Source organism: Brienomyrus brachyistius, chromosome 13 (assembly GCF_023856365.1).
Source record: "Brienomyrus brachyistius isolate T26 chromosome 13, BBRACH_0.4, whole genome shotgun sequence".
Taxonomy (NCBI): domain Eukaryota; kingdom Metazoa; phylum Chordata; class Actinopteri; order Osteoglossiformes; family Mormyridae; genus Brienomyrus; species Brienomyrus brachyistius.
Genome location: NC_064545.1, coordinates 13,324,642 through 13,868,024, shown reverse-complemented (window position 1 = coordinate 13,868,024; position 543,383 = coordinate 13,324,642). Strand labels below are relative to the sequence as shown.

Genomic DNA, 543,383 nt, shown 5'->3' with positions numbered 1-543,383 from the left:
GATTTTTACATTTAATTTGTCTAAAAAGAGAGAAACTGAGATACAAAACAAGAACTCTTCTTCAATCTCATTCACCCCCAGCCTCGGCACAGCAGTATTAATGCGCGCAGGAAGAGGGAGAGAGAAGGGGCCAGGAAAACTAAGCAGTAAACGGCTCGAAATGCTTCGGTACACATAGTAAACGGTTTACCAGCTTCATTGAAAAGAATGCAAGAAAGGACGTTTTGAATAATGATGTAGGACGTGCGAAAAGAATGTTGTGAGACAGAACTACTTTCTGTGACAGTGCGGCGAATTTATTTCACTTTGCCTAAGGAACGGCGGTATTACGACTCCCATTGCCTAGGGAAAAAACCCGGATGTAAACTCGGTGAAACTCATCTGGAGTGAAGTAACTCGGTGCAACTCAGTGTAGTGCGGAAAAGTACGCGGGTCCGGTTGCCGGCCACCGGGGGCTCTCGGGCGTCGGCATTTTGGGCAGTCGGTGCATTACCAATGGACCTCGGTAGTGCAAAACACCCGGGCTGTATTTAAACTAACTTAAAAATAATTCTACATTTTAATTAATCAATGCATAATTTTATACTTGAATGAAAAATTATCAATCGAATGAATTAATTGAAATATTTCAAAATGTATAGATAGATGTAATCGGGGCTTCAAAGGTCATGGATACCCTTGCTGATTCTGCTTACATAAAATCATATATTAAATTAGGCAGAGGGTCCAAGGTGACTTTTTGTAAGGGGTCTTAGAATTTCTAGGTAAGTCTCTGGATGTAAAGCCAGTATCACTGGGTTAATTCAAATGTGAAAATACAATGGGATCTGTCACATGTCCTTCAGAAGACAATTCTTTAAAAGTCTGCCTAAAAAGCTGTTATTAATTCCAATATGTGAATTGTGTGCACCAGCTCCGGATGTTGATGCTTAATTTGTTTATTTTTTTTCTCACTAGAACATTGATGTAGTACTATATATATAGGTTGCGGATGTCTGTCTATCTTGGTTCAAGCTGGCTGACTGACACTGAAACTAGCAGCACAGTTATTTATCCTGCAGGTGCCGTAATGTCAAGAAGAAGCAGAGCTGCTTGGTGGCTAACAAAATTCTGAAATGCATTTAACAGGGAAAATGTCACATACACTATATTGCCAAAAGTATTGGGACACCCCTCCACATAATTGAATTCAGGTGTTCCAATTGCCTCCATAGCCATAGATGTATACAGTACTGTATACAGTACTGCAGGCAAAGAAAATAATGTTTAGATTATCCTCGTGTTGGTGTAAAACTATGATATTATGCCTGTCAAAGTGTGTCAGCTTCGCCATTTCAGAACCTCTGCTAAAATCATCCAGGCATTTGCAGCGACCGTCCAGTGCAGCCATGTATTTTTTGACTTGCCCACTAGCACACCTCATACAGCTGGTCAATCTGTCACTGACTTTTTAAACCAATATATTTAATTATTTAATTGAGATGTTGGTGAAATTGAACAAAATTATGAAACGGCTGAGGTGCCCCTCTGGAGAAGTTTGGGAACTGAAGCAGTGGTCATCTAGCCATCCAACTAGATATCAGTAACTTTTTAGAAAACAGAAAAAATTATTACTAGTTTTTATTGTGTTACTCTTAATTTGCACATGTTCTAATGTTAAATTCTGTTTTTTGTTCTAAGCCAAAGTACACTTAAACATTTCTTTGGAATGCCTAAGACTTTTGCACAGTACTGTAAAATCAAGCACCTAAGCATGCAGACTGCTTCTACAAACATTTGTGAAAGAATGGGTCTCTCTCAAGAGCTCAGTGCATTCAAGCGTGATACCGTGATAGGATGCCATCTATGCAATAAATCCATTTGTGAAATTTCCTCTCTACTAAATATTCCATGGTCATCTGTTAGTGGTATTATTACAAAATGGAAGCAATTGGGAACAACAGCAACTCAGCCACGAAGTGATAGGCCATGTAAAATCACAGAGCGGGGACAACGCATGCTGAGGCACACAGTGTGCAGAAGTTGCCTACTGTCTGCAGAGTCAATAGCTACTGATCTCCAAACTTTATGTGGCCTTCAGATTAGCTCAAGAACAGTGCATAGAGGAGTTCATGGAATGGGTTTCCATGGCTGAGCAGCAGCATCCAAACCTTTCATCACCAAGTGCAATGCAAAGCGTTAGATGCAGTGGTGTAAAGCACGTGCCAACGGAACTCTAGAGCAGTGGCGACGTGTTCTCTGGAGTGACAAATCATGCTTCTCTGTTCGGCAATCTGATGGAAGAGTCTGGGTTTTGTGGTTGCCAGGAGAATGGTACTTGCCTGGCTACATTGTGCCAAGTGTAAAGTTTGGTGAAGGAGGGATTATGGTGTGGGGTTGTTTTTCAGGGGTTGGGTTAGTTCCAGTGAAAGGAACTCTTAATGCTGCAGCATTCTAAGCCATTTTGGCCAGTTCCATGGGCCCAACTTTGTGGGAATGGTTTGGGAATGGCCTCTTCCTGTTCCAACATGACTGCGCACCAGTGCACAAAGCAAGATCAATAAGGACATGGACGAGCAAGTCTGGTGGAGGAACTTGACTGACCTGCACAGAGCCCTGACCTCAACCCGACAGAACACCTTTGGGATGAATCAGTGCGGAGACCCCGAGCCAGGCCTTCTCGTCCAACATCAGTGCCTGACCTCACAAATGCTCTCCTGGAAGAATGGTCAAAAATTCCCATAAACACACTCCTAACCCTTGTGGACAACCTTCCCAGAAGAGTTGAAGCTGTTATAGCTGCAATGGGTGGGCCAACTCTATATTAAAGCCTATGTATTAAGAATGGGATGTCATTAAAGTTCATGTGTGTGTAAAGACAGGTGTCCCAGTACTTTTGGCAATATAGTGTAGGTTTTTCAGTGAATGCCATATTAAAAGAACAATATATAATTATATTATACATATTGGATATAAAGTCCCATTAAAATGTTAAAAGACACTTGTGAATGGGATGGGGAGTGGCAGGCATATGGGGGGTCGCTCCCCTTGGTGCCCCCCTCGAAATGTGCCCAAATGCCCATATGGTTAATCCGGGCCAGCACTGACCCCATCCAACGTTTACCGACTACTAACGTTTACTAACATTTAGTTAGACCCAACGTACAGCTTCTTATAGGATTTTATTAATTTTCAAAATATTAATGTGATAAAAGAGCAACTCATTGTTTCGTTTTGTGAGACATTGTTAGCACATGGTTACCAAGTCTGTTAAAAATCTAAAATTTACAAATATACCATTCATAAAAGTGGTACGCTAATACAGTACTGGGAAAAAAGTCCCATAAGCAAAAATATGTCTTGTTTGTAATATCAGGTCTAGACAAAGGTGCCAAATGATATTGAGTTGATAAAGGCAACAGTCCTGTCCATTTTAAAAGGCCGTCTTTGAACAAACATCAGGTGAAGAAAATAATTTTAATTAAAATAAATAGGCATGGGGGCAGCATGGTGGTGCAGTGGTTAGCACTGTTGCCTCACACCTCTGGGACCCGGGTTCGAGTCTCCGCCTGGGTCACATGTGTGTGGAGTTTGCATGTTCTCCCCATGTCGTCGTGGGGTTTCCTCCGGGTACTCCGGTTTCTCCCCACAGTCCAAAAACATGCTGAGGCTAATTTGAGTTGTAAATTACCCATAGGTGTGCATGTGTGAGTGGATGGTGTGTGAGTGTGCCCTGCGATGGGCTGGCCCCCCATCCTGGGTTGTTCCCTGCCTCATGCACATTGCTTCCGGGATAGGCTCCAGACCCCCCGCAACCCAGTAGGATAAGTGGTTTGGAAAATGGATGGATGGATGGATGGATAAATAGCCATTGTCTATGCAAATATACCATTAATTTGCTGTATATTTAATACCTGCAGCAAACTAAAAATATGTTTTCATTCTTCAAGGTTAATGGGACAGTCACACCATAGTTCTTTGAAACCATGGTAACCTAAGACAAAGAACTTGGTTTTTATGAGTCTGTAAATCACACAGGCTTCAGAAAATCACCTTGGAACATGCCACAGTGGGTGATGCTGTGGAGGCCGTCGAACGCAGGAGGATCTCAAGGAGCTGCAGAAGATGTCACTCCATGTTTTGTCAGTATTGATTAGGGTGGATTGCTGTCCCAGTGCAAATTGCTTTGTGGAACATTCCCTCAGGATTAACTAAGCAAGTCATGACCTTTCACTACTGTTGATACGTTGTGCATCACAAAATGTCTCAATTTTACAAAAGGAATTTAGTTTTATGTTATTATTTCAAAAGTGAAAAAATTATGTGTTTGTATATGTGTGCGCATGTGTCTTTGTGTGTGCGCGCACGTGTGCATGTATACACACTGTACGTATGTGTGTATATATATATATATATATATATATATATATATATATATATATATATATATATATATATATATATATATATAATATGAGTCAAATGGATTTGAAAAGAAAAATATTACATCAGCATTCTCTGGTTTTTTTAGTAAATTCCAGATTAATATTAAGTGGTAAAGTCCTCTTAGAGGACTGTGGGTTTTAGAATACTTAACTTAGCCTATTTCTGTGGTGCTTTAACATTTGTGTACAACAGCTAGGTTTCTAATTAATGATTGTATACGACCCCGGATTAAGCGGAAGATGATGGATGGATGGATGGATTGTATACTATGCAAGGTTTGTAGGAGGCTTTGCGTTCCGTTTTGGGGCATGAACAATATAGTATGCTTTGTCTTTTCCAGTGTGAATGCCTGTGATTTCCTAAAACCTTATACCTTTGGGTATACCTCACATATGCTTCAGGGAATGAACAGCCATATTCCAGAGGAAAAGGAAAAAACAATTGTCATTGCATAGTGTAGGTTTGGCCTTAATTTGAGATGTTTACATCCCCCCTCAATAATCAGTGGTTAAAAGTTTCGACACACTCATGAGCTTGTGGTGTATCTGTTAGCTTCCATGGTGATCCCATTCTTTCTTAAAGCCATTTCAAAGTCTTCCTAATTACTGTAAATATCCCAAGGACCAGATATTATTGTAAATATGACTAAATCTTTTAGTTAATTCATTCTCTCCTAATGCAGCTATTTGAGCTCAAACAGCATTTGATAATTGTTTATAGCATATTGAGGAAAACATTTTTTATAGTTACATGATCTGAAAACATTTTTCCAACTAAGCTCATTTAAATAAATGAGGTAGCATATGTGGAAAATCTTTCCCAGTTCATTAAACCAACACCCAAAGAAAGATGTTCCACAACCAAAGACAAAATTGGGTTTTGAAAGAGCTTAGCACATGTGCATTTATTGGATAATGACGCTCTTCAATGTTCTGTTGAGGAGAAGTAATGTGTACATTATTGTTTATTACCTCATGTGCAAAAAATGCAGCAGAAAATATTAACTTTAATCATTGGCAAGTTACTGTATGCTCACCATTGTCTTTTTAATCTTTTATGGCTGCTTCTGTGCTCAGTGATACTTAATATTCATGCATATATCATTATGTCGAATACTAAAATGCAGATAAAGATAGTTTGTATGCACATATATAGAAGATTCCCTCCTTGGTATCCAGGATGGACATTTGTACAGAACATGTTGAAGTCTGCCAGCTTGTCCTGAGACTCCATGTAAAGTTAAAAAAAAAAAACACTGACCCTTTTATAGTATGAAAGTATTTTGGATTTATGAGTAGCAGGCTGCTGTAACAAAGCTAATGTGTGAGACTCCAGACCATCTCATGCAGCTTATGGATCTTAGATGAAGGCACTGTGACCAGTTTAACTACAGATGGATCGGTAATGTTGCTTTGCTGGCCTGCTTCCTCCCAGATGAACCACCCACTCTCCTGTAAGGATTTCCATCACCTTAACTGAGACTCCTGGAGCTGCAGTTTTGAACTATAATGGACACTGACCTGAGACGACCTCTACATGTAGCCATTAGAAACCTTAGCGTCAATGGTGCAGAACACCAATCAGTCCAATTCATCCTGGATATACAATATCAAAATGCATATGAGCAACAACAAAAAAGCACCATTACATTTGCTTCAGGTATCGTACATAGACCTTGAGACTAGTGTTAACACTTCATTTCTGAATGAACAGTGGAACCACTGCCATCCCCTGACATTTTTTGCATTTTAATTTGCTTTTCGGTGAGCTCTTGATGGAAAAGAAACAAAGAATGCTTGTGCAAAGTGTGCAATTTTGGTTTGTATTTTTATGCATGCAGGCAAGTAGTATAAAGCAGTGTTTCTCTACCTGGTCCTCAGGGACCTACCAGGCAGTCCACATTTTTGCTCCCTCCCAGGTCCTTGCCAGACAATACATGTTTATGCTCCCTCCCACCTATCTGGGGGTCCCCAAGGACCGGGTAGAGAAACAGTAGTTAAATAGGATTACTGTCATCTGACTAGTTCCCCTTGAAATAGTTAAAACTTTTCTTAAACCTCCGTTTTTGTCCCGGTTCCTTTTATCAGATTGCTGTAAGACTTTATTACATCTTGCAGAGTAAACATCCAAACACGTAAATTTAATGATGTGCTGTGCTTTTTAATATGTTTTTAAGTTTGTGAAGTTTGGTGTTGACCAAAGATAGATTGACAAAGACTGAAAAAGGCTGACAGACAGACAGACAGATACTGTACACACACACGCATACACAGACTTAGACACCTCTCCACAGGAACCACAAAAACACACTTTTCAGACAAAACATTGCATCTTTTGTTCATGAGAACAGTGATTTACTCACAAAAGTATATAAACCCTGATCGATTGCTATGTAGCTCTTTCATTGCAGTTTAAGATATAAACATTGCATCTTGGGGGGATTCATGATATTTTATTCCCAAAAGACACGATAACCAAGCAGTGTACTATTCGTAAGGCTCTTAACTATATATTTTATCATGACTTTTATAAACAAGAAAGAGGCCTGGACCACATTTAGTTAAAAGAAGTGAAAGAATGTCTAATATAAAAGGTAACGCTAATTGTGATCCAGATAGCGAAGCAATTGATGAGGATGAATCAGCTGATGAGGTGAATAAGAACCTTCATGAAATTAAACTCTGGTCAAAGAATTGAAAATTACTGAGGTCTTCATCTCCCCCTGAGAAACATACAGTAGTAAACTGTCAGCCATAAAAAATGATCAAAATGACCACAGGATCAACAAAATATTCAGTATATGTTGATGATGTGAAGTCCAGTTTTGAACAATTTTTTTCCGTAGACAATTCAGAGGAAACTGATGGAAATTACCAACATGAAGGGAAGACAGCGATATATGGAGAGAGGTAGACTCGACAGAATTACAGGCATACATAGGTCTGCTAATTCTGAATGGGGTGTACAGATCAGGAAATGAAGGCTCCAAGAGTTTACTTTGATTATATGGAAACATGTTTGATGTCAACAAGACAATCTTTGCTGCCATTAGATGTAGTAAAAGGGCTGACCACTTTCTGCACATGTATAGCCCAGAAATGTTTGATTGATAAGCGCCTGGTCCCTTTCAGAGGTCTCAGTCCTTTCAAAACAGTGTATGCAAAGTAAATCAGGCAAATATGGTGTAAAAACCTGGCCAGCATCTGACCTGGAACATGTGTCCTCTTTATGGAGTACCAAAACACAGTCACTGCATGCTTGTGGTGTTTGACAGGACAGTCGGTCTCCAAGGATGCAACATCACTTGTGACCATTTTTTACTACGTGTTCTTGGCAAGGAACTTTATTTTTTCCTCATTTTTGTTCTTGTTGAAGTAACTTTGTAATTCAATGTTCCACTAGAAAACATTTATACTCTGAGCCGTCTTAGCAGATAGCAGTCAGTTTTGACTAGGAACACAACACATGTAATTATTCAATGATCATGTGGCACCACAGCAAAAACTGAAATGGTTTGAGACAAGTATTTCAGTTGCATTTTGACATGTGCTATTCTTTAATTAGCACAAATAGTATTTTTTCTGTTCTTTCTATAGGCAAAATAACAAATGGACTGTGCTTCTTTTATTTAAAAAAAGATAAGGTATAATGATGCACCCGTTCTCATAATTTTAATAAGTTAAAAATTCTGTGAAATCCTGTGAAAATAAACCAAAGAACAGTGGTTGATAATCTTTGTTCCTTATTTGCCTTAGAAACATTTAAAACAGGCTACCTAGTTTTGACTGGGAGCACAAATGAAAAGCTGTTCTGAACACAGCCCAACACCATGGACTTCAAATACATTCTGTCACGATCGGGGTGTAGCAGACGGGCGATCGTGCGGGTAAGGAGCAGGCAGGCAAGCAAGCGGGATACGGGGTTTTATTTGGGGAAACCGGAGCAGGACGGGAAACAGGCATTGACAACATCAATGACGGACACTGGACTCGGGTAAGACACTGACTGAAATACACAGGACTGATTGAAAATAAACGGAACCAGCTGGGTACGATTCGGGAAACACACGTGGGTAAGCAGGGGGCGTGGCACACAGGAGGAGCGGACGAGCTGGGCGTGACACATACTTTCTGTGTAAATCATTCTGATAGTAATGATTACTATGAGCATATTAACTATAAATTGAAACCAATATAATCTGAAATTAAATGTAAGATTTATCTGTCCTGTGATATGACAACTGATAGTCCAGCATATGGTTGCAGAGTGAAATTCAATTTATTTTTATATAGCGCCTTTCACAACAGAATCATCCCAAGGCGCTTTACATGGATGTGCTGTGATACATTAAGCATCATTAGAGAGAGCAATACAGAACGGGGAAAAGGAAGGAAAGAAACGAAATAAAGAAAGCCAGAAAACAATGGGGAGAGGAACCAAAAACTCTTAAGAAATTGTTTAATTCACCTGACCAAGGACGAAAACGAGACTATTAGTAATATATAGCTGTAATTCACAGGCAAGTCTTGTGGAAATCTACAAACACACACAGTACTTACCTAAAACTGGCAAATGTAGTGCTTTTGCTTGATCAAACCCGATCCTGTTTTACAGTAGTAACTGATTTTTTATTGGTTCACTTTCAAATGTTCGTTTCCAGATAGAAAATATATCTTAAATTAAGGCAAAATTGTTTTCCACCATTACATAATATTTGCGCTAACAGGTTTGTTTGAATGTAACCAAAAACATGTAAATGTGTAGAACACATTTAATAACACCACCTGGCTTTCGCCCTGGCATTTCATTTATATTCTAACTGTTCGTCACGGTTTATGTTTCATCGTTTTTCTATCACATTTCTTCTCCCTAGTTTCCTGGCTAACTTGGGCCACGTGCACTGCATCTCCGTCATACCGTTGTAAAGGGATCATTATTATAAAAACCTGTTAAAGTGGCTCACTTCTGAAGGGTTTCATTTATGGGCTGATTTTGTTGAAGTGCTTCAGGTCTGCAATTTGATAATACGGCATTTCTGGATCCAGACCCAGGGCAGAGGCATTACGTCATACATTTATATAACTGTTGCACTTTTTTGGTTGTACCTACAAGATTTAACCTGTAGGTGGAGCCATTCGCCTTAAAAGGCTTTACAAGACCGTTGCATGATGGTTTACATGATAGATACTGCTATTTCATTTACATTCCTTCCCTTGTTCAGTTTCATTCTGGAGGAAGTTGATGATGATTTGCTCTTACGTTGCATGGATCGTGATGACCCGTTGCGAAGATGCACGTTAAATGTCACTCCATCTCCTCTGATGTAGGCAGCACGACGTCATGTACACTTACTTATGTAGCTGTTTACTTTCTAGGTCTTGAGTGCGATACAGGCACAGAACTTAGAGCTGGGCTTTCCTCTCTAATAACGACATCCGATTAAAGAAGTTTGCGGTTTATGTTACATTGCACGAATATATTTCAGTTTTTAGTACTTGGAAGATTGTGGCATGAAGTACAAAACTAAAAAAAAACTCAATTTTGCGTAGTATTTGGGATTCTGTTCATTTTGAAAATTAATGTTTGTTTTTGGTACATGCTTGGAGACACTGAATTATTTTTTTCTATGCATCTGTGACTGAACACATTAAAATCATTTAAATCTTGCTGCTGACATTTTGTGGGGCATTTACAATAAACTTAATTTGAGCCACATTAAATATAGTAAGGCATGCATGGAATATATGACTTTTCATTGTGCAATCCATCCATCCATCCATCCATCCTCCATATCCTACTGGGTCATGGAGCCTATCCCAGAAGCAATGGGCACAAGGCAGGGAACAACCCAGGATGGGGGACCAGCCCATCACAGGGCACACTCACACACCAGTCACTCACACATGCATTCCTATGGGCAATTTAGCAACTCCAGTTAGCCTCAGCATGTTTTTGGACTGTGGAGGGAACCCGGAGGAAACTCCACAATGACATGGGGAGAACATGCAAACTCCGCACACATGTGACCCAGGCGGAGACTCAAACCTGGGTCCCAGAAGTGTGAGGCAACAGTGCTAACCACTGCACCACCATGTGCAATATAATTGCTAATTTAACCAGAAATGGAATGATTTATTTTACCAAAAGAGCAGGAGAGCATTGTCACAAACCTTATAACTTTTACACAGAGTGGAAAAAATTCACCAAGAAAACAATTTAACCAATCTAACAAATACTTAGATATAACCCAGTTCTCAAAAAAGTTTGGACCTTTTGTAAAATGTAAATAAAAACAGAATGCAATGATTTGCAAATCATATAAACCCACATGTAACTGAAAATAGAACAAAGGCAACATATCAAATGTTTAAATGTAGAAATCATATTGTTTTATGACAAAAATATACTGAATTTGAATTTGATACCAGCGACACGTTTCAAAAACGTAGTTTCAGAGGCAACAAAAGCCTGGAAAAGTTACGTAATAATAAAACAAAACACCTGGCTGAATATCTCACAGCTAATTAGGTTAATTGGCAACAGATCAGTAAGATGATTGGCTATAAATAGAGTCGCACTGAGAGGCAGAGTTTCTGTGTAGTGATGATGGGGAGAGGTTCACCACTGTGTGTAAGACTGTGTGGGCAAATAGTCCAACAATTTATAGTGATGTGTCAATGAAGCTTCATGAATAATGCTTTGGACAAATTCAAATTCAGGGTGAAAATCCCGAGGTGCATTTTTGGACTTGGTGCTCAAATACTGGTGGTGCGGCGAAGGAGATCGATCACATACTGGTGGGCAGACACTGGAGGCTCCCGCAGAACTGCAGGTCTACAGAAGTGCTCAGTTTTGTGAATTCTGACCACAGACTTGTTGTTGCTACTCTGAAGATTCAGCTTAGATCCAGTAGGCTACCACCTACTAGGAGAACGAGGCTGGGCTTAGTCAGACTCCAAGATCAGGCTATTTATGTTGAGTCTGCATGCAGTTTGTGTGAAGAACTTGTAGCCTTGGGTGTGACTGCCGACTCCAATGTGATGTGGGAGACCTTCTGTGATCAGACCCTAAAGGTTACCGAGGGCTGTGTTGGTGTTGCCGGTGTTCCAAGAAGGAGGTGAATCGTCTCGCACGGCACCCTGGATATTATCAAGAGGAGTCGCAGGGCACGACTTGGTGGCAACTGCAGTCTGTACCGGGAACTGAGAAAGACGGCTATGAGGGCAGATAAGGAGGCATTTGTTAGAGAATTCTTGAGCTGGTGACACACTATCTGTAGTCTTGTGACCCATGTCCTGCTTACAGAAGAATCAAAGCATTACGCACATCTGAATGTGTTCCTTGAAGATTTGCAGTCAGGGCGGGTGATGGGATGGTCTTTATGGATGACACTGCAGTTGTGACCTGCTAGGTCGGCTACTTTGACCAGATGTTTAAAGCTGACCCTCCGGCTAGGATGTCAGACATCTTTGGGTCCACGGTTCTCGAGGCTGATCCTCCAATCAGCTGTGAACCACCCAATCTCACTGAAATTGCACGGGTGGTGAATCAGCTGGGGGTAGGGAAGGCTGCAGGGATCTGTGATATCTGGGGTGAACTTCTCCAGGTTGGTGGTAAGGCTGTCCTCCTGGCATTGCAGGCTATCTGTGCTTCCATTTGGGAGTCAGGCGACATCCCAACTGACTGAAAAATGGGACTTGTAGTCCCTATCTGGAAAAGGAAGGGTGATTGCCTGGATTACGGCAACTACAGAAGGATAACACTGCTTTCAGAGCCAGGTAAGGTTCTTGCTAGGGTCATCCTTATAACAGGATCCGTGATCAATTGCTTGCCTGTCAGCGACTGGAGTAGTCTGGTTTTGCACCTAAGAAATCGATCATCGAACGTATCCCTGCACTGAGGCTTCTCATCGAGCACGAATATCTGCAGAGGTTCTTTGCAGCCTTTGTAGATTTTCATAAAGTGTTTGACTTAGTTCATTGAGTTGCCCTATGGGACATTGTGAGACTGTGCAGGTTCCCCCCGAAGTTTCTGGACATCATGGCTGGCCTGTACACTGGTACTGTGAGTGCTGTGCAAAGTGGAGGGAGAACCCCTACATTCTTCCCAGTTGATTCTAGGGTTCACCAGGGGTGTGTTCTTGCTCCTACTCTGTTCAAAGCTTATATGGACTGGGTGTTGGGCAGGGTCGTGGGGTCCAGCAGCTGTGGGGCATCCATTGGTGAAGAAAGGTTTAGTGATCTTGACTTTGTCGATGATGCTGTAATCTTAGCAGAGTCAACAGAGGCTCTGATTGGGGCTCTGGAGAGACTGAGTGAGGAGTCTATATGTCTAGGATTGTGGGTGTCCTGGATAAAAACCAAGATCCAGGCATTTAATGACTTCTTGGGCACAGCCATCAGTAGTGTGTCTGTCTGCGGGGAGAATGTTTACCTACCTCGGCAGCGACATTCATGTCTCTGGTGACTCTTCCTATGAAGTCAACAGACGGATTGAAAGAGCATGGAGGGTCATGAGGTCGCTGGAATGGGGTGTGTGGCGCTCCCGATATCTTTGCAAGAGGACAAAGGTCCAAATCCTGGTGCTCCCTGTCTTGCTGTAGCGCTCTGAGACATGGATGCCATCCAGTGAGCTGAGACGAAGACTGGATTCCTTTGGTACTGTGTCTCTTTGGAGAATCCTTGGGTACTGCTGGTTTGACTTTGTGTCGAATGAGCGGTTGCTAGAGGAGTCCTGAATGAGGCACATGTGAGGCAGTGTCAGTTATGGCACTACGGCCATGTGGTGAATTTCCCTGAGGGTGATCCAGCTTGCAGGCTCCTCAGGACCCAAGCAGCTGGACCAAGCCAAGGGTCGCCCATGTAATACCTGGCTGTGACAGATGGATGGCCACTTCCGGAAGGTGGGACTGGACCGTGTATCTGCCTGGGGGATTGCTAGTCAGGATCCCGAGGAGTTTCGCTGTGTGATGGGTGTGGCAACGCGCTGCATCAGCACATGCTCCCCAACCGGACCTGTGTGCCTTTTTTATGCTTGCCTGCCACCTGGCCATGTGTTATCATTCCTTCATTTTAAGGTAGTTTGAAGAGATTCATATATGAATATTAATGGATTTTCTCAATGAGTATGAGAGGAGATAAAGCATACAATGTGAGTATGGAGCACTCAGAGCTGATGAGATGAAACAGGTTTGGGTTAGATAGGAGGTCAATAATGTTGTCATTTTCATGCAAGGGTGTTCTGCCAGGGGGCGGCATGGTGGTGCAGTGGTTAGCACTGTTACCTCACACCTCTGGGACCCAGGTTTGAGTGTCCGCCTGGGTCACAGGTGTGCGGAGTTTGCATGTTCTCCCCATGTCGTCGTGGGGTTTCCTCTGGGTACTCCGGTTTTCCCCCCACAGTCCAAAAACATGCTGAGGCTAACTGGAGTTGCTAAATTGCCCATAGGAGTGCATGTGTGTGTGAATGGTGTGTGAGTGTGCTCTGCGATGGGCTGGCCCCCATCCTGGGTTGTTCCCTGCCTCGTGCCTATTGCTTCCGGGATAGGCTCCGGACCCCCCGCAACCCAGTAGGATAAGCAGTTTGGAAAATGGATGAATGGGTCTCCTGCCAGGCTTGCACAAGACTATCCATTTTTATTATGTTCTGAAACATGCCACTGCTTCCAAATGCCTGCAGTCACACTGTCATTAATTGGACTGTGCCATTTCAGTCATTTGACGTGCTGCATAAGCAGATTTCACCCTTGGTCTCTCTCTTGTCCTTTGTCATGTTACTCACTTTGCTGTGCTTTTGTATTTATTTATGTACGCATTTAATGGAGGGGTTACAGTTTTATAAGTATCTCTGACACACACATCATAAAAAACAGAGAACTGAAGGGGAAGCCTTAGCATGAGGTTTAGCCACAGAGAAAATGAGTTAATTGTGTTCTATTCTAAGATGCAAGTGAGATCCCTTGACTGTGTAGTATTTTCCATTTTTGGAATCTTATACAACCCAAGAGCTAAATATGCATAGTAATGCCATATCCCCAGCTACACGTAACATGCTGTTTGAAGAATAAAATCCCATCTGCATTTCATTATGCATTCTAAAATAGGGACACTTTTTAAATAAATGATGCTAGGAATGGACTGGCTCCTTATGAGGCAAATTAAAATGTCACCCTTTATACTGGGAACAGGCTTGTAAAAATGTTTAATGAAAATATACTTTAACAAGCCTTGCTTTTAAGCCTCAGATGTGCGGTTCTAATGCAGTGCTGAGTTATGGAAAACCCTCTGTAACTCATTCATGACAGCGGCTTCTCATAACTAAAACCCAGAGGAAGAATCTGTGGAAGGTGCTCTTTGGAGTGGCCTTATTTCCACATTTTCCACCAAACTCTAGAAGTCTGATGCAACAATGTGTAAGCATTTCTCTGTTTGGTTTAGTAGTGTCTCTTTCTCCCTCCCTCTTTTTCTCTCCTTCTCTCTGTGTCTCTCTCCTGCTCTCTATCTCTCTCCCTCTCCTTCTCCCTCCCCTTCTCTTGCTCGCTCTCTCTCTCTCTCTCTCCCTATCTTTCTCTCTTACACACACACACACTCTCTCTCTCCCTGTCTGTCTCTCCCTCTTTCCTTCACTCTCTCTGTTTCTATCTCCCACTCCCTCACTCTCCCACCACCCTCCACGCTGCTGTCGATCCCACAGATGTGACCTGAGGCTGACTCCTCTGGGTTCACACTGGGGCTACAGTGATCTGCCTGCTCTCCATGCTGCGGGATACGTGCCGGCACTATGATGGGACAAACTCTCTGGACACTCTAAGATTGAATAACTGTGGAATGAAATTGTAGACATACTATAAGACAAATTAAATGAAGGAGGACTGAAGTTCTCCTTGAAGTGTTGGTTCATGGATACAGCACTTGGCACAACCGGCAGCCAGTTTGGGCTCCATGGGGCAATGGCAAGCCAGTACCATTCTCAAGCATGCTGGGAGCAAGGGGGGGGTAGTGAAGACATGGCAGTACACACTGTCCTGAATCTGGATTTCGGGGTGGGGGGGTGGGGGGGTCAGACCAAATTACTTCTGTACGTACTGTGGTGAGTCAGGGCCTTCTGGCAAATGCTTACAGGAATGTTCTCCAGTCCCCCAAAGAGTCATTATCTGCAGGCCTCTTCTCTCTGTGTCATGTGTAAATCAGACTTTCCCTCAACACTGTGGCTTTATTCATTGGCTAGTTTGGCCTCTTCAGTCTCTGCAGATGATCATAGCGTTGTGGTACTACAGTCGTTTCATGGCAACAGCGTGTGATAGTGTTATAAAGCCATGTTGCGTTTTTAACGCATTAGAAGAGAAGGACTTGGCAGAGGATGTAGCCTGGGAATGCTCATCGTTCTGGGGCTGGAAGTGTGTGAGCACAGCCTGCATTCAGTCCTGTTTCAGTGCATCAGATATTGACTTTGAGGAAGGACAGCAGGTTTTGGGTCAATAGGTCTAGTCAACTATTGGATTCTCATAAAACCAGTGACACGGTCATGCCAAGAAGCATTTTGCAGTTGGACACCTGCAGGGTGAACCCGGCTCTTCACTTTCAAGCTGACAGTGCCCAGTTTTTTTTAATACCCCTGGGAAGAGACGCACGAAGTGCTTGATATATGACTCAACATATCTTTAAAAATGTTGAATGACTTGAAGGTGAAAGGGAATTTTATTGGGAGAGCACTACACAGAAATCTGTAAGGTGGCCGTCTCAGGCATAATGGTGAACACAGGAATCATGAAGTTGCAGATTGGGTTGGGTAAGGGCAAACCAAGAGGGCAAACCAAGACTCTGAGTTGATTTCTTGGGAAAAGTGTTTAAAGGATTGATGCTCGGAATGATTGATGCTGACTTCACTCCACTCAGGGAGTCCATACCATATTTTGCAATGTGTTAATAAAGAAAAACTCGATAATCTATTTGAAGGGCATAGCAATGAAGCTCAGCTTGCCACATGCATGTACGGAGTGTGCAGGGCTTTTTAAATACCATCACAAATGTGGCACATATTTCAAAAGAGTCTTTTAAGCAAATGTGTGGTTTTCATTCAGGAGAGCATAACAATGAGCATGGCCCTGTTTTTAATTTCGCTTTTGTTTGAAGACTTGTTGCGAATTACAAAGAAGGAATAAGCTCAAAGTATTTTTGGGCATTTGTTTCCAGACCATCTGTCTGTTACATGGTTGATTTCAGTCAAGGCAGAGGGATAATGAAAAAGTCCCCTTTATGCAGTAATTCATTATTTGTTTTTCATATTTGCAAAAGTTCAGATCCAGTGGCAGCAGTGTTAAAATTTAGATCAGGTACTGGGGAAAGTTCCTCGTGAAGGAGGTGTGTCATTGCATGGGGCTGTATTTACTTGACTCCCATACCTTATACATCATGAGCTACTGTCAAAATCCTGACTTTTTTCATTCACTTTGCATGAAATGTTTCTTTGTATTGTCATGGTACCAGACATTTCATACTGTCTTTACTGTGATATACTGTGCATACTGTTGTTATTTAATTGTTATTTAACTGCTGTTTTTCAATACTGAATTGGTTCTGGTGTTGCTTTTTTTATTTACTACTGGCTCCTGTTGAGGGCAAACCACGCCTTGTCCCTGTAGGATCCTGGGCCTGCCATGACCCTGACCTGGTAAGTGACTGCGAGATGGTTGGATGGATGGTTCCTACGCTGACAGTATTATTTTCCAAGTAAACTGCACTGCGGATTTGTGAACTGCGCCCAGCCTGGCATTTCCAGATTCAGCCGCACCTTTATCTAATTTAGGCTGTTCATTCAAAGAGATCAAGACTTATTGCAAATGTTAATTTGCATATCTATGGTGTGGCGTGATCGTTTAAAAAAAATATAAAAATTTAGCTGAACATGCAAAGCATATATTAAAATTTAAATTATTTACAAATATTCATAGCTTATAAAGGTTCTGTGCTGTGAGGTATGAATGCTGAAGGCTGAATTTTCCCCAGAAGTCAACTGAAACTTTTTTAGTTAAGGAGCTTAATTTGTCTAACTCACCAAAGAGAAGGTAAGCACCATCTTTACATCATGACCGAAATGCAGCAGTTGGCAGAGTAATGGACACCATCTTTGGAGAATGTGCATATGCCTCTAAGGCAGGTGTGGGCGATATTATCCGCAAAGGCCTGGTCTATCTGTACATTTTTGGGATAACCTTTAGGTCAGCTGTTCAAACCCAGGTGTGAGGACTCTTCAGTCAATCAGTCCTCTAATTACTAATCTAACTAGGGAATTGCAGCGAAAAGCTGAATACACACCGGCCCTTTGTGGATAAGGTTGCTGACCCCTGCTCTAAGGTGAGACTTTATGATGCGTTGACCTGATACACAGACAGGAGATGTGGGGCTGTGGAGCCAGGGCACTATGGGGGACCGCAGTGCCACAGAGATGTTCCTGTCACAAGTTCCTCGGTTCCTTCTTCCGTTGACGTGCTGCATTCGCCAATAGGAATGCAGGCCTCACCCTCACATGTGAGGCCGGGACAAACCGCGGGGACACGCCCTGGCCTCAGCACCCATATAATTCAACCGTGTAAATGATATAATTACTGATATGCCGAAGCGGGTCATACGGCACCGCCCTACTGTTACTGTCCCCCAAACAAGCAGACGACTGACCCTGTGGCTAGCTATAAATACCCCCCCTCCTTATTACAAGCTGCTGATCTGGATGCCAGTGCGCCTCTGTGCTTTGTGTCCCCGCCAGCGGCAAAATCAAAGGATGAGTAACTGCCCCCTCCCCCCCGGGCTGCTGCCATTAGGGTCATTGGAGAAAAAATTCTTTCTGGCTGGAATCACAGTGTGTGAGACAATGAGGACGTACCTGCACAGACTCTACAAAGCAGACACATGTTTACTGCTGCTGAGAATGTGACAGAAATGTCACTGGCAGAATGGCGCTCCCCTCAGGCCTCTGCCTCATGCACCCAATATCTACCAGCCGCTGTCAGTGTGGCTTCCAGTCCCCTTACGCCAAACCAGCAGTCAGGGCGAACTGGGATCAGAATTCAGATGTTTGATCCGTTTTCCCAGCAGATGGACAGTATGATGCAGTAGCCCTTGACCTTGCGTCACACCGATGCTGATGAGTCACTGCATTTAGCTCAGGCCTTGCAGTACAAACAAGGCTGTTCCAGCAGATTCTCTGGAGGGTGGAATCACCCCCCCAGCATCATGTCTGCTCTCCCTGGGTGCATCTGATGTGCAGCTTTATTCCCCACATTATGGGTTTTCACATTATTTGGTTGCTTAGGAGATGGTGTTATTTCTACATATCAATCAGGACCTGATATATGTCAATCTTTGTTTTAGCACAAGCAGAACAGGGGGCATCATGGATGCCGATGGTTATACCTGCAGCCTGATGTAGCAATGAGTCTCTCTGGGGGAAGCTTGTGTCTCTCCAGGTCTCAAAATGTTGCACGCTTCCTTTGGTCCAGCAAATGAAGGATTTCCCAGTTGAGATCAATAAAGCACATCTATGTAGTGATGTACCTGGACAAAAAGCTCAAACTATTCCTGTGTTTGTGCTGCTGTCATTTGTAACCTGTAATTTGTACCCTTCAGGGGGGTTTTTTGTCGCTTGAATGCATGGTATGATGGAAAAGCCAATAAAATAATTTTTTTCAAAGATAAAAGGCAGAGGGGCATCCAGGACGTTTACAGAATCCCATGGAAACAGTTACTGAGTGGGAGAGCATTAAAATGAGCAATGGTCTAAGACAGCATCTGCTGCCACTTCAGCCGCACCATCGGACTCAAAGCTGGTAGGATAGTGGAGTCATACTCTTAGTCACGGTCTATGGGGCTCAGTCCCACACTGAGGGGGGCAGGAGGGAGGGAATGCCGGTGCCTCCCAGGTGCCGAGCCACCATTAGATAAACTCTCCATGTTGCAGCCATTTTCTGCTATTTCCCTTGTGTTTTGTTCAGTTCTCCCCCTACACCTGGGGCCTATACTACAAAGCATTTTGCCCAGACTACCTTAAATCCGACAAGTTACCCTGATAAGCCAGTAACCCCGCTTCGTAGTACAGGCCACTGAGCTCTTTGAAGATTTTAATTAAATTCTTGTTAAACCAAATGCATTAGCTGAAGATTCTTTTACTTTTACTGTACATCCCCCGATGCGTATAAATAAATTGTCATTTGGGTCATGGGAAAAGGTCCCTAAATATTTTTACCTTAAAAATATATTAAGTGCAGTGCATTAAGTGCATTAAAAGTGCAGTGTTTATTATCAACTAATTTTATTTGGTTACTGATTAGTTGTCAGAGGGAAAAAATTAAGCAAATCAGTGAGATGCCAACCCATTGCACGGCACATGCACACCTACTGGCAATTTGGTAATTCCAATTAGCCTCAGCATGTTTTTGGACTGTGGGGGAGAAGCAGAGTACCTGGAGGAAACCCCACAATCACACATGGAGAACATGCAAACTCCACACGGATGGTACCCTGGCAGAAAAAAAGGTTTCAGAGGTGTGAGGTGACAGTGCTAACCACTTGACTACCGTACCAGCCCCCATTGTCATTGTAATTAATTAATTAATTAGCAATGGAGGGATTGGAATATTTATTAAAGACTCCTATTACAGCAGATCACCCCACAGTTTTTGAGATAAAAATCACAACCTGGAGAATTAAACACTCAGAGCAGTAGATCAAACTGACATTGGAGCAGATAAAATTCACAATACAGCAGTGCCAGCCCCCTCTGCATTATAACCCCCTCACTCTGGAAGGGTTGCTCAAACTCAGTCGATGTTGGAGTTTAGAATATCTGCTGTTCAGGCTTCTGCCATCTTAGCTGAAGTTAGGTGCCAGTATTCCTTTGTGTTGTGGGGACCCATCTATTGTCTTTACATTGTCTTTATATTAGCTGAGCAGGTTGATGCTGTTGACTGTGAGGACAGTTGTGTGTTCAGCACACAGAAACACAGCATTTAAGCTTCCATGAGGGCAGTAGGGCAAGCGGCCAGTGTAGCACAGCTATGTCCTTTGGGGACTGGAATCGGCAATGAAGGCTTGGAGCCAAGATATAAATGATTGTATTTACACTGCAGAAAGGTCATTTAATTCAGGTTCAGTCATTTACGAATGTCAGCGGGAATACTGAATATTCTGTTGAAGAATGGTCTTCATTTACATTTACATGTTTAACAGACGTAGATGCAAGTCAAACAGCACATTGCAAACATATGTGCTGTAAATGAGTCAGCCAGGCAGAAGTGCAGCTATGCTGAGCAGTGAATGAATGCCCAGGTACATGTGTAAGCAATTTTGGAGCAGGAGCGACCCAACAGCTACACGACTACACATCTAACTGTTAAAAAAGTAGGAACCTAATAAGACTATTCAAGGGCTAGTACAGTAAGTGCAACATAAGAGCATTCAGTGAAGAATCAGGTTAGTAGAGAAATTCATGGAGGTGTTTTTTGAAGGCAGAGGGAGAGTACAATGTTGGGACACGGTTCGGCAGCTCATTACACCATGTTGGAAACTGTTTGGAAACTTTGACGTATTATAGGATTTGCTTAATATCAAAGGAGAAGGTGATTTTTCCTATAGGCATCCTGCCTGCAGCCTAAATTTCAAGCTTTAGGGCTGGTGAATGTAAAGGGAAGCTGGGGGTCATCACAGTGAAGGGCAGTCACTTGTAGCAGCACCCAGGGAGCTTTGGGTTAAGGGCCATGGGACTATTCTACTGAGACCAGGTTCAAATCGGCAACCTTCTGATATTAGTCACAGAGGCTTAGCCCACTGAGCCACAGACCAGCCTATTTGTACATAAAAAGGCAAAGATTTGCTTTGAATGTTTTATTTTCTAATGACCATGGAATATGTAAGAAAAATGTTTAGCCAGCTGAGAAATGCTTCTGGTGACTGTCCTCCCTGCCATCTGTTTGTATGCAGCATCACGGTGATAATGAAGGCTATCTTTATGGAGGTTACTGTGATCAGGCAGGCCTCACCAGTACTGCTCCTTGTTGGACAAAAGATGTGTCTGTTCTGCCGATTGACCTGCTTTGCTCTGGTAAGGCTTGGAGCCTGGGGCGTGAATGACGGTTTCCTGACACACACTGGACCACAAGAGAATCTGACACAATCCGGCCCATTGAAATATTGAACTACATCGATTGCTATCAAGATGCCTAGATTACATCTCTTAGCGCATATTACAGAAACAGGCTTTGTGCTGTGTCTCTACACAGCATCCAGGAGTAGGGGCTTACTGTTACCTGCAGCATAGATGTCTTTTGTGACCCTACCAACCTACCAACTTTCTGCCTGCAGTTGATATTATGTTATTGCACCTACAGTTGCAAGAAAAAATACATGAAGCTTTTGGAATTATATGGATTTCTGCACAAATTGGTCATAAAATGTGATCTGATCTTCTTCTAAGTCACCACAATAGACAAACACAGTCTGCTTAAACTAATACAACACAAATAATTATGCTATCATGTTTTTATTGAACACACCATAGTTTTTCTTGCAACTGCATATACCAGAAACATTGAAAATATCACTGTGTGACTAGTATTATATGTCCGCGTATTGTCATTTCCCTTTTCACAATTAAAATGTGAAACTTAAACTTAAAAATCGTTTCATCTTCTCCATGCTGTGTATGCAAAGAATTCAGGGATTAAATAAGCAATTTCACATTTTTCTAATGAGTCATTTTGTCTGTTCTTTATTTGGCTTTGTGTTGCTGATGGAATTTGGACCACTGGGAAAAAATAATTAAGTTCCCCTGTTCTAGATGGTGAAGGAGAGCGGCTCTTTCTAAGATACTGGAATACTATGCACGGCACCAACAATCCTACCATGTTCAGAGTCACTCAGGTCAAGCATCTTAGCCATTCTAATTCTGAGTGGAGCAGCAAGTGAACCTCTTGGTTCTCGGCTTTAACCTTCATCACTCTCCATGTCTCTTCTACTCATTATCTTTTCACCTTTAATTACATAACATGTCATTATAGCCCAATATTAGCAGTCTGGGAGAGGATCCAAATCTTACAATGATTAGAGTACATGGTGTGAAATGCTCAGTGAGCTTTTACAACTCCCAATGGAATGACCTTGTTGATTAACAGCAAGTAAGTCGGGAAATGAAAAGGACAAAGCACTGATTTTGCAACAGTAAACAAGTGTAGATGCCACTCATTGCTGTCAGAGTGCATTGGTAAAGTATTTCACAGTCACTATTCATGTAAAGTTATTACATACCTTGCTTGCATGCCAGTCATTGATAAACTTGGTTTTGAATTGTATAATTTGAAGAGTTTTGCAGTTTATCCATCCATCCATTTTCCAAACCGCTTATCCTACTGGGTTGCGGGGGGTCTGGAGCCTATCCCGGAAGCAATGGGCACGAGGCAGGGAACAACCCAGGATGGGGGGCCAGCCCATCGCAGAGCACACTCACACACCATTCATACACGCATACCTACGGGCAATTTAGCAACTCCAATTAGCCTCAGCATGTTTTTGGACTGTGGGGGGAAACCGGAGTACCCGGAGGAAACTCCACGACGACATGGGGAGAACATGCAAACTCCACACACATGTGACCCAGGCGGAGACTGGAACCCAGGTCCCTGGGGTGTGAGGCAACAGTGCTAACCACTGCACCACCATGCTGCCCCGTTTTGCCGTTTATTCCAAAGAAATATATAAATTAGCCTTACATCTAATAAGTAAATATTTCATAAGGTTTCTGATGGTTTGACCAATCATTGCAGCAACCTGACAGCTCATAGAATGCCATGTGGTATTTCCAAGACAGAAACATCGAGGTGTGCGCAGGCAAGAACATTAAGGAGATATGCAGGACTGTGCTGGGATGCGTGACTCGCCTGAGTACCATACTAGATTTCATGACATCTCTTTCTGGAGCTTGAACCATGCGTTGACTGAATCTTAATTTGACAGTGGTGCAGTACTGTTTATAAAACACGAAACAGACACCAGTAAATGTGTTTTGTAAGGGAAACATGAACGAGATACAGAGGCAACTGGTCATTTCTACACCCTAGTGACCATAAAAGCTTGATGCGGTTCTTCAAAGATATGTTTTTGGGGAGCATTGTGATAAAGTTACCTCTACAATCCAACTTCCCAAAAAGCGTTTGTCATATGGTCTACACAATCACAACACCCCTGCCAGCTGTGGTCTTTATTTTGGGAAAAGCTTAATCCCATTAAGCGATGACTCAGACAGAAGTGTGGGAAATACTTTTTTCATTTTAGAGGTAGATCACACACTTTTGTTGCCATAGTAATTTACTGCCCATTGAAATATTGTGACTGGATGCTCTACAACCCTCAGGACATATGAATGTTTATTTTTTATCAGCATAAGCATAAACAAATACCAAAAAAAAAACAATATCAGGAGGCTATTTGTAAAATATTCTCTCCAAAGAAGTCTAACAGGTAGAACCCACAAAACAAGAAGTGATGCAGAGTTCATCAAACAGAAACACATTCCTGAATTGCATTTAGTCTCCATGTACCGTATAAAGCATAAAAGAAGGCGATCTTGAATTCAAGCTAGTAGCCATGAATCATCCCTGAACTACACTTTTCATGCAGAGAAATAAGAGATTCATGCTTGCAAAAAAACTTCACAGATTGGGGCAGTAAAGCCAGTTTCGGCATACAGTCTCTGCAAGGTAACACCACACTGGGACTTCATTTACAAGCATTGTCGCTGAAAAGGCAGTGTGGCTAGATTATTTCCAGGGACTGGAATGGATGCCATTGAAAATAGCTCTGCTACCACTAACCCAAACCTGCATAATCCAGCATGTGACCACATGTTTGACTCCATATATGAACCCATCAAGATAAAAAATATGCCAGAGAAGGATGATGATTTTCAAACAGTATGGGATCTTGGGATCCCTAAAACAGATCCCTAAAATCAGGGGGTTCAGGTCTTTGCTGGATATGAAAATCACACAAAACAAAACTAGTAGACGTTACAACAGCCAAAAAACCATATCTTTGGGTATGATGACATAAAACTTTTTTCCATCAAGGATTTTTTTCTTTTTAAAAAAGCACCTTGCTAAGGCAACATTAGCAGCTGACAGTCATGAAATAGACAAACTGTAACGCATTTAAAAGACAAACTGTAACGCATTTAAAAGACAACTATCAAATGTGCTGCACACAGCTTCTGAGGTTCTTGCACTCAGCCAAAAAGAGGGAGTTCTAGTACTAAACACTTCTATTTGTAGGTGAATTTTAGGTCATCATTATTTTAGGTAAATTGATGCACAAATTAGTGAGAAAGCTAATGCTGGCTATGACAGAAAGCTGCATCACTTGCTGTGTATAGGACTGTATAGTTTGGGGCTATGTAGCTGCAGACTGGTCAGGGCAGTTAAATCAGAGAGGAGGGGGAGCCCCTGTCTGGTACACAGTGTGTGTGTGTGTGAGGGGAGGAGGGGGTCCTAAATAACACATTCTGATTATTAGTTAGTTAGGGTTGGCGCTTGTCTGCCCTGTCCTGTGTGCCTTTTCCCCTTTTGGCCAGCAGTTCTCACTGGCCATCCCATTTGGTGTGTGTTTTCCCCTGCTCCTGGTGTTTCCCAAAATTCCTGGTGTTTCCCAAAATGTAGTTTGTTTCCTAGTGTTGGTATTCCTTAAACTTTTCTGTGCTTGTTCATTGTTAGTTACGTTTCTCCACTTGTGGCCTGTTTACCTGTACTGTGCTCATTGGTTAATTGTCTTGATGACGCACCCCTGCCTTTTGTTAGTTCTTGTTATTTGAGTATTCAAGCGCCTGACTTTGTCCTGGTACTCAGTCTGCCATTTTAAATGTTATGGTGTGTTTGTTCCTCTGTTCCCCTGCCGACTTCTAGTCCCTGTGGTTTTGCTTAGTTTCTTAGTTGTGCTTTTTTCATGATTTTCCTTAATTTAGTATTTTTCCCTGTTTGTTTCCTGACTCCTCGTGGTCCTTTTTTTTGTAGTTTTACACTGTGTCCAGATTCTTTAATTAAGAATTAATTCTTTAATTCTTTGACAGAGTTACCCTGTTTCTTGGAACTTCAAGTGAATTGTCACCTTCCTTTCTCTGCCTGCACCATGCCCCATGTCTGTAATAGTGTGGCTGTTGCCCACTGTTGTCCTGCTCTTTCCTACTTAGCAGAATTCCCTGTTACGTATTGTAGTTTTCCTATGTTCCTTCCTGCCTGTAGTATAGTGTTGTTAGTATAGTATAGTTTTGACCCCTCATGGTGCCTTATTTTTAGTATCTTCCTTTCTGTTTGTTTTTAAGAAGACCCTGATTTATGCGCTGCTATGTGGACCATCCATCCTTTCAACATGCACCAGCATAATGGTTATCATATCGTATTTATATTCACAATCTTAAACATGCAATATGTTAATTCATTAGCATGTTGTTTTGCCACTTTAGAGCAATACAAATTACACTGAAAAATGTGATCAAAAACTTATTTTGTTTGATATGAGTTTTGTACATGTTGGCACGTTGCTGCAGAGGTTAGCACTGTTGCCTCACATCTCTGGGGCTAGGTCCAATAGGTTAGCTAAGTCTGGGTTAGGTATAGGTTAATCGGTCTGGGGCTAGTTCCAATAGGTTAGCTAAGTCTGGGTTAGGTATAGGTTAATCGGTCTGGGGCTAGGTCCAATAGGTTAGCTAGGTCTGGGTTAGGTATAGGTTAATCGGTCTGGGGCTAGGTCCAATAGGTTAGCTAGGTCTGGGTTAGGTATAGGTTAATAGGTCTGGGCCTAGGTCCGAGTATCCCCCTAGTTTCAATATGAGTGACGTTTGCACGTTCTCCCTGTGTTCATCATGGGATTTCCTCCGGGTACTGTGGTGTCCTCCCATAGTCCAAAAACATGCTGAGGCTTATTGGAATTACCAAACTGTCTGTAGGTGTGCTTGTACAGTATGTGTGTGCACTGCGATGGGTTGGTGCTCCATCCTGGTTTTTTCCTGCCTTGTGTCCACAGGCTCTGGACCCCCCTGTGGCCCTGAATAGGACAAGTGGTTGTAGAAAATGGATGGATGAGTAATCATGCAATATGTGCAATAAATAGTAGGCTACTTGAATTATTTAAACTTGCCCATGCTGACCCCAGTCCACCACTGATAGCAGCTACATTGGGCATGTGAGCTTGGCTGCCCTTCATGGCAGCAGTATTCCCCAATGACAGTGGCCTCTTTCAGCAGGATAATGTGCACTGCCACAATGCAAAAAAAATTCAGGAATAGTTTGGGGAACATAAAAAACAGTTCAAGGTGTTGACTTGGCCTCCAAATTCCCAAGATTTAAATCTGATCGAGCACCTGTGGGATGCGCTGGACAAACAAGTCCAATCTATGAAGGCCCCACCTTGAAACTTACAGGACTTCAGGGATCTGCTGCTAAAATCTTGATTCCAGATACCACAGGACACCTTCAGAGGTTTTGTGGAGTCCATTTTTCGATGCGTCTGAGCTGTTCTGGCTGTACGAGGGGGACATACACAGTATTAGGCAGATGGTTTCAATGTTATGGCTTATCAGTTAATATGTGCATGTCTCAAAGGTGGGCAAGATGGGGATATTCAAAAAGGAGTACTCCAATGTACTTGTTCTTAAGATAAGATAAGATAAGATAAGATAAGATAAGATAAGATAAGATAAGATAAGATAAGATAAGAAAAAACTTTATTTATCCCGAGGGAAATTCTTTTGTCCTTTACATGCTCAGTGCAACAATAGGAATAAAGGTAAGGTAAAGAGTATAAAGGGAACAGAAGTAATAGTCATAGAAATAATAGTGCAAATAACTATGAGTAATACTTTGTATTATAACTATATAAACACTCATAAATACTCATACTCTGTACAAAGTAAAAAAAAACTATAACTAAGCTATACAAATATAATAAAATAACAGATTATTAGTGCACGTGGTAATGAAAAGTGTCTTAGTGTTGTGCCTTGAATAATTCTTGTGCAAATTGTAAATAAAGCATTGTTTCATTTCAACATTATGCCCATGCTCTCATCTAAGTTAGACACTCCTAAGCTGAATAATAATGATGCTGAGTTTATTACAACAGAATTGAACAGAATTCTGTTAAAAACAAAAGGCGAATAAACATGTGTTTTTATACAGCAGGGCAGGTCAAACCCACATCTGCAATAAAATGTACTGAGGAAATTACTCCAGTGTCTTATCTGTTAAATAAGCCTGTCTGTATCGATTATTATGGTGATCATATCACATTATAGTATTCATTTGTGTAGAAATCCAGATAATTACAGAGCTTGATTTTTTTTCCTTAGTATTGTATTTTTAGTGATTTGATACATTCACAGCAGTTCCAGCAACATTTTAAATACAGGGTAGTGATTCATCACAACATATTAGAGGTTCTCTTGAGTTTGCTATTACCTTTTTGTAATTAAAGTAAATAAAATGTATAATGTTCAAGGTATTAAACTCAGCAGTAACTCCACTGAAAGTACACTTAAGAGCAAAGATATTTCATTCATGATCAAACTACAAACTGTTTGTAGTAACAGTTTATTGGTGACCCATTGCCATCAAACGCTGTTGCTTTAACTGATTCGCTAGGCGGGGACTGACAAGAACCGAAAATGAGAATAGGGAGGTACTTATATGAATATTAATCACGTCATTTCTTCCTAACAGACAGTCTGTAGTTAAAAGTGACAGATTTGATAGAACTTTAGAAGGACATCTCTGAGAAGTGTACGCAGAGACGGGCTTCTAAAAGCCTGGCAATAAGCCTGGCAACGCCACTATCATTTATATTTGCACAAAATTTGATGCTATTCTACCAGAACTATACCGGCAGAAAACCCGTCATAAAATACGCAGATCAACGTTTGAAGGAAGTTATTTTCCAGTATCTGATATCAATACAGAGCTACAATGGAGACGATTATGGACAGTTTCACGTCGGAAAAACTTTTTCCTAATCCCAACTTGTTGGATTTCGAGGATTTGAATGAAACCGATTTACTCAGCAATGTGGTAAGTCTTGGTTTATTGCCTAGATCAGCGTGTATCCTTTAAAGTTAACGCACATTAAGTTAATACACGTTTACTGTTAGTCCAATAACATTAACATGTGATAAAAAAAAAAATATGTTAATAACCGACTGTTTTGAAGTTTTCTTAGTCCTGCCTTATATCTATATCTATATTTAGTTTTTACCTTAACGTAAAATCGAAGAATAATTTGATTCATGTGTAGTTTGCCTGCTTTTAGGTATTCGGTAGCAACACTCTCACCCATCGCTTCCCCCCACACCAGGGGAACCGCTGGCTGCGCTGTTAGGGCTCACATCCCCTTTCTCACCCACAGCCTTACCCGTGGCGCCCATTAATCGATTATCAATATCAATATGAGAGTGCATGCCTCTCTCTCATTATAATGGAACGTATGTCAAGTCCACTTTGCAGTCTTTCATCACTTTTCACCGTGAATGGACACGCTCAGGTCTATATTCAGTGGATCTGCTGTGGGTGCAGTGTGCCTTGCACAGAACTGTAATGGCTTTCGTATTTGCCCTTATTTAGCTGGCCTTCCTCGTTGCTTTAGTGGTGTAAAGCTGAATGCAGTGTGCGTCTGCGTGTGTGTCTGCTTCGAGGTTCCCTTTTCTCACCCTGTGTGCTGATTCAGGAGGCCACGGAGCATCTCTGAAAGGACTCTTTTGTGCATTTATAGGGAATTACAGACCCTTGAAATCTGTCTCGCAGAAAGCAAACATGTTCTTCAGTACAGTTTCCCCCTTTCTCTTGGTGAATCACATCTTGGGACATTTCAGTGTTATTATTTTAACTTATTTTAACTATAGTAAATTTATTTTAGTTGTTCACAATCCAAGTTAAATGGTAAGTCAAATTAGAAGGTAACTAGTAGTCTGGATAAAAAAATGAACTAAGAGGATAAAAGAGCTTTCATATTACAAGGAATGAGGATTTAAAGCTGGGCACTTTTGCATGCTTGCCTCCTTCCAAGATGTAATGCCAAATATTTAGGAATGAAATCTAATGCCAAATGAAAAGAGTGAAATACCAGATGACATCACGCTCGTCAGTCATGGCACTCCTTGCTTTGCTTTTTTTCAGCACATCTCACCTGCCTTGATGGACACCTTTTCGGGTGGCTTGGAGTTTATGTTGAAGGAGTGTGAAATACCATCCAGTATAATACTGTATTTGTTTCTTTGAGAATCACTTGTACTAAGAGAGTTTAAGAGATGATTTAATTATGTCAGAAGTGAAACAATGAACAGAAACCAGTCTTATTGTATGTACATCCATCCATCCATCCATCCATTCATTCATCCATCCACCCATCCATCTTCTATAACCATCCATCTAGTAAAGCATTATGGTAAGCCTGGGGCCTATTCCAGGAATCTTACTGTATATGCCTATTGAAGCTGCGCTGTAATCTGGTCAATTAAATGTATTGACTGTGTGTTAAGTGTCTTTGGGCTGTGGTACCACTGATGATTGTCCAGTTTGTAGTTAAACCTTATTGATTGTGTAGCACCCACTCTGGAGGCCATAGTTCATTGAGCGTATAGCCTTTGAATTTCCAGTCATATGTACTGGATGGGAGCAGCCGCTTTTACTGTACGTCAGCAGATACCCTGGGCGGCTGCTGTCTGTCAGGGCTGCCGTTGTGGTCAGCCAGCTGTTGAGGCTGGTTCATCTAAAACTATCACCTTGGACCAGAATGTGAAGAAGTCCAGTTTCTCAGCCAGAAGAACCTGTCCATCAGCTTAAATTCCTACTTGTCTGCATGTTTTTAGCCTGGAGGTCAGCATTACGGTAAAGAGATATTGGATCATCACCCTTAGCATGGCACATAATTTTATGAAAGTACTAGCAGTTCTTAAGAAACACCTGTCTGCCAGCAGGAAGCATTTTGTTTAAAATATTTGCAAATTAATCTTGGACAAGCTACACAAAAACTGTTTGTCACCCTGCCAGTGATAATGACAGTTTAAATGGACTCACAAACATGACCATAAGCAGGATTATACACATAATTGGGAGTGTTGCTTGCAGAGAATTCCTAAATACTCTGAAGTCTTGCTTATAAGCAGAGGCACTCTGCCACTCCCACTCCCCACAAGTGGGCAGCACGTCGCTGGGTCCTAGTGCTCAAGATGTTCTGCCCATATAGGGTCCGTTATGGTGAGGATGTCCTGGATCAGGCTTTCCCTCTGCCTTGGTGGGATTTCATTCATCTAAGGAAGTGGTTCTCAAACTCGGTCCTTGGGACCCACTACCCTGCTTGGTTTCCAGCTATCCCTGCCCCACACACAAGTCCCAGCTGTCTGTCAGCTTCTGATTGACTGAGCACACCTGATCCAGGTAATCAGCAGTGTGCAAAGCAGGGATAGCTGGAAAACAAGCAGGGCAGTGGGTCCCGAGGACCAAGTTTGAGAACCACTGATCTAAGGCTTTCTAAGGGTGATTTAGTGTCTGTGTAGCTGGGGGTTGGGGGCTGAGGGGTGGGGGTGCTGTGCTGATGTAATTCTTCCCACTGGAACCTTTCCCCCAGCAATGGCTATTGTTGGGCAGAAGCCAGGAGAAAGGGGCTAAGAAATTATGTATTTTTTTTTTAGATCAGTATGGGGAAAAGGTTTAGCTGTGACTTCTGAGCGTCTGCACAGGTCCAAGAATCTGCCAATAGTTAGCTGAGCACCATGCATTATCCCTGCTGTGTATCAGCTCAGTGTAGTCCTTACTCTCTCCTGCTAGCGCCGGCCAGAATCAAAGGATTCGTGCCAAGTAACTGAACTGAGGTCGGGGGAATTATTCAGATTCCTGTAAGGCTCCTGCTTAGGAGGCTCTGTAAGTGTAAGGCAGGGGTCAAAGGCTATCATGCATTAAGCCCGTGGCCACATGTGTGCTATTTCTGAGGACGATTTTATAGGCAGGAAACCATCCAATATTCCCAAACCAATCACACAAGGACCATGAAACAACAGTATTATTATATCTCTTGTTAATTCAGGTGTGTTGTCATTGCTCCCAGCTTGCATTCACTACATTAATGTAGGTAATGCAGAGGCATTTAGGCAAAGCCATGGAACAAACTGACAGTAATGAAATGATACAGTATTTGGTGGTGAAGTGACCATCTTGTTTCTGTGCAGTCTTTTCTGTCCTTTTTTGCCTGTTTGTTTAGGTGAAGCCGTTGTGTATCCGGCTCACTCACAGTGCATGGCATTTAAACAGTTACCAGTGATTAGATGTCAAACTGTTTCAGCTGGGTCTCACCACAGACGGCAGACACCTAACACAGTTCTTGTGGATTTTTACACAGAAAGTGATGTTTGAATTCTTCTCAATTATAAAAGACCCATGTAAGATTATTAAGAGGCAGGTGGAGGTTTGTGAGTGTCTCACAGGAGGATACATTCATGAATGATGTCCATGGTGGTCCTGCTGTTGTGTCAACATGTTGATTAAATGAGCTACCAGTAGCAGAAAATAACAGCATCCTACTGCATAATAGTCCTAGGAATATTACCTAACTTTGATAACTGATGAGTTATAATGATATACCCCCCTTGTGTCAGCTTGTCTCATAAATATAAATTCCCGCTTAGGACAGCAGTGCCAATTTTTGGGACATGCGCATAAAAAATGTAAGACCTCCCATGGCACTACTCATGTATCTCTTGAAATTCCTGCAACCTGGTCATTAAATTATTGTCCACATAAAGTTCTTACCTCTTTACAGTAGGAGTGTAACAGTACATGTTTTTGGTATGGGTCTTTTGGTTTGGTAACACTGATAAACCAGTACTTGAAGACCCTTCACTATCACTTGTACAGTACAGGTATTTTTTGTTGCTGCATCATAATAGATATTTTTTCTGTTGCACGTTGCGTTTTCAGAGACAATATTTGTGTCGCACAATTTAAATATGAAGCTGAAAGCTGCTAATTTGAATACAATACAGGTCAGGTACAGTTAATTTTCTAAATGTGCACCTTAATGGGTATTTATTTAATTTTTGTTAACCTGAGAAAATATTAATGTTGAAATTACTTTTAAGTAAATTTAACTTTTTATTAGTGGGTTGCAGCAGTATTGACAGAGTTTTTTGTTTAAGAACGACAGTCATACTTTGTTCAGTAAACCACTATTTAATAAAGAAAAAAATAAACAATTTTTGTTTTGTTATTTTTACCCCTTTACGTTTGTGATTTCAAACCCGAGGTACTGTTTTGTGTACTGTTACACCCCTACTTTACAGCTGAGTGTCTTCTCTTTTAGGACTGGTCTACAGGCTGATGGCAATATCTGTTGCTTACATAAGTGTATAGGAAGTTGATTGAGCAGAAACAGTTGAGGTGCACAAGACTGGCAGCCTCTGGAAATGTAGAGGAGAGATAGGCTACACCGGCAGACCATGTCAAAAATGTACATGTAGTTTTAGTGTCCCACACAGTGGGTTTAGAAGTTGCAAAAGAAGAAGATTCAATGTTAAGACAAATTTCTTCTAAAAAGAAAGATTCTAGCCTGAGAAAAAGCAGGTTTGTTCACTAGGATTTCCTATTTTTTGTTGTAAGACCCAATAAGCTAGTAGAGATGAGGATGTGCATGAGAAGAGTGGGCGGACTGTTGGGTGTCTGAAGGACCCAGACTGCAGATGGAAGCACACAACAGCCTAATGGCATAACAAAGTCCAATGTCGTTACTGATGTGCTGTGTCATTATGGACTGGCAAACTGGTATATATCTCATTTTATGAATACACTTTCTGTGCATGCTGGTTTCTCTCTAGTTTTGCAGCAGTTCAATAACTTTCAGATGGGTTTCAGCTTGGCCAGGTCTCCTGAAACTCAGCAGGAGTCCAAGAGTCAAACATAACAATAATACTGGAGTTTTTCCCTCCACAAAATCAGCTGGTAGTGAGAAAATGTTATGGCATCTTTCCTGAAGTTATTTGCATGGGAACAAGGCAATACTCTTACTTGGCATTAAGAGTTGAGCTGCTACATTTTCTTAAGTGATTTGAGTTTGCTAAACATTGTTAAAGTCAGAAATCAGAGTGTCCCCTGTGACCCTAAGCTCAAACCCCAGCTTTATGGTGACTCTGCATGCAATAGTCCCTAAGCACTGTGGGTAAATTACAGACCGTAGCGTGTCCTACAAATTGGAGAGGAGTGCTTTTTCGACTGGCCCCATTCACATCTGCTGCTGGCCAGAGGAAGGGATGCAAATGGTGGTCAGAGCTGTCACAGCGGATGCAGGCGCTGTCTGCACACACAGGGCGTGAAATTACAGCCCTACAAACCATGGCTGGTCATCAGCAGTAGACGGGTCAGCATGGACCAGGCCACTTCCATTCACTCCTCCCAGTCAGTTGGGTTTGCGAGAGACTTACAGCAAGCCACCATTCCGAGCCAGGTGGCTGGAATGCGGCACATGCGAAGGGCCTGACGTTCCATTCTTCTGGGGCTTCCTGTAGTATCAGTGTCAGTCCCCCAGGGCGACGCTGTTCAAAAAGCCACAAGCTTGGCATATTCCAAAATAAGGAACTTTGGGAGTTAAGGAATGCAGGGCAGTCTTCTGGCAAGGCAGTCCAGTGAATGAGAGGCATCAGAGAGCATCTGACAGTAGGAGGTGCAGGGTGCATTCACAGCAGGAGGGGGTCCCACCACAAAAATTACCAAGGAGGATGCCCCCCCCCCCCCAAAGTTAGAAAATTCTACTGAGTGTCCCTTTTGATAACAGACAATTACGTAAAATTCCCAGTACTTTACTGACCACCCCCACCCCCTTGCTTCCCAGTCAGAAATTTATACTGAGGTGCCCCCAACGCCCCCCCCCCCCCGCCTTGAGAGCCCTCCTCGGCCTTCTGTCATCTGACTTCCAAGCCCATATGTAGCAGCATGCATGGACGTGACTTGGGTTGTAAATTGTAGGTGGGAGGGTGCTGAGTTGGTGACAAAATTATACTTTGATAAAAGCCACATCGTATGCGTGTGCACGCTAAGACCATCACAGGTCAGGCGGCCTCAAAGTTGTTTATATATTAAATGCCCTCTGCCTCTGTTTTACTTAGTTAATATGTTTTTCACCAAATCAGTGTTAAAGGGTGTTAAATTGGTAAGGCACACTTCTCTTCACTTATTAGTACACTTACTTCAAGTGACCCAGAATTGCCTACTCTTTCTTGCTTTTTCCCTGTCTGTTTCAGAGAAATTACAGACAGTCACACAGGCTAAGTGTAGGTTGTTAAACTTTACTGGCATTCCTACTCCCTCATATTTTTTCAGTTGCACCATCCTGCATGTTTTTTTCCCTCCATAAATAAAGTGTTTTCCTTCCTGCAGCCCAGACCGCTGCCGCTCCTCCATGCAAACCTTGCACTCCAGTTTTCTCATATGCGACTGCTCAAGGGGCTGGCCGATCTGCTTGCTGCTCTCCCATTGGTCTGGACGCCTCTGGGCTGATTGGAGGAATGTGGGTTTTTGCTCTCTGTCAGACACAGCAGCCACTCACGCTGGCTGTGTGTGCAGCAGAAATATGGCTTCAGTTTATTTGTCTTTGTCTTTAAAATCCCAAACATTTTTGCCATGTGACCACCACGTGTGGTTACCAAAGATTTCCATGCATGATGAAATAGCATAAGGCTAAGTAACCGCTGTATTTTGTTTGAACACATAGTATCAGGATGCAAAATTAAAGGACAGAATATAATTATGCCTTAAATGCAAACAGGCAAACTGCTGCTATTTGATTTTAAGAGCACCCAGATGGTTTCTCCCACATGTATAAACCTATTATCGCCTGTGCCTTTCTTATGTTTGCCCAAGAGTTTGTAAAAGACAACACTGATATCACTGTGTAAACATTTGAGACAAATACTCGACTCTGCTGCAATAAAACATGCAAGGATCACTCTTTTTGCCAGCTGAAGGTGATGGGGGTGGAAATGTCCCAGCTGTGTGATAAATCTCACACCAATCGGCAAGTGAAGGCAGTGAGCCTGAGACTGACCTCCTTTGCATTTAGCCTCATGGAAAGTATACAGCCTTTTATAGCGTGTTAGCTGCACTTGGGTTCGGGTTGCTGCTGGGCTATACATTGAGCTGTCCATGACTTTCAGTATAAGGATGAATGCTTTCTTTCCCATCATGCCTCAGTTACTCACATGTGCCTTTGGTAAAGTCTTGGATGCCTTTAATGGAAAACTCTTGATATGGTGATTTCAGTGAAAACAAGCTGTAATTTTATATCCCAGACTTTCTGGCGGGGGAAGTCTTTGTTTAACAATGAGTTTCTGCAGTCGAGGCTCAAGGCATCTAAACTGGGTTTCCAAGAGCCCAGACAGGCAACTTCTCCCACTCCTCCTAGCCCCTTGATGGCTACCACTAGATGTCCTGCTGTGGGGGTAACAGCTAGGATTCCTGTGGGGGTAACAGCTAGGGATCCTGTGGGGGTAACAGCTAGGGTTCCTGTGGGGGTAACAGCTAGGGATCCTGTGGGGGTAACAGCTAGGGTTCCTGTGGGGGTAACAGCTAGGGTTCCTGTGGGGGTAACAGCTAGGGTTCCTGTGGGGGTAACAGCTAGGGTTCCTGCAGTCCTCCTCCACCCACTGACCTCAAGGTAATGTTTTCTCACCTAGGTCTTCGGTGACCTAGCACAGGGCTTCCCTTTGCTTCAGACACCAGAAAGATCATTTTCAGGGTATGTTTATTAAAATTTAAAAATAGCAATACATTTTTCATGGGGTGCCCTCCGATTGGCTAAATGAACTGATTGGGTGACAGCCCCCCCCCCCCCCCGCACTGTTATTTTGGGGGTCGTGGGCTGAGCAGTTCTGTCTGCACAGAATATGGGCTTTAATGTGTTTACTTCCTTCCTGTTTAATTGCTAGCAGGGTACCATGGACATGGAGCTAGTACAATTACAAGGGGAGGCCCTAATTTTTGTTAGTACATTCTGCTGAAATATAACACAGCAGCAGCATCCGGGGTTTGGGTAAAGGGTTTCCTACATGACATATAGAACACTTCATACAATTTAAGCCATAACATTATGATTAGATTTTCTCATCATTTGACTTGTATAAAATGCAGACTCGCCTGTTGCCATGAAAGAGCAGATCCACTGAGAGTCCTTTATAAAGGCCGGCCACTGAATTGAAACCTGTGCTCCCCTTGTTTTTTTGGTTATTTTCAACAAGCTGATTAATGTTTCTTCTATTCTCCCATTTCATACTAATGCGTTCAGATTTCGTGAATTGCCCTAAAGAGCGACAGAGGTCCTTCTTTTTGGGAACACAGTCTTTGGGTGTAGCCATAAAAACCTACTATTTACCAGTTAAACATACCCATTGGTACAGTGTTGTACTGTTCCAGCAGCTTGCAAGGTGATCCTGTGCTAGGAGGCGCTTCCTAATGTATTTAGTGAATGGACACATTTCCTCCTTCTTAGCTGGCATGATAGTTTTTTTAAATAAAATTCCATATGGGCGAAATCATAATTTTTATGGTTCTGTCAGCAATGCAGATTCAGGAAGAGTTGTAAACATTCTACTCTAACAATTAAAGGCTCATTGCTGCACTGCAGAGTAAATGGTACATGATGGGTATGAAATGCTGTATGTAAATTGGTTTCTGTGTGCTGTACTGGGTGAAACGGTCAAGCCAAAGGCAAAAGCCATCCTGATTGGGCAGGTAGACACCTGCAGGGCAGCACCCGCAGGCCTCACACTGGTGTGCATCCTCAGCAGGATGTGAACACCTGTAGCACCTCCTTCTGCAAAGAAGCCCCACTGTCGGACAGCAGCTCGCTCGCTACTGATGCACACACTCAGTAAATATTAGGAGAACAATGAGTTAAGCTCCTATTTCCTGAATTGGCCTCGCTCTCTCCACTTTTGGCTGTACTGGTTCGCCTCTCTGTGACCACGCTCCCTGTTACATCTTGGCTTGCCTCCCTTGAGAGTGCCATGGAGTGACGCTTGCTGGAGAAATGCATCGATGTGTCTCACTCTGAACGTAACGCCAAACCCCTGAATGTGGAAAAAGACGCCGCAGCAGGCACACAAGGTGGACACCCGCGGACGCTTTTCCACATGGTCACTCCTGGCTTAGCCTTTATTCCATTTTCAAAGGGAAAGCTGTTTAAATATATTAAATTAGCTTTAGTGAGAATGGATAAAAATATCAAGACATTGGTTACTGAGCTCCTTCTCTGCTGCTCCGTTAGGGGTGTGGGCTTCTCATGGCTACGTTAGCCATAGCAGGAACTGTGTTTAGTTTATGATGCCATGGTATTTTTTTTTGTAGAGCCAGAGAGTCACTTATCAACAAGCTCAGTATATGTGGTGTCACTGCTGCGTTTCAGAAATGGACTCATTGATTCTGACATTTAAATGGCTAAGAGGGCCCTCGCTGGAATCATCTGTGCTTGTTTTAAATGCTATTTGCAAAGAAGCGGCTGATTGTTCCCTTGGTCCAGTTCTTTAATTGCTTTAATTTAATCGCTGCCCCATCAGCAGCTGTCCTCATAAATGACAGCAATTCATTATCCTACCTGTCAAAGGAAAATTAAATATATGTTTTTTTTTCTTTTAATGGGGAAACCCAGCAGCACTCAGCTCCACCTCCTTATGTCCAAATCTTACCTTACCAAAGCACAGCTCCACCTTTTTTAACCTTATTTCTTAATTTGTAGATTTTAAGTGGATGGCTTAATTAAAGGTTAGGCTATAATGTTAATTTTAATTAGTAGCTCTGCTCAGACATTCATTTCCTGAGTCGGTGATATATTCCTACATGGCGTCTTGATTTTTGTCTTGGCCTTTTGTATTTTGACATATCTCGCTTAATGTAATGCTACAAAAACTTCACTTACTGGCAAAACTCTGCTAGAAGTAATGCTTTTTGATCACATTTTTTTAGTTTATTTTATTTTGTGATAACACAACATGACGTGATCCAGATAATTCTGCATTGTAATCATAAATTCATATAATAACTAACACACTAATGGACAGAGCAGCTTATTCAGGAACCCACATTGGTGTGCATTTACTCTACCCTGGCCAGTGCTCCAGGCGACTCGGTGGCATTGCTCCTCCCTGATGGTGCCTGTTTAGGTGCATTGCCCTGTACTGCCTCCCCGTCCAGCACGGTTCTCCCTAAGCCCTCGGCTTCCTGTTTGAGGCTCAGCATGTGGTGGTTTTGTGAGTGTGGTAAAAAGGTACATGATTGAAACTAGAATCCAACCCTGTGCACCTCCCAGCACTCCATTATTAACATGAGTAATTAATGAAACGTGGACAGTGGCTAAATTAGATTAGTCATGAAAATGATGGCTTACAATAGATGGCCAAGTATGACACTTCAACTAAAACCATATGCATTGCAGGTTTCCAAGGACATTTTATTTTGCAAAATCAAATGTTCGCATTAATATTCCATTTCTGTGAGTATTGCTTCCCAGTATTTCCACAATCCTCAGAATTGCTCAAAGCATGAAGTTCATTTTTCTTGAATGTAGAGAGAGGTCATAGTATGTCATAGTTTTTTTGGTTACTGCTCCATGTAGAATTATTGAAAACTTCCGTTTGAAAAGTCAGCGACTGAGCTGCGCATTCTGCAGTTGATTTCTGTGGCGTATCATCCTGCTGATGTGTGAGGGGTCCTTTTGGTTCACAGGGACTGTCTTACCATAAGAATGTGCCTTTTGGGTCTTGCAGCACTTCTCGGAGCACATGGAGGATTTCTCCAACGAGCTCTTCAGCAGTTTCTTCGATGATCACCTGCTGGCAGAGAGGAATCCCCTGCTGGACATGGAGCTGGATCCCCCCAATCCTGACATCCAGGCTGAGCACAGCTACTCCTTGAGTGGAGACTCTGCCCCACAGAGCCCTTCTATGCCAATCAAGATGGACGAGGAAGCAGGTTATTGGCCACTGTATTCCCTTTGTCTGTGTTCGCAGTTTACTGATACATCCTTCAGCAATTCCAGCTATCACTGCACACTCGTTATCTGAACGTGTGAGTGAGTGGAGTAAAGTGAATGTGAGGTCATTCTCAAACCTTCCCCACATGTACCCCACTCTTGCGATGTCGTGGCTTGTTGCTTTCCCTGAGTACTCTGCCCAGTCCCGCCGGAGTTTCCTACTGCTCCCTCTCATGTCCCGTCTCAGTTTCCGAATGAGCTTGCTGCTCCAACAGCAGCAAGAAGGAAGCGGTCAGGGAACAAAGCCAACACACATGCATTACTCACATAGACACACACGGCACATGCTGGGACACATACATATCATTTACACAACACTAACACACCACACACACCACTTATACACCACACACACATCATTCACACACTACTCACACACCACACATGGCACTCACGCAGCACAGACACGGCACTCACACGGCACTCACGCAGCACAGACATGGCACTCACACGACACACACACGACACACACACGACACAATCATGGTGCTCATTCAGCACACACAAGGCACTCACATGATACTCAGCACACGCATGGCACACACAAGACACTCACACGGCACTCACACAGTACTCACATGGACACACACGGCACTTCAGCGGCCATGCCCCCCTGTAGCTCCATGCCCCCCTGTAGCTCCATGCCCCCCTGTAGCTCCATGCCCGCCTGGCAAAAAGTGTGTCTATTTCCTTACCTGGCTCCAGAGCCAGGCAGGAAAAAAGGCATCAATAAAAGGGATTTGGGATCTCCTTTCAGCCTCAGATGCTCTCGGGCATCCATTCAGATGGAAAGCACGCTGGGTTAAGCGGAGGCTGGAGCTATTGGAAGGGTTATGTCACACCAAGCTAGAGCCGAGAGGGGGAGTGAGAGATCAAGTGCGAGTGCCTGATTCATTTTCAGAACTTGATTTAACACATATTATTACAAGGAGCCCTTTGTTAGACAACAGTGAGATCTTATGAAATAAATTTCCCTGAGCACTAAGAATCACTGAGCAATGATCGCAAGCTGTCCAAAGCTGAGTCAAATTCTGAGAAGTGGTTTTCGGTGTTTGCCATAGTGTAAGCCTGTGGGGTGTGTGATTTCCATAAGTTTTTGAGGCTCAGGTATGACTGTGGGATTCGTCTCAGTGTTTCTCTGCCTTAGAGCCTATGGCTGAATGTGTTGGCACAAATAAGACGGGGTCGGCACACACAGAACCCTGCTGCTTTATGGCCTCACAAAGATCAAACCCAGGGTCCCTCCCTGCCGTTTCCCCACCTAATAGTGTTCAGAGAAGCTGCTAATGATCACTCTCTTCAGACGAGGCCATTACATTTATAGTGAAATGGCCATGAAATCTATAAAAGAAACTTCAAAGCCCATGTGAGGATGCTCAAGTGAAGTGTGATCACTAACATGGCATCTTTTTGCTTGTTTGTTGTTCCCATTCTGGAAAAAAATCTTCTGGATTCCAACATACATGGCTCCATCTTTCCATTCATCCATCCTTCCATCAATCCATACATCCATCCATATATACATGCATACATTTTCCATTAGCTGTTGTTCAGTGCAATGCTGTAGAAAGCCTGGAGTCTTTTTTTGGAAGCACTGGGGATGGCAGTCTATCACTGGGTACACGCTCATCCCCAGTCACGCACCTTGGTATATTTGAGGCAGCTTATTCACCAAACTCTCTGTGTTTGAACTAGGGCGCAAAGTACTGCAGGTATGATGCTCTGTTCTTAATTGCTGTCCTGGAAAGTGAAAACCACTAGGGCAGTGCACTGTCCCCAGTGTAGAGCTATATAAAAGCCCAACAAGTTGGTTCCTTATTCTTAATTGTGCATATGTATGGATGCTTTCTATGGTGTCATTTAGCATGGCCACCTTCACAGCACTGGGTTACTCAGAGTGTCTGTTTACGTTATTCTGTGATACATAACTATAAAACTAGATCTATTCTTTTGCACATTTCACTTATTTGCCAATTTGCACAATATTTCACAACCAATTAGTTGGTTACCTGTATTTCTTTGTGTATGCCTTAATGTCCATGTCTTACAGTGTCATTTATATCATTAGTATTTTTCATATGTCTAAATATTTAGATTCAGTGTATTCCCCATTTACACCATGACCAACAGTTTCCATGACATAACAGTAAGCACTGTAACAGATACACTAATGGTAAACATGAAACCCTGGAAGAGCCGCGGACAAAAAGCCAAAACCTGGAGTGAAGTGGACGAATTCTATGAGCTTTACGGTAGTACAATTTATTCGCTTAGATCTTTGTAATAATGCATAATATGTTTCCCAATAAAACTGATTTTATTCTGCTCGACCTGACACTTGCACTAACAAACTTTTACTAATTCTATGGCATTACAGTTTTACTGTACATCGTATCACAACAAAAACACACAACAGAAAATTGTCATAGCAGGAAAGCATATCTATAGTTTCTTTTGCTGTCAGATTTTTCAGCCTCATCGTGTACCCTAAATGCCAGCTCCTGATGAGTTAAGAATTAAATTCCATTAATCGACCTTTTCTGAATCTTATGGTTTATTCATCACCATGCCATTGTTTCATCCATTCATTTTCTGTAACTGTCCAATTCTGGGTCACTGTCACAAGGCAAGGTACAATCTAGGATGGGCCACCAACCCATTGCAAGGTACATGTACACATGCAGACATACAGACAATTTGGTAACTCCAGGTAACTTCAGCATATTTCTGGACTGTGGGAGGGGAAACTCGAGTACCCAGAGGAAAGCCCATGTTAATGAAGTTATAATGTATCACAACAGTATACGTTTTCATCCATATAATGTTTTTGTGAAGTGGTAATAAGGTCCATCAAAGATCAAATAGCGTATACAAAATGATACAAATAAATAGATGAGGCTTACCCTTGTGAATGGGATTTATTCTCAGTGTCCTTCTCTTTGTTGTCACTATTTGTCATTGCTTCAGTTTTGGTGTAATTTGTCCCAAAATCTGAACAGGCCCAGATCTTCATGCATACAAAATGCCTGCAAGGGTTGAAAATTATTGGTTGAATATTTTTTGAGTTACCATGATGACCAGATCAAGTGTTTGAGCTGGCCTTCTCTTTGTTATCGTTATGTAGTGCTACTTCAGTGTTCGTCTGTCTCAAAATCGAATCAGTTCCAGTTCCTCACACATAAAATGCCTGTGCAAAGCCTGGAATTCCACGGAATACAGTTACCTCGGGCAGTCTGTGAGCTTGCAGAATATGGAGCTGTCAACTGGTTGCAAACAATATGTTGTGGAAAAAGATTGTCCTATGCAGTTTCTCCCCCCATCGCCACTAATATACCCACATCAAAATTGGCTTTGTTTAGGTTCTGCGTGTAAAATCCAGCCATTTTTTTTTATTTACAAACCCCCTTAACATTTTATTGATTGAGTTGCAGCGGCACAGACAGATGGAAACCAAAGTCCAACACTAATGAGGATGGCTGGCTGCAGGCCATTTTTGCTGATTTGGCGGAACCAGATGGAGCCCAAGCTCATAGTGGGAAACAGGCTCGCTGGCAATTTGGGGTTTATGGCAATGGTGGGGAAAGCCCCTGCCTCATTAGCTTCTGGCTGTAAAGCAGTGCTCCTTCTGGGGTGGTTGTATGAATCACCTGCTGATTAACTACACCCCCCCACCAAACATCTTCAGAGGTTTCGTTAGTGCTTCATGCTGAGTCATCAAACTGTCCTGAGAAAAACAGTACTGGTGATCATCAGTGCTTTATACTGGTTACTATGCTTGTTTCCTCACAGAAAAGCAAAAAATCTATTTACAGTGTTACCATCTAAACATCTCAAGATCGTTGGTCCTAAGCAATTACAAATTCCAACGTGCATTCTTTCTGTTAAATATGGTATGGTCAAGTTTTACATCTCTGACTGTGGATTTCCATATTGGATCAGGCTCATGTTGGTTCATTTTCATGTTCCTTCAGAATCAGAAAGTATGTGGTCCTTCAGCCAAGATCTAACAGCCATCCTGGTGAAACAGGAGCCCAGGCTGCCATGCCCCTCTCCCACCCCAACCCACCCTGCAGAGCCGCTTATGCTGGCCCTTCCATCCCGGAGGTCACACACTGAGGACACGGTAAGATTTTCAGCCAGTCATTAAGTGACTCGACATTTCTCTTTCTCACCCAAGCAGGAGTCCTCAGGTCTCATTTGGAGAGGTTCAAGTAGGTCACAGAAATTCAAGCTGCTGACTGTTACATGGATTACAATTGAATATGACTAAAGACCAAAGTGTCCATGTTATTTATCATGATTGTGAGAAAATGTGTAGGATTCTGACTCGCAACTAATATGGTTACAGATGTCCAGCAGGAAGTTTGGTGCGTCTGTTCTTGGAAGGTTAAAGTCTAGATTTTCCACCAGCTTGTATTTGGAACCAGTATAGATGAAAATAACAGCTCTGAGAAAATGGAATAAAAGACCACTATCTCCAGCCTTTACAGGCCATGGTAGCTCAGATAGAACAGCCAATTCAAGGTTCCATATATTCCCCTCCCCATGTCTCCCACATATCAATACATTACATGTCTTAAATTGTACTACCGTAAAATTCATAGAATTCATCCAGGTTTTGGCTTTTTGTCCGCGGCTCTTCCAGGGCTTGGTGTTTACCATTAGTGTATCTGTTACAGTGCTTACTGTTATGTCATGGAAACTGTTGGTCATAGTACAAATGGGGATGGTCTTATGACCTCTTCAAGTCTCAGTAGGGTATTACTTTTGTTGAAACCCAGGTAAACATTATTTCATTGTGATTTTCTTCACAGAATAGTTTGCTGAAGAAATCCAATAAATCCACTGAGGCTATGTACTACCAAGTCTGTCTCTTCATGTAGTCTTATATAAAAAGCTTTAGAACCAAATGATTTTATTTATTTGTTTTTGCTAAGAAAATCATGTTCTATCTTCAGATACGTTCATGGTAACTACTGGTGTATTTTGTAGAGAATGAAGTGTATACCCATCTATTTTTTTTGTATTTCCCAGACTTGGCGTATGTTTGTTTGTGGGACTGGTCTTTTGCCATCTCAGAAACTTTCTCATTAGCGTTCTCCTTAATTCAGAAAGTACAGGCGCTCCTCTACTTACGAACATTCAACTTACGAACTGTCAAACATACGAACGAAGATGACTGTATGTCTAAATTGTGTTCATTGGGCTCCTGTTTCCTGTCCGTAATATCATTTTTTTTTATCTGTGCGCTTGTTCCGCCTAGTACGACTTCTGGCCGTGACTCCCGCCGAGCAGCAGTGTCGGTTGCGTACTACCAGCATCCTACTTCTTAGTACTTGCATATAACCTTAAAATGATATTGAATAAGGACTTACGAACATTTCAAGTTGTGAACAGCCGTCTGTATTTAACAGATTTGCAAACTTGAAACGACAGGTGCATATCTGGAACTGATCAAATTTTGAGACAAATTGCACCAAAACTGAAATAGCGCCGCTCAGTGGTACCAAAGACAAGGGCAGCCTGAGACATTTAATGTCATTAACACAATAACACAAAAACCGCTTGATGGATGTTTTTGTAAAGATGGCCGACACAAGTTTCGAAATGTGGGGAGAATGTGTAGGGTCTTCATATATCGCATGTTCCTTTTTTATCTGCTGTGCTGATGGGATACAGTCAGGGAGAGTTCTGAAAACCAGTTCTGATGACAAACTGGCCTCGGTCCAAACTCCATGTGATGAGATGGATCACACCCTGCATGTGCTGTGTAAATAGTTTACTGCAATCCTCAGCTGTGTTTACTCTTTAAGTCATTTGCCATAGCCTGGGATTTAAACAGCCACCCCCGTTTCTGCTGACGGTTGGCAGATGGCGATCTGTAAGAAGACTCCTTCCTTATACATCAACTCCAGGTCCGCTCGTTAGCGATCATGAGGCGGCAGGAAAGATGATGTCTGATGTTTTTATTTACTTTTATGTTTGCTAGACTATAAGCCACCGTTTTTTTGGATGGAGTGAGATCTTGTTGTTCTTCTTAAGGCCTTCAAAGATGTCCATAACATGCCTGTGATAAAGACGGAGCCGCGAGACGGCCATCAGCTCATCAGCGCCAATTCAGGTGAGTGCACTGCTGGATCATACCAGATCCTGGTGGCTGTCAGGCTTCCCACTCCTTATCCTTGAGCTCAGATGCTGGATTAACGTTTGAATCCAAAATTTCTTTGCGTAAATTCTCCAAATCGGTACCACAGAGTTTGAAGTGAGTTCTTTCATGATGCGCCAGATTCCCAGCAAACGTGGGAGCCCGGAGAACCAGGCACTTTTCTAGACAGCCGGCCCAAAAGCGGCTTGATTTTTTCCCCAGGTGTTTTTCGTGCTCCACTGATCCAAAACGACCCAGTGAAAGTAAACAGATCTGAGTGCAGTGGGGACTCACCAGCTCTCTCTGCCGTTATTCTGCGCCTGCGCTCACTCCTTCTGTGCCAGGGCCTGGCTCCTTAATTGCATTTCACACCCAGAGGAGGCTCCCTCGTCAGTGTGCCTTCTTAAGCCTGTTCGCTGCAGTTTAGAGATGAAAAGGCAGAATTACAGAGAAATCCCAGCATGCCTCATCCCGGCTTGCCTCATGTCCTTACAGGTCTCTCCTTTGAGCCTGCAGGAGCCTCCTTAGATGAGAGTGCGTCTCGTTCCTTTGGGTTACCGAGCACACAGCAGAAGTGTAATTTTTAACTCCGTGTAATTCTTAGCTCTTTTCGCTCTTTCTGTTTTAATTCTCAGCATAATTATAAATGGTTATCATTTTTTTAAGCTGCTGTGCACCTTGCAATCACAAGACTCTGCAGGCTTCTAGCCCCCTGTCTCTGCACTGGGAGCACTCATTCACATCAGATGGTGTTTGGCTTGCCTCCTTTGGGTCCGCATGCTTGAACCCAGCCAAGCTACACTATATACATGAAAGAATTGAGACACCTGGCCCATCCACAGTAACCTATATGACCTTCCATTCTAAATCCATAGGCATCAATACTGAGTGGGTCCCCCTTTTGCAGCTATAGCAGCTGCCACTTTTCTGGTAAAGTTTTCCACAAGATTTTGGAGTTTGTCTGTGCTGATTTATCTGGAAGAACATTTATGAGGTCAGGCACTAATGTTGAACGTGAAGGTTTGGCTTGCAATCTCCGTTGTAGTTCATCCAAAAGATGTGTCCGATGGGGCTGAGGTCATTGCTCTGTGCGTGCCAGAGAAGTTCTTCCACACCAGACTAATTCAGCCATGTGCATACCAACCAATGCATAACGAGACATTTTGAACAATGCTATGCTTCAACCTTTGTGGGATCAGTTTGAGGTTCGCCTTTTTCTGCTTCGATATGGCTGTTCTGTAACTGCAAATGGAGGTCCAACTCATGTTGATGCCTATGGATTTAGAATGGGATGTCATAAGTGTTCCTGTAGATTTAATAACCAGGTGTCAAAATACATTTGTTCAGATAGTGTACCTGCCCAACCAGGTGTCCAGAATAGGGTGACAGTATTGCAGAGTTTTTATTATGAACATTGAACTGTCCAGTACTGATTACCTCTAACCTTTGCCCTTTTCTGCAGATGAGCGACTGCAGCTGCCCCCCACCCCTCCCAGCAGCCACAGCAGCGACAGCGACGGCTCGCAGAGTCCCCGTTCCCTGCCCCCGCCCAGTCCGGCTCGCCTACAGCCTCGCACCTCTGCTGCCATTTCGACATCCCCCCTCCTTACGGCCCCCCATGTATGTGTGTCGTCCCTGCAGTGTCACCCACCACTAGAACCGTAATTATGATCTTTACAGTGTTTTCTTGAGTGTTGGTTGCTTATAATCAAACAGTGTCCTACAGCCTTCAAAAGTAGGTCTTTATGCGTGGGTTTGGCACATGGATGTAATGAGTGTCTTTCACTATGAGAGCTATGCCATGGAGTCCCTTGGGGTGAATGAAATATTATCTAATCTAACGTAATGATTTGCAACCAGGCATTTAGCTCTGTATAAGAAGTGGGCAGCCATGTGATTATAGGCTGTCCTGTCCCTGTATGCTGAGCAGTCATAGTACAGGCCAAGGGACCCCCATTGCCACTTGAAGGCAAACCCTAGAAACACTGCTAGCGGCTGAGCTCACTGGGCCCCGCCTGGGTCTCCATCTGTCTGCTGCCCTGGTGGTCCTAATGAAGTATGCTCACCCGGTAGCCATCCTGAGCCAGAATGGGACCCGTGGCTCCCGCCATACTGGCAGTCGGGGGGGGGGGGGGGGGGTTAGGATGATTCCAAGGCCCCTTGTTTGATAGGTTTTTATAAAAGAAACGCCAGAAAAAAGTAGAAGATATGAGGAATCAAACTTCTTTTTCCGGTAATAGTATTTTTGCAAGTTTATTTATGTGTGTGTCAGGACAGGCTGCTGGGGAGCAGTGTTTGTTGGACCGGTATAAGTTAGAGGATGCACTTCATAGACTGGGATTACTGTGCAGTACTGGCCCTCTCTCTCGAACGCTACTAGTTAGTGTACTACTAATCCCTCTCTTCCATGCAGCTTCACAGCCTTTAGTCCCATGAACTTAAACAAAAATACTTCACAAGTTCCTCCTTCATTTCAAACTTCATCCTTCAGTGGTGTAAATTGTTCAGCCTCATTACTGTCTTCTGTGAACATTTGCAAAAGTTTCCAAGAAGATCCTAGGTACTGGTCATATTTGTAACGGTGATATAGAAGGATGGCAATGGTTTTACACTATTGTGCAAAGAATCATGTTTTTTGAGTATTAGTATCCAGTTAGTAAACTTGTTCTTGATTATTTCCTTCCAAGATTGTTTTTTTCCCCACACAATACCTTCTTTATTTTGCATTTTTTTCCCCTGGAACACTGACTGAGTAGAGCAGGCTTGTCTAATAAAATTTGGCTGGGTTATTGACGCAGGTCTGCTTCTTGCTCACGGAAGTGCCGGCTAATGAGCCACAATCTTCTGGCTTACAGAAATTACAGGGTACCTCAGGACCCCTGGCGTTGACAGAGGAGGAGAAGAGAACCCTGATAGCAGAAGGCTACCCTGTCCCAAACAAGCTGCCCCTCACCAAGACCGAGGAAAAGGCGCTCAAGAGAGTCCGCCGGAAGATCAAAAACAAGGTGTCACCTTAAACCCCAGCAAGGCCTGTTTTCAATTAACTAATGACCAAAGGTCTCCAGGTTCACAAGAGAGCTCCTCAAGTCTCCGTGAACTGCTGAGTCCCTGGTCCTATAAGAAGAGACAAAATTAATTTAATCTTGACCCGTCTTGATTTGTCCATGGAGGGCCGCACTGGCTCTCCTGCCAGTGACAATATTGTGTCTTCTTCTGTCATCACTTGTTCCGTGAAATGATCATGTTGACGCATTTAACAAATTTCCCGTAGATATCAGCCCAGGAAAGCCGCAGAAAGAAGAAGGAGTACGTGGAATGCCTGGAAAAAAAGTACGTTTGACAAAATTATATTCCACGGGGGATCTCCGCAAGCTTGTGCATATGATGCATGTGAATTAACTTGTGCATGCTCTCATCTCCTGCAGGGTTGAGACGTACACGTCAGAAAACAGTGAGCTCTGGAAGAAGGTGGAGACATTGGAGAGCGCAAACAGGTAAGACGCTGGCCTCTTTGGGGACGTGTGCTTAGAAAAAACAGCGGGGTACATTCATTCATATTAAAAACACAAAAATAACATTTAAATTATTACATTACCTCAAGTGCTGGAGTTTTGATACAGAAATAAATTTGCTGTGGTAAATTTGTTGTTATAGTAATAATATTCTATATTAATTACATTACTACTCTGTAAAGATTAAAGCAGTAAAGATCATGGCAGTAAGGTTAGTGAGTGTGCTGTGTAGATTTACACATTTGAGTTCTTCTTGTCTAGTCTGGTGTATCTTCTTGGTGTTTAAAATGCCAGAATATTTTTATAGCCACAAGTCACTCACATTGTCTTTAAAGGTAAGATAAAATACTGTATTTATTGGCCATTTTACCAGGTACACTGGATTTCCTTGGCTTTTTGCATCCCTTAACTTGCTCTATGAACCTATGCCCAAGGCCGCCCCTGGCCAAATTGGTGCCCTAAGCAGAATTTAATTTGAGCCCCCCCCCCCATTACAAAATTACTGTATCACAAAATTCCATTTAGGTTTACAACCTTTATTAGTAGGAACAATTCAAATGAACAGCCTCTTTCGGCGCATTTGACCTCTGATTGGTCAGATGCTGCATGCTGTCAATCACTGCGGCAGCGCTTTCGGTGTCAGATTAGCCATCCCCTTTTTTTTTCTCTCCTGCCTTGGGTTGACTTGGTGCTCTACGCGCCTCATTCCAGCGATACACATCCTTTGCGCATTTGCAGAGAATGCGTCCCCTTGGGGACCCCAATGGATCGTGGGGCCCTACGCACAGTGCGTGTTCTGCGGTTAGGGAGAAGCAACTCTGCCTATGCCCTTCCAGACATGGACAGAGATCCCTGACACACACAGCTCTAGCCAATGCAAATAGGTAGATGTATAACACTTTACTTAAAGCAGTCATGTATAACACATTATAGATAACTTCATAATGCATTTTGATGCATTCATAAAATATTATAAATGTGGCTTTAACTGTTTATAAAAAGGTATAACACATTATAGCCATGTTTATTATACATTATGAAAAAACCTTTGTTGGTACAACAAGCTGAGCTTGCTGACTGGAAGTGCTGTCAGAAAAAAAATGTTCTGCTGGCCAGGTGTTTGGTCAAAACAGGTATTTGGTCAAAATTTTGGGGATCTGCCTAACTTTGACAGGACTTTCAAAAGACGTGAAAAAAGCAACAAACACATATGTTTACATGCATGGTTTAGTTGTCTTGGCACATGCAATTAATGATATTGTTCATAATCAGGTGGCAAAACACAATGAAACAGTAAAAAAAAACCTGCCTAACTGATGGTACTTCACTGCTTGGCTGTCAAGAGCTGGCATTCAGAGGGCATGATTCAGAGGGTAGTGCTCTGCTAAAAGGGGGAATTACAGAGCATTCACTGAAAAATTAGCCAGATATGATTCTTTTCTGGCCACACACTTCCAGTCATCTTCTGTGTTTTCTGGCATGTCCCATTCCATTCAAAATGATTTTATTTCTGCTTTTTCAGCCACTGTGGTTGATGAAATCAAAGGTCAAGTTCAAACTGCTTCCTTTTTTCCATGTCAAGTAGATGAGGCAACTGATATTTCATGTAACGCACAGCTGTCTCCCATAGTTCGATATGTCAATACTGCAGGTCAAATTCAGGAGCGATTTGTTGGATTTTTTTATGTTTCTTGGGGCGGGGGGGGAGACAAGATGCCCAGGCTATCTTTGATGTTTTAAATGAAGACATGCAGGGGTACAATTACAAAGAAGAACTTGTGGATCAAACCATGATGGGGCTGCAGTCAGGGCTTCCTCTCTGAATGGTTTTCAGGCTAAAGTTAAAGCAATAGCCTCCAATGCAATGCTTTTGCACTGCTATGCACACAGACTGAACCTGGTGTTGTCTCAGGGGACAAAATGCTTGTCTGAATTCAGAATATTTTTTGCATCTCTCTTTGAGTTTGTTTGAAAGTTAAACACATATGAACAAATGTCAGAAACTGATGTGGTCTTTGACATTGTGCAGCAGGGATCTATGGGTGTTCTTTACTACAAACAAAGAATTGAGAGTCTCCCTGCTTTTGCAAAGGAGAACCTGGAGGAAGCTTTCAGAGCTGTGTGTGAAAAAGTGGCAAGTCTTACATCAGACCCTCAAAATGAGCCTAGTCAAAAGGCCTAAAATGTGATTCCCCTGTTTGAAGGACCACCAGCACTGCTCTGTACCTCCTGCACTAGCTTAGGCTCCCTAAAGCTACTGTAGTTTTATTTACCTCGGTTCAGTCCACCAAGGTCCCTGCCTTCGACTGTGGCCCAATGCACAATGAACCCATATGGGTTTTCCTGTAGGTGGTGGGCTGCTGTAGGAAAACGATTCCATGTAGCTCATTTGGGTTGTGCCTGACTTGGCTGTATTGGTGAAGGCCTGACCACCAGGCACTCGCCGATGAGCTGCCCCCAGGCCTGGCTCCGGTATTCCTGCTCCTGGAGAGGTATTAAAAGAGTCGTTGGAATCGCACTTAGTCTGGCCACTCACCTAAGACCATTTTGCCTCGCGAGACCTTCCCCGTGGATTGTTTGAATTTAAACAATTAAAAAATTCTGTTACATATTCAGGCTTCATGGTTACACAAATTTTCTCAGTAATTTTCTAACTGTATGAACAGGCTACCTGACAAATCACCACCGTTAGCTTTTTAACATACAGCCACATAAGCTTCTCAATCACTTTGATTTTGCTACGTGTTCACCGGTCACTATTCTGATCCCCACTTTTCCATATTCACGGCTTCCTTGGGTGTGAAAAGCATTCACGTTAAACTCGTACATGTTAAGCAGTAACCTGTCAAAGCCAGCCAAAGTTCAGCAACTGGTACGATTCCCACAGATTACGTGGAGTTACCTTGATACACTGCCTGGCTCGGTCATGTCTGGACGGATTTTTTTTAAGCGTCTCCGTAAAAATACAGACTGGAGAAGACCAGCAGGGGAGGGGTTGCAAGTTATGTGGAAATGGGTAGTCATTAATGTTGGCAACTTAAAATTGTTTGGAGAAACACAACAGGATATTATGGCTTATGGATTATAGGGTGACTGAAAACTATAAGTAAAGGTGTTTTCTTGAAACAGACGTATAATAATAGGTAAGTGAAAACCACCAACAAAGAAAAACTCACATAACGGAGTAACAGAAGCCAGAGATGCTTAAAAAAGCTCCCTCAGGGTTAACTCTCCCGCAGAATTATACATGCTTCAAAACAAAAGCCCTGTTATTGCTAGCCATCTTTGGATCCATGAGGCAGCAGTTTTTATTTTCTAACAAGGCACTTTTCCTGTCAAGCTTTTATTTTGCCACCCGGTGGGCAGTTCCAGTGGGATATCTAGGAGAGGGAAAGCCTCAGTGCCATTAAGCAATTACTAGTCCCCAGCTCCCGCTGTACCAGCAAAAGCCTGTGCTGGCCCTTTAATTAATGCCATAGGACTTAAAGTCCCGTAGAGAGGCTGAAAAGTATTAGATTAAAGTACACAGGGGAATGTAGAACTAGTCCACTGTGAGTCAATTAAAATATGATGGTACATTGTCAGGACAGTTTTTCTGCTGGCAACACATTTGTCTTTGGTAGGAATAATACCTCTTAGTTTCGATTAAATGTATATTCTTAGCTAATTAGATCTGGTATTAGCAGAAGTGTACTCAATATTTTTTATCTCTATCCATTTCACTGTTAATCATTAATGTTTATCCATAACATATGAGGAACAGTGTTCTGTAGCTGTTACCTTAAGGAGCATATTTGTATAAATTATATTCTGGATTCATTCAGCTAGCATGACTAGGTTTAATTTTCATTTAATTTAATTTTCTCTCGTTTGTCATTTGTAGAACTGAATGCATGCTTGATAGATCATTTCAAATGAAACTGTAGTTCAAGGAATTTTCTGAAATGCTCTATATTTATATTTTAAAACAACCCTAGAGGTAATCTTTGCCTCTTGCCTTTGTTCCTGTAGTATGGAAGTACCTGTCAGACAGTATTAGTGTAGCATTGACTTGGCAGCTTATGGGCGCCCTCTTGTGGTAAAAAACTGCATGTCACACTGCCTTGTACAAGAGCAGGGTCTAAAGCTGTGGTCTCCAAATGCCAAATTCCATCAGCAACTCAAATCCAAGGTCAGCTGTGTACATATAAGGTTTCTGGCCAGGGGGGATCGATCATGCAGTCCATATTCAATTGTAGTTTGGTCTGGATGCAGACTGCCAGTTGGTGACCACCTGTCTGAATGGACTGTGTCTCTATTTTCAAAAAATATGTGGAATGTCGGGTGGCTGACTAACTTCTCCGACTACGTGTTTATTTTATATATACTATATTGCCAAAAGTATTGGGACACCTGCCTTTAAACACACATGAACTTTAACAACATCCCATTCTTAATACATAGGCTTTAACATGGAGTTGGCCCATTCATCCAGTAGATCATGTGTGAGGTCAGGCACTGATGTTGGACGAGAAGGCCTGGCACTCAGTCTCTGCTCTAATTCATCCCAAAAGTGTTCTATCGGGTTGACGTCAGGGCTCTGTGCAGGCCAGTCAAGTTCCTCCACACCAGACTCGCTGATCCATGTCCTTATGGACCTTGCTTTGTGCACTGGTGCTCAGTCATGTTGGAACAGGAAGGGGCCATCCCTAAACTGTTCCCACAAAGTTGGGAGCATGAAATTGTCCAAATTTGAATGCTGCAACATTAAGAATTCTTTTTACTGGAACTAAGGGGCCAAGCCCAACCCCTGAAAAACAACCCCACACCATAATCCCCCCTCCACCAAACTTTACACTTGGCACAAGGTAGTCAGGCAAGTACCGTTCTCCTGGCAACCACAAAACCCAGACTGGTCCATCGGATTGCCGGACAGATGGATTCAGAGAACACATCTCCACTGCTCTTGAGTCCAGTGGCGCTGTGCTTTACACCACTGCATCCAGCGCTTTCCATTGCAATTGGTGATGTTAGGCTTGGATGCAGCTGCTCAGCCATGGAATCCCATTCCGTGAACTTCTCTATGCACTGTTTTTGTGCTAATCTAAAGGTCACACGAAGTATGGAGGTCTGTAGCTATTGACTCTGCAGACAGTTCGCGACTTCGCGTTGTCCCCACTCCTTCATTTTACGTGCCTACCACTTCGAGGTTGAGTTGCTGTTGTTCCCAATTGCTTTGTTATAATACCAACAGTTGACCATGGAATATTTAGTATCAAGGAAATTTCACAAATGGACTTATTGCACAGGTGGCATCTTATCACGGTACCATGCCTGCATTCACTGAGCTCCTGAGAGTGGCCCATTCTTTCGCAAATGTTTGTAGAAGCAGTTTGCATGCCTAGATGCTTGATTTTATACCCCTGTGGCTATGGAAGTGATTGGAACACCTGAGTTCAATGACTGGGAGGGGTATTCCAATACTTTTGGCAATACAGTGTGTCAGGGTTTGCGGGTAGCGACAGGCAGGTAAGTGGGCAGGAGGCAGGGAAAGACGAGGCAGGCAAATGCAATAGGGGGAAAACTGGGGATTTAATAAGGGAAGAAGACTACGGGCAGGACAGATCAACGAGATCTAACATCAATGACGGACAAACGACAGGGCAAGACGTGGACTGAAATAGAACAAAGACAAAACAAGAAGACACAGCTGGGAACGACTGGGGAAGCACACGTGGATAATGAGGGGGGCGTGGCACACACGTGGATAATCAGGGGGGCGTGGCACACACGTGGATAATCAGGGGGGCGTGGCACACACGTGGATAATCAGGGGGCGTGGCACACACGTGGATAATGAGGGGGGTGTGGCACACACGTGGATAATGAGGGGGGTGTGGCACACATGTGGATAATCAGGGGGGCGTGGCACACACGTGGATAATGAGGGGGGTGTGGCACACACGTGGATAATGAGGGGGGTGTGGCACACATGTGGATAATCAGGGGGCGTGGCACACACGTGGATAATCAGGGGGCGTGGCACACACGTGGATAATCAGGGGGGTGTGGCACACACGTGGATAATCAGGGGGGCGTGGCACACACGTGGATAATCAGGGGGGCGCGGCACACACGTGGATAATCAGGGGGGCGTGGCACACACGAGGATAATCAGGGGGGCGTGGCACACACGTGGATAATCGTGGGGGCGTGGCACACACGAGGATCGGACGAGCTGGGCTTGACACAGTGAAGAATATAAAATATTTCTTAAAAACTATGCAGATCTTCAGAATATCCATCCATCCATTTTCCAAACCGCTTATCCTATTGGGTCACGGGGGGTTCGGAACCTAACCCAGAAGCAATGGGCACAAGGCAGGGAACAACCCAGGATGGGGGGGCAACCCATTGCAGGGCACACTCACACATGCATTCCATCCATCCATCCATCCATCCATCCATTTTCCAAACCGCTTATCCTACTGGGTCACGGGGGGTCCAGAGCCTATTCCGGAAGCAATGGGCACGAGGCAGGAAACAACCCAGGATGGGGGGCCAGCCCATCGCAGGGCACACCTACCCAGGTGTTGCCGTGACTGTGTCCATGTGACTGTGTGTCCATTGTATTCCTTGCTGCCACTGGCCTCTGTGTGGGACTGAATGAGGTCACTGTAGCTCTGAGATTTGGCATTGCCTGTTGCTCAGCCCTTTGTCATGGCTGCATTTGAATACAAACCAGTGGGTTCTGGGCGTCTGGATTATATTCACATAGCAATCCAGATTTACCAAGGGAGTTCACGTCATATAAACTAGGCTAGGATTCAGAATTCAGCATCCAACTTCATTTCTTCTGCTAACATAAATTGTACAAAATAATCCTCAAAACCCCCCAAATGCACAAATCTTACGAAAGTAGATGCTAGCCATTTTATCAAGCATGAACTTTTCTCTGATTAATTATAGAATGTAAGAAGTAGTCTGTGCAAGCCACACACGCCTGTCATCTTCCTCCACAGATCTCTGCTCCAGCAGCTCCATAAACTTCAGTTCCTGGTAGCTGGGAAGGTTCCTCGCTCATGCAAGGTGGCCTCCACACAGACCGGGACCTGCCTTATGGTAAATACTGCAAAGTACACAGAAAAGTGTGCCGAGGCTGAATGATTCAACGTGTATCACAATTCTCATCATGACCACAAACAACCTGTCATATTACATTCAACTGTCAGAGTTATCCAAACAAATGACACACTAGGATTACTTTAAACTTAATGCATAAGTATATATTCACAAAACACATTATCCCTGGTTTTTATTTTATGCTCATGTTAATGGCTAATGATTAAATCCCATTTATTTACAGCCAACAGGGCATTATGGAGATTATGTGTTGTTCATTACGCTGAACAACTAGTGGTTGGTTCTGCCAGTGTTAAAACATAAATGCCACTTTATCAGGATTCTGTTCTGAATACAAATCTGCTAGCAAACTGCAGAGTTGCTCCGCTATCTTTATTAAATGGTAGCAATCGACATTTTGGCCCTCTGTCACGCTGGCATTATGTGTGACTGCTGCATGTGAGTATGCGTGAGTATGTATGAATTTTGCACTGCTAGTTCAACCTCAATTCCACTGGCTACTTTATCTATCCATCCATCCATCCTTTCATCCATCCATCTTCTAATTCTTTATTGTGGTCAGGGTCATAAGGGCCAGGAGCCTGTCTCTGGCAGCACAGGGTACAAGGCTGGGGGACTGTATACTCTGGACAGGGTGCCGATCCATTACCCTGATTGTACTTCTTTTTGCTAAAATATATTTTGCTAGAGTTTTTTTTAGTTCAGTGCCTGCCGATCACCCTCAGTTTGATTGCCACAGCTCAGTTGTGTCCTTTTGCCAGGTGGTGGCACTGTGCTTTGTCCTGGTTCTGGGCTCCTTCATGCCGTGCCTACCTGAGTTTGCTTCAACGCCTCACACCGTGCAGCCCGCCACTTTATCCTCAGCTGAGGCCTTTACAGCCAGTCCGGGTAAGACTTCTCTGACTTTCCTCCAGTTTCTGTAAAACTAACAGTGCTTTAAGCTTAAAATAAAATGAGTCACCCTGTCCAGACTGTTAGCAGGATTATCACCTCTTTTAGTCGCAATTGCATTATGAAACAGAGGCACTAAGACACGATTCTGGGCACACCCTGGATGAGTGGTTCTTTTAAATTACCCAGAAAGCAGGCATGCTAGGTATTATTTATCTATATTAAACCCTTCCCCTTCGAAGAGGAAGCCACGTGACAAGGCAGAAAAACTCAGCATTGTACACGCATTGCTGAGTGTATCCTTCCACTGGACGATTTAGCTCCCTGAGAGCTCCAAAGCACAGGCCAGTGTTTCAGATATGTCTTATAATAAAGCCAATGAATACATCTTTTACATGGCTCCCCTAGGTATCTCCGTCAGGCTCAGATATTAAATTGGCAACGCAGCAGCATTGTTACTAGCTCATTATGCTGGGCTCCTTGCATTGCCCCCCCCACCGCCGGCAGCTGTTTCAATCCCTCTTATACTTGCGCTCATCTGCTGCGGTGCACGCTGCCTCACCTCTTAGTCAGACCTGCCTCTCGATTAGTGGCAGCAATGTCCTCAGTTTTTCTCCAGCGAAGCTGGGTCCCAGAGCCACTCGAAGACAGTCCCATTAAACAAAATGTGGCCTCACTGACAGCTCCAACTGGTGGAGAGCCCTCCGTCACCATGGAAACCCCAGCTCATAAAATAACACCATAACACAATGCATAAGCAGGAGCTTTTAGAGATGAGAATAACACTTGGGCAAAGTGTTTCATCGGCACATCGGAGATTTGTAACATTTTCTGTTTCAGGTTGTACTGAGAAACAAAGAGAAATGTCCTCCTGTAGATCATTAGCAGCTACTTAAGAAGTATGAATACTCTGAGGAAGTGTGCTTACATGCAGACAATGCCGATGTCAAGAATGGGGGTCTGCATTTTAAAAAAGTATAGTGATATTAAGCAATTACGCATTACAATAAGACGTGCGAGTTAAATTCATTCATATGGCACCCAAGTACAAGAGAATGTGTTGAAATGCACCCCCTGTTGGTGTGTATGTCCCTGCAGTCCGTTCCCGTAGCCTCCTATTTTACAAGGAGGGCTCCCTGCAAGATGAAGGCTATGGGCATTTCCTAAAGATGGGGAACACAGATGACTGGGAAGGGGTGCCTGCTGAATTTGCTGAAGATGGACCACCCCAGGCTTCCCAGGGGAAGCATGAGACCTCCAAGTACCTGAAGCAGGCCCAGACAGACTACAACAAGACAGCTTCTGAGTTTCCCAGTGATGAACAGCGCTTCTATGAAAGGTATGGCGCATGGGGTAATGGTCTATGATATTGACTGATGTGAGCTGAGCATGTTTTTGGAAGGCAGGGGATGTTTGGCATCAGGGTTTGCAAAATTCAGAATTTATTAATTACTCACATTCCATGAAATGGAATTTAAATTGAACTGGCCACACCACTGAATTGGAAATAATAATAATTTAATTAATTTCAATTCAAAGAATCAAACGACAGTGCAATCAAACAACACATATTTACTAGAACCATCCACCCATTTTGTGTACTTGCTTATCCTACTCAGGGTCATGGGAGGGGGGCAGGGGTGTCTTGAACCTATGGGCACAAGACAGAGAACATTGCAGGGTGGGGTGCCCACCCATCACAGGGCCCACTCACACACCATTTACACCTGTGGTAACTCCAATTAACCTCAGCATGTTTTTGGACTGTGGGGGGAAACCAACATGGGGAGAAGATGCAAATTCCACATACAGGGAGCCATGGCAGGAACTCAAAGGCTGGTGTGAGGCAGTAGTACCACTGTGCCGCTCCAATTGACTAGATTTACTTCCATTTTAATTTTGCTTCCTTAAATTCAACTTTAAATTGCAATTCTGCATCCTTTTTTCAAGCACAGATCAAATTCAATTCAAATTCACAAAATGAATTGGAATTTCAGAGCCATTCTCAATTCATTTATGAATGGTGCACATGAATTGGCATGTTGAAATATGGTGATATATAAAAGATTAAGATTAAGATTAACTTTATTAATCCAAGATGGAAATTCTGGAAAGCATGTAAAGTTTTGGAGCTGAAAATATTATGAATCTTTTCAAAAGTTTGAAGCTTAATTGTTCCTACAATTTCAAAGGCAGTCAACATGTATCTCTGCTTTTGAATCCCCTGTTTCCCTCAGAGAAGCACCCCCTGATGGCAGTACAGAGTACTTCTAGCCCCTCTGCAGGCACCTGGTGGACACCCACCTCATGTGGACTGTAAACTAGACCATTTTCCATCCCATGCAACACAGTGCCCCCTTCAGCCCAGGAAAGTTTTTGTCATGCTGCTAAGAAAAGGCACCCAAATACAATGATGAAGAAGCACGATACCTGGCTCTTTACAAAAATTTCGCAGACAATCATATCCGAATATTTATTTCCATGCTTTCTGACTTTCTGCTATGTACAATACAGTGACATGTTTCTGTTTGATTTTTTTTTTTTTTTTTGGGGGGGGGGGGGATGTAATTAGGCATTTCTCAAAAAAATCTGAACCAGATATTTTTTGTTCAGTTCTGTATGAGTCAATGCAACATCTGCCTTAAGATGAGAGAGGCACTCTGGACAGATGTGTGTGTTATAGTGACATACAGGTTATGTGCTCTAGGTGGCCGAAACTGCTTAACACGAATTCGTTAGCAGGTGTTTCGTATGACACCACAGCCATGTTAGATTGCATGCTTACATTCCCAGTTCCGGGCTCCATTCAAACAGCCTCATTTTTCATGTTGTTTCTATTTCTGATAATTGATTACATCTAGTGTTAATGTCCTGCTTCTGTATGTTCACATCTCCAGGTTTTGAATGTAGTTCATCCCAAGGCTCTTCTTCAGTACATTTTTAAAGAAATATTATTTTGTTATCTTTTTTGGAAATTCTTTAATGTTTTATTATGTGAAAGCCAAGAGATGTATTTTTATGGATTTTGAAATGTCATATACCTGTAATATATTGTATTAGGCAGCAAATAGAAAAACAAAAAATTTTCTCATGTAAATAATAGTGATGTCATGATTACATGATCCTTTTGTTCTAACTGTCAAACAGTTTGACTGCTTTTTTTCTTTATTTCTGTGTCAAGAAAAATTTGTATATTGAGAGCTATATGAATATTGTGGCATATTCATTCCAAACGGCATCAAACTAGAAAAATGCACACTGTATTTTAGAAACAGAACTGGATAGATTTTGAATTGTGTGTACAAGTTAAGGACCTGTTCATTATTTTAGACTGTTATATTGGCTGTGTTATTTGTTTTCCCTTGTATTGTAGTTTTATTTAATTTCCTGAAAACAGTCCTGTATCCCAGGTCTTAAATCTCTGTCAATGAAAATCCTTTGAGGAAAAAAAAATGTCTTTCTTTGGAAACTTTGGTGTCAGGAAAGTGTCCTCATTCAACATGATGAATGATCCTTTGTGGAATATATCAGGCACGGCACAGCTCCTGGTTAACTGAATAGGTGGTATGCAGATGTGAGAGTTTGTGCAGAATGATGTGAACGTGTGAGTGGACGTCCGGCCGGGGACAGGAACAAGAGTCTCTGCCAGTTATGCTTTCTACATATGATGGTTTTGATCCTCTTGTAATGTGACTGGAGATGCGTGTATTTCAGGTAATCTCACTGTCGGTTCACACAACATTGATTAATGTGAAATGTCAATTTTGCGGGTTCCTTGTGGATTTTTCCTTTTATTGGTACATAAATTATCTGTGCTGCGACTTTTTTTATTTGAGTGAAATGCCAACAATGACTCTTATCCATGACACCCACCCCCTCAGCAGCCCCCCATTGCACCCATTTTATTTGGACGTCACCCTCCGTCATGTCCCCAGGGCTTAAGTTTATGGTAATATATTCTACTACTGCTTTCCTATGCAAGGAACTGATTCGCCATTCCTGACTCCTTCATGTATACGATAAGTAAAATGGAAACTGTAAATAGGGGATGTATTTTTATATTTCAAAAGGTTTTTAGTATTTGACGTTGCTCATTTTGGAAATGATGACCAGACTCGCTGTACATGAACCTGCATGTGTTTGAATGTTATTTTTGCCTTTCTTAATTTTCCATCTTTTGTATTCTTTTGTATAGAAGTAGCATGAAGCAAAATATAAAACTGCATCAGCAATGAGTTGTCTGTTTTTATTATGGTGCCATGTTCTATTAGAGTCAAATTTTATTCATGTGTTTGTGACGCATGTGCCCTGGCAATGGACAGACCCCCTGGAAGCCCAGTGTGTCAATACACCAAGTCAGTGATTGGGAGATACAGGTTTTACTTACTATATTCAGTTTTAAGGTAAATTATGGCACAATTCGATTTTGAGTGACATCTTGTATTCTGACCTGATCAGATATTTACTCTCACAAGTAAAAGATAACCCATCCATCCAACCGTCCTCCAAACTGCTTATCCTACTGGGTCGTGGGGAGTCCAGAGCCTATCCCAGAAGCAATGGGCACAAGGCAGGGAACAACCCAGGATGGGGGGCCAGCCCATCGCAGGGCACACTCACACACCATCCACTCACACATGCACACCTATGGGCAATTTAGCAACTCCAATTAGCCTCAGCATGTTTTTGGACTGGGGGGAACCCGGAGGAAACCCCACGACGACACGGGGAGAACATGCAAACTCCGCACACATGCAACTCAGGCAGAGACTCGATCCTGGGTCCCAGAGGTGTGAGGCAACAGTGCTAACCACTGCACCACCATGCCGCCCCTGTAAAAGATAACTTTAATTTTAATTTAATTTACGATAAAAGAAATAAGTAAAAGTCAAATCTACCACTGTCCATCCATCCACTCATTCATCTTCCACCCTGCTATCCTGGACAGGGCAGTGGAAATCTTCTGCTCTGTCACTGTGTAAAACACTTGGCAATCTCTTTGCTTTGGAAAATTTATGAAAAGGGAGCCACAAGGGGTCGCTCTTTTTCAGCAGTTATTGCATTGGGTTAAATATACGTTTCTCTAACTATTAAAATGTCAATGTATTTTTAACTTAAAGAATTCCTGTTAAAGCATGTATAGCTAAAGGCAAAGTTAAAAACTCACTTGTCATTTATAAATGGTGTTTCTGAGATGTGAGCTTGTCTTTTGGAGACCTTGTCGCTTTTAGCAGTCTGTCTGCTACATCTTCTGAGTCATTTCCTTTTGTACTTTGTCGTTTTCTTACAGCTTTGGGCTAAGACTGCAAAAGATATTAACTGTTTGTTCCTGTCACTATTATCAGCCATTTTGAAGCAAGGGAAATTCTGATTTTCCTTTTTCCTAACCTGTATACAGATCCTGCTTATGCAGCTACAAAAACCAGCATGGATTACGAGCCAGTTAGCTTGAATGAACACAGAAACAACAAGCTACAGTAGACAGTAGACAGCACAACATAAAGTGCAAGATATGAGGGCAAACACAACATTTGTGCAAACATGAAGCAATCGAACAATATACAGTACAATATATCAGTGTTCCCCAATTCAGAATCCAGCAGTACCCCAATTCAGAATAGTTTGCAGATTTCCCAGTTCAAACACGCCTATTAAACCTGGTAATTAGCTGATTAAGATGCATAAGTTGACAATATTTATTGGACTCCCTTTGTCTTCAGAACTGCCATCATTCCAGGTGGCATAGATTAAACATGGTACTTGAAACATTCCTCTGAGACTTCATGTTGACATATGAAATGTAAGTGAAAAAATACTGTATGAAGTCCATTTACACAGTGGCACAGTTTAAATGGACTTCACATTTGTTCACTTACATTTTGCATCTTAAATCCGACAAGTTATCCTGATAAGCCAGTAACTCTGCTTTGTAGTACAGGCCCTTGATGTGATCTTCTGTTGCTGTAGTCCATCTGCTTCAAGGTTCGATGTGTTGTGCATTTGGATATGCTTTTCCGCATGCCTTGCTTGTAATGAGTGGTTATTTGAGTTACTGTTACATTTCTATTAGCTTGAACCAGTCTGGCCATTCTTCTTTGACCACTACATCAAAAGATATTTTTGCACAGAGAACTGCTGCTGGCTGGATGCTTTTTTTTCTTTTTCAGTCCATTCTGTATAAACCCTAGAGATGGTTGTGTGTGAAAATAACCAATCGATCAGCAGGGTCTGAAATACTCATACCAGCCTGTCTGGCACCAACAACCATGCCATGTTCCAAGTCACTTAAATCACCTTACTTGATTTAAACTCCATTCTGGTGTTTGATGTGAATATCAGCTGAAACTCATGTGCTGCTGGCATATGACTGACTGATTGGATATTTAATATAACCATATGCAGAAGTATAAACAGTGAGGATGAACATGTGAGTTGCAAACGGAGGTTGTATGTATTAACTGTAAGGTAGTAGGCTTTTTTTTTTTTTTTAAAGAGCAGAGTCTGACAATTAATTAAACAATAACTATCCCTATCATTTCCACCAGGGGGTGCTGGCAATTAAATCAGACACATCTCTTCAAATGTAAAGTCGGTAGTTACGCAGATAGTGACAAGAAGCAGAGAGCATAAGAGATCTCGCAGCAACAAAGCCACACTTACTGACAGCAGACAAGATCAGAATAGTGCATAAAACAGATTATGGGTGGCAAGGAGCCGGAGCCGCACAGCACAGCTCAAGTGATGAGACAAATGTTGTACATCTTGTACCATGGAGGAGAGGTGAGGACAAGCACAGCGAGTCTGTGAGAACCACACTAAAACTGGATGTTCTTATTATTGTCAGCACAAACATAACAGAAATACACGATGCAAACACATCTGCAGGAGTGTTAAAGACGCGGTGTTGGTATGGTCAACAGGTTAGCCCATCCTGTGGTCTATGTGAATCCCAATGCTCCAATGCAGTCAGAGGTACACTGTGCTGTAAAAATGGTGCCGTCCTTATCACTCTCTGTGGTCATAAAAGAACCCTGGGCATCCTTCAAAAGAATAGAGGTGGTTTTCCAAAGCTCTAAATTTACCATTGTGGCCCTTTCAAATCTGGCCCCTAATCATCCCCTGTATCAAATTGGGGAATTCTGTCCTGCCTCTTCACCACCTTAGCCACTGTGTGGTGAGCATAGTGGTGCAGAACAGCTGCCGTTGCATCATTCAGGTGGCTGCTGCAGTGGTAGTCATTGAAGTGGCTCCCCATTGATTCTGTGAAGCACTTTGGGTGTCTTGAAAAGCACTATATAAATGCAACTTTCATTAATTTCATTCATTCATTCAACCTCTCCTCTTTGTTTTCAGTCAATGCTGAGAATGTCATTCCTTATCTGAAGTGAACATAATGTTGGGTTAGGGTTAGAAATGGCACAATTCCACTTTTCTGATTCAATCCCAATAGCCAGGGGAGTCAGAGGGGCAGGGATACCCTGCCAGACTAAAGGGGCCCAGCACTTGATAGAGGCCCCTGAATTCATAAAATTCTCAATAAAATTTAACAGTTGGGCCCCAAGGTGACATTTTGTCAGAAGCCCCAGAATTTATAGGTACCTCTCTGCCAGTACCAGTATTAAAATTGTGAGTATCTGCTGCTGCTGATACCAATCTGATATTTTCCCCCTTTATCAACTATTAAGAATTAAATGAGACACTTGTATCAAGATATTTCAATTATCCCGACAAGCTTTCTGAATTTAGTGTTGAAACAGCGTTGTTTGAGCAAATAGGAAAATGTTATGGTTATGTTGCTCATACAAAAGCTATGCCACTATGAAGAATTCCACAGCCAACATGTTACACAAATCTGTTCCTTTGTTTTATTCAGTAACTACCTTCACAAAAATTAACAGAAATATTTCTCAAAGTGCAAATTGTTGCCAAATTAAAAATGAAGAAAGTAATGAAAAATAAAACTTAAGACTAAGCAGGATTAACCTGAAATACATTGCACTCTGACCCCCATATGTTGCTGAACACCTAGCCATCATGTGACCCTCACTTCTGCTTACAGTATGTTGTACTAAGGTTACAAGCATTTTCACGATTTTTCTCTGATGAAAAATTGGATCGGTTTCTTACTCCATTGCCCCTTTGATATACGATCCAGCATTTGTTGCTGGTATCAGTCTGATAATGATAGTTGTCATCAGATCAGTGTCATCTCTACTACAGAGTGATCAAAGTTATAAAACACTCACCTGTTTTACTATGCACACATACACTGTAATAATCGTTGCAGCTAATTGATTTTAGATGTTATTTTAGACATCGCATGGGTGGTGCAGTGGTTAGCACTGTTGCGTCACACCTCTTGGACCCAGGTTCGAGTCTCCATCTGGGTCACACGTGTGTGGAGTTTGCATGTTCTCCCCATGTCGTCGTGGGGTTTCCTCCGGGTACTCTGGTTTCCCCCCACAGTCCAAAGACATGCTGAGGCTAATTCGACTTGCTAAATCGCCCATAGGAGTGCATGCGTGTGTGAATGGTGTGTGAGTGTGCCCTGTGATGGGCTGGCCTCCCATCCTGGGTTGTTCCCTGCCTCGTGCCCATTGCTTCCGGGATAGGCTCCGGACCCCCCGCGACCCAGTAGGATAAGCGGTTTGAAAATGGATGGATGGATGGATTTTAGACATCATTTGTTAAACAGAGATCACACGTGAGCAGTCATACGGCTATAAACACACCTGTTCCTGGAAATGCTGGTTTGGAAAAAATACACCATAAAATCAGAAAAACTCATTGTCGTGTCATAACAAGGGTACTGGAAAGTACCAGTCAGGAATGGATACAAGAAAATTTTTAGATCATGGAATTCCCGTCAGAGTAAGTTACAGTGCCGATAGAAAGACATCATACCCTTTTGAAACAGCGTGAAATCAAAACCCATTTTCAAAAAAAACTTTTACCTTTATTAATTTTGCCTTACAACATCAAACTATTGAAAAAAAGTCAACAGCTCAGAAAAACCAGAATGACATTGTTGGAAAAGTCATCATAATACTTCATAGAGCCACTTTTTGCTGTAATTCCAGCCATTAATGTCTTTGGATATATCTCTGCCAGCTTTGCACACTTAAACTGGGGAATGTTTGCCTATTCTTCCTTGCAGAAGTGTTCGTGTTCAGTCAAATTCTGTAGTGAACAGCAATGGACTGCTCTCCACAGATTTTCTATTAGATTTACGTCAGGGCTCACACTTGACCACTCAAGGACATTCACCTTTAAGCCACTATATTGCTGTTTTGGCGGTATGTTTAGGATTGTTGTCATGTTAGAAGGTGAATGATCTACCCATCTTTAGCTGTCTTGCAGAGGGACACAGATTTTCCTCAAGAAACTGTGTACTTTGTAGTATCAATTTTTCCTTCAATTTTGACTAATCGTCCAGTCCCTGCTGAAGAGAACCACCCCCACCACATAGTGCTTCACAATGAGTATAGTGTTTTTTGCATGGTGTGCTGTGTTTGCCTTTCACCAAATATAGCACTTGGGGTTCAATCCAGAAAGGTCAATTTTTGTCTCATCTGACCGTAGCACCTTTTCCCCCATGGCAGCAGAATCTCCCAAGTGGGTTTTTATATAGAGCAAACGAGACTGAATGAGGCACTTTTTGATAAATGTTTCTTTTTGCCACCCTGCCATACAGGCCTGCTTTGTGTGAAGCTTGAGAGATTGTTGTCACATGCACAGATCAACCAGTTCCAACCATGAAGCCTTGTAAGTCCTTCAAAGTTGCTTTTGCTTCTCGGTAGCCTCTCTGATCAATAGCCTTCTAGCCAGAAAGAATGTGGCACAGCTGTAAATCTGACAAAAGCATCCTGTCCTGCAAAGAGACAGACTAGTGAAGTCAGCCACTAAAATGATGATGGCTCGGAAGGAGCCAGCAGCTTCGGTGGATAGTGGGAGAGGCTGTGCCGATGACAGCCAGGTATCACCATTTGCAGCCTTATATGGGAGCGGTAAAGAGAAGGCCAGGAAGAGCTTGCCAGGAGGCATGCGGGAGATTGAAATCAAGTGGAAGAAGCTTCTAAGGTCCGATGAGACCAAACTGGACTGTTTTTTTAGCTTTCATCCGAAAAGTTTAGTGTGAGTCAATGCAAAACACAGGACACTGTCCTCACAGTGAAGCATGGTGATTCACAGGACTGTGAAGGTAGAAGGTAAAATATAAGGAGATGAAACCTGCTGTAGTCTGTAAGAGAACTTTGACTATTCTACAGCAGGACAGCAGCTCCAATTATAAAGCCAAAGCTACCGTGAGCATATGAATATTGGAATGATGTGGGTAGAATGAGCACGTCAGTGGAGATGCCATGGGAACACCAAGTGCCACAGCGGTGTCAGTCAGAATGCCATGGGTATGCCAAGCCTGTTGGCAGTGTCAGTCAGAATGCCATGGGTATGCCGAGCGCGTCGGCGGTGTCAGTCAGAATGCCATGGGTATGCCAAGCCTGTTGGCAGTGTCAGTCAGAATGCCATGGGTATGCCGAGCGCGTCGGCGGTGTCAGTCAGAATGCCATGGGTATGCCATGTGCATCGACAGTGTCAGTCAGAATGCCATGGGTATGCCAAGCCTGTCGGCAGTGTCAGTCAGAATGCTACGGGTATGCCATGTGCATCGGCGGTGTCAGTCAGAATGCCATGGGTATGCCAAGCCTGTTGGCAGTGTCAGTCAGAATGCCATGGGTATGCCGAGCGCGTCGGCGGTGTCACTCAGAATGCCATGGGTATGCCATGTGCATCGGCAGTGTCAGTCAGAATGCCATGGGTATGCCAAGCCTGTCGGCAGTGTCAGTCACAGCGCCGCGGGCACACCGAGGGCATCAGCGATGACATTCAGAACGCTGCGGGTACGCAGAACACGTCGGTGTTGCCAGTGAAGAGGCTGCGGGTATGCCAAGTACGTCAGTGCTGTGTGGTGGTCATATTTTCACTCTACTGTCCAACTGGAACCCTTGGGTCTACTCTGTATAAATGCCTTATCACTCCCTACTAGCCTTAATGATACCCTCAATTTGAAAGGGACTGCCACAGAACAATTTGTTTCACAACCACTCCTTCCTGTTCTAGGAGTAATGTTTTTATTATTCCTCCCTGTAGATCAAAATCTCAGGCTTTGCTCTGTCCTTTTCCTCCATTTCTGAGTCTGTGTCCAGTCTCTATTCCCTCCTCCACAAATCCTCTCATAAACCTCTCCCCATAATTTCTCTCTGGCAGGGGGAGCTCTCTCCCACCCCCGTCTTATCTTGGAGTGTTATTTTTCATAATATTTAAAACTGTTCTAAAAATCCCAATCACCAGAAAACAAAATTTAAGTTAGTTCACAAATTATACTCCACTCCCAGGAAACACCATCTCATAGAGCCTGACCCCTTATGTCATCTCTGTCCCCTTCACGTTCCTGGTACCTTTCTTCATATGTTCTGGGACTTCCAGTGGCTGCTCTTTGCGATTATGTGGCCAGATCTCTCTCTTCAGTTCTTTCCTTTCCCATCCCCCTGTCTCCCGTGGTCCTTCTTCTCCTGGACTTCTCTTCATTGGGATTGCACATGTGGTTAATGAGGGGGTGTGGCACACACAAGAGGATTGTACGATCAGGTCATGACAGAACCATCCCCCCCCCAAAGGTGCGCACTCCGGACGTGCTTCAAGGGGAGCGGCGGACGAGACAGGACTGGGAAAACAGGACCTGGAAAACATCAACGGGGCACCAGAAGCAGGACAGACACACAGAACAGGCACAAGAGGGACGAGAAGCAGACACAGGAGGCCGGAAGGGGGTGAGGGGTTGCAGCCGGAGGGGCCGCAGGGGACCGGGAGGCCGGAGCCGAAAGGGACCTCGCAGAGAGCGAGGAAGTAGGTGGAGAGACAGGTGGAGAAGGTGAGGAGGAAGTCGGAGGGGGCACCAGGGGAGGCAAGGAGGAAGATGGAGGGGACTCTGATGAAGGGAAGGAGGGAGGGGAAGCAGGCGACGGCATAGCCACAGCAGGCGAAGGGGCCGTCCACCAAAGAGCTGGAGTGGAGGCACCCGCAGGCGACCGATGAGGTGTCGGAAGCGGGACCAAAGGCGGCCGACGAGCCCTCAGGGGGGGATCCGCAGGTGATCAAACAGGAGCCGGAGGACCCAAAGGCGCCCCGAGCACCAACCTAGGCGAGCGAGGGCGTGCCAGGGGGCAAGGCGGGTGGGACACAGCCCCTGCGCATGTGTCCTCTCTCCTTTCGGGACACCAAAAGGTGGGGACCTAGACAGGTTCCACTGCGTTGGGGCGGTGGTGGAGGAGTCACTCCCCCAGAGGGGTCCACTGGGGTCATCAGGGAGATCCCTGAGGGGTCCCATTCGAGCTCTTCCTCTCCTTCCATCAAGGGAGGAGGAGCGACAGTCAAGCAGTCTGGGACCTCATCAGGGACAGGAACTTGGGTTCGTGGAATTAGGGGTTGCAGGAGCTGGAACCTCTGTGGACTCAGCGATGGGTGGAGCAGGGACCACGGGTGGAGCAGAAGGCACAGGCGGCGACTGTAGGGGTGCCCCAAGAGGGCAATGGTGCAGCAGCCGGGACATCAGGTGTGGGCGGAGCCAGTACTGGAGCCTCCGTGGGCGGCACGTCAACGGCTGGGACTAGCGTTTCAGGATCATCAAACATTAGCAGGTGAGGAACATCAAGCATGGGCAGGTCAGGAACATCAAGGGGGACGGGGCGTCAGCCGTCGATGCAGAAACCGCGGAGAGCAGAGCATCGACCACCGTTGTAGGGGAAGGTACCTCGGGTACGGATGCAGTCTCACCTGTCGAGGGAGCCTGCTCTGTCCTTAACTGGAGCAGCCTCCGTAGGTTCTCTGCTATTTTGTCTAGCTCGCGTGGTGGTGAAGTTGGGGTGAATGCTGCAAACTCCCCTTGAAGCTGTGTGCACAACTGGGTAGCCTCTGGGGAGTCATGCACTGTTAAATCCTTCATGACCTTCCAGAAAGGCCTTGGAGGGTGAAGAATGTCCCAGCCATGGACTTAGCGGCAGGCAGGCGAGCCTCCGGCTTCTTCTCGGGGGGCAGCAAAGCGCACTTCGGGGATACTCATGGAGGTGGCGGCAGCAAAACAGGCTTCGGGCAATTGATCCGATGAGGCTATGTTGATGACGTCATTCGTGAACACCGGCGGATTCAGAATCAGGAAGGGTGCCTCCCAACATGTAGCAGGGCAGGCAGCAGAGACAGAGATGGCCCCAAGGAAGATCTCCGGTATCTTTTCCTGTCCTTTGTGCCTTTGTGCTTCTTTTTTCCCTTTTCTGGAAAAGCCTGGGAAGTCACTGGCAAATCCGGCCGAGGATCACATGCCAAGCCATAGTCTGAGGCGACTTGCCTCAGGTTCGCTTCGGCCTCCCCACCTCGCAGCCGCCAGAGGTTGTCACTTCACCTGCCAATGTTTGGTGATCCTGAAATGCTAGTGCTTCCATGAGGTGAGAGTCTTTAGATGGGGACATCTCCTCCAACATGTCCCTCGTCGGGAAAGCGAGAGCTCACAGCACGAGATCGTTCTTAATCTTGGGCTGATCAAGCCAGTATAGAGCTTCATCAATCAGATCAAGGTATCGCTCCTTGATCTGAGCAGTCGTCTTTTTGGAGAGGTCTGTCATTCTGTTATGTCCAGGTGCATGAGCAGGGAGCAGGGAATCATGTTAGAGAAACCGGAATCCAAAAACGGGGTTTTATTGTAGGAACGAGGAACAAAACGGGACACACTCCAGTACACTTCAATGACAGACCTGGGAAACGAACTCAGACATGGACTAATATACACAGGACTCAATGGAAATGACATAAAACAGCTGGTGACAATCGGGATTGCACACGTGGTTAATGAGGGGTCGTGGCACACAGGAGGATTGTACGATCAGGTCATGACATTCCACTTCCTCTGGGATTGAAAATCAGTCCTTACTAGTTATTGAGCTTCTGCTCCCATCTAGGAAAATCAGCAGAGGTCGCATCATTCTGCCCCGTGCTCAGCAGGATGTTCTGGGGAGCTATGCGGCCCTGAGATTATACAGAGTCTCACAGGTGAAGAAAACACACAGCTGTTGGTGCCACAACAGAAAAGCTGTATTTTCTTTTCTTCCTGGCAGTGCCTCCCTTGGCAGAGACAAGCTTCACTCGGTCATCCTGGCATTCAGATATACGTTTGCAGGTTCCTGTGAATGCCAACTAGCTTCCCGCCCCACAGTGGCCATTTTGCCTCTCACAGCTAATGGAGCACCCTGTCAATAGAGCTCTGACGGACCTCATCAGGCCATCAGCCCACAGTGCATGAGAGGCCTGACTCATGTTAGCCTTTCCCGACACACAGCACAAGATCAAGAGACATTGCCTTTGCAATATTTCAGTTAAAATGGTTACCTCACCAAAAATTGATTCAGGTTGTAGCAGATACAGCCCTAAGGGCCATTTACTAATATCAAATGGCACGTCCCTGTTATTTTTCTCAAAGATGGATGCCTCGGACAGGCTGGGCGTCATATTTGTTCCAGACTACAGGAAAGGAGGTGAGTCCCAGTGCTGTACATTGCTGTCACGTCTATGCAGAACAGAAACTAGGAGTGGGCACAATCAGTGATGACTCTCTCTTCAGGGTATGAGTGGAGATGGTCCATCCTCCCATCTGCACCTGTTGCTGGGTGTCAGGATATGGGTGCAGGCCATCTATAACGGTAGGACAGGGTGTTAACCATTCTTAGAAGCCTCTGAAGCAGCAAAATTCTCACCTGCCCCCATATCCTGTGCATTGTCTTACAGGAGTGATTTCCGATTTGGGAATATTTGGATATTTTTGGTTTTTGTAATTAACACATTAGAAATGTTTTGCTTTGGTTCCTATGTCCCCTTAACCTTATTTCTCCTTCAAATTATCGCCCATAGTACCATAAGTATAATTGTATTCCCTGAAAGGGAATCACTCCAACTTATACAAGTATTCCTGGATCTTTATCAAACTTTGCAGGAACACCGTCCAGGTGAGTGGTTCCAAAACTGTGGGGCACCAAATAATTGGGATTTATTGCAAAATGATTTTCTTAATATAATAAAAAAAAAAGTTCTTTTTTTCCATCTCATCCCGGTGGTATTTATTAGTAGCAATTTGTTAGCTGGTCAGCGATCATTTCCCCCTCCCCCATTTGGTAAGTCTCCAAAAAAGTTGGGACCTTGTGTAAAATGTAAATAAATATAAACCCATATTTAACTGAAAATAGAATAAAGACAACATATCATCACAGAATGACAACTCTCCCAAGGAAGGTACCCCCCCTGACCGAGGACGTTTAACCTCAGTATGGTTGATGAGGTCCTTTACTGGCTTGCCAAGCCGGAGGTCCAAGAAGACCCAGTAGCCTGGGCAGTAGCCAGCCAGAGCGGGACATCCTTGAAGGGATGCCTCTGGAAGAAGATGCGCACCTCGCCGATTGAGTGCGCAAAAATCTCCGACAGCTGCGGGGGAGGCTGCCGGAGCTGAGGACCGGGCTGATCCTGCTCGGCGGCGAACAGTTGCTAGATCCGCCGCTGGACCTTCCCGGAAGCTCCCAATCTCTGCCAACAACTGCAAACCGGAGGAAGAAGAAGAGGAAAGAGAAAAGACCAGAAGATGCGCCGACAATCTTTTTGGGGGCAGTCTCCCACTCCTCTTCTCCCCCCATCAGCTGTCAGGAGGAGTGCCTCTTGATCCTTGACCCAGGGGTGTTAATACCGGCGACAGACGCTCCTGCACGGCTCCAGAAGAACATCATCCGTCCCTTGCCAAACAGCACTTCACCCTCCAAGGTATATACTAGAGGGTGCTGGAATATCCGACCGTGCAGGACCTCCTAGAAGCAGCCCAGCTCACCAAACAGCTTCAGGGAGAGTTTGCTGCCTTCACCCCAACCTCTACCCGGGGCGATTTGGAGAGGTTGGCCGGTGACATGAAGAGGCTGCTGCAATTGCGGAGGGAACAGATTCCCGTCTGCAGCCGACAGCACCGCCACCTCTTCCCAGCAGCCGCTTGCCACATTGCTGCCAGCAGCAAGCCACTTTCTGGGAACTTGCCTAGCTTTTAAAGGGGCCAGGTCAATAGGGGATGCCATTCCCTTGATCCCCAAAATATTTGAAGGGGCAACGCCTGCTCCTAAGGTGCCACCTCTGGTTGCTGCACCTTATGTTCCTGACTCGCCTGGTGTTCCTGACCTGCCCGTCATTCCTGGCCTGTCCATGTTTGACGTTCTTGTCCCGCTGGCGCCTGATGCTGCTCTGCCCGGGGCCCCTGTGCCACCTCCTGCTCCGCCTAGGGCCCCGACGCCGCGTCCTGCTCTGTCTGGGTCCCCAGAGCCACCTCCTGTTCTGCCTGGGGCCCCGCCTCCGACTGTGGTGCCTACTGCTGTGCCCGCGGAGCTTACTCTGCCTGCTGCACCGCCGGTTGCAGTCCCACCTCCGACGCCTCGTTAGTCGACTGCGGGGTCCCCTGTCATCGACCCGTCAGTCGCCTGCCGCGCGGTTACCTGCTGCCCCTGCAGCTCCCCCCCCTTGCCTGCCGGGGTTCCCTCCGGCTCCCCGTTTCCCCCTCCGCCCTTTGCCTCCTTGCCTTCTGGTCCCTTTGTGCCCCCATTGTTTGCCCCCTGCCCGTCTCTCTGCGCCTTTGTTCCCTGCCGGTCCCTTTGGTGGTGGGTGGCCCCCTGGTGTGATCCCTCCCTTTTGTGTTCCCGGGTCCTGTGCTTCCGTCGTTGGTGCCCCTGTGTCTGTCCGCATTCCCTGTCCTGTGTCGGTTGTTCTTCAAGTTGTCCTCCTTGTGCCGGTTTTGTGTGTTGGTCTTGTTCCCCATCCCTCGTTAATGGTCTTACCTTTTGTTATCCCAGGTTTTGTCGTGTCCCTGTTCTCGTTCCTCGCTCCCCTTGGGGGGGGGGGGGGGGGGGGGTCTGTCATGCCCTGCTCATCCGATCCTTCCATGTGCCATACCCCCTCATCTACCCCGTGTGGATTCCCCGTGTTTACCAGCTGTTTCTTGTTGTAGTATTAGTCCTATGTATTTCAGTTTGCTTTCATGTGTGTTTCCTGAGTGTTGTTATTAACGTTGCATTGTTGTTTCATGTGCCGTGTTGCTATCTTCCAATTAAACCCTGTATTTCCCGATTCTCCGTCTCCCTGCTCTTGCTTCGCTGGTTCGCCGTGACAGTTAACATGTTGGAGAAATTTATAATGGGGGGATTTAATCGAGTCACTTAACACTAGTCCTAGTCAGTGGTGGTGCATGAAAGAACAAGCAAAGATCTGGTGAACTTTTCAGCAGAAAGACAGCCCCTGCTCTCTGCCCTGTGTTTCTGCTGTGCGGTTCTGTTTGCTGTCCTGCCTGGAACAGGTCTTATGAACTATAATTTAATTATAGTGCCATAGGCTTGATATAAATAGAAAGAGTGTAATTTCAGAGAAACATACATTAGTCAAGGTCTGTGATGTTGTGGCATAATACCATTTCAACGGAGCTCATAAATGTTGCCTGTTAAAAACAGAGTGTACTTAACACAAGTTCAAAGCATAATTACATAGACGAAACATACCTGTTATCTTGCAGCAGACTCGAGTTCAGCCAGCACCATTAGCACTCAATCAGCTAAAAATAGATAGGCCTGTATATGTCACAGCTGATAGATCAAAAAGGCATAATCTACCTTCTCATGTGCTGGTCCTATCATGCTGAGTGAGGCAAACACCACGGAGGCTTGTCTTCTGAATGGGCCTCTTCTGCCCACACTATCTGTCAATCTGTTGAGGAGTGGAACAGGGCAGCAACTTGAGGCTGACACTTACATTTTCTCCACCAAGACCTCCATGTCCTAAAGACACAATGTTCAGGTGAAAGTGAGTGCAAGACAATGTGTGAGTACGTGAGTTCAGCCAGCACCATTAGCAATCAACCAGCTAAAAACAGATAGGTGTGTAAGACAGTTTGTGTGAATGTTTGTAATTATTTCATTGTGGGGACCAGATTTCCCCACAATGTGATATAAACCTGTAACTTTTTACCTTGTGGGGATATTTTCTGGTCTCCATAAAGGGAAATTCAATTTCATAAAAATCTGTGACTGCAATTAAAAAAAACTAAAAATGGCAAATGTCTTGCATCTTGTTTGGTTACTTATGTTTAAGGTTAGGGTTGGGTAAGTTTGGCGTGGGGTGCATGGTGGTGCAGTGGTTAGCACTGTTGCCTCACACCTCTGGGACCCGGGTTCGAGTCTCCGCCTCTGTCACATGTGTGCGGAGTTTGCATGTTCTCCCCATGTCGTCGTGGGGTTTCCTCCGGGTACTCCGGTTTCCCCCCACAGTCCAAAAACATGCTGAGGCTAATTGGAGTTGCTAAATTGCCCGTAGGTGTGCATGTGTGAGTGAATGGTGTGTGAGTGTGCCCTGCGATGGGCTGGCCCCCCATCCAGGGTTGTCCCCTGCCTCGTGCCCATTGCTTGGATAGGCTCCGGACCCCCCGCGACCCAGTAGGATAAGCAGTTTGGAAAATGGATGGATGGATGGATGGAAGTTTCCTGTATAGAGATTAGGGTTGCCCATAGAAATGAATGGACAGTCCCCACAAATGATATAAATACAAACCTGTGTGTTTGTGTGTGAGTATCTATGTAAACAGCGTGTATATGTGTGTATCAGGGTGTGTAAGACTGTGAGTATGTGAATGTAAAGACTGTGTGTGTAAGTGTGAATGTCATTGTGTGTACAGTAAGGCAATGTATATGTGTGTGTGTGTGTGAATATCACGTGTATGTATAAGAAGGGAATGTGTGAGTGTGTGTAAGGAAGTGTGTGAGTGTGCATAATACAAGGAGTAAGTGAGAGTGTGACTGTCTGTAAGACAGGGTGTAAGTTAGTATGTGTAAATGAGTGTGTGCGGGGTGTATGTGAGTGTGTGTAATGCAGTGTCTGAGTGTGGGTAAGACAGGGTGTAAAGGAGTGTATGTAAGGGTGTGTGTGCATAAGACAAGTTGTAAGTAAGTATGTGTAAGGCACTGTGTAAGGGAATGAGAATTGATACAAGTGACATAAAATCTGTTGATGGGAATATGCAGACTTATTTTCAGTGAGGGTATGTATTTCATACCTCTGTTATTATCATTGTTCAGATTTAAACCATTATCCAGATAGTCAGGTTCTATAACCTCTTTACACTCATGCTTCAAATATTTCTTATTTTCTAAAAATTTGTAATGATAAAGAAGGAAAATACGGAATTTCTAAGTGAGGTTTAAGGAATAAGAGCTTTACGGATAATTATGGATTAACTGTTTGACGATGCTCACCCACACGTTTAAAATCATCCTCCGCATCTCAGCAGCCTATCCAGCTTAGTTGCTTTGGTTTGAGTGACATTAATATTTGCCTCGATGGAAAGTGACCGATCGGACAGATCAGGCATGCGTCCCTGTGAGTTTAAATTGAAGTCACCTGATACGTGACAAAAAAACCCGATCTGCTCCGGTTAAACCAGGTTCATCGACGCGGCTCACAGCCCCGTGACAGAGTCCATGCTGCTGCAGCTCTAGTATCTTCACTTCTGCGCGCAACTAACTGAGTCCAGTTCGGCACCAGTCAACAGGGATCGCCTGGCGATATCCACGGAAGAAAAGCACCGCACGGCTCACGAGCGAATTGCACTGCAAGCTGACAGACAACTTAGGCGATATACAATAAGTTGTTACATAAATCACTCGGCTTTGCGCTCCCACCGATTCGTCCTACTTTTTATTACTGATGGCCGAGGCAGCCGATTATACCGAGTACAGCTCGGCTCAATCTGCCCACTGTTCCAGGGACACGTCCGAAGCGCCGGTGGCACCCCTTGGCCTGGAAGATGTGACCGAGGAAGAGGACGTTTTCCTGCTGGAGAGTCAGCCACCTAGAATCCGCGGCGGGACACCGAGCAGTCCGGGTAGTGGATCCGTGGATGTTGAGAGGGACAGGCAGCTGGAAAGCGACTTTCTGCACCTGACCATAAGGAAGCAGGTGTCGTACAGGTAAGGTGTGACGCCAGTGCAAAGACGCTGCAATCTCGTCCGAACCACTTTTCGGTATTAATAGGTAATAGCTGATGGGGACCGATCCAGTTCGAAAATTCGTGCCGGTTTGCGGAAAAATCCCGCATGCGTAAGATCCCTTAAAAACTAACCAAAGGCTGATCCCCATTTACACTGGGTTTTGTCTCTGCCATGTGTTTCCACGAGCCTTATTTCAACTATCCCAGTGCGATATAGCAGGGTTTCCTTTCCTTCTCTTACCCCTGGAAATATATCGTAGGAATTACAATGCTATTTTAACGTGCATATAGAAGTTATCGTGGCATATTAATCAAGAATGTATTTTAAAAATGCACTGTTGAACCATACAGACTGAGCCACACCGGAATATTGTATGGAATTGTATTCGTATGCATGAACAAAAATCTCATCTAATTACATGGCATTTTCAGTTGATGAAGTCATTCGTCTCTCGAGCAGTATGAAAGTAGTAACTTTGTAAAATTGGTAACACAAAACAACCTATGAAGGAGCTATTTATATCCCCCCAAAAAAACTGGTTTTCCAGATCAGCCCAGTTAATAGTGAGTGTTAACTGAGGTTAAATGACTAGGTGCCCCCAGCCCTCACCACGGGACCTTTTCTCATCTTCCTCTGTGTATAAAGTGTGCAACAATGAGATGAGGTTATCACTCAGTGTTCCTGGCAAATGTTCCTTTTTATGACGCTGTGTAGAAATGGCTCTGAAAACACGCACTGCCCTCGTGGGGTGCCTGGTGCCCTGTGCTTCCTTTGGTTTTATTTGCACCCCTGCAGTAAGAACATGAATCTCTTCTCGGTATCCCAGGACCTACGTAAAAACTAACAATGTCTGGTGTTCATAGCTGTGAAGTTCGCTTCATGCTCTGTTAAGCCCACATTTTCTAAAATTTACACTGTTTTCTGGGGTAATACAGACATTATAAGACCTATGAATATACAGTATGTGTACAGGTGTAAGTGTGAGCCTGTTTGGTTTTCAGATGAAAGGTGCTGTGAAAGGGCGTGATGCTGGAGCATGTCTGAGGCGCACTGGGCATGCTCAGACGGGCTGTCTGAGGCGCACTGGGCATGCTCAGACGGGCTGTCTGAGGCGCACTGGGCATGCTCAGACGGGCTGTCTGAGGCGCACTGGGCATGCTGAGATGGGCTCTGCCATGGCTGCATGACTCCTTCACCACCAAGTCTCCCACAGTATTGTCTCTCTGTCCGGCTTTTGTTTTTAAAACGTGCAGTTTCAGACTAAGCAGTACTCTTCCTTTCATTTGCCCGTTTGCCCAATATGGGGGGAACATGTTATATCTTCAGTGAAAGCTTTGAAATTTTACCCTTCAATAGATGCTTTTGCCTTCTGTTCTATTTCGGAAACATTTAAGTTGGAATATATGCATGAAATGAAGGCTTCTACAAAAGTGTATGAATCCGAACAGATATCTGAGTGATAACGGGGGCAATTATACATCAAAGGCGTCTTCTTACATATAAAACAGACCTGTCCTGATCAAAAGTGCTTTAAAACAGAAATAAATCCATTTAGGTGGATCACCTCTGCCAGTCAAAATGTAAATTGCACATCTGGGGAGATTTAAGAGCTCTCTTTTGTGATTCCCACAGATAGAGAAAAAAGCAATTTTTGACAAAGATGTTCCTGGATTTGTAAAGATTCTTTTGTATTTGCATAGTAACAGGTGAATGATGGGGTGTGAGGGCTGAATCCCCCCCCCCCACTCAAACACCACTGAGGGACAGACCAGTTAGCACTTAGCAGTTAGCCACATGAAGTTCCATGACTCATGGTGCAGGCACTAGGAGGCTGGAAATGGAGGGCTTATGTAACCGGAGGAGAAGAGGCATCTGCCTCGGCCATCCATGCACCAGGAGAATTTGTGTCTGTCAGAAGTTTTCTATCAGGGGATTAAATTGAAATTCAGAGCAGGCAGTGTGAGAATAAAAGACACTCATCAATGAAACGTTCTGTCTTAAGCCTGGCACTTGGATAAATTGCATTAATTTTCGGTTTCTGCCAACTTTCTGAGATGTTTGTATGAACTAAAGTGCTTTATTATTCAGACACAATAATAAATTGGTGCTTTGGGTAATAAGATCAGTCTGAAATGCTGATTTGTCACTGGGTTGGGAGATTATTCAATTCTGTGATGCTGATTGGTCGGTTGTTTAGGCGATCTGACCCCTCAGAGATTCCGATTGGCTCTCATGTCAATGTCTGTCTCGTTATCAGCCTCATTGCTGAATCCACCTGGTCGGTCATTGTGGCTTCTTCCTCGCCAACACTCATTTTGTTCCTGCATCTCTTCTATCTAATCTTATTTCAAAGAGGCCCATGTTTTATGCTGTTCAGGTTATTGATTTTGCTGTGTGGGCTGCATCCTTCAAAAGGCTAAACTGCAGCTACAACATGGTGCTGACCAGGCCTGCAGACCCATAAAGCAGGATCATAACCCTGTAATGTGGTGTGTGGCTGCTATGTACTGGAAAAAGACAGGAGTTGGTGGTGGGGGTTATGTTGCTGGCTGTCCCTGTTTGAGGTGGAGGTGGAGGGGGAGGGAAAGTTGAACAGCCTATTACTAATGATTTCAAAATAAAGCAGGAGTATCTAAGTCTACAGGTTGAGTTAAAAAATAACATTAGACTCACTAAGAGGAATGTGGAAAGGAAGATTGCTCTAAAAGCTGAAATTGCTCATTTGTAGGATAGTAAGGGACTTACAATTAAAAATGAAACTGATATAGTAAATGGGTTTAATGATTATTTTACATGGGTGTTCACAGTAGAGATATGTATAACTGAGGCTGAGGTGGTACAAAGTCTAGCTAAGCTCAAAATAAATAAATCGCTGGGCCCTGATGGCATCTTACCTATGGTTTTAAAAGAGATGAGGGATATTATTAGCCAGCCTTTAACTTTACTATTCCAGAAATCGTTATCTGCTGGTGTGGTACCTTCTGAAATGGAAGTGTGCTAATATAATGCCCATATTCAAAAATGGGGATAGAAGTAATCCAATAACTATAGGCCAATTGGTTTAACTAGTGTTACTGGAAAAATAATGGAAGCAATAATCCAAGTGAAAATTGTAGATTACCTGGATTCAAATAACATTCTGAGGGATAATCAACATGGATTTAGGAGAGGTAGATCCTATTGAACTAATTTACTTAAGTTCTTTGAGGAAGCTACAAGAGAAATTGATCACAAAAAGGCCTACGATGTGATCTACTTAGATTTCCAGAAGGCCTTTGATGTCCCCCACAAACGACTCTTGCTTAAGCTCAAAACTGCAGGGATTTTAGGAACTGTAGCAGCTTGGATCGAAAACTGGTTAACAGACAGGAAGCAGCAAGTAGTTATTAGAGGCACAATGTCACAGTGGGCCTGCGTTCATAGTGGGGTACTGCAGGGTTCAATTTTAGGACCACTATTGTTCCTAATTTACGTTAATGATATTGACAGCAATACATACAGTAAACTGGTTAAATTTGCAGACGACACTAAGGTGGGTGGTGTAGCAGATACTGATCTAGCAGCAGAGAGGCTACAACGGGATCTGGATTTAATTAGCGTCTGGGCTGATACCTGGTAAATGAAATTTAACATAGATAAATGTAAGGTAATCCATGCAGGGAGCAGAAATATAAAGTACAGATATTTTATGGGTTCCACTGAAATAAAGGTAGCTGACTACGAGAAAGATCTCGGTGTGTATGTTGATGCTTTCATGTCCCACTCTCCCCAGTGTGGGGAAGCAATAAAAAAGGCCAATAGGATGTTGGGTTACATCTCTAGGTGTGTGGAGTTTAAGTCAAGGGAGGTGATGCTACGATTATATAATTCCTTGGTAAGACCCCACCTAGAATATTGTGTACAGGTTTGGTCACCATACCTTAAGAAGGACGTTGCTGCCTTGGAAAGGGTGCAACACAGGGCGACGAGAATGATTCCTGGTCTTAGAGGAATGTCTTATGAGGAGAGGTTATCTGATCTGAATCTATTTAGCCTTGAGCAAAGGAGACTAAGGGGGGACATGATCCAGGTGTATAAGATTCTAACAGGTCAGGATGCTGTTCAGCCAAATAGTTACTTCAATATTAGTTCAAATAACTCATGGCCATAGGTGGAAATCAGAGGGAGAACATTTTAAAATGAATTTGAGGAAGCACTTCTTTACACATTGTGTATTTGGAGCATGGAATAGTCTTCCTGCTAGTGTAGCGCAAGCTAAAACCCTGGCTTCCTTTAAATCAGAGCTAGATAAGGTTTTAACAACTCTGAGCTATTAGTTAAGTTCTCCCCAAACAAGCTTGATGGTTTGGTTCATAAATTTCTTATATTCTTATGTACAAGGTGTTCTAACTAAAGCACACATTATGCATATTGTTAATCTCCACCCAAATACCTACACTGACATTTATGTGGCAAGCAAAAATATGCTTTTCCATATTTTACGTAAATATTACAGTCATTAAACACATGGCACACTCATATTATATAATTGTTTTTAAATGAGTACATCAGTTTAATGGCAGTACAATTTAATTGTGCATATTAATGCTACAAGTCATGTACAAAACACATATATGACGAAACAGAGCAAAATGTCCTAAAGTATGAGAAATAAATGATACATACACCGTTTATGTAACTTGTATATAAATGTTAACATGCACTGCATGTCATATATCAAAGCATACATACATACATACATACAGCACTGTGGCATCACACCTCCAAGGGTGCTGGTTCACTTCCTACCCCCTGCTCTTTGTGTTTCTCTGTGTCTGGCATTGTGTATAACTACATGTGTTACCGTGTGTATATCTGTGTGGGTCTCTGTGCGCAACTCTGTGCGTATCTGTGTCTGTATGTATCTCCAAGTCTGTCTCTGTGTATAACTGTATGTATCTGTGTGTGTCTGTGTGTGTGTGTTTCTATAAGCGTATGTTCCTGAGTGTATCTCTGTCTGCCTCTTAGTGTGTGTAACTGTGTTTATCTCTATGTGTATCTCCATGTGTATCTGTGTGCAACTCTTTGAGTATGTTGTAGTGTTTATGTGAGTGTCTACCTCTGTGTGTAACTGTGCATTTTTGTGTATCTTAGTATGTGTTTCTGTGTTTGTCTTTGTGTGAATCTTGTTATGTCCCTGTGTGTGTCTGTGTTCATCTCTGTGCCCATAATGTGTGTGTTTTACAGCTGCATTCCTCCCAGGATGTTCTTTCACCTCATAGGAGAGGCTCTAGACTCACTGTCACCCTATGCTGGATAAGTGGATATGTGGATATAGATGGATGGATGGATATACACACTCTTTCCATCATGCTGTGAACTATAATTTAGTGTATCATTTTATTTCTTCTGATTATTCCCAGGACATATTCACATCAATACTGAAATGTAAAATAAAAAAAAAATGTAAACGGTTCCACCATGCAAAATAGCACTTTAAACCTATAGTCTAACTGTCCGATGAAATTCGCAAATTTAAATGGACTGCTTTTATTTTGAAGATCCCATCTCGTCATACTGGGATTACGCTGAGCAGTACCGGTTACTGCCCTTTGTCCCCTTCGCTTCTCAGCGCTAAGGAGATAGTTAGCAGCTAATCATTATAACTGGGCTAAAATGCAGTTTTTGCTTTTATTATTTACTCGGCACCTGACAGTGAACATGTGGATTATGTGCGTAGTGGACCATGCCCCTTAAAGACAGCAGGAAACTTCCTGCTCAGTTAGATAAATGTACCTCTGTAGCTGTCCACTTTTGAAAATGTTAATGTGAAACCCCCACAAACAAGTGCTATCACAAAAACAGGGGGCAATCCTACAAAGTCATACTCATTGGACTTTAAGTGTTGGTTTATAGTTCTTCTCTCCTTTGTTTATTAATATTATTCAAATTACCTTTTAAACAGTTTGCAATAACTGCTCCAAAATGTGTTCTTTACAAAAGACAAAAAGGCTGTGTTTTTGGTTTTTAAAATTTTGTGGAATTTATTTGCGTTTACTTAGGAAATTAAGAATAAAGTCAGGAGGAAAAGGGATCTGTTCCACAAATGGAACATAACCACCTTGTGTGGTTATAGTTGTAGTTTCCTAGATTTAGTTTTGCTGGAAACAGGTACGGTATGAAGTCCTTTTGCACTTGCAACAATGTGCTTTTAAAAAAATCCCATTCCTCTTCAACCATTTTGCTATTTAACTCCACCCAGTTTACAATTTCTAGTTTCAGTCTCATACCATTAACGTTAGCCTTGTATACTTTTGTTTTGGACTTTGCTCTTCGGACACTAAAATGAAACTCAAATTTAGCCATGTTATGATCACTACCGTTCAGTGGTTCTACAACCTCTAATTTTCCAATCCTATCCTGGTTATTGGAGAAAACAAGATGAAGAAGGGCTTCTCTCCTGCTAGGGGCATTAACAAACTGAGTAAAAAAACAATCCTGTACTAATTCCACCATCTCAAGTTCATTTACAGAAGAGCCAGAGCCAGTGTCCCACTGTATCCCAGGTAAATTAAAATCACCCATAACCACCACATCATTTTTATTATTCATAATCCTGATATCGTCATATAACATTCTGCTTTCCTCTGTAGCTACATTAGTTGCTCTATAACAAACACCAACATTTAGGCCATTTGAGTTTTTAGCATCTAGTTTTATCCATACAGCTTCTTTACTTTTATTTTTACCTGCAAGTTTTCTTTTCTGTATACTTCCCACCACCTCCCTTCTTTACTATCCGGTCTCTATGGAACAACGTATAACCATCCATATTATATTCTTCACATCATTGTCACTCATCCATGTTTCAGTTATTCCTATAATGTCGTAAGTGTCTGATGAAATTAAAGCCTATAAATTATGAATTCTGTTTCTAATACTCCTAGCATTTAGATACAGACCACAAAGGGTAGGCTTTTTACAGTGCCCACTTTTAATATTAATTGGGGCTTTCCGTCTCTCCCCACATACTTATATTCTTAACTAACCTCCCTGCCTCCCCAGTCCCTAGTTTAAACATTCCTCAACTACTCTACACAAACACCTCCCCAATACACTGGTTCCCCTCTGGTTCAGATGCAACCCGTTCGGCTTGAATAGGTCCCACCTGTTCAAGAAGGCCTTCCAGTGCCCCATAAACCTAAACCCCTATTTCTTATACCACCATTTTAGCCACACATTTAATCTCCTTATCTCAGCTAACTTAGTCTGCCTTGCACGTGGCATGCGAAGTATTCCAGAGAATACCACCGTGGATGATCGGCATCTAAGCTTATCTAAGCTTCTATAAATTTATCCTGCAGAACAGCTTTCCTGCCCTTGCCCTTCTTTGGTGCCAACATGCACCACGACCACTGGATCCACCCCGGCTGGGGCCAAAAGCCTGTCCATACGATTCGGAAGGTCCCCTACCTGGGCACCAGGCAGGAAAGACACTGTACGAGACCCGCCATTACGGTCGCACACATAACTATCTACACCTCTAATAATTGAATCTCCTACTACCACAACCTCCCTCTTCCTGGGGGGAGGGGGCTCCTCGGTGACCAGTCTCTTCCGGCTCTAAAGCTGGAAGCACCTGAAAGCAGTTAGACACCATCACTTCAGGTGATGCCACCTCTGTGAACTGTGTACGCCCTTTTCTAGGTCTACAACCGACATTCACCCAGCTCTCTCGACCTACCCATTCTTCATTCTACCCCCTCCTTGCTTGTGATGTACACGCCGTCTCCCTAGAAGGTGTATTAACTTTCTCCTTTAACTCATTGCTGTGCTGGATGAGAGCCAGTTGTCTAAATCAACAGCACGTGTAGGACCATTAATTGAGGTAGGTGGCACAGGAGCAGAAGCATAGCGTGTTCTGGGTGAAAACTGCCTCATCCCTCACTTTCTCAACTGACTAAGGCTGCTGCTGCCTTTTGCCCCTGACAAGCGTGACTTTCCCTGCAGCGTTACCATCCTGTTTCAAGTCCTCCTGTTAGCTGAGTAGCGCCTGCCTGGCCAGTCTAGTTCTTCTTCTGTGCATTTGGGAGGCAGCTTCATGTCACAAAGCTGTTGGTTTTTCTCTCACCTTTTTACTTAGTGTGGAAAAACAAACTTGACCAACAGTTCGTTTACAAAATGAAAAAAAGGAACAAAGACAAGACAGATATTGATTTTTGGATTCAGTCATTCAATCATCTTCCATATCACTTGTCCTGTTCAGGGTTGCTGGGGGTCCAGACCCCGGGGTGCAAGGCAGGGAACAACCCAGGACAGGGCACCAGCCCATCACAGAGCACACTCACCATTCGCACACACATTTGATTTTTGGCTTGACAGACTGAGTTGCGAACACCTGTTTATAACTGTAAATGGCCTTTCCAAGTTTAACTTTTATGACGCACTGACACTATTTTGAGGAACTTCCAATACATCCAGGTGTATTTTGATTATACAAATATTATTGGAGTCACAGGACTGTGATTTCACGGCTTGGTGGACTTCATCTGTCTGTTTTGCTATGAAGCACACCCAGCCTAAATCCTTTCTTACAACAGGAGAAGCCTAGACTGTGAAAGTTAATTCAAACAGTATATACACATGTATCAACATTTCCCATTTGATAAACCTATTTATAGCTTTATATAAACATAAACATTTTTTTTGTTCATTTTTGCTTGATGTTTCAGTGTGTCTTCACACCGTGTTTATGTATGTGTTCCAAATCTGCTTACTGTATATGTTGTAAAAAAAAAGACTAAACCCTGGTTGGTAGACAGAAACTGCAGTTTTGCACAAATATCTGAAATATAAACGCTCTCATGCTCTCTGAATTTGTACACTCTATTAGGTCCTGTATCATATTTCATTCCCGCGTGACCTCCATTTTTGTCAAACTGAAGAAAATTAATTCATATCCAGAGAGTAAATGACGTAATTTACTCGAGTAATTACTAATTGAAGTGAAATTAAACTTTGACACTGTCGGGCCTCATAGGATGGCCCCTGTCACGATCAGGAACACGATATCTGCCATTCCTGTGTGTCTGATGCTCCGCCTCCAGATCTGCTCGCGGTGCCGCACTTCACCTAGTGCTGGCTTCTCTGTTCGTACTTCTGTACCTATTGTCCACAGTGTTTCCATGGAAACCCAGGGAGAGGTGACATGTTGCTTGCTAATGCGCTGTGAACACGGGGAACAACATCCCATTTGCTCAAAAAGGAAAATGAATCAATTAAAGCTTGCTTTTGTTTTATTAATAATGGGGTTTGTGTATGTAACACACAATTTCAATCATCCTACTGAACCCTAATTAATTTAGGCTTTTGTTTACTTTATTTCAGCTACCTTTACACAGAATTCTTCCCTGTTTGATCTCTTAAAACTATTTGCTCCATACCTCATGGCACATCATTTCAGGTAGCATTCTTCTGTGATGACATCTCTCAGATTAGCTTTCCATAGAACTGCAAAGCTGATACTTGCATGAATGTTTGGAAGTCTATAAAACCCCTGTATCTGCAGCTAAATTTTTATTTTTGTCTTTGGGTGTATTTGTACACATCATTCCATCATGGCTGATAAAGATTGATTATGATATCATAATCCCATAATTCCGTAATACCCTCCATGACCCCTGAGTGAACCTAAAATGTTCTTATTGAAATGATGTCTTCCCGATATTCAGTTCCTCGGCAACAGCTGCAAGAAGTATCACTGTAGTGGAGGTTGTTCTATCCCCCTCCCACTGACACACACACACACACACACACACACACACACACAAACACATAGGGTATACCTATCCTTATGAGGCCCGCTCATTCACTTCTATGGGAAAAATGCTAATGCTAACTATGACAACCTTAACCCCCAACCTGCCCTAACCATAACCATAAGTAACCAAGCAAAATATAACAGTTTTTGCATTTTTAGTTTTTTCATAGCAGTCACTGATTTTTATAAAATAGAGTTTTCCCTTATGGGGACCAGGAAACCGGTCCCAATAAGGGAAAAAAATTGATATTTATCACGTTGTGGGGACATTATGTCCACATAAGGATAGGTATTCCCCCTCACACACAGACACTATGAATAACAGACTCCCCTCCCCCATAACCACTGCACCATCTCACATTAGGAACCACTGCCCATTTTCACCACACTGCCTCACATCAGGAACCATAGCCTGATTTCACCGTACCACCTCACATCAGGAACTATGTCCCACTATCACCATGCTGCCTCACATCAGGAACCATAGCCTGATTTCACCGTGCCACCTCACATCAGGAACTACGTCCCACTATCACCATGCTGCCTCACATCAGGAACCATAGCCTGATTTCACCGTGCCACCTCACATCAGGAACTACGTCCCACTATCACCATGCCGCCTCATATCAGGAAACATGGCCCGCTATCACCATGCTGCCTCACATCAGGAACCATAGCCTGATTTCACCGTGCCACCTCACATCAGGAACTACGTCCCACTATCACCATGCTGCCTCACATCAGGAACCATAGCCTGATTTCACCGTGCCACCTCACATCAGGAACTACGTCCCACTATCACCATGCCGCCTCATATCAGGAAACATGGCCCGCTATCACCATGCTGCCTCACATCAGGAACCATAGCCTGATTTCACCGTGCCACCTCACATCAGGAACTATGTCCCACTATCACCATGCTGCCTCACATCAGGAACCATAGCCTGATTTCACTGTGCCACCTCACATCAGGAACTACGTCCCACTATCACCATGCTGCCTCACATCAGGAACCATAGCCTGATTTCACCGTGCCACCTCACATCAGGAACTACGTCCCACTATCACCATGCCGCCTCATATCAGGAAACATGGCCCGCTATCACCACTCCAGCTCACATCAGCAGCGTTCCAGTAATACTGGAGCAACCAATATATCATGGATAAGATGGCAACCCAAGGTACTAATTCATCTGAGAACATTCTAATTCGGTTCCTCCGTTTCGTAAAAATCAAGGTACTATAACTGCTTTGGATTTCGGCTTGGAACTTGGATGTTTTCAGCTTAAGGTTAAAACGGAAGGTTTTCTTATGTTTTCAAGTCGTCTATTTTTCACTTTGACATTTTTCTTGGGAAAAAAAGCGACGTGGTGCAGTACCTTCCTGCAAAACCGCTCAAGATGGGAGTCATTATTTTAAACTCTCTAGGTACATGACCAGTTCACATAGCTATTTAAGTATTTATCCAGACTCAGGGGAAGCAAAAATATATGCTTGGTTCCCCTCTGTGAATTTGTTAGGCTCACCTTGCGTTTTCGTGACTGGGCAAGATGGATGGTAATATCGCGGAGACAGTTAGACAAAGCACATGGGATTGGCTCTAATGTGATTGCTGTCATTTGATGCAGATTATGAAATTAGGACATCTGTGTTTTATCTTGGTGATCTGGACCAGTGTGTAGGGCAACCTGAAGCCCATTTCAGAAGAATGACAGCGACATATAATAGTCACATGGCAGTCCCATGATAATTATGTGCCTGGCCCCCACATTAATCAATGAGATCCAAATTAGTACGTTTCCCTCCAAGACGGAAAAGCCGTAGCACTTTTTTGTTGAGCCTCTGTGTGATGGAGAGGAAGCGGATGTCGACATTAATGATGTTTAGGCTGAGATTTGGAGCCCTGTGTGTGAGTGGGATGAAAACAAACGGCAGTGACTCATGTGCTGGTGAGTAATTACAGTTAGAAAGGTCGCCTATAGCTTCTCACAGTTTGTTAAAGGAGCTGAACTAACTCTGGGCTAAAATATTTGTGCGTCTTCAAAAACTAAAACATCTCGGTATCAACAGGATGAATAAAAACGACATAAAGCTGAGCTCATCTTAGTGACTTCCTCGTTAGTGCCATTCACACATTTCGCAAGTTGCTTACCCTGGTCAGGGGTTCGGTGAGGTCCCGGGGGGGAAGCCACTCCTTTTCTGGGCAGTCACTCACACAATTTGGGGATACCTCTAAACACAGCTTTATGTTTTTGCACCAGAGAACAAGCAGGAAACCAGAGAAATGGGGAGAACATGCAAACTGCTCGTATTCAGGGCTGGGATGGACATTTGGACCCTGTTCTCCAGTGGTGTGAGCAGCCATGAGATAAACCATGCAGAGTTTTCATGGATTCATATTCAAACTGCTGTTCAGTGAAGGTGAAGGAGATCCACCCCAGCATCACAATCACTGCAAAAGGAAAAATAGTTGGTCTTTGTAGAGCTTTGTCATTATGCTGATTACATAATAATTCACCATCACAGCTACTGGGGGACAGCAAGTCATAGGGTCTGAGTCAGACGGAAATCGCCCTCGTCACCTTCGCTAGGCGTAAAACGTGCCACCAACATTGCACCGCTCATCTGGAGTGCTGTGAACACGGGCTTAGAACATGCCTGCTGGCTTAACAATTGCGTCTCTCCACAGCAGTAAGCTTCTCAGAAGCAGCAAATCAGTGTAAGTCGGCATACACAAATGTATGAAAGTGTGACAGGCCTGAAGTCATTTTAACTGCTCTATGTGATGTGTCATTAATTCAATCCCCTCCCTTTCTCATAGCCAAAATATCCAATCAAAATTAGCAGAAATATAGAACAGCTGTTATGAACCTGTCTTTCTGGTACATTTCCCAACGGGGGGGATTTTCTGTTATACCATGAGCTCAGGCCATAATCCAGTTTGCCATGATATGGCTCTTGCTGAGTGAGTATTGTGGGTGGCTGTTTTATAGACATATATTTATCATTTTTGATGTTAGACCCTGAAACTTATGTCTGTATTTTTGCGTATTGTTACTGTATTTGGCTAACTTAAAACAGCTCTTTAAGTGTATCGCTCCGTTATTATTTACTATAAAAATGACCTTATTTATGAATAATTTATTCATAAAATAAATCAAAGCAATAAATAGTCCTCTTATGTATGTATTTCTCAAGGGTGAGGTGTTAATTATTTATGGATTTGGATTGCATTATCAATTTGCTGACTTTGTGCAGGCTAAGTTCTCACTCTATTTTCATGTCTTTTGTGGTGGTACTGATGAGCTCTGCTGGAAATCGAATGCCATTTGCAGCACCGCATGTGTGACCGCATGTCACACAACGCAGGGCGGGGCAGCCGCAGACCTGGGAAGACACGCCTCAGTTCATCAACAAAACCTGAGCTCAATAAAACAGAGCGTCCTCACAGACGCCTGATGACATCACACATTAAAGCACATCACAAGCTGCACATGACAGACATCGCATAATGCCAGTCGTCTGTTTGATCTAGAGAAATTAGGTGGAAGAAAATTATCCGGATAATCAGATTCACCCTTATATTCTTATCATAAAAGGAAGTTGTTTTTATAATGGAGCAAATTTGTACTGAAATATCAGTGTACAGTGGACAGTCCATCATAAAGTCCTTGCTTTTGTATTTCATTAGTTACACTCGTTTGGTAACCTCTTCACCACCACTGACCCTCATGCACTCGCTTGGAATCGTACTGTATGATGGATTCGTGCTGGGGCTGGTTCTGCAAGGGTGCTACACTTCTCTAAGTGAAGAATCTGCCCCGAATGTTCCCAAGCATCAGGCTGTTGATGCTGAAGTGATACCAACAGGATAGCGCAGGAGTGAGGCATCGTGCTGATACTCTGTCACCCATGGACGAGGTGGGCATGAGAGCAGACCTTGTGCGGTTTGAGGGAAAGTGGCCACCCCTTCTCAGGAGGTTATTGCTGTGGAGGGACCCTATCATTGGGCTATTAGACTTGTTCCGAACCTGCATCAGCCATGACATAAGGGCTTACAGAATGGATGAGCGCCCTCATGTTGGTTATAATATAGTATATCTTGTGTATATGATGGCGTTTCATTGACCGAGGCTTAAACAGAAGGTCATTCATCCGAAAGGTGCAAGATGGCTAATGGCTAAGGTTTGATAGCAGCTCAGCCATAATTAAAAAGCTAACGTTAAATTATTTTAAGGTCCATGTAACAGCACCAGCAGAAAACCTGTGGCTCACGATACCGTCATCTGACAAATCACACATATATTCAGATAGTCTTTTACATTTGTCCTTATATATTTATAAATACAAAGGTTTTTGAAAGAGACTTTTATTATGACATGTGTAACACCCCCCGCAACACATACAGCGTTTCTTATAGCCTTGGCTTCAATCTGGCATATTTACACAGACAACCGGTGAAAACACACACAGTAATAAATAAAAGACGCTGGCCTTCAGATGGGGAAATGAAATGGATCGACCAGCATAACAAAACAAGAGACCTTCCACTCTGTAACCATGGCCCCTACTCCTTGTGGTCCTTCCGGGCTTCTTAAACAGCATACAGCGATTGGGCAGAGTGCACAATATACAGTGGTCCTCTAAACACAAGATCATGGCCCTCATGAGCACTAGCACATCAGGAACTCATTTGGCCTTAATTGTTGTTCCCTCTCTGGCCCGAGGCTATGGAGGGGCAAGCAGAGGCTAGATAATGACCCATGTGAGCCAGCAACACAGGCCCCAGCGCCTCAGAAATCCGATCTCAACTCTGTGAGGAGCTGCTCTCAGGATATCGTTTTCATCATTGTGCACGATGTACAGGTGCCTCTTACAGGCAAACACAATGAGTGCTTTTCTCATGTTTGTTTTCAGATTCCAGGTTGAACAAAAGGCTTCTCTGAAAAACACAACCAGTCTGACTAATCCACTATGATGTATGATGGGAAAAAATATTCTAAAATTGTCTGGGATGTAGACAGTTCATTCTTTTACTGCAGATCGTTTCTCCGATTTGTGGCCTGTCTAAAGTAGACTAGGTGAGCACAAGGGTAATTGAGGCCAGTAGATTTTTGCCATGTATGACATTTCTTTTTGATATACTGACATCTGTATGAGCTGTTGATTTACTATCAAGCTGCAAATGCCACATAATTGCAAAATTGTAAAGTTAGTATATTGTTGTAGCTATAGTTATGTAAATGGTTTTGATTATGATACTGTCAAAGAGCAGGCTTCACTCTGTACAGGTGCAGGGTAACACAGAACTTCTAGTTTTAATATCCTTTCAGCTGCATTTCCGTCACTTGGCATTGTTAGTTTTCGGGGTATCAGGCAGTGCAGACAACATCTGTTATTTTGGAAAGCGTTTTGTGAGGTCAGGGAGACCCACACTCATGGACAGGTTTCCCTCCCACTGCTCGCCACCAGAGTGTCTTCCTCTTCTGCAAGACTGCTGATGTTAATGGCAGCTGTGTGAGGTCCATGGTGCTGGGATCCTGAATCAATATTCACATCAACCAGAATAACCAAATAATTAAAATGCAGCACAATAAGACTGGTTTCCTGGGACACCCAATCACAGACAGCAGATAAGACACACAAAACAATCACATACCCATTCTGAGTAAATATTGGTTCGTTTGTAGAAGGTTGGTAGGTGTCTTTATTTTCCTGGGCCTTTCAGTTCCGCATAGAGCCATTCAGGGCCAGCCTTGACTCTGTTTCGAAGATGTGTTATGGAAAGGAGACGCCTTGAGTTCTTCAGGACCTTCCATCCATGCTGTCTTCACTGTAGTCATTTCTGCTCTTGTTGTCAGTCCGTCGTTAAACGAGAACAGCGACGTATACTCGGGGTTCCCTGACAGTCTAGGGTTTCCTAATGAATGCTCACTCTTTGGAGAAAGCAAATAAGCCCCATCTGTTCCTCACCGATCCGCTAAGCGCACCGCCATCGACTGGCACCTGCAGTGGGCTGGTGATTCATGCACGTTTCCTTCAGGGGCTCTATGTCAGTGGTTCTCAAACTCGGTCCTCGGGACCCGCTGCCCTGCTTGTTTCCCAGCTCTCCCTGCCCCACACACTGCTGATTTACCTGGATCAGGTGTGTTCAGTCAATCAGAAGCTGACAGACAGCTGGGACTTGTGTGTGGGGCAGGGATAACAGGGAAACAAGCAGGGCAGTGGGGCCCGAGGACCGAGTTTGAGAACCACTGCTCTAAGTGGTGCCGGGGACAGCTTCAGCTCGATAGGTGACATGCCCTGGAGCTCTGCATTTCAGGACCTGTTTTCATAACTATTTATATATAGATGTGGTTATACTTTCTGTGCTTGCATCCCTTGTCTGTACAGATTGCAACAATTCCATCCTCACAATGCTGTTTCTCAGTATGTCATTTTAAATGATTTCTTCCACTAGAAATGTGGCAAATGCATCACAGAGCCACAGGTGCTTCAGTGGACAGCGGCTGTTTACATTTTCCCCATCTACATGGACTTCTGTTCATTCCGTAGACGTATAATTACCAGTACTTCTGATGTTTTATACACCTGTTTAGCAAAGATTCTGGTTTTATTGTATGATCAAGTACTTTTAATAAATTTTGAAAAACAATTGAATTTGAACCTAAAAAAGGATACTGTTAAAACAGTACTATAAAAATGTATACTTAAAATAGTAAGGGTGTAAATACGCATAATTTGTCCTAGACAAGTAACCAGGCAACCAGACAGTAAAAAAAAAAAATCTCACGAACTGAAATTTATGCTACATGAAAATGTGTATTTGAATTGATCAGTTTCCCCAAGACAAAGACAGTAAAAGATCGGCTTTCCTGGACCCAGTGCTTACCTTCTGCTTGCAGATAAATTAATTACAAGTGTAACTGCTAAGCCAATTTGAGCTCTTTATATTCAACTTAATTATTCAACTGCTTAGTGACATGTTTCCTAGTGTAGCGGTATTTCAGTGAGAAAATAGGCTAGTCCCCAGCCCTCCTCAGTTCGTCCTGCAATCATGAAGGCTGACCAACAGATAAGAAGGTAAACACACATACACACACACACACACACACACACACACACACACACACACACACACACACACACAGGTTTGTAATTATATCTTTGTGGGGATTCTCCATTCATTTCTATGGGGAAGACTCTAATCCCAACATAACAACCTTAACCCCTACCCAGCCCTAACCTTTACCATACAGTAAGTAGTCAAACAAAATACGAGACTCGTGGCATCTTTAGTTTTTTGATTGCATTCACAGATCTTTGTGGGGACCTGAAAAAAATGGTCCCCACAACATCAGAATAACAGGTTTTTATTACATTGCGGGGACATTTAGTCGCCTCCTGCGTTGTACCCTTTGCTTCTGGGTCATCGTGTCCTCTTTGGTGAATAAATAGCCATGGATGCTGGATGAGCATCTCAAAGTACTAAGTCGCACCTCTGATCACTGAGAGCTGGGTACGTTTCCTAGACAGACTCCCTTTTCTGTGAACAATCATGATGCATTAATAACGCAAAGCATCCCTGCTTCTCTTTCATCAGCTGATTCATTGCATTAGGCGTGTGTTATTTTTCTTTCCTTCTCATTTCAAATCAGCTTGATCTGTGACAGATGGCTCTTTGGCTTGCAGACCAGATCCACCCCTTCTGGCCCAGCCATGTATGGGACAGACTCTCTGTAACCTGATTAAGACATGCGTCACGACTCACTGGACAGCGTTTAGGCGGTGACCGGCTAGGCAGCGTAGCCGTCTGGGGATGAAGGCACTATTCATTCAGGCCTGACAGGAATCCTGGCTGATAACTGCATGTAAGTGTTCAGAAATAACAGAGCTCACTTATCTCTATAGTGGCCTGCTTGATTAACGCCTAAAAACTAACTAACCAAGGCAACATCCTGAGCTTTCTGCCGCTCTAGCATTTTTATTTAGTGATAAAACTCCTGGACCATGGACACCACGTACTGTTAGAAACGCATCAGCCTGACATGTCAATCTTAGCCGATATCACTGACCAATATTTAAACTTTATCAATATACGAAGTGAATGGCATCAGTGCTAAAGCCATAACCGGTATAATAATGGAGATGATTGCACTGGGAAATCATCCATTTTCTTTAGTGGAGGATGAGGGACTAAGTGGCTCATTCACCACTTATACTGTAAGAGGTTTCAAAGTACTGCAGCAGCCCACAGCATGTTTTTAACTCATTAATAAATCTGGCCTGTATATTGATCTTTTGGTTTTCCACAGAATATAAAATTATGTAAAGTCATTCCACACTCTGTGCTGGTATGCTCAGCAAAATATATATCAGTTCACCACTATGTGCTGTGCAGCCTTTTTCAGTTGTCTTTGGTAAAAGGAACTATTTGATATTACTAATCACATAGTGAACTCAGACTGTTCAAACGTCCTGAACTCAGCCATTTGAGTCAAAGCTGAATAGGAGGAGATGTAATGTTCTCAGTTTTAGCTGAAAACCTGAGAGAGTTACTAACACATACTGCCCTTAAGCGCCTGAACACTCCCTGCAAGAAAAACCTGGAATAAATAGAGACCGGTTTTGTGTAAGGCTGAGGCCGGTGGGTGTGGATCAAATACAGAACAGCTTTTTGGTAACATGGGTTTCATTGCATATGAATAAGAGCAGCAGTTTTGTCACCTGAAAGTTGGAACACCTTGACTGCTAGAACTCATGGCTATCTGATGAAGCCCCTAACCCTTGGTGATTATGTGCAGGATATATTTCTTTGCACTGCTGACTAAACTGTAACTCAGCATTTGCTGTGTTTTGGTAAAACCTGTCCCAGACAGACCTGCAACTTCATTTAAGTCAAGAAATTTGAAGAAGATTTTGAAAATACATCAGATCTCAATGGGAAAAAAATCATGCAGGATATCTACTGATATGGAATGGGTAAATGAATGGGTTAGGAATGAATGGATGCCACATCGTCTGATGGAAATGAAAATTATCAACCCACAGAGGGTTGAATTCAAATACACCCCAAAAATCAAAATGAAAAAATGATGGGGTGAGCTAGTCCATTTTGCCGAAATTTCATTGCAGCAACTCAAAATTATACTTAGTAGTTTATACTGTATGGCCCCCATGTGCTTGTATGCATGCCTGACAACGTTGGGGCATTCTCCCAATGAGACGACGGATGGTGTCCTGGGGGATCTCCTCCCAGATCTGGTCCAGGGCATCACTGAGCTCCTGGACAGTCTGAGGTGCAACTTGGCAGCGTCAGATAGACCAAAACTTAATATCCCAGAGGTGTTCTCTTGTATTTAAGTCAGGCGAACATGGCGAGTCAGTGGTATTAATTCCTTTATCCTCCAGGAACTACATTGTTGTGTACCAGGAGGAACCCAGGACCCACTGAACCAGCGTAGGGTCTGACAATGGGTCAAAGGATTTCATTCCAATACCTAATGGCAGTTAAGGTACCATAGTCTAGCCTGTAGAGGTCTGTGCATCCCTCCACGGATATGCCTCCCCAGACCATCACTGACCCACCACGAAATCGGTTATGCTGAACAATGTTACAGGCAACACAACATTCTCCACGGCTTCTCCAGACCCTTTCACATCTGTCACATGTGCTCAGGGTGAACCTGCTCTCATCTCTGAAAAGCACAGGGCATCAGTGGCGGACCTGCTAATTCTGGTATTCTATGGCAAATGCCAATCGCGCTCCACGTTGCCGCGCAGTGAGCACAGGGCCCACTAGAGGACGTCGGGCCCTCAGATCACACTCATGACGTCTGCATCTGATTGTTTGGTCAGAGACATTCACACCAGTGGCCTGCTGGCGGTAATTTTACAGGGCTTTGGCAGTGCTCATCCTGTTCCTCCTTGCACAAAGGAGCAGACACTGGTCCTGTTGATGGGTTAAAGACTTTCTGTGGCCCTATCCAGCTCTCCTAGAGTAACTGCCTGGAATCTCCTCCATGACCTTGAGACTGTGCTGGGAGACACAGCAAACCTTCTGGCAATGGCACGTATTGATGCGCCATCCTGGGGGAGTTGGACTACTGTACCTGCGCAACCTCTATAGGGTCCAGGGATCGCTTCATGCTACCAGTAGTGACACTGACCATAGATAAATGCAAAACTAGCGAATAAACAGTTAGAAAAGATGAGAAGGGAAAAATATCAGTGGCCTCCATCAGCTAAACCAATCCTTTCTTGGGGGTGGTCTCATTGCCCCTCTAGTGTGTCTGCTGTTAATTTCATGAACATAATAGCAGCTGAAATGGATTAACAACTCCCTCTGCTAACTGACCAGAGCAATATCCCAGAAGTTTAATTGATGTGATACTATACTCTGATTAAAAAGTATTCCTTTAATTTTTTTTCAGCTGGGTATAATCGACAGATGCAGATGAATTTTACCAGTTAGATCAAAGCCTTTTCATTTCACATGCACAGCTAAGGCTGAGTAAAGGTCAAACATTGCCACATGCCCCTCAAACTCCACAAGTTGTTCATGTCTTTGACTTGTTTCTAATACGCCTGAAAAATAGTAGATATTAACAACTAGTTTAAAAGCAGCTTGCTGTGTGCTGGGCTTCTCATTATAATCTGGGTGGGCGCCAGGTTGGCTGGGCTGTCAGTAATTCAGTGTTTCTCAGTCTGGACCAGTTCACGTTTTTGCTCCCTCCCTGTTCCCAGAGGGAATGAAAAAGTGGACTGTCTGGATGGGAGCAAAAACATGAACTGTTCGGGGATCAGGTTGAGAAAACTGCAGTAACCTGACAGCTAATCTGAGATTGCTCATCTCTATCAGCAGTAATAGTCAGTTGTTTCAAAGGTACTGCCAAATATAGATCTGACCAAAATAGTCTTTCTATAAAACTGAGAATAGATGTGCAGTATCTAGCATAGGGTTAGGTGTTATCTGTCTTTGTGAGTGGCTTGCTGATGGTGAATATTTATTGCACCTCTGGAAATGTTTTCGTCCAATTATTAGCCTAGTAATGTGAACAGCCAGTAATACATAACAGTTCAGCTTGTGGAGGCCCTTAAAGATTGATTTCAGATATCCTGCAGAATTATTGACATCAATCTGAGTATGATCATGGACTGAAGTCCCACGTGAAAACATGCCATGATGAAGGGTGAGTATTTGGGCCCTTGTCAGCTGAGCAAATCCCATCGTTTGGTGTGACATAGGGGAGGGTTCCTACCAGTTTAACCTTAGGCATTCATTTTTCAAAAAAAACTCTGTCTCTGGGCCAAAAAAACGCTGACAACATGCATGTACAGGACGTAATATGAGAAGGGTCAGAAGAACACAAGAGCCTTATCTCCCCCCACAGTTGCAGATCTTTTTTATATGGCTGAGATTAACACATTTACAGCGTTCTTAATGTAGGGCATATTTGGTGTTCTGCTATGGCTATGGTAGATGGCACGTTGGTCGACAAAGCCCACATGCTTTGGGAAAAGCAGCATTTTGAGGCATGAAAATAACAAGATTATGCCTGCATTTATTGAATGATTATGAATAAGGCAGCTCAACAAGCGCATTGGCCAGTTTATTAGGAACAACATTCTCCTTCAAAGAGCCAATCATGAGTCTGCAACTGCATACATACAGCATGCAGATAGAGTCTAGAGGTTCAGGCACTGTATTACTAAGCATTGGAATGCCCAATATGCTGGGTCTGTATAAGAGTTTTCCCCATAGACTGTATAAGTAAATATTAATTTCTGTCTTTTTTAAATGCCCAATAACCTCTCCCCTCTTTGGAGGACAACTTTATTTTTAATTAGTTGAACAACAGATCGATACATTAAGTGAAGCCACTCCAAACCAGCCCATCCATGCCCACCCCTGCCCACCCCCTGCCCATCCGGAATTAGGACAATACCGTACACAGATGGATAAGTAAGACATGGGAGATACATGACATGACGTTTTAAGACCAAACAAATTGACACAGACACACAAGACAGTACAGTACAGGAGTGTGAGTGCAATTATTTGTGACATTCCATGTTTTTTATTTAATTTCATTTTTAGATGGTCACTGGTTTACAGCTGTATTTTGTTGTTTGTCCTTAAATATTTTCCCCTGAGCTTTCTAATGCTCCCAGCATTAATATCAAACCAAGTAAGACTTTTTTGTGTTTATTCCTGTCCGTAATGTTAATGTTTTATGTTTCTAATATTCCTTGAAGAGAAACAACTTACACCAATCTAGCCTTTTACTGTAGAATATCAATGCTATTCACAAGCATGCAAAATGGTATTATAAAAAGCTGACAGAATATAAATGATTAATCATGTCATAAAAGCAGATCATTCATTCAAAGCTGGTTATTAATATTTAATTATACTATCTTTATTCAGACAAGGGAATGTGGATCAGCAGGGGATTTATACTTGTACTGTAGTTTATGACTGAGATATGCTGGCAATAACAAATAAGGGTCATTTCATGTTTAATACAAAATGTAGTTGCCATTCATGAACTGTGCTTGCCCTTGTAAGTGAACATTTCATGACTGTCGTTCAAGAACTATACAGTATAGTGTGGAGTTCAGTAGCACTGGATTAATGTTCAAGCTAAGCTCTGTGCTGAGAAGTAGCCAAGCTGTATTGATCACTAGATAAAGTTAGACACTACATTTCAAAAGGGATCTGTGGTTGTGCTTTTGACAGCTGCAATACAGAAATTGAACAGCAGAGGGGGCATGCTGCCTCCCTGCTGGGTCTGGTCACTTACCGTACTAAAGATATAACCTAATCATTTATTGCATGACATAAATTAGGTAATTGTACAGATACAGTCTGATCCCTTTATTTGTTATACTTAACTAGCATAGTCCTAGCTAATATGGAACATTCCCAGAATTTGCAAATGTTATTTGATGGGTTCCAGAGAACACGCTAACAATCACAATTAACAAATCAGAGTACATTTACAAAGGTCAGCACAATAAAAAATAAAATACTAACTTTATCCATTTAACGTAGGCAATGCTGAAAATTTATTTGACAAAAAAATGTTTTTTTTTTTGTAAAAATGCTATACTGTATGTAGTATACTATGAACTTGCTGTCCAGCCTTGGACCCATGCTCTTCGATGTGTAAGCCAACAGTGATACCCGCTGTCATAGCCTGCCCTTCATTTGTTTTAGTATGATTAGGCTGAACTGTAGTAGTAGCAGTGGGATAACCTTCTGGGAAGATCAGGACAACCGAACAGTTTGAACGTTTCCATACCTGAATCATACTGTTCGGTAAAATTATGCTCCTGGAATGAAAAATTGTTAGCAGGGGTGCAGGATATATTTTTACCCGTAGAACCGCTGGAAGTTTTAAAAAAGTCAATGAAATATTGATTAGCTATATGAAGTGTGCTAGTGGTCAAGTAAAAAAATACATGGGTGTAGTCGATGGGTGTTGCAAGTACTGGCGTGATTTTAGCAGAGATTTTAAAATGGCTAAGTTGACACACTTTGGCAAGCATAATAGCATAGTTTTATACCAACATGCAGAGTACAGTAAATTCAGATGTAGCCACATGACTGGCTGTTTGAAAGACAAAGTTGCTATTAGTGAGCAGACTTTACCTAATAAACTGTATTATATAAATATGTATTCTTAGACACTGAGTATTTCACACCACTAGCTGTCCAGGTCATTTTGTAATGAATTTGTTACATGCAGCACTGTGTAAAAGTCTTTTTACACTTACTGTATCGCGACAGGAAGTACATACTTCCTCATGAAAAAAAATGAATTTAACATTTGAATAAATACAAATAAATAGTAACAATTAAAAATAAAAAGAATGTCTTCTGTTCTCCAAAAGGTTACTGATATCTAATTGGATGGCTAGATGAACACCACTTCAGTTCCCAAACCTCTCCTCAGGGGCACCCCGGCCATCACATGTATTTCTTAAATTTTACCACCAGCTTCATTAATTAACTTAGTTAAATAATTTGATATGGTATAGATTAGATAAACATTTTGTACTAGTTGTCAAGTGCAGTAGGGGTGGGCAGTACATGGTGCCATAGTCATTACTGGTGTGATCCACAACCATTAACACAGCAAGAAGTTGACAGCCTAATTATATAACAACGTATTTATAAAAAAAATAAAGCATTTTATTTTCTTCAAAGCTTTAGTTGCTTCTGAATACTTGTCTTTATATAGTATATGTAACCGGTTTACCTGCGTGTGAATTTTATTTTATTAAATACACTGTGTCCTGATAGCAAATTAAATGCAATTTTTTTAAAACTTATTTGTTTTGCATAATTATACCCATTAAACACAAATAACCTGGGTAAATTATTTGAAAATGAAAACACATTTACGAAATCAGCATATGTGTGCACCGCTGTCTTCTTGCAAGGTGCGTGATAAAAGGCACAACTGCCCAATTAACGCATGGTGACGCCAAGCCGAAAGTAGTCACTTACGCCATGTATAGGCTGATAAGGTTAAGACAGGTTGGGAAAGATGAATGAAAAAAGATAAGTGGAATGTCAGAACTGGCTAAGTCGTTGACAGGAGAGGAGACTCTTGTTACACTCTTGTCATAGTGCAGCCTGGCACAGGCAAGAAAAAGGTGACAATCCACTTGAGGTTCAGAAACAAGGGTTTGTTGAATTAAAAAAGAACACACTGGTGAAATGCACAAATTAAAGGGACCACAAAGGGTCAAAAACAAACCCCTTGGGGGGTCCTGTAGGGGGTGCCTCATGTGTATGGGCTACGAGGTCCATTGTTGCGGGCCATCAGGTCCCTTTTCAAATGGAGCGAGAGATTGGTTCACATTACCAGCAATAAGTCAGACTCATTCCCAGTTGGTGTTTCCCTTTGGAATGTCTTGGTATTCCCTGGTGGAGCTGGAGGAGTTGGCTGGTAAGAGGTAAGTCTAGGCATCCCTGCTTAGACTGCTGACCCAGCAACCCAACCCTGGATAAGTAGCAGAAAATGGTTGGATGGATGGACTGTATGTTTTAGTGGTGTGACGTGACGCTTTCATTTGTGTGTTTTTGTATTCCATGATACAATTTGGCTCACAGTTATCATGTGACCACAAACATGTTCTTCATTTGGTACAGCAGAACTGGTAACTTTTAATAATTTAATATATTTTTTTAGTTTTGTTGTAGAACATAAAAGTTAATATGAAGATCTTAAGGCTTTTTCCAAAATAAATGCTGTTGATACTCTCCCCTGTCTCCCAACTGAAAATGATGCATTCCATATATTATCAAAATATTTTTATTTACACAAAGGGACAGGACAGGCTACTCCTTCCAAGACTTGTAAAAAGCAATACCGTGATATAAAAGTCACTATCCAAAAAGTGAAAAGTACCTTGATAATAATTTTAGGTCATATCGCCCACCCCTATAGTTAGGTTAACAAACACATTTTTAGTGCAAATCATGGGCTGATATGATGAGAGGTTTTGAAATAGCTAAGTTGACACACTGTGACAGACTTTTACACATGAAGATCATTTAAAAATCATTTTCTCTGCCTGCCTATGACTTCTTCCCAGTGCTGTATATATATATAGTATACATTTAAAGCTAAATGCCAGTGGCAGTCTCCCTACAACACAGTGGTGTTTCTGGTCAATTAGCCATGCTGTTAGGCTTTCATGCCTGCCTGCAGGCTGTCACAGATGTGGGATCATATCCACAGCAAGCACCAGCGTGACTTTCGGAGCTCCTGTAGGGGGGAGGACAGGATGACCCCCGCTGGTGGAGGAACACGTGGGAAATGTGTCCGCTAACAGTGATAACCTCCAGCTGCTGCACTAACTGGCAGTGCTTTCAGTAGCGAGCCATAAGACTCTCCATTTCAGCTTGAGTACTGTAAGAGCGTCACACCACAGGAGTGTGTTTCCTGCTAAGACGTGTCACTTTGGGAAGATATGAGCCTTTCACATGGGATGTACCGGAACTAAAGCAATGTTTAGCAGTGGCTTTCCAGCCAAGGACACTGAAGCTGGTAAAGTGCCAGATTGACAAGTTAGTTTGTTTATATGCATTCCTGGCACTGCCTGTGGAGCCAAGCAACCTGACAGAGATATTGAGGATGTGGTTTCACCAAGACAGGCTGTTGGGTCGCACCCCATGCTGTGGTGATTTGGAGGGATTAGCTGACGTGTGCCAATTGCCTCTGAGAGCCGAGCTTTGTACCCACGTGCACTGCCGAGAATAAATTTGCATTAATGTGACGCAGGACAGGACTGGCCACCATCCCTGCCAGGACTTCCCCCCTGCAGGACTGGCCCAGTGCAAGACAAATACAGAGGGATCTTTTCCAAAAAGCCCAAAAATAGTCCCTGGTGAAGATCAGATTGCATGTATTTTGTTTCTCTTTTTTTTGTACAAAGTTCACTTTGAGACCGACATTGCAGGCTGTGAGGAAGTCATAAAACAGGAACTTAGAGAAGGTGGGGGTGTTGGGGGGGGGCATCAAAATAGTGCAACTACAGCCAATAAATACCCAAAAGGATGTGGCAGCCCAGAAGGCATTTACGGACTGCTTGACAAGCTGGAAGTTTGTATTCCATCCCAGAGAAAAAGGACATGTTGGATTGTCAGGCTGGGGAGTCACTGTGCTGCAGACGGGAGTAGAACAGATGTGGAAGCACAAGGGAACATGGCATGTGCCACCGACGCCACCCTGCTACACTCCCAGGTAATGCCAGCAATGCTCTCACCCTATAGCATTCACGGGTAATGGACGAGGGAAGGGTGGCCAACTGGAGCAGCTGCAGCAGATATCTAATCCCGTTGTTCTGATCCTTAAAATTTCAGTACCGTGGTACAAAAAAGTGCATCCTGAAAGGAGGAGTGAAAGTGAGTGTCTCTTGCTGAGCATTTAAGCGAGGACACAACTGTGACTCTGGTGTCATTAGCAGTAAAAGGACAGCTGTACTGAACATTCTCCAGTATAACCCACAGTCAAGCCTTTGACAGCCGCGTGAGTGGAAACGCTTAGGCTCAGGCTGTTATTACCGTAACACTGATGTAAGTATCTATTAAGATGTTAATGATGAACTTGCAGTTAATCTGCCATTTAAAACAGAAAGCAGAAGAAGAAAAAAAAGAAGTTTGTAGCTGCAAACAGAATGCAGTAAGGCTACAGTGTCGTAATATTACAATAATTCTGATAATGACTGAAAGAAAGGCTGGTAAGTAACAAAAGAGTGCAGGAAATGTTCAGCTTCACAGAGCACAGGCCTCACTTCAGCAAAAGTGGACAGGAATACAGGGCCGGTGTCAACCCAGAGGAGGGGGGTCGAAGATGAATGAATCAGATTTAGGCGTACTCATGGCACATCATTTCAGAAAGGAAACAGTGATCAGCATCAGAAGTCAAGGATTCCCTCTGGATGAGTGAAATTGTGATGCAAATGTGAGTAGTAAGCGTGAGTCTGCATCCCTTGTGGAATGTATTGCTTCTTCAAGCTACTTATACAAGAATAAACTAGACATGGCAGACTGAAAGTAAATCTTAGTCGTTTTTTTGCTGCAGCTATACTGTGTAAGTTGCAATATTTGACATTGGCATGATTGTTTATTGAATTTTTATGATTATCACAGTCCTATAGTGCCTTGTATTTAATCCTATAATGCCAGCATGTAATACAATATTTTTAGATTTAGCTTCAGTCTCCCAGTCTAATCTGTATAATGCGACCAGAACTGTTACGACGTATAGCGAGTGAGGGTCCAAATAAAAAGCGAAATTGTGGAAGCACTTCACATTAAAAGTGAATGCAATTACAATCGGCTGGCAGCTGATATTGCAAAGCAGAACATAAATATCATCACAGTACGCCTGCAATGCAAATTCATCCGAAAAGAGGACCTTCGCGTTTGACAGACTCACCAAATAATGCGAAGTTATCCATATATATGTGCCAAGAGGTCATCACTTTATCATCACTGACTTAATTATTTCGCTTATTATGATTCCTCTATGTCAAAATAATCGCTGCTAATACGGTTAGCACCATCGCTTAGCCGTATTATTTTACATAATATGGTACATAACTAATGTTAATTATTTCTTTAAACATGAATAGGACCGAACGATACTTGAACATTGCAATATTTAGGAGTTGAAAGTTGGATATATAGCCAAATAGAACTTATACCAAAAGAGCCTGTGAAATAAGTTGGTGGTGTTTCTGTGGGTTGTTCTAGGAGACAAGAAGAGGTGCCGAGAAATCACTTGCTTTTACTGAATATTGTCCCTATGGAATATATAATATTTCCATACGGCTTATACAAATGTATTTTGTGAACAGTTTTTGTTTGCTTTCCTCCTTTAGTTCTTTATTTCTCACAAACGCGCCATAGTCTATGAATCAGTCCAATATCACGGACGAAAATGACGGAGATCGCATGCAGTAGTAAATTTTTCTAGGTAATGCTGAAAAGCAACCATCATTAAAATTGTGAAACTTGCTAAGTTTTGTTTCCAGCGCAACTTATTGATAAGTTTAACCCGATGTGACAATTGGATGTGGATGAAAGGCCATGTCGGTACATCGGATGTCGTTTAAGCCTGGTGCGGTGGGTCACGGTGTCGCCACACACCATTGCTTTGAGTGTAGTTACGTACTACCATGTGTGCTCGTGCCTTTTCGGTGTATCCGCCGGTTTCCGTTATACTGACTAAAAATATTAAACTTAAGTGAATCGGAGTGACTCCGGTTTCCTCCCACAGTCCAAAAACATGCTGAGGCTAATTGGAGTTGCTAAATTGCCCATAGGTGTGCATGTGTGAGTGAATGGTGTGTGAGTGTGCCCTGCGATGGGCTGGCCCCCCATCCTGGGTTGTTCCCTGCCTCGTGCCCATTGCTTCCGGGTTAGGCTCCGGACCCCCTGCAACCCAGTAGGATAAGCGGTTTGGAAAATGGATGGATGGATGGATGAATCGGAGTGCCTAAATTTACTATATGTGTGGCACCCTGCAATGCGTGGTTGATTACTGCCTTGCGCCTATTGGGATGTATATATTATATTGCATATAACGAAATACTCGTCGTATTAATTGGTAGACTACTTGATTATCAATGCAATAAATAGTCACAGCCCTGAATGTAATATGCCCAGACTAGACTTTGCTGTCCCTCAGGATATTCACTTACACCCTCTCTCCACTAGGTGGAGCCCATTCTCTCCTTTGTGTCCTTTCCGGGCGCTTTGTTTGCGCAACAAATGGCCGAATTCCAAATAGTAGTCAAGTCAAGTCAATTACGTTTTATTGTCATTTCAACCATACACACAGTATATAGAGAAATGAGATAACGTTCCTCCAGGACTATGGGGCAACACAGAGCAGGACGAAGACAGCAACATCATAAGTGCAGACAGGACAGCATAACAGTGCAGATTGACAAGACAAGACAACATACAGTGCAAATTAACAGTGGAGTTACGGTATGGTAGCAACGAGGGTAGACACATATATATGCGGACACATATATATATCAAATATATGCACTCGAGCATAAAGTTACAGTACAAATTTCAAAGGTCCTCTTGAGAGGCAACTGGAGCACACACAAGGTACATGAGTATGCTGGAATCCCAATCTGTAATATTTCTGTAACATATTACGGATCTGATATGCAAATGGCCTTACTATGAAATTAATATATTGCAGGTCATGACATGGTAGAGAGAATGAACCTGTGATAGGCTTGTGTGAGATTATAAATGTGTCTCACACCTCTCCACGCCAGCACACAGCACAGTCCTTGTTAGTGTGTCTATATGTGAGTGTCTTAGTGTTATGATCAACGATAGATAAGAGTCAGTGAATGCCATGCAACCTGACCCAAATAAGAGAGAATTGAATGATATGAAAGCAACATAATGCTTGTGTAACATGATGGAAACGTTAACGCTACGGGAGGCGGAAGGATCTGCGTCATGCTCATGATTGCCTGTCCCCTTCTGCTCAGGTTACGACTGGCCTGCTAAGCAAGAATTAATGATGCATGGCCATTGAAGAGCTTCCCTTAAAGGAGCTTAATGAGTTGATTGAAGCAGAGCTTTTGGTCATCAATACCCAGCCGAGCTTCACTTTGCTAGCTCCAAGTCAGTGGGGAAATGATAAAGCAGTGAATGAAAAAATAGCTGAACACTGAGGGAGAACTAGTTCATTTTTACTTTGTTGTTTTAAACTGCAAGGAGTTCAGTGCTCAAAAAGGTGGTTTTATATTTGGAAATGCTCACTGTATGTTAGCTGGTATTTACTGTGCTATCAGCATTGGCACAAGCAGAAGTGTGCATCCACAGGACTGTTAGACTTGCCATGCTTTCCAGTAATTCCAGTTTACCTGGGGTTTAATTAATGTAGCCAGATTAAGCTCATTTAATAAATTACTCAAAGCCATATGTGACATTAGGAGAGAGACTAGCATTGTGGCTCATTTTTGTTTTTGGAAAACTTGTTCTGTGTATCCTTTCACTGAAGTTTTGTTCTGTACATAACTCCGAAAACACAGAAGGAGTGGAAATTCAGCTAACAGAAGAATGGCAGGAAGCAGCTCGCGGTTTGTGGCCAAGCTGTTATTGTTTGCACTCCGGTGACATCACTTCCTTCCCAACTGGGCAAGACAGTGTAAAGAGGTATTCAGTAAGGGACCCTCCTTCCCTGTTTACCTGTTCCCTGGCCTGGATGTTAGTCAAGGTAAAAGATCGTCGCTGGCCTGTGCGATAAAAAAAAGTAACTGTACATTAGGAAATCGGAAATTCTAATGCAGAGCAAAATGCAGTTTTGCAGAGAAGCAAGGTTATTTTATGTATTTGTTAACAATATTTCTCTAGTGGACATTTGTATGCAAAGTGAGTAATGAATTCTATCTGTGACCTGACTACAGAGGCAGATGAGGCACAATGAGGCACATAAAAGCCCCTACAAGGTGTCCTGGCTGTGTCTTAAACAGGCTCCACATAACCGTTACAGTACCCTTAAATTCGCTGTCATATCTTACACCAGCGGGGCTCCCCTCATCACTTGTGGGGGAATCTGGGTCCTGTTTTCTCAGAATGAGTGTCTTTCTGCTTCCCTTCCCAGTCTCATACATGCATAACCTTTATTTTCTCTAACACAAATGAATTTATATTGGTAAATAATTAGTTCCTTTATGTACAGTACCAGTCAGAGGTTTGAATACATTTGCTGGAAACTTGGTTTATTTTTTGACATTTTATATATATTTCCTGGAAATGCCAGAAATTAAAAAACACATACAGTGGTACCTCAGTATACGTCCTTAATCCATTCCAAATCCTTGGACTTATACCAAACAGGACGTATACTAAACTAATTTTTCCTATAATAAATAAAGGGAAAATGATTAATCCGTTCCCATGGAAAAAAAATCTGATTGTTATTGGAATATTATGCATTGATGTGGTTGTATAAATAATTTAAACACTACTTGATGCTAAAATGCGTAAATACAAAAGTAATTAGATGAAATAAATGAAAAGAGAGTTATAAGCGCGGGTTGTTCACTGAATGATAGCAACTGCTGTACTGACGTTCGTGGGCAGTCGTGGCTTTGTCTCGAGAGAGGTAAACAAGGGTAGTGCGCGGTGTCGAGACTCTTTTTGACCCATACAAGTTCTAGCACGCGAGTCATATTCCAAACAAAGGTCATATACCAAGCAAATTTTTTTGCGTCCACACAGGACGTATACCAATTTGGACTTATTCCAAAGCGGACGTATACCGAGGTACCACTGTATACAGAACTGAACACAAGTCATTTTCCTCCAACCTATCTCATTGCCAAGGAGTTCTTAACTACAGAAATACCATTTTTTTGTTCATTGTAAACTGTAAAATCCCAGGATTGTGGCTGTTTCTGAGATGTTGAAGCCACCATGTATGGCACCAATAATCACACCCCGTTTAAAATCACTGAGATCAAGTATCTCAGCCATTATAATGCTTAGATGAATAACAACTGAACCTGTGTCTATTGTCTGGATTCAGTTGCAACTACATGATTGGCTTTTTAAAAGAATAAAATGGCCACCAAGTATATAATGTTTTTGTTGGAAGGACAAGTGAGAGTAGGATTGTAAGTGAAAAGGTTTGAAAAACATGAAAGCAATTGTAAATTTACTAGGCATTTAATGTTAGGTGGATGTTTGTAACAGGGTAAAGTTGTAAGTTGTAGTAAAGCCTACTAAAGACTGGTTTCATCGATTGTTTAGACCGTGGGCTTTAAGTTGTTCATTTGACCATCTCTTCTGATCAGTCCCCTCATTTCACTTATCACCATAAATCACTATCCCAGTCAACAACGTTAATACTCACCAGCTAACCCTTCTCCATTCATCCATCCAGTCATCTTGAAACCACTTATTCTAGAAAAGGCCATGGGCATATTCTCAGTCAACTGATGAAATGACATTTGAGATAACAGGTGTGTGATCTGATGTCACTCAGCAAACTGCTTGTCCAAATGGACAGAGCAGCACCAGGTGAAAGCTATGGGTTCGTCAGCTCAGACTGCTCCCCGCTGACTCATGCCTCCTTCAGGCAGATGGGATCAGAGATGGGGCCTGGATCCCTTTCACCCTTTGCACATGATCTGGCGGTGCACTGCATTATTAAGATGCCTCAGGCGTCTCCCTGTTTCACACCAGACTCATGCTTTGGGGATGCTGTAAACACATGTCAAGAAACACAGACATTTTCTTCCTCCAACTGAAGACACTGTACATTAATTGCAGCACTAGTTATTGAAGTAAAGAGCTGCTTTTGGTGCCTCAAAAACACATCACTGGCCAATGACCTGGGCTTTACGGATCAGCCCATGTGCAGCGGCCCACGGATGATCCGTCTGTACGGATGATCCGTACGTCCGGCTGCCATGGCAACGTGGAATCCCTGAGATGTATATGGAAATTGAAGCTTCTTGGCACCTGACCAGTCATTAAAGGGCCAGCATGCTGCTTTGAGTTCGGTACAGAATATCTAGCAACTGTAAAATTAAGCATTGTTATGTAGGAGGAGGATGTGTAACATCGCAGTAACTTGCGCAAAGCTACAACTGGAAATGTTCTCTGCAGATTTTTTGCTTTTTTTAAATTGCATTTGTTCCATATTGTCCTTCTGTAATGTTCTGTATCTATTGATGGAAGTAGATTATGCATCTGATGATATGTTCTACTTCCATTATAGTGAATACCTCTTCATGCTGTGTGGAAATATTCTGGTTCAGCCAGCAACTGAAACTGCATTTTTGTAGGCAATTTATTATAACCTTGCTTTGGGCATCACATAATTTGTTTTGATGCAATTTGTGTTATTCTGCTTTTGTACATTCGTTCAATGCCTGTTGGTTGATTCAATGTAATATTTCCCCAGTTGCCAAAAGGAGATTACTGATACAGGCAGGTTCTCTGAATTGTGTCAGTAAAATAAATCAGCGGTAGATAAAAATACTGATGTGCTATAAAGATGTACAAGTCTAAAAGCATGACATGGCCTTTTATTAGTGAAGCGTTAGGCTTAACATCATTATCAGCATTATCGTTTGAGCGTCATAGCTAACCTGCTTTATCCTCCTCTGCAGATTTGCAGCAGCAAGGATTAGATAAATTTTGATGCTTGTTTCTGTTCCTGGCTGCAAAGATCAAAATGAACAAGCCGAGCATACGGTTTGTGTGCGCCTTTTGTTGTGCCTCCCACAAAGGCCGCACTGAGCTTTCCACTTTGCAGGAGAACGATGCCTTCACCAGGCACGGGGATGCACTTGGAAGGAACAGAACCGCTCATTTATTAGCTGTGTCACAGCGTGCCATATTACAGAAAATAAAGAAGCAGAGAAGGACTAAATACTATGACAGGTGGAATTTAAATTTGGCTTCAATAAAGTTTGTGCTCCATGACAGATGTTTTAGTGTTTAATTGGGAAACGTAAGTCTTTTACAGTAAATGATTCGGCGAAAAGGCCTGTTTTGGCTCCCTGAGATGAGGGTTACTGTATGTTCAGCTTTCCCCGGACATGTTCTCTTTATGGGCCCCTGTCCGGATACAAAAATTAGCGGTTTGTCCAGGTTTAGAGCTGCAACCCATAAGACCCAGTGTCGCAAGTTAGAGCAGAGTGCCAAGTGAAGGAAAAGGCGCAAATTTTCAATATACGGCAGCCACACAGTATCATAACAGCGTTTGCCAGATTCGTTCTCACATTTACTTTAAAAATGAAACAATATGCACATCGCTACATGTCATGATGCCCGGGAGTGACGTCAGTTTCTGGAAACCATTGGCATTTTCTCACTATATTTTTGTTTTTGTGTGATCAGAAAATCATGTCATTTGACTTTTGTCGAAAAAGACTTGTATACAAGTATCTTGTGTCTATTGTGTGTAGATTCTAAAATGAGAGATAACTAAGATTATCATATGTCCAGGTTTCCCCCGACACAAATTACTCTTGTTGCGCAAAGTGCTAATTGGCTGATGAATGCAAAAACTTATTAGTATTCATGAGAGAAGCGCTACCTGAATGTTCCTGATTGATGAATACATTCCGGAATGGCCCAAACACTGGTTTATGCTGCATAGAGATCAGCATATACAGGGCGCAGTTGTGGTCTAACAGATCAGGGTATACAGGACATAATTGTGGTATAACAGCGGCCCAGTGGCTGACGTGCCTCGCTGACAACCATCCCAGAATCTTTCTTTCTCTCATGTGAGTGAAGACAGTGGGTGGAGCTGTGAGGACTTTTAAACCTTCTTTATGTAAGGCGTATGTGGGAGGAAAACCCAAATGCGTTAGCATGGGTGAAATTGTGCAGCACTTGAAAGTGACTTGGGAGGACTAAGTGTGATTCAGAATTGATCAGCAAGAAGTGCAGCTCCACAGATGAATGCCTGTGGCCTCCCTCTACTGCCAGAGTGGGTGTAGCTTCCATGAAGGTCCATGTTATTGAGGGCATTTCCCCGGTCAGGCCTGCTTGCACTCGCGATACAAACCCTCCAACACAGTCCAAGCTCCCGAACAAAAAGGAAATGCACATCCTGGCTGATTTAATGGAGATGGTTATGTATTTGGACCAGTAATTTGACCTCTTGTTAAAGAAATCAAAGTCTAGATAGTTAAGCATTGTCATTTGAGACATGCGGAGTTGCTGGTTGTGTTCTTATAGTGTAACTTATTGAGGACTCCTACACTCCATGATGTGCTTCATACTCTGCAGAGCTCCAGCACTTCTAATGCACCACCAGCAGGTGGCAGTGTGTCTGCTACCTACTGCAGACCAATGTGCTTTGTGGAAGAGAGAGAGAGAGTGAGAGTGCAGATAGAAGGACGAGAGTGTAAAGAGAAAAAGCCAGTGTGCTTGAAGGGGAGGAGAGAGAGAGAGAGAGAAAGAGAAAGAGAGTATACTTGTGAGCAGGAGAAGCTATGAGATCAAGCCATATGCTGTGAAAGGCAAATTGAGAGGCACCTATGTTTGGGTCCTGTTTGTGCCTCATCTGAGTCTGACACTTCCTGGATCACTACAATCCCATAGGAAGGAAGCCAAGGAGCAGGCAGGGACCGGGAGTAGACAGGATCCGGGAGCTGTGAGCGCTGGGGGAAAGACAGGCTTGGGCAGATGTGCCCAGAGGGGGAAGTGAGCAGGAAAAGGGTGCCCTGCCTGGCTGCTGCTTCCACACAGCTCATGATGTAAGTTTGGTTTGAATGCTGCAGTGAGGCACCGCTTCCTGTATGGAGTAGCGGGGACAGGGGGCTGGGAATGCAGGGGCTGTATCATAACACCTCTCCCCCCAGCTGCAGGCTGCACGCTAACCGGCACAAAAAGAGGGAGAGCCTTTGATTTCCTCTTTTTGTTTTTCTTTTTTTTTCGGAGGAAGGAGAGAAAATAGCATGGCTCGCTGATAGTGGTTTTTATGGCTATGTGCTCCCAAGTATGAGGACTCTATAACTTCAGAAAGTGCCTTGGGACTGAGCAGTGCACCTACGGGACTGGGTGGCATCGAGGCGTCTAGAACCTGCCATGGAGCGGCAGCAACAGGAGGCGGGGGCTTGCTTCAGCCAGGTGCCCCCACCAGGCACTGAGGAGCTCATCTCCTCCACCACCTCCTCCTCCTCCTCCACCTCAGACCTGCCGTCCTCCCTCACCGTGGAGGGAGAACTGCCGGTCGTGGCTCATCACCACAGCACTAAAACCTTCACGGGACTGCGTCTGTTTGGCCGGAGGTGAGTGACAGCTCCGGCTGATGTTTCATCCATCGCCCTGGGTCCTGCGTGGCAGAGGGAGATGTGATCACCTGCCTTTGCCTAGGTTGACACACTCCCCTGAAAGGCTGCATGCTCCTGCAAACCCCAGTGAGTTTTCCTTGGTCTAGCCATATGGAGGTCTGTTGTGCCACACAGGTGTGCTGACCTCACAAGAGCTCCATGTCAACCGCAGTTTTCTGCTCGTTCTTCTGGCAGCCTCCAGAAGCATGTATATACTTCCATCTGCCACTATTAAACTTACCCTAATTGTGTAGGAATTGATGATTAAATCAATAAGTGAATTCTACTTGCATCTTCGCAAATTGATGATTAATCGTCTCAATTTGCCAATCGTAACGTCTGGTTATCTTTTTTAAATAGCATTGTCGTCTTCCTTTGAGGTGAGAAAAAATGGATCAGTGATAAAAATGCATGAACAAAGGTACTCGTGGCACAAAGTCAGGGATGGTGTTGTAAGAATATTGCCATGAGCTGTAGAAATTGTGAGGCTGGCAGCAGGTTCAGAGAGTTTCTGTATAAAAAGAGGAAACTTGCTAAGTGAGTGACATACTCACTGCCTCAACGCTACATGCGACTTTCACTGGGAACACAAGGCACTAGGGGAAAATCGAAAACTGCACAGATTAAAGCTGTGTTTACCTTTAAATGGCAGCAATTTCTGAAGAAAACACAGTTGTAGCTGATTGTCTTAAATTAGGTTTATTCTCTTAACCAGTCAGTGCCGTCGCCTGATTTCTGAATATGAACCCTCTGGCCCGACTATGGGGATTATGTGAGGCTTCAGCCTTCCAGCATGTATCTTAACTGAGGCAAACCACTTTTATGCAATGTGAACGCAGTCAAGTTATGAATATTATCAATCTGTTTCCTTATTATTGATAATAATTTTACTCTGTTTGAAGAATAGCAGTGCAACATTCAAAAGGCTTGCAAGTTTAAACTGATTAAAATACTATACTTAAAAAATTTTGAAAAATATTATAATCTATCCGTCCATCAATTTTTTATACCAGCTTGTCCTATGTAAACCTGCGGGGGTCTGAGGCCTGTTCCGGAAGCTACTGGCACAAGGCTGGGAATAAACCAGGACAGGGTGCCAAGCCAGCACAAACAAAAATGCTACAAACAATTTAAATATAAAAAGACTTAAAGTTAAAGGTAACACTGTTAAAAGTAATAGTTTACAAAAGTGTATTTATACAGGATAAACAGCATATTATCCTTCAGTAATTTAAATTGTACATGATAAAATGTTTTTGCATCAATTAACACATAGATATCACATAGATAATGCAAGTAACAATAGATGGCTTGTGCATGTTGTACTGCTATCTGAGGACCGACAATGCTGAGAGAGCAGCTACTGCGGGCCGAGGGCCATCAGCGTCCATTCTGAAGGTGACCATGTACGTGTGACAGCTTGTCCCACTGATGCCAGACTGACTAAACATACAGATGGCCAGCGGGCTGAGGCCAGGTGCATCTAGCAAGGGGTGATGCCCATTCCCTTTTGCACCTAAGCCTCTCACCTGTCCCTCTACGAGTGCTTTGTGTGCATGATAGGGCAAGGGTTTGCTGTGTAATCTCAGGCATAGGCACGTATGTGTCTTATAGCATTAAAGTGTAGTAGAAAATGTGATTCACTTCTATGCAGATACTGTATGCTGCAAATGCAGAATGCTGTATACTTGGATTCAAATTCATTTCTCTTAAGATGGCATCTTTATCCCTGTTTGCTGTTTGGTACTTCATCCTTAGAACTCACTTATTTCGCAAAAATATCCGTATAACTGCAAGCAGTATTACCATGTGTCACTGGCACGGTTAAAGCCGAATAGCTGATGGCATGTGAGTGACTGGTTTTCCTGAAACTAGCAGACTGGTTAACTGCCAGTTAAACCCAGCTGCATAGTGGATTGTTTTGATGGTGCAAAGTCATTTAAAGTTATAATTAATTAATTGTGTGACTCAAAATCACATGTGGCCTGCTCTCCCACCGGGTGGTGAGAAAAGGGACTTTGTATGAGATTGGTTATACTAGATTTGTTCAAGTTTTGAGGTGGCTCCGTTTAGTCTTTAAATCTACACTTAAAACTCACCTGCTTTCATTAGCATTTGAGGACAGTCAAATGTACTGCAGAGCTGATTGTGTGTCTGGGTTTTATGATGGTCTTGTGCCTTGATATCATGTTGTGATTTTATGATTTACTGTATGTAAAGCACTTTGGTCAGCAAGTGCTGTTGTTTAAGTGCTATATAAATAAAGCTGACTTTTGAGTAGATATTGGCAATTATGATTTTAATGAACGGGGCGGCATGGTGGTGTAGTGGTTAGCACTGTTCCCTCACACCTCTGGGACCCGGGTTCGAGTCTCCGCCTGGGTTACATGTGTGTGGAGTTTGCATGTTCTCCCCTTGTCATTGTGGGGTGTCCTCCGGGTACTCCGGTTTCCCCCCACAGTCCAAAAACATGCTGAGGCTAATTGGAGTTGCTAAATTGCCTGTAGGTGTGCCTGTGTGAGTGAATGGTATGTGCATGTGCCCTGTGATGGGCTGGCCCCCTATCCTGGGTTGTTCCCTGCCTCGTGCCCATTGCTTCCGGGATAGGCTCCGGACCCCTCGACCCAGTAGGATAAGCTGTTTGGAAAATGGATGGTTGGATGGATGGATTATAAAGTGTTCATATACTCTAAGTGTTTGTCATGTCATGTCATGCCAGTGTTTGTCATGTCATTAAGCCCCATTTTGACTGGCATTTGTCTGTTCTATGTACCCAAAGTGAGTGAGTGAGCACCAAAATAGATGAGTGTATACACTCCTTAAAACTCACACTTTACTCATTCTGCTGTTTTCATGACCCCGTTGTCCCCTCGCTTTTGACAATGGAGCATCTCATTCACAATGTAAATAAGGGATATTGTTCTATTCTTCTGTGGTACGCATGCACACTTGCTCATTACATCGCCAAGAAAGAATGACCACTAACAAAGCCTGGAGCAGGGTGCTGAAGCATGATCTTTGGGCTCTGGACCTGCCTATAAGGGTGCCCCCACATGCAAATATCAACATATACATCAGGGAGAAGGTGCGTCATAAAGCAGCGTGCCTCATTCTGTAGAATTTCTCACATATGCAAATAAGAGGCAGATCTGAATACAGACCAGGAGTTGCTGTACTCATGCCTCAATCTTTATGTGATCTTAAAAGCTGAAAGTAGAACGTTTTGAAATGCTAGATGTTTTGTCATTTATTAAGATTATTTAAACCTGCCCGCACTGTACTGACATGAGTTTTTTTTTGTTATGCTGGTCTCACAAAGTTATTAGATTTAAAACAGAAAACGAATGGTAGAATAGCACAGCCCACTCGTTAACAAAAGCCACTGTAAGAAACCCTGAAACTTTCCTTCTTCACCTTTTATTGCACAGGGTGCAGATTGTGCACATCTCCTCGTGCAGTACAGTACTCCTGTACAGTGTCTGTTCAAACTGAGCCTCATTCCCTTTGAAAAGAGACACAGAGAGGATGCATCACTGCTACCTGCGCTCAGGAAACCAGATTCCAGGGTGCAAATGCAGGTGCAATGCCTCGGTCGCATTCTCCACTTCCGTTACTCTGTACTTAGATCACGTGGACTCAGCTCCCATGATGCATCTGCACCAGATAAAGTGACTCCTAGAAAGCATATGGCCGTAAACTTAGCCTTCTTATATGGGCCCCATGAGGTGTTTCTCCTGCAGATAAAATTACTTTAAGATGGCTTTACATACAGTAAGGATGTTGTGACTTGGTTGGTGATTAATTCAGACTCTTTCACATAGCTATTTATGTGTTCAGGCTGCATGCAAGGTTACTGCAAGTATCAAAAAATGAAAACTTAGATGAGCTTTTCAAAAAATAGTCCTTTTGACTTGTTGCTTTGATCTGCTCTGAAAAAATAAGGTTGATGTGGTCTGGTGTGTAGAAGGATGATCCTGAGGCTATGAAAAATTGAGGGAGGGAACTCACAAATGCAGTCTGACTGGCAGTGACAGTATTATGTCCAAACATTATTATTACTTTGTTATGTAGTGTGATTTGAGGAAGCTGTGTCAAGAAGAATGTGCTCCAAGTCTGGAGACCGAGTTGAAATGGCTAATGACTGCCTGTTCTTTTAGCTGATAGAAGTACGGTAACTGCACCCTGCTTTAGCTTTCTTGCTTTTGGGATCTGGGTGAAGTATAAGATCACATTCAGCAGCTCTTTGGCTTTTGGGTGGGATTTCTGAAGAAAACAGACAAACTCGTTTCTTCTGTCCTCAGGCTAAAAAGTCAGCCCCAAAGGCATCCTCCCTGTTGTTATGTTCTAAGCCCAGGTTATCAGAAAGACACAAAGAAATGGTTTCTCATCTCTGTTTTTTTTTAAATGTCATTTCCATCCACTTACATCTGTAGCTCACTCAGGGCCTGCACTGTTGACAATGCGCTCCTCTTGCAATCTCTCCTGCAGTGCTGCAGAACTCACAGCAATTTCTCATTGCTGGCACTCAGTAACCTGTAGGTGGCCCACTGGGCTGGGGAGGTACTTAAGCCACAGCACAACTGAAGTTCTAAGTGGGCCAAGTTCATAATCTTGGTCTGCTCCCTCAACAGCAACAGTCTGGGTCACAAAATCAGGGAAAGTGTCTGTAACCATCGCAGTGTAATTGGCCTTAATTCTCTTCATGGTTAAAATCCTTGTTATTTCTTGCCAGTGAACCTTTGTCTCTGTCTTAAGGCTCTATTACAAAACTAACCAGTGACAACATCATCTATGTGAAGAAACTAGCCATTAGGTCACATGGCAGTCCAGGAGTCCTTTAGGTCTGGGTCAATGTTTGGGGTGTTTGCATGTCTTTTGCAATGTGGTCTACATGCTTTTGCGATGTGGTCTACATGCTTTTACCTACGATTATGCACATTAGGTAATTATGCTGTATCCATATTCAGATTTGAATTAAAACAGTTTTGGATAAATTTTCCTGGTACTTGGTGGGACAACCTTTTGAAAATTTTTAAATTCACTGTTTTCTAGGAAACCAATAAAGGGTTTTACATTGTGTTTTGTGACAAATTGTGCGGTCCCCTCATTGCACATTTCAGATGACTCTTAATTTGCTAAGCATTTAAGTTACATCCAGATCACATCTGTCTTGTTTAGTTAGCATCTCGGTCTCTTGGAGGTAACAGAGCAGTGTGTTTTTTTTCTCTCAGGCGCTAAAATGTGAGACAGACTGTGGAATGTCAGATATTAACACAGATGATTGTGTTTTGTTCTCCAGTCTTACAAGCTGCTTCCCTCAAGCAACGAGAGATCAATTCATGGTATGACAAGCACTCAACGCACCGGCACTGTAGCCTACAGTAAATATCACTAGAAATATACAAGCCTGTAAAACATGGAGGGTGTAAATATGACTGAAACTCTAATCCTTGATTTTAATTTAAATACTCATTGACCACGGATACTGATAGAGATAGAATTAAAGTATCTTGCATTTGTATTTAATTTGCATAGATTTGAAGTATAGTGGGTGTGAAATAATGTAGCATTAGTAATGTCACCCAGCTGTATACCCACAAGGAGAAACCAGCTGTGTGGGCTTTGCACAGCTAGAACTGAGTAGAATCATAGGAGAAACCAGCTGTGTGGGCTTTGCACGGCTAGAACTGTGTAGAATCATAGGAGAAACCAGCTGTGTGGGCTTTGCACAGCTAGAACTGTGTAGAATCATAGGAGAAACCAGCTGTGTGGGCTTTGCACAGCTAGAACTGTGTAGAATCATAGGAGAAACCAGCTGTGTGGGCTTTGCACAGCTAGAACTGTGTAGAATCATAGGAGAAACCAGCTGTGTGGGCTTTGCACAGCTAGAACTGTGTAGAATCATAGGAGAAACCAGCTGTGTGGGCTTTGCACAGCTAGAACTGTGTAGAATCATAGGAGAAACCAGCTGTGTGGGCTTTGCACAGCTAGAACTGTGTAGAATCATAGGAGAAACCAGCTGTGTGGGCTTTGCACAGCTAGAACTGTGTAGAATCATAGGAGAAACCAGCTGTGTGGGCTTTGCACAGCTAGAACTGTGTAGAATCATAGGAGAAACCAGCTGTGTGGGCTTTGCACAGCTAGAACTGTGTAGAATCATAGGAGAAACCAGCTGTGTGGGCTTTGCACAGCTAGAACTGTGCAGAATCATAGGAGAAACCAGCTGTGTGGGCTTTGCTCAGTTGGATTCTTGCTTCTCTCTCCTCTCAATATCTCCCTATGATGACGTTACCCTGAGTCCCTGTTATTTGCAACTGATGATTTGTTTTATGTCAGTTTCTGTGAATATAACTATAACTCAGAGGGGACTGGTTTCCTTTGAAACCAGTCCCCTCTGGTTTCCCCACCAGGGTAAAACTAAGGAGACATCACTTGTAAAACAATAACATTGAAACTCCCTAAAGATGTAATACTAAATAGATTCAGAATATCATCTGTCTCAATTCTTATTTATTTTGTCAGACAGTTTCAGCTTGTTGTTGCTTGATGGTTAATTGGTTACAGATGGGTGGTTTCTGATTAGTTGTAGATTTATGATCCAAATGTCTGAGATTATACCTTCTTCTGACACTTCCAGCCACTCAGTTATTTGTTTAGCAGGTTGTCTTGTCCAAAGCACATTTTATTAGATTGACATGCTATTTATTGAAGCATTTTGAGGGTAAGAAGGCCTCTACCTGAACTGCAGCAGTAGCTTTCTGATGTCCCGAGTCCTTCGTTTTTCTGCCTGGTCCCTGTGTCTTGTGTTAATCTGCAAAATGTGGGGGGTACATGAATGGACCATGTAGAACAGAGAGAAAATAGAAAGATTAGTCAGAGCAGATTTTTTTTCCTCTCTGCAGAGCAAGTTAAATATTCACACCTACTTCTTACGTAATTGAATTGAGACCGAACAACTAGGACTTTACATTCCTTCCCCGCAGCTGATCAAAGCAAAGGGCAAATGCGCTGCTCCATCTTTCAGAGGCTTTGGCTGGAGTCTGAGCCTCACTCCGCTTCCTTCAATACTCCTGATGCAAACACAGTCATCACAGTCAAGAAGTAGCTTGTTTGTCATTTTGGTTGTTTTACGCTTGGTTAATGATTGTTATTTGAGGGGCCACACAGCCAGTGGCCTGCTTTCTGTAGAGCAGAAGTATATCAATCTTCTGTATCCCAGTACCTTATGCCTCTGTAATATGGGCTTAAGCTCATTGGATCCAAGGGACTAGTTACTAGATCTTGTTTATAATCAAATGAGATTCTGGCCACAGTAAGTGACATTCATCTACTGTAAAATATTGTCAGCTGCACACTACCTGGGTAGAATCCATTAGAGTAGTATTGTAAAATCATAAGTCTTCCTTAATAATTACCCCATTTTTTCCCCACAAATCATTCTGCCTGAAATATTACTCGGCACATAGTTTACTAAAACATTCTGTTTGATCCTACTGTATTGTCCTTTTGCATTTGAGGATATGCATGTTGTTTTGTTGAAAACTGATGGTAAACAATTTTACTTGCAAGTGGTTGTAAGTATCACAGTTACCCCTTTCACATTCAGAAGAGTTCGGGGCAGAAGACTCTCACAAATATGAAAATTTCACAAATAATACTAGGGCCCATTATTAAAAATATAACACTAAGGGCACTGAAAAATGTACAAAATGTACAAGGTACAGCGAGAAGTATGGGATTCTGTGGTCACAAAGAGTGAGGCTTCTGCGATCTTTCAACAAGCTCCAGAAATATTCCCATTTAATTGTTCAAGGCCAAAACAGGAGTAACTGAACCACAAATGTGAAATTTGTGAATCTGGAGAGGTGGTTGTATTTTGATATGTTGAACTGTGAAGGCAGGTAACATGAAAGCACAAGATGGATACTTCAGATATCCAAGGACTAGGCCAAGCAGGAGACTCTAACATCACTCTGCTCTTATTTTTACTCCCATTAATACCACTAGGTTATTTCGGCAGAATAAGCACACACCCCAGAGTACAGTGGCAAAGACCCTCATCTTGGGAAAACTTGGGAAATGTGAAATACGTGATAAAGCTCTTTATATCCCTGCTTAAGTGCTAGCATCCCCATGCAGGTCAGATGAGGCCATGTGATACGTGGGTGCAAGTGTTGATTCTAAAAGCAAGTGAAAATGCCTCCGTTTTTTCAGAGCAGTCCTACGCTGTGGACAGATCAGAGGTTCAGGGGCTCCTCCCACTCTAGGAAAGACTTTGGCTCTGATTTCTATGGTAGAAATGTAGGGGTCTCTTTCCACAGATCACTTACAAGCCCCTCATCAACAACTGGCAGTGCTGCTAATTAACTGCCAATCCTGTACCAAGTACCTCGCTGTAGAGTGAAAACACAAATGGTGAGTGAAGGGTACTTCACAGTCTTCATAGGACTCACTGAATCTCTCAGTAAATCATCCAGTAAAACAAAAAATACGAAAACCACAGCCTTGGATGTGGCAAAATATTCTGCATTTGGTGGACATTGAGCCAACCTAACCCTGAAACGAACTAGCCACAATTAAAATATATGAAATATTAAGTCACAATAAAAGGTAATTATAATTTTCATTAGTAAAAATGTATTATTAGCTAAGTGGTAAATGAATTTTTCAGTCTTTTGGGTTTCCTTGCAGCGTAGGATTCAGGCAACATTGACCTGAGCCAGTCCAGGAAGATCTGCAGTTCAGTTGTTACTTTCGCATTAAATCATTTGCTTTTTCTTCTGTCTGTGACACAGCTTAATATTTAGTGTGATGATTTAAGGCTCAGGCCTGGCCTGGACAGTCGTAATGTTGTGCCTTTCAGAGTTTGCACTCAAAACTTTTTGGTTTTGAATGAAGACACAAGATTGGAAGGAAAGTGTCCACACAGCTGGATTTAACTGTACTCTGAAAATTGCCTGCCCGCCTTCTGCACAACTACTGGGTAGGCTTGAAGTTTACTGCAGTAAATTCTTCTAATAAAGTTAAATAAATATGTCCATGTCCCACAGACATATTTCAGAGCAGCATAAACTATGACCTTCCCCAGCTGGTTTTGCATTATTATACAATGGGTTAGTGAAATTAAGGCTCATATTAAATCTGATTATAATGTATAAAGAGAGCTATTATTATAATAAGTACAAATCAGTGAAAGCCTCGAGTGCATAACGTGGTGCAAACCATTGTGGCCCAAAATCACATTGTCAGTGCTTGTTGCTATGACTGCTAACTTTGTACAGTGAGAACAGTTTTTTCTATCATGCACTAAAACCATGAACGTTTCCACAAAACAATTAGGCAATGCGTTTTTTTCTTCTTCATTAAGGACTTGGGCAATGGGGTTTTGCACTAAGAACTTGACAGCAGATTTTCCCATTGATAATTTAGTCAGGCACTATATTATGTTCAGGTATGAATATCTATTTCCCTCTGTGCTCAAAAAATGCCCAATTTTAAGGTGGGGATTTCCAGAATAACCTAATAATCTGTGTGATTTAGTTACATTTTTGGATTTCCCTTGAATGGAAACAAAATAAGAGAATGACCCTGCGTGTCATTTGTTTATTATTTTTCAAGGCTATCAATAGCTGTAACAACAATTTAAATAATTTTATTTCTAGCCTTCGGTTTTAATGGCAGTGATGGGTGGAAACTTAGGGAAAATTAATTGTGTGCATTTGAACTGAAAAGTAGTTGCTGGTCACAACCTATAATTGTTTTGTGGTGAACCATGGTACACTTGTAGGCATTATTAAAGCAGGCTACTCTTTGACATGAGAATCAGAATGTCCATCCATCCATTTTCCAAACCGCTTATCCTATTGGGTCGCGGGGGGTCCGGAGCCTATCCCGGAAGCAAAGGGCACGAGGCAGGGAACAACCCAGAATGGGGGACCAGCCCATCGCAGGGCACATTCACACACCATTCACTCACACATGCACACCTATGGGCAATTTAGCGACACCATTCAGCCTCAGCCTCAGTGGGGGGAAACCGGAGTACCCGGAGGAAACCCCACGACAACATGGGGAGAACTCCACACACATGTGACCCAGGCGGAGACTCGAACCCGGGTCCCAGAGGTGTGAGGCAACAGTGCTAACCACTGCACCACCATGCCGCCCCCAGAATCAGAATGTCAAGATGAATATTTAGTCCTGTGTGCCTCGATGTTCACTGTGGCTAAGCTGCTGTCAGGTGAGACTAGCTCTGATTCCGTGTCAGAGTTCTGCATGTCTTTTAGATGGCCTCTGACAGACACAGAATAGAACCATGTGAATGTCAGATGTACTCAGTCCAGTCATGCACTGGCCATTGTCCCAGGGCCCGATTCGTGAGTTCCGGTCTTTTTTCCCCAACCCCAGCATTATATATAGTAGTTCAGGGGTGTCAAACTCCAGTCCTGGAGGGCCGGAGTTCAGTGTAGCTTAGTTTTTTCCCTGTTCAACCACAAATGATTCATCTCAAAAGCTGTGTGGTAATTAGCACTTGGAGGTGCAAGGAGAATCAGGTGTGTGAAATGAGGGGAAACCAAAAATATGCAGGGCTCAGGCCCCCCAGGACTGGAGTTTGACACCCCTGGTATAGTCTATATACCAAGGGTGCCCAAGCCATCGCTTGATCACAGGAGATGATTAATGGGAAATGCGTTAGTTCATTTATGACTAACTGCTTGATCTTGATCAGCAAACCTTACCAAGATATTTGAGAGGAATTCCTTTTTAAAGAGGTTGCCTTGGGTAAAATTGTGGTTTATTATTGAGAAACCCATATGCTATCCTGGATGTTCCTCTATTTTTGGCGAATGTTTTGTAGTTAAATTTGATCTGACAACAGACAGTACTTTTCAGAAATATAGATGAACAAGAAGACTTTGCCAAGCTCCACTCTCATTAAAACATGGCCCAATTAATCTCTCATCCGGAGACCCTTGGGCCGTATTCACGGCTAAAAACAGTCCTGGGTCCAACAGCAGAAACTTCTCCTACCCCGAGGCCTTACTGCTGTGGTGTCACTCGAGTGACTCTGAAATGGGAGAATGGTGGCCTCCATGGGCCCGCTCTGGTGCACAGCGCCCAGTCCTCCTGGGCCTTGGATCTAATCCTGGCCAAGCTGGTGATCGTGCCGCATGTCCGGGGAGCCTTGGTTGTAGATTGAGGTGTGACAGAAATAGAGCAGCCAATTACAGCCAGGCAAGAATAGCAACATGTCAGGGGTCAGCCAACCCAGGCCCTGCTTTATGTCATCAGGAGGGCAGAGATTGGATACGCCGGCTTTCTGTGCTGTGGTTCTCATTCTTAGAACATCATCTACACGTGAAGAGGCCTGAGTCATTTTAAAGTTGACGTGTTTGTGTCACTAACTTTGCTGCTCTTTGCCGTTTGGGTTTTCCACCATGGTGCCCTTTTTTTTGTTTCAAATGCATGTTTTTCTTTTTTTTAATCAACTCAAGACTCGTAACCTTAGACTACTGTGGCTACAGGGAACTTGAGTTTCATTATCTGTCTGAGAGTCGGAGTGTAGACCTTGTTCTATTTTGAGATGAATTTCTGTAACGCGATTAGCTCTGAAATAGCGATAAAGTGATTTTGTTTCCAATTGTCATGACAGACATTTGATGGGAAAAAAAAATCACAACATTCCTCATAATTAGCCTCCAAAATTGTCCTCACCTACTCTGAATGATGGTTAACTGTCAGGAGAAGATCCGTGTCCTGCTTAAGCTCGGGCACGGAGCGGGGAAGCAGTACATGAGCCAGAAAGTCGGGTGAACGAGGACGTTAATTAGGAGAACAACAAGGAATACGATATATCAAAAGATGAATGTTAGACTTCAATACATTGGACTAATGACAGCAACAAGAAACAGCTGGTAAACACGGGGATTCCACACGGGGTAGATAAGGGGGCGTGGCACACGGAGGGTCACACGAGCGGAGCATGACAATCCGAATGCATCTGGATTAATGTCCTGTTTCTATTAAGGTTGATTTGCTACTTTTTATTACTGGTAGTCTACGCCTGTAAAACTACACTGACTGTTCACAATATACAGCAGACAGCAGAAACCTAAGACTTCTTAAAATATTTCAAAAAGCTTTGAAAACTGCACTGAGGTATATTTGCTTTGACTTCAGGCTGTTTGTCTGTGTGCTTTTTCAACAGTCCAAATAGTTTGATTAGAAAGTTGGTGGACATAAAATTAAAATGAGTAGATATCTTGGTCCATCTGTCCCCTGTAGCTGGGAAGGGGGGATGCTTATTTGTTCTTCATGCCTTTGTTAGTGTGGATTGTGTGATGTATGATTGGAGGTAAGGAGGTGTTGGAGATAACTTACACCTAAATTTGCATTGTACATCATACAAGGTGCAGGGTAGCTACACAGTGGTTCTGTATTATCGGTGAAGGTATCTGGTGTTTGTTAAGGTATCACCTTGTACTGTTCCACGTGTAAATGGATTATGTGGTTCTAGTGTTTCATGAGCCACAATGAGTGTGTCACTCTGCCATCACACACCCGTAAGTGCATAATGAAACTAATTTTTACATTTCATGCTGCGGCTGCATTCACTGACCTCCAAACCACCTTCAACACGGCGCGTCTCTCTGGTGACTCATTTGCCAAATAAAGACATGCAAATGTAGATGTAAATCAACAGTAAAAAAAAAAACCCATAGAATTAGTATGGCCAAGGCTGGGAGAACCCAGGAAATACCATGTTGAGTGGACATGTGCTTAATAATCACTGAGTGAAAGATGAATGTCAGTAGAGGTGCTGAAGCTCGTGGCGTTATGGAGGAATGGTGGATTGTGTGCGATTCACACGCACAGACACACATGCACGGACACACACACAGACAAACGTACAGACACATGCACAGATTAATGGCATCCCAGCAAGCCGCAAACCACAAGGTTTTCCCAATAAAATAATATTTACTTCGGGGTTATAAGGAAATAATTATTTCTGTCATGATTTAGTTATGTCTACAGCCATGGCCAAAAGTCTGGAGAATGACACAAATATTAATTAAATATTAATTAACTAAATATTAATGACCGCTGCCTGAGTTTTTATTATGGGAATTTGCATATACTCCAGAATGTTACGAAGAGTAATAAGATGGATTGCAATTAATTACAAAGTCCATCTTTGACAAGAAAATCACTTAATCAGAAAAAAACTATTTCTACTGCATTTCAGCCCTGCTACAAAACGATCTGCTGACATAATTTCAGTGATTCTTTCATTAATACAGGTAAGAGTGTTGACTAGGACAAAGCTAGAGGTCACTCTGTCATGCTGACTGAGTTAGAATAGCAGACTGAATACTTTAAAAGGAGGGTGGTCCTTGAAATCATTGTTCTTTCTCTGTTAACCATGGTTGCCTGAAAGGAAACGCGTGCAGTGATCATTTGCACAAAAAGGGCTTCACAGGCAAGGATATTACCGCATGGAAGATTGCACCTAAATAAACCATTTATCAGAACATCAAGAACAGAGGTTCATTTGTTGTGGAGAAGGCTTCAGGGCGCCCAAGAAAGTCCAGCAAGTGCCAGGACCATCTCCTAAAGTGGATTCACCTGCAGGACTGGGGCACCACCAGTACAGAGCTTGCTCAGGAATGGCAGCAGGCTGCTTTGAGTGCATCTCCACACACTGTGAGGCAAAGACTTTTGGAGGATCCCAAGACATTCCCATGGAGGATAGGAAATTTTTCCAAATATTTCCAAACATTTGTGAAAGAATGGGTTGGTCCCCATGCACTCAGTGAATAAGAGTCTGGTACTGTCAGCAAGTTCCACTTTTGCAATAAGTCAGTTCGTGAAATTTCTGCCCTGATAGATATTCCATATTTAAATGTAAGTGTTATTGCAAAGTGGATCATATTTAGGAACAGAAACTCAGACACGAAGTGGGAGACCACGTAAAGTAACAGAGCAGGGTTCCTGAGGCGCATAGTGCATAAAAGTCAGCAACACTCAATTGCCTCAGTAGCTGCAGAGTTCCAAACATCCTCTGGCATTAACTCTGGCACAAAAACTGTGCGCTGAGAGCTCCATGGAATGGGCTTTGATGGCTGAGCAGTTGCATGCAAGCTTCACATCACCGAGCGGGGTGCCAAGCATCAGATGGAGCGGCGTAAAGCATGTCGCCACTGGACTCTGCAACATGGAGTGACGAATCACACTTCTCTGTCTGGCAGTCTAATGGACAGTTGTGGATTTGCTGGATACCAATGTTACTTGCCTGCACAACTGCACTGTGCTAACTGTAAAGTTTGGTGGAGGATGGATAATGGTATAGGGTTGTCTTTCAGGGGTTGGGTTAAGCCCCGTAGTTCTAATGAAGGGAACTCTTAATGCTTCAGCATACCAAGACATTTTGCAGAATTTTATGCTTCCAACTTTGTGGAAGCAGGATGCAGGAACAGTGCACAAAGCAAGGTCCATAAATAAATGGCTAGTTCAGTTTAATGTGGAAGAATTTGGCTGGCACACACAGAGCCTTGACCTCATCCCCGACATACACCTTTGGGATGAGCTAGAACGGAGATTATGAGCCAAACATCCAACATCAGTGCCTGATCTTATACAGTATATAGTATTCTGGATGAATGGGCAGAAATTCCCACAGACACACTCTAAAATCATGTGGAAAGCCCACCCAGAAGTGTGGCAGCTGTTATAGCTGCAAAAGGAGGACTAACTCCATATTGATGCCTATGGATTTAGCATGGGATATCTTCAAAGTTCCTGTAGTTGTAATGGCCAGGTGTCCCAGTATCTTTGTTCATACAGTATAGTGTACAATGTGAAACATTGTGACAAATGCAAGACTCTATCCAGTGTGCTTGTCTCTGGTGCAGTGTCACCTGCTGTGCTTCTAATGTTGATCCCTGTATCCCATTACTGGTTTGGTTAGGGCCATTTGACTGTGGATATCGCAATATCAATGTAGCTAATGCTACAGTTTATCCCGCGGACAGCATGAAGCCCTACGTTTGCAATTCAGGCAGGTGGGGGGGGGGGGGGGGGCATGTAGCAGCAGTAGGTGTCCTCACACTGAGTCAGAAGCTGAAGTGAAGCTGTCAGATGTTTGGGTGGGGGGGGGGGGGGGAGAGAGAGGTAGCTCAGCAGCTGCTATGATTTGCTAAAGTGATTTTTTTTTCCTTCAGGTACCGAGTAGGAGAGAGCATGCTGGCCTATCTCTGTCCATTCTAGTCAGGGTAATGGGGAGGCTTGGAGCCTATCGCAGGCAGCACAAGACACAGGGTGGCAGGGCACCTTGGATGGATGCCTTCCTATCAGTATATCAATATTTACTCACAGCGTAAATACTGCAGGTGGTATTCTTTGTACTAGTGGCTTTTGACTGAAGCCCATGGCAATCATATACTAACAAGACCAGTGTTGCAATGTGTGGTAATGGTGCAGGTTTGAGAAGTAACAACAACAGACTGAATAATAGAGGAATAAAATAAAAGAGGGCTTTTTATAGTAGAATTGCAAAGGGAGGATCAATGTTGATGTTGTTGACGAAAACTATGGCATTGCAATGAAGATTTTTAATTGGCGAAAATGAGAATAATAAAATACAATTTTAGATGCCAAAAACTATGACGAAATGTACTGACACTTTTTTCAATGAATAAAAAGTGAGACAAAAATATCAGGAAGAGATGAATTTAAAATGGATCCAATCAGAAGTAGGATCTTTAGTTAAGATCCTCTAAGAATTTAGAGTCGACAGAGGCAGACCAATCTGCTTGTGAGTACACAGAAAATTAAGCAAAATTTTCAAGAAAATGTAAATGTACACTATGACTAAACCAGTTGGTTTCATAAGGTTGATTCTGTGATTTTCGCCGATAAAAATTAGACTAAAACTAAAAACAAATCACATGACTAAAGCTAAATTTAATTTTTGACTAAAACTAAATCAAAATATGGTGTCAAAATCAACACTGGGGTAACTTCTTTTTAATTATCTAGACCTGTTTCAGTGTGTCTGAACTGACATACCGGCATCCCCGTCCTGTGCTCGCCTTGTACAGCCTGTTATAGCCCCTGCCCCCTAAGCCCCTACAATGTATTGGTTAAGCCAAGATTTTATCTGCAAACACACCAGCCCTTTCGGATAAGATTGCCTACCCCTGTTACAACATGGTTGAATATATGACATTTAAATGTATTTGTTTTACATCCATTGTGAACACTGCCTATTTTTATTTAGTTACAGGTAGCCTAACTTAGTGTAATGTCTTTTTTTCCTGTTTGAGAGATGCATCCCTGTTCCGGGACCAGATCCTCGGCCATTCCTCTGTCCTGCTTTAGCTTCAGTGCTCCAGCACCTCCTTGCTTGCCGCTGTGCCATACTGGGTGCTTCACACGATGCTGTTGATGATACCCATTATCATTAGGGCAGGAGGAGCGCCAGCTCAAGGCACCTTCTCATAGACCACAAGAGCCACCTAGTGATCAAAAATTGATATGACATTAAACAGCCACACGTGATTTTACATCTTTTATTTTTTAAGCCCATAGAAATTGATTATCTATTTTAATCTATTTGTAATAATTCTAAGAATATTATAGAAAATAATTATCTATTGTGATATTATAATGTTACTGTATGCAATTTTTGGCATTTTTAATTCGCCCTGAATGCTATCTCACTGCATTCAGAATCAGTGTCTCTCTTGCCAGCACTCATAACTCCCCAATTCCCCTAGATCCCAGACTCTCATGTATGGCCTCTCTGTTGCATATATCTCTGTTCATGTGGTTTGGAGCCTCTTGGCCGTGGGACCCTACTGTTGCTCCTTTGAAGTGTCATTATCTTCCTGTAAGCTTTGCTTCTGATACTGATTCCTTAGATTATCAGGGCTGTGTTTTTTAATCCTGGCCACTCTGTGTGTGTTTGCATGTTCTCTCCATGAATTATTACATTTAAGTAAATTACTGTTTATAAACTGTGCATAATGTGTGACCCCACTCATGACTAGCCTGTACTGAACCAAACTTTATAGTTAGCACAGTGCAGTTGTGCAGGCAAGTAACATTCTCTTGTTAACCACCAAACCCACACCCGTCCATTAGACTGCCAGACAGAGAAGTGTGATTTGTCACTCCATGGGACACATATCCACTGCTGCAGAGTCCAGTGGCGGCATGCTTTACGCCGCTCCATCCGATGCTTGGCACCCCGCTCGGTGATGTGAAGATTGCATGCAACTGCTTGGCCATCAAACTGTGCCTTCATGCCTCAGTGTGTGTGCAGTTTGCATGTTCACCCGGCGTTGGTGTGAGAATAGTCCAAGTGCATCAGTTTCCACCTGCAGTGGTTAAAACTGTGATTAAAACAAAGAGGTTATGAAATGTTAATGTGACAAGTACATAGACATTGGCCTGAGCAGCCTGCAATGGTAGCAAGCTTATTAAATTGACTGTTAGGTACTGACTAGTGCCATGTGCCATACAACATATGGTCTGTTCTGATTGTTCCTCAGATTAAAAATGCTATAAATGTGATCTGCAACTAAACGTATTTATTTTCGTCTGCATTTTTCCTTATCAATGTTTAGAGAGAGTCAGGTTTTCATCTCAGATTGCATGGCAAAAGTGACATTGAACTGGAAGCACCATGAATCCAGCAGACAAGCTGCTGTACTAAGTTAAAATTAGGTCTGCGTCACCAAACCAGAGGACGTCCATCCTGTGGTATAGGACAGGGAAATGGCCAGCATGGAAAATGGGTCAGTGCCCGGAAGTCTTTATCTTCCTGTGTTTCAGTTGTCCAGCAGGTGCACTTTGCTCAGCTGACCTCGGCTGGGCTCGTTCTCCTGATGCTGTTGCCAAGTCAGGCACCTCATCTTCCCCCCCGAATCCCCACCACGCATCCCTGTCCCATGGGAGCAGCATGAGAGGGCCACCCCTTACCCCCCGCCCCCCACACCCACATGGGCCATTATTAACAGTCATGAGAAGCGAAGTTTTAAGATTTAAGGCGGTAAAACATCGTTTTGTTTTTTTCCTGTAAAGTTTCCAACAATGTCCGACCTGCTAAACATGCTAAGCTTTAAACATACTGAGTGTGTGCAGATGGACTTTAATAAACCAGACTGATAAGAATTCGATGCTTCGAATCAGGTCAGTTTATGTCTCCAGAACATCCTGCCTGGTCTCATCTGTGCTACTCCTGTCTACAGCGGGCTGTAACAACCACTGCCATGAGAACGGCAGCAGTGCACATTAATTAAAATCAGTACTCAGCCGTGAAACACCCTACAGAGATTTGGGATGGACAAATCACTTCCGGAGCCCACTTCCTCTGCCATCTGCCTGCTAGGCATGATTTTTTTTTTTTTTACTTGGTCATGTGACTCAGCAGCACCCTCCTGTGATGGTTAACACTGCCCACAAATTGATGTCTCATTAGCAAGGGCAGCAGTCATCCAAGGGAGCCCTCTCCTAACAGCACAGTTGTGCTGCCCGAATCAGTATCAGCGCTCGCATATGTGGGTAGCTTACAGACAAATTTATTATTAATAGCTTTACATTATCAGGTCTGGCTATACTTACAGTATTTACATTTCTCAGGAGGCAATGCACGGTAACACAGTGATAGCCACTGCTATAGCTGCACACCCCTGGGGTTGGGGTTTCAAGATTGTGCCTGGCTACATGCAGTTCTATGTGCGTTTGTGTGGACTCTCACCACCAATCCAAGAACTTGGACATAGTCATGGGGTTCAGTTTAGACACACCAGATATCATAACTACATGTCTTTGGACTGTGGAAGGAAATGCGTTTAACATGGGGAAAGCATGAAAAAAATCATGTGAGAGCATGAAAAAAAACAGAATAGATGCAGGAGTGGAACTCCTAAACACGAAGGTGTGCTGTATACTGCTATCCTTAGTTGGATGAACTGTCAACTCTAAATTGCCTGTATTATGTGAGATGAGTCCTGGATATAGACATGTTTTTGGATAAATGGATGGTTACACTTTTATGGAAAACTGTGCTCTACCCACTTCGATGTTACCAATTCAATAAAATCCCAACTGAAGATGAGTTATTTTCTCTGTAATGATTATTTTGCTAGTGACAAGGACAATAGGAAGAGCCAGAACCTGCAGTTACCCCTGATGTCCAGTAGATGTCTCAGTTGCTGTATCCTTATTTCTTCTGTATTGGTGGGTGGTTAAAACATAATCATAACGACAAGTGGGTGGAAAAGCCCGGGTTGCATGAGGAACACAGCTGTGTGGAACGAGGAGATCCAAATACACCTGTTCAGTAGGGGAATCCCTACGGGAGTCGGGAGAAAATTGGAAAGAGTCTTTGTAATATGCAAACATCTGTGGAATTAAAAATAGACATACAAAATATCCAGACCAGTAAAGTGGGATTGCAATTTAAGTTTACAATGAAAACCTTGGCCTCCTGGTAAAGAGGGCAGGGCCCCCAAGGTGTAATCTGGTAATGAGTATATGTATAAAACTTTTGATGGAAAAACACTGTCATACAAATAAGTATGCAGTCATTTGAAAATATTAAATGAAAAAGTTGCAGCTGTAAATGGAGCACTTCAAATAAGACAGTATGCTGCTTGTGCTGGGGATAAAGAGATGAAAGCCTGGGGCCACCCTGGGGCCACCCTGGGGCCACCACTCACTCTACCAACATTGTTACACACTTGGACAAGATGAGTAAATTCCAGGCATGCATAGGGTTCTTTTACCATAACGTGATGATTTTTACTTCACCGAAAACACTGAAGTACAAGCACAAAAAAAAAACAGTTGTTACCCGGGACTGTATGCGGCGATCCTTGTGGAGTTCTCTGCATGACGCATGCGCTCTTTGCACTCCACTCAGTGGACCCCCCCGCGAGCTGCTCAAAGTGCCTGTGTGCTCTCCACTCCTGTTACCCTGCCTGCCCGAATCGCACCACAGTTGTCCCTGCCCTAAACCCATCAGCCACGCAATACATTACAACCCTAACTGAAACATATCACTATTACAAAGAGATAAACAGTGCAAATAACAGTGCAAAAAATAACATCGAACACCATATTGGCATATGGGAAACTAACAAGTGTTCCACAACATGTTATGCTTCATACCTCTCTGCATCCTGAAACTATCACTTATCTCACTAATACCTGGTTCACAGACAACTTCGGCACATTCGACCTGAATTGAACATGTGTTTCACATTTACAGCACTATACCCACCTCCATATGAAACTGCTAAATCTACTTCCTTTCATTTGATTGCTTCAGAGAATGCGTGGGAATGATGCTCACTGCTTGCATTTGTGTGAAAAAAGGTGCCTCCATTATTCCTGGCAGCACATCATGCAGCTTAGATGTAGGTTAACCAGAGCTGACCTTAGACATTGCAAATCTACTATTCAGCGCAGCGTTCTCATTCGACCTGCATATTAGGCAGGGTGTATTCACAGTCCAAAATCATACGTGCTGCGGAAAATTAAACATGACTGTTTGCCAACATCCCATGGTCTCTTGTGAGGACATGTGCTGGTTCAAGTTTGGTCTATAATAATAAATCAGAGGTTATGGGTGGCAGGTTTCTTGGCAATGTGGGCGGAGGCCTGACAGGATGCTAGTGTGTGGCCCTAGCGTGGGCTCATGACTCACATATTGACCCGGATGTATTGCTACCCTTACGCACGAAAAACACATTGCCCTTTTTGATGTCCTCTCATCACTGTTTTCCCCTTCGGTTCTCTCCTGGCTGTAAATGCACCTCTCAAAAACATGCATGGCTTTCCCTCCATGAGGTTCACTTCTTTGGGTGACCAGTGTTGTTTTCTGTAGGACAAGCGGGTTCAAAATCAAACAACAGTGTTCAGTTATAATCCTTAAAAAAACATGCTCTTTTTGAGGCCGTCCAAAACCTTAGTCTCCAAAGGGTTAAAACCCGAAAAGAGGGAAGGAAACAATTGCACATTTGTGCTTTTGCATTTGCATCCTCCTTTAGATTTGTATTATCCATCCATCCATTTTCCAAACCGCTTATCCTATTGGGTCACGGGGGGTCCGGAGCCTATCCCGGAAGCAATGGGCACGAGGTAGGGAACAACCCAGGATGGGGGGCCAGCCCATCGCAGGGCACACTCACACACCAGTCACTCACACATGCACACCTATGGGCAATTTAGCGACTCCAAGTAGCCTCAGCATGTTTTTGGACTGTGGGGGGAAACCGGAGTACCCGGAGGAAACCCCACAACGACATGGGGAGAACATGCAAACTCCACACACATGTGACCCAGGCGGAGACTCGAACCCGGGTCCCAGAGGTGTGAGGCAACAGTGCTAACCACTGCACCACCATGCCGCCCCTGATTTGTATTATCTTAGATAGTAATTAAGATCATGATTATCTTTATTGTGCGAACTTGCATTTCCTTTTCATAGCTAAGAAGTCCTTCATGTATGTGTGAAAATGCCCTAGTGAACTGAATAACTAGCCTCTTCTTTCCTTTGTTTCGCCATAATGCCTGCTCTCGAGTCCTTTGGCCCTGATGATGACAAAGTGCATTTATCCAAATTTAAGCCTTGGGTCATTGGGTGCTGTAAGACATGTTCCTGGATGGCGAAGCTAGTGAAGATTGTTACATTTTTCAGCCTTGTATCCACTGAGCAATTTCATCATGAAGGGACATGACCTGGCTGTGCCATGTTACGGATGTCTATAGTTTGTTCCTCTACAGAGTACTTAAGTTAGCATCCCTCAGAGAGTGGCAAATTGTTGGTTGAGAGAATAATTAAGGGCTGGTGAACATTAATTAGAGCGCTGTCATGTGTCAGAGTGTCTTGTATGCATTGAGCCTCACTCCATGGTAACTAAAGAATGGCTAAATGAACATGTGAACTAGCCATTACTACATGCTTATGTATTTTTAAAGATAGGAACTGGATTGTATTTGAAGAAGACCTTTGTTTTCATTGGAGGAGGAACTGAACCATGGTCTGGACAATTATGTGACACTGTTAAGAAAGACATCACAGTCACAATTATGTGTTTCTCTGAATAAAAAACAGGCATTCTATTTGTATGTATACTAACTGATCCATAATGCAACAGCGTAAGGGTCTTGAATTGGTAATTGAGGGCTGGGATGCAGGAGCTGAGTGTAGTTTATATTCTATATGGAATTAAATTAATGCAATGAATGCAGTCTATGAATAATAAATAATATGTCTTTGATATCTGTTACGATTCGCTCGCGATCGCTGGGTGAGCGTGCAGGCAGGCGAGCGAGCGAGCAGGAACAGGCCAGCAGGCAAAGTACGGGGAAACGGGGTTTATTCTCAGGACTCGGGGCAGGAAACATCAGACGACAACTAACATCGATGATAGACAATGAACTCAGGAAAGACATAGACTCATATAGACAGGACTGGGCGAAAATAAGTGGACACCGCTGAGTACGATCGGGGAAGCACACGTGGATAATCAGGGGGGCGTGTCACACACGAGGATCGTACAAGCCGGGCGTGACAATATCAATGTCACCACCCTTTGTGTTCCTCAACTGTGCTTGATGTTTTCAAAATAACCTTCCTCTACAGTACAGGTACAGATTTTACGGATCCATAATTTACAATGAATCTTTGCGTGCAAAGGTGTTGTGCAAAGGTGCTGAATTGTCCAGATAATACTGAAATGCGCACTGGGAATTGTATGAAGCAGGGCAAGTGGTAATATTGGTATTATAATAATTAAATATCAAATCAGATATCCTTTATTGACATTTTTTAGTGTAGAGACGGTCCTCTACATACAAACTTTCAACTTCAAACTTTCAAAGAGGACTGTAAGTGAAAATTGTGTTCGTTGGGCTCCCGTTTCCTGTTTGCAACATCACATTTTTTTCTGCACTCCAATTCCGCCTCGTACGACCCACCGCGCAGCAGCTTAGCGTGCGTACTTCCAGCATCCTAGTTCTTAGTACTTAAGTATACCATTAAAATTATGTTGAATAATGACTTACGAACATTTCAAGTTATGGACGGCCGTTCAGAACGTATCTCATTTGTAAGTAGAGGAGCGTCTGTACTCGCATGCATAAAAAAATAGATATCACAAGAAATCGACAATTTCACAATAACTATAAGGGTGTAAAAATATATAAATAGCTGAATAAATATATTAAAACAGCAGTCGGCAAAGTGTCCAGTGTTAAAGTGACCAGTGTTGAGAGGTGAGGTTGAGAGGGGAATGTGTGTACTTGTGAGGTGGCACTGGGAGTTCAGGAGTTTAACAGCCAGGGTAAGAAGCTGTTAACAACCTGGTGGTCCTGGTTTGAATGCACCTGTATATTTTTCCAGATGGCAAGAGAGAACATAACCTGTGCAAGGGGTGGGAGGGATCTCTGATAATGCTGGAGGCTCTGCGAACACAGCATTGTGGTGTAAGTCTCCAGCAGAGAGGGGAGAGGAGGACCAACGATCTTTTCAGCTGTCTTCACTAACCTGTTCAGTTGGTGCTGTTCAGTCACTTTAGTTACTGAACCAGAGAATGATGTAGTAGGTCAGTTCACTTTTGATGGTGGTGGTGAGGGCTGGAGAGAGAAGACTTGCCTTCTTTAGTTTCTAAAAGGGGTGGAGTTGCCATTGGGCCTTCTTGATGTTAATGGTTAAGGTCAAGTCTTGTGCCAGGGACACCCCCAAGAACTTAATGTTGCTGACCTTCTCCAATGCAGCACCATCAATGATTGGCAGAGGATGGTGTTGCAAATGGGCCCCCTCCTGAAGTTGATTAGCATCTCCTTGATCTTCTTGATACTGGGGACAAGATTGAGATTCCTGCACCCTGCCATCAACTGTTCCATTTCCATCCTGTATGCCGACTCACCTCCGTTACTGATGAGACCCCCCATTTCGGTGTTGTCAGTAGACAGTGGAATGGTTAGCTCTGTATGCAGATAAAGACCTTTTGGTATACTAGTGGGGGTGACCTGTTGTTGTTTGAAAACCTTGCCACAAGTACTGTGTGTCCCTGTTATTAGCAAACTGTTCAGCCTCTGTCCATATACAGCAGCCACCTCACCTCCGTGATGATAAACAAGTTGTTCCTTGCTAGTTAATATGCTGTTGTGTCTCCAGCTCTGAACACAGTGAGCAGCCAGCAGACGGCCACAGTCAGTCAGGGTTTCTGGTTCTTGTACTACTTTAAGGTTTTTACATCGACTGTGCGACTTGTGGATATATCCAGTAACTGCCACTGTATATTCTTACAAATCTGTGGTCTGACTTCCCTAAGGACTGGCTGTTCTTGTTTCCTCTGGGGTCTTTATGAAACCAATAGCATAACAGTTAGGTGGTCAGAGGGAGGGGAAATGATTTGTACGTGATCTGTATGGTTGTGTCGAAATGAGAAGTATTTGTGGTTTTATTTTAAGGTTTTATTTTTCTGTTTTATATTTTGCATTCATTCAATACAGTATACGTCACAAATTAGGTTTGCAGATGTTTTTAAATGTATTTTTAGGGGTTCGACCCACCTAAAGCATGTAGTAAATATCTCTGCTCAGATGGTATGGTGTGTTACATATAATAAAGAAATTATATTTCATTATAGGCAATTTTTTATGCCTTTTCTTTGTAAAACACCAAATCACCTCCTGATGACTGGCTTGTGAAGGCAAGCTGAGAACTTCAGTAAGCTTAGTTCTTGTAGTGGTTCCGTTAAACATTTAAACTATGTGGTCTCAGTTACCACCTTAACCATTATTAGCTGCAATGGAAACATATCAGAAGTGACTGAAAGAAAATGAATTCCATTTGTCCTCCATTTGATATTCTCACTTCCAGCTGTGTTCAAACTGAACAGGCATTACCTCGCACATTCGCCAGCATGTTAATATTACCAATTAAACTCACTTGCCTGTGCTGATCATTTACATTTATTTGAAAGATATCCTACTGTAAGTTGTGTACAAGTAAGGTAGATACTACATTAGAAACATACTGCTGTCAAGGATCCAACTCAGGGCTCTAGGAGAACCTCTAGTAAGAGATTAAGTCTAAGTGTGATGTACAAAGACGGAGCATCCAGTAATGCCATGCAAATCACTTCAACGGCACAAGCTAATGGTAGACAGTGAACTGGTAAGGGTCACTGGTAGCAGATCAGGTTAGTTCAGGAGAAAAATGCTGAGTTATTCCTAGAAAGCATCTCTTGAAGGTGTTGATTAAAATAAATCTGTAAATAAATAAAATAAAACCTGTTTGAACCATTTATCTTCATGCCGCAAAGGTAAAGGGTAACATTTAATTTTGCTGTTTATGGTTTATGGCTTCTCCTGGAGCCGACACCTTATCGTGGTGGAGGGGTTTGCGTGTTCCGATGATCCCAGAAGCTAAGTTGCCCTGGGCTTTATGCCCCTGGTAGGGTCACCCTAGGCAAACAGGTCCTGGGTGAGGAACCAGACAAAGTGCGGCTCAAAAGACCCCTTATGATAAATAAAAACATGGACTCACATTTTCCCTCGCCCAGTCATGGGGCACCGGAGACCCCCCCCGGAGCCAGGCCTGGGGGTGGGGCTCAATGGCGAGCGCCTGGTGGCCAGGCCTGCACCCATGGGGCCTGGTCGGGCACAGCCCAAACAAGGCACGTGGGTCCCCCCCTCCAATGGGCTCACCACCCATGGGAGGGGCCATAGGGGTCGGGTGCAATGTGAGTTGGGCAGCGGCCAAAGGCGGGGACCTTGGCGGTCTGATCCTCGGCTGCAGAAGCTAAGCTCTAGGGACATGGAATATCACCTCTCTGGTGGGGAAGGTAATGAAGCAGCCGAAATGAGTTTCCTTCGCAGGGTGGCTGGGCTCGGTCATTCGGGGGAGACTCAGAGTAGAGCCGCTGCTCCTCCGCTTTGAGAGGAGCCAGATGAGGTGACTCGGGCATCTGATTAGGATGCCTCCTGGACGTCTCTCTGGTGAAGTGTTCCAGGCATGTCCCACTGGGAGGAGGCCCCGGGGAAGACCCAGATCATGCTGGAGGGACTATATTTCTCGGCTGGCCTGGGAACGCCTCGGGATTCCCCTGGAGGAGCTGGACGAAGTGGCCGGGGAGAGGGAAGTCTGGGTTTCCCTACTGAGACTGCTGCCCCCGCAACCCGACCTCGGATAAGCAGAAGATGATGGATGGGTGGATGGTTTATGGCAGTGACAATGAAAAACTCCCTAGAAGGGAGAAACTTTGGGAGGAACTAGTCTCAAGGGGGGTGAGGACTATCCTTCAGGAGCCAGCAGAGGAAGTCAAAGTAACAAGATGACAAAATTTTAATTTATACTGTCCTTATTTTAAGATTTGACTCTCAAAGTGGGGTCAGGCAGATGATGGCAGGCAGTTGCTGGTGCTGCTTCTGAAGGCAGGACACTGGTACAGCAACAGGGCATGTAGGAGAGGCATCACAGGCAGAAGGGTGAGCAGACCGGAAAGACATCACAGGTTGTAAGGGTGTCGCAGGCAGCAGGGTAGGCACAATATCTTGATATTTTTGGGTCTCTAGGCAGAACACCCCAGGAGAGGTACAGGTAGGGGAAATAAAATGAGCAGTTAGCTGAAATAGGGGAGACTAGAGGCAGTGCAAACAGTTAGGTGAGCACAATATGTAAGCTCTGGCAGATAAGGCTATGGCAGCATAAGTAGGAAGGAGAGGCAAGTGGGAACGTAGACACAGGGAGTCCTTGACCAAAAACAAAACTTGTGTCAAAGTCGGATTGAAAGTCTGTGAAATGTGCAATTATCTTCACATTAAATATTAACCATGCCGTCATTCCAGTTAATAGTCTGGCCATGTGAAACAGCGCTGATTTGATGATGGATTGCCTATTGAAAAACAAGCATCAGTTAATCACAATTTCTTTCAACATAAATGTATTTTGTTCCGCTATGGTCACTTTTTGTTATTTTTAAGTTGTGAGTATTACTTTAATGTTACTCTAAACTGGGATCAAACCAACAAAATGTAGCTAAAATTTACTGGAACTGGGTTGTAAATCAAGTACATGTACTGTAAGCGGAATATGCAAAAAAAAAAACTGTTATCTTTTCGATGTCCATTCTAAGACCATGAGAGACTGGATTTGCTGTGAACTGGGTTATAACAAGATAAGTTGCGTAACCATATGGTAAGTGGCAGACTTAATAAAAAATAGCGAGAGGTTTTTTTGCACAAGCATGGGAGTGTTTCCCTCGGCTTTTATCTACCCTGAGCTTGTGGGCGTGCCTGTGGTCTCTGCGGTTTGCTCGCAAAGGCTGCCTCAGCTGGCTGTCGGGAAAAGGGCCTGTGTGCTTCTCACCACAGAGTGGCGTGTTACTGGTAGTCTCGGAGCCACAGTCTCTCAGCTCCATTCTGGCAGCTTTACTCCCGAAAAACCGTCACATGAATGCGTTACTCAATGTGGCCATGCTGGAACTCCCCTTACATCTACCCGTCCACCCTCTACAAAATGGGTTAGAACATTAACATCTCTAGCTGTGTGTTTCCCGTCTGCTATCTGTCAGTGTAGGCAGGTGGAGAGAAGTTGGTGAAGGCTGTGGCTTTGCTGCGTTCACGCACTGCACATGTGCTGCGGGCCGCATCTTGTGTGACTGCAGCTGTGTTTCAACTCGGCTCCTGGCATTAAGAGGCTTAAAGTTTCACTTTGTTCATAACGACGGCTAAAATGTAGCACGATTCAAACATGAAATGTGCTTCGGAAGATGCTAGATAGACCTACTACACCAACGGCAGGCAATTTGGATTAATGCGGTTGTTTATTTGCAATATAACTGTTCCCCAAATTACTCTTTCATAGTTCTTATATACATGAGTCGGGTGGATATTGATCCATTTATTCAGGTATTGAACAGCAGGAGAAAAATAAGCAAATGTCTGTGTGGCTCTGCCAGACCTATGTTAGAAAGCAGCCCGCCTGGGAGCAGAGACACCAGGGGCCCCCGGGCTGTGAGTGTGCAGTGTGGCCAACCAGCCCAGGAGCTCAGGGATGTGTGGAGTCAGCAGTTCATGAAGCGCAAACAGCGCGCATTCAACATGCACAGGGTGGTCCTCCGGGTATGGAAGGTGTCTTCCCCCTGCTGTTCGCGTTTTCTTATTGAAAATTGTTAGTGTAAGGGCTGTAAACTACAGGATCTGGTTAATCGTTTTAGTCTTCTGTGGCTTTGTGCTACTGTACAGTGACTGGTGTCCTCTGGCCATCATCATGAAGGTGAAGGTTACAGCCACTGCATTTTTATAATTAACTTGTGATTCTGTAACCGAGGAATACAATGGCTAAAAAACTGCACAGGGAGTTTAATCACCCATGAATTATAATTTGCAATTGAGGGCACTCAGTACAGTCACTATATCTTCTATATCTGTGCGCACCTTTTTGCATGCACTGAAGAATGATTGTGCTCCCTTGTGCTGCACCTCTGTGTTACAGCCATGGTGGGCATGTGTGTACAGGTGCAAATCCATACATCTGGACAAATTTGGTTAAGTTTTGGGATGAAGTATAATTTGACTTCTTTGTCTGTGGTTAGGGATTAATCACAATAGAATGGGGGTCAGTGGAAAGTCTGTATAACTATAACCCTTACGTGTGTGTGTGTGTGTGCATGCGCCTGTGTGCGTCTGTGTCTGAGTGCACGTGCCCTGTGGTAGCTAATGGAGGAAATGTGCTCTGCCTCTAGCTGAAGAGTTGTTTTCACTCAACCTCTCGTATCTGTCACACCCCCCTCTCCAACGGGTCTGTTACACACTGGATTGCGTCAAAATCTCCACCTCAAGGCTCTCTCTCTATCTCTCTGCCTGTTTCACTCGTCTTGCTTAGAGTCTTTCAGGGTTGATTGCTGTACCAGTTTTTTCAGGGTGGACAAAAAAAGAAGAAGACTTGGATGATAAACTCCCATCCCATCTCAGGTCGTATTATAGCAATGAGTTTCGTTTCTGTTGCTGCTCTTTTTGTGCTTTTCTGTGGAATGCAGTACTGTGCCGTTTGACTTCGGTTTGATGGTTCAGCTTGTGAGAAGGATGGTGCCTAATTTAACGTTATGCACCGGAGCAGCTGGTTTTATTGAGTAAATTATACTGATTACTGATCCCGTTGTTCTTGTGTTTGTTTTTGTGGAACACAGTACTGTAGCTTTCGCAAGTTTCAGGTTGAAGGTTTAGCCTGTGAGAAAAATGTTGAACGATTTAGTGTGTATCTTCAGGGCACTTATCTTCAGAAGTGCAGGGGAGTACCTGGAGATAAAAGTTTTTTGACTCAGACTCAGGTTTGTTGTCATGAGACAGACATTTTAAAGGAAAACCAAGCCATGTTTACAATTTGGTTTTGGGAGGGTTTGAGAGATTTTCCAGCTTTTTAAAAAAATTTGGAGTCCCCTAGATGCACAGTTTCTCACTTTGTACTACTTACCATGAATGCTGTATCCTTGTTTCTCTTTTCAGTGAATAATTAACCCGATGATTGATTATTTTGGCTCAATTTGGCTTACTTACATTTACTATTCTGTTTCAGTCAGCTGAAGAATTTACTCAGAAGGCACAGCATGTGGTTATACTGTTAATAATAATGTTACCATTACATTTCAAAATGTCTGCTGCTGATAAAAATAATTTTGTTACATCCCGTTATTGGTCTTGTGTGACAGAAATCAGTGTTTTGTTATACCTCACATAAGTGATTATTGCAAACACACATGCCTACAGGTTTATAATTATATGTTTGTGGGAACTCTCAATTAATTTTTATGGGCAAAACTCTAATTCCAACATGATGACCCTAACCCCCCACAACATCAAAGTAACAGGTTTTTATTACGTTGTGGGGGATATTTGGTGCCCACAATGTAATATAAACCTAATCCACACATAGACACACACACATACAGTACACACGCACACAAACACACACACACAAAATTACAGAATGCGGTTGCTGGGAAAGGTCGTGTATCCCATAATGACATTTGTTTTCAGGGACTTGTAAAAGCCTGACCGTCTCGTGAGCTTACGCAAAGGAATTTTGAGCTGCCAGGCCTCAGCCCCAGGGAAAGCGTCTCTCTCTGTTTACTTTGGGCTGTGTTGATGAAATGGGTGACGGACAGAGTCTCTAACACTGCTTCTCTAGAATAAACAGCCATATTCTCCAGGGGCAGCAAGCAAGATTATTTCAGTGGCTCAATGTGGAGCTTTTACTTCATAGGTGTTGTAAGTGAAGCTTGTTATCGGTTGGGTATTATTTGCTTAATAAAACAATGGATAATAGGCTCAGTTTGAATTATGAAAAGTCTTTGTAGTGTGGAAAAATCACTATTGCTAAGTTCAGAGTAACCATGAAAGATTCATTTTTTTGTTGTAAGAAATCGATTCCCTGTTTGTGTCAAAATTGTTAGCGAACCGGAGATTGAAATTGCCCATAACTATTCTGTTGCATATTATATTGATTACTAATGCTTCCATATATTGCTGGCAGAATTAAGAAAAAATGAAGTGTATAGGCCTTATATAGATATGTATATATACATGTCACTGTCATTAATTAGCACAGTCAAGTATATTCGCTAACGCCCGTACTTCCTTCTGCACACTCAACCTCCTTCCCACTCAGTACTTTGTTAACAATTAAGGAGACAGTCTTATTCAGAACTGATTCATGTCCAATTGATTTCACATTCTGGGAAAAATGGCGAGTGGGAGACAAGGCAGCGCCCCAAACTGCTGAGACCTGAACCACAGCACCCCTGTCCCCAGAGACAAGACAGCGCTCCGAACCACAACACCCCTGTCGAAAAGACAGCGCTCCGAACCACAACACCCCTGTCGAAAAGACAGCGCTCCGAACCACAACACCCCTGTCGAAAAGACAGCGCTCCGAACCACAACACCCCTGTCGAAAAGACAGCGCTCCGAACCACAACACCCCTGTCGAAAAGACAGCGCTCCGAACCACAACACCCCTGTCGAAAAGACAGCGCTCCGAACCACAACACCCCTGTCGAAAAGACTCTCAGTGGGTTCATCCATGTTTTTATTCATAATCATGACAACAGAAAATAGCATTTGGAAACTGGGGCAGTGACTTGTGGATAGGCTTGCCCAAAATTTAACCAGAATTTAAAATAAGTACACATCAGGATATTCTGAATAAATTCTGAAGGTATTATTCCTTTCAGGTAAATAGGTTAAGCTCGATGAGTGGCACACTCTCCCTCAATGAGAGCCTGCACAGCCTAAACGAAAATGTGTGGTTAATCAGATGCCCCTTAACAATGTCCAAATTATTCCTGCTTTACATCATATCAACTCAAAGCTATGCTGTGAAAAAATACCCTCTCAAGCGATACCTGGCCAGTAGTTCATTCTCAGTAGGCAGTTTTATAGAGGGCAAAGGTTCACAGACTTGTTTTCGGTCGTTTTTGTCAGGACCTTATTTGGTTAGAGTTCCTTATCCTCTGCTTTTGATCAGGCCCACATAATGCCACTGATGCCGAAAATCTTCATATGCACCTGATGGAAATCTCTGCCTGCGAACCCTTTATACGACATGCCACTAATTTGAGGCCTGAGTTCTCCACTTGTCACCATGGTAATATCGCTTATTCTGGTGACAGGTAATAGCTCCAAGTCCAGAATGACTAACAAGAAAGAAAGTGTGGTGAGGATACAGTAATCGCCAGGAAAACGTGGGAAGCGACTAGTCATTTGTTATGTGTGTTGACAGTAGGTTGCTCACCTGATGTTCACAAGCACAGAGTCTTAATCACATGTGCCTGTATATAGTTAACTGATTGCTGTGGGGTGCAAGCTGTTCGTATTGGAAGATTTGCTTGGGTTAGTATTAGAGGTCTGTTTGGAGTGCAGGGTTAGCTTGCTTTATCACTGGTATACCCACCCCCCCAGATCTCATTTGGTATCAAAGGCCCTGTGATCTCTGGTGTTAATGTAATTTATGTTCCTGTCATCTACCCAGTATAGTGGCATAAATATAAGTAGGAAAGGACAACCCATGAACACTATTGGGCTTGTTTTTCCTCATCCCAGTCAAATTCTATGTAAATAACATGCTTGTTTTTGCATTTATGCTGAACAATATAAGGCTGTGAGGCCTATTTAAATATCAAATCAGCACAAGAGCCGTACTCATACCGCCTGCTAGTTAAAGTGCGATAGTATCCCAGCACCGTAGACATCCATTGATCCATCCATTTTATGAAATCGCTATTCAGGGTCGTGGGGGGGTCCAGAGTCTATCCCAGAGGCTATGGGCGCAAGGCGGGGAACAACCCAGGATTAATTAAATCCAGGAAATAAAGGTCTATATACAAAGTACATCCTTGGTTCTATATGCATAGCACTAGTGTGCTACTGATGTCCAAACCTGTAGCACCTTTCCATCCACACATAGTATGTCATGTTAGCATTTCAGCTTTCCCCAGCTGGTTCTGCTCAGTGGTTGTTGGTACAGATGGGCCAGTTTCAGTTCTGTGGCCCTGCCAGTCTTTGCCGTGATCTTCAGGTTTAAGAAGCCATCGGCTGTCCATGTGGCTGCTGCCACAGATGCATAGATTGATAGCTGTCTTCATACAGCTGAATGTGGGAAGGTGGACAGTCATAGTCTCATTTTTAGTACTTCACTGGATGCATAGTCTTTTTGTATGCAGCTGAAATAGTGGCTTTTTATGGCTACAGCTGTAGTGCTATGTGCGCATTTCCAGACGATGGCAAATTAGCAGACTGCTATGTGGTGAGTCTGACACAGACCTACAGTCTGTGAGTATAGAGTACAGTTATGCCAATAGCTACAGTCATAAAAAAATACCAAGTCTGTCAGGAGGTAACGAAATGCAGTAATTATTTCTCACCATTCCTGTGTGATCGGCATTAGTGTTATGAAGAAACGGGTCTATTCACATTCTGATTGTGCCGTAATAGTTTTCGACACACTGCTCTGAATGGATATTTTAAATTTGTGTTTGTCTAAAGTCCATCATTTGCTGTAGTGGGTGGTCATACAGCAGGAGCACAAGCTCATAAATGCAAAAACGGTGGGTGCAGGTGTTAGCAATGTACTAATATAGGCTGCCAATGTAAATGTTGTGTTGCCTAGGCTTTGGGATGCTGTGTCCCAGTGGATCTGCACCGGTGCATGGGCCTGCATTGTTCCAACTGCTTAGTCATTCCCCCCCCCACCCCATAATGGCACGTGGTGCTGTTTCCTAGCCTGATCTGAATGAGCTCATTGCATTACAAATTGAGGCTGGTTACTCCATGATGGCTCCGAGCTCGTTTTCTTTTGTGATTTTGCTTCCACCTGGTTTGGTCTGTCCTCCCACGTGGTTCTGGTGGTTTTCTGAGCATGAAGGTCACTGTGACAGCCGTACGAAGACTTTTTGGAGCTGTTCAGTGTTTTTTACAAATTATTTACCTGGCAGGTAGTTAGTGCTGCTGAATTTCATTTGGGATAAAGATTTCACACAGTTATTCAGTGTGCTGTGTGTGCGTAGGCCGTATGTACAAACACATTAAAGCAAATGTTGCCATTCATTTTTTTTTCCCCCATTGTCATTCGGTTCTCTTGGCAGTGCTTCAGATCACACGTGAGACACGCATGCAAACATCCATGACAGTATTGTGCTTTTCTGTAACTCGGGAGATTCTTCATCACAAGCAGAGGCAGAAAAGGCACATAACTGTAGCAAAATAGCAGGACTGAGCCCCCTGTACCTCAGCCCTCCAGCATAAGCCTGCGCACGCACAGCAGTAAAGCACAGTCAGTATTAAAGTAATTTCCAACGAGGGTGAATTGGTGGCATTCAGAACAAGGACCGAAACTGTAACTATTAATGTGTCACCCTGCAAGTCAGAGGTATTTAACGGCTGAAAGTAACAAGTAGTAACAATGGCTTAGTATTGTAAGGCAGTAAGTTTCATGTGCATTAGTTAAGTTGTCTTCTTTTAAAGGCCACTGTTATATGTGCAGTATTGTGCAAAACTCTCAGACAGTCAAAAATGTGTAACTGATCTTCATGTTGATGTAAAACTATGATATTTCGTTTGTCAGTGTGTGCATCGTAGCCATTTCAAAGCCTCTCGTAAAATCACTGCAGTAGTCGCAGTAACCCTAAAATACACATGATTAGTTGGTATTGTGTTCATTTCTATGATGTGATTATAAAGGTTTTTCATTTTCTTCTTGTTTACATGCCACCATTCCAGCCTAAATACTACAACACTGTACAGGAAAATACAATTTCAGCAGTGGGAGAACAACTCCTGGGGTAAAATGGGTCATACCCATTTTATACAGTACTACTTAAAATTGTTTTAAGTATTGTACGAAATATTTTTTCTTATAACTTCCACCATAATGAGATTGTATACTGTACATACAAATGAGAGATATAAAAGTAGCATATCACAAGCTCATATAATAGGCATCCTCACAAATGTTTTGTACACATGTAAGATCTGCAATCGGAGGGGGGCTGTCAATGTTGTTAGGGAGGCTCGGGCCCTGGGGCAACTGCTCTGGCTACCCCATCTACTGTACTAGTCCAATCCTGCTTTTCAGCCAAATCACGGTAACACTGCAGAGGTCATTTCCATTTCAGCCTAAATACTGTGACACTGCACCGGACAATACCATTTCTAAATAGTGGAACACTGTGCAAGAAAAATACCATTTCAGGCTAAGTACTGTGACACTGTCCAGGAAAACAGTATCTCAGCCAAAAATACTTTAACACCATGCAGGAAGACACTAGTTCAGCCTAAATACTACAGTACGATAATACTTGGAAAAATCTGAAAAATGTTTGATCTGGTCAGTTTAGCTGACACTGGCCATATGTACATTGCTCTGTTTTGCTATGACCTTTTTTATTATGGAAAGGCTTGTATTTATGCAGCATGGGTGGTGCAGTGGTTTGGCACTGTTGCCTCACACCTATGGGACCAGGGATGGAGTCTCTGCTATGGCGTTGTTGGTGTGGGGTTTCCTTGGGGTACTCTGGTATCTACCCATAGTCCAACACATGCTGAGGAGAACTGGAGTTATCAAACTGTGAATGGTTTGTGTGCCCTGTGATGAGTTGCTCCCTACCTTATGCCTGTAGCTTCCAGGATAGACTACAGACCTTGAATAGGACAAGCAGGTACAGGTGATGGATGATTTTAATTTATTTTCTTTTTTTCAATAACTCAAGCTGAAAGGTGCTCTGCATCTAGAGGTTTGTATTTTATAGTACTATTATGAGTTTCTTGTCATGTTGGAAAAAATAGAGACCATGATACATGGCCCCGCAACCCAGTAGGATAAGCGGTTTGGAAAATATATGGATGGATGGATGATACATGGCATATCAATAACCAGAAAGTAATACGTCTATTAGGTTTTTACATTAGTGATACACTCATAAGTTAAAATGAGCAACTATACTTTGATGTTTTCTGATCCAACTAAATAGGTTTTACTGTAGCATTTGCCAAAATTTGCAGTTTTGTAGTGAGGAATAACATTTTGTGGTAGGGTCAGAAGATTATACATCCAACCATTGACATGAGAAAGCTATAATTATTACTTCTCCAACAGCTCCAACTCAATTTTCAAAATATTTCAACACCACATGCTTTATTTAGTTTGTGACACTGGAACATTGATGACTTGCTTCCCTGTACACATCACTCAGTAACCCTTCACACAGGGATACTGAGCCTGTGGCCCTGAGCCTTTTCTCTCTGCATCACTCAGTAACCCTCCAGATGCTGGATGCTGAATGCAGACGGAGATGCTGAATCTGTGGCCCTAACTCTGCGTATCACTCAGTAAAGCTGTGTCCACACGACGCAAGTGACAAAACGTTTGTGGCATTCTGTCAATGAAGAGAACAGTGCCTCTCTCTACTGGCGCAGTGCCGCCTGGTTTTTGCTGCTTCACCGCAATTGAACTTTGACCTAGTTCACTGACCTATAGAAAATCGGCATCCAGTCAGATATCATATTCAGTTTGCAGCGGCTAGGTTCGGCAACTTGTAAAGTTTTGCTAACCTATTGTGGGCTTTTTTTAACTTTTGCCTCTTTTTGACCCAACAGCAGGAGAGCAACCCGCAAACCAACAGTGTAATTCATTTTGTTCCAAGCCAAAAAAACACTTTACAATCGCATTTATTTTCAGAGCAGGCACTTTCATGACGTACAGTAATGTTCACCTGTCCAGTGCCTTTCACAAGCATTAGGAAGTTTGCCGCTGACCAATTGAACAGGAAAGCAAATTTTTGCCACTTGCTGTGTGAACAGTGCCTAACCCTTCAGACAGGGATGCTAAGGCTGTGGCCCAGAGCCTTGACTCTCCTCTGTTTCTTTGCATCTGTATTAGCTGGTTTTGATTTATTGGGGGGGCTACTAACTGGAGGATTACCCCCCCCCCTCCCCCCAAGATCTTGGGGAGGCGACATCATGTTTTCATCATTCGCGTGCTTTAAAAATGGAAAGTATAAACTATATAGATGGGAAACCAAGGAAATTTCTTTTGAATCCCAGTTAAAAAATATCCTGAACATGTTTTCCAGTATTTTTTGGTATTTTTATTGACTCACAATTTTTCACATAAATATTTTTGATTTTCTGATCTGATCTGTTTTCAAGTTAACCTTTTGCAGCAGTCTGACAGCGAAGATGTCTGAGAGAATATGTGTGTGTGCGTGAGTGTGAGATGCGATGTGAGCGCACACAGGTTTCCTGCTGAGATGAGTGTGTAAGCGAGAGCGAGGCATTTGGTGGTATGACCTTTTTGATAAAGAGTGACAGAAAGACATCTGCCATTTCGGGTTTCACCATCCGGTGCAAGTGCAGAGACTCCAGCTGTCTGAGAAAAGGCCAGCCTCTTTTATTGATGTTTTGGCTGAGGCTTGTTTGTTCCGAGGTACATTGTGTCTCGTTGTGTTTCACAGCACATAGGGAAATGTGGGGAACGTTAGTGCTGACGTTAGTGCAAAACCCACAACTGGTAGTGTACCATGAACATTCAGAGGTTCATTACTGCAGGTCCTGCCATCTCCTCCTATGACACATGAGCATGTCTTCAACAAATCGGCTTTAGTGACATGCCTCTGAGTCCGTCTCTGAAGCCCTTTACCACACTGATAGCTTATTTTACCTCCTCTATACCACACCGGTATCTTATTTTACCTCCCCTATACCATGCCAATAACTTATTTAGCCTCCAGTATACCACACTGGTAGATTATTTTACCTCCTCTATACCATACCAGTAACTAATTTTACCTCCTCTATACCTCGCTGATAGCTTATGCTGTGTTCCATTTTCCTCGGAGGTTGCACTCTGAACTGGGAATGACATCATACATGAGTTAACAGTGTACAACAAGTCAGAATGCCATTCAGCAATTAACCAGAGATCCTTTTCAAAAAGCAAGATTTCTTCCTTACCCGGCTAACTTGTCAGATTTCATTTTTCCCAGTTTAAAGGCCTTCATCTTTGTTCATTGACAGTTAACCCAGACTACCTTAAATCCGACAAATCTATCCGCTTAAGCTGGAAATCCTGCTTACTGAAACTGGCCCGAGTTCTAGCCCGGATTAATTGTGTGCCATTGTTAGCAATAATAGTGGATAACAACACATTATACAGTATATTGAGTATAAAAACACCGTAGCAACACGTCCACAAATAGTGGTTGGACAGTACTGTGTGTACGCCACAAATAATATGTAAATGCTAATAAACCATATAAAACTACTGCTTTAACTTCTGTTGATAAAGGGCGCAGCCATCTTGAATTTTGAGCTCAGGGTTGTATCGATTCTTCCAAGGTCACGAGTCGTGTTCCGTGTTCCTAGTAGTTTCCTACTAGGAACTTGGAATTTACTGAGAGTTAGAAGTTCAGTTGGAATGCAGCATTATTTTAATTCCAGTGTACCACACCATTAGCTTATTTAACCTCCTCTATACCCCGCTGATAGCTTATTTTGCGTCCAGTATACCACACCAATAGCTTAATTCCTCTGTACCCTGCTGATAGCTTATTACACCTACCTCACAGGTATTTTACCTCCTCTATACCCTGCTGATAGATTATTTTGCCTCTTCTATACCACATCAATAGCTTATTTTACCTCCTCTATATCACATCAATAGCTGAATTTGGGATGTTATGTAAAGAACACATCTAATATCCCTTCATCCAAGGTCCATCGAGCCCTTTCATGTGACCTCTCAACCACATGACTCTCCCATCAGTAGGTAGTGATTGTTGTCTCTCCCTTGGATACAGTCCCATCTCTGTGGCACCTTATTAATTACCCCCCATCCCAAGTGCCTATTTTCTTTGCTGGTGAATTTTTTTTCCCCGTTTCCATTATAGAATGAATAATGTGCCAGATCGGGGAGGGTCCTGTAGACATGCGACACCAAAAGGAATAAGGGGAGGGCATGATCCTGGAATAAGGGGGCCTAACCCTGCAGCTCACTATTTCAATTTGCTCTCTTTCCCACACCCACACAAGCATACCGTTGACTGGAGCCAGGGTAAAGCTGACCCAAGCTTGTCGCATGCCCTCACATAGTGCTGCCAGTGTGTAGACTGGAAAAGCTGCTAAGGTTTCTCCAAAAATGGCAGCGTTCTCTCACGCGCAACACACAGGCTGCCATTACATAAGTGACCTTTTACTCAGAAGGCAGGCTGGTAGCTGTCCTCTCAATGCTCTGGTTAGCAAGCAATGTTGTCCCCTTCACATTGCGGCTAGCCAGCGCCGCTGTCCCCTCGGTGCTGTGTTTAGCGAGTGGCACTGTCCCCTCTGCACTGTGTTTAGCGAGTGGCACTGTCCCCTCTGCACTGTGTTTAGCGAGTGGCACTGTCCCCTCTGCACTGTGTTTAGCGAGTGGCACTGTCCCCTCTGCACTGTGTTTAGCGAGTGGCACTGTCCCCTCTGCACTGTGTTTAGCGAGTGGCACTGTCCCCTCTGCACTGTGTTTAGCGAGTGGCACTGTGCCCTCTGCACTGTGTTTAGCGAGTGGCACTGTCCCCTCTGCACTGTGTTTAGTGAGTGGCACTGTCCCCTCTGCACTGTGTTTAGCGAGTGGCACTGTGCCCTCTGCACTGTGTTTAGCGAGTGGCACTGTGCCCTCTGCACTGTGTTTAGCGAGTGGCACTGTCCCCTCTGCACTGTGTTTAGCGAGTGGCACTGTCCCCTCTGCACTGTGTTTAGCGAGTGGCACTGTCCCTTCTGCACTGTGTTTAGCGAGTGGCACTGTCCCCTCTGCACTGTGTTTAGCGAGTGGCACTGTCCCCTCTGCACTGTGTTTAGCGAGTGGCACTGTCCCTTCTGCACTGTGTTTAGCGAGTGGCACTGTCCCCTCTGCACTGTGTTTAGTGAGTGGCACTGTTCCCTCTGCACTGTGTCTAGTGAGCACCGCTATTCCTTCAGTGTTATGGTTAGTGAGCAGTACTGTCCTCACCAAGCGCCACTGTCGCCTATGCACTGTCCCCAGTGAGCGTCACTGTCCCCTCAGGACTGTGGACAGGGAGTAGTGCTGTCACCGATGAGTGCCACTGTCCCCCCAGTGCTGTGGTTAGTGAGCGACGCTGCCCCCTCAGTGCCATGGTTAGCTTGTGGCACTGTCCCCTCGGTGCGGTGTTTAGGGACCAACACTGTGCCCTCAAACTTGTGCTTAGCGAGCAGTGCTGTCCCCAGCAAGCGCCACTGTCTGCTCTGCATTGTCCCCAGGGAGAGCCACTGTCCCCTCAGCACTGTGGTTGCTAGGCTGCCAGGAAAAAAATGCCTTCCTGTTTATTTACATGTTTAGCAAAGCATCCACATCTCAAAATATGCTGACATTGGCATTTGTAACTCCATAAGGTCCAGTGATCAAAATACAGTATTGTTCTTTATCCAAAAGACAAGCTACATGGTGCAAACTTTGCAAAAATACCAGTTTTTAATGTCCCATTTCCACCCTTTCAGGACAACAAGTGAGAGTATTTGCATTTGTATTTGTACTTACTGTATTTCTGTGATATTCTAAGTAACTCTGACTCAGAGAGTTGAAATAATGGGATAAAACTATTTTCTTAAACTAAAAAAGCTCATATAAAAATACAGACACTTTACCATGTTTAGATAACTAGCAACCCTGTTCTTTCATTGGAAAATGAACGTCCGTGGTAATGCGAATCACCGTGGTGTGAATGTAAGGTCAGGCATCTGCTGACATCAAAGCAAGCGTAAAATTAACTGGCCTTAGTATATGAGATGCAGTGATGCATCTGAGCACCAGAGGGCAAGTTTTTTCATTCAGCAGCTAAGACTCCAATAAGGTCCTGCATTGATGTTTGACCATTCCGGAAATTAACCTAGAAAAACAAAAAATGCATATTAACCTAAAAGATTGATCCATAAATTTTACAGATCGATATGAAATCAAAACAAATCTTGAAACATTTCTTTCAACTGTTAATCACAAAAAGATATTTTGCACACCCCTAATGATTTGCATGAAAAGTAGATTGTGGATGTCTTCTAGACTGAACAGGATGTCAAATCGCCAGATCACCCACCCCTAATATAGCGTAACTAGTGATTTTGAATGACACAGTATAGTCAATTAAAAAGGCCAAGAGGATGTTGAGTCACATGTCTAGGTGTCAAGGGAGATGATGCTAAGATTATACAATTCGTTGGTAAGACCCCACCTAGAATATTGTGGGCAGGTTTGGTCATCTTACCTGTATTGTTGCCTTAGAAAGGGTTCAACATAAAGCTACAAGAATGATTCCTGGTCTTAGAGGAATGTATTATGGGAAGAGTTTAGCTGAGCTGAATCTGTTCAGCTTCAAGGAAAGGAGACTAAGGGGGGACATGATCCACGTATACAAGATTCTAACAGGTATGGATGCGGTTAAACCAAATAGCTACTTTAATATTAGTTCAAATACAAGAACTCATGACATTAGTGGGAGAACATTTAAACTGGATTTGAGAAGCACTTCTTTACACAGCATGTAGTTAGAGCATAGAATAGTCTTCTTGTTAGTGTAGTTGAAGCTAAAACCAAATCAAATCAAAGTTAGACAAGATTTGAACAACTCTGTGCTATTAGTTGAACTCTCCCCAAATGAGCAGGATGGGCCGAATGGCCTCCTCTTCTTTGTAAATTTGTTATGTTCATATGTTCCGCTTGTGACCGCAAATGGAAGGCATTAGTTTTGGAGAAGGAAGGAGTGCATGTGAGAGGGTGAGCACCAAGCATGTTCCAGTACACAGCAGTGCTGTACTTCGCTCATGCTACAGAGACATTCCTTACCCACTTTCACACCAGTTTACTGAGGGTGTCTGACTGCATTTGTCCTCTTGACACTTTGTCAATAAAGGCTGTATGACTGCAGGTCGTAATGGGAAGAAAAGTCTTGTGTTTTCCTGGAAACACACCACAATTGGAGAGCAGTGGTTTCTGTTGTCTCTTGTATTGGCTGAGTGCAGCTTGAGGAACTTGCAGAGTGAATCTGTGTTTCTAGAGGTTCGTTTATTTGTGTTACGTTCTGACTATCCAGCAGTTGAAGGAGCAGTACTGCATTACCCCAAATTATGGCCGAAATCCAGTGCTGACCGACTCCTTCTCACACCAACAGCTTCTTCAGAGCATACGCTAAAGCTTTGCTCCTTCACCTGCTTTACCTCATTGCCATGGATACCTTTTTCCGCCGGCACTTTAAGAGGAAGGAGGTGGGTGGGCCGGACTGCTGCAGGCCTCGCCGGGCCAGTGTGGCAGTGCCCACTAGCAAGGTGCGTCGCCGTTCCAGTGCGGGGCTTCCATCTGCCGGGCTGATGCAGCGCCGTCGCTCGAGTCTGCAGATACAGGCCATGACTGCCATCTCTGATACCCATAACTCCAGGGCCAAGACTCGCTATGCGCGAAGGCGCTCAAGCACGACCACACCCAGACTGAACCCTCGCTTTGCTGTGCGGCGCAGGCAGGGCGCAGGCAGGCCACGCACCATCGATGCCCACCTCCTCGGACCTTCTATGCTGCTGGCCAGCCTCATCCAGATGACCGAAGAGGAAGATGCCACAGTGGACAGGGCTCAGCGGCCACGGGAGGACCACGAGACCCTTAAATGTAGCCCCCCGCCATCCAGTTCGGAGGTGGAAGATGACAGCTGCGACAGCGCCGACAGCCTGTCTGGGGAGAGCATGAGTGAGCACTCTGAGCTTGAGGGCACCACCCAGTGCAGGGAGCAGGAGGTGTCCCAGGCGGTGGCAGTGGAAAGCCTGCAGCCGCGGCCTCTGCTCCGCGCCCCTCGCTGCCTGCGTCGGAATTCATCACACCTCCTGCCAGCTGATGCCCTCTGTTATCAGAAGAGCTACGACGGGCTGTACGGTCGCTACTACTGTTCCAGTCAACGCCGCTTGTCCACCTTCTCCCAGTCTGGAGGCTCCTGGCCTAGCAAGGCTGTGGCTCTGAGCAGCAGGAGGAGCTCTCGTGTGGGCAGGCGTCCCTCGTTCTACCGGAACTGCTCAACGTGCTGGAAGTTGCCTGCCCGCCGCAGATCACTCAGCCCCCTGCAGGGGGCGTACTATGACCCCCAGCTGGAGACATGGAGTGTGTTCCTCGCGTATGTAGACTGTTACTTGCATAAAGCTCACCGAACCTAGGGATCTGTGTTGCATGTCTATGGGGCCTGATCACACTGTTTATTGGATCTCAGATACCACAGTAGTGTTTAATTGCCTACATTTTATACAGAGAGTGCTCAGTTTACACACAAGTGGGTGTCCTGTACACATACCTAAAACATGCCAAAACAATCCTCCAAGATTATTATAAGTTACGTAACTGCCATTTATGTTGTTCTGACCTGCTACATATAATATAAAGAAAAACATAATTGAGGATGCATGGCATTACATAAAAATTGCATACTTTAAACTTAAAACAGAGAACCTACCGTACAAGTGTATTCCTGGAAACTTACTTCATGTACATCTGTTCAAAATGTTTGTATTACAGTGAAGGGGACACCAAAATGTAAATTTTGTTCTTTGGATTCCAAGCGTAGCTTTCCAGGGAATTTTTCTGTGACAATGCACGAGAATAAATGTGCATTTTCATAGTGTGCAAACATTGCACCCTGGAATAAGTTATTTCGATGGTAGAGTGGTGCCTGCGGTTCACGAACGTTGTGGTCTACAAACAATTTGGTACAGGACCAAAAATTTTGTGAAAAAAATGCATTGGTTCATGTACAAAATTTGGTCGATAAACGAATTCCTTATACTAGTGTAGCACTGGCGGGGCACATATCCCAGCATGCCCCGCGTGCAATTGTAAATTGACGGATTATAATAGGCACCCAACGAACCCAAATACACAGACGGGAAACACAAGGTTGTCAGACACCGAGCTGCAAGAAGCACAAATGGGTTAAGGACTGTAAATAAAGAGCATGATTTCCTTGGTAAGCAAGTCCCCATGTCTCTCTCTGCTCCCGCGATGCCTCAGTCCGCCTGTTGCCTCACTATATTCTGTTTTTCTTTAAAGCTTTTTCTATGAAAACCAGAACATTAATTTACAAAAATTTATATTTGGTAGATTTGTGAATGAATTAATCGAATTGCAGTGTTTTCTTATGGGGAAAATTGCCTTGGTTCGTGTACAAATTAGTTCACAACCACTTTCCTGGAACGGATTGTGTTTCTGAACCGCAGGCACCACTGTATTTAAAAAAAACAGCGTAATTTCGGTATTTTGAAAAAACCCAAGATACAGTTTAGCGGAAAGGAGATTCCGTGGTGTGCAGTGTAACCGTCAATGGCAGAATAACATGTTCAGAAGCCCCTAGGCTACACTCTCCTCGCATCTGCCCCTACTCCTCAAAATGATGCACGAATTAGCTATAAAATTATGAAGTATAGCAACTATAAAATAATTTCTACAAATCAAAGAGAATGTAACGCAGTGTCAAAGGAGAACAATCACATCAGAAGAGTAACAAACTAGCAAGCTTACACATTCACATCAGTCCTATGGGGCAACCAGAAAGAGCAACTGCATGGTGTATTCAAGGTACATTTATCATAGATAGCATAGATCATGGATAACTTTACAGAGATATATTCTAAAAGAATATAAAACAAGTTATTTACATTAGAATGTTTTCCTTTGTGCTTTTTTTTTGATAAAGACAGACTTCATGTATAGAAACAGCATACATGTACCAGAAATACACGAAAGAGAAGTTTAGAATTAGTCTCTATTTAGTTTTAACCAATCACAAACTCACAAACAAATAAATGACCAATAAAGGATCACTTCTAAAAAATTATAATTAAAAGAAAACTAGATGGCCTAGGCAAGCCTGTCCATGAATTCGCGCCATTATACTGACCAAGCCTAAACAGCAGTTCTACTAATAAATTCGTTTTACATTTATAAACGTGAAAATAATGTATTCAAGTACAGACATATAAGCCAATGTGTGATAACTGTAGTATGAGTGGGATAATACACCCCACACTATGCATTATACGTTATACGTTGCAGTAATTCTTAAGTAAAGGGTATATATTGACGTTGCTCTGGGATTTATTTGTGCCCAATCGAAACACAATGACTAATATTTTCTGCCACATATACTGAAATGTGGCAAAGTAGTCAAATACCTGCAGGAACTGCATGTATTCAGTATGACAAGACCCAGTGCGGATTTTGGGTGACTCAGATGTGCCTGGTACTTGTGGTGTACGCCCACCCCCCCCCCCCCCCAAAAAAAAAAAAAAACATAAAAGAATTAGGTGCATCATATCATTTTTTTCTCTTCCGGAAACCAGTAGTCTGCTATCAGACAACCGCCTTCTGCGTACATAAGCTATATTAGCCCAATTAGTGAATGAAAATAATGAGACTTTAAATCGGATCATTTAATTTCACTATAATTTAACACACAATGTTTTGTGAAAGGCAAGGGCATTTTGATAGCCTTTCTGAGGAAAAAATGGCAGTTTTTTTTATTTGGATAAATTATTTATTCACAGCCAGTCCCTCTGTAGAAATCTTTCAAGCTGAAAACTGAAAATGCTGATATAAATGACTAAGTTGTAAAGCTCAGGTTTCAGGTAAGGTAAATTTTATGTATATGTTAACACTGGTATCAGATCGGTACCCGGTATCAGCCCATACCCCAAGTCCATGTATCATTGTCAGGACTGTAAAAGTCAGATTGGTGCATTCCCAATGAATTTTTCCAGCTAGGTGAGTGAACAAATGGTCATAGTCCCAATGGAGGCAACATGACATTTCCTGCAGTTATAAGTGCTGGCATCACATCGGATTGCATTTAGGTTAGACTCGAATAACTAAAGTCTAATAGCTCTAATATCGAGCCAGGGTCTGTTCAGTGTCAGTTTAGTGTCTGTAGGGGTCAGTACTGAGACCAGTCCGTAGGGTGGTGAAATAAGAGGCAGTGGCATGTTATGTGAAATGTCAGTGTACCACATAAAGGTCACCTACTGATGACTTGTTGCATTTATTAGGCCCGTCTTTTGGTATCAGTGTCACAAATCTTGCCACACTGGGCTGTGAGATTCAGCAGCTGCATTTATCAGTAGATGAGACCTCGTCAGATCTGGCTACTGTCTGTTTTCCAGTGTGGCGTGTGTTACAGAGGTGTTTCAGCTTCAAGTCTCTAATATTAATAATAATAACAGTTACACCGTTTAAAAGTTTGGGATCACTTAGAAATCTCTTTGTTTTCCATGAAAACATACATGAAAAAAGTTTCAATAGAAAATATAGCTAAATAAATTGGAAATAGTCATTGACAAAGTTAGAAATAATCATTTTTGAAATTAAAATAATAATTGTGTTCTTCAAACTTTTCTTTCATCAGGAGGTCCTCCATTTGCAGCAATTACAGCCTTGTAGACCTTAGATGTTCTAGATGTCAGTTTGTTGAGGTAATATAATGAGATTTCACCCTGTGCTTCCTGAAGCATCTCCCACAAGTTGGATTGGCTTAATGAGCACTTCTTATGTACCATTCAGTTAAGCTGCTTGATAGAATCTCAGCTCAACAGAGTTGAGTTGAGTTGAGTTGAGTTGAGTTGAGTTGAGATGAGAGTTGACTGTGCTGGCCGCTCGATTATACACAGCTGATTGCTTTCTCCATAAATAGTTATCGCATAGTTTGGAGCTGTGTTTGGGTCACTGTCCTATTGTAGGGTTAAATTGGCTCCTATTAAGCGCTGTCCATAGGGTATGGTATGGCATTGCAAAATGGAGCGATAGCCTTCCTTCTTCAAGATCCCTTTTACCCTGTACAAATCTCCCACTTTACCATCACCTTGCCCCAGATCATCACATTTCCTCCACCATGCTTGACGTTGTCGTCAAGCACAACTCCAACATCTTTTCATTTGATCTGCACCTCCCAAACATTGTTCTTTGTGATCTGAACACGTCAAACTTATATTTGTCTATCCATAGCACTTTTCTTCCAGTCTTCCTCTGTCCAGTGTCTGTGTTCATTTGCCCATCTCAGTCTTTTCTTTTTATTGGCCATATGGCTTTTTCCTAGCAATTTTGCCTATAAGGCCAGCATTCTGGGGTTGCCTCTTCACTGTTGATATTGAGGTTTTTAGCAGGTACTATTTAATGAAGCTGCCAGTTGAAGACCTATGAGGCATATGTTTCCCATATATTTATCCTCTCACTCAGTTGTGCACTGTAGCCTCCCTCTCCTCTTTCTATTGTGCTGTGCTACTCTGTGAAGGGAGTACTACTACACAGCATTGTACTAGATCTTCAGTTTCCTGGCAGTTTCGTGTATGGAGTAGCCTTCATTTATATACTAATGAGTTTCAGAAGACAGTTATGTGTTTCTGACCATTTTGAGCTTGTAATCAAACCCACAGTTGCTGATGCTCCAGATTCCCAGTTACTTCAAAGTTTTGTTACTTCTTTAATCAGCACAACAATTCTCATTTGTGCTAACATAATTGCAAAAGCCTTTTCTAATGATCGATTAACTGTCATGCCCGGCTCGTCCGATCCTCGCGTGTGCCACACCCCCTGATAATCCATGTGTGCTCACCCGATTGTACCCAGCTTGTTTTCTATCAGACTGATGTGTTCTGTGTATTTAGTCCGCGTCTGAGTCTGTATTCCCCAAATCCGTCATTGATGTTAGTTTGTCGACGTCTGCCCTGTGTTGCCCCCAACAAAACCCCATATTCTGCATCCTCGCCTGCCAGCCTTGTCCTTCCCCGCGTCCTGCCTGTTCGCTGACCAGCGATCACAACATTAACCTTTTAAAATGATAAACTTGCATTAGCGAACACAACATTCCACTGGAAAATAGGACTAATTGTTGCTGATAATGGGCCTCTGTACACCTATGTAGATATTCCATAAAAAAACAGCCGTTTCCAGGTATTATAGTCATTTACAATATTAACAATGGCTAGACACAGTATTTCTGATGAATCTGATGCTATCTTATTGGGCAAAAAATTAAGGAAAATTACTGGACAATTAAAATGGAAATTTCTAAGTGACTCCCCAAACTTTTGAATGGTAGTTTGTTTTTTACAAAGAAGTAAAGTAATGTAGACTACAACCTTTTGAGTAATTGTAATTAAACATTATCGTAGGCATCAGTGAGTCCTAGTCAGTCTTGAGATTCACACAGGCAATAAACTAAGTAAAGGGCTGATAATGTAGCTCCACTATGAGAGAATTAGAACTACAACAGGGTTTGGGGAGCAGGAGTCCAGTGTGATGCGGGTGTGTGACTACAGTGCCTGAGCCCAAGGCACTGTAAAGTGCAGTGTGCTTCTGTGTCCTTACAGAAAAGCCATCGCCAAGGCAGGCCTTCAACATCTGAGTGCCCAGCCCTGCGTATCTGCTGTGCTGAGAGGCGACCATGAGCGCGAGATACGCAGCACCGTGGATTGGAGTGTGAGTGTGGGTGTGGGGTGGTGTGGGGCGGGGGGTATGTGGTTATTTGACTTTTAATTGTTCAGAATATTGCATGCACATGAAAGGGAAGGTTTTAAGGTTAAACGTGAGTCATGAGACTGAAACAGCGCCTGTAAACGATGACATTTAGAAAAACATGCTCTTTGGGTTACTTTAGTTCCTCTAAGAAAAGCTTCCTATTAAGTCCTTATCCTATAACATTGGGTTTAAAATGATTGCCGATGAAAGTGACCCCTTTTAAATTGGAGGGCTAGCATTGGATTGTGATGGTTTTGCATCCATCTGGATGGAAGGGTGTTCAGTTTTTCATAAAGTGATTAAAAAGAAGTACTTTCCTAAATTGTTGCATTTCAAGTCATTTTGCTCACCTGCTTTTAATTTGTCCTCAGATTATTTGCTTATATTTCTTATATGATGCCCATGTGAACATTTTTCGGTGGAATGTGTTTCTTAAAGTTGGAGTGGTTTATTTATTAGAGTGTAGTAATGGTAACAGTCCCTGTTTGGAGACTGCTCACTCTCACCAGCTGAAGGCCCTTTTCTCTCCTCTGACAAAGCCAGCGAGGCCAGTGAGTTTGTGAGGCGATAACCACAGAGGGATTGCTCTTCATACATTCCCCTCTTTCTCTTTATATGATCCACGGATGACCCTCCCATTCCCCTGTCTGCCATGCCAATCTTCCTCTTCTGTCCCTGCCTCCCTTGTTAGGAGAATGCTGTTTACGGAGAGCACATCTGGTTTGAGACCAATGTCTCTGGGGACTTCTGCTATGTTGGAGAGCAGCACTGCATCGCTCGAACGATGGTGAGCTCCAACTTCCTTGTCTCTCTGATCTGACAGAGAAATCCCTGATTGGGGCGGCAAAGCTCGGGAGCTAGCTGTGCATGTGTGCCGAGTGAGATCTGTGTGCAATGAAGGCTGCAGTGTGTCCATGCCCTGTGTGCAGTGAGGCTGCAGTGTGTCCATGCCCTGTGTGCAGTGAGGCTGCAGTGTGTCCATGCCCTGTGTGCAGTGAGGATGAAGTGTGTACATGCCCTGTGTGCGCTTTGTAATTTTTGGGAAACACTCAGACATTTTTGCTTTTTTTTTTCAAAATAATGACTTTTTTGTTTTAATAATAATCTGAATACAAACACTGTAATGAAATAAATGGCTTTTTGTCTTGGTACTGTTTGGCCTCAGATCCATTTACTGTACTGAGTAAAATGTACATGAACTGGACAAAATTTTATGTCACACTGTTAGTTGTACAGCACCCTCTAGTGTTTACTTCTTGAAAATAGCCCATCTGTTCATGATTAAGTAAAAGCAATGTTAATTCACCCAACTTTAGAGCTGAAAACTGCCAAGATGAATCCGTTGTACAAGGCAGGGTTTTGTCTTTAATTTTGATGGTTTCAAGAGATCCCTCAGGTTAAGGAAATCCTACCTGTATTCCCAGCAAACTTATTTTGTCTCACCACACCACAGCAAAAATCAGTACCTCGGAAGAAATGCGCTGCTTGCAAGATAGTGGTACACACGATTTGCATCGAGCAGCTGGAGAAGGTGGGTGCTGTGGGGGGTGGGGCTCTCACTCTGCACAGCTGCTAGAGAAGGTGTGTGCGGCAGTTTTCATTAATGACAGTAATTGCTTTTGTTTTTTCCCCATTGCAGATAAATTTCAGGTGTAAACCATCGTTTAGAGAATCAGGATCAAGAAACATACGGGAGGTAAAAACTCATTTTATACATTTTCAAGGAATCCATCCTTCCATCCACGTCTATTAACAGTTTGAACAAAATTAATTCTATTGACAGTTTTTGTGCAGTTTATCTGCTAATAACATACTTTTCTGGAAATGAAGAGTGAGTCTCTGCAGTTTCCATTTCAGCACAAACTCCTTGCATTTTGTTCTTCCAGCTCTATCAGTTGTATTGTCTCTCTCTGACTTTTTGTTTCACCATTCCTCTCTCTTTTTATTTGCGTTTTTATTGGTGACCTCACGCATGGTCCAGAACAGGTACCACAATCCCACCTCCAGAGCAAACTCTGGAGACAATTTTGGCATCTGGACAAACTGGAAATAAATTGTGTTTTAGGCTTCTGATCAATTAATTTTCTGTCTATAAATCTGTCCTGCTTTTTCTCTCGCTTCCTATTTCAGGAAAGTCAGGTCTTTTCAGGATCTGAAAGTTACCGATTATAATGCTTACCTATGTAAGGAATTACATTACCTATGTAAGGAATTAGGCTGTGAAAGGAATGGGTAAAAATCTTCCCTGCACCGATACGCAGGAAATATGACAGTTGTAGATTACCATACTGCACATATCTCCACATGGGAACAGAAATCGTTCAGCTTAAAGGTCAACCTGCAGAGCGTCATGTCTGAGTGACCCAGTGTGACTTACTGATGTTACTGTGTGCATTTCAGCCTACTGTTGTCCGGCACCACTGGGTCCACAGGAGGCGTCAGGAGGGCAAGTGTAAACAATGTGGAAAGGTAAACTGCTTTAATGGGCAGCGGCTCAGCTGTGCCTGACCTCAGGGCTGGTAAACTGTGTTTAACGGCCAGTGGCACAGCCATGCTTGAGCCCAGGGCAGGTAAACTGCTTTAATGGGCAGCGGCTCAGCTGTGCCTGACCTCAGGGCAGATAAACTGCATTTAACGGCCAGTGGCACAGCCGTGATTGATCCCAGGGCAGGTAAACTGCTTAAAATGGCCAGCGGTGCAGCCATGCCTGTTGCCACGGCTACGCTGCCAATGCAGCACACGTGTATCACCCAGCTTACTGAAGGTGATGTGATATTCCTCTTTTTCCAGGGCTTCCAGCAGAAATTTGCTTTCCACAGTAAAGAAATTGTGGCCATCAGCTGTTCGTGGTGCAAACAGGCAGTAAGTGAGCTGGGAGAACTCGCGAGGGCAGCAGGTGGAGCCATGGTTAGGGGGATGGACCACTAGCAGAAAGAGGCTGATAAATGGGGGGTTTGCGGCTAAAATATCCAGAAAAATAATATATAAAAAAATTGTAAATTTCTATGGATACAGTAATTAGCAATGACATAACAGTACTAATACTAATGAGAATATGGTGAATTTTATGTTCTATAGTATTCTGGTGGCATGTCTGGCTGAATGTAATGACAGTTTGGGGACCGGAAGATCTTGCTTACACATCTCATTTGGGTCTCCTCCGTCCACTCAGTATCACAACAAGGTGACATGCTTCATGCTGCAGCAGATAGAGGAGACATGCTCTCTGGGGGCTCATGCTGCCGTCATCGTGCCCCCCACCTGGATAATTCATGTCCGCAGGCCCCAGGTACCTACAGGCCTTCCAGACCTTTTTGTGACACTGACCACAGACCCTGATTGCAGTAATGTGCTCAACTAACCAACAGAGGGCAGTAGACACATACATACACATTCTGAGCATGCCTGAATCGTACACAAGAACATCAAAATAATGTTTGTAAGAGAAAAGTAGCATTTGGTACAATATCTCATTTAAAGCAAGCAAACATCGTTGAAAAGATCCATTAACTTGATGCCTGTTCTCAGCTGATACAGATACTGATACTTTATCATTCACAGAGGTCTGTCTAAGTCATTACAGATCCAACTAATCTTGATTCCTTTTTTAGAGCTCACTAAAGTCAAGCAAGAAAAAGAAACGGACCTCATTCAAGCGCAAGTCCAGCAAGAAGGGTGCAGAGGTGTGTTTCGGGGGTTTATTTATAAATGTACCCTAACAGTTTCTCTGTAAAAAAATCCTTCATGCAAAGCATTAGGACATGGTGGCTGGTTTTTAAATCTTCACATTCGCATGGCAGAGTGCCTCACTGACATTACAGGAAAGTTGCAGCTGTTGTGTTATCTTCTGCCTTCTGGGCCCTTTAATTAACGACTGAGACCAGGTCATTGGCACCAGGTGTGGTGTACATGTAAGTCATAGCAGGCTCACACACAGGTTTTTACTTGGGAGTGAGGAATCCCCCCCAAGTGCCCCACATGTCACAGCCCATTGTTACATTTTTTGTATTACCTAAGACATCTATGGACTTTTTTACTAAAACCAATGTAAAGCACCTCATTTAGTGTTTTGTCATCCCTAGGTAATCTTATTACCGTTTCAGTTCAATTTTATTTGTGTAGCACATTTTCACAGCATTACATTATCTCTGTCCATTACTGTTTGTGTTTTTTAAGTATTACCTTCTCAGGGTTTTATTTGTTTGTTTGTTTGTTTGTTGGTTGATGATTATATACTTTTATTTGTATGGGTATTTTGTTCCTCATGCAGTAGTCAGGGCATTTCACTGTACATCCAGTATCAGTAAAAGACAAGGAAGGCATTATTATCACACAGATAACTGCACATTTATTGCTATATCAATAGTAATAATTGTTATTAAATATATATGTTGTGTAAATAAATAAGAACATTGTGTGTGTTAGCCTGAAAGATAATGAGAGCTTAATTTGATAATTACACAACACAGGTGTTTCAAACACAGAGACAGAAAGACACTGAACCGGCTCCTGTTTATGGGGGTATTTATGTGCAGTGTAAAGCACAAACAAATGTTGTCTCCTCAGTGTAACACTGTGCCCAGGTGCCCCAGGGTTCAGCTTCTGTCCGAGGCAGGGACTGCCTCAAAAGCATAAACAGCTATTTGACGAGACATGCTGATTGGCCCCATGCATGACCAGAAACAAAGAGTTCTGACCAAAGACACTAACTGAAGTGGGATCAGACAGCACTGCAAGGCCTGCTAGTGGCTTTCTTTGCTAGACGAGGTGACTAGTGAAAAGTGTGAACTGCCAAGAGACAGAAAACTGCAGTCACAACAAGAAACGCCACAGTTCACTCAGACACACTGCTTCATAAGAACTTCTGTTTGTTATGATTCATATAGTTAATTACCTCTATAGGAATACCTATGACTTACCGTGTTTCCCCGAAAATAAGCCCTAGCGTGATTTTTCAGGGTGCTCGCAATATAAGCCCTACTCCAAAAATTAGCCTTATGACTTAACATCAGTGTGTCCTCGCTATAGAAATACATTCAGCTTAGTATCAGTATGCCCTCGGTATAGGAATACCTTCAATTTAGCATTAGGGTGCCCTCACTACAGGAATAACTTTGAGTTAGCAACACTAAGCACTTACTATGGGATTTGAAATAGGGTCAGTGTTCACTCAATATGAGCCGCCTGTGTTGTGATACTGACACTTCCCCTCTGCACCCCTACAGGAGACGCGGTGGAAGCCTTTCATCGTGAGGCCTATTCCTTCGCAGCTTATGAAACCTTTGCTTGTGTTTGTCAACCCAAAGAGTGGAGGAAATCAGGTAAGCCCACAATGACTCAGTGTGTCAGAGGGCTGGGGTAATGCCACAAGCTGAATGATTTTGCTTGATTTGGTCAGAGATTTAGCCTTAGCGAGAGATTTGCAGAAATATACCCTGCCAGTCTGGCATCTGTGATTGCATTAGGTCTCTAGCATAATCCTGTAAAGTAGAAGGTCAATCTGGCCTCCAGTGCTGCAAAATACTTGGATTTCTCAAGCAGATTCAGAAGTAGGCAGGGGACTGTGGATTAACTATTGATTAGAGCAGAAGGAAAAATCTCAACTCCTCGTCCAATGCTAATTTAATGAATATTTCAAAACTGACTGCTCTGTGTCCCCACAGTGGTAAGACGTGTATGATTAGAATTTATTTGGTTTTGCAGTGTGTTCACTGAACAATGCAGCTGTTCATGATTTTCTTTATACGTATTAAAAATGATCTGAATATAAATATTGCATGTGTTGGAGCTGTGTGAACTTGGAATGCTATCGGTACATGCCATGAATGAAAATCGCTATATTGTTGAACAGTTTCCTTGAGTTTGAAACCTGACAGGAACATGATGTTTCCCAAATTCTGAGTTTCCATTTTGTTTAAGGTCATCATTTACACAAAATTCAAATGTAATTTAAACTACTGAATTGCCAGGGGCTGCTTCTGTGGTCATACAGGAGCTCTATTGATTTCTGAACTCACTTTCTCATTGCAGGGAGCTAAAATAATTCAGTCCTTCATGTGGTACCTCAACCCCCGGCAAGTTTTTGACCTGAGTCAGGGAGGACCCAAAGATGGGTAAATCCATGATGCTTTTACCTCGTTTCTGACCAGTTACCCCCGATGTAACTATTCTGTAGCAAATTTATATAAAAATTTATATTTAAACCAGTCATGGCTTAATTTTAATGCTGACATTCCAAGATTTTCTTGAAGGTAAGGTTATGATTTCCATTGGATGTCTTGGTTAGGCCTGGCTTGGCGTCCAGGGGGTCATCAGTGTGGCTCTCCTGTCATGCCGCCTTCTGTATCTTCTCTTTGTATGTGGCTTATCTGTAGGCTGCCTTACACAGTGTGAAATATATGAAGCTGGGTTTCAGTATGAGTGCCCTGTGATGGACTGGGGCCCACCTGGGGTTTGGTGCTGCCTGCAGTGCTCTCTGCAATATTACCTAATGGGAAACAGTCAGTTGGCTATCACGATGTGATAACGTTGACATTGTAGAAACAATCAAAAACTGAAGTGTGTTGTTTAATCAACGTAGACTTGTTTTAAGAGAATAATGTCTGCACTGTTGTTTCCATCTGTCCCATTGCTTGTTGTTTAGAGGTGGATAACCCACCTTATTTGTCCGAAACAAAGCTGGAACAAGCAGCGAGTGCCTCATTATTTTGCACATGGTTACTATGCCTGTGCAAACTCTTGTGGCAGAGCCCCAGAGTCCCAGACCCTGACTCTGGAAGGCAGAGTAACATTTTGTTAACATTGAGTTTCTGGTGATGCAGCATGATATCAAGCCGTTGTTAGAGGCTCTCTCCCCATTTGCAGCCTGGAGTTGTATCGTCGGGTGCACAACCTGCGCATCCTGGCCTGCGGGGGTGACGGAACGGTAAGCATGGCCACAGTGCTTTTGAAAGTTTCTCAAATTCATTTTTTTTTTCCCAAATACAGGTGGTAAGCTGACTCCTGGGAGCTCATTCAGGCGGTGGGAGCAGTGTAGATGTGGGCATTCTGTCAGGCGCTCGCTACCAAAATTGCTAACCTTGCGCGCCTGCCTGCCTCTTCCTAATCTTGACTGCTTGTGCTGTTTGTATAGCCGGAGAGTTATTTGGTTTCATAACTTAATATATTGTACAAATAATACTGCCATGCCTGATTCACCCCTAACAAAAACTCTTTTCTTGCTCTGAGTTTTTTGTTAATACACCCTGGGAACCTCCTGGAAAGCCTGCTTGTGCTGAAATGGAGTCTCTCCTTTAGAGTGAATGATGCTGATGGATAAGCTGTGTGAAATGTTACATGGCAGCCCGTTTGCCTGCAGGTTGGGTGGATCTTATCCACGCTGGATCAGCTTCAGTTGAATCCCCAGCCAGCTGTTGCAGTGCTGCCCTTAGGGACCGGTAATGACCTGGCCAGGACGCTCAACTGGGGTGGTGTGAGTAGTGCGGCCTCCTTACTGGGCAAAGGTCACTCCACAAGGGCTCCCCTTTAGACATAAACAAGACCTGATCACACAGTAGCTGTATTTCTGAAAACTGATGCTGGGGAGAATTTCTCTTGTCATCCACATCGCAACATGAGCTGGCCTTTTGACAGAATGTCTCTGTATGGACTCTGAGGGGCTCTTCACTGGAAACCTTTATCACAGGGGTACACTGATGAGCCTCTGTCCAAAATCCTGTCACATGTGGAGGATGGGAACATAGTCCAGCTGGATCGATGGAACCTCATCGTGGAGTCCAACCTGGAAGCCAGCCAGGAGGAGAAGGATGAGCAGCAGACAGACAAGGTGGGTTGGTCTCCCGCTCTGAGGGGGGTGGATTTCTGCCTTCAACTTAGCAACTTAGTACCAGTAGCGTCAAATCTCTCTCGAAAAGCAGTCTGTCTCCCTGATTATGTCATCATGCACGTAATTACTGTCATATACTGCAGCAGTCTTGCATCTGTGACGATTCAAACATTCTGAATTATTGTCTCTGAAAAGAAACTCCATAAATTTCCGACAATGACTGTCAGGGGAAGAAAGAGCCTTGATATCTGGGCTTGCTGATAAGCCTTATCAGGGGGCTGCAAGCGGATTTCAGGATGGCAGTGCACTCAGCAGTCATGCAGCATGCTTTCTCCGTTGTGTGACAGCACGGAAGTATAGCACTGTCACACAGGCGGGCCTTGATGCAGTGTACTTTGAGCTTCCCATGAACCCAACAGACATGGCCCTGTGTATTGGGAAGAGTGGCAGAGAGCCAGCAGCAGGGAATGGCACCATCTGACACAGACAGCCAACCACAGGCACGAGGCTCCCTGACAGGCTTTGACCTGCAGCGACTCCCATCCAAACTACCACTAATCACTCACTGTCACTGTCCTGGTGGAGAGACGTGGGGTCATTTTATGAGAACAAGGGGCTTTTAGTTTTCATGACGAAATGCAGCCAGGCCACACCATTCAGTCTATGAGCAGCTGTCATTTGAACATAAGCTGGCATGAATTACTCTGCATTTAATGATAAAATTACTGTCCGTTAGGAGTTTCAGACAAAACCTGGTTAGGTGCTCTTCCATGTGAAGAGGCTGTGAAAAGATTTGTGCTGCCTAGTGATTCACCCCTTATTTAACCTTTCTGTCTCTGTCCTCATGCACTAGCTTCCGCTTGATGTCTTCAATAACTACTTCAGCCTTGGTTTTGATGCACACGTCACCCTGGAGTTCCATGAGTCGAGAGGTTTGTGCAGTACAGTGTCCTCTGGAATACTGAAGTCTACTAAAATGGTAGCTTTTGGGTATTATGATATATTGTTGTTGATATGCTGAAATCTGCATAATATACTTGATCTGCATCCTTGTTGTCTCAGGCCCCTGTCACCTCCTCACCCCAGGCCTTCATCTGCCTTTGCTGCACACTTTGGTCATATTGAAATAAAATCAAAGCTTGCGACATGATCTTGACAAATTATCTCTACCTGTATACACAGAGGCCAACCCAGAGAAATTCAACAGCAGATTTCGGAATAAGATGTTCTATGCAGGGGTGAGCCTAGCTGCTAATTGAGTAACAAACATGAATGCGTTTCCTCTCTCAGGGAACGGGACATTTACGGTTAACCTCGCATTCTGCCTTTGATCTATAGACGGCCTTCTCGGATTTCCTAATGGGCAGCTCTAAAGACCTGGCGAAACACATCAAAGTTGTGGTGAGTTGAAGATCCTGGCTTAGGAATGTAGGCTGTGCGTTAATGTAAGTGCACAGCAACAGTAAAGATAAAGGGCTCCATGAAAGGTTACTGTGAGCAGACTTTATCACAGAAGAAGCACCAATACTTCCCAATCAGGGGTTTGTGACAATGAATACAGGGTGATTTGGTTTTGCTGTGGAGGCGGTGATCTTCCTAACTGGAAGAGGCCCCACACAGCCAAGTGCCTCTCTGGGGCCTAAAGCATCTGTCCTTTTTTTCTACCGCATTAGTGCGACGGCACGGATCTGACCTCCAAGGTCCAAGAGCTGAAACTGCAGTGCCTCGTGTTTCTCAACATTCCCAGGTATGACCTTCCTGGGTTTCGCCAAACAGGGAAAAATCCCAAGTCTGTGAAAGCCAGAGCAGGCATTCGTAACTCCATCTATTTAAATGAAGGCCGGTTATTAGAGGCAGTGGAAAAAATTGAAGGTCATATATGATATGATAGCGCTTCCTGGCTTCATTTCTCTTGAATCTCCTCACTAACTAAAGGTGGCTTAATGTGTTTTCAGTCCCTAGCTTCTACCTAAACAAGCTAAGTCCCCCTAAATCAATATATTTCCTTGTATTATGCATGTACAGTGATTTGGTTTCCTGCCATTATGCTCGGGTTGATTTAATCTGGTACTGTCTGAATGTGCTGGGCAGGCTGGTGAGCAGAAACAGGCTCCAGTGTTGTGAAGTCGCCGACTCAGGCTGATCACCAGTGGATGTTGCCTCCCCCCCCCCCCCCTCGCCCCACGTTAGGTACTGCGCAGGCACCATGCCTTGGGGGAACCCCAGTGAACACCACGACTTTGAGCCTCAGAGGCACGACGACGGCTGCATTGAAGTCATTGGCTTCACCATGACCTCTCTGGTATGCAAAGGCCTTGTACTTCTCAAGTGTCGTACACTTCTCGGTTTAATGAACATTTCTCTCCCAGTACTACTTGATGTGAACGTTTTAATGTTTTTGGCTTTTCTTCTGTTTTTCCTGTGAAACACTCAGTCAGTCCAAGCTGAGCCCTCCGCTTGTTTTGCTGTAGGCGACTCTTCAGGTGGGGGGGCATGGTGAGCGCCTGAACCAGTGCCGGGAGGTGACCCTCACCACCTACAAGCCTATCCCGATGCAGGTCGATGGGGAGCCCTGCAAACTGGCCCCCTCCATCATTCACATCTCACTGAGGAACCAGGCTAACATGGTGCAGAAAACCAAAAGGAGGACCTCCATTCCCCTACTCAATGAGTGCGTGTCAATGCCTCCTACTGGTGAAGTACTGTGACTATGAGGTCACTATCAGGTTCCGTCCTTGGCGATATTCTACTTAAATCTGCTTGTAATTCTCACCCAGCACTTACACTTCTCCTTTTTAATTAATTAAGTTAATTAAAGTTAAAGCTAATTACCCAAACAGAGACTTTTTTGCTTCAGAATCACCGTGATAATCATAGTAATTATGATGCCCCAATTATTTTTTATATAGAACACTACATTTTAATTCTAGACAATTATAGGTTCTGAAGGAACATGGTGTTATCAGCTCAGAAAGCTGTTACTCCGTGTGTGGGGGGGTGTAGACATCTACTCCATCGTCTTTAGGCTGCGCATCTTTGGTGGGCTGAACTGGTGGTAGTTATCAGAGCGCAAGTCAAGCGGAGAAAATAATGCGAAATGAATGAGCTGGGAGAGACACTAATTTTACATAAACACAGTGTAAATGACTGATACCGGTGTGAAGGTTCCTGTATAAATCAAAGAGAGCAGCGATCCAGCCCTGCCTGTGGGGAGACAGGCAGAAAACAGGCTGCAGGTGACACATACATTGGCAGTCTATTGTCATCTTTACGATAACGTCCCCTGCATTGTGTTTTTGTGTACAAAATTATGCAAAGATCACTATATGTATGTACAGACCAAAACTTGAAAATAAATTTAAGTGTAAGTTTTGGCTTTTCTCTTCAGATTTGTATCTGTATCCACCACGCTCAGGAAATAGATCACTATTAGAGCTCGCCATCTGTGTTTCATTATATTTCCAGCACATCGATTTGGCTGTCGACTCCTGTGTTCCTTGTTACAGAGAGACATTTTGTTCACTGGCTGTTGATTTAGCTTTAAGGCTTCAGATAACCCATCAGGCAATTTTTATGTGTTGTGAATCTACTGAAGTCCTGCTAAAGTAATGGAAGCTGATGTACAACACAGAACATCGCAAAATGTATTTTTATGCACCTCATTTGCAACAATATACAGTGACCATCATGACAACTAAATGAAAAATTTCCAGATAATCCTTTACCAAGATACAGTGAATTGGCTGAAGGTTTTAAATGCTAGCTGAGGTTAATCTGATCCAGAACCCCTCTACTCTGATTTAGTCAAACAGATAACTAAACAATGGACATGATGATGTCTGGTACTGGCTGGTATCAGAATTTACTCTATGCAGTGTTATTATCTGTAAGAGTTGGGAGGTCAGACCAGTTAGAAATGTTGTTGTAAGGCCTCTATTTTGGGACCCATCAGCCTGCAGAATCACACCAGCTGCTTCTCCTGTGTCCACAGCCAGCAGCCCATTCCGGAGAGGCTCCGCATCCGTGTGAATCGCATCAGCATGCACGACTATGAGGCCCTGCATTACGACAAGGAGAAGCTGAAAGAAGCCTGTGAGCACTCCCACCCAACCCTGCCCTTCAGCCTTGTCCCGAGTCCCACCCCCTACCCCCCCTCCTCCCCAATCCACCCTCCGAGCCCTTTGCATTGTAGCACCTGAATATGAAGTTCATCAGTAGACAGGCTGATATTTCTGTTTGGGTCCTAATCTCCTGACATACTGTGCTGGTCTCTTCATGTCTATTGTCCAGCTGTCAGTTGGTTTTCCTGGAGTGGCACTTGTTTGGTTTTATAAAAGGCTAGGCAGTGAAAAATACCATTAAAGCTGCTGCTTATCTGTGTTGGGATCGTGGGAGCAGCGGTCTCAGCAGGGATGTTCAGACAACCCTCTCACCAACTCCTCCACCTCCACCAGAGGAATACCAAGGCGTTCCGAGGCCAGCTGAAAGATACAATCTCTTTAGCATGTCCTGGGTCTGCCCCAGGGCCTCCTCCCAGTTGGACATGCCTGAAGCACCTTCCCTGGGAGCCATCCAGGAGGCATGCTAATTAGATGCCTGAAAAACCTCAACTGGCCCCTTTCAATGCAGAAGAGCAGCCGCTCTACTTTGAGCCCTTCCTGAATGTCTGAGCTCCTCACCCTATCTCTAAGGTTGAGCCCAGACACCCTGTGGAGGAAACTAATTTATGCCTCTTGTATATGCAATCTCATTCTTTCGGTCATTACTCAGAGCTCATGACCATAGGTGAGGGTAAGAACATAGATCGACTGGTGAATCAAGAACTTTGCCTCACCTCCATTTTTCCATTGTAAACAGAACAGTAGAGCCTCTGCATTACTGCCAACACCGATCAATCTGTCAATCTCCCGTTTCCTTCTTCCCTCGTTCATGAACGCGACCCCGAAATACTTCAACTCTTTCACTTGAGGCAGCAACTCATCCTCCACAAAGAGCCTTCAATCCACTCTTTTCCGGTCGAGAACCATGGCGTCAGACTCAGGAGGTGCTGATCTGCATCCCAACCACGGTCACCCTCAGCTGCAAACCGCCCCAGTGCATGCTGCAGGTCCCTACAGTAGCTGATGACGCCAACAGGACCATGTCATCCGCAAAAAGCAAAGACAAGAGCCTGAAGCATCGAACCGGACTCCTCCATCCCTTTGCTATGGTTTGAAATTACGTCCATAAAAGTTATGAACAGAATTGGTGATAAAAGGGAATCCATGATGGAATCCAACACCCACCGGCCAGTCAGATCAAAAAAAACAAAAATGTATATAGCAGGTAAAAGATTAAGGATTCAAGGTGTTTGCTCTCACCGCATATCAGAAGCAGCTTAGGCGTTTGAGGGTCATTAGGATGTGTGATGCTTAATAAATTTAGCATGAGATATTGTAGATGTTGGGACCCCATCCTGGGTTTTTCCCTGCCTTGCACCCATAGCCACCGAGATAGGCTCCAGACACCCCGTGACCCTGAACAGGATAAGAGGTTTTGGAAAATGGATGGATATTGTAGGATGAAGATGCGGTGTTGGGGTCTGACAGGCTGTGGTGTCTTGCTTTGAAGTTCTGGAGACACCAGGGCAATTAAATCCCTTGTTTAAACACAGATATCACAAATGGTAACATAGCCACCATGTGGTGGAGCTGAACCGATAAAATAAGAAGTTTACAAACAAGAGGAGGCCATTCAGCCCATCAAGCTTGTTTGGGGAGAACTTAAATAATAGCTCAGAGTTGTAAAAACGTATCAGCCCAGTCACTAATTAAATGAATGAATGAATGAATGATTGAAACCTTTATTGCCCCAAAGGGAAATTTGTCTTGCAATTAGGAGCCATAATAACATAAAACAAAACAGCACTTAGACATACAAACACCTAATGATACATAAAAATAACAAATAATAAAAGACATGCAATGTAAAAAATATCCATCTATCCATTTTCCAAACCGCTTATCCTACTGGGTTGCGGGGGGTCCAGAGCCTATCTGAGAAGCAATGGGCACGAGGCAGGGACCAACCCAGGATAGGGGGCCAGCCCATCGCAGGACACACTCACACACCAGTCACACACACATGCACTCCTACGGGCAATTTAGCAACTCCAATTAACCTCAGCACGTTTTTGGACTGTGGAGGGAAACCAGAGTCCCCGGAGGAAACCCCACAACGACATGGGGAGAACATGCAAACTCCACACACATGTGGCCCAGGCGGAGACTCAAACCCGGGTCCCAGAGGTGTGAGGCAACAGTGCTAACCACTGCACCACCATGCCACCCCAATATAAAAAATACATAAAACATAATTTAGAATGGTGGGTGCCTGTCTGAATTCCACTTGTGACTGAATGCTCCTTGGCACAAAAGATGTAATAGTTCTATTGGTTTTTGCATATGGCATTTTGTAATGGAATCTTGAAGGAAGAGGGGAGTACTCCGGGAAGAGGGGGTGTGATGGATAATCTAATATCTTCAAGGCCAAATTAAAGTTTTATTCATCAGAAATCTACATAATACTTTTTACTTCCAAACCAGTTATCTTCATACCAAGTTTTGTACTCTAGAAAAAAATCAAGATCCCGGACCTACCAATCCATGTTGATTATCCCTCAGAATATTATTTGAATCCAGGCAATCTACCATATTTTCTTGGATTATAGCTTCCATTACTTTTCCAGTTATACAAGTTGAACTGATTGGTCTGCTGAATTACTTCGATCATTTTTTTTTTGAATATGGGTGTTATATTAGCATGCTTCCAATCAGAAGGTACCACACCAGTTCATAGGGATTTCTGAAATAGTAAAGTTAAAGGTTGGCTAATAATATCCCTCATCTCTTTTAAAACTGTAAGATGCCATCAGGGCCCTTCGATTTCTTTATTTTGAGCTTAGCTGGGCTTTGTACTACATCAGCCTCAGTTATACATGTATTGGTCATAGACGACGCTGCATTTGTACTAAATGGTGGCAAGTTACTTGTGTTCTGTACTCTGAACACCCGTGTAAAATAATCATTTATTATATCAATTTTATTTTCAATTATCCTTTACTATCCTGCAGATTAGTGATTTCAGCTTTTGGAGCTCTTGAAGTTGAAATATTGGAAGAAACTTTTAATGTCATCCTTAGCCTCCAATGCAATCATCCTTTCTACATTCCTCTTAGTGAGTCTAATGTTATTTTTTAACTCAACCTGTAGACTTGAATAGTCCTGCTTTATTTTGAAATCGATAGTTAATTTTCATTTGTGGAAGAGAGCCCTTTTCCTTCTGACTTAATTCTTAATTTCCATAGTAACCCACCTTTGCTGCAATTTCCTAGATTTAGTTTTGCTGGAAACAGGTATGAAGTCCTCTTGCACTTGGAACAATGTGCTTTTAAAAAACAGTTTTGCTGTTTAACTCCATCCAGTTTACAGTTTCTAGTTTCAGTCTCACACCATTAAAGTTAGCCTTCCTAATATTGTATGCTTTTGTTTTAGACTTTGTTCTTTGGACACTAACATTAACCTCAAATTTAATTATGGTGTGATCACTACCGTGACTAACTACTATGTGATGAAACTGAATTGGGTCATTAATGTTTTGATGCCTCTGAATCTCTATCCCGACCCAAGAAGTGAGCTCAGGCTGCTATTTTAGTGTTTTTTTTTCTTGTAGGCTCATCACACAGCCTAAGGCCATGATGTGATAGAGCACCTGTTCACTGTTATTTGATCACATGTCCGCTTGATGTCCGTTCTTCAGGAAAGCAGTATGCTAAAGTTGGATTGTGACATATAAATATGCAAATGTTAGACTGTGATACATATAGCAATATGCGTACATTTGGACTGTGAATTACATAGCAATACGTCAGAGTTGGACTGTGAATCATATACTGTAGCTATATGCTAAATTTTGATTGTATGTCACAGCGATATGCAAAATGCTAAAGTTGGACTGTGAATCATATAGCAACAACCTAAATCTGGATTGTGATTATTTCAGAATTTTGTGTTGTTTGTCTTCTACCATTTTTAACACATTAGCATTTCGGCTAGGAATTGGAAGCTTATTGCCCTCGGAATTCACTGATAAATAACTACCATCCCTTAAACAGACCCAAATGTTGTCCTAGGACATGTTGTAAAATAAAATTTTCTGGAACATATCAAAGGCCACTTACTTATTTGCAGGCACAACGTATCACACGTTTTTGAGTGTCTAACAGTTTTCTGAAAGCTGTAGGGGGATTAAAATTCCTCTAACCTTAGGACTGGTAACATCTTTCAGGGTATTTGTAATCCTCTCTTCAAGCCTTAGTTCACCTTTTTTATTGGAAGAACTGCAGGACAATATGCAGACTAATTACGTGCAAAGATTTTGCTCAATCCACCCATCCAGGGTGTACCTTGACCCTGTGTCCTGTGCTGCCCAGGATGGGCACCGGGTACCTGTCACCCTGCGACCCATACCAAGATAAGTGATGGATTTTGCTTAATCGTTGCGTAACCATGTAACTGGAATGCAAATTCAGCCTTAAGGTGTCAGCACAAGCAAGTGTGCATGTGCAGGTTCTTGTGAAGTCGTAGTCCGATAGGTGAGCAGGGGGATTCCTTTTGGCTCTTCTCAAAAAAATGAGAGACCTTGTTTCCTGCCATCTCACTTCTTGCTTTCTTGGTGGGTCTCAGTTTTTAAGACCCTAACATCAGAGTGTAACGTTTGTAGATAGAGCAGCAAAGGAGAGATTTGAATTAATTTTGGTGCTGCTTGTTTTTGGCATTGCTTGGCAACGGTGCATGTTTTGATGACTACATCTGCCTTGGAAGATAAACATATCTGTAGCTCGTCACCCACATCTCAGCTATTTTAGCAATAATAAAATGACCGTAGTATTGAGTATAGAAATCTCAAGCTCAGGTGACTAACGTGAGGTTCATCACTGGCTGTGAGTCCTTTTCAAAGTGAGTGAATCTTTTCTAACCGTTACCTTTTTATTTGGATAACACAGATGCTGATTCAAATGGGCGCTTTGAGCCGAGAAATATAATCTTCTGTCTGTGCCTCAATCCTCTATTTATCCTGAAAGGTTAACTCTTTCCATATGTGCATTAGAAGGTGTCCCATCTGCATGGAACTGCTAGGTTAGATACTGTCCAGCCCTGCTCAGTTGTTCAATGTTAACTGACCAGAAATATGAGCTATATAAATCTAAAGATGTTTATGGGAATCCCTTTTCCAGTCTTTATTTTACTCTCTCTGGATCCGAATTTACTTCTGATTCTTCTCTCTGTCTGACAGCAATCCCCCTGGGCCTGATTGTCATCCCTGGGGACAGTGACCTGGAAACGTGCCGCTTGCACATCGAGAGGCTGCAGGAGGTGAGTCTGGCTGAGGAGTGTTGCATCATTCTGACTGTGTTGTCGCTCGCCTGACACATTTCCATGTTTAGCGGACAGCCACAGAAAGGGGGTGGTGACTCCAGTTGTGCATGGGGAGCTGTAAGATGTTCACTGAGCTCTCGTATTTCGTGACCCTCTACTCTTCTTATGAGACTGTAAAAAATTGCATTAAATGGTACAAGAAATTTGTATGTGATTAAAGGCTCAGATGTGCCCTCAACTAATGATTTTATCCATGTTATTTTCAATGAAAGCCTCCACTGCTCCTAATAATGATAGATATTATAATGATCACTTGTATGTCTGAATATTATTGTTCCTTCTGCCACTGCACAATGATTTTGAGTTTCCAAGCATCCCTGCCCACTCACTCAATGCATCATTGCCGCCAATCTCAGCCATCGCCCCCGCCAGCAAACAGCCATCTGAGTTTAACTCCACCACTCGCTCAAATGACCTCACAATGTGGTGTTTCCCCCAGGACTTTGTATCGGTTCACCCGTCTTTCCAGCGGCTGGTGTTGCAGGTTTGTGAAGGCCTTGGTGGAGCTTGTGTCACTGTCTGGAAGAAAACACACCTCATGCCCACACCAGGCTGATTCTATGGAAAGCGAAGGGCAGCAGGTCATTACAGGCAGATGCTGAAAGCATAGCGCAGCACCGGCAGTTATCAGTTGTGAAGAAAGAGCATAATGTCTAGCAACCTGATGTGACACAAGCTTAGTGAGAGACATCCCGTGCAGTCTAACATCTACACTGTAAGTTGAAGCTGTAAAATATTTTGAACGTACCAGCACTGACAGCAGATTGCTTACGTTAGGAAAATCAGATGCACGCTGAGATGTTCTCCTTTTCCTGATAATCTCACCATGTTCCCGTCACATAATTTATGAAGCAGCCGCACACATAAAGGGCACTTTTTCACCGCACCAAGTGTCATACTTTTGATACAGTACTTTTGGTTCTTTCCCTTTTCCATTGACTTTCTGGTAGGGCTACCAGTACCAAAAGTTCCAAACCAGCTTGGGAACTACTTTGGTACTTTGGGGATGGGATTGAAACGCTTTCTTTGTAGATTGGCGATGTATAACTATCCTGTCTTTAACCAAAAATTACAAACTAAGAAAACAATAAACAGAGTACAAAGGAATTAATTGAGATCTGGTCAGAAGAACAGGATGGCATGACAAGAAATTGAAAAAGTATCTTTAAATTTTGTGGCATGTATGTTTGCCCATGTCTTATGTGCCCCCTGACTGATCCTTGCGTGTTCTTTGCTTGTATAAATCTCCCACTGTGTGTGTACCTTACAGTTTGACTGTATCTGACCACTTTGTGTTTCCGCTGTTATATTTGGGTTCGGTGCTCATTGGGTGCCTGTTACAGTTCTGTTCAGTACTATAATGAAGAGCATGTTCTATCCCTACAAGCAAGGCTCATCATCCGTCATTGCTCCCGTGTTGCCTCGGTTTACCCGGCGCTATATTGGTGTCAGAAGTGGGATCCTGGAAGCGATCCCACTGGCGCGGCTGGAGCGGGTGCTGATCAACATCATCCAGCAAGCCTGTTCCTGCGGACTTCGAGGCAGTGAAGCAATGAAGCAGGAGAGGTTTCCGGGGAGAATGCAGCCAGCACGAGAAAGCTTGTCTGCTCGAGCTGCGGCATGAAGGGCTATTAGGTTCGCTGTTACCCGAAGAGAGAGCTGCCAGCAGACGACCAAGGGACAACAAAGCGAGGAAAATGCCACTCCGTCCTTCTGGGGTGCCCTAGATCCATGCGGTGCACCCTGAAGCTGGCCCGCCGGAGCCCCATTTGGCTGTAGCACACCTGGAAGCCACTCCTGCTAGCCCACCAGACCCCAGTCCTTCTGTAGTGTACCCCGAAGCTGTTCCTGCCATCCTGTCGACTCCCTGTCCAAGATGTCATTGGCTGGCTCAGAAGCAGCGTGAGCTGGGCGAGCGGCAACGGCAGAGCCAGCAGGAGCGGCCAGAGTTGGAGCAGCTGCGTGGCAACCTGGCCAGCTGGAAGCAGGAGTGTCTTATGTGCTACCACCAGGCGTGTTTGCCCAAGGCAGCAGAGGCGGCGTCATGGGGCCGCAAGACGACACTGCTTGGGCAGGAGGAGGTGTGTTGCAGCTTGGAGGCCCAGCTGGTACAGAAGACCCGCGAGCTGCAGGAGGTGGAGGCCAGGATGCGGGACCGTGAGCAGGCATGTTTCATTCTGGAGGTCCAACACATAAAGGAGCTCCATGAGCAAGGCAAGGAGGAGGCCCAATTGGCACGCCCGTGAGAGGCTACCTGTGAGAGGCCAGGAGGAAGCTACTCTACGGGCAATCTCCAGCAGCCCCGTGTGCTGGCTGTCCCCGGAGAAGGAAGCCTGGCTGTGGGAGTCCTTGGGAGTGATGTTCCCTGGCCAGTAGGACCCCCTGGATGGGTTACCTGATGCCCCTACGGTGCACAAAAGCAGGGGTTGGTGGCCAGTTGGGGTCCATCACACCAGCGGCGGGCAGTAGCTAAGCCCTGCTAGTGCTCGCGAGCGTCGGGAGCAGACAGCCCTCTGCTGTTAGAGGGACGCACCCGCCACTGCCAGTGGACCCCTGGAACTTGCTTCTGAACTGAGGTGGGAACTGCGGGTGGTGGTCGCTGCGACAGTCAACCTTTGAGAGGGGGCAGTGTAGTGCTGGTGAGATCTGCGCATCCCAACATGCCTTGTGAACATGTGTATATAACCCTGTGTCTGTATATTGTACATAGCCCTTGTGTTGCTGTTGTTGAATTTATGATTAATATTTGTGTTCCCGGTTGTGGTGTGTATGTTTGCCCTTGTCTTATGTGCACCCTGTCCGATCCTTGTGTGTTTAGGTTGTATAAATCTCCCACTGTGTGTGTACCTTACAGTTTTCTGCTGTTTGGGATTGGTGCTTGTTAGGTGCCTGTTATAGTCCTGTTCAAGACTATAATGAACGGAGTGTTCTATACCGACAAGCAGGTCTCCTCGCCCTTCGCTGCTCTCGCGATGCCTCGATCCATCCGGCACTACAATATCTTAATCTATAAAAGGAATAATAATTAAAATTGCAGGTTTCTTTTCTATGACAGAGTAAAAATGTTCTAGCGAACTTAAACCCTCCACGCTATAATATCCTATATATAATGTCCTGTATAATGTTTCTTGAAGTATCAAAAGTATGGTACCTGGTGCTAGTGGAAAAATGCCCAAAGAGTTCCAGTTCCTTGCCAAGTGCCAAGTCTCCCGATCACATGGTGCTCCTCGGCACACGTCAGCATGCCATACATGTGTATGTGTGTTTGGATCGTGTTCTGTCCGAACCTGTCAGGCATGGCTGTCCCTTGTGGTGTCACACTGCATGTGTGGTGACAGCTACTTTGACTTTGCTGTGTATAGCTGCCGTGTTCAGTGTCAGACTGTGGAGTCCTGCCCTGCCAGGTGTGGTGCTTCTTGTGGGAGCCTTTATTTCATTGCCCTTTCACTGCTGGTGGAAAATATTGAATGAGAAAGGAGAGTGAAGCAGCACTACCTTCTACCACATGTATCTGTCCTTGTTCAGATATGTCTGGTAGTACAGAGGTGCTAAGACTAAGATTATTGTGCTCAGAAGGTTCTGTTTTTTGTTGATAGCTTTACATTAACTTGCTAAATTATCACCATAAAAGATTTTCATCAATGGATGCAGCATTGCTGTATAAAGCAATAGAGGTCATGACAAAGGAGTGAGAAAATAAGATTTAAATTCAGCCAGTGGAACACAGCAAACTGAAGATCTACCTTGGGTGTCCTTCAACAAAAACTTTGGATTTTCCAATGAAATCCAAAGCAGAGTTCATTTTCATGCATTTCCAGGGTCTTGTTTTGGCTTTGGCCTTAAATGACCAGCAGAGTATTTAATCCCTTTGGTTTTCTTTTATCCCCAGGAAGGAGATGGTACAAAACTGAAGACCCTGTCCTCGCAGAAACTCTCACCAAAGTGGTGTTTCTTAGACTGTAAGCATTGTTTATAAACGGCCTGAGTGAATTACAATAGTTATTTATGCCTCAGTCTCTCTTGTGCATGAACTGAACCACTGATGTCATATTTTGTTTATCCCAAAGTTACTTCATTGTTCATTAGTTCTTTGGCTTCTTAGTTCATTAGTTCATTGCCCTATGAAATCCATGAATTCTGTTTGTCAACATAACAGTATTTGTATGGCACATAAGTGAAGGTCAGCTCAAAGTAGAAAATTGCCGAATCACTATTGGGGCCTATTTCAAAAAGCCTGGGTCAGAACAGAGGATACCTCAGACAGGATGCAGGTGCAAAGGGAAATTAGACACCAGTTTGCGTAATGCACATGTGTTTGGGACTTGGAGGACACCAGTACAGACTGTGAGAGAGCATGCAAACTGCACACACACCACAGACTGTGAGAGCATGCAAACTGCACACACACCACAGACTGTGAGAGCATGCAAACTGCACACACACCACAGACTGTGAGAGAGCATGCAAACTGCACACACACCACAGACTGTGAGAGAGCATGCAAACTGCACACACACCACAGACTGTGAGAGCATGCAAACTGCACACACCACAGACTATGAGACAGCATGGAAACTCTACACATATGAAAGACTTTGAGAGAGCATGCAAACTGTATATACACCAAGCCAGAGGCTGAGATCAAACCTGTGGTCTTGAAGCTGGAGTGCTGCCCACTGAGACATGATGAACCTGAATCTTCCTTTGCAAAGTGAAATCCATCTCTCAGCAGAACCTACACACTCTTGAGTGTATTAAACTCCAGGCTCACAGACTTCTTTAGCCTCTAGCTTTTTCACTGCATTTCCATTGCTTTACGTCACAGCAGCAGGTGCCTCATGGGACCCTGTGGCCACGTAATCACAGAAAGACTGCGAACTATCCAATGACACGGCCATGAGATAAAAATAGAAAGGCTACTTTTTTATAAGGAGTGCAGTAAAAATGGGAACACATACAACATGCAGTCCCTAATGTAAGACTAAGCATGTAAGGGAAGCTTTCACTATTGTGACCTCAATTCAATGGCTTGTTTTCATCCATCTGTGACACCCCCCCCCCCTTATTTTTAATGGTCAGGTGGGCATGATGTTGCTGTTAGGGTTAGGGTTAGCCCCAGTCCCTATTGCAGTGCAGAGTGTGGTCTGCTATGTTAAGGTTAACTGGTGTAGCCTTTCCCCAGTCCCTAGCGCAGTGTAGTAAAACTGTGTTCCTCAGTGCTGGGGAATGTTTATAGGTCTAATAAACCGTTGTAAAACATTTAAGAGAGAAGAATCACAGAAGAAAATAATTCTAGAGCCTGATTTGATTTTAATTAGTTCATTTATCTTTAAATCTATATCTAATCATGTTATGTGCCCCAAGGGCAGGATAACCCATTGGATGGCATCATAAAGGACATGACTTGAGCACAGATTGATCATTTAAGGTTGTATTTCCGATAGTGGGGTTTCCGATAGCTCTGCTTAATGCCACATTCTGATACAAGACTATGAGACTATAAGACTGTAATTCAGAGACTATCCCTCTAGTGGCTGGAAGCTGATGTCATTACTCAGTAAAATACAGTAGGCTCTCTCTGCCAGATCCCAGCTCTGAAATATTAGCAGTTCCTCCTGTCAGCTCTTGTCCAGTGCATGGTGCGGCCTGCAGGTCATTAGAAGACTGATCAGTGTGCTGGGCCAGGACTGTCCGAGTGGCCCAACCCTGAAGTTTTAAAGTTGCATCTAAGACAGAAAATATATGTATTTATTCAGCTGAGCTCAGTGGGCAGAAATTAAATGAAATTAAATGAAGAAATGAAATGTACATTGACACACGTGATTTCAGACTTTTGGGTTGTGTTCTCACACTATGCTCTCTCTAAGCATGTCCTGTTTCTGTATGGGCTCAGTAGCTGTGGGATGAGCTTGAACATTTATTCTTATTGTTTTATATCCATAGGAATGTGTTTATGCTGCTCAAGCTATTAGCTGTTCACTGTTTCAATGACTCACGTCGGATATTGTGCTGTCTTTCTTTCTGCTTTTAGCTACGACTGCTGACCGATTTTATAGAATAGATCGTGCTCAGGTAAGCACATAACGCCTGCGTCTTCTGAGCCCCTAACCCTGCGCAGGGTCCCAGGGTCTTGTGTTTGCAATCTGCAAATATGCAGCCCAAGAGGTTAAAATATCCACAGTTTAATGGTAAGTGTGTTCCGTTTGTGACCTCTGAACTGGTAATTTCCAGGAACACTTGAACTACGTGACAGAGATCTCACAGGATGAACTCTTCATCCTTGACCCGGAGCTGGTCATCACTGAGACGGTGGGCACGTCCCCAGGCATGCCCGATCTCGTCGATTCCTCAGCAGAGTACCCAGGCCCAACACGCCAGTTTGCCTTCCCATCATCCTCTTCTCCGCCTGCCTCCCCTCTCCCCTCGTAAGTGCTATTAAATAAATCTTCATATTTTCTCAGCAGAAGCCTAATCACATGAATTTGATTACATGAATGAATTTGAGGACACCTTTAATGACGTGATTATGTGCGCACAAGCACATGTATGTGAACCCATTCTTTATCTTTGGGTTGTATTGTATTAAAGCAGGAGATGTTTAACCAGGGGCGGCATGGTGGTGCAGTGGTTAGCACTGTCGCCTCACACCTCTGGGACCCGGGTTCGAGTCTCCGCCTGGGTCACATGTGTGCGGAGTTTGCATGTTCTCCCCGTGTCGTCGTGGGGTTTCCTCCGGGTACTCCGGTTTCCCCCCACAGTCCAAAAACATGCTGAGGCTACTTGGAGTTGCTGAATTGCCCGTAGGTGTGCATGTGTGAGTGAATGGTGTGTGAGTGTGCCCTGTGATGGGCTGGCCCCCCATCCTGGGTTGTTCCCTGCCTCGTGCCCATTGATTCCAGGATAGGCTCCGGACCCCCCGCGACCCAATAGGATAAGCGGTTTGGAAAATGGATGGATGGATGGATGTTTAACCACATCTTTAAATAAGGCAATAAGCCAGATGTTGCCTTATTGAATGATAAGTGCATCTAAAATCTGCAAAAATGAACGCTGTTTGGTATATTATCTGTTAAGAACCTAATTGGATTTTTCTTTGTTTTACTTTGAATAAACAAAACAAAAGGAAAGCCTCTCATGCTAGCATTCTGCTCTCTAACCGTACTCTGGACAGATGGGCATGTGCGTGTCTGGGGTGGCTGAGACCTCTCACACCGGTGCCTGGCCAGACTTGAAATGGAATTTGTAATAAAAGATCCAAACTGGGGGGGGGGGGTTCTCCTGCTGCTGAGTCACATAGCCCCAAGCTGCACAGCCCACAACTGCGCAGCCCCCAGCCACACAACCCCCAGCCTGACAGCCCCCAGCCTGACAGCCCCCAGCCGCACCGCCCCGAGCTTCCACAGACCACATGCCTGAAACCTGGTGTCTTCAGGAACATTGATGGATCCCAGCATCTCCCACTTGACTGAAATGCTGCTGTCCCCCCTCGCTCTCCTGTCCCCCTTGTTCTCCTGCCCCCCCACTCTCCTAACCTCCCACTCGCTCTTCTGCCCCCCATTCGCTCTTCTACCCCGCTCGTTATGCTGCCCCCCCTTTGTTCTCCTGCCCCTGGCTTTCCTGCCCCCCTCACTCTCCTGCCTCCCCCTCCTGCCCCCCCCGCGTGCTCTTGTCCAATTCCACTCCTCTCACCACGCCCCCCTCAAGCCCGACCAATCCACATTCACACAGCGAGGTGCTTGTTCAGCGACACAGGAAGTCACTGTTCTCCTCCCACCCTGGCTTCCACTTTCCTGTCAGAAAGAAGTATCTGTTGCTTCTTCTGTAGCTGCTGGATGCCTGTCCGTCTTGGTGCTTTTCTGCCTTTCTGCTGATGGCACTTTGGGGTCCAGCCTGTCTGACCCTGAGTATGTTTCTCCGTGTGACCCTTGGTGTGGCCCTGGGTAAAGCCCTCAGCGTGGCCCTCGACGTGGCCTTGGGTAAAGCCCTCAGCGTGGCCCTCGACATGGCCCTGGGTAAAGCCCTCAGCGTGGCCCTCGACGTGGCCCTGGGTAAAGCCCTCAGCGTGGCCCTCGACGTGGCCCTGGGTAAAGCCCTCAGCGTGGCCCTCGACGTGGCCCTGGGTAAAGCCCTCAGTGTGGCCCTCGACGTGGCCCTGGGTAAAGCCCTCAGCGTGGCCCTCGACGTGGCCCTGGGTAAAGCCCTCAGTGTGGCCCTGGGTAAAGCCCTCAGCGTGGCCCTCGACGTGGCCCTGGGTAAAGCCCTCAGTGTGGCCCTGGGTAAAGCCCTCAGCGTGGCCCTCGACGTGGCCCTGGGTAAAGCCCTCAGCGTGGCCCTCGACGTGGCCCTGGGTAAAGCCCTCAGTGTGGCCCTCGACGTGGCCCTGGGTAAAGCCCTCAGCGTGGCCCTCGACGTGGCCCTGGGTAAAGCCCTCAGTGTGGCCCTGGGTAAAGCCCTCAGCGTGGCCCTCGACGTGGCCCTGGGTAAAGCCCTCAGTGTGGCCCTGGGTAAAGCCCTCAGCGTGGCCCTCGACGTGGCCCTGGGTAAAGCCCTCAGCGTGGCCCTCGACGTGGCCCTGGGTAAAGCCCTCAGTGTGGCCCTCGACGTGGCCCTGGGTAAAGCCCTCAGCGTGGCCCTCAGTGTGGCCCTGGGTAAAGCCCTCAGCGTGGCCCTCGACGTGGCCCTGGGTATAGCCCTCAGTATGGCCCTGGGTAAAGCCCTCAGTGTGGCCCTGGGTAAAGCCCTCAGTGTGGCCCTGGGTAAAGCCCTCAGCGTGGCCCTCGACGTGGCCCTGGGTAAAGCCCTCAGTGTGGCCCTCGACGTGGCCCTGGGTAAAGCCCTCAGTGTGGCCCTCGACGTGGCCCTGGGTATAGCCCTCAGTGTGGCCCTCGACGTGGCCCTGGGTAAAGCCCTCAGTGTGGCCCTCGACGTGGCCCTGGGTATAGCCCTCAGTGTGGCCCTCGGTGTGGCCCTGGGTAAAGCCCTCAGTGTGGCCCTCGACATGGCCCTGGGTAAAGCCCTCAGTGTGGCCCTCGGTGTGGCCCTGGGTAAAGCCCTCAGTGTGGCCCTCGACGTGGCCCTGGGTAAAGCCTCACTGATACATCCCCATCAGCGCCATAAAAGGGAGGGGGGATGTGGCCAGGTGTGAATGGCTCATGCATACACATGAAAGTTGCTACATATTCAATGGAAGGAGACCAGAAATAATGACATGAGTTAAGTTTTTCTTATTTATTTATCCAGCTGCATGTTGCCACTACACCATTTAATCATGTTCATGTAGCCAAGACTTTGGTGATCAGATATCTGGGATCAAAACAAACTTACCATTGCTTACTATGTGCTTTTATAATGTTTCTGCAAGTGTTCCAAACTGCATTTTGCAATATCTATACTTTGATGTCAAATTAAAAATGACTTCACATAAATCTGACATATTTACAAAGTATATTAAAATAAAGATTAGTGTAATGCCAAAACAATTATATAAAAAATAATTTATTTGCCAGGAATTAAGTTTATGATATTGAATGAAATGTGTGACCATCCCCAGTCAGTGAAAGTGTGTCCCCTACCCTTAGACCTCAGGGGGTTAATTGCAGATAAAGAGCCATCACCATAGCAGGAACGGACACTGGAAAAGAAGCCTGTCGACTATGGCTAGGGTGGAGACGGGGGAGGAAGTGGCAAACTGTGTCCCACTTGTCACTACCAAAGCAAATGATCCTGAACCTGCCATCATTTCGCAATGAATGAACCTTCATTTTCCCTGGATTTGTTCACAGATGCACATTGTTGACAGGAGCCTGCCCTTTTCTACTCTTATAGTCGTAATGAAATACGACCTTCACATATTTTTACAGGTGATCATTGCTGTGATATGTGCTAGTTGTGATTTTCCTCACAATTCTAGTGAAAAAGAGTTAAATGCCAGTTGAAGCAGTTAGGGCTTGGGAGCAATTAGCTAAATGGTGCAAATGGCTCCAGACAGTAATTCCAGATGAGCTCACCATTGTAGGCTGCTGAGATGGCATTGTCAAGGAGGGGGAGGTGTTCAGGGGGCGGGGAACGTGCTTTTCTGTTGTCTTTTTTTCATGTCAAACTTCATGGGCCAAGCTGTCCAGAGCGAAAAAAGGTACTGAGGTACTGAGGACCTCCAAAGCAGCCCTTCCAGGCTCACAGACTGAATCTCGAAAGGCTACTGCACTTTTTTGAGCATGTTCTTGTGGCCACGCCCCTCTTCTGTGTGTTGTGGCCACGCCCCTCTCCTGTGTGTTGTGGCCACGCCCCTCTCCTGTGTGTTGTGGCCACGCCCCTCTCCTGTGTGTTCCTGTAGTTACACCCCACAGTCTCTGAGTTCAGCCTGATCTCTTTCAGGATCCTTGAACTGCAGAAGGCCACACAGCGGAAGCGCATCTCCAGCGACAGCGCTGTGGCAGAGGCTCTAGCACATGGCGACTCGCCTCGATCGCCCGTGCCATCACCCTGCAGGTGAGCCGGGCCCTGGGCCACATGCTGGCGGTGATGCTCAGTACTGCCTCTCACTGGATGGATGAACAACATGCAAATGCATACATATAAACTGTGGGCACCCTGGTTACCTTCTGCAGTCCAAAGGTACACATGCAGTTAATGCCATCTCTAAACTGCCATGGTGTATGCTTCTGTCAGTACATTTACATGCACAGATAAGTCGGGCTACACTTATAGTTCGACTACGCCCATTTAATGGGACTATTGTCTTTGTCCCAGTATACATGCATGGGAGGGGAATCAATTTAATGACTGAAATATGTCCGACTCCACTACAGTATGTGGGGATATGGCTCCTTTTAGCTTGTTAGTACTGGACTTTTTCCAGTTGAACTATTACGTCACAGACGTAAAAAAAATAATAATAATAAAATTCATAATAATGGATGTATGGACAAATGAAGTCACACAAGCTTTAATTGCAATCTGCTCTGCAGAACAGATACAACAAGATCAGGGTAGCATAAAAAGAAATAAAGTATTTTGTATAATATACTAGGATGGCACAGTATTGGACATTTTTCAATTATTGCAATGTGATTTTGTTATGATAAATATTGGGGTATTTATGAAACAAAAATTATACATTTCTCACGAACCTGTCTAGGAGTGATTTAAACCCAAGAATGAAAATAATTATGATTGTCTTAGAAAACGCATGCAGCGCTCATGCAAAAGCAGAGGTAAACTTTAAACTGATTTTCAAACATTGCCCTAAAATTGCCAAAACTTGCGATTTTTTTTTTAAGTATAAATGTCTTACCGAGACTTGAACTCACTGCACTATTGTATTCATAACAAATTGAACGTAAAGCCTGATGTTAATGTAGCTGGCTAGCGATATAAGAATTGGATGTGCATAACATGCGATGTTGGTATTAATCATCATCAAGTCCTACAACAGCCATTTTTCGAATTCAGTACAAAATATCCCACCTCGTGTTGTAATGTCATTCAATGCTGGTACCAGTTTTTGCGGCAGTGGAAAATCAACACCGTGAAGTGCTTTACTTTTGGTACCTTCTTGAAGTTACAAAATACAGTATCTGGTGTGGTGGAAAAGTGCACCTTATTTAAGCGGCGAAGGGGGCAGCTTTACAGCACTGTACAGTACATTTCGTACATTACGTACATGCAGCATGTATGTCCTCTGCTATGCTCCATGCTTCTTCTGTGTACCGGCGTTTTATGTCACTTCTGGGTCAAAGCCTAGGGGGAGGGACTGTGGATCATGCACAGAGTGCCTAGGCCAGTTTGAGGGTTTGAGTCCGATTGAACGTACACATGCAGGTGTAAATCGATTCCCAATCACATTATCTGAGTGTCTTAGGCCGATTTCGAGAAATTCGATTTAATACAATTTTAGTCGGACTAACGTTTACATGTACTTTAAAAGTACGATTTTAGCTGGACTAACACAATTATTTGATTTCTTTAGTATGCAGGTAAACATACTGTTTGTGAGTGTGTGCACCTCAACCCAGGCTGCACCCTAAGCCCTCCACACAGTGCTGCCCGATGACTAGGTGCTCTTTCTGATCAGGCCCCATATCATGGGGGGGTCACAGCAGCCTGCATCGCTCCTCCGCCCCTTCTCTGGTTAGGCCTCCTTCTGCCCTCTTCCCTGCATCCGTTTGGCCACAACAGTACAGTATCAGCCGGCCCTTCTGGTTCCTCCAGAACCAGAACTGCCTGCACTGAATCTCTTACTGCTTGCGGACAGGGACCAGTACACGGCATGGCACTGTGTTTAATGGTTATGGCAGCCTCCGAGTTGCCTCTCAGAATTGAATGTACCGTGAAATATGAAGCTGCTTGCTGGCCCTTGATATCGAGTCCGACTCTAATACGGCTGCTAATGGGGACCATGTGACTTTCTGCAAATCCCCATTGGCGACTCAGCATCGCTTCCTTTCACTTCACCATCTGGCACCACACTCAGTTCTCATGATCCTTTGTTTTCGTGGCCACATTGAAGGCTTGGCCTAAAATCACACACAGCCGCTGTTACAGTAGATTCAGCGTGTCACTGAGGCAAGAGACCAGCTATCCCATCCATCACTTGTTGACCCTCTCCTTCTCATGGTGACCTGTGAACAAACAAACCTTCTTCTACAATTCCTCAAGCTTTCCACTGGCAGTAGGGACAGGAATAGTATGTCCTGAAATGAGAGAGAAGCTTCATTTTGTTGCTGCACTTATACCTGTTGGAGCTTTAAGCCTTTGGTTGGAATATCTGCATTGCTGTTTGGCTGATTCAGCAATTAAGCGAATGGTTTCCTTTTCTAGCTGAATGAACCAGGACAGTGTAGCACTAACAGCTTGTAAAACTGGCCACATATAAGACCTGTTCCTGCTCAAAATCTGCCCATTTAGGTTCCTTCTTTTCGGTTTTTCGATTACATTATGAAGAGACCTGCACATGGGGTGGCATGGTGGTGCAGTGGTTAGCACCTCTGGGACCCGGGTTCGAGTCTCCGCCTGGGTCACATGTGTGCGGAGTTTGCATGTTCTCCCCATGTCGTCGTGGGGTTTCCTCCGGGTACGTGAGTTTCCCCCCACAGTACAAAAACAAATTGGAGTTGCTAAATTGCCCGTAGGTGTGAATGGTGTGTGAGTGTGCCCTGCGATGGGCTGGCCCCCCATCCTGGGTTGTTCCCTGCCTCATGTTTATTGATTTCGGGATAGGCTCCGGATAAGCGGTTTGGAAAATGGATGGATTGATGGAGACCTGCACATCCTTTGTAAGATCTCAGTGGAGCTTACCAAATCCCTCCGGCCACTCTCTCCAGTTCAGTCCAGTTTATTCGTACTCTTTCTGTGCTTTACTTTGACTTCTGTGATCCTTGAGCTTGTCCGCCCCCCCTCCCTCATGCACTCTTCCCGTATCTTGGCCATCAAATCGATCTGTTTCCTAACCTTGCCCTGACGCCAGTACCGTGTTGTGCAGCTGGAAAACATGTGTCACGGACGCTGTTCCTATGTAGCCTGTGTGATCCTCTGCACGTGTCTGCATCACACTGAATCACCACGGCAACCGTTAATTAAATGTGCTGCTTGGAGGACCCCCCCAGTCACATTTTGACCTGCTCCCTCATGCTTCAGACACAGAAAGCAGTGAGGTTCTGCTGCCTGCCACTCAGCTGCCTTTACCCACAGTGTGTCTGCACGCAGGCATATGTGTTGCCAGGAGAAGCCTCACGCTATTCTTCCCTGACAACTGATGAACTGGCTTGTGCATTCATTTGAGGTTTTATGTTTTCCCACAGATAAAGGCTTAGCACAGTGACACTGGCTGTTACTTTGTGTTTAACGAGATGAATATCCCTTAATCACCTCGTGTCAGAGTGATCTACATAGAAGGTCCGTTATAATTGGGACTGAAATACAGGATTGATCGGCGTATGTTTTGTTTTCTCTTTTGGGAGTGAAATTAAGATTATTCAAATAATCCAAAAATGAGCAGGGGGCTTTGTCCCCCTCCTGACCGCCGCCATAGGGGAAGAATGGGACAGCACTTTGGAATTGCTTGGAATTGTTGACATGCGTAACAGCCTGGTTAAAGGGTTTTTTTTTTAAGGCAAACGCACACTTCAGATACGTTGTTTGGAGGTGTAACAGGAAATAGGTTGTGAGAAATGTTTTTGGAAATCCTGTGTAAGTAATAATCTAACAAAGAGAGGAAGAAATTTTATTGCCATTAATCATAAAAAATACTGCAAAATGAGTTAAAATGTAATGTTATAGAAACACTATAAGATATGCTGTGTCATGCTTAACCTTTTTCGAACTGACTCTAAACTCTAGTGCAACCGGCTAAGGGTATGAATACCATACTCAAATCAAAATCAATTCCTTGTTAAAATCATGATGTATTTTCTCTGTCCCTCATCCGGTTACTGCACTGCTACTCAGCATCAGGATAGAGCCTATGTGTCGTTGGCTCCACATCATTCAGGGATGTTAATTAGCTGTATAGCCTCTGTGGAGGGTTTATTAGGTTGACAGATTTTTCCCAAATATGTGGAAGCGCAAACATCAGCGGAAGGTTTGTGTTCATTACATCCCTCTAAATCACACCAAGGTAGTCAACTGGAATGATTTAACTAAGTCTGTCAGGTGATGATTTCTGTGGGCTTCAGGGTTTCTGACAGGTAAACGCCTCTGCGGGATTTCCCACGTTTTGCTTGCCCAATCATCTAGCACCTTGTGAGTTTGTCTATGTGTATACCTCTGTAAACACTGTATGTACTTTATTTACTGACATTCATTTTCCATCTTCCATCTACTTATTGAGTACAGCCTTGCAGGAGGCCTGGACACTGTCAAATAGCAATCAGAAAGACAAAATCAAAAAGATGATTCACTATTACTTTGAAAAATGGCCTTGATTGGCTATATACTGTACCATACACGATTTGAGTAGTTTTTATGTTGCCATAAATTACTCCCCCTTTCCATAGGCAGGAAACACTGGGAACTGGGTGACAGCACATCGCAGGGCAGAGTCTCACTGTAGAGTATGCTCCTGGATGGCAGTACATCGCAAAGCACAGTCTCACTGTACAACACACTTCTAGGTGGCAGCACATCACAGACCAGAATCTCACTGTGGAGCACCCTTCTGGGTGGCAACACATTGCAGTGCAGAGTCTCACTGTAGAAAACACTTCTGGGCGGCAGCACATTACAGTGCAGAGTCTCACTGTACAACACACTTCTAGGCGGCAGCACATCGCAGACCAGAATCTCATTGTGGAGCACCCTTCTGGGTGGCAACACATTGCAGTGCAGAGTCTCACTGTAGAAAACACTTCTGGGCGGCAGCACATTACAGTGCAGAGTCTCACTGTACAACACACTTCTAGGTGGCAGCACATCGCAGGGCAGAGTGCTGCCGTAGAACACACTTCTGGCTTGCAGCAGTTTGCCGAGCAGATTTCTCTAGAGCACACTTCTGAGCGGCAGCACATCGGAGTACAGTCTCACTGTAGAGCATGCTTCTGGGCAGCAGCACATCGCAGGGCAGAGTCTCACTGTTGAGCATGCTTCTGGATTGCAGCACATGGCCGGGCAGAGTCTTACTTTAGAGTTTTCCTCTGGGTGCCCCGAGAAACAAAATGCAGCAGGACACAGCATTCTAAGCCCTAAGTGAGTGTAGCCGTAGTGTTGCACGTAGTCCAGTTCCTGCCTGTACAACTGTTTCTTTTATTCCTAAAAATGGTTACAGGGACAGATGGAATCTTATCCTTGGCAATGTATGTATAATGATGATATGAAGCTTAATTAATGTGCCCAAAAAGGCAGAAAATGGTTGAGGAAGAAGCAGGAAGGGTTAAACCTGAAAAAATGTCTCCATCTCTTAGTGTCCATTGTCCAAGCCACATTACACTCCTCTGTCAATATTTATTTCTTCAGAATCAGTGACCCACAGTTTTAACTAGGATTGTGAAAAGAAAAATGGGACTTTATTTAAATTTTCATCAGATATTTGTCTGGGAATTTCACTTAAACCAAAATGAGAAATAGGATATTTGTGTATAAAAGAGGCAGAAGGAGCTTAGTTTTACCTCAGCCCTGTTAATGATCCTAACAGGATAAAGCTGTCTAATAAGGGACTCACAGGCACAGTCACATGGAAAGAGAATACTGCATTATTGTGAGGATGAATTCCCTGGATCGGAGCATGCTGCTGGTATTTTAGCTGCTCTAACTCGGGGGGCCCTATTTTCCACCAGTGCAAAGCACAACGCAAAGTGGTTTTGGTAGTTCCATACCAGCATATTGCTCATTTTCACGCCATGCTTGCATGCTTGCATGCAGCGTCTACAGTCAGTGGCATATTATTAAATGGTATTTAAGCGGTGTGTGTTAGAAACTTGCAGGTGCACAATGGCTGTTATTGACACAGGTATGCGCTTGAGGTGCAATTATGTTTTTTTGTTATATAATTACATTTTATTTCATTTATATACATTTTATTATATAGTACGTTTGATGCTTTCACATAATCATACTGATTAATGAAACACACACAAAAAGAAAAACATTATATATTAGGTAAAGAACAAACCGTATCATTAAAAAAATCTTTCAAGTTCTTTATCAGAATTAAGCACGTACTGTAACTGAAAGGACATTTGGAATGTGAAGAAAGATTTATTGATTTTGAATTGGCCCACGATGCTGTGGCCATTTTTGTGGCCTAATCCTAGATTTTTGTGGAGTCAATGGAGGCTCTGATCGGGGCTCTCAAGAGACTGAGGAAGGAGTCTGAGTGTTTGAGGTTGTATGTGTCCTAGATAAAAACCAAGATCCAGGCCTTTAATGACTTCTTAGGCACAGTCTGTCTGCAGGGAGAATGTCAACCTCATCAAGAGACTCACTTACCTCGACAATGACATTCATGTATCTGGTGACTCTTCCTATAAAGTCAGTAGATGGATTGGGAGAGCAGGGGGGGTCATAATGTCACTGGAATGGGGTGTGTGGACGAAGGTCCAAGTCTTTGAAGTCCTGGTGCTCCCTGTCTTTCCGTATGGCTGTGAAACATGGACGCTAGCCAGTCCATGGATTCCTTTGGTAATATGTCTCTTTTGGAGAATCCTTGGGTACTGCTGGTTTGACTTTGTCTAGCGGTTGCTAGAGGAGTCCCAAATAAGGCACATTACCTGCATTGTGAGGCAGTGTCACTTACGGCACTACGGCCATTTGGGGTGTTTCCCTGAGGATGATCCGGCTTGCAGGATCCTTGTTGCTGAGGACCCGAGCGGTTAGACCAGGCCAAGGGGACTCCCCGTAACACCTGGCTGTGGCAGATGGATGGTCATTTCCGGAGGGTGGGACTGGACTGTGTGGGGGGTTGCCAGCTGGGATTCCGAGGTGTTTCGTCATGTGGTGGGTGCAACAACGCGCTGCATTAGCGCATGCTCCCCAACATGACCTGACCGGATTCTGAGTAAGATGGGGTACCTGTCCATCCATTCCAGTTAAATGTGGTCTGCATGGTAGGTTGGAATTTGTTTTATCATTATGGCCAGCTTACAGCCCCACATCCAGCCTCCTAGCCTGCCTGCAGTCAGGGATCTCTCTGTGCCTCTCGGGGCACTCTCAGTCTTAGCACTGCAGACTGGCTTTAGGCAAGCTGACAGCTGAGCCCACCACAGTCTAACTGGGAATGACAGCAAAGCAGCTTAAGGCCCTGCTCTCTGTCCATTCTGTGGGGCTTCCCACAACCTGACATGGAAGGAGCAGAGTTTGTATGTATGGGGGCACGCTCTAGCTAGGCTGTCTTATCTTGGGCTGGGAGGTGAACAAGAACTACTCTCTTTCCAACATGAACCGACGCTCCTGCAGCCCTGTTTTGTCTCCCATCTGTAATGAAAATGAAAACCAATCGTTATACTCCTTTACTGTCTTTTCTTCTCAACACGGAGATGTACTATGGATTGTCAGGTTTACTCTTTTGAAATTAATGACGCTAGGATTTCCTAAGCAAAAAAAGGGTAACGGTTCAAAGCATTTATATTTGCAGTATCTCCAAACAGATGTACCCAGCAGGGTCCTATGGTGTATATAATGCAAGATTTGTGCTCGATGAGTGTTTTTTGAATCTCGCATAGCTCTTTGGTAATATAATAATGCAGAATAATTCAATGAGACATGAAAGAATAAAGGTAAATCCAGTTCTTTTTTTCTCATTAGGTCTGAGGGGACTGCCATATGTGACACAGATAAAGGTAAATTATTCATTTTATTTTATAAATATGGTAAAAAGAAAAAAGTTTCACATTTCATGCGCGGTGGAGTGGTAGTTGTAACAGTTACAGGATATTGTTTCCATCTAAAATATACCCATAAAATGGCCATTTCAGATCAAGCTATTTTCAAAGAGGGTTCAGTGGTTGGACGACTCCTTGCCTTTTCTGTGGTTTCAAACTAGTCATTTAACTGCAGGCCTTTATGTTGAGCTGACCCATCCTCTTCTCTCATATTTACTGTTCTTGCCAACCAGGGTTTACCATTACCATTTTTTCTTAATGACCCAAAATTTAGTAAAAGATCCAAAGGGAATAGATGGTCTTGAGGGGATGAGATAATCCTACAGGATGCCTTGATTTCTGTCCCATGTTTTTTTGTATTTGGATTTACTTCACCTTCCGTACTGCTGGCAAAACTTCAGTTACTGGCTAGACTCTGCTAGATGTAACACATGTGTAAGAAGCAATCCGTGTATAATTTGATATTTTAATGCACTTTCACTGGGATATTATGAATGAATAAGCAAGAGTATTACTTGTGGTGATAAGCAATACTGATGCATTTTTAAGTTTCATTCATTTGTTATGTTTTAAAAAATTGGAGTACTATTTAACCAGGTGATATTTACTGTACAGTTCCTTCATCAAGTAAAAATAGCTTTTTAGTCACATTTTTTGAAATGGTAAAGCAACATACTAACAAATGAACATACTGTACTGCATCTTTAAGACTGTGATCAGAAGTACATATAGCAACTAACAACTTGACAGGCCCCCCCTCCTCTTTGATTATGGTTTAACCCCTGCCGCTAACCCAAAAGTATGCTCAGGTAGGGCTCTGGAATTGGGCCAGTTCTAAGTTCTGCTGGCTGCAGTGTTTTTGCTCTGCAATGCCTCACTGTCTACAGTATGTTGTGGTTATTCTCAGTGTGACACCGGAGGTTGGAAATTCAGACATACTTATTAGCAGGGGCAGATGGTCACATAATCGAGCAGTGATACAAAGCACAAGCTGTTAAGTCAAATTACTGCACACATTTAAGAATACTTGTTCCTTTTAATTATTAAGGTGGTTATTAGAAAGGTTCAGAAAAAAAAACATCTTTCATCGTTGCTCATTAATTTCACCATATTTTTTCTTAAAGAGATAGATTATGGATGTAAAGGAAATTTGAGACTTCACTCTTAGATTCATTAATTTTCATGCAGTTTTCTGAAGAGTGAATTATGTCTAAATTATATTCTCATACTGGACTGGAAATAATTCCTGCACTGAATAACTATCACTGTCACTTTGAACCTTCCTGTAGCGTCAGCAGAATGAATGTGATAATTCATATGAGCATGTTTAATATTATTCTTTTTTTAGTATCAGCTGAAATACTCTTTGAGTGTGTGAAGAGCAAAGACCACCGAATGGTAAGTAAAAAGACCCCCTTCTTTCCCTAATGAGGACACCATTGTAATCGGTGCCCTTAAAAGAAATGCTGTCCTGAAGAATCGAAGGTTAGTAGTGTCTGTGCATTAGCGGACATTCCTCCCAGAATGTCAGATGCTGTGTGGGCAGCTGATCCCTGCACTTAGAAATACCATGCATACTATAGACAGAATATATCTTAAAGCGAATTATTTCTGCAAGTCCCTGCAAAAAACTACACTCCTCAATCTCCTGTAAGTGTTTTGCAGACAGGGTAAGAAATTACTCTGAGTTAAGAGCCAAGACAAAATGCTTCCATCAGCAGGCAGCTTTTTGGGAGCTCCTGAGCACAACTTTGCTTACAGGCACTGTCACAAGTTGAGCCTTCCCCCTCTAGCTCTGGCATGTGGCAACTCTGACTTGAAATTCCATAGCTGACAATGTTCCTCAGTGGAGGAGTGAGCCAGTAAGCAAGCATGTATGGGCTGACCTTTTCCAGAGTGCCACTCCGGAGCGGCTCTGGCTTCCCCAGTTGCTGCTGCATCTATCCGTTCAATTCAATTAATTTAAATTCAATTTTATTTGTATTTTATTTCCCCACCCAAAGCCCCCAGTGAGTAAGCCAGAGGTGACAGTGGCAAGGAAAAACTCCCTAGAAGGAAGAAACCTTGGGAGGAACCAGACTCAAAGGGGGAGCCCATCCTCCAGGGGCCGGCAGGGAGAGTCAAATGAGCAAGATGGCAAAGTTCCAATTCTTTCTGTCCTGATATTAACATTTGAATCTCAAAGCGGGTAGCAGGCAGGCAATCCCAGCAGTTGCTGGTGCTGCTTCAGATGGCAGGATGAGCAGTGGTACAGCAGCAGGAAATACAGGGAAGACGACACAGATAGAATGACGAGCAGGCCAGAAACACCTCACAGATAGTGGAAACATAACAGGCAGCAGGGTAGGCAGGATATCTTGAAAATTTGGGGTTTCCAGGCGGCACACCCCAGGAGGTGTAGGGGAAATAAAATCTGCAATTAGCTAAAGTAGGGGAGACTAGAGGAAGTGCAAACAGGTGAGTGCAATATGTAAACTCTGACAGATATGGCTATGGCAGCATACTGTAAGTAGGAGAGAGAGGCAAGTGGGAACGTAGACATGGGGAGTCCCTGAAATGTCAGCACTCCAATTCCACAAGGGAGTGTGAAGCTACTGTAGAGTGACAACACTGAGAGTTTAGTCTGTGCAAAGCCAATGTCCCCACCAAGCTCTACACCGTAGGTCTAACTGGGAGCTAGACCTTGAACTAGAGTCCTTATAAGATCGACTAAACAAGTGTGTTTTTAGCAGTATTTTGTGGTCAATATGTCATTTAACTGGAAGCCAGTGAAGGTAGCATGGGGAGTAAGGGTAATATGATAAGAAATTGCCCCCCCATCCTGGGTTGTTCCCTGCCTCGTGCCCATTGCTTCTGGGATAGGCTTTGGACCCCCCGCGACCCAGTAGAATAAGCAGTTTGGAAAATGGATGGATGGATGTTATTCCCAGTGTTAGATTCTGTTTCCTTGTTTTTGTCAGTGTCTTAGTTTTCCCCTCCCAGTCCCTTGATTTAATTACAGTATTAGTTTGATCTGTGGCCTGTTTTCCCAGCCCTCGTTAATTAGTCTCACCTGCCCAGTGGTGTCCTCATGTACAGACTCTCAGTGGTGTAGTCTCTATAAAAAAGTTTGTAGGAATTAGGTCTACAAGGCAAATAGAGGATTTGCAGGTGGAAACATTCAGGGGTCATATTATCAGTACGCATCAGACTAGCAGGAGGCTGGCGGCTGTGTATAGTTATAGATGTGCATTGGTACAGAAATATTACTAGAAATGCATATAGATCTTAGTGATTTTACCATTAAAAATGTAATGAGGTCATGACTCTTAAAAGCTTGTGAGACTTGCGAGTTTAACTTGAAGAATTCTGTGTTAACCTAGACACAGATTTAAATGGGAATTTAGGATTGTTTTTGTTCTCTTCTATTAATCTGGAGAGAGACACAGACCTCGCAGTCACTAGTGCTTATCTGTACTTAGAGAGGTTCTCTTTCCAGGCAGATCTGAAAACTTCTAGTTTTAATTAAGCGCCATTTGTGCTCTAGCTTGTGCGAAGCCTGTTTAAGTACCAGTGGGCAGGTTTATCTGTATGCTTTAATTTCTTAAGTAGAGCTACAAGATCTAGAGTGCTGCAAAATGATTTCACCATGTTCATGGTTACCTGTTCAAATTCATTTTCACATGAGATTTCACATGTAAAGTTGAAGGACTGTGGAGGTTGAGAAACCCTGTTGTAGTTAATGAGGCTATGGAACGTCCGATACTGTACTTTGGAGCTGGGGGAGAAGGCAAGCTATACTGTATTTCAAACATTAACAAGTAATGATCTGAAAGCAGAGTATTCTGAGGGGTAATAGATATGGCCCCTGTCTTCCCGACCTGTCTACCCCCATCTGTGATGTTGTGTGTATATGTATGGTCAGGTTGATGGCCAGTTTTATCGCTGGTACTTGTGACTAGTGACATGGTGTATTGCAACAGCAATAAATGGTTCTCATCATCATCATCATCATCATCATCATCATCATCATCATCATCATCATCATATGTGTTCCACCAGGATACCATGGCTAAGAATCAAATCCAGAGTATGATTACAGGCATGAGTAGGCCTCACTTCATACACCTACAAGAATAGCAGCAAATATTGTTGTTAAACCATCATTGTCTTTATGGAAGCCTGTTTCCAGCACCCGGAGGAGAACAAGAAATCCATTTATCTCAGAATTCTGAATTATTAAGTCAGGCTTTTTATCTCGGAATTCTGACTTTTTTTATCTCTGACTCTGATTGGATGGTATGAGAAGTTAAAAGACAGAAAAAGTCAAAACTTCGACTTAATAAGTCAGAATTCTGAGATAAGTGGGTTTTCTTTCTCTTCCGGGTGGCAGAAACGGTCTTCCATACTGTCTTTCTCCATGTGAATATGAAAAATCAGCTTTTTTTTATGGCTTTGTCAGTAGTAACCACCAAGATTGTTAAAAAATTTGCAAACTCCCTAAGAAAGTTACTGTACGGTCCAGGCGGTCTGTACACAATAACAATGGTGATTGGAGGTAAATAACTGCAAAGAGATGATCCAGCAAAACTAAGAAGAAGAATTTCAAACATGATAAAGTTATAACTACTTTTTTAAGTAACTCCTAGGTTAGACTGAAATATTCCAGCAACGCCACCACCTCTGCGATTAGGTCCGAGTTGTAGCCTTGCATTACCTATTATCTAATACTGGATTTGGTTTAATTTTTAAGTCTTTATGACATACACTATGGTGGAATAGACCTCCACGATTAAAAGTGTGGGGAACAGACACAAGTTTCAATAACATGGACCTTGGTGACAATTAGCAACTAACAGGCGGCCAGTTATGCCGGTTTGCCTGCCGCCTGGAATTGGATTTATCAGGAGAGGGCACCCAGTTCTGATGCTTTGTGTACTGGAGCAGTGGTTCTGAACCAGTGGGTCATGGAAATATTTTCATTGATCATGGGTTGTGTGGTTGAAAAAATATTTTGAAAATAATGTATTTTGTTTTTACAGATGTTGTGTCGTCCTGGAAATCATTTGTTTTATCTGTTTTACTGTCAGCACACACCGCTACCCCCATTTTTGGTGAATTAAATAAATAAATGTATGATTGAATGAACAGACAGACAAAAAAATAAATGCATGAATGAACAAACAGACGAATGGACAGAATAACAAATAAATGACTGAATACATCAATGGGCAAATTAATGTATGAATCAATGAACAAACAGATGGACAGACAAACAAATATACGAATGAACAAATGACCGGATGGACAAACATAAATGTATGAATGAACAAACAAGCAGACAATGTCTGATTGAACAACCAAACAAACAAATAAATAAATAGAAACTTAGTCTTGTAACTTAATGACTGGGGAATAGTGTAGGTCCTTGGGCTAAACTAATTGAGAAGCATTGTAATAGAGGCAATGAGGCAGTTGGTTGAAGGCACACAGAACTGATGGACAAAGTTCTGAAAAAGACATGGCAGTTTTCTGCTCTGTCCTGATAAAGACGGTCCCCTTTAAATACTAGCCGGCAGTATCATTTTTAATAATGTTAAAGGTTAATTATATAGCTTTAAGTGAAACCTTTGGATAGGTACTATGGCCTCACCCTAACCCTTGGTTAGGACTGCCCTGTGTTTGCATTCTATACAGAATATCCACTTGGAATTTGTCCTCGTGGAAGTGGTGGACTTAACTGTTTCCATAAAATCAGCATCTGTTCCACACTCCAAACATTGCTTACTGATGAACCAGTGCACGGGGTATCGCATCACTCAGCCTCTTCCGAATAAAGCCTGGGTGGTGAAGTTAAGTTTAGAAGAACTGGAACAGTGGATGTAGACTGACTCTCGACTGTTTTTCCGCAGCTGAAGGAGCTTCACAAGCTGGGGGCTGATCTGTCTGTGCAGGACTTGTCTGGCTGCACGTTACTGCACCATGCTGCCACTGCCGGCAGCAAGGAGATTGTCAAGTACATCATAGACAATGGTAGGACATCTACTCACGGTGACAATGCGAAACAATTAGCACAGTGTGAGGGGCAGCACTCAATTTCTCCTTAATAGATGTCCAACTTGACAGAGATGTAACCCTGTTGTACTGCACATGTCTAAGCAGAGATGCATAAGACACTTAAGATGTAGAACCATTGTGGTCAAAACATCTTATCAACAAGTAACGTGTGTGCTAGGGATGGGCATTTCAGGCAGAATTACAAGTTGAGTAAATTAAATTGAAAATGAAATTCAATTAAGCTGAAGAGGTAGCTCAGGTGCAGCTGTATACTATAACATTTACAGTAATAGCCTTTGCCTTGGGCAGTTATGGGGAATGGAAATTTTTTTCATGTTCAAGGACACAATCCTAGCAATACTTTTCTAGATTATAGGCTACTCCATTAATTTATTTCCACACAAAATATGACATCACTCATTGATGGAAAAGGATAAATTAAATCATTAAAAGTCTGTATTGGTACACTGACAGTTCACTCTTAAAATTTATTAAGAATGAATTTTACAAACCATGAAATTCAATTTTTAATGACATCCATAATGGCAACCTAAGTATACATGTATAGTTAACAGCAGCAGCATAATCAGACTCTCTTACGCTACGTTCACACTGCCATGCTGAAGTGACTCAAATCGGATTTTTTGCCTTAATGTGACACAGATCTGATCTTTTCAGGGCTGAGTGGACACGCAAATCTGATCTTTTCAAATCAGATTAGTGTCACTTTCATATGTGGTACTAAATCTCATACATATCCGATTTGCGGCCATGCGACCTGAACGTAAACGCGGAATTCATGTGGCTTTTTGCTTATACGCATGCACTGACATCATCAGCCTGCACCGGCAGCGTGGGAAGGAAAAAATGGAGGAGAGCTGCGATAACAGAAAAAGCTAGCCGCCTGGCTTTTTTCTCCTTTTCGACCTACTCATGTACAGCCGAATCACTGTTTGTCGTCCTCCAGCGCAAAGTGCAATACATGCGTCAGCTACTAACGCCACCATTTTTAATGCCATGAGTCGTCCCACAGATATGACGTTTTTTTGTTGTTGGTGACGCAGTTGACCCGTGTAAAAACGTATCAATGTGCGCATGCGTGACGTTTCAGAGGACCGATGTGTTCACATTACAGTCAGATACAGGTCACTTGTAGTTATGAATGTGAACCATCAAGATAGACAAATCCGATCTGAGCAAAAAATCGAAACTGAACGATGTGTCTGGCAGGTTTTCTTTTTCTGTTTATCAATCTCAGAATACTGACTACCAGAGGTGCAAAGGGCCAATGTGCATGCGGGTTTTTGGGATAACCTTTAGGTCAGCTGTTCAAACACTGGTGTCAGGACTATTCGGCCAATCTGTCCTCTAATTAGTAATCTAATTAGGGAGTTGCAGCAAAAACGCGCATATACAGCTACCCTTTCTGGATAAGATTGGCCCACCCTGTGTTAAACCATGAAAATCTGATTGAATTACACATGTTTTTGGCATTTGAAAAATTTGGAACTATGAAAGAAAATAGAAGCTCTTTAGTTTTTAATTGAATTTAAATACTCTTGATTTAAATACTATTTAAATGTTATTGGTATTGAATGTTCTTCATAGTGTAGTGTCCCTAGCGATGTAACCCAACATCCTACTGGCCTTTTTTATTGCTTCCCCACACTGGCGAGAGTGGGACATGGAAGCATCGACATACACACCGAGATCTTTCTCATAATCAGCTACCTTTATTTCAGTGGAACTCATAAAATATCTGTACTTTATATTTCTGCTCCCTGCATGGATTACCTTACATTTATCTATGTTAAATTTCATCTGCCAGGTATCAGCCCAGTCGCTAATTAAATCAAGATCCTGTTGTAGCCTCTCTGCTGCTAGATCAGTATCTGCTACACCACCGACCTTGGTGTCTTCTGCAAATTTAACCAGTTTACTGTATGTATTGATGTCCATATCGTTAATATAAAATTAGGAACAATAGTGCTCCTACATTTCAACCCTGCAGTACCCCACTATGAACGTAGGCCCACTGTGACATTGTGCCTCTAATAACTACTCGCTGCTTCCTGTCTGTTAACCAGTTTTCAATCCAAGCTGCTACAGTCCCTAAAATCCCTACAGCCTTGAGCTTAAGCAAGAGCCGTTTGTGGGGGACAACATCAAAGGCCTTCTGGAAGTCTAAGTAGATCACATCGTAGGCCTTTTTGTGATCAATTTCTCTTGTAGTTTCCTCAAAGAACTCAAGTAAATTAGTTCAATAGGATCTACCTGTCCTAAATCCATGTTGGCTATCCCTCAGAATGTTATTAGAATCCAAGTAATCTACCATTTTCACTTGGATTATAGCTTCCATTACTTTTCCAGTTATGCAAGTTAAATTGATTGGCCTGTAGTTTGCTGGATTACTGCAATCCCCTTTTTTGAATATGGGTGTTACATTAGCATGCTTCCAATCAGAAGGTACCACACCAGTAGATAAGGATTTCTGAAATAGTAAACTTAAAGGTTGGCTACTAATATCCCTCATCTTTTTTAAACTATAGGTAAGATGTCATCAGGGCCCTGTGATTTATTTATTTTGAGCTTAACTGGGCTTTGTCCTACATCAGCCACAGTTATACATGTATTGGTCATAGACGACGCTGTATCTGTACTAAATGGTGGCAAGTTACTTGTATTGTCTATTGTGAACACCCGTGTAAAATAATCATTAAACTCGTTTACTATATCAAATTTAACCACTGCTGCTAAATAAGCACTCCCTCAAGCCCTTACTGTCCAGTACATTGGCAGTCACAACCACGTCTTAAGTCAGTGGCATATTATTTAATGATATTTAAGCGGCGCATTTTAGAAATGTGTGGATGCATGATGTTTGTTATGGATGCAGGTACACTCGAAGTGCAATGATGGTTTTTTGTTATTTTATTTTACTACATTTGTAGTCTTATTATACAGTGCATATCGTTCTTTCATGTAATCATACTGTGTAATAATGAAACTCCAAATGTGTGTGTGGTCCAGGTATACCTTATCTTGTAGGGACCAAATGTCCCCACAACGTGATGAATCCCCTTTTTTTACATTATGGGGACCAGTTTCGTCGTCCCCATATGGGAAAACTCTATTTTATAAAAATCTGTCACTGCAATGAAAAAACTAAAAATGCAAAAACTCTTGTATTTGTTTGTATACTTATGGTTTAAGTAAAGAATACACCGTGTCATAAAAAAAGTAATCCGAGTCCATTATCAGAATTATTTATTTTTGGACCAAACGACATACATGAGTATTTAAACACACCAGGTTGAGCAGTGAACTTCTGTTCTCCGCATCTTCTGAAATCATTATACCGCTTTTGGCACTAAGATGATGATCTGGTCATGCCAGAAAACGAAGACACACTCGCTGATAGCTCATCCCATACCTGCTTCACCTTGAAAAGATTAGATGTAACAGTGGTGCACCACTAAATACTATGCTCGCTCATTTTCACTTCAAGCATGAGCAGGTCAGTTTCCTCGGCCAAAGACTGATCTGGTTTGTCAGGTAAACACGCTGTTATAATAGCAATCCGCCATAGCTCATGCACCCCTGCCTTTTAAAGGTGAGGTGACGTGCCATTCTGATCTCATCTCTGAATAATTAAGAGAGTTAAGTCAACCTTTTTGCGGCTTGTGCTGGTGTATAGACTGTTATTTCCTTCGTCAAAATACCAAAACGGATTTGGACATGACCAAAGTTAACCAATTTAATCAATTCCAGTGTGTCACCGAATTTCACAATATCCATTTTGAAACTTTTGGACGTTTTGAGTTATCATCATAATAAGCAAATTGTCTGCAGCTGCGGCGGCCCAGTACCCAAACCATAGACTATACATTAACCTGGAAGTGGGGTTGGAAAGAAACCATGGTAAGATGAAAGCGAGATGTTCGTCCCTCATGGCAGCCATCCACCAGTACCGGCCAAAGTGTCGGGAGGATAATACAGCAAGGTGATGTTTCATAAGTGCGGTGAGCGGTTCTGTTAGTGGAACAGAGTGCAACAGACCAGTAACTCCATACATTAATTGGACGCTGACTACAGACACAAAAAGAGAGAGAGATTGGGACTCCCCGAGCCACCTAGTCATAGTCTGCACCCGAATCCCAATAGAAAATGTGTGTCAGGAATGGAAGATAACTGTAGACCAGAGGCAAAATAACACAGCCGGGGGGGGGAGCAAAGATAATGAAAAGAAAACAAGTTACAAGGTACAGCTGCTGCAGCTTCCTATCTCAAAAGAGACAGCATCTAAACTGAATACTATGCTAAACACTAAAGGGATCACAAGTAACAGGATCCCTAAATAGTTTTTTCTTCATACACCTTTCCTCAAAACATAATTGTTTAGGATCTGTTTAGGCTTGTGTGTCTAATACTATTCAATACTGTGCTTTTCTCTTAACAGAATGTATTTATCTGCAGTTTTAGTTCCATGAAAATTGGGCGAAACTAACCTGGTGATTTTTGTGTGTCCCTTCCCGTTTAGCATCCAGTGATATTTTGGATGTAACCGAAAAGGAGAGGTATGTATTTCAGTTACTACTGCCTTGTTTTATTATTTTAGGCTAAGTTAATCCCATGGCCCATTTCTCATTTAGGTGTAATGTGTAGATGTACGTTTTTTGCTTTAAACCTTATTCATCCATCCTGATGAACTGGAAGCCCTCTCCATCTCCTCCGCTCCCCAGCACTTCTCCCCAAATGCTGAGCTGTACACAGTGTTGGGAAGGTTACTTTTGAAATGTAATAGGTTACAGACTACTAGTTACCTTGTTAGAATGTAATAAGTAATCTAACTATTTTGATTACTTCATCGATGTCCTGTAACTTATTACATCGGATTACTTTTTGATTACTTTTCTAACAAATGTTTTAAACTGGGCAATATAACTGAAAAGTCTCAGGGGCTTTGCTGTGCCAAAAGAAGGCATTTCTGCTTCTCAAAAAGATGCAAAGAAACAAATTGAACGTTATATTATACATATAAGCCTTTACCAAAAAGAATATATTTGGATGTCAGTGTTTCCCCTAGATTTATAAAAAGTGATACAAAAAACATGCATACGTAGAAAGTGCAAATTGATAGTATGGTTATTGTGATAATTGATTGAATCAACACATCGACACTGTAAAGCTATTCACACTCGAACGTGCCATCATCACCCACCCTCACTCTTAGATTGGGGAGCCCTTTTCAGTCCTGGCAGGAGACCAACAAGAAAGTGCCGGGCGATGCGCACTCTATCCCACGGCTGAGCTCTAAGCACACTATCTTTATACTAAATTATGGGCATTACATGTGGGCAGGGGACGAGCTGACCAGGCTCACCCAACCCCCCCGGCCAGGCAATGCGTTCTCAAATTTCCAATTTTGTCTGAGCAATGCCGCCTGCAGTTTCAATTGGAAGGTTTCTATAATCAATGTACCGCCTCCTCCTAAGGATGGGGGTAAGCGTTCTACACACACTGACTAACTAGGTGCAGTTCCCAGAATAATTAAACAAGTATCCTTGAGCAGTGCTTTCCCTCCCCGTGAAGATAAGGCAGGTGTCTCATACACTGACCAGTGTCGTACAAAACATATTGAGCAGCACCTTTCCCTGTCTTCAGCAAGCCCCTCCAAACCCGGGGAAACATGGTAAGCGTCCTGAATAGGGTGAGCATCCCAGAACGAGGATTCTTTCACATAAGATAAGGATACTCTGAAACCAGCCCTTTGTGAAAAACAAGTTATATAAGTGATCAGAGAGGGGAAAACAAACATGCTTATGCAGTTTAACCTTAATACAATAATATTATAGGTGAATCATGGACGACGTATCTGAATTTCAGGATGATCAGTCCATACACGATCAGAATCAATCCATACCTCAATTACCTCATATGTATGTCTGTAACAGGAGGACAATAATTAATTCTAGGCAACATAGTCATCCGCAAATACATCTTAATACAGGCATATTTTCCAACGCGCACGCACTGTCCGCTTGTGGGAGTGTGCTCATATGCGTGCACATGACTCCACCATGTGCGATACAGAGAGCAGAGGAGAATTGTAAACGCGCGGCCGTATTAAGACAAAAATTACAAGCAGTTGTGTAAATAAGATATATAACGTAGGGCTATTTACTTTGTTTAATAAAAGGACAATGTACAGACCTGTTCTATAGGAAAGGTAACTTTAAATGACTTCTGTTGTGATCTGCGGCTATATAGATAAATAAAATGAACTTGACCTTCAAGGGGGGGCGGGAGGTGCTGTTGGGGGGGCAGGGCGCCCCCCTAATATAATGGTAGGGGAAACACTGGATGTAACCCTTTTGTAATCATCAGGATTTTGATTAGTAACTGTAATTGAATTACATATTTTTTCTCAGTAAGTAATGGATTACAGTTACATTTATTTTGTAAGTTAATTACTCAACACCATTACATGTAACTAGTTGCAAAAGCCAGAGATGAGCATTTTGTCTCTTTGTGGGTCACAGCGGAGAGACAGTCCTGCATAAAGCAGCCGCGATGCGTCAGAGGACCATCTGCCATTACTTGGTGGAAGCTGGGGCGTCCCTAATGAAGACTGACCTGCAGGTGAAGACGTTCACATCCATGAAACTAATATGATAATATTACATGAGTTATTCACAAAGCCTCTGAGAAAATGCTCAGTCTGTCCCAGGAGAAAACATTTACTGTAATGTGTCTCTTGATATGGATCTTATTGTTCATAATAAGTGAAGTGAAAGTGATTAGATGTCATTGTTGACACACCATATCACACAACAACAAAATGTAGTAACCCATATGTGACAATATGACATAGCAGGGGGGCAGCTAATTCAGTGCCCAGGGAATAGTACAATGCTTGGGGTACCTTTCTGGTTGGGGATTCAAACTAGCAATCTTTCACTTACACGTGTGCTTCCCTGACCATTAGGCATCACTGCCCTCAATAGAGCCAATTTACCTGCACAATTCACCAAGATTTCTCTATTTCTATTCAGTGATGCCAGGAAAAAAATAAATCCACTCATATTTTGTTTTGATTGTGAAGTGAATGCCCATAATATGTAACAGGGACAGAATACTGAGGGATAGCTGACAAAAGAACGAATAGGCCTGAAATAGACCAACTATTCACCACAAGGTTCAGTGCTGCTTTTAACATTTATCCCAAGCTTCCATGACACTTTTTAATACACTATCATTGTAGTAATTGTTATTCTGGTCCATACATTCACCGTAAGGCTCATTGTGGTTCAAAAATTCACTGCAGAGCTGAACATGGCCCCTGACGCCATTATACAAATGTAATATCTACTCACTTCTACTAGGAGAGATGTTGTACTCTGGCTTTGCAGGCCGTTTGAAACGGTGCACCATGTAACCTGAACCAACATCTTGTCTGGATGGACTCTTTCATTTATAGCATAACCTTGGTTTGTCAATCATCATCCCATGTTCTCCTGTGTTCTCTGAGAATATTTATTCACTTACTTGTTTGGATCACTGCTCCTCTCCAGAGATGCAGAACCTCTCGCTTTCATCCTCATTTCTACAGAATTCTGAATAGACACAGGTTGTCCACTTGAAAACTTGAGAGAACATTGCATTTGTTTATCATAACAGGAAGAGAAACACATCCAAAACTTCACAAAACTTGAAATGGTTTCCCTTTCTATTCAGAGTGTCCTGAAAGCAGATTGTATGCAGGGCCTGTCAGTTTAGTTTTGGGAGAATATAGAAGAACAGTCAGTGGTAACCCTTACAAAAATCTTGTAATCTATTTGTAACACTTTGCTTAACATCATTTTCAATTGAAAAGTTGAAACAACTTCGCCTATTACTAGTCTATGCTTTAGAATGAAACCTAATGCCTTGTGAAAATGTGTCATAGGCTCTCAATAATATTTCTGCAAGAAACCTTCTTATTATAGCAGTATGTAGCATATTGTAGATCTGTTCACACTGTAATCATCACCACGTGCAGCAGGGCTTGTTACAATTTTCTGGGCAAAGACACTTGCAAAGAAATGTGGGGAATGACAACATTGATTAATTCCACTGGATAGAGACAGAGCTGATTACTGGGATATGTCCAGCTTCAAGGGGAGACCAATTAAACTCTGAGAAATGAGGGATGGCAATAGAGGGGAGACAACTGAAGACAGTCATCCAAATGAGTCTCAGCTCTCTGACTGCCAAAAAGTAAATAAAAGGCATGTCTCATTATATAGTAATAAAGCCTCTCTGGCAAAGCTACAACACAGGCACAGGACTAAACAAAGGTGTCATGTTTATATATGTAATTTTTGCACGCACCTGGGAGTCAGGTCCACTCAATGAATCATAGCTAGTGCATAAATGTAAAAACATAGTTTAATGAATGTTTAATATAGCTTTGGTGCATTTTAATGCATTTCTGATTTCAATGGCGGCAGATGGATGGCATGTTCTGGAGACTCAGAGGCGATGCAGCACATGTCTTGGGCTCTGCTGCTATAATTCGGCCTGGTTCTCTGCTTGCACACGTCTCCCTTAGCCCTTGTACTTTCATGGTAGCTTATGATGCCAGATAGCAGTTAAACAGTTGAAAAACTGGCTGCTGTGAGCTTGTTGTGCAGATGGGTGGGGCAAACTAACATGAACAGACCTTTATTCACTTGTAGTCAATGTGTAATGATGAAAAGCGGTCTCCCCCTTTACCCCCAGTCCTTATAAACTCCATTGTCTCAGTGTTTTGCACCATAAGAAAGGGCTGTGAATCATCCAGTGCATCAAAGAATCACAACCATGTTTCATGTTAGGATCTGTCCTTCTAACCCGAAATCCACTGATGATATTCATGCTTTAACAGTGTTTTGATTGCAGTTACTTATTTAGCATGTGCATTTGACCAAAGTGTTAATTTTGGAGTAGTTCATTTAAAGTTTGAGTTGAGTTAAGTGTCCAACCGTGATGGTGATTCTGTCATACACAGGCTTTGAAGCTACACCTTAATGAAATGAGTTTCCGCAATTTAGCTGCACACCATTTACACACCATGTGATTAGGTCCAGCTTTGGTGAATATCCTAAATCAGCATGCTGCCCAATTTATGTCCCACTATCCTGGAAAAGTGACTACTCAAGCTGCTTTCTCTGACCAGGGTGACACCCCTAAACACCGTGCAGAAAAAGCCAAGGACCCTGAGCTAGCAGCCTACCTGGAGAACCGGCAGCATTACCAGATGATCCAGCGGGAGGACCAGGAAACAGCTGTGTGACCCAGCACAGCTTCTCTCCTCATGCCAAATGCTCAGCTTACCTGGGTAGGAAAGAGTTTAAAGGGCAAGGAGGCCAGTCAGGGCAGCCCATCCTGCTTCCTGCACGGTGGCAGCCAGGGACAGGACACTGAGTTTCTTTTGAAGTTTCCTATATTGCACTGCCAAAAAGACTATTGTTGTTGTGTTGTACAAGAATGCACAAAAGAGCTACTTTCCGTTTCTGTTGTGTTGTTGCTTTTTTCACCACAGCATCAGGTCCAAAGAGACTTCGATCATAGAGGGAGTTTTGCACAAATGAGGAACAGAATGTTTGAAGCTTGAATGTGTTGCCGATCTTACTGTTCTCTTGCAATATCTCCTTTGCAATATCAAATCTGCCATCACAAACTGCCTGGTGATAATAACTAATTATACTCGAAGGTGACCAGTCTGTTAGCATTAGATTTTTGACTCATAAGAGAGTTGCTTAGATGTGTTTTTTATGACTGCTGTAGTATCATTTTAAATGTTTTGACTGATTTTTTTTTTTTTAACCAAACCTCAATTTGTTGGTTTAACCTTCATCTGAAATTGACATTTTACATTTAAAGCCTCATATTTCTCTGTATGATTACATTATTTTATTTTGTTCAATGACAAGGACTGAGGAGTATTATCATTGCAGTAGTTGTGTAGGTTTACAGGAGAAGGTTGGGTACTGTACGCTTATTTTAGAAGATATCTGTCAAAGCATTTTTTTCATCCTATAGCTTTGATGCCAATATTTTCAGCTGATTATCTGAACTTCCACTTAGTGCTGGTTAATGGTATACTTGTTATTACATTTTAAATACACAGATATTTATATAAGGCATTGATGTACAAAAATACTATTTTGCGTCTTGTGTTATTATAAAAATGTAAATTTTAGATATAAATATTTTTCAGAAATTGCTAGCTGTTCTCCCATGTTACATATAACTATTATTGTGAAACATTCTTGTGTTAACTTTGCAGTTCCTTTTGCAGTTCTTACCAGAGAAGCGACTAGGAAGATTTAAGCTGTGTGTTAGGCTGTAACCAACTTCTTCAATTTTCTCCCAGTCTACATGGATACCGCTCAGGTCTACGTGGTGAATTCCAAAGGAAGCTGGATAATTGATTCTGACGAAAAAATGTGTTGAGGCTATTTATTTTCTAGACTATTTTTGGCTGTGTATAGAACTGATTGACAGTTAAAATAAGGAACTGTTTAATTTAAGATGATGAAGGCTGTTGAAATGGCCTTAATATCATATATTTTTTTTTTTTTCAGAGTAAATTGAAAAGGCCTTTTGGCACGCAGAAAGACTCTCTTTTGCTGTGTCCCTGAATGCATTGTATGTATATCCACTGTGACAGCTGGTGGCTGCTTTTCTAACAATAATTTGACTGAAATGTGCACAGTGTAAATATACCTACAGTACGTGAATGGCTGACAAACTCCCAGTGTGTTAAGATACCATGTAGGTCATAGTGTTTCAAGCATTGCTACAGTAATTAACTGCTAATTTTTGGATCTGGCCGTCTTTATGCTTGTACAGGGGAAGACATAATAGTCAGTCATCCATTTTAAGCTACTGCTTTTTATACAAAATAAAAACATATGACTAGCTTTTTCAGGTGGAGAAATTGACGTGGAAGAGGTCTTGTCACACATGTGGTCCTAGTTTCTTTTTAATTCTAAATGTTCTTTGTATGTTAATACAACCTTAAATGTTTTTTTTCTTTCTTAAACCTTATGCAAGAGCTTTTATATGTTGTACAGTGTTTCAGGTTCTCACACTAAGAAGACGCCTTAGATTGCAGATTGACTTTAATGTAATATTTTTGCACTGAAGTTAGCTTATTAAAATTGCTTAAGAGAATTAGGTTTACACAGGTGTCATGATATGAAGCAATTTTGACTCCTTCCTAGATGTCTCCTCAAAATGTATTAAGGGTTACACAATAGGAATGTGTCAATTGTCAAATCTGTCCACTTTGCTTTTCCTGGCAATCTTCACATCTTTTTTTTCTCCCGCATGCTGAAATGTGTCCTTCTGAGACACTATTGAGAGGTGATTTAGAGATTTGCTGCCATTTCAGGTCCTTCCAATAGATAAAACTGGTTAGAAGTTAATTTTGTGTGTCATGGAGAGGATGGACAAGGAAAGGATATCTAGTCAAACATATGTGACCCATCACCACAAAATGAGTCTTATGGGTGTATTTCTACCAGTGCGACTTAAGACTCATTTCGTGGTGATGGGTCACATATTTGAAAGACTAGTTTTTAAGACAGCTCATCCTCTACAGCTGGTGAAATTTTTAGTTAATATTAAATCTAAATATTAAGTATTAAATATAAAATATTAAGTCAAAAATACCAAGAAATTGGTTGGGCCTTTTTGAATATCTATATAACCATTTGGACCACTACCTTGGCAAAATTAGTATCCATAATTCCATTCAGTAGGAAATGCTTTAAACATGATCTCTGGGCAGGGATGGACATAACTGGTACACAAGTCCGCATTCACCTTTAAAAACGATACGTGCGATAATCGATTGTTTGTAAAAGCACAAATGCACATAAAATAAGTAGCATTTGCACTTTTACAAATGTGACAAGAGACGTATACTGGTGTATAACTTTCTGTGTGTAAAAAAAGGAAGAAAATAACTCGCATTTTAACCTGTATACCGCAAATGAAGTAGAGTTAGCATATAAAGATTAAAATGCATTATATTTTGTTTTCATATCAGCGCAAATATACATAAAATAAGTATGAATTTTCACTGTTACCATAATCGATTGTCGCACGTATTGTTTTTTAAGGTGAATGCGTACTTGCATTCCAGTTATGTCTATCCCTGTTTATGGGTCATAATATTGCATGTTTTGACTGGCAGATAATATTGTCATATTAGATATACATACTCAGCCAAATGCACGTTCTGGATCTCAGAAGCAGTTTATTTGCTATTGTACCACTTAGTTACAACTGGACCAATATAAAAATGAATCCAGACATGTTCATATTTCTGATGCGGTCCACAGTGTCCTCTTCGTCCCAGCATATATGTGTCTGTTGCCTTCCAGAATCACTTGAGTGTGTAAATGATGGACACAGAAGTGCCATTAAAAGGTGCAGTACTCTTAGATGGCTATAGGGCTATTATAGTAATGGTACATCAATTTGTTGCATTCTTTCCAACCCAGCTGACTATGGTCCCAAGATGGAGACCTTGGAAACACAGGCCAACCCTGCATCTTCTAGGAGGAACTCAAAGTATTTAACCGAGTACCATAACCCTTAATTATTCACTGTACACTCAGGAGTTCTAGCATCCAGTTTTATAAAAATGAAAATAACATGGTATTTCTAAATATTCATTCACTTAATGAAGGTTCAGTAAGCCATTATTATTTATTATTATTACTATAATTATTATTATTATTACACACCTACGTTTGCAAGGTTCATTCCATGCACTTTACGATGCTGATCTGATTGGCCATCTTTTTGTATTTACTTCAGAAATATAAGTTTTATATAATGTATATTCTATGGAGACAGTTCTGCTTTGATTTTTAAGCTATTTCTAGTTCCTGTATCAACAACATTCTTTTTTTCAATATTTACCTGGGTTTGGATAAAGTTATACCCCAGTGTACATAGTCCAGGGATCAGCTTGTTTTAGCATGCATAATTTAGCCCAGGGATCCTACTAACTCAGCGTTTCTCAAACTTATTTATCCTGGGGACCAGTCATTTCAGGTTTGGGGGCTGCAGGGCCCTGCATAAAGACCATCCCCAAATCCCCCCCCCCCTCCCCCCCCTGCGCGGTTGCATATCCGCATAGATAAATAGTTATAGATAGATAGGCTCCGCGGACCGGCAGGAACCCTCTCACGGACCAGCACTAGACCACGGCTCATAGTTTGAGAAATGCTGTACTAACTGATATATTCAGTGTTATAGCTTAAGAGCCTGGTAACTAGTACCTTGATGGTTATAAAAATCATCATGAAAAACATGGACCCACTTTGGTTGTAGATATCATCACAGTCAGCTCAGTACACTCAGCTGGGACTGAAGCGAAAACCAAAAAAAAAAATACACACAAAAACATTTTGTGAAAATAATATGAAAAAAAAATATGCCTTGAGTTACAGACTAGAATATTTGGCTATTTTTTGTTTTATTCTAAGTTATGAACAATTCTGTCATTTAATTGCCACGTTTTATTATGTCCATATACAGTAATGTGTTAATTACCAGAAATATCCATTTACTTCTTTAGATGGCATAGAAAGATAGACAAATTTCTCAAAGCATCCAAAGATTATTTCTTTAAATGACGTACCCTGTTTGAAATAAAAAAAAAGAAAATGAAAGTTTTATGTATGCTGTTGCTGGCTGTAATTAGTGTCGCTACTGAACTACACAAGGAGAAACACTTATTTATTAATTAAAAGACAACTTAGACGTCAGTGCAACCTTACTGCAGAGGTACAGATTTTCAGCAAAACATTTAAAATATTCAAGCAGCTTTGCTCCATTTCACAAGATGTGCTTGATATGACTACAGTGAGACAGCAAGCAGGTGTGTTTTGTGCTTTTTCAAATGTTTATTCATTTACTGAATGTGTTAGGCAAACTGTTTACTGCCTTAGTTTATAAATTGGTGAGTTATGTTTTCTGAGCTTTATTTGAGTTGCAGTGCAATTCAAGGTTAAAATGCAACATATATCTACAGAGCATTTCAAAACATTGGTTAACTATAGTGCATTATACAGAACCTTTAATATTAAAGATTTAATTTTGTACTTACAGTCAACAAGAAAGAACAAACAAGTGTGAATTGTAAACTATAGACTTGTATGTTTGTTATGTGGGTTGATTTTAATGTCTGCTTGAAAACAATAAACCTTTTAAAGAAGTTTAGGCTCCACGTAATATTTTTTACCCATGTTACTGCTCTGAATTTCTTTGCAATTCATGATGTGTGGCATGATGTGTGGGTTTGTGACATGAAAGAACATTTATATTGGCAAGTAAGTTACCTAAAAGTCACCATTTGATGTTAGCTATGGATGGATGTCAAAGCAATTTGTAATCTATCTTCTGTAAGCCACACGAAGGTGCTTCATTTATCCATTTAAAAGAATAATTAAATGAATCAGGAAATTTCATGTTAGTTATTTTTACTATTTTGCCTATATGTAACAGTAATGTTTTTAGGAACGGTATAAATCACAGCCCAGGGAGTGGGTGTTCTTCCAATTTATGTGTGTTAGTGTAGTGAGAGCAGAGTCAGGGGTATGTTTATAAAGGTTTTATGTAGAATGATCTGGTTGTTGGGACCAAGGTTGGGTGCTGGTGGACATGCATATACCTACCCACCTTCTTCGCAGCAACAGCCACTGAGTGAAAGGACTCTACCTTGAGGCTGCCGACTGAGATATGGCGAAGAGATATCAGGCCAGCTTTCAGCTAACCAAACAGTAACCAAAAGAACAAGTCCTAAGCCTAGAAACAGTTTAAGCAGTACTGTACAGTAATGAACAGAACCAACCCTAACACTAGAAGCAGTGTGAGCAGTACAGTTCAGTAATGAACAAAATCAGCCCTAAGACTAGAAGCAGTATCAGTGATACAGTAACAAATAGAACCTGCCCTAAGCCTAAAAGCAGTATGAACAGGACTGCACAGTAATGAACAGCACCATCCCTAAGCCTAGAAGCAGTATGAGCAGTACAGTAATGACCAGAACCACCCCTAAGCCTAAAAGCAGTATAAGTAGTACTGCACAGTAATGAACAAACCAGCCCTAAAACTAGAAGCAGCATGAGCAGTACAGTAATGAACAGAACCACCCCTAAGCCTAAAAGCAGTATAAGTAGTACTGCACAGTAATGAACAGAACCAGCCCTAAGACTAGAAGCAGTATGAGTGATACAGTAACAAACAGATCTAGCCCTAAGCCTAGAAGCGGTATGAGGAATGTTCAGTTCAGCAACCCTGAAATCTGACAGAAACGGGAATAAATAATGTCAGTGTCACCATTCTTACATTTCAACCCCAGGGTCTCTGCCGTCTATATTGCATTAGGTGGACAACATATACTGGTTTTAAAAAGAGTCTTATCAGCCAACAGGCTTTATTTTCAAAAATCATCTTCCTCCTTTATGTGATTGGCTTTCTTCAACACCCAAGAGTTCTTTACTGTCAACACATCCATATATAAGAGCACATTGCATTGAAATAGCATTTCCCTTGGGCCTCTGATGCTGCTACACATTAATACAAATGCAATAAATAAATGGATAACATCCACAACAAAATACAATGCAATACAATAAATACAATATATATTATCAATCCTGTTCAAGACTATGATTATCTTGCATGTGCATGTGTGCATTGTAGTGCAAATGTGCAGTGTAGTGGTGGTCCAATCCTAGGCTGCAGAAGCTAGCTCTAGGGAAATGGAATGTCACCTCTCTGGTGTGGAAGGAGCCTGAACTGGTGTGCGTGGTTGTAAGGTTCCGACGATAGAGTCGGGCTAACTTCCACACACAGCTTGGACTCTGGAACCAGTCTCCTTGAGTGGGGTTGGACCCTCTTCCACTCTGGAGTTGCTCACGGGGAGAGACCTCGAGCAGGGATGGGCATACTTATTGCCCCCTTGCTGGGCGCCTGTACATTGGGGTTTACCGCGGTGGACGAGAGGGTAGCTTCCCTTTGCCTTCAGGTGGGAGGACATGTCCTGACTGTTGTTTGCGCTTATGCGCCAAATGGCAGTTCAGAATACGCACCCTTTTTGGAGTCCTTGGAAGGGGTGTTGGAGAGCGCTCCTCCTGGGGACTCTCTTGTTATGCTGGGGGACTTCAATGCTCACGTGTGCAATGACAGTGAGACCTGGAGGGGCGTGATTGGGAGGAATGGCCCCCCCACCGTTCTGAACCCGAGTGGTGTTCTGTTATTGGACTTCTGTGCTCGTCACGGGTTGTCCATAATCCAAACACCATGTTCAAGCATAAGGGTGTCCATATGTGCACTTGGTACCAGGACACCTTAGGCCACAGTTCAATCATTGACTTTGTGGTCGTGTCATCAGACTTGCGGCCGAATGTATTGGACACTCGGGTGAGGACAGGGGCGGAGTTGTCAACCGATAACCACCTGGTGGTGGGTTGGCTCCGCTGGTGAGGGAGGGAAATGGTCAGACCTGGCAGACCCAAGCATATAGTGCGGGTCTGCTGGGAATGTCTGGCGGAATCCCCTGTAAGAAGGAGCTTCAACTCCTACCTCTGGCAGAACTTTGCGCATGTCCTCGGGGAAGGCGGGGGGTAGTGAGTCCGAATGGGCCATGTTCCACGCTTCCCTTGTGGAGGCAGCTGATCGGAGCTGTGACTGTAAGGTGGTCGGTGTTTGTCGCGGTAGCAATCCCCAAACCCGCTGGTGGACACTGGCGGTGAGGGATGCCGTCAAGCTGAACAAGGAGTCCTATCGGGCCTTTTTGGCCTGTGGGACTCTAGAGGCAGGTGATGAGGACCAGTGGGCCAAGCAGAACGTGGCTTCAGCGGTCACTGAGACAAAAACTCGGGTATGGGAGGAGTTTGGCGAGGCCATGGAGAATGACTTCCGGACGGCTTCGAGGAGATTCTGCTCAACCATGCCACGGCTCAGACCGGGAAAGCGGTGCAGCATAAACACTGTTTATAGTGGGGATGGTGCGCTGCTGACCTCAGCCCGGGACGTTCTGGGTCGGTGGAAGGAATTCTTTGAAGACCTCATCAATCCTACCAACACGCCTTCCAATGAGGAAGCAGAGTCTGGGGACTTAGGGATGGACTCACCTATCTCTGGGGTGGAGGTCGCTGAGATGGTCAAAAATCTCCTCAGTGGCCGGGCCCAAGGGGTGGATGAGATCCACCCAGAGTTCCTCAAGGCTCTGGAGGCTGCAGGGCTTGTCCTAGTTGACATGCATCTGCGGCATCGCGTGGACATCGGGGGCGGTGCCTCTGGATTGGCAGACCGGGGTGGTGGTCCCCCTCTTCAAGAAAGTGGACCGGGGAGTGTGTTCCAACTATAGAGGGATCACACTCCTCAGCCTCCTTGGTAAGGTCTTTTTGGGGGTGCTGGAGAGGAGGGTCTGTCAGATAGTCGAACCACGGAAGAAGCAGTGTGGTTTTTGCCCTGGTCATGTCACAGTGGACCAGCTCTATACTCTAAGCAGGGTCTTGGAGGATGCGTGGGAGTTTGCCCAACCAGTCTACATGTGCTTTCTGGACTTGGAAAAGGCATGCGGCCCTTGGGGAGTATTGTGGGGAGTGCTCCAGGAGTATGGGGTGCCGGGCTACCTATAAGAGCTGTTCGGTCACATGTGTGCGGAGTTTGCATGTTCTCCCCATGTTGTCATGGGGTTTCCTCCGGGTACTCCGGTTTCCACTCACAGTCCAAAAATATGCTGAGGCTAATTGGAGTTGCTAAAATTGCCCGTAGGTGTGCATTTGTGAGTGAATGGTGTGTGAGTGTGTCCTGCGATGGGCTGGCCCCCCATCCTGGGTTGTTCCCTGCCTCATGCCCATTGCTTCCGGGATAGGCTCCGGACCCCCCGCGACCCAGTAGGATAAGCAGTTTGGAAAATGGATGGATGGATGGATGGATGGAAGTCTCCCTGTAATGAAAATGGTGGAATTACTCAGGCATAATGTCTTTCGTAACATATGACCTGGTCACTAAGCAATTGTACACATTGATTAGAATAAGAAGCCACAATTCCAAATGGTTTGCGGAGGTCATATTCATTTTGGGTAAGGCAAATATGAAATGCATAGTACACAACAGCTATGCAATTCTAAGGACACTGAAATTTGCCTGGCCGAGATTTAGGCTTTTAGGTTACCTAGCTGAAAACACGGCAGTCTGGGCCAGGCTAATTTCAGTGTTTCATTACAACTGCATACCTATATAAATAGTTGCGCTACCGCTTAAAAATTTCATTCATATTTTATTTAGTATTTTCAACTATACATTGTGCAGCACCTGCCACTGGCAGCACTCCCCTCTAAGGAAGCTGGGAATAACTAAAGCCAGGAGTGTCAAACTCCAGTGCCGAAGGGCCGGAGCCCTGCACAATTTTTGGTTTACCCTCATTTAACACACCTGATTCTGGTCCTTGTGCTAATTACCACACAGCTCTTGAGCTGAATAATTTGTAGTGGAACAGGGAAAGAACTAAGCTACACAGGGCTCCTGCCCTCCAGGACTGGAGTTTGACACCCTTGACCTAAACCATGAAATGAGACACTATGAACTGGCAACTAAATGAATTGGCAGTTGCAAATAATTAGTTAATTTAGGCCACGTGTGACTTTGCCATTAGTTCGGACAATATGGTCGACCATGCTCAAAGAACACAAGGACAACAGAATCTGCAAATGTTCTGAGAAAGAGCAGCAGTGGTCCATAGCTCCACCCACTGCCCACTCCAATTAACATATATGTGCATGTTGTGAACTTGAAAATGAAAAAGCAAGTAGGAAATGAAAAGTCAATCTGGAAAATGAAAACACTGAAAGGTTTAATTTAAAATTATTTCTACATCCGAGATAAAAGAGTGAAAAATTAAAATGCAAATGGTGTTTTCATTTTAATTTTCATTTTGGCAGGATTTGCACAGACATTGAAAACTAAATGGCAAAGTGGAGATTGTATTTATATTTTATCATTTTCATTTCATGCACGGTTTGTATTCCCTGTTCGTCATTCTTCCCCTGGCCCTGATGCTCATCTTCACAGAAGCTGGCAAAGGAAAGAAATGTATATTATGATGGCTGATTGGCATACCACTGTTCTTTTAACTCGCCTAGTCTGGTATGCTGAGTAATCGCCACAGGCTGCATTTGGCTTGGGACTCCCCATATTTGTTGGAGGTGGTCCTCAGCTGTTCCGTATCTGTACCCACAGGGCAGAAGGGAGCTTCTGAATGCGCAGAATGGCAGTATGGAAGCTGTGAGCCCAACACTGGTGACTGTGGGGTGGGTGTGCGAGAGGGCACCTGCAACCTCCAGGTCAAGAAGCTCAAATGCCATGTGCCCTGTGGATGGAGGAAGAACTTTGGTGGTAAGGGGACTGACAGCAGCTAAACTGAGATTTTTATTTCCATTTTGTTTGTTATTTGTCAAAGTGATTGTATTGCTGAAAACTAGCCTAGCCAGCTAAACTGAACAGCCATAGTGCATGGGGCTTTCGTGCTGAGCTGCTCTTGTGCAATGTTTTTGTTGAGAAATATTAATCACTTTCATGAATACTTTTGCAATACCCTACACTACATTTAAACACAGTGGTAACACTTTACTTAAAGCAGTCACATTTTATTTCTGAATGCATTACCGTCAGGATCGCTGGGTAGATGGGCAGGCAGGCAGCGGGTACGGATGAGGCAGACAGGCGGGGATGAGGGAATCAGGTTTATTTGAGAAAAACAGGATACGGGGAAGACATAGCAGATGGCAATAATGACAAGTCTGGGGAATACGGACTCAGCTGGGCACAATCGGGTAAGCACATGTGGATGATCAGGGGGCGTGGCACACACGAGTATTGGACGAGCTGGGCGTGACAAAACCCCCCCCAAAGGTGTGCATTCCAGGTGCGCCTCAGGGGAGGCGACAGACGAGACAAGACCGGGGACACGGGACCTGGAAGACAAGAGCAAGACCATTAATGATTGACCATAAACAGAATGGAAACACAGAACTGACAGAGGGGCAACAGCCAAGCCAACACCTGACAAAGGACAAGGAATGCCGACAGGCAGACAAGAAAAGGAGACACAGAGGTAACAGAAAATGGAGGGACGAAAGGGCCAGGAGTAAACGGAGGCACAGAGAGACAAGGAGCAGAGACAGGAAGAACAGAGGGATGAGGAGGAAACAGAGGAGGCCAGACGGGAAAGGCCGGGTGAAAAAAGGGAGCCCGAGGGAGCCACAGTGGGCAACAGGTGGCACCCGAGAGGCTGGAGCAGGAGGGGACCTCGCAGGGGATGAGGAGGCAGGGCGAGGGACAGGCGGAGGAGGCAAGGAGGAAGTCGGAGGGGGCACCAGGGGAGGCAAGGAGGAAGCCGGAGGGGATACCAACAAAGGCAAGGAGGGAGGGAAGCCGCAGAAGGCGATGCCGTAGCCACAGCATGTAAAGGCGACGTACACCGACGCGCCGGAGTGAGGGGACCCGCAGGCGACCGAGGAGGCAACGGAGGCATGACCGAGGCTGGGCGACAAGGTGTCAGACGGGGACCCACAGGCGACCACCGAATTGGAGCCCCAGGACCCGCAGGCACCCCCAAGCCCCAGCCAAGGTGAGTGAGGGCGAGCCAGGTGGCAGGACGAGCGGGACCCTGGCTCTGCGCCTGTGTCCTCTCCCCTTTCGGGACACTGAAAGGCTGGATTCTGCCGGGGTCAACCTCACCGGGGTGAGGGCAGAGAAGTCATTAGGGAGGTCCCCGAGGGGTCCTACTCAAGCTTCTCCTCTCTCTCCATCAAGCGAGGCACAGTAGGAGCCTGGGACAAAGCAGAAGGCAGCACCTTGGGCGGCAAAGCAAGCGGAGGCGCAGCGAGCATAGTAGGGATCGCGGGTGGCGCCGTGACCTCAGGCAGCGCCGTAGCAGGGGCCACGGGCATAGCTGGGACCTCAGGTGTGGACGGAGCTGTAACTGCAGCAGGAAGCTCAGGCGGTGCAGAAGCTGCAGCAAGGAGCTCAGGCGATGCTGGGAGCTGAGCAGAGGCGGGACCGTGGCAGGTGCCTTGGGTGAAGCAGGAGGCGGGGCCGTGGCAGGCCCATTGGGTGGAGCAGGAACCGCCGAGTCAGGACCAGCAGGGGGCGTCGCAGAAATGGAAACCTCCTGGGGCCTCTCATGCCGTCGGGTCCTCTATCACCCTCCAGAAGAGACCCTGGAGGGTGAAATACGTCCCAGCTAGGGACGTTGAGGCGGGCACTTGTGGAAACCGGTCTGGGATCTCAGGAAAAGGCTGGACAGGAACCGGCTGGTCAGGAACAGGTAGATCAGGCGAAAAAATCAGGTCGGCGTTATTAGAGTGGGCACTGCCCCTTTAAGAGCCCTGGGGATCCGGGGAATATCGTCCCATACGGCTCTAGTCCCCCTATTCACCAGCCTTACTGGCTTTTGGACCAGGAGGGGTTCCTCCGGATACTCAGCAGGGATCAAAGCAGCGGAGAGAGAGCAGGCCCCCAGGAAGATCGTTGGCTCCTTTTCCGGTCGACTTTCTCCGTCTCCGCCGTGTGGCTGTCATTAGAGGCAGTGGGTCGGCAACCTCCTCCCTCAGCAGCGGGTCCAGGTGGCTCCGCCTCTCTGTGATCCTGTCCCACGGCCGCTGGAGATTTTCGTGTACCTCCTGGATAGAGTACATTCCCGGGTAGTGGCACCTCGCGCAGGAGGGTACTGCTCAGACTGGCTAACCTTAACGCCACGGGATCCTCCTGGACCTCAGGCTGATGGAGCCAGTATACTGCCTCCTGAAGAAGACTGAGGCGTTGCTCCTTGTTTCCCAGAGGTGCTTCTCTTGGGAGACTTGTCATTCTTTCAGGATTGACGAGGCAGGCAGGGGGGGATGAGGGAAACGGGTTTATTTAAGGAAAACAGGATACGGAGAAGACAGGGCAGATGGCGAAGTCTGGGGAATACGGACTCAGACACGGACTACATGCACAGACTGATATAAAAACAGCTGGGCACAATCGGGGAAGAACACGTAGATGATCAGGGGGCGTGGCACACATGAGGATCGAACGAGCTGGGCGTGACAATTATAGCGTATTATGAAGGTATCTGTAATGCAGTTACATGTACATGGGTACTTTAAGTAAAGTGTTACCAAAGCAGTTGATTTGAATATTCCTGTAATCTTAAACAAGAAGTACAAATTCACATGCCTGAGTTTGCAGACAGGCAGGGACAATAACCTGTTTATATGCTGGTCTTCATAATAATGCAGTTGGCTAATGAACCGTTGTGCGTTTCCTGTCTGGCACTGGAGCATCTTTTAGACTAAAAGCAGCTGAGTGATTGGTGTAGGTGTCTCCTGTGTTTCCACATCATTATCATTCATGCAGCACAAAGTAAACAAATTGTAGGAAACTCATCATCTTTGTAGAGTCTCTCATTACTCTCTCCTGGTTACTTGCAACCCACAGCTGACTGCAAGTACAAGTTTGGGAGCTGGTGACCCCACTACCGGGACCAAGTATCGGGTTGGCACCTTGAAGAAAGTCTTGCACAATGCAGAGTGCCTGGCAACCCGGGAGGTGTCCAAACCCTGCCACTCAGCAAATGGCAAAGCCAAGACGAAGGTCAATGGTTGGCTGTACCAAGTCTGATTTGCTCTTTTTCTCTAAAAATGAATAGTTGCTGCTTTAGCAAAGTAATTTCTTTGTATTTCCAGAGAGTTCCATAACTGTTGCAAGAAAAAAAAAAAAAAGTTACTTTACAGGTTAAAACTACATTTGTCAGGCCAATGCAACGCATTGCATGTCATGTCAGTCATGTCACACAGTTTTTTACTTTCATTTTTATTTTACATCCAAATCCCTTTGTGTTCTTTTAATCTGGTGCTTTCTTGGAGGAGATGATGAACCTTCATTCTTTTTGTTACAGGAAAGAAAGGAAAAGGGAAGGAGAACTGAAGAGGCTCAGGGTCACGGTGGTGTAAGTGACACTATGCTTTTTCTAGACTCCTCCCACTGTTCTTTTGCACTACCACGACCGGCTTCCATCTCTCAGACTACAAAAGGGGTTGGAAAAAAGCACAGAGATCTTGGTAAGGCTTTTATAAAGGAATTGTTTTAAATGTATTTTAGTGGCTCTGCTCATTCCTCTTTCAGCGTCTTTCTAGGTGTGACCAACTAAAGATGAACTGCAACCAACGTTTTACTGAACCATATCGGGGGCCCTTAGAGTCTGAAAAATCGAGGCATTTACAGCACTTAATGCACACACCACCATCTGCTTGTACCACCTTTCTTTTTGATAAAAGCTATTGTTAATGCTACTGACAATTTAAAATTTGCCTGTTTCACTTGGATCCAATCAACTGCAGCGAAAGGAAATTTGACTTGGATGTGAAATTTCTGCATGAAAAACTGGGTTTCAATGTTCAATTGAATTTTTTTTTGTGGGAAACCTTAGTCACAAATTGTGCCTATTGACATGTAGGTTTTGTTTCATTTACATTGCCATACACACCAGCATGACTAAACTGTTAGCTTTACTGCTTTCAATAAATTTTCAATGTTTTGTCAAAATAAAATTTGTATATTGTGCTATTTTAGACATGCTGCTGTCCATCATATTGTGAAATGGACATGTAGTTGTTGAGTTTGTCCCCTTAAATCAAATGTTAAGAGCTTCTGCCAAATGTAGCGTAGCATAATTTTCTTTGCAATTCACATGGAAAAGACAATTGTTTTATTTGTTTTATTTAATCATATACTCTGTACTCTGTCCTTTCACATGCATGTTTTCATGAATTAAGAAGTAGGTATGTGCTAGAAAAAATGCCATAACTTGTCATTTCATCAATCTACACTATATAGAATATAATTTACATTAAATATAATACTATGTGTAATTTAAAAACAACATTCTTCAGGCTTACACTGCCATGATACAAAATATTTCCAGGCTTTAATTATTTCATTACGATGAAACAACTTTAAAAAGGAAACCTGCCATCAGCAAAGAACAAGATCCAGACGACAGTAAGAACAAGGAAGGATTGTTCTCAGACCCTATATAGAAACAGTTATGCAACAAGACATGTTTTGTTCATATAAATGATATAAACCATTACAAATTAAGTGAAATTAATTCAAGAAAAACTTTAGAAAATGTGTCTAAACAAAATGAATATCCCATGTTATGAATTTAATGTGCTCCAGAGGTCAACCATTTCTCTAAAAGACAGCAGTTCATTTAAAAGCAACATACAGTATGACAACAATGATATTACATTTGACTCATATCAAAACTTAAGTGTTACGTTCATTTTACACACTGATACCAGCAGCTCCACTGGGGCTATGATGCAAAGCATTGAGAACAATGACAGATGCTGACATTATAATGTCATAATATTGCACACATGCAGAATCAGTGACCACACAATATTTGTCCCTTAACTATAAAAATAATAAGAATGTCTTTACAGTTATTGACTAAGTACATCTACATGTAATAACACTGTTTGCATATATACAGCAATAAACAGAGAAAATGAATATATTACAATAAACCAGATAGTACAAGCATCTATATAGATTAATGCAGATAAACATTCTTCATCACTCTTGAAACATACTTTTCATATACTTTCCCAGTATTTATATTTGTTGGAGCATAAAATATAAATTTTAATGAATTCTGTCACTTCCATGTTTTTAGAAGAAACAATAGCATATATTTGTATATATAGTCATTATAAAATCTTGGTCCAGTAATCTATGTCTACTTGAAGTGTTTCAAAAGGTCTGATAGGTTTATGAAAAATTCACCCATTTATTCATATAGATGTTGAAATGTTACAGCTTTTTCATTTTTTACAAGCAGTTGACGTATCAGAGTCAGTAGCTTATAGCCCACTCAATGTCAGGAGCATAAGAATGGCATAAGGTATCATGAAGAATCATAATGGTGTATGGTGTCCATGTAATACTGAATAATGATGGACCAAATGACGTTTCATGAACCATTTGCTGTATGTTTTGATCCCACTAGATGGCGCTCTTGGTTTGCTTTAGGCCATGGAGTCTAAAAAACAGCAAATGGTTCATTAAATGTTATATTGTCCATCACTAAATGAAAAGATCTGATAGAACTGAGGATTCCCTTCCCTTTTTAACTGATTACGTCATAAAAAGAATAATCCCGTAAGACAATTTCCTAACATGGACTAAATAAGCGGAACATTTTGGTAAAACTGTGTGTTCGTTACACACAATTCATCTTTCTTTTAATGAGTTCTGTGGCGCAGTAGATTATGGGAAATCCATATAGTGTCTCCTGCTTTGCATCATTCTCATTTAAATCCAATGACTCACAGAAAGTCAAGTTATTATGATCTTCACTGGGCTCTCACTTGAATTCCTCCCATTACTTGACTGTGCTTTGTTTCTGGTATTTATAACAGTGTTATACATGCTCATTCAATAACCCAACAACAGTGATTACATTTCTGAGATTCTGGAAGTAACCACAGGACTACAACTAATCCCATGGTTCACTTTGGGGCCCAATGACCTCCAGTTGATGATTAGATCCACTTCTGGGTGGATTTGACCATAGTACAAAACCAATAACTGTGTCCAGCCTGATCAAATGATGCTCCCTCAGTTTATCTTGCGCCAATGTTTTTATACTGACACATCAGAATGTTTTTGAAGGTCTTTTTGAAGGTGGCATTACAGAGCGCATAGCATGCAGGATTGATGGTGCTGTTCACATAGCACAGCCAGTAGCCTATAGCCCACACAGTATCGGGAACACAGGAATGGCAGAAGGTGCTGATGAGAACCATAACGTTGTATGGTGTCCATGTGATAATGAAAGCCAGCAGAATAGCAAAAATGGTCTTAGTTACCTTTTTTTCCCTGGCTGCCATCTGCCGCTTTCGTTTAACTTGGCTCCTAGCAATGCTGGCAAATTTCCTGGCAACTGTTCTGGGATGATTGACAGGGATTGAACTATTTTCAGAGCTGTTGGGAGGTACTATCTCAATGGCAGTGATGCATTCATTCCCTGTCTGCTTGGTGACTATCTTGATCTTTGACCACTTGGAGGCAGGATTTATTTTATCAGGCACTGGTAATGGTGTGATGGTGGAGGTAGGAGCAAGATCCTTGGGCAAAACCTCATGGTTAACCTTCTGTTTGATATCCTTTGGTGCCATGTTATCCACGCTGGAGTAATTGGAGCCCTCCTTCCCCTCAGGCTGGATGGTAGAATTGGTTTTGATGCACACAGACTCATTCAGTATGCCATTTTTTACCACCTTGATGGTACTTGATTCAGCACTAGTCTTGGCGAAGTAATTGTTCTGTTTGAGTATGTGGGTTTTGAGTAGGCTGGTGGACTTAAAGGCCTTCTCCTTCTTGGGTTCAGTCTTTGGATTCTTTAGCCTACTGCGACTAGCCAGTGAGATGTGGATGTAAAGGATAGTCATGATAATGACAGGCAGGTAGAAGGCGGCAATAGCTGTGCCAAAGGTAACAACAGGGTTGGAGAGGAACTGGATATAACATTCCCTGGGATCAACTGTGCGCTCCCCGACAACGAACTGCCAGAACAAGATAGCAGGAGCCCAGAGAATGAAGGACAGGATCCAAGCTGCAGCGATCATTAGCCCCGCCATCTTTGTTGTCCTTTTTGTTGGGTAAGTAAGTGGCTTGGTCACACAAAAATAACGGTCAAAACTGATAATCAGCAGATTCATGACTGAAGCGTTGCTGACCACATAATCCAAGGCCAGCCAGAGGTCACAAACCACAGGCCCTAGGGGCCAATAGCCCTTGATGATGTATACAGTGTAGAGGTTCATGGAAAAGACCCCGATGATAAGGTCAGCGCATGCCAAGCTGAAAAGGAAGTAATTATTCACAGTCTGAAGGTGGCGGTTTACTTTGATAGAGAGCATCACTAGGATGTTGCCCACTACTGTGACAAAGCTTAGGGACCCTGTCACCAAAGCAATGAAGATCATCTCCATTGTCCTGTAGGAACTCCATGACATCTCTTCCATTGTGATGTTTGAAGAATAATTGCTGTTGGATACATTGAATATGGAACCTGGAGATAAACACATTAAACAAAATATCAGCCTTGTTGCTGAAAGTTTGAGAACATAATTAATATTTATATATGCCAAGTTCATTTTTTACATAGAACAAAACAAAATTATAATCGAACTGAAATTATCTTGCATTTCCTAGCCTAAAAAAATTTACCACACATAATAAAACTATAAATATAGATCCAGGAAGCCTGTTACACAATAGATAATAAGGTTATACCTATAATTATTTTATGACCCTTCATAAATATTTGGCCACATTTGGAAGCATGATTGCAGAGTATCTTAAGGCAAAATGTTCATCTTCTAAAGGAAATGTTCCCCAATTCCACAATAACAAACCATTGTACTAAATGTATACATCCAGATATTTCGCTTTAACTAATATTCTGGAGTTTTGAAGATACTCTAAATACTAATGTCTTCACAGCAGGTATACATTACAAGAAGTAATTAAAACATGACAAATGTACTTTTAATTTTGAAGGGTCTATACATGTGTGTAATATAAAATGGCATATGTATTAATACTATATATGGTGTACCTAAATTAGGTGAATTTTTGGAGGAATTGTGTGCCTAAGTTGCACATTTGCACTGATTTCATCATCCCAAATAATCATACACCTCTCCAGATATTTGTGCAGTTATTATAAAAAGAACAGAATTTTAATGAGTTTGTTTTAATGTAACATTTTGTGTATGTATAATTAACGTAGAATTACAAAGTTTAAATTTCAATTTAGATTTATTGTTTTGGGTTCAAAAACGCCCAAATGCTAACCGTAAATACGAACAGAAAAGCGCCCTCTGCTGGAGAAAGATAATAAGAGCGGAAAAACTACTTTATCTGGTCCAGGGGATGCCAAACCCCACCTTACCTGGATCATGCTTGATTAACTGCTCTAACAAAATAGTCTAATATAATGGGAAAAATAACAAAAGGCAAGATGGTGATAATCTCTGATAAATACACTTTCCTTAACATAATAAAAGGCGAGATGATGATCATCTCTGGTATATGCAGCTACCATTATTAATCTAAGTGGTAAAATGGTAATAATGTCTGATAAATACATACAAGAACCTTTAAATAAACAATATAAGGTGTGATGGTTGTCATGACTTGCTTGTCCAGTTCTCGTGTGTGTCACGCCCCCTCATCATCCACGTGTGCTTCCCCGATTGTGCCCAGCTGTTCCCTGTTATTTCGCTCTGTCTTACGTATATCAGTCCACGTCTTCCTCTGTTGGTTGTCCGTCATTGACGTTAGTCATCATCGTGATGTTTGCCCTGTCTACCGCAATCTCTCCCCGAATAAACCCCGGCTATCCCGTATTCCGCCTGCCGGCCTCATCCTTCTCCGCTTCTTGACTGCCCGTTTACCGCGATCGTCACAATGGTGATAATCTCTGATAAATTTATGCAAGTACCTTTAAATAAACAATATAAGGTGAGATGGTGATAATCTCTGATAAATACACTCATACGCCTTTAATAAAGTGTGAGATGGTGATCATCTGTGGTTGGTATATGCAACTACTATTAAATAAACAAAAAGGTGAGATGGTAATAATCTCTGATATATGCATGCAGATGTCTTTAAATAAGGTGATATGGTATATTAAATAAATATGGCATTTTCATACCCAGTTATAAATAAACATGCAACTTATTTTCTGTTCTTGCATATCCACTGGACCATTTTGGACTCTCACAATGCGAGATGGTATCCAATGATATCTGATACTGTGACATTTAAATTGATATTGTGATTATATATCAAACATTTATCAAATTATATATTAAAATATTATGATGTATATATTTCCCTAGCAAGGTAACACAATTTAATTCCACAAAATCCAACTTCATGTGATTCTCTGTAAAATATGAATATCTTACATGAATAGGCTGCAGTTACAGGTCAGATATAATGACAAACACTGAAACTCTCATGGGGCTGCTTTTGCTGAGTTATAGCTGAAGCTATAACAGATCTTCTCCTGTCCTACTGTACACAAGTCACTTGTATGTGAAGCATTACGCAACTACCATGTAATTACAGTTGCTGTAATTTGAAAGGATGTTTCTGATTGCAAGCAAATGTAGAACACTGCTGAGATTCCAAGCATGGGCACTTGTGGAAAAGGTGATTTTGAGTAACCCAATTTTCTGATCTACATATCTTTATGGCATAAGAGAGAACCAGGCCAGACGCGAAACCCTCACAAATACAAGAGCAAGCGATCCCATTACACATGGAGCTGTGGTCAGTTTTGAGTCCAAAACTCTAGAAGTGTGAAGCAGTGGTATTGTCAGGTCCTTTATTAGTGCTACAGGAATATGCTAAGGCTATTAATCCACGGGCTATACCAACCTATTTATACTAAATAAATAGATTACGAACGTAAGATTTCTGGCAAGTTACCAGCACAGAGGAAAAAATTGTGTTTGCTATGTAAGGCCTAAAAATGCCACACATTAATATTTTTAATTCTATGGTGACTCCAAGCTGAACTATGGATACATATAAATGAGTCCCAGCTATGCCTTGGGCTGTCTGGATCAAAGGCTCAACATGACTGCAGAGATGACACACAGCTAGCTAATGGCCTAGCTAATAATCCCATGGCCAGCAGAGCTGATCTGAAAACAGCATCATCCTCACTCAGCATGGGTCAGAATATTCAATGCAGACATTTTGGCCAAAAACTGAAAGCTTGAGATTAAATAAACTAAATAACAGGCTTATTTGTATTATAAACAATGGATACGTTTTAGTAGCCAATAATGTAATAAACCCATTGCATTAAATCAGACATAAATCAAATGTTAATGTAATATTTTTAGAATATAACAGAAAATCTGAATCATATCCCAGGATTGATACAGAATGGATACTGGGACAGAATGCGGATTGTCCATTCATCTCTATGGGAAGAACCCCGATCCCAACACAAAATACAAGGTTTTTGGGTACCACTTTACAATAAGCCCCCCTTTTGCCACTTATAAATGGTAGTAGCTCATTAATAAAAAGAAAACAGTGATATAACCTTTTTTAAATGGTCTATTAATAATTTACAGTGTTACAACCTAATTAATAACAAATTTATAAACCATTCATAAACCCAATACGATTCAATACAACCCCCTGAACTCCCTTGCCTCTTGCTACGAGCTAACCTGTCTTCCAATCACAACACTGTGTAAGCTCTGTTCACCTATTTAATGTTAATGACTGAAAAAAAGTAAAACTGGAATAAAAACAACATTGTGACATCAGCCCCCTGACTGAAACAAATATAAATGGACACATACAAATTATCATAATATAGTCGAAGTACTTGAATTTACAGCTTTAAATGTTTAACAAGAAACTCTCATGGGGCCCTCCTGGAGCCGACACCTTATCGTGGTGGAGGGGTTTGCGTGTTCCAATGATCCCAGGAGCTAAGTTGCCTGGGGCTTTATGCCCCTGGTAGGGTCACCCAAGGCAAACAGCTCCTGGGTGAGGAACCAGACAAAGTGCGGCTCAAAAGACCCCTTATGATGAACAAAGACATGGACACACATTTTCCCTCGCCCGGCTGCGGGTCACCAGGGCCCCCTCCTGGAGCCAGGCCTGGGGGTGGGGCTCGATGGCGAGCGCCTGGTGGCCACGCCTGTACCCATGGGGCCTGGTCGGGCACAGCCCGAAGAAGGCACATGGGTCCCCCCCTCCAATGGGCTCACTACCTGTAGGAGGGGCGAAAGGGGTCCGGTGCAGTGAGAGTTGGGCAGCGGCCAAAGGCGGGGACCTTGGAGGTCTGATCCTCGGCTGCAGAAGCTAAGCTCTAGGGACATGAAATGTCACCTCTCTGGTAGGGAAGGAACCTGAGCTGGTACACGAGGTTGTGAGGTTCCGACTAGATGTAGTCGGGCTCACCTCGACACACGGCTTGGGCTCTGGAACCAATCTCCTTGAAGGGGGTTGGACCCTCTTCCACTCTGGAGTTGTTCACGGGGAGAGGCGCCGAGCGGGGGTGGGCATACTTATTGCCTATTGACTGAGCGCCTGTACATTGGGGTTTACCGCGGTGGACGAAAGGGTAGCCTCCCTTCGCCTTCGGCTGGGTGGATGGGTCCTGACTGTTGTTTGCGCTTATGCACCAAACAGCAGTTGAGAATACCCACCCTTTTTGGAGTCCTTGGAAGAGGTGTTGGAGAGCGCTCCTCCCGGGGACTCTCTTGTTCTGCTGGGGAACTTCAATGCTCACGTGGGCAATGACAGTGAGACCTGGAAGGGCGTGATTGGGAGGAACCCCGATCTGAACCCGAGTAGTGTTTTGTTATTGGAGTTCTGTGCTTATCACGGATTTTCCATAATGAACACCATGTTTAAGCATAAGGGTGTCCATATGTGCACTTCGCACCAGGACACCCTAGGCCGCAGTTCGATGATCGACTTTGTGGTCATGTCATCGGACTTGATTTTGGACACTTGGGTGAGGAGAGGGGCGGAGCTGTGAACTGATCACCACGTGGTGGTGGGTTGGCTCCGCTGGTGGGGAAGGAAGCCGGTCAGACCTGGCAAACCCAAGCGTATAGTGCAGGTCTGTTGGGAACACCTGGCAGAATCCCCTGTCAGGAGGAGCTTCAACTCCAAACTCCAACAGAACTTCGCCCATGTCCCGGGGGAGGCGGGGGATATTGAGTCAGAATGGGCCATGTTCCGTGCCTCCATTGTTGAGGCGCCTGACCGGAGCTGAGGCCATAAGGTGGCCGGTGCCTGTCGCGGCATTAATCTCCGAACCCACTGGTGGACACCGGCGGTGAGGGATGCTGTCAAGCTGAAGAAGGAGTCCTATTGGGCCTTTTTGGCCTGTGGGACTAAGGAAGCAGGTGATAGGTACCGGCTGGTTAAGCGGAACGCGGCTTTGGCGGTCGCTGAGGCAAAAACTCGGGTATGGGAGGAGTTTGGCGAGGCCATGCGGAACGACTTCCGGATGGCTTTGAGGAGATTCTGGTCCACCATCCGGCGTCTCAGGGCGGGAAAGCGGTGCAGCATCAACAATGTTTACAGTGGGGATGGTGTGCTGCTGACCTCAGCTCGGGACATTGTGGGTCGGTGGAAGGAATACTTCGAAGACCTCCTCAATCCCACCGGCACGCCTTCCAATGAGGAAGCAGAGTCTGGGGACTTGGGGGTGGACTCACCTATCTCTGGGGCAGAGGTCGCTGAGGTGGTTAAGAAGCCCCTCAGTGTCCGGGCCCCGGGGGTGGATGAGATCCGCCCAGAATTCCTCAAGGCTCTGGATGTTGCTTAGTTGACACGCATCTGTGGCATTGCATGGACATCGGGGGCGGTGCCTCTGGATTGGCAGACTGGGGTGGTGGTCCCCCTCTTCAAGAAAGGGGACCGGAGAGTGTGTTCCAACTATAGAGGGATCACACTCCTCAGCCTCCTTGGTAAGGTCTGTTTAGGGGTGCTGGAGAGGAGGGTCCGTCGGATAGTCGAACCTCGGATTCAGGAGGAGCAGTGTGGTTTTCGCCCTGGCCGTGGAACAGTGGACCAGCTCTATACTCTTGGCAGGGTCCTGGAGGGTGTGTGGGAGTTTGCCGAACCAGTCTACATGTGTGTTGTGGACTTGGAGAAGGCATTCGACCGCGTCCCTCAAGGAGTCCTGTGGGGAGTGCTCCGTGAGTATGGGTTGCCGTGCTGCCTTATAAGGGCTGTTAGGTCCCTGTACGACCAGTGCCAGAGCTTGGTCCGCATTATCAGCAGTAAGTCGGAGTCGTTCCCGATGACGGTTGGACTCCGCCAGGGCTGCCCTTTGTCACCGATTCTGTTCATTGCTTTTATGGACAGAATTTCTAGGCGCAGCCAGGGCGTTAAGGGTGTCCGGTTTGGTGACCTCAGGATTAGGTCTTTGCTTTTTGCAGATGATGTGGTTCTGTTGGCCTCATCAGACCGTGACCTTCGGCTCTCACTGGAGCAGTTCACAGCCGAGTGTGAAGCGGCTGGGATGAAAATCAGCACCTGCAAATCCGAGACAATGGTCCTCAGCCGGAAAAGGGTGGAGTGCTCTCTCCGGGTCGGGGAGGAGGTCCTTCCCCAAGTGGAGAAGTTTAAGTATCTCGGGGTCTTGTTCACGAGTGAGGGTAGGATGGAGTGGGAGATCGACAGGCGGATCGGTGTGGCGTCAGCAGTGATGCAGGTGCTGTATTGGTCTGTCATGTAAAGAAGGAGCTGAGCCAAAAGGCAAAGCTCTCAATTTACCAGTCGATCTACGTTCCTACCCTCACCTATGGTCATGAACTATGGGTAGTGACAGAAAGAACGAGATCTCGAGTGCAAGCGGCCAAAATGAGTTTTATCCGCAGGGTGGCTGGGCCCTCCCTTAGAGATGGGGTGAGGAGCTCAGTCATTCGGGAGGGTCTCAGAGTAGAGCCGCTGCTCCTCCGCATTGAGAGGAGCCAGATGCGGTGGCTCGGGCATCTGATTAGGATGCCTCCTGGACGCCTCCCTGGTGAGGTGTTCCGGGCATGTCCCACTGGGAGATGGCCCCGGGGAAGACCCAGGACGCGCTGGAGGGACTATGTCTCTCGGCTGGCCTGGGAACACCTCGGGATTCCCCCGGAGGAGCAGGATGAAGTGGCTGGGGAGAGGGAAGTCTGGGTTTCCCTGCTGAGACTGCTGCCCCTGCGACCCGACCTCGGATTCAGCGGAAGATAATGGATGGATGGATGTTTAACAAGCAATTTCACCTATGAATTACAGATGCTCCTCTACTTACAAATGAGATATGTACTGGACAGCCGTTCGTAACTTGAAATGCTCATAAATGGTTGTTGAACATCATTTAAGGGTATATGCAAGTTGATGTTGCAGTCAGGAAACAGGAGCCCAAGAAACACAATTTGGACTTACAGTCCTCTTCGTTCATATGTCTGAAAGTTCATAAGTTGTAAGTTCATAAGTAGAGGAGCATCTGTATTTGCAATCTAAAATAATGAATAAATTCACAGCAAAAACATATGAAAGCGACAATTACATCATCTTTATAAACACGTTTAACATATGACATCTTCGTACAGGTGATACACATAGACATATGTACGGACCCACTACTCTACTAGCAAACACAATTCATTCAAGAGCAACTACCAAGAAACATGCTGCTCTTCTTAAACTCTCCAGCACAACACAGGAATGATTAGACTCAACATTCTAACCATTTTAAAAACCTGGTTTTTCATTTTTCCATTATTAAAAGTAGCTTTTAATAATTAAACTAAATTACTTACATACCAAGTATTTTTCTCAAATCTGTTGATATGGGTAAACACAACACAGAGATGTAACTGAGCCAAGGACATAACTTCGGTTTGAACACTGGGGGGGTTCAGGTTTCCACCCATTTAGGGGGAGACATGATTTTTGTGATTATTTACTATTTTCAATAAACCTATTTTTTTTTCAATTGAAAGTGACATCCATCTTCCAGTCATGTGTCTTGGGTGCCTTGAGTCTGGATGGGATGCACTTCACCGGAGGGCACAAAACTCCTGGAAAGAGATATGCTAATGATCCAATCTTTCGGGATTGAGGGAGAAACACATAAAGAGCAGAGGCAGGATTCTAATCCGCAATCCACAAGGTAACAGTGCCGCCCACTGAGCCACCATGTTGCCCCCAGTGTCAACTGCTCCAAATAAAAATATCAGACCACTCGTGCCTCCTTAGGTGATTCAGAATCATCATCACTCCTGTGTCAAGGTAATGAAATAAAGTGAAGTAAAATAAACACTGCCTCCCACCCCCATCCCCATTGCCATGCTCACCCTGGACCAGGACAGCCTAGTCATGACACATCCCTTAGAGTAGGGGTGGCCAATCTTATCCAGACTCACCAATTAGATTACTAATTAGAGGACTGATTCGCTGAAGAGTCCTCACACCTGCGTTTGAACAGCTGACCTAAAGGTTATCCCAAAAACCCCGCATACACACTGCCCTTTGCGGATAAAATGGGCCACCCCTGACTTAGAGTCAATGTGCATTTCATTCAAATACTAAAAACAATCAGCATTAATAATGACAAACATGACAAACATGTAATCACTGCCAAACTGACTCAAATGAACCACCATGAAGCACCATTTGTATTTAAACTGAATTAAAATGTCACATTGAGGTACACATGCTGCTGTTCAGTTATAAATGGAACATATTGACCATAATTAATATTAATATTGACTTGATTGATCCCAGGGTGCATATAGCAACAAGCACAGAAAAACACACATATAGTGCCAAAAAGACAGGGTGCAAAGACATGGCACAAGTAAATGGAATGCAAACAAAAAAGTACACAGCACACAAATTAATATTCGGAAAAACAGTGTGACACTAGAAAATAAATAAATAAAGTAAATTCAGGTAGTTCCTGGAGTAGTTAATTGGCTTCAAGGATAATGTTGACTAACATTGTCCTCGTGAACTCAAGTACAAAACAAAGTTTTCTGGACTGTTGGATATTTACCGAGTGTCAGTTTATCCCTGTAGGAACCAACAACAACCCAGGGTAGCTGTTACCTAGTAACGGACACCCCCCCGTAAGCACATCCAGGCTTGGAACCCAAACTCCTCCTCATGAAACTCCTCTGCATCCAATGTCTGTTAGGTGACAGTATCAGCAGTCTTTGATCCTATCTCCACTGTTCAGTTCATGACACTCTGCCAGCACTTCCCAGTGTTGCACCCTTCATCCTGGAGGTAAGCATGCAGCCTGCAGGCTGTCAGAATTTGCGACTGAAGTGCATCTCTATCATGCTCAGCTGAGTTCCATATAATCTTGTAATGATACCATACAGTTGTTAGCTTGTACTAAAGCATTATTAAATAAATGCTATGTTTAACTCAATATAAATAAGCATTGTAAAATATAAATAACTGCAGAAATATAAATAAATTGCAGCTCCACATCAGCAGGATTTATAATGATAAATCGAACAGTATTATCAGCAGTGAGCAGTCAGTGCCTCACTGCAATGCACTGCACTGCAGCCTCACACCTGCATCTAATTTTATTTTAAGTGGTTGTTGAAAAGTTAACTAGCTGGAGTGGATATGTAGTGCAACAATAACAGTTAATGTTTGAATTCATGGAATTATTGGGTGCATATATAGAGATGTTTAACACTTAAGAACAGGTAAACTAGCCAAACGGACTGCATTTATATAGCGCTTTTCTACTCCTACGAGTACTCAAAGCGCTTTACATTTCATGCCTCACATTCACCCATCCACACACCCATTCACACACTGGTGGCGGAGGCTGCCATGCAAGGTGCCAACCTGCTCACCGGGAGCAATTTTGGGTTCAGTGTCTTGCTCAAGGACACTTTGATGGGGTCAGAAGGAACCAAGGCTCACATCAGCAACCTGAGGGTTGCCGAACAGTAGCACTACCTCCTGCGCCACCGTCTTCCCCAAAGACTCTTTTGTTTTGAAAATTGCACTTTTCCCTAATAAAAGAGGTTGAGAGCCTGTTTATATATACATTTCCTTTTTTTTTGTAAAGATATATACATTTTATAAGTAAATAGTTTGTTTTATTTTTTCCTGAAATGTTGACTGAGAGGGGCGGCATGGTGGTGCAGTGGTTAGCACTGTCGCCTCACACCTCTGGGACCCGGGTTCGAGTCTCCGCCTGGGTCACATGTGTGTGGAGTTTGCATGTTCTCCCCGTGTCGTTGTGGGGTTTCCTCCGGGTACTCCGGTTTCCACAGTCCAAAAACATGCTGAGGCTAATTGGAGTTGCTGAATTGCCCGTAGGTGTGCATGTGTGAGTGAATGGTGTGTGAGTGTGCCCTGCGATGGGCTGGCCCCCCATCCTGGGTTGTTCCCTGCCTCGTGCCCATTGATTCCGGGATAGGCTCCGGACCCCCCGCGACCCAATAGGATAAGCGGTTTGGAAAATGGATGGATGGATGGATGGATGTTGACTGAGAAGATGACATGAAACTCAACCGTAATAAGGATACGTGTCATTAAAGCGTTTCAGGTCCACATGGTGGTATTGTAATTTTTTTTCCTTAGAATTTTGTTTATTTTGCTTTAGTTTACCTCACATACAGTACCTGATTACTTTGTTGCTCATACCTTAAGCCTGCAATGCATGTTTTAAGCACTTCAGCATTGGTTTGTCATGTTCATATTTGCTGTCAGAATGGGAAGCCTGTGCACCAAGGAAGAGCATAACCGTTACACCATGTTTAACCATTTTGGAACTAGATTTTGCATTTCTAAAATAAATAATAATGGCTGTGCCCGACCAGGCCCCATGAGTGTAGGCCTGGCCACCAGGCGCTCGCCCTCGAGCCCCACCCCCAGGCCTGGCTCCAGGGGGGGGACCCCGGTGACCCGCGTCCGGGCAGGGGAAATCGTGTGTCCAAAATCTTGTCCTTCATAGGAATCTTCTGAGCCGCACTTCGTCTGGTTCCTCACCCAGGACCTGTTTGCCTTGGGTGACCCTACCAGGGGCATAAAGCCCCAGACAACATAGCTCCTGAGATCACTGGAACACGCAAACCTCTCCACCACGATAAGGTGTCGGGTCCAGGAGAGGCTAAATATTGAGTTAAATTTCAAGTTAGGTCAACTGAGTTTCATCCTGTACACTGAAAACGAAAATGTTTACACAAAGCATTTTCTTCAATTTACATATACTGGATAGCTTTAAATTCTTTTAACTGCATTATGTAGCTACAGCATACCTAGATTTATTATTTTTAGTTCTGCTAAATTAAATATTACAAGGTAATACTACATATTTTCTCAAGTTATAAAAACCTATTTTTTTTGAGGCAACGAGTTTACATACTTTTTTTTTTAAGTAAAGCCAATTTCTTAGATTTTTTCAGTGTATCAAAACCAAACTATCACCTCAAAGTCAGTCATCCTGTGTTCATAACCAATGTGTTCAGATGATACCCACAGCCATCATAAATATATCCACCACAGAGCATTTGTTAGACCAGAGGTCACCAACATGGTGCCCTCGGGCACCAGGATGCCCCCAAGGACTGCATGAGTCGCCCACGTACCTGTTCTAAAAATAGCACAAATCACCAATGAGCAGCGTATAAAATCTAATTTTATCTTGTTGCTATTCTTCGTTAATCACATTTGCATTTATATAGAATTGAATATGACAATATCTAAAAAAAGCATTTAAAACGTTTATTATACATGAAGTTTAGATAAGTTTAGGAGGGCGTTTCAAACTGGTAGCCCTTTGTATGGCTCAAAGTAGCTCCCAGTTTCAAAAAGGATGGTGACCCCTGTGTTAGACACTATATAATATAATGTAGGATTCAGCATCCAGGGCGTCACAGAATACATTAGTTTTTCTGAATTGCTAAAGGACATTTCCTGAAACCTTCCATCCTTTTCTGATGGAATTTTGAGCTGAAAAATTGGAAACCAAAACACTTACAAAAAATTGTCTACCAAAAATGTGTATATACAATTTTATGTAGAGCAAAATACACTGCACAAAAAAATTAAAGGAACACTTTGAAAACACATCAGATCTCAATGGGGAAAAAAATCATGCTGGATATCTATACTGACATGGACTGGGTAATGTTTTAGGAACGAATGGATGCTACATCGTTTGATGGAAATGAAAATTATCAACCTACTGAATTCAAAGAACCCCGAAAATCAAAGTCAAAAAATTATGTGGCAGGCTAGTCCATTTTGCTGAAATTTCATTGCAGCAACTGAAAATCATACTCAGTAGTTTGTAAGTTTGTTTGTTTCTCTCTATTTGACTATCCCTGCCGGCCCCTGGAGGATGGGCTCCCCCTTTGAGTCTGGTCCCTCCCAAGGTTTCTTCCTTCTAGGGAGTTTTTCCTTGCCACTGTTGCCTATGGCTTACTCACTGGGGGCTTTGGGTGCGGATGCTGTAAAGCGCTTTGAGACAATGTAATGTTGTGATAATGCGCTATATAAAAATAAATTTGTTGTTGTTGTTGTTGTAAGCCCCCCCGCGTGCTTGTATGCATGCCTGACAACATTGAGGCAAGCTCCTAATGAGACAACGGATGGTGTCCTGGGGGATCTCCTCCCAGATCTGGACCAGGGCATTACTGAACTCCTGGACAGTCTGAGGTGCAACCTGGTGGCATCGGATGGACTCACTGTGCCAGTTCAGGGTCTGACAATGGGTCCACGGATTTCATCCCGATACCTAATGGCAGTCAAGGTGCCATCATCTAGCCTGTAGAGATCTGTGTGTCCCTCCATGGATATGCCTCCCCAGACCATAACTAACCCACCACCAAACTGGTCATGCTAAACAATGTTACAGGCAGAATAACGTTCTCCACAGCTTCTCCAAACCCTTTCATGTTCGTCATATGTGCTCAGGGTGAACTTGCTTTCATCTGTGAAAAGCAGAGGGCGCCAGGGGTGGACCTGCCAATTCTGGTATTTTTTGGCAAATGCCAATTGAGCTCCATGGTGCTGGGCAGTGAGCACAGGGCCCACTAGAGAACATCGGGCTGTCAGACCACCCTCATGAAGTCTATATTTGATTGTTTGTTGAGAGACATTCACAGCAGTGGCCTGGAGGAGGTCATTTTGTAGGGCTCTGGCAGTGCTTATCCTGTTCCTCCTTGCACAAAGGAGCAGATACCCGTCCTGCTGATGGGTTAAGGATCTTCTACAGCCCTGTCCAACTCTCCTAGAGTAACTGTCTGTCTCTTGGAATCTCCTCCATGCCCGTGAGACTGTGCTGGGAGACACAGCAAACCTTCTGGCAATGGTACGTATTGATGCACCATCCTGGAGCAGTTGGAATACCTGTGCAACCTCTGTAGGGTCCAGGTTTCGCCTCATGCTACCAGTAGTGACACTGACTGTAGCCATATGCAAAACTAGTGAAAAAACAGTCAGAAAAGATGAACAGGGAAAATGTCAGTGGTGTCCACTTGTTAAACAATTCCTGTTTGGGGGCTTGTCTCATTGTTGCCCCTCTAGTGTACCTGTTGTTCATTTCATTAACACCAAAACAGCTGAAACTGATTAACAACCCCCTCTGCTACTTTACTGAGCAGATTAATATCTCAGAAGTTTAATTGACTTGACACTATACTCGATTAAATAGTGTTCCTTTAATTTTTTTGAGCAGTGTATAATGTTTACAGTGTTCGGTATTCCAAGAAAGTTACTGTAAAGGACATAAAATAAAAAATAAAATCCAAATGAAAGGCACATCACAGTAAAATATAGTATAACTGACAAGCCAAAGTCAAGGGAGAATATTCATTCACGTTTCAGCACTGGGTCAGGACAGAGAACTTAGTGTACGTCACAGGCAATGCTGTCTCCTGCTAGGCAAAGGGGGACAAATGCTGTTTTGTGACCCATCAGTACTTTGACATTGAAATTTTATTCACCTTTGGCACTTGCACTCTTGTCCAGGACATATTCTATGTTCTAGTCACTCTTTGGCTTCTTCACATGTTTAGAAACATATGTGAACAGTTTTGAGTCATTGTGTTCTTTTTTCAATTGCTAAAGTACAATTTTGATGACAGGGCTCAATGCTTCAAATCACTAAACACAATGTATGACATCACACACCCAAAGAACAAAACACCTCACCTATCCTCCAAAATGAAGCACTGCACGCAAAACTATTTAAACATCAAAATCAAACTTTTGCCTAAAATACTAAACACTTCATTCACATGCCTAAATGTTCATCTAACCAACTACACACTGCCATGTGTAATCTAAAACACATTTGTCTTTTGGGGGATTCTTGTAACTGTGCATGCTGAAAATGCTACAAAGAAATTGCTGCAGACAAATTCACAGACACACATGAGCAGAAACAAATATGATTGAAACTTTTTATTTCACTCTTCAAAAACAAACTAAAAAGTCAAAGCATATTCTATGCAAATCAAAACTTTAGGGAGAGACTAACAGTGGGTAGTGAGGTAGGCTGGACTAAGAATTAAGCAAATTTTCAGCAGCCACACAGTGGCATCAGTAATTGACATTTCGTCAAGAATATAAATTAAAAATGTCTTCTGTCTACAATAAATCAGTAGCTTACAGTATGCACTACATTGGCACTTTTTGGTACCCATCCCTGTAATATTTTACAGTTGGCTACAGGTATTTTGTTTGGTCTACACAGGATTGAGATTTGGGAATGCCAATGAGGAAGGGGCCCCATTTTCACTCAAGAACAAGAGAGAGCAATCATTAACATGGTTTTAGCTAATAACACAATAAGACTTAGAGATGTTCAAACCAAAATAGTCAATGACCACACAGGTTTGAATAAAGGTCTCTCTGTAAATGCTGGCCTGAATGTGGGATATCCCAAATCCCACGGTCTGGCTATTCAAACTACAGGAATGTGGAAATACAGAGACTGGAGGGCCATGAGGGACTGGCACACAGGGGAGGGGCATGAGGGGGAAGAGGGCACACACGAGAGGGGCATAGGGGAAGGAGTACACAGGGATGGGGCACAGGGACAGGTAACACGGGAGAGGGGGCGGGGGGGCACATGGGGGAGATTGCACACAGGGGAGAGGCACATATGGGTGGGGGCACATGGTAAAATATGAAATATTTTTAAAAATACAGTATGTGATTGAAAGCTGTTTCCTTAAGAATTTTTTGTCAGTTTCTGCAGTTTATCAGTTGACTAGCCTCTTGTGTCTTTCAATTATGGAAATGCAAAATCATTTTAACTTTATTTATTCCATCGTAGTTCATCCATAAATTACATGAATGGTAGCATGACTGATTCAATTTTCATAATTTAGATCCTTTACTTCTCAGAAGAACAGATCAGAACAGGGTTTCACTATTGTTCACAAAAAAGCATGTCCTCTATAGAGTCAAACAACATGTGTATTCTCCATGGCCAGTAGAGAGATGGATAATAAACATTTTTCTAATTTCTATGAGATTTCATAATGGAGCCCAGACGTGTACAACTAGAGTAACAGAATAGCATTGTTCTGGAGCCATGTATAAAGCCCTATTTACTGTATGAGTTACTACCACTCATAAATCACCCATCTTCCAACCACTTATCTTGAACACAGTTGCTGGGGGCCCTCAGGCAGTACAGGGCACAGCTTTTATGAGATGGCTGTCCATTACAACACACTATCGGCAATTTAGAGATGCAAACTAGCCTAACTGTACATCTTTAAACTGTGGGCTGTTAACAAACCAATTCTGAACCATGGCTGCATGATGAAAACTTACATTGTCCCAAACTACTACATATCTTCAACATCCATGTGGCCTACCTGTAGTACAATGTCGCTCAATCTGTCCAAAAAGGTCGGGATGTGGTCTGTGTTGTATGGACCAGGATTGGCATGGTGGTGGAGAACTCCATTATTTGTAGTGGCAGCACACATTGTAATGTTTCCCCCAAACATGCCAGGGACATCCACAGTGGCTCTGTGACCAATGATGCTTCTTCCTCTTCTCCTGGTTTTCGTGAGGTTGAAGCCTACCTCAACAACGAAAATAAACTCATGTGTAGTCACATTTAAATCAATTTCCAGCACTCTCTTACAGGAAAAAAAACAGGGAAAATGGTTTAGTTTAGTACTGGGAAAATGCTGTACTGTTTGTTGTGTCCTGTAGTCAATCTTGTACATACGTCCACACAATCATGCCTGTAGCCTGCTCCCTGTAAATCTGTGTCAAGTGTTCTTTGTGTCGGTGGAGAAAAGGCCAGGGTAAACAGGGCGACTTGCCTGATATTGCTGAAAATTGTCTCATCTTTTATGATGTTGCTTTGAATCTCTTTAAGTCTTATACTTGTAGCATTATTTGACAAAGCCTAGTTTATTATTGTTGCCTCCTGTGCCTGTGCCACATAAAGTGTTACACAGTTGTGCTCATAAATTTACATACCCTGGCAGAATTTATGATTTCTTAACTATTTTTCAGAGAATATGAATAACACAAAAACTTTTCTTTTACTCATGGTTAGTGGTTGGCTTTGTGTTTACTTTTTTTAAATCATAATGATACCCAAATGACCCTGATCAAAAGTTTACATATCCTGGTGATTTGGCCTGATAACATGCACACGACTTGACACAAACGGGTTTGAATGGCTATTAAAGGTAACCATCTTCACCTATGATCTGTTTGCTTGTAATTAGTGGATGTGTATAAAAGGTCAATGAGTTTCTGGAAAGACAGGCAACAGCGCAGCTACAGCAGGCAGAGGTGCCATCCACCTACGAGCCGGAGTAGAGGGACCCGCAGGCGAAAGATGAACCAAAGCAGGGGAACCCGCAGGCGGCGGACGAGGCATCGGAAGCGGGCCCACAGATGGCCGAGGAGGCGGGCGATGGTGGGGGACCCGCAAACAACAGCCGAGCAGGAGCCCGGAGGACCGCAGCCAAGTCGGGAGGCAGGGTCTGTGGGATCCGGCCCCTGCGCCAGTGTCCTCTCCTCTTTTGGGACACAGACAGGTGGGGACCCGACTAGGATCGACCACACTGGGGTGATGGTTGGGGTGATCCACCGGAGGGGTCCAGTAATGTGATCCCAGAGGGGTCCCACTCAAGCTCCTCCACCTCCAATGGGGAAGAAGCGATGGTCAGAAGGTCCGAGACCTCTTCGGGGACTGGTGTCATGGGAGATGGGACATGAACCAGGAGAGGCGGAGCAGGAGGTGGAGACAGAGGAACCTCAGGTGGAGCCGGGGTCAGACCATCAGGCACGGGTGGAGCCGTGGCATCGGACGTGGGTGGAGCAGGAGGCGTGGGCACAGCCGTGACCTCGGGCAGTGCAGGAGGCGTGGGCGCAGCCGGGACAGGTGATGGTTACCTTTATTAGCCATTCAAAACCGTTTGTGTCAAGTTGTGTGCATGTTATCAGACCAAATCACCAGGGTATGTAAACTTTTGATCAGGGTCATTTGGGTAGGTGGGTCAAGCGGGGCAAGCAGGTCAGGCGCTGGCGGGATAGGCACATTAGGTGCCAGCAGAGGCACAGGGACCATGGGGGGCGAAGCAGGAGCCACAGGAACCACGGGGGGCAAAGCAGGAACCGGAGCTGGCGTCTGGGTAGCTGGTGCTGCCCCTTTAAGAGTCTTAGGGATCCTTGGTATGGCTTCCCAAACGGACCCGTTTAAGGGCCAGGCGCATCCTTGGAAAGGGGCAAGTCGCCGATCCAGGCAGTGAAGCGGCATGCGGCAGCTGAGGAACATCGGTGACATCGTCCAGTGTAAAAAGCCGGATTTAAAATTAGGAGGGAATCCTCTAGATTTACGATGGGGGAGGAAGCGGAAATCGAGACAGCCCCCAGGGATATTACTGAAGAACTTGGTGTACTTCACCCTCTCAACCACAGCGCCGTTGATGGTGAGAGGTGGGTGAACAGTGCTGGATCTTCTGAAATTGATGATGATCTCTTTGGTTTTGTCTACATTTAGAGAGAGATTGTTTCTCTTACACCACTGAGCCACTCTTGCCACCTCCTCCATGCATGCAGATTAGTGTTTTTTGTTTGTGTCTAATTACCACATATACAAAATTAGCCATCTTTGGATCGCCTTTTGTTTTCCTTACTTAGTAGTGTGAATAAAATGGATGAGGCAAGAGGAAGGAGACGTCAATGTGGAAGAGCTAGAACAATTGTTTCTGATTAAATCAGAGCCACAGTAATTGACTATGTCTTAAATCATGGTCTGTCCCTCAGGGATGCAGGTGTAAGGGTACAACCAAACTTGCCTAGATCCACAGTGGCATCAATAGTGAGAATTTTACGGCAAACCAACAGGTAGACTACTATACAGTATTTTGACTGATTGATGTGTGCATATATAAATGTACAGTACTATAGTAATATGATTTGACATGGAGTCTTGGCTCACTACTGCAGGACACAGCATTTACATCCCACAGGGGGAAGGATAAGAATATTTACACCTGAACAGGTGGATTCAATAGTTCAGATGAACACACAGATATCTTTGTGGATGAGGCTGGTTTCAACTTGGCAAAAAGACACTGCCATGGAAGAAATGTGATAGAGAAGAGGACAACTGCAGATGTTCCAAGCCAGAGGGGGGCTAACATTACCATGTGTGCAGCAATATCTAATGACGGACTGCAAGTGCAGAAGGCCGTCATTGCCCCATACAATACATTACACTTTATTCTTTTTCTTGATGAACTGTATGAAAAACTTTCAGCAGCAAAATGGGACAATATACTAGTATTTGTGATTGTGTGGGACAATGTGGCCTTTCATCATTCCCACCAAATCACAGAGTGGTTTACTGCCCATCCCAGGATGTCATTATTCTTGCCACCATACTCTCCATTCCTCAAACCCCATTGAAGAATTTTTTTCTGCATGAAGATGGAAGGTATATCTCATCGTCCACATGATCAGATGTCACTTTTAGATGCAATGGCTGTTGGGTGCATGGACATCCATGAGGAGGACATCCAAAGCTGGACAAAGCACTCAAAGAGATTTTTTTTGCTCGGTGTATTGCAAGAGTGTGATGTCGATGAAAATCGACAACAATATACTTGACTGTATACAGTGAAAGTTTGCTATTTGGCTTTTTTTTTTTGGTATTGAATGTAATGTACTTTCAGTGGGTGGTTATAATGATTTTTTCTTTTCCAGTATATTGCACAGCTGAATTTATTTACTGTATTATTTGTTTGTATTGCAATGTTTATTGAAAGAATTCTCATCCATTTTTCCTTTATTTTGCAATAAACACTGTATGAAAATATAGGACACAACAACACATATATTCATTTTTCAGTGCTTCAAGTTGTTTGTGTTTTTTCACTCATTGTACTTTTTGTGACAGTCGCCCTATGAAATTAACTGATATGCTCACGTGAAGGTTTGTAAAGTTCACAAAAAAGTGGATGAAAAACTGTAAAAAAACTGTGAGCCAAGAAACCCTTAAAAACACAACTAGTGAGCTGAAATTCTCACCATAGAAATTACCAAATTGGGGATCACTGGATTCTGTAGAGTTACCAGGATAAATTTTCTTCCAATGATATCAACGTTAATCTATTGATTATACAATGAATGACACAGTGGTCTTATGGGGGAGAGCATATGCTATAGTTAAGAATCACTATTGGGTGAAGTATGAAGTGTTTTGGTGGTTGAAATACATTTTGCACCAAAGGTTAACTAATGTGCTTTGGTGCATTTTGTAAAGCATATTGTGTAAAGAGTTTTGGTAATGTGGACATGGTATTGAGACAAGTGTGAAAACAATCATGAAAAACTATAAAAGAAATGATTCTTCAAGAAAAGATTCTGCACTCAGCCTATTCAAAAAGTAGGGCTGCATCTCAAAATAAGAGGAAATAAAATGTGAAAACTGTGCATGTTTAAATAAAGTGCTTAACTTGAACCATAAAACCCGAATACAGTAGTTTTTATATCATATATTTTAGTGTTCATGGATTTAAGTATTGGTTTCGATAATCCCATACATACCGGTAATAAAAGTAAAGTCTCATTTTAATATAAATACATACGAACTTATCACTTCAATCGCTATTAGAGTAGGTAACACGTGACATGTTTTTCTTATATTAGCTTTATATTTGTCGGAGTAACCGCAAACGGAATGAGAAGCAGTTTCAGATGAAAACAGTGCATTTTAATTTTCATTTCAAATTTTCAGTTCGAGATGTCTGCACACATATATAACAGTTTTGTAAATAGTCTGCTTTTGTATTTAACCGTGGAAATACACTTTTGTACTGTACTGTAATTTTAGGTGTATAATGGAATAATACAGATTTGCCGTAAAATTTCCTGCGTTAGTCTGAAAGCGTGAGTGTCACGCCAGATGCTTGAGCTTTGGCAACCCTGAAAATGTACATTTTTTAGTTTCACCTGAGTTTATTTATATAACAAATAACATTACTTTATACAGTTGTTAAAAAGGGGAAACTTAAACAAACATGAAATAACCTGAAAGAGAGGAGAGTTGATTTTTGGCTCTATGCACTAATAGAATTGTAATTTTGGGGTAATTATTCTGATGTTGAAAATACTAAAATAGAACGGTAGCACTTCCTGCTACTGATAGTCCTTTAGAAATATGTTTTCAATGTTTGGATTTTTTGGTTATGGTTATATACCCCTGATACCATTATTGGTCTTTTCCTTTGAACATATTTGAGAATTTCAGGTGAAATAGTGAACAGCAAACAACAGCAAATAAAATTATTACAAACCTGTAATTACATACCTGGTGGCATTATAGCCTAGAGGTCAACCGATATATTGGCCCGATATTTGGCATTTTTTAATGTATCGGCATTGGCCGATGTCCAAGTGTAGTACACCGGTTTACAGACAGGCACGTCTGCGGGCAGCCCAGTATTATTGTTACCCATGCTGCCTTGTGCAAGACCCCAGCCAGAAGTTTTGGAGGAGTCCTGGGAGAAAACGGTAAGGCTTAATGGTGCGTTCGATTTCTCTCAGAACTCCGAGTTGAGTGACATCACATCCGACAATCTCCCGTTTGAGCCAAGAGGGTCTAGCTACAGACCTCCACAGGAAACATGTGATATTTAAAGACGCAAAGTGGAGCTCTGGTTAGGGTTTATTCGCTGTAACACAGAGTTGAGATCTCGCGTTTCCTGTGGAGGTGACATATTTCCGGTGGACCTCCACTCTACAGACGTCTGCAGCTGGATGCTTCTCGTTCGAGCTACCACATCTCAGAACAAACATGGCTGCCTCCATGAATACACTGCTGTGTGTTGTTGCTTTATATTTTAGCAGTTTTGGAGTAAGATTATTTTTTCCAAGAGACAAACAAGAAACATGAACTAGTCAAACCACATTAAAAGCTTTATAAAATATTTTAGTACATTCATAGCGTAATCTTTTTTCGAGAGGCAAACAAACTACAAACAAACCAAAAACACTAACAAGTCTGGTAAATATCTGATATTGCATGCTAGGATACTGTTTACGGTCACGATATGGTATTCTCTCGAACACGTGCAATTACAGTTATAATTATTAATACATTTAACAAAATAAACATTTTTAAAGATAAAATAGAATTGCTGTTGAGTGTGTATGTAAATGTCAAATTATCGAAAAAAATTGGCAGCATATATCGGCCATCAGCTGACCCCAAAATTAACACATAAGGTGTTAGCTCTCTGTTTCTCCAAAACATTCACCTCTGTGATCCCTGAAAAAAATACAAAATGCATCACAGTTCTCAGGATAATGTGCACCACAGGGGACTCAAGTTTATGGGTAAACAAACCACTGCATCGCAGATTATCTGAGTCACACACAGCGCATATGTTATGCTGTCATTCCTGTTCCTGCATTATCTAATAATTGGCAATTGTTGAAGCAACTCTGACCACCTGAACTATACTGTAGTTTGTTCCCTTTGATATGCTAACTGAATAGCTTCCTTTATGGCTATGCCTTTTTAATCGCATCAGCCTTGATCTCTGGCTTGAGCAACATCTCTGACATGCTTTCCCACTTGCAGAGATATTGCAGAATTTCTGTCCAATTAGTCAGCTCTGCTGTCCCCCATCTCCGCCTTGCCTCAGGCCTCATTAATTGTTCTGTGTTGGGCTAATGAGTCTAGAGGGATTGATCTTGATGGACTGGCAAACAGACAAAGCTGTGGGGTATATCTCAAAGAAGACGTTGCGGAGCATGGTACAGCATAAGCCTATATACAGGGTGCACCCCATCCATCCATTTTCCAAACCGCTTGTCCTACTGGGTCACGGGGGGTCCAGAGCCTATCCCAGAAGCAATGGGCATGAGGCAGGGAACAACCCAGGATGGGGGGACAGCCCATCGCAGGGCACACTCACACACCATTCACTCTCACATGCACACCTACGGGCAATTTAGCAAGTCCAATTAGCTTCAGCATGTTTTTGGACTGTGGGGGGAAACCGGAGTACCCGGAGGAAACCCCACGACGACATGGGGAGAACATGCAAACTCCGCACACGTGACCCAGGCGAAGACTCGAACCCGGGTCCCAGAGGTGTGAGGCAACAGTGCTAACCACTGCACCACCATGCCGCCCCTACAGGGTGCACCCAGGTCCCCTAAGTCACATCAGGCAGAGTTATGAAAGACTATAATAACTAGAAATCCTGCCAGATGTGACTATATCCAACGGCGGACTAACTTCTCTAGGGGCCCTAGGCTGACATGGGTAGGAGGTCTCCTAAGTGGGCCAATGGAAATATTTTTGGAGCTCAAGGAGAAACAAGGAAATAAAAAACAATTGAACATGTCTAATATTCCAATCAAAGTGTGGGATGCCAGCAGTAAAACATAGGGTGGGGGTGGAAATGCTATCAGTAAAATTTGCTGATGGAGGGAATGGAGAATCACACTGGAGGATCAATCAGTCAAATTTAGTTTAATTTTTTTAAGTCAAGTTTAATTTTTCCCTCTTTTGCTAAGGTTAGTCTTGAATTTTTGCATATGTCGGTGTTTTCTCCATGTCTGTTGACCACTGTATCAAGACAGTATGAGGTAAGGGAGATGTTATGTTAATCTTTGTGCTGTTTTTTTCTTGTTAGGCTACCTTGTGCCAATTCGTTTGGCAGAGAACAACCAGTTAAACTCCAGTAGTAAAAGAAAGCTTGGTAGTGCGAAGTCTCAAAGTACAATAGTCCATTACAGCTGGGACGGGGACAACTCTGTCTATTATGTTGCTATCATTTAGATGATCATGGTATGTTATATCCTAAATTCTGTCACCATGGGGCCCCTAGTTTTCAGGAGCCCCGGACAGCTGTCTACCCTTGCCTTATAGTATGCCCACTCCTGACTATATTGCTAGTATGCTTATTATGCGTGTTTTTTGCAGAGATAGCAGAGAAGAATTGAATGAAGTTAAGGCATAGCTGAATGAATTCACAGCAGTAAAACAAAACCAAGGCAATCAGAATGCACGTCCAGTATGACATTTCAGTGGCAGTTCATTCAAACATTGCAGTCTTAACATGAACATTTGATGCAGTGCAACATTAGTAAAAGACAGACAATTTAATTTAATTCAATCAATCAATTGAGACAGGCCCAGCATCTAGGAGGGGGACAATCGGGTGAGCATGGGGGTGGGAGGTGTTGGAGAAACAGGGGCACCTGTTGAGAGAATTTTTCCCAGGCCCAGGACTTATGCACGTGGGCCCTGACTGGAAGGAGATCAAACTGATCGTCACATACCATGAAAGCATACCACATAAGCTGGGGGCCTGCAGAACATGACGCTTTGATATTTTCATGGATAAATCTGTATTCATCTGATAAAGTACCAGCTATAAAATGATGGCAAAACTGATCCTGTAGGAGTTGTCCTGTGTTCTTCCGGCATGACTGCATCACACCTAGGTGCACAACATGTATAGCTTTGTGACAGGGAAATAAATGATGTGAGAGGGGTTCCCACAGTGGTAAGATGTGCTTGTTGGAGAGACAGCAGGGACAGATTCTGCCCACCATGGGAAGCGAACAGTAGACAAATTCCCCATGCTATTAATTAAAACTACACTAAACTGCATTTTAAAGTTAACTTTGATGTGCGGTTGAAGAGGCAGTGTGATAGAAAGTGATGCATGAGAGAATGGAAACCCAAAGCCCAATATTTGATGAATCACAAACAAATTATCTAATAAAGAAATTAATTAGAGACATATGAGCTTCTATTTTTTACTACTCAGCTTCCTTTCTTTAGCTGCGCTCCTGCCTTATGTGTTTATATACATGATGTGAATTGTCACAAAAATCCTACAAAGGTTTCGCTGAATGTTTGAACCTGTTCACTCAGCACACATTTCCCACCGTCATCCAAGCCAGTCAAGAAAACTGTGCTCACTAAAAGCCTCACTTTCCAGAGAATTAATATGCTAAGCTGTTCTCCACAGCCAATTAACACACTGTCCACTCGCCATAATTTGTCATTAGTTGCTTATCAGATGATCAGCACCAATACCCATGGGTAACATTTTACTTAAGGCCATGTTTTTAGTAATTTATAAACACATTCATAATGAATTGTAATGCATTCATAAAGCATTATAAACATGCCTATAAATATTTATAAAAAGCATAACACATTATAGCCATGTTTATTATACATAATGACTGCCTCATGAAGCTCTGATCTATGATGCACTATGGATACCTTTATAATGCAAGACAAAGCATCATTAATGCTTAGACAAACCATTACAATGCATTAAAAAGGCATCTATAGTGCATTATAGATAAGATCTTCATAAAGTATTTATAATGTATAATACACATGGGTATAATGTGGTATGCCTTTTCATAAATAATTGCCATGTCTTTAATGCTTTATGAATGCATTATTATTTGTTATGAATGTGTTTATAAATTACTAAAAACATGGCCTTAAGTAAAGTGCTATTGAACCGTGTTTATGCAAATGTATTCTTAATGAGGGATTTCAAGAATATTCACACCAATCAGTTGTCTAGTAGAACAAACACACTATAAGGTTAAAATGGGCACATAGTGATATGATGATGAAATAGCCATTTCTCACTCACACTAGGAGTGAGACAGTCCACACAATCCAAAACCAAGGTACAAAATGCCTGCCTATTTATGCTTCTACAGGACAGCTCAATACACATCCTTTTTTCTTTCTTATTCTCCTTGCTAAACAATAATGTATGCAGCTTATGTGCATGAGCACAAAATAGGACTATGGGTAAACTGTTGTTTTAATATTATTTTGGGTACTGTACTGGTTTTTTTTTTTACTTGATGTTCTAGATAATTACCAGAGACATGAAAGTAAATAAAGACAAGATGAAAAACGTTTTTGTGAATTTACTGTGAACACTGACACCTTGCTCTTTTGCCGCAGTGAAATTACTGTACAGCAGAGAGAACGTAATTTGAATGTTAGAAATCAGAATACAGTGCAAACTGTTTTTAGTGATCACGGTTATAGTGATCAACTTCTGAGTGGTACCTGAGACTAATGCTGCATGCACAGAAAATAGTTTTCTCAATTACAAATAAAGACTCATTCAAGCTTATGATAGACTGCTAAAAACCAGCCAACGGGATGCAGCAGTGAAATAAGCTATATTTTATGTACAATATTTCACGGTATTATAGCATAGGCCTTGAATTGTACACAGTTCAGTAGGCTAATTTGTGCCCTTGAGAGGTAAAGTGGGCTATCCCACAAAAACCAAGTTTTGAGAAAATGAGCTCCAAAGTTTAAATTTTTTCAAAAGATCAGTGTGCCTAAACCCTACAATTGATATATATATATATATATATATATATATATATATATATATATATATATATCATAGGTAGCACAGAGGTATGACTTAGATAATAACAACTTATCCAATTGAAAATATTCAATAAAAAGGGGGTAGGGGGTCACAAATGTGGGATAGCCCACTTTACCTCTCCAGGGCACATTTGTACAGTACTGTAATTTGAAAAGCATTTGAAACAGCTGTACTGTATTTTGAAAGAACCAATAAAATTCAGTAAACACGGACGCTGTCCGTTTTATTACCTTATATTCATGTGATAAATACACAAATGTCAATTCCCTGTAAAAATCTCAAGTCGCTGGAGAAGTCATGGTGTCTGATAGGTGTTAAATTTTCATAATTTTCCATACACCAGTGTTTGTATGTCAGCAAAATGATTTAGGATTACAGGCAGCTCATTTATTAAATTGTATACATCTGACCAATTTTAGTCATGATAAAAGTAGTGAAACTTACACTATATCTGCATAATTACTCTGTATTAAGAAGGTAAATATGATTTCGCAGACATCAAATTCAAAATAGCCTTCACAATTAACCAATAAATGACGGTTCGTATCATTTAGAAGAAACGAACCCCGCGAGTTTATTGTAATAGCAGGACTTACACGACAACAATTTCTCTTTGACAGCTGGCAGCATGCTTAACTCATTGCAAAAATAAATCACCGTACCGTCCATAAATGAAAGCAGTTTAAACTGACCGAAGTATAATTTATAACCTTCCAGAGACATCACGATTATGCAGTTTTAGTTCTTTCGCGCGGTGTAAATTAATATAAAAACCTGATTTTCTTACCACATATTTATGTCTAAGTGAGATAATGTATCTTCATAATATTCACTACTAAATGTGAGTGCAATACAGAATCATAATTGTATGCTACTTGTATCCATAGCATATTAGAAAAAACATCTGAAATAACTTACCATTTAAGTTCCAAGGTGAAATCCAGTAGGTTTCTGTGTTGTTATCACTCATGCTGCATTTTTAGTCGATTAACCAAGAAGTAGCTGCTTTCAAAATCCTATCCTAAAAATTTCCCCTGGTGTTTTAAAGTGAATAATTATGATCTGGTCAGTAACAATCTCAAATACAAGTGACAGATAACCCCTTGAACGAAGTACCAACTTCTTTTAAGAAGAAGGCAAGTCAGTCTGAGCCAGATGTAGTCCTCCTCGCCAAGCCACAGATTTTTCATTTCTTTGAACAGTTTACGGGCAACGTGGGGTAACGGCACGTGATGTCATATTACTTCAACCAATCACCGATGATCCTTTATAGCTCGTATCAAATCCTCATCCCAATTACACTATTGTCTCAATATTCAGTGTAAGTAGGATATGTTTATTTTAAACCTTTTAATTACTTTTGCCTCATGTATGGTAGAGGGTATTTTTCGAGGGGTAGTTTTGACAATCGCTTTTAACACATAAAATTGACCGAATTTAATTAAGTGCAATATAGAACAAATAGTAGGCTGTAGTAGTTGTTCGATGTTGTAGTCGACACATTTAAATATTTCTGGCAGATGAACTGTCTTAATAACGTTGTCTGTGAATTTAGTTATGTTATGCTGTGGGAAAAAAAACAAGGCAGAAATCACCAAAAAGCTGGCCGGGAGGATGATTTCAGAAGCACCAGTGCTGTACCGAACATACGCAGTAAATGACAGTAACTGCTATTGTAGGGCGGAAAAAGGCATAAGAAAACCAACTGCTAGTGAATATTTATGGATAACAGTATTTTTCGAAGAAATATTAAACTGATTAAATCGATACACCATTCAAATTTGAGCATCTTACGCATGCATTTCCTAAAAATACAATTCTTGCACCTCATAACCTGAGTATGGGACTAACGTGTTTTCATTTACGACTAACTGCAAAGCTGGAAGAAGCTGACATCACATAGATATACACAAGGAGTTGGTTTTTATATGGAAATTAACTAATGAATTGATATGACATCTTAATATGTTTATGAGGATTAAAAGGGGGCTATAGATCTCCTGTCTAAGGCATCACTTAACTAATCCCAGTACCTCCCAGTAGGAGTCTAGTTTCTCGTTTTTTCCCAAGCTGATTAATCCTGCAAATATTGTCTCATAGCAAAAGCTACAAATATATAACATGTACTGTAAGTTCAGTTTGTTTCTTATGCAACAAGATAAAATATCCAGAATATTAACCATAAATTTGGGATGATGTAAAAATACTAAAGCACTAACGTTTATAACTATTTCCATAGAAAGCAGGATGCTAGAAAACACATCAACCCATTGTCCATAACGACCAGGATCCCACCCTAGGGAGTATCAAACATGAAGTAGGTGATACCCTGCAATTGGATGTTGGGTTAAAATAGAAATTATCATTTAATAATCAATGTGTGTATAGCTCATGATTTGATTTTTCACAACAAACCGGTAATTGTTGGTTTACATATCACGAGTTCTAAAGGGATGGATATATTTTTTGTGGAACGGTTCGAAGATGCAATTTACAAAAAGATTAATATATGACTACTGAGGTAGGCCAACTATTAGAAGAATAGGCTGTTAGAAGAAGGAAATCGGGTTGATGCTAACTAATGATTTTGAATCTGGGTGAGGATGTTTTGGCCAACAAATAAAAGTAATATAGATTATAATGCAAACAAATGTTTGCACACAATTTAATATTGTTTTACAAGAAACAGGGCTATATATCCTGACCAGACATAGACCACATGTTCAGTTCAGATCAATTCAATTTAATTTGTATTGGCACATTTTCACAACATTACGTCTCAAAGCGCTTTACAGCAATCTTGCCCAGACCCCCAGTGAGCAAGCCAGAGGTGACAGTGGCAAGGAAAAACTCCAGAGAAGGAAGAAAGCTTGGGAGGAACTATACTCAAATGGGGAGCCCTCCAGGGGCCAGCAGAGGAGGTCAAATGAGCAAGATGGTAAATCCAACAAAAAATCTGTGAGAGCGGTCCATTGCCATTCATCATGTAATTTGAATGAATTTAAACAATTGTGCAAGGAAGAATGGGAAAACAATCCCCAATCTAGGTGTGCAAAGCTGGTAGAGACATATCCAAAAGACTGATGGTTATATTTACAGCAAAAGGTAGCTCTACTAAGTATTAAATCATGCGATTGATGACTTTTCCCAACCTTGTCATTCTGGTTTTTCATTTCATTTAATTAAATTTCTGAGCTGTTGGCTTTCCTTTCAAATAGTTTGATGTTATAAGGCAACATTTGCAAATAAAGCTGGTAAAAGGTTTTTGAGAATAGGTTTTGATTTGATATTTAAAAAGGGTATGATGACTTTGTATAGGCACTGTAACTGTAACATCCAGGAACGCATCCAGACGTTTTCTTCTTTTTTCCATTCCATCCCATCTTTTTCTTCTGATTTTTAAATTCACATTTTTTTGTGACCATTAATCAGATGGCGCCCCAAGTGATCGCCTGTGCTGCCTATACGGTGGCTCAGCTCTGGCCATAATAACACCTAGGGTAGTCTTCAGCTGGTGTTCTACATGATTACTAATCATATTATGACCCACTGTGCCTAACTACAGAAATTAAATTGGCATTTATTTGTGAAAAGGAATAACTATTCCATTGTTCCATTGACATTGTTTACAAATTTATAGGACTGTGTGGATTAGTGATTGTCCTTTTAAATAATGTATGACTACATTAAACTAAATGATTAGGTAGAAATTGCACAAATAATAGTTCATGTATTTTTGGCTAGTTATTTGACAGGATTTTCTGATATAATCAAACAGTATAGCAATATTTATAGAATTAATAAACTGCATTCTTTAAATGATATAAAAAAATTAAATGGGAAAAAAAGCTCTCAAAAATGAAATTAATACGTTATTGGGTCTAAATGGTACTAAATGATGTAAGTCCAGAAGTATATTTTGTTGTATTGAGCTGTCAGAATTCCTTTAAGTTCTGTGCTGAATACCAGTCAAACTCATCCAATCCTATATTTCAGCTCGACTGTATACTCTCAACACCTGCAAACTCCACATATTCAGCTAATATACATATAATACAGTAAATTCCTTGTCAAACAATGCTAATTAGTTTGATGAGCCTCAAGCCATTTTGTTTTCAGAAGCATGAAGAAGGGCAGCTGCATATAAAACTCAGTTATTTAGTATAGCATAAGCACAGGACTCTCAAATATTTCAGGGCAAGCAAAGACTCTGATGTATTTTAAAATGACACTGTGCACAAATAATTAGACCATAACCATATTAATTGTACCTATCAACATTAAGCCTAAGGGCCTTGCCTGATACTCTGCTGCTGAGCAGAGCACAAAGCCTGAGATGAGATTGCTCTGGCACCATATTTGATTAGATTACCTGCCTATTTTACCAGCCCTCATTAGTGTCAGAGAGGCAGTTTGTTTCTGAGGCCCATAGTGACAACCAGCTTTAGATGAACAGAACAATGAGTCTGAACAGACATGCTGAGTCAGAAGGCCAATGCCTGGATGTGTAGAAAACCAACTGCATCTTCTTACTGAAATGGACATATTATGTAGGTTTGGAGACTGATATTATAAATGCTAAACACAGACAGACAAGGGGATTTTTCCAATGAATCTGAACACATGTACTATAAACACGTGTACTATAAATGACCTGCATGAAAATCATCCATCCATCCATCCATCCATCCATCCATCATCTTCCACTTATCCGAGGTTGGGTCATGGGGGAAGCAGTCTCAGCAGGGAAACCCAGACTACCCTCTCCCCGGCCACTTCATCCAGCTCCTCCGGAAGAATGCAGAGGCGTTCCCAGGAGGCATCCACAAGTAGATGCCCGAGCCACCTCATCTGGCTCCTCTCAATGCGAAGGAGCAGCGGCTCTACTCTCTCCCAAATGACCAAACTCCTCACCCTATCTCTAAGGGAGAGCCCAGCCAACTCATTTTAGCCGCTTGTACTCACGATCTCATTCTTTCAGTCACTACCCATAGCTCATGACCATAGGTGAGGGTAGGAATGTAGATCGACTGGCAAATCGAGAGCTTTGGCTTTTAGCTCAGCTCCTTCTTCACCATGACAGACCAATGCAGCGCCTGCATCACTGCTGACGCCACACCGATCCACCTGTCGATCTCCCACTCCATCCTTCCCTCACTCGTGAATAAGACCCCGAGATACTTAAACTCCTCCTTTTGGGGAAGGACCTCTTCACCAACCCGGAGAGAACACTCTACCTTTTTCCGGCCTAGGACCATGGTCTCGGATTTGGAGGTGCTGATTTTCATTCCAGCCGCTTCACACTCGGCTGCGAACTGCTCCAGTGAGAGCCGAAGGTCACGGTCCGATGAGGCCAACAGAACCACATTGTCTGCAAAAAGCAGAGACCTAATCCTGAGGTCACCAAACCGGACACCCTCAACACCCTGGCTGCGCCTAGAAATTCTGTCCATTAAAGTTATGAACAGAATCGGTGACAAAGGGCAGCCCTGGCAGAGTCCAACCCTCACCGGGAACGAGTCCCACTTACTGCTAACAATGCGGACCAAGCTCTGGCACTGGTTGTACAGGGACCGAACAGCCTTTATAAGGCAGCCCAGCACCCCATACTCCAGGAGCACTCCCCACAGGACTCCCCGAGGGACACAGTCGAATACCTTCTCCAAGTCCACAAAACACATGTAGACTGGTTCGGCAAACTCCCACGCACCCTCCAGGACCCAGCCGGGAGAATATAGCTGGTCCACTGTTCCACAGCCAGGGTGAAAACCACACTGCTCCTCCTGAATCTGAGATTCGACTATCCGACGGACCCTCCTCTCCAGCACCCCTGAATAGACCTTATCAGGGAGGCTGAGTAGCGTGATCCCCCTAAAGTTTGAACATACCCTCCGGTTCCCCTTCTTGAAGAGGGGGACCACCACCCCGGTCTGCTAATCCAGAGGCACCGCCCCCGTTTTTCACGCAATACCGCAGATGCGTGTCAACTAAGACAGCCCCGCAACATCCAGAGCTTTGAGGAACTCCGGGCGAATCTCATACACCCCCGGGGCCCGGCCACCGAGGAGCTTTTTAACCACCTATATGTACTGAAATTAATTACATTTTAATTAATTATTATTTAATGATGATTATTAACTAATTTTTATGCCGAATGGTTGGGTCCTCCAAACTCAATTGCGGAATCCCTGTGAGTCTGTTAATGTGAGACTTAAATGGCATTCACTAATTACCAGTATCGCTTAGTAACCTGCATTAGAATGCTCATCCAGCAAGCTGCATCACCAGGTAATGTAAATGATTGGTAGCATAGTTCCCCTCATGGCTGTTGAGAGAGGGGGGTTGTTAAACAAAGAACCTCTGATAGCTAGGACACACTAAGATACCAGGTTACACTATTTAATCTTCAAGATTCTTCTGGTATAACCATGCAGTGGTAGCTATACATATTTAGTTATTCAAATTAATGTAAGTGTTCAAGTGTGACGGGTAAAATAGGTTATACTCTATGAAACATGGTTATAAGGGTGGCATACAACACTAAGATTGTCTAAGGACACACATAAACATAACCTAACTGGATATTGAGACTAGTAATCATGAGTAAAGAAATATACAGGGTATACAAAAGACAAACCTAAAAGAAACTCTTTAGGGTGTTGGGTGAGTCTGTGGTATGTAAGGCAGGATGGACGGGGGCGGGGTTGCGTGCCAAGCTGAGGGACCCCTATCCTGTAGGTCCACTCTGCTGTCCGTAGGTCCCTAAATCTTTGGGCCATAAAAGTTGAAATGCTGGCCTCCCTTGTTATGTGTGTGTGTGTGTGTGTGTGTGTGTGTGTGTGGGGTCACAAAACCCCCCTTCGGTGCCTAGGCCAGTGACTACCTCTCGTACCAGGGTAGGCCACCTGGAATCTCAGCTCTGTCGTACGTACATGTGTGATCCTACAGTGGTCAACTGAAATGTACCTAGTCCGGAGTAAGGACTAAAAAAAGATGTTGAGGAACTACAATTTGACTGGGTTCCTCCAGTGAGTATGCAACAGAAGTTCCTGGTTCATGAAAAAAGTTCGGGTTCAGAAAAAATGTTTCTTCTGAGGGAAGGTGCCTATTTTTGTATCTTCATTACATTAAATGCATTAATAAGTATCTTTTCTGCTTGCATCTCCATGTTTCTGCTTCAGAAAATTCAACCAAGAACCAAGATACTTTTGTATAATATCTCCGACGCCAGCAATGAAACTTGGCAGCGTTTATTAGTTGCATATATAATGTTATAATGTTACATAATTTTTATTCTGTGGGAAACAAAAGATCAATTTGCTGGCCAGATTGAATAATTATTGAATAGTTATAAACATGTCTCAGGCCATATAAATAAAATAAAAAGATGTATCTCGTTATGAATATAGGACATGATTTGTTCCATATTTTTGGATCCTACCAACAAATAACAAAAAACAAACAAAATGACCTTTTCATCCTCCATTGTTTTGGGGTGGCACTGTAGTTTCGTATGAAATAACATATGAAGATTAACCTATAAGCTTTTTGCATCTCCCATGGTTACTTAGCATAATGGTCACAATTCCTATTGCGCGATGGGAAAGTGACACACAACTGTGGTTGAGATGGCCCAGAATACCTGGAACTAGAAACTAGGTACCTGAACTTTGGTGGGAAAGCACCTAACGATTATGCATGACAAAGCCCACATGGTGCCCTAGGTGAGCCTTGTGCCCTACGCTGCCTGGAGCCTTGACCAGAACAAGCATTTGGAAGATAGAGAGAGGGGTGGATGGATACATTATATTGAAACAACTGAAACTGCAAATGCACAGAAGAAAAATAACAATTGAATGATCCTGTAAAATGTCTGTTTTCAGTATTAAAACTCATATGAGATCAAGCTCTTCAATTCAAAGCCTGAAATGAGAAAACTACAGCATTCATATAATCCCATATGTATTATAGGGGGTAATCCAGGCAACAGCCTCCGATTCCAACACAACTTCACAGAGTACAATGAACAAATCAGTTCAGAGTCTACTTCAAAATCCACAAATTAACTACACTTATGCTTAGTAATTCAGCAATGCAATTTAGCTTCTTTATTTCATATTTCACTAAACTCACAGAAAACCTTGGGTTAGTTTATTAAATGTGTTGTGGGTTCTGTGTATTGACAGACTCTTAACATCTTTGAATGATTAACATAGCTATCCATGCATCCATCTTCCACCACCCATCTGGGGCCAAGATGTGGATAGCAGCAATCTAAGCTGAGATGCCCAGACTTACGTCTCCCCAGCCACTTCCTGCAGCTTCTTCCCTGGAATTGCTACATGTTCCCAGGCCAGCTAAAGGATGCGATCTCTCCAGAATGTCCTGGGTCTGCCCCTGGTTCTCCTTCTAGTCAGACATGATTGAGGCACTTCCCTAGGGAGGCCTCCAGGAGCCACCCTAGACAGATACCTAAATCACCTGCCTCCTTTCTATGTGGAGGAGCAGCGGCTCTACTTTGAGCTCCTTGAAATATCACAGCTCCCCATCCTATCTTTGAAGCTGAGCCCAGACATCCTGCAAAGAAAGCTCATTTGTGCTACTTGGGGTGGTAATTCGAAAACTTCACCTTCCAACTCAGTTCACCACGACAGCCTAATACAGACCGGTATAGCGGATTCTGCACCAATCTACCTGTCAAACTCCTGCTCCATTCTTCCCGTCCTTGTAAACAAGACCCTAAGATACTTAAATTCCTCCGCTTGAGGCAATAAATCATCCCCAACCTGGAGTGGGCAATCCACCCTTTTTCAGTTGAGAACCATGGCCTTCGACTTAGAGGTGCTGATCTTCATCCCAGCCACTTTACGTTCGGCTGCATGTAGCCCCAGTGTACGCTGGAGGTCAGAGTTCCTGTGGCCAGCAGGACTACATCATCTTTAAAAAGCAAAGATGTAATCCTGCTGTCACAAAACTCTATCCCTTGACTGTGTCTAGAAATTCTGCCCATAAAAATTATAAATAGGATTGATCACAAAGGGTAGTCCTGTCAGAGTCCAGCACTTGCTGGAAAGGAGTTTGACTTACAGCTGGCAATTTGAACCAAACTCTCACTCAGTTTATACAGGAAGCCTGGCAGTATACTCTTGAAGCATCTCCTCCACAGGATTCCTCTAGTGACATGGAACTATTCCTTTTCCAAGTCCAAAAAACACATGTACACTGGATGAGCAAACTCTCATGAACCCTTCAGTATCCTTGTGAGGATCTTCCAATGGATGGACCTTTCTTAAAGGGGACTCTTAATGTCCAAGGGCACTGTCTCCAACCTCCATGCAATGTTCAAGAGGTTAGTTAGTCCAGACTTTTAGGAACTCAGGTCAAATCTCATCCACCCCTGAAGACTTACCACATAAGAGTTTTTTGACTACTTCAGTATCCTCATCCCTAGTGTTGGGCGAGTACTCCTCCAAGTTCCTCAAGGAAGGTGTCAGTGGGATTCAAGGGGTCCTGGAAGTGCTCCTTCCACTGCTCAGCTATGCTCCCAGTCGAGATCTATAGCATTCCATTCGCAGCATGGTCAAAGCTCGGCGCCCCTCTCGTGAGCCTCCCGACAGTTTGCCCGAATCTCTTAGAGGCCTCACTGAATTCTTCCCATACTCTAATTTTTGCTACCACAACTGCTAAAGCCTCATTCCACCTGGCCTCTGGAGACACACATAACCAAGCTCAGAAGGTCTCCTGATAGCTCCCTTTACCATTGGTGACTCCTGTGGAGCTACCAACTGCAGGGGGGGACTGTGGAGGTTAGGTGTAATGTTGATCAGCCTGTAATTGAAGGCAGGGGCCCTTGGCAATTACCAAAATTGGCTTAAGGACGACCATAGCCATGAGTTAATGGCTATATTTTTAAAAATTAATCTTATCTTATCTAATCTTATTAAATAATGCAGCCCCGTTATGTGAAAAATGACTTAATACTAACTCTCTTCAATCTACTTCCAGAGAGTCCTCTAAAATTTGAGGCCTCTGTTGACATTTTTTCTCTCCATTCTGCAGTGAATGTACAATTTTGCATTTCATATTGTTGCACATAAGAGAAAAGGCAAGTAAAATGACACACAGAAAGCTCTAAACTGCAACCATTATTTTTAGTTTTTCCTCATAAATTCAGTCTAGCAAAACATAAAATTCAATTCAATTTATTATTATATAGACCCTTTGACAACAGAGTTGTCCCAAAGCGCTTTACATGGATGTGTTGTGATACATAAAACATCATTAGAGAGATACAGAATGGGGAAAAGGAAGGAAAGAAATTAAATAAAGAAAGCCAGAAGACAACAGAGGAAAGGAACCAAAAACTCCCAAATAAGGAGAAAAAAAACCTCCAAGGTCAATTGGCTGCCCAACCCCCCTGGGTATACTAACACCACTGAAAACAGAAAAGAGTGGACATGCTTGCTAAAAGGTAGGTATAAGCTGCGATTAAGAATGAAGACAATGTCCATCAATGAGTCTGTTGTCCATGTTGGCCTGTGAAGGGTGGCCAAAGTCCATCAATAAGTCTTTTCTCCACGCTGGGCTGTGTTGGGTGGCCATGAAGGCTGCACCCACAATGATATAGTTCACAATGTTACTCCTCCGTGGGACTGAACCAAGACCCACCCAGGGCACCATCCGGACGTATGAGAAGGTAAAGAGCATGGATGGTCAGAACATGAATTTACACATAAATGAATGAGCATGGTAGATAAAAATGACATGTACAGTTGCACCAACAGCCATAGTTATGTTGTGTTAGATTGCGGGTAAGCTAAACTGAAGTTATGGGTCTTCAGTCGAGATTTAAAGACCGAGACCGAATCAGCATCCCAAACATAGGCTATATATATATATTAATGATTCTCTCCAGGTAGGGTGAAGACCATCCCGGGTATAAAAACCAGGGGCCTCATATATAACGACATGCTTAAAATTCACACTAAAACATGGTGTACGGACAAAACTAGGAATGTGCTTAGCAAGAAGAAAATCCAGATGCATAAAACACATATCGACGCATATTCCTTTTATAAATCCCAATGAGCGCGAAATTTTACGTACGTGAACGAGCCCACAGCCACCCCACCCCCCCCCCCCCGCGACCCACCCATAATTATGTATATTTGCATATGTAAATCTGTATAAATACCCGATTTGTTCTGTTTTTCTTAAACAACAATTGATAAACCACGTGGGAAAAATAAGTATTTCAGTGAGTGCGAAGTGGAGGTCATGTTAACAGAAATCGAGAAAAGTGATATTATTTGGTGGTTTAAGTAGTGGCATCAGCACTAAAGTTGACGGAGCGGCAGGACGTGGCGGAGTCAGTTAAAAGTGTTTTTATCTATTCGCATGGTGGCCGAAAATAAAAAGAAGTGGTCGGACATTAAAGTCGCCGTGAAAAAACGAGTGGCCGCTCACCGTGAGAGTCTTAACAGCACAGGTGGAGGGAGCGGAATCCCTGGTTTCCCACTTTATCGGGTGAGGGGGATGCCGATGTCAGCGCGAGCGCACTACTGTTTCTGAGAATGAACGAATCATAGGTTGAGGCTGGTCATATAGCCAGAACATTAATGCAGGGGCGTTAGAAGGGCGTTACATTTGTAAACAACATAAAATTAATGTCGGTGTATTGGATAAAGTCAGCGTCATAATTGTAAGTTTAAAAAGGGAAACCACAGTAGCAATGACTTGCCACTGGGAGCCGTCCGTTTAAAAAACCGAGCAGAAACGTGCGTACACCATGTGTGGAGTTGCCGTGAGAATGTGCGTAGCGGTCTCGACGTGAGCGTGGAAACGGACGTACGCAACATTTTCGTGCATACGCACCGTTTATACATGAGGCCCCAGGTATTGCTGTTTTCAGAAAACTAAAAGGGACAAACGAGGTTTTACCAGAATATAAAAATCCCAAGCAAGAGAACTACTTGTAATGGAAAATATTATACATCATGCATTTTTTGCTTATGAATATCATTTGTACACTTTCCACTCAAGTTCTGTAAAACAGCCTTTATCACTATGCAATGATTTCTTTTTTAATTCAGGGTAACATCATGCAAAGGAACTTACAAACTTATGAATTCTGACAGCCGAGCAGAACATTTTATATGATCATAAAAATACTGCAAACAGATATTCTTCAATGGGGAAAAGCCAAGGTGGTGGGTTTACACAGCTGGGAGACACACAAGTGATATGACCTGCTCTAGACGGGGAGTAGAGTCTGGGTTTACCACCTGAGAGTTATTCTGGAAGAATTGCTACAGATGTGACAGGCGCAGCAACGCTCAAGGTGACATTTCAGAAGAGCAAAGCCTAACATGACAGATCTGAGGTTTCAGCAGTGGTGACCTTCTGCCACCAAATGCCATTCTTTCTCTACACAAAAGCAAAGTGGATGAATTTTTTTGTAGCTGTGTTCCTGTTGTATACAGTCCTGAAACAGAATCTGCAGAGAAGCACAGAGACAGAAGGGGCCTTTGTTCTCTGCGCTGAGGAATAGGAACAGACTTCCTGCATCCTTTGAGGAGAAGCAAATGTAGATTCCTGAAACATTTGAGACATTGCTAGCAGGCAAGCTGTTCCCATGAACACATCCCATCCACCCTCACCCCCCCCCCATTCTCTGTGATCACACCAAGGTGGCAAGTCAAACCACCCTGATGATTGCTACTTGTGTGTGTGTGTGTGTGCGCATGTGGGGGTGGTTGGTCTTTGCAGCCTGCCAGGGAAGTTACATTTAGGGATCATCAAAATGGCTCAAAAACTGCAACAGAATTCACAAAACTCATGGGTAAGTGCAAGTTAAGCATGGATCAGTGATTACATCCACGTTGTTCATAGACCATAAAATGAAAGAACATTTATATTGCAATATTTGTATAACTGGAATATTGGAATATCAGTGTAAAGTTGGGTGGAGAGGGGATAATGGTATGGGGTTGTTTTTCAGGGGTTGGGCTAGGTCCCAGTGAAGGGAACTTTTAATGCTTCAGCACAGCAAGACATTTTGAACAATTATATGCTTCCAATTTTCTGGGAATAGCTTGGGAAACACCCTTTTCTGCTCTAACATGAATGTACCCCAGTGCACAAAGCAAGGTCCATAAAGACATGGTTGTGTGAGTTTGTTGTGGAAGAACTTAACTGGCCCACACAGATCCCTGACCTCAAACCCATCTAACATGTTTGGGATGAACTAGAATGGAGATTGCGAGCCAGGCTTTCACATCCAACATCAATGCCTGACCTCAAATAATCTTCTGGATGAATGGGCAAAATTTCCAACAGACACATTCCAAAGTCTTATGGAAAGCCTTCCCAGAAGAGTGGTAGCTGTTGTAGCTACAAAAGGGGGGACCAACTCCATATTGATGCTTATCAATTTAGAATGGGATATCGTAAAACTTCAAGTAGGTGTAATGGCCAGGTGTCCCAATACTTTTGTCCATATAGTATATCATCACTCATAATAAGAGTCCATTTAAGAAACAGAGGAGATCCACAAGCTCCAGACCCGTGTCAGCATCCAGAGGGACATAAACTGCAGTGACAATAGCACAACTAAATGCTTTTAAACTGGTAAGTGTTAAATAAAATGCTTTTAAACAGGCAGCTGAATAAGGCATCTATTTTAATATGAAAAAAAAAAGTTTATTGACAAGTTTGGTTGACATCTGGACTCGGATATTAACAGAAGAGTAGCTAACTCAATGAACCTCGCTGTGTGTTTGATGGATGTAGGTTGTCTGTTCATCAGAAGACCACGATTGGTTAAAATGGTGTTAGCTTCTGTGAGGTTGATCAAGCAATGTTCCTCACTGAAGTTTCTCATTTTCTTATTGTTTAAATGTTTTACAATATTAAATTCATATATTGTTTCTATCGCCCAGCTCTATCTCCTCAGCAAATTTCCCTGATTAGGGAATTTTCCCATTCAGCAAACGGGTTCATATCCATGTGACGGCCCATTATAGACTAAACTGGGCTTCCCTGCCATAGTAACACAACTCCCTACTAGGCTGTGGATCAGTCAATTACAAAACACACATTAGACAATGAAAGTGCTTATTCAACCTGCACCTTTAACAGCAATAAAAGTAACAATGAAGCTCAATGGAGATCATTCAAGTGTAACGAACTTGCAGTTTATCAGTGGCAGTGCTGCTAAGCAATGTGTTGGGGCCAATTGTGTAGGAGAGACTTTGATATGGGGTGGTGTAGGCACAACTGATTAATACAAAGGCAAAGGCCTATTTAGAGGGCAGACAAGTAAAGCCAAATTTAATTTTGGGGTACACACCCAATCCCCCCTGATTCCTATGCTCCTGGTTAGGGCACTACAGAGACCCCGAGCCCGATAACTACACATCTTTCACAGGTGGTACCTAAATGTTGAAATGGAGATGACATTCAAGGCCTTTTCCCTGAAGATTTCTGAATCTCTTTAAAATGGTATGATTAAATATTAGTTCATTATTAAATATAAACTTTATTTCGTCTAGCCAAGGAAGCATCCATGCAAGGGAAGCGCTTCACTAACCTGAAGTGAATAGCGTGGATTACATTTAGTTAAAGCAGATGATTTTACCCAAAGAAATACAGAAGTGAGGAAATCCAAAGTAGCTGAGGTTAAGGTTCCAATGGTAATGCGACTACCATCAACCATGGCCTTCAGCACACAGAAACATATTCCTAACCTGGCGAGACAGGCAGTCCAACCAGCAGCATTTCTCCTAGCCAAAATGGGGAACCTAATCATTCCCAGTGGCCAGGCTTTGGAGATGCTAGTCATGCCAACAGTGCCGGAGGGTGCCAGCCTGTCCTCAGCTTCCCACTCTGTGGATTAACACTGCTGCACAGTTGATTACGGATCCAGCAGCAGCTGGGTTCCATAGGCCCAGCACAAGGCTGGAACCAGCAATCAAGGCATTTTACATGTATCACTAATCTGAAGGTTTGTGGAATCATGGGTAATCCATAGATACCACTAAGGCAGTTCAGGCACGTTTTACTCTCCGGCAAGATCACAAAGCAACACTGCCAGTTATCTCTGAAGAACATCTCGAATACAATTCGTCCAAGCAGGGAAGTCAAAAAACCCACTGACTTTCTACAACAAAGATAATTTTGAAAAGCCTAAGATGGAGTAATGTCTGAGCCCTGGAAATCTACTGGGAGGAAATGTACAATTAATCACGGATATACAAAGCTTCATATATTTTAAAAACGGTTATTTCTGTAACTAATTTCTCATATTTTTAGACAAAACTTACTGATTTGTTTTGCAGGACGGGGAGAAAGGAGGAAAAAATAAAAGGCTTTAAGGGTTTCCATTTCTTTAATTTTTTTCCATTATTCATAACCATTATCATATAGGATCTTTGGTGTTTCCACAGCACTTTATTAATCTCCATTTTACTTCTAAAATAGACAGTACAAACACCCTTAAGTCACATTTTCCTTCAAAAGAAAAAAAAAAAAAACTACAAATACAGTCAGCAGGTTACATGCACAAGAAGATATTTAAAACCTGTCATGGACAGAATGCCTTATAGAAAAAAATGCATGTAGAGAAACAGCTGAATGACAGCTTGTCTGCCTTTATTTCCACTCATTTCAAAAAAACAGATTATATCTGACATGATCTAGACAAGCAATTGTGTGTGGCTGCACATGATCTAGACAAGCAATTGTGTTGTCTAGACATAATCTAGACAAGCAATTGTGTGTGGCTGCAAGATTCAAAAGCCTAGTAACATGCTCCGTCATAATAAAAAGTGGTTAGCAAAAGCCTAGCTAAAAACATGTTCAAGTTGAGTGTTGTGCAAATCTAATTATGAAACGAACAAAAAATGAAAATTTTTAATTTGCACATACCATGCTAAAAGGACACAACTGAAAACATTAGCAGAAGGATGAAAATGTGTGTGTAATACTTAAGATATTGACTCTACTGACAATCAGCAAAAAACGCTATTTGTTGATTGGTTACATAGGTAATTAATGCCAACAAAGGGAGATGGATTCAAGACAATTAGCAACGTGTGTTAATAATCCAAAAAAAGCTGAAATTTTCTCAACATAACAGACTGACAAAACGACAGGGACTCCATTTATTTGCCTTCCTCCAATCACCATCAGACCACAATGAAATTAAAAATCCAATTTAGCAACAAAGCATAGCCACAGTCTAATTACCTGCAGGTTAATTCAAGGCAAATCATGTAAAATGACAGATGAACAAGAAAAGAAACATTTAAATAAATGACATAAGACAATGCTATGTCTCTTTCGTTTAGAGAGATTTAGGACCTCAGTTTAACACATTAAAATGCAGAAGCAACTTGTCCTTGCTTTTGTTTTGTTTTGAAACTTTTCATGTTGGCAGAACTTGGAAATTGGAAGCAACCTGGTCTGTATCCCATTTGTATGGTTTGATTAGTGACTCGTAAACATGTTCTCCATAATAAAATCAAAGAGGTATGCTTTTTCAAGGATTACGTTCTCCAAACAAAAACGTTTAAATTAAAAGACATTTAAGGCTAGGAAGGCCAAAATAGTTAAAAATGCTGTCAGGTGGGAGTGAACTTCCAAGTATGTAGGACTGACATTAGTAGACCATTAAGAAACGCAACTCATTGACCGAACAGAGCTTTACACAAGACTAGCAAACGAAACATGATCACAGGAGAGTGTGTAAAAAATTCTTGTTCTCTTTTCAACTACATTGTATACTCACTCCGATATATGCCCCCCTCACCACACACACACACACTAAAGGCCTCAATCCCACTCATTTCCATGAACTAGAGTACCAACACAAATTTGTGATCCCCACTGTGAGTGGCCTCAGTACTCACAAGCAGTGTCAGGAGAATCATTCTTCTTTGGTTTCTTGAACCACTGGAAGAAACCTCAGAGAATGACGACCCACATTCCTGCTATTCCGACAGTAACAATGAATTCAATTTCAAGCCATAACTTCAGCTGTTCAAAATAATAAAAAAAAAAAATCAAATCATATAGACAAGGTTTTGGAAATTAGCAGTGATTACCAAATCATATTATGCTAACAGGGCAGTATCAACAAGTGGCTTGGATATCATCATCAAAGCAAGCTGTACATAATCACAGTGACCTGCTGCCATCTTAATGTAACTTGGTAAACAGATGGCAAATTCCTGTTACACTTCAGCAAAGATGAATTTATTACTCTTTTTAAAACCTTTGTTTATTTACACAGGGAAGGGGTAACAAGAAATAAATACAAGGGGCTGTCACTGCATTCATTCCATGCCTGTTCTCTGAAGCACAACGGGGGTTAAATATACTTTTCCCAGACAGAGATTGTCAGTTACTGAGCTTTAATGCTCAGTGAAGACAAAAGAAAAAACACAAAGCAAATAAAAAATATAAAAGCACAGACATTTTGAATCACTGCTAATTTTTAAACAGAAATTAAAGACAATAGTATCCTGACAATGGTATATGAACATACATTCAACTTCAAATATAGCCCAAAAATTAATTTGAAGACATACCAGTTATCATACATTATCAGTTTGAGCCTGTATCAATGGGGTTTTTCAGCATGTCCGTCATCTGCACGCCATTCTCAAGGCACAATGCAACTGCACCCAGGGAGACTGGTTGTACTGCTGTTTTTAAGCCCCAAGAATAGAAATGCCCATTGCTGGCTAAGACCCTTTGGAGGAAACTTTTTAAAATTCAGGCACTGTTAAAGATAGGCCTGGGGTATCACGCCTCGATTTACGGATGGTCCCACGGGCATTTCAAATCAGGATTCACATGGAATTTTAAACCTGCCAGCGGAACGTTTACCAAGAATTCCTAATAAATTTTGTATTTTTTTTTTTTACAAACACGCTAATTTCCAAGTCTGCTGATTTTTTTTTGTATGTGATTTTTAAGTCATGCATTGGAGATACCCAGATACTGAATTTCAGTCCTGATATAGGCATTACATACACACAATATTTTTCCAGGTAATAAACATCTTCAAGTTAGTACTCGACTATCCTACTCAAGTTCTACAGTACAAGAGTTTCACGTTGAGTATTGGTCACTGGTCAAGAACACATTTCCCCACTTCCATCTCCTCCCATTGTCTTATACCCTCTCTCCAAACAAATGAAGGGGGAAAAATTTAATGAAAGATACAGTATTTGTAGTGAACAAATGTTACAGTTCATTCTGGCAGTTATAAAAAACCACCCGCTTGATAAGACAGCTTTCCTTTGTGTTTGTGTTGACATGCACAAGTAGGTTATGTACAAAGTGTACCCTTTTAGCTAGGGGTGGGGGGGTTCTGGCAACTAGAAAAATTAGATAATGTATGGGAAGGGGCTTACAGCATTAAAGGAAAAACAAATACAGCGACAACCATCTAAACAACAACTGGGAGAGTGCTTGGTACACATGACCAGTCACACCAAAGGGATGCCCCTTGGTCACAGCCCATATGCCACCATGTTGAGTTACGAAGCCTTCTGTTCCCCCGGACTAACCTTTAAGCTTCTCTGTTCAGGAAAGGCTACCATTTCATGTGCCCGAAACAGCCTACGGGATGCTGTCTGCTTGAGTCCTCACCCAACCCACCAGTGGTGGCTCACTCAGTCTTCTGCAATGCCCAGAAGCAGAAATTGCACAATTCGCAGTACATTATTTTTTATGGTACAACAACCAGCACAACAACCAAACGGAAACAGACACTGCAACAGATCTGTGTCACTTTCTGTCATGTAAAATGATGTGCTTCTGCAATGGACAGCTGAACATACATGTCCTTTAAAAATAATTATAGTATTAAAATTATGGTGTTACATGCCATTGTAGCATACTCACTGGTGTCAGAAGTTTCACATCTCTAATCAGTGCATCACATTTTGTTCTGGAAATGACCAAAGGGATTTTCAAGTTTGTGGTCCTTGTTGAAGGGATGAGGTAACAGAGCCTGGCTACACCAGGTAGTTGGGGAAGGTGGGAGGACGGGGTTGTTGGGGTAACTGGACTCTGCATGAGATTAGGAGCCAAAGCTTACCAGGCTTCCTCTGGAGAGAGGCAGCCTGAGGAAGAGTCCCACTACACGTCGCGACCACCTCCATCTATCGTTTGGCTGAACGGTGGTCTGTTACAGCGAAAGCTGATCGGTTCAAGTTTTACTTGACGTATGGTTCAACAAGGATTCTTTATCTCGTCATAGACAGTTTTCATGTAGACCATAGCTATCCTTCAGCCCTAACAAATCCCCGACCAGGGCTAAGGTTCAGATGCTACGTTAAGCTGCTGTTCAGAAACACGTTTCCAGACCACACACACACTCACACAGGCATATACACACTGCCTCACCTGTGGCTTCTTCAGTGCTTCTTGGCTGAAGGACAGGACCCCCTATCTATGGAACACTTCTGAAAACCCTGAGTCCTTTGCTAAGTTCTAGTGGTAACAACCTTGTATCTGGGGCCCAGTCTATGTCATAACGTTTTTGGTTAAGGACCAGCGGCCAAGACACTGACCATCTGCAACTAGACCTCTGCCGAACACGGATGAGTGGAAAAAAAAGAGTACAGAGCAGAGCAGGCTGATTCCTGATACCAACCTTCACTAAAGGACCAGTGGTCCATAAAAAGTACTAGTGCAAAGGACAGGAATGACGGTGATTTAATCCACGTCCTGACAGATTGTTTTTTCCTTTGAATAATGAATAGATTTTGTTATTGCACAGACAGTGATCATCTGTAAAATGTGCAATACAATATCAGAGAAAGAGACTGAAATGAATGACCAACACAAATTAGTTGTCACTGTCAACATGGGCCTGTTAGTTTACACCCTCAAAATTCACAGCAATAAATGGGGATTGAAGCAGACTCTTCAGTAATGGCTCACTCAAATGCCCAATGCTCCTCCTATCAAATGGGATAACAGTGGGCAGCAAAAAAAAAGCCAGATCCTGCCAGTAGATTTAAACTATACAATGAGGGGATTTTCTTTTTTCCTCCTACACTCCAAGGAACATGTCACATCACAGCTGATAGGCTGGCATTATTAGATTTGTCAAAAACAAGAAAAGTAAAACACAAAAGTATGCATCAACATGGCACTGACTGCATAACACTTGAATATGGTGGTGACATACTCATGGCACTTTGGATGGGGATTCTTCAAGCCCACATGAATGAACAGACAAACCCAGTACTGGTACCGCAATAACAGGACAATTCAAGTACAAGCTAAGTTGGAATGACTGTAGTACAAGGTTCTTGTTCTCAGTTGGGTGACAGTCAAACTCTACGATTAAGTGCAATGTAAGTAAACCTGAATAAATACCCTAGTGCTCGAAAAAGAACAGATGGAGGAGTGGTAGTGGACTTCTGTCCATTTTTTAAACTTTTTTTTGGGGGGGGGGGGGGGGGGGGCAAGAAAAGGAAATTCAGCACCTCTACGTAAACAAATAAGGCTGATGGAGGAGCGGACATCACCTGCCAGAATATTCCTGCGTAACACTGCCAGCCAGTCTTTAGTGCAAGTCCCTCCACAACCCCGGTGGAGGCGAGGGGCAGCCTGTACCCTATGAACTGGTGTGCCTTTCTGATTTCTTGGGCACTATTAGTACTGCATGTCATTCTACCTGCCATGTGGCACGTCGGGGTAACTGCCAATGCTGCGGTCGTTGCTGGGGGAGGAGCCGTCGGTGGAGAAGGCAGAGGGAGACGGGCGAAGCTCTGGACTGCTCTCAAAGACATTGTCAGTACCAAGGGACCCCCGCACCTCGCCCCTTGAAGCTTCAGGGCCAAAGGTGGGGGTGAGCTGGGGAAAGCGCTCTGGAGAGCGGCTATCACGGCTAGGGGGCCCGTGAGTCAAGCGCAAGGCCTGGGAGAGCACACGTAAGGGCCCCTGACCTGGTGGCATGGCAGAGGCTCCGTCCTCGAGACGGCCTCCACCAGTGGGCTCAGTGCCGGTCTGCGAGCCACGGTGGATGCGATGGCTGACGATGATGTTGTTGCCAAAGCCCCCCATGGATGCCATGGTGGTGCTCTGCTCTCTCTGGACCACAGCTGTCATGCCACCCTCTGCGATGAGCCGGCGGATCCTGGACAGGGCATCTTCGCCTGTGCCGTACTCGCTGGCACTGTACTCGGTGCCCTCACCTGGCCGGGCAGAGGAAGAGTGATGAAGACACTCAGAGGAGCTATACGTCAATAGCAACCCCCTACCCCACCCCACCCATTTCTCCAGGACATTTTCATGATATTTAGTTGACCTACTACTCTGACGTATTTTTGCCCTTTTGAATGGCTCTAGAGGGCTGAGACACCCATGTTACTTACATTGAAGGCGTTTCTATTAAGTTTTCAAAATGTTCTATGGACATCATTAGGTAATTCTTTTACTTAGTCACTGAACTGTGGATGATCTTTCCACCTGCTATGGATCAATACTTCCTTGACATCCTGACTATCGTAATAAAACAACAATAATAATAAGGTTAACACAGTTTAGGGGTCGCGACAACGTGAGAAAAAATTTTCTGTACCATACTGTTAATCTGCCCAGTAGACTGTGTGCACGAGTTTTCATCTAGCACTGTCTATGACTAATATATGTACAACTGAAGCTGATGTGCTACAAACCTTTGCTAAGCTCAAAATAAATAAATCACCCTGATGGCATCTTACCTGTAGTTTTAAGAGAGATTAGGCATATCATTTGCTGACCATTAACTTTACTATTTTATAAATGCTTATCTGCTCGAATGGTACCTTCTGATTGGAAGCATACTAACATAATACCCATAAAAATAGGGGATAGAAGTAATCCAGAAAACTATAGGTCGATTAGTTTAACTTGCATAACTGAGGGATAACTTGCAATATTGAGGGATAGCCAACATGGATTTAGGAGAGGTAGATCCTGTTTAACTAATTTACTTGAATTCTTTCAGGAAGCTATAAGAGAAATTTATCACAAAAAGGTCTACGATGTGATCTACTTAGATTTCCAGAAGGCCTTTAATGTTGTCCCCCACAAACAGCGCCTACTTTAGCTCGAAGCAGGAGGGATTTTAGCAACTGTAGCAGCTTGCACTGAAAACTGGTAAAAAGACAGGAAGCAGCAGGTAGTTACTGGAGGCACAGTGTCACAGTGGCCCGGCATTCATAGTGGGGTACCAAATGCCCCACTCTCACCACTTTGGGGAAGCAATAAAAAAAGGCCAATAGGATTTTGGGTTACATCTCTAGGTGTGTGGAGTTTAAGTCAAGGGAGGTGATGCTACGATTATACAATTCCTTGTTAAGACCCCACCTAGAATATTGTGTGCAGGTTTGGTCATCTTATCTTAAAAAGGACATTGCTACCTTAGAAAGGGTTCAATGTAGGGCTACAAGAATAAGGAATGTCTTATGAAGAGAGGTTAGCTGAGCTGAATCTGTTCAGCCTCGAGGAAAGAAGACTAAGGGGGGGACATGATGCAGATATACAAGATTCTAACAGGTCTGGATGCTGTTCAACCAAATAGTTACTTCAATATTAGTTCAAATAACTCATGGCCATAGGTGGAAATCAGAGGGAGAACATTTTAACCCTCTGGGAACTTGGGGTGGATAACACACTTTTACTGACTGGGGATGGTCACATATTTCTTTCAATATCATAAACTTAATTCATGGCAAATAAATTATTTCTTATATATTTGTTGAATTGCACTCATCTTAATTTGAATGTATATTGTAAATATGTCAGATTTATGTTGTTTGTAATCTTACACCAAAGTATAGACATTGCGAAATGCAGTTTGGAACACTTAGAGAAACATTAAGTACATAGTAAGCAATGCTGCCAGTTTTTTTTGATCACAGATATCTGATCACCAAAGTCTTGGCTACATGAAGATGAATAAATGGTGTAGCTGCAACATTCAGTTGGATAAATAAATAAGAAAAACCAAACTCATGTCACTATTTCTGGCTCCTGCCATTGAATGTGTAGGAGCTCTCATGTGTATGCATGGCCACATCCCCCCCCCCCCCCCTTTATGGTGCTGACGGGGATGTATCTGGATCAGGTTTCACCACTGCGCTGTTCATAAAATTACCATGCGAATGCAATTTGAATACGCGGTAATGCGGCTATTTAGAATGCAAATAGCAATCTTCAAGGAGAGGGCCGTACTACACCCTTCCAATGCAGGTAAAACAAAGAAAGGTGACATGGCTTACTGTTTTGCTGATTTAACATAATTTTCAAAACTTTAATACTACTGACAATGGATGTTTTGAAAAGAAGACAGATGGATTTAGTCAGCATTTTTTCATGATTCTAAATAAAGATTTAAGCAAGATATAAACTGAAATAGACGCGAAAAATACGCCGCGTTGCCAACGATGCGCTCGTCCCCAGATGGTTAAATTGGATTTGAGAAAGCACTTCTTAACACAGTGTGTAGTTATAGTATGGAATTGCCTTCCTCTTAGCAGGCCAACCTGTAGGGGACTATTGTATTGAAAGTTGAGCTGTAGTCAATGATCAGCAATCTCACCCATTTCCCTTTGCTGTTGTTGAGGAGAGAGTGGGTGGTTTGGAGGACGTGTGTGATGGCATCATCAGTGGACCTATTATCGATGCTGAAGGTGATGGAGAAGCAGATAGAGTCTTTGATGAGCCTTTCACAAACCTTCAAGACTAGTGAGGTGAGTGCAATTGGTTGGTTGTCATTTAGGCACTAAGGCTTCTTGCTCTTTGGAATGGGGACAATGGTGGATTGCTTGAAGCAGGTGGGGACAACAGACTGAGTCAAAGACTTATAGAAAATAGAGAGAAATTGTTCAGTAAGTTGGTCAGTGCATGATCTGCACACATCTGGAAATACCATCAGGACCAGGTTCATCCACTTCAGAGGACATCCTGTTCAGAGATGGTGATCATGAGCACAGCATCTCAATCAAGACTACCTTCTGCTGCAGCATGAGGCGGTGGACTAATGCTAGCTCCATTAGCTTCAAAATGCATACAAAAAGCATTTAGGTCCTCAGCCAGTGACAAGTCAGCACTTACTGTAGTGACAGATTCACTTTTGAAGTCTGTGACTGTTCGCTGTCCTTGCCACACGCGGCATGTGTCATTCCGAAGAAAGTGAGACTCCACTTTCTTCTTGCAACAACTTTTAGCATCCTTCACAGAGTTTGAAGCCATTTTGTACTCACTCTAACCTTTCCATGCAAATCCCATTTTGTAAGCAGTAGTATTATTTCTGTGAACTCGTGGAGGTTGTTTAAACTCAGCTAAAATGTCCCAGTCTGCTTCATCAATGGCACCCTGGAACAGGGCAACTGACTGGCCCTCGTTAATGGAACTTCTCCAATGAGCTTTTATTTATATTCAGATAAGAGGGAGATGGCAGCATGGCCTGATTTTTCACAAGCTGCCAGTGAAGTAGCTTTGTATCCTTTCTTGGACTGAGTGTAACAGTGGTCCAGCGTGTTTGTACCTCAAGTTGGAAAGGTGATGCTCTGGTGCAAGTTTGGGATGACATGTCTGAGGTTGGCTTTATTAAAGTCCCCAGCCATGATGAGGGCCGTGTCTGGGTGTTTGTTCAGACTGTCGCAAAGCGCATCGTGGTTCCAGAGTTTTGACAGATCCGAGATTGAGGTAATGGGGGCATGGAGGTAAAATGCTGTCATGACTACTGACGTGAACCCGTGAGGCAGGTAGAATGGCTGATGCAGGATGGTAAGATGCTTCAAGTCGGGCGAGCAGAAGTGGGAGATAGGAGTGATGTTCCTCAAGTCACAGCACTTGCTGTTAGTCCTAAAACAGACTTCACCACAATGAAGTCCTTTGCTTCTTATCACTTATTACATGACACATTATAATGTATCTTAGAAAAGGTGAATCTGACACCAAGTACTAAGGCAACCTTACTTAAGTATTCTTATTCTCGGATTAGATTAGTGACTATATTTAACAGTTATTTAGTAATTGTACCGGAATACATTTCTAAGGTAACCCAACTCAGACCGTTAGCTCCCTTGGTTTCATTATCTGAAGTATCAGTATACTTATGTACATTGACTAAACAAGAACTTGCCCTCCAAAATTTTGCTCCCACTCATTTTCAATGGCAAGTAGCAAAAAAACACTATGCAAGGAATTGTGAAACAGACAAGAGAAGCACAAAAAGAAAACTCATGTGCTACAGTATATATAAACCAAATAATAATGTAAGGCCATCATTTAATAAATCAGTAGAAGCCATGCATCACTTCGGTCAAAGTAGCTATAAACTAGCTAAACTACCTATGACAAATATTTTCAACCTGTTTATACAAGCAAAGAATTGCAGTGTTAACATTTAATTCCTAGGCAAGTTTGTATCTCTTGGAGACCAGCTACAACTGGCAAAGTTAGTACCCTACATTATACTGCCTCTGAATACTCACCTACAAAACGGCTACTCTGACCCTCAATTAATCTGGATGAAGATGATATTACTTACTATTACCCTGTATTTATCAGAACAAATGGCCAGAGTTTATGTCTTGAAACTGTCATTTGAAAATGGGGGATCAACATATTACACTATCAATTAAAATTTTTAAAGCATTGTAACTGCTGCTCGATAAATGAAATACAGCTGTAAATGAAAAAAAAACAGCTTACAAAAAATGTCTAAAATAAGTTCTTATGTCTGCCTGCTTGGTAGTTATGAAAGGTAAACAATAAAATACATAATTTTTGCAGTTTTTTTCCCCAAGCATAAAATTTTTCATCACAGAATTTTTTTAGCCTCCTCTTATATTCAGGCAAACATGGTAGTTCTGACCAGCTACACTTGCTACCAAATGCAGGAATCAGCTTTGGCAGTAGCCTACTGAAAACTCTACACAGCGGTCAATTTTTTATAAAACCCAACAACTTAAAAACATGACTAGGTTATAAATTTATCATGCATGTAAAAATTCAGGACACCCCTTTTATTTTCCAGGACAATTTATTTTATTTATTTAATTTATATTTTATTTTGTAGACATTTATTTTCCCTTTTTCTATGACTTTCCATGACTAGAAAATGCATTTAAAAATGCAAATTTATCTAGCTACAAATTCCTTCTGTGCAGCTCCTTTAAGGTGTGAGAGAGAAATATCTTCACCAGCTATAGGAAAAGTTAAGACAATTAAAAAGTAAAGAACCATCTTTAGATGAACTAGGCTAGGCTATATAGCTATGATGCTGGCTCCCCCATAATAAAACTTGCCCAGCAAGATATTGCATGCTGTTTAATGTCAGGTTTGGATACTTGAAACGCCCCAACCGGAAACACACTATTACTGCAATAGAGAATGTTTGTTAATGCTGCAATATACTAGGCATTTTTTAAATTGCATTGAAGACGTAGGCTAAACAAAGTCATAAATGGATCTATTTTGATTTGTGTGTAGCCTAAGCCTCAAACAAAGGTGATAGTCACTGGTTAGTCACTGTCAGACATTGATACCAGGTTACTAGTCTGATATCGTCTATTACTAATAATATCATGTCACACAGACCTAAGTTAGCATAACAAAGTGAAGTAGCAAGGACAAATGGAGGGCTTTTAAAGGGCATTAAACCAAAACAATATCAAATAAAACCAAAAAAAAATCTGAAAGGAATAAACAGACCAGCTATACAAACACTAAGACCTTCGGTGATTGGAATAGTAGTTACATTCCTAAAACCATGGAAGTACAGAAATGACACGCCCTGATGTGTTTCCCCAGACATATGACTAGTTAGAATTGGATAAAAATCACATGATTGTTTTAAGACAGGACACTAAGGGACCTGTGGAGCTGTAGAGTGCACCGGGGGTGGATGTGATAGAACATCATGAGAGAGGAGCCATGGGGGGGCAGTTGATACCTGAGCCACTTGTGCCCGTGCTGGCCTCTACAGCAGCGTCCACAGAGGCGTCTGCAGTACCTCCGTCTGGCTGCATTGTGGGGGGGGGCACCACCTCGGAGCTCCTTCCTCTGCTGGTACTGACAAATGGGCCGCCAGGTCGTCCTGGCGCTACAAGAATGAAGACATACTGGTTAAAAGGCTGGGTGTGGTGATACGGGCAATAAGACCATCAGAAGGTCAAGGGCTGTCAGGCTGATCAAATGGCAGGTGGGCCATTCATACCAATAGGTGCCACTCTTAAGTGCTCTGACTAATCTGACAACAATTCCACCACATCACACCCCATTATAGTACTAAACGAGAATTTGACATTCGTAGGGAGTAATACACACCGATGACCCAAAACATTATGACCAGCCCCATATGAAGCAGATAATATTAACGTGTCACGGTCTGTGATGTATTAGATAGCAAAATAACTTTTAGTACTGATAGGTGACAGTTGGCAAAAGAATCGGGCAGGGATAGAAGATCTGAGTGACTCTATAGAATAATAATAATAATACATTTTATTTATATAGTGCTATATAGGGTCAAGTCATTATGACCAGACGACTGAGTCAGAGAATCCCTGAAACAGCAAGACTTATGGTGAGTACCCACAGAGAGGAGGAGGGAAAAAACATAATCTGTTGAAGAGGATGATGGTGGCCAATACATGTCAATGCAAGATGTGAACAAAGGCTACCATTACTTTGAAGTGGTATACTTGGTCTGCAACCATGTTTTGACAGGTTCCAGGCCACCTTCTTCCATTGCTTCATGTTCCAGTTCTTACATTGCTTAGACCACTTTTGGTAGGTACAGACTATGGCATACAGTGAACACCCCACTAGACCTCCCGCTTTGGAGATGCTCTGACCCAGTTGTCTAGTCATCACAATTTGGACCTTTTCAAAGTGGCTCAGATCCTTATGCTTGCCCTTTATTCCTACTTCCAACATGTTCCTTCTTCCTTCATGATTTGATGATGAAGCTTGCTTGCTAATATATGATGACACCCCTAACAGGTAACATAGTAACAGTCACCTAGTCAGTAGTTTTAAAGTTATGGCTAATCACTGTACATGTGTGTTTTTACACACACACACACACACACACACAGCATTTGTATTCTCATTTTTGCAGGGACTGCCCATTCTCTACAAACTGGACAGTGACACGGTGGTTTATGCTGTCGCCTTACACCATGAAAGTTCCTGGTTCGATTCCCATAGCTAATGGGTAGCCTTCTAGGTTAGGTTCATGTGTCATTCTTACCGTGAGCAGGGGTGGCTTGATGGTTAGGGACAGGCATTTGTAATTGAAAGATTGCAGGTTCGCATCCCCGACCAGCAAGGCACCACTGAGGTACTCTGAGCATGGTACTGCCCCCTTGTCACATATAGGTTAAATGAAGAGAACACACTTCGTTGCGCGCTGTGGTCTGTTAACAATGACAATTAATCACTAAAGTCTAAATTCCATTCATTGCTATGGAGAAAACCCTAATAATAGCCTTAGCTCCTACCTAACCCTCACCTTTTTGCAATTTATTTTTGTTTTATGATTGCTGTCAGATGTTTTTATGCAACAGGAGTTTCCCCTTTGGTGTCCACGTCATCAAAATAACAGGTTATCACATTGTGGCATTTGGTTCTGCAAATGTAATTTACATATGACACCCCCCCCCCCCCCCCCCCCACCGAAGCTGCTAAGAAGAGCCCTGCAGCGAGTCATAAAAACAGCACAGGCCATCCTTGGCATGGAACTGCCACCGCTTAACCATCTACACAAGACTCGTGTGAAAAAGGTTTAAAAATATCACTAAGGACATCACTCACCCTGCACATACTTTGTTTAAGCTTCTCTCATCAGGAAGGCGCTTTAGATCAATCTGTACACATACAAACTAAAAAATAGCCTTTTCCCAAAAGCCATAAACCCACTGAATTCCCATAGTCTGAGACAATCTCTCAATGAAAATGTGCAATAAGCTATATTGGTAATGTGCAATACACTTCCTGCTAATATGTACAATAACAACCGTTGCTGCTGTGCACTGGGCAATAATAATCTGTTCATGTTATCACCTTGTGTTACACAATGACAATAAAGTGCCTGAATCGTGAATCTTGGACACTTTGTTCCACACTGACGTAGCAGAATTACGCAGTTGAAGTAGATTTGTCGGCTGAACCTCCCATCCCACCACATCCCATAGATGCTCTATTGGATTGAGCTCTGCTGTAGAGGCAATTTGAGTACAGTGAACTAATTGTCATGTTCAAGAATCCAGTCTGAAATTATATGAGCTTTGTAACATGGCATGTTATCCTGTTGGAAGTAGTCATTATAACTGGGGTACACTGTGGTCATAAAGAGATGGACATGGTCAGCAGTAATACTCTGGTTTAAATTTTACAAATTTGTAAAGTTAATGAGCTGATATGATTAGTTGCACTATGGTGTTGGCAGAATGAACAATTCTGTTGCTGCCGCGCAGGTATTTATGACAAACTTTGCAAATAATGCACATTTCATTTGTAAGTGCAGTATCTCTGCAGACCAAGCAGTTACCCTACACACAGTTTCATGCAATTAAACTTTACAATTTGTCAAGTTATATAGCACAGCGTGAAGAAAGCATCCTTTCAGCAACACTGATGCTGGATCAGCAATGAACATCCTGATCTGTATCCTGAGTAGTTACAATGAACTACATCTGCCACATGTAAAAATACATCCGCTATTCAGCTCTAACAGCTGCAGAACTATAATGATAACAAACATTTTACTTCAACTGGAGAAAAAGAACTAAAAATGAATCCAGGTGTGGTTCTGGTGAAAGCAATAGACTCATCACTAGTAACAAGCTACCGAGTTGAAAGCCATACTTCTTTTGTCAACAGAAGCAAAGCAGTGCTAGAGAACAAAAATAAAATGCCATTCAGTGAGGATGAAATAACAGCCGTCTTCGAGGAGACACAACCAAATTGATCCAAATTGTTCACAGCATGATTTATAATCTATTATCACACAGATATGTCGAGTGTCACGCACAGCAGAGGCTGTGCCAGGAAATTTTAACCCTCTGGAGTCGACGGCATCAGCGGCGATGCTGCGTGTCTTTCTCGTGTATTTCAGTTCATAACTTGCTGAAATCTTATTGTAGAAATGTGAAGAAGAAAAAACGCTGATTAAATCCGTACTCTGTCTTCGTTTCAAACATCCATTGTTGAAAATATTAAAGTTTTTAAAATTAGGTTAAATCAGCAAAAAAGTAAACCATGTCACCTTTCTTTGTTTTACGCATCGGAGGTGCATAGTACTGCCTTCACCTGAAGATCGCTATTCGCATTCTAAATGTCTCCGTGTATTCAAATCGCATTTGATTGGTAATTTAATGAACAACACAACAGTGAAACGCGATTCAGGTACATCCCCATCAGCGCCATAAAAGGGGGGGGGGGGATGCGGCCAGGGGTGAATGGCTCATGCATACACATGAAAAGTTGCTACATATTCAATGAAAGGAGCTAGAAATAGTGAAGTTTTAATACGATTCAGGAAAAACACATAAGTTACCGGTTATCTCATTAGCATGTCGCTTCCGCTGTTTACCTGCCTGGTTTATGGTCATTCCCACTGTCTTCTGCTTCACCTTATTCTTATGTCCTGCACTCTCAAAAAATTTTGAACCAGCTGCTCAGCTGGTTTTTTTGAGTTCGGTTTTTCTTATTTATTTATCAAACTGAATGTTACAACTACACCATTTAATCATATTCATGTCGCCAAGACTTTGGTGATCAGATATCTGGGATCAAAACAAACTGGCAAAAATTGCTTACTACTGTATGTACTTTTATAATGTTTCTACAAGTGTTCCAAACTGCATTTTGCAATGTATATACTTTGATGTCAAACTTCACATAAATCTGACATATTTACAAAGTACACTAAGATTAAGATGAGTTTAATGCCAAAAGAAATACAGTACTGTGTAAAAGTCTTAGGCAGTCCAGAGAAATGTTTAAAGCTGTTTATCTGGGTAGCAATAGTAAAAAAAGACAATTTAACATTGTCTTAACTAAACTAAGGCATCAATTGAAATGGCCTTTACTCTGTATTCTTGTACATTTATAGGAGGCATAAAAAAAGTTCTGGCAGGATTGCATCTCCTGGATGAGGTAGGAATGGTGTGTGCATGTTCATGTGTGTGTAAGTAAAAGTGAGTGAGAGTATGTGTGTTTATGTGTGTTAGACAATGAGTGTGTTTGTAAGCCTTTAAAGGAGCATGTGGTGGTTGGAAAATTAAGCGCCTCAGAGATTTTCTGGCCCAAGGCTTTTGGGGGGAGTGGTGGGTGGGTAATTTTTATATTATATTTATATTCTATTATTTATATTATTATAATTATGTAATCTTATTCATATTACTCTAAATATGCAAAATAATATTACTAAAGCCTTGAAATAGATCTAGTTGAGTATACACCATGCTCCCCTTTATTGATACCTGCATGCTGCAAAGTGTGACGGCTGCTGTCAGCCTGCTGCAAGTCACGAAATTTAAATATTCGGTAAAATTAAGCTAACAGTTTATCTGCACACAAACAGCTTCTATTTTAACTTCAAACCAAACCAAACCAAACCTGCTACACGTAATGCAGAGTAAGCACACTGTGCGACAGTACTAATTCTCCGAGTGAAACATGGTGATCACTAAGCAGTACATTGTCGTGCGGGTTACACGAAGCATCGAAGCAAAGAATTTGCATCAAGGATTTTTTGTAATCGAGTTACTTGATGTATCGTTGCAGGCCTACATTCCAGCCCTGCGTTAATCAGGCTTATATGGTCATTAATAGGGTAATATGGAATGTGGCAGTTTGAAGGCAGTATGTGTTGGAATGAAAACATTCTGGCAGGGGGGGCGCCAGGAACAGGATCGAGAAGTATTGAAATATAGGATCTGTACTAAATTTTGCTCTAGTTTAATGTGCCCACAATAATTTATCAGGCTCATGATCAAGCAGGCAGAACCAACCAAGTACCAAACAAATCACATACCGTATTGGTTCAAAACAAGACAGACACAGCATTTTACTTTTCAAAACTGTGCTATCACGCAATATAAGGGACTAATCCTCACAGCATTATGCAGTGCTGCTTCAGTTTTGGGGTGATTTGTCTGAACCAGTTACAATTCATCATCCTTACTATGCCTCTGCAAAGTTTGAAAAAGTTCCATCAAATAATTTGAGTTATCTTATAAGACTGAACTGTCAAAATTATCCCAGCGAGTTAGTAATCAGGGGGATGACAGGTAATCACTGTGTACAGCCTAGAGGCAGAGCGCAGGAGGAAGCCCCAACCTTCAGAGGCCTGGCTGGCACTGGTCTCCTGGAGATCGTGGTCTGTTTGTGTCTCGGCATTCTGCAGCTGCACAGTGGGTGTCTGTGTGCCCTGTGATGTCACAGAGGGGGCGGGGTGGCGAGGCTGTAGACCAATGGCGTTCATCAGGCCCATGTCCCTGTCTGACCTCCAGTTTGCCCTGCTTGTCCTTTCAATGGAGAGGAAAAAATTTTGGTTATTTTTTTGGACATTTGCAGTTTCATTTATATGATATGTTTCAGGTATACTCCAATTAGACAAATTAATTACTAATTACTATAATTAAATACACCCTTGTGAAAATTAATTTAAATAAGTTGCAAAAGGATTGACCACAGTTAAGATGGACATCACAGTCACATTAATTCATACTTGTCACCTTAGGTCTGAATTTAGGGTCTGGTGGATTGATAGAAATTGTACGTGAATAACCCAGGATAAGGGTGCCATTCCATTGCAGGGCACAAACACCATTGAAGCCAATATACAATAAAATAGTGATACTCCATTCACCCTGTGGAGAAACTGAATTTCTCCCATCATGTTTTCCATGTGACATACACAGAAAGATATACAAACAAGAGCAAGCTTTGGGATCACAGCACACAGTTGGCCAATATCAATACACTCGCAGCAACTGAGGTCAAGGGACTCAACATCGGCAGGTGTGTGCCAGCACGGGAATTCGAACCTGTGATGTTCTGGTCACCTGCTGAGTCACACATACCCCCACCTCTGCTGGAGACCCTGCACTTATATGGTCTCAGAAGATGCATGATCCCTGGCTACACGTCCCGCAGGACGCCACCCTTGCACCTCCTTACCCTGGGCGCTCTGTCCCCCGGTTGCCAACCACACTGCCGCCGTTGTTGATCGTGAACATGGGTTCGGCCGGGAGCTCCGAGGAGCCATCCCCATCATACCTGGAGTCCCTTGGAAAAGAGAGGTCATTTCAGCATGCCAGGTTCTCAGACACTCCACAATTTGGCCTGAGCTTGATGCAATACCCCAAAACTCACTGCATAATGATTTGTTCCACCATTACTCTTCGCTGTCACAGACCTGTGCTTTCACACTAACAAGGAATCTCACAGTGGGCAGAAAGTGTGAGTGGCTTCATGTGGAACACAGATAAAAAGCAGCAGGCAGAACCATGAGTCGTGATCATTATGGTTTCTCTGGTATTTGCGCCACTTACTGCCGTAAGCAGCAGCAGACTGTTTTAAAAAAAGTGCAAATCTGAACAGCAGAAGTGCAGATCCAGTGCATGCAACAGCAACTAAAAACATTCTAATACATTGACATTAAAGACAGAGTGACAAATAATTGTACTTCAAACAGGCATCTGTCAAGTTATGACATGACTGAAACTTTAAAATGTGAAGGCCCAGCTCAGAACTGTGCAGTACTGTGCAGACTGAACCCTTCAGGAGCCAGGACCAGTTCCATAGTTTTCAGACACAGAAGAACAGAAAATAACTGGTCTTGTAGAAAAATGACTGAAGGGTTTGATCACTCCCTGGGATACCAGTGGGAAACAGAGTTTACACTCCCAGACAAAGACACCCAAGACGAACCACCTCAGCCCACCCTATTGCCCTCACTTTCTGTTGGCATTTTGCACAGAGAGAGATGGACTTACACAGGCCTACAGATGACCAAGTCGCCTTTGTTGGTCCCATAGGCCAAGCCAAGGCCAGGCTCTGGAAGCCATCTGGCTGAATTAATACTGACATGTCTGCGCTGGTCTGGGGCCATTGGATAAACCACATTGAAGACTCTCTGAGAAAGGAAGAGACATGATTAGGGCAAAGTGGAAATGGCAGCAAACGTGTATCAAAACTGCAGCATTGAGAATAATGAAGAGACAGAGAAGCTAGCAAATTAATAATTAAAATGACTAAAAGGTACAGAACCAGTGAATCCACCTCAACCGAAACCAGCTGTATAGGGTTCAGATCAGGCGAATTGTGGGGGCCAGTTCATGTGTCACAGCATTCCATGTTTTACCTTGGTCACAAGATGACAATTACTGCATAACCGCACGCTTTGCTTGCCTAGGGTTGTTATTGTGTAAAAAAAAAAAAAAAAAAGATTTTCAGTTGGTGTGTCCAGACTTATGACTGGTACTGCACTGTACTGGAGCTAAATAATAAGAAGATACCAATGAACTGATGACAGTGACTACAGTGCTGCAGAACAGGCTACACCAAGAACAGGAAGAAATTTAATGAAGGAACTGAATGACTTTTAAAAAGAAAGGATGAAAACTACGCAGGTGGAAATAGGTGGGAAAACGAGAAAAACAGCACAGAAACAAGAAGGATCAGGAATGGCCAAGTTTTCCACTTATCAATATTACGATTCCCCATGTCATTTCCCCACCATTCTGCATTTAAGTAAATACAGTAGGTTGAACAACATAAACACTCAGTATCAGGTACCAGCCTCCACTAGAAGGTGGCACTGTCCGACGGCTGCCATGGCAACAGAGAAGCAGGCTGGGCTCATGAGCAAAGACCAGGCTGCACGGCGGTCCAGCATTTTCAGTTCGGAAAACTGGCAGTGCTCCTGGGCACACCACTCCCTCACAGATGGAACCCCCCACCCTCCTCCTCGCCGCCCCAAGGTCCCGAGGCCAAGGGTCAGATCAGGAGGCGGCTGATCACCGTGGCAGAGCACTGCAGGAGAATGAGTGCATCTTGAAAGGTGGCACTGAGGGGAGCTTTCTCAGTAGGTACAATTCCTGTTCCGCTGTAATCTAGTGTAGGACTATGACTATATAAACATAGATCTCTGCACCATAGAAGCCACTCCCTCACCAAGACAAATTTGAGATGCAAAAAAAACACTCCACTTTATGAATAAGTACATAAATACAGTAAATATAGGAAACATAATGCTGGTGGTCAAAAACATTATTCATACAGGATGAAGGTTCTGGGAGAAATACAGAAACACTCCACCGTAGAACAAATGTGGCTGCTGCTCGACGCACGAGACTAGGCTCTTCTGTCACCAGGCAGACATGGGAGTGCTGGAGCAGAGCTCCATGCTGCAAACAGGTACTAAATATCCTCTGGAAATATCGGAGTGAACAAGCTAACGCTACACGGGTACTGAGCACCAAGAATAAAAAGAAAAGAGAAATTCTGGGCAATGCCTGGTCCAAAGTACTACGTAGGTAAATGTCTGGAAGGTATGGGGTTCAAATAAGTGGCAAAAGATGCAACCAACCCAGAAAACACACATGCATATACCCTGGACATGTAAAAATACAGCACTTCACACACACGTGGATTAATTAGGTCACCAGCAATGCATGAGAGGGCCACTCGGGTGTGAAATTGACTGAAAGCCCAACAAAGCCCAGAGGGGTCACCCATGTCATCGCGAACAACAATGAAACCAGTTGTGACGACAAACTGCTAACTGTCCAGGTTGCTCTGACTTCCAAATAGGGATTTTTTATGCTTTTATCAGGCAGAAACCAAATTCACGCGGGCAAAGCAATTCCTTTCAGACAGGCCAAGCAGAGACAGAGTCTGACCAAACAGAAGCCCGCTGACCAGGGCCTCTCCATGGAAACAGGGATACATGGACAGGCCAGCAAAGCTGTGGGGATGGCTCTGCAGACACACAAGGGTACTACCTCAACAGCAGCAAAAATACAAGGCAATTTAAAATATGATTAAAAGCCTCACACTCAGATTCCTGACCCAGAAAAAAAAAATGCCCTACACACGTTCCTGTCTTATGGGAAGACGAGGGAGGATGCCAGCAATCATAGATAGACACAAAATCATGGATAGACTGTGCAGCAATGCAACTTCAAAGAGAAGTGAGCGATGCATGCAGTGTTCCAGGTCTGAGCCAGGATAGGCTGACACCTCTCTGAACGATGACTGACCCTTTAGCAAGGCCATCATTCTAACACTAGCCAAGTCATGCTGCCAAGTGGATGGGGAGGAGAGAGTGTGAGTCCAGAGATGTCCACATTAACGACCCACAGCCTGCCAGGATTCCCCCAACCTGTGTTTTATTTTACTTCCTTTTAATGGTGGGCGAAATGGCTATAATTTACTGTAACCAGTTACAACTGTATCCATGAATTGCAATGCAGCACTACATTTATTTTTATTTAGCAGACAGTTTTGTCCAAAGCAACGTACAAGTAAGGCAGATTACAGATTAGCAGATTACACACATACGTGCTGTTCAGCAGTCAATTAGGTATAAATATGGCTAAGCAGAACTTCCAGTGAATGCCCAGTCACAAATGTACAACTTAACACTTATTATAATGACAACAAACCAGCAGGAGCCTATCATGCGATGTCTGCATATTTGGAGACTGCTACAGTACAACAAAAACGATGAGAAACAAAGCAATTTCAGCCTGCATAACATCGCAGCGCTGCCTGTATCTCTCACTTCTTTGTTAATTACCTGTCTCAATGGATCTCAACTTAGCGAGTAGATCTTGAACAAAAAACTTAATTGATCCTAACTAACCAGTTACCTAACTTGGTGTAAAAAAATAAAAAAAAAAAAAATCAACCAAAAAAAAAAAAAAAACACCAACATGGACCAATATTCTGTAATTTGCAAACGTAACGTTTGTACAACAGGTGGCAAGACAACCAACTTTATCTGTTTGCATTTGTTGTAAACAGAGTTTGCAGCAGAGTTATTGATCAAAGCGATGATTGAATTTGTACCTGAAACTTTAGAAACTTAGGAATAAAAAAAGATTAAAAAGCACTTTTGTGATAATAGACACTGAAGTTCAGGGACCTAGTTCCTGGTTCCAAAGTTTCTGGGCTGTCTCGACTAGGAACTTTTGTACTATCTGGTCATTTTTGTAGGTTGCTTTCCTGCCACATTACAGGAACTGTGATGTTCATGCTATAAGCATGCAAAAAGCTCATAGGTGAAACTTCACATGAAATTTCATACGAAACCACCCCAAAACAATGGAGGATGAGCAACTCATTTTCATGGTTATTGGGGGAGATCGATCGTGAAGCCTGAAAATAAGGATAAATTGGGTTATGTATTTGTTCAAAAAAGAACACAACATTTTATTTATATGGCTGACAACTTCTATTTTATTTACACTTCTTCCATCCCCAGCTAGTAGCTCCTGGTCAAGCAAAAAGTACCTATTGCAGAGTAAGGATTTTAAAAAATAATTAAAAAAAAGGCTTAGGAACTATCTCCTGGGAACTCATGATAACAGCAGTCAAAAGGCAGTTGTATCTGTGCCATCAAGTGAATACCAACGACGGAACACTGCTGTGCAAGTTACTCTTCACTCAGTATCTTTTCAAATCAGAAATGTTTAAGAGTTCCGGACAAATTAAAAAAAAAAAAAAAACAGGCAAGAGGATTTTCATTAAGGCAAAATCAAGGCTAAAATGATGTGATCGGTTAAGGGACTGCAGCGACAGAGACAGAAGGCTCATGCTTTAAGGGCACAGTGAAGGACAAGAAACAAAACGCCAATTAATGGATTCAACAATGAATTTGATCTGCACAAAAAGACACTACATGGCTCATTATTCGAAGGCTCTGAGAGGACCTGATTACTTAGTTTGAAGCTTATGAAGGCATTTTCATCCTTAGAAAGAAGTGTTGACACTAACCAAGGTGCCCTGATTTCACTGCTGGTGAAGTCTGATAAGAATGTCAAAGTCAGCTAATCACCTCTGCTACACCGCAGTAAGAAAATAGATTCGGCTCGGCACTTAAATATAAAGAGTCAGACATTCACGTTTATTATATTGATTTATCAGGCATTTCTGTCCAGAGATGTACAAGTGAGACAGACAGTACAGTTCGACACTTGCGTGTCCCCATTTAAACTTGCCCACACTGGAATCATAAATTTTATGGATTTGGGGATTTATACCGATCAGACTTTGTTAGGAAGAATTAGTAATAATGATTTAATTTTTAATTATTTGATTTCAATGATATAATTTTTCTTTGAGGTAGGCAATTATTTATCGTAATCAAGCTGCAGATCATTTACGCTTCTTGAACCAAGAACCCGATGGTGTGTGTGAAGTGTGGGTCTGGCTGAGTGAACATCACAATTCGGGCGTAAAAGCATAGTCCTCTACAGCACCGCTATACAGCCTTGAGTCTGGCTGAGATGTGGAATAAATGAAGTCTCTAAGCTTGAGAGTGCTTTCAATTTGTACCAGTTAACATGGCCAACAGAAGCTATAAGGATCCATGCATACATATACCAGTCTACCTCATTTATGAGTGCTTATAGCAGCATGTGTGTTGATGTGATAGGCTGAGAGTATACCATCAAACACTATGGGCATGATAGACAATATTGAGGTTCAGGGAAGACACTAGAGACTAACGTTTTACTTTGATTTGTTGTCCTCTTAGAATGAAGAGAGATCATTTTTCTACAACACATTTATTTCCCCAGCAGGTTGTATGCACCACTGTGGCCTCACACCTACAAAGCTGTAGGTCAAATTGCTGCCATGGTTGTGTGTAGTCTGCCTGCGCTCCCCAGCTGAGTGCTTTAACTGAATTGCATCTAAGGGCGTACTCACATTTGGCCTGATGGCTTCGTACCATGCCCGAGCAAGATTGGGCCCCCCTTCCTCATTCCCGCGCTCATATTGGCTGTGTCAAAATTCAGGGGCTGCATCCTTCGAAGGATGTGGTCTACATAGCCTTTTTAGGATGTGTCCTTCAATGGTCCACGCAATGAACCTTGGGATATGTTGGGCTGCAAAGGATCCAATAAGTGGATCTTTCACAACTAGGCATTTGAAGCAAATGGGACAGCAGTTGCACCACTGCGATGTATTCAGTCTTCAAATGCAGCCTTAGAAGAATGAAGCCTATGAATTCAGAAACAGTCGATGTGCTTAAGTTCCAGGACACTTTCGCCATTACCGTGTGACTTTATGTGTTGGGAAAAAAAAACGGAGAAAAGCACCATCACACAGCACATTTCATAATTAATGTCCTTATTCTGAGGCATATTAGGAGTTATATTAGGAGTTTTTGGCATAATGACACACGGCCTTCTTATAGATTTATCAAGTGTACGCAAAACAGCGATTTTCATCCCATGTTCCGCGGAATATCTTGGAGTTTTTGTGTGTTGCATCCAGTTGTTCATGGATACTCTCATCAGCCCAAATTTCCACAAACAGTGCACCTCTGTTGTAGACCAAAGTGATCCCATTGGCAAAATGTTTATTAAATGTTTTCTGCTACCCGATCTGTACAGCCTACCCGATCAGTTCCTTCCGGGTCTGGTTCATGTGTAGTGCTCATCATTGATGTCATGTCTGTGTTCCATGCTTGGGCACGGTTAGCGTACTAGATGCATACTGTGCCCGAGTCCAACAGAATCGTGCCTGTGCCGACATGTTAAATGGGGCCCAGGCACAGTTTAGTATACTGTGCCCAGGAATGGTATGTAACCCATGAAGGTGTCATCTGCCTCATGCAGCAAACATCCTGGGACAAGCTCCAAGCTCATTGTGACCCTGTACCAGATAACAGGTACAGCGAATAAGCGGTGTATGTCTTTACCTGGGCATATGCCGGTACTGCAATTACAGGCAGTCCCCCAGTTACAAACGAGAATCATTCAAGTCTGTCTTTTAGATGAACTTGTAGTGAAGTAGGAACAGGTACACAAGCTTCTTATTAAGCTTATTTATTTAGTAAAGACTATTAATAGCTTAATATTTCACAATTTTGGGTTGGTCTCTTTCTTTACACAGGAGTGTATATATTGACCATACGGTACTGTACTGTTCCTCGAGTCAATGAACCACTGAAACTGCACAATGTTTTCATGAGTGTCACAAAGTAATGCATGCATAGTAACCATTGCATTTTCACCTGGATGACCACTGAAGCCACATGCTGATGATGGAGTTATCGCCCCACAAATTGTAGTGTTAGAGGTCAAAGTGCTATGCAAATGGTTTGCTAAAATTTAAACTAGATCAAACTAATATCAGTGCAAAAGGGGGGTCATTATTGTAATTCAAATAAGAACATTCTGCTTTTTTCCACATTTTAGAAGCTATGTAAAGAAGACTCACCCGCATTGATGCGTCACCACCGTGAGGTTGTTGAAGGCGGAACACCTGGGCGACCATGTGGTCGGGGGTGGGGTGCAGTAGAATGCGACGAGACGCCAAGCCCACCATCACGTATCGGCCCATAGGGGAAAGGCTGACGGAAATGGCGTTGGGACCTGGGACACACGGAGGGCAATATCGCCCCAACAGCTACTTCAGCTAGGCAGGTTCAATTAAAACAACTAGGATTCATTTTTAACCACCAGGAAGATATTGTGTGTCACTCCATTTGAATGTAATTTAACAATTTTCCAAGAAAATGTTTTGTTACACCATTCTTGATTTTGAGAAAATTTGACATGTGAATTTCAAATATCTCCCTGGGCTCAGAGAGTGGGTGCAAAAAAAGGACAATTCAGGGTGTGTTCCTATGAGCTGTAATGTTTTTATTATTACAGATACATGGCTCAACTACAGCTTGTTGGAAAGCTCAGAAAGAGCACGTTAGCAGCTTTCTGTTTTCAAAGTCAAAGTTCGTCTTCTTTTTTTGCTACTTCTGGTTAAAAAACACACTGATAGCATACACTTGTACTTCATCTTGAATGACCTAAAACATTTCAGCATACACTTTAGGTACACTTTAGCCAAGTTTTATGAAACAGATTGAGAGTAAGTATTAGTATGTATATTCAGTGATTTTTTTTTTAGCCTAGTAACTTCTACATTGGGTTGAATAAGACATTTTTTTGTTTTTATCAGAAATAAAGAATACAGTCACCCCTTCACATTCAAGAGGGTAAGGGGTGTTAGATGCCTGAAAATATAAAAAGCTGTGAATAATACTTGGGCACCCCTGACCTCAACCTAGCCTACTATCCTGAGCAACAAAATAATTTATAACCAATTTATAAACAAACAATACTGTACACATTACCTGTCAAATTATTTTTCCTATCAAGACCTTTTTATATAATATACAAGCCATCTAAATTATGCCCCTGTATGTACAGTTACTACTGAATACACTGAGAAAACTATGTTTTAGACTCATAATTTAAAATGGAAAATTAACAGCACTGAAAAGTTTAAAAGTTACTGCAAGAAACGTAAGATTCCACAGTCGCAGACAGCTAACGCATGACTGAGGCTGTTTGCCAAGGAGAAAGATGCACGATTTGCCTAAGTCAAGACTTAATAGAATAACTGACTTGTTACCAAGCCCTGAAAAAGAACTTTTTGAGTTGTCCAAGCTACAGTTGAGCCATGCAGCTGTAACTGTAAAGAAAAGTTGCAGCTCACAAGAAAACACTCTGAATTGACATTTTTTGCTACCTGTTCATTAGAATAGGTGATATATATATGTCACCTAATCTATGTCTGTTTCTAAACATAAAACATTTTTCAGCTCTGGAAGGTATGTATAATTCTCATGCCAAATTTCATTAAAAACCAAAGTGGTGATGCAAAGGGCATTTGTTTAGATCAAAATGGAATTACCCATAACCAATAAAAAAAGTACATGTAATATTTTTTTGTGCATACAGCTGCAGAAAAAATTAAGAGAGCACCCATCAATGTGCATTTGGTGTATAATGTCAGATAATGTCAGAACATGGGAGAGACTGTAAGGCCGAATCAGAACAATTGCAAGCCAGGAAGAGTCAATTTAACCACAGAAACATCAGGATGCTCTTGATTATGAAGATCTGCTCCTGGCGGCTTTGGCTATGCAACACAATGCTGCCGAAGCTTTTCTATGCTGACAAGCCTCTAAGCAGAACCTCTTGACTGCCAGGGCCACAAACACCAACCTTACCATCCATTTCATAGGTACCCACAGAAAACAGGATCCAACTGCCTGGAATAGGACACAGTGAGACAAGCATCCCTCCTGTCCTAAAGAGCCTCTACTCCTCGCAAAGTACCGTCTCGGGGCCACCCACCAAATCTCTTGGTGTAGAGCATCTCTCCCAGGTTGTGTGGAGCCAATGAGTAGACGGCCAGCATGCCCTCATCTGGGAAGCCCCGCTGGCTGCTGGGAATGAAGACGGCCAGGAGCTGCCCGTCAGCGGAAATGTCGCAGCTGGCATCATTGTAGATCTTGCAGCTGGGTACCAGGACGTTGACGGAGGCTGGACATGGGAACAGCCAGGGAATGTGAACAGATGTGAAACGTGACTCAAAACTAATGCATCATCCAAAAGTGGATTCAAATATGGGGCTATTATTGTAGCAAAATTATTGCAAATGCGTATGGAGAGTTGAGTGACTATCCCCATCCGAGAGTGCATAATCAGATTTGTATGCGCAATGAGATTTGCAAGTGTATTGAGATTTAAAACGTACATGTGTGGATAAATCTGTAAATGCGTACATAGGTATTAATGGCTAAAAAGTCTAAGTATTTTGCTCCAAGAGCTCTATATACCGATAAGCCATCAGTTACAAGTCAGGCGGAGCTCACAACTGTTTGTCTTTTTACACATGATTTTTGCTACACTTCACCTATGGCAGATCTGCAAATGCGTGTGAAGATTCGTGTGTGGAGGTTTTGAGGGCTTAGGTTTTGTGCTGCCCCACTCATAAGCTTTTGAGGGCTTAAGTCTGGAATGCTATGAGGGTATAAACCATGAGACAGAATACCTCTCAACACAGATTCCCCCCCCCCTCTATATGTCTAGACATGGTAAAGACAACCTGTGTTTAGACAGCATAAAAATACACACTTAAAAAACAAGCATTTTTATTCCGAATCAACACAATATAAATGTTAAAGAGGTCTTTCAGTACCAAGATATACCGATGCTAATTATTAAACACTTCCTATTCAAGGGTAAACGGTTAAATCTTTAATTAATTATATTGGTTAACACATGATAATACTTCGACTTTTAATCACAACCACCGAAACTCAAAATTTGTGATAATTTTAACTTAGAGATTTATTGTTTTGTCTGATATGCTGAATTATTTGTCTGAACGCAAATTAAAGCATTTTGGTAAGAATACGCATTCAATAGCCTAGATAATGGCTATGTTAATCGAAACAATCTGACGGTGTCAGAAATCCCAGTTAAAAATTCAGTCCTTCTCCAGACCTGAGTACTTTGCTCATTAACTCAGGGTTTATGCAGAAATCCTAGAGTTGAATTTACTACCCTTTACTACCTTTTTTACTACCTCCACAATATTTTTTTACTACCAGCAATTTAATTTTTTTTTTTTTGGGGGGGGGGGGGGATCTTAAAACCCATCATAAATATTAGGCAAATTAATGTTCAACTGTTTTTACTCAATATTTTCCTTAAATATTTGTTTTTTTGCAGTGTTAAGTTGACTTTCATTTGTCCTTACCTTAACTCTAACCCTTCGGTTAACCATAACCTTTAACCCCACCTAATAAAGTCAACTTCACACTTCTTAAAACAAATGACTCTTGACAACAGCCATAAACATTAATAACATTTTATAAGTGTGTCATGTGACACACACTCACACACACTGAGGCAGACACACATTCTCATACACATAGACTAAAGTAGTGAATTATTTCATCACAAGGTAACACTGTGGATTAAAAAACTGTCAAAAGAGTCCATGGAATGGTAATGGGTGGTAACCATTTGTATTTGTAGGTTGATGCAACGTGAGATAAAAGTTTGAACATGTCCCAAAATAAATGTTAAGTAAAAAGTTTAACAATTATACCTGTATATACAATACTTGTATCATTTACAAGTTATTTCTTAAAATATGGTGCAATGCCGAATCGAATCATGTATGCAGTCTTATCCTTGCCACATGCGAAACTTTTAGCTATATCAGAGTCAGTGAACATGCTTCCGAATAGTTCCCCAATACCCTCATTGTACGAATGATGGCTAGCTGCAGTGTTCAGGCACCAGAGAACTTCAGCTCTGAGAGCCGATGTTGGTGACAGTAAGGTCTGCTGTCTGTCTGCTGCAGCCGTTTGCTGCACTAGTGTGCTGCTGAGGTGGTGAGATGGCAATGTTTGTGCTCGTAGCTGACCTTATGCTTGCATTAGCCCTGGTCCGTGTAGCATCACAAACAACGAAATAGGGACGTGCTCACCCAGCGCGCGAATCCATTGTTGATGACTGGCGGATTCCCGGTGAGATTTGATTGCGGTAACACCATTCCAGGTTAGATTTAAAGTTTTTTTGTTTTTCATATACTGCAGAATGCTTTCCGGTCTTTCCCCAAGACTGGTATACGCCAGTCTTTAAATGATGGGCTATCAAGCCAACTCTTAGTAAACTTTCATTTCCCCACTTCACCACCAAGTGGCTATTAGCTCATTTCAGAGGCTCTGCTAATATCAACACGTTAGATCACCCTGGCTCAACGGAGGTAAAAGACGGAGGAATGGCGTCCGTGTCATGCTGATAAGCTATTAATTCCGATTCGGGTCCTGCAAGCATGTATATTATATATTTTTTAATTAGATGAAGTCAAAATCCATTTACTACCTTTTAATACATTTCAAGAGCCATAATTTTTTATTTACTACCTTTTACTGCTTTTTACTACCGCAGAAAACCCTGTAACTTAATTTGTTCCAAGTCAGACATATAATTCAGCATATAATTCATCTAATTCAGATATATCGTTGAAGCGTTTCGTGTTGAGAGGTATTCTGTCTTATGGTTTATACCCTGATGGTTACATTTACAAACTCTTTTACACATTTACAGATCTGATTACGCACATATGGTTTAAGATAGTCACACAGCTCTCCATACACATTTGCAAATAATTTTGCTACAATAATAGCCCCATATTAATACGTCTACAGGTGGACATAAAGCAGTGTTCATGCTCAGAGAACACTGGCTCAGAGAGGGATCTTAATCTACGGGATTGGGGGAGGTTAACTCCAGTACACCATCAGAGGGCTGATTTACTTTTAGATTTTCACAGCTCTTCCCTGTATTTGAATGGCAATCTCACAATGAAAGGAGAATAGTTAAAAGAGTATCATGGCCAACATACTGAACACCACCCTGGCCTTTGGGCCTGACTAGTTCTAATAGATTTAGTATTCTATATAATGTAATATCAAACCTTCGCTGTCCATTGTAAAATACTGTGAGGATGAATCCTGATCGCTGTCACCAAAAATCCAGTGTTTCAGGAGTGTGAAATCACATAAGGAATTGCGCTTTTGGTACTTGAAGGTGTTGGTATTCCACTGATGTAAAAACTGGTACCGGTGCCGAGTGACATCACAATGCGAGGCAGGGTATTTTGTACTGAATTCAAAAAAATGGTTGTATTATATTATAGGGCTGGAGGACAAGCTATATTAATACCAATATCCCATGTTATGCACATGCACCTCCTACATCCCTAGTCAGCGTGATTAAGATCTGGTTTTTTCTTACTTTCGATATACAAACGTGGACAAATTCGTTGGTACCCTTACAGCTCATTAAAACAATGCTTCATTTCTCCTGAAAAGTGATTCAATTAAAAGCAATTGTGTAATGCCTTTAGTATGTGATAGAGTAAACCAATAAAATTGTGAAAATAAATGATTTGTTGTTTATTTTACAAAGATATGCTAAAATAGTATGGACAGATTCATTAGTACCTGTAGAGACTATTTATCCTTACATTATAGTTATGTTTCAAACTAGTATTAGTGTTTAACCTTAATAAACCTTAAATAAAACCTGCTGTGAGTGCCAGCAGAGAAATTTGCCAAGATTCCATGTGTCAAAGGACAGATTGGGAACAGAGGATCCAGATGCAAAGCAAACAGCTGGCCAAGACACTAAATGGGGATCTAAGAATGGATGCTGCAGTTTATCCTGGGGAGTGAAGGGAAAGGCAGGTACTCGTGCAGATGCAGGGATATTAGTACAAGCACAAACATTCAGAAGGGGATCAGTACACACACACACTCACCGTGCTGAGGACCAAGACATACACTCACACCTAACCACAAAAGAGGGAAACCAAACAGGCGAGGAAAAGTGGGGCAGAAGAATGCTCGGTGAGTAGACGGCTGTCAGTACTCCGGTGAATGTGACCAGGCGACAGCGATCAGGATTCATCCTCACAGTATTAATAGAGAAAAATTTACAGCTAAAGAATCTTGAGATAAAATGATTGAAAAAAATTGAGATTCACATTTTAGCCAAACTAGGGGTGGGAGGTACATGGTTTTGATGGACACTCCTGACATCCAATGGAGATACTCATTAAACAGATGAATACATATAACATCTTTTCATTGGTCAAGTAGATGTCAAATATTGTCAGTAGATAGAGGACAATGGGTGTATTCCGTTTATAGTAAAAAGTCACAAATGTCAAGAAGTGACAAAATGCATGCAGCACAACATGGCTTATGCTTTAATATGTAGCAATGGACACAATGGGCTCTCCTTAGTGGCTGCTACCTTTGTAGCACCCTTTGAATAACTTTTAACCTGTAACACTTCTTGCGTGACATTAATAGCAGCAGATACTACCAAAATCCCTACAATTAAACCCTAATCTAACATATTCCCAAAGGATCCTACACAATGAGGTTCCCGATGCCTTATGAGCTGCAGATCCTGCATCCAGGATCATCTGTACAAATTGTAGGTAACATGGCCCCTCAGACCACCTAGCTCCATTTGATAAACAGTCACCCAGACAGGCGTGTGATTCGCGTGACCACTCATCCAGATTTCCTCTGGACAGTCTGGTTTTGCAGTCCTCTGTCTGGACTGCTATTGGGTTCCCTAGCTCCTTTCCCCCCTTGCATCACTCTCCCCCACCCCCAGTCGCACAAAAAACATCACCAAGCCCCCCCCCCCCCCCCACGCAATTTTTCAATGCTGTTTTCAAGATGAGATAATTCTCAGCTTCCATAGTATGTGCGTAATATAATCCTGCCAGTAATCATTAGGCAGTATTACTGTCTTCATAATATTAGGAATGAGGAAATTAAAGATTCCATCTGATTCTCCCCAATACAGTGTCAGTTGAATGGAATCACCAAGTTTCCATAACAATCCCTTAAGGTACGTTCACACCATGAGCAGTGAGAGTGTCAAAGCGAACAGACCTAACATTGTGAACAACCTTGTCCCCACCTACTCCATCTATGTCAGAGAGCATTCACAGCGTTTGCTAGCGTCAAGGACAGGGTGGCAAGAGCTTCAGTGTTAGTGTGAATGTACAGATCCACAAAAATCATACACAAATCAAGAGTGATAATAATACTATTACCATTAATGTTAACCTTATTGGCTATACTGGTCTTACACCTTAATCATCATCTAAACTTCCAACAGGCTATTTCAGAAATACGCTGGCATGATATGCAAAATTATGACCTGGCCATCCCCAGGGATTCCCAGTGGGGTTTGACTTTACCTTCCAGCATGCACAGTGTTAGTAGAGTGGGTTTACCACTAAGTGATATGTGGTTAGACCTTCAACTAACTGCATTCTAAGAGAGGAAAAAAACTCAATATGGCAAATTCATTAAAGCTACTTGTGAAGAACTTAAAGGGCAGCGATCTACTCTGTAACAGCCTGTACTTAAAATCTCTCTGAATAATTCAGAGATACTTTAGGGGTTTGCTCTGAGAGAGAGTGGGGTCTCATTCACTGAGGACAACATGAAAATGTCATCAATGATGTTTCAGGGTCCCACTCCTGGTGGAGGTATACATATACGAGAACATCTGCGACGTGTCTCCAATCCTGTGTTTGGAAATCAACCCCCCCCCCCCCCGAACCCAATATGCAGCCTACAGATTTCTCAGAATTGCCACTATACAATATTAAGGGCATATTTCTAGAAAGACATACCAAAAGCTGGCATTCCTAGCAGTCATTCACACGCATTAATACATTCAGTACAAGCAGGGAAATATCTAATGTTAGCCATTACTAGGAGACAATTCTACATGCAAACTACTTATTACATATAATGTGTGTGGGCATTGTCTATTCTCCCATAGTTAATGAAAGCTTTCTCAGTCTGAGGCGGTACAGTAGTTTCGATGACCATAAGAAAGCAGTCCCCCCCCCCCCCAGCGATCTTTCCTCTCTGCATACGGAGGACAGCCATTCCTGTATGACTTCTTCAGCTCTATGTACACATGCAGCATGCTATTGCTGTTGATATGACCAGAAGCAAACTGGCCAATGAGGCACCACATCAGAGGCAGAGAGTGCTCCTTACCATTGCTAATCTCCGGCAGATCGAAGTGAGTGAAGTCCCACCACTGTAGGCGGTAGGTGGTGTTGGCGATGTTGCTGGCAACGGCAGACTGGCCATCTCCTATCACAGCACCTGGAAGACAGTGGGCCCAGAGAGGCTGAATCACGACACAGTCCCAGAGGGAATGCTATGAAACTCTGCCAGATGATAAAATAAATCAAAAGATTGTGCACACAAATTACTATCTAAAGGTAGTGTAATCTGGGGAACACTTAAGGGAATTTAAATAAATGAGGGCAAAGTGATGTTTAGAAAAACAGAGGCTCTACCGTAGGTGCATTGACAAAGCACTGAGGAAGGTGCTGTGGTTTAAATCAAAACAATTCTCATGGAAATGATGTTCTTAGTGTTCAACACAATTAGGGCTGGAAGGATGTGGATACTGGTATCCCCTTGAAAATGCTACATGCCAGGGTGTAATCAAAGCTGTACCACACCGTTACAAGCAAAGCCTATATCCATGTCAATGACCAGTCTGTGGGCTGGAGGCAGTTCTCATACTCAGGCTCACTTCTAGCACCTGTCAGGATCCTCTCCCAAAGCTTAGGATCATGCTACATGCCTTCTGCTCAACATTCACCTTACTACCCATGCCACGTCAGATGCACTGATGAGGCTGCCCTCCTCAGCACTCAAATGTGAATATTATAAATGCATTACCTGCTAAAAGCATGCTAAGATGGCCCAGAAGTGTTCAGAGCTCAGTGATTCCTCATGCATGTGAAAGCTAGATAATGAAGAAGCAGGGCAGGAGGAGTATTGTGGCCTTTCACTATGATGGACAGCAAGGAAATCAAATGAGCGAATACCTAATCCTGAACTCTCAACAGAAGCACAGGTGACCAGACCAAAGGTATATAGTTTTAGGGAGCTACATTAACACGAGGAGAAAGAGCAGATTGGAAAAGCCCATCATGCCTGGGGAAAAATGTAAGAGAAAGAAGAGGAGGAGAACAACCAGCAGACGAATGAAACAATCACAATGACGAACATGCCAAAGGAAGCCTGAGGAACCAGACGACAGACAACATTCCGTCTATATAGTCAACGGCAGGCAGTCGATGTAGATTTAAAGGTACAGTAAAAATGACAGAAAGATGCTAAAGGGGTCCAAATAAAACCGGCGTGTTACAAAACCACAAAGCACAGAGCAGTATCATGTGAACACAACAGCAGCACTACTTGAGAACAACACATTGTAAAGCAGGCAAGGCAGACCAGGGCGCTGACAGCAACCCGACAAGCGGCTAGAAGGTAATAAAACTAAATAAATAAAGAGGCAGTGGCGCACATACGCACCCACCCACCCACCGTGGCAGTGGAGTAAAGGCCAGCCATGCACCGCCAGGCAGCGTGACGGAGACGGACACGGACAGGACCACTCACCTGGAAACGGCACACACGGCTAAAGCCCAAAACAAGCAATCAGAGCTTATATGCCTTGGGAAAGGGATTCAGGTACACACCTCATGCTAAACTAACCCAGCAACGATGTTCCTGATGGTGCCTGTCTATCTACACACACCCTAGTTACAAATTCAAAGCTTTTATACTTGTGGGAAGCTGAGGAATTTTAAAGTTTGCCAGTTCTGTAAATGTGTGTGTTGTTTTATGGTTAGTGTCTGCTGGACACCAGGGGATTAGTGATAAATTGACATTTTTTTGGGTAATATGTCTTTAATATCAGACAGAAAGGTGTAGTTGCTTGAAGGGCCAGTTCAGTATTACTAGAGCTATCTATTCCATCTAGGTGGTTCTGCTGGCAGTTGCCTAGTTGTAGATACTGGTCATAGAAATGTTGGTCTTCTCAAATAAAATGGGGGTGAATTCTTTCTGTTGTGATTAAAGTGGCAAAAAAGTACATTTGAAAAATGTAACTGCAATGTCTCTTACTAGAAATTATGACCTGATTTCTCAAGGAAATCCACTACAAATTGAATTTGTAGTGAACAGTTTAATGTAGGAACCATTTTCTTTTACCAAACTCTACAAACTAATAGTATCACTGCACAGAAGATATCACAGGGGTGCTCATGCTCATTATCTTCTGCACATTGATACGGCTGGTGTGTGGAGTTTGGCAGAAGAGATTACTTTTTTCATTCTTTCGGTGAACAGTCCCTGTAAAGCTTTTATTCAGTGCAAAAGTTAACGCATATGTATTGGCATATTAGGGTGGCAGTGATAGAAATCTTTAAAACCAGGATTAGTTTAGACTGGAGCCTTTTCCAGCCAATATAGTGCAGAAGGCTGGGCACACCCTGTCCTGTTTCAAGAGGTAAGTTTGATTTCTCGTCAGGAGTGAGAATGGGGGGGGGGGGGTGGGGGGTGGTTAAGGATTCTTTGCCTAGATGGAAATCATGGCTCCTCCCTCTCTGAGCCACCACAGTCCCACAGCCATCAGAGTCTGCCCAAGCAGGACTGCTCCAGCTGGCACTGACAGCAGCATCTCGCTGCTGCATGCATGCAGAACAAACAGGTACCTGGGGATCTGCTACGCCGGCTGTTGTCAGAAGTCATAGAACAGCCATTAGGACAGCCTGATGCCAAGGGCGAACTTACAGCTAAGAGAAGACAAGCCGTCAGATGCTCTACATTAAATGAAAGCAATGCCTCTCTCACATGCGCTTGGCATCTCTTGTGCCAATGCTCCTCCTGCCCCTCAACATGGCTGTACCTTCAGGTGTGATGCTGCTACCACACCCGAAACAGCTAGGTTACTTGACTAGCTCCTACGAGTGGCCTACCAATCAGAAAAAACGTAGTGGCAGCTTTTGCTGAGTAGAGAGACCCATAGAGGGATTTACAGAGCATCTGAACTTTGACAACAAATGAAATGCTCCCTCTGGCCAGTGAGAAACAGGTCCTGCTTATAGGATGGGGACGGCAAGGCCGAACTAGCATGGACCATACCACGGGGGCACAGTGAGTTGCCCCAGCATGCACACATAGGATGCAACTAAAGGCACGCGGCGCTGCCCTGCTTAATTCATGAGACAGCTATAATGAATATCCTCCCGCCAAATTTCAATTACACGCGGGGCTGAACCATAAAGCGGCTCCATTAAAATGTTTAGCGATGCCAATCTGCAGTTCCCTTAAACTGCTTGATGAGGCTTTGTCTGAATTACTATTCACTCCATTCAGTTTTTTAGATGGGTTTTCAATTGGGGTGTAACAAGATCTCGCGTCACAAGATCTCGCAATATTACAACATGACGAGATTTCTCATAGGGAGCGAAAACTGCTCTTGCGAAGGTCCTGCAAATCAGGTGCTGTAAGCATGTCGGCGTCTGAAAAAATAACCACAGTAGATGCCCCAGACACTTAAATCTTTTGTGTGGCAGCATTTTAGGTACCCGGCAGAAAATATAAACAGTGAAAGGGTGGCAAACAAAACACAAACCAAACACAAGCATTGTAGGAAAATAATGTCGTACACAGCGACTAATGCTACTTACTTAAATCCACTGCACCGGTGAAGAAAACGTTAAAACAAAAAAAAGTTTATGTTTGTTATTTATATTGTTTTATTTTGAACTGAAACATTTTATGGTGCTAGATATTTGTTCTGTTCTTTACTGCATATGATGATGGTGATTTAACACCCCGTTACGCCCCTAGATTTCAACCTTGCAAACTGAGCACTAACAACGTCCCATTTCAATTTTGCAGCTCAGTTAAGTAAAGCCTGAAAGGGGCAACAGGAAGGAAGGGGGGCACAGCCTGAGCACCACTCTGCTGCCAGTCATAGGATTCCCTCCAAGCGAGATGCGAAAGCATCAAAGCAAATGCCTGGGGAGAGCAGACAGTGAAGGTCCCTGCAGCCTGTTCAGCTGGCTGCAACAAAGCAGAGACCGCAGCGGCTGTCTGCGGGTGGAAGCACTCTGCTCACCCACATTCACCTGAAACGGAACTACAGGTGCCTTAAAAATTTTAGGACAAAGAAAAATCTTTTATCAGGCATGGGATCAAGTGTCAAAGGTGCCCTCTTTTTGCCATCACTGTGTGGCACTGCTTCAGTTTTGGGGTGATTGGTCTGAAGAGTTAACAAATCGCACTATAATTCAAGCAGTAGTGCTTAGTGACGGGAGAGAAAAGGATTGGATGATTAGACGCCTATTCTTGTGAATAGCATAACTATTTGTTATTATTACTTTACCTTATGACCACTTCACGAAAACATTATATGCATGAAAATCTATACCTGGACTTTTCAAGATGGCGCCACGAGAGTGGCAGCTAGTTACAGCAGCTCTGACCACCTTCTATTCTTTTAACCTATCTTATCTATTTTCCTTGTTTTTTTCACCTTTTCTTTCAACTAATCAAAAGTATGCTAGTCAAAGGCAACTTGTGAACTTACTTTTATGTTTTTTAATCATTTACGGACTGTTTTACCCGGTACACGGAGATTCTTCAAGCAGCGGCTTCATTGTTTACACTCGGGATCAGCTGTTAGCGCTTCGTAACCAGCCGATACACCCCAGGGAAAGACCAGAGATCCCCAGGGAGCTGCGGCGGAGGAGACGGGGCTGCAGAGCTGGAGTTAAGTGTCGAGAGCGGAAGAGAAGGTACAAACCATCTGTACCCTCGATCATTATGGGGAATGTTAGATCTCTCCCTAATAAGATCGATGAGTTAACGGCGCTGACAAGACTTCAGAGAGAGTACCGGGAGGTGAGCATGATGTGCTATACAGAATCTTGGCTGACACACCTCACTCCAGACTCACACGTAACTGTACCGGGATTCCACCTGGTGAGAACGGACCGAGATGGAAAGGAGACCGGCAAGAAGAAAGGTGGGGGGATTGTGATGTATGCGAACGAGAGATGGTGTAAACCGGGGCACATCAGTGTTAAGGAGCAATGCTGTACACGGGATGTGGAGCTATTGGCGGTCAGCATCAGACCATATTACCTGCCGCGGGAATTCACGCAAGTCATCGCGATAACTGTTTACATTCCGCCGACGGCAGATGCGGCAGCAGCATGTGAGACAATTCACACAGTGGTGTCCCAGCTACAGACATCACACCCCCAAGCCTTCTTTTTCATCTCTGGGGATTTTAATCATGTTTCCTTGTCCTCAACTCTCCCTACTTTCACCCAGTATGTGGACTGCTGCACCAGGGAACACAAAACACTGGACTTACTGTATGCAAATACTAAGGACGCTTACAGAGCATCAACCCTCCCCCCACTGGGTCGTTCAGATCACAGCCTGGTCCATTTGGTTCCCTCATACATACCTTTAGTATGCAAACGACCCCCCACTACAAGGTATGTGAGAGAATGGTCTGAAGAGGCGAGTCTGGCACTGAAAGACTGCTTCCAAACCACAGACTGGGAGGTGCTATGCAGCCCACACGGGGAGGACATTGACAGTCTGACGGCCTGCATAACAGATTATATCACCTTCTGCATGGATAACACTGTACCGACTAGGAAAGTACGGTGTTACTCCAACAACAAACCATGGCTGACTCCAGACCTGAGGACTCTGCTGGAGCAAAAAAGGAGGGCTTTCAGATCCGGAGATCGAGAGGAAATTAGGAGAGTCCAGAGGGAGCTAAGGAGAGAGATAAGGCGGGGAAAGAACAGATACAAGAGGAAGCTGGAGGAGCAGCTCCAGCAGAGCAACACAAGAGGGGTGTGGAAGGGACTTAATATCATCACCGGAAGGAGCAAGGCGAGTGGAGGGGATCCGGAGTCTGGCGACCAGGATTGGGCTAATAGATTGAACCAGTTCTTTAACAGGTTTGACTCAGTAGCCCAACCCCCCCCTATCCACCAGAGCTCATCACACCTCCTTCACACCTCCCTGCAACCCCCCACAGTAGTCACAGCACCGGGGATATTGGCGGCACCTCATCTGCCCCCTTTGTCCCCCAACGGCCTTACTGCCCCTCCCCCCCATGCCGTTCAGCAGGAGTCACCCACCCACAACCTACACTGTGGCCTCTCCATCACAACTGACCAGGTGCGGAGTCAGCTGATGAAGATGAAAACCAGGAAGGCCGCAGGTCCAGATGGAATCAGCTCCAGACTGTTGAGGGACTGCGCAGGTCAACTGTGCCAGGTCATCACATACATCTTTAACCTCAGTCTCAGTCTGGAGAGGGTCCCCGTTCTGTGGAAGACGTCCTGCGTGGTGCCGGTCCCAAAGACAACGCACCCCAAGGAGCTGAACCACTTCAGACCTGTTGCCCTGACTTCACACCTGATGAAGACCATGGAGAGGATTGTACTTCACCACCTTCGCCCGCTAGTCAGGAGGGATCTGGACCCGCTGCAATTTGCCTACCAGCCGAACATCGGGGTGGATGACGCTGTCATCTACCTGCTGCATCGGGCCTTCTCTCACCTAGAGACGGCTAGGAGCACTGTGAGAGTCATGTTCTTTGACTTCTCAAGTGCCTTCAATACAATCCGGCCCTCAGTGCTGAGGGGGAAGTTAGAGGGAGCGGGAGTGGATCATCAGTTGTCTGCGTGGATTACGGACTACCTCACCAGGAGACCCCAGTATGTGAGACTCCGGGACTGTGTGTCTGAGGTGGTAGTCTGTAGCACGGGGGCCCCACAAGGAACAGTACTCGCCCCTTTTCTCTTCACCCTATACACTGCGGACTTCAATTACAACACGGACACTTGCCATCTACAGAAGTTTTCAGACGACACTGCCATTGTTGGTCGGGTGTCAGAGGGGAACGAGCTGGAATACAGGGGGGTCATCGATCGCTTTGTCAGCTGGTGTGAACTGAACCATCTTCATATTAATGCCAGCAAGACGAAGGAACTGGTGATTGACTTCAGCAAGAAGTCTTCTCCTACTACACCGGTGAACATCCAGGGTCTGGACATTGAAACGGTGAAGGAGTACAAATTCCTGGGTGTTCACCTAAACAACAAACTGGACTGGTCTACAAACACTGAGGCAGTTTACAAAAAGGGTCTAAGTCGTCTTCACCTGCTTAGGCGGCTAAGATCCTTTGGGGTGAACAGGACTCTCTTAAGGTCCTTCTATGACACTGTGGTAGCATCTGCTATCTTTTATGCTGTGGTCTGCTGGTGTGGTGGAATTGCAGAGAGGAACAGGGGGAAATTGGACAAACTGGTGAAGAGGGCCAGCTCTGTCCTGGGCTGCCCACTGAAATCCATCGAGCAGGTTGGGGATGAGAGGATGCGGTCTAAGCTAACATCCATTATGGACAACACCTCCCACCCCCTGCATGAGACTGTACGAGCTCTGAGCAGCTCATTCAGCAATAGACTTCTACACCCACAGTGTAGGAAGGAGCGCTACCGCAGGTCATTCCTACCAGCGGCTGTCAGACATTATAACAGTTTAGCGTGAGTATTTTTTACTCATATATGTTTAACTGACATATCACATGCTGTAACCAGGATCATTCACACCCCACCCCACCCCCGCACTTGTGTACATATCTCTGTACATTTTGTACATATCTCTGTACACCTTTATTTATTTCCAAAACTTTTTGTACATTTGTATTTATATCTTTGTGTATCTACCTGCTCCTATTGTTCTGTATTACGTTTTTGTGCAAGAGCTCTGTAACACCTAAATTTCTCATTCGTGGGATAATAAAGGTTTATTCTATTCTATTCTACTCTAAAATCTTACTCATGATACACCCCAAAACAATTTAAAACTGGAAATCAAAACAGAGGGCATCCTGGAGCAACTTTCTTCCATAGAAGTCTAGTAACCAGTCAGCAAAAAAATATTATTGGGAAATACTATTAGTTTGTACAATTTATGGTTGGAGAATTTGTGTCACTTAGCCATAGTCTAGTCCAGTCCAGCTAGTGGTCATATATGAGAGAATAGGCATAGATCCGATGAATCCAATTTCATTAAGACACATAGTGCTTCAAAGGCCTGATCCAGCACTCGGACCAAAAGCTTCACTTTCAAGGGTGTGTATATATTTAAATGTGTATGTGTGTGTGGTCCAGGTATACATTACAATGGGGACATTTGGTCTTAACATGTTATTTTGACGCTGTTGATGTTATTTTTACTTCATAAGGAAGTTAAGACACGCTCATGATTCAAAACAGATTCAAACACAGCTTCTTTCCACAGGCAGTCAGATACACAACCCTTCCTCCCCCTTCCTTAGACTGAGGTACAATGAACCCCGAACCCTAAAATTGGAAGTTCATTAACTTGTTGTCACTTTTATTTTTAATACTTGCACTTTATATTATTACCATTTTGCACCTCTACTTCTGTATATTCTGCTTATTATTTATGTCTATGTTAAGTTTAAATTTATTGATTGCCATCAATCCCAGAGCTGCAAAACAATCTTTTGTTGTTTATAAACACTGACAATAAAGATGAATTCTATTCTTTTATTCTTAATTTTTTCGGTCCTTGCAAGCAAAAATTAAATTTTATAAAAATCTGTGACAGCAATCAAAAAATTTAAAATTCTGAAAGACTTGTATTTTGTTTGGTTACTTATGGCTAAAGCTGGGGAGCAGATAAGACTGTCATTGTCGAAATTAGGGGTTTGCCCATAGAAATGAACGGACTGTGCACACAAAGATATGAATTCAGGTCTGGGTGTTTATGTGTGTGTCTGTGTGTGTAAAGAGGAGCAATTAATCCTGTTATCATTCAGAATATGATTCAGCCATCAGGCAAGATTAAGTCACTTGAACTGTCGAAGCATCTTAAAGACCGACATCCCGAAATTTCACAAGGTCAGTAAAGTTCGCGTTCCAGCAACTATTAAACACTTATCAAAAATGTTAACTTGGCCAACGCACACCTTAACATCAGCTGTTTATCTATAAGCAGTTAGCCAACAAACACATTAGCCATATGTTATCAGTAAGGTAGTGGATAGGTGCAATGGCTAATAATAAAATAATATATGTGACCGGTGCTGGCAAAATGTACCATCCACCCAATTCCACCGCTTATCTGGGTCTGGGACATGGGGGCAAAAGTCTTATCAGAGAAGCCCAGACCACCCTCTTCTCAGCCACCTACTCTGGGGGAATACCAAGAACAGGGCTATTCAAATCGCGGTTCTCAAGGTCCAAGCACTGTCGATTTTCCAGCCATCCTTTACCTGCAAGCCAGCTGAGAAGCTTCCAGCCAATAAGAATCAGTAATTAATAAACTACTTGGAAATTAAAATTAACAACTACCTGGAAGAACTCAAAACAAGGCCTGGGTTTGGAATCAAGGTCCAGATTTGAAGAGTCCTGACCAATATGTTCCCAGGTCAGCCGAGAGATACCATCTGTCCAGTGTGTCCTGGGTTTGTCCCCGGGTCTCTTTCTGGTTGGACATGCCTGAAGCACCTCCCCAGGGAGGCGCCCAGAGACATTCTAGACTATCCTAGCCTGAACCACCTCAACTGGCTCCTTTCGATGCGAAGAAGAAACGGTTCTATTCTCTGTACCTTTTAAATAATCAGCGCTCCTCTCCAAGGCCAAGTACAGACACCCTTTGAAGAAAGTTCATTTCTGCTGCTTGTATCCTCAATAATATTCTTTCGGTCACTACCCAAAGCTATTGGGAAAAACTGTTGAAATCCAACAAAATAATAAAAAATAGGCTATTCGCACAATCTGCATTGTATTAAAATAGGTTCAAATTGAATTTCCACATATCCTTTTATTCAATAAAAAAAGATTTTTCTCTTAAGAATGTGTAGGCTACATATGTGAAGGGAAACAACCAATATTTGATTCATTCACTCTGATAAAGCCTGCATACCTCAACAAGCATCCGGTCTGTACCACCTGCCAAATTTGTACCTCGCACATCCGGACATGCAATACATTGCATTTTCAGGCATGGCCAGATCTATTCATCCTGTCATTTTACAGTAAAATATACTGTCTACATTGACAGTAAACTACAATGGTTGCTTAATTGTTCAGAAAGAACTGGTGTTAATTCAGCTGACTGAAAAAAATCAGTTATCTTTCCTTGTCATTTTAAGTGTTCTGGTCGACTCTGATCTTTTTCCAGTTTTCTGATCAATTACCCAAATATCCTGTATCTCAAGTATAAGGTTATATTTCAGTTCAAATTGCTGCTATCCAGCAACATGGTATTTTGGTATGCTGATGGTTTTGGATCTTTTTGAACTGAAACAAAAAGTTTGCTAGTTTTTGTGCTTGCTTCAGCCATATTTATATCACTCCAAAGCAGTGGGATCAAAAAACTGGAAAAATTAACACACATTTCTGTAGTTTGTCCTACTGGCACAATGTACCGACTTTGATGCAGCATAATAGTGTCACCCATCAAGGACATATATGGTCACCCCATAGTGTCTGGGGTCACTAACAAGACCCATAAACATGCACTCAGACACAAGTGCAGGTGCAATACAGAACTTATATTAAACAGAGAGAAAACACAAAGGATCCAAAATCGGAATATTTGGCTGAATCCCTTTCTGGGCTGGTGGAGATCACTCACATGCAATCCATAAAATGAACCAGATGTGAAAAGAAATATTAATGGCATCAGGTTGGAGCATGAAAACGTGAAAAGAAGTGGTATAAACTGGTCACCATCATAAAATATTCCATGAAATATAGATCGGGTCGCCCACACGGCCAAACACGCAAACCTTAACAAGCACTTTCTGAAACTCAGCAGGATTGTCTGAAGTCACAGAGACCGCTGATGCCAAGCCATGTCTGATTTTGCCTCCAAATATCAATTACAAATTTGAAAGTAAAAAGGAAATAACTGGGTCTCTTCTGCAAATCCACTTTTACCTCTTGGTGTAATATGTGTCCTACAAGGTGGGGGGGGGGGGGGGGTGGGGGGGGGGTGAAAAGCTTTCCGAGCTTTTCATGGCAATACATTTCATTACTTCCAGTAAAGCAGCACCATAGAAGCTACATGATCCAGAGCTATAATTTGTCCATTTAATAATCTGTCTCTAGCCCAGATTCATTTCCATTATTTAGAAACATGCTTGCAAGCACTGAGATGAAATAAGACCTCTGTGTTCAAAAGGGTCACTCAGCCCAATACCAATGAGGGTTATATAATTATTTCATGCTCTGAAAAACCCAATGAGTGCTCTATGCTTAGAATTCCTGAGCCTAGAAGAAATGACTGTTTGAGAAAGTTGCCACCCACACGTGACAGTAACACAAACTACTCAGACACGCTTAGGCCTCCCGCACATTATTTAGCTTGTAAGAACACAGTTATTACCAATGGAGCTCTTCTGGGACAAAATGAGCTCATTAAGGCAGATTAACATTCCCTAAATGCAACGAAGGACCAGAAGCATAGCTACTCTCTAAATTTTCAACATTTATCATCTGACAAACTAGGTATAAACCTGGAAGCCAATTGTGTCCCTGGGCATTTTAAGACATTCATATTGTTTCTGTTGCTTTTTACGAACAAATTTTAGCTCCACTTTAGCATGGTTGGTTGTTCAGTTAGCATTTAACTAAATTTTCTTTCAAAAACATAGAGACAGTGACAACAAACCCATAGGCATCAGGGCAGCTCCTGTCCACTGCCTTCAGCTTCTCATCTAACTCTAGTTTTTTCAAAAGGAAAACTCCCACTCCCAGAATGACACAGAACCACCCCTGCAAATGGCAGCATTTACCGACCTTGTTAAAATATGCCCATTTCATTATAACGAGAGTCTGTTCATAATGAGCAGGCTGCTGTAAGCGTAGCTCACTCCTGCCATGTGCGTGGAATCTAAATGAAGCATCCTGAAAGATTTCCAGACAACACAGCCACAGAGGAACAGAGGGATGGGTGGACTCTGTCTTACAGAGGGGAACAGAGCTCTTTTTTCGCCCATTAATTGGGTTGGAAGAACAATATTGAACCATGAAATATAGAATCTCAAACAAAGTCAAATGAATTTTAAATTCGGCAAAAAATCCAAAATCGATTATGTTCATAACACACTTGAAGAGAGATATTAAACATTCATTTAACTTCACTGGCCCTGTTCACAGTTGGTATTAACATGCGTCCTGGGTGATTCGATCCTGGGTGGATAGCGCTGAATACACCCATTCACACCTGGCATTAACATGGGTCTCTGCTATGGGTGCTAGCGATATTACAACATGACGAGATTTCTCGTCAGAGTGAAAAGCGGTCTCGCGAAGGCGCTGCAAATCAGCTGCAGTAAGCATGATGGTGTCTGACGAAATTACCATAGTAGACGCCCTAGACACATTTTGGGTATCCAGTAGAAAACATAAACGGCGAAAGTGTGACAGACAAAACATGAACCATCTGTAAGTTTTGTAGGAAAATAACGCCGTACACAGCGGCAAACGCTACTACTATGCAAAGCCATTTGCAGCACCATCATAGCTCTGTACTTAAATCCATTGCACCAGTGAAGAAAACATCCATCCATCCATTTTCCAAACCGCTTATCCTACTGGGTCGCGGGGGGTCCGGAGCCTAACCCGGAAGCAATGGGCATGAGGCAGGGAACAACCCAGGATGGGGGGCCAGCCCATCGCAGGACACACTCACACACCATTCACACTCACATGCACTCCTACGGGTAATTTAACAACTCCAATTAGCCTCAGCATGCTTGTGGACTGTGGGGGGAATCCGGAGTACCCAGAGGAAACCCCACGACGACATGGGGAGAACATATATTTATTTAAATAAGCACGTAAATCACTTACATATGCAGAATTTGCCAAACATTACAAGAAGGAGAAGAACAAATGAAAAGCTATATGTGCAGTTCATGTCTCACGTTGTAGACATGCATTTTTATACCGCATCAACACAGTACAAATGTATTGTGTTAAAAAGGTCTTCAGTACTAAGACATACCTAGGGGAGGCTAATACTTTTCTATTCAAGGGCAAAGGGTTCAGTCTGTAATGTATTATGTTGGTTGCCATATGACAATATTTTAGCTTTCAATCATAATCAATGAAGGTCTGAGAAAAGGTTCATTGTTTTACTGAAGTGGGACTGAATTTTTGACCAGGAGTTCAAGTCCCTAGGTAGTCCAATATAAAATATTAGAGCTCTTAGAATTACTCGGTTACAAAAAACATTGATTAAAATTTTCCTACTCAATTACTCGGAGTAATTTTTTTTTTTTTTCATTTCGGGTTTCATTTTTCTTTTGGCTGTGTTTGTATTTGTTATATGATGTACAGCACTTTGGTCAGCCAAGTGGTTGTTTTAATAAGTGCTTTATAAATAAATTGGTATTGGTATGTTGCTGAGAGTAAACTTTAGAGAGATTTTTTTAAAACATACTAAATAATTTTGAATTACTACAGTCTGATAAGGGTGGCAGCTTCCCAGCAGATTCAAACTTTTTTTTGGTGTTGTTAAAAAAAAAAAAAAATGCATTGTTAGTCACAATGCAGTTTAATACATAGTGGCCCATTTTGCACTGACATAAATTCTAACATAAATCATATGTAAAATACTTTTAAAGTACATACTTCCGCTCACACATGAACATCGGTTGAGATGGTGGGCCTTCAATGTAGCCTAGGAAACATTCACGTTCACTCCTTTAAGAATGTAGCTATGTGTGTTCCAGACCACTCCTCGAATGTGGTCGGAGCAATTCGATCTCAATGCATCCTCAATGCGTTTTGGGTGCATTCACACCTGTAATTAGCACTGTCCACTTGTAATCGGATGACAGGATACACAAGTTATTCATGACATACAACCAGCGGGACTTTAAATGTCCATTATTCTTATGAAACGACAGAACCCAAAGCCCACTGCAGAGAACAAAGCCCTCAAGGAGCCCAGGACACACCACACTGGAAACCAGTGGAGAAGGCATTGAGTTTGAAAGTTATTGCTTATAGAGATATGATTACAAAGGCAGGCAGCAAACAAACACGTTTGAGACCACTGCAGACGATTAAAAACATTTTTGAGACCACTGCAGACGATTAAAAACATTTTTGAGACCACTGCAGACGATTAAAAACAAACATTTTTGAGACCACTGCAGACGATTAAAAACAAACACTTGAGACCACTGCAAACGATTAAAAACAAACATGTTTGAGACCACTGCAGACGATTAAAAACAAACATGTTTGAGACCACTGCAGACGATTAAAAACAAACACTTGAGACCACTGCAGACGATTAAAAACAAACACGTTTGAGACCACTGCAGACGATTAAAAACAAACACGTTTGAGACCACTGCAGACGATTAAAAACAAACACGTTTGAGACCACTGCAGACGATTAAAAACAAACACGTTTGAGACCACTGCAGACGATTAAAAACAAACATTTTTGAGACCACTGCAGACGATTAAAAACAAACATTTTTGAGACCAATAATAATAATAATAATAATAATAATAATAATAATAATAATAATAACTTTATTGATCCCCTGTAGGGAAATTATCTTTACGCCTCCCTCAACTTGCTCTTTGTGGAGTAAGTTGACCGCGAAGGGCTGCCACCCGCAGCGGCGCCCAGGGAGCTGGGGGTTAAGGGTCTTGCTCAAGGACCCACAGACGTGCTGAGGCTGGGTTCAAACCTGCGACCTTCTGATTACAAGGACACAGGCTTAGCCCACTGAGCCACACGCTGCCCCGTCGACATTCCCACATTTGGGGAATTCGCAGGGGTCAGCACAGCCACAGTGCAATGGCTATGCCTCACCCTGGGTGAACCACCTTCGTGGACCACTGCAGACGATTAAAAACACGGCAGCATGTAGTGATTCCAGGGAATACAATCACCAGTGGTGCAGAACCAGCCATCACGGCCTTTTGCTAATCCAGCCTGACCAGTGTGGTGTGCAGGAAGCCATTTTGGAACAAATTACAGAATTTAAAAAGAGTTGTCTGGCCCATCTTCTCTGCAGGTACTGCATTTACAGGATTGTGTGGGGCTGAGATGACATGAGAAAGCACACCACCAAGGTATTACAGATGACCTAGTCTCCATGCCACCCGTCCAGCAGCATACAGAATGGAGATGCTACTTCCCCACTTCTGTTCTGCTCTCCTCTCCAATCACTGGAGGTTAGACTAAGAATCACTTTTATCACCCCTTCACACACAGAAGGAACTCAAATGAAATTCATACATAACTGCCATGGTGAGTCTCCTCCTGAGGTTAGGGTAGTGCACAGCAAGTCTATTCAGCATCCTGCTGACATAAACGACACTCTGTCTCTTCTGACATGTATGAAGGAACAGGGCCTTCACTCTCAGTAAATGACCATCAAGGTAAATGTTTCATCCTCTCCTGTCTCTGTAGAGACATCACTGACTTCATAAGCAACATGTCACTCATTCTTTAAAACCAAAGCATACATTTAAACTATGAATAAATGGTGATGCCAATGATCTTATTGTTTTTGTAGAGCCAACATAGCTTGTTGCCATGGAAATGATTCCACACTGGTATGCTATCTATGTGGATAAAATACCATTAGAAAAAAAGCCATTTGGATCTATCCTGGAGGCCATGCTGAATTTGCCTGACCTCACTGAATCACACATATAAACAAAAGCTCTTTAGTCCAGTAAAACTATGAGAAATCATACAGTGTGATTATACAGTTTGGTTAAGTGCTCTCCTCTAAGCAGCAGCAGAGGGATGCTGAACCTTAATCGGTTTCTATCAGGAATGTCAGGAAACATCCAGAGAAAGAGCCTGAGGTGTCATGTTTTGAACCTGAACAACCATCTGAAAACACGGCTTCGGTAAGCCAAACAAACTGAGGCTTTTGCCAAGATGCAAATGCATAACATCGACCTTACCATCTTATCAGCTGTTGCACTCTAGGGAGACACCATGTCTGCTAAGCTGAATGCTTTTCTCATCATAATTAGCCAGGACCAAGCTGTCTAATAAACTAATAATACACTGAAGATTACAGCACCATCTGCAATTTTCTAAAGCTCAAATTGTGCTGGATTAAAAATGACCAAAATGAACAAGGAATGAAATAAGAATTGGGTTGCATGACATATCGTTTCATGATCATCATTGTAATATGAAGAGGTACAAGAATTACATTATATTTGTCAGTGCTGCTTTGTGTTTATTGATACAGCACGCTGCAACACCACCAACTGTTTTGATACAACCTATATACTGGAGTATATATCCCGTCCCTGTGCTGCCGCAGTGCGTGCTGTGACAGGGAATTATGCCTCCCTTTCCTGATTCCCACATTGACGGTATACCTTCACAGGTTGAGCCCTACACAGCACACTATATTAACTAGACGCTACAGGACCTAGCTCCAGATAACAGAACATTAAAGCCCTCCCCCTTGTACCTATCCCTTAAGCACAATTCAGGAATATGGGAAATACAATGTAATCTTGTCTTGTATAAAAAATTCTGAATAAGTATTTATCTAGTGCCCTCTGCTGGGGAAAATTGTACCTTTAAACTTCCTCCTATTTTTCTCCACAGTTACAATTTTATATGAAACTGAAGAACAGACTGTTTTTTTCAGTTAAACATGGAAAAAAAAGCAACACACAAGTTAGTCAAACTGCGGAAGAACAATCACGGCCTCATTTGCCGTCAAAGTGTCACATCTTACCTATCAAACAGCCACATATCTGCACATTTTCTTGTGCAGAAAAGCCTCACAAATTACAAATGTCACAGGGAAGGAGGGACATTTTTTTTTTTTTTTAAACAAAAACCTTCCTTGCTAAACAAAACCCATACAAAGCAGCATGTTACTATCAGTCTGCAAAGGGCACAGGATTCAATAAACTGGTTCAGAAAGATTCTGATATTCCAGAGGGCATCCATAAAACAGTACAATCCTTATGAGTGGTGGCACAAGGCCTGTTCTAGCCGGCCCACTGTGTGCCAGCTGGAACACACAGTGTAATATCAACATTTCCACTGTAGATCTGTAAGCTTTACGTGTGTCCGTTCCAAGACAAAGGACTTCTGATAAATCTTTCCCCCAATGGGTCAGTATACTTTAGCATTAGCATTACATTTTCCTGGAAACAGTCAAACTTAGGAGAAAGTTTCAAGCCAGCCAGCCTTGGATCTGACAGGAATGTGTAATGGGGCGATGAACCCCAACAGCAGGCAGACACTGCATGGCGACATAAGCTCAGCCAATCAGCGGCAAGGAACATGCACACAGTGAGGACGCAGAAATACCGTGGAAAGGCCACCAACCTGCCAGGACTCGGTTGACAGACGTGTGAGTGGCCAGCCCCGACTGGCCACGCTCATGGAAGATCCCAGCATAGGGCAGGTACTCCGGCAGCAAAAACCGCCTGCAATAAAAGAAGTGAATCACATCCACAAACAATATATGTAATGTTGGTAACTGGTAACAGTACGGAGTAGAATCTGTAAAAAAAAAAAAAAAAAAAAAAAAAAAAAAAAAAAAAAAAATCTGCAATATTGACCGCCATCTGAAATACTGGCTCTCTATAACTATTTGCAGTGTTATCAGCTCAGGCAACTAAATGAAAGAATTCGTTTTCAGAACCTGATGATCAGCTTACAATCTGGTGTTCCCTTCAGACAGACTATGCGGTATTTTGGTAACTGTTCTTTTATAACTGGAAGAATTTATTCGCTTTGCGCCCTGGGCATCTCAGCCAAAGTTAAAAATGGCACGATTTCAAAGGAAATAAATCCTCAGTGAGAGAAAGTCACAGGCGCAACCAGCTTTATTTTTAAAAAAGACAGGCAGCAAGCAAGCTTATATTAGCACACTTAAGGGGTATCACAACAAGAGCAATGCAGTGGACACGTCTAACAGGATAAAGAATCACAAGGAACAGACCTAATGGCCATTTTATGGTGTCTAAGGCTGTGTAAAGGTAGAGTTAGACAGAAAAAACAGAGGGCACAGAAGAGGCACTGTCACTGGCAGGACGTAGACGGCTGCCTCACCGAGGGACAAAGCGGCCCAGGGAGGGGGCGGACATTCGAGCATTGCGTGGCGTCCGGTGTCTGGCCCGGTCACCATTTTCCCTGTCAAACATGGAGAAAGGACACATTAACATCACCACAGCATGAAGAAAAGACTCCCAAAACACTCAGAAAGACTCCCAAGGCTGAAGCTAGGGCTGGGCAATATCATATCGATTTTATATGGAGCATGCGCAATAATCACCAGGGCTTCAGATCAAATGCAAAGCATTTGGCCGGACGCCAGCTTTTCGATACTATACAGGCATTTATTTACACCCAGAATTTGTTAAGCAGATTTATACTTTGACTAAAATATCAATGAGGCAATTTCTGTCACCCAAAAGTTAGCAAATTCGGCATGTCCTTTTGTTTAATAAACGTGTCAGACTTTAAACTGCAAAAAGTACTGCCACACCACCGACATCTTTTTACCTTGTTTATCCACAAGATCTCCTCTTTTAAAAGATATTGTGGCTGCTGAGCTGTTCCTTTCTTCACTGACACTTCAGTGCAAATCGTACTAAGGCATACCAAACAAAGTATACCAAAACAGCCTGATGTGGTGTGCTCCGCTAACCAAATTTAATAAAGATTAAATGATTTAGGTGTGCCAGAAAACGCTTCTCATTAATATTTTAGCTGTACTACTAATCTGCTTACCAAATATCGGGAATAAATAAATGCCCGTACAGTATCGAAAAGTTGGCGTCTGGCCAAATGCTTCAAAGTTTTGACTACGAGAGAGTACGAGTGAGGGACACTGACTGAGACCGAGCATGGGAAACGATTAACCACAATTCCGCAGCGAGAGAGAGAGAAGAACCATCGGCTCAGCTGTGATTACGTGACGCTAGGCAGACAAAGTGTATGCATAATACTCGTATTGCAAGACATGGCTCGTTTATGAAGTTAAAATTTATTTTAAAATTTCGCTTGTCTTGCAAAACACTCGCAAACCAAGTTACTCGCAATCTGAGATTTGACTGTATTTATAAAGTGAGAAACGCACAAACTTTGGACAAAACACAAAGCTGCCTGTCATCCCTTACGCTATCATCCAGCTTATTATGAAAACAGACGATTGGAAATAATGAGGCTGCCCATCATGAACGAGTAACACTTCCCATTCTCTACCAATTAAATGCTCTTCATCACCAGGCTGAATCTTTTTCAGAAGGGTCTCTTAAAGAAAGTTTCCCATTTTTCAGACAACTTTTAATGAGGAGAAAGAACCTCTAAATTATACTTGTCAAAACGGAATACTCCCTGCAACCACACTAACAGGCTGTGCAAGAAGCATCACACAGCACAGTCCCAATCAGAGGGCTCGCTCCAGCATTAGGACACACTTTAGACAGTCCGCCTTTTAAGGTCCCTTGTTCTCCTTGCCCTTATGTGTAAATGTGCAGTCTTTCAATTAGCTTTATTCTCTTTTGATCTTGCCGTTCGATTTGTAATGCTATGTGCAAACTGTGGTAACTACATGCTATACTGTCTTCCTGGATGAAAGCTATATTAAAATGCTGGTCTTCACAGAGCATGTTACAATGCATATGTATGTTGGGGCAATTAGTTGGCCATTGGTGTTCTTTTCCATTGGTGAACAAGGCAAGGAACATGTTCTGTGAGTGAGTGGAAATCAGGCACATCAACAGTATAGGAAACAATGCATTTTTCTTAAAACAGTAAAAAGAAGATACATAGAATCTGCCGTCACCTTCTGAAGATATTGGCAATGCCCAAATATATTAAATTAACATGATCCAATTTTTTATAATTACAAACTGACTGACATACACCATCAATATGATTTTAAAAAAGCAACTAGGTGGAGGAAAAAAAACATAAAATCTAAATTGGTGAAAGCTATCCAAGCTTTACTGTACAGCAACTCAAGGTACTGACATGCGCTCCTGGGAGAAACCCATGTTAACGTAAGATTGCATGAAATAGCAGTGCTGTCGGCATAAACTGGAAGCCAAGCTGCTGTGACCTAACAGCTGGATTACTGCCTTACTGCCTTGGGAAGAGGAGGATCCCACAAAGAAGTAAATTAATAGTCACCCATAAGTGGGAACTTTACAGGGTTACACAGGTTTCTTTCCACCATCATTTTTAGCAACGGAAGAAAGAGTTCACAGCATGAGGCAGATACACAGCCACCTGCCCAATGGGGCACAGCAGTCTCAGATTATCATAAGGAGGAGGCTTAGGCTTGATCAGCGTTTCCCAACCCAGTCCTCGGGAAACCCCGGACGGTCCATGTTTTTGCTTCCTCTCAGCTCCTAGCGCATCTGTACCAGGTATTCAGTGTTCCTGATTGGCTGGGAGCTGGGAGGCAGCAAAAACGTGGACTGTCCGGGGTTCCCCGAGGAATGGGTTGGGAAACACTGGGCTAGATGACATGGCATCATCATTTCATTGTTCAGCTACTGCTGATGATGACAGAGTGCAGGAAACTCCAAACTGAGGCGACGGCTGTGACTTTCACATTAGCAACAAGCATCTTGCTGCAGATGTCTACTGGGGATAAGTAAGGATTTAGGGTTTATACCACACTGATTTGAAGTTGAAGAAAGGCCGGTGACTCACTCAAACTCCTCAAAGTCCACCTCAGTGTTTTCCATAGGTGGAGAAGGGTTGCTAGCAGGACCATCCGAGGAGGAGGAGGAAGAGGGTAGGGGACGCAGGCGGTTCTGCTGGTAGCGCAGGGAGCGCTGACGAATGCTGTCCCGTCGTGACAGGTACTGAATCATGCGCTGGGCGTAGTAGGCAGCTGGGGATAACCTGCAGCAAGAGAGAAGAGGGCGCGTCACCTCACTCTAGCTTCCCATATGCTTCCTTATGCTGAGTTAACCAGCGTGGACAAAGGCTGACAGCATCTCTGCAAATCTGCTCAAGTGACAAAGTAAAGCCACACCATCTTTGAGAGGAGGAGCAACAACCACTAAACATTCACCACCACGACCCTCACCTAAAGATATCATGAAATATTTAAAGAAACCCCACATGTCAGTCTGTATGTATATAGGTTGGGCACTCCATTCACCTAATGAAACCGAGTCAAGTAGGTGAAGACATCGAGCCATTTGCGTACTTATTGTAAGACTGCTGGGCAGCATGCAGGTGACAGTGATAAAGAATCATTCACCTCTGAGCTCCATGCACAAAGGCTCCAGAGTATACATTGATAAATGGTCAGTCTTCAACCAAGCCAATAAAGGAAAGAATAAAAACCCCCCGTGGCAGGTTACACTTGTGATGAACTATGCGCCTGATGGGGACAAAATATCTAACTGGATAGAAGGTACCAGTAGCAGGACGGAAGTTTGGGGCGTAGATCACAGCAAGTGATAATCAGGTTTAACAGGTTAATTTTTAGAGAAAGGTCACACACAAACACACAGCTACTGTTCTTCGTTAAAGATTCCTTGCTTTATAAAATGTTTCGTGTCACATAAAATGTTTCTTGTTTAGACTCGTGACTGAAGTTCCTCTTAACTGATATGAAGATTAATAATTAAGCAAATGAACAATTCAAATGGGAAAACACAGAAAATACTAAAACAGCCTGTTTCTGTAGAACAAGCAACAGACACACCTTTGAAGGATTATGATGAGGCGTGGATGAGAAATGGTATCTAGCCAAAAAAAGTCAATACATCCATTAAATTGAAAATTACTTTCTTCTCAAAAATATTTGACGTTTTTCTGGGCCAATATCAGGGATCAGAAAAAGACCCATCAACACATGGCAATGGACAATGATTTTATTCTCAGCCATTAGAACCATGGTAGCAGGAACCCTATTCAGCTTCTCCTAAGCTCTATCCAGCAGTCAGGAAGACCAGATTTAATTTAAGCAAATCCAGCCAACTCTCATGATGCCTACAGGCAAATTAACATTTTGAGTCACTAGTTTCACATACAGGAGGAACTCCCTCATTTTATTAGTTTAAACACTAGAACTTGTGGTCATACACAGAAAACAGTGGGAGAACATTTTAAAATGGATTTGAGAAGCACTTTACACAGTGCGTAGTCAAGAGCATGGAACAGTCTTCCTGTTAGTGTAGTGTCATCTAAAAACCAGGGTTCCTTTAAATCAAAGCTAGTTAAGATTTTAACAACTCTGAGCTATTAGTTAAGTTCTCCCCAAACGAGCGTGATGGGCCGAATGGCCTCCTCTTGTTTGTAAATTTCTAATGTTCTTATGTTCTACCATAAAAAAATCTCTGCTCCATAAATTTGGATACAAAGAAACACAGAGGTTCATACTCTCCCATGCTTAGGATAAACAAGCCTTGATATTGATCCTGCAAGGCAGTTATAGATTCCTATGCACCTCATATTTCTATGATAGCTTTCTGCATCAAACTGTCTTTTGTTACCTAAATGCAGCTATAATAAACCCTGCAATATATAAATCAGAAACCACATCTTATGGAGAGTGATTTTCTATAGGCAAATACTTCTAGAAATCTCTAGGAAGACAAATTCAAATTCAGGTCAAACCATTTTCGGAACCAAGCAGCTGACTTCTGTTTGCTTCAGGCAAAGGGAGCACATTCTTCATTTAATGATGAAATGAAAGCCGGCTACTCGAGCTGTCACTTTTTAACAGATATTCAAACATTTGTTCAAACATGATGGGAAGCATATTCAAACTATATTCAACCCATTAGAATTTTAAAGCATCACTGTAGCCTTTAAGTGCATTAGACTGTATGTAAATTTGTTGTTTGCCGTTGGAAAATATTTTATGAAATAGTTTTGCATTCCCTTGCAATACTTTTGGAATCTCACTACACTTGCCCACTTGCTATTTGCTGTAACATGATGGCAAGGAAAAACCTAAACAGACATATCCTGTAAAGTGTGCTTCATGCATTAAACAAGGTGGACAATGTAGATCACGCAACTTTCATGTTATGCATTTTTATACATATTGATTAATAACTGCACTGTGTCCATTCACCACCAGTGACTTTAAGCAAGACAACTGGGCTATTAAATGTGAAGTGTACACATAACTTATATAATAATATATATAATAATAGATAATATATATATATATATATATATATATATATATATATATATATATATATATATATATATATATATATATATATATATATATATATATATATATATATATATATATATATATATATCAAACATTGAGAGATATAACAGCAGGAAACCTTCACACAACATTAACACAACTGTACCGTGGTGTTGGTGATAAAGTTTAAACTCAAATCCACTTTCTGAAATATTTCAGTATAGATACGCATATCCGCACATACATATATACATAAATACCAAGGAGGTATACCCAAAAGTGGATTCAGGTTTAAACCTTAACTACAACAACACGGTCAAGTTCTCTTTGCATTAGGTTTCCCAGCTGAAATATCTTTCAACAAAAGCAAGCAAAAGCCTTGATTTTCCAGATTTCTTTATGGGCAAATTTTTATTACTATTTCAATGCTTGTGTGTGGACTTCACATTCAGTAGCCCAGTTGTTCCGTTTACAGTCACTGGCAGTGAATGCAAACAGCGTAATTATTAATGAATACATATGAACACACAAACACGAACGTTACATGGTGTGCGTTCTCCCCCATAGTCTAATGCTTAAAGAACACCTAACTGGACATGTTTGTATCGTTTAGGTTTATACTTACATTTTATGTATTGTACTTTAAACGGACACCGTTCTGTCATTATTAGTATACCGTCAAATGTTGTTATACTATGTAAAGGTAGTGTGGGTGAAGGCAAAAGTTTCGAGGGAAGGCAGCTATTTCAAAACATTTCTTTCCACCCTGACCTCTTAGAGGCTCTGTACAAATGTGATGCTGCACGGGTCGTTAACAACATCCTGAAAAAAATTATTCTATGTTGCATTTTTTTTTTTGCGGAGGTGCACAGATGATCGAATATATTACAACGAATTGCGTTACATTTGAACCAACTACAAACACATCAGAAGTATTAACGGATTAACTTTTCATCATGTTATAGGTCCCTTTCAGATCTCCAAATTCTGCAGAAACGAAAAGCCAGCTGTCACTTTGATAATCACTTAAATGACATGTCATAGGTGTTATAATGCTCGGATGAACAGTAAGGGATCCTCTAGACGCTGTCGGCATGCTGTATGCATTCAGCTGTAGGTACACGATTCAATGTTCGTAGTAGTAGGCTGTTAACATTAATCAGCAGGGGTAGCTAATAAATGGAGTATAGAAGCGGAGTGTAAATTATGTGCTTTGCAACAGAAACTTAAAAAATCTTAATTTTTCAGGTTAAGTTTTCTTTAAGACTATTTGCATTGCATGGTGCCCAAGAGACGCCTGTGACACTGTCATAGTAATCATAAGTTAGACATCATGAAGATATCAATCCTGATGGACCTACCTGGCAGGATCTGGATAGATAGGATGGTCTCTGGATCCTGATATGTCGTTTTGTGAGAAAGAGATGAAAGATGACTCGAGCAGCCTCCTGGAAAAGAGTGAGGACAAGGCAAACTGAACTGAAATATCCAGTTACACCCCAAGACACACAAGCAGGCTGGTGCAAGCCCACCTACAGCCTGCGACTCAACAGTGGTACATAGGGATGGAGACAAGAGGGCAGAAGAGGGGGCCTGGGAGGGCAGGGGTCAATTACACGAAAAGGCAAAGCAGACAAGACAAATCACCAATCTGTGGCAAATCTAAAATCAGACAAAGCAGGAAATACGGAAACTGATGTAAATGCTGGACATCAGTCAAGCAGGAATTTTCTAATGGTAATTAGACAGCAGGGTACATTAGAAGATATCCATCAGGCAGGACTGTGTAGGGTATTCAGTATTCTGAGCTGGGTGTTAAAACAAGAACCAAGAAGAACCATTGCAACTGGCTGGAAAAAGACACATTTTCACAGAATACAAAATTCTCAAAAGAAATTCTGTTTTCCCCTCATCAATCTCCAACCAAGTCCAGAACAAACAGCAGCTTCTAATCATACTTGCTGTCTTTGTGGTTTCAAACATCCCCTCTAATGTCAAATCCAAATTCCAATAGTGTGTTCCCAAATGCAATACAACAAACCACACCTAATTAGGGCTGCCACGACTATTTTAACCTAACTATTTTATTATTTGGTTGATTAAACTAAAAGATTAATTTTTCCCCCATTTATGTCGATTTTATTTTAACAACAAAAAACTGCCATTGAAGGGCTTTAGATAATGGACACCGGCTTTTCTGCACTATACTGACGTTACTTAAACCCACAATTCGATAAGCAGAATTGTAGTAAGCCTAAAATATTAACGAAAGGTGTATTGTGATTCCCAAAAGATAATTGTGGTTAAAAAAGGTAAAAAGATGGATGATACTTTTGCAGCTTAAAGGCCAATACGATACGTAAATATAGGTTTCATTTTCATTTCAGTACATGAATAATTTTTTTAAATTTAGTTACCATTTTGTTTCTGTTGACGATAACACTGGTCCCAACAAACCCAATGCGCATAAACACACATTGCCACAGGTAATCAACATGGAAAGGGACCATAAAATTCACTAAATAGCGATGCTGAAGCAGTTCGCAGCCGAGTCTGAAGCGCCTGGGATAAAAATCAGCACCTCCAAATCCGAGACCATGGTCTTCAGCTGGAAAAGGGTGCAGTGCTCTCTCCAGGTCGGGGAGGGGGTCCTCCCCCAAGTGGAGGAGTTTAAGTATCTCGGGCTCTTATTCACGAGTGAGGGAAGGATGTAGTGGGAGATCAACAAGCAGATCAGTTAGGCATCCACAGTGATGCCGGTGCTGCATCGGTCCATCACGGTAAAAGAAGGAGCTGAGCTAAAAGACAAAGCTGTCGATTTACCAGTCGATCTACGTTCCTACCCTCACCCATGGGTCATGAGCTGTGGGTAGTGACCAAAAGAACGAGGACACGAATACAAACGCCCGAAATGAGTTTCCTCCGCAGGGTGGCTGGGCTCTCCCTTAGAGATAGGGTGAGGAGCTCAATCATTCGGGAGGGACTCAGAGTAGAGCCGCTGCTCCTCCGCATTGAGAGGAGCCAGATGAGGTGACTCGGGCATCTGATTAGGATGCCTCCAGGACGCCTCCCTGGTGAGGTGTTCCGGGCATGTCCCACTGGGAGGAGGCCCCGGGGAAGACCCAGGACATGCTGGAGGGACTATGTCTCTCGGCTGGCCTTGGAACGCCTCGGAGGAGCTAGATGAAGTGGCCGGGGAGAAGGAAGTCTGGGTTTCCCTGCTTGGGCTGCTGTCCCTGAGACCCGACCCAGAAAAACAGTAGATAATGGATGGATGGATGGATGGATGGATAGATGGATGGATGGATGGGCGATACTGTCTGTTTTATTACCTTATGGACATGTAATAAATACACACAATAAGTCTCAGACTTAATGATCTGTAATTTAACTGCTTGTAAGGAAAATGACAAATGGCTATAAAAACAGGCTAACAATAAAACACCTCTATGATCTTAGATTATGCATGAGAGAATGTATGCAAAAATAATCACATGTAACCCCAGATAAAACAGAAAATGATGTGGGTATTATGCATATTAAATGCTAGCAGACATTATTCCCATTATTCCCTAAGTAGGCTTCAAAAAGGCTCATCTTCACCTGCTTTAACATTCAAACATGCGATTGGTGGAAGCATCGTCAATGGCCTGGAAAAGCCAGCGACTGGCCCATCACTGTTTTACAGGCCTCGGGCATTTCATTACGGCTAACCCTGTCCTATTCAGAAAATTATCTCAGGACCACTCCCATTTATCTGGCACCCCTCAGTTTGAAATCCACTGACTTACACAAGGTCCCCGGGAAGTCCAAAAAAGTCCAGATCCAAACAGTTTTTGAGTCACTGGGCTCTATTTTCCCTCTGTGCAAAGCACAATGCAAAGTGGTTTTGCTAGTTTCGTACAACTGCATTGCTCGTTTTCACACGTTGTCAAAATATTAAATGATTTTGTACCCGCTTTTTGCTCATAGGAGTGGTGCTTTTTAAATGAGAAGTGGCTAGGCGCACTGTCGTCACATTGCTATTTCATTGCATTTTAAGACCACATAATGTCATTGTGCTTTTGACCAACTAAAACCACGTCAAAAGTCAGTGGCATTTTGTTAAATGGTATTTAAGCGGCGCGTTTTAGAAACACTCGTTATTGACACAGATATGCACTCAAAGTTTTTTAAAGAGTAGATCTGGTCCTTCCACGTAACTATACGGTTTCATTAAACACCAAAGGAAACACTATACATATTAAGTAAAGAACAAATCATATCAAGTCCATTATCAGATTTAAGCACGCACTGTAATTGAAAGGACATTTGGATTGCTGAAAATGCGTTTCAGATATCTAGAGGTCAGGTGGAACGTTACAATACAGCCCTCAGAAAGTCACGACATTCTTTGTGGCATGTTGCATGTTAAATAACATTGCCATACGTGATGGACATGAGGAGACATTAAAGGCATGCTGCTGAACTGCATGTGCTGATGCCAACAAAGGAGTGTATACTGGCAGCAGCCCAGGCAAGGAGGGATCAGCTGGCCAAAGAGGTGAATTGTCTGTATACTGGGTAAGGAATCTAAATTGTGACAGTAGAAAAATAACAGCCCTACTGCCTTTTATTTGAACATTTTAGAACACTTTCAAAACTGTAGCTTGCATTTTGTGTGAACAAAGACCGCACTTGTATTTGAAATGCTCACGCCTTTTCACCTTGCACACGAGCACGTCTGTTTCCTCAGCCGAATGCGATCTGGCTTGCTAGGCAAACGCTCCAGTATAATAGCAATCCACAGTTGATCATGTGCCACTGCCTTTCAAAGCTGAGGTAACGCTTCAATAAAGTTCATTGCATGTTACGCCCAAAGCATTACCTCTGAATAATTAAGAGAGTTAGGAAAACACTTTCCCAGCCTTGTGCTGGCACAAAGTTAGTTTTTTCCTGCATCAAAACAGCAAAATGGATTTGGACACGCCCATTAGTTAGTTCCGCTTTGCAGTTTACGCTTAGATCATTAAAATAGAGAAAGAGGTTGGGAGATGTGTGAAGAGTAGGGATCAAGAGGAGGACAGTGCTCTCTGGGAATCAGAGCATGTAAACGGAGCATGAGCAAGGAGCGGAGCGGGCAGAATTTGGTCAGAGCTCGGAGTGGTTTTTTAATTATGGCTGGAGCGGTCGTTCTTCCTCGCTGCAACTTCGCTCCGATACCACTCACACTACAACTCTGAGGCGTGCCCAAATTTACCCAGAATTCATCCGTACAATTATCAAGACTGTTACGTAAATTGGCCGAGATGGAAGTCACGAGATGGAAGTGTTTCACAAAGGAAACTGATAGGTCACACAAGTGTACAATTCTTATCAAACGTATAGATGACAATAATGTACAGCAGGAACAACGATGTAGTGAAACTGTTTCAGTGAGTAAAGATTCACTTTGGAACCTAAAAAGACACCTTCCTCAGAAACAGTGCTATGCGAAAACGCGGAGGCCAGGGCAAAATGTGAGCAAGTGTTATATGGTTGTAGCATATCAAGTCTATAAAGTAAATAAAAGTATAAAAGCATGTAAAGTAAATACTGGTAATCAAATAAATTAGTTTTGTCATTCAAAGTCGGTCTAATAGGATTTTTTTAGTTCACGTAACACTGTCAGTGAAATTTTATTTTATAGAGAGAGAGACGCAGCAGCAGCAGCAGCATCAACAGAAAAAAATTGAGGAATTTAAAACGTGGATGATTAGCCTGTATATTCTTAAGGCTGTTAAGCCCACTGATTCCTTCATTTTAAGCTTATTTTTGTGTGGAATGCCATTGCCAAACCTGTCCGTTGTTGCCTATATGGTGTTCAAAAATAAATATTTTCTGATCCGAGTGACCCAGTAAGATAAGCGGTTTGGAAAATGCATGGATAGATGATCTGAGTGACAATGTTGCAGTTGCTTATATTTCTTTATGATATAAGGCTTTGGTTTAAGGTGACGGTTGTTAGGCATGCAAATTATTTGTCCCTCTTTTCTAGTGGAGTGAGCGTGGAGCGATTTGACTGGAGCGGGAGGAAATTTTAGTGGAGCGAGGAGCGGTGTTGAGCGGAGAGACTTATTGCGAATTAGAGCGGAGGAGTGGGTGGAGCCAAAAGCCTCACGAGCAAGGAGCAGAAATTCTCACAGCTCCACTGCACTCACATGCTCTGCTGGGAATACATATTCATCGTTCCAATATCATTTAGTTTTAGCACTATTTCCCTCAAATTTGATAAGCTCCAGATCTTCACCCCTACAATATGTGCATAAAGTTTAAAAAAGACTTCGTATTTTTTTTTAATTACTGTGTTCATAAGATCAAGTGTATTCTACAGCTGGACTTTTCGTCCTTAACTTTTTGAGTTATAAGGCTAACAAGAAAGTACTTGCGGCAGCAGCAGATTGGTCCCAGAAGCATATTAATTCCTCATCTAGGAAATACAATATTATCAAAAAGAGTATATGTGTATTCTAAAAAGGAGTCTTATAAATCACAGCTACTGCATGCAGGTCTCTGGGCAGTTTAAGTGCAAGCCTGTGTAACTCAGAGACACCACTGCATTTCAGCTACGCAGCACAACCAGTGGAACATTTCAAATTCCACGGCCTTAAAACCATGCCAAGTATTTACATTCCATCAGTCATGTAATCAATGACAAGAGCTCTACAGGATACGCTTAGCCCCACAAGCCTCACCTGCGCAAGGAATCTTCTTCGGAGCTCTCCTCAGGCATGTCTGGGTTTAAGGCGTCTTGTGCTACATTCCCAGTGCGGCCAGCGGCAGACTGCCGGTAAACTCGCTCCCACTGGCCTGTCTCTTGGCTGTACACCAGCCCTACAGTCTGTTCCCCCTGCTGTCTGGATGACCCTGATCCTGGAGAAAAGGATTGGGCAGCTACAGGCCCAGCAACATGGGTACTCATGTGGGCTTCAGCCGGTCCCCTCCTCTCAGGAGGTGGGGCCTCACGTGCACCACCCTGGGCAAAGGCTTCAAAGGCAGAGCCTGTCGGCTGCCAGGCGATGCCCTCCTCGGGTCCAGGGCCAGGGGTGGAAGCCTGGCCAGCACGCTCCCAACGATGTGTGTCATGGTTGAAGGTAAGCAGGTTGTGGCAGGCGCGGCAGCGGTTGGGATGGCTGCGAGAAAGGCCAGGGCTGCTCTCCGCAGGGTGCGGAGGTTGGTAGTGAGAGGGGCCAGGCCGTTCAGGGTCCATGTTATTGTTCAGAAGCTCCTCTGCCTGTTGCTGGGTGGCGCCTTCACCAGGAGGTGCGGCACCCAGGTTCTGTTCCATAGATTGCATGCGGTCGTACTCCATGAAGTATCGGCTCAGGTTGCACTGCAGGACGTTGCGGATGGAACTCTTCCTGCCACCCTCAGATAGGGGCTGGTGCCCACAGCTGGTGCTGGCCGAACCCCTTGTATTTCCACCAGAAGTGCCAGGCCCTGTCCCTGGCTGGGGACAACCCCGCCCTTCCGTGTTGGACGTGTAAACGGGGGATGGAGAAGTGCCCTCCTGCTGCCTCAGCACAGAGAGAAGGCTGACAGAGGAGGCACTAGTCCTGGGAGGAGGCATTCCGCTGCCACCAGCACCACCGTCGGACATCATGCTGCCAGGCCCTGCCTCTGTGCGGACATTCAGCATGCTGCTTGTCCAGTCACTGCCTGCCAGGGGCTCAGTGGATTCACACCCCACCTGGCCAAGGGCTGGATTTGCCACGAGCCCCAGGGAGCCTCGGCGGTTTGCCCCCGATGACAGGTTGCGCAGCGAGTTCCCGGCAGCGTTGCCATAGACGCTGCTGAAGGCAGAGGCCCGGCCTGCAGAGCGCGGCTCCGAAGGAGGCCGTGGCTCTGTTCGGGCAGAGGAGAAGGTGGAGGCATGAGGCAGGAGGTCCGGGAGGCTGGACGAGTGCGATTCATCGGCGGGGCTGGCACTGCGAGCCACCGAACAGCGACTACAGAAGCACACCATGCCCAGGTGCTGCACACATGTGTGATAGGCTGGACGTTCCCGCAGCGCATAACGACCCGACGGCAGACCGGGGGCTTCAGCGCTGGGCAAAGGGCCAGGAATCTGCTCCCCGGCCTGCACCCCTGAGCTACGGGAAGAGAGGATGTGCAGGAAGTTGTGGAGGATGGGAGTGCGCCGAACAGGCTGAGACTGCAGGAAGGAGCGTGGCCGGAAGTGCGGCATCTCCACGCTGTCCATGGGCACCTCCGCGTCATCGTCATTCTGCGAGGGCAAGAAGGCAAAGGAACAGTGAACGCAGAGGACAAATATCACAGAGGGCACACACTGCTCAAGGACATTAACTCATAACCAAGGGTTGCTAGTTCAATCTCAGGGGTCCTGAGCAAGATACTCAACACAACAGACACAGCATTTCAATAACAGGCAACATAAATGTTGCAATTTATTATACACAAAAATATAGTGTAATCTTCGATTCTTGAGCATAATCCGTTGAACAGATTTGGTCAAAAACCAAATCAATTTTAACAAAAAATGTTAACCCCTAAATGACTGCACTTTACCTGTACTATGGAGAGCTAATGGCATACAATTATTTCCTTTTTCAGCTCCATCATGGTTCTCACAACTTTACTTTTTGATTTGCTGCTATCACTAACCTTCTTAAGCCACCATGAATCCTACTAAAAAACAAAGTGACATGAACAAAAGCAAAAAAAGAAGAATATTCACAGCACAACTCAGCTTCGAAGTTCATTACATACATGAGCGTAAAGCGGTAGACCGTCTCATACACACACGTTGATCAAGAACTAAAAATACGTTTGACAGACATTTTTGTACCGAACAATATAGTTGAGAACTGAATTGTACGATGTGAGACGTTGGACAACCAAGGTTCCACTGTACACTCACTACAAAAGATGCTGTCAGAAAAACAACAAATGTATTCCCCAGAGAGCCCTATCACCCCTTTCCCATCTAATCCCTACTCTTCCCACACCCCCAGTATCAAAAATATCAAAAATTACGGGATGGATTACCAGGAAATGTGAAAGCCAATAAATGTGTTTTGACCTGAATGCTCCGAGTCCCAGTCGTGATACATAACTCTGAAACTACACCTATTTATTTATTGGACATCCCACTTACATGGCAATTTCCTCACCAGTTAAGTAGTTAACTGTTTTTCTTTGTGTACGTCAATGTCCAGGTCTGAAATGCTATGTATATTATTTATATTGTATATTTGTCATATGTTTGACCAACATTTTCCATGACATAACAGTAAGAAGTGTAACAGACACACAAATGCTATAACTATTTTCACTGCACTCTAGTTAGCTGGCAAAAGAAACTGCCTCATGGGCACATTGGGGTGTAAAAAAAATCTTGGGCTGCACCTAACGATTATTTCTGCATTGAGTAATCCCGATTATCTAACAACAAATTTGTTGAATAACCTAATAAAAGAATTCGGTTATTCCATTAAAGAAAATCTAACAAATACCAAAAAGTAAACATTAAACACTTGCCATCGGAATGTCAGCTTTATAGTTATCTAACATTTATCTAATAAAACACAACAAGGGAATAAAAAAAAAACTCAATCAATCAATTCCAGTTGGGCTGATCGCAAAAGTAGTGCAATCAGTTTAAGTAACAGCTGAACAGAGTTTAAAATATACCCTTATTGGCAGATGTTTCTTTAAAATCAAGATATCGGCATCAGTCCAACAAATCAATCTTGGCCGATATTGTGAGCCGATATTTAAACTTCATCCATATTCGAAAATGACAGCATTGTATTCTCCGGACAGCCTATTCACTTGCTCCGCCCATCTAAAGTATACACATACCACAATCAACAACTTGTCATTTCTAGAAGTACTGGAAGAACCACCTAGAAATAAATGTGAATTTACCTGAATGCCCCGAGTCCTTCTTGTAAAATGTAGGTCCAAAAGTATAATTCACTGCACATTCCTCTTACATTGTTACTTTGTTTGTTACTGTTGAAAATGTTTATATAATTTTATATATAAAATTGTCTCTGACATTACAGAAAGAACTGTAACGGATACAATAATGGTATACATGGAGGGGCCACGGCCAGTTTAGTTTTTTTTCTGTGAGTATAATGAACATGTCACTCATCTATATTTAACTGACACTTTTAAATGGTTAAATGTGCTTAAATCACTCTCCTTTTCAAGCATACACATACAGTGCGAGCAAACCCTGGAGTCCACTGGAGCATTTTGTGTGACTTGTAGTTAGGATAATCAAATCTGCGCCTGTTCTTTCATGTGCAACCACTGAACTGACTGGACTGGAGTAACGAACACATCCACATTCCAATTAATTTCACATAGTTCCTCATGATACATTCTGGTGTCCAGCTACCAGACTGCTATGGATAAAATTTGCCAAACAGGGAGGCTGCCGACCAAAAAACAATATAAACTTGAACAGGAACTATTGCGGAGAAGCTTACAGCAATAAAATTTACTAATAGGTTGACTGCAAGCACCAGCGCTAACTTGGAAATTATATGGAACTACAGAGAAGAGAGACAGAAGTAATAGAGCAAAAAATAAGCAGATGGAAATATTTTTGTACCTCAACTACTTTAATGTATCAATGAGGTACTGGTCCCAAAAGCATATACATTCTCCCTCCAAGGAAATGAATAAAGCATACATTTCAGAAACGGTATGCAGTCAAAAAAAGGTATAGACGCTCCTCTACTTACAAACCTTCAACTTACGGACTTTCAGGTATACGAACAAAGAGGACTGCAAGTTCAAATTGCGTTTGTTAGGCTCCCGTTTCCTGTCCGCAACATCAAAGTTTGTTCTGCGGGCCAATTCTGCCTAGTACGAATCCTGGCTGCTACTCCCACCATGCAGCAGCATAGCATGCATACTCCTAGTATCCCAGTTCTTTGTACTTGCGTATTGGCAAGACATGCTCTCGAGATCAAAGTTTACTTCGTTTTTATTGTGAAATATTCCGTGCATACATTATCCATTTTTGTTTTATGTATCAGTAATGTGCTTTAGAATAAGAAAACATGTATTGACTTTATATCATACTGTCGTGAGCTTCCCATGTGCCACACACCCTCATTTACCTCGTGTGGAATCCCCATCTTACCAGCTGTTTCAAGTCATATTGATTGCTGTTGTGTATTTAAGTTTGCGTTCAAGTATGTTTCCCTAGTCCGGTCATTAACATCTTGACTTACGAACTTAACTTACGAACATTTCAAGTTACGAACGGCTGTTCAGAACGCATCTCATTCATAAGTAGAGGAGCATCTGTATAACAATAGTGTGAATGGAAAGTACACAGTGAATAGCATGCTGACACCAACTTGATCAATGATTCTGAAGAGAATGGTACAAGTATGAGATTTGCTCATTATTTGTGGCTGTAATAGTTTACATCAAAATCAAATACAACACAATATACTCACCTGCTGGTTTGAAGGATTCACAATGGCAGTCAGAAGATTGTGCCCCAAAGGATCAAACCTCACTAACCTGAAACAAATAGTATAGCAGCATTCCTCTTATTAGTACATGGCAGAGGTGGCTAGTTCAGGTCCAGAAAGTGAAAATCCAAACCAAGATTTTGTATCAATCAACCAGCTGGGTAATCTGTAACTGTGGGTGCGTTTGACTTCATGTAGCCGCTTACAGTGCTAGCTTAAAGCAATGCATTTAGGTCCTGAAGCAATGCATCACGGTTAGATTTTTTTTAACATAAGCCAGCACTGCAAAACACCACCACGTGTCACCATGTCACATGATAAAAAACGTCCTCTTGCTCTCGTGAGTTTAAGACAGATCGTGCAGCACCTCTCAACTGGCTGCACAAACTGGAACAGCCTCCATGACAACACAACTTTGCCCTTATTGGCTGAAGATTTTAGTCACACGCATGACGTTTGTATCCCTCGAAGTTCTGATGCTTTATCTGCCATTTCTCCAAAAAAAGCAGATAAAGCAGTGAGAACTGGTTTTCAGTTAACTTACTTGGTAAAATGAAGTTTAAATAAATGAAATAAATGCTCTAATAGTACACGCAAGTTGGTTGTTTATTTGTTAGTTACTGTAATGTTGCACTGCTTTATTTGTTTAATCGTCTAGTCTGTGAAGAATTAAGGCATTCAAGTAAGAATTGCCTTGTACTCTGTACATGACATTAAAAACTTTGAATCCTTGAAATAAATGTATTTGATCTTTTTCCTGGCAGCTATCTTTTTAGAGGGCCACTACACACAATAGTCTTTTTTCCATTGCTAACTATATGGATCAGGAGTATGGTTATTGTAAAAGTATTAATGTGCATGCAGGTGATATTTGTATAGATTTATCTACACCCTTCTGGCAGTGCAGCCATTGCAGTCAGGTCTCACACACTACGAGAAGTAGAAGTTGTCCGAATTGGCTGCAGTCAGTTTATACTCCGCCCCTGCAGCCACAAGCAGATCTCGCTCCACATCACGTCAGCAGCAGACAGACCAAAGCCCAAGTTGAATGCACCCTGTCATAATTTATACTCAACTGGTTGGTTGAAACAAAATCCTGGTCTAGATTTTTTATTTTGTGGACCTGAACTATCCACCGGTGGTACATGGACAGTGTTAAAACTGGAATAGCCAGAAATGGAGAGGAGGATGCAGCGTACCGAACTCTCTCAGTTTCGCTGGCGGTCTTGACAACAGCAAAAGGCTCACGTCGGCTCCAGTCCCAGAAATGAACCTCATTGTTGGTGGCAATGAGGAGGAGCTGGGCGGTTGGGTGGAAGGCCAGGGAGGCTATGGCCACATTGCTCTCTGTGAACCAGCTCTCACTACCACCCTGAGCAAGGCAAATATGCGGAAGCAGGCAGCCACATTTTACTAAAGAATCAATGACTCATGAGGAACTACCAAAACTTTTTTTTAGTTGCATCACCATATGCACGGAAATACAAAAGGTGGTGACTGGCGTCAGCAGTGTACAGACAATACAGACAAAATGCCACGAATCAACTCACGTGCAGGTCCCAAATGCGGACCTCCCCATCGAGGCAACCAGAAGCCACCAAACCCAAGATGGTGGGGTGAAATGTCACACACCAAGGGGTGCGCCGATGGCCCACCAAAGAGTGAATGCACTTGCCCGTCTTCACCTCCGTGATGTAGATGTTATGGTTGACATGAGTAGATGCCATTAGTGTCCTTCAAATGAGAAAATAAACACTAGGGCATTACTCACTGATATTTCCATGAAGCATATTTCCAAATTTATGACAACAAAGACAAACTACATCAAACGGCACTCTTACCTATCTGGGCTGAAAGCCAGCAAGAATGTCGACCGTGGATTGTCTGGCAGCTCTACCTTCTGCGGAGACATTTACAAAGCAGTGATGACTTGCCAACAGTCAAGCTCAAACTCTAACCAGGCCTAACACTTGCAGTTCACAAAAGCCAATTCATTACATCAAAAGACAGCTGAAACCATGAAATGTTTGCTTGTTAGGCAATGAGAAGTGAACATGCAAAATATTATCTGACTGACTTCAAGAATAAAATCCCAAGTATCAAATCACAAAATGTGGTTTTAACAGCAGGATCTACTAAATCAAAAGGCACCTTAATACCCGTTATGGCACTAGGAACTTTGGGCGCTTTTCCACCGCACAAAGTACCGTACTTTCAGTATGGTACTTTTGCTTTTCCAATAACTTCCATTCCAGTACCAGTACCGAAAGTGCCAAACGAGCTGGGGTACTTCTTTGGTACTTCAGTACTTTGGGGTGGGACTTGCAAACGTATTTGCTGTCGATTGTTTATGCAAATAGCCTGCCGCTGAAACACAAAATACAACCGCCATCTTTTGAAATACACAGCGAACAGCGAGAAACGAAATAAAAAGCAGCAGAAACAAAAATATAAAATAAGCAAAATGGAAGGATGGACAAACAAGGAAACACAGGCTTTAATTGCCATATGGTCGGATGAACAGATCCAGTGGGATTTGGATGGCACGACTCGAAATAAAAAAGTATGTGTCGTAATAGCAAGCCGCTTGGAAGAAATGGGGCAGACGCAAAACAATGCCGTTTGAAAAAAAAAAAAAAAAAACTTAAGCAGGACTACAGGAAAGTGAAGGATCAGGATAACATGTTTGAATTCAGCGAAAGATGCGTGTTTTCTGATGATGTCAGTCAAGGGCGGTTAATGATGATGCCATCTGGCACCGGTACCAGGTTTTACGACAGTGGAAAACCAATACAAAAGAAGTACCATACTTTGGGTACTTTCCGATAGTACCAAAAGTACGGTACCTTGTGCGGTGGAAAAGCAACCTTTGAAAGCATCATACCAGGGGCACACTTAATCAGTTTGTCACACCTATTAGTGTGTGTGTGCCAAAAATGACACTCGATGATTCACCACTCTAGATAATAGTACCGTTATTATTATTGTTAATTACCTTAAAAAACAGAACTATGCATGTTTCTTCAAATGTTTTTCCCCAGACGCTAAAAATCCACGCTATACAGAAACAGTCATATTTCACATTTGGACATAGAACCTTGCATTCCTATTTTATATTTCTTCTAATCATAGATTGGATTTGATAAAATTCCAAGAGTTATTTATATGAGCACTATAATATTGTATGATAAAGGTCTCGTGAGACCTTACTGGTTGGTATAAGAGTGTGTGAGACCAGGCAGCAGAATAAATTCCAAGGCAGACTCGCAATAAGAGCCAGGCTTTCTCACCTGGCTTTGCCATTTCATCCAGCGGGCTTTCTCCTCCACAAGCTGCTGGAGGAGACGCTGAGAGCCACAGTTCTGAGCACCTCGCTCCCGGCCAGACAGGATCCGCACAGAGTTCTTCTGGTGGGTACCCTTCATCTCTGGGTGACAGCCTTCCACAAGCCAGGGACGCTGACCACAAGGCTACACATAGGCCATGCAGAACCTAGGCCAGGAAATTGGGTGGGGAGCCAGGCTCATCATTTCAAAGGAGACAAGTGAGAAATCGAGATCTAACACTAAAGGGAAGCATAAATAACAGGAGTTCTCCCTATGCTCTATGCACATGTCAGAATCATACCAAAACTTTACCCTTAAAGGACCCAAGCAAAATGAGAATTTCCCAGCCGTTTAAAGCACCCATGAGATACAGTACCTAAGAAATGAGCCAACCAAAAGTATAAAAGTACTGGCATAATCCTTATAAGAACCATATACAATTTAATTAACAGAATACTGTAAAATGTGATGTCTACAATAATCATAATCGTATTTTTTTTATTATTCTGTCGAAAGAACTCAGCTCACATGTGCACCTAAGTGATCTGAATGGCTTTTGACATGTCTGAAAAACAATCATCAACATAACACTCGTGAAATTTAAATATATAGGTTGTCATGGGAAATCCGTATAACGCCATCGGGAACTGCAGAATTTAAACCGGAACGAGGCAAAATCATTACGATATCAAATCGATGCGTATTTTTAAAGGGTACCATTCCAATATATGGATATCATTAATGTAACTAAGAAATCAATAAAAATAAGACACTCCAGCACAAATAACCAACACTACCATCCAGGTAAATAATACACAAAGTATTCTCGCCTCTTAGTCCGTGTAATAGAAGATATCACTTGGCATAAATAGCAAAAATAGAGTACACTGAATGGGAGAACGTATGTGCGTGTGTAATCTGACATCGTGGGCTACCCTCTTTTTAAAAAGAGTACTGATTTTTAACCGATTATCTGGTTAACATACCAACTACAAGCATAGTACTGATGGCCTAATTCCATTCCTACAGCAGCTGATACATGAGGAATTACCGACGGTAGACACTAATACACATAGACATCATACTCTTCAGCATAAAATAAAACTTACAGAACACCCAAGCTGCTTAAATCATCGCGAAGAAGTCAGCTCGCCGTCGTTAGCTAATGTTTATCCCCTCAACCAAATAATGTAAAGCCACACCAATAGAAACACCAAACACAAAGTCACAGAATTATCTGGTCGGTAATTGCTGCTAAATAGACAGAGTGCCTCCATAAAACACCGAAAAACCAACCGATAACTTCTTTTTGAAAAAGAAATCTTATCATGACGCTAAAATACATGAAAGCATCCGAAGGCCTCGGCCTACCTTTTTTTCTGTATTTTTTCTTGCAGTTTTTCGTAGACGTAGCTAGCTAGCTACCTAGGAGCGTCGGCAAAACATGCCGGATACGGATACTACTGCTAATAATAGCTAACTAGCGTTAAGGTTTATTACTTAGTTATAAACCTTAGTTACGGTATGTATTTTTTTCACTAAAAACATTAAGGTTACAGCTTGTAGACACCACATAATACATTCAGATGGGCAGCCAGTACTAGTCGCGCCTAGATCGCAGTTAATCGAATGCCGAGTGCATTCAACAATTCTCCGAAATGATTCCAACAAAAACCCTTTAAAAAACTAAACACCGTACTGGACGTTGTGGGGGGTCAGTAGTCTGTATATAAAGAAGGTAGTAAGAAAAGCAATAATTAACTTGTCATTTAATTTCAGTGTACCCTCAGGGGAATGTGTCTTACTGAAGAAAATAGTTAACAATAAAAACATGCGATGTGAACCCTTCACAGGTGCCAGATGTATTCTCTCAGTTTCATTGACGAAAAAAATACAACAATAATCCAATTTTATCTTTTTTAATCATGTGATTATTCAAGCTTCATCGATGAAGGCTGTATGTTTAAGTGGGTGTTTGGGGGACTGTTGCTTTTTCGGAACCTGTTTGGTTTAAGTTAACGGCGTACGGATTTGTAAAGTGTGACTGTGACCGACATGTCATTCTTAAGGAGTTTAAAGAAAACGTTGATCTTATTTAGTAGTGAAACGCTACAATGATATTTGTGAATCTGGCTTCTGTACTACAACCTTATGAAGAAGCACTGAGCTGGAACAACCACATTTGTATGTTGCTGCCTTCGATGGCGTAAACCCCAAGGTTACAGTACCCTCAGTCATCGTCAATCTATCAGTCATTCTGCTGCCTAAGCAGACCCCCCAAAACAACAACAACATAAGAAACTATTCATAATAAAACTGCAGTATAACACCCTTCTGTAGACCAGTCACTCAAGGTTACACTTCGTAATTTCCTTTGCTGTACTTTTGGAAGATCGCTGGTCCGTGAGCACTTAATTGAGCAAGGCTCTTAACCCCCAGTTCCATGGGCGCCACTGTACGTGTCTATCTATCCTTTGCTGCCAAGCTTGGTCTCCCCTACGTATGTGTGTTTGTGTCGTGGAGAGCAAGATGCATAGGCGAAAACAGAATTTCCATACGGGAAAAATAAAGTGTAATAATAATAATAATTTATTATTATTATTATTATTATTTTGTTGCCTGTTGCTAAATTGCCCGTAGGTGTGCATGTGTGAGTGAATGGTGTGTGAGTGTGCCCTGCGATGGGCTGGCTCCCCATCCTGGGTTGTTCCCTGCCTCGTGCCCATTGCTTCCGGGATAGGCTCCGGACCCCCCGCGACCCAGTAGGATAAGCGGTTTGGAAAATGGATGGATGGATGTTGTTGCCTTGAAAAAGCCAACATACTGTTTTCAACTTATTATTATTTTCATTATTATTCTTTGTTCCCATTTTTGAAACACTTCTCCTCCTTCAGTTAGAGTACAATCATTAAACTTTCCACACATTAAGCCCTGTGTTGGGGTTGTGCTTTTATAAGCTCTTGGACTGTCCATCATTTTGGGAGATCCCGCCAAAGATCCTATTTTTCCCATTGACTTACAGTATACTGAGAGGATTTTTAAATTGCTGCCCCTCTAACAACTTTTATATTAAACCCACCAAACTTGAGTCAAACAGGCATGGAGTCACACTAAAGCAACTACCGAAATTTAGTGTATGTCCATGATCCAGGGATCTCTCTGGTACCCAGTCAAATTTCATCCAATCAGAAAGGTATATAGAAAATTTATCAATGGTGTCATTATTTACTGGTCAAAGATGTCATCTGTCATTCTAGACAACCTTAAACTATTGCCATTCTTACACTTTTGATAGCAAGATCCCCAAACATTGCATAGTTGGTCAAGGGGTGACTTGGTGAGTGAATTCCGAGGTGAGTGACATCACATCCGACAATCTCCTGTTCGAGCTACCACATTGGGTGACTGCGGTTCAAGGATTGAAACAGTGGGTGGAGCCACCAGCAGCCAATCAGAATTCATGGGAAATTTTTAACAATTAAATAGCTGGCCTTTTCAATCTAACATGAAGTTTGTTGATGAACTTCCCTTTCTAGTCATTGTTATTATTCATCTGCAGGTAAGAACCAGAATGCACTTTAATATGAAAGATGGACCATTACAGGTTTATAGGCCAACTTATTTATCATACATGGCCTCCCAGGATGTATACCAGTGATATCTTGTTTATATTATCTTCCATTATTTATTTTGTTTACGCTGTACTATTCAATGACTTAGCGAGCGAGTTTTAGTAAACAGAGGGATTCTGAGAGAACTGGATGCAGTTAAGGTTTTTCTGAGTTTGCTCCTTTGCCCGGCTGACAGAGCTGTCTGAAGTACGTGTGTTTACAAGTTATGGATTTAGCGGCACTTCGAGATCGCCCATAGTCCTGCCTTCCGACTTCTTAAGAAATGGGAAATCGCTTCGCCTACTTGCAAAAGCAGGGAGGTGGCTCCTTTCCCGTAATAACCCCGTATTAACTTGGGATGTCTGCGTTGGTTGCGGTAACAAGGGCACTGTATTAATTTACGTGGATATAACTTTTCTGCGTTTGAGATAGTCTTCTTGGATCAGTTTTTTTTGTTTTAAAAACGCGGATCTTCCCCGGGTAAGTACAAACATATCAGCCGAGGGTGTATGTAATTGTAGTGGAGGCGACAGGACAATTGGTAGTCTGGAAGACAGCGGCAAATCTCGTCATATTGTCTGTGCGGTTTGAGAACCAAGCCTGAACTCTGCCGTCCCGCTTTGCAATGTACGATACAATATTAATGCGTATAACAAAATCGCATACGTGGGAGTGCCTATTGAAATAAAAACCAAGATGTTAACTTGCACTGACTAACAGAGTTACAGAAAATATGTGTCGGTGGTTCATTTTACCCGTGGCTTTATTACAAGATTAAATAATGCTTCGTCGCAATGATTTATATAGTATTGTCAGTGCAACAAAGTCTTTCCTATTAGCTATCGCAAACATTTAGTCGAACACTTCGCTGACCGGGGCTGCAGTCTTTTCTTCCGTTTTGATTTCGTCAGATACTTAGGACTAAGGCGCGCATTTGAACAAGCCTTTATTGTTGCCTTCCTGGATTTAACTGTGCTATATTTCCATAGGCTTACAAAATACAATAGAAATTTTCCTTTATACTGTACTCATTTACAGTGAATAAGCACATGATGCTGTGTTTCTTTTATGATAAGTACTTTTTAAACTTCGGATGCTTTGATTATTATATTGATTATTATGGTAATGTAAACTCCGGCGCAGTGGCTTCTGCCTTTGTCCACAGCATAACTGATGTAAGAGGTGCTTATATAACGGTGTGTGTGTGTGTGTGTTCGTGTTTATGTAGGCCTACACATATATAATTTTGCGCCACAGCTGGCAGAAACCTGTGTTTTGAAGAGTCCCTGCTTTGTGTTGTCCCAATGCACCACAGTGGCTGTACGTGAAAGAACTTTGCAAACTGGTTCATTCTGTATTTGATGGCACCAAAACCAGGCTTTCACATTTTGTCTGTATAATGAGCTGTTTGAGCTACAGTTTCACTCAGACTGCTATGTTATGCATCATGCCTGTGCTGTTCTCGAACGTTTCCTAAGATAGTGTCAGCTAGTAGAGGTATCCCTGTTCACTTGGTTTTTTTATTCTTATTAGGGTTGAGTTGTCCTAGCTATCAGCAGAAAATGTTTGCTCACTTGTGTAGAAGAGGTTATAAATATAGAAGCGGGTCGCTGACAGTAAGATATCATGCTTACGCTGTTTATTCTAATTTACCTAAATATTTATGGTTTGTCTCTGCATGTTCCATGTAGTAATATCCCCATACAATTCCATTCTGAACTTGAGTTTTCGGTTTAGTGTTTGATGTTTTTTTGGCAAAACTTTAATCCAGTTGTTCCAATCCTCACATGCATGTGATGGTTGAATTTTTGGAATTTTATTTACTTTCTAAATTCATGTGTGCTTGAAAATGGAGGCTTCAAAATGTACTTGTGTTATGTGGCTGTTTTTTTCCATTCCTCTTTGGGGCAAAGATGGAAAGAATAAGGGTGTGGAACAAAGCTTTCCTTTGTTCTCAGGCTTGCCCTGGGATTGGAGAGGACACTCAGCTTTCATTAGGCAACTGTATTGAACAGTGGAGTAGATGAACAGTAGGCCTTTATTTCCTGGGGTGGCGGCATTATGGAACTGCCACACACTGAATGCGGAGATGCATGCTCAACGACTCACTTGGGAATCAGATTGCACTTAGATGGGATTTTTCAGAATCTGCCAATAAAATTGCAATTTTAGAAATATTTTGCTCCCTCACACAGCTCTGTTTAACCTTCTTGAAGTGTGCATGCAAGCTGTAGTTTTCCATTCAGTTTCTTATTGATTATACAAGTTGCAAGCTGGGGCTTGTAATATTAGGAATAACTGGTTTTATAAAGTGGGAGTAGTTGATCTGAATATGCTTGAATATTTCCCCTAGGATGTGTTATGCACACAATGAAAACACACCTCTCCTTTAAGTTTTCTTCCTTATTTTCCTATTTCGACAACCTGCCTTGAATAAAAAGCACAGCTTTAATTGGGTGCTTTAAGCAACAGTGTGCTGGCAAGTAGGTTCTTCAGAAGCTGCCTTAAAATGAGCTCGACACTGGTTGACTGATTACATCTGGGCAGAGCTTGACAATAGGACATTCAAATCTGTCATTCAAGTTAACAGCAAGCCTAATTAACCACTAATTAAACTTGGTTACAGCTTGAAGAACTTAAATTAAAACTTTTTTAAATCAATAGCATTGGAATCCAATTTTCTTGTAATAATACAGAGGAATGTATATGATTTGATGACATTGCTTCACAGTATTACTTTACTTTTAGAGGGATAGCTCTAGGACACACAACCAGACCAACGACAACCAAAAAAAACTATGCTGCGAATTGCTGTAGGGGAGGTACTGAGCATAAACAAGTATAAACGCTTTGGCTTATGAGTATGAGGCAACATTGGAATGTTTTGTTTTGTTTTTGTTTCTATGGCTCATGTAGGTAACCTGTCATTTGTTTGAGTGTTGGGATGGGAAGTGTTGAGCAATAGGTAATTCGTACGCAAAGTCACAGGAGTTTAGAAAAGTGCTTTGTGACTAGTAGAGATTGGAAGCTGTGAAAGAATAGGAGAGTTATCAGTTTCTTATGCACTGTCGTTGGTTTGACAAATTTAATGAAGGCCTGAAAGCCCATTATAGTCCTGCGGCCTGTATGACAAAGCAGGATTCTTGCTTAGCTGGATAACTTGTCAGATTTAAGATACCTCAGTTTTAATGGACTTTATCCTCCTTCATTTAACCCAGACTATTTTAAATCCAACAAGTTATCCGGCTAAACAAGAAATCGTTTCATAATGCAGGCCATTGGTGAATTGTCTGTCTTTCTTTCAGTCTTTCATTCTTTATCTGTTTGTATATTTGTCTGTTTATTTGGGTTATATTTTGCTTGTCCATTTAAACTTTCTGTGTTCTGAGTACTAAATTCCTATGCTATTCCTATCCAATTTGGCACAGAGCCTTGAAACATATGAAGTCATTCATTTAATACAGTAAATCAAATGCTGAATGTTTGTCTATCAGATATTATAGAAATGTTTCTATATTTATCGTACATAATACACAAAAACTTTGTCACACATTTCTATCTAAACTGTAGATGATGTTTTTCTGTTTCCTCCAAAATGTTTGCACGACTGCTGTGGACCACCTGTAAATGTGCAAACCTTTGTGAATGTTTTAATTCTGTTGTCTGAAGATTTTGGAGTTTTATAATCATAGGCAAACATTCTTATTTATATTTCATTTGTAGGAATCCATTATAAATGAGTCTCTGGGAGTTTATCCATCCATCCTTTTCCCCTGGCCTGTATTTGTTCATGTCAGCCATGCTCCCAGCTGTTATCTGAGACCTGGCTTTTAATTGAATCCCAGTTTTTAATTGAGGAAATGCAGTATAATATTTAGCTATGCCAATGGAGAAAGTTGTAGAGCTTGCTAGTGCAGGTTCATGGAATGATGTTGCATAATTTTTTTTTATTCTGTGGAAAATGACAGATCGATCTACAGGGCAGGTTTTATAATTAATTAGAAAAATGTTGCAGTCCGGTACAATTTTGTAAGTGGTGGATAACCCAATTAGCCCCTTGTCCTCCACTGGCTGTCCAATGCAAGTATCACCATTATTTTAGCTGTAGCTCTGGTGCTGCTCTGGTGCACCATGTCCTGGGTATGATGTGAAACTACATCCGGCCATTTTCACCTTGAAAAATTTGAGGTTGCTGGTGGGATTGGCACTACATCCACCGTAAAACACTTCACAGCTACTCAATCTAACCAGGCATGACTCCCTTGTGTTCTCCGGGAGTAGCTCTGCTGCAGCCGCCCACAGGGAGGCTGCATGCATGTTGAAGGCGATGGGGGAAAGCCTCCAAGAGCCTCATCCCGAGAAGACTCTAAACTGTCGGAGAGTTAATAGGGTCAGAACTGTTGGGGATCGGGGCTGACGTGGTGCCGAGGCATCGCCTGCTGCATGCCGGCACTTGGGTCCCAATTTGAGCCAGCCCATCTGGGTAGGCACATGGAACATCTTTTCTCTCCGGCAAGATGACCATGTTCCTCTGCTGTAGGGGGAGCTTTGTAAACTCCAGAATTCGGTGACCAGGGAGTGGCCAGAACTAGCCACTGGGTACACCTAGTTTTGATCTGATCGCTCTGATGGCTGCCATACTCGGGGAGTAGCTGTTGGTATGGTGGATCGGCTCCTCCTGGAGGTGTCACTCCTTTCAACCAGCATATTATGAGATTCGAGCTCCTGGGGGTCTTGTCTGTTGTCTCAGTGTATGTTCTGACCGCGGTGAGTGATGCCTCGTTGAGGGAGACATTTTATTTGCAACTTCGCTTGGTGGTTGATGAGTGTGCACAAGGTGACACTCCTCTGGTCACTGGTAACTTTAATGCGACCGCAGGCACTGACAGGGCTGGCTATGAGGATTGTGTCAGTCCCCATGGGTCTGGAGACTGGGTTGAGAGTGGTTCCATGTTCCTTGACTTTGCGAAAGGTCAGGGGCTGCGGGTCGCTGGATCCTGGTTCCAGCGCCCTGAGCCACATCACTCCTATACTGGTGCAGCGAAGGAGATGGATCACATCCTCGTGGGCAGATGTTGGAGGTTCCTGCAGAACTACAGAGTCTACAGAAGTTCCCAGTGAATTCTGACCACAGACTTGTTGTTGCTACTCTGAAGATTCAGCTTAGATCCAGTTGGCTACCACATACTAGGAGAATGAGGCTGGACTTAGCCAGGCTCCAAGATCAGGCTGTTTCTGATGAGTTTGCATGCAGTTTGTGTGAAGAACTTACAGACTTGGGTGTGACTGCCGACTCCAATGTGATGTGGGAGACCTTCTGTGATAAGAGCCTGAAGGTTACCAAGGGCTGTGTTGGTGCTGCCAGTGTTCCCAGAAGGAGGTGTTTCATCTCGCAGGGCACCCTGGATATCATCAAGAGGAGTCGCAGTGATGACTTGGCTCCAATCTCTACCGGGAACTGAGGAGGGCAGCTGTGAGGGCAGATAAGGTGGTGTTTGTTAGCCAAATCTGTGAGCAGTTGATACATCATCTGTGGTCTAGTGATCCACATCTTGCTTACAGAGGCATTGAAACACTATGTACATCTGAATCTTTTCCTCAGAGACTTGCAGTCAGGGCAGATGATGGATCAGTCCTTATGAATGACAGACCGCCCAGCAGGTCACAACTGCACTAACTTGAGCAGCTGTTTAAAGCTGATCCTCCAACTAGGATGTTGGACAGGTCTGGGTCCACAGTTCTTGAAGCAGATTTTCCAGTCAACTGTGAATCACTCAATTTAACTGAGATTGAATGGGTGGTGAATCAGCTGGGGGCAGGGAAGGCCGCAGGGATCTGTGATATCTGGGGTTAACTTCTCCAGGCTGATGGTAAGGCTGTCCTTGTGGCTTTGCAGGGAATCTTTGCTTCCGTTTGGGAGTCAGGTAGGCCTGTCACGATAACAAATTTTGCCGGACGATTAATTGTCCCAGGAATTATTGCGATAAACAATAATATTGCCGTTGTGAGACCATTTTCAACTGATGTAATAATAGCATATTAATACAAGTACACCTTTTCAACGAGCCAAAAGAGCCAGCTAAAAAGAGCCAATATTCCCATTTGGTAGAGATACACGAGGAAAACAAACCAGCATGCAAATGAAAATTATCGCAGCGGGAAAATTATCGACCTCATTTTAGTTGTCGTGCAATTAATTGATTTATCGTTTATTGTGACAGGCCTAGAGTCAGGTCAACCGACTGGAAATTGGAACTTGTAGTCCCTGTCTGGAAAGGAAAAGGTGTTCGTCTGGATTCCATTAACTACAGAGGGTAACACTGCTCTCAGTGCCAGGTAAAGTCATCCTTAGGGTCATCCTTAACAGGATCTGTGATCACTTGCTGGCCTATCAGTGGCCAGAGCAGTCTCGTTTTATGCCTAAAAAGTAGAGGCCGATCGATATGGGTTTTTCAACAGCCGATGCTGACATTTAGGAGTCAGGGTCAGCCGATGACCGATATATGCTGCTGAATTTTCTTTTTTTGCATGGTAAAATATCATACTAATAATAACAAACGATACACAAAATTTCTCAACTTTTTATTGAATACTCACTTTGTATATTTAAATATAAACTTAAATAACAAAAACAATACAATTTGTAAACAATAAACTTGTAAACAATATAAACGTTAAAAATAGCAGCATCAGAATGTCTTTCAGTGCACAATATAGCAGCAAACTCCTTATTTCTGAGGGAAAGAAAATGTGTAAACAATACAAAAAGGAATGTGCATGCTATCTTCAGTTTTAATCCCACTTCCAGTCACTGAGTCTTGTAAATTTCTAAAACAGAAGAAAAAATGCAAGGTTAGCATTTTTATTGTAGTGCCTTCATCTTCAATTCATTCTACAATTCCAGTATTCCATGCACATTAAAACAATTACACTCTAATACATTTTGAAAGAAAAAAACATTAGTAAGTAAGTGCATCATGGTCTGATGAGTAGTGTACAAGGACTAAAATCTTTCACTAACCTGTTGTTTATGTTGTTAGCAGACAGTTTACTAGCCAAATTCACAATCAGAATCTAGTGATTGCAGAAAATAAAATAACTGTCGTATTACGCAGCCTTGTATACAAGGACAACGTAAGCCTCTGTGATTTGTGACGTTGTCGACGGATAAACCCGTATAAAGGATAGACATATTTAATGAGGAAACTAAGTGTGCAAAGTCGTGCACTTTTTTATCTAGACGTCTGACAAATTGTTGGAATCTCCGCTCTCAAATGCAAACAAGTTGCACAGAAGGACCATTGACAGCATCAGCTCAAGTGAATAGTAACCACGCTTTCGAACAAACAGTTTTCTCCGCCATGCATTGTTCTTAGCAGCTCTGTGTCTCTGAGGACGGTGCTGTCTGTGATCGGGGCAGAGTAACGCAACTCTCACACACGCTGCAGTGTTTGAGTGAGCTGCCTGCACCGCCCCACACACACAGAGTGAAACTCTCCGACACAAAGAAAAAAAAACACAGAACTGATGACATCAGGCTGATATGGTGGTAATTAAAATGAACAATTAAAATTATTTTTAACAATTAAAAAAGAGTCTGTGAGCCCACCAACAAGCACACAAAACTAACGCTGTCAGAATCAAAGATCTTTAACGTTACCTGTAAGCTACAGTTGGTTGAAAGCTCATTATCATTATGCCAGTTCCCAACAGTAATTCACGTTCTCTTTCAAAAGCACTCGGTTTTCTTTTAAAGCAACATTTCATAGCAAATCAGTTACATAAATAGGTCTTTGAAAGATCAGAATTTAAGCATTACCGTTTTCTCCCAGGACTCTTCCAAAACTTCTGGCTGGGGTCCTGCATAAGGCAGCATGGGTAGCAATAACACAGGGCTGCCCGCAGACGTGCCTGTCTGTAAATTGGCGTACTACATGTGGATATTGGCCAATGCCGATACATTAAGAAATGCCAAATATCGGCCCAATATATTGGTCGACCTCTACTAAAAAGTCTACCATCGACCGCATCCTGGTACTGAGGGTTCTTCGCAGCTTTTATCGGTTTTCATAAACAGTATGACTCGGTTGATTGAGTTGCCTTGTGGGACATCTTAAGACTTTGCGGAATCCTCTCGAAGCTGCTGGACGTCATGGTTGGCCTGTACACTGGTACTGTGAGTGCTGTGCAGAGTGGAGGGAGAACCTCCGCGTTCTTCCCAGTTGATTCTGGGGTTCACCAGGGGTGTGTTCTTGCTCCTACTCTGTTCAATGCTTACATGGACTGGGTGTTGTAGGGTTCAGCGAAATCTTCTGGGGCATCTGTTGGTGAAGAAAGATTTACTGATCTTGATATTGCCGATGATGGTGAGAGGTGAAGAAATCAGATGGTCAAGGCCATAATTGTAATATATACTGGGGGGACATATCCCCCCCCTCAATATTCATATGTGCTCATAATGTTCCTCCCAACTTGTAATATAATTATAGCCTTGGTGCCCCCCAGTGTTGACTCAATGGCTACGGTTCTGCAGATGGTTAATTGTGAGTTTAAACAGTTTTTATGATGGGAACATGACATAAACTTTCCAAGCAGCATTTCACATTTTGCAGATCTAAATTAGAAGTTGTAAATGGTATTTTAATCAACGCAGACAAAACACCACCACTCATTTTTCCTGGAATTTCTGAATTCTGCATTATTTCTGTGTGGATTTCTTGTTTACTGAATCATTCTTTGGACTTTTGTTTTGGATTTTGCTGAATTATCTTTATTGGATGGACAGCTTTGGATGTACCTTCTCTCCCAGTGATGTTCCCTGTTCTTATGACTGTTGTCTTTTGTCTGCCTGCCTGCCTGCCCTGTTGCATTCTCAGATTTGTTTAATAAATCCCCCTTTTGGATTTTTACAGCTGTGTATGCACTTGTGCCCAATTGCCGGTACTGAAGCTGTCACAGAGGAAGTGATGTCATTTCATTGTGACACAAAACGTGTCACTGGGAACACGTCGGGTCTTAAATAATAGTGAATTTGTGTTGTGCATTTGTTTATTGGCACATTTGTTTTATTGACCAGCCCTAGATGGAGCTGACCTTCCTGATGAGTTTGGTCAGGCATTTGACATCATCGGAAGTGATGCCTCTTTCTCAGAAGGCCACTGTGTAAAAAAAAAAGCATGCCAGCCAATCAGGGCTGGGCAGTATTGCCTAAAACTAAAATCTCAGATTTTTTTTTACTTGGAACCAATTTCTGATTCCGATTTTTTTTTATTTTTTATTATTATTTATTTATTTATTTATTTTTTCTTAATTTTTTGATACATAAAACTCATTTGTATAATGTCTTTTTTATTTTTATTTTAACAATGTGAGCATGAGTTAGGAACAGCAAACATTTATTTTTGATTTTACAGTATTTGTCCCTGGTCTTAGTAGTTTACACTGGTTCACAAGTGCAGAAAAAATTCAATATAATAGTACTGTTACGAAAGGCGCCGTCAAACTCGTGTACGGCCGCATGTTTCGGCTGGACCTCAGGTCTGAGGTAGTTCAGTAAAACGGCACATTCTCCAGCAGCTTTGTGGCTTTTTCATGTGTACTGCTATATAGATGATGTAGGGCTACTTCTGTAAAATACTTTCGGCTTGGGAGCTCATATTTGGGATCGATTGGTTTTTAAACATCTGGACAGACCCGTATTTTTCAACAGTGTAAATGGGCACCATATCTTTGCCGATATGAAAAGTCACTACGTCTGCGTCTTTATTCCCATCGGGGTCCCTTCCTGTCTTACGGTACGCAAGAAGAAAAAGACGCACTATTGTTATTTGATTTTTAGCAGATTTTTGGAAGCTGTTGCTTGCTCGCGCTTCTCGCATAGCTAGGCATTTGTATGTGTGGTGCGTGCTTCTGACAGAGATGCTGAAATGCGTTTGTTGTGCTGCTACCTTTAGTAGCCACCGACTTGAAATAAACTTTACAACGGACAGTAGTTTGTTCAGTGTTGAACTTGGCGAAACCACGCCACTTCCAAATGACTGAGGTGACGCTGGCAGCTTTTGAGACGAGCTCCTCACTTGTTGACGCATGTACGTGCTGCCATTTTTCTACGATCTACTGGTCTCCGAAGGGGTGGGAAGCCTTAACAGTGGTCTGGTTTGCTATAATTTTAATGTATCTTACGAGTTTTTTAAAAAAAGAATAAAACATTTTGTGAGCATCGTTTACTCAATGATATTAAGCTGAAGGTACAATAAATTGACGTGAATACCAATTTTCATTCTGCACATCGTTTTAAATAAAAAAATTTGAATTGATTAAAATCAATTTTATCACCCAGCTCTACAGCCAATATGGACTGATAAAATGTACACAACACCCTACCCTCCTCAGAAAGTAGTCTGCTCTGGACTTTCTTGTACAGTGTTATCGTGTTGTCCACTCAGTCCAGTATGCTGTTCAGTTCAATCCCCAAGTACTTGAACCCTGCAACACCTTCACTTTCTCCCCATGGATAGCGATGGTCTCGGGGTTCTGGTTATGCCGAAGTCTACTACAAGCTCCTTTGTCTTACTGATGCTGAGATACCAGTTGTTCTTCCTGCACCACAAGACAGTCCTCTTCTAGGTCTCTGTACTCTTACTCAACTCTGTTGTTGGTATATCCTACATTGGAAGAGTCATCAGAAAACTTCTGTAGATGGCAAGGACTGGTGGTGTACTGTAATTCCACAAATTACTTCTTTTACTTAGATAGTCCATGATCCAGGACACTGTAGGGACATCAAGCTGCATTGTCCTGGCTGGTTACCTAATCAGCGAGGCTAGATTGTGTTAAAGGCACAGGGGAAGTCAAAGAACACGATTCTGATTGTGGTGCTGGCTTTGTTTAGGTGGTAGTAGGGTCTGTGGAGCATGTAGGTCAGAGCATAGTCCACACCCGTGTGTGCCTGGTAGGCAGACTAAACGGGACCCAGGTGGTCTGTGACCAGTAGTCAGAGCTGTTTCAGTACCATCCTCTCATAGGTCTTCATGGTATATGAGGTGAAAGCAACTGGTCAGAAATTCCTGAGGGAGCTCAAGAGGTAACATGAAAAAATATGCAGATTTCACAATATGAGTGAATGTCACATCCATTATACTGGAATTGTCTTTAACTTGGCTTCTTATGTCCATGATAGTGTGAAACACCATCCTGGGTTTTGTTAAAACATCTGGGAAATGGAGGTACTATGTCTATCTTTATGATGCTTATGTAAGACATTCGCTTAGATGTCCTGATTTCCATTTTTATAAAGGGTTGCTTTGGTGGGATTTCCCTCATACAGTAACCCTAGTCATCTGCAGAGGCTGCCGCATCTGTAACAGGAAGTGTAATGACCGTGAGAACAAAAGTCAAGGGTCAGGCTGAACTCAGGAAAGGAAGAGACAACTATGTTCAGCATTCACTGGTCAAGATGGAACTTAAGAAGCTTTCCCACCCCTGGAACCTTTTTCAGGAACCAGAAAATTTTTCGAGATCCAGGAACATGTTTCCTCCACAGTAACTCGACCCAATTGTAGTTCCTTGGAGGTAGTTCCTGAAATGTTTTTTTTAACCCTTATTTTGGAATAAGTACTTTTCATTTAACTAGGAACTACTGGGTAGAGCTAATAGTGATTAACTTTGTTTTGGTGCTAACTCGGAAGTTGCATGGAAGTATGCGGAAAATACCGAAATAGTGAAGCAATAACTGAGCAGATGGAATTATTTCTCAATTACATTAAATGCATTAATTAATATCCGCCATTTGTTCAGTCGAGAAGAAACTGCTGGTTTACAGAGTGAGTCGTTTGTCAAAACAGGCACCTGGTATGGAGCTGAAGTTCACTGGCTTTTCTGCCAGGAAAATACGTGGAATAGTTTGCTGTATTTACAGTTCTAGTTTGCACAAGTTTTCAGTTTACAGTAGTCAACCCCAGTGTAGTGTGTTGGACTTTAAACTGCAAAAAAGACCACCCAACATCATTTTAACTCGTTTATGCACAATATCTCTTTCTAAAAGATCTTTTTGCTGCTGAGTTGTTGCATTCTTCAGTGACGCTTGAAGCTTCCTCTGAGCTTCTATGATATTACCAAGACGGCAGCATATGACGTGCTCTGCTGACTCTACCAACCTTGGTTTGCTTTTGCTGGCCATAGGTTGTCCATTCTTAAAAGACTATTATATGGGTGGATTTGTGTTAAGTTTTTGTGATGTGGCTAATGTGCTCTATCAAGCAACATTCCTTTTGATAAAATTAATCATCATCGTATATACTTTATTAATCCCCAAGGGGAAATTCTCTTTATGCCTCCCCCCGTATTGCATTCTGTAGGTGAGAGCAAGCTGGCTGCGACAGGCTGCTGCCTGTTCCGGCACTCATGGAGCTGGGGGGTTAAGGGCTTTGCTCGAGGCTTGAACCACAATACGTCGAGTATATCATTTATATTGCTGACCCCTGCCATCCATCATCCATCCATATTATTTTTAATACTATGGACGGAAGTTCTTTTTGTCTGTCAAAGACAGGGCATAGTTATTGCATAGTTATTGGTGTCATTATTTCCACAACTGAGCTACGTAAAAACTGCTGACTTGTGCGATCTATGTTGCGTGCGGCCTCTGCATGGCATTCTTTGACCATCCTCTACTGTGACTCGCCTTCAGCTGCTTCCTGCTCTCTGCTGGCCCGACGGGCAGCCTCCAGCGCTCCAGGCCGTGACACTAGCCACGCCATGTCCTCCAACGGCGACGTGAGCCACCCAACTATCTCTGGCAGCTTCTGGGAGGTAAGACTTCCTCTATACATACCCAACAGGGAGGGAATGCATTGTAATTAGGGATGGGCTGATCCACATTTTTTGAGTTCTGATCAAATTCTGATACACAAGTGACAATACAGATTCCAATATAAAACCTCTTTTTACTTTAATATTTCAATATAATATGTATGTATCTTGTACTTTTTATACATTATTAATATGTATAAACTAGTAAGTACAGATGGACAAAATGTATGCCAAAAATCTTCAATTAGGCTACTAGAAACATCTTGCACTGTTCCACCTCGTATGTACATCTAGTTTTAAGGATTTTGAGACATTTTACAGTTCAATATTAATATCTTCCAGGAAAGTATACACAAGTAGCAAATGCTTAAAATGACTATATCGGATTGGTGGATCTCCAATTGTAATCAAATGAAAAACTGACTTGTGTGATCCATTGTGCAGCTCATACCTTCTGATCACACTGGTCAAGAGAGATTTTGGCAAATTAGGATGTGTCTTTTATGTGCTTTTTAATGCAGATGTCAAAAATGCACTCAGAATTCACCCAGAGTTTGGGTGACATTATTCATTATTCTTAACCCTATATCAAGGGTTATTCAAATCATGGTCCTCCAGGGTCGGGCATTGCTGATTTTCCAACCTTCCTTTACCTGTCAGCCAGGTGTGAAGCCTCTATGCCCAAGATCGGGTTGTATTGATGTTGTACGATTTTTTTATTCAAAATGTAAGGGTATATGAATTGTTTTAATTTAGAAAAAAATGTTATTTGTGAACATCTTTAAGACTTTACAGAAGGCAGCAAAGTACTATAAGTATTTTTTCAGAGTTTACATGCTGTTACCCATTTGGACATGTCATCGGTGTCATCAATGATAACAAGGCAAGTGGAGTTACAGTATGCTTGCTGATTTCTGCTGTTCGTGAGGCCAGGTACAGCAGATAGTCATGAACTTCTACCTTTTAGATCAGTGTTTCTGAGTCTGGTAGGGAGCTGAAAGGGAACAAAAACGTGGGCTGTCGGGGCATTGAGAAACATTTCATTGTGTCATTCAAAATCTTTGCTTGATGGGGAAATTACAATTGCATATTTGAATTCAGCACAATGATAAGATTCACCTATTTTAATTCGTGCAACAAAAAGAAAGTCAAAATTTGTTCATCGGTCTCATTATAGATCAATGGATATCTAAAGGATCTAAAAAATCCAATGACTAACATTGTATTACAAGTAAATAAATCCCTACTATTGATGCTTGGATACCTTATGGTTCCATTTCTATCTTGAAATATGTGTTTTGCCCATTTGTTTCCAAATCAAGTTTCTGTTTTTGTGTAGTTGCTAGTTATGCTGAAATGCCTCTGGTACGAGGATCTCATTGTCTCCATGTGGCTGTTGGTTGTCACGAGCATCTGTCTCTGCTCAGCCGGGGAACTACAGGAGCACAGTGAAGCGTATTGACGATGGCCACCAACTCAGCAGCGACCTGGCACTCTGTCTCCAGGAGCGAGCCAAGATCGAGAGGAGTTATGGCCAGCAGCTGGCTGACTGGGCTAAGAGATGGAGGCTGGTGGTGGAAAAAGGTAATGGGCTGCACACTACTTGGGGATAACAGAAACATATGTTGGTTCTCAGTTTAAAGTAATGTACATTACTAATAGCATACCACAGGAAAGTAAGCTAGCTCTCCTTGGTTAATTCACTTCTGCATGCCGGATTAGACACGCTTAAACTCCAGTTGTGACCTCATGAGGGCTACCATTGGATGCTTAGCTACCTAGTAAATCACTTGGGTATTTTACGAATAATCGTCTTGCTTGCCTGGCAAATCCAGCACTGAGCTGTGAGATGGCGCTACGGCCTTTGTGACATTAATACAATGTCCTTTAGGGTAAAAAAAAAAAGCATTTACTTCACAAACCACTTTGACATTGCTTGCAGATGTCTTGTAATGAGCATGCACATTTTTACGGTGGGTGATCTGTTGGGTAGTTGCGCAGTAACCTGAAATAAAGGTTTGCATTTATTTAATGTACTGCACTGCTGATAGGAACTCATAACCCAAGACATTAACTCACTCATTCACTCGTTCTATAGATGTGTCAATAAGTGAATTGATTTTGATTTTAAAGCCTGAACCTTTCATATTTCAGCCTGACTTGTGAGGGATATTAATGGTTGGGATATACTATGAGATCAATGAGAGGTTTGAGATGGTCCTTGTGGGCTTGTTTCTTCAAGGCCCAGAGTACGGCACTCTGAAGAGGGCTTGGCATGCCTTCATGGATGCCGGTGACCAGCTCAGTGAGATCCATATGGACCTCAGGGATAGCCTGGTCGTGGACGAAAGCGAGAAAGTAAAGAACTGGCAGAAGGATGCCTTTCACAAGCAGATTATTGGCACCTTCAAGGAGACCAAGGAGGCTGAGGATGGTTTCCGTAAGGCGCAGAAGCCGTGGATTCACAGGATGAAGAATGTGAGTGTCCCGGGGTATAGAAAAACGGAGCCTGGGCTTGCACCCAGAATTTACCATCTACATTTCTGTGTGAGATGTATGTGATTTAAGCTAAAGTCTCATCTAACCTAGAACATTTGGTACTGAATGTATGTGTTCATACAAGCCATTGACCCCCCCCCCTCCCCCCATGCCCAGACGTTCAGCTGTGAGTCAGTATGTATAAGGCTAGCAGCTGGGCAGGGATTCAAAGTTAATGAAAGTATTATTCCTGCAAAGAATTCCCTCTGCTACCAAATGTCCCCCACAATGTAATAAAAACCTGTTTATGTGGGAACCATTTTTCAGGTCCCCACAAAGATCTGTGAATGCAATCAAAAAAATTAAAAATGCCAAAAGTCTATTTTGTTTGGTTTGATATGGTTAAGGTTAGAGCAGGGTAGGGGTTAAAGTCGTCATGTTAGTGAGTCCCTACAAAGGTATAATTACAAACCTGCATGTGTGTGTGCATACAGTCTGAAGGTATTTCCAGAGACTTAAAAAAATAAATATTCTGTATTTTCAGGCACTTGGATTGCACCTATATGCACACTTTATACATCAGGTCAGGGGTATGCAATAAATATATCATGTGCCCTGTATGTTTTATTCAGCGTGATTCTAAACATTCACGCAATCATTTGGCAAGGTCCCTTCCTCAGCCAGATGGTAGGTACCGTAGGAGCTGGCGGACAGCCAACCTCTGAGAGCCCATCTCCTGTTTATCAGGTGGAGTCGTCCAAGAAGAGCTACCACCAGGCACGGAAGGAGGAGCGGACGGCCGTGACCCGAGAGAATCATGCGAAGGCTGATCCCACCAAGTGCCAGGAAGAGGTCCAGAAGCTTCAGGAGCGCGTGGAGAAGTGCAGCCAGCAGGCCGAGAAGGTCGGAGAGAAGTAGCCAGACTTGTGTGAGCACAATATCTGACAGCCAGTGAATCCAGAAGCAGGAGAGAGATTCTGCTGGCCACAGGGAAGCGGTGGAAAGTTGGAAGGATGTGGTGGAAAGATGGAAAAAGGGAAACTAGACATGGGAATAAAGAAGTTTCAGCATATCTGGGAACTATTAAGGTGGGATAGAAAGCTGGAAATCCTGCTTTTAGGAAAATGCATTGCGTTTCTGAAAGTCTTGGCAGAACAGGGTGTTGCCTTAAGTGCACAGAGCCTCTGCTATTCCAGGAGTATAGGGGCATGCACCGACACATGCCCAAGCACTCCTAAACATGACTGGGCCTGTGTGGCACGGGCCTGGTGCCCGCTATGACAGGCACCTATATGAATGTGTGACATCGCACGCCCAGTGGAAGTCATTATGATGTTTCTTTATTATTTACTGTGAGCACTTGGCTAATCTTATAGGTAGCAGCATGTTTATGTTAAATGTTAAATGGCTATATTTTACTTCAAGTAGTCTGCTAATGTCATTTTTTTTTCTTTTGGGCAGTGTTACGAGTCCCTTGTGCCCGCATTTCTGGGGCTCCTGCACATTTCTTCATGCGTTCCGGATGCGCCGTGACTCTCGTTCACACTGACAGTAGCATGTTTTTGATGGGCCTGCTGGATTGGAATGTCCGCTACACTGGGCTGGCTGCCCATGGGACCTTTTGCAGCAGCTGCAGGGCTGGAATGCAGGGCATTTGGTTATGGGGGTCAGTGCAAACATGCACAAGCAGCACAGCCAACAGGGACCTCTCCCTGAGGTCATCGCAATGGCCTTCTGTCCAATCCGCTGCACGCAGTAGAAGCACTGCATGATTAATGCTTACAGTGAATAAATCGCTAGTCCAGCCATTATACTGCCCAATGTGAAGTCTTTCTTCAATCCCAGACTGTGAAGTACATAGTTTTTATTATGTTGAAGGAGCATTGCTTCATTTGGTAATTCTACAGGGATAACAAAAGTAAAAGCACATGCTTTCGTTGCCCTTTTTTGTGGTATTGTTGCAGGTTGCTGCCATGGGCGTCATGAAATGCGCAGCAATCCAGTCCTGCTAGGGGGTTGTGACAAAACTGATGGAATTAGTTGTACCACTGTAGCAGGTCACTAAGCCTCGTGTGACAAAAACTGGAAACGGATTGTAATGAGGAATTATTATAGATTCCATAATCACGTTTTTCAATGTTTTCTGATGGGGGAAAAACCAGTTCAACCTATGCGAGTTCTACATGTGTAGAATATGTAGTACAGTATTTGATCTCTGCAGATGTTCCAGAAACTGGTTCATCTTTAATGTAATTACAGTATTAGAAATTTTGCACAGTAATATATGTAATTACCATAACATCTAATCACATATTGTGTTAGACAATATTGTTGTCTTTCAGAAAATTTAATTAACTGTTGCACATTTATGCTGTTGATTTTTGTTAAGGTGTGACAGTCATTATTCAGGAAATTGTTTAGTAGCTTTCCTTAAGAACATCTTCTTCACAATTATTTCAACCCTTTGGAAAAAAGCTAATGGTATTGCCAAATATTTGGCATCACTGCAAGCTAGCAATCTCTAGCTTTTAATAAATTGAAGAACATTTGTTGAAATGTTGTGAGTAGTGAGGGTGTGTGAGATTTCCCTACAGTGTAGTTCAACATTCACAAAGGACTTCTTAATCGGAAGGAAATAGCTGCGTTTTAGCCTTCTGGTTAGTCAACAAAGCTAATCTGTAGAGTGTTTCATCAAGCCTGGGAAACATTGATTTGTGTGGATGCTCTGGCCTGTTCTGAAGACAGACAGACACCCCCTCTGCCTTTGCATCACAGGCCAAACAGCGCTATGAGCGGGCGTTGGAAGACCTGTACCGCTGTAACCCACGCTACATGGAGGACATGGAGCAGGTGTTCGAGATCACCCAGGAGGCTGAGAAGAAGAGGCTGCTTTTTTTCAAGGAGGTCCTGCTCAGCACCCACAAGCACCTGGACCTCTCCAGTAGTGACAGGTACAGCCAGCAGTTCGCCCTGTGCAGTGGCTCCGCCCTGTGCAGTGGACATGTCGGTGTGTGCAGGGCATAGTTTGGTTATTAATGTGAGTAATGTGTGATGTTTGTGTAAAGAAAATGTCGCTATCAAATCATAACTGTGGGATTTTTGACATTGCAAATAATGATGTTTCCAACAATTATTAATGGCTCTTACTTGTTAACAATGAAATGGATGCCATTCAGCTGTGGTGTGCTAGTTAATTGGGGCAAGTCTGTTTACAGATTCAAAGCACTGTTTCAAGACCTGGGCAAGACACTAGCTGCAACCAGCAATGCAGAGGACCTGAGATGGTGGAGGAACACGTATGGGCCAGGCATGGCCATGAATTGGCCGCAATTTGAGGTGATTGTTCCTTGCCATGGATGGATGGATGGATGATTGGATAAAGGTTATTTATGCCAGGGGAAGAAATAATTGAGTAATCTACACAAGAGGAAAACATGCAAACTCCACACACACAAAGCTGACCTTAATACTAGGTATGCATGATGAGCAATGTTAATATCGACATTGCATGTTATGCACATATAATTGTCAAAGACTGTGATGGTCAGTTGGATTGAGACCATAAGTAGGTTACAACGGAATATTTTTACTGTCATAGTAAACAAAACTTTGATTACTAAATGAGGCTAGCCTTCATTTTAGTGTCAATTATGTAAGGAATAATTGACGACGGGCCGTTGAATTATTAGAAAATAATGCACACCCGAGGTGGTAATGCGGCCACGACGCGAAGCGGAGTGGCCGTTACACCTCGGGTGTGCATTATTTTCTAATAATTCAACGGTCCGGAGTCAATTATTCCGCTTATACTACGGTTGCCACACCTCAAGACATCGATCAGATGATATATTTCAAGGGATTCGTCCGGTTTTTCTACTTAAATCGCTATTGTGAGTAGGATTATTTCTTCCGCATCTCATCCAACGACTCTTTTGCTAGTTCCAAAACGTCATTTTAAAGCTGGCAATGGAGGCTTGAGCCGTTGATAGCAGAATAATACAGTTAATAATGAAGTTATTAGAAAGAGAGCGAGAGAGACAGAGAAAGAGAAACAGAGAGAGAGAGAGCTTGTATGAATTAGGCTACCTCTGTGTGTCCCTCAACAGTGTTCTGAAGCACCGTCTCTAAACTGTAAGTCTGCTTTAAGATGCAGCGCTGTTATTACCTCGCTAGTGAGAAATGTCATGTGTAGCCTTTAAGTTGGTACACTAGGCTAACTAATACTGCTGCAGCCCAGTTGTTGAAAGTTTCATATTCACCGTAAATATTAAAATTTACTTTCGGAAAATCGTCTGTAATGTTGTTGTTTTTGTTAGTCCTGTGTGCTGTATAGGTACTGTATGCTAATTTCTGTTATTACAGTTAACTATGCGAAGTGATATGGAACTGTAATGCGGTCAAGAGAGCTACCTGGAACTACGTTCGCCGTGCGGTTATCTGAAAATAATTGCATACCTCAGAACATTCGTCAGCCAATCAGATTCAAGCATTCAACGGTCCCGTAGTATAACTTGAGAATTTACTTTATAAGATTCCTTTAAGGTAAATAACGAGGGGCTAGGCTATTCCAAGAAGCTAAAGGGCACATAGCTTATAGTTCTCTTTGATTAACTCGGCATTATTGAGTGAGCCCGTCAAACCTGAATGTCTTCTTTTAACATGTATTTGCACCGGAGTTGTGCTGTGCTGCTGTATAAATTCTGCATTGCAATACTGACAGTTGACTGCATTTTCATTCACTTTTAATTTGAAGTGCTTCCACACAGCAGACTTTTCTTTTCTTTGTATGTTAAATATTTAAGCCCAACTGAAGGTGACTGCATATTAAAAGTGGTATAACTGTTTAAGGGTTAGTTATTATTACCTTGCAGTTGCTGATTGCTGTTGTGGTCACATGATTTTGCCTCTTTTCAGGAGTGGTCCCCCGTCACCAGCCTGTCCATCAGCCGGAAAGAGAGGACCAGCCAAGCAGAGAACGTGGTCACTCTGACTAACATTGTCTCAGCTGTGGAGCCAGTTTCCAGGTAGGTACATGCATTACCCATTGAGCTGGAGACCTTAGTGCAGTGCAGTGTTTCCAGTGAGCTGGAGGCTTAGAATTTACATTTACATATTTAGTAGACACTTTTGTCCAGAGCAAAGTACAAGCAAGGCAAATAGTACATTGTAAATATGTTACAATATGTACATTGTAAATATGCTATCAAGGAGTCAACCAGGCATAAGTGCAGCTATGCTGAGAAATGAATGAATGCCCATGTACAGGTGTAAGCAGTTTTGGAGCAGGAGCGACCCAACAGCTACACAACTAAACACACACACACACACACACACACACACACACTCTATATATATATATATATATATATATATATATCACTTAGAAAAGTACCATTTACTTTTTTCCTTTTCTTAAGCAATGAACAACCCCCTACCCCGGTCCACAAATGCCTCGCCACAACCACACTACATATGTATAACCGTAACAGGCATGTATTCAATCAGGTAGTACCTCTAAATGAGTGAAAAGGAAATAAATGGTTGCCATTTATGGAAAAAAGACTTCCAATGTATCAATAATAAATGTCTTGCTAATAGGGACGTGAAAGCTATAACATCCTTTTGAGTAGAGTTAAGTGCAAGTGTGTGATCAGGAATCCCAAATATTGCAATCAGAGGACAAGGTTGGAGAATTACCCCAAGAACAAATGACATAGTAGAAAAATAACCCGCCCAGAAATCCTCCAACTCATGGCAAGGAAAAAACATATGGCTAAGGTGACAAGGAGAGTCGTGGCATTTATCACATTTGTCTTCCACTTCCGGAAACAGTTCAGAAAGTCAAGACTTGGAGAAATGCACCCTGTGTATCACCTTAAATTGAATAAGTCTAAGATAATCACAAGAGGTGATAGATCGTATCCTCTCTATGGCCTGCTCCCAGAATTCCTCATGTATTTGTATTCCCAGTTCCCCTTCCCATGTACGCTTAAGTTTAACATTTGAGTGGTTGCCAAAAGACAGGATAATATCATACAACTTTGAGATGATTCCCCTGTGATGGGGACTAAATGATAGCATGGTTTCCCACAGGTGTTCTGGTGGTAAATAGGGGAAATTAGGGAAACACAAAATTTCGAGTTTGAAAATAGCGAAACAGATGGGTAATAGGGAGGTCGTAGCGAGATGACAAATTGGCAAAACTATCAAAAACACCACCCACATATAAGTTGTGTTATACCCTTGTCATGCCACACTAAGAAAGTCGAGTCTAAGAGTGATGGGGGAAATAAATGGTTGTTATGTAGAGGGCCCGACGGAGATGCAGGTACAAATTTAAAGTACCATCTAAACTGAAACCATATCTTGAGTGTGTTAAGAACCACTTGATTATCAGTATACAGAGAGGGCTTTATGGGGAAAGAGGAATTAAACAGAGCCGGAATAGAAGATCCCTTACAGGATGATAGTTGGAATTCACACCAAGAAGCTCCAGATGCTTTTAGCCAGTAGCAAAATTTAGTGATATGAGCAGCTGAATAGTAAGCCAGGAAATTTGGTAATGCAAGTCCTCCACTAAATCTGCATCTCTGCAGTAAAGTTTTACGAACCCTAGGCGGCTTCCCTCCCCAAATGAAAGAGCAAATTATCTTGTCCAATGAGGCAAAATTTTTGTTTTGGCAAAAAAAGGGCAATAGACTGAAAAAAGAACAGAAATTTAGGTAGGATATTCATTTAAACAACATTGATCTTACCAATTAATGAAAGGGGGAGATTGCCCCATCTTTGAAAATCAGATGTAATCCTTGAGATAAGGGGAGTGAAATTAGCTGAGGTAAGGCCAGATAGAGCATGAGTGACATTAATTCCTAGTTATTTAAACCCCAATGGACTAAAATGAAAGGGTAAATCAGACTGTTGAAGATGACATGCTGCAGTATTAATAGGAAAACACTCACTTTTCCCCAGATTTAATTTATAACCTGAAAAAGTGCTGAAGTTCTCCAGAATACCTAAAACAGTAGGGATGGAGAATGTAGGGTCAGTAATATATAATAACAAATCATCTGCATACAGCGATAATTTATATTCAATTCCGTTACGGGTGATTCCCTTGAAATCAGAGGAAGATCTTATTGTAATGGATAGAGGCTCGATAGTGATGGCAAAAAGCAAAGGTGGCAAAGGGCAGCCCAGATGACATCCACGATCCAGAGCAAAATAACCAGAATAAACATCATTAGTGCAAACACTGGCTTTAGGGAACGAATAGAGGAGGCGAATCCAGGAAATACATGTATCACCAAATCCGAATTTCTTTAAAACTGCAAACAAGTACTCCCACTCTACCCTATCGAAAGCCTTTTCAGCATCTAAAGTAGTCACAAGTTTAGGAAGTTCAGCTGGATGTTTTGAATAAATTATATTAATATTCGGGTATTAAAAAAACAATTGACATCCCTTTATGAAGCCATTTTGCTCTTCAGATATAATCTGAGGAAGCACATCCTCTAAGCGAGATGCAATTACTTTAGCCAACACCTTTACATCAGCATTAAGCAGAGAGAGTGGTCTGTAAGAACCACAGGAGCTTGGAACTTTGTCACTTTTGAGAAGGAGAGGCTTGTGTTAAAGTTGGTGGTAAAGAACCCCTTTCCAAGAATTCATTAAATACAGATAAATGTAATGGTGCCAATTTACCAATAGATGGTTTTGTAAAATTCAATCGGAAACCTATCAGGGCCAGGGGCTTTGTTTGATTGCATAGCTGTAATAGCGTTTAATACTTCTTCAAAGGAGAGTGGGGAGTCCAATTGCCCGGCAATATTAGTATCAATAACCGGATTTGAAAGGTTGTGAAGAAATTCGTTCATTTTAGCATTATCTGTAGGAAATTCAGATTTGTATCGCAAAGAGTAAAATGATTTAAAAATAGAATTAATTTCCAAGGGATCAGTAGTAATAGTGTCGTAAGTGTTTTTAATACTAGGTATCACACAGGAAGTGGCTTCTCGTCGTAGCTGATGAGCCAGTAAGCGACTTGCCTTATCGCCATATTCATAATATGAGTCACAGCTACGTAGTAACAAGCGCTCTGCCTCTTATGAAATCAAATTCTGCTTGCAAATCAAGGTGCTGCTTCAGTAGTCCCAGAGAAGCGTTCAGTGTATATCTTTGATCAAGGTTACTTATAGCAGATGTAAGTTCTTTAAGCCTAGCATTAATCTTTCTTTTAGAAGGAACAGAGTAAGAAATAATTTGGCCTCTCAGGTAACATTTAAGTGTCTCCCATAGCAATGAATATGAAACAGAATCATTTTGATTGAAGGACAAGTACCCCTTGATAGACTTTGAAATAAATTCACAAAAGTCTTTATTCATCAACAGAAGAGAATTGAATCTCCAGAATGGTGGACTAATGTTTATAGGTAGAAAGTTGAATATCCAATAATAAAGATGAGTGGTCAGAAATTACAATCCTTGAATAATCAGAGGAATTTACACATGAAACAAGAGTTCTGTCAAAAAAAGTAATCAATCCTAGAATAAAAGTGGTGCACCTGGGAGAAGAAAGAAAATGTTTTAATTGAAGGGTTACGAAATCTCCACGGGTCAATAAGGTCGTTCTGTTTCATAAAATCTGAAAATATTTTAGACATAGACGATTTGAGTTCCATTACGAGGATTTAGATCGATCCAAAATTGGATCAAAAACACAATTTAGATCTCCTCCAAGGATCAGCAAGTGAGTATTCAAAAAGGGAATATTACTCAGCAATCTGTTAGCGAATTCAGCGTCATCGAAGTTCGGGGCATATACATTTACCAACAAAACCTTTTTTTGCATTAGGGTACCAGCAACAATGAGATCTGCCATTCATATCAGCGATAACATCAGTTGGTGAGAAATGAATTTTCTTATTAATAAGAATGGTGACTCCTCTAGCTTTAGAATTGAAGTTTGAGTGAAATACTTGACCCACCCAACCTATGATGATCTTTAATGCGAAGGTGAGTCTCCTGTAAAAATGCTATATCAGAATTTTAATGTTTCAAGCGTGTAAAAACCTTAGATCTCTTAACAGGGTTACCCATACCTCTGATATTCCAACTGATAAATCTGAGAGGCATACCTGACCCAGTAATGCTGGGATCTATATTGCCATTAGCCATAAAAAAAGGAGAAAAAAAACAACATGTAAAATGCAGACAGCGGTGAAGAGCCGAGATGGGACACCCTCCCCCCCCCCCAGATACCCCTAAACACAAAGATACCCAAAGTCTCCACATAAGTACCGAACAAAGGAGACAGCAGTGCCTCCCAAAGTAACCGAAAGCGGACCGCCTTAGTGACTGGGCCAACCGGAGACTCACCAAAACAAACAGCAGTAAGAGAGAGAACACCGTTTGACAACACAGTTTGACAGTGTGCGCGTAGCAATAAACACGTTGTGTTTAAAAAACAAAAACTCACATTACAAAATATTGTTTCATTTAAAGGTGACCATTCCATCAAAACGACAAAAATGGTCCCCGCAGTGCTACAAATCAAATTCCCACACAGATCAAGAGGATAAGGTAGCAAAACATGTGGAAATACAAATAATCAAATAAGACCTGTGCAACTAGATGCAAAAAGTATAGAAAGAGATTGTGCTAATCTGAAGTACAAGTGCACAAAATATAGTGTAGTCTTACTGTATAAAAGTGGCCAATGAGAATGGGGAAAATGGAAAGCAAACAATATACTAACTAGCGCAACACTCCAAGAAAACCCTGCACAAATAGAATTACGGCTAGTGAAACTCTAACTTGTAATACAGCACGAAACTGAAGGGCTAGTTTGAGTCTCTGCCTGGGTTACATGTGTGTGGAGTTTGCATGTTCTCCCCATGTTGTCGTGGGGTTTTTCCCCACAGTCCAAAGACATGCTGAGGCTAATTGGAGGTGCTGAATTGCCCGTAGGTGTGCGTGTAAGAGTGAATGGTGTGTGAGTGTGCCCTGCGATGGGTTGGCCCCCCATCCTGGGTTGTTCCCTGCCTCGTGCCCATTGCTTCCGGGATAGGCTCTGAACCCCCCGCGACCCAGTATAATAAGATGATAACAATTATCATTTATACTGATAAATTAATCTACTTAATGGATGCCTGGTTAGATTTCTTAGGGGTCTTCCAGTAGATGTCAGTATTTAATTATCTTTTTTATATTTTTATTTTTTTCTCGGCTAATCCAGATAATATTTTTTGTTTTTATTCACATTATTTTGTCTCATGCCTTTACAAAATTTTTGATTTCTTGAAAATTAAGTCTTTGTGCATGTGTATTGGTTATGTGGAGTTTGTAGGCATGGAATATTCATTATTTGGAGGTACTAATGAAGGTAAGTCTGCCAGGCATAATGACATATCAGTTATCTATGTATTTTTGTTGATGACTTGATCAATGTGACATTTGAATCACAATGCAGCAAAAAATCAGTGTGTACAAATTACAAAAAATATTCTCTTGCATGTGTGTAAATTTGACTTTGCAATGAAATTACACCTTTCCCTGAACACTTAAATGACTGAAGTCTATCAGTAACAACCTAATGATAGTAGCTAACAAAACATTAAATCAATTAGGGGTGGGTGATATCTGAAAATATATACAATATTTTAATTTAAAACATATCAGGATAAAAGATCACATCGTCCAACCTTCTCACCCCCACCCACAAAACAGACAACCACAGGAGTATCCAAGGTAAATATTCACTGTAGATTAATGGTCATAGCTGTACATTAATGTAGTCATTTCTATTTGAATATAAATAATGGTTCCCAGCCCAGTGAATGCATTTGGTTTAAGTTGTATGTCTTGTTTTATATCATTGTTCATTGTTAATTTTTTATTTTTTAAAAGAGAATTTTCAGGAATAATGTTTACTCCAAGTTTCACATTTGTAAATATTATTTACATATACAGTAGTAAATATTTCAGTAATATATTTTGGGTCATACTGTTGCTAACTAAATAATAAAATTAATAGTAATAATAATAATAATAATAATAATAATAAAAAATAATAAAAACAAATTCGTTGATGGTTTTTAATATAGCTCTTTCAGTGACTGAGTTTGACACCGCTGTTGCAAGGCGATTGATCAAACAAGAAAACAGCTTGCTATTCACGCAAGTTGGGTAGCCTGAAATTCCCACTGAGAAGTTGCACTTAAATGGCTAATAGAGTATTCTGGCTGCTGACTGGAAGGCAGAAGTTGGTGATGTGACAATGTATAACATCTAATTTTCCAACTTCCAAGAATAGAGAACGCACAATTACTGCAAACAGACAATGGTTGTGAAATGCTGCATATAATAGCCTTTTTTATAATCTGCATTAGAAATGTAGGCTGGAATGCTTAACCAAAAGGCAAATCATAAATACTTCCATTGTTTTGCTTTGTAGTCTAAGCCTACTTTCCCAACAAGGGCAATAATCGGTTAGTCACTTTCAGATATCAACACAGGGTTACTTGTCTGATTATCGTCAATTACCGATTAAATATTATTGCCCAGTCCTATCATTTCAAAAGAAATGTTCATATTATGCAGGAATGGGGAGATGACATTGTCTCAGAAGGAGGCAATGGTTACGAGTAGCAGCGTCATTTGCAGCGTATAACAGCGTGTAAGTGTACAGTGACAGATAGTGAGTGTCTGTGTCTCTGTATGTCTGTGTCTCTGCCTGTCTTTTTGGGTGTCTGTGTGTGTGTATGCCTGCATTTTTGTACATTATATTTGTGAGCATGTATTAAGCAAAGCTGGGCTTCCCAAACTTCTCCTCATGACCTTCAAAATAACAGCACCAGAGACTCGTGACCCCATTTTGACGGGGCTGCAGTGGTCTTTGTTTACAGTAGATTTTGCAGAGTAAGAGGGACCCCTGGGAAGATCTTGTTTGCTAGCTGCCCCCCCCCCCCCCATAACCTGACTTTGGGAACCCCAAGATCAGCACAAACTACCTTTGTGTGTATTTTTGTCTTCAAATTAATTGCCTGACTGTTGCCCTATTTTGAATACATTAAAACTGAATTATTAGCTCACTTATGAATTTAATAAAACTTTATTAATGGAACAAGTATAAGCACCTTTCTTGGACCTCAGGGCCATGTATGTTACATGTATGTTACATGTATGCTCAGGGTATGTTACTGAAATTCAACACTGAGTTATGCAATTTTTCATGTGTGTTACTATAAATTTTTGTATGCTGCAAAGTAATTTTTTTTTAACTTTATAGTTTTTCCTGATGACTTAGCATTGTGGTGGTGCCCTCTCTGTCTCCTATCTGTGGCAGTGGGAATGCCTGGTCTGATGGAGACATCTCTGGGAACTGCAACACAGCTAATAGGAGGGACAGTGACGTTGAGCCAGTGGGCGAGCGCGTGAAAGCCCTCTATGACTATGTGGGCCAGGAGGAGGATGAGCTGAGCTTCAAAGCGGGTTTGTTCTTAGTGGGCATGTACCATCTGTACTGTTTGTAATAACCCTGCTCCCTTTTTTTTCCAAGGGCCAGAGATATTCCCTTGGGAAATAAACAGCCACAATAAAGTATTGATTAACTTAAGGTTAAGGTTACTTTATTATCATCAACGACTTTCTATATGTATAAAGTGTGAGTCAGCGTTTCCCCATGGCCCTAGTGCAACATCTAGTAACACTGAACATCACATACAACAGGGCAAAAAGGTGCAAACAGGCAACACAATAACGTGCAAAGGGTGCGATCACATTACATTGCACAACAATTTACAATGAATAGACAGAACAATAAATAGACAGAACAGTACACTACACTCCAGTATTATTTGACAGTATTATTTATTATTTCACAGTATTACTTATATGCTATATAACCAGAATACTTGAGACAGCTAGAGTCTTGAAATGGAGCAATGTATAATCTTTGTAGGATTTTAATCTTAATCTTGTCCTCTCCTGGGTCCATAGGTGAGGAACTAATGAAGCTAAGTGAGGTGGACGAGCAGGGTTGGTGCAAAGGACAACTGGACAGTGGGCAAGTTGGACTATACCCTGCAAACTATGTCGAGGTGATCTGGTCCAGATGACCTGCCACTTGAATGGCCTGACAGAATGATGACAACACCTGTCCAGTTTACTATGATTCCAGCGCACTTTGCCTGAGCTTGGGGGAAGTCGCACCTTTTAATAAGTGGTGTAAGGCTTTTTAATAATTAAGGCTTCTTTTTTAAATACGGGCCACTACTTAAGGGACTTTGAGGAAGTAGCTTGTATGTCTTGTGCTGGTTTTGCGGTATTGATGCGGAGGATATGTGGGTTTGGGGCTTGGGGTTTAACTTGAGAGCTGAGAGTATACTTCCACATTTCTCTGAGGAGTGCCCTTCCACATTTCTAATTGGCTCATCTGGCATCCCCCCTCCCCCCCCCCCCCCCCCCACTGTGGAATACCACCATGGTTCAGGTATAGTCATTTAATCAGCCTTTAACAAAGCAATGAGCCACATGGTCAGGGGTCCTTGGCATTTATTATCCCAGTGTTTATGTTTCTGTTTAGCCTAATGCAGAGATTTCCATGTGTTTCTTGAGGTGGTTCCATGGTGTCACCCTGAGAGCTTGTGACTGACACTACACTTCACTCACAGTGTGTTGATCTGAAAAATAGCATGCCAAAAATGTGCAGTGAAGGGCATAGGTGTCTTGGAAGTGGTACCCTTCAAATATTGACCAAGTAGGCTACTTTCCTTTTTTTGAATGTGTACTTAATCTCTTTCTGTGTCCTTTTTTTCTTAGCTAAACTTTCAAGCTTTTGTTTACTTTTCATCGTGAGTTGCATCAATTTATCATTAGTTATCATTGTACAGATTAAAAAAAAAAGATATAACATGTATGGAACTATATCCTTACTAACTGTGTACTGGATTAAACTCCATGCTGTGTATGATACTTATGTGGCCCTTTTAGTGCCTAATTAAAGTATTGTAGTTATATAAAATATTGTATTTTCACATGATGTTTTCACACTGATTTAATGCATGACACAAATCATTATTCCTGTGGGTGTGGGGAATTACCTGGAGTATCGTTTTGACAAATTTGAAGTCTTACGTGAAATGTTATTATTTAAATGGTGAAGCATTTGCTGCCCATTAGAGACACTTTCTTATTTTACCCTTTTATAATTGACATGCAAATAAAAATCATTAAAATACAAACTCATTCAAGATGAAATTCCACTCTTTGATATGGATTACCCCGCAAACCCTTTCAATGCAAAGCAAATGGATGGACAGACAGACAAATAAGAACTTATGGGACCTTTCAGTTCGTACAACCATTTATGTATTTTCATGCTGTATCTTAAATTACTGAACATATATTCAAGATTGCCTCCGGTAACAAGCTTTTGCTCAGGAGAATTTCCTGGTTGAAGAAACTACAGGTATTGGGTTTTTAGCTTGATACCTGTCAGATACGTTTCTCCTTCTGGATTTTGCATTGACAAGGGAGAAGCTGATTCCTCGGGTACACAGCGTTCCCCATGGTCCAGCATGACATTGTCTCACCAGGCAAGAATGCTGGATGGTGAACAGCTGCCAGTGCTCTTTCTTCCTCAGTTCCCCTGGACTTCATTGCCTGACTTCTCAGAGACAGCCTTCTAAGAGGACTTCCAATGTAAATTCACCCTCTGACCAGTTGGTGGCACTGATAGTTGCTTATGCCAATCTAAAGTGGTGACTGGATAATAACATTCAGATTGCATGCATTTTTGTGCCAAATCAGTTGTGAATCATTAGTGGTGCCTTTCAGCATCCTGTTTAATCTATTTAAAAGAAGGAAACACCAGCCATTTGCATGGCATAGCCTAGGCTAAATGCAACATTGGATTGGCTGTCGTATGCCCAGCTAGTATGCCTGCAGCACAGACTCCTGTGAATGTCGCACAGCCAGATCTCATGTCTTGAGAAAATGCAGGTTTGTGTGGTAAAGGGGCAGCTCTACCACAAAAGGCAGGGAAAAGCTACAGTACTCATTCAAAGCTGGTGCCTTTCTTTTTTGTGGTTTAAACTGAAATAAAGTCTTTTGTGTAATAAAGTTTTTGCTGTGACATTTAAATAAGAAGAATTTAGGTCAGCCAGAGGATTCCTAGCTGGTCAAATTATTCTCAATATTTCATTTCCACTCCCCATGGAAAAATAAATATATATATATTTATATATAGTCACTTTTCCATCCATCAACCATTTTCCAAACCGCTTATCCAACTGGCTCTGGAGCCTATTCTGGAAGCAATGGGCACAAGGCAGGGAACAACCCAGGATGGGGAGCCAACCCATCGCAGGGCACACTCACACACCATTCACTCACACATGCACTCCTACGCCTCGACCATCTCAGTCTTTCCTGACTACACTGCCAAGGTAGCCCGGGCTCAGGCTGAGGCTGCATTCAATAAGATCAGGCAACAACTTTGTGGCATTGAAGGTGCTCAATATGGTCTGATTCATCCTGCGAGACTTCGCATCACATATAAAGGAGTTGAGAAAGACTTTATTTCATGCGGAGGAAGCCAGCGATTATGTCCATCCATACATTTTCCAAACCGCTTATCCTACTGGGTCGCAGGGGGTCCGGAGCCTATCCCGGAAGCAATGGGCACGAGGCAGGGAACAACCCAGGATTGGGGCCCAGTCCATCGCAGAGCGCACTCACACACCATTCACTCTCACACGCACACCTATGGGCAATTTAGCACCTCCAATTTGCCTCAGCATGTCTTTGGACTGTGGGGGGAAACTGGAGTACTCAGAGGAAACCCCACGACAACATGGGAAGAACATGCAAACTCCACACACATGTAACCCAGGCGGAGACTCGAACCTGGGACCCAGAGGTGTGAGGCAACAGTGCTAACCACTGCACCACCATGCCGCCCCCTATAGTCAGTTTTTTTTACATGGTATACTGTAGCTCCTGATTCTATCCACCATTGTTATGTAACATTGACATCTGCCTCTTCACTCTCTGAGGGCACCTCTAAACTTGAGATTGATATGCTTTTATTAGCAGTCCAGCATTCAAAGTGGGCTCCTGACAGGTCTGCTTGTGCTTTCATGTGACCACACGCCACGTAAAATGAGCTACTGTCACAAAGCACTTGCACTGTGTTTTACAGCTATTGTCCAGAGACTATCAAATCAACGCAACAAAATTCATTTTTATTTCTCCAAAATTTCATTAATCCACCAAAGGCTCCTGAAATAATGACTTAATAATAAATGTAATAAACATACAATAGACAAAACCAATTGAAAAGAATATGTAGAATAGGTTTTAATGATAGAAGATAGCAATATGGGTGGGAGTGATCATGGTCAGGTGACAAAGGTCTGTCAGTGAGAGGACTGAATCAGTGCATCAGAAAACATGTGAGTCCAGTCCCTAGACAGTATTTTGGGCTAACTGTCTCAGTCTAGTTCATGATCTAATGACGCATGAGCAGATGGCCCCAAGCAGGAGGCATCACAGAAAGCAGAGAAAAGGGAGCATTTTGTTAGTAAATGGTTTGGTCACATACAGGTACAGAGAGCCCAACAAATAGCCCTGTGACAACAAGAGCAGCATAATAACTGAAAGAGGCAGAGGATCTGCACAAGCTGGAAGCAGTTTTGAAATGGGCAGCAGTGAGACGAGGCAGGGAACAACAACTAAGGACGTACATTTTAGAGTGAGGGACTCGAGAAATAATAGTGCCGGTAGACCATTATTTTAAAGAATAGTTACCCTGTTTCTCTTTATTTGCCCTAAACTCTCTTCCAGCCATCTATATCCCACATTTTTTTTCCTGAATTCTTTCCTGAAGGTGTTATACACAGAGTCTATGGCTCCCTTATTCACATTCCCCTGGCTCACTGGGCGCTTTGGAAGCCAGGGCTTACTGGCAGCCAGTAGTGAGCTGCTCCCCTCGGTAACTCGGTACCAGCAGCTCACAGACCAGCTCCCCTAGCCCCTTCTGGGTCTCAGTATCAGCAACTGACAGACCAGTTCCCCTGGTGCTCGTGGCATCTCAGTTGCAGCAGCTAACAGACCAGCTCCTCTACTCCTCTTGGTTTTTCAGTAGCAGCAGTTCATAGACCAGCTCCTCTGGTCCCCTCGTTGTCTCCGTACCATCAGCTGACAGACGAACTTCCCTGGTCCCCTCAGGGTCTTGGTACCAGCAGCTCACAGACCAGCTGCCCTGGTATCTTCTGGATCTTGGTACCAGCAGATTGCAGGCTAGATCTCCTGGTCACTGGGGTGCTGGTCTGTCAGTTGATAGTACTGAGACCTCTAGGGTACCAGCAGCTCACAGACCAGCTACCCTGTGAGTACTAGCCACTCATATCAGGCAATTGTGACCCCCAATAATGGCAGTCTTGGCTCCCCTCAATGGACATCCTTAGTGATGTCATAATAAACATTGCTTGTGACTGGGGGAATTTGTAAGTAACAGTATCAAAGGGTTACCTGTGAGTGTTAATATCATAATGTAGTTCATAGTATCATAATGCATTTTATATAATCTTAATAGCGATATAATGAAATATATAATATATAAAATATACATTTAGTGTGGACTGTTTTTTGGTTCTTCAAAACTCACACTAGGTGAAACCATGTTTTCAGAGGTTTTTAAGTTGCAAGATATAAAAGAATCTCTGCTGGCTTTGGTAACTGGGATGTATGAAAAAGAGCACTGATACTCTGTGGCACTGTGCTCATTGTGATTACGGCAAATTTAAATTGGAATAAAGTCCTTTGTTTAGAAAGTTTTTGCTGTGACATTTAAATAAAAAGAATGTGGATCACCAGCAGGATTCCTAGCTCGTCAAAGTATTCTCCATATTTCATTTTCACTCCCCAAATACTGATGTTGCACTCCATAGTCAATTGCTTGCATGGTATACTGTAGCTCCTGATTCTATCCACTGTTTATGTAGTGCAATGTCATGCCCCCTGGTCCCCTTAATAACTTGGTACTATCAAATCACAGATGAGCTCCCCTGCTCCCCTCAGGGTCTTTGTACCATCAGCTCACAGTCCAGGTCCCCTGTTCCCTTCGGGATCTCGGTACCAGAAGCTGACCTGGTACCCTCATGGTCTCAGTACCAGCAGGTGACAGACCAGCTCCCCTGGTCCCCTTGGGGTCTCGCTACCAGCAGGTGACAGACCAGCCACCCTGGTCCCCTCATCGTCTCAGTACCAGCAGGTGACAGACCAGCTTCCCTGGTCCCCTTGGGGTTTCGGTACTAGCAGGTGACAGACCAGCTCTCCTGGTCCCCTCATGGTCTCGGTACTAGCAGGTGACAGACCAGCTCTCCTGGTCCCCTCATGGTCTCGGTACTAGCAGGTGACAGACCAGCTCTCCTGGTCCCCTCATGGTCTCGGTACTAGCAGGTGACAGACCAGCTCTCCTGGTCCCCTCAGGATCTCGGTACCAGCAGGTGACAGGCCAGCTCCTCTGGTCCCCTCGAAGTCTTGGTACTGATTCGCTTATAACGGAATATCGTCTATAACGGACGAGGTCCGCTGGTCCCGTCGGCATCGGATATAGTGGACTTGCTATAACAGAATTTCGCTTATAACGGACAAACAATTTGGTCCCCGGGGCCACTTTTAGCTGTAGTTTTGTTCGGCTATAACAGACATGCAGGCTCCACCCACAAGGAGCGTGGCGTGCCGGTGATATCCAGCGTAGATATTTATTCCAGGATTATTAATAGTGTTTATTGTGTCTTTAACATTTATTTTTTCCACTAAGATCCTATATTTACCTTGAGTTTCATTATTCAGAAGCAACCCTTTGGCACGTGGTTGATGCCTTATCTCTGAAAACCAAATAATCTAGTTATGGAAGGAATCCAGATAGCCTTTGTCACCCTCAGCTGTCTTAATCCATCCAAAGATTTATTTAGGTATGTACTGTACAATGTGGACAACCTGCCTTGATACTGAAAAGAAGTATCAAGGTTTAACAGAAAAAAAACAGCGCTCTACTCACAGAGCTCCCTTTCGTCAGTGCATACCCTACCTATTCGTCCAGCCCCTCTTGATGCTCATTAATCTGATATTCTTGTTGCTGATACAATGAACTATGTGTAAATAATTGAAACCTTCCCCTATGTCCAGAGTAGATGCTGGGTGTCAGTAACACACTAGTGCTTCTCTCCATGTCAGTGCAAGATGATTCTAAAAGTGGTGACATTCAACAGCACTATCGTTTTTTTGTATGTATGTGTGTGTGTGTGTGTGTGTGTGTATGTATGTATGTACACTCAATATTTTTTAAAAATCTGCATTTTTAAATCCTGGTTTAGTCATGGTTCTGCTTGCAGAAGGCTATGCTGAGTAGCAGATTGCTTTCAGGTTCAAAATGTCTAAGACAGCAGTACACAAGAATAAGATGAAGCAGGAAACACCAGGAATGACCATATATCAGTCAGGTAAAGGGCGGAAGTGCCAGAGATGAGCATTAACTCTTCCGACAGTTTCTCATGAATTGGAAGATGACATCAAGCGACAGCAAGGAAGAAATCCTTTATTAATGAGAAACAGGGAAGAGCCAGACTGCAATTTTCAATATATATATATATATATATATATATATATATATATATATATAGAAAATTGCAGTTTTTTAATATATATATATTAAAAAAAAAAATATATATATATATATATATATTATATTATACACAGACATGTGTATAATATGTATATTATACACACACACACACACACACACATATATATATATATATATATATATATATATATACTGAACAAAAATATAAACGCAACACTCTTGTTTCTGCTCCCATTTTTCATGAGATGGACTTAAAGACCTACAATTCATTCCAGATACACAATATTACCATTTCTCTCAAACATTTCTCACAAATCAGTCTAAATGTGTGATAGTGAGCACTTCTGCTTTGCTGAGATAATCCATCCCACCTCACAGGTGTGCCACATCAAGATGCTGATCTGACATCATGGGTAGTGCACAGGTGTACCTTATACTGCCCACAATAAAAGGCCACCCTGGAATGTGCAGTTTTTTGCTTTATTGGGGGTCTGGGGACTCAGAACCGGTCAGTATCTGGTGTGACCACCATTTGCCTCATGCAATGCAACACATCTTCTTCGCATAGAGTTTATCAGATTGTCAATTGTGGCCTGTGGAATGTTGGTCCACTCCTCTTCAATGGCTGTGCGAAGTTGTTGGATATTAGTGGGAACTGGTACACGCTGTCGTATACGCCGGTCAAGCACATCCCAAACATGCTCAACGGGTGACATGTCCGGTGAGTATGCTGGCCATGCAAGAACTGGGACATTTTCAGCTTCCAAGAACTGTGTACAGATCCTTGCAACATGGGGCCGTGCATTATCTGTCTGAGTGGCTGGTCTCAGACGATCTTGGAGGTGAACCTGCTGGATGTGGAGGTCCTGGGCTGGTGTGGTTACACGTGGTCTGCGGTTGTGAGGCCGGTTGGATGTACTGCCATATTCTCTGAAACGCCTTTGGAGACGGCTTATGGTTGAGAAATGAACATTCAATGCACGAGCAACAGATCTGGTTGACATTCCTGCTGTCCGCATGCCAATTGCACGCTCCCTCAATGCTTGTGGCATCTGTGGCATTTTGCTGTGAGACAAAACTGCACATTCCAGGGTGGCCTTTTATTGTGGGCAGTATAAGGTACACCTGTGCACTACCCATGATGTCAGATCAGCATCTTGATGTGGCACACCTGTGAGGTGGGATGGATTATCTCAGCAAAGCAGAAGTGCTCACTATCACACATTTAGACTGATTTGTGAGAAATGTTTGAGAGAAATGGTAATATTGTGTATCTGGAATGAATTGTAGATCTTTAAGTCCATCTCATGAAAAATGGGAGCAAAAACAAAAGTGTTGCGTTTATATTTTTGTTCAGTGTATATATATATATAGAGAGAGAGAGAGAGAGAGAGAGCGAGCTCTCGGCTGAATTTCAACAGGCTAGACAGCATGAAGGCAGTAATATTTCCTGCATCACTGGACGTGCTGTCCATATGCCATGGTTTTGTGAATTGTGCCTTGCATTGTACTCCGTGTTGTGTTCTTCACCTTAATCAGATGGCCACACTGCAAACACTGGGCCTGCCACTCTGTTGGAGTGTGTCAGGGAAAATGTGAAAGACCGCTGGTCTCTTAGCAACAGCACGTTTAGAAGGGGGAAAAAATTCTGTGAGAAACATGCACTGAAACTCTTTGTGTTATTGCTGCATAATGTGATGGATTTTATACGAGTCTCACAATTATTTATTTTTTTTTAGAAAACTAACAATTAAATCCCAACAAAGCACCTATCTCACACCATGCTATGAATGGATAATAGGAATCACATTCAGGTTAAATGCCTGTAATGTAACTAAATTCATATTTATGAACATTATATGTGTATAAAATGAAAGTCACTTTGCACCTCAAAGTAACACTGAAATGATATATAAAATCTTTTGGTGGATGTTGTGTGGCTCTGCCTCTGTAAGGTAATATATATGTGTGTGTGTTTTTATGCATGTATGTATATAGGCATGCATAGAGAGTTAGCTCTTTCTTAAACAATTCTCGGAAGATAAGAGCTCCTACATCTCATTCCTTCGGATGTGGCACCTTGAAAAGTGAAAATGGGTCCACAGAAGCCTCTGCCTTGTTGCCTGGCAGAATCCCGCACTGCTGTCAGATGTAGCAGATGGTCTATTAAAAGCAAAACAGCCGGGGGGCCCTGGGGGATTTACAAAGGTGTGCAGCTGCATGCATGCGACACCTTCCTTCACTCTATTCCCGAAAGCATTGTGGGTATCCTGCTTTACCTCCTCAGATTGCAGTGCTCTTTTAGGCAACATTTGGGTATGGAAAGTCAATTTTTTAAATAGGGCTGAAAAAAATTAATGAATTGCAATAGTTACATTGGGAAATGCTGACAAAAGGTGAAATGATACTCCTCTTCTGTCCCATCCGGCTTGGACCCAATGAGGACAGATTGCTCAGAAATTCCACGTTATATTAATTTCATCAGTGTCTTTGCTTTGCTTTAGTAAAAAACAAAAGGCTTGTTCCTCACTGGCTGTCCCTGAAAAGCTCACCCCACATGTAGACATCACTACCGCTGTTTTTAATTGGGCAGGTTCATTACAGGCATGGAAGGGTAGTTGGACATCAGTGCAAAGTACTTCTTCTGCTGCTCCCCCCACATCACCGCAGAGCTGCCCCCCCCCCCCCCCCCCCCCGGTGCCACAGAGTCGTCCCACCCCCAGCCCCCCATCTGCCGCACAGCCACCCCTCCTCACTGGAGGAGAGTCCTTCATTTTTACTACAGGCTGTTTGCACAATCCTGACTCTGACTGAACAGAAAACTCAATACACTTCTTTAGCATGGTGTCTAAACAATGGTATCATTAGGCTAGAAACTCTCTGACATCCAGACTAGCATCACCCCATTTCACCTGCCTGTAGTCACGGTGATGGTGCAGAATGTACTGTAAATGTTGGCAGTGTGGACAGCAGACGTGTGCCTCCCTGTTTCTGGGACCTGTCTCATGATTGAGAGGTAATGGTGTGCCCTTAATTCTTCAGTTCACAATGAGTGCCCTCGTAAATGAAAATTAAGTATAATATTTTGGTTTTGCACTTAGAGCTGAAAGTCTTAAAAGGCTTTCCTGTCTTTATTGATGAGGTCAACCTCCTGTAATGCAAATATAAATCACTGCATTAGCACAAAAATGGAGTCTATCTTGTTGCAAGATATTCTGTGTATTTGCTTTCATTTTACATGGAAGTGTTGCATTTTCCCACTAATTAAGTGTGTGTTTGATTTATTTTAAAAAATACATTAAATTTTTGTATAAAATCCCTAAAGGAAAATGGTTGTTCACTATATTTAATACCGACATTTGTCCCAGGAGAGTGGCGGATAAATCCCTGTTATGCTGAGAATCTCAAACGAGAAATACTGAGCTGAGGAGGGAAACTGAGAGGATTGGAGAGGAGTCAGAAGCCAGGAAAAGGCAGCAGGGCACAGGATGATACCACAAAGTCATCTTTCACCCTGCCAGCTCCTGTCCAGCTAATGAGAAGCAGCCCGGTCAAAGGCCAGAGTCTGCAGAGAGGATCCTCTCCCTTGCTGTGCTCTTCTGGCAAACTGTGAACCAGTGGTGCATGTGCCCTGCATGGCATTCTGCAATCTTACCTTTCTCTGTGTCATTCCTGCCTTTAGGCACCAAGGTCAAGCAAGCATTTTATTTATTTCTGGTTTCATTATTTTATGTAGCATTTCTCTCTGTGGGACATTGTTTTTTTTGCATTGTTTGTATTAAGCAAAGCTTCTGTGTACTGATCACAGTGTCATTCGGAGATACATTAACGAGATTAGAGTCAATGCCTTTTTGAAGATGCTGATTGCTCGGGGGTGTACCTGGCCCTCCTGCCGCCATTCCCCCAGGTGGGAGGAGGGCGGAGTTTGATCTTTGGCTACATGAGGATGGGTGAGCACCCACGCCTTCTGCGGCGTTGCAGGCGTCTGTCGTAGCTACGTTCAGCACGAGCAACATAGGACTGACAACTGCCATCCCAGGCTGGATTAAGGTGGCTGCCAGGGTGATGAAAGCTGGCTTGCAGGAGTAGCGTTCACTGCGGTAAATGATCTCTGCAGGATGGAGGGTAACTGATAGCATGGTAGCCATGACAAGGGTAGCAACAGAACTGAATGAGTGGATGAGGAAACTCTGGGGAACACGCATAGACAAAGGAGGCTTTCGGTGGCTGGTTCTACTGTTTGCGAGTCTCTCAAAACAGCTTCAAAATAGACTTCAAAATATTAAAGAAGCAATGAAAAACAACAGGTGACACTGGGAATATGCCGGCTGTGATTCCGCCAGTTACTCTGCATATCAGTAGTAGACAACCAACTAAACAGAAAATGGTAGCAGATACAAACAGCTTAGGCGAGAAACTTCTATTTTACATTCGATTTTCAGATGATTTGTTTAGTAGACAGGTTGGCACTGTAAGCTTTTTATAATCTCCTTTTCTGTCCTATTTTTAGCAGCAGAGGAGGAATCTTCTCTTTCTAGAGACGTGTGAGTCAGTGCTGGAGGTGGGAAAACAGACAGATGCAATAGGATTTGGGAAATTCATCGGTCACAGATGAGAAGGGAGACTTCAATGTGTTTTTCACAGAAATACCCCACTTCTGTGCAACAATCAACATTTGAAACATTTTGCCTCTAGGACTTATTGCGTGGGTATGCAGTGGAAAAGATATGCACTTATTAAAGTCCTGACACCCCATCTTTATATGCAAAAATTCTAACACATATAAAATCAGCCCCAAGTCTGCACAAAAATTCTGAAGGCAAAGACACTATATTCATTATATGCTATGTGGACATGTGTCTATATTTGCATTGAGTATTATGTTATGCTTTTAATTGATCGTTTTAGGATGGAACACGCAAAGTGTTAATGACAGAAAACATCAGTTTAAGTCTGTCAGGCCACTGAATCTTTTCTGGTATCTTTCCAGGTTTCTTTGTTATTTCTTTGATATTATTCCAGAGAGAGTTAGGAACTCAAAACATAATGTGTTTAATGAGTGGCCTTTACTAATGATTCAGCTAGATGGTAAGGGAGTGACAGAGAGTGTAAAATGAGCCTTGGCAGGCCTCGGTGAAGTGCTACGTGCATGAAAATGAAGGTATTACTAGTGTATAATTATAGCCTATCATATAGCATTTTGAGAACTAGAGGTTTCAAATCTTTTTAAAATATAGGTGCTAATTCTTAAATGATCATAAGAAAATGGTTAGATTTTGTGTTAAATTAAGCAAGGGTTAGCTCATTTCTTAGGCCATAAATTAGACCTTCAAAAATGAATGAATAAAGAAAGGATTGTAAAAATTGCACAACTGACAGTCTAACTGCATTTTATGACAGTAAATGATGGAGGGATGTGAAGCAATGGGTCATCACTGAAAGCAGCTTCCTGCAGAGGTCTGCACCCAAGCAGAGGCCTGCCCATAACCGAGCTGGCTCACTGGTTGCCTGGATATCCCCCAGAATGCTGCCATCAAAGTGACTTCTCTATGTCATCAAAGGCAGTGAAAGGCATGGGGATTTGAATACATTATATCATTATGCTTCCTTGGATTTATTTTGCAAATGCTGTCTGACTCTACAACACTTGTCTTTTGTCATGCATTTTAATGTTGTTTACTGTGATTAACCGTCATTAATTGCATCTAATATTAAAACTTATATCATAATAAGTATTTATGCATCGAATCCTCAAATTAATGCAGAATTAACACAAAGGGGCGTATTGGGAATGGTGTTGCCTCACACCTCTGGGACCCGGGTTTGAGTCTCCGCCTGGGTCACATGTGTGCGGAGTTTGCATGTTCTCCCCATGTCGTCGTGGGGTTTCCTCCAGGTACTCCGGTTTCCCCCCACAGTCCAAAAACATGCTGAGGCTAATTGGAGGTGCTAAATTTCCCGTTGGTGTGCATGTGTGAGTGAATGGTGTGTGAGTGTGCCCTGCGATGGGCTGGCCCCCGATCCTGGGTTGTTCCCTGCCTCGTGCCTATTGATTCCGGGATAGGCTCCGGACCCCCCGCGACCCAGTAGGATAAGCGGTTTGGAGAATGGATGGATGGATGGATGGATGGATGCATCATATCATAAAGCTTGATTGTTTATTGTGGGTTATATGCAATACACTTGAAAGATTATGAACATTTTAGGTTGCTTCGTGTTACTGATTTTCGTCTACCTGTTTGTGTCATGGCAAAAAAACTCAGGAGAAATCAAGGTGCCAAGCAAACAAGTGGTTTTATTAGTATTAGGGCAAACAGAAGCAGAATCAAGATGCTGAGATGTGGTGGGGTCACATAGTCGAAGGTCGAGTAAGCCCGGGAGGTCAGCTTTACACAGGAGACAATGGAGAGGAGTGGAGTGCACACAGGGATCTGGGGGAAACAGGAGCAGACAGGAACACGGCAGGCAGGTAGGGCCAAGACTACATGGGATATAAACAAGAACTGCTCAATAGGTTACCACATGTCTGGGTCAAGGACATCCATCGCTAGAACCTAGGCCCATTCCTCCGGGTTTTAACCTCCCCAGTCCACTAGGTATTGCAGCTTCTCCTGCTGATGCCAAGAATCAAAGAGAGCACAGACAGCGTAGGCTTCACTGTCATCCAACAGCATGGGTAGAGGTGGACTGGGGGAAAAGCCATGCAGTTCTGGACTCGCTTCAGCAGGAAAACATGAAACAAGAGTAAAATCCAATAGATGTGGGGGAGCCGTAGGCAAAAGGTTATAGACCCCACCGGCTGGACTACATAGAACTGGACAATGTACCTGGGGGCCAGTTTGCGGTAATCTGGGAGGTGGAAGTTCCAGGTGGACAGCCAGACTCACTGATCGGGTCGAAGAATAAGCCGGGTGGCGACGACGGTTGGCCTTGGATGTTTCTGCCCCCAGGACCATTCATTCAAGAGGTGGGCAGTCCATTGCCACACCATATGTTTATTTTAGAACCCACTGCTGGGACAGAACTGGGCTCAGATTCCCAGGAGAATAAGGGTGACTCATATCCCAGAATGCAATGAAAAGGAGACGCGTTTGTGTCAGGCTAAGGATGGGGGTTCCGTTTTGACTACCGATGGTAAGTAGCAGGCCCAGTAAGTGGGAAGGTCTGCAAACAGCAGTCAGATAGTCTTTGTCACCTCTTGGTTGGTCCTCTCCATCACACTGTTGTTTTCCATTCAAGGAACCTATCCAATGACAGCCGCTTTTGCCTCCTTTTCCATTTCGTGGAAATGTGGACATTGCATTTTCGTTAAACAGATTCATCACTCACCCTGCTACGGAGAAGGTACTCTATAGAGTATATAGACTCCAAATAAAAACATGCTTTCTTAACACTGGATCCCATTTTGACTGATTTGCATTTCGAGCCTCTCAGCCAATCCCCCGCGTGTGGGTGAGTGAAAGTGAGCAGTAGTATGTGATGGGTGGATTCGATGGGGCAGTGGTGGCCTAATGGTTTGGGAAGTGCACTTGTAATTGAAAGATTATTGTTTTGAATCCCTGATCAGGAAAGAATCACTGAGGTACCTTGAGTAAGGTACTGCCTCAAGCACAGCTTCCAGGGCACTGAACTAGCTTTCCTCCTGCTGTGTTATGATGTCACATACGAGTTAAATGCAGAGGACATATTTTGTTGTTGTGCTGTCAACAATGATAACTAATAACTTAAAAAAAGAGAGAAAATGTACCTTTCATTATACCATCTGCATCTCCATGGGACATAGTGAGCACTGTAGCTGGAAGATACCAGCCAGAGACCTCAGTCCAGCCACCCCTTTGCAGTGGATCATTAGTTCACTTTCTGCCTGACGCAGAAGTTCGGAGGGGCAGAGCTGCCCGCTGATTGCTAGGCAACCACAGGTTCGTCCCAGTCTTGGCAGTAATGAACTCCCTAGCTGAGCAGCTGAGCTCATCAGATCTACTGGTGAGTGGGCTTTGCAGCGTGCAAGCACTTCAAAGCAATCCACTTCTGCTGGAAATCTGTAAATAGCCTTTGTGCCATAGAAAATAAACAAACTTAAGGTTACCATTAATTATTTGTTTTAGTTTATCATTTGTACTCAGTGTCATCCTGTAAGTGACTTTCTGCTAGGTGAGCCTGGTAAATATGAATGCAGCCTGTATCAGACTCCCGCAATTTGTACCAGTGCATCTTCACCCAGCAGGCCAACAGCTTACTTCAGGACCCAGGTTGCTAGAATACTACTAAGTATTTGTCCTTGTATGCCAGGTTGGCTGGATGATCTTTACACGTTTCCTTTACACAAGACCATGATGTATTCATTCTGGAAATGTGGGAACACAGAAGATAACCAAGATCCAGCTGTAAATCCATAATCCCAGTGGCAACGCTGCTTCACAATCATGGCCATATTAAATGGAAAACCATTCTCCATGTATATCCATCCATCTACCCATCCATCCACTCATCTAGTGCATGGTCTTGGTGAGCTTGGAGCCTATCCCAGGAGGTATAGGCCAGAAGGCTCGACAAGCGCCATGTACATTTGTAATATGAATGGTGTTCTGGTCATTATTAATTATATAATGGTTAGTTCCGACCAAGAATTCTAATCGGAAAAGAGGCGTTCTGAGTGCTGTTATCAGAGTATCGAGACCCGGTACAGAATTAATACTGGATCCGGACTGGGCGATATCGATACTATCGGTAAGCTCCTGGACAAACAGTGCCACTATCGATATTCATTCAAAGGGCACTTTTCCACCAGACCAAGTACTGTACTTTTGGTATTTAAAAAATGTGTTGGTTTTCCACTGGCGTAAAAACTGGTACGAGTGCTGAATAACATCACAACGCAGGGCGGCATATTTTGTACTGAATTCGAAAAAAGGCTATAGTATACTAAACGGCTGGATGGTGTTGATGATGTTAATTCCAACATCGCATTTTATGCACATGCACTTCTTTCATCGCTAGTCAGCTAGATTAAGATCAGGCTTTTTCTTACTTTCAATTCTGTATGGACAATATAACGCAGGTAGTCTAATTAAAACATTTTTACTTTGTCATAAGAAAAAAACGCTAGCTTTGCAATTATAATTAATATATTGCAAATATTCTATATATATATATAGCCTATCCCGGAAGCAAAGGGCATGAGGCAGGGAACAACCCAAGATGGGGATTTTTTTTTCCCATGACGGCGGTAGTATCGTGTTTCAGAGGCAGACTATTTGCATGACCAGTCAACAAAGAAATCATTTGAAGTCCCACTTCAATGGAAGCCAATTGAAAAGGGAAAGTATCAAAAGTATCGTACCTGTTGCAGTGAAAAAGCACCCTAACATAGTGCTGTTTTTGGACTCTAAATCTTCCCCTGATGATAAAGAGACTGCAGGCAACACATGATCACATTTTAGCCACGTAGATGTGTGTTTATGTACTGTCCTCTCCTCTCCAGTCATCATGACATATAGGGTAAAGCGTTTAAAAGTGTGGGCTCACTTTAGTAAATGTAATGCTTTGAAAGTAAATTAATGATAAAGGTCATTGACACAAAAAAGCATGTTGAATTACAGTAATCAAATAAAAGGCATTGCGTTTAATAATGCTTCAATATTTGGGGGCTGTAATTTAATGCGAATGTACTGCAGGAATACAGGAAACTAACTCATTTTTATAAAAAATTATTGTTTAATATATAATAATAGTATTATTAAGTATTTATAAGTATCGGCATTGGTAAGCAGCGTCAGTGTTGATATCAGTATCAATAAAATCCTAACGATACCCATTCCTAATAACCGCACTCTGACATTTCAGATCAGGTTTGTCTCTCCGTTTTACAGGTGTGTCCAAAAACGGTTATTTAGTCCAATTTAAATGATGCGAAGTTGAGCTCTGTTACATTGGAATGCTTGTGTTTCTTGCCAGCAGTCAACAGTTGGCCTTGTGCCTACGACCAAATCATAGCCGTGATATATTGCAGTACAACCACGCTCCTTCTCGTGTGTCATTGCTTTATTTTATTGTGTCTTGTTCATTATTGGCATCAGTGTTGCATTACAATCTTCCAGGCCAAAGGGAAAGGAAAGTAGACAGGTCATTCAGGGCTGAACTGTGTATCAGCAGTTAGATAGTTACTTTCAAGCGTTGTACAGTTTATCACTAACAACCACACGTTGTGCCCAGTAAAAAAAACGATGCCCCTCTACCCTCACTTCATTAATCATTCTGTAGCAGGACTGTGCTTATTACCATATAGGACATGTAATTTATGGACTAATCTATTTAATTAGGGATACAATGCTTCCTATGAAATTGCGAATCAAACAAGATGCATGGGCCTGCAGAGATGTTTATTACTGAGGAATCCTCATGTGTTCTGCACGAGCTCAGTATCTTCCATATGTGGTAGTAAACAGGAAATATCCAGCTAGCGTTTCTGGTTTACGTCTTAAATCCCATGTGGGGATAATGTAATCGTTTATGTGGGAAGGGGCTGGATCCCGCTGATGAGTTTCAGACTATCCATTGCTCCTCCCAGTCACAGCAGACTTCTTAAGCAGTTACATATTAATCACATTAATATTATAAAACACCTGAGCCCTGTGACTTTTCATCTCCTCATTACCCTTTTTTAAAAAGTACTTATTTTCTATTACAGTTTAATAGTGAAGTGTCATTAAATAAGCCAGTATTTGTGCTACGTGTCAGACTGTGTGTTTGGATCAGGGGTCCCATACCAGACATGCACCTCCACTCCGTCCCACGTGACTTGCTGCAGTGGGGGGAAGTGTGGGCAAGTGTGGGCAATCCCATCGTTTTAGCATGAGAGTGTTTTAAAATAATGGCTCCCCCCAGCAAAGGTCCTGCTATTTCATTTGTTTATTTTTATTTGCGGTAAACACAAGTATTGGCAACTTGGATGCACATTTAATGCTTATGTAAATGCCTATGCTGCTGGCAGCTGGTACACACAGCCCCCATGTGAGCAAAGAGCTGAGCTGTTTATATTCACCGGCACAATGGGTTTCCTTTCTGCTGGACTGATGATACATTTCAACTTTGTGTATGTGTGTGTGTGTGTGTGCGTGTGTGTGTGTGTGTGTGGGGGGGGGGGGGGGGGAGGGGGGGGTTTGCATAGATTACATTTCAGGACCAAATTGTCCACAAAGTTTCCCAACATTTGGGGACATCTTTTGAGGTCCCTATTTGGATAACCTCAGTTTTATAAAAATCTGTGCATACAATCAAAAAAGTAAAAATGCCAAAAGTATTTGAGATAGTTTTCTTATGGTTAAGGTTAGGGATGGGTAGAGGTTATGGGTGCTGTGATTGAGATTAGGGTTTTATCCATAGAAACGAATGGATGGTCCTCATTTGTACACCAACTTGTGTGTGTGTGTGTGCAATACAGTATGTGATTTTGAATTGTTGGCCCCCGCAAGAATAACCTCAATTTTATAAAGAATTGTGAATGCAATCAAAAAACTAAAAAAATGCCAAAAGTTCTGTTTTTTTTTATTTTTGTTTGGTCACTTTTGATTGACGTTGGGGCTGCTTAGGGGTTTAGGTTGCCATAATTGGCATTTGAGTTATGCCTGTAGAGATGAATGGAGAGTCCCCACAAAGACATTAAAACAACGTATGTGTGAGTGTGTATCTGTACACGTGTGTGTGCGTGTGTGTGTGTGCATGTGTTCAGATTCAATACATATGCATATGAATATATTAGCGTAGCACAGGCGAGATGTACTGAGCATGCTGGGAAATTGTAAACAGCCCCTTATTGTATTGTGGTTTCTAGATAGTGTTATTATTTGTTCCCGATGGTGGTCTGTGTTTTCCCATGTCTTATGTGAACCCTGTCCAATCCTCGCATGTCTATAGCTTAATATAAATCTCCCACTGCATCTGACCACTGCATATTTCCCATGTCCTATTTGGTTCCAGTGCTTGTTAATTGTGTGTGCAATGTCTCCGCTGCAATGTCTCAGTCTGCTAGTTATTACATTATTATTGACACAAGTCTTGGTAAATATAACAGCTACATGCATGTGTGATATATCCAAAACCTAAGATACAGAAGCTGAGCCTTTATTAGTTTCTTGGACCTGAGGAATAGTGTCATTCTTGGGGAAATAATGTTTTTCCATGGCAAATTTAATAATCATAACTATATCCATCAGAATGTGGGTTGTCATGTCAGGTTTTAATCTTTTCTTTCTTGTAAACTTGAACCTTATATTCCTTAGCTGCTGTTGCACAGTATCATTTGGACACCGTGAAATGCCGAGCTGCAGAGCTCTGAGTGGAAGACTACACCATTTGATGGCAGTGAGAGGCTAGTCCATGGCGTCACTAGTGGCAAAAGGAGTATGACGACTTATCACTGAGCATGGGCATCACCACCGATTCAGCTCCCACGTATAAAACAGGGAATGCGATTGCTTTTATTGTTAGGAAGCTACACCCACAGCCAGAGAATTACCGAGTTGCATTCCAGGAGGGTAACTGCTGATGTGGTTCGTGTAACTCGACCTGCGGCCTTGTGCCTACAAAGGAATCACAGCCGTGATACATTGGAGTACAACCACACTCCTTCTCATATGTTATTGCTTAAACAAAGACACATAGAGAAGAACATAATCTACATAAATACCTGCAGGTTTATGAATTGAGTAATGAGTACAAATGTAAGACAATGCCAAATACAATGTAATGTCAAGGTGCCAGTGACAACAAATAATGTGCAAAAGAAAGAAGAGGGACATTGCTCTAAGCCACATAGCTGCGCGTCCACTATATTTAATCCCTTTATGTCATGACCTGCGCGTCCAGTCCTCATGTGGCCACGCCCCCTGATCCTCCACGTGTGCTTCCCTGATTGTGATCACCTGTTTCCTGTTATTTTCGGCTTGTCTTGCGTATTTCAGTCCGCGTTCAAGTCAGTTTCCCCAGGTCTGATATTTATTAATGTTATTTCGTCGCCGTCTGCCCTGTCTTCCCTTAAATAAACCCGTATCCAGCATCCTCGCCTGCCAGCCTCGTTCTTCCTGCTTCTTGCTTGTTCGTCAACCAGTGATCATAACAATTTACCAATTTGGTTGAAACTTTCACAAATGAACTGTCCTGTTTGAGTATATTTAAACGTAGAAGGCAGCCAGAACATAATAAACTAATTTCTGATTTTCTACATTCATGCTCTTTATATAAATAGGAATCGACAAGGAAACAAGTAAATATCATAACAACAGTTTGTAAATGAAAGCTTAAGACAGTCAAATGGCTCTTGCTATTTTAAATGTCCCTAAAGAGTGACTGCTAATTAACTGAAGTTTCATATAATGGGGAGGATTAATGATCACCAGTTTTATGCAATTTGACCAGAAAATGGATGTAGTAACACACTGTAATTAGTTTTGTTTGCTTTTTTGCTTTATTGCATACACACAGGATCCTGGAGGCAGGATTCTGGCACAAATAACAGTACAATATTCATTATGATGTAAGTGAAACTTGCAGGTCACCGGGGGCCCTTTACTTCCATGGTACCCCAAAGGTTCCTGGGAGAGCACTGTTGGCTTTCTGTTTACTATGAGCTGTAATGTATGAGCATGTAATGTATGTAATGTAATGTATGAGCCTTTAGTAGTTTCCAAGGAGACCTGGTTGAAGGCCCTCTGCTGTCTTTAGAAGGTACATACTTATGGCTGAAAAGGAAGAGGACGTGAGACACTCAGCCTCATTGGAACCATCAGCATGGTAGCAAAAAGGGAAATAGGTAAAATGTATTCAGTGCACTAAAATTAGTGAGGGGACACAATCCCTGTAGCCATGTCACAGCCATACTGAGGAGGCACATTATTCATTTGCTCTGCCCCCCCCCAGACACCCTTGTATACCTGGGTCTGAAAATATTAAGGAATTAATAATGATGAGTTCTGAGAATCTTGGACTATGCTACTGCTGTCAGGTATATGCATTTTAGCAGGATATAACACGTTTAGATACCTGCACATATTGCTTATGCTTAGCAGAATTTTAAATAATAGACAGAAAGGGACTTCGTTCAGCTGAATTACTGCTTGCACAGGGACGTCCTTATCACCTGGGACTTAATTAATACTAGAAGTCCCACAGTTGATACATACTCAGAAGTCAGCTTTGCGTGAGTGTTGTCCCGGAGCGTAATATTTGCTTATCTTATCTGGTATAGTGTCAGTTTGTAGTCCTGTTTTATAATCCACGTATAGCCTCTCCTTCAGCTGTTATTCTCAGGCCCGTCTATCATCAGCACTTGAGCCCTGTTGCACAGCTCACTGCAGCACCTCCTATCCAGTGAGCAGCTCCCAGTTCCTGCAGTTACCGATTTCTTAAACTGTCCAGGCCTTGTGGCCCCTGAGGCAGAATTCCTTCAGTGCAGGTATGGGAGGGGGTGATGTTCACAACTCCGATTCACCTTGACGACAGGAGGAGAACACACCTAGAACCAGGATGGAGAGCGGAACCCTGCTTTTAGAGGTGTGAGGTGACAGTGCTACTGCGCCGCCTCACCACACCCTAATTTGCATAATTGGTTTTTCAGAAATACTATTTATTATTCATCACTGGATGAGGCAGGCAGTAAACGATACGACTAAGGTTCTAGTTCTTCCCTCTGTGGTAATGAAAACCTCTCTTTTACTACTGAACCACAATAGAACACGGCAGTGTTACATGTATCAGCCATGCTGCAACTGGATGTGTTTGTGTAGTCATGTCTCCGTGCTGAAGCATAAAATCTGATCAATTTTAATTTTGGCATACAATTTCTATGTTTTTCCAATAGAATAATTGTAGGTTTATGTATAATGATATTGTGAGAACAATGGTCATGACTGTACTAGACAAAAAGATAAAAGCTTTTTATATGCCTGTTGCTGGCTTCAGTGTGTTTTTGAAAAGTTCATTTTATTTTTTATCTTTTTGATATTGGATTTACTCTCTTAAGTAAATATTGCCTTTAAAAAATATAGTTTAATAATAAATTTAGTAAATATCACGTCTTATGTATTTTGTTATGTTTACGGTTTTAAAATGTATTTAGGTTTTGTGGTTATTAATTTATTTATTGCAGACAGTATATGTTGTTTTTATTAATCTTAAATATTTCAGGCTCCTATGAAATACATAAAGGTAGGAGAGCTTATTAAGGATTTTGGGAAGTTAGGATAAACTGCCCCAGGACACAACAGACAAAATGCAGTTATAAATGAGAACAACTGGAAGAAGAAATCATTTACATAACAATTAAAATGATTATTAAAAAAAATCATTTAGATATCAATTTAAATAATCATTTAAATGACATATTTATAAATGATCATTTAAATGACCATTTAAATTATTATTATATAACCATTTAAATGACATATTTATTTATTGAATACTGTCACAAAATGCCCTCCATAACCCATAGGCCCAATGCATTAGGGATCTTGAGTCCATCATTGTAAAAAAAAAAAAAACAGGCATGACAGCAAATGAGTCTCACCTATAAAGGAACAGCTGATCTACAGCCTTATTTATGAACAATCTGCTGACATTACAAAAGGAAGCTGATGAACACTGATATGCTGATGTCCAGAAATGGTCACATTATGGCTCTAACCACCCACAGAAACAGCTATAGACGGACTGTCCTGAAGGACCGATAAACATATGTGGAAGCCAGAGGGCTTCTGGTACAATTCTTGGAAGCTTAATAATACCAGCAAGAACAATAGGCTTCCAGCCGATTGGCTAAACACCCAATAATATGGATGAGTGACTACTGGCTCTGGTGATTCTGTGCATTGCAAAATAATAAGCTAGCTTTCATTTCTCTGCCCCAGTCCTACCTCACCCTATGTTCTCCATGAAATACATCCACAGCATTGATACAACTCCTTTCCCTTTCACACCATCCCTCTTTTCACACTTATTTCACACACACACACACACACACACACCAGATAATTACATTCTCATGTCCTACTGCTGAAGCCACAGGCAGGAGCTGTTCCAAATACTTATATGTCTATGATATATATATAATGTGTAAATAGGGGAGTTTTTTGTATCCCAGACAACCAGTCCTCGCAAAGCTGGAACCACCACCCAACGCCCCCGTAAAAATCCCATCGCCCTACTGAAAAGAGCCTGTCTGCGCAGCCCCTCCAGAGTCCCCCTTAAAGAAGAAAGGACCCCCATTCAGACACATCCCTCCAGAACAGGCTTCCAGCCTGTACAAGCTCTACACACAGCCTTCTGGAGAGCAGCAGATTGAGCTGCTCTCGCAATTTCTGGATAGCGGCTTCTTGTGTTGGGTCCAGCCTATCCTTCTCTGCTTGCAAACAAGGTGTATTCAGTGCAGCCCCAGAGACTGACTCTCAACTGCCTCACGTCTGGATTCATTCTGGCTGAATTGAGAAGAATTGGAAATATCCCTTTCCTGCAGGCACAGGTAAGAATATGAAAGGACTATTAAGAATATTAAATTCCTGGGCTTGAATACTCAACACACTGTTAGGGATGCGGGGCTGGCGAGGTAACACAACGTAACTGTATCACGGCATGTATAATAAATTATTCCTGATCAAAGAACACCACAGACTCCCTAAATGTGTAAATGTGTTTCTCTCAGAATGATGCATAAACTTTGTTTTATGTGCTCCACTGCCTGCACTCGTTGTTTCTGTCCTTTTCACTGTGGACGAGCCTCTTTTCTTCCTTCAACGCATTTGCACCTTGTTTGAAAGGGAGGTGTTGCACTTTCTCTAGTTTTTCTATTCTGACTCAAGGCTTTATATGTTCAGCAGTTGTGAACGTGTGGGCAATGGCTGGTTGATATCTGCTTCGTCATATGAGCGATGTCAATTACACAGGCACTTGATGGAAAATTATTGGCTGCAGATATATTACCTGCAACATCAAAGGATGGTTTCACAGGCAGTGTTTCTCCCAAGCGAGAGCGAGAGGCATCATCGCAAAGAAATGAACAACTTATTTCTGCATTGCTGTAATGGAATCAGACCTGTTTTGCGTCTGACAGCAGTGATATGACTGATTCTGCTTTTCACTGTTGTTATCTCCCGTGGCCTTTCTGTTGGATAGTCCTCTGTTAAAAGGCAGTATTAAATGAAAAGCAGAATGTTATTTCAGCCTGAGGAGGCCTGCACTTGACAGAATGCTTTGTTCCAGCTGGACTAAACAACACTGAGATGTTTTGGCGGTGAGAATACCCTGCAGCTCCGTCTGAGCCCTGACACCACACCGTATCCTGCCTCGGGTTTCCCCTACCACTACATTCCTTTAATTTTTACATTCAGTATCCAATACATCGTAGGATCAGTATAAATGTTAGTAATAAAGATGGGTTCTGACTTTAATAGGCATTGGTAGAACTGCAATGTTATATCTGTGATTAGTCACTAATGCTGTAAGGGTGCTTTGAGAAATCCCCAAGTACAAATTATCATTAATGTCACAGCACTGGAAAAGCACTAGATCTTATATGGAGAGAGAGGATCCCCTCCCTTCTAATTAACATGAATGATTGGCCCAGTTATCTGGAAGAATAATAGTGTTATCCTAGAATTAGCAAAGAGAAGTGCTACGTAATTTCTGCAATCTGTCATTGGTAGTTGAATTGCAACCAATATTAAGAGTGGGTTTTCCTTGTTCTGCCTCTTACCATCAAAAACTAGTGACAGATCAATTTCCACTGATACCCATGTACTTTAAATGAACACTAGTTCAGTGCTATGGGTCTAAGATTAGTCAAACTGAGGCTTGTGGGAATGGCATCCTTTTGCAGGTTGGAATGGAAAAGGTAGACTCAGCTACCTACATACCAAAGCTTATCCTGGTCAGGGGAAAGGGAAAATTAAGCAGGTTTTTTGTTCCCTAAGGTTATCTGTGACTCCTTTGGATGTAATGTATATTTATGCATCTGAAACCTTAAAAACATTGTTCCAAAAACACATGCTCTTGCCTTTTTTAAAATTTGAACTATCCTCCAGAAAACACGCCAAGCATTAATTTTAGAGGTACATCACACTTTCAGTTCAGTGGAATTCTATTTATTCTCCATTTTATCACCAGTCATTGGACAACTATATTTATTATAAACATCAGAAGTCACTGTTATATACTGTATATGTATGTAGCTTCTATGCACCAACATGAGAGATGCTTAGACAGAAATAGAAGAAATAGAGGTCATTCTGGCACGAAAAGGAAATGGACACGCATTGATTTTTTTTGGGATCCTAGACAGTTCTGGGGATTTCTCCTTCTCTGGCTGACTGTTCAGTGGAGAACCATCATTGATCAGTTGCGTTCAAGTGCTGAGGTGCAGAAGCTGTAAGTTGTAGTAAAAGCTGCTTACGGGATAAGTCCTCCTGACAATCCTTTCATCCAAAGGCGTATGAAAGCAGATGTACGGGAGAACTGATAAGACTGGGGGCGTGTCTTTCCTAACAGTAAGACAACATGATGATTTTTCATCGTTTTTGCTAGAGCTTGTTGAAGAATCTTTTTGCAGTTATACTCGGCATTACTCTGAAAATGTCTCACTCGCATCTTGTCAGCTTCCATTCAGCTACCTGCGGTGATCAGGAGTTTGAAAAGCAAACCTGGAGCAACATGGAGATGATGCCAAATGAAAGATGCAGGGACTTTTGCACATTAATATGCCTCAATTTAATATTTTACATCCCATCATTTTGAAGAAGGAAAACCGTAGTATGACTAGTAACTAAAAGTGACAGTGTCCTGTTTTTAATAAATGGAGTAATAGTGTACTAAACATTACTGACTGAATGCCCATATGCATCTGAACATAACCCACCTGAGAAAACCATCAAAATTAAGCGTGTGAAGAACCATCTTCAGCGAATAAACATTGTTAATACTGTGCCTATTTTCGGTTTTAATTATTAATAGAATTGCGCAGGGCTGTTTTGTGAGGTGTGAAGGATGAGGATGGGAGCTGTCTCATGGGGAGCGCTATTGTGCTTTCCTCGCGCAGCCACGCCAGTCTCCTCCATGTGGTGCCTTAGATGTGGAAAGCCGGATAGCTCTGGGCTTCGCGTATAGCTGGGTTGGCAGCGCTGTGCCTCGAGATCTGGGTCAGCCGCTTTTACACACACAAGCTGCAGCCATCGCCTCTTCTCTCTAGCAGCGGACTTGCTGGCTTCGTTACGTTATTCATTGACCTTGTGTTTATAACAACAAGGGCATCTAATTCACGTGGAAGCAAAGATTTGTTTAAATTAGTGATTTGTGGCCGTGGCCATGTAAATCATTTTGCTCCCGTGCTGGGTGTCCTGGTTAGCATAAATTTCCTGGTTATGGTTCACAGGTCTATTCAAGGGATAACATCTGCATAATACTGCTTGACAGCCTAAAGCTTTAATCATGCAGACCTCCTATACATGCTGCAGAAGGTCGCATTGCACTAGTACTCAAAATGCTGATTGAAGAAATGTTATATTAATTTGTTGATCAGCAGGTGAGCTTGGCAGGGACTGGCTGGTCCCTTCTGGGCAGGTACCGAAAAGTCCACGCCGCGATCAGTCTGAACTGATGTGTTTTTCAGTTTTAGACAAAAAGCCATGTCTGCATAACAATAAATGTATTTTGCAGTATATTTTGTAGTTACAATTTATTTTACAGTATTTATACAGCGTCATATAGCTGCATACTTTCTGTATTGCATGAGGTACCTTCATTTTGGTGTAATAGTCCAAACTCTTCCGCTATAACTAATTATGAGCTCATTTTAATTTATTGTCTCCAAACACCTTCCTAAGGGTTTTATCTTTGGCTCCATGCCAGCATTCTTCATAAACCATCTGCATGACCAATCTAATAGACAGAGGTCAATACAAATTTTAATACTGTATTCTGTGATTCGATTAATTTGTATAACCTGCTGTCACAGCGGGCTGATTGATGTACGTTAAAGTTTCGTTAACAAGGCATTTACTTCTTTGCGAAATGGAAAATGGTGTCATGTCAAATCATGTCCTCACTAATACATTTTGCATATTTTAAATTATACAGTTCACTTGTGTGGAATGAACAAGAAATTAAAGTGCCCAAGAATTAATTCAATGTTTATGATATTAATATTTTTATGTGCTTAATAGTTAATTTGCATGTATAAAAATCTTCAAGTACTACATGCATAGTTGTCAAAGAACTGCCTGACACAAATCAGAGGACTGTTGCCTCTGTGTAGTGCATTAAAAATGTATAATGCATGGCTGGGAGCGCATTAACACACTTACTCCACAGTTACTACACATTTGACTTATATGTTTGTACTTGAAGACATTATTTTGACGTATGAATCAAAAACACATTTATTAGTAGAATTACTACTTAAGCTTGGGGAGTATAATGATAACACAGCATATCATGGTATTTCCTTAACGCAAAACTGCATCTTGTGGACCATCCCTCTACTCAACAGATTTTATCGCCAAGATTTTTAAAAGTGGCATTGCTTCTTAAAATATAGTTGAAATATTATATACCATGGTGTAATGTCTGGATGATATGAAGAATTAGATATTGCCCAAGACTACTACTATTAAACGTCTTGGTTAAGCCTATATACGAGACACTGTCTTTAATTTGAAAATAGTCCATTGCTAAGGCTATAAGACATCCATCCATACATCCATCCATTTTCCAAACCGCTTATCCTACTGGGTCGCAGGGGGTCCGGAGCCTATCCCGGAAGCAATGGGCACGAGGCAGGGAACAACCCAGGATCGGGGGCCAGCCCATCGCAGGGAACATTCACACACCATTCACTCACACATGTACACCTACGGGGGAAACCAGAGTACCCGGAGGAAACCCCACGACGACATGGGGAGAACATGCAAACTCCACACACATGTGACCCAGGTGGCAACTCGAACCTGAGTCCCAGAGGTGTGAGGCGACAGTGCTAACCACTGCACCACCATGCCCCCCCCAGTGCTAACCACTGCACCACCATGCCGCCCCCCAGTGCTAACCACTGCACCACCATGCCGCCCCTGGCCATAAGACAATCATTAGTTTATAAGCCCCAAAGACCAGTACTTGAACAAACTGTACAAACGTGTAAACCAAATGTGTAGTAACCACGATATAAATAGATAAATTTACCCCAATATTTAAAGAAATGTAATGCAGATATATAAATGTATGTGTGTGTTGTTTTATTTATGTAGCTGTACGTTATGGTGTTTATCCACTGACCTCAGCCTGAAGCACTGTTGTTTAATTGATCTGTAGAAATATCTTTGCTTGTACAGTTTCCATTGAGTAACGTTAAAATAAAAGACTACAGTCATGCACTGGCGTACTACTTTAATTTAACTGGCCTGCACTACATGTGTGGTTATAGGAAATTAATCAACACCTTTCAGATTGCAGAATAAGAAGCTTCAAACCCATATGACTGCAGGTTACTGGGATAGTCACTTGTCTCCATGTGACCTTGAGGGTGGAGGCTTCACATGACCTGAAAAGCCGAGCAATGTTACCAAGCTGCAGGTGTATTAGTGACGCCGCTCGATGCTTATGAATGCTTCTCTTAAAATGCGGAGAAAGCAGTCTGCTGTGGGACCAGCAGGGACTGGCGTTTTACTGCAGAAAACAATACCACTCTGTTCTTTGTTTTTCTGTGTGTGCTGCTGTTTGTGATTCTCAGACCCAGCCTCCACCACCCCTCCTAGTCTGTCTCAGCTGCTTGTCCCGGGTTTGGATAAAAGCACAGCTGCAGAAATGGGGCGGATTCCCACATGAGTTTTTTATTTACTTATTTCAAAGTTACACATTTGTAACAGAACTATAATCTATGCCACCCTTTTGAAAGCCTGACATTAAAAACTATATATTATCTGTATAACTACATGCTATCAATAAAGTAATATACACAGATTTACCCAGGATATACTGCTGAATATTTAAGGGTTACATCTACAGTCTGTTGACAGAAATAAAATTGTCAGCCTGTATACTGTACACCACTTGCTACCCAAAATGCTGAGTATTTAATGTTCAGTGCTTAAAACCAAACAGATTCCAGTAAGGAATATGTTCAACAGATTCTTGTCATTCTGACACCATATATAACTGCCGTTCTATTCTATTCTATTCTATTCTATTCTATTCTATTCTATTCTATTCTATTCTTCCATCCATATCCATTCATCCAAGCACTTTCTCTGGCAAAGGTTCTCAGGAGGCCTTTGGGGATTAAAGGACACAAGGCATGGGAACACACCGAATGGGATGTCAGTACCATGCATAACCACCAAATGCCATAACCACTTGTCAATGATAACCAAAGTGAGATGTGTGGAGTGCATAGTGTCATTGTTCTGGAACTAGGAATTGTGGCCTATTGCTGCCGCATGGAACCTAAGCTGTTCTGAAGGTTTTCTGTTTTCCCAAATTGAAGAATGATGGAGTAGCAACCTTCATGTGTAAACTTGTTGGGCAATGGGGAATGCTGCCCATGCTGATCTGACATCAGTGTCCAGCAGATTTGGTGTGCACTTTCGTATTTGGAGCATTTGTTGCTATGATGTTTAGCACGCACTTTCCAGTCACCCCAAAATCATGATGGCATTTCAGTTTTGCTGCCCTGTGTATTCCGTGCTTGATGTTTAATCGATGATGCTGCCTTCTCATTTATGCTGCTTAGCAGTATCTCTGCTGCCTGGTCTGTGGGAGCATTGCTGCCCTGGGGCAATTTCCTGTGTGCCGACTCCAGACAGTCCTTGTGATACTTTTTTGTTTGTTTTGGCTAGTTAGGATCCGGACCCAAAATAACAGTGATATGAATTAAGTCTGTGATGCAACACCAAGAATTTTTTCCTTCGGCATATTTTTCCAAATTACCATTTTGAAGATAACACCCATTGTTACACCTTGATCTGTGATGCAAAGCAATTCTACAATCATAATAATAAATAAACAAATAAAAAAACGATTCCCTGGTCAGGGAATGCAATTGCTATTTTATACTTGCATATTTATAAGGAAAATATTGCTTATATATTACTCAGGAATATGAAACCATTCCCACAAACTGTTAAAGCTACTTCATCTATCAGCATAGTGACATTGGTCATTGGCCAGAAAATATTTCTTGTGAGGAAATAGACAGCAACATCTATCAATCTTCCAATTGCATATCCTGGGGGGTGACTGGGGCCCTCGAACCCATCCTATGCTGCACTGGGCACATGACTGGGATACCAGTCTGTCACAGGGCACATACACACACACACACACCACCCCATAGTCCCCCCTCCACCAAACCGGGGAAGATGGTGGCACAGAAGGTAGTGCTATCGTTCGGCAACTGGAGGGTTGCAGGTTCGAGCCTTGGTTCCTCCTGACCCCATTAAAGTGTCCTTGAGCAAGACACTGCACCCCAAATTGCTCCCTGTAAGCAGGTTGGCACCTTGCTTGGCAGCCTCTGCCACCGGTGTGTGAATGTGAGGCATAAAATGTAAAGCGCTTTGAGTACTCATAGGAGTGAAAAACGCTGTTTCAGCACCACCAGAAAACAAATGTGTTTTACTAATTTTAAGATAGAATGTGACTGACATGAGTGCTCGTTAGACACAATAGAAATACATGTATTTACATTTACATGATGCCCGGCTCAGTAAAAAAGAGCATCCATTAACTATGAAAGTGGGGTGAAACTTAGCCTGGGTCTGTGAATGCTATATAGCATCAGAATACAGCAAGCCCTTGTGCATTCGCGTGTCGTGAATCGCGAATTCACAGATCCGCAAAAATTTCACTGGAACCGAAATTTTTTTCACACATCGGCAAAATCCTCGAAAAAACCCTACAGAAGTGTTTATGTTTAATTTTCGCAGTAATTTATACATTTTCATGCTTTTAAGTGTAAAATTTGTAAGAAAAATTTAGTTAATGAAGATTCTACTGTGTTTTTGGGGAAAGTTCAAGACATACAATATAAATCAGTAAAAAAAAAATGTGGCTTTCTTATGGAAATGTTCCTTTTTATGTACAACCTGTACTGTACCTTTACAAGATGCAAATCCCATTTGCAAAGCTTGTTCCCTTTGGAACGGTCATGATCTGCTCGTCCAATCCACCCGTGTGCTACGCCCCCTCATCTACCTTGTGTGGAATCCTTGTGTGATCAGCAGTTTTGAGTTGCTGTCATTAGTCCTGTGTATTTAAGTTTGCATTTAAGTATGATTCCTGAGTCCGGTCATCCGTTGTCCTGCTTGTCTTTACCTTTTCATGAAACCCCGTGGTCCCTGATTCCTTGCATCCTGTCCCTGCTTCCCCGGTCCAATGCTAATGGTTACATAAATATTAGGAAATAGCTAATTTACCATTTTGCAATAGTAAGTACATGTTAACGTAAATTCAACGGACAAAAACGATACATTTCTTGAAAGGTGCTAATGTTTACGTACATAGCAAATGCATCCCAGGTTTCCCTCTCCAGATGCATTTCCTATAAACACTGAAAAGGTTGGTTCTTAAAGATAATGTATTAAGCTAACTTTTAAATTAAGTGTTTTGGGAGCATATTTAGAGTTTAAACTATAGAAAAAAGCACATATTACCATTTTTAGTGACTGAACAAACATCCGCGAATCCTCCTCATTCGTGACGGGTTCTGGAACATAAACTCGCAAATGTCCGAGGTCTTACTATATACACTATATTGCCAAAAGTATTGGGACACTTGCACACACATTTACACACACATGAACTTGAATGACATCCCATTCATAATACATAGGCTTTAATATGGAGTTGGCCACCCATTACACCTATAACAGCTTCAACATTTCTGGAAAGGCTGTCCACAAGGTTTAGGAGTGTGTTTATGGGAATTTTTGACCATTCTTCCAGGAGAGTATTTGTGAGTTCAGGCACCGATGTTGGACGCAGTCTCTTCCCTAATTCATCCCAAAGGTGTTCTATGGGGTTGAGGTCAGGGCTCTGCTCAGTCAAGTTCCTCCACAGCAGACTCTCTCAATCATGCCCGTATAGACCTTGTTTTGTGCACTGGTTCGCAGTCATGTTGGAACAGGAAGAGGCCATCCCCAAACTGTTTCCATAAAGTTGGGAGCATGAAATTGGCCAAAATAGCTGCAAAAAATCTGCAATGTTGCAGAGTTCCTTTCACTGGAATTAAGGGGCCAAGCCCAACCCTTAAAAACCTACCCCACACCATAGTCCCCCCTCCACCAAACTTTAAACTCGGTACAATGCCAAGCCTAGACTTGTCCGTTGGATTGCCAGACAGAGAAGCGTGATTTGTCACTCCAGAGAACATGTCTACACTATTCTAGAGTCCAGTGGTGGCATGCTTTATACCACTGCATGTGGCACTTTGCATTGCAGTTGGTCATGTAAGGCTTGGATGCAGCTGTTCGGCCATGAAAACCCATTCCATGAAGTTCTCTACACACTGTTCTTGAGCTCATTTGAAGGCCAGATGAACTTTGGAGGTCTATAGCTATCGACTGTACAGACAATTGCTGACTTCTGCACACTGTGCACCTCAGCATGTGTTGTCCCCGCTCTGCGATTTCTTGGAAGAGATTGGCACACCTGAATTCAATGACTCAATGAATTCAATTTCAGGTGGGGTTAGTGGTGGGGAGACAGAGAATCAGGGAATATGGGGTTTATTAGGAATCAATCCCACACAAGACATTAGATGCCTTCTCGTGAGATAGCTTATGAGAGAAGCAGGTCATGCACTCTCAGGAGGTCTCTTAAAAATAAAAAATGCAACCAATTACAGACAGCATCTCAGCCACCTGATGAGACTGTGTTCCTCCCCCCAAATCCATTTAATTGTTACCCGCGACAAGGAGAGAGCCTGTGTATGATAGTTCTGTCTCTTCTGGTAATGGATTCCTATTATGCAAGTATGACAGTGCAAAGTCAGTATCAGCCAATGAGTGACATGGACTGTAATCCCATGGTGTCTGTCTGATCAAAAACCATAAAGCTGGCCATATACTTCAAACAATGTCTGGACAAAAACAAATCAAACACACTGGAGAGAACAAACTCCCACATACTTAAAACGACGCTGCCACCTTATTCATTCTGTGAATGCACAACCCTAGAGGGCGCATAATGTTTTCGATGCAGCAGACCCAGATACAGTGTGCAAATAAACAAATTGTGGCGAGTGCATGAGTCATTTTAATAATGTAGATGAGAGCTCATTTAAAATGAAAATTACTCTCTTCATTAACAGCCTCTATTAGTTTAATACTAGCAGCAACACAGACAAGGGAGCCAACAAACATTACATGGTTCCAACATTTACTATTATAAGGAATGCAAGAATACACATATTAATTTACTATTTTTAAAGAGTGGTGCAGTGCAAAGCATGCCGGTAACTGCATAATTATCTGTTTTGACCAACCGCGTGGCATCATGTAATGTCAGGCAATCGTGGACAGTGGATGAGATCAGAATAAACAAAAAATGTTTGCCTCAGGAACCTTGACACACAGATTATGCGTCATACAATGATGCATTGCCAAAAGAATGATGATTCCATCAGTTTCGTCACAAGTATAAGGCTAAGGCTAGCTTAACTCTCAATTGTTTCTGTGTGATAGCTTATGTATTGTCAGTGGCAAACACTTAAAATATGAAAATGCCTAATTATCATTTATACCCTGTTCCATAATAATATGTTTTCCATAAAGTGATGTTTGTGTTATAGAAGTATTATTGTTTTACTAGATAAAAAGATGAGTGTGCATGTTGGAAATGTGATTAATGTAGCTATTTTATGTCATTTAAGAGATGCTTAGTAATGGCCTAATTCTTCCTTTTTACAGAAGAAATGGCAGCATTTTTCCTGATGGGCTTATTATGTCACGGGATCTGTGTGTGGGCATCAACCCACACCCCAGACAATGCAATGGAGCAGCGATCAGCCTTTTCTGTGGCTCGGACCAGCAGCATGGAGGGGGGCCCCAAGATGGTGGTGACCTTTGACAAAGTTTACGTCAACATAGGCCATGACTTTGACCCCAAAACTGGCATTTTTCGCTGCCGCATTCCTGGTGCATACTACTTCTCCTTCACGGTGGGCAAGTTCCCCCACAAAGACCTGTCGGTGATGCTCATGAAGAATAAAAATGAGGTGCAGGTGATTATTTATGATGAGAACTATGGTGAGGAGCGGAAGGTGCAGAGCCAGAGTGCCATGCTGCAGCTGGACTTTGGTGACACCGTCTGGCTCCGGTTGCATGGGGACCCCAAGTACGCCATCTACAGCAACACGGGTCACTACACCACCTTCAACGGCTACCTAATCTACCCAGACACCTATCCCTATCAGAAGACCAGACAACAAGACACTATCCACAGTTATGGCAAAGAAGTGGACCACCATCACGGATTTTCCGATGACATGCTATCGGATCAGACCTTTCAGAAGATTGAAGGAGAAGAAGGTGAAGATGAGGAGCATGAGGAAGAGGACCCTCGTTCAGCTTTTTCAGTAGCCCGCACTCAGAGCATTGTAGGTCAGGATACGGACATCATCAAGCACTTACCCATCATTTTTGACACGGACTTTGTCAACATTGGTGAGGACTTCAACATCTCCAGTGGCATTTTCACCTGCCGCGTTCCGGGAACCTACTACTTTTCTTTCAACATTGGAAAGTTACCCCACAAGATCATGTCTGTTAAACTGATGAAGAACCATTTGGAGGTGCAAGCGATGATTTACAATGATAGTGATGGTAAGAAGGCCCTACAAAGTCAAAGCCTGATGTTAACACTGCAGCGGGAAGACACCATCTGGCTCTTCAGCCATCAACATGATGGCTATGGTGCCTATAGCAACCATGGGAAATATATAACCTTTACAGGCTTCCTGGTCTATCCTGAGCTTCCCAGGCACAGACCACAGCTGACCAGACAGCCTGAAAAGAAGATATAAACCTGCTTGAACTTCGTTTTTTCTTTTTTGGGCATGAATGCCTCTTTTCAAAGTTCTCCATTGCTGTTTTTCTTACACTTACGAGGCCCTTATCATTTTTCAACACAGGTCATATTGCTTCCTTGGTCTGGAATGAATTTTCCCATGAATTATTCTTAAGACTAACTGTGGGGTAAAAGGAATAATACATCAACAATCGCTATTTTCATTTTCTCCCAACATTCCACAAAGATTTCTGTGTACATCATAGAATTTTGATTTGAATACACTGTAAGGTGTTTACTGTGTGGTGTGTGCTGATTTTCCGAGATTTTAAAGTCACTTTGTAATTTGATTTTTATACATTAAAAAGATATTGGCACTGAAGAACCCGAATCACCTCTTTGTCATCAAACCAACATCATAACTGTGTCAACAAATGGTTTTAGATGTGTTTCACCTCATTCGAAACCCGAATGTCTTCATTTGATGCTTGTGTACTATTTTCCGTCATTTGAAATGTATTGGAAGTTAAAAAAAAAAGGTTGTCACAGGTACCATATTATTTTTCTGTACATAGGTGTCAATTGTCAAAAACTATTAAATGGTTATCATCAGTTTTACTGTCAAATACATTAGATTTAAATGGAAGTTCTGAATCCTTAAGGACAATATTAAATGCATTTATATGGTCCTGTGGCAATGAATATAAATTGTCTAGAATAATGTGAACAAGGCCTACAATTAGAAGACAATACTTTGTTTATCTGCGAACAACTTAGATGTATTGCAGGTGCATTGCTCATTATCTGCATGCTAACACATTTGGGCTTGTATAATGCAAGAGAGTATTTCATTGTAAACACTGTAACAAGTGAAACACATTTAATTGCAGGCGTAAGGATTTTGTTATACGTTGGTGATACCTGTGTCATTGATGCTGTTATTCGTGGGTATGTGCACATGTGACAAAAGAAGAAAATAAAAGATTTTTATTTAACACTGGATCATGGATCCTCTTGTGTACAGTCTAATACTTTCAAACTACCAAAGTATATGTTTAAAATGCACGCTTTAGTGAAAATTGCCTGTTATTTGCAAATGTAATAAATTGATATTAAAACAAAAACTTGCTGATAGTCTGATCATTTTACAGAGAATAATTGATATTCACTTGTGCAAATACTGACTATGCAAATGCTATATATACTCCTTAGCATCTTCATAACAATTTTACAAGATGATGCTTAAATATATATGCTATGCCTATAAATCATGTGTAAAATCTGTTTAATTAAAAAGGTGTCTATTACACACCAGACACATCATCTCTAAATACTTGTATGGTTGGGTCTAGTATTGATGCTTATTAAGTTTAAATTTATGCTTAAATAACCTATTGTGCACACATGACATTTTAATTATTCTGAAAGTCTTATTGACACTGAAATGGAAAGAAATATAATGGAAAGCAATGAATAATTAGCTTACAGTTAAGAGCAGATGGCAGAAAGTAACTGCAAATAGGAACAGCTGAAAGTAAGTTATAATTTGGATGTTTTAGATGCTAAATCTTATATCAGATATTTTAGATGCTAAATTTTACATCAGAATACAGCATAGATACGGCTGACTATTTCATCAGAAATACTTGCATAACTGATCGTGAAGTAGAAGCAGTTTAGTTATGGAGATCTTCTATGCTATACAGGAATTAAGTTGTGTTAACTATATTTAATTGGAGATGGCATGACAACGCAGGTCACTGAGGGCAGCACTAGCTAGGCGGGCCATGACCTCAGCCCAAGCCTGCTGATCCTGCTCACTTGTCTGCCTCTTCATCTGGTATGCGGAGTAGACTACTCCCATAACGAAAATCTCAAAATGTAGAGGATGCATGCGCCCATGGTCCTCCATGGTCCTCCAGGCCAGCAGCATAGCCTCCATGGCAGTGAGAGTCTTCGGAATGTGGACATTGAAGTGAGCTGTGAAGGCCTTGCCCCAATGCAAGGATGCCAGCTCCTCATCCATCAGTGAGATGTTGTTGTCTGAACTGATGACCAGCCCGCCCAGGAGAAACTGGGAGAAGAGTAGAGACATTGTGCATTTACTGAATTTCTGTGCCTTGTATTCAGCAGTCTGAGTACACATGCAAAAGTCTGTATTCAGAGAAAACAAAGCACATTCAGAGAACTAACTCAACCCTAGGCACAGTAATGTATTATGTGCAGGAGGTGAAAATATTGTTACCCAAGAAAATCGGGACCTTGGTCTGCTAAGTACCCCTACCTGTTATAATTATTGCTTGCTTAAATGACTTCGTTTAAAAAAAATAAAAATAACATTCCTCCATACATTTAGAACCACAACCATTTCCCTTTTGAAGTCATGATTTGGGACTGATATTGACTTCCTGCTGACTCATCTTACATGTTTTGGTAAATATTATATGTTATTTATAAATTCATTAAGGGTGCTATGTCTCAGTAAAATCTGACGGGCAAACTTTAACAAGCTTTTTTTCTAATCCACAATGTCAAAGCACTGCAGTTTAATCCAAAATACGAGCTGAGGCAAAAAAACGTACGATCCCTTCAGTAGTTCCTCAGTAGTTCCTTCTGTAGTTCACAATAGTTTACATAATTAACAGATCTAGTAACAAATATAGTAACTGCTTTGTATGGAAGATTCACCATGATACATTCATGATAAATACATATGAGATCAGAATTTAACTTGTGTTATTCATGACTTGTTCCTTCATAGTTCCTTCAGTAGTTTAGGTGTAATAGATACAGTAAATATAGTAACTGCTTGAAATAAAACATGCGTCACGATTCATAAATGATTAATTACATGAGATCAATATGTAACTAAGACTTAGTTTGTGGTTAATTAATACATAAATTATATTCAATTTATTTTCACAACAGAGTTGCCCCAAGGTGCTTTACATGAGTGTGCTGTTATACATTACCACATCTTTAAGACAGAATAATACAAAAACAGGGAAAAGGAGAGACAGAAATGCAAGAAAGCAAGCCAGATGACAGCAGAAGAGAGGAAGCAAAAACTCACAAGAAGGGAGAAAAAAAAACCTCTCTGCGTCCAAGCCCTGGGCATGCTAACATTACTGGAAATGAAAGAGTAGGCTTGCTTGCTAAAAGCAAGGTATAAACTGTGGTCAAGGTTAATGCCAAAGTTGATCAATGAGTCAGTTCACCACAACAGCCTGTCTAGGGTGGAAAATTGAAGTCTGCACCCACGATTTTACAGTTCATAGGTCACATCCACAATGTCACTCCTCCATGGGACTGAAGCAGTACTCCAGCTCAGATGGTGCCCACTCCAAGCACAATCTGGATATGTGGTAAAGAAGGCAGAGAACATGCGTGGTCCGAACATGCATTGACACATTAATAAACAGGCATGGTATATAAAAAATGGCATGTACAGCAGCATCAGCAGCCGTAGTTACAGTGTGCTGTGTTAAGTTGTGGGTAAGCTAAACTGAAATATAAGGCTTTCAGCTACGATTTAAAGACTGAGACCAATTCGGCATCCCAAACATAGGCTGGCAAACCATTCCACAATTTTGCGGCCCTGTAGCAGAATGCTTTACTGCCAACAAACAACTTTATTTATATATGGAATGACAAGGAAACATGCATTCTGTGATCTGAGAAGATGATACGATTTGTACATTTGAAGTATGCAGGTGCTACACCTTTAAGTGCCTTGTATTTTGGTAGAAGAACTTTGAAGTCGGTCCTGAACATAACAGGAAGCCAGTGCAGGGAACTGCAGGGAAGAGCAGGACTTATGTGTTCAAATGTCCTGCTCCTGGTGAGAATTAGAGCTGCTGCATTTTGAATACACTGCATGGTGTTTAATGTGCAGTGTGTGCTCTCAGATAACAAAAGATTACAGTATTCTAACCTATTGTATGCAAAGGCATGTATCAATTTCTCAGTGTCTTGAATAGTAAGGAAATAGCACAATACTATATTATTTGTGCCCCTGTTACCTGTTTGATTATCTGGTACACGCGACAATCCAAGTAATGGCATTTAAAACAAGAATCAAGATTGAGGAATAATAACATGACGGGACAAAAAGTAAGTTGTTAAATAATAATCGTGACCTTATTTTGATTTCAGTTTGACTGAAATCAACAGTATTGATTCCTATAGACTGACATCAGTAAAGCAGTCGCAGTATAGTGGGATAAACAACTTTTTAGATGCATAATCTTCTAACATTCAGGAGAAAATTTCAGGAGAAATAGATGGAGTTTTTCAAGTTTACAGAGCAAATGTTTGCATGCCTAATTGCTAGTATATTCCAGAAGAACAGCAGGGGAGAAGCACCCTTAATTAAGGTAACTATACCTTTGTTCAGGTTGAGAATTAATCTGTTAAAATACAACAATGACTGACTGGAAGACAACTGAGCGTAAATTTTCCTTTGAGAAAACAGAACATTCTAGTACTGTGTACTATCATGGGCTGTATGTTTCTTTGTTTAATATAATTTTAATATGTAAAATAAACAAATAAATAATCCGCATACTTGCAGAATTTTCTTAATATAAACTCCGGGCTTTTGAATTGTGTTTCAGTGGCTAGCACTATTACCTCTCACAATTGGATAAAAACCTGTTATTTTGGCCTTGTGGGGACATTTTTTCAGTCCCCACAAGGGAAAACTGAATTTAATTTAAATCTATGAATGCCACCAAAAAACTTAAAATTTCAAAAGTCTTGTATTTTGTTTGGTTACTTGTTTACTATGATTATAGTAAAGGCAGGGTAGGGGAGTCCCCACAAGGATATAGATACATAATCTGTGTGTGTGTCTGCGGAGTTTGCATGTTTTCTCTGTGTCATGTGGGCTTCCTCCAGCAGTCCAAATGGCATCGCTAATATTACCCATTGTGTGTGCGAGCATCTGGACCAGGGTGGATGGGCTCCAGGCCCTGCTGTACAGCATAAGCATTTGGAAGCAGGATGGATAGTCATCAAAATAAAACATGCTTAGTAGCTTGACAACACCAAACCTCAGCGCATTCTGGGAATCTGATGGACTGGAGCCTTGGACTTAAAAATTACACTTAGGCTTTAGATTTTTACTAATATAATGCGTACAATGACATATTTTCCACTATTATGCCAATCTAATTTTCTTAATATAAACTCCGGGCTTTTGAATTGTGTTTCAGTGGCTAGCACTATTACCTCTCACAATTGGATAAAAACCTGTTATTTTGGCCTTGTGGGGACATTTTTTCAGTCCCCACAAGGGAAAACTGAATTTAATTAAAATCTATGAATGCCACCAAAAAACTTAAAATTTCAAAAGTCTTGTATTTTGTTTGGTTACTTGTTTACTATGATTATAGTAAAGGCAGGGTAGGGGAGTCCCCACAAGGATATAGATACATAATCTGTGTGTGTGTCTGCGGAGTTTGCATGTTTTCTCTGTGTCATGTGGGCTTCCTCCAGAAGTCCAAATGGCATCGCTAATATTACCCATTGTGTGTGCGAGCATCTGGACCAGGGTGGATGGGCTCCAGGCCCTGCTGTACAGCATAAGCATTTGGAAGCAGGATGGATAGTCATCAAAATAAAACATGCTTAGTAGCTTGACAACACCAAACCTCAGCGCATTCTGGGAATCTGATGGACTGGAGCCTTGGACTTAAAAATTACACTTAGGCTTTAGATTTTTACTAATATAATGCGTACAATGACATATTTTCCACTATTATGCCAATCTAATTTTCTTAATATAAACTCCGGGCTTTTGAATTGTGTTTCAGTGGCTAGCACTATTACCTCTCACAATTGGATAAAAACCTGTTATTTTGGCCTTGTGGGGACATTTTTTCAGTCCCCACAAGGGAAAACTGAATTTAATTAAAATCTATGAATGCCACCAAAAAACTTAAAATTTCAAAAGTCTTGTATTTTGTTTGGTTACTTGTTTACTATGATTATAGTAAAGGCAGGGTAGGGGAGTCCCCACAAGGATATAGATACATAATCTGTGTGTGTGTCTGCGGAGTTTGCATGTTTTCTCTGTGTCATGTGGGCTTCCTCCAGCAGTCCAAATGGCATCGCTAATATTACCCATTGTGTGTGCGAGCATCTGGACCAGGGTGGATGGGCTCCAGGCCCTGCTGTACAGCATAAGCATTTGGAAGCAGGATGGATAGTCATCAAAATAAAACATGCTTAGTAGCTTGACAACACCAAACCTCAGCGCATTCTGGGAATCTGATGGACTGGAGCCTTGGACTTAAAAATTACACTTAGGCTTTAGATTTTTACTAATATAATGCGTACAATGACATATTTTCCACTATTATGCCAATCTAATCTGTGCTTTTCACACACTCAGCAAAATATACAACTTCTACAAGTACTGGATTGATCAACTGGAAATATGAAAGCCAATTAAAGTCTTATAATTTTTTTTTTACCTGTCCCAGTTGTCACATATAACTTTGAAACTACACCCATTCATTTACTGCACATTGATGATTACCTTTGGGCTTGTCAAGGGAGATTTATCACCACACTCCTGACTTCTGGAGGCTTGTCACCTCGGTGCAGGGTATGGGGAGGAACAACGACCACCACACCAATAAGTTGCAGGGTTGAGGGACGGTATATTAGACCAAATGGCCACAGTAACAGCTCCACCATTCCACCCACACTACTGGCTCGTAGGAGCTACTTTTTTTCGCACTAAGATGCAGAACGCACCACCACCCGTGCACAGCACCATCACTTGTTTGTCACATATTCCCTCCAGTGTGAGAAAGGGCTGTCCCCAGCCCAGAAGATGAACTTAGCATACAGCACCAAAACAGCAGAAACCTGATCATACATGGTATGAGCTTCACTAGGGGCATACATACGTCAACCGACAATACAGAAAGGACACCCAAGACAAAAAAAATAATTAAGACACACAGAAGTGGCTATACATGGCCATGCACAAAGAACAAAAATACAGCCATATGTGGGAGTTTAAACAAGGACTATACATAACCATAGGATCAAATCTACAATACAGAGAGGTGATCAATCCAACGCAGCATGAAAGTACGGAACTGTGCTAGGAGAATGACCCACCCCCTATACATAGAGGGGGCCATGACAAGCCAGTGGTATGAGCAATAAGAGAAGCAGTAAACGAGAGAAAAGATAAGCACATGAAACAAAGGCATACAGCACAAGACAGCATAGAATTAGCCAAGAATAAAAAAAACTCAGGCATATATTAATAACAAAAAAAAAGAGCAACCTAGTCCTCAACACCAAATCTGGCGTGCTTAATTTTTCAACATCAATGAATTTTCTTTTTCTTTTCATTTAAATGCTCAACATAGTTGCACAGCACAACTTCTTCTCAGGGAGGAAAAAATGAGAACAGGTTAAGGTAAGGAAGAAGAAGAGAAGGGAAGGAGGGGAACCAGTCACCGACTGGTGAAATAGATCCCTAAAGTCACTCAGGAAAACAGTCATGTCAGTGGACCTCACGCCGTTGGGTGTGGCAAGGGTCAGTCCAGTGAGTCTCTGCCCAGTGCATTCTGATCCACGGCACCTTGCTTGCCTTAAGATTGTACAGTTGCGGATTGTGGGTGTAGCTCCTGAACGGGTCCACGTGCACTGTCACTTCAACCTCGCCAACGGCCAACTGAGACTCTGAACGGTGTGCTCCCAGAGATGTGACCAGACTCAGACTTGATCACAAAATCATAATTAGCAGTGTCAGGTGAACATGGCATGTGCATACGGCTAGGATTCCCGAATGCTCTATCACCGCCCATCTGGTGATGCTCAACTCCCACAGCACCCTCACTGCCACCCATACAAAGCAAGGTTCCTAAAATTCCTCCCTTCAGAGCCAAGAACGGACTAGGTCAGAGACATTAGGCCATAATTTACTTCAGAGAGTCACTCCATAACCCAAAAAGGACTGCAAAAAACCAGTGCCAACTTTGCAGGGTATAATAAGTATAATAAAGGGTGGAGTCCTTCCCTAAGTGGAGGAGTTTAAATATCTCAGGGTCTTGTTTACGATTGAGGGAAGGATGGAACAAGAGATCGACAGGCGGATCGGTGCGGCGTCAGCAGTGATACTGGCGCTGCATCGGTCTGTCATGGTGAAGAAGGAGCTGAGCCAAAAGGCAAAGCTCTCGATTTACCAGTCGATCTACGTTCCTACCCTCACCTATGGTCACAAGCTGTGGGTCGTGACTGAAAGAACGAGATCGCGAGTGCAAGCGGCCGAAATGAGTTTCCTCCGCAGGGTGGCTGGGCTCTCCCTTAGAGATAGGGTGAGGAGCTCAATCATTCGGGAGGGACTCAGAGTAGAGCCGTTGCTCCTCCGCATTGAGAGGAGCCAGATGAGGTGACTCGGGCATCTGATTAGGATGCCTTCTGGACGCCTCCCTGGTGAGGAGTTCTGGGCATGTCCCACTGGGAGGAGGCCCCAGGGAAGATCCAGGACACGCTGGAGAGACTATGTCTCTCGGCTGGCCTGGGAACGCCTTGGGATTCCCCCAGATGACCTGGACGAAGTGGCTGGGGACAGGGAAGTCTGGGTTTCCCTGCTTAGACTGCTACCCCCGTGACCCGACCCAGAAAAGTGGTAGGAGATGGATGGGTGGATGGATGGATGAAATTTAACGTAGGTAAATGTAAGGTAATTCATGCAGGGAGCGATGCTACGATTATACAATTCCTTGGTAAGACCCCACCTAGAATATTGTATGCAGGTTTGGTCACCATACCTTACAAAGGACATTGCCGGCTTGGAAAACGTGCAATGAAGGGCTACAAGAAGAATTCCTAGTCAAAGAATGGCTTATGAGGAGAGGTTAGCTGAACTGAATCTGTTCAGCCTCAAGCAAAGGAGACTAAAGGGGGGAACAGGTATATAAGATTCTTACAGGTATGGATGCTGTTTTGCCAAATGGCTATTTCAATATAAGCTTAAATATTAGAACTCATGGCCATTGGTGGAAATTAGCAGAACATTTTAAAATGGATTTGAGAAAGCATTTCTTTACACAGTGTGTAGTTAGAATATGGAATGCTCTCCCTGTTACTGTAGTGCAAGCTAAAACCCTGGGTTCCTTTAAATCAGATCTAGATAAGATTTTAACAACTCATGATGATGAGTTTAACAGCTTAGTAAAGTTCTCACTTTACTAAGGCAGAGAGTGTACAGAGCACATCCAAATGCAACTGTTAATCTACTGAAATGGAAAATTAAGGACTAAGGAATGGAATTGTTCCTGGCTACTGCACAGAGGGGAGGGGTTTCAAAATACCTCATAGATCAAAGAGGCATGTTGGGCTGATATGATAAAGCCCAGTGAAGCACCACCTCCAGGCTGGATTCTTGAGACATCTGTAATAAAGTCATGTGACAAATGCACAACAAAGGCACATTGATGTGGGCTATACACAGAGTCCTTTCGTTTAGCATTATATAAACCAAACGACTATTCTTAATAAGAAAGCATGCCTGTATAGTTCTTACTAGGTTTTTGACTTTAGTCAATGGCCAGTGGTCCCGCATGGTACCATACAATATTAGCACTTTGTTAGCCCGACACGTGACTTCGTGTACAATTATTGATCAAGCAGGGTTTAAAAAAAAAAAAAAAAAAGAACACCTGGAGACAATAAACCTGAACTGCAAGAAATGCCATATAATTATTTTACAGTACTTTAAACGGCCTTTAGTTTATCATTCTATAAATATTATTCTGTGTAGTCTATAAACTACATATAGTCTGTCAGGAAACCATTTAAACTATGAGAAAAATAATCATGCTTAAAAGTTAAAAATGTTGTCATAACAAGAATAAAATTAATATTTATTGTACAGTTCAGCATCTTAAGTCACAAGTAAATTGTGTCCAGACAAAAATTGAGTTTTTGTTTTTTAAACATGATTGCACATCTGTCACACAGTTAAATGCCTGCTGGGCATATCTGCAATTTGCGGCCATTAAAAACTCACCTCTGCTCTTCTGAGGGCCAACTATGCCACAGACACTGAAGGAGACCCACACACAAAGCAGGAGCAGCGTCTTCACACACATCTTGCGGCAAGCTGATCGCGTCTGACTGTATAAAAACCTAAGCCCCGGAGTGCCTGCACTCCCTCAGCCTGCTTTACACTTACTTCGCCAAGTCCTTTGGAGCTTCCCAGTAAAAATACCACACATTTTATCCATGACTCAGACTAAAGCATGAAAAGACACAATGTTCTGTTAAAGCAGTTATTGCACACCAAAACATTAACGGGGTCTGAACAAATGACACAAGGAAAATGCAATCATTCTAAAAGGTCTTCATATAACCCACATTTCAGGTAAATGTGTTGCCAAATTGACATATCTTAATCTCCTGTATACCACTGGGCTTCAATCTATTTATGAATGAGAGAACAATTTTCTTATTCACACTATGCAACCAATTACCATTTCTACAGATTCTTTCACTAAAGAAACAGACACTTTCATATTATTCACTTTATTTACATAGATAGCAGGGAAGCAGGGACAACCATGTACCCTTTTTTAATGGTTTGACGTTAAAGCTGAGAACAGCAGTCGAACAGAATCATTTGCTTTCCGGTTTGTTATCTCCAGCCTCCAGCTTGCCAGTATCCACTTGCTGGCGATAAGCTGGGAACACCTCCCAGGGACTGTTCAGGTCGAACTTCCGGAACTCCTGGGACAGCTCCACAGGCTCTGCTACGACACGTTTCACCTCATCATCGTATCGCACCTGCAGGAAGGTGGCACCCGAGGCAGTCAACATCTGGGATCAGCCTACTTCGGGATTGGATGTAAGGGGGCGGGGGGTAGCACACTGCAGTATGTGGGGGACGAGAAGGTCAACCACACACTGCAGTCAAAGGTTGACACCCTAACAAGGAACCTATGGTGCTAGCCCTGAACCTCGGCAACATGTAGACATCTACTCAATACTGTTCAAATGATATGGTATCTCACAGCATTAGTACGGCTTCATTCTTAACTTATCAGGCGTTCATAGAGTTTCTGTCAATTATCCTATATTATAAAGGTACTTCTTACTCTTCAAAATACATTGCACATGACTGCCACCCACATGGGCTAATACTGGCAGAGATGTATCATGACCATATGCTTGACTCACCTCCACGTATCCTGACAGGGGGAAATCCTTTCTGAATGGATGCCCTTCAAACCCATAATCAGTGAGGATCCTTCTCAAATCTGGATGGTTTGCAAAAAAAACCCCATACATGTCCCACACCTGGAGAACAATCACACAGATGGGTCACTTCTATTTTCTCACTACAAGTGGACTTTGATTTGAGACAGACATTCTTGTAACAGAAATATCAAGGACCAAGCTACCACTGAACCTTTCACTCAGAGATGACATGTGAATGTTAAATTTTTATATAAACACCAGAGATAGGTTTAATAACTTCCTAAAAGTCAAAACCAGTTGTCATTAACACTGGTTAAAACTACACATATTAATGCTTGTCTGGATATTACATTAAGACTGCACTGTTCTAACTCCAGCAACATTTTTGTGTGCTGTCCTATAAGAAGCTGAACTCTTACCTCACGCTCATACCAATTGGCAGCCTGGTGAACGGAGACAGAAGAATCCACAGGGGTCAGCTCATCTGTGTAGGTCTTCACGCGGATGCGGGAGTTGTAGCGCAGTGATAGAAGGTTGTACACAATCTGTGCCCATTTAAGCAGCACAAAAGCACTTCAAGTTACACAAGACAGACAAGCAAACAGATTTATAAACCAATTGTTGCTAAAGTTACCAGTATTTTTAAGCGGCAAGTCTATTCATTTGCTTTAAAGGCAATCTGTGCATCTTTATTAACTACACCAGCTTCCAGCATCTCAGAAACAGCCACACTTCAGGTATTTTATTTTGGGGGGGGGGGGGAGGCAAGCAGGATAAATATTGCTGAACGAGAATACTGGAAAGCCGCAGTATGCTGAAAAATATTACTGTGATACCACCCATGCCTACCCTAAACACTCTCCCCAACTCTCCAAATAATCTTTATTAAAAGCCCAACTTTGTGTGACTTGTTTTAATGTAATTAGGTTCACCAGATTTGTGCTACTTGTTTCATGTGCTGACAAGGACTGTGGCTAATTGACACCATTACAAATTCCCCCAAGATTAATTTTGCCAAGAGAGGAGGGTGCCTATGATAAATTTCACTGAAAGGAAATACCGCAGTACACACAGTCCCCGGATTACAAACAAGATCTGTTCCCTAAGACCACTACATTTGTGGGTAAATTGCAACAATAATACATCATTAATAAAAGTAGCTACATACTGTACCTCGAACCAATGAGCTACTGAAGCCACACAATGTTATGAGTGCCACAAAGTAACATATGCATTCATTATGAACTATTTTATTGAACTTGAATTTTTAATACTACAGGCATTATGGAAGTCCATTTGTAAGTCCAGTCGTCTGTATGTTGGATGTTCTTAACCAGGAGACTACTTGTTTACCGAAAATATTATCATTATACTGTCCAAGTGTACCCTACACACACTCTACACCTCTCAAAAACATCCCCATTCGTTAGAACACCTTTAGCTTTGATCATGGCAGACATTTGTCATGGGATTGTTTCCACAAGCTTATGCAACATCTCACCCTTTATTTTCATCCAGATTTGCATTCATTTCTCATCGAGATCCTGTATTAACAAGTGAGTTGAACCTCCATAAAGCCTCCGTTATCACATCCCAAAGACCTTCAATGAGGTTAAGGTCACAACTCTGTGTCTGTGGTGACTAAGGGCAGCACGGTAGTGCAGTGGACAGCACCGTTGCCTCACTCATCAGGGATCAGGGTTTGAACCTCCACCATGACTCCTTGGGTGTGGAGTTTGCATGTTCTCCCTGTGTTGTCATGGAGTTTCCTCTGGGTACTCTGGCTTCCCCCCATCCCTCCCCCCACAGTCCAAAAGTATGTTTTAGTTAGTTGGAATTACCAATATTCCAGAAGGTAAGTGAATGGTGTGCGAGTATGCCCTGTAGTGGGTTTGCGCCCCATCATGGTCTGTTCCTTGCCTTGCACCCATAGGTTGCAGACAGAAGAGAGAAAAAGTGCAAAAATAACAGCTCAGCTCAACACGCAGAAGTGCATCACTGAATGCACAACTATTCTACCCTATGGGCCAGTGTGTGGCTCAGTAGGTTAAGCCTCTGTGCCTGTGATTGGAAGGTTGCTGGTTCAAGCCCAGCCTCGACACATCTGCGGATCCTTGAGCAAGGCCCTTAACTCCCCAGCTCCCTGGGGGTTGCCCTTCGTGGCAAGCTTACTTTCACCGACAGAAAACAAGTTGGGGGTGGCATAAAGAGAATACACTCATGGGGATGAAATTATTATTATTATTATTATTATAACTGGTTCTGGAGGCAAAAGTGGGTCCTACCTGGTACTAGTGTGCCTAATAAAGTGGCCAGAGTATATTCAGTAATTAAGAAGACTTCAAGACATATAGTATATTACAATTGTGACTATTTATCATGAAAAAGCCATCAGCAAGGAGGAAGGACATGGTACCTCAAAGCGATTCTGGCGAGTTGGCACATCGACAGCAGTGAGGTCTGTCATGTTCTTGAACTGGGCGTTGGTATGGTCCCGCAAGAAGGTCAGCACTGGGATGACACCATCTGGGTGAATCATCACCTCCAGCTCATTGAAACATGTCACCTTGAAATAAATACAGTTTCACATTGAGAAGCAGGGATCACTTCACTCACAAGTCTGACTGACCTGGATCTCCATTATCTCAAAAGGATTGCACAGTACTGGGAAAAAAAAAAAAAATATATATATATATATATATATATATATATATATATATATATATATATATATATATATATATATATATATATATATATATATATATATATATATATATATATATATATATATATATATATATATATATCACCACACTGTAATATTTGATATTTTTGCTATAAATACTGTCTTTTTTATTAACTGAGTTGAACTAAATGAGTTGAAAACTTACCCAAAATAAATTATATCTATGTAAATTTTACTATAGTCAAATAAGTTGATGTTGGTGCTATGAGATAAGCTAACAAAGCAGTGACACTTGTTTTTGCACAATATAATCTCTGTGGAATCCAAAATATCTCCATACAGTGGAAGACAAATGTGTTAATAACCAATCCTTGTTAGCTCTGCTCCTCACCACTTCTTTCTGTTAAATTTCTTACAAATATGTCACATAATTTAACAGCAACAACAAAAAATGACTGGTTTGAAGAGTGCATGCAGAGCATCAGCAGTAAATTTTAGACTAGATTACATTTTTAACATCAGGTAATGTTGAAAATGAACAATCATTAAAACTGCAAAGCTTGCCAAGTTTTGTTTCCTATGACAGAGTAAAACTTTTAGTGAAAGTTATTGATGGTCTCAACCCAACCGACTTTCACAGTCCTTGCAATGTGAAAACTGCATGTACCATCACACATTGTGCAGGTCTAATCAACAGGTTTTTCACGTTGTACACACTTTTCAGGGATAATGACAATTATGCTTCGGACTGGGGAAAAAAAAAGATTTACAACTCACACATTGGAGTATCAAGAGGACTGCAACTAGGATATTAGTTTTAATCCATCCAGACAAAATAACACTTGTAAAAATTTCTGCGCAAGTTATATATTAAGACTATCAATAATGTTAAAATAACTACATGATTAAATACTTTTGTCCAAGGAGTTGTTACTGTACCTATTAAAGGTGTGGTCACACTAGTACAAAAAAAATATCCAGGGGCATGATCAGCTAATATGGTATATCACAACAGTTTGAGTATATGGTGATATTTCCATTCAGCTAATAGGTAAGAACTTTATTTATCCCGAGGGAAATTCTTTTGTCATAAGCACGCCCAGTGCAACAAGAGAAATAAAGACGGTAAACAGAAAAAATGAAGAAAAGCAATGCAAAATGCAGAGAGCATGCTAGACAGGCTGCCATCCGGGATGGCGCCAGAAGTTCCTGAATGGTGTTGACGAAAATAGTGTTGCCTTTGAAAATACCATGTGGCAAGACATAGGAGAATCATGCTAGCTAGCAATGTATTATAAACAGGGATTGACATAACTGATACACATTAGCTGTATAATGGGCTAAAGGTGCTGGTAATTTTTGTCATAACACAAATGCATTTTCTCCCAGAAGTGATCTTTTTTCATTAAAAAAACACTTATGTGAAGCTGAGGGGTCAACCACACCCATTCCACATTTGTATTGGTTTAACATGAATTTGCAGATCAAAGTAAATTTACTTCTGAGCAAAAACTTAGTAAGCTTTGCAATTTTAATGATTGCTCATTAACCCCTCGCAGATTAACTGCACTACCACAAGCGAATTTTGCACTTATGTCCGGTGGCTAGAATGGAATCAATTTTTTTCATGCTACTGTGATTGCACCTTAAAAAAGCTGGACATGAGTTAAAACTGCAGCAATTTATTTTCATATTTGCAGCATCTACGCAATTAAATTTTTACTTTCACCAAAATTTGAATAATTACAAAATTAGGTGAAGTAAATATCTCCATTATAAGCACACTCAATAAAGATGCAAAGTCTCTTTACCATGTTAAGAAACTCACTATTCCTTATCTTGATTCTTTTCACCAGCTGATTTAGCCCAAATACATTTCCACCTCAGCAAACCAATGCATATAAACCATTGGTCTTCTTAAATTACACATTATACCTGGACTTGTTGCACATATTTGGGGAGAATTTCTGCAATATATTCCCCAAAAGCTGAGAGCCGTTTGTGGGTGACAGCATCCTTGGGCCTTATGGTGGCTGAATCAGAGAGGAGAAGATGAGCATAAGGACATTACATGCTGGGCTGAAAAAGTACAACATCTCTGAATCTTCAGTAAATATCAGTCAGACAACAGTGCACGTTGGGCTGTTGTTATAAGGGGCATTCCATTTAAATTCAATAAATTTACAAAAAGGTTTTGTATCACCATTTTTTATTTCTGTGAAATATGGCCTTTAAATTCCACATACATCCCAGGGGTCATAACTTTTTTTTAAATAAAATTCCCTTTGTAACATAACTTTTGTACACCTGGGGTAGCAAAAAAAAAAAAGGTCATTCAGAGTGTTTTCTTATGAGCTGTACTTTTGTTTTTTACTATTACAGCTACATTAGTCAACTATAGCTTGTTGGAAAGCCCACTTTTTCCATGGGATGGTTAAATTTCATTTCAGTTCAAGTTCATTTCAGCCACTACACTTTCACACTACGTTTGGTTATGAAAGAAAAGCACTAACAAGCCGTTTTTATGATCACACACATGAAAATGAGGAGTATAACACCACATGTATTTGTCGTGTACCATACGGTACATTATTTTCGGTTCGATATTCATGGTGAAAGGAAGTAGTATATTGACACAGACTTATGCATACGTGTAATTTGATCATTTTGACCATTCCAACGAGCTACAGCTAAGCCATGTAGCCATAATCGTAAAAAGGTTACACATTATAAGAAACCACTCTGAATTTTCATGTTTTACTACCTGAGGTGTAGAAACTGCACGATATCTCAAAGGGATTTTTTAAAGTAAAAAAATAATAATAATAAAATAAACACTTCAGAACTTTGGAAAGTATAGGTGACTCGCTTCAAACACGAAATTTCATACAAATCAAAAATGATAATGCAAAGGGCGTTTGTTGAACTGAAATGCAATCACCTTCTACTAATTAATTTTAATATTATCCAATGCTTGTACAAAGTTAAGTCAGTTAAAGATTTTTAAAGACTATTACCGCCGTCCGTAGTCACTAGTAAATACACAGTTGTGTACAACTACACATTACTTAAATAAATAGTAAGCGGTTATTTATGTTTATTTATGCTAACATCATACTCACGTCTCGTCTCCGCTGTTGTGGTCTCAGACCTCACGAGCCCGACCGCGAATCTTCGATTGACGACTAAGGTAGAACATTGACTCCGATTAGGTTAAATATATTATAAAACGATCATAACTATCCTGTAAATATTACTATAATGCTGCAATTATAGTCACCTCGTACACATATATGCAGAGGAGAGCTGGGATCATCCGGAAGGTCAATTGACAAGCGAGACGGCAGTAGATTAAATGCCTTTAAAAGTATACCTTTTACAAGTGAAACGATTATGTAACTGTATAAATGAGTGCAAAGAGTCCCCCAAAATATACCCCAGAATAACTAAAATAAGCAGGCTCCCGTTATATACTTACTGTTAGAGGATGTGTTAAACCCTCCACGAAAGAATCGAAGCAGAGACGACGCCATATTTAACCGGAGGAAGTACTGCAACACAAGGTTACGGCGATTCCGGTGGATTCATGCTGCATATGACTGACGGGCGAATATCGCCCCCTACTGTACGACGCTTACGGCCCAGCCATGAAAGACTTGCTGCTGTTTGTTAACCCGTGAGGTTTCTTGCATGCAGTTTCCTTTTTGTCTGTTTGTTGCTTGGGCAAGAGGCTTTATTAGCCATAGAGCATTGGTTTTCAACATTTTTTGCACCGCAACCCAATTTTTACCATGCCAGCTCAGTCGCGACCCTATATAAAGTATAGGTTTAAATTAACGCTATGATGAAGTGCGCAGTGCACTCTGCAATTTATGCCAATCAATACCTATTATATAAATCTGATTGGATGTGCCAGTGAATTTTAAATTAAGCACATGTGGTTTGGCCTCTTGGATTAGTTGAATGTTCGCTAGTTTTGCACCAATCATTTGCAGATCCAAGACTCACTTGTATAAGCTGCTTTAGAGACTGCATCCCTCACTTTCTCTTTTCCCTCTGCTTTCTCCTTTTCCCATGCAACTGTTTTATTGGTATAGTATTTTTGGGCAAAGATTTTAAATCAGCACTACACACATTCCACTGCCACTCTTCCAATACCCATGCTGATATCCTAAATGGTCCTTCATGCAATTTTTTTAACCCATAGCTTATTAATAGAGGCTCTTTTGTAACTACTTGGTGTGATGAGTCACTTTTTGTCATGACCTTGAGCCGGGTCATGACACTGTTCGGAATTAAATAAATTAATTTATAATACATTAATAAAGAAAATTTTTAAAGACAAATTAGAAAAAGTAACATGAAATGTGGGTGGTTGCAAGGACCAGCTGTGGGTGTTGGCATCTACGGCCGCAGCCAAACATTTTGAGAAATATAACACAAATATTAATTTTCACAAAGTCTGCTGCCTCGTTTTTTATGATGTCAATTTGAATATACTCCAGAATGTTATGAAGAGTGATCAGATGAATTAAAGTCATTTTCTCTGATGAATCCCCTTTCCGATTTTTTGGGGCATCTGGAAAAAAGATTGTCTGGAGAAGAAAAGTTGAGTGCTACCATCAGTCCTGTGTCATGCTAACAGTAAAGCATCCTGAGACCATTCATATGTGGCATCTCAGCCAAGGAAATGAGCTCACTCACAATTTTGCCTAAGAACATAAATAAAGATAAATGAAGAACGGTACCAAAACATCCTCCAAGAGCATAATCTGCCATCAAGGAACAGTTTGGTGATGAACAATGCCCTTTTCCATCATAACGGAGCACCATGCCATAAGGTAACAGTGATAACTAAGTGGCTTGGGGAACAAAACATCTACATTTAGCACTGTATTTGCAGGAAAAATAAACTTGGGCCTTCATCCAGGCAGATTTGTAAAAGTTCCAGTTGATGTCTGCTTTTTTTATTATTGCCCTAGCAGTATAAATGGGTATTTTCAGGCGAGTAGCTATTTTTTCATGCCCATTCCCTGACTTATGAAGTCAAAACACTTCTCCCTCATTTGGTGTGTGTGTTCTTTTATGTTTGCCATGTCGATGGATGACAAAGGTAATTTGGCTTCTGTGTCATCTCATATTTGTACTCTAGTTATCCAGGGAGTCATGGATCACAGCTTGAACATTCCTACACAATCCAATCAACTCAAAGATGTACAATTTACATGAGAAACATGTTTCAGTTACATTGTGTTCACTGTAATTTCTAGGGGTGCCAAGAATTCTGGAACATGTTTTTGTTGAAAATAATTAACTCTTGATGAAGGATTGATTTTCTTTGAATAGATTTTGTTCAATAATTATGGAGGATACTGTAGCAGCGGGAAACAGACACATCTCTAGGTTTCTCTATGTGCAATCGGATAAGTTATGAAAAACACAACACAACCCAGATATGATTATTTGTATTTAATCACATCCAAAAATAGAATTATCTTATACTCTAAACATTTTACCTTGGTACACAACCCATTGATTTAATTGTATTTACAAGGTCAAGATCTTGAAAGTCAAAGCAAAAACAAAATCTCACTCATAAAATTCAGTTTCAAGTCAAATTGTAATTAAAACTAAGGCCTCTGCTACCAGCAGAATTCATTTAAAGTTAAGTTTTAGTCCTGCTATAATTTTCCTGGTCATCACTGTTATTTTGTACGACATTTCATGTAAAGGCAGATCCAAAATTAAAAAACCTCAGCACTATGAAATAACATCACTAATCTTTAATCTTCCCAGAAGACATATATTTCGTAATAAACCCTGTTAACATGCATACGCTTTCCTATACTTGTGAAGAAAAAAAGATGTAAATAAAATAAAACCCTTTAGAATTAACCGTTTTACTTCTTCATAAGAAGAATTAAAATTGCATTGACTGTATTATAACATCTGTACGAATAATAATACAAGAAAAAAAAGCCTAATGATTGGAGCTACATTTTACAATGCAACTGGTATTGAAATACACATATAATCCAACTGCAGACAGAAAAGTATGTGATTAGTCTTTTAGTAATATTGAATAATAAATGATTCCCAGTGATACTGATATTAAACAATAAATAATTCCTGTATGTGGTTTTTCTGATTCCCCAGGAATGCTTAAACTATAATGGATTTCCAGTGTCACAAGTTTCTAAAAGCAGTTGACAATTAATGTTGCAGGCAGTTTTGTTACAAATTTGACATATATTTAATAGTAAAATTGCATGATATAGCTAAGCTAGGGGTGGGAAATCGAAGACCTCACTGGTGTTCAACGCTGCTGAGTTCTTAATTATCCTTGATTACCTGGGTCTAATCTAAAACAAATGTAATAGAAGCAAACCTGGTATCATTCTTCAGTCTTGCTAAACTATTTTTAAAATCTTATTTAAGTAATATGGGGGAGTGGTGGCTAAGGATCTGTGCCAGCAATCAGAAGGTTGCTGGTTCAAATCTCGTGAATGCTTAGAGTGATTCCACTCCGCTGGGCCCTTGAGCAAGGTACTTAACCTTCAATGGCTTTTGTCCTGGGTATGATGTTAATGTACATCCAGCCCTATAAGGAGGTCCTCCAACTTGCAAGGAAAAACCTGAGGACTGGCGGCAGGATTGACACTCCAGTCACTGCAAAAAAAAAACTCTCACTGGTCCAGTCAGACTAATTTACAGTGCTGAAGTATCGCCCCCACATGGCTGCACTCAGGTTCTCATCCCTGACGTGGTTTGTTGTGTGGTGGGTGCGGCAACACACTGTGATCAGTGCATGCTCCTAGATATAATGCTCCATTATCCATCCATCCATCCATTTTCCAAACCGCTTATCCTATTGGGTCGCGGGGGGTCCGGAGCCTATCCCGGAAGCAATGGGCACGAGGCAGGGAACAACCCAGGATGGGGGGCCAGCCCATCGCAGGGCACACTCACACACCATTCACTCACACATGCACACCTACGGGCAATTTAGCAACTCCAATTAGCCTCAGCATGTTTTTGGACTGTGGGGGAAACCGGAGTACCCGGAGAAAACCCCACGACGGCATGGGGAGAAACATGCAAACTCCGCACACGTGACCCAGGCGGAGACTCGAACCTGGGTCCCAGAGCTGTGAGGCAACAGTGCTAACCACTGCACCACCATGCTGCCCCTAGGGTCCTATGTCACTTATTAAAATATTGTTATTACTCTGATGCTACTGATTCACACAAAGCAATCAGCAGAACGCCTGGGGATTCCACAGAAGTAGCTAAAACCGCGATGTGAAAATCCAAAAGGAATTCAACGGGCCTGCATGAACAAAACAAACACTTACCCATTCAGTTAAATATGAATCAAATTTATGTGAACATTCTCACAATAAAAAGCAGGTTTCAGCAATTTTACTTAGTTGAGACAGCTATGCCACTGCAGTTATGCAATTTGATCTAACCCTGGATCTCATAATGAATTTAAATTGCTCTGAAAATGGCACAAAAACTATGTTAGGCGACTTGCAATTTACAGTCAGTCTCTAAATTGCACATATTTTCAGGCCACAGTGTGGTATTTGCCTATGACAGCTTTTCATTCTGTGAACATTTCTGCCACTGCATGACTCCGGGGATCTGTGTGTCGTATGGCATGATCAGCCTGCACAGACCTGCCTGTGGTACTGCCACAGGACCTCCATCTGAGTACTGTGGATCAGTACGTGTGGACGGATAGATCGCAGCATCCCACAAGCCTCCTCAGGACTCCACTTGTGTAGCTGTGGGCATGACAGAAACCCAGACCATCACAAGTTACCCCCTTGAGAACACCTGAATGAAAAAGGTGGAATATTCTCTCACTGGACTGAGCATTATTGAATGCCTTTTAGTGGAGGACTCACCCGGATGAGGTAAGCTGCAACTAACGTTGCGCTTCGAGAGCGGCCAGCTTTGCAGTGGATGTACACACTGGTTCCTTCCTCCCTGTGCTGAAACACAAAATCCACCCCCTTGTGCAAGTTCGGTAGACTGGGCACCCCAGTCAGATCCACTGTACTGAGGCGAAGCTGTTCAACACCGACTGATCGCCACTCCTGCAAGGAACAGGCACAGCTGGTGTGGGGTCACTAGCATTTCTGGCATGCATCTTATACATTGGCTGATGTGTTGTTATAACCCTCAAAGAGATACCTCATACATAATGTAAGCCACATATAAAAATATATGGAAGAAATGTGGTTTAAGATCACTTCATATTGTTTTCTCAGTTTCCTTAGTACTTATAAGCACTACTATTTCAAAAGTAGAAATGAAGACCAGTTATAAAGGGAGACGAATTCTTTGGGTTTTTTTTTTTTTTTAAAAAAAAGGGGTCAGACGATAATTGCTCCCATTATTACATAACTGTTAGATCATTCAACTGCTTGAAAATATTGTGTGGGCACTACTTTTTTTCACTTGAGAATAAACCACTGCTTGCCTTACCTCAGCTGAGTTGCAGAAATATTTAGTTTCATATTCTTCATTCATAGTGATCACCCCACGGACATTTTCTGTCTGTACCAACTGGGAATTAAATGAATTTTAAAAATGTATAAACGCCTTAGGGAAAATGTTATAAAGTATATATATAGAGCCGTAAATGGATAACAGGAACTCCACAGTTACGGTTAAAAGGTAACACGAGCTTTTTTTTTTTAATACACTTTACCTCAGCTGTCATTGATTTAAAGGGAAGCGCTCCGAGAATTACAGTATTATCCACACGGTCAAACCACCTTCTGGATGATACTTTCTCCATAACGACATTGTAGCCAAGAGTAGGATAAAACAGCAGTCTGGCCAAAGCCCCCGACATTGCAACAGCCCCCAGAACCCGATGCTATAACTGCGATCCACATCCGTCTCCTTTCTATCCCAGCTGCCCGAAAGAAAATGACTGCACTGATCATTTCGACTTCCATTCGGTCTAGGAGCATCGCTCACTTTCGCCACCCCGTGGGCCGGAGGATTAAATGCATCATGTTTACCAACTCGAGCCATCCTGTTATCCCTAACTATGACTTGCCATACACGGCAGATTGGTTAATTATAGCCGTAAATGACGGGTAAAGCATTTAATCATGATGTCTTTTCTATTTACATGATTAGTAACAAATGTAGGTAAGAGTTGTCAGACTGGGAAATATGCAGCAAATCGGTGCTGTGTGTTTTATATGTATGCTGTATGTGCTTATCAAAGACATTTTTGTAACTTGCGCATCCTGTCTTGTTGTCTGCTGCGTCTGTCATTACTACTTTATGCTCTGCTGTCACTTAATTCCGCCAAACTTGTCACTGTCACTGCCAGGCAACCGATTTCTATAACCAATGATGAACATAATTGGTACGCAAGTACACACTCATCTAAAACGATACCTGCGACAATCGATTGTTTGTAAAATCGCAAATGCGTATAGTTATTTTAAGTGTATTTGCGCTGCTATAACAAGAAAATAACTTGCATTTTAACCTGTATACCGCAAATGAAGTAGAGTAAGCATATAAAGATTAAAATGCATAGCAGCGCAAATGCATATAAAATAAGTATGCATTTTGGCTTTTACAAATGATCGATTGTCGCACGTATCATTTTGAAAGGTGAATGCGTACTTATCCATCCCTGTCTACAACTCATATTTAAAGGGTCCGTCAGACACAAAGCAGGCTAAACAGCAATTCTGGCAAATGGAAGATCCACAGCGAGACAAGGCTAGAACGATCACGCTTAATGCAGAAACTACCGATGTTGGGATATACAAAAGAACCAAAGAGTAAAATGTTTAAAATGAGACTTCACTGGAACCGAAATACCAATGTGGAGGCAGTAACACCATCAAATCCTCGCGTTGCAGTACCTGCCAGGCAAAGAACAGCACTGAAACCGAAACATTTTTGTATGTAATTCCGACTATGTTTGGAATGATGATTGCATGGATTTTGATAAATGCATTGTGCATTTATAATAAACTTCTTGCGTATTGTCATTGTCAACTTATTATTAACTTAAGATTCTTCATTGTTACCCACCCACTCCCTTCCACGTGACTCATGTAGTCAATATGTGCTGAGATCTGCAAAGTCAAAAGTGGCACCTAAAATGGCAACTGTCCTCAGTTATAATATACAACTTATTCTCGTTTCAGTTATTCCCAGCATGAAGGACTATTTATTAAAACGAGAACGACTACAAAATTATGAAAAATGTCACATACCAGATTTTAGTGCAAACCGCTAAAGTCTAAGTGTTGGTGCATTTGTTTTCTAAACAGCGAATCCAAACTGTGAAATAAAATTGTATAACTACCCAGTTTATTTGCAAAGGAGAGATAGAGTTCTGTTTCTGGTGACAGTATGTGCCCTATTTAAGGGTGAGATTTTTTTAGATTAGGTGACAATATCTACATCGCTTGAACACGACACAGTAGTTAAGACACATTTTGGGTCGGTTAAAAGATGTTGTTTATACATTCATTACTGGCAGTGAAATGCACAATTAAACTGCAATTTAACTAGTAAAAACACAGTATATTAAATATTATGCAGTACAAGCGACATGCATAAACAGAACCACATAAATATTTCTACTGCTATATAAACTGCTGACATATTTAAAATATGCACCGCTGAAAATAATTATGTTTGCACAAAATACTGTTTTAAAATTAACAAGCACGCAAAGTACTGCCGAAGCATATACACAAAAACTGCCACAAGGTAAGCCACTGCGTGATCTCACCCTTTTCCACTCTGCAGGAACTGTTAAGGGATTTACCATTAAGTAACTATAGGGGTGTTTTTTCCTTAGTAACTACAAAATTTACATAGAGCAGGCCGATAAATTAAATTTAATAAATCATCGAGTATATATAAGTTATAAAATAAAATAAATTGCATTTTGAATTGCAGCACATAATTTTGGTGAATTTAATTTTTTTCCAGATGAGAGAACCCCCTCATTTGAGGTTTAGATGGTGCGTGCAGGAAAGACAGCCATTTTGCAGCGCCCAGTGCTGGAAGATACAGCTGAAGAGCACTGCTCAAGAGGAATTTTTAAAGGGATTTCGTTAGTTATCTAATTAATTTTGAAGCTGCTGTTAATATTTAGACGAATCGATATACGTACAGAGCATTAAGCACTTTGCTACGATTCTTCTTTTGAAACAACGCTAGAAGGGTAAGTTGAACTCCTGTGTCGTTGGGATATTTGCTTGTTTATGTAGCCAGCTAGCTATCAGTAAGAGAACGCGTCATGGGGCTCTCTGTAGCTGATCCATCTGTGGCCCGGCAGTTTCGCGAGCTTTTTGTACTCGTTTTGTGGTTTTTGGCTTCAGGGGGACGCCAGTTGCTATTCCTCTGGCGTAATGTCGCTGTCTGACTCCCAGCCAAGCCGGCCTGGCTCCTCCGCAGTATGGGCGTCTGGATGTCGGAGGATAAGTTGCACCCGTAGGTCGATATTTCGAAATCGCCGGCAGGCTCAGTAAAGTTTATGGAATTTCTAATTTGGACTCTGTTTCGTTAAATTTAACTTATCACATGTCTGTGGGCAGCTAACTGGGTGTCCGAAAGTATGTATAACTGTGGTAAGGCGTGTTCACTATCATCGGGCCTCGTCTGGAGCGGGTGAAATTGGATTATATTTGTAACCTTATCAATACAAGTTGAACACGGTGGTTGACCTGTTTCACTGCGGTTGTGAATGTTCCCCCTTTTAAATAATGTCCTGTTCTGCTTAGCCCAAGATCACATAAACACACTTAATGGTGGCGCATAACTACCTAGTAACGTCAGTGCTTTTGGTCGAGGCCTTGCTTTAGGCTCGGCACCCCGTGCTGTTTCCGGGACGCGAAAGCGATAAAAATCCTTTAATAACTGAGCTGTGGTATCAGGCGTGTCGCTTGAAACGTGGAGCCAAGGCGCCTCCTGGTTTGCGCGGTTGGCTGGGTGTGGGTCGTTTCTGGGAGCGGGTAGTGAAATGGTGCGTTACAGAGTCGGCCCGACCCGGCCGCCGTGCATGTAAGGCCGGTTGTTTTAGTCATACGGTGTTTGTTACGTTGAATTACCATAATCGGAGTCTGCCCGTGTACTTGTCAGTACACACACACGCGCACATGCACACGTCTGCTGGTTAGCCCGGTTGACCTTAAGTGTTTTGAAAAGCAATAGTCAGTGATTTAGAGCAGTGTTTTCCAACCTTTACAGAGAGAGATACAAAACACTCCGGTGAGCTATGGAATATCGACAGTCAATTTTGCCAAGAGGGGGAGGGGGTCGTTATGGTTTATCGATGGTGACTGGGGGTGATTGGAAGTTGTCCTCCCGAAAGACTAGTTTGCGACCACCAACCTAACTGCAATGCACTTTGCACAATTTACTCTCTCAAGGGACTTGTTTGTGTGCATTATGGTGGTGAGGCTGTGCCTCACTTGAGTATCTTATTGAAGACTGTAAGAAATCACTGAGGTACTGGAGCACATTCCATTGCATTTCCTGGATTTTGAATATGCACTAATGTGGTGAGTAAACGTCTGGTGTCAACATGTTATACTTGTACAGGAAAATGCAGTGAGCATGTGGAAAAAAGAGTCAGTATCTTTGGGAGTTAGATTATTTTTCTGCTCTCAGCTTGTTGCATGTAGGGCTACCAGAAATGACTATTTTTATATCGATTAATCTATCAACTTTTTCACTGATTGTCTGGTTGAACGATTAATTTTCCTCCAGAAAAACAAATTGACTTTCTCATTGAGGTTAACTTTATTTTGATGACAACAAACTATATGATATTTCAGGGCTTTAGATAACGAATTCCGGCTTCACGCAGCTGTCATCTCATTTAACTCATGTAACTCATGCACACGCCACAATATGTTTATTTGTGCTATGTATGTGGGTCTGCTGCATTGAAAACATTCTGTGCCCGCTAGGGTTGCAGTGTGACAAACAGCAAACAAGAAGGTGGTATCTTTTTAGGTATGCAACATCGTTCAGGACAGCGTGTTTTATGTAATTTTGCCTGGATGTCATTTGAAGTATATGGCCACCATTTGAATGAGCTGGTATTTGTCGTCAATAAGCCCCTTGAAAATGTTGACCTATGATTCTTTTTATCATACATGATGCACACTCACATACTCAACAGTTGGAAAAATCTGTGTGGAATTACTGTGGAAACTGCTTATAGTGCTCATGTCTGTCTGGGTGAAGCTGAACAGTATAAGCAGATGTTCATTATAACCAATTTTTGTTTTAGTCATGTCTCAGACAGATTACCATCTAATTTGACATTTGTGTACAGATACTCCTCACTTAGTGAGCTACCTGTTTAACGACTGCCCGACCAGTCGGTATTGTATGTTGTACGAGAACTTTGGTTGTGGAAATTGCAGCTTGGCGTTTCTATTCTATTGTCTTGTTCTGCTCTCTGATTTGAGTCTGTGAAGGAAGGTTGTATATTGTTTGCAGTAATTGACCTTTATTTTGATATGCCATATGCGTTTACACTGGTCTCATGATCTGTTGCCTTTAGTTTGATGTGTATGCTTTTGTATTGTGGGATAGGGAACCTCTGGTAGCACTTAAAGCATGGACATGTGCAAGGTTAAAGTTTTCCTGTCTTATACTTTTCTTATGTCTTCGAAAGCAATGGCTGTAAGTCGAATTGTTTCATATCTTAATTTGTACCAGTCACTTATTTTCTATGCACTGTTTTAGTTCAGTATTAATGTGCAAAAGGAAGCTAACAGTGAATCACTGGATTTTCTGGATTTGTGATGCATGCCTATATATGTTAGCGTATTATTTATTTGTAATTCCTATGATATTTCAATATGCTTGAAATATTGGTAAGGGGTGACTCCTCGCTTATCGATCAGTTTGCTTAATGGCCTAGTTGTAGGAATGGAACTCAGTCGTTAAGTGAGGATTGTCTGTATTGTCCTTTAATTTTGACAATTTTACAATACGGTGCAGTTGTTTAAGCTCTGATGAGGCTACTTGTCATGGAGAGACTTTTTCCTGTCGTTTTCTATGCACATAATTAGCCTTGGGTAGGTATCCAGAAGCAGACTGGATAAAGCAAGGCAAAGTAGGCTGATCAAAGTAAAGTAATAAAACAACAGGATCACTGTTGTCTGGTTTAAAAAGACCCGAAGTGAACTCTGTTTACAGTCTGCTTGATTACTATAAGCAAATAATTTATACAGGAATGGTTCTGTACCAGGTTTTTCATCCATACAAGTGGTTGTTCACTATAATCATTATCATCATTATAGCTATTTTCCACTTTACGTTCTGAAATTTACATAAGAAATGAGGAATATATTAGGGCTGCAGCTATCAATTGTTTTAGTAATTGAGTATTCTATCGATTATTCCATCGATTAATCGAGTAATCAGATAAGAAATGCTTTTGTCTTATTAAAGAACAATCGTAACTATTCTTAAAATGAGTAACTCATGGCTTTCCGTTTTAGGAACATTTTTAATGATCGAACTCCATACAACAACTGACAAAAGAAAAAAAAAACAACTGACTAACTAAACTCTTTTAGTGCATTTATGTACATATTTGTTTTGCTTTTTAAAAGAAAACACTTTCTTAAATGCAAAAATAAATAAAATGTTTTTTATGTTAATATAAATAATATATTATAAATATATTATGTAATTCATATTAATCTAAATCTGCAGAATAATATTACTAAAGCCTTGAAATAGATCTAGTTGAGTACACCCTATGCTCCCCTTTAGACTCACCCCTGCATGCTGCAGGTATCATTGCGACAGTGTGACGGCTGCTATCAGCCTGCTGCAAGTTGCCAAATTAAAATATTGTGTCAAACCAAGCTAACAGTTTATCTGCATACAAACAGCTTCTATTTTAACTTGTATAGCTTTACTGCTATGGAAGACAAACAGTGGTGGATGGGAGCAGCTGAAAACATCGTTTTTCTTCACCTTTCAGCTTGTCGAACAGCTGGTTTGATTAAGGACTCTCGCCAGCTCTTTACCAGTAAAGGTTTAGTAGCGATTACAAGCACTGCTGTTGTTTTCCGTCACTCCACCTGAGTTCACCATTTCTGTAACGGAACCATTTCTTTGCTCTTTGCTGTTAGTGTATAGACAGGCTCCAGCTCCATGTTAACTACGACAGCAACATTTTCACTACTGTTGTTATCAGTGTTTTATTGAGGGTAAAATAGGGGCTGCTTGGGCTGAATCTTGTTACACTTTTTTTAATCACACATATGCCCATAAATAGAAACGTATCGCATGTTTATTTTAGCCGCGAATGTGAGTGAAATGCTCGCGCTTACTTTGTATATTGGTTCCGCTCCGTGGACTGGATGCATAGACTGGGTGCTTTCTGTTGAGATGTTGAATCATTGACGTTGTGCTATTGTGGTAAGCTAATTTGGTTTTACAATGGCCACACTGTACAATACTTTCGCTTTTCTTTTGTTTAAAATGGTCCCAAACTTTAGACATTTTTCGTCTTTCTCTGACTTTCCTGTCTCTTTTCTCTTTCTTCCTCCATTGCGCCATCAAATCAAACCTACTCCACGTAATGCAGCATAAGCACACTAACAGTAATCCTCCGAGTGAAACATGGTGATCACTAAGCAGTACATAATTGTGCAGATTACACGATGCATCCAAGCAAAGAATTTACATCGAGGATTTTTTGTAATCGAGTTATTCGAGTTACTCAATGAATTGTTGCAGCTCTAAAATATGCAATAAAAAAATTTCAACGCAACTAAGCAAGTCATAGTTTCTGAAAAGCAAATCCATTCATCAACAAGTTCTCAGTACTGCCCAATACTACTGTCAGTAATGGAAGTATTTGATGGCAAAATAATTCAGCTTGGACACCACAAAATCAAAACATTGAATATGTGAATTACTCGGAAAAATTATATTTATCACACTTGATCAGTCCTCTGTAGTCAAGGACACTGGCTTTCATGCAATTAATAAAACTGTAAGTGACAAAATACTTGAGATGTGGCTGAGATCAATTACAGGATTCTGAGAGTATTTGTATTCCAAGTGTTAGTATCAGTTACTGTTCAGGGCTGCGTTTTGCAATAACAATGACTTATCTCTGGAATCTTCGTAAGATGCTATCTTACGAAAGGTATTTCTTTTCCTACGTCTGTTTCTCAGTCTCTTTAGAGGTTGCTTAAGGGAGAGCATCTTAAGTGCAACCTAAATAAGCACCGGAACATAAAAAAAAAATGTATATATAAACACTGCAGGAATATGGCATTACTCAGGAATGGGGAGAACCGAGAAATAATATACAAAATCAACAAACTGAATCATCTAACTGTAAATATGATTTTCACCGATTTGGGTGCACAAACTCGCCTCCCCAGATTGTAGTATCACCATTTTCATTTTTATTTGTTCTACAAAACACATGCGTGCACCATTGTGTGTGCATGTCATTTATTGAGGGATAAGCAGTGGCACAATAGCCATAAGATCATTACTGTCTTAAGAGAATGTCCTATGTGCATCAGTATTGACTACTATGGAAAACCGCAGAAACAAACATTTGGGAGATTTTCAACTTGATCTTGCATAATGCAAGTTTGGCAGTGTTTCAAAGGTTTACTATATTTTTGCATTGTACATTATTTTCTTTTAATCTGTTGAACTGTTGAAGTGTTCCCAAACTTTGAGTAGTTCTTGCCATTTTCTAATACTTGTCTCTTCCTTGTTTTTCATTTTCCTCCATCCCTCCAGTACACACAGAACATGCTTCTCTTGGTGCTCCAGTCAGTATTGCACTGCTGCAGTCTGTGCATAATAGTTCCTTAGATCATAAAGGGGTCGATCTTCCATTAAGCATTCACAGTATCTCACTAAAGTAAGTACACACCTCACATTTTTGTAAATATTTTCTTTTCATAGGACTACACTGAAGATATGACACTTTGATACAATATAAAATAGTCAGTGTACATGGACATTTTCACTTATGGGTGTACTCACTTTTGTTGCCAGCGGTTTAGATATTAATGGCTGTGTGTTTAGTTATTTTGAGGGGAAAGCAAATTTACACTGTTATACAAACTGTACACTGACTACTTTAAATTGTATCAAAGTGTCATCTTCAGTGTTGTCCCATGAAAAGATATAATAAAATATTTACAAGAATGTGAGGGGTGTACTCACTTTTTGTGATATTCTGTAAATAAAAAACACTCAGTTGCGCGCTATTGAGTTAAGTGTGTTCTCCCCTCATCAGTACAGATGCACCCACTTCACTTAACCCAAAAAAGAAGGTGCGTCATGGAAGTAAAATTAAGCACAGCACAGGAAAAACTACGCAACTAATCGTTTACATTTAGCTTGATGGTACACCTGACGTTTTGTTAGATTAATGTACATTTAGGTTGATAGCAGTGTTTTATTCTGTACCACCGCATTTATTTATCTAATAAGATATTGACTGTACATTCAAGTTCTGTCATGTTGCAGACAATTTAATGATACATTTACAAATTTTTGTGTTTTTATTTTATTGATGTGAACTCTTGCTGCGGTAGTAAGGGTGAACATATTATACATTAATAAAATGTCAGTTGTCCTATCAAGCTAAATGTAAATTTCTTAATTATTAAAAGCATCTGGGAACATATTGATGTGAACACTGCAGCGGTTAGGGTGAACTTTTAAAGTTAAATTAGACAGGGTATTGGCCATATGTCATCGATTCATACCTTCATGTTTTCGGCAGTCTGTGAAAAGAGAGCCTGTGTTTCTTGTTAAGTCTATTTGAATAGCTATTAGATGTGTTTTTGCGGCATTCAAGCTGAAATGTAATGCTGCTTTTCAGTGACTTGTGCCTGCTGTGACATCATGTGCATATTCTTTGCAGTACAAGGAAGCAACATCGCAATTGGGTTATGATCTGGAAGTATTTTATGCTGTTAACAACTAGGAGCACAACAATTTGCAATCTTTGTAAAGAAGTTCTGAGGGGTAGAAGTACCGTTTAGTATACAAAGAGCACGCAGTTGTGTGTGAGTAATATGAAAAACAGCTGATTATTTCAGAGTCACTAGCTAGGGCTGTTTTGCATACTTGCTACGACTGGTAGTACATTTCCTTTTCCCCCATTCTGTATTACTCTCTCTATTTTAATGTATCGCAACACGTTCATGTAATGCGTCTTGGGGATGAAAACTGTTTTTATTCTATTTCATTTATATTTGTCAGATTAATAATGTATTTGATTAAATAACAGATATCATGAACAGGTGTGACTGCAAGCAAACAAAAACGGTGTTCAACCCCCCCATCCCAACCTTATCTCTTAAATCAGATAGGCCTGGAGTAAAGGATCCAAAGAACGAACATGTTTATGTACTTGCATGTAGGTTGTTGTTTGTAAACCTGCTTGGCATTGAAATCATCTGTGCAAATCTGTCATGAGTTCAGCGGTACCTAGGAAACATTGTTGGACTTGTTTATCGCAACTCCACATTAAGATTAGTGCATCTAAAAAATGGAAACTAAACTGGAAGGAAAACGCACAGTAGTATCTTGGTTTAGTCTGAGTGGAATTAAAATTGGATGCCTCCAAAGGGCTAACCCCAATTGGGCTGCCAGTGCTTTTATATGACTCAAAATGAGGATTCCACAGTTCCAAAGTGGATCAAATATGCTTAAGGATGTTGTATTGCACAGTCTTTTTAGCTAGTTTACTTTGAAATGCTTGATACAACTTGTATAGAGAGATTTTGTTTACAATTCAAAGGACTGGTTTTGTGGAAAAGAATTGTGTGCTGTGGAGAATGGAACTCCCATTGAGAAGTACTGTCTGAACTGATGTGGGTTGTGGCAAGTTAATGAAAACAGAAAATAACATGAGCTTCGCCAGACCCAATGCTCAGAATTTTAAACAGCACAGCTCTCTGCCTCTCTAGTAGTCTTGTCAAAAGTATTGATTCTATCATATATTAAAGTTTCAATACTCATTTGTATGGCATTGATTTTACAGCATGCATTTCCGGTTCGCTTTAATCACTGAGGCTCATGAACCACAGCTGCGCATGTCTAGACTTGAATGTAATCTTCCCTAAAGGGTGTTAAGATTAGTCGTTCCAACGCATCAGAGCTTTCACCACTGCACTACATCAATGGAGTGCAGAGGGAGTGGCATCTGGAAATACTTTGACTTGTGACTTGAAGATGGTAAACCTCAGGACATTTTTATGCTTGTATGGAAGTTGTGCCACCATAAAATACTGACAAAGGGGGAAAACACCATGATTTTAGCTAAACATTTAAAGGACGCACTCATGATACAGTAAAATTAGTTTTGAGAGAGAGCGCCATCTTATTTCTGAATTAATGAAATATTAATCTGTATGATCCTGTTGAGGTTGAATTAGAGAGGTGATGTACATTTTTTTTCTCTAGGGGTTAAAACATTATTTGTAGTCTAATTCCCACATTTGTAGTCTATCATTCCTACATTATGACACCGGTCTGCGATTTATTTTGTCCTGTGGGTCATTTTTACCTCATACAATCTTGAGGTCGTGTTTGGTGCTGCACGATAACATAACTCTATTGTATGGTGCATATGCAATAATCACCTGGGCTTCAAATGACTGGTGTAAATATTTGTCCAGATACCAGCTTTTTCATAATATATGTATGTTTACTTACGCTGGTAATTTGGTAAGCAGTTTAGTAGTACACCTAGAATATTATTAACAGGTGTATTGTAATGCCCTAAACATAGTAATCTGTATAAATTCGGCATATATAGTCGAACCTCGTTACTACGTACCCCGGATACGTTTTCACCTTTTCAACGTACAGGTTTCTAATTCCCGTTTTTAGCCTATGTATTATTCCAATAGCAGCCATTGTTTACAGCGTACACCCTTACAGCGTAAACTTCGATACAACATCCAAATTTCTAGAGAAAATACGAAAACTAACCATCGTTACAACGTACAGCGCTCTCCCCGCCCACCACAACTTATCGCTACATCTACGTGTATCTACCTGATTTTCGCCCGACAATGCACCAATTTGGATGCGAATGTTTATTTTAAAAATCCATTTTGACCAGCCGTTGTGTATTTTCGTTGCCGTTTATCGCCGGCCGGCACTAAGTAATTGTGAGTAACTTAAGGAAAATTTCAATGATCCAAATGAGCTTTGTTGAATTATTTAACAAGTAATAATGTGTTCATTTGTTTTGTAGTCAATTTAAGGGTCTGTTCTATTAGTTTTATCATTCACATGGATATTTCGTGAGTTCTTTCATCCATCTTGCACTCGGTGGTTACAACGTTCTATGCTTATAACGTACATGTTTTTGATATCCTGTCTTGTACGTAGTAACGAGGTTCGACTGTACTTGTGTTTAATAAACGTGTTGGACTTTAAACCACAAAAACTACCACCACACCAGTGGTGCCTTTTTTAGCTTTCACGGCTGTTGTGCTGTACTTCTGTATATACTGCTGTGGTCCTGTGCAAGTCCCCACTGTTTAGCTCTCCTTCCTACTTGCAGACCTTGAAGATGGTTTCACTTCTCAGGCTTTTCTGTGCCCTTAATTCATGGCTGTTTTCTGTGCTGTCTTGTGTATTTCTGTAGTGATTGTCAGTTGCACTGGTTGGATCGCATCAACCTTGACGTCCTATATCTGTCCTCAGAGAGTCATGGGCAGCCACAATGTGAGCTTCCCCCAACTGCCCTGGAGGCAATGTGACACAACCTGTGTAATGTGACGATTGGTCCACCCCATAGCTCTTGCTTCTGAGAAAAAGGGCCCTGATCTGCCTTTTAAATGTCATGTATTAGTTCAGGATTATGGGCTTGTCATCGTCCTCATTCACTGCAGGCTGTCACATGCTCTTATCAACATCTATCTGACACACTATCTGACGCTGCACCCTATTCTGCTTGGACAGGAGAAACTGTCACAAAAAAACCAAACCCGTCAGCATTTTCTATTGTGGCCCCTATGCGATCGCAGTCAGCATTCGGGTCGCAGCTGGTCTCCCAATCACAAATCCAGATCCATGTTTGGGAAGGGTAGTCTCCTGCTGAAGACTCGCTTGTCTGTTCCCGTCTGTGTGTTGGTCATTATTTTGTGTTTTCTTCTCATTCCTTATCAGTAGTCTTACTGGAATGAGCCCTAGTAAAATATAAAAAATCTGAAAAGTCTGATTTAGGGGTTTGTACTTTTGATACTGTCATTTCCAGTTTTAGTTTCGTATTATCTTAGAACCATGGCCTCTTTTAAACTGGATTTCCTGCCTAACATGATGGTGGATCATTGTACCTTGAACACGAGTCCAATGTAAGTATAACTGCCATAGCTTGTCCACGTTGTTTACAAATTGCAGGGTGGATGTATTGAAATGTTTTTGTTTGGATTTTCAAACTACTTAAAACCAATGTTTGTAGCATGATTTATTTCGGGGGGGGGAAAAATAATATATATGAAAATATTTTTGGTAAAAGAACATCCACTGTGGCATACATCAGTACCAGACCACTATATTTTATAACTGTATGCATTTTAGTTTTCGAACAGAGAACTGATCACCATGTGTGAAACTCCATAATTTTCTGAGTAATGCATTTTAATTGCACTGAATTTTCTTTTTGCTATCAAAAGTTTGGGTTACTGACATACTAGCATTATTCGGCAATACTGCAGCCACCTTTATTTGAACAGATTCTCGCCGTAACACGAGCAATCAAATATGTTGTGTTAATGTTTATTTGTAGGTCCTCCTAATGAAATTTTAGCAGATATAAAAATGTCTGTGTGGAATTATAAATGTTTATGTGCAAAGAAATATAGGTCACCATTTTAAAGGTGAGGGATCATTTTAAAGGGAATTAGTGTTAATATGGCTTACTTCAACCATCAACCGATGGCCGATTGTTGCTGTATTGGCCAATACCGATAGTTGACAGGTGCAATCAGTGCACGTCTAGGTTTTAAAACATAAGTTGTTAGCATTTATTTATCTTGTACAGTGTACATAATGTTTATATCCCATAGAACTGCAGAACTGAGATCATACTCCTGAACAGAATGGGAAATAGCATGATGTAGGGCTGGGCGATATCATATGCGCAGTAATCGTCAGGGATTCAGATCAAAGGTGAAGCATTTGGCCAGTCGCCAGCTTTTTGATACTATACAGATATTTATGTCCAATATTTGGTAAGCAGATTAGTAGTACAGCTAAAATATTAATGAGATGTGATACCCAAAACTTAAATTTAGCAAACCGCCACATGCTGTTTTGGTAGACTGTTTGGTAATCACACTGAAATGTCAGAGAAGAAAGTAACAGCTCAGCAGCCATGATATATCTTTTTATATGAGGATATCTTGTGGATCAACAAAGTAAAAAGATGTTGTGGTGTGGTGGTACTTTTTGCAGTTTAGAGTCTGACATGTTTATTAAACATAAGGATATGCCGAATTTACTAACTAATAAGGCATTTTATGACGCTCAAATGTATGTCATACTATTAATCTGCTTAAATTGTTGGTGTAAATAAACACCCGTATAGTACCGAAAAGCTGGTGTTTGGCCAAATGTTTTGCCTGTCATCTGAAGCCCTGGTAATTATTGCATAATGCATGATATTGATATTATATCGCCCAGCCCTAGCATGATGTAGAATACATTTTGAATAGCTGAATAGAGTATTTGGTGGTTACACTGCAGTAGTTTTCATGTATGATACATTTAGATATTTTCTGAAAGTATGGGCCCTTTTTTCCAAAGGATGATCAGAAAGCAGTGGTTTATTTACATTCTGAATGATTTTGTCACCAAGTCTGCTACTTCTGACCTGCCAACATATGTGCTCATGGGAGTTTTAGTTAAACAATGTTCTGAACGAAAAATGATTGGTCGGTCCCAGTTCCTCTACAATCTGATTGGTTCTCTCTGGACCAATCACGTGTCTTTTGCCCCCCTCCTCTACAATCTGGTTCTCTCCGAACCAATCATGTTTCGTTTTGCCCTCAGAACATATTTGTCTAAGTAAAACTCCCAAGAGCAATTTCATCACCCACATTTTTGCATTGTTTTTTGCTCTGAATGGCTTACTGTTGCTACTGAAAAGTTCTTTACATAGTGCCCCACTAGTACTGAAATACGTAATCCAGCACATTATTATACATTATAAAGGTTTGTGTGAGGGAAATAGGTTGGTATTCTTTGTTCAGCTTATCTTCTGTCATGTACTCTTAGACTCCCATACTGCATGCTTCTGCCAGGGCTGCTGCAGGAACTCTACTCTCAGCACTTCTGCCATTTTAAGCTAGTCAGTTCCTTAATTTGAACTTTGGCCCATTGCGATGGTAATGCTGCTTAGGGTTTTAAGCCATTGTCTGTACAGCACTGGCCAGTGAAGCTTTCCCACATTTTCCTGCAGTAGCTTTTGAGATGGCAGGCCCAATGAGTTCTAAGATGGCCATAGCTTTGTGCCCATATATGGTGCCAAGGCAGGGCTCTGTTCTCCTCTGTTCTTTTTATTATCAGTGCCAGCTAAGTAATCCACCATTTAATTCTCCACCATCCCCTCCTGTATGTATTACACTTAACCAGTATTCCCTTGTTCTGCTTACCTCTGGCAGTGTTTAGATTATGTATGTGTTTTTGACCTCATTACACATCCAAGAAGCTTGGTTTCAATTCAGGGTTTTTTTTGGTTGTTTATCATAGAATATTGTGCGATTATACATATTTGTAGTAGGGCTTCAAGGTTTGAATTAAGAAAAAAACACTGATTTATTTTGACTTGAATTTCAATTGCACTTTATGCTGCCAAAGGTAACTTAAATGTAGGACTATCGGTATCAATTATATCAATAATTGAGTAATATACTGATTTTAATCCGTCAATTCATCAGATAATTGTATGTAATATAGTATAATACACAGCTCTGTGGAAAGAAAATTAAGACCACTCTTTATTTTAGATTAAATCTGTATTTTCCAATCCAGGTTTAATCCTGGTTCTGCTGGCAAAAGGCTACACTGAACAGCAGGTTGCTTCCAGGTTCTATATACCTACACAAACACAAGGTGAAGCAGGCGACACCAGGAATGACCAGAAACCAGCTAAGAAATGGGCAGAAGCAACTTTCTAATGCCAGAGATGAGTTAACTTATCCAATAGTTTTTCATGAATCAGAGATTTATCGAGTGACCTTCAAAAGGAATTGGACATATAAAGGGCAGGTGTGAAGTGCACTGCTAGGACAGTTCATGTCATGATCCTTGAAGTAGGACTGAGTCTCAAAGCAAGGAACAAGTCCTTCATTAATGCAGAACAGAAGAATAGGCTGCAGTCTGCAAAATAAAAGTAATCAGACGTACACACATAAATTGAGAAATGAAGGAAACTGTGCTATGGTCTCCATTTTTTCCAAAGCTCTATATCTATATTGATGCATTGCACTTGGCGCAAGGCAGGTTCCAACTGACCATTGCAGGAGCACATATTCAGTCAATTTAAGGCACTCCAATTCTGTTAAGTTACATGTTTCTAGACAGTGGAAGGAAACTGGAGACTCCACCAAAATGCCTCACACACAGTGGCAGTGTGCAGCTACAGCACTACCTGCTGTGTCAGGCAGTAGCTCACTGGGTTCAAACCATCAATATAATGTGCTTAAACATTTTTGGTCAGTTATAGGAAACAAAATTTAGCAAGCGTTGCAATTTTAACAGTAGTTCCTTTTTCACAATGTTCTAGTATATGTTAAATGTCTAACGTTTACAACTTTTTAGAGATGAAACAGTATGAGAATTTAGTATCACAATTATTGTGACCAAACATGGTTAGAAGTATCGCAGTGTTAAAATGGGCTGAAAATGTTCAAAAAGTACTGACAAACTGTAATAATTTGATCAAGTTTTATATTGAAAATCACAAATATTAGTAGCGTTATATATTTTAAAGATTAAAATATTGTAGCCAATAAAGTAAAACAGCCGAAGGGTTTTTTTTTTTATTAACTTCATAGGCATCATAATGAAACAAACACTTATAAATAGTTTGTAAATTATTTTTCTAAATAATATGACTGTCCATTTCCTACTCTAATAGCGATTGAAGTGATAAGTTCGTATGTATTTATATTAAAACGAGACTTTAATTTTATTACCGGTGAGGGATTATCAAATCCAGTACTTAAATCCATCAACAATACAATAATTTTTGTGTCATATTTTATTAGGGTTTCACGGCTTAAGCATGCACTTTATTCAAACATGCACAATTTCACATCACGCTACTTAAATACATATCACACTAAATAGTTAGGCATTACGATCTTCTGGACTTTTCCTTCAAGAAATTTTCTCTAACTGGACCTCTTTAAAGTTTAGTTGAATACCCCTGCCTTACGCAAACTACATTAGTTCTGATTGTATCATCTCTGGCAAACATTTTCGTCCTGTTTTTATTCGGTGATGAAAGTGTCAGTACACTTCGTCATTATCTTAGGCCTCACGAAATTTTTAATTTAGCTATCTCGTTTTAGTCTGAAAATAAAGGTCGTTGATGATAACGATGACAAATTTTTCGTTAACAAATTTAACACTCTGTGGTAGGAAAATCCATACAGAAATTAGTAACTGATTTGAACAGTCAAGAATATGCAAATGCAAACTAATGGAATTCCTTCGTAATAGCCCATAGGCAAAAATTGACGGCTCTGTTATACCATTGACAACATGGAATGTTTTTACAAGAGTGGATAACACTGAAAGATTCAGTTTTCATTATTGACAAGCTATTACCACATTAGATGGACAAACCATAACATTTTACTCATTCTGAATTCTCACATCATGCACTGAGCTAAAAGTTAACCTACCTTGCATTCGCTATAGAGTGGTGGTCTCAAAGACATCCTGTAAGACTAGACATCTTGACCCCCTTCACATATTTTCTTTCTCCATGTTCTGTATTCAGCGTGGCCATCTTCAAACTGTTTTCCTTCTGCAGTCTTAAAAGGCAAAACAGGACAATACTTCTGACCTAGTCGTCTAGAAGGCTGAAAAATTTCTTGAGCGCTGTGACCAATTTCTACCATGTTTTCAACACAAAACAAACTCACATTGCATGCTAAACCTGTGCAACTGTGTCTGGTAGACTGCTACTAACTTTGGTTAATGCTGCACAGTATTTAATATAATGTAACCCAGCTAGATGACTCTGCATATGACAGCTCCCAGTAACGGCTCAGGAGCATGCCTGGAAAATTGTGAATAGCCCTTGTTTGTTATTGTTAATACTTGTGTTCCCTATTCTCATGTGTGCCTTCACCTGTGTCTTGCATGAAGCCTGACCGATCCTCATGTATGTCTAGTTATTGTGTAAACTACCCACTGTGTGTGTGCCTTACCGTCCAGCTTCAGTATGTGTTTCAGTTGTTGAATGATGTCTGTATTAGTCCCTTTAAAGGCTTAACAAAAGGCTGTTGTCTTGTTTTTCAAGGGGAGACAACTTGTTTTTTATCTGCTTCACATTATAGCAAGTTTTTCAAAGCAGGATTCTCAACTGTGGTGTTAACGATAATTAAAATTTGCAACAATAATACCAACAGGCTGAAAATTTGCTGCGATTTATCATGAAACCGGTAACCGTTGCATCCTAGAGTTGGGCAGTATGACCAAAAATTTGTCATGGTATTTTTCGGTTTCACGGTATGTGACAGTATTTTTTATTTTTTTTTTATTTGCGCTGCTATGAAAAAAATATATATAATATATTTTAATCTTTATATGCTAATTCGACTTCATTTGCGGTATACCAGTTAAAATGCCAGGTAGTTTTTTGTCATAGCAGCGCAAATGCACATAAAATAAGTATGCATTTGCTCTTCTACAAACAATCGATTGTCGCACGTATCGGTCTTTAAGGTGAATGCGTACTTGAGTACCAGTTATGCGCACCCCTGATTATTAGCCATTGTGCCTATCCGCTGCCTTAACATACGGCTAACGTGTTTGTTGGCTAACTGCTTGTAGATAAGTTTATGGGTAATGTTAAGGTGTGCGCTGGCCAAGTTAATGTTTTTGATGTGTTTAGTAGTTCATTGTTGCTGGAACGTGAGGTTTATTGGCCTCGCAAAATTTCTCAAAGACCAGGACGTCGGTCTTTAAGATGCTTGGAGGGCTGGAGCCCTGCACAGTTTTCGGTTGACTCTCATTTAACAAGCATGATTCAACTCCTTTTGCTAATTACCACACAGCTCTTTAGCTGAATCATTTGTGGTGAAACAGGGAAAGAACTAAGCTACACAGGGCTTCGTTCACTGAGGACTGGAGTTTGACACCCCTGGCATAGAGGTCTATCGGCATCCTTAGCCTTTCCATGCTCGTCTGCAAAATACTTCCAAATGGCCCTTTTGCATGTTTTTTTTTTTTTAACTAAAGCAGCTTGCGAAGTGCATTCAGCCAACTTGTTATGTGTGTGTTAACTAGCGAATGCATTCAGCAGCTATTGAGAGGAGAGGAGGGGCTGCGCGAGTGTGTTCTAGTGTGTGCGCGCACCTGCACTGTAGTGATACTGTGTGAAGTGTGGTGAATGAGGCAGAAACTGCACTATTGGTGTCAATGGTGAAAATGAATGTCTCATCGGATACTAATTTTTAATATCGATTTAGTATCTGAATCGATTTTTTTTTTGACAACCCCAGTGTGTCATTATTTTCAACTCCAGCGTCAGCTTTATCTTCAGTTACAGAACTTTCGCGGTACATTTTTAGCGGTGCAGCAGTGTGCTACTTTCCGAAAGTTGTGTAGAGAGCACCTGCTCATGTGCAGTTTTATTACTTTGTTTACCTTTGCTTTTACACCCACTTTCAAATGCTAAGATGTTTACAAGTGCCTATACTTGCCATCATAAGCACTTCTGAACAAATCTATTAAAATTGCTGCCCTCTCTATTTGGATGACTAATTGTAAGTGTATATGAACTATCCTAGACATCAATTCAAGTGCAGAAGCGGGCATGAAGGTTAAGGGCTTAAGCTCTTTAAGCTGGTTCAGATGTTCTTGCTCAATTTAATGAGTAGCCTCTGTGACTTGGTGCCTTCATTTTCCAGACTGTGATCCCGTCTTTCTATTTTCAGAGCAAAGAAGATGAATGGTACTCTGGACCATCCAGACCAGCCTGACATTGATGCCATTAAGATGTTTGTGGGTCAGATCCCCCGATCCTGGACTGAGGAGCAGCTGCGTGAACTCTTCGAGCCTTATGGTGCCGTCTATGAGATCAATGTGCTGCGAGATCGGAGTCAGAACCCCCCTCAGAGCAAAGGTCAGTCAAGGGCATTTCAGCAGGGGGCTACTTCTGTTATCCATAATACCATGAGTGTTTATTATGGGATTGTGTTTGTTGTTTTTCTACAAGTCGGGTGATAGGTTAGGCTGGCGTCTTATTGTAGTTGTATTCTAGAATCCAGAAGTTATGAATGCATCATTAGGGAACTGATATAGCTTGTAGGCAAATACGGATCAGAATAAATTTGCAACAACACATTTTTGTGCATTTTGAGCTTAATAAAAATTTCTGGGCACCCATACTAACACATTCTGTTCTAGATATTCAAGAGATAGCACATGGCATTTGGACAAGAGAAATAAAGTAATCACTCAAACCTTTGGTTTAAAATGGGAAGGTACTTCCTTAGTGTTTACATGTTTCTGGCTGAAATTTTAAAGCAGCTATCTTGGCAGCAATTTTTCAACTGAGCGCCTTTAACTTCTCAGATCACAGCAGAAGTTTTTTAGTTGTCGCTGAAGGATTGTACTATTGTAGTTGTTGCCATTAAGGGTGGTGGTGATCTAAGCTAAGGAGTTTAAGAAAAGAAATGTCTAGGTCGACCAGTTTCACTTTATGCTTGACCGCTAGGAAATAAACTCTACCTGGAAAGGTTGTACGACGAACTTTGTTGATCCCCGCAGGAAATTCTTTGATCCGTGAATGTAGAACACCAAAACCTTTCCGTTGTTAACATCACTACATTGATTTATAAATTGTCAGCCATGCCAAATTTTTATTATACAAAATTTAAAATTGTGAAGCTTTTTGTATCGTAAACTTATTTTTGCCAGCATTATTATTCCATAGTTTACTTAAACTTTAAGGACAGGAATGCTTATTGCTACATTTAATCTGATATTGTGATGCCTTTCACGCTTTGCGTCTGGCTTCTTATGATGCTGATCATTAACATGCATGCAGCATTAACAGACACACATCTTGGTACAGGTATGTCCATAAAATCTGGTTTGAACTCATTTTACTGTTTTAAGTGTTGAAAGCTGTAGGAATTAAAGTTCAGGCTTAGCCAAGAATTATGCTTTTTGTATCTAAAAGCTATTTATTTGCTTGAATACCCATCCCTATTGCCATAGGTAAGGCTATTGGCAGTCATCTCTTTAATATGTCCTTCACATGAAGGTGAGATTGTTTTCCCAGTGGCATCACACCAAGATTGGAACTCTTGAAAATGTATATACACCTAAGGAACTATGAGTGATGCAGATTTTTAACTATTTAAGCGGTGATTCCCATTTGGTCGCATCAGTTACTAATAATTTTTTTTAAAAGTTAAGTATTTTAATAAATAGTAATGTCCTTGAATCATGATGGAGACTTCAGACTTGAATCGGACTCTAATTTTGTGACTTGTGAACATCTCTGGCATTACAATATTGTGACTTGAAAGGTGCCCCCAAAATTTACTGCTGCATACCAACGTTCTGAATTGCTTATTCCACAGTGTTCAGCAGAAGCTAGTACAGTGTGACCTCACCATTAATGGCAAGATGAAAACTAAAGTGTATCTTAAATCTTTCCTTTATTGCAGGTTGTTGTTTCATAACATATTACACTCGCAAGGCTGCATTAGAAGCACAAAATGCTCTCCATAATATGAAAATTCTGCCTGGGGTAAGTTGCAAATGTTTTATTAGTCGTGAAAAGCATAATTGTACCAAGTGCCATAAATGTATCAATGGCATCAGGTGTTTAACAACCTTGAATGGAGTTTGCATGTGTAATTGAAATGATCAATTTTCGTTGGGGTGGCACATTAATATCACAGAGCCTTTAGGTTTGTTTCCAAGAGAGATGTCTTGATTGCTATAAACAAAATACCACTACGTCACCATGGCAGATATAGGAAGAACGGTGGGTTTCATTGTAGTTGGTGTCTTGATGACCAAGTTAGTAGGACAAATACAGAACACCTTGCTTCGTTTTGATCTCTGTGCTTAACATTTAAAAATATCAAAAGTAATATTAGGCTTAATCATCTTTAGAAATAAACACATTACTTGGATAGTGACGGGTGGTGATGACGATAATGTATGACGTTGCAGTTGTATTCATGATGAGTGTTTCAGTATTATCACGTGAATCTCGATACGGCACTAATCAGTTCAAACCAACGAGCCTATTGTGATGCCTTCTTGTTCAGAGGCTGCAACGGTACTACAGCAACAACAGACCGATGTGAAACAAAGTAATACCAGCCTGCATCTCAGTGCTGTCTGTATATATCACTTTGTCAGTTACAGTTAAAGTAAAAACGTAATCTTTTTTTCACCAGTTATCAAATTTGGCTTAAAGAGAAGAAACCCAAACAAGCTTTATATACCATCGGTCTGTTAAATGGATTGCAGTCATGTGATGTTGATTTGGGGGGAAAAACATTCTACTTTTGTATGATAAATGTTCGTTTATATCAATGGTTCTCAAACTCGCTGCTCAGGATAGCTGGAAAACAAGCAAGGCAGTGGGTCCCGAGTTTGAGAACCACGTGTTTATATGCATGACTTTTTAGTATTAATAAAGAACCTTGGTCATAGTGAGTTAGTTTATTTTTTCTGTATTTTACAGACGTGGACAAATTTGTTGGTACCCTTTACACTCATTGAGAAAGTACTTTATGCTTCCTGAAAAATGATTGAAGTGTTTCCTGTGTGCATGCATGCATTTGATATTGTATCATGTAAAGTAAAACAGGTGAGGTAAATTATTGCATATCGCACAAAGATGTTCTTAAATGACTCATTTGTTGGTACCTCTAGAAAAGATTTTAAATTAAATTATCATAGTGATTTTTCAAATCCTTTTCTTAAATTAGTGCATCACACATATCTTCAATCTTGAAATCAGCTATTCAACCTATTTAAGTGGAGAAAATTAGCCACTCTGCTGTTTTGGTATCATTGTATGTACCACACTGAACATGGACCTGAAAAATCAAAAGGCAGCTGTCTGAGGCGCTCAAAGAAAATTTTCATCATGTTAAAGGCCGGAGGGTATAAGACCATCTCCAAGAAACTTCCTGTGATGTTCCTGTGACTACATGTATAATTAAGAAATTTAAGGTCTATCATTCCTCCCTGGACACGGCTGCAAGAGGAAAAATTCACTCCAGATTTGGCAGAAGCATAATAGGAATGGTAGACAAAAATATGAGGACACCTTCCAAAGAGATACAGGCTCTTAACTCAGGGCCACAGTGTCCTGTCACACCATTCATTACTGTTCAAGTGACAATGGGTTCAATGGAAGAAGACCCAGGAACCCAGGAGAACTCCACTGGTGAAAGGAACACATAAAGAATCCATACTGGAATTTGCTAAAATGCTCATTGAAAAACCACAAAGTTTCTGGGATCGTTTTGACAGATGAAACAGAACTGGAGCTTTTTAGCAAGTTACATCAGTTCTATCTGCAGGGACAAAGTGAAGCTGTCAAGGTAAAGAACACCATACCTAGTATGAAACATGGAGAATGCTCAGTTATGTTCAGGGCTGTTTTACTGCATCTGGCAGGGGGTGCCTTGAGTCTGTGCAGGACACAACGAACTCTCAATACATCAGGACATTATGGAGCAAAATGTACTGCCCAGTGTCAGAATGCTCCGTCTCAGTCACAGGTCGTGGGTTCTCCAACAGGATAGCACACCAAAACACGCAACTGACGCCCCCAAGAATGGCTAAGAACTAAACGCCGGTCTATTCTGAAGTGGCCCCCTGAGCCCAGATCTGAATCCTATCAAACATCTATTGAAAGAACTGAAACGTGCAGTGTGGAGAAGTCACCCTCCAAAGCTGACACCACTGGAGAAGTTTGCTCAGGAAGAATGTGCCAAACTACCTGTTGAGAGATACAAAAACTTGAGCTACAGGAATTTCTTGTGTGCATAGATTGACTTTAACGGTTGTGCAACAAAATACCAAGTTGTGGGTCCCATCCCTTTTGTCCATGCAATTTTTATTTGTGGTGTTTAAAATATTCTGTTGAAGTCAAAACTCCAAAGCAAAGACTGATTTTATTAAATATAAAATAAACAATGATTTATTACTTTAAATCATTTACTTTGGTCATTCAAGGTATTTCAGACAATTGTGGGTTCTTTCATAGAAGGGTACCAACAAATTTATCCACACCTGTTCATATACAGTGTTTTACACCCCTTAATTAAGTTTACTATTATAATTTAACAATGAGGATATAATTGCTGGTTAAGTGGTGAAATGGTAAAATAACATAATTACATACCGATTTGGTCGGTTTGTAAACAAAAAAAACTCATCAATTATGACTAATAAATATTTTTTAGCTATATTGCTGACCCCTACTTAGATACAACCTGCAGAATTTTGGACTTCTACAGTTTAAGCTTTTAACTTGCTCTTTTGTTTATGAATTGTGCTGGATTTATAGCAGAACATTAGCTGTCAGAGTTCCTGTAAATTTAATTGTAAAGTTCACTTCACAGTTTAGTCTTTTTTTTTGCAGATGCATCACCCAATCCAGATGAAGCCAGCAGACAGTGAGAAGAACAATGGTAAACATAAATTTGCTGCAAGTGGAACAAAGCTGCACTTGGGGGAATAGCCTGGCTGCAGAGAAAGAAATCCAGAAGCAGTTTGCAGACTCTGCTCTTTTTTTAATGGGCCCTAAAAGGAAAATGGATTTATAGCCAACCTCTCAGTGAAGCACATGTATACACAAATAGTCCTGATGATAAATTTACTCGTTGCTTTAACAGTAAAACCAGTCCAGGGAAACATTTCTTTACAGGTTGTATGTGAGCAGTCAGTTGATTCCTCCAGTTACAACACATCAGTGAGGATTTTTAAATTTAAAAAAATAGGCTTGAGTACTTTTTATTACATGTGTAGCCGATCATGTCCTGTGCTTTTCATGAAGTAATGGATTTGACTTTCATGTTAGTGGAGCTACTGCACAAAAGCTGAATGCTTCAGTGGCCTGAGTGTAAGTGGTCAGTATTCTTTATGATCATTTTCTAACTGTGATAATGACTCGATGTGTTTCTGGCTTGTTTTCAGCGGTGGAAGACAGAAAGTTATTTATAGGAATGATCTCAAAGAAGTGCAATGAGAATGACATCAGGATTATGTTTTCACCATATGGGCAGATTGAGGAGTGCAGAATATTGCGTGGTCCTGATGGACTGAGCCGCGGTAAGGTGGCCACCTCACAATTAACAGCCTGCTTCACTTTTACCATAACTTTTTTTGGGAGGTCAGTGAGGGACACTCACAAGTACGTATGTTGCAGGTTGTGCTTTCATCACCTATACGGCAAGGCAGATGGCACAGACAGTCATTAAAGCAATGCATCAGTCACAGACAATGGAGGTAAGGGTGGAATGGACGGTGCCATCCAGAGAGCTCTCACACAAATAGAACAGCACCGAGATTTCCCTCTGGAGTCTGTGGTTTGTCATCCCCTGTTCCCTTCTTGAACTCGTACAGGCTTGCTTGTGTGTCGGTGTATGGTAGATCTTTCTCCTTAATGCGTTAGCCTTTCGACTTCCTCAGAGACCCATATACCCAAAGCACACTACCCCCTTCCCTGCCTGACTGCTTTCTGCCTACAGGGCTGCTCCTCCCCCATCGTGGTAAAGTTCGCTGACACACAGAAGGACAAGGAGCAGAAGCGCATTGCCCAGCAACTCCAGCAGCAGATGCAGCAGCTCAACGCTGCATCTATGTGGGGGAACCTGACTGGGCTGAACTCACTCGGGCCGCAGTACCTCGCAGTAAGTCCTGCTCCCGCTACTCCGTGGTTTAACAGGAACTGTATTAAGGGACTGAGTTTTGGTTGCTCTGTAGGTGGCTTTGAAATGTAAACACTACCATTTGATTTAAAATGCTTGCTACTCTGGAGATTCGTTTTTTTAAAGCCTGGATGGCTGACAGCTCCAACAGTGAGATGTTCATCATAGCTCAGATAATTTGCATCTTTTTAACTGTAAGCATTGGTACATAATACATGTAATTTTTGCCCTACTAGACTTTAAAACAGCTGTTAAATCGCTGCACATGGAAAGCCAGTGCGGTCCCCTTTCTGTTTGTACTCACTGTTTAATTTTAGTGAATGTGTTTTTGCCACTGTGGCTGCATGCCTATGTTGGACAGTGGCTTCTTCCAGCAATCTAGATTTCAGAATGATCTCCAGGTTTATCCTGATTTGGGTTTTGGCCATTCCCTTTAGGCCCTCACACCATCGCACAGTCCAGCATAGACGTTAGGCCTTGTTTGTTGTTAGTGCTGCTCCATGGGTGTGCTGTGGAAGTCTCCCTCTTCTCTCTTCCTCTTCTTCCTTCTGGCTGTTCCCTGTTTCCTCTGCCTCTCTTCCTTCAGCAGCTCTCTCTCTCTCCCTCTCTCTCTCTCTCTCTGTCTCTCCCCCTCCCCCTCCAGTATTCACCAGAGTGGAAGCAGTCCTAACGTTCTCTGTTCTCTGTTTTGGTGTAATGTCTAGCTTTATTTGCAGCTTCTCCAGTCCGCCTCTTCTGGGAACACACTCAACAACTTGCATCCCATGTCAGGTAGAAACCTCCCCTCCTGTCTCCATTCCCCCTCCCCCCATGTCAGGCTGTAGATTTTTAAGGCCCCTCCCAAATGTGTGGTTACCACACACAGGTTGCTCCCTGCTTGCTCCACAGGGGGTTAACCCTGCTGATTGAGACCAGCTCCCAGGACAGTGTCCCTCTGCTGTAGTTTGGGATACCTGTTTGCTTCCTGTCCTGTGTGTCTGTGGTATCGCGTTGGGGAGCTCATGACACTAAAGCACAAGTGAAACTGTTTGGTCTTGTGCTGTCATGTTAAACTTTGCTGATTTTAAACCTATGATGGTCTGGGCCTCTCTGCTCCTGTAAACTGCATATGCATGCATGCTCTGCAGTTGCCCATATGAGTAAGCATGCTTCCCGGCACACTGTTCCAGGCCTGAATGCTATGCAGAACCTGGCAGCCCTAGCGGCCGCAGCCAGCGCCGCCCAGTCCACACCCACAGGCTCCAGTGCACTAACCACTTCCAGCAGCCCACTCAGCGTGCTCACCAGCTCAGGTATGGCATAGAGACAGCACAGGCACAACACCCTGACAGCAAGCGGTCCCCTTGGAAAACTCAAATGTGTTGGTCAAACTGTTTCCCTCTTCATTTAAACCCACTTAGCCTAAAGTATAGAATGACCTGAATTTGAATGAATTTCCTTGGATAGGATGTAGCTCTGCAGTTGCGTTTGTGCACCATTCAGTGAATTCGCTTCAAGGTCGTTTTAGTTTTCATGTACCGATCTTCCAAACAAGGTAATTTTACAGATACATATTGTGCTTGTACCTTTGCAGATAGGTGCATTTAACTCCCCAAGCTTACAGGTATTAGCAAAATAAGCTTGCATCATTTTTATTCTGTGGAAAATGAAAGCTCGATATGTCAACCAGATTCAATAATGAATTAGAAATGCGTCACACGCTTGTACTTTGACCTCTTCTGAGTGGTGAATGAGCCAATGAAATGCCTCGTCTTGCACTATGTAAAATGGCTGATCATTCAGCGCAACTATCTCCGTTATTGTAGTAGTAATGTCATTAGCTGATTGACGATAACTTTGAATATTCATAGTTTAAATATTGGTCAATTTTCATTTCTATTCTTATTAGTTTGGAAGTTTTGTTTTAATTCCAGTTTAGCTTTCATGTGTCATTTGCGATTTTTAGTTTCATTTTATTTGTTAATGATAACCTTGGTTCTGAATTGCTCCTCTTATCTCCAGCTTCTCTGTTTCCCTGCAACACGTCCCCCAGGTAGATGTGAATACCTTACATTGTCATAATTGTCAGTTCTCAGGTCTTTCCTTGTGTCTGCAGCAGGGTCATCTCCGACTTCCAGCACCAACTCTTCAGTTAACCCCATGGCCTCCCTTGGGGCCCTTCAGTCCCTCGCAGCAGGAGCTGGGGCTGGACTCAACATGGGGTCTCTCGCAGGTGAGCATGGCAGGTGTCCCAGGGAAACTCTTGGATGCTCCAGACGTTTAGGCTCATCTGCAGAGTGAAGTGCGTTCCCTGTGGCTCTGCTATGTGAATTTTATTCAGAATGTAACATGAATACATGCTTGGATATGAATCCAACATGACATAAGTTTCTGCCTTCAAGAGTGGTGCCAAGGACCTGTGGCAGTATGCAAGTTATACAATGCTGTCCACATCAGCCCAGTTACAGTATAGGAGTCAAATACGTCTTTTTAAGCCTCTGGGGTCGATGGCATTGTTGGCGAAGCCGTGTATCTTTGTCGTGTATTTCAGTTCATAACTCACTGAAATCTTATTGTAGAAATATGAAATCCGTAATCTGTCTTTTTTTCCCAAAACGTCCATTGTCGGAAGTATTAAAGTTTTTGAAATTAGGTTAAATGGGCAAAAAAGTAAACCATGTCACCTTTGTTTTACCTGCGTCGGGGGCGTGTAGTGCTGCCCTCACCTGAAGATCACTACTCACATTCTAAATAGGCGCATTAGCGCATATTCAAATCGCATTCGCATGGTAATTTGATGAACAACGCAACAGTGAAACACAATTCCAGATACATCCCAATCAGCGCCATAAAAAAGGGGGGGGATGTAGCCAGGTGTGAATGGCTCATGCATATACATGAAAGTTGCTACATTTTTAATGCGAGGAGCCAGAAATTGTGCCATGAGTTAGGTTTTCCAACTAAATGTTGCAACTACACCATTTAGTCATCTTTGTGTAGCCAAGACTTTGGTGATAAGATATCTGGAATCAAAACAACCTTCCTCCATTGCTTACTATGTACTTTTATATTGTTGTTTCCGTAAATGTTCCGAACTGCATTTCGCAATGTCTATACTTTGTGAAATTGCAAACTTCACATAAATCTGACATATTTACAAAGTACACTAATATTAAGATGAGTTCATTGCCAAACAAATATATAAGAAATTATTTGCCATTAAGTTTATGATATTGAATGAAATGTCCAACCAGCCCCAGTCAGTGAAAGTGTGTTCCCTGCTCCTAGACCTCAGACGGTCAAAAATGACAGCTGTCTGATTGATAGCCTGTTTTGACTGTCAGAATCTCACCCTGTCCTGAACCTACAGGAATGGCTGCTCTGAATGGTGGGCTTGGCAGTGGGGGCCTGTCTAATGGTACAGGCAGCACAATGGAGGCGCTGAGCCAGGCATACTCAGGCATTCAGCAGTATGCTGCAGCTGCCCTGCCTAGCCTCTACAACCAGAACTTACTCTCCCAGCAGAACATGGGTGCTGCTGGCAGCCAGAAGGAAGGTGTGTGTTAGCTGGCTTTTCGATCTGTTTGTCGCAGTGATGATTCATTCCAAATGTTTGAAGTTGGCTTTTATTTGGTGCCCTTCTTTACTCTTCCTTTGTAAAGTGTTGATAATGGTATGCTGGTGTGTATCATGCTATGGCAGTAGTCCTTTCCTGGGGGTGGAGGGGGTAGGGGTCTCAGTGTTTTGTCACCCTCTACTTACGACTATCTTCTTTCCAATGGGCTGCAAGCACAAGTAAGACCCAGAGACTGAGGTTCATAGACTTCTTAATTATTACACAGTTGCAACACTTATTGTAGGTGATTCCTAATATCATTAGTGCAAATTATTGCACTAATTATGCAACTTTGTGGTTTATCAGTTTTGATAAGATCTTCTCAAAAGGTTAAATATTAGCAACATTTGATGGTTGTTGGCTTTTCTTCCTGCTTGGTTTAAAAATCAGGTCCCGAAGGTGCCAACCTCTTCATCTACCACCTACCCCAGGAGTTTGGAGATCAGGATCTGCTCCAGATGTTCATGCCATTCGGCAACGTCATTTCTGCCAAGGTGTTCATAGACAAGCAGACCAACCTTAGCAAGTGTTTTGGTAAGTGAAATAGAGAACAACATATGTAAGTTAAGCCTCAAAGGGAAGAACATTACTCTAAACATGCTGTGCTGGTTTCAGTATAAGCAGTCAGACCTGATAGCACAAATGGAATGATTATGTGTTAAGGTAGTTCTTGAAAGTGAGTAGTGCGACTGGTGCCCCCTGTGAGTGTTAAAACATGAAGCAGTTGCATTTCAGTCAGCATTTCAGATTTAAATTGCCCACTTGTGTCGGACTAAATCAGTACACCGAAGAATAGTCTGTGCAGAGTTGTTAGTGTGACAACTTCCCTTTCTCTTTTCAGGCTTTGTAAGTTACGACAATCCAGTTTCGTCTCAGGCTGCAATTCAGTCAATGAACGGTTTCCAGATTGGCATGAAGCGACTGAAGGTTCAGCTGAAGCGCTCCAAAAATGATAGCAAGCCATACTGAGTGTTTTTTCTCTCGAATGGACTTGTTATAAAATGTTTTCTGGTAAGTGGAGTGTGGTGTGAGAGCCCCATTGAGTATTACACAAACCTAGCTACATTCCTCTGGGGTTCTAGTTCACTGTGTTGGCAGGGAAGGAAGAAAAAAATGAAACGCGACAGATGTTAATATTAAGGTATTTGTTCACTGAAAATGGGTACTACTTTTGTTGTGGTTTTCAACTGGAAAAAAAACCCTGATGTTTTCTTAAGATGCCATATGATATAAGGTTGCTTTGTAACAGTAGAAGTCTAAAAGGTGTTATACAAATGGAACCCTGTAGCCAAAATATTAATGCTGTTATTATCCCCAGATTGCAATTGGTTGGATCATCATTTTACATTGAGTTTTGTTACCGAACTGATTAGTCCCATCCATTTATAGTAACGCAAGATTTCCCACAAACTGCCTTTTCCCCATGTTAATCAAGGGTTGTCCAAACCCTAAATTATATTTCAGAGCAGTCCAGGGGACATCTAGACAACTCCTCAAATGCAGAAGTCACTATATTTTTCACTGTTTAACATGAAATTTAATGAGTTCTATGATGCTATGAGGCTTTTAGTCATTAGAATGTATTGTCTATTCACTGAAGTATTTTACCTAATGCTGAAGACTGTTTAGAGTTGGGGTAGTAGGCTGATGTTTTTTATTTTTTCTAAACCCTGGTTTGCCACTTTGCTCAGTCTTGGTAGTTTTGTAATGAGGTGGTGTTTGGCTCGCGTGTACTATGTCCCACTCTAATATAGACACACACACAGATACACAGACCTACACATACTTGCTGAGCACTTGTTGCACTTTTGTTCAGGGATCCACAATGAGTTTTTTCTTTTCTTTTCATATAAATGGCTGAAGATTTTGCAGAACACCTCACTAGTTAGGTCCTGTCTGACATTATCTGCCTTTGAGTTCTTGCTAGTTTTCTGCCTGTCAAAAAGAGGATTAGTATCCAACTTCCTTGTGTTCAAGTTCAACTGCTTATCTCTGCTGTGGTAATGTCACTTTGCGGTTTGATGCTGAATATCATCACATTTGACCAGTTTTTCAGCAATAATTCAGAATTTTATCTAACATCCAGTTGAAATGAGAGAGGAGGATATTTAGGTTTTAAAATGGCAACAGTTTTCATATTCAAGTTATAGAATTCCCCTTTCCTGTCTTGTGTTTGCTGGTAACCAGGAAAAAATTTATCATCAACTAGTCTATTACCTTTTGGGCCTTTTTAGATAACAGACATACCCCCTATTGTTTTCTGCTGATTTTTTTTTTATTATTTTTTTTTAAGTGTGTTTATTATTGAAGTTGACGTGATCTACAATCTTTCAAATTGGTGATGTAAGTGTTATGTAATAACTAAAGCAGTTCTTAGGCATCCAGGGTCATACAAATGGGTTTTATACAAATGGAAATTGTCCAGATGTATATTACAAAATTATGCCTTTTCTATTTTTATAGGGTTTTATATTTCTCCAGAGTTTTGGAGACTATTTATTGCGTAAATTATTTCTCTGAATTAAATTAATAAAACATTTTTACTTAAACTTTTACTTCAGCAGTATTTTTTAGAATTGTAGTATTTAAATTGGTAAATGTATTAATATATAATGCATTTGGGTGTGCAAGATACAAGACATTGACTTGTTAGCCTTTTCACTCCGTGATGTTACTGATACACAAGTCAAAATGGCTGAATACTATCAATGGAAGAATTTACCATGCTGCTAAATATTTCAGACCATTCTTGGTTGTAATCATCATAGCTGGAAATGGATGTCTATATTTAGATATTAGATTCTGTGGGACCACCACAGTGCTACTGCCCCTGCCATTATAATGAACAAGACGGATAACGCTCACCAGAAAACAGCAAGGACTGAATCAGCTTTAGATGGGTTGGGGACATACATGTTGTTCTACCACTACATACGTAATTGAAATTTCTTGCATACGGCTGCACCTATTTGATATTTCAGACGAATCTGTAATAGATGAGATGGCAGTGACGTTCATGGCCTTTAAGCTGATAAGGAAGCCTTACACTGACTCTTCTTTAGTGGGCGAGTAATGTGCCAAATTCTGTCACATAGCAGAAGTTGTCCTTGGGCAAAAAGCGGAATGTGGTCTTAAAGCCCAGGTTTGAAAATGTTGCCAAAATTGCAGGTCTCTTAAATGTTTTTTTTTTTTTTTTTTTTTTTGCTTCGCACACTTTTAGTACTATAGCATATTGCCATGTTGGGGTACGTAATTCATTTGTAAAAATTAAGTTTTGAACTTCTGACAGATCTGCGTGGCCTAAATTTAGCTGATCAATTTTCACACATTCATACAGTGCAGATCTGCTACTCTGAATATGTTCCTCTTAAATTGCACTTTGTCAATGTTTAAATGCTTTATCTTGTACATACTTCTATGACAGTCTCACCACTCAAACTTAAGCTACCTTTTCCCAATTAAAATCAGCACCAGTTTATTCACTGACAACCCTGACAGTGATTTATTTTTGCCATTTTTCTTTTTAGAAAGTTAATTTCCTCCAAAGCAATATCTGCACCAAGTCCCGATCCAGTGTGGATTAGGCAGTCTGTGTGGTGTCTTACCGTGTGCTGTCAGTTCTCATCTGTAGCTTCCTTAGCATGTTGCTCATAACTCCCCCTCCTCTTCCTCTGTTCTGCATTAATTGTTCAATGTTTAGGATGTGTGCCCGTAAAGTCCCATGCAAAGATAATCATTTGTGATCTTCCTTTTTTCCTTTCCTTGTTTCATCGCTGCTTTAACTAGGTTGTTCTCCTTGTTGTTTTGTTTCATTCTAGATATCTTCGTTCCCGTTTGTTCATCGTTTGCCTAGCATGTCGATGTGACGTCAAAAGTTCATCGTCCAGTCGTTGTCCTCTGCGCTTCTCTGATGCTTGAAATTTTCATCTTTTGACACTTAACTTTTGACGCTTATACAAGGATTTTTGGTTTTTTTGTGTGCTCTTCATTGCTGTTGATAGTGAGTTAGAAAGACTGCTCTTTCAAGAAAAAATGTATAAAGTTACATTTAAATATTGTTACAAGCAAAAATCTATTTTTCTAGAACTTCCTAAGGTAACCACTAGATATTGCAAAAGTGTAATTTTTGTAATAGTTTTGCCTGTTTACAGGTTTTCTTTTCCCTATTTTGTGTTTAGAGCAGTCTTCCTATTCATTTTTGTCAGAAACAGATTTATAGAATTTACTTTGTGTGTGTGCGTGTGGTTGTGTATTCTGTTAAGTTTTTTAGGATGTTATGTCATTATGCTTAAACTGAGGATGACTTTGTAAATGTGCTAGGCTAGCTGACTGTAATGTGTCATTTGGGAGCTCCTATAAATAGTGATGTCATTAGACACATGGATTGCCTCTTCTGTCTAGTGTGTCCAGCCACCGCAGGCACATAATTTGCTTTCGTTGGGAAATCAGCATTTGTCTGAAGTTTGATATGAAAATCTAAAATGGGCACAATTCAGTTACTTGTCACAATTAGTTTAGCCTGTATCTTGCATGCATAATTTTGGTAACTGCACTGAAATCTTCAGCAAAATGTGATTTATTTTTGTTTAGAAATTTGGAAATGAATAAACTAGTGCCAAAAGTTAGCATGTTTGGTCACATTTTCTGTACCTCCTGTTGCTTTCCCAATAGTCTAATCGTGCATTAACACAAAAGGTGGTTTTGTTTCTGTGTTTGAGATTACTTAGTGTTGCAGTGACTAATCAAAACGGGTGCCATTCAGGTTCTTACCAGGTGAGTTGACTATGTTGGGGCTCCGATATAATGAATTTGTGTATACTGTCTATGAAATTAATGTTTGCATTGTATGGGGTACAGTGTGGCTCGTTTCAGGAAGGAGGTTCGCAACTATTTCATTAGACTAAATCACACTCAGAAGATCAGTATTCCAGTCACTTATTTGATGGCTGATGTGAGTAATGTATTCAGCTATATCACAGTAGGTTTTTTTCCCCCATCCCCTTCTTAACCTGTGAATGTGCCCAAATCTTCAATCCACATATATTCATGCTGGGACTCTAAATAAAACATCCATCCTGCCATACTGTAACTCATGTTTATCATTGCAGACCCTGGTCATTAAAGATTATGGGCTATTGCTTTGAGGAAATTTAAGTATTTAGTTTAACAGCATTGTAAAGTGTTTTGTAATGTGTATTGCTTGATAGGTGAGAGACATCATAAGTGTTTGCAATTGAACAATTCGCATATTTTGCATTTTTTTTTTTGGATGGGAAACACTGCTTTATCTTCTGGAATTTGTAATGTGTGTGACTTTGGAAAGGCACGGATTTCTTGTCTCTGTGTTCCATGTTAGAGTACTCACTTTGTCCTGGCAGCACAAAGTATTGTATCGATCATGCTGATGAATTGGTGATCAGTTCAGTTATGTTCATACTTGTCTTGATTTGACCTTAAATTGAAATGTTTGGAGCAGCATTCCGCAACTGCTTAAAAATGGTCAAAAGCAATGGTTTTTAGAAGGTGGATTTTTTTTTAATGCTTTGTTTATAACCAGGGATTTGTAGAGCACATGCCTTATGAAACTGTTTTGAGTGGGATTTCCCCCCCCCCCCCCGAGCTGGAAACATAAATTCCCGACCATATAAATTAGTGCATTGAAATTTTGAATCAGTTTGTCCTTGATGGATAGTTTTCTGTGGCTTTAGATGGATACTGCTAGTACCAGTACAAAACTGGAAAAACAAATTTGTGGACTGTAAACGAAATCCCTGATCCCCGATTTCAAAATTCAAACTGACATTCAGATTAGACTCCTTGTTTCATTGATCTGAGACAATGTAGCGACTGACTTCCAGCTGCTTTTTCTTGTTCCTGAGTGAAACCTGTGGGATTTTTTTAAATTTGTGATGGATTATATTTAAAATTAGGTTTTGTACAGTTTTGCCTTTTCTACCAAGAAAATGTTGATCTGTTTTACAATGTGAAAAATTTAAATCAAAAGTGAAGCCTTCTACAATTTGCATCTGACCAAACTAAGTCTGTCCTTCAATAATATTCAGCATCGGAAGGCAAAAGCCAAGAGTTTTGGAAAAAAAAATACTTTTCTGTTTTTGTCATTGTGTGATTTTTGATGTAAAACAGTTTAAAAAATTAGATGCTTATGTTTCCTTTTATAAGATTTCTGTAGACTGAGTTTGGAACATGCAAGCATTTTGTTTCAGGATTTAATTTTGTCTTGATAGTAGTATATACAGATCTTGGTATGGGGCTAAAAACACTGAACTCTTCAAGCTGTCCTTTTGTATGCCATGTGTGGTACCTCTGTTTTCGTATGATTAAATAGTTTAAGATTTACACTGTGTCTGGTGTTTTTTTTTTTTTTTTTAAACTAAATTGTGAATCTGCAATTGTCAGCTGTTGACTGACCTGTGGTACAGACGTCCATGTTGCCATGACAAATCCATTCACTGCTAAAGTTACAAGCCCTGCTTCATCTCTGGTGGTGAGTTCTAGCAGGCTTTGAATTAGGGTTAATTTCTACCGCCACCAGAGAATGTTACAGTGGGACAATCCAGTTAACAGTTGAGTGCAGTGTGCAAACTGGAATTCAGACACATTTGTGTACAAAGGGTCAAAGGTCTGTTTGCCGATTCTGTCCTAAATAGTGCTCCAGTAAAGTGTAGTCAACCATAGATCACTGCGGATCTTGAATTATGCCATGACATCTCGCAGTCTCAAAGGCTGATATATACACATATACACACACACATACACTTCTGTGTCCAATCAACGGTGTAAGAAAGGCTTAGCCATGGACCCTGTACCATAGCTTATGCCGTGGCCTGACGCACATCACCCCAGCAATGAAATTCCACCTCACAGCTTCACAGACTGCAAGAACTGTGATTGGTCCACTTGGTAGCATTTGATTTTGATGGGAGTGAAGAAAGCTCTCTGGTATACTTATAATGCAAGTTAAAACTGAAGCGATATTTATGTCTAGCATTAAATAACCCACCCTAGGCATCGTAGCAACAGGTCTACAAAACACTCACTCGCTTCCATTAAGTTATTTGTACTTTACAAGATTTAAAAAAAAAAAAAAAAACAGTATAGACTAGGGCTGCCGAGATTAGTCAATGGTGAAAATGTCAACTATTTTAAATCGATAGATCATTTTTTTATTTTAATGAAATTACCTTTGATTTCCAAAACACTCATTAAAACAAATGTTTTCCTTCAAATTTAATTATGGGAGTAGTTCAAATTAACACAAAACAAAAATGTGGTTTGTACACTGTGCCGAGTTTGGAATGCATACCACAGAATGAGCAAAACCACTGTAAGTGTCTGTGTTGATTAAATTACCCTCACTATGGAGAACTTTGTAATATCTTTTGTCTATGTAGCTAAATACGCACATTATTAAAGTAATAAAGTTGTCTGCCTGCTACCTTAGAGTTTCCATCCAATGAATGAGAAATGTTTAAGCTAGAATCTGGGCTTAATCTGTGTTGATTGATGGTACCAGTGTGTTTTTGTGCTTTGGGCTTGTTGAGACCAGCGTTATCTTAAACTGAATCAAAAACAAACACAAAAAATCAGCATAATTGCTGAGCATCGGCACAAAAGTAAAAATGCTTGGAACGACATAAGCCACTTGCGTAGGTCATGGTATAGGCTTGACAGAGGTATAAATCAGCCCATCACAAATCCCCAGAGATTAGATATTTTGATTAGTACATCCTGTAAAGACAAGCAGCTTTTTTCCCCTTTTGTTTCCAAGAAAAATGCTTAGTCATGTCCCCTCCACTTCTGCTTTAAGCTAAAATCTTTTCCCAATCTAGGTATTCCTAGTGTATTTGTACAGGCTAACCTGAAAGGACACTACTCACAATAAAGTTAGGGATATTGTGAGAGACTCGGTGGATGTCATACATAAGGTGTTTGTTACACTTCAGACATTTTTGGGATAGGGAGGCAATTGTATTGGGGTGATATACACACCTCATCTTGTGTTTTCCATGTAATGGTCTCATTGTGTACTGGTGTGCCTTATTGGGGCCAATACCACAAGACAACCTTTTTTTGTGGCATCAATTTCAACAATCTGTGGGGATAAAAAGCTGGTATTGTCAGCAAGTCATTCCAAGTTCATCAGTCAAACAGCCATGAACACACAACGTCACTTAACGGACGACCAGCGCCACCTGGCCATGGTGCCTTTGGGTCGGTGGCAGGCAGTCGGATGTTGCCCGTGAACTTGGCGTGTCTCAAAGTGTCATCAGCAGACTTGCATCAAGACACAGAACTTCTGGCATAGTTCAGGACAGACCCAGGAGTGGAGCCCCACGAGTGACAGACCGCAACGATGACCAGTACCTAAGGACCACTGCACTCAGACATCGTTATGCAACTGCCACACAGCTGCAGGCCTGTTTACGAGATACGCGGGGTACTACGGTCTCCAGACAAACCATTCGCAACCGACTCCACCGCTTTGGCTTGAATGTCAGACGACCATTGCAGGTGACTTGACTGACACCAAGACACCGCCATGAACGTTTGCAGTGGGCACAAGACCATGTGACCTGGACAATGCAGCAGTCGACTACCATCCTGTTCACTGATGAGTGTCGGGTCACCTTGCACAGAAATGATGGCCGACAGCGTTGCTGGAGACGGCGAGGAGAGCGATACGCTGAGGTCAACATGGTCCCCAGGGTTTGCTTTGGTGGAGGAGGTCTGGGGCAGGCATCACCGGTCAGCGCAAAACAGATCTGGTTATTGTCCATGGCTCAGTCACTGCACGTTCTTACCTCAGAGACATCATTGAACCCATCATCATCCCCCAATTCCGCCAGCTCACCCCCAACTTTCTGTTCATGGATGATAGTGCTCCGCCATCATGGCAGATTTGTCACAGCTCGACTTCAGGAAGTTGGAATGCCTCATATGATATGGCCATCAATGCCCCCTGACCTGAACCCCATAGAGCACGTCTGGGACCAATTGAAGCAGAGACTGGATGATCGTACCCACCCCCACGTGACCTGGCAGAACTGCGTGTAGCACTTGTGGAAGAGTGGAACGCATTGCCTCAGGACAACATCATGAGGCTAGTGAGGAGCATGAAACGTTGCTGTCAAGCTGTCATTGTGGTAAATGGTGGAAACACCCACTACTTGCATTGTAAATTTTTGTTATTTGGGGCTGTCCCTGTTATTGTCTAAATTTTTGGGGTAATAAATATTAAGCTAATGACAATGGTGTTTCTTTTTCACATTATTAGTAATGTCAAATGGAACTTTTACGTATTTCATTAATATTCAGAGAAAATTGGAGAAGCACTCATGTACATTACAATATCCCTAACATATTGTGAGTAGTGTATATCTCAAGGATACCTGATGTTCGCAGAACTACAGAAAGCCTGCTGAAGGGGAGCAGAAACAAACTTCCATTTTAATAAACCTCTGCTTTTCTCAGTGACATTTGAAAAGGCTAATGTGACATTAAATTACCCTCAGTGTGGAGAACTTTGTTTAGGGAGAACTATGAGAAGAGAAGATTTTGACAACTCTGCGCTATTAGTTATCTAGCTCTGTATCCATGGTGTCATGTATTCTCAAGACACCCCCCACCCCCATCGTGACAGAATGCTGTCTGTGACAGAGTGAAGTTGGCTTGCTTGCACCCTCTGCAGTACCAGCTGTGCTGTATGTGGGGGGAGGGGAAGCTTGCCTAAGGTCCCACTTCGCCTAGGCTTCAAACTGCCCAATAAAGGCCTCTAGGTAGGCGATCTTAAACAGAAAGGGCCGCTGTGTGCAGGTTTTTGCTGCAACTCCCTGATTGGATTACTAATTGAAGGACTGATTGGAACTAAGGTGAACTAAAAAAACTTCCAAGGCAAATTCCTTGTGTGTAAGCATACTTAGGTAATAAAAAGGATTCTCATTAATGCACCTTCTCTGCATTGACGTTCCAGGCTTCTAATGGCTCTTAAAAGTGTCATCTGACCGATACAAAAGATAAACCAAATCAGCGAGTCACAGAACTGAATGAAGTGAAAATATCATGGTTAAATAACCAGCAAAGGTTCCTGGCTGACAACCATTCAACTCACCCAGAAGTCTGGAGTCTTTACACACACAAAAAATCAGTTGGTAGCTGTAAATAATTTATATCTGTTTAGTGGGGCAGCATGGTTGTGCAGTGCTTAGCACTGTTACTTTACAACTCTGCAACCAGACTGAGTATGTGCCATAGTTCCACGGGTATGGAGTTTGTACATTCTCCCCAAGTCATCATGGTGTTTCTTCTGGGTAACCCGGTTTTCCCCACAGTCCAAACATGCTGAGGTGAATTGGAGTTACCACATTGGCTGTAAATGTGAATGGTACATGCGTTCCCAGCCTTACATCCATTTACTCCAGACCCTCATGACGCTGAACAGGACAAGCACATACAAAAAATGGCTGGCTGGCTGTTTAGATGGATGTTTTCATGTGGGTGCTGCATGGTTTTTACAACAACTGAAATGGTTAAAAGATCTTTTGTTTCACTTAATTCCTTTTCCTTTGTAGATTTTTGTTCATTGTAATTCTGAATTCAAAAGAGGAAGTACAGTTTTTGCTGTTGTGTAGAAGATAATCAGGTCCAGCAGATGGCTTTTGGAAGCGATTTCTTCACATTGACCCTTTTATGCTCTTTGTTCCATACAAACTCAGTATTATCCTTAAGTTTATCTAGCAGCTAAAAGAGGCACCGTTTCTTCCCAGATAAGGTGCTGTACCTCATGCGTGATCCACTCCCTCGTTATCAGCAAGATTTATCATTTACTCTTTGACATGAACTTTCATCCTGTCAGGGTGTTCTGTGAGACTTTTTTCTCTTGTGAAAATCAAATGAAACATTAATCAATTTCTGTAGTTCTGTCTGCTATAGGTTGATGGTTGCTCACATATCATGCTGGAGAGTTCTGTGGTTCTCAATACTTCAACATAAATGCTCTCCCTTCCAGCCAGGGACACCATTCTGTTCTTAAACCTTTGTATATGAGTAGCAGACTGCAGCACGTCATGTAAATTTGCTCTGAATTAGATGGACCTGCCCTTCAAACACGTATCCATCATGGGTGGGGGGACGAGTCAGGTTACAGGGACCTGGTCAATAATATCCTTGTCTGTGGAGAAACAGACTTTAATCTCAACATAGACAAGACCAAGGAATTAATCATGGACTTCAGGAGGAAACCCCTCCCACCTTTGCAGCCTCTCATTATTTAAAGGGCTGAGGTGAAATGGGCTAAGAGAAGTTTCTGGGCATTCATTTGGCATCAAACCTGAGCAGGATCAATACAGTGCTGTTACAGTGAAAAAGGCCCGGTAGTGGCTGCTAGGGAAGGCAAGACCCAGTTGCCACCTCCTAACCCAAGCCTACAGAAGACTTGTGTAGAATGTCCTCACAAATGGCATCACTGTCTGATTTGGGAATAGCACTCAGGCAGTGTATTCTTAAATGTAAATCAATAATGTAAAATATAACACTCAGAATAAAAGTCGGACCTCTCAGTTTGATGAGGTAAAGGAAATCTCTTTTATTCTAGCAACTCAGCAAAGCACTCTCATCACACACTGGCACTTGGTACCAAATCTTCCGGAGCTCCCCGAGCAACCAGTTGATAAACCATAACTCCCACTTCACAGTAAGGGTGCCTAAATCCTGATTGGTCACAAAACACCAATGAACCAAGCTCAAACGTATAACAAACACAATTCTCGAATTCTATTGGTTCACCTTGGTGGCAAGGTAAAGTCCACCCATTCTGCTCAGTTTACCAGAAGATGTCTCGACTGCTAGGCTCCTACTGGAGATATGAATATAGATATTGATTACATGACATTGAATCACTGTAAATACTCGGTTGTCCTTTGATTAATGATTAACATATTGACATATTGTCATTGAATCACTGCAAATATATGGTTAACATATGATTAATATGATTAACATAGTTACTTATACATTTGCACTACCGCATAGCTTGCTATATATTGTCTGCCACAACTATTCGATAAAGCTATAACTCGCTGTGCACCAGTTGGGGCAGCTTCGAATCTCTTCCTGCAAGTGGTTTCTCCCCCCTTTGTTCCGCTGTCTGCCTCTCCAAGGCCCGAGCTTTCCTCAGGGTCTGCGGAACTTACTGCAGGCAGCTATCTCGAAGCGAGGTCACACAGCATTCAAAACAATCTCTTCTTGCCTAAGGCCTAAGATACAAACAGACCCAATATGCCAACCTCCTGGGCCTACCGATGTCCAATTTTAATTCCACAGTGTTTTATAGTGTTGTTTTATATTGTTTCAGTGTTTTTACAGTGTGTATCCTAATAGTGTGTTTCTCTACACTTTACAGTGCTTCATTATTATTTATTTTTGTACGTCAAGTGGGTATTTTACAGTATCACCTTACTTCTTATTTTGTGTCCTTATTACTTATCCTGACTTTTAATCATTTCTCTTTTTGTACTGCTGACTCTAGGAACTTTGCACAAAAAACTCCCTGTGCCCCTGTACTGTCTGTGTGTGTACAAATGACGAAAAAGTCTCTTGAATCTTGTATCTATTGTTATTCTAACTGGCATATTGAACACTGGCTTCAATGATGAGGTATCGTGATTATTACCATCATAACTGCAGAGGTTAAAGTTTGATTAATATTTCTAATGTTTTAGTTTGTTCTGCTTATTATTCTACTCCAGATATTTCTGTTATACATATAGAAATATATGCCTTTAATTCCAGTCTCAGATATAAAGGAGGAGGAATTAAAAATGTAAACTGAGACCTGGTGAATTTCATAGGGTCAGGATACAGTCTTAGAGAACTAAGTTCACGGGTAAAAGTTTTGAATATTACGGTTTCATTACATTGCCTTTCTTGATCTGTTTAAGCCATTTTAAGCTTGAAATGTACCTAAAAATGTACCTTGTCTCTATATCATGAAGTTCAAATCCCCCATGGCTACTGAGCACTGGTGTAGTAGTGGGTATACTGTGATGATTCGCCTCAACCCTCCTTCTACACACACCCCATCACAACACCCTACAATTCCATAATTTTTATTTTAAAATATCACTTGCAGATGTATTAGCATGTGTATGCACTCTAGTTTATGAAAAGTGCTCACTGGTGATCAGAATGAGTGATGTGGGGGATAAGGGAAGGCTGTCTGATTGGGCGACATGAATTTTTTATTTTATTATTATTGTTATTCTTATTTCTTCATATTTGGCAACTGCACTTGCTGTCACCAAATCTGGTATTAGTGAAAACAAATAACTTGTGAAATTTCTGTCACAAAACATATGTATCCCTGATTCCAAAGAATTTAATTTGCTCTTTCAAATACTACATGTTGTCATCTATTCCCATAAATTTTTAAGTGATACAGAAATCCTAAGCTTTCTTAGTGGTTTTCATATATATGTAGTTGATTTAAAATATTGGCAAGCAGAATGCTTTTGCAGTATGGCTGGAGGTACAAAAGGTTAAATACATAAAACGGGAATGACAAACTGATATTGGCTGTCCTTGACCCAGAAAGGCCGTTGAAAATCATGCCTATGGATAATCACACTAGTTGTTTCATGTAATCTGAACTTTGGCTGATATCAGGTCAGTTTATTTCACGTGTCAGGAACTGAGGCATATATGCAGCTGTATATGATCCCAGGATGTCTCGGGGCTTGCAAACAGAACATTTATAGCATTGTAAAAAAAAATCATTTCTCCTCATGGCGTGCTGTGATCAAATGGCCCCAGACTCTGCTGGTGATGCATGACCTTTTGAGTACCACCTGCTCTGCTAACATGCACTTAGAATTTAGCCCAACACACTTGAGAGAACCTGTCGTGTCAGAACGGCGGCTTTAATTTGCCTGTAAGAAATGCCAGTATTTGAAAGATGAAAGCACACAAAACACACAATCATAAAAGCATCCTGTTTGTATATTGTCATGACACAACAGAGCTTGGGGGATACCCAGTGGCGTGTCCGTGTAATCATGGGGTTTCCTTCGGGTACTCCAGCTGCCTCCCCCCCACAATCCAAAAACATGCTGCAGCTAGTTGGAGTCGCCAAATTGTCTGTAAGCATGCGCGCGTGCTTGTATGAGTCAATGAATAGTGTGTAAGTGTGCCCTGCCTTGTGCCCATAGCCTCTGGGATGGGCTCTGGACCCCCGTGACCCTGAATAGGATAACTGATTTTATTAAATGGATGGATTTAGAGATTTTTCCATTTATTTATGGAAACAATGACTAAACGAAAGAATTTAATTTGTTATTTCAAATACTACATATTCTCATCTATTCCCATAAATTGAGAATATCTGTAATTATCATTAGTTGCACATTAGGCAATCAGACATTCAAATCCATGGATCTAAGTATAAAAATAGCCTATAGCCATCAGACATGTGACATGGCATAATGGCGTTCGTGACTATAAAAATACCTAGACAAAAATGAGTTTTCACTGTAATTTCAGTATTATTTTACTGATTTATTTACTCTTTGCATTATGTGTATAATCTTTGCAGTTTGTTCGTTTTTCTTTATATGTTCCCTATACAGTTACCAGGGGCCGGAGACCAGTGGCCATTCTGAACAGAGCACAGGCAGGACACCAGTCAACAAGCAAAACAGAACCAGTGTCAAACCAGAGCCTTCGAGATTGAATGCAGCAGGGCACTTTTGGGAAGGTTGTGGCCTTACTGGGGCCAGGAACTTAGAGCTGTGGAGGCCTCACCAGAGCTGTCAGAGCTCAGCAGGCACATCTCCAGAGATGGGCCTCTGGGGAAAGACAGGGCTTGCTAGGAGATCTGAAGGTGCAGGTGGTGCTCAGATGTCCCCAGAGCTCTGGGCACAGGCAGGACCTTTGGGGAACTGAAGAGGAATCTCTGGAGATGGGTGGAGCTCCAATCCCTCAGGGGACAGGCAGAAGTCTGGCACACGGGCTTGGAACCAAAGGAAAAAGGTGAGACTCAGCTGGCATCTTATGGGCAGGCCACGGCATCTCCTGGGCAGGCCACAGGCTCCACTTTCTGCATGTTGGCTCTCCGATGCCTTTTGTTAGCTCCCACTGCAGATCGGCGGCCAGCCCTAGAGATGGATGGAGCTTGGCAGGTACCTCCAGAGAGAGAACGAGCGTGCGTGCGTGCGAGCGACAACATCAATGGATGGACTGGGGAGCTTGAGACAGAGAGATACTATATACATCACTGACGAGGCAGCAGATGAGAGGCACCTGGGGTGATCCACATGAGGGCTGTAACAAGAGGTAAGGCTAAAGAAGTAACAAGCCACACAACAGAGAGAATGAGAGGAAAGGAATGCAGGGCATGACTGGTAGCTTTTCAAGCTACAAGATTCTTATGATTAAAAGTAGCTAAACTACAGCCATTCTACTGTTTTAATATATTAGTTAGTTACACTATAAACAACAGAGAAAAAGTAGCTAACTACATTGAAGCTATTTCCTCCGATAATAATATTTATGCTGTAGGATACTATTAAAACAAATTAATTTAAAAAATGTGAAGCATGATGTTAAAAGCTGAACTGAAAATCTATCATTTTAAAAATATAATGTCAAATCACAATAAGGTTCCAAATAAGTTTCTGTATTTGGTGTAAACCAAGAGTACTTCACAACTGGTGTGTGAAAATTAGAAGGGTTACAACAATAAAAAGAGAACTTGATATTCTGTCTAAGAAGTAATGTGCTCCTATGCATTTTAATGAAATATTGTTTGCCATGAAATATTTTTATTTTTAATTTCAATCTACAAGCAAACCGTTGATGCAAATAAAAAAAGGGTTACCACTGACTTCAGCACCTCAAAATTGTGTAAAAACAATTAAAAATAGCAGCAAAAACAATTTTTTGTTACATTGTGTTATTATCATTGCCACCCCTCCCTTTTAAAATGTATTTTCAGTTTTAAAATATAATTCACCTTCCCCCTTTTCCTTTCTTGTTTTTACAGTTCCACAAGGGATTGTGAAGCCAGAGTGACAGCACTGACAGTCCAGTTTATCCAAAGTCAATGGCACCGATCCCCACCCAGCTCTACACCTCACACTGTAGGTCTGACTGGGAGTGAGGAGTTAGCTAGAGCTAGAACTAGTGTCCCTATACGCTAAACTAAACAGGTGTGTTTTTAATCTAGACTTGAATATTGAGATTGAGCCTGAAACCCGGACATCCAGTGGAAGACCATTCCACAGCTGAGGAGCTCTATAGGAGAAAGCTCTGCAGCCTGCCGTAGCTCTTTCTACCCTAGGTACTAACAGATATCCCATGGCTTGAGAACAAAGCAAGCGTGGAGGGTTGTATGTGGTCAGTAGATGACTAAGGTATTTTGCAAGGCCATTCAGTGCTTTGTAGGTTAATAGCAGTATTTTTTAGTCAATTCAAGACTTAACTGGTATCCAATGAAGGGAGGATAAGACCGGTGTCATACGATCAAATTTTTTTGTGTTTGTTAGAACTCTAGCTGCAGCATTCTGTATCAACTGAAGTTTATGTAAGGATCCTGACGGGCAACCTGATAGGAGGGCATTACAGTAGTCCAGTCTGGAACTTACAAAGGCATGTATTAATTTTTCTGCATCATGAAGTTAGGGCATCTAAGCTTGGCTGCAGAATAGATGATAAAACGCAGTTCTAGTAATACTTCTTATGTGAGCATCAAAGCATAGATCTGAATCAACAAGAATGCCAAGATTTCTAACCACCGTGTTAGGTTGTGTAGGAAGGCTACCAACGTTGAGGTGGTGAAACTTACTTCTTGCAGCTTTGGGACCAATTACCAGAACTTCTGTTTTTTCTGTGTTTAACATAAGGCAATTTTTTGCCATCCAGCACCGGATATCTAATAGACAGTCTTCTAACCGATATAGTAGTGATGTATCATCAGGGCTAACAGATACAGTGAGGGAAATAAGTATTTGACCCCTTGCTGAATTCTTAAGTTGACCCATTAATAAAGAACTCAGAAGTTTGTAATTTCACTGGTATGTTTATTTAAACAGCAAAAGATAGATTATTAACATTTTAATTCTACTTCTGCACTGTGTTTTCAACCGATTTATGAATTGAATTTGTTGTTCAAGGTCATTCTCAAGTCACTTCTAAATGGTGCACAACCCTGTTATGTACTCAAATGGCATACAGGTGTTACAACAAGGGGTTTCGGGAATCGCGTGTTAATTAACGATCGATCATAAGTACTAGCTAGGTAACGAACTACTTAGCCACACGAAGCTTTCGCGAAATTTAAGCCACTCCAGATATGTTAGAAAGGAGTGAAATGAAAAAAAATATATATAAAAATATATACACAGTACCAGTAAAAGTTTGGGCACACCTATACATAGAAAGGTTTATTTGCACTATTCTCTGTATTTTAGAATAATTATAAATAAGACATCACAACTATAAAATAACATATATGTAGTTACGCACTGACCAAAAAAAAAGTACAATAATTTGTTTGGGAGAGGGCAGCTCTGTGGGATTACCGGTTCAAATCCAATGTTCAGCAGCATGATCCCATCATTGGGCATTTGAGCAAAACTTTCTCCTCAATGCCATTTTCCTGGGATGCTTTTGCAGCTGTCCTGAAGGAAGTCCATCATATATGCTGAGCACATATTGACATGTCTAGTGTCAGGTGACCAGGTCATGTGATGTGACACTCTCCATTGTAAGCAGTTTGGTGTGTCCAAATTTCTGAGCTGTACTGTATTTTAAACAATACCAGATTACTTACTGATCTTCATGTTAAAAACCATCACATTTTTAGTATTAAATATTAATGCTACTTTATATAATTATGCCTAAATATAAATCATATAAATAAAATAGTTGTTAATATGTGCAAAATTGAATAATGAATTAAATGAACAAATCCCATTTTTAAACTGAGGTAACACTTTTATCTGTTTCTAAAAGTGAAAGTGGGGGGACGGGCTTATTTCTTCTAGGCGTTCGGCGTCTTCTGTTCTCTGTATGCATAAACCCTCTGTTATACTTATTACGAATCACACCATGGGGGGTGTTCCACGAAGCAGGATTAAGGGGAAGTCTGGCTTTCTTTCTTTCATGGAATACCCCCATGAGCTAAACGGGAGAAGGTTAACTACGGAGCAATAACAATCCGTGGTTAAAATACGACTAACCATTTTATTAAATCATACACATATTGAGGTGCATTGCATGGCCAGTCCAGTTATGTGCCGTAATTTAGTTACTCTTTGCGTTATTGTTTGTTTGTTTGCATTAAAATAATCAGTACAAATATGAATAACAAAGACGGAAGCCTTTCGCTGTAACATCCCGTCGTTGTGGTGCACTTCCGCCGCTGTTTCTGGTTTTGTGACCTTTCGAGAAGATGGCGGTGGCTCTGAGGTGTGCTGGTCAATCAGCCTTTGGAGTACTGCGGGCGTGCTGTAGCGTCACCGGACGGAATTTTATCTTGGCATTTCAAAAACAAGATAAAGGTATTTTTGTTTAGTTTTGTAACATAAATTTACTAGGGCGCCAGTTTGTAGATTGTTTGAACAGCTTGACTCATTCCGTCAAGTGTTATATTATTTAATTACGTTAATTTAATGACGTTAATTGACGTTTTTAATTTAAAGCAGCTTACAAGTAGAGGGAAAAGTTGTAATTGATGTGTGGTCCATGGCTTTTGAACCTACGACATATATGACGCTAGCGTAATCATTTATTTGTAAATCGTGCTCCTGTAAGTTAATGTTTTGGATATTTAGAAACATTTTTTCAGTTAATGGTGTAAGGATTACTGTGACTGTTAGATAGTTTATGAAAATGTTAGTGTCCATGATTTGGCATGGCTAGTGAGCTCACTAGTAGGCTTATTGTAGTTTCACTCTTACCGGTTACAGTACGTGGTGGCGTCAACCTGGGTTAATATTCAGCGTAAACTCATATACAGAAATCAAATCAAGTCTTTTTCAGCATAAAATCTGTATAACGTACCTTTGGTACTTTAATGTGACACTAAGACCACCAAACCATATATATATATGAAAGGGCAGCAACAGTAACTGAAGTGTCTTTTCAGAAGCTGGGTTTCGAGGAATCCGTCATGAGAGTTCCCAGAGCATTACAGTTCCTTCAAGGTAAAGCATAGCACTCTTCGCAGTCTCATCTTCTGCACCTTACTGTAATCCTGTGTTTGATTTCAAACATCGCAACATTCAGTAGTAATTTGTCATCCGGTGTTAAATGCTTTTGAGTATGTGTAGTAAAATAATTTTTCTTCACGCGTAATGGATGACTTTTGATAAATTTTAGACCAGTTTCTTTTAATTAAGTAGTTTAATTAATCAGTTTTAAACAAGTACCTTGACATAACTGTAATCCCCACCCAATCATTACATCAATAATAATGCAAGAAGTTCTTTATGTAATTCTTTAAAAAGTGAACTAATTCCTATCCTGCATGTCAGATACTGTGTTCCAGAAACCTCTTTGTCGAGGCCTCCCTGGCCAGACCTGTCAGTCATTGACCCCGTTGAAGGGGAAAAGCAACAACTAGGTAAGGAATTCACGCTGATACAGCATGTTGCCTTTCCTTCCACCTCGGGGAAGAGAACCCAGGTATAACCAGGTGGTGGGTGATACCTCGGCACCACGCTAGTTTGAATGGAGTGGAACAGTGTGAAATTGCAAATGCCAATCTTGTTACCAACCACCAAATTTTTCTCCTGAAAGTTGGAGGACCTGCTTGCAGGTTAATGTCATACCCAGAATGAAACAGTTGCAGGTTAAGAGCCTTACTCAACGGAGCAGAATCACTTCTGGCCTTCATGGAATTCAGTTGCCAGCACAGAGCCCTATCCTCAGAACCTTCACTCCACCCCACAACTTGGGTTGGATACTTGTATCAAATGTAACAAATAACATATGTATTCTGCAAATGGATTGCTTATTGAAGCATTAATGACACTTTTAAGTAGGATGCATTTTATTTTAAAATCTGTTTTTACATTTTATGTATATAAAATCTGTTTTCAAGGGTTTGATTGGTGGGTCATGGCCAATACTAATTACACTTCTAGAATTTAGTGATTAATTGTCATTGACACACCACAGCACACAGTGCACAACAACGAAATGTGTCCTGTGCATTTAACCCATATGTGACAATGTGGCATAGCAGGGGGCAGCTAATTCAGCGCCCGGGGAGCAGTGCTTGGGGGCAGTACGTTGCTCAGGGGACCTCAGTGGTGCCCTGCTGCTCGAGGATTCAAACGTGCAGTCTTTCAATTACAAGTGCGCTTCCCTAACCATTAAGCCACTACTGCCCATTTGGCTTTAATGTATTATATTTATTACTTGTTTTATCAACTTGCTGCCGTTTTTCTTTGATTATGTAGCTGCATTGAGCAGAATAGCTGCATGTAGTTTGATATATTTATACTCCTTGGCTATCAGCTCTGAAAGAGAAATTCTTTGCTTTCCATTTTTCAGCAGTCATTTCTAAGGTAAACAACATCCTAGCTACAGAGAAATATGGAAGGTTATTTGCTGTTGTTCATTTTGCAAGTCGGCAATGGAAAGTAACAAACGAAGACCTCATACTCATTGAAAACCACATAGATGCTGAATGTGGAGAAAGAATAAGATTGGAAAAGGTTTGTTTTTTTTCCAGTTAAATCCTGTTTGGTTTTATATTTCAAAGGCCACCATTCGGGGCCAAAAAATGTAACTTATGTCAATATGGCCTTAATATGGTTTTGTTTATTATTTTGCTTTGATTAAATCATAGAATTTTATTAAACTCTCTTTTCTAAAGTAGCTTTTGTAGCATAGCCATGAATATTTTTGCTGTGTTACTGTTAGCGAATTAATAAATGTTATTCTGAAATTCACTATTGGTGGTGTTTCAGAATGAATGTAATGATAAAAAAAACACATGATTTTAGTACAGATTCCTTACCCATCTTAATAAATGTGAAATGCTGATTTTGTTATTTACTTATTTTTCTAGGTTTTGCTGGTTGGTAGTGCAGATTTCACATTAATTGGAAGACCTCTTCTTGGGTGTGTACTGTATTATAACTTTTTATATGTATTAATTTTGTGGTGTTTGATTCACAGTGCTGTACAGTGATGGTATAATGTTTTATTTTTTTAACATGTTAGAAATTATTGAATTTTAAACTTACTAAAAAGCTGTTCCGATGGTAGTGACATGCTAATTCTAAAATAGAAAGCAGCAGCCAATAGCTGAGAACTTTTATTAACAAAGTAAGATTTTTAAGTGTAAATGCTTTCAATGTTAAAACTAGTATGGCATTTGTAACATTCAACAAATAAGAGTGGCGCGTTGCCTTCTCATAACAAAAGCAAACAATTTGTCTACAACTACACCAGATTAGTATTATCTGTTGTATTTAATGTGGTTTTACTTTATATATTGTGTAATTGTCAACCACTATCCACTAGTGCATATTTAAGTGGAAAAAATTATAGTATAACAGTTGACAAATATGAAAATGTATTCTCAGTATAGATTTCAAGGAATTCAAAGAATGTTTACTATACATAAGAAAAGCACCATTCCATTTTAGTTCAACACATTTCCAAAGAAATGTTGTTATTCCATTTTCTGTGGAATAATATGTACTCATATATTTTCCTTCCTTCCCTCTCATGTATGCAGTCGAAATTTGGTCAGAGTTGAGGCTACAGTCATCGAAAAAACCAAGTCTTGGCCTATGGTGCACATGCGGTTTTGGAAGCGTCACAGATACCAGAGGAAAAGAAGTATGTGTTCTTGATACCCATTTAAAGTAAAAGGCTGGTTAAAGTAAAAGGGTGTTGTATGTGTACATTTTCTCTTATGTGTCCTGTTATATGGGGTTTTTTTGTTTCTGACACCCGTTTAAAGTGATGCAGTGTGTGCATATGGTATTCTGTTGTATCTCTGCTGCTGACACTAATTTAAACTGTGTGTTACGGTATATAGTATGTCACCCATTTATCAACCCAAAAAGAACACAAAACCTAAAACTTAAAGCACAGTACTGTGATTGTTTTGATCTTTTTGGGAGCTTAAGTCCTGTGCCTGGCTTTTGGATTACCGAAAGGCAGGACTGTCGTGTTGGAGCCCTGCTCTCCATTTGCTGTGATCTTAGGACTTTTTGTCATTTGCTTCGTCTTTCAGTTATCGTGCAGCCTCAGACGGTGCTTCGGATCAACACGATCAGAGTTGCCTCTGACCTGGCGTAACCCAAGCTCCACTCCCTGCATATTCATAAGTGTCTGGTTCTGCAGCTGTCTTCTTGCCTGGGACACAGTTTCCATTACTGTAAATAAAGATGCCGGTTTGCATTTGAACTATGTTGAACTAAGTTTTTTTTATTCTTATTTCATCATTTAAAGATAGAACTTCATTGCACTAAGCCTTGATTTAATGAGTGAACTGTGGCCTATGCTGTACTGAAACATCTAAAACCACAAGCAAGACGTTGCGTGCATTTTAATTTCTTGCTATATATTCCCCCATATATAGTGCCTGGGTAGTGATCTTGTCTGCTTCAGTATGCAGGTGTGGTCTAGACTGGGACTGTCCGTGGTGCTGAATGGACAACAAGCTCTCCTTCTAACTTCTTCTGTTAGCCTGCCCTTATTACCTGTCTCATTATATTTGCGTGGTTAATATCCACGTGTTACTACCATTCAGAGATTACTGACCTGCTGTAACATTTCTGCCGATTACTTTATTACTGGCATCTGTTATATCTTTATCCTTTTCCAGATAACTACGTGCCTTTACAGATTCCTCACATTAGTATAGGTAGGTCAAAAATGGAATTCGTGTAACTTTCAGTGCAGCCACAGGATGTACAAACAAAAGTTTTTGTACGCCTATCCAAATAAAAATGCTGCTGACATGCAGGGTTTGTACAGGTGAACATTTTGAAAGGATGTCTACTGCTTGTGTAATGACAGCCATTATTTAAGTACATTCCTAATAGAATAGATGGACGAAAGTTTGAAGAAAGGAGGTTTGAAGAAATTTCTGTATTTTAACAGTGCTGGAACAGATGTCAAATGTCTGACAATAGCGGTATCTGATTTCTGGCAACTTTTCTTCCAAATACTTCATTTTTGTCCTTTTTCACATTTAAACCCATGTTGGTGATGCTACCTAATATGTATTTCATTATTATCATGTATTAATAATAATCTATACTATTTCATGGTTCGCAACTTTGGTCAGCTAGCTGGAGTGAGTTGTTCACTTCGAGATAAGTAACAGTCGTATTTCTTGGTAAATAGGGTTTCCAAACTATCACTACGTTTTTGATGTAGCTAATTTTAGGTTTAAAATGGAAAAATACGGAATAGTATAGATTTGCCGTAAGATTTCTCGCGTGAGTGTGAGAGTCTGTAACTGTGACTCGCCAGATGCGTGAGAGTTGGCAAGCCTGTTATTTACTGCTGTATAGTCCATTTTCACAGAAAGCGTTGCATCCGACTCATGACTGCATAGCATTGCATCAGAAGCGCTTTGAAATCTATCAAATATCAACCTACCCATTAGTTGCTACCCATCCCGCTCGAATTTACGGGACCCTCTCCTATTGAAAAATATGAGGTGTCCCATTTTGCTCCAGTACGGAATACAATTTGTGCCGCGTTTATCTTCCAGACCGAAAATTCCGTAATATATATTTTTTATTTTACCCCCACCCACCCAACATTTACCGTCCCACCATACCCCTTCTCAATGGTTGACAGCTACACCATCGTCCAAACTAGTACGGGGGCTCTGGAACCTCTTGTAGCCCTGGGACGACTGACAGTGTTAATGCGCCCCTGCATTAATGGCAAGCAGGGCAAACCGATATATCAAAATGCCTTCTCCCTCCAGCATCCCCATATCCCACCCACTTCCTTTCATACTCTCGCCGTGATTCTCTAGAAGTCGGAAGAGCGCCTCTGCACCAATTACGAGTTCGCGAGCAGGAGGAGCCCGCCGATTGGACTATCGGTGCTCGAATGATCGCCGTGGAAGAGAACTGAGAGGGCCGGCTTGCGTCAGCGAGATCGGGGATCCGTGGACTTTGTCTCGGCTCTGATAGAGAGAATAGCCATATTGGCGGAGAATGGGAGTGTAAGGGAAGGTCACAGCAGGTGAGTCATCTCTACTAGATAAGTGCTTTTTGGGGAAATGCGTTTTTGCACGGCAGGATTATTTGCAGGGTAGGTGTTGTTTTGGATATGATGTGAAGTGACATTTTAGTAACAGTTTTAATGTTTTACTAATTATTGTTTTTAAAGAAGAATAATAAATATAATTAGTTTGAAAAGCGTAGTCCGAGAAGTGGAATTAATTTAAGCAAATGCTTTGAAACTTGTTCTTGTTTTTATCCACAAAATACTTACTGTTGTGCATCTTGCTGTATTTGCTACCGGGTGTAACTCAAATGTAACGTATTTTTCTTTCTTATTTCCTTGATACAGTGACACTATCAGTGTTTTCCCCAATAGTATTTAGATAAACTGTTAAGAATTCTGTGTTATATATCGTAGATTCATGTGCTACGTGTGTGTATATATATATAGTCACATTTTACCCTTGCCTGCAAATAATTTATTTTGCATGTATTTTATTCACTTAGCAGAGGGGTTAGTGATAATAAATCAGTTTATCAATGATGAGCATTTCTTATCTGTGCATTATGTATATCACGTATGCTCAGTTCACCAAATGGTAGTCCATTGCCTTTCTGCTTTTATCAGTACTTTCTTTTTATTGGATTTTACTGAGGCGTGCAGTGATTTGCATGCGTATGGCGATATCCTTGGTGACCAATACTGTGTCTGGGAGGTTCCTCTGGCATTGAAATACACATGGACTCGGTCCTTTGGCCTTGCAGCTGAGAAGAGAAGAGTGAGCAAGTGGGGAAAAGCCATGGGTGGCGGAGGACAGCAGAAAGAGCCTGGTGCCGGCGGCGGCCGAGGGAGCAGTGGCGGCGGCGTGTACACATGGGAGGAGGTGCAGAAGCATTGCCACCGAACTGACAAATGGCTGGTTATCAACAGGAAAGTGTACAACATCACCGAGTGGGCCAAGAGGCACCCGGGAGGCATCCGGGTAATCAGCCACTATGCCGGCGAGGATGCCACGGTACCTATTAGAATTCACCTTATTTCTGCTGTCTATATCTATATATCTATACACCTTATATTCTATTGTATATCTATCGATTCATCCTTTATGTTTGATTTATATATTGATTCATATACATAAGTTACACCCATATATTGCACTGATTTAATTTACTTGCATAGTGATTAAGACAAAAATACAATAATTGAATATAACGTAAGAGACAGACAGTAGTCTGGCCCATCAGCAGAATAAACCAGCATTGCCCTAATACTTGGTGAAGGCTTGTTCTGCCTGTTAGCGGCATTTAATTTCTAATATGTAACATCAGGGCCAAACCTGTACTTAAGTCTTTCTTTTCAGTTTCAGACGTCTAGTTTGGTGCAACATTATATCCAAACTGTAAATCTTGCGGCCTATAAACATCTCAACAGTCTAAGTATTAAATAAAATTCTCTGTTAAAAACTTCAGTGTTATCATTTCATGATATTTAGGCCAACAAATACAGTGTCGTTTGGGATAAAACTTGTACTGACAACTGTTAAAATATTTGTCTTTTTTTCCTATATGTCTGCCCTACGTCAAACAAAATATAAAGGCAATATTACGAGTTGGGCGCTTTTCCATTGAACCAGGTACTCTACTTTCTCGAAGTACCAAAAGTATGGTATTTCAACGTGTTGGTTTTCCAGTGGTGTAAGAACTGGTACTGGCACTGAATGACATCAAAGAAATTCTGTCTTTGAATTCGAAAAAAACATTGTAGTATATTATAGAGCTTGATGATGTTTAATATTAATACCCACACTTCATGTTACGCAAAGCTAGTATGCTAGATTCATATCTGGCTTTTTTTTGCTTTCAGTTTTTATGGAAATTATAGTGCAGGCGGTTAAATTTTAGCGAAAATATTTTTACTTTGTTACTCTGTCATAGAAAAAAACTTAGCAAGCTTTGCAATTTTAATTAGGACTATTATTTGTTTTATAGATTATCTAATATATGTTTAAAAATCAGTTTAAAGTTTACTTCCGCTGCTTTTTCATGAGCACTGCATGCTTCTTCTGAGACAATCATAATCATTTTGATCCTTGCCATTTATGGGTGAGATGTTTATGAACTCCTTTGGTTTTTATAAATAGCCCAGTATTTATTACAACAAAATCACATCACTAGGACAGTACACTATATGCGTGCTGTCCTAGTGTATTACACAAAATACTTTTTAACTTTCTTGTCACGCCATCCTGATCTTTGTCTTGTATCTGTTCTTCCAACCAGATCGCAGTATTTTTTAACTTTATCATTCTTTTCTGAGGGTATACAAATACATTTTCGTTAAGTAACAAAAAAATTCTTCTGATTTAGTCTTCCCTCCGCACTACCACCGAAAAAAAAAATAATGCTGACAACTAATCTTTCTGCAAACACATTAGTGTGGATGTTCTTAAAAGTAAAAATTGTCTTACAAATACATCAGTGAGCTCCAATTGGGTCGTGCTTAGCTCGTGACCCTTTCCCGATTAGCTCTCTTCATTTCAATGTCTCCTTTCCTGATTAGTTATCTTTAACAAGAATGAAGAATGTTTTTCCTTAATTTTCACATGGAGGACAGGACATACAGGACTACCTGGCAAATGTTCTTTTACTTACTTGTATGCAGCTAAATTGTGTTTTCTGTACACTGTATGCTGCTTACAAGCAAAGAAAACTAAGAATTTAACAATCGCTACTTATTTAAAAAAAATTAGTGGAAGATAAAAGTGCAGTGAAACCGAGGGCAAGAGAGGGACATGTAGTGACAAAATTTCTAAATCCCTGTTTTTTTGCTGTGATGGTTACTTTCATGTACAGCTTTATTCTTGCAACACGAAAGTACTGTGATATTTCAATTTTGCTAAATAAAATACATGCATTTACTTTAAACACATGGTTGTGTGTGAGATTAATCAACAGTCAAGCGTTTATAAAAACTGAACTTTATTGTTAATCAAGATTCAAAATATATACTTTGTCGCTTCTATAAAAAAAATTGTTGGACAAAGAAATATGCAAGTGACACGTTTTGCTCAAGCTACATCAAACTAAATATAAAGTGCGCCACTTCTAAAAATATATTAGAAAATACTTTGGTTAAATGTGCAAATGAAAAAATATCAGAAATATACATTAACAACCACTCTTGCATACAATATATACAGTTACACAAATGCTAAAGCTGGTTGTGTTGTCGCAAGCTGCATCTTTTGCTTATTACATGGAGTAGTATGAACGCAGAAGTTTTTTTCAGTGCTAGTGATAATGGTAGTGCGGATGCAAATCTTTTCTTTCAGAAACTGCCGTAAAAGAAATTTAACACATTTATGTGGATGTAGCTCAGTTCGCAGCTATTGTCAAGACAGCATTTTTTATTTTTATAAGCAGGCTATTTGCATAAGCACTCGACAAAGAAAGCATTTCAAGTCCCAACCTAGAATACCAAAGAAGTACCCCAACTGGTTTAGCACTTTTGGTACTCGAACTTTTGGTACTGCTACTTGACTGGAAGTCAAGTAACTACGGTACTTAGTGTAATGGAAAAGCGCCCTAATTTGCTATTATTATGGCAGATATTTTATTCAATTTTATGACCGAATAATGATTCCCTAACACAGGAACAAGTTGTGTGGCATGTTCCTGTGATCTCTTGTGAATATAGACTGCCCAGCAAAAGAACAAAAATTCGCAATTTGAATGTAAATCAAAAACTCTGACTGTGACTCTTTAGGCTCAACTGCTTGGTTGGAACTAAATCATAGTCTGGATGTTTACTTTCTGTACCTGGAATTTCCATCTCTGGCCAAATTGCAGGATGAGAATTTCAAGATTCATCAGGCTTGAATGGTGAAAGAGTAGCTCAGGAGCATGAGAGATCATTTTCGCAAAGGGTCTTCGCCTTTACCCCATTAAATGTCTTTGTGATAGGTTGAAGAGGACATTATGGAGTAGTTCAAATCACTTATTGTCAATATAAGGTCTTGGAGAGAAATCATGCAGAATGCATGAATATGGATGCAGATATGGATGAAAATAAATGTTGAGATGTTGCATAAGCTCGTGGAAACAATGCCATGACAAATAATGGCATTGCCATAATCAAAGCAACTCATTTTTTTACTGGGCAGTGTAAACAGACTAAAATGCATTGTATTTCTCCTCTTGGATACTAAAAATTAATAGGATATAAGAATTTGTTTGCACATGGCCTATAGTGCTTTTTGCAACAGGATAAAACCTGTATATTTCCATACTTTGTTTTATATAGTTAAAGTAATTTTCTTTTTCTCTGTAATGTGTTTGTTTTTTGTTTTTTTTTTTGCTGTTCTCAAGAAATTATTTTGACACAAGCATTAAATAATAACCCCTTTTTAGGATGCATTTGATGCATTCCACCCAGAGCCAGACTTTGTTCGCAAATTTCTGAAGCCGCTGCTGATAGGGGAACTGTCCCCGTCGGAACCCAGTCAGGATCACCCGAAAAATGTGAGTTCTGCTGTTTGCACTTCTCCCTTAAACACAGGGTATGTTTCATTAATACACATTTGCCAAATACTGTGGCTGTAACACGTCTTAAAGAATTGGCCGTTATGTTGTTGGGTGCTTGAAAGCTTTTTTTGTGTTCTTTTCAGAATAATTTTAAATCTAAACTTTCAAATTATCATATTACAATTAAAGGGAGCACCACGTTTCGTAAGCATTAAGACAGCAGTAACATTGAGGAGGTGTGGTAATTACCATAGGTTTGCCAGGGTACCAAACACAGGGCTTGGCTGGTCAGCTTAATTCCTCCTCATGATTACATAATAGGGTCTGTGTGACGCCTGTTAATGTGATTGTGTGAATATGGGCCATGTGTCCTTGTTAATGTGTTTAATGCTGATTTCTTAACAAAACAGAAGACAGTTTAGTTAGATTTCATGCTGTTTCCTTCCTTTGAGGGGGAATGAATACATATATTCATTCAAGACTACTTGTCTTAGTAACTACATGTAATCACTCATATGACATAAATGCAAGATTTTGGCAGGTCTTTTTAGTTAGTCATATTTGCAAGTAGTAACCATCACCTACCTGTATATTGTAATAAATATACATCTCTCCGACTCTCGCTCTCTCTCTTCCCCCCGATTTTTCTTTTGTCATCACTTCTCTTGTTCCAAATGGATCCTTCTGTGCTGTTATCACCCCTTCTCCTTCTGTTCCCTTCCTCTTTCTGCCTTCTTTCATCCACCTGCAGGCAGTGATTGTGCAGGATTTCCGGGACCTGCGTGACCGTGTGGAGAAAGAGGGCCTCTTTCATACAGACCCACTCTTCTTCTCTCTCTACCTTGGACATATCTTACTTCTCGAGGTCCTTGCTATGCTGGTGCTGAGGACGTGGGGCACAGGATGGATGCAAACCATTGTCTGTGTGGTGTTCTTGACCATTTGCCAGGTAGCCTGACTGTGATGTGCAAAAGCCAGTGTGTTTGTCTTGGCGTCCTCTTCAATGGAGAAGCATGTCATAAACTCATAGTCCTGTTAGAGCTTAAGTAGCTATGATCAAAATACCCAGAAAAGGAAAGTAGATGACAGAAAAGAGCTGGAGATAAATGACGGAATCAAGTTTTATTGTTACGTGTTTGGAGGAACTCATTGAAACTCTTATGTCACAGTTGCAGAGTTGGGAACAGTGCAATACTGGACAAACAATAATACAATAAAAGACAAGACAGTGCAAGATGACAATGCAACATAAAAACAAGCAAACCATAAATAAGCAATAAGAAGTAATGCAATTGAGGATAAGGATGTGAATAATACCAGAAGAAGTATACAAACTAGATTCACTTTGCTGTAGTTCCATCAGGTTATGCTGTAGTGAAAGTTGCATGTCATCATGTAGCATTTGCTCTTATTTTTTGTTCTAGTCCCAAGCTGGATGGCTTCAGCATGACTTCGGCCACCTGTCTGTCTTCAAAAAATCACGTTGGAATCACCTACTTCACAAGTTTGTCATTGGACATTTAAAGGTGTGGAAAAAGATTGTATGGGGTTCCTGTCTGTTCTCCTCTCCACTGTCAACCTGAGCTTAATAACAAGATTTTTTGTTCCGTCCAAATGGAAACTCTCACTGGGTCTCTCTGTCCACCTCAGGGTGCATCTGCAAACTGGTGGAACCACCGTCATTTCCAGCATCACGCCAAACCCAACATCTTCAGCAAGGATCCAGACGTAAACATGCTGCACACATTAGTGCTGGGGAAGACACAGCCAGTTGAGGTCCCGCTTCACTGCTATACTGATGACCTGCCATTTAACATTTTGTCTTGCAGGAGTAGAATAATGTTACAGGGTAATATGATCACAGGTGTAATAAAGCCCAGGTAACAAATACTTTCGGCAGGGGCGAATTACAAAACAAATGCCCCTTAGCATAAGAAATGAAAGCCCAAAGAAACAACAAGCAGTTCCTGTTTCTGTGACATGGCTCAAAGTTTGAACTCCGTTATTCCATAAAGTATCCTTTGTTCACCGGTTTTACCGGATCACCTGACAGAAAAATTATCTTAGCCTGTACTCTCTCAGAGCTTTATGCTATGCTCATAATAACACTGTAATCTGATTAAGTGAACTAATGGAACTCACTGAAACTGATAGTTGCTGTCAGAGGACATTTGCCTGTTTTGGTGACCAGCTTTGGTTTGTCTTTTTCAGTATGGGATAAAGAAGCTGAAATATTTGCCTTACAATCATCAGCACCAATACTTTTTCTTCAGTGAGTCTCTCTTCTTCTCTTTAATTTGATCACACTGCCCGGGATCCAGTTTTGTGCAGAAATTAAAAATTAGTCAAACATATTATGAGTGAAATTGTTATGCATAATGAGTGTAACAGGGAACAACAATAATAATAATAATAGCAATAAAAATAAAGATAATAATGAGAATAATCCTTCCCCTGCTTTTAGTTGGACCACCATTGCTCATCCCTGTGTATTTCAACATTCAGATCATGTACACAATGCTGTCTCGCCGTGATTGGGTGGTAAGTTGACCTGCCTGATATTACAAGGGTAATGATAATATGCGCTGCTGTTGCTAGTGCATTAAGACCTGCAAGAGTTGGAAATGATGTGGCCAGTGATGTCCCTGACCTCCTCTCACCTCTGTAGGACCTTGCATGGGCCGCAACGTACTACTTGCGATACTTTTACTGCTATGTTCCCTATTACGGATTCCTTGGCTCCATAGCACTTGTCACTTTTGTAAGGTAATATGTTTTACACTCTTGTGGTTGTGATTTTAATGTTTACATCATATTTTACTCACTGACACAATTATGTAACTGATTGTTTAAAAAAATGAACTACATTCTCATATATAACATTGAGATGTCTGGGGCCTCATTTATCAGTTTTGTACAAACAAAAAAATGCCCAATGTGTACGTAGCTTTTTATTCCAAATCCCAAATTCATCAAACAAAACTTGATGAAAAATTATGTGTATATTTACGGAAACTCAGGAGGAGGTGAATGCAACATTTTGGAAAAATCAGGAAAAGGTGTCACCCATTGTAAAGCAGGGAACTGCAAGTAGTCCAGCAAAATGTCCACATGCATGCCAACAATTCATACCACAAACCTGCGCCTTCACTTGAAAAACAGTAAATCTAAAATTTGTGAACTGGAATTTACTTCATTTTATTATTTTGTTAATTTAATTGATTTTATTCTTCTGCAATTGCGTTTATTTGTGTAAGCCAAATACTGTGTATTTGCTTTTACTTGTTTGATTTGTATTGGAACCGCTACGTTTCCTTACCTCTTCCCATGAACTGAGTTGAAAGGAATGAGATTTTATGGAACACCAAGATTATTTTTATTTTTTCTTGTTTACTGTTTGCGCTATGTGTAATGTTTTTGTGTGTTTGATATTAAATGTATGTTTCTCTATGCTTTGGTAAACGTAAAAATGACATTTGAAGCAACGTCCAGTTTTTCCAAATGCAATCGACTGAACTGACATTACAATAAGGGCACTCCGTATAAAAATATATTTTTTTCATGATGAAATTTACGCAAAGTTTGATAAATGAGGCCCCTGGTTTTTATTCTGATTGAAATTTGGGCAAATGCATAAACATCTGCTGCAATCTAAAGTGTGTTCTCATTCGCTGCAGGTTTCTGGAGAGTCACTGGTTTGTGTGGGTCACACAGATGAACCACCTTCCTATGAACATTGATTATGACAAGAACCAGGACTGGCTGACCATGCAAGTATGTGTCACTCCCTGTCAGTTCGCATATCCTCGTGCAGTTGACCGGTTTGGTAGGCAAAACAGATATTTGTCCCTATTGTAGAGATGATTTGCATGTCGAAGTCACAATTCACAAGTCTACTTTTAATGCCGTTTACTTTTGTAATGTGACAGAAAGCCTTCTTCTGTCCTTATTAATGATTTATGACAAACCATCTCGGGAAGCTAATCCAGTGATAAAAATTAGAGTGTAATATTCAAATGCAAATTTGTTTTCCATTTCACAGCCAAAAATTAATCTTGAACATTACTCATTGAATCATAAAAATATCATTAGGCTGCAGACTGAAAGAGCACACTTGCTGTGATAGGCTGGATTCAGATAAAGCTTTGGAAATACAGCAATCAAACCAGAGAAACTTCCCCCATATTCCTGTCATTCTCCCCTTTTCAGCTTATCTCCACCTGCAACATCGAACAGTCAGCCTTCAACGACTGGTTTAGCGGACACCTTAACTTCCAGATTGAACATCAGTAAGCCTCACACCCAGCATAACACATAAATTGGCGTCATTTTATCCTGATATATTCCTAGTGCCACAAACTCACGCTCATGTACGGCTCCATTTTCTGCTTCAGTCTGTTTCCCACCATGCCCCGGCATAACTATTGGCGCGCTGCTCCGATGGTGCGTGACGTGTGCAAGAAGCACGGCGTTCCATACCAGGTCAAGTCCCTGTGGCGGGGTTGTGCCGACGTCGTGAGGTAGGTGGCACTGGGGAGTCACATGTGTGCCCATCATCCCGCTGTTCCGCACTTTCGGACACCCGTGTGCCATAAACACTCTCTCTTCTTTGGTTTTCTCAGCTCTCTGAAGATGTCTGGTGAATTATGGCTGGATGCCTACCTCAACAAGTGAGCCCAGAGGCTATTGGTGGGACGTTATCGACCATGTTTTTTTTTTTTTCCCCAAGAAGAAAGATTCCATTCATGAAAGTGGCTTTATAAAGTGTAACAACATCCTAATTTTGTTAATATGATTGATCTTTTGTATCTAACAACTGTAGTTTTTCGTCTGTTTTTTTTTTTTGTGATTGGAAACAATGTAAGGGTCCATTGACACTTGTAGATGTCTCTAATTCTCTGACAATCTTCATAAAGCTAGTGGAGGTTGAAGTAAAAATGACTTCCCTGCAACATTAGGACCTCAATTAAGACCTCAATTAGTTTCCTCACTAGATGAAGGTGCCATGGACATAAACTAATCTGACTGGTTAATGCAGATCAAGCCCCTTCAGGCCCATCTTTTGTGCTGTAGTTGGCCTATTTCAGGTCATTTTCTCTGTATAAATGTGAGGACAGATTCAGAATGTCACTATACTTTTTAAAAGAATCAGCAATTAAAAACAAATATGAATTTGGATGTCTGAGGGGAAACTTGATTTTTAAGGATGTTAATGTGAGTAGTCAAAGAAAAAAACAAGTGCATTGCAGAGGTGTTATATGGCTCTAACAAATAATGTAATGCCTCTGCCACATTGAGGACACTCATTAAAACTGGATGGAGTGCTGAAGGGGCAGCAGTTTGTCCCGTGCTATGCAGTCCGCCTCATCCTGCCTAAGTTGAGGCAAGGCTTTGTTGATCCTAGAACACATGTGGTATACCGAGATGCGAACACACACACGCACACAATGGAAAAGCGAGGGCTTCAAAGTGCCACACAAATGGAAGGTGAAAATGGAGACTCTAATCTGGCCCCATCTGTGCGTCTAGAGTCTCCTACCCTGGAAATCCGAGGCAACTGTCACCCATGGCCCCATCCTTTGTATTATGAGACAAGTAAATATCAGGAACATACAGTAAGACTTTTTAATGTTTGTGGATGAAGTGGTCTTTAATATTCAGCACGGGTCAAACCTACACACTGCCACACTAAGCATTTTACTGGACATTTTAAAGCTTAAAGACCTTAATAAATGACAAAACTTTTTCATGTTCCCGTGGTGCATCTTTCTGTTAGTCTGCTTGTTCCTATTCAGATGAATAGTAAGAAAAAATCTTCCATATTTACAACAGACAATCAGTCAAAATGCAACTCAACCAGTATATCAGGAGCCTGCAACACAAAACTAGTTTAAGAATCTCGGGGTTAGAACATAAGTTTCGGCTTAACCGGACCTAACAAATGTAGATCTGACATCTCACACCGATGACTATATTGATTTTCTTACTGAAACCATAATTAATTCCAGAATGCGTACACATAAAAGCAAGCCTTGTGCAATGATCAGCCAATTACACAAGAATGGATCACAGCAGGGCTACATATACTCACTGGCCATTATATTAAGTATACTTTGCTAGTACTGGGTTGGACCTCCCTTTGCCTTCAGAACGGCGTTAAATCTTTGTGGTATAGGTTCAACAAGGTGCTTAAAACATTCCTCAGAGACTTTGGTATGGCGTTAAATTAGTGCTAAAAGTAGTGCGCATAAAAACCACGCGCGCATGCGCTCGAGTGCTGAAAACCCATCCCCTCTACGCGGTCGTGTTCGCTGGACACTATCTACGCGCTCGCGTCTGCACAGCACTCGCTCGTCGGACAGGATAAATTTTGACACTTTGGGGGCGGGAACAGTGGCTAATGGCTCCGCTTCTTCTTTTTTTTTAATATTGACTACGATTGGCTATTTGCTTTGGCAGAAGATGAAGATAATTGACCAATGGATGTGGGATTCACACAGTCATGATGTCGGAGCAAGTAAGTCTTACACTGAGTTCACATCTTTCAGAGATTCTGTTTTCATATTCCACGTTGAGGATTGGAATCGTGTGTGTCTTAATTAAAGCAGAGCTTGAAATTCAATGCGGTATAGCTGGTATCTCGTGCAATATTATTTATTCACAGTCTATCATAATTTGGGAATTTCCCGCTTCGTCTTACCGTTTATAAAAGAATGGGCCAATGTACGGTAAATTGCATTGTGAATAACATTTCTTAATACAACATCACAAAGCCAATTTAATAAATTCAAATCCTGGGAAGAGCGCTCATCGGATATTAGTTCTCGGGTTAGTGTTAGCAGACTATAGGCGAAACCACCTTAAGTGCTATCTGTTAATGTTTATTAAATTAGCATTAGAATGGAGAGGTTTTTAATATCTTTTGTCCTTGTAGCTGTTAAATACACTCATTATTAAAGCCATAAAATTGTCTGCCTGCTACATTGGAATCTCCACTGAGTAAGTGTTTTTGATGGATTTTATTTAACTTTATTTGACTCTGGTCCTTACATCTAATGTCATACTTCTTCACTTATATTGTTTGTGAAAAGGTTTTCCACGATCAAACAGAGCAGCCACTACATCATCATACATGAACAAGCACCTCACAAAACAAAAACATTTCATTTTCATAATTAAAACTTTTGAATGGTAGGCCTAGTGTGTGGATCAGAGACAAGATCTTGACAGCTCATTAACTATAATTTGTTCTGTGAACAAATCGGCTATAATCATCATCCGCTTATACTGTAGTGATCCATTTCACCCACACAGGCATGATCACCATAAGCGGTTTCCACATTATTGTCGAGGTGACTATTCACTTTACCTCTGCTTTCTCCGACATCTTCCTGATTCTGCCGCCAACATAGAGTGGAGACTGAGGGTGTTAAACAGACCAATCTTACTTTTGTCACTGAATGCAACAAATAATGTTGTATTTATCTGTCAAAAGTCCAGCCACAGGAAAAGCAACAGAGCAACAATAGAAACTGCAATAATAATGGAAGTGCGCCGCCCTACAGGGAAGGAGGAGTGATGGGAGTCCAGGTGGTGGCTAAGCGTGCGTGGGGAGAGGCGTCGTACTGTGAGGCTTCATGAACTTCCGATGGAGCAGTGCTGTCATACAGCGGGAAGCCTGAGAGGGGCACTGTGGCCGGGTGCGAGAGCCCTGGGTAATGAGTTGTAGAGCTGCGCAGGAACTGAGAGCCCAAGCTGTTGGACATTCCACTGGACTGGGAGACTGGGGTGAGCGAGGAGGAGCTCATTGACCACAAACTGGGATACTGGCTGTATGTGAGCAATGGGGTGGAGATTAAGGAAAGACGTTAAATCAGCATGCAGTGTTGCCTGGAAACAACAACAAATATACTACAGTGTCACTGTACTAAAACAATATCAAAATAATGCATATTTTTTATTCATTTTACTTGTAGAGTGCAAAGTACAAAGGAAAACAAAGAGTAACTACGGCGAAATAAATCAAAGCATGTCCCAGAATGCAGTGATGGGCCTGAATGGATCAGGACAGAAGAAGGCGAAAGTCCTGTTAACGAGGTGAGACGATGCAGACACAGGCCAGGATGTGGGTATAGGCGAGAACAAGAGGGAAGACGGGGGCCCGAGACTCAGCATGGGGGCGGGTGGGGGAGGGGAGGCACGGGCTCACCTGGAGCTGCTCCCGGAGGTGCCGCTATGACTCATGGGTAACATGCCGGAATGGGACGGCACCTGTAGGCTGGACCAGTTGTCATGGGACTGCAACATGGACAGACAGGTAGACGAGGTGTCTGAATAAGCAGCTGCAAGTATAAAACAATAAATGAAGCAGGTATGTGGTGGGCAGTGTTACAGCGTCCTTAATATGGTCAATACAGAAAAGGCATGTTATCATGTTATGTATATACTGCCTCCAGTTACTTAATGCCTAACTTTAATACATTGATTGATTTGTTCACTGCTGTAGCCTGTGTCAACTTTCCTTTCAGACAGATGTAAAGTCCTTTCTGTTTTTGTTCTGTGGAGTTTTTTTTTTGAACAGCATATGGCTGAATTCTGTTAAACCTCAGATTGAAGAAAATTGTGTTAAGTGAAAAGCAAATATCAAAAACTCAGTCCGCAGGAATGTTTTTCAGAAGATTTCTGTGGACTTTTGGAAAATTCATGAAATTCCATCGCTTGATTACATAAACACTGAGTGAGATTTCATTCCCATTACTGCAACGTATGAAGAGGATTATGATTTATTACTTTAGGTTATCGGACTGAGTGAGTTTTGGAAATTTGCTCTTCAATCGATAACTGAAGCAGTGCTGTGAATGCAGAGGTTATATACGTTGCATATCAACAGAACTGTATGTTTATGTCTTGTCTTAATTTTTTTGATTAAATGTCTGATTATTCCCAATATGTGTGAACATACTTGGCCAAATAAAGCTGATTCTGATTCAGTCAGAGGGTAATCGTCGGTGTGCTGTACTATCCTGGTGACCTACACAGAGAGCTTAGGACCATGATTTCAGTGTGCGCTTGTCTGAGGGGACAGGCAGGGCGGCTGCTCACTGGGTGATGCACTCCTGTGGGTATAGGGGCTGGGATAGGGTGCGGAGCAGTTACTCCTCAAGGAGGAGTAACGGTCACAGCCGTGGGGGGAGGAGAGGGAGAGGGTGCTCCCAAACTGGGGGTGTGGGTTTGATGAAGAGCAGAGAGACCCTGAGCCTGGGATGAACCAGCTGCCTACTAAAATGAAAGCGGATAAAGACAGAAACTAGAACCTCAAACTAAACAACACAAACAACAATATCAAGTTATATTCAATCATTAAACAGTTATATATTTAATCTAAACAATAGTAATAAATATCATTTCGATTTAAAATATCATTTACAGGTGAATCTTATGACTTACATTGGGAAGCAGGAACTGGGCCAAGCTGCAGGGCCAGTTCAAAGGCATAGTGCGAGGTGCCCAGAAGGGGGCGCGGTCTGGGCGGAGTCAGCTAAAGAAGAAAAAGGCCTGACACTAAGACTGTGTTTGTGTGTGAGCTGCAGCTGCATGTTCCTTACATTCTTTTATCAACACCAGCACCGTGAGGTTTGGCCTGGACTGGGTCCTGTCCTGCACTGTTGAAGGCATGTTGACTGATGGCCAGCCCGTGTACCTACGTTTGACCACGAGATGGAGATATGTTCCTGCAGCCAAACCATATTATTAAAAAAATAGATTTTTTAATGAGCTTGTAAAACATATACATTTTTTAATCTTAATATTTTGTTTTGACTTGGCCCAAGGTACTTTTAATACAAATAATTACCACACAAAGCTGCTAGTAGACCGTGGGAAAATAATTTCTCTATTTTCTTGCTGCCATCTCGTGGTCAAAAGTAGGTATTGCAATTTCGTTTTTTTTTTTTTTTTTTTTTTACTCTTTATACTGTCTTGTGGTGAAATTTGAGTACTGCAGTTTGAAAACAATTAAATGATTTCTTCCTGAAATTGCAGTACCTACTTTTGGCCACGAGATGGCAGCAAGAACATAAAAAAAATATTTTCCCACGGTCTACTAACAGCTTGTGTTTTTTTTTTGCCCGTTTTAGATGTTAATTCTTCATTAAAATAGTTTGACTTGGTCCAATGTATTTTTAATACAAACAATTACCACACAAAGCTGCTGATCAGCTGAGATCACATCTGGCAATGGTATCTCTAATCGAGTAGCTAACAGTTTTGCCAGTATTTAACATCTTGAGTTTAGCAGTGACATTGGCTGATACAACCCACATATTGAGGCATCTTTACTAGGTTTCAACAAAATGGTAATTGAAGCTTCAGTAAGAGAATCTGGCAACTGACCTTGGGATAGAGCATGGTTAAACATATCAAACAGAAGTGGGGCCAATTTATTAGAAAACTTCTTATAAAAGTCAGTAGAGAAACCATCCGGCCCTGGAGCTTTTCTACTTTGCATAGCAAAAATAGCCTCCTTATTTTGTCAAGCCCAAGGGGCTGCTGCAACTTCCCCCTCTGGGCCATTGAAATGGAGGGGATCTCCAATTTGTTGAAAACAATCTATGAAAAGTGATTTATTCTGAAGTGATTCTGACTTGTATAAATTAAAATAACTTTTAAAGATGTCATTTAAATATGCCTCTGAGATTGAGTTTCAGAATGTTTCATCTGATAGTAGCGCGGTGTTAAAACACCACTGAGGGCGAATAGCATATATATCCTTAAAACAGAGATCCAGCAGTACTGGGGCATGATCAGAAATTACAATGGTAGAGTATTCCACCTTTTCCAAAGAGCCAAGCAATTTTTATCTATAAAAAATAGTCAATTCTTGAACATAAATTGTGTACATTGGAAAAAAATGAGAAAACTTTCATACTGGGGTTCAGGGACCTATACATGTAGCACAATCTAGAAAATCTGAGAGCTTGGTAGCTATTTTAGTGAGAGTTTGTGTTTTAAGACTAGACCGATCCAAAAAAGGGTTCATAACACAGTTAAAATCTCTCTAAAATTAAATGTGAATTCAAATCAGGTATTTTCCATATAAGCCTTTGTGTAAATCCCTCATCGTCCCAGTTGGGAGCATAGACATTAACTAATACCACCAGAGTATTATAAAGCTGTGCAGAGACTATAATAAAGCAACCTTGTGGGTCAGATTGAATACTAGAGGGTGTAAAAAGAATTCTTTTATGTATCAAGATCGCCATTCCTCTTGGCTTGGCATTAAAATTAGAATGAAAGATTGACCTGACCCATTGTTTTTTAGCTTCACATGGTCCTGATTTGTAAGGTGTGTTTCTTGGAGAAATATAATTTCTGATCCTAAATTTTTAAGATGAGCAAATACTTTCTTACCATTTTTGAAAGAATGAGTCATACTGTAATGCTCAGTGAAATCAAACATCAAATTCTGGAGAAAGAAGTGGGGTAAAGCGCACCATCACTTTGAGATTTAAGAGCAGTGGAGTGACAAAGTTTGCGGCTTTGTCTGGTAGTCTGATGGATGAGTCTGGGTTTGGAAGATGCCAGGAGAACCTTACCTGCCTGATTGCATTATGTCAAATGTAAAACTTGGTGGAGGAGGGATAGGATCCTTAGTTCTATTGAAGGGAACTCTTAATGCTTCAGTATACCAAGACATTTTGGACAATTCTGTGTTTCCAACTTTGTGGGAACAGTTATAGGGGAGGGGCCTTTTCTTTTCCAGCATGACTGTGCCCCAGTGCACAATGTAAGGTCTGCAGATGCAGCCACCTCAATTTTCCCCTCCAAGCTGGCTGCCTGCCAAAAGCCAGCCAAAGGGAGTAACCCCCCTCCTTCTGGGGGTGTGCCTAAATTCTCGTCTAAACCCGCCCATTTATTCACTTGCAGGGTGTTACCATGAGATGGCGCTTTCTTTACAAAAACACATTTTAGTTGTGGTCACAAGTTCACATACACAAGTACAACAGGTATCAACCAGAATATTTTGGTAGCCATTAGCAAGCCTCGCAGAATTTCTAGTTCATTTAAACTAGTTGGGTTCCTGGCACTTGGGAAAACTTTAAACCATGCTCACCTAGTAAGACACAATTTGCAGATCTCAGTCACCCTTTTTGCAAAACTCGAAACACATTCTCATTCATCAAAACACATTTTGCGCTATGGTGAACTTTGATGCAAAGTAGAAAACACATGCCAGAGAGGTTAAGCGCAGCCAACACACAGTAGTAATTTAAACACAATGACTCAAAACTGTTCACACACATTTCTAAACATTTGAAGAAGCCATAGAGTGACTAGAACATAGAATATGTGCCATAGGTGGATAGGAGCTGAATTTCGACGTCAAGGTACAAATAGGTCACACAGAGGATTCTTTCTTTCCGTGACTCTGGCTTGGCAGTTGCACAACATTTTACTGTAATATGCCTTTCATTTGTTTATTTTTTGGCTTTATCCTTTACAGTAACTTTTCTGGAGTACTGAATATGGCAAATGTTACATATTAGTTATCAGTCATAACTGTACAGTATACAAATATTTTTGGTAGACGACCATACTTTTTTTTATTATTATTATAGTCTTACAGTTTCTAATTTACATGCCAACAACTATTTTGACTGGTAGTGTTTTCATTTTTTGTGAGTTTAGCTTGAATTTTAGGGTTTGTGCTTAGTGGTTTGATTAAAGGAGAGGAGATTTTAGGAAATGTGTTTTAGCAATTTAGAAAAACTGTAAAATGTTAAGGCATATCAGACTACTGGGTGAGAGGCCTCAGGCTCCAAAGGATTACAGTAAATACTTATTATGCTATGTTTCTTTTACGTTCCTCTTTTTGAGTCTGGTACTATGACAAAAAATTCCCAGTCTATCTATCTAGTGCTACTTCATCATTCCATCCTGTTTGTGCAATGTAGTGACGTAAAGTACTGTCAGCAAAACAGCATGATACTACCACCACCCTGCTTGACCATTGGTTCAGTGTTCTTAGGTTAAGAAAACAACCTCACCTTGATCCCCTGCAAACATATCTCTTTTCATTGTGGCCAAGCAGAGAAGTTAATGACAAATTCACACGTCATTATGACTGCCCCCCACCCCCACCCCGTGAATATGCAGCCATCAGCAGCCTTTCAGACTGTTAGCCAGGCAGAACACACTAAGGAATGTGTCTGTTTTATTCAAGCACAGTACAGAACCATGTTTTTTTATTTTTCATTTTCCACTCTGTCCACCTTTATTCTCCACAATCAACCTTATTGCTTTGTTCAGGCCTGTAATTAGTCTGTTAGACACATCTTGGGTCACTCTCCTCTCCCAAAATAAATCTATTGCTTGGACACACTGCTGCTTTGTACCTGTTTGGCCTCCTTGCAGTTGAAGTATTTCATCATGTGCCAAACAAGCTCAATGGGCTTAAAATCTGTTTAATTTTCATATACCACACCGTCCCTCATTGCTTGACATTATTAATCTTATTACTTTGTTTAGCTCTGTAATTATTATACTGCACAATTCTAATTTCATCAATAAACTGACAAAAAACACATTTTGATAGTTTTAGGCCATCTTTGCCTCACAACAGAAACAATTTCTTAAATTTCACAGGCCATTTATTGCAGTGTAGTCCGTTTATTAATGAAATTGGAATTTTGTCTAAATATAAGAAAATTATACTTGCTTAGATTTTCATTTCTTGTAGTGAAGTTAAGATACCTGAAATCAGGTATTGTACCCGATTTCAGGTAAGTCACTTCAGCTTTCATAATCACTGCTCTCCCTGGTGGATGGATAAATCATTGCAAGTACTTTACACACAGAGAGGCAAGGGGCGGATCATGCCAGCCCCCTTGTTCATTACATCATGGTGGGGGATCTCATTATAGTCAAGGTCCCACCCAGGGACCTCAACCCCAACAAACACCTTTGGCATGAACTAGAATGGATATTGTGAGCCAGGCCTTCACGTCCAACATCAGTGACTGACTTCAAAAATGCCTTTCTGGATGACTGGGCAAAAATTCCCGCAGACATACTCCAAAATCTTGTGGAAAACCTTCCGAGAAGAGTTGCAGCTGTTATAGCTGCAAGGGGGGGCGGGACTCCATATTGATGCCTATGGATTTAGAATGGGATGACGTAAAAGTTCCTGTAGGTGTAATGGCCAAATGTCCCAATACTTTTGTCCACATCATGTACATTCAGCCTTCTGTCCCATGGTGCTGACATTGGTTTTGTGCACAAAGTGAATCATTCCTTTTGATTTTTGTGTATGAAAGAAAGTGACGTCTTCATGCTTTCATGGACAAAATGTAACTGGGTTTGTCTTTCTATGGACAAATTGTGGCAATGCGGTACTTCATTTTGTCAATAAATACTCCTCTACGTGAAACAGAATGTATTTTTGTGCATGTAAAAGAGCACTTGACACTCCATCCTCTATTGTTTTTGACACCTGAAAAAAAAAACAAGCAGGAAATTGTAGTTGAGCAATTCAGGTTTAGGTGGATTTCAGAAATTCCACTTGGCATTGTTCATACTTAGCTATGACAAATGATCAGTGTAGAAAATATTTTGGTAAAACAGTTGTGGCAGTCTCTCTTTTGGCTGTACGCAGTGGGTGAGTGGAGAAAAAAGTGGGAATGGTGTGTGTCTCTGATGGCTGTGTTCTGATCAGAAGGTTGCCAGTTCAAATCCCATGCTTGACAAGCATGATTTCATTGTTGGGTTCCTGCGCAAGGCCCTAAATTGTTTTAGGGACTGTCTGACCCTGATTTCTCAATTGTATGTTACTTTATATCAAAGCAGAGAGTAAATAAACATGAAAATGAGAACATTAAATCAGCCATAGAAGAATTTATAACATATATGACCACCTCTGAGCATTCATGCAGATACTGCAAAACATCAACATAGCAGCTGAGAAGTGTACACACCCTCAAGTGAAATTAAATACACCATAAAATTAAAGAGATCCCCATAAAATTATTACACAAGTGATATGATACACATATGCCCTTTCCATATCATATAAATACCATGTTTTTGCCTCACTGGTTAGTCCAGTTCTGCCTCTTTCATTGTATACCAAAAATTGCTTGACACCTCCCTTTAACATTCCAGCTATAAAAAGAAAGGGGGAAGAATGTAAGGTTATTATTTTTTTAAGAAGGAGCCCTGATGGAACACAACGTTGTTAGCAGCAGTACGATTCAACTCTCTTAGATTGCACTCATCTTGGGCTTTTCCAGGTAGGATAAATATAAAATAATAAATAATAATAAAAAATATAAAATACAATGTCATAATATCACAGCAGGAAATGGTGCTGATAAAGTCAATACCATGGCATTAGATAATACCTCTGAGATGTTTTGTCACTAGATGCTGGTAAATACTCATGGATTTGTTTTATTTATGTAGAATGTGCAAGAATGTCATGCTTGAACACTAAAAACAATAAATTTAAGTTCAATGTGCCAGATCCATCTAGCCATCTTCTTAGCAGGTTCTGTACAAGGATGTGGTTATGCTACCACATGTGAACACTTAATTTTCTTGACTAGTGTGAGTGTGTCTTATTTAGTAAAGAAATCCCCAGTTAGGGCTGTTTGATTGATAATATTTATTTAGAATATTAAAAATTCTATACTAGTGATGCTCAGGGGCATTGGAACTGGGGGAACTGCGGGGAACTGGGGGTTGGGAACCCCCAATATTTGATTTGCAGAGGTGGACTGGCAACAAAAAGGCAGTCCAAGAATTTGTTGCCAATGGGGGGGTCCCCCTTGGTATATTATGCCCATCACAATCAACCAGTTGGCCACCAATGAACTAAAGTATTACCCATTAATCATCTCCTGCGATCGACCAATGGGTTGGGCACTTCTGGTATATAGACTGTATAATGCCAGTGTTGGGGAAGAAATATCTGCCTACCACCCAATGGTTAGTCCGCACTTGGATTTTTGTATGTAACTCATTAAATTTACACCCCCCCCCCTCCCCCAGCATCCGCACCTCCTGCCGGCATAAGCATCATAAACATTCTTCTTTGCACTGGGTTAGTGTGCAAACTGCAAGAACTAAGACTATATATTATATTCCTATTTACAGTTTTATGTGTACTGTACATAAATGGACAGATCTCAATCTATTATCAAAAATAATTATATTTATTCGTATTAGTTTAAATGTCTTACTTATCGATTAAGTAAACTGGGACATGAAGTGTTAGACCTGTTTTAGGAATGATAGACTACATTCCTCCAACTGCAGAATGCCTTGAGCAGCACTAGTTGCATAAAAGTCAAAGTTAATATTGTCATTTCACCACATATGAATAAGCAGAGAGACAAAATGGTGATGCGTGGGCTATGGGTTTGGTAGGGTTTACAAACATGTCCTTTTCACTGAAGTAATATGTCTGTTTTTCCTTCCAAGAAGGTTTTCTTCTACCCTGTAATCCAAGGTTCCCCGTCAGACCTATCCTATTCCATCGAGTTGTCAGTGTGCTGGAGCGCAGTCCAGATGTTTTTGCTAGTGCGAGTCACTTTAGTGGCTCTCATGTTGAGCAAAGTTTGTGAGTCCACCTCTCTGGGCGCAGTGGTCAACACGATGCCCCTGGGAAACAAGGATGACACAAAGGTGAATCACCTTGCTTTGAACTTCAGCATCACATGAATTTCTATGGTCTTAATACCCGGCAAGCTAAAATAAAACAATTTCTGTCCCGTAAAATCTAAAGTATTGTGCTCCCGTGAATGAATGATGAGGAATACAATTGAAATGCACTGATATTCACCCCTCCTTACACAGGTGATGGCCCTGTACAGCATACTGGCACCTCTGCCCTGTCCCTCACTCCTACAAATGGCAAACACTGGGCCAGGCTACGTTCCCCCACTCCAGGGCCAGTTCCCTGCTCCAGGCTGGTGTCTCAGTCAGTGGCAGAATGTGACGCCCAACGTCTACACGTCTACCGTGAATGTGGAGTATGTGGCTGACTAACACAGTTAGCTTACCTTTTGTTACAAAACCAGTCAAATATTACTGCCCCATTTTATCTTTGCACAGGAACGTTAATGAGACACTTCAGATATGGTCAGGACCGTCTGTTCACCCTGGCACCCATGCTGTAAACCAAGCCCCCACTGTGGCTCTGCCGCCTCCTATCAGGTACGACACGTGTAAGGAATCCACTTGCAGAGTCTCCGTAGTTTCAGCAAAACGGTGGTTTACTGAACAGTAAAAAATAATATAATGTGATACAGTGTAGAGATACACCGGGTATTGAAAGGCAGCTCAAATACAAATTAAGGACAGTTCTTCACCCTCCTTTATACCCCAAAATTCACTCCCCAACAAGGTGCCGTGTGTAGGTGTTGTGAGTGAATTTACATATAAAGGGTGACCCCCTGGACTGTGAGGAGCCTGAGGTAGGGATGGGGCAGGACAGGGTGGAGACTTTTATGATCATTGTAATTCAGCTATCTTCCTTATCACCCTAGTGGTGCCGACTGGAACCCCCATTCTATCCCTGACTTCCCCCATGATCATAAATTGCTAACACTGCCTATATTCAAATGATCAACCTAGAACATTGGGAGGACACCTTTACTACTTTTCCTTACAACACGCTAACAAAACATTATCAGTTTTTCTGCAGGTCCTACTGACAGACACATGGTATACAGCCCACTCTACATATGCTATACAATAAGTTAGCCATAGACGGGTTATGCGTGCTCTTTAAATCCACCCAGATACTTATTTGTAGCGCAGATGTTTGCAGACACCAGCATGAGGTAAATGTCTCTGTACCTCTTTGACAGGGTCAGTACAGGATGCGCTCGCCATGTTGCCCTGAGTGTGAAAGACGCAGATGGTGACCAGATCTGCTGTCGCTTTGCGGAAACATCACCCACATTCCTGCAGCTCAGTCAGGTGAGCAGGGGTAGCTCTGTGAAGCTCAGGGCACTGTGGTGTCAGGATCTTCATGGTGTCTTCCTTTTCATGTCTAATCTTGCCCTCTTATACTCTTCTTCCCCCAAGGTTTCACTTCTCCAATACCTTAAAGCTCACTTTTTCCCTCTTCTTTTGGCAGGACTGTCTGCTGTCTTATACTGGAGGGGGGGATCCGGGCCAGTATGAAGTGAAGATTACAGTGGAAGATTTCCCCAAAACTGGCCTTGTAGGCATCTATGACAATACTACAGCACTGAGCGCCACTCCCCTGCACCTGTCCATCACAGGTATCACGTCCCTCCATTTGGGATTCAAGGGATCAAAGTTTTTATTCTGGAGTGTACAGTGTACAGTGTATGGTGAAAATCTTACTTGTGCGCAGCACAAACAGAAACCCATTAATGACAACAACAGCGCAGTAAGACAGTAAGACACTAGACAGTGAGTACCATCTAGCTGCCTGTACTGAGCTGGAGCATTATGCTGCTAAAGATATCTTACACAATAACCATGGAAAGAACCTGTTTTTTAAAAATACTAAATATCATAGGTCACTAGTATTTTCCCTTCTTTAAACCAGGTGCATAAGAATGATAGTGTTGGGGCCTGTATTTCTCATATTAGGTATCTAAGGCAGATATGGTAAGGATGGTGGTTCATATAATTGTGATAACTATGGGTTAGAACCAAAAATCTCATCTCTTTGTCTCAAAACACTAAACACAAACTCTAAAATTCAAGCTACACTCACAAAACCTTCGACTTGTCTTGCAAAACCAAACATTTGACCCAAAATTATTTTAACTTTATTCAAAATCAAGCACTACTGTCAAAAACCACACAAAACCAGCCAATGTGCAAACACAACTTAGCAACGATTACACACTACATAAATAAATACAAAACACTGTGGGAAAATATTTATTTATTTATTTATTTATTCATTCATTCCTGTACTCACATTTAAACAAAAAAAGCTCACATATAAACAAAAAAGAACTGCAGCAAAAAAAGTTTTATATAAAAAAAATATATATTTTCACAGCATATTCAATAATTAATTTTATTTATTTATTTATTTGGAGCGGCATGGTGGTGCAGTGGTTAGCACTGTTGCCTTACACCTCTGGGACCCGGGTTTGAGTCTCTGCCTGGGTCACATGTGTGCGGAGTTTGCATGTTCTCCCCATGTCATCGTGGGGTTTCCTCCAGGTACTCCGGTTTCCCCCCACAGTCCAAAAACATGCAGAGGCTAATTGGAGTTGTTAAATTGCCCGTAGATGTGCATGTGTGAGTGAATGGTGGGTGAGTGCGCCCTGCGATGGGCTGGCCCCCCCTCCAGGATTGTTCCCTGCCTTGTGCCCATTGCTTCCAGGATAGGCTCCGGACCCCCCGCGACCCAGCTGGATAAGCGGTTTGGAAAATGGATGGATATTGATAAAATGTGTGGAGAATTTGGATACATAGAGAACTTTTCAAAAGTTACCTGAATGTGTTTATTTTCTACAGTTGTACATGTGAGTGTACCCCTATGAGAATGTAGTCTAACTGCCTGTCTGTCTTTCAGTGACATCTGGACTGGGACCCTGCACAGCCGTACCTGTATTTACACAACACACTCCACCAGATGGCTTTCAGTTCACAGTGTTACCCTTTGAGGAAATCAACATAACAGTCACTGCTCAGTTAGAAACTGATGTGTGAGGAAAGACACTCTCATCTTTATTCCCTTTTCTTAATTCTGAATGGTGCTCACATTTAAACAGTTAAAGGTCATCCAAAAGGTGTCCAGAAATATCACTGATACATTCAGCAATGTAAATAATTTTAAGAATCATGTATATTATCTTGTATTTGTATATGTTATAAATGTATATAAATGTAACTCTAGCTGCTGTTTCCAATATATTTGTGTATATGTTCATCTCCCTTATTTTTTCAGTGTGTCAGAGATAGCTGTTGTTGGTCCTCCTGGCCTCTGGGTGTCACCACTTGAAAGTGATAAGAATGTAAATGCTGAGGCATCGATCAATATTATCTGGGTCAGAGCCTCAAATCAGCTCCCTCAGCTGTTACCTATCTGTTTTACTGCAAATACTGAGAGGTATGACACCATATTAACATAATTAATTTTTATATTTACTGGGTAGCTGCTTTCATTGCATTAATTCTATTAACATGGTAGTATTAATATTTTAGATTAAAGTAAAATTTAAAATGAACAAACCTTTGTTTCTGTGATCAGCTCACAGTCTGACATCAGATGTGTGTGGATTGACCAAAGTAAGAGAATCTCTATTGTATTTTTTATTTGCTTGGCATGACTTTATATTTGATCTCCACTCATGGATGAAATCTAATGGAAAACAGTTTTATTGAAATATAAATGGTGACTAATCACACTAACCATCTCCTTCTTGTTTCCATCTGTTAGAGCCTATGGATATTTTACCAAATGGCACAGGTACCCAAAGCACCAGTTTTCTTACTTCCTTTACACTGAATCACCCTCAGTGTGTATTTACTAGGAAAATACTTACAACCTGTACATTTATATCACAGCTATTACTTACTCGTATACTTGTAATCAGCTGTATGGACTTGCTGCTCATAGATGGTGAAAATGTCTTTTCATCTCCACGCAGTGCTGCTTTGCTTGAAAAAGGAAATGCATCTTATACTTCCAGTGACTTCTCTCCCTCATCTTTCATTTACGGACCTTCAGCTCAACCATCCATCCTGTCCCATTTACTACAATGACACCCATGTGACAGCAGTGGTCTCCTTGACAGGATGTGGTACCAAAGTTGTGGTAGAATCTTTTTTGTTTGATAAAGACTTGATCTTCAGTGCTGAAGCATCTTGGGCTTCCTGACAATTTGCACAAACCTCTCAATGGATGTCAAAATATTTGTTTTGAAGTAAATTGTAAAAAATACAAATGTTTGCCAGTATGGCCCAGTGTGGAATATTTTTGCCTTGCACATTTGGAGTTATAAAATCAGACCATCTAGATCTGTCTGTGTGCAAAGGTTGCACTGTTTGTGAACTTATGGCTTTAAGCTGCTATCAGTGTGGGATGGTAAAAGCACCCTGTGCTCTGATGGACTGATATCATGTCCAGGGAGTTCTCTGCTTCATATCCCATGATTCCAAATAAGAAACTGACTCATACTTGGCAACTAACATTTTGTCATCTCAATTTAGTTACTGTTGAATGTTAGACTTCATTTTATTTCACTGTCCTGCTCATGCTTGCATGGTGTGTCTTCATATCCCCGCAGCACTCAGGGTCAGACCTGATTTACACAAATACATTACGGACTGTGAACCATCTGTCTACCATCAGCCGTCATCCCTCACTTGTTCTCCTGCTGGCCTGTCGCTTCAGTGAGAGTCTGGTCAGAGATAACCCCCAGCTCGTAAACCTACCAACAGAGAAGGAGACCTTCGGTATTCCTCATTTCAGCGTCGAGTTCTACAGACCTGGTGAAGGGCCCCGGAGTATGGGGACAAACATGAACACCCGTCAGCGAAGAGCCAGGGCCTCTGTCCAGCGTGCAGGCAGGGTGGATGTCTTGGACATGTATGTCTACTCCAATTGCAGCGTGGGCCGTGCTGAGCTGATTGTGCAGACGTGTGTTATGTCGAGCACACCTACATTTGAAGTCACTCAACCCATTATAGAGGACGGGTTAGTATGCCTGCTTATTTCCAGCTAAAAACATTTGCTGTCACAAATTACATAGCACAATTGTACGATTTTGTACAATACTCAGTACAACCATACACTTCTCTCATTCACTTATATGGATATTTATTTAGAACTGGAATTTACATGTATAAATATACATTTATAGTATCCAGTAAATATTTACCAAGTCTTACAGATTGTTTGGGGGAGTGGGAATGACATATGGGTTTTTTGGGAAGTAAAGGTTCCCAAGATTCAGAGGCTTGATTAGTCTTTGGTGGTGTGTTAAAGAATAGAAATCTGGAAAGACTATTTTAATTAGGCTAGTTTATGAATGAAACAGGGATGCTGCTAGAAATTTTGGACCCAATGAAAGCAAAGTATATCGGGCCCCAAACCTGACCAATCCAATTATGTTCCACACTGTTTAGAATCCCCCCTGACTTTCCCTCTTTATGGCACCCCTGAGATCGTTTTATTTGCCATCTATCTGGGGACTTTTCACATGCACATGCGGCATCATCCCACATTCCTCATAAACCGCACTAATGGATAATCACTTCTAATGCCTGTTTTTGTCTCAGCTGCATGAATACCAGTGGAATAATGGAAATGGTATCCAATGACCCCAAACTGAATATATACGAAATGAACTTAGCTTCCTTCAATATAGAAGGAACTGTGGTATGTTTTTTTCTTGATTTTCTTTGATCTAATTCACAAAATACTACCAATTCCCAATATTTTTTTTAATAGTCTAACCTTATTTGTACATCTGATCTCAAGAGCACTGAACATTTATTGCTTGAAAAATGAAGATTAAAAAAAGACAAGTTATGTCCCTGATCATCAGTCATAATCTTAGCAATATGGAACTGAAACAACACAGTACAATACACATTTACCTAAATCTACATAAACAGGGCAAAAAAATAGGTAAAAATCCATAGTGTCATACTTTACAGCTGCACATTTCAGGTATACATAAATGTGCACCTTGTTTTACTTTATTGTGATAGCCTACCCCAACCCCCACTCCCACCCTCTCTGTTCCCTTAGATGTATGTAAGGTGTGTGGTACATCTGTGTATCAGCATTCTGGCCTCTCAGACCTGCCCATCACTCTGTCACCAAGCCAAGCAGGACGTTTTGCTCGACACCCTGGTGACCCGCGACTACACCATCTACTCAGCCCCCATCTCATTGGTCAGCTCCCCATCTATCCAAAGTCCTGTCATCACACCAGTAAATGCTGTGCCTGTGACCCAGGCCATAACCAGCACAAAGACCACCACGCTGTCACATGGTAAGGAATACTCGAACATTAACACTAACCTGAGCACAAACAAGTGCAATCAATACTCATTCCTCCCAGGCTGGGAGGTTAAATCTCGACTTCTTCCCTCTTTGTGTCTAGAGTGTGTTTTCCCTTTGTCCAAGGACATGCGCTTGAGCTAAACACTGTCTCTAAACCATGGAGCAGATTTTGTGCCAGCTTGAAATGCAGAAACGACGTTGGCACGCAGGGGAAAACAATCAATGCAATGTATTGTATTAGATTGCGCAGCGTACAAAAACCGTGCCATGTGGAAATGTGATTTGATTTGCATCTTGTTCAATTACCATGCATAAAAACAACTAGAAGGGTTTACATTATACACGATATATAGATGAAATTGCGTCACATCACACCAAAGTGCAATGGCCATCTTTGCTCTACCGCATCGGCTCATTTCCATTTTTGAAAAGTATATGCTGAAATCTTGGCACCAGGGAATGTAATTACTATCTAATCGCAGCTCTCTGTCAAATGGGGGCGTGGTCTCGAAAAACAGACTAGGGCAATCGCTTAAGATCTAATCAACGAGGCCACAACCACTGCACCCCAGCTGTACCCCTGTTAATGGGCTACTACCTCACATCAGAATGTCTTTTAGAGCAATATTTAGGCAAGAAATATCCTCTCTTCTTCAGCAGGTAGAAAGTGACTCTCTGAGTGAGGAATTTGTAATTAAATTAGACTGGCTCCTAGAACACTTGCAACAGGTGGTGGCTGTAACTGGCCAAGATTTCCAGGACACCACAGTAGTGCTCATGTCTGTTCTGAAGCAGTTTCAAATGAATGTTCCCGTCCACGGCACCAGGCAGTGGTGGCTTAATGGTTAGGGAAGTGCACTTGTAATTGAAAGTTTGCCGGTTCGAATCTCCGACCAGCAAGTCACCACTGAGGTACCCTGAGCAAGGTGCCGCCCCCAAGCATTGTTCCCTGGGCGCTGAATTAGCTGCCCCCCGTTACGTCACATCGTTACATATGGGTTAAATACAGAGAACACATTTTGCGAGGTGTACTGAATTAAAAAAAATGGCTGTAGTATGTTATAGGGCTGGATGGTGTGAGATATTAATTAGATTAAGATCAGGCGTTTTCTTACTTTCAGGTCAGACAATGAGCACAGAAGCCCCAGTTTATTCATGTATCCACTGAATGTCCCATCTGTCTTCCAGCTCCAGCAGGGAACCCTGTCAGTGTCACCATCATAGCTCTGGCAACCTTTTGCATGCTTCTTACTCAGTGACCTCGTCGCAGCTGCCCAGTAAGTACATTTGCTGTTGGGCTGTCTTTTTTTCATTTGTTATTATAGAATTAATGGTATTTTTTCCCCATTTGAGGCCGAAAAACAGTTAGCATAGTGACCAAATGAAATATTCATATTAAGGAATATCTTACAATGTATGCATCTGTTAAACATGAGGCATCAACAGAACCATACTGTCTAAAAATTACTAATATACATTGTCAGAAAGGTATTTCCTTTATGACAGTAAGAACAAAAAAAGTTCCTGCATTGAAATCAATAATAAATGTCCTAAAATATATGTGCCCTTGAGAGGTAAAGTGGGCTATCCCACAAAAAGAAAGTTTTGAGAAAATGAGCTTCAAAGCTGAATTTTTTTTCAAAAAAATCAGTGTCTATACCCTACAATTGATATATATATCACAGGTAGCACAGAGGTATGACTTAGATAATAACAACTTATCCAATTGAAAAAATCCATTAAAAAAGGGGTAGGGGGTCAAAAATGTGGGATAACCCACTTTACCTCTCAAGGGCACATATACACTTATACCATGACTTTGGCAAATACTATTTTCTTATTGGTCTAGAGATGTCATGGTGATGATTATTTTTGTCTAACTGCACATGCAGTTTTGGCAGCTTAATAATAGTCCTATATTAAAGCATTTTTATGTTTTACTAAATATGTTAATACACTGCCCGGCCAAAAAAAAAGTCATCATTTAAATTTTTCGTTGGACTGCTTTAGCTTTGATTATAGCACACATTTGTCATGGCACTGTCTCCAAAGATTTCAAAAGAAGGACTGGATGTTCCGATCCCTATTGTTTCTGCACTACAATTCTCTGGGTTGTTTGTATGTGGCCACTAGGCCACTTTCAAACCATGAGGACACATTATCAGTTGGCACCTCTGCATTGTTGGGTATTTCGGCCTTTTAAGATACCCTCTTAAAGGGTATCTTACGCTCTTACACTCTTGAGCAGCGTGTGCCTGTAATCAGAAGGTCGCAGGTTCAAACCCCGCCTCAGACTGTGGGTCCTTGAGCAAGGCCCTTAACTCCCAGCTCCCTGGGCGCCGCTACGGGTGGCAGCCCTTCGCAGACAACTTCCTCTATGAAAAAAGAGCAAGTTGTGGGAGGCGTAAAGACAATTTCCCTACGGGGACAATAAAAGTATCGATTATTATTATTATTAAACCACAGCCTGATCAGACCTGGGTCTGTGTCTCGTGGACAGCTGGTCACCTTGGCAATCCAAACTGCATCTTTATTATAGCTTCCAGAGGCATTTCAGAACTCCAGGGGTGTTCTTATAGAGCCTGTATTAAATGCTGTTGGGCCCAGGAGCTGAAGCTGATCTTGCCTGTTTTACGATACTCTCCACCTCGCTCCATGTGGGGGGGCCTTGTATGCATGTGGTATTGAGGTGGATGAATTGATGGCGACTGGTTCATGCCTCCAGTCATCAAAGTAGGTCTTCCTCAGGTGCTCCTCCAGGACTGGTATGGGTATTCTTTTCCATGCTAAAGAGGCTTTTAACAAAGTTGTAGGAATCCCTGTAGAAGCAGCCTGCAGTGCATCAATATCTTCCCATTTTACCTCGGTGGCCTTCCTCCACTGCTTTCTCAGTTGTATTCTTTCCTTCACTAGTCTATTAATCTCCCGCTGCCTCCTGGACTTGGGCTGGGTTGTAGAACCTTTCTGTATTCTCTGTATGTTCTCTTTTACCTCAGATCTCTTGATGCCATAGTTATAAATGATGGCTCCTATGTTCTCCAGTTTTCTTTCCACTGCACCCTTCTAACAAGTGGACGAGGTCTGTGTTGATGGTCTTCCACTCGCTCTTCTGGCTGGATTTGGGCCACAGACATTCTCACCCTGGAATATACCCATGCCTTTAGGAAAGAAAAAATCCACTGATTCTGGATGGAGGTATAACCAGGTCATTCAGTAGATTCAGGTACTCAGATGACTTCACCTTATTGCTGCATAATGTAGCTGAGCTGTAATAATAATCCAGTCATTGGTTTTAACTATTTGCTAATTTATATTCAAATGGTGACCTTTTTTGCCCGGGAAGTGTATAAAAACCGGTGACTCTTTACTCATAAATAAGCATTCATTCTTATCAACGAAAGTTTCCTTGGTTTTCAAAACACAAGTGCCTGTCTGTTGATGGTTTCTATGGTGAATTAAGACTTGCTGCTTCTAGTGAGCAGCCTGTCCAGACGTTCTATCCTTATAGGGACTATATTTTTAAGAGCGTATTGCGATATTTTAAAATAATTATATATTTTTTCTGAAATATTTTTCAAATTAACAACGGTGGCTTGGGTCATGTCTAATGAAAATGTTTAACCACTGGTCAAAGAAATGAGCTTTGCTAATGTTTTTCAGCTTCAAAACATAAAAACAATTTCGTTTCATACAAATGTGCAATGACTGGAATAGTGCTCTCCATGCTTTGCATTATATGTTTTCAAACACATCCCTCTGCGCATTAGGTGGCTTTTTGCTTCAGCTGATTTGCATTTAAAAATGTTTAATACATGGTTTACCATGTATTAACTGTTACATAACATCTGGACGAATGTTATTCCATAAAAATGAAAAATTACACACCAAAGAAAGACTTTTTCATTCTTCTATGCTGATAATTTTACATCACGCATGTTCTTTTATTGCACTCTTTCAGACGTGTGCCCCAGACATCCTGAACAGGAAACCATCTTGCACCAATCTTTCAGTTATACATTTTATGTCCTTGCAAAAATCTGTGACTATTCTACACTGGTCATTAAGGCAGCAGAGAAAATAAAGACAAATTGTCAGTATAAGCCCAACATATTATGACTCGAGTTAATTGGGGAGGTTTAATGAATAAAATTAAAAGTTCTTAAAAGTTGTAATTGTTTATCCTGCCTTGTACCTATACCAAAATATTGCACTTTAGAATTCAGGCATGGCACTTTAATGGGAGGCTCTACAGTTCTCCTGGGTTGAATGTTCAGTTCCCACCCATGGCTGTGTATGTGTGGATTCGGTTTATATTAAATTGTGGGGAACAAATGTGCCCACATTGTGATATAAACATGTTATTTTGATGTTGTGGGGACCATTTTTCTGGGTAGGGCTTAAAATTGTCATGTTGTAATTAGAGATTTCCCCATAGAAATGAATGGAGAGTCCCTTCAAACATATAACTACAAACCTGTGTGTGCGTGTCTTGTGATGGACCGGCATCCTGTTCATAGTGTCCTCCACCCTGTGCTTCCTGGAATATGTTCACTGTGACCCTCTGCTGGGCAAACAGTTAACGAAGCTGGATGAATATAAATATAGGCCTAACATAAAAATAACCTATTAAACAGTGTAGGAGAAATAAACAATGAAGATTTTCCATACTGCGTAAAACAGAAAAATAATCATTTTAACTGAGACAAAATCCATCAATTGTCTAGATCTATTTCTGGAAAATCCATAGCAAATGAGAGCAGATGTTCTGACAGCAGACAGCAGTGGTGACAGATGGATAAATACACAGGCAATTTGAATCGGAGTAGAATAAGAGTGGTGCTCCACACAGTCGCTGCTACTTCCTGAAAACCAAACCAAGAGACAGCACTGTCACGAATTTGCTGCAGAACAAGCCGAAAGCACATTTTGGCAGCATAACTTGACATTTTCAAGATTCAGTTCTTTAATGTCATTGTACATGATTGATGACTTTTTTTTAAATTTTGCAAATTGATAGAGGACAGTTCAAACTATTCAAACACCAAATTTGGTGTAATCCATCCATCCCTGTAGCGCCTCCATCAGGCCAAATTTCAAGACATGTTTTTGATCATACCTTTTGAAGCATCTGAATTTTTCCAAAAATCTACTTTTGTGAAATCATGCCACCAAACAGGATGTGAGGAACATATTTCTGAAAGCTTTGATTTGTCAATGCCAAATTTGGAATTTGGACTTGAGATCCAATTCTGAGCAAGCTCAATAGAAAGGGTGTCATTCCATTACTAAAGTGTGCTGCAATAAGTAATAATACCTTTTGGCTAATAACTGTTGAAGGGTTTGACATAGAAAAACTATTCCTATGTTGCTTAACACCATGAGAGGAGCCCAGTCTGAAACACCAGTCTGAAATGTCCCTGTTTTGCCAGCATATTTTGCTGGCCTTCCTATATGCTCCCATATGGTCCCACATATAATCCCACAAAGCCTCTGGTACCTAGTTAGTCTCCATCTCCCTCTTAGGTAGAACTTAAAAATGTGTCTTATTACTCGGTATGTCACTTCCCATACTTGATCTGCTGATGTTGCAGGTTTTCTTGAAAATTTGTTATGTATGTTAGTTTGTGTATATCTTCTATGTTCCCATGATCTTGTATTTCCTCTTTTTGAATTTCTTTCCATGCCATCTATGTTATATTTATAATTATTTCTGTAACTAACAAAAGCATTTAATGAAATCCAGTGGAAGAGTTACTGAGATGAGAGAAAGTGACAGAAATAACCAAAAAATGAGCAGAAATATACATCTTATCATACAAATCCACTATTTATTGTAGGTCACATGCAATAAAGTTGAAAGATTTAAATATATTTTATCTAATTTTGTATTATTTAATTTTTGTATACCTACTTGGGGAATATATTGGCCTTGTTTTTGAGAAGCATTTTATGAATAATATAATGACTAAGGAATATATTGTCAAAGGATACACAAAGTTATTTTAAATATGACATTCAAAAAACATCACGTCAATGTAAAGCCATCTTGCACTTAATACAATTCCAACAAATTCTTGTAAAACAAGGTGAAAATTATGACATGTTTATAAATAGACACTTTAGTCTTTCTTTCTTGCTAGTGTACCTCCAATTTCATCTGCTGCAAACCCCAGATTACAAAGTATGAATATGTTTCTTATCCCAGGACGGAGTTGAAAAAAATGCAAGTAACTTTAGTCAAGTGGGACCATCATAACTGTGACATTTAAATTAGATCTTTTAAATGCTGACACTGGAAATAGTCTTTTTTTTTTTTTTTACTGAATTGGCATTGCATATGTGGAATACTTTTATTTTGATACTCCTTTCTAGATGTGGGAGTGATTGCCCCAACATTCTATAAAAGGAAGCCAGAGAAATGGAGGGGATAATCAAATGAGAATGTTTGTTGGTGACACAGTGGGACAGGAAAAGGTTTAGAGGAAACCATTACAAACCATGTAAAGGCTGGTGCTGAGAGGAAACCATTAGCTACAGTTTTGTTCATATTCTGCATACAGACCATGTAGTCACTTACCTGCCATTAAAAAGTATAATGAGGTTGTTTACTGCGGCCCAAGTGGACTGTTGGTTCTGACCCGTGACCAGGTGTCTGTCTAGAACCACATGGATTGCATCCTCTGTGCTGGCTGTGGAATGTGACACATTCATACCATCAAATTTGTTGTCACAAAAGTTAGCAGTGCATTGCTTTATTATTTTATTATTTACTTATCTTAACTGTAGCACTACAAAGGAAGGACACTTTAAAACCATCACTTACTATGTTTACTCTGGAAATGGCTCAACTGATACTCACAGGAAGATTGACTCACCAGTGTAAGAGCCACCACTGTCCTTCACAAAGTCTTCCACTATAAGTGGCAGCTTGGCAAAGTCAGTCTCTCGCACTAACTCAAACACAGATGGCTGAAAAGACAGGGCAGAACATGTAACAGTAACAAACTGCACTTAGAGTGATTTAAAAATAAATGTTATTTGAGACAGGAAAATAACTTGAATTAAGTTAACTTGGAGAAACTATTTACATTCCAAAATGTGAAATCATCCTGAATTTTTTTTATGTTTCATTTCACAGTGCAAAGAACAAACTTTTAGGGTAAATATTCTTGTCCTTAAAAAATGTCTGAACTTTGTGTGTGCTGATAGCTCTGGAGCCATAAGCCAGCCTGTCTCAGACGTCCGATATCACGTACCCCTGTCAGGCTATAGCCGCTGAAGATCCAGCGCTGTCCCTCAGTGGCACAGCACAGTGCAGACACCCCATGGCCCACTGCACACACTGGTTCTGAGGTGTGAGGTAACACACTGTAACGCACATGAACGCAGCACAGTACAAGAACCTCATACCCTCAACATGCTTCTGAGCATTACACAACATTACATGCTCAGTGAATTTAGAAGCCAAAGCATTACTGTTATATATTGTTAATGATTTTGAAGTGCATATTGTCTGGGCTCAGGAAATCCTAGACCACAGTACTCACTTTGCTGGGACGTGAAATGAGCAAGAATGCGAGCCAGTGATCCACTATGTGCCAGGTCACTGAGGGCACCAGGGCAGTCAGGGATCAACAAGGCCTGGTAACGTGCTCCTGCCAAACAACCCATGCAACATATCCAATGTACATTCATTTTTAATAAGGCTATCATGTTTTTCATACCTCTGTATATAACATGCTACATAACCACATAAGCAATGTTTTCAACAATGTTTCTGTCTTTGAACCTAGAGTATCATGTTGTAAGACACTACGTATGAATATTAATGTATAAAATACAATGTTTACCATCTATGGACTCCAGTTTTGCTGGGTTGGCGTATGGCTTCGCACTGAATTCCTGAATCCATCTGGATGAGCTTTCATCCACCCCAACAAAGTCAATAGATTTGCCCTGTAACAAAACAAAATTAAAAGCCAACATTTAGGGCTGCCTGATGTATCATTTCAGCATCATCACTGCGATATGTGTGTGTGCCTAAAAATCATATCGCATTTGTCGGCACAGCTTTGTGTCTATTGAGAGCTCGTGGCAAAACCAACTTTTTTGGTAGACAATAAGTTCAGTTTGCTATAGTTTATGTTATATAAACTCTTCTCCATTTTTGTTTTATAAATATTACTTGCAGAAATTTCATATATCGCGATGTGATAACATGCAGCCATATTAATACTGTTTTGTCATGTACAAAGAGATGACTGAGCACAGCACTGCCACCTGGCACCTCTAGGGTTCAGCACTCAAATGCCACACCTGGCTCTGTATCTGTGCTTATCCTTGGTGGGATTCCATTCAATGTATCTCTTGCCTTGTGCCCTGCACTTCCTGGATTAAGCTTCTGGATGAATGGCTGAACATTAAACTAGTTTTGTCATCATTTATATGTCTAATTAATATGACTAAACGTCTAGCATCTCATGGCACCACCCTACAACAGAACATTAGAAATAACTGTAATAAAATAAAAAAAAAAAAAAACATGTTATGTACTGATCCTGAATATGGCCATGCTACCCGCTTGGTATTAAGTGTCACTGGATTTCATCCAGGGTTAGTATAATCCAAAGGTCAATAAAAGCCCTTTTCCACCATACCATGTACCGTACTTTCAGTTCTTTCCCTATTTCACTGCAAAACCTACAAATTTTTTCCCCTATAACGAAGTAAAAATATTTTAGTGAAAAGTAAATGCCCTGCGCTATAATGTCCATACAGTATGATGGTATGAAAAAGCATTATCTCAATCTAATTAGCGATGTAAGAATAGTACGTACATAACACGTGATGCTGTTATTAATATCGCACATTGTCCAGCCTTATAATATACTGCAGCCATTTTTCAAATTCAATAAAACGCCTCGCATTGTGTTGTCATTTAGTGCCAGTGTCATGCCGAAAATGTCATCCTTGCTGGAGAATGCATGCCTGTCTCAGCAAAGCACACCGCTGAAAACAGCGGAAGGAAAGTGTTTTTTGCAATGCATGAAAACGATCGTTTCTGTCTATGCAAACTCATAAAATGTATGTAATATATCATACAACACTGTATTTTGTCAAAATACAGATGTACAAACAAATAAAATAGGTCGCAGATCTGAAAACGGTTTGTTACCAAATACGTAGGCTATCACACGTTAATATTGATTCAAAAGTTCAAAACAACAGACATATATCAGATGTACGGTAAGTTCTTTTTACGAAGAAAAAAAAACTGATTTACAAAACGTCAGGGTCTGTTTATGACTAAAATGGTGTTGCACCATGTAGTTCAGAAGACACTTGTCTCCAAATTGTATTAAAAAAATTTGCTTGATGGTGGGGTCAGTGCAAATGTCATGACGAGGGGGGGGGGGGGGGGTGGGGATATATTTTTCATGTACTTGATGATGGGAGCTACAGAAATGCTAAATTAAAGGGGATGCCTTTCTCAGCAACTCACTGCTAGAAAATGCATCCCCATTAAATCTGGCTTTACTGTAGCTACACTGGTGAAACTTACACAGGTTAGTTAAGACATTCTCAAAATCAAATTTCAAAAATCACTTGTTGATGGGAGCTACAGAAACGCAAAATTAAAGGGGGTGCCTTTTTTGGCACCCTGCTGCCAGGAAAGCCATTCCCTGTTAAATCTGTATTCATTCTACAGACACCGACTGAAATTGCTCAGGTAACTCATGTGACATGGCAGGGCATGCAGCAAGGAGAAAGAAGGTGACGATCCACAGTTTGACTCTGAGACAACAAGGGTTTATTAGTAATGTCGAACACAATAAAGACGTCAAAAAAAATAAAAGGACCAGAAAGGACAAAAAATATACAAGGAATAAAAAGAAATAATAAGGAATAAATTAAAGACCATGAACTACAAACAACCAGGGAACCAAGAAAACACAGAGAAGAAGACTACGGAAATGAGCAAAGCAACAAACACTATACATTGACACAACTGCATTCAATGACCAACTGGGAAAAAGAACTAAGGCAGGAACTTAAATGTACAAACCAAAATGAGCTAATGAGGATGCAGGAGATCAGCATTAACCAGACAACCAATCAAACCGAACACAGAATACAAGCAACAGCTAATGAACAGGGATAATCACAGAACTAGGAAGGTTAGAAACAGAAAATACCAATTTAATACTAGGAATACAAGGCTAACACAAAATACAAGTACAAAACAAAACCAGAACCTAACACGTGGAAGGGGGCCCACGGATGCCAGAGCTACAACAAAAAATAACCACCAGGAAAACCAAAAACCAAAACTACAATCACCAAGAAGGGTGGGACTTGCTAGTCTCGAACTCACACAGTCCAGGAGTAGGTAGAAACACATGAGAGTACAGGATACAACTACAGAGAGGAAAACACAGAATGGCTAGCAATACCCGCTGGCCAGATGGGGAAAAGGAGGAGGGCAGGGTAGAATGGGAACTGTCTATGTCGTCACATGTTTGAATGGGCATATGATAAGGGCAATTCATTGTGATAAGAAATATGACTGTTGACACACACCAAACACACTACAATGTGTATTTCATAATCACTGCATATTACTTTTTATAACTTAATTGGTTCTGACACAGCAGGGGAATTTCAGTCGGTGTCTGTACAGCCGTGGCCAAAAGTTTTGTCAGTTTGTGGGTGTTTTTTTGTCCACCCGCCTCTTGAGGACTGACCGCAAGTTCTCAACAGGATTAAGGTCTGGGGAGTTTCCTGGCCCTGGACCCAAAATTTCGATGTCATGCTCCCTGAGCCACTTAGCTATCACTTTTGCCTTATGGCACGGTGCTCCATCATGCTAGAAAAGGCATTGTTCATCGCCAAACTGTTCTTGGATGGCTGAGTTTCTCTCAGAGGATGTTTTGGTACCATTCTTACCATTACTTATAATGTAACAAGCGTTATGTTGCCAAGTTCATGTCTGTTGTTTTGAACTTTTGAATCAATATTAACGTGTAGCCTACGCATTTAGTAACAAACCGGTTTTAGGTCCGCGACTTATTTTATTTGCTTGTATGTTGCATATCTCTATTTTAAGAAAATACAATGTCATATGATATTTTACATACATCTTCTGAGTTTTTTATGAGACAGAAACGATCGTTTTCACGCGTTAGAAAAACACTGTTCCGCTGTTTTACATTCCCGAGACAGGCAAGCATTCTACGCCAGGGATGCCTTTTTTTCAGCATAACAGCTGTACCCGTTTTTACGCCAGTGGAAAACAAATACCTTCAAGTGGTGTACTTTTGGTACTTTCTTTAAAAAAGTTATCAATAAGGTACAGTACTTGATGCGATGGAAAAGTGCCCCCCACTTTGCAGACACTGAGTTCCATTCACTAGAAATCATAATTAATATCATTTGTCAAAAAATGAACACACTATCAACTCAAATTAATTAATTTAATTTAGAATCAATATATCACCGATACATTATAATAAAAACGGGAAGAAAGAAAAGCAATGACTAAAATCAAGATTGTTATAATTAAACAGAGGTTGGCTGTGAATTGTCAATGACCATTTAAACCGTTTCCGGCATTAGTATGATATTTTTCTTACGCCGTGTTGGTTTTCGTTTCACTCACCCCTGGTGTCGCCGTCTGTAAATTAAAGACCGGGCTGCACAGACTGAAAGACTGGAGAAACGACTGTGCAGTCACTCCTGTACACAGACGAAAACATATGTAGTAACACATCCCAGTTACAAGACGATGTGGTAGTATGCTAAATTCCTATTACAATGTTGACACAGAAAAATACAGCTATATGAATATAAGCGATTCAATATATAGGCACATTTAAGCAACGAACTGCCGTTATAAAAATATGGATTTAGATATATTATAATCATTTCTAACGAATTCACGGATATTTCGCGATCTGCTTTTTAGTATTTAAACTAACCATGTAGAGCTCCACTTGTCACTATGAGACAAGTCGGTTTAGATGACATCTTCAAGATCTGTTTAAAAGCTCTCTGGACAGCAGTGGTAGCTGTTGCGGAGACTAGGAGGATCCCTCGAATGGCTAGCTATATATATAATTAACAGTAGGCAAAAGAAATGTATCTATGTTAAGGACAGGATGATAAATAAATGATTGGATAGCCGCGCATGCCGTATCCTGACTACTTTAATTCCTGTGTGCTCTGATTCTTCGTCCCTCTAGGAATCAATAACGGATGAAGTGGTTCCTGCTAAGTATTTCAAATCTACTATTAAGAACAGAAGTCAAACGTTGACCCTTTTTAAAATTCATAAGGACAGCCAGCAATTAAAGCGACATATGTAGTGGTATCAGATTGCAAGCTATATAGGTTCTTTGTATATATACACTATATAGCATGTAAGGTATTTCCATTAGGCATTATACCGGCATTCTAGCTTCTAGTTTGTGGGGTCAATAGCTAGACTGAAAAGAAAACAATGACATTGAGCTGAAAACCTGCGGATATTCAGGGTGTATTTAAAATAAAATGAGTAAGAAGGCGGGTAACAATCTTTGTAATCATGATTAAGCACTAGAAGCAAAAATTTCTATTATCCTTGGGTTGCCTACTCACGCTTTCTGACTCTCATACTCGTGCAAGAAATCTTATGACAAATCTACATTATTCCATTATAAAACTATAACTAGCTGCATCAAAAATGCAAACCGGGGCGGCATGGTGGTGCAGTGGTTAGCACTGTTGCCTCACACCTCTGGGACCTGGGTTCAAATCTCCGCCTGGGTCACATGTGTGTGGAGTTTGCATGTTCTCCCCATGTCGTCGTGGGGTTTCCTCCGGGTACTCTGTTTTCCCCCCACAGTCCAAAAACATGCTGAGGCTAATTGGACTTGCTAAATTGCCCGTAGGAATGCATGTGAGGATGAATGGTGTGTGAGTGTGCCCTGCGATGGGCTGGCCCTCCGTCCTGGGTTGTTCCCAGCCTCGTGCCCATTGCTTCCGGGATAGGCTCCGGACCCCCCGCGACCCAGTAGGATAAGCGGTTTGGAAAATGGATGGATGGATGGAAGTTTGTATTTAAATTTACACAAGTCAGTATTCAATAAATGCTAAGTTGAGAAATTATGAATCACGAAATTATTGGCACCCCTGGATTGAAAGAAAATGCACCATTTCAATTGCTACAGTTACAAATGTTTTGGTATACACATGTTTATTTCCTTTATGTGCATTGGAACAACACAAAAAAACAGAGGAAAAAAAGCCAAATTTGATATAATTTCGCACAAAACTCAAAAACTGGGCCGGACAAAATTATTGGCACCCTCAACATAATATTTGGTTGCATGCCCTTTGGAAAAAATAACTGAAATCAATTGCTTCCTATAACCATCAATAAGCTTGTTACACCTCTACTGGAATTTTCAACCACTGTTCTTTTGCAAACTGCTCAAGGTCTCTCAGATTTGAAGGGTCCCTTCTCCCAACAGCAATTTTGAGATCTATCCATAAGTGTTCAATCGGATTTAGATCTGGACTCATTGCTGGCCACTTCAGAACTCTCCAGCACTTTGTCTTCAAGCATTTCTGAGTGCTTTTAAAGGTATGTTTGGAGTCGTTGTCCTGCTGGAACACCCATGACCTCTGACGCAGACCCAGCTTTCTGAGACATTGCGCCCAAAAATCTTTTGGTAGTCTTCAGATTTCATGATGCCTTGCACACAGTCAAGGCATCCAGTGCCAGAGGCAGCAAAACATCCCCAAAACACCTTAGAACCTCCATCATGTTTGACTGTAAGTGCTGTGTTTTTTTCTTCATAGGCCTCATTCCGTTTTCTATAAACAATAGAATGATGAGCTTTACCAAAAAGATGAGATTGGTCTCATCTGTCCACAGCTATGGCTGCGCCCGTTGCCTGCTGTAGCTTCCCCTCCCTTCTTGCCTTCGCCAGGGTCCCCTCCGACTTCCTCCTTGCCTCCCCTGGTGCCCCCTCCGACTCCCTCCTCGACTCCTCTGCCTGTCCCTCGGCCTATCTCCTCACCCTCTTTGGGGTCCCCTCCTGATCCGACCTCCCAGTCGCCTACGGCCCCTCCGGCTTCCGCCCATCGCCTGCTGTGGCTCCCTCGGGCTCCCCTTTGCCCCCAGACCTTTCCCATCTGGCCTTCCGTGTTTGTTCCTCGTCCCTCTTATCTCTGCTCCTCGTCCTTCTGTGCCTCCCATGTTCACTCCTGGTCCTTTTGTTCCTCCGTTTCCTCCTGGTCTTTTTGTTCCTCTGTTTTTTGTTCCCTCTGTGTCTCCTTTCCAGGTCTGCCTGTCTGCATTCCCTGTTTTGTGTCAGGCCCTGTCCTACTTCCTGTCCCTGTGCTTATTCTGTGTATCAGTTCTGTTCCCGGTCCCTCGTTGAGGTTTTTTGCTCTTATTTTCCAGGTCCAGTGCCCACCTTTCTTTGTTTTACCTGCATCGGGGGCGTGTAGTACCGCCCTCACCTGAAGATTGCTATTCACATTCTAAATAGCCGCATTTCCGCGTAAATCGCATTCGCATGATAGTTTTATGAACAACGCAGCAGTGAAAACCCAATCCAGATACATCCCCATCAACACTATAAAAGGGAAGCCAGGTGTGAATGGCTCATGCATACACATGAAAGTTGCTACATATTCAATGGAAGGAGCCCAGAAATAATGACATGAGTTAAGTTTTTCTTATTTATTTACCCAACTGAATGTTGCAACTACACCATTCATGTAGCCAAGACTTTGGTGATCAGTTATCCGGGATCAAAACAAACTGCCACCATTGTGTACTATGTACTTTTATAATGTTTCTGCAAGTGTTCCAAACTGCCTTTTGCAATGTCTATACTTTGATGTCAAATTACAAACTTCACATAAATCTGACATATTTAAAAAGTACACTAAGATTAAGATGAGTTTAATGCCAAAACAAATATATAAGAAATAATTTATTTGCCATGAAGTGTATGATATTGAATGAAATAGAAGTAAATTAATGACAAGTTGTTGATGCAAAAAAGCACGCTGAATGACATTAACTGAATAAAATTGCATTGCATTTAGTAATGCTTGAATGAAAACGCATTACATTCAATAATGCTTGAATATTTGGGGGTTGTAGTTTAATGTGAATGTACTTTTAAACACTGAATATTTCAATTAAAAATATTTCAGTTGTAATTTCACTAGTAAAATAATCAATACAAATGTATTCGGCTTCCACAGTTCAGTTCCAAAATTTAATTTATAAAGTTCATTTTTATCATTAAGTCACCTGAAAATAAATTTCAAGACAAAAAAATAAGGTTTTGGGAAATGGTGTTTCATATGCAAAATACAGTTACGTTATCGGTTGACATAATATCAAAATATTTCCAAATATGCGAAGTTCGTCTTTTTTCTTGCAGTTTCGATTTCTAGACACCGTAACACAACTCTCGACAATAACGTGAAGTCGGAGAACAACATTTCACTCTTCCGAGCGAAACCGCGACTGTATCGGTCACGTGATTATTCTTAAAGCGATACACTGGTCGACACTGGGTTGTCTAGAAAAATGTCGTATGTACTCAACGCTTCATTTCCGCTACCATCCGGGCCGGAAATCGGCAGCAGTGCGGACTTTTCCGTGTAAAAAGTAATCAGTAAGCAAGATCTCGAGAAAAGACCGGAATGGTGAATACCTTTGTAAATGTATATATTTACCTGTATTTAGGATAATGTGAAAATTATTGTCGACATATTACGTTTACTGAATTTTGTGATATATTTTTGCGGTAATATGAGTAGTTTGTTCAGGGTTGTAGCTGATATCACGGCTTGTAGTATGTACTTTGCAACTAGTATTACAAATTATATACATATATTAGTATAAATATTAATCGTACTGTTATATTACCATTAGAACTAGAAGTGACATGGCTTTACTTATATTCATTTGTTATGTTGTCCTTTCTCGTAATTTAGGTGACACGTTACTTGACGGGGCACAAATATTTAGTAATAACTGAGATAAAAGATGCGTCACAATTCATTAATGATGAACGAACATCATCTTACTTTTTCCTCCATTAGATCCCTCAGTAGTTCAAAAGGGTTTACAGAATTAAGAGATACAGTAACACACAGTAACTGCTTCATATAAAACATGCGTCACAATTCATTAATGATGAATTAACGAGATCAGTATGTAACCAAGACTTAGTTTGTAGTTAATTAATTCTTAAATAATGGCATAATATTATATTACTCGTGTCCCATCAAGTGCTAACGTAATTTTCTTAATTTTATAAAAGTCATGCTTTCTTATTGAAGTCCTTGACATTTTTCTATATGATCGTTTGACTTAATTCCGTCTGCTTTATTCTTCTTTCAGGTCCTTATAAAGGATCTATTTGTAATCAAGAACCACAGCAGTACCTGCAGACTTGTTTCTAAGATATGAAAGCTGTTCTGATAACCATTTGCCTACTGCAACTGTATTTACAAGGTATTTTTTTAACATGTTCAACCCGTAACCAAGTCGATCCTGAATTTTATTTGGCTTATTTATATTCCAAGTTGATAATTTGATAAATTGGAATCCTTAATATGGAATCCTTAACATGGAATCCTTAATATATCTCGGTATGACTGTTGCTTTATTTATTTGTATGAAGCTGCTGTATGGAACTCTTAATATAAGTATGTATCTTATATTTAAACAGTTATATTTTTGTAATTGTTGGTATTTTATGTGAAACCTTGCTTCCTAGCTCTGAACAGCCTGCCAGCCCCTGTGAATTTAAGTATCCATTCAATGAATTTTGAACACCTTCTCCGATGGGAACCAGGGCCAGGCACTCCCCTTGATGCCATGTATAGAATAAGTTTCAAGTAATGTCCCATTTTCAAAACCAGTTACCCATTGCTTAAACTGAATATTATAACTAATCAATTATGTTTAATTAGTGTCTTATTTTTCAAAATGTGCTTGTGTGTTTAAGTGATGCATGCTTTTATGGTATGTGTTGATATGTCTATTTTTAGTGTTTGGCGTGTAGAGGCATTAGGGTACATAGCAAGAAATGTCTATTAAAAACTTTTAGGATGTTTTTTCTTTCAAAATTTATGTTGGGGGGGGGGGGGGACAAATATAAAACGATTTAAAGACCTTTTGTATAACTTAATTTCTTATTTAAGGTTAATCCCTCCTGAAGACCAAGTCTAGGACCTTTGGTTATACCAATGATGTTTTTTAAAAGCAGAAGCTTTAACCAGTCAAACCTACCAGACAATTAATTTTGCAGAACAATTACGTGCTCAAGGGAGAATGCCATATGTGAGAACTTCACTGTAGTAGGGTTCAATGTCACAGTAGCCTGTAGCGCAGGCATTGCTAATTATTTAATGATAGAATCATATTTTATTAGCGCAAATGAATTGTATTAGCATGGGGGAGTGTGTAGCTCAGTGGGTTAAGGATCTGGGCCAGCATCTGGATGTTAATGGTTTTTATTCCCCTGAATGGCAGAATTAATTACATCGAGCAACCACCTTGAGCTCCAGTGGTGATAGATGCTGACTGATTGGGATTGTCATAATTGGGACTAGGGTTTTTCCCCATAGAAAAGAATGGAAGTTCCCCATTTAGATAGGCACACCAACATTTGTGTGTGTGTGTGTGTCCTGTGATATACTGGCATCCCCAGCCTTGTGTCCTCTGCTACCTGGGATAAGCCCCTTATGACCCTGACCAGAATAATCAGTTAGAAGATGAATGAATATATGATTGTATGAGTGTGTGCTTAGTCAGGGACTAGCATCCCATTCAAGATCCAAGTATCCAAGATGTCCCCAGTCTAATGTTCCATGGTTCCTGAAATAAGCTTCAGGTTCACAGTAACATTTTCCTTGATAAGCAGTTATGGAAGAAAGGAGTATGGATGGATGGATGGATGGATGGATACAACGCATGTAGCAAGTCCAAGTTGCTGCCTGTTTACTATTCTGTGTTTACTATATCAGTGTTAAAAACCAACTTATTACAAATACAAATACTACAAATACAAATGCATTGTTACAGAGTAACATTTTGCAAAACTCTTTTGTTACAGCGGCAGTGAGGGGTACCTTCCCCTCACCAGTAATACAGAGATGAACCTGACAGACTATCTGGAGGACATCTATTTGCAGTATGAGATTATGGTCCAGGCGCTCCACAATGGGATGGTGTCTCCCTGGAGCTCCAGGACCTTTACACCCTGGACTGACAGTAAGATGACTTTTATATTGGGAATGATGGTATTTGGCTTAGCGGGCTGGGACCCTGTGCAGTTATATTAGCACAGCTGATAACTGTTGTGCTGTTTATCAAAGCAATAAAACTGGTCTTCTTTGGGCTACATGTGGCATCAGCTTTTGTGAGTTTTTATGGTCTCAAAATGGAGCTTTCTTCAGAAACTCATTGGTCCGTTGTTGCTTTTAAGAAACGATGGCTATTCCAAGCAAGCGATTAGCGAGAAACTGAAGATGTATAAAAAGGGCACAGCACTTCCTTCACAGAACAGCACAAACCCGCTCTAACCAGGAGGGAAAGAGAAGTGAGAAGGCCAGGTGCACAACTGTACAGAAGGATAAAAACATCCGTTTCTAGTTTCGAGTTTCTAATTTGAGAAACAGATGCCTCACAGGTCCCCAGCTCCCACCTTAATAATTAAAAAGTAAATGACTGACTTGTACCTTTACCATACTGCCAGTGAGACCAGCAATATTTTTCGCTTGTTTCATGCTTGAGATATGAATTTGTTGCACTATATGAATGGATTTTTCAGCTATTTGGGGTAGGTTCTAGATAAAAATCAGGATAGGTGCCAGCTTCACATGTGTAACAATGCATTATGTAACAGTGCTGCATTATGTAATAATAAAATGTAACAAATTTTGGTCACATGACACAATCTTATCACAGTGTTGTGACACAACCCGTTATGCAAATATGACTTTCTTTAAGCGTGTGCAATAAATCCCAATGCCTTGTTTTGTTTAGCTGTTCTTGGACCCCCTGAGTTGTCTGTGGTGGGCTGTGGCAATTGTCTTCAACTGGCCATAAGATTCCCTGGAAGAAAAGAAAAAGGTCTAGCTGATATTATATACAATGCACTCAGATTTACAATTTTTCTTAATAAATCAGGAGAACAACAGGTAATAAAATAGCCGCTTAAATTGCCTTCTACCATCACACAAATTAATATATAATACAGCCACAATGCAGTCTTTATAAATAACGCTGCACAAGTATACAAGTATTTATATACTTGTATTTAAATATATAAGTATATAAAGACAAAGTATTTATATATATATAAGTATAATATTTCCTATACAACTTTTATGCTCCATCATTGTCCATCATCAAATATGTAGTTGCAGTTTATTTTTGAATTGCCACAGCATATTGAGGCCAGGACCTCACAATGGAATTACACACTCAGTGACCTGCAGCCTAGAGCCGAGTACTGTGTGCAAGTTCACCCGTCACTGAGCTCCAAGAAGTATTTGCCTTCTGGTTGGACATGTGCATTTACGAGCCCCGTTGCTCAGATCAGAGGTGAGTCATTCCATTTAGAAAGTTAGATTTTGGAGGGTGCTGCATGGATAGAACTCCGTGGATAGAACTGCCTGACACATACAGGGTTCAGCCAGATGAGAATGCTCATCTGTACGTGTAATATATTGTGTAATATATTGTTGCGCCAAAGCATGCAGAGACATTGTAAATAGCCCCTTGTGGTGTTGTTATTGTTATTAATACTTCATCCCGTCTGATTCTTTCATGTTCCTAGTTATTGTGTATCTACCATGTGTGTACCTTATTTTCTGGCCCCTCCACAGTTTCCCTCATTGTATTTGGTTACAGCGCTTGATTAGTGCCTGTGTTAGTCCTTTTCAGGTGCAGTAATAAACCCTGGCACTACCAGGCACTACAATATTAATCCTGTAGTGTAGCTGGGGATATGTTTCGTATATTGTCATAGTTTTCACTCTCTGAAGTGATATAATGATATTTCTTTCTGTTCTTTGCATTTGTGCTGCCAGTTCCAGGTCTCTTGGTGCTATTAGCCATAGTGCTGTTTCTGGGAGGAATTGTTTTCCTAGGCCTCATCTACACTGGTTACCTCTGTAACCTGAAAATTCACCGTCCCAGGGTCCTGGTAAGAGTCATGGCTGCGTGTGATCCAGTTGCCTTTATCCATCCATAACCAACCAATCCCAATTCTTACCAACTCTGCTTACACTTTTCATTGTCAAGCTATTTTGTTAATATAAATATGACAAGAATGGTATACATCTGTCTATGTACATTCTGAGAACACTGACCATGTCCTTAACGGCCGCAAAATGCAACATGTTTAATCACATTTGCAATTAAAAAACTGTCTGTGGAAATGTTAATGAACTTGCAGGAGTGCAATCCTTGGCATTAACAATCAGGTTTTAAACTCAGGACACACTGGCTGTGAGATGTGTGTGTGTCTGGCAGCTGTGGAGCATCATGTTAATTGTTAATTCATGAGATCACACTCTTGAAAATTCATTAACATCCTCCTAACATCCACAGTTTTTAATTGCAAATTTAAATTTATATTAACAAAATAGCTTGAACTTAATTAGGTTAATACTGAATTTTGCCAATCATAAATTAACACAGTAGCATGTTTCTTGGTAAGGTTTTTAGGGGTCCATGTGTATGCATCAGCTAGTATGTCTGCATTGACTGAATTAACAGAGGCAAATGTGAGGTTCATGCAAGAAACAAAACATGATAAGCAGTATTTTGTTCAAGGTGCAGGAGTGTAATTAGGAGCAAGAGAGTAAATAGGTTCCCACTCCTGTCTCTTTTTGTGCAGACCTCCCTGCCGAAGGCCTACTTTATGGAAGATTCTATAGTACTATTCCCAGACCCTGTAAGATTTGAAATAGGAAGGCCAATGAAAAGCATAACAAAAGAGCTGCATCCATTTAAAGAGTGCTATCAGGAGAAGATGGAACAGAGAAATCATTATGAGGAACGAACTATGAGACTCTCCAGTATATCAAGCTCCAGCAATGTGTCTCACTGTGCAGATTTCAAGACCACCATTGCTCCACAGTATACTGGTGCCTCAAGTACAACAGTGTCAGAAATACAAGAAGCTCCTCTGCTCTCAGTACCCTCAGTAGAAGGAGAGCTTGTGGATGAAAATGAGGGTTGCATGGAGGCCATGCCTACTAGTATGCACTCAGGTTCTGAGACACTTGAGAATGATATGGAGGAGGAGCTAGCGCAAGGCTGTACAGATGTGAACCTGCTATCTGTGACACTGGGAGCATTAGAAGAGAATTTCGACAGTGAGCAGACAGAGAGCATCCTGAATGAGAGACACTTAGTGATCATTCCTGACATGCATCCGCCCTTTGTGTCCATCGGCCTCCCAGAGAGTTTGCTGGGACAGCGCTCCAAGGTGCCACAGAGGAACACTTCAGTAACACAAGGGCACTGTGGGCATGTTCTCACTGACTGCTCGCTAACAACCTTTGCAAAAGGGTACATCAGATCTACACAAGAGACAGAGGAAGGTGAGGGGACAAATGAGGATGACGATGGGAAATGTTCAGGCTACATGCAACGGTAGCTTTTAAGGCACAAGCAGTACATGCAGCCATGGGTGTTGCCTTCAAACAACTGAATGAGATGTAAACATTTGTTTATGTACCTGCCTTACATTATTTGATAACTGAAAAAACATTTGTTCGCCAAAAAAATATCTGCATGTATAAGAGTTTCTACAGAATGCATCGCGCTTATGCAACCATGCTTTAGGACCCATGCGTAGCTGATGAAGAACTGATCAGAACACCAAAAACTCACATTTAGTATAAAAAGTATACAATTTAGGGGCTACTGTGTAACCCCGCATGGTTTAGCAACAGTCAGTGTGGCCTCGTCGGCTCTGCTGATCCTGAGCATTAGATATAGCAATGTAGACTTCAGGTGCAAATAAAAAATGATTGACCCCAGTATTAGAAAATCCAAAACATCCTGATCAGTAATGAAATGCAACACCTAAGCTTAATGCAACACTTTTATTTATTTAAAGTGTATTGAAGTTATGACAACATGATTACTTGTTTACAGAGAATAACTGAATAACAAATTGTCTCAGTCAAGTATATTTTAAAATCTTTCTGGAATACCCCATAATGCATTGTGAAATTGGTTTACATGTGGAAAAAAACCATTCTGACTGCATCCTCAGGTTTCTATCGGTAGTGTACGGTAGTTCCACAGTTTATACTGTAAAAAATGTTTAACTTAAAATTGTTACTGCTCAACCATAATATTTTAAGATAATTATCAGATTGCAGCAACATATTAGCAAGATATAGTATTTTGACAATAAATGAAACAAGCCAACACATGATGCCTACATGTGAAATCTATTCGGGAAGTGGAAATTAGCAGGAGAACATTTGTTCTCCAACAACACGAATTTGAGGAAGTACTTCTTTACACAGCGTGTAAGTACGGATTATAGAGTATAGAATAGTCTTCCTGCTAGTGTAGCGCAAGCTAAACTCCTCAGTTCCTTTAAATCAGAGGTAGGTAAGATTTTAACAACTCTGAGCTATCAGATAAATTCTCTCCAAATGACCTAGATAGGCTGAATGGCCTCCTCTCGTTTGTATTTCTTATGTTCATATGTAAGCAGAGCCACGTAAAGCAGGCCAACGAAAGAAAGGGGGAAGAGCCATCAAACTTAGGTGAAAGTTCCATCACCAATAAGAAAGTCCAACCACCAAGTGAACATCAGAGAAGCAAGAAATCTACCAATCAAATCCTCACCTGTGATTCTGTTAGTTTTCAACTGCGAGTAGAAGAGAAAAAGATTTGGAGGCTCGTACCACTAAATCATGCCCCAACTTGATAGCACTTTCTACTGGATTTGAGAGAATCGTGCTAAAGTTGAGGTAGAATTCACAGTGGCATACAGCACCTGTCACAGAATGTGCTGTCTTACCCCACCACTCTACACTTGTGTGAAAGTCTGCCGCAAAAATTGTCTCAGCAAAAGCAGTAACAGCCGGCAGTGTTCACATAAAACTACCCCAACAAGAAGCACTTACTGCAAGGAGAAACAAGTCAGTGCATCTGTCAAGGTACTCATACGTGAGAATATCATATTTGATGAGAGTTTGGTGGTCCCTGCTGGTTGCTGTCCCACCCTTGTTTTAGCTCGTCAGCTACATAAAGAGAAGGAAATAGCTGCAGTATCATTACCAAACCATGCCCCAACTTGATAGCACTTTTCGTCTATTGCAAAAAACAATGCTAAAGTTGAGGTAAGATTCAGAATGCTGAGACAGCTGCTTTTGTATCTTTTACAACGTAAAAGCACGCAGAAAGAAATCATGCAAAATTCAACTAATTCAAACGTGATCAAATATATCACCCAAGCTTCATTGCACCGATGGTTAAGCCACCGAAAACTACCACAACAAGAAGCACTTACTGCATTTGAATAAAACAAGTCAGTGCTTTTGTCAGGGTACCAGTTGTGGCATCAGAAGGTACATCCTAAATTAGCCAGGATTAGTGACTTAATCTGGTACATATCAGTGACAGATGACTTGGTCCCACATATATCTAGCACAAGAAATAACACTTACCCCATACAAGAAACAAAGCAAGGCTTTGGACACTAGCCGCAAAATAGCAACCGTACAGACAATAGCCGTCTCAACGTACCCGTCTTGCAGTTGTGCCTTCCCTGTTTTTTTGCACAATATGACCTTGTCCCAGCACTACAGCCACTCTTAAATGAGAGCAAGTCAAGCCCCATTGTTCAGAAAGTTACAGACTGTGCCACTTCTCAAGACTATCGTCATGTTGCTTTTTGCCGTTATGATAATGAGTAGTTCACACTTACAGGAAATAGCCCTGCAATTGTCTTCCCCACAGTCTTGGAGTATTTGCATGATTAAAGACAAAGTCATCGATACCCTTAAAAAACCAGCATTTGGAATGCATTATTAAAAGGAGTTATTTGATTGATTCTATCAGGGTAGGTTTCTTCAGTACTGTGGAACAAATGGAAGTCACAGAAAGATGACTGTAGTGCAAAACAGCACCATCTAGTGCAATGTACTCTACATTTCCGTGAAAGTCTGCCGCAAAAATCATCCCAGCAAAAGCAGTAACCGCCGGCAGTGTTCACATAAAACTACCCCAACAAGAAGCACTTACTGCAAGGAGAAACAAGTCAGTGCATCTGTCAAGGTACTCATACGTGAGAATATCATATTTGATGAGAGTTTGGTGGTCCCTGCTGGTTGCTGTCCCACCCTTGTTTTAGCTCGTCAGCTACATAAAGAGAAGGAAATGGCTGCAGTATCATTACCAAACCATGCCCCAACTTGATAGCACTTTTCGTCTATTGCAAAAAACAATGCTAAAGTTGAGGTAAGATTCAGAATGCTGAGACAGCTGCTGTTGTATCATTTACAACGTAAAAGCATGCAGAAAGAAATCATGCAAAATTCAACTAATTCAAACGTGATCAAATATATCACCCAAGCTTCATTGCACCGATGGTTAAGCCACTGAAAACTACCACAACAAGAAGCACTTACTGCATTTGAATAAAACAAGTCAGTGCTTTTGTCAGGGTACCAGTTGTGGCATCAGAAGGTAAAAGATTATGGAAACCCAACAGTTTTGACAGGGCAATCGTCTTGGTAAAAGCAGCGAAAATCAACAACACAGGGAGGAACTACTCAGTGTGTAATGATGATGAGTGTCTTTTGGGAAAATTTGTTTACAGAAAGAAATATCAGGACGCAAAACTACCAGCAAAAAAAATCACTTTCTGATCACGAGAAACGAGTCAGGGCTCTTGCTTTGGTATTGGATGCGACGTCCGAAGCTACAATTGTACATGTGCCGACCTTGGGTTTAGTGCATTTCTGTATGCAGGCAAACGGTGCAGATGCTTAAGCCAGCCATTATTACCCCAACAAGAAGCACTTACTCCAGTTGAAGAAAACAAGTCAGTACTCTTGTTAGGATACCAGTTGTGGCTTTGTCTTGTTAAGGCTTAGACTTTTGAAAAAGAAGCACAACAATTATTGGCATGGCTCCAAATTATTGCCATGCTGAAATACAGGCTCTGACCTTCCTGTGATTCTGTTAGTTTTCAACTGCGAGTAGAAGAGAAAAAGATTTGGAGGCTCGTACCACTAAATCATGCCCCAACTTGATAGCACTTTCTACTGGATTTGAGAGAATCGTGCTAAAGTTGAGGTAGAATTCACAGTGGCATACAGCACCTGTCACAGAATGTGCTGTCTTACCCCACCACTCTACACTTGTGTGAAAGTCTGCCGCAAAAATTGTCTCAGCAAAAGCAGTAACAGCCGGCAGTGTTCACATAAAACTACCCCAACAAGAAGCACTTACTGCAAGGAGAAACAAGTCAGTGCATCTGTCAAGGTACTCATACGTGAGAATATCATATTTGATGAGAGTTTGGTGGTCCCTGCTGGTTGCTGTCCCACCCTTGTTTTAGCTCGTCAGCTACATAAAGAGAAGGAAATAGCTGCAGTATCATTACCAAACCATGCCCCAACTTGATAGCACTTTTCGTCTATTGCAAAAAACAATGCTAAAGTTGAGGTAAGATTCAGAATGCTGAGACAGCTGCTTTTGTATCTTTTACAACGTAAAAGCACGCAGAAAGAAATCATGCAAAATTCAACTAATTCAAACGTGATCAAATATATCACCCAAGCTTCATTGCACCGATGGTTAAGCCACCGAAAACTACCACAACAAGAAGCACTTACTGCATTTGAATAAAACAAGTCAGTGCTTTTGTCAGGGTACCAGTTGTGGCATCAGAAGGTACATCCTAAATTAGCCAGGATTAGTGACTTAATCTGGTACATTTCAGTGACAGATGACTTGGTCCCACATATATCTAGCACAATAACACTTACCCCATACAAGAAACAAAGCATGGCTTTGGACACTAGCCGCAAAATAGCAACCGTACAGACAATAGCCGTCTCAACGTACCCGTCTTGCAGTTGTGCCTTCCCTGTTTTTTTGCACAATATGACCATGTCCCAGCACTACAGCCACTCTTAAATGAGAGCAAGTCAAGCCCCATTGGTCAGAAAGTTACAGACTGTGCCACTTCTCAAGACCATCGTCATGTTGCTTTTTGCCGTTATGATAATGAGTAGTTCACACTTACAGGAAATAGCCCTGCAATTGTCTTCCCCACAGTCTTGGAGTATTTGCATGATTAAAGACAAAGTCATCGATACCCTTCTAAAACCAGCATTTGGAATGCATTATTAAAAGGAGTTATTTGATTGATTCTATCAGGGTAGGTTTCTTCAGTACTGTGGAACAAATGGAAGTCGCAGAAAGATGACTGTAGTGCAAAACAGCACCATCTAGTGCAATGTACTCTACATTTCCGTGAAAGTCTGTCGCAAAAATCATCCCAGCAAAAGCAGTAACCGCCGGCAGTGTTCACATAAAACTACCCCAACAAGAAGCACTTACTGCAAGGAGAAACAAGTCAGTGCATCTGTCAAGGTACTCATACGTGAGAATATCATATTTGATGAGAGTTTGGTGGTCCCTGCTGGTTGCTGTCCCACCCTTGTTTTAGCTCGTCAGCTACATAAAGAGAAGGAAATGGCTGCAGTATCATTACCAAACCATGCCCCAACTTGATAGCACTTTTCGTCTATTGCAAAAAACAATGCTAAAGTTGAGGTAAGATTCAGAATGCTGAGACAGCTGCTGTTGTATCATTTACAACGGAAAAGCATGCAGAAAGAAATCATGCAAAATTCAACTAATTCAAACGTGATCAAATATATCACCCAAGCTTCATTGCACCGATGGTTAAGCCACTGAAAACTACCACAACAAGAAGCACTTACTGCATTTGAATAAAACAAGTCAGTGCTTTTGTCAGGGTACCAGTTGTGGCATCAGAAGGTAAAATATTATGGAAACCCAACAGTTTTGACAGGGCAATCGTCTTGGTAAAAGCAGCGAAAATCAACAACACAGGGAGAAACTACTCAGTGTCTAATGATGATGAGTGTCTTTTGGGAAAATTTGTTTCCAGAAAGAAATATCAGGACGCAAAACTACCAGCAAAAAAAATCACTTTCTGATCACGAGAAACGAGTCAGGGCTCTTACCTTGGTATTGGATGCGACGTCCGAAGCTACAATTGTACATGTGCCGACCTTGGGTTTAGTGCATTTCTTCATGCAGGCAAACGGTGCAGATGCTTAAGCCAGCCATTATTACCCCAACAAGAAGCACTTACTCCAGTTGAAGAAAACAAGTAAGTACTCTTGTTAGGATAACAGTTGTGGCTTTGTCTTGTTAAGGCTTAGACTTTTGAAAAAGAAGCACAACACTTATTGGCATGGCTCCAAATTATTGCCTTGCTGAAATACAGGCTCTGACCTTCCTGTGATTCTGTTAGTTTTCAACTGCGAATAGAAGAGAAAAAGATTTGGAGGCTCGTACCACTAAATCATGCCCCAACTTGATAGCACTTTCTACTGGATTTGAGAGAATCTTGCTAAAGTCGAGGTAGAATTCACAGTGGCATACAGCACCTGTCACAGAATGTGCTGTCTTACCCCACCACTCTACACTTGTGTGAAAGTCTGCCGCAAAAATTGTCTCAGCAAAAGCAGTAACAGCCGGCAGTGTTCACATAAAACTACCCCAACAAGAAGCACTTACTGCAAGGAGAAACAAGTCAGTGCATCTGTCAAGGTACTCATACGTGAGAATATCATATTTGATGAGAGTTTGGTGGTCCCTGCTGGTTGCTGTCCCACCCTTGTTTTAGCTCGTCAGCTACATAAAGAGAAGGAAATAGCTGCAGTATCATTACCAAACCATGCCCCAACTTGATAGCACTTTTCGTCTATTGCAAAAAACAATGCTAAAGTTGAGGTAAGATTCAGAATGCTGAGACAGCTGCTTTTGTATCTTTTACAACGTAAAAGCACGCAGAAAGAAATCATGCAAAATTCAACTAATTCAAACGTGATCAAATATATCACCCAAGCTTCATTGCACCGATGGTTAAGCCACCGAAAACTACCACAACAAGAAGCACTTACTGCATTTGAATAAAACAAGTCAGTGCTTTTGTCAGGGTACCAGTTGTGGCATCAGAAGGTACATCCTAAATTAGCCAGGATTAGTGACTTAATCTGGTACATATCAGTGACAGATGACTTGGTCCCACATATATCTAGCACAAGAAATAACACTTACCCCATACAAGAAACAAAGCAAGGCTTTGGACACTAGCCGCAAAATAGCAACCGTACAGACAATAGCCGTCTCAACGTACCCGTCTTGCAGTTGTGCCTTCCCTGTTTTTTTGCACAATATGACCTTGTCCCAGCACTACAGCCACTCTTAAATGAGAGCAAGTCAAGCCCCATTGGTCAGAAAGTTACAGACTGTGCCACTTCTCAAGACCATCGTCATGTTGCTTTTTGCCGTTATGATAATGAGTAGTTCACACTTACAGGAAATAGCCCTGCAATTGTCTTCCCCACAGTCTTGGAGTATTTGCATGATTAAAGACAAAGTCATCGATACCCTTCTAAAACCAGCATTTGGAATGTATTATTAAAAGGAGTTATTTGATTGATTCTATCAGGGTAGGTTTCTTCAGTACTGTGGAACAAATGGAAGTCACAGAAAGATGACTGTAGTGCAAAACAGCACCATCTAGTGCAATGTACTCTACATTTCCGTGAAAGTCTGCCGCAAAAATCATCCCAGCAAAACCAGTAACCGCCGGCAGTGTTCACATAAAACTACCCCAACAAGAAGCACTTACTGCAAGGAGAAACAAGTCAGTGCATCTGTCAAGGTACTCATACGTGAGAATATCATATTTCATGAGAGTTTGGTGGTCCCTGCTGGTTGCTGTCCCACCCTTGTTTTAGCTCGTCAGCTACATAAAGAGAAGGAAATGGCTGCAGTATCATTACCAAACCATGCCCCAACTTGATAGCACTTTTCGTCTATTGCAAAAAACAATGCTAAAGTTGAGGTAAGATTCAGAATGCTGAGACAGCTGCTGTTGTATCATTTACAACGGAAAAGCATGCAGAAAGAAATCATGCAAAATTCAACTAATTCAAACTTGATCAAATATATCACCCAAGCTTCATTGCACCGATGGTTAAGCCACTGAAAACTACCACAACAAGAAGCACTTACTGCATTTGAATAAAACAAGTCAGTGCTTTTGTCAGGGTACCAGTTGTGGCATCAGAAGGTAAAATATTATGGAAACCCAACAGTTTTGACAGGGCAATCGTCTTGGTAAAAGCAGCGAAAATCAACAACACAGGGAGAAACTACTCAGTGTCTAATGATGATGAGTGTCTTTTGGGAAAATTTGTTTCCAGAAAGAAATATCAGGACGCAAAACTACCAGCAAAAAAAATCACTTTCTGATCACGAGAAACGAGTCAGGGCTCTTGCCTTGGTATTGGATGCGACGTCCGAAGCTACAATTGTACATGTGCCGACCTTGGGTTTAGTGCATTTCTTCATGCAGGCAAACGGTGCAGATGCTTAAGCCAGCCATTATTACCCCAACAAGAAGCACTTACTCCAGTTGAAGAAAACAAGTAAGTACTCTTGTTAGGATAACAGTTGTGGCTTTGTCTTGTTAAGGCTTAGACTTTTGAAAAAGAAGCACAACACTTATTGGCATGGCTCCAAATTATTGCCTTGCTGAAATACAGGCTCTGACCTTCCTGTGATTCTGTTAGTTTTCAACTGCGAATAGAAGAGAAAAAGATTTGGAGGCTCGTACCACTAAATCATGCCCCAACTTGATAGCACTTTCTACTGGATTTGAGAGAATCTTGCTAAAGTCGAGGTAGAATTCACAGTGGCATACAGCACCTGTCACAGAATGTGCTGTCTTACCCCACCACTCTACACTTGTGTGAAAGTCTGCCGCAAAAATTGTCTCAGCAAAAGCAGTAACAGCCGGCAGTGTTCACATAAAACTACCCCAACAAGAAGCACTTACTGCAAGGAGAAACAAGTCAGTGCATCTGTCAAGGTACTCATACGTGAGAATATCATATTTGATGAGAGTTTGGTGGTCCCTGCTGGTTGCTGTCCCACCCTTGTTTTAGCTCGTCAGCTACATAAAGAGAAGGAAATAGCTGCAGTATCATTACCAAACCATGCCCCAACTTGATAGCACTTTTCGTCTATTGCAAAAAACAATGCTAAAGTTGAGGTAAGATTCAGAATGCTGAGACAGCTGCTTTTGTATCTTTTACAACGTAAAAGCACGCAGAAAGAAATCATGCAAAATTCAACTAATTCAAACGTGATCAAATATATCACCCAAGCTTCATTGCACCGATGGTTAAGCCACCGAAAACTACCACAACAAGAAGCACTTACTGCATTTGAATAAAACAAGTCAGTGCTTTTGTCAGGGTACCAGTTGTGGCATCAGAAGGTACATCCTAAATTAGCCAGGATTAGTGACTTAATCTGGTACATATCAGTGACAGATGACTTGGTCCCACATATATCTAGCACAAGAAATAACACTTACCCCATACAAGAAACAAAGCAAGGCTTTGGACACTAGCCGCAAAATAGCAACCGTACAGACAATAGCCGTCTCAACGTACCCGTCTTGCAGTTGTGCCTTCCCTGTTTTTTTGCACAATATGACCTTGTCCCAGCACTACAGCCACTCTTAAATGAGAGCAAGTCAAGCCCCATTGGTCAGAAAGTTACAGACTGTGCCACTTCTCAAGACCATCGTCATGTTGCTTTTTGCCGTTATGATAATGAGTAGTTCACACTTACAGGAAATAGCCCTG

General features: G+C 41.9%; 15 protein-coding genes, 1 long non-coding RNA gene and 2 pseudogenes across 37 annotated transcripts; 11 read left to right on the top strand and 7 right to left on the bottom strand.

The window, feature by feature from the left end:
- Positions 1–28,190: 28,190 nt before the first annotated feature.
- On the top strand, positions 28,191–61,411 carry LOC125706408 (cyclic AMP-responsive element-binding protein 3-like protein 1). The gene is made up of 12 exons (XM_048973097.1): positions 28,191–28,519; positions 39,244–39,448; positions 43,481–43,632; positions 45,552–45,630; positions 47,117–47,274; positions 48,510–48,659; positions 48,926–48,984; positions 49,080–49,148; positions 56,168–56,267; positions 57,050–57,176; positions 58,278–58,518; positions 59,417–61,411. The coding sequence occupies exons 1-12, from the start codon at positions 28,418–28,420 to the stop codon at positions 59,451–59,453; spliced, it is 1,479 nt and encodes a 492-aa protein (XP_048829054.1). The 5' UTR covers positions 28,191–28,417; the 3' UTR covers positions 59,454–61,411.
- A 15,338-nt stretch (positions 61,412–76,749) lies between these two features.
- LOC125706396 (diacylglycerol kinase zeta-like) lies at positions 76,750–217,443 on the top strand. 8 transcript variants are annotated; one of them, XM_048973076.1, is made up of 35 exons: positions 142,250–142,436; positions 155,168–155,321; positions 155,432–156,151; positions 161,385–161,493; positions 162,224–162,319; positions 162,986–163,063; positions 163,172–163,228; positions 163,933–164,001; positions 164,323–164,394; positions 164,705–164,821; positions 165,144–165,215; positions 166,758–166,853; positions 167,563–167,645; positions 168,397–168,457; positions 168,890–169,003; positions 169,217–169,357; positions 170,211–170,289; positions 170,540–170,595; positions 170,696–170,758; positions 171,031–171,104; positions 171,548–171,659; positions 171,829–172,028; positions 173,349–173,449; positions 178,691–178,770; positions 179,273–179,317; positions 182,723–182,792; positions 184,865–184,905; positions 185,065–185,258; positions 189,208–189,321; positions 197,068–197,102; positions 198,493–198,542; positions 203,036–203,156; positions 207,721–207,757; positions 209,723–209,822; positions 212,380–217,443. In XM_048973076.1, the coding sequence occupies exons 1-35, from the start codon at positions 142,412–142,414 to the stop codon at positions 212,494–212,496; spliced, it is 3,753 nt and encodes a 1,250-aa protein (XP_048829033.1). In that variant the 5' UTR covers positions 142,250–142,411; the 3' UTR covers positions 212,497–217,443. The 8 variants fall into 8 exon arrangements, with proteins under 8 accessions (XP_048829034.1, XP_048829036.1, XP_048829035.1 ...); XM_048973075.1 differs by having other exon boundaries at positions 155,168–156,151; XM_048973073.1 differs by having other exon boundaries at positions 142,255–155,321.
- A 4,807-nt stretch (positions 217,444–222,250) lies between these two features.
- LOC125706425 (midkine-B-like) lies at positions 222,251–226,211 on the top strand (annotated as a pseudogene).
- A 999-nt stretch (positions 226,212–227,210) lies between these two features.
- LOC125706407 (muscarinic acetylcholine receptor M4-like) lies at positions 227,211–256,955 on the bottom strand. Its single transcript, XM_048973096.1, has 2 exons — positions 256,703–256,955; positions 227,211–230,367 (listed from the first exon to the last, which is right to left on the bottom strand). Exons 1-2 carry the CDS (start codon positions 256,752–256,754, stop codon positions 228,917–228,919), a joined length of 1,503 nt encoding a protein of 500 aa, XP_048829053.1. The 5' UTR covers positions 256,755–256,955; the 3' UTR covers positions 227,211–228,916.
- A 14,198-nt stretch (positions 256,956–271,153) lies between these two features.
- Positions 271,154–344,008, bottom strand: ambra1a (autophagy/beclin-1 regulator 1a). 3 transcript variants are annotated; one of them, XM_048973070.1, is made up of 19 exons: positions 343,703–344,008; positions 342,296–342,497; positions 340,847–340,905; positions 340,556–340,739; positions 340,205–340,377; positions 338,988–339,054; positions 334,236–335,767; positions 328,884–328,970; positions 325,047–325,241; positions 322,434–322,514; positions 321,687–321,805; positions 304,467–304,577; positions 298,198–298,386; positions 296,276–296,430; positions 289,816–289,955; positions 288,998–289,105; positions 288,155–288,342; positions 282,759–282,908; positions 271,154–277,005 (listed from the first exon to the last, which is right to left on the bottom strand). In XM_048973070.1, the coding sequence occupies exons 2-19, from the start codon at positions 342,428–342,430 to the stop codon at positions 276,482–276,484; spliced, it is 4,197 nt and encodes a 1,398-aa protein (XP_048829027.1). In that variant the 5' UTR covers positions 342,431–342,497; positions 343,703–344,008; the 3' UTR covers positions 271,154–276,481. The 3 variants fall into 3 exon arrangements, with proteins under 3 accessions (XP_048829027.1, XP_048829028.1, XP_048829029.1); XM_048973071.1 differs by having other exon boundaries at positions 288,998–289,096; positions 343,703–344,007; XM_048973072.1 differs by having other exon boundaries at positions 321,705–321,805; positions 343,703–344,007.
- On the bottom strand, positions 319,095–319,240 carry LOC125706917 (U1 spliceosomal RNA; annotated as a pseudogene).
- Positions 344,009–345,783: 1,775 nt separating the features above from the next.
- On the top strand, positions 345,784–375,474 carry LOC125706413 (protein kinase C and casein kinase II substrate protein 3-like). Of its 4 annotated transcripts, none has more exons than XM_048973107.1 (11): positions 345,784–345,890; positions 358,631–358,752; positions 360,180–360,336; positions 360,995–361,230; positions 361,978–362,133; positions 364,006–364,181; positions 364,446–364,566; positions 366,145–366,254; positions 370,082–370,132; positions 373,574–373,719; positions 374,227–375,474. In XM_048973107.1, the coding sequence occupies exons 2-11, from the start codon at positions 358,699–358,701 to the stop codon at positions 374,343–374,345; spliced, it is 1,326 nt and encodes a 441-aa protein (XP_048829064.1). In that variant the 5' UTR covers positions 345,784–345,890; positions 358,631–358,698; the 3' UTR covers positions 374,346–375,474. The 4 variants fall into 4 exon arrangements, with proteins under 4 accessions (XP_048829064.1, XP_048829063.1, XP_048829066.1 ...); XM_048973106.1 differs by lacking the exon at positions 345,784–345,890 and adding an exon at positions 346,212–346,422; XM_048973108.1 differs by lacking the exon at positions 345,784–345,890 and adding an exon at positions 352,254–352,278.
- Positions 375,475–384,804: 9,330 nt separating this feature from the next.
- LOC125706427 (uncharacterized) lies at positions 384,805–386,476 on the top strand. 2 transcript variants are annotated; one of them, XR_007381992.1, is made up of 3 exons: positions 384,805–384,981; positions 385,392–385,590; positions 386,282–386,476. It is a non-coding gene; the product is annotated as an uncharacterized LOC125706427 (long non-coding RNA). The 2 variants fall into 2 exon arrangements; XR_007381993.1 differs by having other exon boundaries at positions 385,392–385,425; positions 386,282–386,296.
- Positions 386,477–397,161: 10,685 nt separating this feature from the next.
- Positions 397,162–409,911, top strand: c1qtnf4 (C1q and TNF related 4). The gene is made up of 2 exons (XM_048973112.1): positions 397,162–397,391; positions 407,818–409,911. The coding sequence occupies exon 2, from the start codon at positions 407,823–407,825 to the stop codon at positions 408,930–408,932; it is 1,110 nt and encodes a 369-aa protein (XP_048829069.1). The 5' UTR covers positions 397,162–397,391; positions 407,818–407,822; the 3' UTR covers positions 408,933–409,911.
- On the bottom strand, positions 409,889–419,093 carry LOC125706424 (protein FAM180A). Its single transcript, XM_048973120.1, has 3 exons — positions 418,959–419,093; positions 418,261–418,340; positions 409,889–410,990 (listed from the first exon to the last, which is right to left on the bottom strand). Exons 1-3 carry the CDS (start codon positions 419,038–419,040, stop codon positions 410,646–410,648), a joined length of 507 nt encoding a protein of 168 aa, XP_048829077.1. The 5' UTR covers positions 419,041–419,093; the 3' UTR covers positions 409,889–410,645.
- A 364-nt stretch (positions 419,094–419,457) lies between these two features.
- On the bottom strand, positions 419,458–426,415 carry ndufs3 (NADH:ubiquinone oxidoreductase core subunit S3). The gene is made up of 7 exons (XM_048973113.1): positions 426,313–426,415; positions 425,957–426,019; positions 424,770–424,867; positions 422,562–422,711; positions 420,565–420,690; positions 420,125–420,244; positions 419,458–419,731 (listed from the first exon to the last, which is right to left on the bottom strand). Exons 1-7 carry the CDS (start codon positions 426,365–426,367, stop codon positions 419,564–419,566), a joined length of 780 nt encoding a protein of 259 aa, XP_048829070.1. The 5' UTR covers positions 426,368–426,415; the 3' UTR covers positions 419,458–419,563.
- Positions 426,416–428,288: 1,873 nt separating this feature from the next.
- On the bottom strand, positions 428,289–433,641 carry ptpmt1 (protein tyrosine phosphatase mitochondrial 1). The gene is made up of 4 exons (XM_048973119.1): positions 431,557–433,641; positions 431,331–431,411; positions 430,748–430,939; positions 428,289–430,624 (listed from the first exon to the last, which is right to left on the bottom strand). Exons 1-4 carry the CDS (start codon positions 431,701–431,703, stop codon positions 430,502–430,504), a joined length of 543 nt encoding a protein of 180 aa, XP_048829076.1. The 5' UTR covers positions 431,704–433,641; the 3' UTR covers positions 428,289–430,501.
- A 230-nt stretch (positions 433,642–433,871) lies between these two features.
- celf1 (cugbp, Elav-like family member 1) lies at positions 433,872–466,982 on the top strand. 4 transcript variants are annotated; one of them, XM_048973101.1, is made up of 14 exons: positions 433,872–434,061; positions 451,052–451,239; positions 452,795–452,877; positions 455,743–455,791; positions 456,297–456,431; positions 456,529–456,608; positions 456,851–457,012; positions 457,747–457,801; positions 458,200–458,322; positions 459,129–459,242; positions 460,380–460,565; positions 461,016–461,159; positions 461,467–461,636; positions 464,444–466,982. In XM_048973101.1, the coding sequence occupies exons 2-13, from the start codon at positions 451,062–451,064 to the stop codon at positions 461,592–461,594; spliced, it is 1,437 nt and encodes a 478-aa protein (XP_048829058.1). In that variant the 5' UTR covers positions 433,872–434,061; positions 451,052–451,061; the 3' UTR covers positions 461,595–461,636; positions 464,444–466,982. The 4 variants fall into 4 exon arrangements, with proteins under 4 accessions (XP_048829058.1, XP_048829057.1, XP_048829056.1 ...); XM_048973100.1 differs by having other exon boundaries at positions 459,126–459,242; XM_048973099.1 differs by having other exon boundaries at positions 457,735–457,801.
- Positions 466,983–479,041: 12,059 nt separating this feature from the next.
- On the top strand, positions 479,042–483,068 carry mrpl21 (mitochondrial ribosomal protein L21). Its single transcript, XM_048973118.1, has 7 exons — positions 479,042–479,197; positions 479,785–479,842; positions 480,173–480,261; positions 481,197–481,360; positions 481,717–481,769; positions 482,392–482,495; positions 482,896–483,068. Exons 1-7 carry the CDS (start codon positions 479,089–479,091, stop codon positions 482,958–482,960), a joined length of 642 nt encoding a protein of 213 aa, XP_048829075.1. The 5' UTR covers positions 479,042–479,088; the 3' UTR covers positions 482,961–483,068.
- A 1,644-nt stretch (positions 483,069–484,712) lies between these two features.
- Positions 484,713–495,121, top strand: fads2 (fatty acid desaturase 2). 2 transcript variants are annotated; one of them, XM_048973104.1, is made up of 13 exons: positions 484,713–484,871; positions 485,618–485,868; positions 489,263–489,373; positions 490,128–490,325; positions 490,801–490,902; positions 491,027–491,152; positions 491,588–491,648; positions 491,841–491,917; positions 492,045–492,142; positions 493,054–493,150; positions 493,586–493,665; positions 493,771–493,896; positions 493,999–495,121. In XM_048973104.1, the coding sequence occupies exons 2-13, from the start codon at positions 485,653–485,655 to the stop codon at positions 494,048–494,050; spliced, it is 1,344 nt and encodes a 447-aa protein (XP_048829061.1). In that variant the 5' UTR covers positions 484,713–484,871; positions 485,618–485,652; the 3' UTR covers positions 494,051–495,121. The 2 variants fall into 2 exon arrangements, with proteins under 2 accessions (XP_048829061.1, XP_048829062.1); XM_048973105.1 differs by having other exon boundaries at positions 484,740–484,940.
- An 8,900-nt stretch (positions 495,122–504,021) lies between these two features.
- LOC125706400 (uncharacterized) lies at positions 504,022–518,261 on the top strand. Of its 4 annotated transcripts, none has more exons than XM_048973088.1 (16): positions 504,025–504,663; positions 505,856–506,059; positions 506,231–506,406; positions 506,489–506,590; positions 507,247–507,358; positions 507,519–507,666; positions 508,947–509,079; positions 509,322–509,483; positions 509,625–509,662; positions 509,814–509,843; positions 510,025–510,191; positions 510,664–511,073; positions 511,658–511,757; positions 512,133–512,379; positions 513,579–513,667; positions 515,433–518,261. In XM_048973088.1, exons 2-15 carry the CDS (start codon positions 505,943–505,945, stop codon positions 513,647–513,649), a joined length of 2,013 nt encoding a protein of 670 aa, XP_048829045.1. In that variant the 5' UTR covers positions 504,025–504,663; positions 505,856–505,942; the 3' UTR covers positions 513,650–513,667; positions 515,433–518,261. The 4 variants fall into 4 exon arrangements, with proteins under 4 accessions (XP_048829043.1, XP_048829042.1, XP_048829045.1 ...); XM_048973087.1 differs by having other exon boundaries at positions 504,026–504,663; positions 516,349–518,261; XM_048973086.1 differs by lacking the exons at positions 513,579–513,667; positions 515,433–518,261 and having other exon boundaries at positions 504,022–504,663; positions 505,859–506,059; positions 512,133–513,186.
- gatd1 (glutamine amidotransferase class 1 domain containing 1) lies at positions 516,287–524,617 on the bottom strand. The gene is made up of 8 exons (XM_048973117.1): positions 524,369–524,617; positions 524,050–524,126; positions 520,241–520,346; positions 519,938–520,045; positions 519,647–519,738; positions 519,266–519,359; positions 518,968–519,079; positions 516,287–517,252 (listed from the first exon to the last, which is right to left on the bottom strand). Exons 1-8 carry the CDS (start codon positions 524,415–524,417, stop codon positions 517,246–517,248), a joined length of 645 nt encoding a protein of 214 aa, XP_048829074.1. The 5' UTR covers positions 524,418–524,617; the 3' UTR covers positions 516,287–517,245.
- A 3,349-nt stretch (positions 524,618–527,966) lies between these two features.
- crfb1 (cytokine receptor family member b1) lies at positions 527,967–534,866 on the top strand. 2 transcript variants are annotated; one of them, XM_048973094.1, is made up of 8 exons: positions 527,967–528,104; positions 528,805–528,918; positions 529,184–529,304; positions 530,525–530,682; positions 531,457–531,611; positions 531,861–532,017; positions 532,506–532,621; positions 533,318–534,866. In XM_048973094.1, the coding sequence occupies exons 2-8, from the start codon at positions 528,870–528,872 to the stop codon at positions 534,080–534,082; spliced, it is 1,521 nt and encodes a 506-aa protein (XP_048829051.1). In that variant the 5' UTR covers positions 527,967–528,104; positions 528,805–528,869; the 3' UTR covers positions 534,083–534,866. The 2 variants fall into 2 exon arrangements, with proteins under 2 accessions (XP_048829051.1, XP_048829052.1); XM_048973095.1 differs by lacking the exon at positions 529,184–529,304 and having other exon boundaries at positions 527,994–528,104.
- Positions 534,867–543,383: the final 8,517 nt, after the last annotated feature.

Bases quoted from the DNA above. Each gene is read 5' to 3' on its own strand.
- fads2 (XM_048973104.1), top strand. From the start codon at position 485,653: ATGGGTGGCGGAGGACAGCAGAAAGAGCCTGGTGCCGGCGGCGGCCGA. The intron at 485,869-489,262 runs GTACCTATTAGA...ACCCCTTTTTAG, and splicing joins ATGCCGGCGAGGATGCCACG to GATGCATTTGATGCATTCCA. The intron at 493,666-493,770 runs GTAAGCCTCACA...TTTCTGCTTCAG, and splicing joins AACTTCCAGATTGAACATCA to TCTGTTTCCCACCATGCCCC.
- celf1 (XM_048973098.1), top strand. From the start codon at position 451,062: ATGAATGGTACTCTGGACCATCCAGACCAGCCTGACATTGATGCCATT. The intron at 457,013-457,734 runs GTAAGTCCTGCT...TGTAATGTCTAG, and splicing joins TCGGGCCGCAGTACCTCGCA to CTTTATTTGCAGCTTCTCCA. The intron at 460,566-461,015 runs GTGTGTGTTAGC...TTTAAAAATCAG, and splicing joins TGCTGGCAGCCAGAAGGAAG to GTCCCGAAGGTGCCAACCTC.
- mrpl21 (XM_048973118.1), top strand. From the start codon at position 479,089: ATGGCGGTGGCTCTGAGGTGTGCTGGTCAATCAGCCTTTGGAGTACTG. The intron at 479,843-480,172 runs GTAAAGCATAGC...CCTGCATGTCAG, and splicing joins AGCATTACAGTTCCTTCAAG to ATACTGTGTTCCAGAAACCT. The intron at 481,770-482,391 runs GTGTGTACTGTA...TCATGTATGCAG, and splicing joins ATTGGAAGACCTCTTCTTGG to TCGAAATTTGGTCAGAGTTG.
- LOC125706413 (XM_048973107.1), top strand. From the start codon at position 358,699: ATGTCCTCCAACGGCGACGTGAGCCACCCAACTATCTCTGGCAGCTTC. The intron at 358,753-360,179 runs GTAAGACTTCCT...GTCTCTGCTCAG, and splicing joins TCTCTGGCAGCTTCTGGGAG to CCGGGGAACTACAGGAGCAC. The intron at 364,182-364,445 runs GTACAGCCAGCA...GTCTGTTTACAG, and splicing joins GACCTCTCCAGTAGTGACAG to ATTCAAAGCACTGTTTCAAG.
- ambra1a (XM_048973070.1), bottom strand. From the start codon at position 342,430: ATGAAGGGTACCCACCAGAAGAACTCTGTGCGGATCCTGTCTGGCCGG. The intron at 325,242-328,883 runs GTAGGTCCATCA...CTCTTGCTGCAG, and splicing joins ATCTATCCAGATCCTGCCAG to GTTATCCCCAGCTGCCTACT. The intron at 282,909-288,154 runs GTTGGGGCTTCC...TCATTCTTGTAG, and splicing joins TGCCAGCCAGGCCTCTGAAG to CGCCAGGACGACCTGGCGGC.
- LOC125706408 (XM_048973097.1), top strand. From the start codon at position 28,418: ATGGAGACGATTATGGACAGTTTCACGTCGGAAAAACTTTTTCCTAAT. The intron at 28,520-39,243 runs GTAAGTCTTGGT...TGGGTCTTGCAG, and splicing joins CCGATTTACTCAGCAATGTG to CACTTCTCGGAGCACATGGA. The intron at 56,268-57,049 runs GTAAATACTGCA...TCCTTTTGCCAG, and splicing joins AGACCGGGACCTGCCTTATG to GTGGTGGCACTGTGCTTTGT.
- c1qtnf4 (XM_048973112.1), top strand. From the start codon at position 407,823: ATGGCAGCATTTTTCCTGATGGGCTTATTATGTCACGGGATCTGTGTG.
- LOC125706407 (XM_048973096.1), bottom strand. From the start codon at position 256,754: ATGAGTGATAACAACACAGAAACCTACTGGATTTCACCTTGGAACTTA. The intron at 230,368-256,702 runs GTAAGTTATTTC...GTTTATCTCCAG, and splicing joins TTCACCTTGGAACTTAAATG to GTTCCATATTCAATGTATCC.
- ndufs3 (XM_048973113.1), bottom strand. From the start codon at position 426,367: ATGGCGTCGTCTCTGCTTCGATTCTTTCGTGGAGGGTTTAACACATCC. The intron at 424,868-425,956 runs GTGAGTATGATG...TCTCTGATTCAG, and splicing joins CACAACAGCGGAGACGAGAC to CCACCATAAGGCCCAAGGAT. The intron at 420,245-420,564 runs GTAAGAGTTCAG...ATTGTTCTCCAG, and splicing joins CCAATTGGTATGAGCGTGAG to GTGTGGGACATGTATGGGGT.
- ptpmt1 (XM_048973119.1), bottom strand. From the start codon at position 431,703: ATGTCGGGGGCTTTGGCCAGACTGCTGTTTTATCCTACTCTTGGCTAC. The intron at 431,412-431,556 runs GTAAAGTGTATT...TTTAATTCCCAG, and splicing joins TTAAATCAATGACAGCTGAG to TTGGTACAGACAGAAAATGT. The intron at 430,625-430,747 runs GTGAGTCCTCCA...TCATGCCCACAG, and splicing joins TTGCAGCTTACCTCATCCGG to CTACACAAGTGGAGTCCTGA.
- LOC125706424 (XM_048973120.1), bottom strand. From the start codon at position 419,040: ATGTGTGTGAAGACGCTGCTCCTGCTTTGTGTGTGGGTCTCCTTCAGT. The intron at 418,341-418,958 runs GTGAGTTTTTAA...ACTTTATTACAG, and splicing joins TGGCCCTCAGAAGAGCAGAG to ATGTCTCAAGAATCCAGCCT. The intron at 410,991-418,260 runs GTATTTTGAAAC...CTCTTCTCCCAG, and splicing joins ATGCCTCTTTGATCTATGAG to TTTCTCCTGGGCGGGCTGGT.
- crfb1 (XM_048973094.1), top strand. From the start codon at position 528,870: ATGAAAGCTGTTCTGATAACCATTTGCCTACTGCAACTGTATTTACAA. The intron at 531,612-531,860 runs GTAATAAAATAG...GAATTGCCACAG, and splicing joins ATAAATCAGGAGAACAACAG to CATATTGAGGCCAGGACCTC. The intron at 532,622-533,317 runs GTAAGAGTCATG...CTTTTTGTGCAG, and splicing joins TTCACCGTCCCAGGGTCCTG to ACCTCCCTGCCGAAGGCCTA.
- LOC125706400 (XM_048973086.1), top strand. From the start codon at position 505,943: ATGTTTTTGCTAGTGCGAGTCACTTTAGTGGCTCTCATGTTGAGCAAA. The intron at 506,407-506,488 runs GTATGTGGCTGA...ATCTTTGCACAG, and splicing joins ACGTCTACCGTGAATGTGGA to GAACGTTAATGAGACACTTC. The intron at 507,667-508,946 runs GTATCACGTCCC...TCTGTCTTTCAG, and splicing joins CCTGCACCTGTCCATCACAG to TGACATCTGGACTGGGACCC.
- gatd1 (XM_048973117.1), bottom strand. From the start codon at position 524,417: ATGTCATCTAAACCGACTTGTCTCATAGTGACAAGTGGAGCTCTACAT. The intron at 519,360-519,646 runs GTACGTGATATC...CTGTCTTTTCAG, and splicing joins GCGGCTATAGCCTGACAGGG to CCATCTGTGTTTGAGTTAGT. The intron at 519,080-519,265 runs GTGAGTCAATCT...CACATTCCACAG, and splicing joins CAGTGGTGGCTCTTACACTG to CCAGCACAGAGGATGCAATC.
- LOC125706396 (XM_048973073.1), top strand. From the start codon at position 154,915: ATGACTGCAGGTCGTAATGGGAAGAAAAGTCTTGTGTTTTCCTGGAAA. The intron at 161,494-162,223 runs GTGAGTGTGGGT...CTCCCTTGTTAG, and splicing joins GCAGCACCGTGGATTGGAGT to GAGAATGCTGTTTACGGAGA. The intron at 197,103-198,492 runs GTAAATTATTCA...TTCTTTTTTTAG, and splicing joins CATATGTGACACAGATAAAG to TATCAGCTGAAATACTCTTT.